General features: G+C 40.3%; 13 protein-coding genes and 1 pseudogene across 24 annotated transcripts; 9 read left to right on the top strand and 5 right to left on the bottom strand.

Moving 5' to 3' along the window:
• Positions 1-7378: 7378 nt before the first annotated feature.
• LOC109422142 (bifunctional phosphoribosylaminoimidazole carboxylase/phosphoribosylaminoimidazole succinocarboxamide synthetase) lies at positions 7379-13479 on the top strand. The gene is made up of 3 exons (XM_019696782.3): positions 7379-7659; positions 7731-8192; positions 12564-13479. The coding sequence occupies exons 1-3, from the start codon at positions 7641-7643 to the stop codon at positions 13364-13366; spliced, it is 1284 nt and encodes a 427-aa protein (XP_019552327.2). The 5' UTR covers positions 7379-7640; the 3' UTR covers positions 13367-13479.
• Positions 13480-26907: 13428 nt separating this feature from the next.
• On the top strand, positions 26908-71051 carry LOC109422140 (sulfiredoxin). 4 transcript variants are annotated; one of them, XM_029877345.2, is made up of 3 exons: positions 26908-27146; positions 54124-54323; positions 70600-71051. In XM_029877345.2, the coding sequence occupies exons 1-3, from the start codon at positions 27080-27082 to the stop codon at positions 70810-70812; spliced, it is 480 nt and encodes a 159-aa protein (XP_029733205.2). In that variant the 5' UTR covers positions 26908-27079; the 3' UTR covers positions 70813-71051. The 4 variants fall into 4 exon arrangements, with proteins under 4 accessions (XP_029733205.2, XP_029733206.2, XP_062700805.1 ...); XM_029877346.2 differs by lacking the exon at positions 26908-27146 and adding an exon at positions 39462-39642; XM_062844821.1 differs by lacking the exon at positions 26908-27146 and adding an exon at positions 52968-53088.
• LOC134285001 (xaa-Pro aminopeptidase 3-like) lies at positions 70887-73001 on the bottom strand. Its single transcript, XM_062844819.1, has 3 exons — positions 72831-73001; positions 71430-72764; positions 70887-71363 (listed from the first exon to the last, which is right to left on the bottom strand). Exons 1-3 carry the CDS (start codon positions 72904-72906, stop codon positions 71200-71202), a joined length of 1575 nt encoding a protein of 524 aa, XP_062700803.1. The 5' UTR covers positions 72907-73001; the 3' UTR covers positions 70887-71199.
• Positions 73002-77266: 4265 nt separating this feature from the next.
• On the top strand, positions 77267-77919 carry LOC134285154 (histone H2B-like; annotated as a pseudogene).
• A 21547-nt stretch (positions 77920-99466) lies between these two features.
• LOC134285003 (probable ATP-dependent DNA helicase HFM1) lies at positions 99467-166855 on the top strand. Its single transcript, XM_062844829.1, has 10 exons — positions 99467-99654; positions 99716-100364; positions 100599-101055; positions 101113-101238; positions 134759-134987; positions 135089-135258; positions 144766-145299; positions 145360-145571; positions 145659-147113; positions 166724-166855. Exons 1-10 carry the CDS (start codon positions 99543-99545, stop codon positions 166788-166790), a joined length of 4011 nt encoding a protein of 1336 aa, XP_062700813.1. The 5' UTR covers positions 99467-99542; the 3' UTR covers positions 166791-166855.
• LOC134285005 (pro-resilin-like) lies at positions 101253-117038 on the bottom strand. 2 transcript variants are annotated; one of them, XR_009996066.1, is made up of 4 exons: positions 116813-117038; positions 116644-116724; positions 101517-101740; positions 101262-101375 (listed from the first exon to the last, which is right to left on the bottom strand). XR_009996066.1 is itself a non-coding variant. In XM_062844831.1 (3 exons), the coding sequence occupies exons 1-3, from the start codon at positions 116891-116893 to the stop codon at positions 101612-101614; spliced, it is 291 nt and encodes a 96-aa protein (XP_062700815.1). In that variant the 5' UTR covers positions 116894-117038; the 3' UTR covers positions 101253-101611. The 2 variants fall into 2 exon arrangements, 1 of the variants encoding a protein (XP_062700815.1); XM_062844831.1 differs by having other exon boundaries at positions 101253-101740.
• Positions 156582-163564, bottom strand: LOC134285002 (uncharacterized). The gene is made up of 2 exons (XM_062844823.1): positions 161447-163564; positions 156582-160916 (listed from the first exon to the last, which is right to left on the bottom strand). Exons 1-2 carry the CDS (start codon positions 161453-161455, stop codon positions 159666-159668), a joined length of 1260 nt encoding a protein of 419 aa, XP_062700807.1. The 5' UTR covers positions 161456-163564; the 3' UTR covers positions 156582-159665.
• A 27-nt stretch (positions 166856-166882) lies between the features above and the next one.
• On the bottom strand, positions 166883-360926 carry LOC134285004 (uncharacterized). The gene is made up of 8 exons (XM_062844830.1): positions 360589-360926; positions 319245-320069; positions 240118-240312; positions 239934-240022; positions 226218-226715; positions 193576-194271; positions 168480-169194; positions 166883-167688 (listed from the first exon to the last, which is right to left on the bottom strand). The coding sequence occupies exons 2-8, from the start codon at positions 319746-319748 to the stop codon at positions 167017-167019; spliced, it is 3369 nt and encodes a 1122-aa protein (XP_062700814.1). The 5' UTR covers positions 319749-320069; positions 360589-360926; the 3' UTR covers positions 166883-167016.
• On the top strand, positions 206731-207962 carry LOC134285156 (uncharacterized). Its single transcript, XM_062845347.1, has 3 exons — positions 206731-206874; positions 206935-207258; positions 207327-207962. The coding sequence occupies exons 1-3, from the start codon at positions 206858-206860 to the stop codon at positions 207868-207870; spliced, it is 885 nt and encodes a 294-aa protein (XP_062701331.1). The 5' UTR covers positions 206731-206857; the 3' UTR covers positions 207871-207962.
• On the top strand, positions 271276-272453 carry LOC109422133 (collagenase). Its single transcript, XM_019696771.3, has 4 exons — positions 271276-271432; positions 271498-271664; positions 271728-271999; positions 272064-272453. Exons 1-4 carry the CDS (start codon positions 271382-271384, stop codon positions 272360-272362), a joined length of 789 nt encoding a protein of 262 aa, XP_019552316.1. The 5' UTR covers positions 271276-271381; the 3' UTR covers positions 272363-272453.
• LOC109432597 (brachyurin) lies at positions 296673-297827 on the top strand. The gene is made up of 4 exons (XM_019708941.3): positions 296673-296815; positions 296884-297047; positions 297117-297382; positions 297442-297827. The coding sequence occupies exons 1-4, from the start codon at positions 296765-296767 to the stop codon at positions 297735-297737; spliced, it is 777 nt and encodes a 258-aa protein (XP_019564486.2). The 5' UTR covers positions 296673-296764; the 3' UTR covers positions 297738-297827.
• LOC109422136 (trypsin-1) lies at positions 307961-309528 on the top strand. Its single transcript, XM_029856675.2, has 4 exons — positions 307961-308397; positions 308461-308627; positions 308690-308955; positions 309015-309528. The coding sequence occupies exons 1-4, from the start codon at positions 308347-308349 to the stop codon at positions 309308-309310; spliced, it is 780 nt and encodes a 259-aa protein (XP_029712535.1). The 5' UTR covers positions 307961-308346; the 3' UTR covers positions 309311-309528.
• Positions 360927-423600: 62674 nt separating the features above from the next.
• LOC109432620 (probable 4-coumarate--CoA ligase 1) lies at positions 423601-433872 on the top strand. Its single transcript, XM_019708980.3, has 2 exons — positions 423601-424707; positions 432663-433872. The coding sequence occupies exons 1-2, from the start codon at positions 423637-423639 to the stop codon at positions 433179-433181; spliced, it is 1590 nt and encodes a 529-aa protein (XP_019564525.2). The 5' UTR covers positions 423601-423636; the 3' UTR covers positions 433182-433872.
• LOC109432604 (stromal interaction molecule homolog) lies at positions 433231-568517 on the bottom strand. 8 transcript variants are annotated; one of them, XR_009996065.1, is made up of 10 exons: positions 566990-568513; positions 506056-506234; positions 489070-489418; positions 488839-489011; positions 488205-488772; positions 482848-482895; positions 460430-460820; positions 459542-459703; positions 459052-459381; positions 446986-447117 (listed from the first exon to the last, which is right to left on the bottom strand). XR_009996065.1 is itself a non-coding variant. In XM_062844825.1 (9 exons), exons 1-9 carry the CDS (start codon positions 567423-567425, stop codon positions 446568-446570), a joined length of 2856 nt encoding a protein of 951 aa, XP_062700809.1. In that variant the 5' UTR covers positions 567426-568516; the 3' UTR covers positions 433231-446567. The 8 variants fall into 8 exon arrangements, 5 of the variants coding, with proteins under 5 accessions (XP_062700809.1, XP_062700810.1, XP_062700811.1 ...); XM_062844825.1 differs by lacking the exon at positions 459052-459381 and having other exon boundaries at positions 433231-447117; positions 566990-568516; XM_062844826.1 differs by lacking the exon at positions 459052-459381 and having other exon boundaries at positions 433231-447117; positions 506056-506213; positions 566990-568504.
• Between the last annotated feature and the right edge of the window lie 6483 nt (positions 568518-575000).

Raw genomic sequence — 575000 nt, forward strand, 5'->3', positions numbered from 1 at the left:
GAGAAAAAAACAGCAAGCGTGAGGTTATTTCTACGGCAGAGTCCCGATGTTTGAGAAAGGCGTCCACGGGAAATGAGAACTGGAGTATACCGTTGTCATCCGTTCAAAGGAGAGGCTTATCAAACAGGAATTGTGAGGAGTGCCACAGAACGTTCAAAAAAAATCGCAGAAGGGGAATGCTGTTGAAGTTCGACGTCCTGAAGACGGATCGTACCAGACGACAGCGTAGAGTGAATTCGGATAGAACTGGAGCGTTCGTAGTAGGTGATACTGTCTACGCAAGAGATTACCGTTACCCGAAGAAGCCTGCTTGGGTTCGAGCAACTGTGGTGAGGAAGCTTGGAGCTGCTCTGTACGAATGCGATGCCGTGGGTTCAAAACGCATCAAGCGACGAGGCCATCAACTGTTGGAGTATCCCAACGACAATTTTGAAGACGAGCACAATCATGGGAATGATTCAAATGACAACAAGTTCTACGGGGAGGATTTCGTCGACGAAGTTGAAGGATTCGAGCTGCCTCGGTTTGATCATCATCGATCGGATTGGACATACGCGAGCAGATTGAATCGAGAAGTGCGCCCACCACGCTATCTTGAGGGGGAGTAGTTGTGATGTATTGGCACCACTGCCTGCAGCATGGCACACACCGCGATTTGACCTGACGACGGTTGCCATGTAATAAAACTTCAATCGCAGCAATCGCTGGTCAGAAACAAAAAAAAAAGTAAAAGTTAGTTTATAAGTGACATTAGAATAAAACAGAAGTAAAATTGAAAATCTCTTTGATTATTCAAGACGTCACACTACTATTACGTCTTCTAATAGTTCCCAATATCTTCTAGACTGTATTCTGGCTGAAATGGCACTGAAAGTATTCAAATTTCTAGCATGAACTACTTGTTTCATAATTTAGACATTCTTTTCAAATAAATCATGATAAAAATGAATGTGGTTAACAACTAAAGTGTAGTACGCACCTGAAAAGTACTGTGGAAAAGGATAGGACAAGAAACGGTCAAGAAATGATTTCGTTGTCAAAATTTGTTGAGCGGTCCGCAGCTGAAAAGAAATGAAAATTGTGTAACGCTCGTAACGCCTGCCGGGCAAATCAAATGGAGCTGTCACTTTTCCTTGCGGAATAATGTTCCGTTCAATTATTCCCCAAGGAAAACTGACATTTCCTCCCATACTAATCAGTTGTCAAAATTCCTTTGGTAATTAGAGGGATTTTTTCTTGAGTGCTTTTCTTACCAGGTTAAGACTCATCATATATATAAAAGCCCAGCGTTGTCTTGTCTGTCTGTCCGTAACGCTTTGAAATGTTTCGTTGAAATGTTTCACCATAGTTGTATTAAATTTATAAAAATAACGAGAACTTTCTGGATGTGTTTTAACTTTCCAGAAATAATACGAAGAACCTTCTGGAATGTTCTACAACATCAATATTCTATATATTCCAAGAATTTGCTGGATGTTGCTGAAGGTTCCAGAAAAAAAGGAAAAAGAACGTTCTAGGATGTTCTGGAGTATTGAACTTCTTAAAGTTTCGAGAATCTCCTTGAAGTTTCTGGACGCTTCAAAAGAAGGGCAAGAACCTTCTGTAGCATTATGGAACATCTTTTTCTTGGAGTAAGATCTCAACTGGTAAAAACTGCTTCTCAGCTATGAGCTCTACCACAGTTATTAACTGAGAACTTCCTCTTCTAATGACCACTTGTAAGTTTTTTAAACTTTTTAGAAAAGAACCTTCTAGAATGTTCTTCATATCAAACCTAATAAAATTTAGAAAACTTTATGGAAGTTAGGAAACAAGCAAAAAAACCTTCTCGAATGTTCTGAAACATAAAAATCTATAAAATTTCCAGAAACCTCCTGAAAGTAACTGAATGCTCCAAAAGCAAAACAATAATCTAAGATATTCTGGAATATAACACTTTCTCAAATACGGAAAACTTCTGTAAGCTACTAAAATAAGAAGAACCTTACGGAATGTTCTATTACACATTTTGTTTTCTAATTTCGAGAACTTTCTGGAAGTTGTTAATCGTTCAAGAAAGAATGAAGGACCTTTTGGGATGTTCTGGAACATCAAATTACATAAAATTTCGAGAACTTTCTGAAGATTACTTAATGGTTAAAAAAGAATAATAATCTACGGGTATGTTTTAGATCATCAAAATTCATCAAACTCTAAGACACTTCGAGATGTTACTGGACGTCCCAAAACAAGACTAAGAACCTTTTGCATTTTTTTTACATTTAACAAAAAAGTGTCAGGAAGTTCGTGAACGTTCCAGAAAAAAAGAAACGTTCTGAAACAACATTCATAATTTTTTTTAGATATATCTGGAAGCTACTGAACGTTCCAAAAAAAAAAAACAGAAAAATCCTCTAGAATATTCTGGAACATCAAGCTGCTTTGAATACCTGGAACTTTCAAAAAGCTGCTGAAACGTTAAAAACAGCAGAAAGAATAAGAAAACGATTTTTTTGGAATTTCCTGGAACATATTTTTTATTGCCGAGAATGTTTGAGGAGTTGGAGAGCGTTCATGAAAAAATATAAAATTAACCTTCTAAAAAGTTCTGGAACATCAAAATTTATTAAATTTCGAGAACTTTCTGGAGATTAGTAAACGTTCAAGAGAGAAGCATTTTGGAGAGAGATTCTGGAATGTTTTCGAGAATACAGAAATAGCTGAACATTCTAGAAATCTCTGGAACTCTCCTTTATACTATTTATACTTTATACAATCTTTCCCTAGCAAACGTGGCTAGCCACGTCGGGTCAGCTAGTTTATAATATATTACTTCAGATTGAATGAAATAAGCCAATTGTTTGATCATATCTTGCATTTTTGTATGAGCATCTACTTTTAAATAAACAGGGTACAAAAATTCTGACACTACTTGCAGTTTTTTCACTTAGCAGTCTTCTAACTCATTTAGTAATGTTAGTATCAAACAGGTATACACCACAGGCATTAGGGCACGTCTGTATTTCAATGTAGAACCATTTATTTTAGCTTTTATCAATCCCATTTTAAGGTTTAAACAACCAAAAACTAGTATACTTAATTTTTTCATGACATTTTATGCAATAATTTGAACATTTCTAACAATAATTCTGTGCCATATTTTCAAAACTGCTAATCTAGCTTACGTTTGAGTGTTTACAGAAATAAATTTTCTTAAATAAATTTGTTTATCGTCGCTTCTCCTTATCGGGACATTTTTTATAATATTTCTCTGAATTTTACAAATAAATAAACTTTTAAGGTCAATTATCTTGCTAACACGTCATAAACTAAATGCCTTGGAGTATATCCTCGAAATATACTCACGAAATTGCAAAAAAACTATTGAAAACCAATTTTTCATTTACCTCGGCTAAACGAATGTCTAGGCAAAAAATGGCACTTGAAGGGTTTTTACCCTCGTTTTTGTTTCAGTGTATATGTAAGTGTGATGTATCACATTTTTATAAAACAGTACTAGATATACTATCATTACTATAAATTTTTTTTATCATAATATCTTTTGGTCTCGGCTAAACGAATGTCTATCACTGTATTCCTGAATAGAACTCTGATCTGATCATGGTTAAAATATCTTCGGATTAATTAGCCATTTGTATAACTACGAATCTCTAGCATTCGCCCTGAGGATTGTAGCTATAGCGGAGATGAACCAGCCCCTGGCTGAAAATCTCGATAATAAAGATAATAATAATAATAATTGTAGCTATAGAATAGATTTAGTGGGTACTAAAAAGCTCTGCTTACTTCAAATCTCCAGGAGCAAATAGGGGATTGTCCTATTTTTCTCCAGAGGGATTTGAGTACAGTAGACGTTCGATAAGTGCAACATGTTTACGTTTCAGTTACCGAATGAAATTCGCTAACTGCAACGACTGACAGCCGTCAAACAGTTGTCAAATGCTGTTGGACGCAGCCAGAATGCACTCAAAAACATCGCAATGCAGCTGTAGTGCATCTGAAAAACATCGCAACTCTGGTGACGTTTTGTTTTTGACAGATAGCGGTGCGATAACTGCAAAATTGTTGCACTTAGCGGACTTGCAGTTAAAAAGCATTGCAGTTAAACCGTTTACACCGAGCGAACGTCTACTGTATTTCAAACATGTTTGGAACTCTTGTAGTTTTCTATTTGGTATTTCCATGGCGTGAAATCACTCTATAGTTTTATCCAGAAAGGGTGCGTGCGTTGTATGAAGAAGGAATGAGTTCCAAATTTAACTGGTGACCTTGTTCTTTCTGAAATGCTTGAAACGCAATGTCGATTATCACATCTGTGATGTTCGTCTGGCTAACATGCCTATTCATGTTAACTCACATGCCTCCCAATTTGGGATGTCCACAGTGACTCTTTTACACAGAGTTTGTATAGGTTTTCAAGAAAGTACTCGCTCAAACGTAGTTTTTGCTTGGGTGATTTCTCGAATATTGAGGATGCTTTCGATGACGTGCCTTTCAATGTCATATTGAAAGTCGCATGACGTCACAAGCTACCTCCAATGTAGGGCTGTAGGCTCTCTTTACGCTTATGCGTTTTACAGTGTTCTTTTCAGGACACTGATCAAACCCGTTGTGGTATGGGCTATGAGCTCTCGTTGCGCTTATGCGTTCATTCCATCTTCTAGGGTACCCCTTCCTATTTCATCACCTTTCCCTTTCCCAATTCCCATCCCTTATCCCATTCTCCCTAAGGTAAATGATGAAATAGGCTTATATGTATGGCGATGGCACAAATGTCCCAAATAGAGGATGCCGTGCCTCTGGAGCCGGCCTTTTGATACCTGATACGGTAATCTAAAAAGCAAACCAAGATGCAATAACCCATACAAAATTTGGGTTAAAAATCTGTATCCCATACAAAAATAAAATAGCCCCTCTAGCTCAAAAATCTGTATTTCATATAAAACGAATTCTGTGCGGATGCTCAAAAATCTGTATAATACAGATAAATCTGTATGATATTATAAATCCTTGCTCCGGAAGGAGCTGCTGGAGGGATCCCAGAGAAGATTTTGGAAGATACTGGAAGAAATTTTTGTAAGGTTTCTTGTAGAAATCCTGGAAGGATCTCAGAATCGCTGAAAAATCTCTGAAGGAACTGCAGGAGGAACCTCGCATGTAATTCCTGGAAGGAATCCCTGACGAAATTTTGGAAGGAGCTTCTGAAGGAATCTCGGGAAGAATTCCTGATGCAGTCCCCGAAAGAACTCCTAGAGTCTTAGAGGAATTGCGGGTGAAATTGCTCGAATTTCCAGGAATACACGGTGTAGCAGATGCTATCCAAGTAAAGTGCCCCACACAATGCATACGTTTGCATGTGCGTGACAGTAGTTTGACACATTTCCCATGGGAAAACTGTCAAAAAACGCAAACCTCGACGGAACGGACGCTATGTGTTCCAGGCTTAACAATCATTGCTGAACACTGAACAGTGAGAATCATAGCTGAACAATGGTTGGTTATTGGTGTCAATAGCTAAATAAGATGGAAGCTGAATATATAGTTGACTAGTAGCTTATTGAGCTTGCACAGTTTCTCTTATTCAGCCTAGCATCGTATGCTGCATACGATACTCATTAGAAGATTAACATTATACTCTACATTATTTTTTCCAGCTTACAAATTTTTAGTCAATTTCTCCACAAATTTCTTCAGATTTTCTCCGGGAATCTATGGATTGTATCAGGTGTTCGCCATGGATTCATCCTTATTTCAGCAAGCTAATCTCTTAACTCAAAAAAAAAAGTACTGAAACTCTGCATTAAATTCATGCTAGATGTCCTCTAAAAAATGTCTGAACAATTTCACGCATATTCACCATCTATTGACACTCCAAGTGATTTAGATGACGCCGTTGGTACTACAACGACTTTCATCATGGAAACTTTTGTAGAAGCTTGCCCTCTGTGGTCTGTGAAGACTACAAGAGGAACCCCTTGGCTTGGTGGACCTCTGATCTGGCGAAGCTCAAAATACAATGTAGAAAGAGTTGGAACAGTTGTATAAATGTTTTTGCAATTTCTCGTCGTTATAGGCTGTTTTACCTCACACAAATATGACAGGAAAAGGCCTACTTTCCCACACCAAATTAACAGTGCTGTAATGGTTCATTACAGCACTGATTTGCGTTACGTAATGAACCATTACAGCACTGTTTTCAGTTTTGATCAACTTCTTGATGCTTTCTGGACGCAGTTTTGAAAAATTGTGACAACTGCACAGTAAAACCTGCTATGATCAGATTTTCTTAAAAATAGCTATGAGCATCAGCATGGAGTTTGATGAAAAAGTTTTGTAAGAACTATCCTCAAGCGGTAATTTATGAACTTGCAAAAAACGTTGTACGCAGCTCGGTGCAGAACTCGATTTTTACAGCACTCGTCATAATTATCCAACTCGGCAAGCCTCGTTGGATAAATGTACGACTCGTGCTGTAAAAATCGTCATTCTGCACCTTGTTGCGTAAACTATTATTCCAGTTTGAGTGAAGTCAGTCGGTTGAACAAAATTCTTGCAAAACTAAGGATTTCCGAGTGAACAAATCTCTTGGGCAGTTGGGATTTATCCTATTTTGCTTCAGAAGGGATTCTGTATTGATGACTTTTTTTTAGCTTCTCGCACACGCTCCCAGTTTACTTTTCACGCCGTATATTAAAAAAAACAGTAAAAGAAGAAACACAAAATAGAAGAAATAGAAGAATACAAAAAAGAAGAAGGAGAAGAAAAAATGAACACAGAAGAAGAAAATAAGAAGGAAGCGAAGAAAAAAATGTCGAGAACAAAGATAACAATAAATATGATAGGAAGAAAAAAATGCATAAAGCTAGGCCCAAATCAACATAAGAGTGGCCCAATTGAACAATAGGGTGCCCAAAATGAACACAATAGTGGTGATTTGACATCTAGAAGCGACTCTTGGAATTATGTTTCTGGCATAGAGATTCTTATGGATATTTTTCAACAATCTTCCTGTGACATGTTTAACGATTCCATGCAGTGTATGTATTATAAAAGCCATGTAAAAGCCAAACATCTCCAATTAACTTCTCTACCAGCAAAAGTGATGTATAAGCCACAAGTATACACAGTTCAATCGCACACACTTCAACGGACAGGATTCTAGCCAAGGGGAATCCGTATCTTTCCATCGTCGTCTTCGGTCGTACATGAATGTACATGTGCGTCGAGCCGCAGAATCACGCTTCTTATGGTGAGCTTTCGAGGCGCGTAAACTTTCCGCAGAGATTGGTTGTTGTTAGGTACGTGCTAGTGAGTTTGAGAGTTCGAATAAATACCTATTCAAGGATAGGTATGCGCGCGAGAGAGAGAATTCCATATAAATGATCGCACGAGCGGCAAGTGGTCAGATTAATAGGATTCCTCTCTGTAGTGCGCGTTAGTGTGACACCAGAGCTAGACTACTTCGGACGTTGTTTGACGGGGATTCTGCGAGTTGTTTGTTCTTCAGCAATTGTGATAAGTTGTGTGGTGTAAGGTACAGAACCGGCTTATAAGTGGAGCACGTTGTCGCTCATCTCTCTAGAAAACAAAATTCTGTGTATAACTAGATTCAATTGACTGTAATCAGTGTGGATTTTAAGATGGCTGCGGTCACGGAAGGTAATTTAAGGATTTTGAAGAGTTCTACTGAATTGGGACTGATTTATGACCATTTTGATTGTGTTTTATAGTCGGTGGAATCAAGCTGGGCAAGCTGTTGATCGAGGGCAAGACCAAGCAGGTGTACGACGTCCCGTCGATGCCCGGTCACTCGATATTGCTGAACAAGGACCGTATTACGGCGCACAATGGCGTTCGGGCGCATGACCTCGAAGGAAAGGCCCAGATTTCCAACCAGACCAATGCCAAGGTATTTGGTCTGTTGAATCAGGTTGGGCTGAAGACCGCCTTTGTCCGGATGGTGTCGGACAATGCGTTCTTGGCGCGTAAGTGCGATATGGTTCCGATTGAGTGGGTCACCAGAAGGTTGGCCACCGGATCGTACCTGAAGAGGAACCCCGGCGTCAAGGAGGGTTACCGATTCTCGCCACCGAAGCAGGAGACCTTCTACAAGGACGATGCCAACGATGATCCCCAGTGGAGCGAGGAGCAGATTGTGTCCGCCGGGTTCAAGGTCAATGGAGTGTTGATCGGTGAGTATAGATCTATTTTTGAAAAACCAAGACAGAGCAAAAGAATTCCTTTTGATGAAGTACCAATGAGAGTACCTACATAGATCTTAAGATAGTTAGTTTCTCATATCATCTCTGACTATATAATATGAGCACAATCATTTCTGGTAAATATGTTTTCGAAATCATTCCAATAACAAGTTCGAACAAACAACTTGAACCAGCGATCGCGGCTTATCAACCGGCTTTCGAAGCAACAACAACAACAACCACGATCGTTCCGAATAGTAAGCAATCAGTAGGCTTTGACCCTTCTCAAGCCTCTCGCGGTTGATCGATCCTTCGACATCGACGTGCGCTAGGTTCCCATGGTAACAACAAACATCTCATGATGTTTACGATCTATAGAGTATTCATCACAACATGTTGTTACTGATAACGGCTTTCTTTCCTGGTTACAACCACCTCCGACTAGCGCCATGTCATACCATACATCAACTGTGGGGGTCGATCCTCTTCCTTGAGCAATGGTTGCGGTGGTCATCGAATTCAAATACAAGAAAACAATAACAACTATGCAATTAATGCTTGTTTTTATGGCGTAACTTCGTCAAACATCTAGTCATATTAGTAGGCTGTTGACGTCAGCGATGGAGCCGCGACGATGGGCGTGGCCTACATTGCGATAGTTCTTTTATCAGTAATGTTTTGAATAGGATTTTAACTTTATAAAAAAGTGATGCAATGTTCCTACTTTTGTCGTTTGGAACGACAGAGGACTGGCTTTGAAACAAAGTAAAAACTTTAACAAAAACCAGACATGTTGCTTGAGACTTTGTTGTCTTCCTCCTACAGAGCTATGAAACGAATTGATTGACTGCAGGTCTTTAATACGAATCTGTGTAGCGTTGATATGATACCCAGATTTCTGTTAGTATTTTTCCATGGAAACATTTGAATAATTATAGTTGGATTTTTTCCGAAGCTTGTCTTTGGAAAATTCCTCGAGTCTTCTTCAAGACTTTTTTGAGAATCCTATCAGAATCTTTTATTGTCTATTTGAATTCGATGCAGAATCTCATTAGAATTTCCTTGAGATTGAATCTTCTAGGAATCTTCTAGGAAATGTTGTGATTCCTTTTATGAATCATTTCGGATTCCGCCAAGGAGTCCTTTTGTAGAATCATCCTGGGGTTCCTCCAAGGAATTCTCCTGGGATTCCTCCCAACACTTCTCCTGGGATTCCTCCCAAGACTTCTCCTGGGATTCTTCCCAGGACTTCTTCTGGGATTCCTCCCAGGACTTATCCTGGGATTCCTCCCAGGACTTCTCCTAGGATTCCTCCCAGGACTTCTCCTGGGATTCCTCCCAGGACTTCTCCTGGGATTCCTCCCAGGACTTCTCCTGGGATTCCTCCCAGGACTTATCTTGGGATTCCTCCCAGGAATTGTCCTGGAAATCCTCCCAGGAATTGTCCTGGAAATCCTTCCAGGAATTTTGCTGGAATTCCTCCCAGGGATTCTGCTGGAATTCCTCCCAGGAATTCTGCTGGAATTCCTCCCAGGAATTCTGCTGGAATTCCTCCCAGGAATTCTGCTGGAATTCCTCCCAGGAATTCTCCTGGAATTCCTCCCATGAGTCGTCCTGGGAATGCTCCCAGGAATCCTCCTGAGATTGCTCCCAGGAATCCTCCTGAGATTGCTCCCAGGAATCCTCCTGGGATTGCTCCCAGGAATCCTCCTGGGATTACTCCCAGGAATCCTCCTGGGATTGCTCCCAGGAATCCTCCTGGGATTGCTCCCAGGAATCCTCCTGGGATTGCTCCCAGGAATCCTCCTGGGATTGCTCCCAGGAATCTTCCTGGGATTGCTCCCAGGAATCCTCCTGGGATTGCTCCCAGGAATCCTCCTGGGATTGCTCCCAGGAATCCTCCTGGGATTGCTCCCAGGAATCCTCCTGGGATTGCTCCCAGGAATCCTCCTGGGATTGCTCCCAGGAATCCTCCTGGGATTGCTCCCAGGAATCCTCCTGGGATTGCTCCCAGGAATCCTCCTGGGATTGCTCCCAGGAATCCTCCTGGGATTGCTCCCAGGAATCCTCCTGGGATTGCTCCCAGGAATCCTCCTGGGATTGCTCCCAGGAATCCTCCTGGGATTGCTCCCAGGAATCCTCCTGGGATTGCTCCCAGGAATCCTCCTTGGATTGCTCCCAGGAATCCTCCTGGGATTGCTCCCAGGAATCCTTCTGGGATTGCTCCCAGGAATCCTCCTGGGATTGCTCCCAGGAATCCTCCTGGGATTGCTCCCAGGAATCCTCCTGGGATTGCTCCCAGGAATCCTCCTGGGATTGCTCCCAGGAATCCTCCTGGGATTGCTCCCAGGAATCCTCCTGGGATTGCTCCCAGGAATCCTCCTGGGATTGCTCCCAGGAATCCTCCTGGGATTGCTCCCAGGAATCCTCCTGGGATTGCTCCCAGGAATCCTCCTGGGATTGCTCCCAGGAATCCTCCTGGGATTGCTCCCAGGAATCCTCCTGGGATTGCTCCCAGGAATCCTCCTGGGATTGCTCCCAGGAATCCTCCTGGGATTGCTCCCAGGAATCCTCCTGGGATTGCTCCCAGGAATCCTCCTGGGATTGCTCCCAGGAATCCTCCTGGGATTGCTCCCAGGAATCCTCCTTGGATTGCTCCCAGGAATCCTCCTGGGATTGCTCCCAGGAATCCTTCTGGGATTGCTCCCAGGAATCCTCCTGGGATTGCTCCCAGGAATCCTCCTGGGATTGCTCCCAGGAATCCTCCTGGGATTGCTCCCAGGAATCCTCCTGGGATTGCTCCCAGGAATCCTCCTGGGATTGCTCCCAGGAATCCTCCTGGGATTGCTCCCAGGAATCCTCCTGGGATTGCTCCCAGGAATCCTCCTGGGATTGCTCCCAGGAATCCTCCTGGGATTGCTCCCAGGAATCCTCCTGGAATTGCTCCCAGGAATCCTCCTTGGATTGCTCCCAGGAATCCTCCTGGGATTGCTCCCAGGAATCCTTCTGGGATTGCTCCCAGGAATCCTCCTGGGATTGCTCCCAGGAATCCTCCTGGGATTGCTCCCAGGAATCCTCCTGGGATTGCTCCCAGGAATCCTCCTGGGATTGCTCCCAGGAATCCTCCTGGGATTGCTCCCAGGAATCCTCCTGGGATTGCTCCCAGGAATCCTCCTGGGATTGCTCCCAGGAATCCTCCTGGGATTGCTCCCAGGAATCCTCCTGGGATTGCTCTCAGGAATCCTCCTGGGATTGCTCCCAGGAATCCTGCTGGGATTGCTCCCAGGAATCCTCCTGGGATTGCTCCCAGGAATCCTCCTGGGATTGCTCCCAGGAATCCTCCTGGGATTGCTCCCAGGAATCCTCCTGGGATTGCTCCCAGGAATCCTCCTGGGATTGCTCCCAGGAATCCTCCTGGGATTGCTCCCAGGAATCCTCCTGGGATTGCTCCCAGGAATCTTCCTGGGATTGCTCCCAGGAATCCTCCTGGGATTGCTCCCAGGAATCCTCCTGGGATTGCTCCCAGGAATCCTCCTGGGATTGCTCCCAGGAATCCTCCTGGGATTGCTCCCAGGAATCCTCCTGGGATTGCTCCCAGGAATCCTCCTGGGATTGCTCCCAGGAATCCTCCTGGGATTGCTCCCAGGAATCCTCCTGGGATTGCTCCCAGGAATCCTCCTGGGATTGCTCCCAGGAATCCTCCTGGGATTGCTCCCAGGAATCCTCCTGGGATTGCTCCCAGGAATCCTCCTGGGATTGCTCCCAGGAATCCTCCTGGGATTGCTCCCAGGATTCCTCGCCGGAATCCTCCAGGGATTCCTCGCCGGAATCCTCCAGGGATTCCTCGCCGGAATCCTCCAGGGATTCCTCGCCGGAATCCTCCAGGGATTCCTCGCCGGAATCCTCCAGGGATTCCTCGCCGGAATCCTCCAAGGATTCCTCGCCGGAATCCTCCAGGGATTCCTCGCCTGAATCCTCCAGGGATTCCTCGCCGGAATCCTCCTGGGATTCCTCGCCGGAATCCTCCTGGGATTCCTCGCCGGAATCCTCCTGGGATTCCTCGCCGGAATCCTCCTGGGATTCCTCGCCGGAATCCTCCTGGGATTCCTCGCCAGAATCCTCCTGGGATTCCTCGCCGAAATCCTCCTGGGATTCCTTGCCGGAATCCTCCAGGGATTCCTCGCCCAAATCCTCCAGGGATTCCTCGCCCGAATCCTCCAGGGATTCCTCATCGGAATCTTCCTGGGATTCCTCCCAAGAATCCTCTTGGGATTCCTCTCATTATTCGGGCTTATTTCAACTTACTCCAAGAAATTTCCAATACAGCTTTCTCAATCTGCCTTCTCTCATTTCCCCAACCAGGTCAAGACGAGGTGGACATCATGCGCCAGACGACCATCCTGGTGTTCGAGGTGCTGGAGCGTGCCTGGGCCACCCGGAACTGCGCCCTCATCGACATGAAGATCGAGTTCGGCGTGGACGCCGACGGTCAGCTGCTCGTGGCGGACGTCATCGATTCCGACTCGTGGCGCTTGTGGCCATCGGGCGACAAACGCCTCATGGTGGACAAACAGGTGTACCGTAACCTGGCCTCGGTTACCGCTTCGGACCTGGACACCGTCAAGCGCAACTTCCTGTGGGTCAGCGAACAGTTGGACAACCTGCAGCCGAAGAACGATCACCTGGTGGTGGTGCTGATGGGAAGCCCCTCGGACAAGGACCACTGCGAAAAGATTGCCAAGAACTGCCGCGAGCTGGGACTGAACGTGGAGCTGCGAGTGACCTCGGCCCACAAGGGAACCAAGACGACGCTGCACATCGTCAACGAGTACGAAAGTGTCCTGAGCAACCTGGTGTTCATTACGGTGGCCGGTCGCTCCAACGGCCTGGGACCGGTCCTGTCCGGTAACACCAACTACCCGGTTATCAACTGCCCGCCGGTGAAGCCCGAGAACGTCAACTTGGACGTGTGGTCCAGCTTGAACCTGCCTTCGGGACTGGGATGTGCCACGGTGCTGTACCCAGAAGCCGCGGCCTTGAATGCGGCGCAGATCTTGGGGTTGAACAACTTTTTAATCTGGTCCAAGTTACGCGTCAAACAGCTGGCCAACTTTACCAGCTTGATCTACGCCGACAAGGACTTCCGTGGCGTTAGGAAGGAGTAGACGTGTACGTTACATGACAGTTATAAGGCTTTTAGATTGTAAGGATTGTTTTTGAATAAGGTATACATTTGTAGACAGATGAAGAGTACAATAAAGTCTATTTTATAATAAAAGGCGTTTTGTTCATCCTTAGGGGTGATACTCACCTCGTAAGTACTGTGTAAAAAGATAGGTCAAGAAACGGTCAAGAAACGATTTTCTGTTGAAATTTCTTGAGCGGTACTCAGCTGAAACGAAAAAATCGACGAACTTGATGATCAATGATGATGGTGACAAGGGTGGTGATGATTGTGTCGATCAAGCCAGCTGTCAATTTTTCTTTTGGGAAAAATACCCTGACCAATTATTCCGCAAGGAAAAGTGACGTTTCTCGCGCTGTTCGGATTTTGTGCGAGGTGCGAGATGTAAACAACATAGAGCGGCTGCTGGGGCTGGTGTGAATTTAGATGATGTTCCTGCCGGATTCTAATGCCTACATTTCTATGGAACCATCACCGGAACACTGCGGTTAGCTGTTGCTAGAATGGACCACTGGATGAGACGCCGGAACTTGTTACAAATCATACAAATTGAGTGTGGGGAGCAACTATTTTCAAAATGAAGTGGTGTTGATTAGTGATTAGTACGGGAATTCCTCCGGGAGCTCTTTCTGGCAAACCTCCAAGAGTTCCTCCGGAGTTTCTTTCTGGGATTCTTCGTGATTTTTTTCCGGAAGCTGTTGTAAATTCTTAGCAATTCCTTCAAATATTTCCAGCAGTTTTGGAATTCGCCTAAAACTTCTTTCTGAGATTTCGTCCTAATTTTTCTTCTAGGAATTCAAAACCAGTATTTGAGTTTGTGATTTTTCCAAGATTTCTATCTGTGATTCCCCAAAAAAAAAAACCTCAGGGAATTCCTCTTAAAATTCGATTTCACCACGAATTCTTGAGAGGATTCCACCAGGGATTCCTCCAGAGATTCTTCCAGGAATTCCTACAGGGATTCCTCCAGAAATTCCTCCGGAGATTCCTCCAGCAATTCCTTCAAAAATTCATCCTGGAATTCCTCCGGGCATTCTTCCAGCAATGCCTCCGGAGATTCTTTTTGGAATTCCTCCACGAACTCCTCCAGAGATTGCTTCAGGAATTCCTCCAGGGATTCCACCAGGAATTCCTCCAGAGATTCTTCCAAGAATTTCTCCAGGGATTCCTTCAGGGATTCCTCCGGGAATTCCTCCAGGAATTCATCCATAGATTCCTCCAGGAATTCCTCTGAAAATTCTTCCAAGAATTCCTCCGGGCATTCTTCCAATAATTTCTCCTGAGAATTCTCCGGGCATTCTTCCAAGAATTCCTCCGGGGAATTCCTCGGAGATTCCTACTGAAAATCCTTCAGGGATATCTCCAGGAATTCCTTTCAGGGATTCCTGTAGAAGTTCCCATGTGGGTTTCTCCAGGAATTCCTTCGGAGATTCCTCCAGGAATTCCTTCGGAGATTCCTCCAGGAATTCCTTCAGGGATTCCTCCAGGAATTCCTTCAGATATTCCTCTAGGAATTCCTTCAGCGATTCCTCAAGGAATTCCTTCAGCGATTCCTCAAGGAATTCCTTCAGCGATTCCTCCAGGAATTCCTTCAGGGAATCCTCCAGGAATTCCTTCAGGGATTCCTCCAGGAATTCCTTCAGGGATTCCTGCAGGAATTCCTCCGGGGATTCCTCCAGGAATTCCTACGGGGATTCCTCCAGGAATTCCTTCGGGGATTCCTCCAGGAATTCCTTCGGGGATTCCTCCAGGAATTCCTTCGGGGATTCCTCCAGGAATTCCTTCGGGGATTCCTCCAGGAATTCCTTCGGGGATTCCTCCAGGAATTCCTTCGGGGATTCCTCCAGGAATTCCTTCGGGGATTCCTCCAGGAATTCCTTCGGGGATTCCTTCAGGAATTCCTCCGGGGATTCCTCCAGGAATTCCTTCGGGGATTCCTCCAGGAATTCCTTCGGGGATTCCTCCAGGAATTCCTTCGGGGATTCCTCCAGGAATTCCTTCGGGAATTCCTTCGGTGGTTCCTTCAGGAATTCCTACGGGGGTTCCTTCAGGAATTCCTTCGGGAATTCCTCCAGGGATTCCTTCGGGGATTCCTCCAGGGATTCCTCCGGGAATTCGTTCAGGAATTCCTCCAGCAATTCTTCCAGGATTCCTCCCAGATTCCAGGATTCCCTCAGAAATTCTTTCGGAGATTCCTTCGGGGATTCCTCCAGGAATTCCCTCGGAGATTCCTCCAGGAATTCCCTCGGAGATTCCTCCAGGAATGCCTTCGGAGATTCCTCCAGAAATCCCCTCAGAGATTCCTCCAGGAATTCCTTCGGTGGTTCCTTCAGGAATTCCTTCGGTGGTTCCTTCAGGAATTCCTTCGGGGGTTCCTTCAGGAATTCCTTCTGGGGTTCCTTCAGGAATTCCTTCGGGGGTTCCTTCAGGAATTCCTTCGGGGGTTCCTTCAGGAATTCCTTCGGGGATTCCTCCAGGGATTCCTCCGGGAATTCGATCAGGAATTACTCCAGGAATTCTTCCAGGATTCCTCCCAGACCAGGATTCCTTCAGGAATTCTTTCGGGGATTCCTTCGGGGATTCCTCCTGGAATTCCTTCGGGGATTCCTCCTGGAATTCCTTCGGGGATTCCTCCAGGAACTCCTTCGAGGATTCCTCCAGAAATTCCTCCAGGAATTCTTCCAGAAATTCCTCCAGAAATTCCTCCAGGAATTCATCCAGGACTTCTTCCAGGAGTTCCTCCAGGAAATCTTCCAGGAATTCCGCCAGGAAATCTTCCAGGAATTCCTCCAGGAAATCTTCCAGGAATATCTCCAGGAATTCTTCCAGGAATTCCTCCAGGAATTCTTCCAGGAATTCTTCTAGGAATTCCTCCAGGAATTCTTATAGGAATTCCTCCAGGAATTCTTCCAGGAATTCCTCCAGGAATTCTTCCAGGAATTCCTCCAGGAAATCTTCCAGGAATTCCTCCAGGAAATCTTCTAGGAATTCCTCCAGGAAATCTTCCAGGAATTTCTCCAGGAATTCTTCCAGGAATTCCTCCAGGAATTTTTCCAGGAATTTTTCCAGGAATTTTTCCAGGAATTCCTACAGGAATTTCTCCAGGAATTCTTCCAGCAATTTCTCCAGGAATTCTTCCAGGAATTCCTCCAGGAATTCTTCCAGGAATTCCGCCAGGAATTCCTCCAGGAATTCTTCCAGGAATTCCTCCAGGAATTCTTCCAGGAATTCCTCCAGGAATTCTTCCAGGAATTCCTCCAGGAATTCTTCCAGGAATTCCTCCAGGAATTCTTCCAGGAATTCCTCCAGGAATTCTTCCAGGAATTCCTCCAGGAATTCTTCCAGGAATTCCTCCAGGAATTCTTCCAGGAATTCCTCCAGGAATTTCTCCAGGAATTCTTCCAGCAATTGCTCCAGGAATTCTCCCAGGAATTCCTCCAGGAATTCTTCCAGGAATTCCTCCAGGAATTCTTCCAGGAATTCCTCCAGGAATTCTTCCAGGAATTCCTCCAGGAATTCTTCCAGGAATTCCTCCAGGAATTCTTCCAGGAATTCCTCCAGGAATTCTTCCAGGAATTCCTCCAAGAATTCTTCCAGGAATTCTTCCAGGAATTCCTCCAGGAATTCTTCCAGGAATTCCTCCAGGAATTCCTCCAGGAATTCTTCCAGGAATTTCTCCAGGAATTCTTCCAAGAATTCCTCCAGGAATTCTTCCAAGAATTTCTCCAGGAATTCTTCCAAGAATTTCTCCAGGAATTCTTCCAAGAATTCCTCCAGGAATTTTTCCAAGAATTCCTCCAGGAATTCTTCCAAGAATTCCTCCAGGAATTCTTCCAAGAATTCCTCCAGGAATTCTTCCAAGAATTCCTCCAGGAATTCTTCCAAGAATTCCTCCAGGAATTCTTCCAAGAATTCCTCCAGGAATTCTTCCAAGAATTCCTCCAGGAATTCTTCCAAGAATTCCTCCAGGAATTCTTCCAAGAATTCCTCCAGGAATTCTTCCAAGAATTCCTCCAGGAATTCTTCCAAGAATTCCTCCAGGAATTCTTCCAAGAATTCCTCCAGGAATTTTTCCAAGAATTCCTCCAGGAATTCTTCCAAGAATTCCTCCAGGAATTCTTCCAAGAATTCCTCCAGGAATTCTTCCAAGATTTCCTCCAGGAATTCTTCCAAGAATTCCTCCAGGAATTCTTCCAAGAATTCCTCCAGGAATTCTTCCAAGAATTCCTCCAGGAATTCTTCCAAGAATTCCTCCAGGAATTCTTCCAAGAATTCCTCCAGGAATTCTTCCAAGAATTCCTCCAGGAATTCTTCCAAGAATTCCTCCAGGAATTCTTCCAAGAATTCCTCCAGGAATTCTTCCAAGAATTCCTCCAGGAATTCTTTCAATAATTCCTCCAGGAATTCTTCCAAGAATTTATCCAAGAATTCTTCCAAGAATTCCTCCAGGAATTCTTCCAGGAATTCGTCCAGGAATTCTTGCAGGAATTCTTCCAAGACTTCCTCCAAGAGTTCTTCCAGGACTTCCTCCAGGAATTCGTCCAGGACTTCCTCCAGGAATTCCTCCAGGACTTCCTCCAGGAATTCCTCCAGGACTTCCTCCAGGAATTCTTCCAGGACTTCCTCCAGGAATTCTTCCAGGAATTCCTCCAGGAATTCTTCCAGGAATTCTTCCAGGAATTCTTCCAGGAATTCTTCCAGGAATTCTTCCAGGAATTCTTCCAGGAATTCTTCCAGGAATTCTTCCAGGAATTCTTCCAGGAATTCTTCCAGGAATTCTTCCAGGAATTCTTCCAGGAATTCTTCCAGGAATTCTTCCAGGAATTTCTCCAGGAATTCTTCCAGGACTTTCTCCAGGAATTCTTCCAGGAATTCCTCCAGGAATTCTTCCTGGAATTCCTCCAGGAATTCTTCCAGGAATTCCTCCAGGAATTCTTCCAGGAATTCTTCCAGGAATTTCTCCAGGAATTCTTCCAGGAATTCCTCCAGGAATTCTTCCAGGAATTCCTCCAGAAATTCTTCCAGGAATTCGTCCAGAAATTCTTCCAGGAATTCCTCCAGGAATTCTTCCAGGACTTCCTCCAGGAATTCCTCCAGGACTTCCTCCAGGAATTCTTCCAGTACTTCCTCCAGGAATTCTTCCAGGAATTCCTCCAGGAATTCTTCCAGGAATTCTTCCAGGAATTCTTCCAGGAATTCTTCCAGGAATTCTTCCAGGACTTCCTCCAGGAATTCTTCCAGGAATTCGTCCAGAAATTCTTCCAGGACTTCCTCCAGGAATTCCTCCAGGACTTCCTCCAGGAATTCTTCCAGTACTTCCTCCAGGAATTCTTCCAGGACTTCCTCCAGGAATTCGTCCAGGACTTCCTCCAGGAATTCCTCCAGGACTTCCTCCAGGAATTCCTCCAGGACTTCCTCCAGGAATTCTTCCAGGACTTCCTCCAGGAATTCTTCCAGGAATTCCTCCAGGAATTCTTCCAGGAATTCTTCCAGGAATTCTTCCAGGAATTCTTCCAGGAATTCTTCCAGGAATTCTTCCAGGAATTCTTCCAGGAATTCTTCCAGGAATTCTTCCAGGAATTCTTCCAGGACTTCCTCCAGGAATTCTTCCAGGAATTCTTCCAGGAATTCTTCCAGGAATTCTTCCAGGAATTCTTCCAGGAATTCCTCCAGAAATTCTTCCAGGAATTCGTCCAGAAATTCTTCCAGGACTTCCTCCAGGAATTCCTCCAGGACTTCCTCCAGGAATTCTTCCAGTACTTCCTCCAGGAATTCTTCCAGGACTTCCTCCAGGAATTCGTCCAGGACTTCCTCCAGGAATTCCTCCAGGACTTCCTCCAGGAATTCCTCCAGGACTTCCTCCAGGAATTCTTCCAGGACTTCCTCCAGGAATTCTTCCAGGACTTCCTCCAGGAATTCTTCCAGGAATTCCTCCAGGAATTCTTCCAGGAATTCTTCCAGGAATTCTTCCAGGAATTCTTCCAGGAATTCTTCCAGGAATTCTTCCAGGAATTCTTCCAGGAATTCTTCCAGGAATTCTTCCAGGAATTCTTCCAGGAATTCTTCCAGGAATTTCTCCAGGAATTCTTCCAGGACTTTCTCCAGGAATTCTTCCAGGAATTCCTCCAGGAATTCTTCCTGGAATTCCTCCAGGAATTCTTCCAGGAATTCCTCCAGGAATTCTTCCAGGAATTCTTCCAGGAATTTCTCCAGGAATTCTTCCAGGAATTCCTCCAGGAATTCTTCCAGGAATTCCTCCAGAAATTCTTCCAGGAATTCGTCCAGAAATTCTTCCAGGAATTCCTCCAGGAATTCTTCCAGGACTTCCTCCAGGAATTCCTCCAGGACTTCCTCCAGGAATTCTTCCAGTACTTCCTCCAGGAATTCTTCCAGGAATTCCTCCAGGAATTCTTCCAGGAATTCTTCCAGGAATTCTTCCAGGAATTCCTCCAGGAATTCTTCCAGGAATTCTTCCAGGAATTTCTCCAGGAATTCTTCCAGGAATTCCTCCAGGAATTCTTCCAGGAATTCCTCCAGGAATTCTTCCAGGAATTGCTTCAGGAATTCTTCCAGGAATTGCTCCAGGAATTCTTCCAGGAATTCCTCCAGGAGTTCTTCCAGCAATTCCTCCAGGAATTCATCCAGCAATTCCTCCAGAAATTCTTCCAGGAATTCCTCCAGGAATTCTTCTAGGAATCCCTCCAGGAATTCTTTCAGGAATTCCTCCAGGAATTCTTTCAGGAATTCCTCCAGGAATTCTTCCAGGAATTCCTCCAGGAATTCTTCCAGGAATTCCGCCAGGAATTCTTCCAGGAATTCTTCCAGGAATTTCTCCAGGAATTCTTCCAGGAATTTCTCCAGGAATTCTTCCAGGAATTCGTCCAGGAATTCTTCCAGGAATTCCTCCAGAAATTCCTCCAGAAATTCTTCCAGGAATTCTTCCAGGAATTCTTCCAGGAATTTCTCCAGGAATTCTTCCAGGAATTTCTCCAGGAATTCTTCCAGGAATTCCTCCAGCAATTCCTCCAGGAATTCATCCAGCAATTCCTCCAGAAATTCTTCCAGGAATTCCTCCAGGAATTCTTCTAGGAATCCCTCCAGGAATTCTTTCACGAATTCCTCCAGGAATTCTTCCAGGAATTCCTCCAGGAATTCTTCCAGGAATTCCTCCAGGAATTCTTCCAGTAATTCCTCCAGGAATTCTTCCAGGAATTTCTCCAGGAATTCTTCCAGGAATTCCTCCAGGAATTCTTCCAGGAATTTCTTCAGGAATTCTTCCAGGAATTCCTCCAGGAATTCTTCCAGGAATTCCTCCAGGAATTCTTCCAGGAATTCCTCCAGGAATTCTTCCAGGAATTCCTCCAGGAATTCTTCCAGGAATTCCTCCAGGAATTCTTCCAGGAATTCTTCCAGGAATTCTTCCAGGAATTCTTCCAGGAATTCCTCCAGGAATTCTTCCAGGAATTCCTCCAGGAATTCTTCCAGGAATTCCTCCAGGAATTCTTCCAGGAATACCTCCAGGAATTCTTCCAGGAATACCTCCAGGAATTCTTCCAGGAATTCCTCCAGGAATTCTTCCAGGAATTCCTCCAGGAATTCTTCCAGGAATTCCTCCAGGAATTCTTCCAGGAATTCCTCCAGGAATTACTCCAGGAATTCTTCCAGGAATTCCTCCAGGAATTCTTCCAGGAATTCCTCCAGGAATTCTTCCAGGAATTCCTCCAGGAATTCTTCCAGGAGTCTTGGTAGAAGTCAGGCCCGGATTAAGGATTGTGGGGGTCCGGGGCCAGAGCGGATGCGAAGGCCCGGATGTGGGCCCCCCTTAGATCCAGCCCTGAGGAATCCCAAGAGAAATACCGGGATAAATTCCTGAAGGAATTTATAGATGATTCCCTTGAGGAATTTCTGGAGAATTCCCTGGAGAACTTCCCGAGAGAATCCCATTAAGGATTCTTTAAGGAATCTCTGGAGGAATAATCCTGGAAAAATCCTTGGAGGTATTCCCTTAAGAATCCCCGGAGAAATTCCTAAGAAATCCTTGGAGGAATTGAGGGAGGAATTCCGGGAGGAATCCCTTGAGGACTTCCTGAAAGAATCCCATGAGGGATTTCTTATGGAATACCTGGAGGAATCTCTTGAAGAATCCCTAGAGGAATTCCTTGCCGAATCCCTGGAAGAATTAAGGGAGGATTCCTTGGCGAAATTCCGGAAGGAATTTCTGGAAGACTTCCTCGAGGAATTCCATGAGGGATTTCTTCAGGAATTCCTGGAGAAATCTCTAGAGGAATTCCTGAAGAAATCCCTAAAGGAATTCCTGGAGAAATCCCAAAAGAAATTCCTGGAGAAATCTCTAGAGGAATTCCCGGAGAAATCCGTAGAGGAATTGCTGGGGAAATCTCTTAAAGAATTCCTGGAGAAATCCCTAGAAGAATTCCTAGAGAAATCTGTAAAGGAAATCCTGGAAAAATCCCTGGTGAAATTCCTGGAGGAATTCTTGGAAGAATCTCTGGAGGAATTCCGGGAGGAATTCTGGGGGACATCCCTGGAGGAATTCCTGGAGAAATTTCTGGAGAAACTCCTGGAGGAATTCCTGGAGAAACTCCCGAAAGAATTCCTGGTGAAATTCCCGAATGAATTCATGGAGAAATTGCTTAATGAATTCCTGGAGGAATTCCTGAAGAAATTCTTGGGAGAAACCCTGCAGGAATTCATGGAGGGATTCCTGGAGGAATTCTCGAAGGAATTCCTGGACAAATTATCGGAAGAAATCGTGGTGAAATTCCTAAAGGAATTCATGGAGGAACTACCTAAGGAATTCTTGGAGGAATCCCTGGAAGAATTCCTGGAGGAATCCCTAAAGGAATTCCTGGAGGAATCCCTGAAGGAATTCCTGGAGGAATCCCTGAAGGAATTCCTGGAGGAATCCCTGAAGGAATTCCTGGAGGAATCCCTGAAGGAATTCCTGGAGGAATCCCTGAAGGAATTCTTGGAGGAATCCCTGAAGGAATTCCTGGAGGAATCCCTGAAGGAATTCCTGGAGGAATCCCTGAAGGAATTCCTGGAGGAATCCCTGAAGGAATTCCTGGAGGAATCCCTGAAGGAATTCCTGGAGGAATCCCTGAAGGAATTCCTGGAGGAATCCCTGAAGGAATTCCTGGAGGAATCCCTGAAGGAATTCCTGGAGGAATCCCTGGAGGAATTCCTGGAGGAATCCCTGGAGGAATCCCTAGAGGAATTCCTGGAGGAATCCCTGGAGGAATTCCTGGAGGAATCCCTGGAGGAATTCCTGGAGGAATCCCTGGAGGAATCCCTGGAAGAATTCCTGGAGGAATCCCTGAAGGAATTCCTGGAGGAATTCCTGGAGGAATCCCTGGAGGAATCCCTGGAGGAATCCCTGGAGGAATCCCTGGAGGAATCCCTGAAGGAATTCCTGGAAGAATTCCTGGAGGAATTCCTGGAAGAATTCCTGGAGGAATTCCTGGAAGAATTCCTGGAGGAATTTCTGGAAGAATTTCTGGATTAATTCCTGGAAGAATTATTGGAGGAATTCCTGGAAGGATTCCAGGAGCAATTCCTGGAAGAATTTCTGGAGGAACCACTGGAATAATTCCTGGAGAAATTCCTGGAAGAATCCCTGGAAGAATTCCTGGAAGAATTTCTGGAAGAATTCCTGGAGGAATTCCCGGAGGAATTCCTGGAGGAATTCCCGGAGGAATTCCTGGAGGAATCCCCGGTGGAATTCCTGGAGGAATCCCCGGTGGAATTCCTGGAGGAATCCCCGGAGGAATTCCTGGAGGAATCCCCGGAGGAATTCCTGGAGGAATCCCCGGTGGAATTCCTGGAGGAATCCCCGGAGGAATTCCTGGAGGAATCCCCGGAGGAATTCCTGGAGGAATCCCCGGAGGAATTCCTGGAGGAATCCCCGGAGGAATTCCTGGAGGAATCCCCGGAGGAATTCCTGGAGGAATCCCCGGAGGAATTCCTGGAGGAATCCCCGGAGGAATTCCTGGAGGAATCCCCGGAGGAATTCCTGGAGGAATCCCCGGAGGAATTCCTGGAGGAATCCCCGGAGGAATTCCTGGAGGAATCCCCGGAGGAATTCCTGGAGGAATCCCCGGAGGAATTCCTGGAGGAATCCCCGGAGGAATTCCTGGAGGAATCCCCGGAGGAATTCCTGGAGGAATCCCCGGAGGAATTCCTGGAGGAATCCCCGGAGGAATTCCTGGAGGAATCCCCGGAGGAATTCCTGGAGGAATCCCCGGAGGAATTCCTGGAGGAATCCCCGGAGGAATTCCTGGAGGAATCCCCGGAGGAATTCCTGGAGGAATCCCCGGAGGAATTCCTGGAGGAATCCCCGGAGGAATTCCTGGAGGAATCCCCGGAGGAATTCCTTGAGGAATCCCCGGAGGAATTCCTGGAGGAATCCCCGGAGGAATTCCTGGAGGAATCCCCGGAGGAATTCCTGGAGGAATCCCCGGAGGAATTCCTGGAGGAATCCCCGGAGGAATTCCTGGAGGAATCCCCGGAGGAATTCCTGGAGGAATCCCCGGAGGAATTCCTGGAGGAATCCCCGGAGGAATTCCTGGAGGAATCCCCGGAGGAATTCCTGGAGGAATCCCCGGAGGAATTCCTGGAGGAATCCCCGGAGGAATTCCTGGAGGAATCCCCGGAGGAATTCCTGGAGGAATCCCCGGAGGAATTCCTGGAGGAATCCCCGGAGGAATTCCTGGAGGAATCCCCGGAGGAATTCCTGGAGGAATCCCCGGAGGAATTCCTGGAGGAATCCCCGGAGGAATTCCTGGAGGAATCCCCGGAGGAATTCCTGGAGGAATCCCCGGAGGAATTCCTGGAGGAATCCCCGGAGGAATTCCTGGAGGAATCCCCGGAGGAATTCCTGGAGGAATCCCCGGAGGAATTCCTGGAGGAATCCCCGGAGGAATTCCTGGAGGAATCCCCGGAGGAATTCCTGGAGGAATCCCCGGAGGAATTCCTGGAGGAATCCCCGGAGGAATTCCTGGAGGAAGCCCCGGAGGAATTCCTGGAGGAATCCCCGGAGCAATTCCTGGAGGAATCCCCGGAGGAATTCCTAGATAAATCCCCGGAGGAATTCCTGATTGAATCCCCGGAGGAATTCCTGGAGGAATCCCCGGAGGAATTCCTGGAGGAATCCCCGGAGGAATTCCTGGAGGAATCCCCGGAGGAATTCCTGGAGAAATCCCTGGAGGAATTCCTGGAGAAATCCCTGAAGGAATTCCTGGAGGAATCCCCGGAGGAATTCCTGGAGGAATCCCCGGAGGAATTCCTGGAGGAATCCCCGGAGGAATTCCTGGAGGAATCCCCGGAGGAATTCCTGGAGGAATCCCCGGAGGAATTCCTGGAGGAATCTCCGGAGGAATTCCTGGAGGAATCCCCGGAGGAATTCCTGGAGGAATCCCCGGAGGAATTCCTGGAGGAATCCCCGGAGGAATTCCTAGAGAAATCCCCGGAGGAATTCCTGGAGGAATTCCTGGAGGAATCCCCGGAGGAATTCCTGGAGAAATCCCCGGAGGAATTCCTGGAGGAATCCCTGGAGGAATTCCTGGAGGAATCCCTGGAGGAAATCCTGGAGAAATCCCTGGAGGAATTCCTAGAGGTATCTGCGCAGGATTTCCTGGAGGAATCTCCGCAGAAATTCCTGGAGGAACCCCGGAGGAACTCCTGGAGGAAACCCCGGAGGAATTTCCGATGGAATTCCCGGAAGAATCTTTGATGCAATTTTCGGAGGAATCTCTGAAGGGATCCCTGGAAGAATTTCTGAAGGCTTCCCCGGAGCAATTTCTGAAGGAATCCCCGGAAAAAGTCCTGGAGGAATCCTAGAAGGCTTCCATGGATGAATCTCTGGAAGAAACCCCGGAGGAATCTCCGATGGAATTCCTGAAGGAATCTCCGAAGGAATTCACGGATGAATCTCCGAAGGAATTCCTGGAGGAATCTCCGAAGTAATCCTTGGAGAAATTCCTGAAGGAATCCCCGGAAGAATCCCAGGAGGATGCTTAGAAGGATTTCATGGATGAATCCCCGGGGAATTCCTGGAGGAATCACCGATGAAATTCCTGGAGGAATTTCTGAAGGAGTCTTCAGATAAATTTCTGAAAGAATCCGCGGAGGAATTCCCGGAAGAACCCCTGGAGGAGGTTTAGAAGGATTTTAAGGATGAATCCCCGGAGGAATTCCTGGAGTTATATCTGCACAAATTGCTGGAGGAATCACCGAAGGAATTTCTGGGAAGAATCCTCTACGGAATTCCTGGAGGAGGCTCCGGTGGATTTTCCGAATACCCGAAGCAATTCCTTTTCGAATTCGAAATCACATTTTTCCAGCAGCGCAATATTTTCTAAAACAAATCGTGTCTGGTTGAAGCAAACAGCCAGTTGGCCCGCTCAGAATATCACCGGTCAAATAGAGCTGGAGCGCCTCGGATTGCTGGTCAATCTTCCAGTTTGCTGCGGTCCAGATCAGTAGATTCATGCCTGCTCCTGGTAGGGGAGTTCGCTTGTTCTTGCCGATTGTCCCGGTTTCATTCCAAGTCAGTCAGATTGGTAAACAAAGAGTTTCGTCGATTTTTTTCTTTTTTCTCTCTCAAGATCGACTGTCAAAATTACTTTGGTAAAAATGCACTTTTTTCCTTGACCTCATTTCTTGCGATCTGAGTACTAAGCTTTAAGTGTAGTACAAACCTGAAAACTACTGTGGAAAAGGATAGGACAAGAAACGGTCAAGAAATGATTTCGTTGTCAAAATTTCTTGAGCGGTCCGCAGCTGAAAAGAAATGAAAATTGTGTAACGCTCGTAACGCCTGCCGGGCAATTCAAATGGAGCTGTCACTTTTGCTTGCGGAAAAATGTCCCGTTCAATTATTCCCCAAGGAAAACTGACATTTCCTCCCATACTAATCAGTTGTCAAAATTCCTTTGGTAATTAGAAAGATTTTTTCTTGAGTGCTTTTCTTACCAGGTGCATACTAGGCTTTACGTGGCATCTGACAAGTTATCTATTCTTTCGGAGGCGTGGGGTTGTGTGATCCCTACCAGAGATCGCATCCAGTTCCAACAGCGCATTTTAAACGTTTAAAATAATGAAAATCACTCTGCGTTGCTGTATAGTATCCAGAAGGATACCTCGGATCACCCGATTCCAACGCCCGAAATTCATCACCAACGGGAACGGAAGCAAACCATGCTACGTACTCGTGCGAAATACTTTACAAGCTCACCAAAACGCTCGTTCTACCGCCTGCATCGGTTTTTGTAGGTATTTTCTAAAAAAAATACTACCTCCAAATTCCACTAGAAATCCATCTGAAAACAAAACAAAGAACTGTTCCAGTGCAGCCAGCATTCATCTGTCAAAATGAACAAATCACGCGCTCTTTTTTGCGATTTTGTTTTGCACACTGTTCCGCGCGACTACCTGTGTTTGTTTACCAACGCTTTCGGCTTCGTTCGTGGCGGAGCCGGAGCGTATCCATCATTGTTTTGGTCGTGGGTTCAGTCTTGCTCCAGCTACGATCAATGTAACAACGCCCGAAAGTTGGCGCTGATATCATAGTGTTGTGTTTGTTGCCATAGTTCGGTTTGGAAGCTTTAAATAGGCAATAACTCTAGTGTAGTAGACTTTTAACTCTTGAAAAACGCGAAAAGACGCCCGCCGGAAAATGATGAAAAGAGCCACCAGCTTGTCGCCGGTTAATCCGATTCTCAAGAAATCCAGACTCGATTTCGGTAAGTGAAAGTGTGTTGTTTTGCTTGTCTATAAATCAAGCATAACTTTTCAATCCGACGTAACTCGAGAATGTAAACAAATCCGGGTTTACTGCTGCATGCACGATTCATAAAGCAAATTGAAGAATCCACATCACAGTTTGATGATTTATTGCTTAATTTGTTTAACTAAGCATATTTTTCGAAACGACGTATCTAACTATATTGATGTTTACAACTTTACTGATAGATACACCGTTTTGATATATGAGAAAACCAAACGACGTATCTAGCCAAAATCAAAAGTAACAGATACACCAAACTGGCACCATACAAAAGCGACGTATCTGGCATGACGTATCTCGAACCAACCCGGTGTATGTGTATTTTTGTCAAAATTCATTGTGAAAATGATATGGAATGAGTAGGTTTTGTTCCTTACCTAGTGCGTGCAATATCCCTGGTGATGTTAAGCACGAAAAAACTTATGAAAAGTCTTTTTATAAAAAACTATTTTAGTGAAATGGTCGTCAACATTGACCATGAATTTACTCAGATCAGTGAAAAAGTTAGATACGTCGATTTGAAAAATTATGCTTGAAATATCGTATTAATTGATACAGTCAGTAGGTACTCTTTCGCGGTTCGGAAGAGGTAGCCGATAAACTGGAGCGGGTAGACAGGGTGAAGTATCTGCATATGGATGTAAACAAGTTTTGCATTTTATTCATGTGCTTTAAACACAGTGGGTTGGGGATGAAAGTGAGAGCCGACAAAATTGCGGCTTATGAATAATTCTGGAGCTCGATTTGAAAATGTCGTATGTGCTTTTGTCGATTAAAAATTCGATCAGTTGGAATCGCTTATTATAGCAAAAACCGTTGAAATTGAACAAAGTTGATACATACAGCAGAATCATCACAAAACAGGCTTTCCGTTCCATCATTGAAAGTTTCCAAAATATTTTCCATATTGCTACAATAACTTAAATAAACTGATCGAATTTTATATCGACAAATGTACATACGACCTATTCAAATCGAGCTCCAGAATTTTGTTTTTATTACATATTTTCTTCGAATTGTTCGAATTGCTAATAACAGTAGGTGCGATCATGGATGTTAATCAGAAGGCTTTATGAAATATGAAAATAATCGCTAAGGGTAACTAGATTAATTGGTTTGAAGTGCGTGTCAGGGAACGGCTTAAAAATATCTCTAGCATCTAATCGTTGCCCGTTCTGAAAGTATGCAATCAGTGTAAGCTTGCATTAATCCGCCTGAGCCCTGTAAACGTTTATTTATACTGTGAACCATTTCGCTTGTTCGTATAACTTTTAGTTAAAATTTGACACTTCGATAGTTATTTGCCATCGAAAAGTTAAAAAATAACCACGACGGCGGCCCATTTGAAATTTGACAGACGAGTAGTTACAGTAGACGTTCGATAAGTGCAACATGTTTACGTTTCAGTTACCGAATGAAATTCGATAACTGCAACGGATGACAGCCGTCAAACAGTTGTCAATTGCTGTTGGACGCAGCCAGAATGCACTAAAAACATCGCAATGCAGCTGAAGTGCATCTGAAAAACATCGCAACTCTGTTGACGTTTTGTTTTTGACAGATAGCGGTGCGATAACTGCAAAATTGTTGCACTTAGCGGACTTGCAGTTAAAAAGCATTGCAGTTGAACCGTTTGCATCGAGCGAACGTCTACTGTATTTAGAACAAACAGTACGCATCCAAATCATTCCGAACAAAAAATAACTATCGAACTGTCAAGATTAACCCTGATCGAGAGTAGGGTTATTTTTAACCGGACCCAAAATAGCTTTCGAAGTGTCAAATTTTAACTAAAAGTTATACGAACATGTAAAACATGTAACAGATGAGTTTCCATTCAAAGTTCCTGTAAATACATTCAAGAGAAAAGCGAGATTTTTTTCAGCGTGTTGTACAAAATACAACAGCGCGATCGCTCGAAGATTAAGGAAATATTACAATATAGACAGTGCATAAAAGAGGTAATTTTGTGTGAAATAAAAACTTACCATCGTGCATGCTCACATCAGTTGATTGTTTTTCAGCAACTTAAGTGCGATAGAAATCGAAATTACCAAATCGCAAAATCGCGAGCCAAATTGTTAGAAAGAGAGGAAAGATAGGAAAAATATCACGGCGTCCCGTATCACTTTAAATGAGGGAACTTAGTTCGCCAGAACCGGTTTTGCTCCTGAGGGTTTGAGAAACAAGTTTCTGGACCCAAGAGATTCATGAGTGCCTAAAAACAGGGTTTTTAGAAGCGTTTCAGGGGAGCTCCAGGCCCAGGGGGACATCGAAGGTTTCGGGGAGTTTTTGGTGCATTTCAGGGGCATTCCAGAGAGAGCTCAAGGGGTTTAAGGGGCGGCTACAGTGAGGTTTTAAGATAAGACCCTCTGAAAAGCCAGTTAGTCCAGTTCCAGCTAGACTCAGTTGACATGGCTTCACTTCCTCTAAGAGTTCTACTGGGAATTACTCTACGAGTTTTGTTAGGAATTTGTTAAAAAGTTACTCTAGGAATTGCTCTCAAAATTCCACTGAGATTTGAGGAGTTTCACTGGGATTTCCTTTAGGAGCTGTACTGGAAACTCCTCCTGGAGTTATACAGTAAATTCCTGTAGGAGTTCCTCCGAGAATTCTTCTAAGAGTTTTTTCTGGAATTTCTCCAATAGTTCTTCGTGGAGTTTCTCTGCCCAAGTAACAATTTGTATACCTTCTGCTCTTAGATAATATTTATTAGGGTTTTGTTACGGATTTGGTAAAACTTTTTTGGTATGATGAAGCAGTTCATATTGTAAAACAGCTTTAACAACACAAGCAACTTTAAAGCAGTTTGTAGATACTTTCAAGCCAATGGAATAAAACTTACCTGCTTGCCTATTTGCCAAGCAAAAAATTCATTGTAAACGAACTGTTAAGTGCGTATTAAAACTTGATCATAAAACTTGGCATATCTTGACGGTCCTAAAACCTGATAGATTGTATAAAGTCGTGATAAAGTAGTTATAAACTTTTTTTGGATTTAACATCAGACGTATTAAAGCTGGCTTGAGAGAGGCACAGCAATGCGATCTACTTTTGGTGAATAGATTTAATATGCTACCCAAATGAAAAAGTATAATCAATCAGACATAATTATTTTTTCATTTTATATAAAGGAAATGTAATCTTCGGCGGACAAAATTTGTCTGGCTAGACGATCTAACTAAGCTTCCCCCGCTAGAGTCCGATTGTGACCGGGGTTTTTCAAGCAAGATATGGGTGGTAGGGATCGTATCGTTTGCTCTTACTTCGGCATCACACTTTCATTTACACACAGCCACAGCCGATGAAGGAAGATCCTGATTGATTATATCTACTTACCAAACACTCCAGCAGATAAAGCGACCACGGAAACCCCGAAAAATAACTAAAATCTATCGAAAATACAAACCTTTTGGTTTGTTTACATTTTTACGACTGTCATCCAAGCGGCGAGTTCTTAAGAGCGTCCAGCCTGCACTCGCATCTCCTTAGAACTAAACAGTGTTTGAGTAGCGCATATAATCATGCGTTAAGAATAAGAAGGTGTATGTCAGCCTTTGCACCGTATCGATAAAGAATAACAACTCTAGAAGATGCTGCTTTTACTCTAACTGATCTTAAACAATCGCAATCAAAACCAGGAGGATTTAACTTAAAGGAATCCATGTTTTTCATCGCGATAATTAATTCCTGCTAGCACATTTTGTGCGCCATGTTGATGTTTGGATTGTGGCTTGCATGCATAGTTTTGCAAGCGAGATCAAAATTGGTATTTTTAATATGTCATGTGAGGTTAATGACGTGGCGCTTCGCTTTATTCAGAAATATTTTATAGGATTATGCCAGTAATTTTTTGCGGCATGAATTTCTTTGTCTTAGTAACCGTATTCCTTTCCGGAGAAATTTCCATCTAAATTTTATTAACATTGTTGATCGACATAGTTTTCGTTTTATCATTATGAATAATTTGCAATTTGCTGTCAGTATGTAATGATTTTAGATTTAGATTGATTTTAGGCTGTGGTTTTAATCTTTCATTCAAGATAGTTTCGGAACTTCAATACGGCATATTGCTCTTCTCGCAACCTACCCAACAGGTCTTATCTATGCTGTATAGTCCACTACAAGAACGTGTCACAAAACCTAGTAGCATACATAACGTTTTAAGAAATGGTTTGAACAACCTCCTTTAGAGTGGGCCCTTTCAGGTTTTATAGGGTTTTATCACGGGTTTATTACAGCTGTAAAAGTTAATAAGCTTTAAAATAAGTTTTAACGGTTTGATCGTAACATCAGCTTGTAGACCATAAGAAAACTAAAAATGTTACTTGGGTGGAAGTTTATCTGTCAATTCCTTAGCAAGTTCCTCTAGGAATTTATCATGAAGTTCTTCCATGGTCCACTGCACGAATTTATTCTGGCCTGCTTACTCTCACAGAAAATTTGACGTTTGAGAGGTGTCGACACCGCTCAAACGTCAAATTTCGTGTGAGAGTAAGCAGGCCAGAATAAATTCGTGCAGTAATCCATAATTAACTAGTCGTCCCCGGCAAACTTTGTTTTGCCTACTACGTTTTTTTTCACGTTCCAAGTCAGAGTCCCCGTTCTAAATGCATGTAAAATCTAAATAGAGTCCCCGTTCTAAATGCATGTAAATAGAATTCGAACATTCTCTATTTTCCATGTTTTTTGCCTCATAAATAAACCAAAGACGACCAAAATCAGACGTTCGGTTCGTGAGTTATGCACTGCATTTCGATACACAAAGATGAAGTTTTCTCTGGGGAATTACTGGAAATTCCACCAGGAGGACCTCTGCTAATTCCTCTTGAAGTTCTACTGAGAATTTACCCAGCAGTTCCACCGGGAGGTCCTTTAGGAGTTTCAATAGCTATTTTTGCGAGAGTTTTGTTTTACTAGGATTTTCACTAGAAGTTTCACTGGGAATTTATCTAGTAGTTCTACCTCAAATTTTTCCAGAAATTGCTCCAGGAATTCCTCTGGGAAATTCCGCAGGGAATTTATTCAGAAATCCATCTGATCCTCTGGAAATTCATCTAGGAGTCCACTGAGACATCCCTACGAATCATCTGAATTTCTTCTAGTAGATCAATTGAGAACTACTTTAGGAGTTCCACCGCCCGGATAAAAACTAACCATAGGGTGTATGGTGAAAACCATTTCTGCACCATACAGTGTACCAGCTACAATAAAGTGTATTGTGATGAAATGGTTCGCTATACTATACATTTACATTGGATTTTTATGTAACAATATATTATACTGTTTTTCTTACGTTTGAACCATTCACTTTTCCGAAACATTATTTTTCCGTGAATTTTTGATTATTTCTGGTGTTCGATTTGAATAGGTCGTATGTTTGCTGTGATTCATATGCAGATTCGACCTATTCAAATCGAACACCAGATTTATTCAGTTTAACATTTTTTCCGTGCTTTGTTTTGTTGATGTTTGTGACTTTTTTATGCAAAGGAAAGCTTTCATAGGAAAGAGAAAAAAGTGAAAAAAATCAATTGAAAATCAATAACATGTTTAAATCAGTGGTAAACCAAATGTCCTATTCTAAGAACTGCAGGTCCAAGCAGGGGTCCAAGAGATATGGCGGGCTAGGTGTGTAGAGTGCGATGAGAGAAATACGAATGTAGGCGAACCCGGAATGATGCAGGTCAGATTACCGTAAATCAGTGGATGAGTTCAACACTATTAGTTCTGTATTTGCATTTAGGGGAATTTTCTCCTCTTCTCTCATGTGAACTTGCCTTCGACCACAATCGAATCAAATGCGATTGACAAACTTTATCTTTGACGTAGAGCCATCTTTAACACATGGACTGGACTGAACACTGAAATGACTTTTAATATAGGTTCGTCTGCGGGTTCGCTTTTTAACCTAACTTATACTTGAATCGAACTTGACAGTTTTCTCATGAGTTGTTATGTATTTCCGTGTATTTCAAACTTTAGTCAAACTGGAGCCTGAATATTGCAATAACGGTTAAGCACGCTGTAATGATACTTATGTACCTCGTCACCCACTTCATGCAACTACATTAGTGGTCTAATAATACTTAGCGCGCTCGGCATAGTTCCATCATGCCGCTCAAAGTGTTGCCACAAATAATGCTTAGTTTGCGAAACCCGGTTATCTGGCTGGTGGGGCATGGGAGCCTAAGCTTCAACTGTTAATGCAATCAGAGACTACTCAGACCTCGACTCAGACTTGGACGTGGGCGATCCAATATATGAAGGGTTATCCAAAACGCTCTGGAGAATTCCCAAAGCGTATCTCATAATGCTAGTAAGCCTGAGATGCCATTAACAGGAGGAAAATGACAAGATAATATAACATTATATGGTTTATGTAATGTAAACCAATACAACATAACAAAAGAGAACCATTCCAAAACCATTTAATTAAATGTATAACCAGTACTGAAACTACAATAAAAACAATATATTTACGGTAATTTTATTGTTTGAAACCATATGTGTACCATACAATGTACGGTTTATTAAAACCCACGTATCAGTATTTATAACAATTCATTTACAATATAATGTATGGTTTTACAAAAAAATATATATGGAGAAACATATTTTTTTTATATTGTTACGATACTTAACCACCCGTATAGTATATTGTAAAAATCTTATTTACAATTTACTGTATGGTGTTTACATTACATTTTATTGGTTTTGTATTTTTATTTTTACAGTAGTGTCTATTGTAAAAATATGGTTTTAAATAGTACTGTTACAATACAACGTTCGGTTTTTCTACTGTATTTTTTATTCGGGCGGGTGTTCCTCTAGGAACTTCACCAGAAGTCTCCCTAGGAGTTTTACCGGGTATTCCTATAAGAGTTTCACTGGGAATTCTCTAGAAGTGAATTCCTCTAAAAAATCCGTCGAGATTTCCTCCAAGGGTTCCTTCACAAGCTCCTCCGGGAGCTTGTAGAAGGTCCTTGGTAATCTCTTCCAGAAGCTGCTTCGGAAATTCCTCCAGAAATTCAATTAATTCAAAACTTATTTCAATGAGAAGTTTCCATATGGATATTATCCATTGGATACCTGAAAGAGTTCCTGACCGCTGCGGTTTGCGGGATTAAACCAGATGTCTCATTTTAAATTCCTCATGGAGTGCTGCACGCCTTTGTTCTTTGATTCCTGCAACAGCTTCTGTTGGATTCTCTCCAGAATTGTTGTTAGATTTTCTGCTAGATTTACTGCTGAGTTGACTCCAAACGAACATCCAAGTGATCCTGTAGGAATCTATTCTGGAGATCCAACAGTAATTGCATTAGAAAATCTCCGGTAGTTCCTGGAGAAATTTCTTGATCAAATTGCTGAGTTACTTCCCAGAAAAAGTTCTCGAAAGAATCTCAGTCTAAACTACTGAAGGAATCCCTAAAGGAACTTGAATCTATACTACAGAATGCATTCTTGGAGGCACCCCCAGAAGGAGTTTCTGAAGGAATCTCTAGATAAGGTATTCCCGGAGGAATCCACAGAAGATCTTTCAAAAGATCTTCTGTGAATTGCTCTACAAATATGGTGGAGTGGACCTTGCGTGATGGTTCAAGCTCGGGTTTAAGCACCTGACTATCCCGCCGAGGGCTTGGGATCGAATCCCACTCCCGATGAACTAAAACATGGGTCTCGAGATGAACTAGTCGCGGGTTGAACATCTAGATAATAAGGCTAAAAAATCCACAAATTTGGATGGATCCCTAAATGAAATTTCTGTGGGAATATCCAGAAGGATTTTTAAAGGGTCCTCAAGGGTCTGTCAAGGGAATTTGACAGCATAACTTCCTGGAGGTATCCACAGTTAGAGTTCTGGAGGAATCCCTAGTACGTAGAATATAACCACAGAAAAACAGACGTCACACTCTACTCGAACTCCTTCGATCACCATTCTAACGGTGGATTCAAATATCTGCTAGTTGGTCGATTGGTCACACGTGACGCTCACGTTGATTTTGCTCCTGTTTGGCATTTGCTCACTACCGCCATCTAATGGTTGCTCGGTCAAGCATAACACGATTAGTATTGGGCGGTTACGTTTTCGTGACGACGCTTTTAACTACAGTTTGTCCCAAGAGTTACGTCTGTTTATCTGTGATATTGACTGTTTATCTGTGACGTTTGCCCACTACCGCCATCTAGTTGATGGTTGGCCAAACTCAGTCCTTTTAGCATTGAGCGAACATTCTTCCGTGACTATGATTTGAATACGGAAATGTTCGTAGTGTTACGTCTGTTTGTCTGTGGTTCTTATGTGAGCACAAACCCAAGAAATTGCAGTGCATATCGAAGCAAACTTTTTTTCCCGAATTTTGTTTCAAATGTACTTTTTGAATAGAAAATTATTCTCATAAAAAAGCTCATGCTATTTACCCAAAAAGGTGTTTCAGCCTTACCTTATGTACATTGCAAAGTTTTCTATTTATTTAATATACTTCTAAAATAAATTTGTTTCGTATTCTCAATAGCTATATTTAATAAATTACACATTATTCAAGTACGCTGTGTCCATTATTAAAAGAAAGAAAAAACATCGGGTTTCCACTAAGCGTCACCATTTTATAATCAATATTCATTTTGAAGCCCTCTAGAAACATCTTCTGCGATTTCTCCAGGGATTCCTCCAATAAATTCTTTAGGAATTCTTTCAGAAACTCCTAGGTATTCGTTTTATGATCCTTCTAGAAATTCCTACTGAGATTCTTTCAATAATTCGTGCTAGTAATCCTCTAGAAATACCTGCAGGAATAACTTCAGACGCTCCTGAAAGAATTTCTCTGGGAATTTCCGCTAGGATTCCTCCCGAAGTACTTCTGGTTATTTCTCCAAGGATTGTCTAAATAATTCCCTAGAGATTTTACAAGGATTCTTTCTATTATTGCTAGAGAAATTCCTGCTAAGGTTCAGCCAGTAATTCATGCTGCAAACTATACAGAATTTCTGAATGGAGGTTCTTTCTGTGATTTCTCCTGGAGGTTTTCCAAGAATTCCTCAACAAATTCTCCAAGGATTCCTAAGGCCATGTCTCCGGGGGTTTTTTTAGGGATTCTTCCAGGACTATCTGGCTCCGGTGATTTTTCATAAAATGGTGCCAGGGTTTCCACAAGGATTTTTTCCTTGAATTTCTTCTGCAATTTTCTCAGAGATTATTCCATGGATTCTCTGGAGGAGATTTTTCCATGGATTCGTCCTGTGAATACTCTCTTATTTATTTATTTATTTTTTTTATGTCTTTATTATCGAGACTTTCAGCCCGAGGCTGGTTCGTCTCCAGTCTCTCTCTCTCTTATTTATCTTGGAATTTCCTTCAGAAAATACACAAGGGATTTAGAGTCATGTGAGCTGATTTTCAAAAGAATCTTCTTCAGATCTCTTAATAAATTGACCAGGAAACCCGAAAAGAATCTACCAAAAAAAAAACCTTGTTAAACTAATCTACAAAAAACTTACTGAAAAATATTCAGGAGCTAACGCGGGACTTCGCAAAGGTTCTCGTTAAAAATGTCCCTAAATTTACCTTTAGCTTGGCAGATGTTTCCAGCTGTATCTGCTCAGGACCTCGCTGAGAGTTTCGGAAGGTCTTGCCCGAAAATTTTGAAAATGGTCGAACGACTGTTTCTCTAAGGATAATCCTATTCTACTGGTTTTCTGTGTTCGCCTCCGATGTCAGCATCCAAAAGGTTCAGAATGCCCTTGAAATCATATCGAACGTTCACTCGTTCACACCTGAGAGTTCACACCACTCGCTGAGTCTCCGATCGTCCAAATCCAACGGAGGGTAAAACGAAAAAAATAAAAACGAAACAATTGACGAAAGATAGCATGCGGGAATTACATCAAATTAACTTTTCCCTCCGTGCACTAACTCGAAATAACGAAGGATGGCCCAAATTAAACGCGAACTGGTCGCTTACTGTTAACTGCTAGCGCTAAATAAAAACTCCCGGCAAGCAGACTTCCGAATCCTCCGTGCACACTGTTTGCTTTTTCGCCGACTATTTTTTCAGGAATTTCGTTTCAAACAGTATTATTTAAAAAAAACTCCATTTCATCGCAAGGAAAAAATCCCTAAAATATTCTCAAAGTTTGGTATTCCCTGATAAAAAAGATCATAGAGATACAACCGAGTGTATTGTTACAACACGCTGAAATGAATGGTAGTTACTATTGATTCAATTGTTTGAAACGGTAGAATAACATCATACCCTATGGTTTTTCACCATAGCATGTATTGTAAATGTCACTTTTACTATAGAAAATGGGGGTTGTTATGTATCTTTACCATAAAAAAATCAAAATTTTCTGGAGCAAACTCAAGTCTACTACCATTTAATTTATGGTGTTTTTATAATTGTAATCTCTAGCGCCATTGATTTTATTGTGCACGTAATGTAGTTGCAATAGAGCATTTTCAGTAGGAAAATAGGGGGATTAGGGGCATAATGGACACCCGGGGCGAAATGGACACCCCTGTTTTTGCCGAAACCGTTGACTTTTATGTAAAACTTTTAATGCATAAGTGTAAAGGAAGAAGTCATGGTTCTATTTTTCAAAAGTACCATATATATTGCTCCAAAATAACCAAAATATCATTGAAAATGAAATATGTTTTTCATATGGTGAAATTCTTATAATTTCGAAGCAGCAGCAAATAAGGTATTACGAGTGTTGGAGTGTGTCCACCATTAAAACAAGTGAATTGTTACCTTATCTACATGTATACGGAGACTGGGCAATGGATGAAGTGTTGTATTTTTGTTCAAAATTTACTTAAAATAGCAATTTTAATGTTGTAGTCGATTCGGGGCGAAATGAACACGGGAATTACGAACGGATGTACGCGCATTGCATACTGTTAGGCGTTTTAAAGAGTTTGGAAAAAATCAATCCGATTATTTTAGCCTAAAGTTTATTTAATTAACTTTGATGTTATGTAAACACGTCTAAGATGGAGTATTATATCTGTGGCATTGATCTCCGTAGGCAGATTACTTAACTGATCGATGTAATCAAAGAATTAGCATAAAATATGCAGGGGTGTCCATTATGCCCCGATGGGTGTCCATTTCGCCCCGTACCTTTCCTGCCAGCCCTGAAAAACACACGATTTAAAATTCGCTATTTCTTCACAATAAAGACATTCTACCTGCTGTATATGATTGAAATACGTAGGAAACAAGTTGAAGTTGGAAGCCAACTGATAATATGTTAAGTTTTTCTTCGTTATACAGGTCTAACGTACTCATTTGCTTAGGGTGTCCATTATGCCCCTAATCCCCCTACGTGCACAATATAATTTGTTGTTGAATAGTTAAATTTATCATTATTCAATGGTGATTTATGGTGATTTTATTGGAATTTTTTATCAGGGTTTAGTTGATGTTTTGATGTATTGAAAACCAACCGTATTTGAGGTAGTCACTCTTGCCGTAAGCCGTAGTCAAAGCTCATATTTGAAATTAACAATAATTTGTTTGAAATAAAAATACGTCAGATCCATTTATCAGTTTCGCTTTTTTTTCGAATGGCTGCAAATGCTACAGTCATTCACCTATCGGCCGGTTGCCCATTAGGGTTAACACACATCGTTTATTATCAAGGCGATAAGAAAGCGTGCCGTGTTGTGTTGTTCCGTGCAACACCATCTACCTATTGGATAGCCCGTTCATACCTGCTTAGCACCTACGATATTCAGAACTAGTGTGACGAAGGTGTAACACATAATGTATGTATGGCTATTTGTAGTGATCCCCAAAGAATACACTATAGTGATGCACTTTGTAATAGAGAAAAGTGGGGTGGAAGTTGGTGATTCGAGTTAATTTGTGAAGTGAATGTTTTAGAACAAAAATCATTAGAAGAAAATGAAGATTTCGAAAAGTTGTGACACAAGGTTCGTTTTTGGAAGTGCACATGGACTAAGTATTCAATTTAATGAGAAAATCAATGTGTGGAATTTGATAATTTACCTAGAAAACAGCCTTCAGTAGTTTTCAGAATATGAATTTTGAACTAGTCTCAACCACCCCGCATCACTCTACTACATTCGAGAAAAGCAGAAAGTCACACTTGCACTGCCCTCTTAAATAGCACACTAGAAATATGAGACACGTTAATCATTATGATAACGATAGAAGACAACGCAACGCACCTCTCGGGTTCTCGCAGTAGTTTAGAGATCGATTATCGCTTGTTCGTGCGAACTGGCGGCCGTGCTAGTAAACATTATGTGATGTGATGCGATATGTGTGGGTGATTTTTTTTTCAGCTTCTATCTCATCCCTATATTAGAAGGTATAGTTCGGTTTAGTATCGCGGTGACCGTGTCCAGGTGCGAATGCTACTTCGCGGAATCACGATCCTACAGGCGATGACTTGCCTGCAACAACGTGCCGTCTTTACTGGTGAGTGCTGCTGAGTCATTGCTGAAAATTATCTCGGTGAATATATTCTTAATATTGCTGAATGGTAAAATAATGTTATGCCAAATCAGAAGATATTTGTTCAAAGTGCATTAGGGTTATATGAAAAACGGGTGAAATTAATAAGTTTGATCCGGGTAGATGGATTAGATGCTGGATGCAATTGAGTCGAACTATAAGTCCATATACCCATTATGTGTACGTCTTAGAATCTTCGTGTCTTCAACGAAGTTGTTGAGAAGCCATAAGGCTCTCAAGTTTAAAGTTTTGTATGTAATCAAACCACAACGTAGTGCTATTTATATTGCACAAATAGAGGATTTTGTACATGGCTTAGAGGCTGTCCTCTACGTAAATACGTAAGACCGTGGAGTAGTTTTGAGGATTGCTGCTGGATTTTTTTTATAAAGTAGGGTAGAAGCTTCTGTTTTGGCCAGCCCGGAGTTTTGGCCATAGTGCGGTATGCAGCCTATTACGGTCTAAATCGGCATAAATTTATTTTTTACTAGTAGATTCTGATATAATATGATGATTACAGCTGTGAAAACCATACATTTTGATTAAAAACTGGAAGAAAAAAATAATTTTTCTTAAAAAATCAGCTCCCATATATCCATTTAGGCCAGGGTGCTTCGAATTTGGCCACTCCCATAAGAAATACACGTGATTGGCCAAAATAGAAACCAAAGCTGAGAATATGGCCAAAACTGCGGCAGTGCTTCTATTTTGGCCAGTGCCACTTTTAATACACAAATCAAGTATTAGCTTGCTTTATGCATTTTTCTAATAAAGTATAAATCGAAACCTTTCGTTTCACACATTGGTAGTTTTCATTCGATTATTGGTTATTTTTATAAAAATGATTTCCCTTAGACTGGCCAAAACCGGTGCCCGCACCCTATTTCTCTTGTAGCTCTTCTAGAGATTTCACTATTACTAGGGGTTTCTCCAAGGATCTCTTCGAGAGTTTTTTCAACAACTGCTACTTGAATTCGGACTAATGATCTGCCATGCAAACATTCAGGCCTAGAAGAGAATTCCTCTGAAGTTCCTCCTGGAATTACGCTTGGAGTTGCTCTAGAAATTCTTTCACCAATTCTTACAAGGGTTTTTTCATAAATTTCTTCAAATACTCCTTCAAAAGATTCCTTCAGGAAGTCTTCATATAGAGTAAAAACACTAGACTTCGCCCCTCCCCCCTAAAATTCTGCTCTAATCTCCGCCACAGAGAATCTCCGCCACTTCATACATAAAAATGGAATTTGTATGGAGATGGCGAAGACTAGAGCAGTGGGGAAGTCTAGTGCTTTTACTCTAGTTCCTTCAAGAAGGCCTCCGTTGATTCCTACAGGAAAAGCTCCAAAGATTACTTCGACAATTCATCCAAGGATTCTTCCAGGAACTCCTCCAACAATTCTTCCAGAAACTTTTCAAAGGATTCTTCCAGGTACTCGCATTGATTTTTCAATATCTTCTAAGGAATAGTTCAAAAATTCCTCTAGAAATTCATCCGCGAAATTTGTCAGGGATTTCTTTCAAATTTCTTCGAAGAATTCCTTCGGGGATGCCCTTTAGGATTTGCTCAACGATTATTCCATGTTTTTATCATGGAATTATCCAATAATTACTTTAGAAATTCGACAAAGGATTCCTACAAATAATTCAATAGTAATTTCCCACTTAAGCACTCTTCCAGAGAATTTTCTCTAAGTAATTCTTAACAAATTCCACCATCGAATACATCAGAAATTCGTTCAAGGATTCACTACTATTCAATTCGTTCAGGAGTATTTCCCCAAATCTCCTCAAGCGATTTATTCAGGAGTAATTTAAATACACCTCCATGAATCCTCCGAAATATTTCTTCAATAAATCCTCCTAGGGCTCTCTCGAAAATTTGTCAAACTATTTCTACACAAATTCTTTCAAGGATTTGTTCACAATTTTCTTCAACATTTTTTTGAAATTATTCTGAGGACCTTCTTCCTTCAAGAATTGCATCGAGGATTCCTTCAGTAATATCTCAAAATGTGCAAAAATATCACCAAAGATTAGTTTTGGATTCATTCCAGAATTCTAACAAAAAAATCCTGCATGGCTTCCATCAGGAATTTATCTTAGGATTCCTTAAGGTGTTTCTCTAAGTTATCTTAAGGGAAGTCCTCGAAAGATTCTTTCGGGAAATCCTCCAAAAAACATTCAAGATTTTCTCTAAGGATTGAAACATTTCTTCGTTTTCTTTAGGATGATTCTTTCAGGAATTCCACCAACAGATCCATCTGAAAATTTTCTCATGTATTCCTCCAGGAATTTTTCTATGATTACTTTAGAAATTTTTACAAAGATTGCTTCGGCACGGATTTCTTCGAAAACTCCTCCAAGCAAACCTCCAAATAAAATCCTAGGAATTCCTCCTAGAATTCCTTCAGCAATTCTTCCAAAAATTACATCAGGTATTACTCCAGAATTCATTCAGGAATATTCCCATGGATTCTTTCAAAAATTCATCCATAGATTTCCTTAGTAATTTCTCAAAGTATTTAATTCCTCCAGTAAGATTGTAGCAGAGTTTTTTTTTTCAAGTTTTCCTTCACAAACTTCTCCATGGCTTGTTTAAAAATTCCTCCAGACATTTTCCACTTCTCCAGCGAATAATTCAGTAATTTCTGCAAGGGTTCCTTCAGAAATGTTTCTTAATGATTCCTTCATGAACAAATTGTATTGAGAATTAAACCAGACTCATTTTGGAATTTCTTTTTTATTCTTTCAGAAATTCCTACAAAGATTCCTTCAGATATTTCTCCAAGGAATACATAAGGATTTTCTCCCAAGGTTCCATAATGAATTCCTCCAAGGACGGGTTTGGTGGTCTAGTGGCTACCGCTTCTGATTCAAATGCAGAAGGCCCGTCGCTTTCCTTCTACTTTGTATCTTTTTATCCTCTTTCTCTATACTCTCCTCTCTATAGACGTGTATTCATATGTTCATAGCCATTGCTAGAACCAGAAACGGTCGAAAAGCCGTTTACCTTGCTTCCAACTTTCACAGCACAGTGTCAATCTATCAGATAAAACGCCTACAAGTTATGCAATCAAGCGAACTGTGCCGCTTTAGCTTCATAGTAATAATCACACTAATCTATCACCTTACGCCTGGCATCCACGCACCAATGTGTGAGCCCTCTGCCAACCTTAAGCCACCAACACGGAGTACCTGTATAAGATTCTCGGAAGTTACTTTCAGAATCGTGTACTAGTCTACGACACGGAGGTTGGTCGGAAGTGCTTTCACATAACCTCAGGAGTCCCGCAAGGTTCCATCCTGGGTCCGGTGTTATGGAATGTCATGTACGACGAGGTGTTGAGGTTAGAGTATCCAGTGGGAGTGGTGATTGTCGGATTTGCCGACGACATTACGCTCGAAGTCTACGGTGAAACGATCGAGGAGGTAAAGTTGACTACCAACCACTCGATCAAGGTTGTGGAGGCGTGGATGCGGTCCAGGAAACTGGAGCTGGCTCACCACAAGACAGAGGTGACGGTTGTTAACAACCTGAAGTCGGAGCAGCAGACGGAGATCAGTGTAGGGGACTGTACTATCCTGTCAAAGCGCTCCGTCAAACACTTGGGCGTGATGATCGACGATAAGCTTACCTTCGGTAGCCACGTCGATTATGCCTGTAAAAGAGCCTCCACAGCTATTGCGGCACTGTCCCGGATGATGTCCAATAGCTCTGCGGTGTACGCCAGTAAGCGCAAGCTTCTGGCTAGTGTTGCTACGTCCATACTTAGGTATGGCGGCCCGGCGTGGGGCACCGCGCTAAGTACTAAATGCTACCGACGGAAGCTGGAAAGTATTTACAGGCTTATGTGCCTGAGGGTTGCGAGCGCGTACCGTACCGTGTCACACGACGCTCTCTGCGTCATTACTGGTATGGTGCCTATCAGCATTCTTATCAGTGAGGACATGGAGTGCTTCGAAATGCGCGGCACAAGAGGCATACGCAGGACTGTCAGGATGGCCTCTATGGTCAAATGGCAGCGCGCGTGGGACAGTTCCACCAAAGGAAGGTGGACCTATAGGTTGATACCGAGGGTAGATAGTTGGATTAATAGGCGCCATGGGGAAGTCACATTCCACCTGACACAGGTCCTTACAGGACATGGTTGCTTCCGACAGTATCTACACCGTTTCGGGCATGCGGATTCTCCCGAATGCCCAGTGTGCAATGGTTTAGAGGAAACGGCGGAACACGTTTTGTTCGTGTGCCCGCGTTTTCGCACAATGCGTGACCGCATGCTTGCCACATGCGGGGAGGACACAACTCCGGACAACTTGGTCCAGAGGATGTGTAGGGATGAGTTTGGCTGGAACGCCGTTTCAACGGCTATTACCCACATCGTCTGGGAGCTACAGAGGAGGTGGCGCGTGGACTCGGAGAATGGCTAGTCCAGATGCAGTACAAGAGGTGGTCCAGGGGTTCGGAGTCGGCTTCGTAGGTCATACCGGTGCCCTGCGGTCGAGATCGACCCTTACAACGATTAAGTGGCCGCGGAGAGGAAGTCCCGGTAGCGGTGCTGTCGTGGCGTCGGTCTACTGGGTTGGATCCGAGCCCGCGGTTGGAAAGGGGTCCCCGGCAAGGGTCGGGGTAGGTGAGATCCTGCTGTCTGCAACCTACGGGTGCATCTGATAGGGCCTGAAGGGTAGTGATACCCTTCCTTTGCGGGCAGGTCAGATCGGGTTGCACGTGGGCATCAGTTCTTGATGTCCGCTCAGCAGTAGGGCGCGGGCGGGGTTGACCCTGCCCGCCTTCCGAGGACAAAGGGAGTGGCGAGGACCACTCGGGAAACTGGCTAAGCGCCAGCATGCTACTGTGATGGACTCTCCAAAGCGAGCCATCGATGTTCGTTGCTGCAGGCTACGCAGCTAACCTTGTGGGTGCGATGTGCACTAGCCCCTCTCTGAAGCAATACCTTCTTGGTGGTTCCGGAGAGACGTAGGGTTTGGCGACCATAGGAATGGTTTAGTGGGTACGAGGAGAGAGTAGTCCTGGATTTTACTTTTGTTGTAGAAGACGGCCTGTCCGACCTACACTACCCTAACCTTCTGTTAGGGTGTCTGTTGTGCAGATTATCCCCCTATGGTTTAGAAGGAAAAAAAAAAAAAGCCACCAACACTCCGACACCCGCATGAGTTTGTGCAGACGCAGAGGTATATTCGGTCTGATGTGGATACAAACGATTGCTATCATCACTTCCTTATCCTTCCTCACATTGACTGCCATTGGCGCTATTGTCGCTTAAAAAAATAGAAGATCACCAATGCTCACACACTGAAGATGCCTGCTAGTCCCCGGCAGATAATCTCATTGGTTCCTTGTGTGAGTGTAGCTGGTCTGGCGATACTGGAGTAGCATCTACAGGCGATCAATCAAGCTTAAGCTCAACCCAGCTAACATTTTGATGCTCTACAAATGCGTCTGCAACTATTTTAAATCAGCCTTCATTTGAACAAAAGCTAAGTACAAGAGGAACAATCCTTTATTCAGCTCCTAAACATCTAATTTTGGTGATTTTATTCAACCTTTTGCTGATTTGAGGTTCTTTGAAAGGTTGTTTTAAGGCTTAATATGCGCTTTATCAGTAATCAATTAGATTAAAAATAGTCTGGAAAAACTTGTAATTAGAAGGCACGAAATGTTGCTAATTGGCAAATTGAGAGATGAAATTTGTGAAAAAATCGCGTTCTGGTGGGATTCGAACCCACGACTCCGTATTCGCTAGACCGGCGCTTTGACCAACTAAGCCACAGAACAGGTAATGGTTCTGCGGAATAGAAAGCCAAACTGACTCCGAAGCCGCACCGTGAACACTCCTATTTCACAAACTCATCTCTCTTTTCGGCTTAGATGCCAATCCACAACACACTCCTATTTGTGCCCACTAACTACAAGTGCGAGCGAATTATTTATATGAAGCCGAGACTTACTCTCGCACTCCTCATACCTAGCCACCAGGCAGTTTGTTTTGCTGGTGTCTAATTAGTATGCGTCGAGAGCTCGGCACGGTCGGACGCTCGGACGACCGAACTGCGCCAAGTGACGCAAGCAAGAGTACAATGTACATATTGCCCATTTTACTGGCATTTTACATAGAAGGCACGAAATGTTGCTAATTGGCAAATTAACATTTTTTTCGAATTTCATCTCTCAATTTGCCAATTAGCAACATTTCGTGCCTTCTAATTACAAGTGTATCCAGTATGTTTCAGACATACCAGCTAATCTGGTAAAATGCCAGTAAAATGGGCAATATGTATCATTGAAAATAGTGTAGCAATAAAAATAAAAACACTTTCGTGAGCCTATTTTTACCATAAGTTGATTCTATTTTCAGAAGAGATGTTCCGAAATGTATAAATTAATCTGTGGGAAAACTGGGAATTGAACTCGGACCTTCTGATTTATAGTCACTCACCTTAGCACCTACACTCCACACAATTGTCTACGTATCCTCGAAAACAAGAGCATTACTTGTTGTTTCTGAATAGTCAAGAACATAAGTTGAACTAAGCCTGTATTAAGGCTGAACAAGCGATGTGGACATAATGAAAACATGTTTGGGTCAGCTGTCAAAAAATTATTTGAATAAAGGCTGAACGAATAACAGATGATTAATGCATAATGATGTGTGATGTAATGCTGGTTACACAGATGAAGAATATTCTATTCACCCATCTATGTATTGTTGATTAGAGAAGTTGAACAAGCCATACTTCAGACCAATATTCAGCAGTTATTGTATTCAGCCACTGACACCATTAACCAGTTACTGTTCAGCTAATACTCTCACTGTTCAGCATTCATTGTTACTTGGGAAGATTCCTTCATAAATTCCTCCAAGTATTCTCCTAGGAATTCAAAAAAAAAATCCTTCGGAAATAACTTCAACAGTCACAGAACAGAAATTCCTCTAATGATTCGTTTAGTAAATCTTTTGGGGTTTCTTCTTTCGAAAACTGTTTCAAAGATTTTGGAAATGTTTCCAAGGATTCTAATGGTATTTTTTTCAAATTCTTGCTTCTTGAATCACTCCACGATGGTTAAGCTATTTTTTCAAAGTTTCCCTTAGCAATTTCTCCAAGGATCTTCCTCAAAGATTCATTCTTGAATTCTGGGGTTGCTCCAGGAATTTCTCCAAAGCTTTTTAAGAACTTTTTATTTTATTTTTATTATAGCGTGCCCTTTTTCAGTGATCAGCGTAGTGCTCTGATCGGAAATACTATTTTACTAAAAATAGAGCTAAATATTTGCAGACATTTTTCGGCATTACAATCAAAGAAACCTTGCGTTGATTCAAGCGTTGATTCTTATGAATCTTCGCCAACGTTTCGGTCCTTGTTGGACCTTCTTCAGTGCCAAAAAAACACTTATATTTAATTTTGAGTGAACATTTCAAAAGATATTACAGCCAAATCTCGGGGAAAATAGAACAAAGAATGATGGGGTTTTTAAGGGCCCATATAGCCGAGGCGGTAAACGCACGGGTATTCAGCATGACCATGCTGAGGGTGACGGGTTCGATTCCCGGTCGGTCCAGGATCTTTTCGTAAAGGAAATTTCCTTGACTTCCTTGGGCATAGAAGTATCTTCGTGCCTGCCACACGATATACGCATGCAAAATGGTCATTGGCTCTCAGTTAACAACTGTGGAAGTGCTCATAGAACACTAAGCTGAGAAGCAGGCTTTGTCCCAATGAGGACGTTACGCCAAGAAGAGAGAGAGAGAGAATGATGGGGTTTCAAGAAAGAAACTGTAGATGCTGGTAGTTGGCTTATCATTTAGGCGAGAGTTTGGTATTCCCCAGAAGACAGCGGGAGGACATGAAGCTGGAATTCATGAAGGCAAGCTGTCTGCTAAATGAAGAAACTGCAGATATCGGGAGACATTGGGATAATGGTAATTTTTTAGAATGTTTGGGAATCTGGGATAAAGATGATCATACCAGGAATTCTATCGGAGATTCATTTATAAGAATTTAACATGTTTTTTTAATCTTTTTATTTTTGTGAATTTTATCGAATATTAGCACACAGATTTTTCAAGGATCCACCTAGTAGATCTCTAGAAAGTCTCTAAAATGTCTTTGTGAGATTACTACTCTCTCTACAGATCCCTTCAAGATTTTTTCCAGAGATTCCTCCGAAGATTTTGATTTAGATTTAAAAATATGATCAACAGATTGCTGCAACAATTTCTTCAGCAGTGCCGAAAATAGATTCCAGGAATTCAATTCTTTTGCTAATTGTTCCACAATTATATAATATGGATCTTTCGGAATAAAAACAGATATCACCAGAAATTCCACAAGAAGTCCTCCAGGAGTTCCCGCAAATATTCCACCAGGAATTCATCTAGGACTTCATCTAAAAATTATTTTAGGAACTCTTCTAGAAAATTTTCTAAATATTGCACCTCAATTGCTCAAGGTGTTCCTCCATAAATTCTTTCAGTTTTCTTTTAACATTATATCGAGGATTCCTCCTGGTGTTCTTCCAGATATTCATAAAGGAATTATTTCAAATATCCCTTGAGAAATTCTTCAAGCGATTCCTCCAAGGATTCTTACAAATATTTCTCCAGGAACTCATTCCGAGGTTCCTTCATGATTTTTTAGGAACTCCTCCACGAAGTCTTCCAGGAGTTTCTCCAACAATTAAACCAAAAATTATTTTTCAAAAAGTTCCTTTCGAATTACTTATGCTTGAAAAATTTCCACAAATATTTATAGGATTCCATCCAGAGAATCTCTTAAGAATTCCACCACATTTCGTCAAGGAATTCTTCTAGTACTTCCTCTAATCAATGTATGAGAACCAAAGATTTTTGCAAAAATTCTACCTGATATGGCTCCAAGATTTCTTCAGGAGTTCCTCTAATGGTTCCACCAAGAATTCTTCCAGAGATTTCCTCAAGAGCCTTTCCAAGCTTCCCGAGGAAGCCTTTCCAAGCTTCCCGAGGAAGCCTTTCCAAGCTTCCCGAGGAAGCCTTTCCAAGCTTCCCGAGGAAGCCTTTCCAAGCTTCCCGAGGAAGCCTTTCCAAGCTTCCCGAGGAAGCCTTTCCAAGCTTCCCGAGGAAGCCTTTCCAAGCTTCCCGAGGAAGCCTTTCCAAGCTTGCCGAGGAAGCCTTTCCAAGCTTCCCGAGGAAGCCTTTTCTTGGGAAAGCCTTTCCAAGCTTCTCGGGAAGCATTTCCGCTCCCCTATATTTTTTTCCAGATTCGCGGAAGTTTCTGCAAACTTCCAGAGGCAGCCTTTCCAAGCTTGAAGAGAAAGTCGTTCCAAATTCTCAAAGGAGCCTTCCCTAGCTTCCAGAGGCAGCCTTTTCAAGCTGCCAGAAGGAACCAACCTTAGCTTTCATGAGAAGCCTTTTCAAGCCCGAAGAAGCTACGTTAAGTCTCTCGGAGAAGTCTTTCCAATCATACAGAGGAAGCCGTTCCATGCTTTTCGGGAAGGCTGTCCTTCATGGAGAAGCTTTCCCATTCTAAACAGATATGTTTTTTCCTATTTTTCCAGGGAAATCTGTCCAAGCTTCTTGAGGAAACTTTTCCAAGCTCCATCCCCTGGAAGCTTTTCCAAGTCTTGAAAGCTTTCGAAAGACGCCTTTCCAAACTTCCCGGGGATGCCTTTCGAAGCTTCCTGGAAAAGCCTTTCCCAGCTTTCAATGAAAGCCATTCCAAGCTTTCCGGAGAATCCTTTGAAGCTTCCCGGGAAGGCCTTCCAAGCTCCGCGTAAAGGCCTTCCTTGCTTCCAGGAGCAGGCTGTCCAAGCTTCCAGAAGAAGCGTATCCAAACGATCCGACAAAGCCATCCCAAGCGTACGGAGTCATTTATAAGACCACGAGAAAGCCTTTCCTAGCTTTTTCACTAAGGAAGCTTTTCCACACTTCCAAGCATATTGCAAATATTCCCGAAAAAAACCTTCCTAAGCTATTCTCGAAAGCCTTTCTCAGCTTTCAGAGATACATTCTTGATCCGTAAACACCAGAGATGATCTTCTTTTGCTATATCTTCTTTGTTTTCAAACATTTTACCCTAGAATCTTTTTATAGTCAAAGGGAATATTTGTGGTAAAAAAATGCAAGGAAACCCCCCTCTTTGCACCCTCCCCCTTTTGCTGGTAGCCGAAAGTATGTGGCTAATTTGTATTTTTTTTTATGAATTTTATATGTTTTGCTTAATTTTCATCGTTTTGCCAATCATCAACAGTTTTTTTTTAATCCTTGGCATGCAATGTATTACAACCTATCATAATCTGTTCAAAGTTTTCATTCCTGAACTACTTTAAGACCTCCAAAGTACCCGGAATTTTGTGTCGCAAAAACAGCGTACTAAACCAAATTGTATACAAATTGAATGATCGCAGCTCAAAAAGCCTCAAAGCACCGCTAGAAAATTCATGGCACGTGAATGGGGTGATCTAGGTCATCCAAACTACTCTGGAATTGATTTGTTAGCTCTGTTCAAGAAATTTAGTCACGTTGATTGCTGTGAAAATCCCTCTTGAGATTCCTAGTGGGATAATTGGAATAATTACCGAAGAAAACTGTAGTATTTTGCTATACTTTCATATTGAACCATCTCTGGAGTAATGCCTTTGGATATCTCTAGTACAATTTCTGAAGGAATTCCTTGATGAATCCTAAGAAAAATGTCTAGATTAAAAAAAAACTGCAGGAAATCTGCACGGGTTCCTGGAGGAACCTGTAAGGCGAATTTCAAAAAAGTATTGCGGAAGCCTCTGGAAAAAATACTTAGGTAATCTCTGGGGAAGAATTTCTGGAAAAATCTCTGAATAATTCTTGGAGTAATTCCTGAAAAAGCTTTTGCGGGTTTTTTGGAGCAATCATGGAGAAATTCTTGCAAAAAGCTCTAAAAAATGAGCGTATCTTGGTTAGAGAGTACTCGGTAGAACATTTGAGAAATCATAAGAACAATCTCTGTAGTAAACCTCGGTCCAATCTTTGAAGTAATTACTGAAAGAATATCAGGACAAATTTGTAGACTAGTCTCTCAAAAAACTCCTGAAGAAATCTCTCTAATTCCTATCGGAATCTATGGAGGAATTGCTTGGGAAGCCTTGGGAAGAATTTGAGCATAAATTCCTGAAAAGAATCCAGGAAAATCATTACGAGTTTCTAGAATAACTTCTTTACTGAAGCATATCATAGAGAAGACTTGGAAACAGGTGTGGAATTTTCGGATGAATCTCTGGAAGAATTCTAGAAATATGTTTAATTTAAGGTTTCAGCATCAACCCCCTGAAGGTATCTCTCCAAAGACTTTATTCCAAGAATTCTCAGGTGTTCCACCATCTAGAACTCTACCTCGAAATTCTGTAGTAACAAACTCTTTCAGGGACTAGTCTTTGAAATTCTGGAAATGAGTTCAAATTAACTAGTGTTTTGCTCTACTTTTATGAAGACAATTTCTAAAAATAAACTTTACGACTAGATTAACTAATCAATTCACAACTCGTATCATGCCCTCGCGGTCACTTTGAAAAACCAAAACAAACTTAACTCGTAGCTAATTTCGTCTCCACACCCCCAAAAGTGCAGCCATAAAAACGTTGTTGCAAAGTGGTCAAACCACTTGATGTGATCATACGTATCTACAGAGTAGCTGTTCCGTATACGGACGGAGACGTAGCTTTTTTGCGCATTCGCTTTTGCGCGCTGCACAGCCCCAAAAGCCACCAAACCAGAAGCTCGCCGATGTTTGCTTCTTGCATTTGCACTTGGGTTGTTTTCGTGCGGCGCAACGCTGCGCTACTCCTGCTGTCATACGTACGCTAAATGAATACGGCGAGACGCAATGCGATTATGGAAACCGTAATTGAGGGTGAGGTTGATCAGTGATCACGTTCCTCCACAGATTGACAGATTTTCCGAATTCGTTGGATATTCTACGCCGTCCAAACTATTCGTAACATCAGTACATGAAGTTCATCATGATTTCTTAGGTATTACGAGACCATTGGTATGCATACAAGCTTGGACTATCACGCTACGTTCAGTGAATATGTATTGACGTTTCTGCTAAACCTTATAACACAGTACCTAAGGTTCTGCAGCATCTACGGTGGTCGGAACGATTGTTCTGCTGAGTAATCAGCCTCCACATTAGTCCAGAGAATTTCATCGTTTGAAGAGGACATTTGTACACCCAGGGGACTCCCAAGGACATCCAACTGATCGTTGAGTGGCCTGAAGATCTAGAATACGATCAACAAAGGTCACTATACAAATCAAATTATATAATCTTATCTACAAGAGTTGTGTGACTTTCAAAACATCTCAAAATGCGTTAAATGCGTCTAACGCATTTTAATATGTTTGATACTATCCAAAATTTCCGGAATCTCAGATCGTCAGGACCTCTTTCAAATTCGTAGGATGTTCTATGTCGTCCAAACTATTCGTAACTTCAGTACCATGAATTCTTAAATATTACATGACCATTTGTATGCATTCAAGCTTGAACTATCACACCCACTAACCATTGTTGTTACATTCATTGAATATTCAAGTTTGTTCTAAACCTTGAAATACAGTTCTTGAAGTTCTGCAGCATCAACGGTGGTCGAAACGTACATATGTCCTGCTGAGCGATTGTCTCCATATTAGTCCAGAGCCAGACATTTTAATCATATGAAGAGAAGACATTTGTCCTACACAGTTAGAAAAAATCACCGACTTCGGTAATGTTTTACCGAAATCTCAACTGTTAAGTTTGTTTTACAGAAAAAAATCGGTAAAGGTAGCAACTTTTACCGAAGTTCGTTAGAGTTTGACAGATAAACGATATCATTTTACCGAAAGTTGTTATTTTTTTACAGAATTTCGTTTAAAATCCATTACCGAACGCTCAGCGGTTGAGATTTCGGTAAAAATTACCGAACGCGATTGACTGTGTACACGCAGTGAACACCCAAGGTCATCTAACTCATCATTGATTTTAGAACTTGAAGATCTGCAAGATCAACAGTGGCCACTGTTATTTAAGTTTATCTACGAAAGTTCTGCGACTTTCAAAACATTCAAAACTATCCGGAATCTCAGGAAGTCAGGACCTATGAGATCTACCATGATCAACTCGTGGTTTTGGTAATTGGTAGTGTTCTTAGAGTCTTATAGATTTCCGAGAAACCATGTACCATGTTCACCACGTCTGACAATTTAACCCAAGCCGACGGTAACTGGAAATTTGCATTCTCTAGCTCTTCTGAGGTAGCCAACGCAAGGTGGGGCGCGCGTGTTCGAAGATTCCGCAGATGAAAGCTGCTCGGTCAGTCAGTTACATCGGCAAACTAGCCACGGGAGGATTGAACTTTCGGTTCGTAATTTGCATTTATTGACTATCTTTTTTACGGTACCGTGATTTCGGGTGAAATTGATCAGTGGGGTGAAATTGATCGACGAAAGGTCCATTTTTATTTGTTAAAAATAACGCTTTAAACTTAAAACAATTTGTGGAAAATTACCATCACCTTGCTCAAGGGTTGTTGAATGATGAGTTAACATATTTTACAGCCAATTAGTTACATATTTCGGTATTAAATTCAATATTTTCCGGAACTGCGTGTTAGGCGATCTTCTTAGACACTACCAAACTTTTGTTACCGCAGTTGTATCGCACATGTAATGAATATTCGAATGAATGTTCATAGCTGCCAAGTATTCGCTAAGCCCGTTTTCGTCATCAAAAGTTCTATAAATATTGTAATTTATGCATAAAATTGCACTTTTTCGGAAGTACAATATTGATACACATAATTAGTGAGAAAATTGCATACTTTTAGGCGCTTTCTTTAGATTTATTAAACTTTAAACTTAAATAATTAAAAAATTAGTAAACTTGTAACAGTTTTGCATAGCTTTTAGCATTCTAGGGTGGTTAATTCAGATGGAAAAATAATGTTCAGCACTTACAAAGGCATTTCACTGACTGATCAATTTCACCCCGAAAGTAAAATTTTTGATTTTTCCTTTAAAATGATATTTATTTTAATAAAATAATTTGCTGTAAAAGTTTCAACCTCGTTGACTGATGAAAACCATGGTCGTACTTGTTTTAAAGCATTGAATTTAACCATATCGACAATTATTTAAAAACAAGACGCAAAAAACAGCGAAAAGTGATCAATTTCACCCGAAATCACGGTACGTACTTTGCATTGTTTTGGATACCTTTGTTCACGAAAGTTGTTTTGATTGCACGCGCACAAACTTCGCGATAAGGACCGCATCGAGACGTGTGCGATACCGTCCTTATCGGACGGGGACTTTAACGGACAAATTTAGCAAATTTGACCCACCGAAATTATTCTCCACTGATTAGCGAACATGATAAGACAAATTGCAATAACAGTCTCCCCCCTTGTGGGTTTGCTTGGAATATCTGCAGGAGCCACCTTGACGAGTACGACAGCGGCCTTCACCAACAACAACAACAACAGCAACAACGATTACCGGGCCTCCGAGATGAATAGCGTTCACACTGCCAACATTGCCGAAGTGCACGAAATGCCCATGACCGTCATCAGCCGGCCGATTCCTCCGGTGCTGGACGATGGGAAGGTCCAATCGCTGATGCAGTCCATTCAGGTGCGTTCAAAACTTGTGTTTTAGCTGTTCGGGACTACAGAATCTCGAGGTGTCCATAGATCTACAGGTTGATGCCACGAGGCTCATAGGGTCATGCTTTGTACAGACTTTATGAATCGTCTGTGAACTCCCTTCAGATCTACAGATCTGTGATGTACAGAACGTTTTCTGAATTCTGTTTGAGGTATCCGTAATGTAACGTTATGTGACAAGTATCATTTTGTAGTGATCATGACATGTTCTAATGTACTCTTTAGATCATCTCTTGAGCACTGCAAAATGATACTTGCCACATAACGTCACATTATATGTAGATATGAATCACTCACGGGTCAATCGATCAACGATCAACGATCAAATCTGACTATACATGTCATTGGTTGCTCCTCCGTGATTGATCTGAGCTGGTACCAATTGCACTGAGATCCAAATGAATAAGCACTGGGACACTCCACTTATTCTCAAAGTGCAATTCAAGCAGCTCATACATTTTGGATCAATAACGGCGCCACGTCCTTACAGTCAGTTGGGAAGGGAAAGGAATGTTAGAGTGTGCTGGTTGTTGCTACTAAAGACCGAGATCACCTCTGCATCCCCACAATCAGCACGGACTGGGGTATTTGTTAGACGGAAAGGATGGCAGATCTGGGAGTCACCGTTGGGTCGGTGATGCGATCCATGGATAGGGGGTTATTTATAGTGTTCGTAAGGTGATAGATCGTGTGGTGAATAAGGTGAATATGGTCAAGCGGCACAGCACGCTTTAGTTGCATAACTTGTAGGCGTTGTATACACTGTGCTGTGAGTGGAAGTTGGAAGGAAGGGAAACGAATTTTTGCAATTCGTTTCTGGTTCTAGCGATGGCTATGAACATATGAATATACATGAGTTGTATATGTAGATAAGAGAGAGAAAGTGGATAGAAAGATACAAAGTAGGATGAAAGGGACGGGCCAGGGATTGAACCCATGACCTTCTGCATACGAATCAGAAGCGGTAGCCACTAAACCACCAAGCCCATCTTGATATGAATCAATCACGGGTCAATCAATGACACGAAAAGCAACAGTTCAGTGCTAAGCTGGTAGTGCAGCCTGGGTACTGTTGTCCTTCTGACTTCAGCTAAATAGATTGAGGAGATACGTTCCGAGCGTCTGTTCACCAAGGAGGTGCGGCTCAAACAGCGTCTATTCTGGCATCCAGCTGATGAATATGAAGGTCAACGACCTACTGTTCTCGAAAACCTTAGAGAAACCAAAAATTAAAGATTACGAGCTGATTGATCGGCAACGAATTTTGGCGCGAAACAACGGACTAGAATTGAAACTTGTAAAATACTGACACTAGTTCAGCTGGGTAAACCAGCACAGCTAATCAATGTGGCAGAGGCGTGCCATATGAAGCTGGAGATCACAGAGCGAAGTCCTTTGGCCGAACTTTGGAGACCACAGGTTGACAAATGTTGTCAACCTGTTTGTTATACTCAAGTCTACGAGGCGTACACATCAAGATCCTGATGGATGACTTTAACGCGAAGGTAGGTTCCGATAATTCAAACTATGAACACACCTTGGGAAGCAGAGAAATGATCGAGAGCGGAAAGCTGTTAGTAGAGTTTTGTAGCAACAATGACATGGTGATTTAGGGATCGCTCTTTTCCAATCGACCTGTGCACAAAGTGACATGGGTTTCCCGTGATGGCGCACGGAAAATCAAATCAACCAAATCTGCATCTGCCGGAACTGGAGACGGAGCCTTCTTGATGTGCGGAACAAAAGTAGCGCCGACATTGCGTCCGACCATCATCTCCTAATCTGCAAGGTTCGACTATCGACTGCGCATTTCCAGGATCCAACGACAGGAGGAGAAATTCGGACGCCGGTTCAACACACGCCGACTGAAAGACTGGAGGAGCTAGAGAACCGTGCTGCAAATATTGCAGAAGGTGGAAGCATAGAAGATCAATGGAGCGCCATCAAGAACGCCTTCAACGCCACCGGCGAGAATAATTTGGGTGAGCTATACGCACCCGAAGAAAGCAGTGGATCACAGATGATACCTGGAAGAAGATAGAGGAGCGAAGGAACGCCAAAGCCGCGATACAGCGAGCGAAAACACGAGGAACCATAGACGTGGCCCGTCAGCGCTATTCGGCTCTCGAGGAGGAAGTGAAGCGCATGTAGGCGTGGCCGGACTCCTTAGCCGGCGAAGACTAGAAAGCCGCAAACACCGGCGACATTCGTCTCCTCTACAATGTTTCACGTCGCCTTAGTGGGAATAAATATGAATGCTACGATGTCCGTGAAAGACACGTCTGGCTGGATAGCTATTGGCCGACTTGGCTGACCAGCTGTAACGCTGGTCCCTGCACTTTGGAAACGTTTTTCAAGTATCGGCCCGCTACCAACACCTCAGCATGATCCGCCAAGTGTTCGACGCATTACCCGTGTCAACACCGAAACTTCATTATTGCAGGAAATAGAAACAGCCATCCGTAGTATGAAGTATGACACAGCGACGATTAATGCCTGGTTTAGACTGTTCAATTGAAACGAGCATCTGAGTTTCAAACTTCTCAAACATGTTCAATCCAATGGAATGACGTGTTCAGACTGCGCAAATGACTTGGGTGTCCACTTGCATGCTCTTAAATGCATCTCAGTTGAAGCAAGTGTTTAGGTACATTGTTCAACTTGTGCAGAGCGCAAGCAAACTGAATTGATTATTATCTCCCTTGACAGATGACTTGATTTCAATTCAACTCACATGAATCGCGGGTTTAGACGGGGCAAGTGAGATGATTTCATTTGACTTGCATGAAAAAGTTCAACATGTTCAACTTTCGTTCAAGTCAAGTGAGTTGCTCAAGTGAGATGAATGGTGGTGTTTACACGTTCAATTCGCATTCAATTGGGCACTTTCTATTGATTTGAATCAAGTCACTTGCACCATGTAAACCAGGCATAAGGCAGGTCAGCATTTAGCAGCAGTGCAAGCGATCAAAAGCAAACACCATATCGGGAAGCGTGCATCTGGATTCGAAAGGCGTTCTCCACGGTCGGGATTTTCGTCCAGATCAGACAAATCCACCGGTACTAGATCGGGCTCTCCGTGTTGGAACTGCGGTGTGATGCATGATTTCAAGGGCTGCCACTTCAAGAAGCACCAGTGTCGGGAGTGCAAGGAGATCGGTCACAAAGACGGATACTGCTCCAGTACAAGAAAAGCAAGAAGCCTTCGATCTCCAACCAAATGATATCCTTCAAGGAGAAGAACGTGAAGTAAAGAAGAAGATTTGTGAGTGCGCTGGTGAACGACCGACAAATTAGTCTGCAGCTCGATACCGAAAAGACATGGCGTCGGATCGGTCGATCCACTTCAGGGACCAGTGACGATCGAAGCTTCAACAGCATCCGGGAAGCCACTGAAGTTGAAGTTTGATGTTAGCGGGGATTTTCGGCTTCCAGTCTCTATGTAATCATAAACGGATATTGGTTCAACACCTGACGTTTCGGTCACATATATTGTGCCTTTTTCAAAGGATCTGCAAATTGGACAGGTTTTAACATAGGTTTTAAACATAACTCTACATAATCTTACAGATACAGTCCCTCCGTTTACTCGTATGTATTAAACATAGTCGCACGTCTTCACTTCACTATAACGAGAAAACAGAATTATTCGGGTACCAGTTTCCGAAAGAGGTATCTAGATACCCACGTGGTTGAGTTCGTTGGTTGCTGATGCTTTTTCAAATCTATCAGTTTCGATCTGTTTTACCTCCTACGATCTACCTCTTACCGGCGGCGTCACTCAGGCAACCAGTGGAGATGGGCGCCCGGAGCGGTTTTGGAACCAATTAGGCGTGTCATGTTCAACGAGTGGGTGGAAGACAAGCGCTCTCAATCAGCTTCGAACACGTACCTCGGGTAACAAGTTTCCAACGAACTCCGTCAGGTCATCGCCAAAGCTACCATTGGACATTTTGCTCAAATCCTGGAATCTGTCCAAGCCACGTCCAACATCGAGCGCTATCGCCACTCCACATCTACTATCATCGACTATGCCTGTCGCACGAGCCGACCCATCGCCGCCACCAGGGATTGACGAACCATCTCAACGATCCACACCGTTGCAACCTGCAGCGATACCCGGAGCACGTGCTAGAGTATGGGTGTCACCAGAAGCGTCTTCGTCTTCGTCTGGGTCTACATCAACCTCCAATCTACGCTCAGGAATGTCTTTATCAACAGAGTTTCTATCTCCCAATGAAGACCATACAGAGCTGTTCAAGTACCTCGTCGCTCTTCTCGTCATAGAAGACCGCCGATTCGGTTTGACGCCTATCAGCTGTATTGAGAAGGGAGATGTTGGGGATAAATGGACATCCCTACCATTGACTCACCATCACTATCGCTGAGCTCACTACTGGTGGCAGATCTAGTCGGCCTCATTGAAGCACAGTACGGGGCATTTTCGGGCAGAGTACTGCATAACACTGTCTTGCCCAATCCTATTCTAAGGGGTGTAGGGGGGATTCTGGCCCAAGTCTAAAGCCCATATAAACTTCGAAAGTTTTGTAAGGGCAACAATGCTATGAGCGAGCAGAGTAAGCTCGATGATCTTGCCGATCGCTCATCGGTGACAGGTCTTACCCAGCGTGCCGATGTTATGCTGGCTACGAAAACATCGTATTGGCGGGATAGGGAGGCCAAATCCTTGGTCTTACTATCAATGTCAAATCAACGTCAACAACAAATCGTTGGATGTAAACACAGTCAACTCTTCTAGCTTTACGATAGCTGGGCGAATAGTAGAAATTGTCGAAAGCTTCCAATGTCTTGTGGTAGACCACGACGGTATCAAGATTGATTTAGGTGTAGGGATCACAAATACGAGAGCTTCAGGCACAGTAGTCCAGGGGTCTGACGACCCCTCCCTCTACGAGTCATCCGTGTAGTTACCGGCAAGGAATAGAACTACTAACCACAATTCAAGGTATCAAACGACCCTTACCGCGTTAACTCAGGGCTCTGGTGGTGGTGGACCTCTTTTTCCGTGCTACTCGTAGGATCAAATATGAATTCTAAAAGCTAAACTACATCATCATCAGTGGTAGTGGCAGTGGCGAGGCTAACCCCTTCGCGAGAAGCGGGTTGGCTAGGTCTCCATTAAGGTAGAGAGGAGAAGCAGGAGCAAAGAGCTATGCACGCAGTGCCAGTATGGGAAGTCCGATTACCTCCCTGGCTAGTTTGTCGGATGAGGTAGTAGACGGAGCGTGTTTGATGAGGACCATCTAAGGAAATCGAGATGGACTCTCTACGATGGAGCTGGCTGCCCGAGCAAAGTACAATAACTGAGCAGTAACAAACTGATAACTAGTGTTCGCTCCAGAACTCATTTTACGATTTTGTGTTATCAACTTGGTAGCTCATGTTACCATTACCTGTCAAACTGGGGGCATCATCGTCGACAACAACAACGGAAGTTAGTTATCAATGACCATTGCAAATATCTTTCTGATAACAAAATAAGTTTTCAATTGGATAAAATTGAGAGATGTACAGAAGTTGTTATCAGTATGCCTTTTATGATAACATAATGAGATATTTTATTGGTATCACGGGTATACTTGGTTGTTATCATGTTTGTTATGTTGCCTGCTTATTCAGCCACAATGAAAACAAATTTTGTTAATTATATTTGATATCAGATAACACAGTGTGTTATCCGGTTGTTATGAAACTTTGCTCGGGTGTGCAGCAGCTTCCGGACGGTACCGGAGTTCAGAAGCGTTTTGGAGGACAATACGGTTGAGCCGGCGCCTGAAGCACCAGCTGAAACGCTGCCTGTTAGCAACGCCGAAGGAAGACCGAGGCGACAACGAACTGCTCCGGCGTGGCACGAGAATTTCGAAGTCGAGTAAGCGGGTTACGCTCTGAACGCGATGGATTTCGTGGATAACCTTCCAACAACTGTTGCGGAACGATAAGAGTAAGTGGGAAGCTACTATGCGAGATGAAATGGACTCCCAGTCGAGGAACGGAACGTGGAGGTTGACGGTCGGGTGTGCCGGCTGTAAAAGTCCCTCTATGGGCTGAAGCAAGCGGCGAAGACATGGAATGATCGTTTCGACAGCTTCATCGTGCAACGGGTTGGGTTTACGCGAAGCGTGAACGATCCATGTTTGTATTGGAAGAAGGTTGGACAGGACACCGTGTACTTGGTCGTGTACGTTGATGACGTGATCATTGCTGGAGCAAACTTGAAGGTTGTGGAGACGGTGAAGCGATGCCTGGGAACGGAGTTTTAAGATGACCGATGGAGGTGATGTGAAGAGCTTCCTCGGCTTGCGTATAGAACAACACGACGTGGAAGGAAGGGTGATGAAGATCAGCCAGAAGCGGTTCTTGCAAGATTTACTCGGAAGGTTCGGCATGGAGGAGTGCAAGCCTGTCTCAACTCCCTTCGAGGTGCGGCTCAAGTTGGAGAAAGGCACGGAGGAAAAGCGAACAAAACACCCGTACAGAGAGCTGAAGAGCTACTATAGTCAGTACCAGTGCTGCCCCACCGAATCTCAAACGGATCTTGCGGTACATACGCGGGACTCTAGTGTCTCGTGTACCATGCCAATGAAGCAGCAGCTACGCTTGAAGTGGCGGATTGGGCGAACGGCACTTCCGATCGCCGGTCGATAAGTGGCTGTATCTTTAAGGTTCTGCGTTATACTGTGAGGTGGATTACGCGGGAGCAATAAACCGTTTTGCTGTCACCCACACAAGCGGAGCATAATGCTCTCTGCAACGCAGCTTGTAATCAGATGTGGATGGTACGGCTTCTGAAGGACTTGGGATGTAAACTGGTACCTTCTACGAGGACAAGTAATCCACCATTCGGATCACGGAAAATTCGAAGGAGTTTGGAAGCTCAAAACATGTAGATGTCCAGCTCAAGTGTCAAGCTACACTTCCTGAAGGACCTGGTGCAAGAAGGACGGATTCAGTTCCAGTATCTTTGCTCGGAAAACCAACCAGCGGACACCATGACGATGAGTTTGCCGGTTGGAGCGTTTCGATCATCGTGTGGGTATCGGTCTTATAGACGGCAGCGCTTAAAGGAGGGTATTGAATGTACAGTATAGACACTATAGATTCCATAGACTCGCGGAGGCGAAGACAACTGTAGCCAAACGAACTGTCAGTTCGTGTAGCCAAACGAACATGACGTCACGAGTTCAATAGCGACAATGGATTGTGTGACGTCATATTCGCTCGGTACACTCTAAATTCACGGTAAAACACACTAAAATCGTATTGCTCAACCATGTCTCCGCGAGTCTATGGAATCTATACACTGAAAAACAAGACAACCCAAATTTGAGTATTTTTAAACTCACTTTTAAGTTCTATTTTGCATCCTGTTTCATTCGCTCTCTTAATTGTTGTCAGAGAGTGAATAGCAAAACAACCCAACTTTGAGAGTTCGATGCGGGAAGCCAAAATTGAGTAAGTGACATAGTACCGAAAGTTGAGTAATTAGAACTGACGGTTGAGTAAAAAGAACTTCGACGCTAGGTACTTTGGCCGTACACTCAGCGAAAAAAAACTAGCGAAATTCATCGAAATACCTTATGAAAATTTGCTATAACTAATTCTTATGGATGACATAAGAATACCTTATGAAAATTGATCGTGCATGCTATGACAAATTTTATAAAATAGACTTATAAAAAGAACAAAAAAATCTTAAAATGATGCAGACTGGATTCGATCCATGAACGTCGGGATCACCGAGCCCGTGTTTTATCCACACGGCTACCGACGCTTGAGAATACCAGGTTGCTAAACATGAATAAAAGCTAAGCTGTGAGACGATTTTACGTCATAGAGTGACCTTATGAAACTCATCCGAATCATTATGAATTATTTAAAGGCCGTTTCATAAGTTGGGCCTTATGGAAATCTTAAGGTTATTTGGCTGAGTGTATACGCCTAAATGCAAACTACCTACCTCAACATCGACTCTATTAACTCAAAATTGGCTTCCCGCACGCAACCTCTCAGGGTGTGAACCATTTCGCATATTCGTTTAACTTTTAGTTAAAATTTGACACTTTGGTGGTTATTTTTCATCGGATGGTTAAAAAATAACTACGAGGGTGGCCCATTTGAAATGTGACAGACGAGTAGTTATTTGGAACAAAATACAGTACGCAGCCAAATCATTGCGAACAAAAAATAACTATCGAACTGTCAAAACTAACCCTGGTCGGGAGTAGGGTTATTTTTAAACGGATGCAAAATAACTATCGAAGTGTCAAATTTTAACTAAAAGTTAAACGAATAAGCGAAATGGTTCACACCCTCAAAGTTGGGTGGAATGAACTCACTTTTGGGTACAGTTCAGATTCGCTGGTTGGGTCACGACTGCGTCCCGATTAGCGAATTGTGTTCGTTCGTTGCCCGGATAAAAAATTACCATTCATTACATGGTAAATATTATTAACTTATCAGTTTTGGCCCATAGTGCCTCGGTGTGCATACATAGTTTTTGGTGCTCCCGAAAAAACAAGTATTTACCTAGTGTTCCCGGTGTGCCGCTAACGCCCTGGGGAAGGAGAGGTCAACTAAGCCGCCGCCGCGGCCAGGCGATGGACTTGGATCATCGCAGATCGTGGTTCGGATGAACTACGGTTCGAAAAAGATCCGCAAACAACAGAAGGAGATTGCGGTGAAACCTCCGTTTGCCGATCAAGCGACAAAACGTCGTCGCAGAAATTCCTTCGGTGGAATGCCGTCATCCGCGGACCAGCTCAACGTCCAGCTGCCACTTACCCAGCAGGGTAGTTCATCCGGAACGTTATTGGCGTCGAATCAATTCGCGTTGCTCTCTGACGACGATGATGAAGATGTCAACAATGGCGGTGGTGATGGTAGTGCTACCACTGCACAGTGGTCAAAAACGTGTAAAAGAGGTGAAGAAAAGTCGGGTACCGCTCCCACTAAAATCAGGTGTCCGCCGATTTTCGTGTACGGTTCCAGTGTTCCCGCGCTCAACCGAATGATTGCCGTGACGTCTGTGACGAAAAGTGATTACCTTCTACGGGTGAGCAAGCATAACATCCAGATCAGTGTGAAAACCAAACCGCACTTTTCTGATGTGGTAAGCACATTGAAAGCTTCGGGAATCCAGTTCTACACACATGGAACTAGTGATGAAATTCCTGTGAGAATTGTTCTCTCCGGGCTGCCGGTGTATCCGGTGGAAGAAGTGATAGAAGAACTCGCGTCAGTGCACGTACATCCGACTAGTGTTCGCCAGCTGTCCATGTCGAAACACGGTGATTACGCGCTCTATTTGCTGCAATTTCCGAATGGTGCCGTTAAACTGCAGGACCTTCAGAAAATAGACTCGCTGTTCAACGTCATCGTTTGGTGGAGGCACTACTCCAAGAAGAAGTCCGACGTCGTCCAGTGCTTTCGATGCCAACAGTTCGGCCACGGAATGAGAAATTGCCACCTGGAGGCAAAGTGTGTGAAATGTGGCGAACGGCACCAGACAGCAGAGTGCATTCTACCAGCAAGAGGCGGCACAGCTGTCAACGAGGACCGCTCGCAAATCCGCTGCGCAACTGCAGTCAAAATCATACTGCGAACTACAAAGGATGCCCTGCTCGCCTCAAGCATCTGCAGGATTTGAAGTCCAAGATGAGAACGAGACCGAACCCGAGGAACAGCTCAGTGAAGGTTTCAACGGTGCCTGTACTAGCCCCCAGTCGGCCGGGTGGTGACTTGAGCCACCTGCTGGGAAGCATCACAAAACCGAATCTTTCGTATTCTCAAGTCGTCCAGGGAAACCCTCAGCCCGGGTCGTCTAACTTGTTCACCGTCGAGGAGTTCATGTGCCTCGCTAATGAGCTTTTCACCAATCTTTCGAATTGCCAATCGAAGGCAATGCAATTCCTCGCCCTTAGCGAGCTCATCATCAAGTATGTCTACAATGGCTAATCTTAACTCACTCAAGGTCTTGAATTGGAACTGCCGTGCTATTCGAAACAAGGTTGAGGAATTTTTCCACTTCCTTGAGAATCACGAAATCGACATCGCTGTGATCACGGAAACCTGGCTCCAACTCAACAACTCAATGTATCACGACAACTACAGTATTGTGAGAGCGGATCGAGATTCGCCGGATGCCACCCGTGGGGGAGGAGTAGCGATTCTGGTGAGGAACGGAATTACTTACTCCAAGCTGGAAACTTCGACGCGGGCGATCGAAGCTGTCGGCATAACTGTGGCGGCAGATCCAACACCAGTGAACATCATCGCTATCTACTATCCCGGCTCGAATAATAGGGCAACGCTTTGCCAGTTCAGACGTGATATTCGCCAACTGTGCAGCATCGACGAGTCGTTCTTTCTGGTGGGTGATTTGAATGCGCGGCACAGGTTGTGGTACTGCGCCAAATCCAACAAAGCAGGACGAGTCCTGCACCAAGAGTATGAGTCCACGGACTTCTACATACACGCTCCGGAGACTCCCACCCGTATTCCTGCTGGACGGGGGAGGCCTTCTACCCTGGACTTGGTGATCTCCAACAACCTGGTGCAGATGTCGAGGCCGATAACACACGTCGAACTGTCGTCGGACCACCTGCCCGTAACCTTCACAATCAACGCTGAGATTCCAGTAGCCCCGGCGGGAAAGGCCATCCGCTGCTTCGATAAAGCGAACTGGAGCACATTCGCTCGAAAAATCGATCTGGAAGTCGACCTAACGGCAGATTGGATCAACGACCTGGACCGTCCGGAGAAAATCGACGATGCAATCGCCAAAATCACCGCGATCGTAAAGGCAGCTGAAGAGGCTGCTGTCCCTACGCGTAGAATCCTTCCAAAAAAGAAGGAAATTCCCGACGAGCTGAAGCTGCTGATTCGTTTGAGGAATGTTCGGCGCAGGCAGTTTATTCGTAGACGTGACCCGCTGATTGGAGCGGTTGTACGCCACCTGAACAACGTTATCAGCACCAAAAGCGCAGAACACCGGTACAGGAGCTTTGGGTCCATGCTGAAGAATCTGGATAATGGCAGCAACAAATTTTGGAAGCTAACGCGCAGCCTTCGTAACACGGTCAAGTACAGCCCCCCGCTGAACGTCAACGGTAACCTCGTAGTGAGTCCATCACAAAAAGCCGAAGCGTTCGCAGCAACGTTTGCTGCCGCTCATAACAACGAAGAGCATGGCGATCCAGAAACTTCGGCGGCGGTGGACGCTGCAATCCACCAAATTCGCGCTGCAAGATCTCTCGTTCCTAATGCTGCCCTGGTCAAACCGAAAGAGGTGAAATCAATCATCCGCACGCTGAAAAACCGGAAGTCTCCAGGACAGGATGGCATCCGGAACACCTGCCTCAAGCATCTACCAAGAAAAGGATTGGTTGTTTTGGTCAAAGTGTTCAACGCGTGCCTGGCCTTAGGTTACTTTCCGGCCGGATGGAAACACGCCAACGTGATAGCCATCCCGAAAGCAAACAAAGATATCACCAATCCAGGTAACTACCGACCGATTAGTCTTCTGAGCAGTCTTAGTAAAGTCCTGGAAAGGGTAATCCTCGCACGATTAAACCGTCACTTGGAGACGGAAGAAGTCGTTCCAGCGGAACAATTCGGCTTCAGAACGGGACACTCAACAGTGCACCAACTTGCTCGCATCACGCAAAAGGTGAAACAAGGATTTCGAACGGGCAAATCGACTGGCATGGTTCTTCTCGACGTGGAAAAAGCCTACGACTCCGTGTGGCAAGACGCTGTCGTGTACAAGCTCTTCCGCTCGAATCTCCAACTCTACCTGGTCAAGATTGTACAATCGTTCCTTTCAAATCGGACTTTCGCGGTTGCCGTAAATGGTGAAAGCTCCAGCGCCCACAACATCCCCTTTGGCGTGCCCCAAGGATCAGTCCTGAGTCCGATTCTCTACAACGTCCTAACCTCCGATGTACTGATGGTAGATGGAGTATCGTACGCATTTTTTTGCGGACGACACGGCTTTTCTGGTATCGGACAAAGATCCACAAATCGTCATTACTCACCTCCAAGCGGCGATGAACAATCTCCAGGAATTCCAACGGAAATGGCGAATCAAGTTGAATGCAGGCAAAACGCAGTCGATTTTCTTCACGCGGAGGCGTGCTGCTCAACACCTTCCCCGTAGGACGATCACTGTCAATGGTCAGCCAACTACATGGGACGATGAAGTCAAATATCTAGGAGTGCTTTTCGACAAGAAGTTGAAGTTCGACAAACATGTGAACTACGTTGCCGGAAAAGTTGATCGGTCTACCAAGGCGCTGTACTCCCTGCTGAATCGACGGTCGAAACTGCACATCAAAAACAAGATGCTGGTGGTCAAGTGCATCATCCGGCCAATGTTCACCTATGCATCGGCAGTTTGGGGCAACTGTGCCAAGTCCCATCGAAAGAGGCTGCAAGTTAAGCAGAACAAACTACTCAAAATGGTTCTCAATTTGAATCCCTGGTACCCGACCGACGATCTCCACAAGCTCGCCGGTGTCGACACCATTGATGCCAGCATCGAAAGGGCCACGAGATCCTTCAGGACGTCCTGCGAGATGTCAGCAAACCCGCTCATCGGAGCACTCTCCCCTCAAAATCTGTGATATTAGTTTTAAGACATTCTGAAATCTAGGGTTTTTTTAAACTCTTTTCCCTAAAAAAGCTACATTTAGCTAGTAATTTCTGTTATTTGTATTAATGTATCTTAAATGAATTTGTATTGTTCTCAGCTGAAAGGTAAACCAAATCTCTGAAATGTAAATGTAAATATTAAATGTAGTAACGTTGAATTCCAGAAATAAATTTAATTTAATTTAATTATTAACTTATGACTGGTTTTATCGTTCTCAATAAAACACATAGTAGATATATTGTTACTTTTTACAGTAGAAATCAAACCCATATAGTTCGTACAATAAGTGAACATTAGCTTTATTAGTGACTAATTGATTCGATTGTTTTTCAATAGTTCTATAATAATTTAAAGTTACTATCAGTAAAAATTAATTTAAGTTGTTTTTAAATAGTTGCAAAAGTGCCTGCAAAGTTCTCATGGACTTCTTATTAAAAAGAGTTTATTTGTCAATTACACTTAAAAACAATTCGTAACAAATAAATAATAATAAATATTACTGTTGCTTGGATCATGTTTGTATAATCAAATACAAAATCACTTGACATATTTTTTATAGTTTTCGTTTAAAATTTGAATACAATAGATGTTTCGCTTAAGCTTCAACGACTGACAGATGTCAAGCCGTGTTGGCAGAGGAAGCTCTCAATGAATAACTGAGGAAATACTTATAGAAAACTAGCTGAAAATCAGGTTTTAGCCAAGTGAGGATGTTACGACAAGAAAATGATGAACAATGATTTTTCTAATGTTTTCCAATAAATTAAAGGAATCTAGTAAATAGTAAACTACCATTGATAACAATACAAATACAGTTAGTTTAATAAGGTCAATTGAACCGATGCTAAAATAAACATGCAATAATATTTGTTGTTATGTAAACAGATTTCGCCTTTGAAAAACCAGAGAATTCATATTTCTCGCTAACATTTTTCCCCAGCATTTACAGATACTAATGGCCACATGAATTGTGAACGATTTATGGTATGGATCATACGACCTGAGGTCTGACTTGTGATATTTGGCAGTTATTTGAAAAGATTGAAGATATATCTTATCAACAGCTGCCAAGCAATACATACCAGACAGACATCAGAGTGTTTTATTCTTATCCTAAAATGTGCATATCATTCTGGCGGCCGTTAGTGCTCGTAAATGCTGGATATAAATGTTAGCGGAAAATATAAATTCTATGGATTTTCAAAAGCGAAAACTGCTTACAAACAACAACTAATATTATTGTATTTTTATTGTAACAACGATTCATTTGACGCCATTCAATTAATTGTATTTGTACTGTAAGAACAATGAAAAAAACATTAAGATATATTGTTTTCTTTTGAAAATTGCCCCAAAAATGTCTCATAAAAACACAATACATTCTATTGTTTTTCGCGAAAAAGTGTATGAAAATTTTCTCAAAATTTTATGGTTGAGATACATAACGACTACCATTTTTTATTGTAAAAGTGCCATTTACCATTCGCCGAATGGTATAGAACAATAGGGGTGATGGTGAGTGTGCTGTCTAAATTACAATAGGCAGCGTCCATTTATTACGTAACGCTAAAATCGACATTTTTCAACCCCCCCTCCCCCCTCCGTAACGCGTTTTTGTATGAAAATCCGAAAATTTTTGTATGGGCCGTAACGCTCGACCATACTCCCCCCCTCCCCCTAGAGCGTTACGTAATTTGTGGATGGCGCCATACATTAGAAATACGTCACGGAACACTCACATACTTGCGTAAACGTTCTGTATACAGGAGCAGTGATGCGACGGCGGTCAGACGTCAAACTCGTTTTGACATCTATTTTGACATTGACAGTGCTTTTTAGTTGGGTTTTGCCCCAACCAGTGAACATTCAACCATCGAGACAGCCCATTTAACGAGCTCTCAACGAACGAATCGTCACTGTACTTTCGTTTCTCCGTGTAGTGTCTATAATGTACAGCCACAGACAAACAGACGTAACACTTCGAACAATTTACGATTCAAATCATAGTGACGGAAACATATTCGCCCAATGCTAAAAGGACTGGCGGTGGTGAGCAAACGTCAAACTCGAACAAAAACTATGCGAGCGCCACGGTTGGGCAGTTGGCCAACTATCAAATTTTGAAGAAGATCGTTAAATCGGTGAACGATGGGAACTATCAGAGTGTTACGTCTGTTTGTCTGTGGTACAGCACTACTGCCCATTGCCCCCACTTTTATTGGCACCACTGTGCCTGTTTTGCTTTTGACATTGCGCATTCATTCGATGTTAACTACTGAATAAACACGTTTTTGTACTTTTGAACTCGCTAAACGGTTTTTCTGCTGAGGCAATTCCCATAATTCTGTTAGCGACTTCGTAAGTCGATGGACAATGCCAAGCAAGATCACAAGCGGCTTGTGAAAACTGCAGCAGCGGCAGAATCGGCGAAAGTAAAGGTAACGAAGTCTACCCAGAGGAAGGCCTTCGCCTTCGCAGGAAGGCCAAAAGGTGTGGCGGATGCGACTGCTGATGATGAGGACTCGCAGAAGCGGCTGTGGCAGCCGTCACGTGAGGGGCTGTCTGGCGGTGCCGCAAGGCTAGGCGAATACTAACCCCGAAGGTCGGCAAGTCGTACCCCAGCCAGGCGTCCCGGAAAGCAGGGAAGGGTGGGCCTGAAAAGGCTGGCCCGTCCTGGATAGAAGGGAACAGGGGGTTGCGACCGTTGTTAGGCCCTCAGCTACCACAAAGTAGGGCGGACCAGGATGGCCTCCCTTTGGACGTACTCGTACGGGTGAAATGATCCTTGAACTCACGCGCGATAAGAATCGTAAGGGCGCCGCCTACAAAAGTCTGGCTGAGGAGGTCCTTGACGAAGGGATCGAAGTGAGGGCTCTTACAGCAAAGGCCACTCTAAAGGTGAAGAACCTAGACAAGATTACTGAAGCAGAAGAGCTCGTCACGGCACTGCGGCAACAGTGCGAGGTGCAGGTGGTCACCGCAGCCGTTCGGCTAAGGAAGGGTCCGGCAGGGACACAAATGGCCATGGTACAGCCACCTGTGGAGGACGGGGCGCAAACAAGCTCGTTTAAGTAGGTCGGTATGCCAAGTGATCATATTTGAGTCACCCGAAGCTTGCTTCAGGTGTCTGAAACTAGGACACCAAGTCATGGGACTATAAAGTTCCTGACAAAAGCAAGCTGTGTAGGCGACGTGGAACACAAGGCTGAACGAATCCTCCCAAGTGTTTGATTCATTACATGAACATTAAACACCCAACGGTAGGCCCAAAGAAGCTCAGCCGACAAATCACCACCAAGAGTACGGAAGGGTGCGGAGTCGATTATTGACGTTACTTTTTGTAGCGCCTTACAAGTAGTTCTGGGAGGGTAGACGATGTCAACACTCACAGCGATCACCTGGCGGATCGCTACAGTATCGACAACAACAACATCAGGCACTGGTGGACTCAAGCGATTGCGGACCTGCGCATCCGATATTCCAGTCTTCATGATTTTCCATCCTCTACTTCTTGATGACCTCAAAATTTATGCTATTCTCAATCCAGATTCTTCAATCTCTTTCATTTCAGGACCCCACCCAGCTGGCAACGGTTCCGCCGATCGACGTCCTCTGGATCGAGGGCTCCGAAGGGGGCAACTACTACTACAGCTTCGGTGGGTGCCATCGGTTCGAGGCGTACAAACGCCTGGGCCGACCGACCATCACGGCCAAGCTGATCAAATCGTCGCTGTCCGATCTGCAGCACTACCTCGGCGCTAGCTGTCCGAAGCACCTCAAGTGAACGGGAAGGCCCCGCCGCGGCCAGAGAGAGAGAAAGGACGGTTCGGATGATATTCCAGCTTTTGATATGTCACGCGTGTTTCAGATTTACGTTTTATTTTACGCATCTCGTCTACCAACTAAGTCAGAGTAGATAGTTGTTAAGGAAATCGTTAAACTGCTTAGATTTAGTGTTAATTTTTACAAAAACAAACGGAAATATAACGATATTTTACAATCTCCTTCGTGTAACACGGTGTAGATTAGTAGTTTGTTTGTTGCATCCGAAAACGGTGGACAAGTTTGGACGCAATCATTGCCACGCGCGGCAGCGGAGAGTGGATTTGGAAGAATTTCGGATTGACTTACCTTTTACGTCTACCTATGATAGTGCAGATATCGTGAAACTTCACGATCCGATGAGAGCTTCGATTTGGCGGATGTCCTTGGCGCATCCGTCGGTGAGGACTTCTATCTTGTTATCCGGTAGGATGAGGACATCGTCTTCGATGCGGAGTCCCAACCCGCGGAACTCCGGCGGGACGTCTTTCCGCCGGTGGCTGATGTAGATGCCTGGAAAGAGCATTAGTTGATGAAGAACTGATGGTTTATGTACTGCTTAGGGAACCATGTACTCACCAGGTTCAACCGTGCATACCATTCCGGGCACTAGCGATATACTCCTGGAAATCAGTGGTGTATCGTGCACGTCCATTCCCAAGTAGTGCGATACGTGATGCGGACAGAACTTGTACGCCGCTCGACCCAAATCCACACCTTGCAGGCCCTTCGGAATCAGTCCCACTTCCTGCAGGTACTTGCCCAGCTTGAGGCACATCGTGTCGAACAGTTGGTCAAGCGTTTCTCCTCCGACGCTCTGGAGGCATTCGAGTAATTCCCGCTGCACTTGGAAAAGCAGCTCGTATAGAATCCGCTGAGGTTCGCTGAACTCCCCGTTGATTGGCCACGTCCTGGTGATGTCACTGGTATAACCTCCGTACTCACAGCCGGCATCCATCAGGACCATGTCCCCGTCCGCCACGATCTGATTGTTGTTCACGTAGTGTATCACAGTAGCGTTCCGACCTCCGGCCACCACCGGAGGATACGCCAGATAGCTCGCCCCAGCCATCCGACTGAAGAAGTCCACCTTGGCAAACAGCTGGTGCTCGCTCTGACCGGCTCTACTCTCCTGCATCGTCCGGTTGATGGCCGCAGAAGCAATCTGGCACGTACGTCTCATCAGCTCCCTCTCGGCCGGCGTTTTCACCACCCTTAGTTTATGAATCAACCCAATCGGCGAGCGGACCACTCCCGTTTTGCTCACATCCCCGACCATCTTTCGCACGTCCGTCAAATCGCACCCCTTCTCATCGAACCATACCAGCCCCTGCGGATGTGCAAACGAGTATTTCGTCAGATAGCCCTTCAGCTCGCTCACGTTCGCGGCCTGGTCCACCCCGAACACATGCGGCGCCAGCTCCACTCCAGTCCTCGGACCATCCCACAGCTCCGCGTGCGAATCCTTCGGCCGCACAAACAACGTACTCGTCTCGTTCCCCTCACTGTCCACTTCCAGCGTGAGAACACTATCCGGCTCGAGACACCCACTCAGATACAGGAAATCCGAGTTCTGCCGGAACACGTACGGGATCTTGTCGCTCATGTACTTTTTGTTCGCCGACGGCACGACCACGATGTGCTCCTTAACGCTCCGATCCAGCCCGGTTGCGGCGTGATTCCGGACCAGGGCCAGCAACGCCCGACGTCGCGCTTGCACTTCTGCTAGACGAATTCCCGGCACCAGTTCATCCTCACCCAGCAAGTGCGGATGGGTGGCTAGCATTGGCTGTCCGTAGGACACCGCCCTCTTTATCAGTTCCAACGGTTCCTGACCGATGGCGCCTGACGATGCGGACGGTGGCACTTTCGGTAAACCAGCCGGGGTGGCATTCGAAGAGCAGTGACGGGAATCTGTTGGCGGAAGAACAACAGTCTGATTCATTTTCCTTCAGCGTTCAAGGAATCCAATCCACTTACCACATTTCAAGACCGTCCGTAGAATTTGCGCCCGCTTCGAGTGGAACTGCTGGTAGACTAAGGCGGCCAGATTCATACTTCTCTCGCCGGCACAAAAAAAACTAAAAATGAAATTGCGTTTTACGATTTCAAACTGGTGTGTTTTGTTTTGGTTTGGTGGCCGCGATCACAGCTGTCACCCACCACCAACCCGCCAGCTGATTTTGATAAGGAGAAGCGCGTTGATTGGTTGATGGGCACCGTTGTAAGGTTTCGGAGCGCGGATCCCGAATGGAACACACGGTGCGTAAATTTAATAGATCGAATGGCCAAAACCAAAAATAAATTTTGAAAAATTGGGCTGTTTACCCGCATATGCGAAGTATGCACTTCAAACGGAATCACTCAAGTAATTTTCGTTCAAAGCAATATTTTTCCGTGACCGGAATGGTCAAGAAACTTAACACAGCAAGCCCCATTTGTATGGGATGTGTCCGTAGGTCGGACCGAATGCAATAAAACAACTTGATTGCTAGACGCGGTCAAATAACAACTAATAATTTTATTCAAAAATTCAAATTACATAAAAATGTCATGGCATGCTGGGGTTTGCAGTCGCACCTTCAACACTCCTCCTCGACGGAAGAACACCAGCTGCCACGCGGAATCTCGTCATCTTCTGGTTGGTCAATGGCTTCATAAGCATATCGGCAACCATGCTGTCGGTTGGACAGTACTGCACCGAGATCTTGCCTTCTTGGTACATCTGGCGGACGAAATGGTACTCCGTGTCGATATGTTTTGATCGGTTGTTCACCTTACCAGATTTCAGCTGCTTAATGCACGACTGGTTGTCCTCGTGAATACGAATCGGCGTCGCTACGTTCGCGTCGAAATCGCTCAGCAACCGGTCGATCCACTGCACCTCTTGGCAGCACTCGGCGAGCGCTACAAATTCCGCTTCGGTGCTGCTCAACGCAACACATGTTTGCATTCGGGATGCCCAGTGGATTGGTCCACCACCGAACTTCACTAGGAATCCAGAATTCGACTTCCGGGTTTTCGCATCACCGGCCCAGTCGGCGTCGACGTAGACCTCCATGCTCGCTTGTCCTGGCCCCAGTACAAGCTCGTGATCTTGGGTGAGCTTAAGGTACCGGAGGATTCGTTTCGCCTCCATCCAATTCGCCTGTGACGGGTTGCTCACTGATCGGCCAAGGATCGATACGCTGACCGCGATGTCCGGTCGGGTGTTCACTGCCACATACAACAAACCACCAATCAAGCTTGAGTACTGGTGATTGTTCGGCAACTTCTCACTCTCCTCCTTTTGTTGCAGGTGGCCAGGGTCCAAAGGAATCTTCGACGACTTCGCTTCGGTCAACCCAAAACGCTCCAACAACGTCTGGATGTAGATCCGTTGATTGAGGGAAAACTGCTCCTCGCTGCGTTGGACTTGGATGCCCAGGAAATGGCGCCACAAGCTTGCGCGCCATGCCGGTGGTCTCCCGGAATCGAACTGGTTTCTGTCCCATCGTGCTTCTAGTAGAACGCTGGAGTGGCATCTCTTCTCCTTCATTCTCGTTGCCATGGCAATCATCTTCGTCGAGCACATCTCCATACGGTGAGTCGTAAGATGAGGAATCGGACTCGTACTCCTCCTGAACCGAGGCATCATCATCGTCGGATTCGTCTTCCACAGCTGGTCGTGAAAGCACTGACTCGTACTCCACCATTCAAAATGTGCAATCGTCCGTAATCCGGTTTCTTCCCAAACCAGAGCTCGAAGGGTGTCCTCTTGACGGACCTCGATGGTAGCATATTCTGCAGATGCACGGCCGTGTTGACCGCTTCCGCCCAGAACTCGTAGCCCATCTTCGCGTCGATCAGCATGCATCGAGCCATCTCGACGATCGAGCGGTTTTTCCTCTCCGCGACTCCGTTTTGCTCCGGTGCGTAGCCAGCCGTGTACTGGGGAGCGATCCCATTGACACGATAGAATCGTCCCAAACGCTTCGATTTGTATTCGCCTCCTTGGTCGGAACGAATAACAGGTTCGACTCCAAATCCGGGACGTAGAACACTTCAGACAAAATAACTTCTTGTGGCTTACATTCTTCATCCTGGCAGAATAAGCGCCCCGAACCGACACCACTCACCAACGTCTCGTTTCCATCGGCCAGCGTGATGGAAATCCCCGTGCTTGGCTTTATCTCGTCGAAAAACGCACGGTCACAGCACATGTGCGATGTTGCTCCAGAGTCGACAATCCACACGTTCGATGCCAAGTTCGATGCTCTCTCGGTCGCAGCAACCATGAATGCGAATGGCGTTGCCTTGCCAACCGTCGCCTTCGGTTTCGATTTTTTCTTCGACACGTGGCTCTGGCTAGCACCGCCATTTGTGGATTCCCGTTCAGCTCTTGACGCTGGGCATTCGCGCTTGAAATGTCCAGGCTTGTGTCAATTGTGGCAGACAATTGACTTTTTGTCCACACCAGCACGCAGAATCGACTCACCTCGGTGGCTTTTTTCGGTTCGCTTCTGTGCTTCATCCAGCAGCTTGCGCTTCACCAGCTCCATGGTGAGCTCGTCGTCAGAACGGCTTTCCAACGCTGTCGTCAAGATGTCGAACGAATCCGGCATGCTCTTCAGCACCATCGCCATCTTCAAACTGGGCTCCAGCTCCTGTCCTACGTTTGCGAGGCTAGCGAACAGCTCCTCCATGCGGAACAGATGGCCCTCCATGTCCCCGTCGTCGGCGTACTCAGCTTTGCACAGCTTTTTCAGGTACGACACGCGGGTGCACATCGTCGTCTTCTGGTGGTGTTTCCGCAACTCTTCCCAAGTCTCCTTGGCAGTCTTGCAGTTCCGGATTAGCGGATGTTGGCTGTCGTCGACTAGCAAAACTATGGTGGCCTGTGCTTTGGCGTCTCCGTCCTTCCACGCGTCCGTCAGAGGTTGTGGTGCGGCCTCCGTCACGTGTTTCCAAAGGTTTTCGCGCACCAATAGCATCTCCACCTTGAATTGTCAGCATTCGTAGCCGCCGCTCTTCAGCTTCTCCAGGCCGAACTTGCTTCCGTCCATATCGGGATTGTGAAAAAAATCTTCAGGAACTATAAAACTTGAACTCTTTTTGAATTTTCTTCTAAATGGCCCATAACCTATGGGATATGGCCGTAGGTCGGACCGAATGCAATAAAACAATCTGATTGCTAGACGGTCAAATAACAACTAATAATTTTATTCAAAAATTCAAATTACATAAAAAAGTCATGACATGCTGGGGTTTGCAGTCGCACCTTCAACAATTTGATTAGACGTTTCGCTTCAGCTCCGTACTCTGGTATTAGGATCCGGATTCTGGAATAAAGCAACCAGAGTGTCTGATTTCAAGCCTAACTTTACCAGCACCTTATATAACATATATAAACAAAAATGATTTTTTCACAGGAGGCGCTAATCTCTTAGCGTTAGCGGTTAGCGTTGCCTGTTATGCTTTTCAACAGTTTTGTTCGTTGCATTCCGTGTTGGAAGCAGATAACAAATGCTTTTCAGTGGCCGCCAGGAGGAAAACCAAAACTTGGAACTCAGCCCAACACAATCGTGATGCTGAGAGTACACAATGTTTTAATTCTCTATAGGGGGAGGAGGGCTTCCATCTTTCATTCGATATGGCGATTCAGGGTCAAGCGAGTTTAAGGCGATAAAGGTTTGTGAAATTTGGGCAATAAAGTTGGCGTTTTGAGGAGAGAGGTTGACATTTTTCTAACAGTCGGAAAGCTTAGTAAATCAGATATTTTATTTGCTGAATCAAATTTCCGTTCAAATACCCCTGAGGAATCGTCTCAGCAAAGTTGGGCAAATCAACAGACTGATGGTCTCTCATATGCGAGCGATTTACGAAAAGTTCCTGGACCAACCAGAAATTGAATCCATCACCCTCAGCATACCCGAATAAAAAATACAGTAGAAAAACCGAATGTTGTATTGTAACAGTACTATTTAAAACCATATTGTTACAATAAACACCCCGCATAGAAAAATACAATTTGTATTACACTCCACACAGTATGTCCCCTTCATCTGTTACTGTTACTGTACTACGAACAGGTGCTTTTCTGTTGAAACTATGAAACTCGAAACATTCAATCATAAAGAACGGTCTATGTAACCCATACCAAGTTGTAACAATATGTCATATTGTGCAGAAATTGTCAAATAATATAGGGATGACAACTCAGGAGATATGGTGGCAATATAAAAAGACCTTTTCTCAAACGGTTTGCGATTATATTTTCGCAACACACTTACACAAGTGTATTTCACTATATGCCACTTAAATCCAACAGTTTGCCAAATAGTTGCGCACATTGGTGTATGAACCGATCGAACTTTTGCAGTTTTCAGAAAAGAAACTTGAAAACTTGTCTCGGTAAATAAACGGTCCAACTAGAGGGAGCAAAAGGGTAAGTTTTGCATGATTTTTCTATTTTGTTTTTTGGTGCTCAGTTTCTTCCGTATTCCAGTAGGAGCAGGAGAGTCGAGAGTGACCGACAACCACCGCGAAAAGCTCGCCACCACCGCACCGAAAGTAAGCGGAAAGGCCATCAAGAAGTCGTTCGCCGGCAAGGCTCAGAAGAACATCGTGAAGGGCGAAAAGAAGAAGAAGAAGCCACGCCGGAAGGAAAGCTACGCTACAAGGTGCTGAAACAAGTCCATCCGAAAACCGGTGTCTCGTCGAAGGCTATGAGCATCATGAACAGCTTCGTCAACGACATCTACGAACGCATCGCCGCCGAAGCCTCCCGTCTGGCGCACTATGTACAACAAGCGGTCGACGGTCACCTCCCGGGAAATTCAAACCGCCGTCCGGTTGCTGCTCCCCGGAGAGTTGGCCAAGCATGCTGTTTCTGAAGGTACCAAGGCCGTCACTAAATACACAAGCTCGAAGTAAACGAAGCAGACGCACCCCGAAAAATCGGATGTGTGTCTCTAGCGACTACAAATCCGCTCCCACCGGAGCAAGGACGACAGTAGGTTTTCATCGCCGTAGTTGCCACCGGGGCCACAATGGGACGCGTCACGAATCGGGGAAGTTCAGCAGTCATCACTGCCCATCCTATCAGAAAGACCCGAGAAGCTCCTCTTTCAGGTCTTTGGACAAATGTAAATCATCTTGTGAGTGGAGGTGATGATTATTATTTAATGAATAAAAAGATCTTGAACGCATAATCGCAATTTTGTTTTTCAATGGTTCAAATACACTAGACCCATATGGTATAAGCTTAAATAACCATCTAAGATTATAAATCAATAATAACACATACAGTGTTAGTTTTCCTTCCAAATTTATGGTTCAACTGTTCTCTAACCATTTGCTATGCGGTAAATTGTCTGAAAAACTGGATAGTATATTGACAGTAAGCTTTACGGTTTTGCGAAAAATTTGTTCGAGAAAACGAGAGATTTTTTATGGTAACCAATCTTAACCGCCTATTCCACATACTGTAAATTGGCGGATTACCATTTGTCAAACTGGCAAATCTATACATGGTATGGTTATCATACTGTTATCTCACACAGTCTGAGAAATGGTTCAATGACAATTGCTAATGGTCATCTACAGTATCAGAAACGTTGCGTTTAAAGTTAGTGATTATGCGGGATCTTCATACGGTGAGTCGTAAGATGAGGAATCGGACTCGTACTCCTCCTGAACCGAGGCATCATCATCGTCGGATTCGTCTTCCACAGCTGGTCGTAAAAGCACTGACTCGTACTCCACCATCCAAAATGTGCAATCGTCCGTAATCCGGTTTCTTCCCAAACCAGAGCTCGAAGGGTGTCGACGGACCTCGATGGTAGCATATTCTGCAGATGCACGGCCGTGTTGACCGCTTCCGCCCAGAACTCGTAGCCCATCTTCGCGTCGATCAGCATGCATCGAGCCATCTCGACGATCGAGCGGTTTTTCCTCTCCGCGACACCGTTTTGCTCCGGTGCGTAGCCAGCCGTGTACTGGGGAGCGATCCCATTGACACGATAGAATCGTCCCAAACGCTTCGATTTGTATTCGCCTCCCTGGTCGGAACGAATAACAGTCGGACATCTTCTAAATCGATTTTTAACCATACTCACGTAATCCTCTATTACATCCGCAGCTGCCGACTTCTTCTTGAGGAAATACACAACGGTGTACCGGCTGTGGTCGTCAATCATCGTGAGGAAATACCGCGAACCACCAGGCGAAACGGTGTTCATCGGCCCACAGACGTCCGTGTGGATAATGTCCAGCACCTTCGCAGATTGTCGGTCCTCCTTCCTCGAAAATGGCAGCCGTGAAATCTTACCTTCGACGCAGCACTCGCACGTTTGAAACACGCTACATTTTTGGATGTTTACGCCGGTTGCCAAACTGTCATGCGCCGCTCGATGTACATATTGCATCAGGATCACGGTGGCCTAATTTGCGGTGCCAGTGGTGGATGCAATTTTTAATGTGGAAGGACGCAACCATACCTCACTCCTTAGCCGTCTTCAACTGGTAAAGCCCACCGATTTTCTTCGCTACTGCAGCGACAACACCGTTGCGTTGGATGACACACCCCCGGTGACCAGAAAATATTTTTTTTTTTTTTTTTTTTTTTTTTCTTTGTACCTCGGCTCCTTTGGCTACCAGTCTTCCGACCGATATCAGGTTCGACTCCAAATCCGGGACGTAGAACACTTCAGACAAAATAACTTCTTGTGGCTACCATCCTGGCAGAATAAGCGCCCCGAACCGACACCACTCACCAACGTCTCGTTTCCATCGGCCAGCGTGATGGAAATCCCCGTGCTTGGCTTTATCTCGTCGATCTTGTAGCAATTGTGGCAGACAATTGACTTTTTGTCCCCACCTGCACGCAGAATCGACTCACCTCGGTGGCTTTTTTCGGCTCGCTTCTGTGCTTCATCCAGCAGCTTGCGCTTCACCAGCTCCATGGTGAGCTCGTCGTCGGAACGGCTTTCAAACGCTGTCGTCAGGATGTCGAACGAATCCGGCATGCTCTTCAGCACCATCGCCTCCTTCAAACTGGGCTCCAGCTCCTGTCCTGCGTTTGCGAGGCTAGCGAACAGCTCCTCCATGCGGAACAGATGGCCCTCCATGTCCCCGTCGTCGGCGTACTCAGCTTTGCACAGCTTTTTCAGGTACGACACGCGGGTGCACATCGTCGTCTTCTGGTGGTGTTTCCGCAACTCTTCCCAAGTCTCCTTGGCGGTCTTGCAGTTCCGGATTAGTGGATGTTGGCTGTCGTCGACTAGCAAAACTATGGTGGCGTGTGCGTTGGCGTCTCCGTCCTTCCACGCGTCCGTCAGAGGTTGTGGGGCGGCCTCCGTCACGTGTTTCCAAAGGTTTTCGCGCACCAATAGCATCTCCACCTTGAATTGTCAGCATTCGTAGCCGCCGCTCTTCAGCTTCTCCAGGCCGAACTTGCTTCCGTCCATATCGGGATTGTGAAAAAAATCTTCAGGAACTATAAAACTTGAACTCTTTTTGAATTTTCTTCTAAATGGCCCATTACCTATGGGATATGGCCGTAGGTCGGACCGAATGCAATAAAACAATCTGATTGCTAGACGGTCAAATAACAACTAATAATTTTATTCAAAAATTCAAATTACATAAAAAAGTCATGACATGCTGGGGTTTGCAGTCGCACCTTCAACAATTTGATTAGACGTTTCGCTTCAGCTCCGTACTCTGGTATTAGGATCCGGATTCTGGAATAAAGCAACCAGAGTGTCTGATATCAAGCCTAACTTTACCAGCACCTTATATAACATATGTAAACAAAAATGATTTTTTCACAGGAGGCGCTAATCTCTTAGCGTTAGCGGTTAGCGTTGCCTGTTATGCTTTTTGTGGTAACGATCATATTAGATCTAAATAACATATATTAAAACGGTGATCACACGCGCTGCGAGAGCCTGCGAACCATGCTGGCACACGGCCGGAGAGAGACTGCCCAAAGCCTCGTCGTGTAGCACTCGTGTGTGCAAGAGGTAGGCAAAGTGATAACGGATATCAATAGAGGATCTACCACATCCCCTTTCCTCTGGAAAAGAAGATTACTATTTCTTTCTATGTAACGCAATTGCATTTTAGGAAGCCATTAAATTTATATTTATGGGCCAATCATTTCAGTGCAGTTGAAAACATTTTCAAACATATTTTCACATTTAAATTGCATTTAATCATGTTGGCACGATTCATATTTTGAATCTGTTTATACTTGCAAATATGTTGCGAATCCCAATATTCCAAAATGTGTAAGCTATCCACATATTTTAACAGAGAAGTAAGTGACTTATGGTAATCAGCATCGCATGCCTTTCCCGATTTATTTTAAAGAACCATACCCGCTTATCTCGAACGTGAAAAATGTAAAGATTTCGGCTACGCCTATTGTTACTACTATTGAAAAAAATGTGTACCTGTAACTGTACACGACAGTGTCTGTTTCATAGAAGTCCATGCATTTGAAAAACTAGTCCGGAAGCAACTTTTGTTTCCTTCTGTCAACTCTCGGAACCTAACACACACAAACTTTTAGACCATAATTAGGCGCTTTTTGATTCTTTGATTAATTTCATAATATTTTAGACTACAAATAACAATTGTCCAATCGTAGAAAAGTGATCCCCGGAAAATTATCAGTTATTGGCTTTTTTCAGTGTATTTCAATGTCTTTGATTAGTCATCCATTCCGAGCATTATCTTAACCTTTTATTACGATAAAAAGAGCTGCAAAGTAATCCTGATTGACGAATATCTTTACCGAAGTCAATAGCAAAAAACTATCATTATCATGGAGTACCATCAGTTTTTTTTTTGACGTACATTTACTTGTTGTGGCTAAATTGACTAACGAACAAAGCATCAAATTAAAATGCTACAGTCACATTTGTGGCAGTATTTTGTTTATATTATTCTATATCTTATTGCTTTTTTTGCACCGTATTCGACCCCCTGCAGAAATTTTTTTTTAACACCACAATATGTTCCCACCAGTTTCTGCATACATTGGTTCGTTTCGCTGCTAGAAGTTTTAAGCGTCTGTTACACTTTTTGGGTGGTGCATGGAATAATTGGTTTGTTTACTTGCTACTTTCTTTGGTGTTTGACGTGTGAACAAATATTTTAGACGATTGAACATTTGCACGGTAATCTGTAAAGCAAAGCAAGATGCAATATAAGTTCAAATCAATTCGATATGGAAGCTAGCATCTGAAAGAAGTTCGTTTTTCTTCAATAACATTTTGTCTTTGCATTATTTCTTTTAGAGTAGAATTGAAAGCTTTACATTTAATTTGCCTGTTCTATCAATAGTTCACCAAACACACTATTTTAACTTAAAACTTTTTAGGACTTGAGGAGTGAAATCGTCAGATTTTCCAACGGTTCATGACACAATCATTCCGACATTAAGACTTTTATGTACGAGGACATTTCATCAAATGTTATTTTGTTCTACCTCAAAATGATGTTGTCAAAGATTTGAACTTCATTCTTGGATTTTTGCTACACATTCGAGGTATTGTATTTTGTGCACGGATTATTAACCTTCCGATAGTCACACGGCTGGCCACCACCGTCAGCACCACGCTAATACTGATTCCCAAAAACGAGATTTTTTCAACAAGTTGTACTAAATACAAAACCGCGATCGCTCGAGGGTTAAAATAATGAATAGCATTTCCTCGTCGTGTAGCACTCGTGGCACATAATCGTAGTTTCTGATTCCTTTATGAACCTGTAATACTATCACGGTTTTTAGTAATTAATTAATGTCTTCAATGACATTACAACTTTCATCAGTGAGCGCAAGATAATTTCCCTTTAAAAAATTATTTTATCCTCTTATCCATACCAACAGCCAAAAGTTAAAATACGAGCTACTAACCAGGTTGTAAAATAGTTGACTTCTACTTATTAGCGGTAGCATCGAACAGTTTATATGTTGATACTGAATCAATATATTTTAAATCACACTGCAGTCTATCAACACATTATTTCCGGCATTTTTTTCGGGAACATGCACGCTTGTATTTCTCTCGTAGATTATTTAGTCAATCTTTACCAATAATAAGCATCTGGCGCAATAAACTGTTAGTCATGTATAAAAATATGAAATAGTGTACAGCATAAACGATATTTGGTCATTGTGTGTTTTTATAATGAATTAGCTGTCCCAGCAAACGTCGTTCTGTCTGCCTACTGTATTTTTGACATGAGCTGCCCCGCAAAATGGAATTTCAAACTTTCTCGTTTTCCGTGCGTTTCCGGTCGATTTTCCCAATTATTTTTTCGTACGAACACGTCGGAGCCCTACACGAATGAAACACTGAAAGAATGGTGTAGATCCGTTGGCCCGTTCCCGAGCCTATTTGTGACATACAAACACCATTCCATTTTTATTTATATAGAATAGATAGATAGATACATTAAATTATCCAATAAGGTCTGTTCTCGGATCTGCCATAAAAAACTAAACTGAAGCAATAGTGTTAACGAGCTTTTCACAGCATTTTTTTTATCATTTTTTTTAACATGATGCCCACCATATGCATGAAACACATGATCTTGTTTATTTCAGAGAGCGCTTATCTTTTCAGACACTGTGAATATTGTAGACCATAACCCTAATCATATCATTCAAAATCTATTGCAGTCAAAATGTTCTCAGCTCTTGGAATTGTACTGATCTTCGAAGAGCAGTCGTATCTGATTCTTCAGATTATGTCGATTCATCGTATCTATAACACTTTGTATTGATATTCACTCAAACGTATTCCTGTTTGTCTACTGCATTTTTTTCACATACCACTCCTTCCTTTCCTGAGATGGGAGGGGTCTCACACCTTCCCTGGCTTCATAATCCTCCACATACAAATTTTCACGCCAAACCGGTTGGCGTAGTTTCGAGTCTATAGAAGTCAGAAACACATTATACATACATATATATAATTTAGAAGGAGCTATTCTTCTAGACATTCTATGTAACCAACTTTACCTCCAATAACATACATGTACAATCGCAACCCTTCTGCAATTATCATTTCTGTTTTCAAATTTTAAGGCAAGTTTTTCATATCGTATCTGGTACTTGGCAAAAGACGTTGGATTCTAAAAAAAAAAACATTAACTGCAGTGCCTTAAGCTGCAAGTACAATACATGCAACCATTTTGCAAGTATCACGACACTGTGTCTTAACAATATGGTTCCCAAACCATATCGTTACACTTTCCGGGTTTTCCAGAAGTTATCACCTTATTCTTGAATTAGTTAATTTTGGGATCAATGGCTTTCAGCATTTTTTTTTCATTAGTTTATCTGGAGATAGTCTCGTTCTTAGATATTCGACGAGCGAGGCATGAGCATAAACTTTCACACCAGGTTTGCTCTTCAAGTCTTCCTTCCCGTCACAATACTTCAAGGCAATCATCGACTGACTTTTAAGATTTTTTCACGAACAAATATGATTGCAACTTGTTGAGGTCAATTATAATATTTGTTCATACCCCAGTGTCTATATTTTATCATCGCCAAGAAAGATTGAGACCTTCTTCACCTCAACGATTACACGATCTTTGACTTTGCATCATTGAAGAGCATTTGATTATCTCTTCAAATCAACTGAAGGCGATTATTTGCTTCTCGCTACATTTAAGAGCTATTATCGATTATCTCGTATCATCCAAGTGAGATTACTGGCTTTTCGCTACATTTTAGAGCGATCATCTATTATCTCGCATCATCCAAGAGCGATATCTTAAATTTCACATCATTAAAGAGCGATCACTCATTATCTCGCATCATCCAAGAGCGACAACTGATTTTCCGCTACTTCCAAGAGCGATCAACTGTTATCTTGCATCATCCAAGAGCGATAACTGACTTTTCGCAACATTTAAGAGCGAATTTTCATTATCTCGCATCATCCAAGAGCGACAATAGATTTTTCGCTACATTTAAGAGCGATCAACTGTTATCTCGCATCGTCCAAGTGCGATATCTGACTTTTCGCATCATTAAAGAGCGATAATTCATTATCTCGCATCCAAGAGCGACAACTGATTTTCCGCTGCATTCAAGAGCGATCAACTGTTGTTTCGCAACATCCAAGAGCGATTATACTTTTCGCATCATTTAAGAGCGTTCATATACTATCCCAATCATCTAAAGACAAACTATGCTTTACATCATTCCAGAACAATCATCGGTGCTTCTTACAAGAGCAGTCCTGTTTTATTGCATCGTTCAATAGAGGCCTACTCTTCGCATCATTTAAGAGCGATTTATTCACTTTCCGTATCATTTAAGAGCGATGGTTTAGTTTTCATTTCAATATATATTTATAATTATTTGATATCTTTAAAAAGGATTATTCGTTTTTCCGCATCATCCAAGAACACCTATCTTTTCGCATCATTTAAAAGCAAGGTCACTAGAATACAAGGGTGGCTACCAAGATACTGCATCCTATACCAAATCAGAACCTGAAAATGTCGCTTGCTTGATGCAGCAAGCATCAAGTATAACTCTAAGGATGATATAATTGACAGATCTGATCTCGTGATCCTGATCTGTTCATGAGAAAATGATGATTGAATAATCAATTCATTTACGACAGAATAGTTATTACTCTAGAACACAATAAAGATTTTTTTTCTGAAAAGCTTCATTTACTTTATCACAAAACTGCCTAGTTAAAGAGAAAAGTCCTTTAGAACCATGTGTGGTTCATGGCCATTCTTCATTCTATATCGTCAGAACACCTAAGTCTATTTGGTGTATGATAATCCATATTTGTACTTTGTTCCAATCTAGCGCATGCAAACTTACCTTGACTTCCATTTCATTGGTACAATCACCTCAATCATCGCTTCAACCCGCGATGGGATGGGATCGGCCAAACTCGATCAATTTTCCCAAAGCACAAGTCTCTGTGGTGCAATAAAACTAATTTGCACTGAACAATTGAGCCGCACCGAACGGCCTTGAGTCGCTTTCAATTGAATCAAGCAGGTAGAAGCGAGCACAAAAGCGGATGAACAAAAGCGCACTAAACACAAGCTGCCGTTTTGATGCATCTGCTCATCCGGGTTTAACTCAGCTTTATTTTCACCATTTAGTACCGGGAATGATTTTATTTTCTAATACATACTTCACTTTTCATAATCATTCCTTTGCCAACATGAAATTGACTACGCTATTAAATTTTTTACCCACTGTTTTTATGCACACAGTGGCAACCACTCACTAAACACATCGTTTGAACGCAATTTCTTTCTCGCTGGTTTCCATTTTTTTTACAAATCACTACACTCCACGGTTTTTGTTGTCTTGTCTACATATCATATCATTGGATTCAACATCCTCGTCGCCATCTTGTGGTAACGATCATATTAGATCTAAATAACATATATTAAAACGGTGATCACACGCGCTGCGAGAGCCTGCGAACCATGCTGGCACACGGCCGGAGAGAGACTGCCCAAAGCCTCGTCGTGTAGCACTCGTGTGTGCAAGAGGTAGGCAAAGTGATAACGGATATCAATAGAGGATCTACCACACTTTTCAACAGTTTTGTTCGTTGCATTCCGTGTTGGAAGCAGATAACAAATGCTTTTCAGTGGCCGCCAGGAGGAAAACCAAAACTTGGAACTCAGCCCAACACAATCGTGATGCTGAGAGTACACAATGTTTTAATTCTCTATAGGGGGAGGAGGGCTTCCATCTTTCATTCGATATGGCGATTCAGGGTCAAGCGAGTTTAAGGCGATAAAGGTTTGTGAAATTTGGGCAATAAAGTTGGCGTTTTGAGGAGAGAGGTTGACATTTTTCTAACAGTCGGAAAGCTTAGTAAATCAGATATTTTATTTGCTGAATCAAATTTCCGTTCAAATACCCCTGAGGAATCGTCTCAGCAAAGTTGGGCAAATCAACAGACTGATGGTCTCTCATATGCGAGCGATTTACGAAAAGTTCCTGGACCAACCAGAAATTGAATCCATCACCCTCAGCATACTTTCAGTCAAGAGCACCCACGGTGGTGCAGAGGGCCGGAACCACCCTCATCATGGTCATGCTGAATACCCACGCTTTTTCAGCTATGGCTATAGGGGCCCTAAGTACCTGGAGTAATGCATAAAATATCCCAAAGAAATCCCCGAAAGATAAAGATATCCAGAAGCGATTCTTAAAAAAAAACCTGAAAGAACTCCAGGAGTTTCTAGTTTCTGAAGGAATTTCTGAAGAAACAACTGGAGGAATCTCACAAGGAATTTCTAGAGTGATAAAATGCCAAGTGGCTACGCTTTCATGTAGCTTTTTAGAACAGCTCATTGAAATTTGGTGTAGACTTAGTATTCTTAATAGGTTAAGGCTGAGCTGCCCATCTTCATCGGTAGTTTGTTGGGTAAGTTCTGGCCAAAGTCTGAATCCATATAAATTTTCAAATATAGTAAACGTTCGATAATAGCAACATGTTAGTGTTTCACTTTTTTAACTTATTAGTTTATTTGGAGCGTTTCACTTAGCGAACAAAAATTGATAACTGCAACATCTGACAGTCGTTAACAACCCATTAATTCATGTCAAATTAACGTAAAATTCATTCGACTGTTCATTTAGGCTAATCGGGTGCACCATTTTGACGTTTGGCGGTGCGACAACTGCAAATATGTTGCACTTGCCGGACTTGAACTTAGAATGCGTTGCAGTTAATCCGTTTGCACCGATCGAACGTCTACGAAGGGGAGAAAGAGCGAGGCGAGGAGCGAGGGGTCTGAGAAGGCTAAAACTGGTTTATGAATCGAAAACGGTATGACTAGGCAACTTTTTGTGTTACCTTATTGGCCGAAATTGGAATTAACAACCACACAAAAAAAAAAACATTTATTGTATTTTTAGATTGGAATGTCGATCTACATTGGCTGGGGAATATTTCAACACATCTGCTCAATCATTTTTCGCACTGTAGACTGATAGTAACCCAGCACGGAGGAAGTTAGGCGTTCGACACTGTTAGGCATTTGTTAGTTATGTTGCTCATCGAAAAATTTTCGAGAGCATAAATCATAACCCCGAATTTATGCTGAATGTTCGATTTTTTCGCGCGTCATTGACAGTTGAGCAAATGGCAGTGGAAAAATACTTTGTTAGTTGCGGCAGCTAAAAAATCGCGTTCGTCGGTCGAGAAAATGAGAAAAATTTGCGCGTCTCAATTAGTTTAAACTCGTAGGAACCATTTCAGTCGTTCCGTCGTCCAACCCGTCAGTTCCTCGTCGCTGCTGCTGGCCAATAAGTTCGGTTCGTTCTCTTCGCACTGTCGCCGGAACCAGTCATCACCAAAACAGTGTCCGATTCCGTTAAGTTTGGCATCATCGTGTCGGTGAGTCACTTTAATTTTAATTCAATTTCAATTCAGTTTTAATTTAATGTAGATTTAATTTCAATTTAATTTTAATTTAATTTTAATTTAATTTTAATTTAATTTTAATTTAATTTTAATTTAATTTTAATTTAATTTTAATTTAATTTTAATTTAATTTTAATTTAATTTTAATTTAATTTTAATTTAATTTTAATTTAATTTTAATTTAATTTTAATTTAATTTTAATTTAATTTCAATTTAATTTTAATTTAATTTTAATTTAATTTTAATTTAATTTTAATTTAATTTTAATTTAATTTTAATTTAATTTTAATTTAATTTTAATTTAATTTTAATTTAATTTTAATTTAATTTTAATTTAATTTTAATTTAATTTTAATTTAATTTTAATTTAATTTTAATTTAATTTTAATTTAATTTTAATTTAATTTTAATTTAATTTTAATTTAATTTTAATTTAGTTTTAATTTAATTTTAATTTAATTTTAATTTAATTTTAATTTAATTTTAATTTAATTTTAATTTAATTTTAATTTAATTTTAATTTAATTTTAATTTAATTTTAATTTAATTTTAATTTAATTTTAATTTAATTTTAATTTAATTTTAATTTAATTTTAATTTAATTTTAATTTAATTTTAATTTAATTTTAATTTAATTTTAATTTAATTTTAATTTAATTTTAATTTAATTTTAATTTAATTTTAATTTAATTTTAATTTAATTTTAATTTAATTTTAATTTAATTTTAATTTAATTTTAATTTAATTTTAATTTAATTTTAATTTAATTTTAATTTAATTTTAATTTAATTTTAATTTAATTTTAATTTAATTTTAATTTAATTTTAATTTAATTTTAATTTAATTTTAATTTAATTTTAATTTAATTTTAATTTAATTTTAATTTAATTTTAATTTAATTTTAATTTAATTTTAATTTAATTTTAATTTAATTTTAATTTAATTTTAATTTAATTTTAATTTAATTTTAATTTAATTTTAATTTAATTTTAATTTAATTTTAATTTAATTTTAATTTAATTTTAATTTAATTTTAATTTAATTTTAATTTAATTTTAATTTAATTTTAATTTAATTTTAATTTAATTTTAATTTAATTTTAATTTAATTTTAATTTAATTTTAATTTAATTTTAATTTAATTTTAATTTAATTTTAATTTAATTTTAATTTAATTTTAATTTAATTTTAATTTAATTTTAATTTAATTTTAATTTAATTTTAATTTAATTTTAATTTAATTTTAATTTAATTTTAATTTAATTTTAATTTAATTTTAATTTAATTTTAATTTAATTTTAATTTAATTTTAATTTAATTTTAATTTAATTTTAATTTAATTTTAATTTAATTTTAATTTAATTTTAATTTAATTTTAATTTAATTTTAATTTAATTTTAATTTAATTTTAATTTAATTTTAATTTAATTTTAATTTAATTTTAATTTAATTTTAATTTAATTTTAATTTAATTTTAATTTAATTTTAATTTAATTTTAATTTAATTTTAATTTAATTTTAATTTAATTTTAATTTAATTTTAATTTAATTTTAATTTAATTTTAATTTAATTTTAATTTAATTTTAATTTAATTTTAATTTAATTTTAATTTAATTTTAATTTAATTTTAATTTAATTTTAATTTAATTTTAATTTAATTTTAATTTAATTTTAATTTGATTTTAATTTAATTTTAATTTAATTTTAATTTAATTTTAATTTAATTTTAATTTAATTTTAATTTAATTTTAATTTAATTTTAATTTAATTTTAATTTAATTTTAATTTAATTTTAATTTAATTTTAATTTAATTTTAATTTAATTTTAATTTAATTTTAATTTAATTTTAATTTAATTTTAATTTAATTTTAATTTAATTTTAATTTAATTTTAATTTAATTTTAATTTAATTTTAATTTAATTTTAATTTAATTTTAATTTAATTTTAATTTAATTTTAATTTAATTTTAATTTAATTTTAATTTAATTTTAATTTAATTTTAATTTAATTTTAATTTAATTTTAATTTAATTTTAATTTAATTTTAATTTAATTTTAATTTAATTTTAATTTAATTTTAATTTAATTTTAATTTAATTTTAATTTAATTTTAATTTAATTTTAATTTAATTTTAATTTAATTTTAATATTATTTTAATTTAATTTTAATTTAATTTTAATTTAATTTTAATTTAATTTTAATTTAATTTTAATTTAATTTTAATTTAATTTTAATTTAATTTTAATTTAATTTTAATTTAATTTTAATTTAATTTTAATTTAATTTTAATTTAATTTTAATTTAATTTTAATTTAATTTTAATTTAATTTTAATTTAATTTTAATTTAATTTTAATTTAATTTTAATTTAATTTTAATTTAATTTTAATTTAATTTTAATTTAATTTTAATTTAATTTTAATTTAATTTTAATTTAATTTTAATTTAATTTTAATTTAATTTTAATTTAATTTTAATTTAATTTTAATTTAATTTTAATTTAATTTTAATTTAATTTTAATTTAATTTTAATTTAATTTTAATTTAATTTTAATATTATTTTAATTTAATTTTAATTTAATTTTAATTTAATTTTAATTTAATTTTAATTTAATTTTAATTTAATTTTAATTTAATTTTAATTTAATTTTAATTTAATTTTAATTTAATTTTAATTTAATTTTAATTTAATTTTAATTTAATTTTAATTTAATTTTAATTTAATTTTAATTTAATTTTAATTTAATTTTAATTTAATTTTAATTTAATTTTAATTTAATTTTAATTTAATTTTAATTTAATTTTAATTTAATTTTAATTTAATTTTAATTTAATTTTAATTTAATTTTAATTTAATTTTAATTTAATTTTAATTTAATTTTAATTTAATTTTAATTTAATTTTAATATTATTTTAATTTAATTTTAATTTAATTTTAATTTAATTTTAATTTAATTTTAATTTAATTTTAATTTAATTTTAATTTAATTTTAATTTAATTTTAATTTAATTTTAATTTAATTTTAATTTAATTTTAATTTAATTTTAATTTAATTTTAATTTAATTTTAATTTAATTTTAATATTATTTTAATTTAATTTTAATTTAATTTTAATTTAATTTTAATTTAATTTTAATTTAATTTTAATTTAATTTTAATTTAATTTTAATTTAATTTTAATTTAATTTTAATTTAATTTTAATTTAATTTTAATTTAATTTTAATTTAATTTTAATTTAATTTTAATTTAATTTTAATATTATTTTAATTTAATTTTAATTTAATTTTAATTTAATTTTAATTTAATTTTAATTTAATTTTAATTTAATTTTAATTTAATTTTAATTTAATTTTAATTTAATTTTAATTTAATTTTAATTTAATTTTAATTTAATTTTAATTTAATTTTAATTTAATTTTAATTTAATTTTAATTTAATTTTAATTTAATTTTAATTTAATTTTAATTTAATTTTAATTTAATTTTAATTTAATTTTAATTTAATTTTAATTTAATTTTAATTTAATTTTAATTTAATTTTAATTTAATTTTAATTTAATTTTAATTTAATTTTAATTTAATTTTAATTTAATTTTAATTTAATTTTAATTTAATTTTAATTTAATTTTAATTTAATTTTAATTTAATTTTAATTTAATTTTAATTTAATTTTAATTTAATTTTAATATTATTTTAATTTAATTTTAATTTAATTTTAATTTAATTTTAATTTAATTTTAATTTAATTTTAATTTAATTTTAATTTAATTTTAATTTAATTTTAATTTAATTTTAATTTAATTTTAATTTAATTTTAATTTAATTTTAATTTAATTTTAATTTAATTTTAATTTAATTTTAATTTAATTTTAATTTAATTTTAATTTAATTTTAATTTAATTTTAATTTAATTTTAATTTAATTTTAATTTAATTTTAATTTAATTTTAATTTAATTTTAATTTAATTTTAATTTAATTTTAATTTAATTTTAATTTAATTTTAATTTAATTTTAATTTAATTTTAATTTAATTTTAATTTAATTTTAATTTAATTTTAATTTAATTTTAATTTAATTTTAATTTAATTTTAATTTAATTTTAATTTAATTTTAATTTAATTTTAATTTAATTTTAATTTAATTTTAATTTAATTTTAATTTAATTTTAATTTAATTTTAATTTAATTTTAATTTAATTTTAATTTAATTTTAATTTAATTTTAATTTAATTTTAATTTAATTTTAATTTAATTTTAATTTAATTTTAATTTAATTTTAATTTAATTTTAATTTAATTTTAATTTAATTTTAATTTAATTTTAATTTAATTTTAATTTAATTTTAATTTAATTTTAATTTAATTTTAATTTAATTTTAATTTAATTTTAATTTGATTTTAATTTAATTTTAATTTAATTTTAATTTAATTTAATTTTAATTTAATTTTAATTTAATTTTAATTTAATTTTAATTTAATTTTAATTTAATTTTAATTTAATTTTAATTTAATTTTAATTTAATTTTAATTTAATTTTAATTTAATTTTAATTTAATTTTAATTTAATTTTAATTTAATTTTAATTTAATTTTAATTTAATTTTAATTTAATTTTAATTTAATTTTAATTTAATTTTAATTTAATTTTAATTTAATTTTAATTTAATTTTAATTTAATTTTAATTTAATTTTAATTTAATTTTAATTTAATTTTAATTTAATTTTAATTTAATTTTAATTTAATTTTAATTTAATTTTAATTTAATTTTAATTTAATTTTAATTTAATTTTAATTTAATTTTAATTTAATTTTAATTTAATTTTAATTTAATTTTAATTTAATTTTAATTTAATTTTAATTTAATTTTAATTTAATTTTAATTTAACTTTAATTTAATTTTAATTTATTTTAATTTAATTTAAATTTAATTTTAATTTAATTTTAATTTAATTTTAATTTAATTTTAATTTAATTTTAATTTAATTTTAATTTTAATTTAATTTTAATTTAATTTTAATTTAATTTTAATTTAATTTTAATTTAATTTTAATTTAATTTTAATTTAATTTTAATTTAATTTTGATTTAATTTTAATTTAATTTTAATTTAATTTTAATTTAATTTTAATTTAATTTTAATTTAATTTTAATTTAATTTTAATTTTAATTTAATTTTAATTTAATTTTAATTTAATTTTAATTTAATTTTAATTTAATTTTAATTTAATTTTAATTTAATTTTAATTTAATTTTAATTTAATTTTAATTTAATTTTAATTTAATTTTAATTTAATTTTAATTTAATTTTAATTTAATTTTAATTTAATTTTAATTTAATTTTAATTTAATTTTAATTTAATTTTAATTTAATTTTAATTTAATTTTAATTTAATTTTAATTTAATTTTAATTTAATTTTAATTTAATTTTAATTTAATTTTAATTTAATTTTAATTTAATTTTAATTTAATTTTAATTTAATTTTAATTTAATTTTAATTTAATTTTAATTTAATTTTAATTTAATTTTAATTTAATTTTAATTTAATTTTAATTTAATTTTAATTTAATTTTAATTTAATTTTAATTTAATTTTAATTTAATTTTAATTTAATTTTAATTTAATTTTAATTTAATTTTAATTTAATTTTAATTTAATTTTAATTTGATTTTAATTTAATTTTAATTTAATTTTAATTTAATTTTAATTTAATTTTAATTTAATTTTTATTTAATTTTAATTTAATTTTAATTTAATTTTAATTTAATTTTAATTTAATTTTAATTTAATTTTAATTTAATTTTAATTTAATTTTAATTTAATTTTAATTTAATTTTAATTTAATTTTAATTTAATTTTAATTTAATTTTAATTTAATTTTAATTTAATTTTAATTTAATTTTAATTTAATTTTAATTTAATTTTAATTTAATTTTAATTTAATTTTAATTTAATTTTAATTTAATTTTAATTTAATTTTAATTTAATTTTAATTTAATTTTAATTTAATTTTAATTTAATTTTAATTTAATTTTAATTTAATTTTAATTTAATTTTAATTTAATTTTAATTTAATTTTAATTTAATTTTAATTTAATTTTAATTTAATTTTAATTTAATTTTAATTTAATTTTAAGTTAATTTTAATTTAATTTTAATTTAATTTTAATTTAGTTTTAATTTAATTTTAATTTAATTTTAATTCAATTTTAATTTAATTTTAATTTAATTTTAATTTAATTTTAATTTAATTTTAATTTAATTTTAATTTAATTTTAATTTAATTTTAATTTAATTTTAATTTAATTTTAATTTAATTTTAATTTAATTTTAATTAAATTTTAATTAAATTTTAATTTAATTTTAATTTAATTTTAAATTAATTTTAATTTAATTTTAATTTAATTTTAATTTAATTTTAATTTGATTTTAATTTAATTTTAATTTAGTTTTAATTTAATTTTAATTTAATTTTAATTTAATTTTAATTTAATTTTAATTTAATTTTAATTTAATTTAAATTTAATTTTAATTTAATTTTAATTTAATTTTAATTTAATTTTAATTTAATTTTAATTTTAATTTAATTTTAATTTAATTTTAATTTAATTTTAATTTAATTTTAATTTAATTTTAATTTAATTTTAATTTAATTTTAATTTAATTTTAATTTAATTTTAATTTAATTTTAATTTAATTTTAATTTAATTTTAATTTAATTTTAATTTAATTTTAATTTAATTTTAATTTAATTTTAATTTAATTTTAATTTAATTTTAATTTAATTTTAATTTAATTTTAATTTAATTTTAATTTAATTTTAATTTAATTTTAATTTAATTTTAATTTAATTTTAATTTAATTTTAATTTAATTTTAATTTAATTTTAATTTAATTTTAATTTAATTTTAATTTAATTTTAATTTAATTTTAATTTAATTTTAATTTAATTTTAATATTAATTTGTAATTTTAACTTTAATTAAAACTTTAATAATTTAATTTAATTTTAATTTAATTTTAATTTTAATTTAATTTTAATTTAATTTTAATTTAATTATAATTTAATTTTAATTTAATTTTAATTTAATTTTAATTTAATTTTAATTTAATTTTAATTTAATTTTAATTTAATTTTAATTTAATTTTAAGTTAATTTTAATTTAATTTTAATTTAATTTTAATTTAGTTTTAATTTAATTTTAATTTAATTTTAATTCAATTTTAATTTAATTTTAATTTAATTTTAATTTAATTTTAATTTAATTTTAATTTAATTTTAATTTAATTTTAATTTAATTTTAATTTAATTTTAATTTAATTTTAATTTAATTTTAATTTAATTTTAATTTAATTTTAATTTAATTTTAATTAAATTTTAATTAAATTTTAATTTAATTTTAATTTAATTTTAAATTAATTTTAATTTAATTTTAATTTAATTTTAATTTAATTTTAATTTAATTTTAATTTAATTTTAATTTAGTTTTAATTTAATTTTAATTTAATTTTAATTTAATTTTAATTTAATTTTAATTTAATTTAAATTTAATTTAAATTTAATTTTAATTTAATTTAAATTTAATTTTAATTTAATTTTAATTTAATTTTAATTTTAATTTAATTTTAATTTAATTTTAATTTAATTTTAATTTAATTTTAATTTAATTTTAATTTAATTTTAATTTAATTTTAATTTAATTTTAATTTAATTTTAATTTAATTTTAATTTAATTTTAATTTAATTTTAATTTAATTTTAATTTAATTTTAATTTAATTTTAATTTAATTTTAATTTAATTTTAATTTAATTTTAATTTAATTTTAATTTAATTTTAATTTAATTTTAATTTAATTTTAATTTAATTTTAATTTAATTTTAATTTAATTTTAATTTAATTTTAATTTAATTTTAATTTAATTTTAATTTAATTTTAATTTAATTTTAATTTAATTTTAATTTAATTTTAATTTAATTTTAATATTAATTTGTAATTTTAACTTTAATTAAAACTAAAATTAAAATTAAAATTAAAATTAAAATTAAAATTAAAATTAAAATTAAAATTAAAATTAAAATTAAAATTAAAATTAAAATTAAAATTAAAATTAAAATTAAAATTAAAATTAAAATTAAAATTAAAATTAAAATTAAAATTAAAATTAAAATTAAAATTAAATTAAAATTAAAATTAAAATTAAAATTAAAATTAAAATTAAAATTAAAATTAAAATTAAAATTAAAATTAAAATTAAAATTAAAATTAAAATTAAAATTAAAATTAAAATTAAAATTAAAATTAAAATTAAAATTAAAATTAAAATTAAAATTAAAATTAAAATTAAAATTAAAATTAAAATTAAAATTAAAATTAAAATTAAAATTAAAATTAAAATTAAAATTAAAATTAAAATTAAAATTAAAATTAAAATTTAAATTTAAATTTAAATTTAAATTTAAATTTAAATTTAAATTTAAATTTAAATTTAAATTTAAATTTAAATTTAAATTTAAATTTAAATTTAAATTTTAATTTTAATTTTAATTTTAATTTTAATTTTAATTTTAATTTTAATTTAAATTTAAATTTAAATTTAAATTTAAATTTAAATTTAAATTTAAATTTAAATTTAAATTTAAATTTTAATTTTAATTTTAATTTAAATTAAAATTTAAATTTAAATTTAAATTTAAATTAAAATTAAAATTTAAATTTAAATTTAAATTTAAATTAAAATTTAAATTTAAATTTAAATTTAAATTTAAATTTAAATTTAAATTTAAATTTAAATTTAAATTTAAATTTAAATTTAAATTTAAATTTAAATTTAAATTTAAATTTAAATTTAAATTTAAATTTAAATTTAAATTTAAATTTAAATTTAAATTTAAATTTAAATTTAAATTTAAATTTAAATTTTAATTTTAATTTTAATTTTAATTTTAATTTTAATTTTAATTTTATTTTTAATTTTAATTTTAATTTTAATTTTAATTTTAATTTTAATTTTAATTTTAATTTATTAAAATTTATTAAAATTAAAATTAAAATTAAAATTAAAATTAAAATTAAAATTAAAATTAAAATTAAAATTAAAATTAAAATTAAAATTAAAATTAAAATTAAAATTAAAATTAAAATTAAAATTAAAATTAAAATTAAAATTAAAATTAAAATTAAAATTAAAATTAAAATTAAAATTAAAATTAAAATTAAAATTAAAATTAAAATTAAAATTAAAATTAAAATTAAAATTAAAATTAAAATTAAAATTAAAATTAAAATTAAAATTAAAATTAAAATTAAAATTAAAATTAAAATTAAAATTAAAATTAAAATTAAAATTAAAATTAAAATTAAAATTAAAATTAAAATTAAAATTAAAATTAAAATTAAAATTAAAATTAAAATTAAAATTAAAATTAAAAATAAAATTAAAATTAAAATTAAAATTAAAAATAAAATTAAAATTAAAATTAAAATTAAAATTAAAATTAAAATTAAAATTAAAATTAAAATTAAAATTAAAATTAAAATTAAAATTAAAATTAAAATTAAAATTAAAATTAAAATTAAAATTAAAATTAAAATTAAAATTAAAATTAAAATTAAAATTAAAATTAAAATTAAAATTAAAATTAAAATTAAAATTAAAATTAAAATTAAAATTAAAATTAAAATTAAAATTAAAATTAAAATTAAAATTAAAATTAAAATTAAAATTAAAATTAAAATTAAAATTAAAATTAAAATTAAAATTAAAATTAAAATTAAAATTAAAATTAAAATTAAAATTAAAATTAAAATTAAAATTAAAATTAAAATTAAAATTAAAATTAAAATTAAAATTAAAATTAAAATTAAAATTAAAATTAAAATTAAAATTAAAATTAAAATTAAAATTAAAATTAAAATTAAAATTAAAATTAAAATTAAAATTAAAATTAAAATTAAAATTAAAACAGGCTCCGATTTTTTGTTAAATATGTTTCGTCCAGCTTTCATTTGAGGCAGAAGTGCGGTTGTAGTAGTGAACGCCGATAAAAGTTCACTACTACAATCACACTTCTTGCTCGGATGACAGCTGGAATGAAAACAAGCAGCATAAAATCTATGCCTAACATTCGTCTAACAGCCCATACTAAAACATGTCTAACGTTAGTCTAATGTTAGACTAACAAACATGTTTCGAATTTGCAACATGTCTAACAAAAGTGTGTCATATCTGTCTAATTTTAGACTAACATTAGGCAAAAGTGAGACAAAAAGTTAGCCTAACATGCTGGCCAGTTAGTCTCACATTAGGCTAATGTTAGGCTAACCCTCCGTACTGGGAAAATAAGTGTTATTATGGCCAGTTGTATATATCAAACACCCCACAGTGGGGCCCGCCGTGTCGGACGCGACGGACGCGACGGACGACATCCCCGCCTGTCGCCGGCTTCGCCGGCACTCGACCAGCTCTACACGGAGAAACTGAAAAACTCAAAATTAGGTACTTTTAAACTCAATTTTGAGTTCTTTTTCATCTCCCTTTTCATGCGCTCTTTCTATTGTTGTCAGAGAGTGAAGAGAGAAACACCCCAACTTTTGCAGTTCCGTGCGTCAAGCCAACACTGAGTTTCTAGCACAGTACTCAAATTTGAGTGAATACAACCTGGTCAAAATTTCGGTTGGGTGGAAAAAACATAAAATTAGGTATTTTTTTCACATGGAAGCAAGCGGGAACAACCCAACAAAAACATCGATTCCATCAACTCAAAATTGGCTTGACGCACGCAACCCCGAAGTTGGGTGGAAAGAACTCACTTTTGGGTAGTTTCGTCTCTCCGTGTAGGACCTAGGACCAGCTGATTTGATAGAGGCTTGCATCAAAAACATAACCTCATCGAATTCTCATACGATTTGTAAACATTGCCCTCAAATTTTTTTTGAGGGCAAGGACGGCTTTATGGACCGACGCCGAAGGAAAGAAAGAGAAGGAGATGGTGATGACGTCAGCGTGCAAGCGCTCATAAGGAGATCCTAGATAAGGAGAAGCGCGATGATTGGTTGATGGGTACCGTTGTAAGGCTTCGATGCGATCGGATCGTTCATGCCGAACACCAGTATGCGGCCATGCGCAACATTTCCATCCCGGTGAAACATTACACTGCCGTTTGCGTCATCGCGCAACCGAAAATTCAAAACAAACCACGTGCTTCTCAAACGCGAACGCATGGTAGTTTGATTGGGAGTTGATTCAAAGCAAGAAGCTAAAAAATGATCACGGAACAAGCGGCAGGCGGTTTTGCAAGCCGCAACTGGAATAGCCACCCAAGGCCGGAGATGTACGTCGGCCGGAAGGGTGATTTACGATCGGTGGAGGAAATCGGTAAGTTAGGGCATTTTTTCAAAATCATCTTGAGCTTTAACTAGGGGTCTCGGTTCGATAGCTCCCGTATTCCGGCACATTTTCCAAGAATTTACGCAGTTCAATGAGATCCAATCGCTGGTGATGGACGATATACTGTACACGGACAAATCGTTGGTGGTCAGCGCCCCGACGGGATCCGGTAAGACGGCTATTTTCGAGCTTGCGATGGTGCGGTTGTTGATGAAGTTGGAGGATGCCGGATACGAGGGGGACTTCCGGATGGTTTATATTGCCCCGATCAAGGCTCTGTGTACGGAGAAGTTTAACGAGTGGAGAGGGAAGTTTGAACAGCTGGGGTTGAAGAGTGCCGAGGTCACGGGGGACACGGAGATGAGGGATTTTTGGGATTTGCCGGATTGTAACTTGATTTTGACTACTCCGGAGAAATGGAATTCGATCACCCGAAGGTGGCGGCAGAATGTGAACTTTGTCCGGATGATCAAGCTGGTGATGATCGATGAGGTGCACATTTTGAACGATCAGTTTCGCGGGCCGGTGCTGGAGGCGGTGGTTTCCAGAATGAGAAGCATTCATCGTTTCACGAATCTGGAGGGAGGAGAAAAGAGGGTGGATGAACCAATGCGAATTATAGCACTATCTGCTACGGCACCGAACGTAGCGGACTTGGCTGCGTGGGTTGGAGAAGGGAACATGACCTGTTTCTACAAGTGAGTTAACTGTTTTTCTTCCTATCGTGCTTCTGACCTTGCTTCATTTCCACTTTCTATACATACCAACTTTACACTGGATCACACCCTAGTGAATTCTTTATTTTTGTTACTTTACTTTAAACATTCTACTTGCTTGCTTTTTGAGTAGAAAATGACCGATAAGCAAAGATCTTTCACGCCTTCATACCATGAAAAGTTCCTGGTTGATCTATGACATACCTTAATCTACAGCATCTCCGAATCGCGTCGCCCGATCAAGATCGACAAGCACGTGCTCGGTTACTACTGTGACCCGTCCACGTCCCCGTTCCGGTTCGATATGAACCTAAACTACAAGCTGTTCGAAGTAATCTCGAAGTACTCGAGTGGCCGTCCGTCGCTCGTTTTCTGCAGCACTCGGAAGGCCACCGAAACGGCTTCCAAACACCTGGTGGAGAACCATGCACTGCGACTGACTGCGGACCAGATGACCGCCCTGCAGAACGTTGCCAACGAAGTGCAGAACGGGGAACTAAAGCGAAGGCTTCTAGCCGGAGTTGGCTACCATCACGCTGGACTGAGCATTGCCGATCGTCAACTGGTCGAGGATTCGTTCCGTGCCGGACGCATTCCGGTTCTGTGCTGTACCAGCGGACTGGCCATGGGAGTCAACCTGCCGGCGCACTTGGTCATCATCAAATCGACACAGGTTTGTGTGTTTTTGGGAATTCTTGATCATAGCTGAGACACCCGTTCCGATTTCCAGATGTACACCGACTACGGCATGGAGGAGTATCCGGAAAGTAGCATCTTCCAGATGATCGGTCGCGCTGGGCGACCTCAGTTCGATACGTTTGGAGTGGCCGTCATCATGACTCAGAGGGAAAATGTGGTAAGTACTTCCATGAAGAGTTTTTTTTTTATCTATATTTGTATTTGACCTAGAGAAAACAGAACTTGAAAAGAACTGTACAAAGATGCCGCTCGATCGATGATGTTAGTTGGTGTCACTCTCTTCCACTGTTTCTACTAATCACCTTCCGCATGTGATAAATTGTTGTAGATGTGCGCGTGTGTCAGTATGTATGTGTATGTGTGTGTTGAAATGGTAACAAAATGAGTATTAACCGCGCAGTGCTCCCATTGAATAACCTAGAAATTAAGAATCACCTATATCTCCTCCCTTTTGCTGCGATGATGTGATGAGTCCGATCCGTTCCAGTCATTGATGATGATGATGGCGAAAATGGCGCTGATTACCCAGATTATCCAGATAGTGGGTTGGCATTTTCCTTAAAGTCCACGTCGGAAACGTAGCCACTTTCCTTGTCGACGCTGTACTTGACGGTCATCAGGCGTCCGTCAGGGAGCCAAACCGAGTACTGGCCGGATACCTTGAATAAAGAGAAATATTTATTTGTTAGTTGTATCGTATGGGCTCTCTCAGGATTCTGGAAACCCTATTCGCGGTTGTGAACGAGCAGGCTAAATAGTTTTGAAAAGATTCTTTGAAGATGTCGTCAACGGATAAAAAAAAACTCCTGCCGAGGTATATGTACATAGATATGGAAATTTTCTCTCGGGTCGTGGTTGTGTTTTCAATAATTAATATAGATATTTCATTAGCTATTCCTCTTAAATTTCTCAAATAATGTTTTTGAATATTTACCATGGATTGCTGCAGAAATTCTTTGAACGATTCCTCCAGAAATTAATCGAAGGATTTATTTAGAAAACCATCCAATGATATTCTAAGAAATTCCTCTTTGGATTCCAATATATAAAATTCTAAGTATTTCGCAAGAAACTCCTCCAGCGATTCCTACAGAAATCTTCCAGGGAATTTTTAGGATTTTTTAAGCAATGCCTTCGTAGATTACTTTGAGAATTTCTTCAGATACTCATCCAGGTATTTTTTTAGAAAATAAATAGCTTCCTTTAGAATGTTCCTCAAAGTTCCATGGAGATTATTCCTAAAATTAATTTAAAAACTCCATGAAGGGATCATCCCGAAATTCCTCTAAGAATTTCACTAGAAAAGCGGCTATGAGTTTCCTCAGAAGACCTTCCGTAGATTTTCAGAAGATCTTCCATAGATTAAAATCCCTCCAAGAAGTCAGGAAATTATCCACTGATTTCTTCAGAAAATCTAAAGTTCAGAAATTCTCACAAAGCTACGCCGAGGTTATCATTAAGGTGATTATAGAACAAAGCCACACCCTGAATTGTGTCGCACTGCGCTGAAAAATTGATCGGTTGGTCAGCCGCTGGTGGTGACCAAACGATCAACTTTGTAGTGTAATCCGTCATTTAGTTGTTCAGATTTGTGCTCATGAAAATTCGAAGTGTGGCTGCGCAATATCTTCAACTTAAAGAATATTCCACAGTCTACTTCAGAAGCTCTTCCTAAGCGTCCTTAAGAAATTCTTCCAGGGATTCCTTTACAAATTTTCCTGGAGATTCCTTCGGAATATCTTCATCAGATTCCTCAATAAATATGTCCAGAGACTTTTTAAAGACATCTTCAATGGGTTCTTCCAAAATTACTCCATTTATCCATGAATACGGTAATAGAATTTACCAAGGTTTCTTTCAGAAACTCCTTTAGCGGTTTCTTCAGAAATACTTTTAGGCAATCTCCAGCGTTTTCTCGAAATCTTCCAAAACGACTTTCCGAAAAATTTCCTTTGAAAATTCTTTTAGGAAGATTTCTATGAGTTCCTTCTAAAATTCCTTTACTTTTGAAATTCTTTTAGGGATTCGTTTAAAAATATCCTCGGGAGTTTCTCCAGGAATTCCTTCATAAATACATAAATAAATCAAAGAAAATCTTTCAGAGACTCCTTTAGAGATTCAAACAAGTGCGTCTTCAAAAAGTTCACCAGAGATTTCTTAAGGAATTGCTCTAAATACTCTATTGAGAATTGCCGCAGGAATGTGTCCAAAAATTTCTTCAGGAAATCATTCAGAAAATACTGTAGGAATTCCTCCTGCGACTCTTGCATGTTATTATTTTCAGGCAGGAGTTCCTTCTGGATTACCTTCAGATATTCCTGCATGTTTTTCCTCAACATTTTTTCCGACATTTTATTTGAGGAGTTATGAATTTCTCCACGAGTTCTTCAATGAACTAATTCAGAAATATCTCCTATAAATTTCGCCAGGAATTCTTTCAGAGACTTCTTGAGAGTATTTTGAGGGAGCTTTACAGAAGCTTATCTAGGTGTTTCTCCAGGGATTACTGCAGGAACTCATTTAGAAATACGTACACAGATAGCTCCAGGAATACTTAAAAAATCATCCAAGGATGTTGCTGAATAATTTGTTCAAGAATTTTCCTAGAAATTCTTCAATAAACTTTCCTAGAAATTCCACCTACGGTTTCTCGTGAAGTTTTACCAGAAAGTTCAACAAAAAATCTTTCTGGAATCCCTCCAAGACTTGCCTTAGTATTTCTTCAGATATATCTCTAGTGATTCTTCCAAGAGTTCCTTCTGAGATGTGTACATATACATCTGCTCGGATTCCTTCAAAAACATCTCCAGAGACTTATCTCAGAATTTTAGGAATTTCATCAGAATTTTTCAAACCTTTTTCCGTGGAGTACTTTCTGAGAAATATGTCCATTTTATATATTTTGCAGAGATTCCTTAGCAAATTTTTCCAAGAATTCCTTGAGAAATGCCTTCAGAGATTCGCACAGAAACTACTTCAAGAATTTTTGTTTCGTAATTGCGATTCCGTCAGAAATAGCTCCTAGGATTTCTTCGGGGATTTCTGCAAGAATTGCTTCAGATATTCCTCCAGGGATTTTCTCAGATGTTTTTTTTTCCAAAAATTGAAGAAATATGTATTGCAATAAATTTAAGGAAATTCCTCAGGGAATATTTCCGGCAATTTATTTGCAAATGGTAGTGAATTTAAAATCCCTATATATTCCCCTTGGAACTGACGAATTTCTTCGGCAAATTCTTTGGATCCCCTTCTGTAATTTTTTTAAAGAATTTCTTCGGTAATATGTTTGAAATTTGTTACAAAACACCCTTTGACACATCCATTGAATGTTTCATCGGTAATTACTTTGGAAGCTTCTTCGGCAATACCTTTAGGAGTTTATTTGGCGTTTTTTTTTTATTTCATCGACAATCCTTCCAATGAATGGGTGACAAAACGTCGAATGCCAGAACGTCGAATGCCAAAACGTCGAAAGGACAAAACGTCGAAAGGACAAAACGTCGAAAAGTGTGTATGTGTTCACAGTTCAGCGTGGATTTTTTTGGAAATTTTGTGTGAATTCAAATCGATCCTGTTGGTAGCCTGAGAGGGGTGGTGATACGGTAGATCCACCAAGATGGCAGGATGGCGAACTGATTGATGGGGACACACGAACATTGTCTCGTTATCTGGGGTCACTGCCCGAACGCTGAAGGTCAGTGACTCATTTTGCGCTCTATAATGCTTCAGTTAAAACCACTAGCTGAGTAAAGATTATTGCGAGGATACTTAGCATTGTTGTACTAGTACCATATTCTGTGAATACCGGATGAATTACGGAGAAGGACAGCTAGTCAAAACCCCGCTATTTCAAGTAGAACTCCGGTTCTGATTGAGGAAGACATTCCCTCCCACCTCTTACGTTGGGATGGAAAGTACCGGCAAGTCGTGCTGTAAACCAAACCAGACGCCCTTGAAGGAACAATGCACCCGATGATCGCCATCGCCACCCTAAGGTGCCAGAGATCCGGCAGACGATAGCTAGAGGCTACCATCGAAGCTACCCTGAAGGATGCTGTGACGTAATGTTGAAAATTTGTGGAAGGAAACTTGTTACAGTGTGCCACTCGCAGTGTTGCATTTGAACGCGATCAATTTGCGTTGAAGTTCAAAAGCGGCACGCTGCGATCAAACATATTTGAACATTGTTCAGTTCAAAATTTGATCAAGAACTGCACCCGCAAAAACATGGCACCCTGGTACCTGGTAAACTTAAATGGTCATTTGTTTGCCATTTTTTTCACAAATATCTTGGGTTGATTCGATTCAGAAAGTCACCCTCTACTGAGAGGGGGAACTAGTTTGGTCACCGTGGATTACCGGAAAATCCGGATTTCGATGCAGAATCTTAATGCCCGATGCCAAACTCACTATTTGCTTAGATTACTCGTTTTCGACGTTTTCGACGTTTTGTCCTTTCGACGTTTTGTCCCTTTCGACGTTTTGGCATTCGACCTTTTGGCATTCGACGTTTTGGCATTCGACGTTTTGTCTTTCGACGTTTTGTCTCTAAGCCCCTTCCAATTTTATCCCCTGAGTTCATTCGTCAATTTACAGGGGATAAACAAAATGATCGGGACAGGCAAAATTTTCAATTTCCAAAAAATGTTCAACTAGTTGTAATTTTTTCGGGGCTGCAAAACGGTGAGTCGATAAGGAGAGCGTCCAACACAGCTCTGGTCCTCACAAGTTCCTACCTCATGCTTCCACGGGTCAAACGATGACAAAGACCGCCAGCTAAGAGTTGTGTGCTTAGCTGGTAGCGCAGCCTGGGCACTGTTGTCCTTCTGACTTCAGCTAGATTGAGGAGGTACGATCCGAGTGTCTGTTCACCAAGGAGGTGCGGCTCAAACAGCGTCTGTTCTGGTATCCAGCGGCTGAGTAAGAAACGCTGCACTACGCCCAGCTAGATCCAAGGTGGTAGCCCCATCAGCGTGGTCGTCCCAGTGTTGGTTGGGACGTTAAACAGAACTGGCACGATGGCCCTCCGGCGAGACAGGAGTGTTGGCGTAGGCCCAATAAGCCACCCGTAAAAATCCCCATTGCGAATAACATAGGAGAAAATACGACTCGATACAATCGGCAAAGACCCACGCGACGAAATAAGGACTACGATTGGAAACTTGGAACATGGAATTGCAAGTCACTAGGTTTCGCAGGATGTGACAGGATAATCTACGACGAACTACATCCCCGCAACTTCGACATCGTGGCGTTGCAGGAACTTTGTTGGACTGGACAGAAAGTGTGGAAAAGCGGGCATCGAGCGGCTACCTTCTACCAAAGCTGTGGCACCACCAATGAGCTGGGAACAGGATTTATAGTGTTGGGCAAGATGCGACAACGTGTGATCGGGTGGCAGCCGATCAACGCAAGGATGTGCATGTTGAGAGTTAAGGGCCGTTTCTTCAACTACAGCATCATCAACGTCCACTGCCCACACGAAGGGAGACCCGATGACGAGAAAGAAGCGTTCTACGCGCAGTTAGAGCAAACATACGATGGTTGCTCGCCGCGTGACGTGAAAATCGTTGTCGGCGACATGAACGCGCAGGTAGGAAGGGAGGAAATGTACAGACCGGTAATCGGGCGAAACAGCCTGCACGCCGTATCGAATGATAACGGCCAGCGATGCGTAAACTTTGCAGCCTCCCGTGGTATGGTAGTCCGAAGCACCTTCTTCCCCCGCAAAGTTATCCACAAAGCCACCTGGAGATCACCTGACCAACAAACAGAAAACCAAATCGACCACGTTCTAATCGACGGTAAATTCTTCTCAGATATAACCAACGTCCGCACATACCGCAGTGCGAATATAGATTCGGATCACTACTTAGTCGCTGTATGCATGCGCTCAAAACTTTCGACAGTTATCACCACGCGTCGAAGTCGAACGCCGCGGCTCAACACCGAGCAACTTCGTAACGTAGAAGTGGCTCAAGACTACGCGCAGCAGTTAGCAGTGGCCCTACCAACGGAAGAGCAGCTTGGCGCAGCTACACTTGAAGATGGCTGGAGGGACATCCGATCCGCCATAGGTAGTACCTCGGCTACATCACTAGGCTTCGCGACTCCGAATCACAGAAACGACTGGTACGACGGCGAATGTGAACAGTTGAAAAACGAGAAGAATGCAGCATGGGCGAGAATGCTGCAACACCGTACGAGAGCGAATGAGGCACGTTACAAACAGGCGCGGAACAGGCAGAACTCAGTCTTCCGGATGAAGAAGCGCCAGCAGGAAGAACGAGATCGCGAAGCGATGGAAGAGCTGTACCGCGCTAAGGACACACGAAAGTTCTACGAGAAGCTGAACCGCTCGGGCAGAGGCTTTGTGCCACAAGCCGACATGTGCCGAGATAATCACGGGAATATTCTCACGAGCGAGCGTGAGGTGGTCGAGAGGTGGCGGCAGCATTACGATGAGCACCTCATTGCAATGGCGACGTTGCAAGTACCGAAGGTGGCGTGGTAACAGATCTAGGAGTATGTGCACAGGACGAAAGACTTCCGGCCCCTGACCTTCAAGAGATTGAGGAGGAGGTTGGCCGGTTGAAAAACAACAAAGCCGCTGGAGCAGATCAACTACCAAGCGAGCTTCTAAAATACGGTGGAGAAGCACTGGTGAGAGCACTACACTGGGTCATTACCAAGATTTGGGAGGAGGAAGTATTACCGGAGGAATGGATGGAAGGTATCGTGTGTCCCATCTACAAAAAGGGCGACAAGTTGGATTGCGGGAACTACCGCGCGATCACACTACTGAGCGCTGCCTACAAGATACTCTCTCAAATTTTATGCCGCCGTCTATCACCGATTGCAAGAGAGTTCGTGGGGCAATATCAGGCTGGATTTATGGGTGAACGCGCTACAACGGACCAGATGTTCGCCATCCGCCAGGTGTTGCAGAAATGCCGCGAATACAACGTGCCCACACATCACTTGTTCATCGATTTCAAATCGGCGTATGATACAATCGATCGAGAACAGCTATGGCAGATTATGCACGAATACGGATTCCCGGATAAACTGATACGGTTGATCAAGGCGACGATGGATCGAGTGATGTGCGTAGTTCGAGTATCAGGGACACTCTCGAGTCCCTTCGAATCTCGCAGAGGGTTACAGCAAGGTGATGGTCTTTCGTGCTTGCTGTTCAACATTGCTTTGGAGGGTGTAATAAGAAGAGCGGGGATAAACACGAGTGGGACGATTTTCACGAAGTCCGTTCAGCTGCTTGGTTTCGCCGATGATATTGATATTATTGCTCGTAAATTTGAGACGATGGCGGAAACGTACATCCGACTAAAGAGTGAAGCCAAGCGAATCGGATTAGTCATTAATGTGTCGAAGACAAAGTACATGATGGCAAAGGGCTCCAGGGAGGAATCACCGCGCCCGCCACCCCGAATTCATATCGACGATGATGAAATCGAGGCGGTTGAAGAATTCGTGTACTTGGGCTCACTGGTGACCGCCGACAACGACACCAGCAGAGAAATTCAGAGGCGCATTGTGGCAGGAAATCGTGCTTACTTTGGACTCCGCAGAACTCTACGATCGAACAAAGTTCGCCGTAACACGAAGTTAACCATCTACAAAACGCTGATTAGACCGGTCGTCCTCTATGGGCACGAAACATGGACCCTACGTGCAGAGGACCAACGCGCCCTTAGAGTTTTCGAACGGAAGGTGTTGCGTACCATCTACGGCGGAGTGCAGATGGGAGACGGGACTTGGAGAAGGCGAATGAACCACGAGCTGCATCAGCTGCTAAGAGAACCAACCATCGTCCATACCGCGAAAATCGGGAGGCTACGGTGGGCGGGTCACGTCATCAGGATGTCGGATAGCAACCCGACTAAAATGGTTCTCGAGAGTCATCCGACCGGTACAAGAAGACGTGGAGCGCAGCGAGCTAGGTGGTCGACCAAGTGGAGGACGATCTGCGGACCCTACGCAGAGTGCGGAACTGGAGACAAACAGCCATGGACCGAGTGGAATGGAGGCGGCTACTATGTACAGCAGAGGCCACCCCGGCCTTAGCCTGACCGGTAAGGTAAGTTGTAATTTTTCGAAAAGAGCATCAAATATTTTCAAACTTTCACTGTAAGTAGTTCAACTAGTTGTGTATCACTGGTCAAAACTTGGAAAAGTTCGGGCTATTCTGCACGAAGTTATAAGGAGTCTAGAAAAAGGTATACTTAGCCGATAGCTAACTTTGAGCTGTTATATCTTCGGATTCAATGAACCGAATGCAATTAAATTTCAACCATTTATGACCTATATAATGAGCTATGAAATATTTTTGACTTAAAATTCTTAACACGGAAGAAAATTACGATTAGATTATTTTTGTAATAAAACACCAAATTATTCAAAACTTCAACATCATTTCAAAATTCAAGATGCTAATTATAGTTCACATAAATTTCCTCTAATTGACTTGAATATGAAAATGTTTTGAAGGAAAGTAACAAAACTGTCGATAGTAAATTGAAAAAGTAATGGGATGCATATTAAAAATAGACCAATTTACTAAAAAGTTTATTTTAATCGCTATAACTTTTTTGCTTAGTCTATAACTTTTTTGTTACCTCATCAAAACATTTGAAAATTTCACTCGATATTCTTAACATAGTATCAATGAAATCGTAAAAATTTGATCGAAATCGTTTCAGTACTTTTTCTAATAAATATCCAAAGCTCAAATCGCTTCAAGGTAAATTCTAGGTACTTCTTGACCATTTTTAGTTCCGCGTGCACTATTTTGACTGTAGAACTGGTAACGCTGTTCCGATTTTTATAAAACTTTGACAGTGTAAAATTGTTGTGTTAAACTGTTTACAGTGAAAATTTCAGCCATTTTTGTTGAATACTTTCAAAGTAAGAGCAGTTTGAATTTCACTATACCAAAAACCACATCTGCTTATTGTGACATAGTGCGACATATATGGCTATAACTTTTTAACGGTATGATCAAATTGAATGAAATTTTGACAAATTACTTCTACATACATACTTAAAGTACATAAAAATTTTCATTGAAATCGGTTCAGTATTTTTGGCGCCAGAGTTGAAACGGCAAAAAAGTGATATTTTCCGTAATGTTTGTTTGCACAAGATTCTCAAGTGGCAATTCCCTTGTTTCAACGATATCTCCGCCAATACTCAACCGATTTTAACGAAAATTTTATGGTATTAGCTACACATAAACTATTCATGGACCAAAAATTTGCTATTTTGGCGAACGCAATCAAAAGTTATACCGTCGTGCGGGGCTTCTTTTTACACTTTTTCATGATTTTTCAACTTTATGACATTATAAACCCCACAGTAGTGAATGGATTTCCACAATTTTTACACATAATAATTGTGAGTATGTATGTAGGATGTATGCAAAGTTTGAACTAAATCCATCAATAAACAAACAAGTTGTTCATACACCAATCGGACACATCTCATATAGAACCAGATGGGGGCTACTTTGGACATTTTTATCTAAAACAAAATTGCATTTCAAATTCCAGGTTTATTTAGAAAACTACTTTGTACCAATACTGTAGTATACTACATCAGGCATGATTTCAATAAATTTATGCGTTTGAAGATGGTTCCGTGCTACCTTCGGTATTATGAGCAGCGTGATATTGCTATATAAATAGCCTGAAAAAAAGGACCATCAATCCTTTATTTGGGTGGAATGGTCATTTATAATGTATAACGATACAAATATTCGATTGTATATGCTACGTTGATATATTTTGAATGAATTGATCAACCCTATGAAATTTATGAACTGTAGAAACAATGCTTACAGACCAAATGTTCTGATACGTTATATATATTTTATTGATTTATTCGATGTATTTTCGCGTCCTGCCAAGCAATAAACGGTCTGTTTGAAAAATAATTTCAAGCAAATGGAGGGAAAACTATTGCTTCGTAATAGTCCCAAAGACATCAAACAGATTTGAACCATATTTCGAATTCAAAAAATCCATATTCGAAAGTGTCCAAAGTAGCCCCGCATTTCAAAAGTAACCCCGCACGACGGTACAATATTTTCTGTGTACCAATTTCATCGTGGACACCCTTTAGTGGTCCCGAAGTCCTTGTGTGGTCCTACCGCCTCTCAAATAACCGCAGATCTCGACCATCATACTTGAGACTGCAGAAGTTGGCAGGAAATCCTGCTGGAGAGTACCGACCACCACAGTGCCGCCATTTTGCCTGGAGCTTCGTGGCATCGTCAAGCCAAAGACCTCGAATGCTCGGCACCGTAAAGCCAACGGAAGGGATTCAAGCGAGAGAGGAGGAAGTGAAGCTGACGTTGCGTCGCCGATCGAGAGGAGAATAGAAATACACTAGAACTCCAATGGCGCTGTAGTCACTTTTCCTATTTAATTAAATTTATAACTTTTATTGTAATTATTATTGTTTTTAAGTGTCCAGCTTGAAGAGAATCTTTTGTTTTGGTAAACAAAATTTATTTGACACTTCTAGTACCGCTACTGACGCTGTAATGGCGTGGCAAACTAGATGTTAGTCACACGAAAAGTTGCGACATTGGACTTCTGTGGCTAGTTATTCTACTGAGAGGAGCGAGCCAGCGACGACGAAGGAAGGTGGAAAGGAGTGGCTGCGGAACGGAGTAGGGGCCCCGCCAGAAGAAGAAGAAGAAAGTGATAGATAAGGTAGGACAGTGATTCCCAAAGTGGGCGAAATCGCCCCCTTGGGGGCGAAAATCAGGCACAGGGGGGGGCGAAAATTTGAGAAATCAAAATTGGGGGGCTCCTCCTCTCCTCTTCTTGGCGTAACGTCCTCACTGGGACAAAGCCTGCTTCTCAGCTTAGTGTTCTATGAGCACTTCCACAGTTTTTAACTGAGAGCTTCCTCTGCCAATGACCATTTTGCATGTGTATATCGTGTGGCAGGCACGAAGATACTCTATGCCCAAGGAAGTCAAGGAAATTTCCTTTACGAAAAGATCCTGGACCGACCGGGAATCGAACCCGTCACCCTCAGCATGGTCATGCTGAATACCCGTGCGTTTACCGCCTCGGCTATATGGGCCCTCTCAATTGGGGGGCGAAAATACTAAAAAGGGGGGCGATTTTTTCAATGATTGGAAAACAACAAAAGTATTGAATTACAAGTCGAGAATGTCAACGTAATCATAAAAACTTCCTGAAATTCAAGCTTACAGTTCAAGTTTTGTCTAGGATAATAAAAAATGCTGTGACTATTAAGCATAAGCATCGACTTAATTTTTCAGAACTATTGGTATTTATGTGAACTCTTTGACAAAATTTCTAGAAAAGACTGCTACAGTATTACTGAAGCGTTTGTGTGATTCTGGAAATCTTATTAAAAATATATTTGGAATCTCCTATAATGAATTTTCGTGAATCGTAATTAGTTTTTGTCAAAATTATGAAAAGAACATAGTTTTTTTCGCGGTTTGATGAGAAAAATTCCGTTTCAACTCGTAGGCAGACTTATTCATGAAATTTCCAAGCAAAAACATGAGGATCAGACGAATTTCAGAACACTTTTCTGATGAACGTGTCTCAGTGTTTACAAACAACTGTGTTTGAAAATATTTCAGAGAAGCTTCTCGGAGGAATTCCTGTAAGTTAATTTCAAAACATTTCAAAAATTCAGCGTTAAATTCCATTTAAATCTAGTCATGAATGCTGCATATTTACTAATTTGATAATTTATTTGAAACACAGAATGCATTCAAATTTATACGAAGCTCGTTGATTTGAATCTGGATGTGGGTTTGGAGAAACGTAACTACATTTGAAAATACACCGATATTTTTCTGAGTAACACTTTTTTTCTCATTTTTGTAAGTGTTTTCAAATTCTCCACCAGTCTTATTTGACTACTTGTGACTCTCATTTGTTGAAAAAGTTCTTAAGAACAATGATAATACATCTGGTTGGGAATATCGAGTGTTCATATGTGTTCACAGTCCGTTCTATTTCGATCAATAAATGTTCAATTAACAACGGTTTAAGAAGTATGGATAAACACGATTTCAATATTTTTGTAAGTACGATTATAATTCAGTATATTTTTTTCAAATGCGGAAAATCAACGCATTTATAAAACAATTTAATGAAAATGAGAGTGACACAAACTAAGATACACTGAATGGCACTGCTAGATTTTCCACAGTAGCGCTTTTAAGGGCTTTAGCTTAGCACAGTTTCAGCCTTCTACTAAAGAAAAAATAAAATCTCACCTAGGAGGGCGAAAATACTTTTTTGAAGCTCTGAGGGGGCGATACCTCCTAAAAGTTTGGGAAACATTGAGGTAGGAGATTCGCTGTAAGGGAGTGGGAGGAATAAAGGTACCTGTGTGCACAAAAGTTAAGAAAGTGGGTAATAAGTGTAGCAATTTGGACTTCAAGTGTTTTCTTGGTCGCGGTGAGTCAAGCGCATATACCGACCCTGAGGCAGTGATGCCGGATAGGGGGAGACCCCATTGGCTACAATTTGCTTCGAAAATTTATTTGAGAATTTCATCAGAAATTGGTTTGGAAATTTCTCAGGCAAATCTTGTGGAGACTGGCTCTGGGACCTTCTTCTGTTATAACTCTGGAAATATTCGTCAACTCTTCCTGAATTCATTCAGGCATTCCATCAGAATTTTCTTTGGAAATTCCTCCGGCAACTCTTTTTGGAATTATTTCTTAAATTTCTGTAGACATTCCTTTGATGATTTTTCCAACAACTCCGTTAAAATATCTCTGGCATGGTCTTTGGAAATCCGTTTCAGTAATTTCTAAGGAAACTCTTTAACCAATTCTTTTGGGAATTCCTTTCGAAACTTCTTCGGCGTATTCTTTAAGAATTCCTTCGCAAATTTCTTTGTGGATACTTTCGATTTTTTTCGTGGAAATTTCTTCGACAACTCCTTTGGAATATATGTAGTGAATTTATTCAAGTAATGGATTTGGGCAATTGGGTTCTTTAGGGGTATCCGGATTATTTCATAATCAGATTCTCCGCCCAAAAATTAGTCTAAATCCAAATTTTCATAATTTTTGGAGTCCGGGAACTATTTTTAAAATGCATTTAAAGTTTGTATAGGGAAATTTTTTTGTTCGGGTAGAACTGTCATTTTATCGATTGAACTGTCATTCTATCCACGAAAATTAAAACTGTTTTATTGATTTAACCATCAAAACAAAGGTATTGAAATCCAATAAAATAACGTTATACTCAAAAAAATGAGCTCTTTCGATTAGGCTATAGAAAATAACAAAATTTTATTCGCTAAACAACCCAATTCTTTGAAAAGCTTTCATAATTTCTTCTAGAATTTCTTTGACAAATCTTATAAGCATTCCTTTGGCAACTTCTTTGAAAAAAAATCTTAGGTAATTTAGATGGAAATTTATCCGGCAACTTCGAGCCGCTGGACTAATCTTCATAAGATTTCAGAAAAAAATTGACAAACGTTTTTCTCATTGCTAAATTAAGGGCAATTCGTTATGTGTCCGACAAACTTTTTGCTTTTTTCTACACCGTGCTTTTTAAATGGGCGCTGGGTTAACGGGTACCCTGTCGGCCACATAAGGGTTAAGTGTATTTTTCGTTGATAAACGCGACCCATCTGTGAAGATGTCACAGAAAATTACAGGCTATCGAGGCTGCTCATTAAAATAGTTCAAGCCTCTACAGATCTATAGTGTGCACTTTTGAAAAGCAGCACGCGATCAATACGACTGTCACCCTCGTACAAACATGGTGTCATCTTCTTACTGTGGGAAAACGATACCCAGAGTTCGAACTTCTTACCAAATCTTGAAGTTCCAAGCAGATTTATCCATGAACGTAAGCATTTTTTCTTCCTGGGACACCACCTCATGCCATGGTTAACAGCATCTGAACACATCACACATAGTGGTTTTAGAGATATCAACATTTCTTGCGACTATCGTACATACGTATATACATACATATATACAGGATGTGGCCAAAATGTTTGAGATAGGCAACTTTTTTTTCTCTCACAAAAAAGTTCAAAACGCTGTAACTTTTGATAGAGTGCATCAAAAATTCTCAAATTTTGACTGTTTTTTACCTACTATATGTGCATCATTGGTACAATTTTGAGCTTGATTAGTTAACTTATCGCGAAGTTAGAATCGTTCTCGTAAAACACTATTTTTAGACAGCTTTTTTTTTTGAACTGTCATATCTCGGAAACCAATGAACCGAATTTAATGAACTTTTGAACGTTTATTAACAATACATTGATGCTTCTTCTTGCATTATAACATAGGTTCTTTTTGAACGTTGAAAAAAGTTAGCATGGATTGAAACTTTTGGGATCTTTCTTGAAAAAATGTAAATTTTTTACATCTACGACATTAAATTTTAGTGTTGATATTCAAAGATTTTCCACTTCTGTTCTCAAGATATCTCTGATAAGGTGTATTAGAGCCTATTTGGATTGAAAGAATAACACATTTAGTAATTTTTGTATGATATTGTATATTTGGCTTATTTTCCTCTATATGGATGAAAGTGTCATACTGGTATAACTTTATTCATCGTGAGAAAATTTCATTCAATTCGGTTCACTCGTTTCCGAGATATGAGAGTTCAAAAATTAGTTTTACCAGAACGATTCGAACTTCGCGAAAGATTAACCAATCGAGCTCAAATTTGTACCAATCATGCACATATAATAGGTGAACAAACAGTCAAAATTTGAGAATTTTTGACGCACTCTATGAAAAGTTACAGCATGTTGAACATTTTAGTGAGAGTGGCCTATCCCAAACATTTTGGCCATCCCCTGTACGTACCTGACCATACTAAATTTTCAACGTGTTTGTGCAAGTTTTTTTTCTTTCTCTTGTCTTCAATCAATAATAACTTTTTACTCGTTGCAAGAAAATCAATTAAACTTTCACCATAAAAAGAGAACTACTTTATGATCAGATTGCTCAAAAAGAATGATGATTGTGACCACTGAGAGCGCCACAAAAAAATATGCCATGCGCCGGATTCTAAGTGGGCAATGCTTCAACTCCGGGTGTAGCTTATGTTTTGTTCACATGCGCCGTTAATAAATATTGAGATTTTCGTGTGAAGTTTTCAATTTTAGATAATTGTCAAGGAAAAATTCTAGGGGGTGCCTGGCCAATGCGCACAATGCGAACTTTTGCCCCCAGTATGGTGCAAAAGTTCGCATTGGGGTACTTGTATTAAACATTTTATTACCTGAACTGCAGAAGCAATGCGAAATAATCTAGAACTACGTTTTGAAGATAACATGATAATGACCCTTTTAACGAAAAAAAAAAACAATATTATTTTCTTTTTGTTTAATAGCTATTTTATGAAGACCTAGGTGCAAACTTTTGCCCCACATTATTCTAATGTCCTGCTAATACATTCACTGTTCAACATTTATTGCTACTTGGGATTGTTCCCTTGCTATCCAGTTTTAAAATTGTTTTATATTTAACAAACACAATCTTCATAGTTCATACCTTGCCAGATGCATCTCCCGCTTCGTTCTTATCAAAGAACAGTTGCTTTTCCGGATCCTTAACCTCGTACTGATACTGATACTGCAATCCAAAAAGATACATTTCATCACTCATCGCGAAGATCTTCGATCTATCCCCAATCACTTCAATCACATGGTGTTCCACTTACAGCTTCATACTTATCGGCTCCCTGCGGGGCCGAATACACGAAGTACGCCAACGAGATCACAATGAATAACTGCCGAAACATTTTGTATGGTTCGTTCCTGTTTCTTCTTCCGAAATGACAAGGACTTAATCAGTAGCACAGCATCACGGTTTTACAAGTACTAAGTAACTAACAGAATCACACACCACCCTCAATCAACGATCGGCAACTAACAAGTGAGACATCCCAAACCGGCCAAGATCGGTATTTATACAACTCCCCCTGAGCAATAGAAGGAACATTCCGATGATTGGATTGAACTTTACGACGAGAAGCGCGGACGCTCGCGAGGATCCGAGATCCCATTGTATGGGGTTCATGTTTTGGGGGAGCTTCCAGTTTACCTACAGGGTGCGCGCCGCAGATCCGGGCGCTTGCTTGGTGGTTGGCGTGAGCCGAGCCCCTGCTTTTCGCCAAACATGTCACATGCGCGCGCTTTGCACTCGTATACCTAGAATCGACGGTCGATTGACTGCGATTCTGTTGTTGGCTGCTGTTCTTTTATCGGTGCAGTTCTGTCCATGGTTGCATAGTTGACGTAGGTGCCAATATAGCAACACTTTACAAGTTTATAGTTTATGTAGATTTTTTGTAAGACTTTTTCGTGCAGTCACAGGTGCTTCCTCAAATGTTTGCGTCGCACTAATGGGAAGTCTTTGTCTCCATAACAAATATCTATTAGCGTGGGACACGAAAACACATTTTACTCCTGTACACTTTTTGAGTTCCATTTTGGCTTTATATCAACTGTGCAAAATTTCAGCTCGATCGGAGAAACTATATTTTAGCGCCAGCCATTTTTAGTTTTAATACGATTTACTATGGGGGAAATCACTTTTTAAAAAAAATACCCCATAACTTCTAAAAATATATCAATGAATGATTTCTGTTGGAAATATTGCGGGGAACCGTGCGGGGAACAAACCCTCTGAAGACCGCAAAGCGATCTAAGGCATGTGGAAAAAGTTATTGGCTGAAAACCGAATGACACGCCAACGCTGTTTAACATGTAAGGAATAACAATAAATAATAAAATCTCGTCATTTTATCGATCGGGTAAGGCTTAATAACTTTTTCTACGAATGTCGCATCGCTTTGCGGTCTTCGCAGGTCTGATTCCTCGTGAAATTAGGGTAAATGATGACGGTTGGACCAGTCCAAAAACTGATCATGGTTGGACCATTTTGAGAAAAAATCGATTTTGTTAACATTTTCAAAGAAAAATGACCTGGTATCATGGTACAATCAAAGAGTAACCCATTTCCCTATGAAATTGTACTGACTTTCCTTAATTTGTTGGCAAATGTGTTAAAGAATTGACGATTTTGAAAAGACTCGCTCTTAGCACAATTGTGACTTTGAAATGCCCCAATTTGAAACATTCACAAAACACATATTCTCCATTAAATTAATAAAATATTTGTGCTATACTTTTGCGAATATATGTAATCTTCACATTGGTGCACCGAAAGATTATTGTTTTCCATTAAAAATCCAATTTATTAGCGAAATTCGACAATTTGATTCTGATCATGGTTGGTCCTACGCATGATTTTGGTTGGACCTAACCGTTACCATGTCAGTTGCTACGTTGGGTTCAGTTTGTTTACGCGTGTTGACAAGTGTAGGCTGCTCATAACTGTGAAAAATGTGCATTGGGATTCTATAAATCTGTTTTAACGAGTTTATTAGTCATCATCCCGAAGGGTTTTCCGATTCATGTGGCATTTTCGTAGTCGTTAGTGCCCACCCAAGTACCTCGTGGTAAGCTCCGCAGCATATACACAGTATTCAACAGAAAATTCACCCAAGATGACCCGTTTCAGTTACTTTTTGTGAACACCCGCGATCTTCTGAAGTTGAGCAACCTCTAGACAAAGCGGAACCTTCGCGGGTGCTTGGTAATCGTCACTGAGAATCACCCATGGACAGGCCGATTATCATTCAGTCCATGTATCGAAGAACATCTACCCAGTGATTTGCCAACTGAAGAACATCCGGTTTGAACCGTCTTATCAGAGCGAAAACCCGACAAAACGTGAATCGATGTGAAACTCTCCAACGACCTGAATCATGTAACCATAATATTCAAAGTAAAATAAACGCTTAAGCATTTTTCATACTTTTACATGAGTTTTCTATTTTCCTTTCTATTTCACATGGTCTTTATTGTGTTCTACTGCTTTGAGGAAATGTTTCCAATAATAATGGCAATTAAGCTGCCACTAGTTAGAACTAATAGATAGTGTTAGCGTCTGATTCGTAGTCTGATCCCTAGAAATTATTTCCAAGGGTACATTCCTTAGGACATAAAAAATGATGCGTACGTATCAATATTCATCGAACTATTTTATTCTTCAAAAATATTAACTCATTTTCAACCTGATTCAAAATGCTTCTGTGGATAAATACAAAACTAAATATAAACCCACAGCCTAGTGATTTAATTGTTGGAGTTATAGTAATAATCTCAAACGTCAAGCATCGCATCAATAAAAAATATGTGAAAAAATTTTATTTGATTCACAGTTTTTTGAAATTTGTGCTGCAATAGATTGGTCCAACCAAAATCAGCATTGGTCGAACCAACATCAAAATTCTCTGTTCAAACAAAACGTTTTACGTAATGAATTTTTAACTAATATAGTATTTGATAGTCCTTTTTGAAAACTATATTAGTAGATCTTTCCACCAAGCATAAATTTATTATATTAAATTATCGTTTTCATAGTGCAAACACGATGTGAAATTTGACTAAGTGTAGGAATCACTCAAATTGGTCCAACCATCATCATTTACCCTATCTACAGAAATCATTCAACTATTTATTTTTAGGGATCAATGGGTGACCTCATGCAATTTTTCTTTGAAGAAGTAAATCTTCCCCATAGTAAATCGTAAGAAAAACTAAGAATGGCGGGCGCTAAAATATATTTTCTTCGATCGATCTGAAACTTTGCACAGATATGGGACCAAAATGGGACCAAAATGGAACTCAAAAAGTATACAGGAGTTGGAGTTTTCCATTTTTTATATTTTCCCATATAAACCGTGTACCAGGCTAATATCTATGTGCCAGACATATTGTAGGAATAGTCTATTTTACGAAACGACAACAGTGTTGATATTGATATTAACACTCACGGGCTTGGGCGCAACCTCCTGTCAAATTTTCATTCATGAAATGAGCGATCAGCTGATCCGAAACGTCTCGTAAAATGGCTCATGTAGACTTTTATGATTTATGACTTTCGGTAACTGTAGTGGGCTGGACACATGAAACGAACGCCAAACAAATTTAAGCTCGTTTTGAAGACTTTACATTCGTTTCTCTCTAAATGGTTTCAAGTTTATTATTAGAAAGGGGACTTTTTCTAGCGGAGTTTAGGTTCATAAGATTTGCGAAATACCATATCATATGGTATAAGTGGTAAGCTACTAACATCGAATTTATTTTCATTTTCCCCGATGAAAGATTTTTTAACCTCCAGAATCTTAATATATACAGCTAAGGCTAACTTAACGAAAAAATATTTTAGGTTCATGAAAGTGCGATAATAATCCTGTTTCAACACTCCGTGCAGTAAAAGCAGCCATCAACGACACAGCCGAGATCACCATCGGGTACGTGGAAAACCCGATAGGCTAGATAGGACAAGATCAGGCTCCACCACCCTAAAAGAACCCATCATTACACGACACACCGTAGTCACCTACCACCAGAGAGACTGGTTTAGCCCACTGGGCAGCCATGAAAGGTGGCGTAATAGGTGCCATTGAGAAATGGGACGGCTGGAGAGGGCGATGGCCGAGGAACGAGGTCATGAACCTCAAAGTAGTCAACGACTCGGTATTCTTTCACTTGTGCAGAGTTCGTCGACCAAGACAGATTGAAGGCTAAAAGTTGAAGCGTTTCGAAAAGTTTCGAAGGAAAAGTCCGAAAAAAATATTGGAGAAGGTTGAAAAGTGGAAGAAGTGAAAACGAAGTACACCACAGGTAATACCAGTAACCGTAAAATTTGAAACTTGTGAGTAATGTCATCTCTGTGCTACAAAACCGCGCCGTTTTTTTTTTTTTTTACAACAAATTGCCCGACCTAGTCCCTACGTTGTCCAAGTGTCCTTGTCTGGGCAAACTCCGGCACAGAACCCGCCGAAGGCCGATTCGTCAACATATCGGCAGCAAAGCAAACCGTGACGCCAGAGTTTGCAGGTTCGAGTGGAGAGATCCGATGCCATCGCGCGCAATTCCGAGGACGCGGTGGTGGAAGGAAAGTTACTGACCGACCCGGCTGACCAGTTCAAATCCTGGTTCGAGCACTTTGGAAACCTTTTTCAAGTGTCGGCCACGTCATCAACACCTCAGCATGATCCGCCAAGGGTTCGACGCATTATCCGTGTCAACACCGAAGCTCTATCAGTGCAGGAGATAGAAGCAGCCATCCGTAGCATGAAATCGAACAGGGCCCCAGGGGTCGATCGCATATCAGCTGAGATGCTCAAAGCTGACCTCGTAGAATCCGCACAAATACTGCATCAATTGTTCTGCAACATATGGAAAATCGTGACATTTCCGGCCGACTGGATGCAAGGCGTCTTGGCAAAGGTACCCAAAAAGGGGACCTGACTGTATGCGATAATTGGCGGGGCATCATGTTACTGTGCATCGTTCTCAAAGTCCTCTGCAAACTGATCCATAACCGGATACAGGAGAAGATTGACGCAACTCTCCTGCGGCAGCAAGCAGGATTCCGTGCCGGACGATCCTGTGTGGATTATATTGTCACGCTCCAAGTGTCTCTCTACCTGGTGTTCATTGATTACGAAAAAGCTTTCGACCGTCTCAATCACGGAAACATGTGGGAAGCCCATAGGCGCAAGGGTTTCCCTAAGAAAATCATCGGCCTCATTGTAGCACAAAACAGGGCATTTACTTGTAGAGTACTGCACAACGGCGTTTTGTCCGATTCCATCCGGGTTGTTGCTGGAGGGAGGCAAGGATGTATACTATCACTGCTACTGTTTCTGATCGTATTCGACGAGATCCTGGTAGGTGCGATTGACCGTGAACCAAATCGTGGATTGCTGTGGCAACTCATTACTATGGAGCACCTAAATGACTTCGAACTGGCTGATGATGTTGCTCTCCTAGCTCAACGGCGCTTTGATATGCAGAGCAAGCTGGATGATCTTGCCAATCGCTCCTAAGCGGCAGGTTTTACCATCAACGTCAACAAGACCAAGTCGTTGGATGTGAACACGGTCAACCCTTCCAGCTATACGGTATATAGCTGGACAATCAGTGGAGAATGTTGAAAGCTTCCAGTATCTAGGTAGCCAAATGGCGGCACCAAGATCGACATAGGTGCACGGATCAAGAAGGCGAGGGCTGCTTTTGCGAGTTTAAGAAATGTATGGAAAATCAACCAGATCAGTCGATGCACCAGAATCCGAATTTTTAACTCGAACGTGAAATCTGTGCTACTATACGCCAGTGAAACCTGGTGTGTATCAGTGGAGAACACTCAACGGCTGCAGGTCTTCTACAATAGATGCCTGCGGTATAAAATTCGTGCATGGTGGTCTCACAATTAGATCTCCAACGTGTGGAGCTCCATCGTCGATGTCATCAAAAGCCGATAGCGACAGAAATTCGGGAGCGAAAGTGGAGGTGGGTCGGCCACACTCTACGCAGGGGCGGAAACGAAATCTGCAAAAAAAGGGTTAGACTGGAACCCAGCCGGACATCGCAGCAGAGGCAGACCCAGAGTCAGGAGTGGTGGAGTGCTGCAGGACAGGGCCCCCCAACGATAGGGTCAGATTAGAATACCCAAATAACATTTAAAAGTCATATAGACTAGAAGAGGTTCTTGAAACAGTCATAAAACCAGAACAAAAGGTATAAGGTTTTATGGCGGTTTTCGAAACCTCTATAAGATCAATTGATTATCAAAATGTTACCAGGGTAAGGAGGTGGGAGATATGTATGACGTGTGTAGGAAGTAGGAACATTTGGAACGTTGGAGGAGCTGTACACGTGTACTTGTCTGTAACGCGAAGCAGCAAAGGTCGGGCTGGCGTTAGGTGGAACCGAACACGATCGGCGTAATCAGGTAGTAACGCCACGATTGACGGAGACACCTTCAAGGTGGTGGAAGAATTCGTCTACCTTGGATCCTTACTGACGGCTGATAACAATATTATGTGTGGTAAGCAGATCACAAGAAATTTTTAGGCCTATCTCGATCAAGGATGGAAATCTAGTGATTATCATAATATCCCGAATGTCTCGTGGATGAAGCGCATCGCGCGATCTTAGCAGCAACGATAAAGCAAGAAAGATTGTATGTCATTCAACAGAAACCCATTCCCCAGAACGACATTCCCCAGAATGAAATTCCCCAGAATGACCCAATCCCCAGAAATCCATTCCCTAGAATGGGACATTTCCCAGAAAATTATTCCCCCGAATGGGACATTCCCCAGAAAAATATGAGAATCAGTAGTTCCATGGGATTTCAGGTGAATTGTTAGTTTTTAGAGCTCTAGGTGATTTGACCGAACTCCAGCGGAAGATCAAAACACTTCAGCGTGGTTCAAATCACCCTTCCGTCCTGGAAAATTTAAAATCGTTGAATGAGATAACTTTCAAATGGACATGGTTTTCATATAATGACGCCTTCTTCAGTTTATCTCAAATGAATATTGATTTAAAAACAAAAATGCCACAACCTTACTTGAAGAAGGTTGTATTTCTATAAGAATGGTAACTAATGTCAGACATTTTATCATTCAACTTTAAATAAAATCCAATAAAAAGAAAATCTCAATTCCAAAAAATCCCAAAAGAATAGCCTGTTAATTAAAGAAGGCAAATTTCAGATGAAAAAAGTAGCCATTCTATTGGACACACCTCGGAATGACTGTTTCAGCAGTACGTTAAGTTGTAGAGTTCCATATTTTTGCATGAAGTTGAATATGCAAATACCAGTGTTATGAAAAATGAAAAAAAAAGATGGTGGCTCATTAGGACAAACATTCCATAAACTGAAAAATAATATGGCCGAAAGCACACTGGGCTGCAAAAATGTTGCTTGGGCCTCAGTTTAGGCTTTTACTTGCTACAGTTTGTGCTCATGTAAATAGGAATATACTACATAACAGCAAAGGTGGTTAGATGGAAATGATGAACGGCATGTTCCATAGTTCGATAACACGAATAGGTTTGTAAAAATAGTTCTACTTCAAATAATATGAATGTGATTACTTTTGTGTAAATCAAGTTGTCAAATGCCTTAGTGAAGGTTTTCGGATGCCAGACACTGGATTTTATCCTTGTCTTGTGTGTTCCCTTCAAAATTTCTTAGAAGGATGAAACCATACATGTAATTATTCCAAAGTGCATTCAAAAATATTTAATGGAAGTTTACATACTATTCTTTCTACTTATACATGCCATATAAATCTGATACATTAGAATAACTTTGTCAGCATTAGAAAGGCATTTACAAAAACAAGTTGTATTGGGTTTACTCGACGCAATTTCGTGTTGCCCTGTTTTAGTGTGATTTGAGTTACCAGCAAAATGGTACTCACTTAACCTGAACCCAGCAAAAAGAATGTTTTTTGCGCTTGTCGCTCGACAGATGGCGGTAGTGTAGCATGGACAGTGTGTCACCGAGTACGAAAAACAAACTACACAGATAAAAAAAATGAGATTTACACGTCATGTAAACTTCAGTTTAGTCATGTAAACTTACTATGATGATGGTTTACATGATATATCATGTAAATTTGGGTTATATGTTATGTAAACACACAGTCATGCTGATTTATGTCATGTAATGGAAGTTTACATTACATTATATGACTTTTACATGATATGTCATGTAAGCTTCTGTGATATCCCCCGCTCCAATCATGTGCATCATCTTCTTCTTCTTCTTCTTTGTGGCTCTTCGTCCCCACTGGGACTTGGCCTGCCTCGCTTCAACTTAGTGTTCTTTGAGCACTTCCACAGTTATTAATTGAAGGGCTTTCTTTGCCTGCCATTGCATGAATTTGTATATTGTGAGGCAAGTACAATGATACACTATGCCCAGGGAGTCGAGAAAATTTTCCCGACCGGAACGGGAATCGAACCCGCCGTCTCCGGATTGGCGATCCATAGCCTTAACCACTAGGCTAACCGGAGACCAGTGAACCGAATTGGATGAAATTTTTAGCGATTATCAACAATATATTAATGCTTGAAAATTCTTCAAAACATAGGTACTTTTTAAACGTTGAAAAAAGTTATGATGAATTGATATTTTCACCCGTATATAGGAAAATAAATCAAATTTACAATACCGCACTAAAAATATTAAATGTGTTCTTCCTTTAATCTTAATGGGCTCTAATATATCTTGTTCCGGCCGCTAGTAAGCCGTCAGGGTGGTTTCTTGCACTGCACCACATCAGCTTCTCAGAATTTTACCACAATCAACCGCATACACACCATACTAAATCATCCCTTTGAACCTTAAATGATCTAGGTTACCTAATATAAATTGGTAGGAACAACAATCAATCGAGAATCGCATTGTTATTGTTCACATAAAGGCATTTTCAGATAGGTCAACAAACAGACACAATGTACAAAATTCAGTCGCATTCACATTATTGTTTGCAATTCAATGTATCCAAATTTATTGTATGCGATTTTAAATAGGGAGACAGGGGGAACAATAATGCTGTATCAACAATAATATGGTAGAAGGGTATATATATGGAAGAGTAAGAATTTGATTTTTCAGTCGCAAATAAACCGTTGGATTCGAACATCTTTCACTCGCGTTCTTCGATCCTATTCGAAAGAGCCTCAACCAAGGCCTCAACATATCTTATTATAGATATCTTAAGAACAGAAGTAGAAAATCTTTGAATATCAAAAATAAAATTTAATGACATAGATGTGAAAAAAATATTTTTTTTCGAGATCCATCATAACTTTTTTCAACGTTTGAAAAGTACCTGTTTTTTTAGAATTTTCAATCATTAATATATTGTTAATAAACGTAGAAAATTTCATTCAATTTGGATCACTGGTCTCCGAGATATGACAGTTCAAAAACTAGTTATTTTAAAAATAGTGTGTTACGAGAACGGTTCTAGCTTCGCGAAAGATCAACCAATCGAGCTCAAATTTTTATGCACTCTATGAAAAGTTACAGCATGTTGAACTTTTTTGTGAGAGAAAAAAAATGCCTATCCCAAACATTATGGCCACCCCCTGTACCTCCAGAAATTCCGACAGAAATTCCGAGATTTCTAGGAATTTATTCAAGAGTTCCTCTGGAGATCCCTTCAGGAATTCCTACAGGCATTTTTGAAGGGTATTCCCTCCAGGGATCCCTCCAAGAAATCCGCCAAAATTCCTCCAGGAATTTCATCAGAGATTTTTCCAGGGATTTCCCCAGGAATTTATCAGAGAATTTTTTTATCAGAAATTTCTCTCAGAGTTCCTCTAGAGATTACCCCCGAAATTCATCTAGTAATTGTTGCAAGAATTTCTCCAGAGATGCCTCCAAGAATTCCTTCAAGGATTCCTCCAGCAATTCCTAAAGGAAAACCTTCAGGAATTCCTCCAGGCATTCCTCCAGGATGTTATCCAGGAATTTCTCCAGGAACTACTCTAGGAAATTCTCCAGGAATTACCCCAAGTATTTCTTGAGGGAATACTTCAGCAATTTCCCTAGGAATTGATCCAGGAATTGCTCCTGGACATCCTTCAGAAATTATGGCAGCAATTTCACCAGGTTTTTTTTTTTGCAGAAAATCTTCTCGTGATTTTAACAGAAATTCTGAGATTCCTTCATGAATTGCTTCAGGAATTTTCCACGAATTTCTTCAGGGATTTTTCCAGGGATTCCTCCAGGAAATCTTTCGAAGATTCCACCAGGAAATCCTCCAGAAGTACCTGTAAGGATTCTTTCAGCAAATCCTCTAGGGATTTCGTCAGAAATTCTTCCAGGAAATTCTTGAAGGTATCCCGAATAAAAAATACAGTAGAAAAACCGAACGTTGTATTGTAACAGTACTGTTTAGAACCATATTTTTACAATAGACACCACTGTAAAAATAAAAATACAAAAACAATAAGATGTAATGTAAAAAACCATACCGCGAATTGTAAATAAGATTTTTACAATATATTATACAGGTTGTTAAGTATCGTAACAATACAAAAAAATATTTTTCTCCATATATATATTTTTGCAAAACCATACATTTTATTGTTAATGAATTGTTCTAAATTCTGATACGTGGGTTTAAATATACCGTACATTGTATAATACATGAATGGTTTTGAACAATAAAATGTACCGTAAATAAATTGTTTTTAATTGTAATTTCATCACAGGTTATACATTTAATCAAATGGTTTTGGAATGGTTTTCTTTTGTTATGTTGTATTATTATGCGCTTTGGGAATTCTCCACAGCGTTTTGGATAACCCTTCATATATTGGATCGCCCACGTCTAAGTCTGAGTCGAGGTCTGAGCACAGAGAACAGACATCCAAGTCCAGTTCCGAAACTGTGTAAGGAATTTAACGACCATTTGAAATCGGCAACACAAGTGGCAATAGCGTGGCGCTGCGATCGGTTAATTTCCCATACAAATTTAATTCACCACTTGAAATGTTTCAATTCACCACTGACTGTGGCAATATGGTGTTTGGTGGCGTTAGTGTTGTCATCGTGGATTGGTTGGCAACCTTACTCAAGTAAAGATTCAAATCCTTACACAACCTTCCGAATGAAATTTGTTCTTGCCTGGATGTCTGTTCTCTGTGGTCTGAGTAGTCTCTGATTGCATTAACAGTTGAAGCTTAGGCTCCCATGCCCCACCAGCCAGATAACCGGGTTTTGCAAACTAAGCATTATTTGTGGCAACACTTTAAGCGGCATGATGGAACTATGCCGAGCGCGCTAAGTGTTATTAGACCACTAATGTAGTTGCATGAAGTGGGTGACGAGGTACATAAGTATCATTACAGCGTGCTTCATCGTTATTGCAATATTGAGGCTCCAGTTTGACTAAAGTTTGAAATACATAACAACTCATAAGAAAACTGTCAAGTTCTATTCAAATATAAGTTGGGTTAAAAAGCGAACCCGCAGACGAACCTATATTAGAAGTCATTTCAATGTACAGTCCAGTTCATATGTTAAAGATGGCTCTACGTCAAAGATAAAGTTTGTCAATCGCATTTGATTCGATTGTGGTCGAAGGCAAGTTCACATGAGAGAAGAGGAGAAAACTCCCCTAAAAGCAAATACCGAAAGAATAGTGTTGAACTCATCCACTGATTTACGGTAATCTGACCTGCATCTTTCCGAGTTGGCCTACATTCGTATTTCTCTCATCGCACTCTACACACCTAGCCCGCCATATCTCTTGGACCCCTGCTTGGATCTGCAGTTCTTAGGACATCTGGTTTATCACTGATTTAAACATGTTATTGACAAGGATGTTTTCAATCATCTGGCAATCATTTGACTCATTTGTGTATAACTCAGTTCAGAAGCCTAATATTGAAATGAGATGTTCGTCAAACTTGTAGATATGTGTTTTTCCTACAATTATCACCAAGGACGCCATATTCTAACTTTTATATTTACGGCGTAAAAGTGTTTTTTTGATCGTTTAGTATGAGTAGGTGGTACTAGCTCTCTCACGCCGCATATATGAGATTTAGGATATGCACAGTGTTCGAAATCGATGATTTTACGATCAAAATTAAATAACTTTTTTTAGGTTAGTTCTAGAGGTTTGGCGTGTTCTACAAAGTTTTTCTGCATGTTAAAAGGCGTCTTTTGATAAAATGTAATAAATGATTAATCCCCCTAGAAGTGAGATAAAAATTTTATTTTTTCGAAATATTTTTTTAGAGGTTTGACGTCTTCGGCAAAGTTGTAGCCCATGATAAGAGAACAAAAATCGTAGAACATATCAAAGCTCCATCTCTTACGGTTTTCGAGATATGGAGCGTTTTGTGCGAAGTACCCCTAAAACTAGTTTTTCCAGTGTAGCTTCAACAGATAAAATCCTACAGTTTTGTGACCTTCTACAAACTTGTTCAGGACGTCAAAATACACATTTCTTCCAAAGATATCAAGTCATTATATCTTAAAACAAAAAAGTTTTTGGCAAGTTTATCATATTTTAAGGTGTACTTTCACCTTAAGTAACTATTTCCGGCGCAAAATGGCGCAGATGGCTCAGTCGGTAGTTGAAAGATTAGACTTTTTACTACCACTTGAGGGTGGAAACCCTCGTGGGCAATAGTGGGAAAGGTGGTTTAAATACATGACAAAAACTAATTATTTTGCCTGTAATACAAGAAAAATAAATAAAAAATTAATAATTTAGGATCCCGCAGTAATTTTTACTGCATTGCGTAATTTCCTGCAATATTTTACAACATTTTTGAGCATGATTTATTTATTTATTTACTTAAATTAGCGACACTTCACGCCAAAGGTGCATTCGTGTCGTTTTTGAGCATTGTTTTTACCTAACAGAATATTTTATTCATGCTTTTGAATTCATTTTGTTTACTATCTGATGATCAGGCAATTTCTGATAAAGTTATTTTAAAATTACCTATTTGAAGTTTTTTTTGGGGCAATATTCAAGTTATGTAGCGCTAGAAATAGGAAGAAGGAAATATTAAACAGTTCAAGATGTGCAACAAAACACAGAGTAGATTTTTTTTTCATCTATATATATTTATATTTGTATTTATGCTTTTTCGGTAATCCACGAGTTAGACTTACACCTGGGAAGCAATTGAAATATATCAGATATAAGTCAATAAAATACAGGGTGTGAGAAATAATGCGATTTTTTATTTCAAATATTATTTTTAATCTCTTGACGTTAACCAATTACATGTTTTGACGTCCCATCGTCTGCATCATGAGTTGATTGAAGTATTTTTCATTTTTTTTTAAATTTTTTAAAAAGATCTACTTTATTTTCACCAGAAAATCATCAAAATATGTATTGAAGAATGTAAAATCACAACTACCTTAATAAGAACTGCAAAGGTATTTATCAAAACGCATGTGATATTCTAACCACCGTAGCCATTCAATTGTATGACTATTGGGTAGAGGGTAGGTAGTCATTCGTTTGGGCATAGATGTGTTGTCATAAGTTTGAAGAAATTCAATACTTTTATTTAGAACTAGCTTTAGTTATAACTCTCGGGAACAATATTTTGTCCTTATGTTTTAATTTTTGGTGATAAAAACTCACTGGTTTTTGTAAAAACGTTGTAAAATATTGCCGGAAGAAACACAGTGCAGTAAAAATTACTGTGGGCTTCTTAATTATTTTTTTTAAATTTATTTTTCTTGTATTACAGGCAAAATAATTAGTTTTTGTCATGTATTTAAACCACCTTTCCCACTATTGTCCACAAGGTTTTCCACCCCCAAGTGATAGTAAAAAGTCTAATCTTTCAACTACCGATTGAGCCATCTGCGCCATTTTGCGCCGGAAATAGTTACTTAAGGTGAAAGTACACCTTCAAATATGACAAATTTGCTTATAACTTTTTTGTTTTAAGATATAATGACTTGATATCTTTGGAAGAAATGTGTATTTTGACGTCCTGAACAAGTTTGTAGAAGGTCACAAAACTGTAGGATTTTATCTGTTGAAGCTACACTGAAAAAACTAGTTTTAGGGGTACTTCGCACAAAACGCTCCATATCTCGAAAACCGTAAGAGATGGAGCTTTGACATGTTCTACGATTTTTGTTCTCTTATCATGGGCTACAACTTTGCCGAAGACGTCAAACCTCTAAAAAAATATGTCGAAAAAATAAAATTTTTATCTCACTTCTAGGGGGATTAATCATTTATTACATTTTATCAAAAGACGCCTTTTAGCATGCAGAAAAACTTTGTAGAACACGCCAATTCTCTAGAACCAACCTAAAAAAAGTTATTTAATTTTGATCGCAAAATCATCGATTTCGAACACTGTGATATGGTGTCCTTGGTGATAATTGTAGGAAAACCACTTATCTACAAGTTTGTCGAACATCTCATTTCAATATTATGCTTCTGAACTGAGTTATGGATAAATGAGTCAAATGATTGCCAGGTGATCGAAAGCATCCTTGGTTATTGACTCAAAATTGATGTTTCAACTTATTCACTTTTTTCTCTTTCCTTTCCTTTGCAGCAAAAAAGTCACAAACATTAACAAAACAAAACACGGAAAAAATCTTAAACGAATATTAATAATTAAAAATTCACGGAAAAATAATGTTTCGGAAAAGTGAATGGTTCAAACGTAAGAAAAACAGTATGATATATTGTTACATATAAATCCAATGTAAATGTATAGTATAGCGAACCATTTCATTACAATACTCTTTATTGTAGCTGGTACACTGTATGGTGCAGAAATGGTTTTCACCAAACACTCTATGGTTAGTTTTTATCCGGGATACTATCAGGAATTTTTCAGAGATTGCTCCAGGATTCCTCCAGGAATTACTCTATAGATTCTTCACAAATTTCTTCAAGGATTCCTCCAGGGATTCGAGTATTTTTCCATGAATTCCTTCAGAAATTCTGCTAGAAATCCCTTCAGGAATTTCTCAAAGGATTAGCAAAATAATAGAAATTGAAATAGAAATCTCCACAATTTCCATGGAGATTCCTCAAGAAATTCATCCAGTAATTCTTTCGAGAATTCCTCTAGAGCAGTGATCCTCAGCCTAACTGTCTTTGCGGGCCAAAACTGAATTTTGAAAAGCGACTGCGGGCCGCAAGACATTTAAAAGTTTATTTTCAATAAAATCAAGATTCAATACAAAATTTGTTTGTTTGATTTTTTGAAATTATTAAACATTAGCAAAGACCAAACAGCCTGTAGTTATCAGGACTGGAGGTTTTATTTCACTAGAAAAAATCCTGCAAATCGTAGGAAATTAAAAACAGGATGTAATGACAGTAATATTTAGGTTTTGTAGTTCTTAGTATTAATCATTTTGAGCAAATTATTTCAGACACTTGTAAGTTATACGAAAAATAAGCAATAGCGATGCTGGCTAGAACAATATGGGCCTCTTGGAGAATGTTGTCGATGAACTTACAGTGCAGAAGTCCAAGACACGAACAGGGATAAATTTCTTGTAATTCCCCTGGATCCAGTTTTGAGAAAATATCGAATGAATTTTCTTACTGCAGCTTATGAATTTCCTGAGAAGTATATTGAACCCTTTTTTTTAATCTTGGAACCGTGTTCCAAAAGTTTTTGGAACTTTTCGTGGATTTTATTAAATTTCAGAATGATTTCTAGGGGTTCTCGAAAGAAATTCCGAAAAACTGCCTTGAGATACTGTTGGAAATTCTTGATGATTTTTTTTTAAGTTTTTCTTGCGTAATTTCTTACGATACCAATGAAAATAAACCTGCAGACTTAATTTCCTGAGCAATGTGTGCAAGTGTTTGTAGCCAATATAGAATAGATATTTTAAGAGGAATTCCCTAAAATAGTGCAAGGGGAAGAAGAGTTTTCAGCGAAATTCCAAAATTTTGGACAATACTTCCTTTGCATGTTTTGGAATATTTGGAATTTAAATAAAAAAAATTAAATGTACATTATTTTAATTTTATTTTCGTGAAATTAAACAAACTGCTAATGACGAGTTCTGCCACAAGTCCGAAATCCATGACAGAGAACCTGTAAATTTAGCCTTAACAACAGTTTCGAATATTTTCGGAACAAAATTCGAAAAAGTAGTCTTTTACAGTTTGTAAAACTTTCAAAAATCTAACAGCTTTTGAAAAACTCTCCGGGATAATGGCAAAGTTCATCAGTAGTTGATATTCATTACCATTAAAGTTTTGAATTATGGTGAAATTTTTGATTTTCATTATGGAATCTATGAGTGAGCCTCTTTCCAATATATTCCAAAATCAGTTCGCGGGCCGCACAAAACCTTGTCGAGGGCCGCATGCGGCCCGCGGGCCGCAGTTTGGTGACCACTGCTCTAGAGATTTCTCCAAGCATTTCATCATGGATTCTTCCCGAAGTTCCCACAGGAATACCTCTAGGAATTCCTCCAGATTTTTCCCATTGATTTTTTCTCCTGAACTCCTCCAGGAATTTATCCAGGAATTTCTCCAGGACTTAATCCAGGAATTGATCCTTAACATCCTTCCGAAATTATGTCAGCAATTTCTCCAAGAATTTTTCCAGAATATCCTGTGGGGATTTCTTCGAAAATTCTTGCAGGAAATTCTCCAGAATACCTTTAGAAGATTTTCAGGAATTCTTTCAGGCATTTCTTCAGGAATTTCTCATGAATTGTTTCAGGGATTGTTCAAACAAATATCTTCAAGGATTCCTTCGATGATTACTCCAGGAGTTCCTTCAAAAATTCTGATATAAATTCCACCAGGAATTTCTCAAGGGATTTTTTTTTCAGAAATAGAAAAATAATAGAAATCTCCCAGAGTTCTTCTGGAGATTCCTCTAGAAATTCATCCAGGCATTTCTCCAGGAATTACTCCTGGACCTGGACATCCTTAAGACATTATGTCAGCAATTCTTCCAGGAATTTCTACAAATTTTTCTCCTGTAGAGATTTCTTCAAAGATTTTTCCAAGAAATTTCAGGAATACTTTGAGGAATTTTTCAGGGATTCCTCCATACATTTATCCAGGAATACCTCCAGAGATTTCTCCACGATTTTTCCAGGAATATTCCCAAAAAATCCTCCATGGAATTCTCCAGAAATTCCTCTAAGGATTCTTCCAGGAAATCCTCCTGGATTTTCTCAAGGGATTTTTTAAAGATTTTTTTCTAGAAATTCCTTCCAGAATTCCTCTTGAGATTTCTCCTGGAATTCCTCCACAGATTGCTTCAAGAATTCATTCAAGAATTCATTGTTATTATTATTGTTTTTATTAACGAGACTTTCAGCCCTTGGTTGGTTCGTCTCGTAATTCAAGAATTCATTCAAGAATTCCTTCAGGAATCACGCCAGGAATTTGTTCAGAAGTTTCTCCAGGCATTCCTCCAGGATTCTCTTTAGAGATTTTCCCAAAAATTTATGCACTTCCAGCCAATGCAGTGGCATAAAAAGAGGTTCCAGTGTACCAGTTACCCTTGATTTTGAAAGTATTTTGGATCAATTCATTATCCGCCAGATTAATCAACATCTGAAATGATGGTTGTTAAGTCGGTTTTACGATCACAGCCATAGTGCCGGTCGATCGCGCATGGAGGGAAGCACGAGAAGATGCATATAAAAATGCGCTCCAACGTCTTCTCACGTGGCGCAGCATTTGCCCAAATGGAGCCGAACTAACCATGAAATGCATGTTCGCGTACAATCAGCTGGCAATCGCTAGGCGCAGGGTTTGGCTTATTGCACCGGGGTTTGGCGATCCACAAACGACAACCAACAACGGGACATTTTTCGGGCAAGGTGGTTTCCCTTCGTCTTCTGCTTATGTGGGAGCTATGTGGACTGAAATGGAACTGGGTCGAAGTTCTTAAACTTTGCTTGCAATCTGAACGATTGCCGTATCCACCCATGTCTCCTCGGAAAGAACAAAACTGTGCACATGTTCTTGGCGGGAGATCCTCGTGATTCGTAGGAGTCAACTGCATTTGTGAATTCCAACCCAACTAGGCAGACAGGTTAGACATGTCACGCGAGACTTGCATCGTGAAGGACGAATCAACTTAGCTGACGTCTTCTCTACTTGTGCTCTTTGTGTTCACTCCGAATGAATGTCATCTCCCCCGATTCGGAACGATCGCTAGACCAGACTCTAATCGAATTCCATTTCTTCCCTTCTGATTCCCTTTTCCATACACAGCAAAAATACGAACGCCTTACCACCGGTTCGGTTCCCATCGAGTCCCACCTGCACGATCATCTGGCCGAACACCTGAACTCGGAGATTGTCCTGCAAACCATAACGGACCTGGCCAGTGCGATGGACTGGATCCGGTCCACTTTTCTCTACGTGCGGGCCCTGGTGGCACCGGCTCGTTACGGTCTGCCTCCGAATCTGGACAAGGAGCAGATCGAGAAAAAATTGGAAGGTATTTATATTTATGAACCTTTGTCGCGTGCGCACTTCAAAGATGCTTGCCGACAGTCAGTCATAATAGGTCATAATGTGTCTTTCTTCTCGCCGTTTCAGACCTTTGCCGTGCCGAACTGGAAGCCCTGGACAAGTATTCCCTAATTGAGAGAAGAGCGAAAGATCAAGGCGATGATGACGGCGGAAAAATGATGATTGGGGCCACGCTTTACGGAAGGTTGATGGCGCAGTACTGTTTGAATTTTCGAACCGTGAAACTGCTGCGGAAGGTAAGTGAGGACCGGTATCTGGGGTAACATTGGGCAGTTAGACAAACTTTCACGAGTGCACTTCCGATCAAATCTTTGGGGCATCCCTTCAAAAACATGTCGTTGCCCATGTATATTGTATATCTCTGCCAATTTGAACATGTTTTCGGCGATACTTTCCAAAAACTATTTGTACGTAAATCTAAAATCGTTATTTTTCAACCCCCACCACCCTCCGTTAGGGGAGACTGGGGAGACTTGATCCCTTTTTCTTAATTTGCCTGTAACATTAAGAAAAAAACACAAAACTAGATCCATTTTTCGTACAGAATAGCAGGTAAACATCTATTGCAAGTTTATACACAACAGAAGGACTTTAAATTATTGTTAAAGTTTTCAAAACTGTGTTTTTATGGAGGCATGTCTTATGATGTATTTTTCAAAAATGGGTCAAAATTGATCCCCTTTTGAGCACATGGTTAATTTAAAGGGAAAATAACTCCAGAAGCATCCTATTCATTTTCTTTTCAAGTTTACTTGTATTTTTGATGCATACGGTGTATTTGAAATTATAAGATTTCCTTGAATTGTTAAGGATATGCTGTATTTTGAAAATGGGGAGACTTGATCCCCCTATTCATGGTTTGTACTAAAATAATAATTATCTGACACGTTTTATCATTGAATATACTAAAATTCCGAGTAAATAGAGGCTTCCAAATAGAATTTTATTTTTCACATGTATAATGTGTGTGTAATCCTCGAGGGATCAAGTCTCCCCATGTCACTGTTGTATATACTAAGTTACATTAATTGAAATATTTATATAACAGCCTTATTTGGATAAATACGTTTGATAGTACTTTATTTATGCTATGTGCTGTAAAATTTTGACACGATTTGATTCAATTTTCACAAAGTTATTGAGATTTTTCGGAATCGCCTAAAAGATTTCTGAAGGACTGAAAACAAACCATCAGCCATTAAAAAATAATGCAATACACAATTAAAATCAGTTGTAGCCTAAACATTGTCGTCTGTCCAGATGTCGTTTTGGAAAAAATATGCTAGAAGAAAACTGTTTTTGATTCCGAGAAAATATGGGGGGAACAAGTCTCCCCAGGGATCAAGTCTCCTCAGTCTCCCCTACGCTTTTTTTATATTTAAAATATAATTTTTTTGTATGGGCCGTTACGCTCGGCCGTACTTCCCTTCCTCCTCCTAGAGCGTTACGTAATTTGTCGACGGCGCCCAGGCTGTTCAGTATAATTGAATTCTAGTTCAAACTATAGTTATTATGCGCCAGTACTTGCTAGCGAAATCCTTAAAAGACGGGCTTGGTGGTCTAGTGGCTGACGCTTCTGATTCGTATGCAGCAGGTCCTGGGTTCAGTCCCTGGCCCGTCCCTTTCTTTCTACTTTGTATCTGTCTAAGTACTTTTTCTCTTTCTCTTCTCTACTAGCGTGGCTCAAAATACCATATGTCAAAAAGTTCGATGGGCCCCCTTCTTATTTTGTTCTAAATGAGGCCACGTTGCTCTGGTCAAATTTTCAGCTAAATCCGTTAACATTTGGGTGGTGCTAAACTCATTCGAAGTTTGTATGGAAATTTATATGGAAAAACATCGTTTTTTGAATTTTTCTCGTTAGGGGCACTATTTTTTCTTAAATCACATAACCGATTATAAAGAATCATAGCTTAACATTTAACATGTAAAGGGATAACAATAGCAATAAAATCTCATTGAACGAACATGTATTGTCTAGGCTATAGCATTTTTAACAAGTGTCTGATCACGTTGCGGTCTTCGACAAAGTTCTTTGTATCCTAAGCTATATTTCTATAGAATTGACTACGTAGTTTTCATACAAACTTCAAACGAGTTTATCACCGCCCAAATGTTAACGGATTGAGCTGAAAATTTGACCAGAGTATCGTGGCATCCTATAGAACGAAATAAGAATGGGGCCCATTGAACTTTTTGACATGTGGTTTTTACCATACAAGCTAGAATCCCTACATATACATACACATAATGTATATTCACAAGTTATAGCCATTGCTAGAAAAGAAACGGGTTGAAAAGGCCCGTAACGTAACTTTATTTGCATAAAATAAACATTACAAAAACGACACGTTACTACACGGAGACTACATTACTTCTAAACTAACATCTGCGATTTTGCATCGACCGAAGGCATAATGAAATGCTATCCTAACCTTCCTTCCCATTTCTACAGTATAGTGTCTATCTAGCATATAACGTCTACAAGTTATGCAACCAGAACTGTTCCGCTTCTTCTTTAGAGTAATCATCACACGATTAGTCACCTAAATATTTGCCCTATCCATGGATCGCATAACCGACCAAAGGTGACTCCAAGATCCACATCCTACCCTACTAACGAATACCTCATCCGTGCTGGTTGTGGGGACGCAGAGTGCTCTCGGTCGCTAGTAGCAACAACCATCACACTCTAACATGCCCCTCCCTTCCCAACTGACTGTAAGGACTTGGCCGGTGTCGATATTGATTCAAAATGTATGAGCTGCTTAAATTGCATTTCGAGAATAAGTGGGGTATCCCAGTCCCTTATTCCGTTGGATCTATGTGCAATTCATACCAGTTCAGATGAATCAAAGAAAGAGCAACCATTACCATGTGCAGTCAATCCAAGCTAAGATAAGCTCAATGCACTAGTTTTCACATTAATATGCCTAAATAAGATAAACTGCGTCCATGTTTTCCGAATTTCATTGATTTCGAGTGGCCTTTAGCCCCCCTTCCCTCCCTCAACTACGCCACAATTCATAGCGTATGCCCCAAGAAATTCTAGAGTTTTAGGGAAATTTCACTAGCGTTTCATTGCGTTTCTGGGCGTTTCAGAAGGTTTCATATAGGTTTTAGCCTGCACAGTAAGGTGGCCCACACAAATTTCAAAAAATACTAAGTCTTAAGCTGTTAGTACACAGGGTCAAATATTTGTCCAAAAAGAAACCAATGCTTAAACATCTTGTTTGACTCGATCGAATTTTCATTAGTGTCAAACTGATGTTGTTTCTTGAGTTCTTTCCTTGTCAAATATTTGACCATGTGTACTACTGGCCTTGCCTCCTTAATCAGTTGTTTTGGACTCCCAGAGGCTACGTTCAAAATTTGAGCGAAATCGGTCAAGCCTAAGGGAGCGCTCAACAGGCTTGGAGTTTGTATGGGAAAATTGGGCCAAATGTATGCAGAAATTTTAAATTTTCGATTTTTTCTGCTTGGTGGCGTTGTAAGCGTTCAATGATTAAACCATTTGGTATTATTGTAGGTGACTATATGCCAAAGAACATTGTCGAAGACCACAAAGTGATCTGACGACTGGTAATAAAGTGAGAGTTTCAGGGGGGATTTCACAAGCCTTTCAAAGTGTTCCAAAGTGTTTCGGAGGTTTCAGAGGAGTTTAAGGGCAATACAGGGCTCTCAGGTCAGTTCCAGCGCAATTTTAGGGGGAGTTTAAAAGCGTTTCAGAAGATTTCAGAGGGGGCATTCTTCGGTCAGTTTCATGTGAGTTTTGATGAAGGTGGGATTCGAGAAGTGATTAAAGGCGTCTCAGAAGGTTTCAAAAGGGCTTTAGGGGGCTACATGGCCTCTCAGATAAGTTCCATGGGAGTTCTAGGTGTTCCAAGGCTTCTCAGAATGTTTCAGAGGGGCTTTATGGGACTGCACGGACTCTTGAATCAGTTTCAAGGCGTTTTAGAAGATTTCTTAGAGGCTGCATGGAGCTACACGGGCTGCCAGTTCAGTTGTATGGGAGTTTTAGGGGAGGATTCAACAGTGTTTCATGCGTTTCATGCGTTTCATTGCGTTTTAGGACGTTACAGAAGGTTTCAGATGAGTTTTGTGGGAGAGATGAGGGGGCTGCACGGGATCTCAGGTTAGTTGCATGAGAGTTTTAGGGTGGATTTAAGAAACGTTTCAAAGCGCTCCTAGGTGTTTCAGAGAGGTTTTAGGGAGCTGTATAGACTGTGGGGTCAGTCCCATGGAAGTTTGGGGAGTTCGTATATATAAGAAGCGTTTCAAAGCGTTTCAGAAGATTTCGGAGGAGTTATAGTTCGGAGGAGTTATTGGCTGTCCACGTGTTTGACATCGATCTGTGGAGGCGGAGCTTACATATTGCTCGCAAGTGATAATACAGTCAGCTTACATTAAATCAAAGATTTTTAATATATTTGATTAAATGTGTTATGTAACATGCATGAAACATCTAACTCTGGTTTGTTTGTTCAGATTAGGTTCCATATGCGTTACAGAAAACTTGAGCGTCTTTTCGTTTTGACAGTTCTCTAACTTGTGACAAAGAAGGTGCAATAAAGTAACAAGTAATTTCAGTAGCTTTTATGGTGTGTTGAGCATCGATTGTTGAGCTTCTGGTGTAGTATGTAAGGTGAGTAGATGATACTCCTGGTGTCCATGGTTCGAGTCTGGACAAAATCTTTTCCCAACTTTTTTATCATTCCTTTTCGTTTATGTTGCATAAGAATTCAGAATCTGCACTTTTTGGGTTTCAAAGAAGAAGCAATTGTGTTCTGTCGTCCGTAATACGGACAGTGAATAAATTGCACTAAGGTTGCTGTTACTGGATTAGCAACAAGTCGTGTTGCTTGGGTTGCTTGCCTTTTTGAAGACATATTCCTCGTGGCTTCCGAATTCGTCGATCATGTCCCCCAATTGCTTCAATGATCGCTTAGAGTTGACGGTGCACTCGCTTGTGGTGACTACGGCCTATTTCAAACTTGAGGTTGTTTATCACCACCACCTCCGTTTTGTGGTGCGCAAGTGCCAACTATCTCGACCTCATCCAGTCCTCCACTATGCCAATTGCGGGCATTGCTGTCAGTTCCACTTTCTCTGTCGACTTGCCGTATACCACAAGGTTAATATTATTGGCAAAGCGGACCAGCTTTACTCCCGGTAGAAGTTTCAGCCTCAATACGCCGCGTTCCATTGCACCGGGCCCAGGATGGACCCCTGAGGTACCCCCGCGGTGATGTTGTAGCTCCTGTCGCCTTCCTCGGTGTCATAGATTAGCACCCTTTTCTGGAAGTAGCTCTTCGGTATCTGGCATAGGCTAACCGGAACTCCTAGGTGGTGTATGGCACACTGGGTAGCGACTCAGCTGACCCTGTTGGACGCATTCTTCACGTCCAGCGTAACAATCACACAGTAGCACTATCTCGGCAGTTTTGTACAGCCCTAATAAAGCCTGTATCCGCAATAATCGGGACACTGAAATATGGCTGCGACTCTGCAATATATACATTAAAATTGGTCAAATTTTGCTTGATAATATCTCAAGATATGTTTATTTCACCTGCAAAATTTCAATTGAATCGGTGAAGTACCTTTTGTTGTAGCAATGAAACAGTAGAACGCGAGCAATTGAATTTTGTACAGCCCTGGTTTAGCTTGTCAGCGTTGTAACTTTTGAATTTGGCAAAAGAAATGGCTGAAATTTTGAACACAAACCTCTCAATATACATCCCTTGCATAGGCAAAATTTCAAAAAAATCGATGCACTATCAACAATTTTATAGCCGAAACATATATTGGGGCTAACCGTGATTTTAGCCCCTCAGACAACAATTAGTGAGCACCCCTTATTGGTTCGATTGTATTGTTGAAAGTACTTCACCAATAATCACAAAATTTTGCAGGGATAATATACACATAATCAACTACCTTCTGTGAAAATTTCATGAAAATTGGCGGAGATATTCAAAAGTTATGAATGGGCAAACATCGCACATGAAATACATGAAACATTTTCACTAACACTATCCCCTATCAACACCAGTGTCTTTCAATCCAATCGATAAAAGTTGATGAAATATTACAAGAAGGTGTCTCTATAAGTATCATAACTGCTCACGAAATTTCATAATTATCCTCACAGAACTTTGAATTGTAGCGGAAAAGAACCATCTAGTATACGAATAAAAATTGGTGATGATTGTACAAAATCCTAAAAACCACGTCTGTTTGTTTCTCATCCACAGTTAAAAGTAATGCATCGATTTTAATGAAATTTTGCACAAATAATAAACATACATCAAAGAGTTCTCAGTTAATTTTTGATCAATTTTTATTGATTCAGTACAGAGTTACTGCCATACTTCTGTGTCCCGATTATTGCAGATACAGGCTTTAGCGGCACCCGTCGATCGCCTCTTCCGGAAGCTGAACTGGTTATCCAAGAGGCCAGAGTCATCGGGTCATCAGCAGATAGGTCTGTATGCCGATGGAGCGCCAGGTGACCTCCCGGGTTTGGGCAGTGGAACCAATCTTCGCCTTTTCTACCTCTCCGGATTTTTGTCTATGTCTAGGCACATCTGCACAGCCATTCTAAACACGTCAGAGCTATCCTCGATGGGCGTCTTAGTAGCTATTGTCAAGATGCCGTGCGTACCTGGAGCCTTGTCCTTGTCCGAAGCCTTGTGGCTTCGGTATTGCGATGAGCTCGTCGTTCGTCACCGGGGCGATCTCGCTTTGGCCGGGGCCCATTCTTGTATCGTGGCGCGGGAACAGCGTTTCCACGATCTTCTACAGCATCTCGGGGGAGTGTTCTGGGAGTGCTGATGAGCCCTTCTTTTTGGCCATGACTACTCTGTAGGCATCATCCCAAGGGGGCGTGTTGCCTGCCTGACAGAGATTTGCGAAGCACGCCCGCATACGCACCATGATCTCTTTGTCCAGTTCCAGTTTAGCCGCCCAGTAGGCCTCGTTTCACTCTATTCTACCCTCATCGGTGCGAGCTATTTGCATCCTCCTTCTAGCTCTTAGGCAGGATGCACGGAGTTCTGCGATTTCTGGACATCTCCAGTATACCGGTTTGCGTCTCTTTCTGAGTAGGGATCGCCTAGGCATTGCGGCGTCACATGCACCGCTTAGGGTTCCGACTAGATCATCGCTGGATAGATCTTTTTTTTTTTAATTTCTTTGTATTTGTGAATTTTAACTTAATGCTAATTCTTCACACGCTGGATAGATCGGTGGAGATACCCTCCAGAAGCAATCGATTTACAAATGCCGGCTTATTGAAGCACGAGGTCAGCCATCCCCGATGACGGTCGAAGACCTTCGGCTGTGGCCGTCTTCCTCCGTGTTCCACGCTGTATCAAATCGCCAGATGGCCGCTGTGCGTGTATCCCTCGTCGAGCCTCCAGTCCGAGCTAGGGTTTAGGCCCGAGCTCCAGAAGGTCACATCAATGACGGACTCTGCACCGTTCCTACTGCAGGTTTTTCTGTCGTCTACGTTCGTGACATCCATTCTCAGTCTAGTGCCTTTGCAGCCGACCTACTGATAGTCAAGCGGCTATGCCACTCAATCGCCCAGGCGTTGAAGTCTCCACCGATGACCACGGGACTCAATCCCACAAGTGCGCTTGTTAGCGAATCCAGCATAGACGAGAACTGATCTATCGGCCACCTGGGAAGGGCATAACAACTGCAGTAATACACTCCGTTGATCTTCGCTATTGCGAAGCCCTCGTGTGACGTGGAAATTATTTCCTTCCTGAACCGGAATACGACCGGTTGTATAGATTGCCACTAGATTGGCCTTATCCGCTACCCAATTGCCTTTATCTGGAGGGATGCGGTATGGGTCCTTTAGTAGGGCGATGTCTGTACTTGACTCCGAGACTGACTGCCACAGCAACTGTTATATGGCTTCACAGTGGTCCAGGTTTAGCTGTGTAACCTGCATTATCGTCGGTTGATTCGACCTCCTCGCGTGCCTGGACATTTAGGCTCGCCCGTCGTGTGACCTTTGCTCGCCGTGAAAATCAGGCATTTTGGTGCCGAGTAGCACTCCCTGGCGATATGGCCTTCTGCTCCGTACTTCCTGCAGAGCTTGTTCCGGTCGGGGCCTTTGCACACCCACGACTTATGCTCTTGCTCAAAGCACTTGAAGCACGGCACCTTCGGCTCGTATACTCCATTGCACGGTGACGTCATCAAAAAATCGCTCTCTCTCCTATGGGGCTGTCCATTTATTACGTAAGGGAAATTTCACGATTTTTCGACACCCCCATCCCCCCTTGTAAGATTTTTTGTATGATAACAAAAATATTTTTGTATGGCGCGTAAGATTTCTCAAACCCCCCCTCCCCCCATAAACCCTTACGTAATTAATGGACAGCCCCTATGGGAAATTAGAAAACAACAGGACCAACACCTGTCAAATTTGACAGGTACTGGTCCTGTTGTTTTCAAACTATCTGAAAGAGCGAAAGAGTTAGAATTTCGCCGTGAGGTGGTCTATATGCTGAGCGGGCACCCTGACCTTGATCTTTCCGACTGCAATCGCCTTGTTCGCCTCCCCTACATGGAGCTTGATCATGGCGATCTGCGTACCAACCGGGCCATTTTGCAGGCGGATCGGTGCACTTGGTACATCTATCTCACACTGCTGTTTGAGTGCGGCGGCGAGCTCTTCTGCGTCGCTATTCTCGTCCAGGTTTTTACATTGGAGAGTTGCTTCCGCCGTTAGGGCTCTTACCGGCACCTTTTCACCAAGTAACTCTTGGGCTAGTGCTTTGTAAGAAGTACCTTTGTTGGCTGCTTCCTTCTTCAGCACTAGCATCATCTCTCCCGTCCTGGTGCTTTTTACATCCGCGCCCAACGGTGAGAGACGATTTTTGCCTCGCATGGCCTTCAGCACCTCGGCGTACGTGTCTGCCTCGGTTTTGAAGATCAACGCGTCACTTCTCGCTCGTTTGCGGGCTGGTTTCGTAGTTCTCATTTTCTTCTTTTTCCCTACCGTAATCCAAGGGTTCTCCTTCCCTTGGTTCGGTAGGCCTCCGTTCTTCCTAGGGTTGACCTGCTGGGGCTTGGTTTCCGTGCCACTTGCGCGCTTCGCAAACGGCTTGGCAGCCTGGTTACCTTCTCTTCGTTCGCCTTTGCACCAGACTTTATCGGACGCTTCTTGGGCCGCGTCTCATCAGCAGACTCAGCAAAGAGGAAGCTGTCCATTTGGGTGGACCGCTTTTCCCTGCTCGCAGGGATGCGTGGAATTTCTTAAGAGGACTAGCAGAGCCCACTGCTGGTCCCCTGCCAAGTCTAGGCTTACTCCGCTTGAGCAGTTTGTATGTGCCAATTCTCGGTCACCTCCCGATGCGCAGTCCTCACTGATGTGTGGATATGGTTCGCTCAGGAAAGAATCCTAGGCTCCCACCCTAATGTGCTCATGTGTGTTGCTGTAGCTCTGGTAGATGATACGATAATGAATAACCTTTAGACTTTCGCACCATGAATCCTGTTTATCACGCCGATGTCGAATCCGTAGTCCTTCAGTACATCGGCGAGTATGCGGGTGCTCCCGATGAAGTTGAGAGATCTGCAGTGCCACGTACTGTGTTTCGAATTGCAAGTCCTCTTTGCTTGCTGGGGCCGTTTCCGTTGGTCTCGGTTTATATTATTTTGTTGTAATCTATTTATACCATTAACTTGAGATGCACTCAACCTCCCCCTTTCCTTCACAGATCAAGGGCACGGAACCACTGCTGGAGATATTCACCCTGCTGACCTATTGCGACGAATTCGCAGTCTTCAAGTGCCGCAACAGCGACAAGCGTACCCTCAACGAGCTGAACCGATCATCGACCCGGAGCACCATCCGGTTTCCGCTGCGGGGTCGTATCCAGACCACCACGGCAATGGCGTCCTGTCTGATGCAGGCCGTCTTTGGCAACTTGCCCATCGAGGACGGTTCCCTGCAGCAGGAGGCCACCAAGATGATCAACATCGGCCGACGGTTGATCCGGTGCATGGTGGAGTTCATCTATGTGGGTCAGGGTGAGAGGGAGCGTCGGGACGGTGAGGGAGGAGGAGTCTATGGGGCGCTCTTGAGTACGCTGGTGTTGAGTCAGTGTTTGGAAACCAGACTGTGGGAGAACTCGCCGTATATTGCGAAACAGCTGAAGGGCATCGGAGCGGTCTACGCCGGACAGTTGGCAGCACGAGGGAAGACTTCGTTTCAGGAGCTGGTGGACAGCAATCCGAGGGAGGTGGAAATTGTAGGGCACAGTGGATATGGATATGAGAGGGTATCTGACAATTTGAAATATTTCTTACAGATTTTGAAGAAAAATCCACCGTTTGGAAGTGACCTGATTGCATTTGTACGTACATTGCCAATGTTCTCTATCGAACTAGTTTTGAAGCAAGACTACATTCTGGAGGTAACCGTTGTACAGAAGAACGATGGCTACAACAAGAAGCTGTCGGTCAAAATTTCCGTTCTGGTGGGCGACTCGAACAACAATGTGTTGTTCTTCAAGGAAAATCTGTAAGTTAGCGCTATACCACCTATTGATAGTAAACGATTTCCTCAATGTGTTATATTCTCATTTATTGCTGTATTATTCAATTCCAGTGACGCAAATCCGGGCGGCAGCTGTCGATACCAGGAGTCACTGAAACTTTCCGATGCCACAGTTGCGACTGTCACGGGTCACGTCATTTGCTCCAACTGGACCGGACTGGATTGTTCCAAGGTGATTGTTGTCAATGAGGAAGCTGCGGCTGCCGCCGCATCATCATCCTCATCGCAGAAGCAACGATCCCGGAAGGTGAACAACACCAATCCTTCGAAGAAGATCACGGAATTCTACCGAAAGGATGATTCGAAGGTGAATGAATCTCGAAGTGAAGGTCGAACTTCAGTCGAAGTTGATGGTATGGAGAAACCTGACGAAGACGTTGAGGTTATAACGATTGAGGACCATCAGGATGTCAGTTTCCTGGAAACGTTCCGTTTCACCCAGAAACCGAAGTTGAGCGTCGAGAAACAGAACGACGATAGCCTACAGTTTGTTACGGCTTCAAGTTTCAGGCACAACTTGTCGAATCCTACAGATTCGAACACGAACATGATCGATGAATCTGGGAGCTTTGATAAGACAAGTTCACTTGAGATTCCGAAATGTGAACCGGCCAATGCTTTGGGAGAAAGTGTTGACAGAAGTTCTCACCCTAGACAACAGCTTAGAGCTTCCAAATCAAGTGACTCCGGCTATGAATCGTATTCTACGTCTCATTCAGCGAATCTGTCTCTAACAACTTTCTCCGAACATGTTGATTTTACCTCAAATGGGGTCAATTCTTCGGAAAGAAACAATTTCGGGTTCTTCAAAGGTTTCATTGCAGAATACCGACGTAAACCTCAGAACACAGTTGACTCCGAACAATCCATTAACCCACCTGTCAGTAGAACAAATGACCCCAATCCGACGTTCAAAACTATCGCATCTCTGAGAGAATCATCCGTAGAAATTCCACACAAACGTCCAAAGCTGGACGACTCAGACCACATCTTACCAGCCCTTCCTCCAACCTTGCGAACCTCGGACGAATCCGAACCGGATTCCTCTCCAACCAATCCGAAGAAACTAAACTTCTTCAGTCAACCGCAACCGTCAACACAATCCAAAATCCTGTCCGGTCTAGCGACCTTTCTACCGACCGGCCCTCCACGGTACAACTCCTCCAACCGGATGCAGTACTTTACCGAGATGCATCGCCGGAATCCGTTCATCCTGTTTGGACGCCCAGAAGACTTCAATAGTCAGCATCGTCAACGGCACGAAAGCTCAACGCGAAGGGTTTGCCTGTTCGGGGTGTACTCGGAGATGCCACGATATCGGAACGAGGCCGCACCCAGTTCAGCAGCGACAGCACCGCCGACAACGAAGACGACGACGAATATTGCCAACGAGCGTCAGGTGTTCCGGTCGATAAACGGCGCTGATGGAGACAACAGTGGTGCGGAACGGGTCTACCAGAAGAATCACCGCCAAGCACGGCGGGGACGACGCGAGTTGGATTTAGGGTAAGTACATAATACATAATACGTTCGCCAGCATCTCTTCAGTCGGGCAGTACTGTCTGTCAGTACTATCCTCTTCACAACGTATAGCTCGTACACGAACCGCTGATTCGTGTCGACGTTCGTGTCGTCAGGAACGTACGCAGGGTAGCATGACACGTTACGGTAGCAAACGTCTGCTCAAAGTCAACCCACTTTGAATCTACTGCCTTTCACCCAGGTGGCAACGGGACGAGTTCCCAGGTTCCGCACTGCTGATGGGACGAGCTACCGGGCTCTGGACAGCTTCACGGAATGTCGCCGGGTCTTCCATGGCACAATCAGCGATTCCAGCGTCGTAATCCAGCACATAATCATCAAAGCGCCGCGGAGCCTTACCGCGAGTTTCCCGACGAGATTGTCGGACGTCCTAAATATACAGCTTCGTCATTCGCAGATTCGAAAGAGTCGTTGGCCTCCAAGTTGTCACTGGCCGGATGCTCCTTCGCCTCCTCCTTGAAGGGTATCAGCTTGATCTGGCTGTCCACCGCCGGTCGCTTGCTGAACCCTTTTAAACTTTCAGAGGCGTTTCAGAGTCTCAGGTCTCAAGAGCAAGGTACAAAATGTCATTGAGCAAAAAAAAAACGTGAGTCTTACGACGAGGGGCTCTGGCCAAATATACTCTCCATACACAGGCAGTCTTAGAGAGTTTTAAGAGGTCCCAGAGAGTTTCAGGGATACTCCATGGGTCTCAGCGTTTCAGAGGCTCTACGGAGAATTTTAGGAGCAGCCTGGGAACCTAGGGGGTTGCATGAGATCTCAGGGGCGTTTTAGGGGGCCTCGAGGGTACCTGAAGGTTTCAGGAACGTTTCAGAGGTCTCAAGGGATAACTGAGGATCTCTGGAGTACCGTAGTTCATACTAGAGAGCAGTGAAGAGAATTGTCAGACAAAAGAGGCACAAAACAAGCAACAAAGAAGGCGCAGCGATTACTCTTTATCCCAACCGGTAACAGATAATGACATGATCTCGAATTTTTTTGTTGCAGACAAAACGGAAGCTAATTTTGTTGCGTACTTTTCAACTCGTGAATAATCAATAAATACCAACCCAAAATCGAAACTTTTTGATAACACATCTTCAGCAGCGTTGCAGTGTTTACCGACTCGATGTTACCGCTCGAAAATCACAATGCAAGGCCTCAGAATCGCTAAACTCGTGCTGCATGATCTTTATCCTATTCTGTAAAAGTTGGGACAAACCTATGTCGCATTGGGTAGAATGTCGCAACAAATTCAGGTTGCGACATTGACGTTATTGTTGCGCGATGCTTGAATTTTGATTCACTGCTAGAGAGTTAACGATAGGTAGGTACACGCATAGTGGTAATTGGGTCTTTTCTATGGAGGAAGGTGAGCATAGTCTAGGATCATCGACAGTCATCGTGCATATGGCTGACCCCACGCTTGAGTCACGATAAGTCGGAATTTTTGGAGTGCTCGTGGAGGTTAACTCCGACGATCTCGTCAAAATCCTCGAGTGTGCGAGTGATACCGCAATGCCAAGGTGATCCCTACCCAAGAATGGTAATCGAACATAGCTGAGTTCCGAGCATCCTTCCTATGAGCTTGGAGTAGGATGACTCCCCTGCGTGGTTGTTACATACTAGACTAAAAAGCGCGTTCAATAGTTAGTGCCAGTTGGTCTTTTTAGCATCGCACCCAAAGGGGGGAAACGGCCAGATCTCCCGACCGCTGGTCTAGAGCCACGGCAGCCTACGGGAAGTACGCATAAGGCCTCTTTTGGTCCTCGGATTCCAGAATCGTTTGAGGTAATTGGGAAGGTTTCGGACCGTGCGAATAATCAAAGATTGAATGTTAGTTTAGAAGGTATAGAATGGTTTCAATTACTCACTAGTTTCACTGCTAAATGAAGAACAGCGTAGGCTTACAAATGGGTGGCAGAGGTTGATTGGTAGAACTTGGTACGCTTTGACCGTGAAAGCAATGGCTGCGGTAGCTCGGAGACAAGTGAAGGTGGTAGATTTCAGAGAGATAAGCCACGGGGCTTTGTCGAAGGCCCCTATCGCCAGAGCGTCGATGTTATGCAAGGTACACAGACCTGGCGGATGCAGAACTACAAGGCGTACATCCACAAGCACTTTTTGACGTGTTGTTACCAGCGTCCCGCTGGAGATGACACCGGAGGAGATTATGGAAAGCATAATCTGCAAAGTGCCAATCCTGGGCGTTTCCAGGCTGCACAAATACGAGAAGGATCAGAAGATTCCTACCACAAGGATCAGCGTGACGTTTCGGAGCAATCAACTGCCATGTGAAGTTCGTATGTTCTGCTGTACGAACCAAGTCAAGCCATTTGTCAGCATGGCGGTTTTCTGTCAAAATTGCCTTCGATACAACCACCGCACCAACAACTGTCGGTCGCGGCAGAGATGCGAAACCTGTGCAATGAACCATGACGAGCAAGGATACGGGCAATGCGCTTTGCCTGCAAGGTGCGCGCACTGCAAGCAAGAGGGACATAAGTCAGGAGATGCAAATTGCCCTGAACGAATCCGACAAAACAACTTGAAGGTCATATTGGCGAAAACGAATCTTACGGCACTCGAAGCGCAGGAGCAATTCCCTATCTACGCCCAGAATCGGTTCAGCCTACTGTAAAACACAGAGGACTTCCCCAAGCTAATCAACTCGTACGCAAAAGTGGCGCATCGACCAAGCAATATGAACATCCGGACGAATCCCACGGACAAACGAAGGACAACGGACGGAACACGCAAACAACACAACCCAAAACGTACGTCAGAGGAGGCGTCGAACAAAATCATAGGCAACGAGGTAGAAGTGTTCAACGACAAAAAGCGAAGGACAGACGACGAAGTAAATAACGAGGAATGGAACGGCCCTCTTCAATCGTTACAAGACAGATGAGTTCGAAAAATTCCAGTGGAAACTTCACCAATTGCAAATGGCGGCACAAAAGACACGGGAAGGAGCACAACAGAACATGGAAGTCACCAGTGACAGCGATGAAAGTGGCGCATACAGGCTCGCTTGTGGCGGTCACACAGGACAAGAACAGGTAAGCCAGTCGGTAGGGAGCAAAAACGAAAAAATAAGAGAACAGAACAGAACTAAATAAATGAACAAAACTGATGTCATTTAAAATCATACAGTGCAATATTCAGAGTATAGAGAAAAATAAAGCAGAACTTGCAAGGGTTGGATTGATATCAGAAAGCTGGACGAAGGAAGAATGCGAGAACAGCAAGTACAGAATTCCTTGTTATAACAACTACTATTGTTCGAGATTCGATGGGTATGGTGGAGCTATGATCATCATACACGAGTCGGTCAAAAGTAGAGATTTTGAGGTGGATTCGACGGATAACATCCAGTGCGTGGGTAGATTCATCAAAAACATGGATTTAGTGGTTATAGCAGTATATGTAGCACCAAACACTTCGGCGAATGAACTGAAAAGTTTCTTAACAAGTTTGGCAAAGAAAATGGAAGGGTTTAGATCGGTGTTGATTGGGGGAGACCTCAACTCACATCACAGACTGTGAGATCAACATCCCTCGGACGCAAAAGGAGGAGTGCTGTTTGATTTCATCAACGACGAAGATATCATCTTACTAAACAACGGCGAACCAACTTTCATACCAGCGCAACTGAATAAAAGACCATCGACGATTGACCTGGTCATGGTGTCACCGGGTATGTATCAGGACACGAGCATGGAAATCTTGCAATACGGGATAGGTAGCAGACATCTGGTAGTCCACATCGTCATCTCGAGGGACCAACAGCCAAAGGTTAGTTTTGGCTGGGGGGGCAGGTGTGCTAACAAACACACAAGGTAGGCCTAGCAACGGTTATGGTCCACTGCACGAATTTATTCTGGCCTGCTTACTCTCACACGAAATTTGACGTTTGGGAGGTGCCGACACCGCTCAAACGTCAAATTTCGTGTGAGAGTAAGCAGGCCAGAATAAATTCGTGCAGTGGACCATAGGGCAGTGCATGAAATTCTCTCCTTCTCTTTCACTCTAACACAAATTTTGTAAACAACAAGGCCACGAAACGTCAAAATCCCATACAAAATCAAAACAGTGCGGTGCCCTATAGCGAACTCACAAAGGGTTGCCTCGACCGAAAATGTTAACTGTCTATAAATGACTGTTTGTCAAAAGGGTCAGAAGTAACGGTCGTATTTGAAATTTGGGTTCAATGCATAAATGTTGTAAAGATGCCTTAAATTTCTTTTCATTTTCAGAATTTGTAGTTTACACCGAGTGACTGAACATTGGAGCAAGGTGTGGAGAGATGTCACGGGGATAATAGTAACCTAATGTGTGGTGCCAGAATCCGTGCAATTCTAGATCGCTTTCATCGACATTGATCATTTCCTGACTCGGCCTTTCTCGTTTCACTCATTTTTACAATAAATTGTTTTAACTGCCCTGTGTGTATCCGAATGAAGCATAAACCTTGAAAAGACGCATAAACGATAACCGGAGCGCTTCCGGATAAACCTGCGTTTAATAACAACCAGTATACAAAACACACTGATTGGCTTATCTCATGAAGTATTTCATGTATTTCCGATCATTTTGCAGTGAATGTCTATCAGATAAAAGGTTTTATCTGACGACTTCCAAATCCAAACGTATTCACATTGATCTATCTGGTTGGGTCAAATCCCAAATTTATCTTTTGTGGAACATAGTCTAAGCCCAGTAAATCACTACAGTTACAGTTACAGTACACTACCAGTACATTGCTAGACGTCCTTTTGATTATTGGAAAACAATTAAATTTGTTCACAATTCAGGCCAAACATTTCAATAGGTCCTATCTGCATTTGAGAGGCTCTCTTTGTTCACTTTCTCTTTCAATTATTGCAATGTAATGGTACATTTTTCAACTACTTTTGCAGTACAAATCAAAAGACGGTTGTTTTGACCACCGTTTAATGCAAGGAGACAATCATTATACAAATAGACAGCTGAGATATTAACGAAAGAGAGGGAAAGCAAAGAGAGCCTCTCTTCTGCAGATTGGACCTTTAGACATGTTTGGCCTGAATTGGCTTCTTTAGCGGTATTGAGACAATTCCATATTCTGAATCTGCATGTCAAACTGAGCCGAAATCCAAATTTTCATCAATTTCGGTGCCCGGGAAGCTATTTCAATATCAATTTGAAGTTTGTATGGGAGCGATTTGTCGAATCACCCCTCGTCGCATTTTGTACTGGGCCGTGCTGTCAAGCAGTTGCTCAGCTGTCAAAAGGTGATTTCAAAAAATCTCTTCGAAATTAATTTTAGTTATCAAAATAAAGTTCTAAAAATCTGAAAAAAATCACAGTGGCTCAGAAAAAGGTGCTCTTTCGTAAAAAAATAAAAAATCATTACATTTTTTAAAATTTAAAAACCCAATTGTTTGATGAGCCACACGCCGACGCATACGTTGGAAAGTACTGTTGGACCCCGAAAAAAAAACTAGACGTTCCAGATAAGCTCAAGCAGCTCGTCTTAACCATGGCCGCTTCCGGGGTGGACACACAAACCCGTATTTTGTCTCCCGGCTACCAGGGAATAGCAGAGTAGCAAGGGGAAATCATCATCATATATATAATAGCCCTGTTTGTCTGTTCGGTGACTAGCCAACCAGACGCAGCACGCGGGGAAGTTCTCACAAAATTCTCACAAAAAATAAAATATTTGACTCTTCAACTCTTTTTTAGTATCCGATGCAGAGAACAAAACCATTGACAACCATAGACAACCAGACACAGCATTTGTTGGAAAAAATCACAGACAACAGACGTTAAAAATTTTGATTTTTTTTTTCAATATTCGACACTTAAATTCTTTTTTACTATCAGATGCAGAAAACAAAACCAGTGACAACCATAGACAACCAGACACAGCATTTGATGGAAAAAATCACAGACAACGGACGTTGAAATTTTTGATTTTTCTTTAATTTGACATTTTAATGCTTTTTACTGTCAGATGAAGAAAACGATACCAGTGACAACCATAGACAACCAGACACAGCATTTGATGGAAAAAAAATCACAGACAACAGACGTTGGAAATTTGTTTTTTTTTTTAATTTGACACTTTTAGGCTTTTTATTGTCAGATGAAGAAAACAAAACCAGTGACAACCAGACACAGCATTCGATGAAAAAAATCACAGACAACAGTCGTTGGAAATTTTGATTTTTTTTTAATTTGACACTTTAATGCTTTTTTACTGTCAGATGAAGAAAACAAAACCAGTGACAACCATAGACAACCAGACACAGCATTTAAAAATCACAGACAATAGACGTTGGAAATTTAGATTTTTTTTAATGTTTGACATTTTAATTCTTTTTTACTATCGGATGCAGAAAACAAAACCAGTGACAACCATAGAATAGACAACCAGACACAGCATTTAATGAAAAAAAAACACACACACACACACACACACACACACACACACACATACACACACACACACACACACACACACACACACACACACACACACACACACACACACACACACACACACACACACACACACACACAGCCGGCAGCCGGCAAACCAATGCAAGAGGATATAGTCTACTTGAAGCTCTGGCGAAGCTGGACGTAAAGCTGTGCAATGTAGGAACAGTCAGCACATTCCGCAAAGACGGTCGTGAATCCATCATCGACATTACATTTTGTAGTCCATCGTTGATGGAAGACATGGACTGGAGGGTGAGTGAGGAGTACTCCCACAGCGACCACCAGGCGATCCTCTACAAGATAGGCCAGAGAGCTCCTACGTCCATACAGAGAACTAGAACTTATGAGCGGAAGTGGAAGACGAAGGACTTCGACAAGGAGACTTTTATCGAGGCACTTCGGCCAAATAGCGATGCGGCAAACCTCGACCCAGGGTGGTTGACGGAAGCGCTAGCAACGGCATGTGATGCAGCAATGCCGAGGAAGATTGAACCTAGGAACGCTAGACGCCCAGCGTACTGGTGGAATGCGACGCTCAGCACCCTTCGTGCGACTTGCCTCCGAGCTAGGAGACGAGTTCAGAGGGCAAGAACTGCGGCCGATAGAGAAGAGCGCAAGGTTGCGTTCCGTGAAGCTAGAGCTGCCTTCAAACGAGCTATCAAGCAGAGCAAGGCGAACTGTTACAAGGAGCTATGTCAGGAAGCCGACGCTAACCCCTGGGGAAATGCCTACCGCATCATAATGGCAAAGCTGAAGGGCCCAATGACGCCAGTCGAAATGTGCCCAGACAAACTGAAGGGTATCGTGGAGGGTTTGTTTCCAAAACACGATACAACAACGTGGCCACCTACGCCGTACAGCGAGGGCGATGTGGAATTTGACGTAAACCGACTGGTCTCGAACGACGAGCTCGTTGCCGTGGCGAAAGCATTGAAGGTGAAGAAGGCTCCCGGTCCGGATGGAATCCCCAACGTGGCGTTGAAAGCAGCGATCCTGGAGTATCCCGATATGTTCAGGTCAGTGTTGCAGAAATGCCTGGAGGAAGGCATCTTTCCGGATATATGGAAGGTCCAAAAACTAGTGCTGCTGCCAAAACCAGGAAAGCAGCCGGGAGATCCAGCATCGTACAGGCCGATCTGTCTGTTGGATACGCTCGGAAAACTCCTGGAGAGGATTATCCTTAACAGGCTGACCGAGTATACCGAAAGTGAGGGAGGGCTGTCCACGATGCAGTTCGGCTTCCGCAAGGGAAAATCGACGGTTGACGCAATTCGGACCGTCGTTGAGATGGCGGAAAGGGCATCCTTACAAAAGCGGAGAGGAGATCGCTACTGCGCCGTGGTAACGATAGACGTTAAAAACGCGTTTAACAGCGCCAGTTGGGAAGCTATCGCCGTAGCCCTGCATAATATGCGGGTCCCCGACTATCTGTGTAGGATTATAAGGAACTACTTCCAGAATAGAGTCCTTGTGTACGAAACCAACGTAGGGCAGAGGTCGTTTAGAGTGACAGCAGGTGTTCCACAAGGGTCAATACTTGGCCCTACGCTCTGGAACGCAATGTACAACGATGTGTTAACACTGAAGCTTCCGGCAGGTGTCATTATCGTGGGGTTCGCAGACGACGTTGTATTAGCGGTAACTGGCGAATCAATCGATGAAGTCGAAGTGCTGGTATCGGAGGCAATCGACACAGTGGAAAGATGGATGAATGGAGTGAAGCTGCAGATAGCCCATCACAAGACAGAAGTGCTCGTAGTCAGTAACCGCAAAGCAGTGCAAAGGTTGGAGATCACGATCGGAGAGGAGAGAATTTCATCGCAGCGCGCGTTGAAGCACCTGGGCGTGATGGTCGACGACCGCTTAAACTTTAACGCGCACGTTGACTATGCCTGCGAAAAGGCGGCGAAGGCGGTTAACACAGTAGCGAGGATTATGCCAAACGCGGGCGGTCCAAGAAGCAGTAGGAGGCGCCTCTTGGCAAATGTTGCAACCTCAATACTTAGGTATGGAGTGCCAGCCTGGGCTCCGGCGCTAAAAACGAAGAGAAACCGTGGAAGGCTGGGCAGTGTGTTCCGGCTCATGGCTATGAGAGTCGCGAGTGCCTACAGAACAATCTCGTCGGAGGCTGTATGCGTTATCGCTGGGATGATGCCCATCTGCATCACCCTAGAGGAAGACGTCGAACGCTATCGGCGGAGTAACGTAAGGAATGCGAGAGCAGCTGCTAGAATGGACTCGCTGGTGAAGTGGCAACAAGAGTGGGACAATGCGGCGAACGGAAGGTGGACCCACCGACTGATCCCAAATGTGTCGGCGTGGGTGAACAGGAAGCATGGGGAGGTGAACTTCCATCTGACGCAGTTTCTGTCCGGGCACGGCTGTTTCCGGAAGTACCTGTTTCGATTCGGTCACGCGTCTTCCCCTCTGTGTCCGGAGTGTGTGAACGTGGAGGAAACACCGGCGCACGTCGTCTTCGAATGCCCTAGGTTCTCGGAGATGCGCAGGGATATGCGCGGCCTGACAGTCGACAACATTGTCGAAGAAATGTGTCGCGACGAAGCTACGTGGAACGCTGTCGACAGAGCAGTAACGAGGATGCTGTCCGCGCTGCAAAGGAAGTGGCGCGAAGACCAGAGAGCGCCGGAACGCGATCGGAGTAGGCTTGATCCACCGCCGGGGACATGACTGAGTCCGTTGCGTAGTACCGGTTTTTGGTCGTCGGAGCGCCGGTGAACCGGAAGTCTACCACCAACCGGAATCGCCGGGTCGACTTCGGCACCTTACTGGTCGGGATGAAAACATCGGTGTCGAGAGAACTTCCACCGTCGGGGTCTTTCTCTGTCGGAGTAGGCTAGGTCCGTCCACCGCCGGGGACTAGACCGAGTATATCGCGGAGAAGCACCGGAACTTGGTCGTCGGGGCGCCTGTGAACCGGAAGCCAGTGTATGCAACTGTAGAAATGATAAAACCACTTGTTGCTTCTTGGAGCTCAGGCTTAAAAGTGACATTTATTGATTCCTAATATCATAGGTGCCTACTCTGATTTATACAACTTTCTTAGCCTACTACATCCCTCCTTATCTTTATTTTAAATATTTTTATGTTAGTGTATTAACATTTAAAAAATAACCATTTAACAATCAATTTTATTAATATTATAATCCTTCAAGTAACCAGGTACGCGTCGTTCTCGTCTTGATTTCTTGATCGGTCCACTGGAGTTCTCTCGGGTGTCTTCATTACACTGTTCAGGAACACTGGAAGCTTCGTACTGGTTTGGATCAAAAAGGTCTCCCGTTACAGCTGATTCGGAATTCTGGAACGGACTGCTTGACATGATTCGTTTAGCATGGTTAACATGTCTGTCACTTTCTACTCCAGTTTTAAGATCTTTAACCGTAAGCCTCGTTCCAGTTCTTTGTAAAACAACATGAGGCTGCGGATTAAAATTAGTAGTTAGTTTATTTTTCTTCAACTGATTCTTCACTAGAACCGTATCGCCAATGTCAATTTCCGAATATTTAGCTTTTCTTTTCAAATCACCATATTGTTTCCCTTTTTCCTTCTTCATTTGATCACGGAATAATTCTACCTGTGATAAAAAATCTCGTGAGAAATTACATAAGAGAAAAATTTAAAAAAATATGATTTTCAAATGGTTACCTCAACTTTACCACTATTTAGCAAACTCGATGTTTCAGGCAGCTTGTCTCTTAATGTCCTTCCAAACATAAGGACAGCTGGCGGTATGCCAGTAATGGAATGAGGAGTATTCCGATAGGCCAGAAGAAAATTGTATAGATCCTTTTTCCACTCTCTACCCATGGCCACGCTAATCCTGATAGTTTTCAATAAAGTCCTATTTTGGCGCTCTACCAAACCATTTTGGAATGGTGCGTAAGGAATTGAGTGGTTTATACGAATGCCATTGGATTTGCAGTAGTTTTGAAATTCTGCTGATTGAAATGGTGGCCCATTATCACACACTATTTCTTCCGGGAATCCATATCTTGAAAAAATAGTGCGTAATTTGAAGATTGTCAAATTTGCCGTTGTCGATGTCATAATTTCAATCTCTGGAAACCTTGAATGATAATCTACTACCACCAGAAGATGAACTCCATTCAATACTTCCATAAAATCAATGGCAATTTTCCTCCATGGCTTGGATGGCATTTCAATACGTGTCATAGGTTCTACAGAAGGTTGTGAAACAAGCATACATCCATGGCATTCCTTAACGAAATCTTCTACCATGGTGTCGATACGAACCCACCAGACTTTCTCTCTTAAACGCCTCTTCATTGCGTCGATACCAAGGTGCGGTTCATGAGCCAATTGTAGAACTTTCCTCTGCAGACTTCTCGGAATAATGATTTTCTGATTTTTCAGTATTAGGTCCCCATCGGTAGATAAATCGTTTGCAATCAGTTTATATCTCGCTAATGTTTTTTTGGCCAACGTTTGTGCGGGTAAGGCAGCCATTTGATTAAATCCATCAAGTCCAGATCGTTTTTATAAGCTTCAATTATTTCAACAGTTGATACGGCTACTGGAGAAGCATCTGAAGAAACCAATCTTACAATTCGCTCGCTTTCCTCATCGTAGCTATTAGGGCAAATGTTCGGATTTTGGCACATTCTGGATAAAGGATCTGCAATATTGGACTTTCCGGGTCTATAAATGACTTTGTAGTCATATGACATCAATCGCAACTTCCACCTGTCAATCCTAGCGCAAGGCTTTGAACGGTCTCCGAATATTGTTACTAATGGCTTATGATCAGTTATGAGCCAGAAAAACTTTCCATATAAATAGAAATGAAATTTCTCTGGTGCCCATACCAAAGCTAGAGCTTCGCGTTCTGTTTGGGCGTATCGTTTCTCGACATCCGAGAGCGTTTTTTGAAGCATAACTGATTATATTGTATTCTCCTGATTTGGCTTTTTGAAATAAGACTGCACCTAATCCAACTGGACTGGCATCAGCAACTACGAATGTCTCCAAATCAGGGTCGAAATAAGCCAAGGTCTCTTCCTTCAGTAAACTATTTTTCAATAGTTCAAACGCTTTTTGATGTGTTATTGTCCAATTGAAGGTTGTGCCTTTCTTCGTCAGAGTTACTAACGGATTGGCAATGGTTGACATATTCGGAATGTGACGGCTTACAAAGGTCACCAAGCCTAGAAAGCTACGGACTTCTTCGGCGGACTGCGGTAGACGAAAATCTTTGATTGCTTGTAACTTATCTTGTGAAATACGAACACCATTCGCTGATAAGTTAAAACCGAGGAAATCTGTTTGTGTGACACATTCTACTGTTTTAGAGTCATTTAAAGCTATGTTCCTTTCAGCCAGTCGACTTTTTACAATAGCAGTTCTCATCTGAAATTTAATATCTAATATTAAGAAGCAAATGCTAATATTAAAGAAAATACCTTCAATGTTTGTATATCAGGAGCATGAATCAAAATATCGTCTATGAAAACAATCATCCATGGAAATTCTCCTAAAATTGCTTCCATGCACTTTTGGAACAACTCAGGTGCTGCCGACAAGCCAAAAACTAACCTTTTATATCTCATAAGGCCCAAAGGTGAGATAAACGTAGTAATGTATCGGCAATCTTCATGCAATTTAAGTTGGTGGAATGCTTGCTTAATATCAAGTTTGGTAAACACCTTACTTCCTCGGAGTCGGCAAATCATTTGCTCCAATGTTGGAAGAGGGTGAATCTCTCTTATAATAGCTTTGTTGGCTTCACGAAGATCGATAATGATTCTAACTTCGGTTGCACTTTTCCGTTTAACAATCATTGGAGACACCCATTCAGATGCATCTCGGACACGCTCTATAATGTCTTGTTTTTCTAACTCTTTGAGCTTTAAAAGAGTTAATTCTTCCAATGGAACAGGGATTCGCCGATAAGATTGTTGAACAGGTGGAACACTTTTGTCAATTTTTATCGTTGCGCACATATCTAGATTTTTAAGTATTTATTTCAAGTCGTATTTCAGTGATAATCATAAAGTAGGCATAACATTACTCACCTTTGATTGCAGGTAAATTATCATCCGATAGTGATCTGAGGAATTTTACCACACCAAGTTTTTCTGCAGTGTCACCCGACAGCAAAGAACATTTACCATCTTTGATAACGTAACATGTTGTGTGGCAGGACTGGTCTTCAATTTCAATTGTTACATCAACTTCTCCGAGTACAACTAGAGGTTTTTCCGAACCATATGCTCGAAAAATCTTGTCGCTTCCTCTGCGAGCACCGAATGCTTGGAACCCAACTTGTTTCATAGTCTTCCAGTCAGTCTCACTCAGTACGTCTTCGTCAGCCCCCGTGTCAATGATGAACCTGAGACTGACACCTCCTACCTTTGCTTGTACAGACCGCTTGCTATTCAGATGGAAAAGTTCCCGAATTTCTACGGGTTTAGTAACGTCTTCGACTTCACGAATAAATTTTGGCCGCCTATCAAACCGAGAGTTTCCGTCAAACCGTCCAGCATCTTGCCTCATCGATTTCTTGAATCTGGGTTGTTGATTTTCGAATTTGTTGAAACGATCACAACACCGAGCAAAGTGTCCCTTTGACTTGCATTTGTTGCAACGCGATAGACGGGCTGGACATCCTGGATCTTTAGAGAGATGATTACCGAGGCACCTGAAGCAAGTTCGATTTGATTTATCTGCAGGTTTCTCGACACTCTGCATAGTGTTCAAATCGCCGATCCCGATGGATTTGCCTCGAAACTCTTGTACCTGAGATTTTACAGACTCGTGCGTTCGACCAATTTTCAACATATCATCAAGACAAACATCAGCCTCGAGATATTTTGCTCGCAATTTATCGTCATTTTGTGTAGCTACAACAATCTGGTCCATCAACATTTGATCCAGTTGGTCATCGAAGTTGCAAAGCGCAGCCTGGGACCTCAGTCGAATAACAAATTGATCTAGTTTCTCATTGGGGTTAAACATCATTTGTCTGAACTTGAATCTCTCGTACCGCAAAGACATACGAGGCGCGTAATAGTTGTCAAGAGCATTCATTGCGATCCGGTACGGGTTGTCCATTATATTGCTGACTGTGGTAGGTACATTCTGAGCAATCTTACGAACGTCCGGTCCCCCAAAACACATTAGAGCCTTGTACATTTCATCATGATCCGTTACGTTTTTTAACGCAAGATATGCACGAAACTGATCTTTCCACAGATCCCAACGTGAGCTTGTTGGACCAACATCATTCTCAACAAACGGAATGATTGTAAAATTAAACTGAAAATTTATGGTTTGAGTTATCGTATCACAGGTACAATTCATAATAGTTTCTAATTTGACAGTTGATTTTTTTTTTCTTGATTTGAATCCGCTAGTTATTCCTGTACCGTTGCATAGCAACGGTCTATGGTAACGTCAACAACTTCGTGCTGAAAAATTCGGATGGACTAGAAATAAATCTCTGCATCCTCACTAACAGATTGGTCTGGAACCGTTGTTCCCTGCAATCTTAACATTCTTGGACAGGCTAGAAGTAATTTCTCTTTGTCCACCTGAACAGACTGGATGTCCTAGAATCCCTGTGTATCAGGATTTTTCCAGAACAGACTAGAATTTCTCTCTTTGTTCATGGTCCTTACTCAGACAGACTAGAACAAAATTCTCTATGACTGAGATTTCCCCTGGCCAGACTGGAACAGACCTTCCCTTTGGCACAGGTCGGTTTTAAACAAAACGATTCAATTCATTCAGTTAAAAAAAAAATCACTGTCAAATTTTCACCAAAAAATAGAAATTTTTATAATTACCGATGCCATTCTGCTACAGCGCTGACTTTTAGTTGGTTCTCGTCCGTATTCACTTCCGAGTGCTGCCGCCGCTGAGCTGCTGCTGCGGATCTGCTGCTGCTGCCGATCTGCTGCTGCTGCAGTGTTTCTCCCCGATAGAAGCCAAACGTCCAGACTGCAAGTCACTGCTACTGAATGCTTCGGCCGGTAGCCAACTCCTTCCTATTCCTTCCTTATGAAATCGGTGCCCTTGAATACTCCGGCCGGTGGCCAAACTTCTACTCACGATGATATCGTTGCTGCTGAATCTTTCCGCCGAATGCTGAACGTCCTTCACCTTGTTCACCTTCGTCGCCAGTGTAGAAATGATAAAACCACTTGTTGCTTCTTGGAGCTCAGGCTTAAAAGTGACATTTATTGATTCCTAATATCATAGGTGCCTACTCTGATTTATACAACTTTCTTAGCCTACTACAGCAACCACTCCGGTTGCTAGGGCTTTATTTCTCCTGAGTGATGGAAGAACTCTACAAATGCACATTAAAATTAGTAGAATATTCACAAGCTAAAATCGAACATGTAACAGAAAAATAAAACTGGTAACACAACCTTCACCAACGGAGAAAGAAATTTTTGTGGATGATTGCAAAGCATCCACAAAAATTTCGTTGGGTTGAATGTAGGTAAGGCTATGAAGAGGCTGATTAACTTCTAAACTAGCTTAATCTAACCTATTCTACACAACATCGAACAAATCAAATTCCTGAAAGGAGATCGAGTGTTGCTTAAACGGTAACGGTAACGGTAATAACGGTAGCGGTAACGGTAACGGTACTGAATTGCTCTTCCTGCACCATGGGTGCCAGAAAACGAGAGAATTCAACGCCAAACTTGGCGCCAGAAAACTAATCCTAAAATAACCTACGGATAAGCAATCGCGTCTTCAATGCCTGTGTTACAACAAGGACAACACAGTGGGTTTTTCAGTTGGGCGCCATTGTTACAAATAAAAAAAATATAATAATAAATGGCCCGCGTTGGGTGCCAAAATACGGACAAACAATGATAGAACCCTATAAATGCTCTATTTTATTTTTCATTACGAAAAATAAATAGAACATTTCAAATGCACATTAAAATATAACTACACGAATTCACATTTACAACACAAAACATAAAAGTGGCCACTTATCCTCAAAAGAATAACAATTTACGATCACAGGATGACGAGGTTTCATTTATTGGTTTTGGTCCATCAGTCAATCCTGGAACAGTGTTTTGTTTGGCTGATTCCATTTTTGTTAACAGTATTTATTCTGTTTTCATAGCTTATTTGTGTCTAGGAAAACTAATCCTAATTGGCCATCCTGAATCGGGTTTTAATGCAAGACGGCTACATGTTGATGTCCCTGCTAGGGAGCAGTTTGCCTGTCTTGCAGTCATTTGTCGCCAGAAATGACCTTAATGTATGCAACCACTCCGGTTGCTAGGGCTTTATTTCTCCTGAGTGATGGAAGAACTCTACAAATGCACATTAAAATTAGTAGAATATTCACAAGCTAAAATCGAACATGTAACAGAAAAATAAAACTGGTAACACTGTCCGGGAAGAAACGGTTTCGGAAGATGTTCCACTGCCGGGGAAGTCTTTGTCGGCGTAGGGTAGATCCACCGTCGGGGACTATCCGAGTCGTGCGCGAAAAACTGGAGTGCTAAAACGGCACCGTTCCTCGGAGAAACTCAGTATGATCCGAAGTACTTGCTGGTGGTATTAGAATAACAAATTTGGTGTATGTTTGTGCTAACTGTGTCGCTGAATGGCGATAGGTTAGGTACGAACACGAGAACGACTAGAATAACAAATTTAATTTTAGAATAACAAATTTGGTGTATGTTTGTACTAACTGTGTCGCTGAATGGCGATAGGTTAGGTACGAAAACGAGAATGACTAGAATAACAAATTTAGAAGCGACAAAAAGTGCATGAGCACAATAGCAGAAGAGCGCATGAGCGCATTGCCCCCCCTGAAGCAGTCGCATATCAGTGGTACCAGGGGGATCGAGGCGTCAAGGTGTAGCAGAGTTTTTCCAATCGGTTTTCTCTGCTTGGGAGGTTGGGAGGAAAAAAAAAAAAAAAAAAAAAAAAAAACACACACACACACACACACACACACACACACACACACACACACACACACACACACACACACACACACACACAGACAACAGACGCTGGAAATTTTGATTTTTTTTAAGGCAGGAAAGAATCTGTCATTCTTAGACAACCGAATGCAGCAGTTACTGGAAATAACACAGGTAGCCCTGTTTGTCTGTCCGGTGACTTCACCGAAGTATTTTCAGATGTAAATATAAGCTGCATTGAATTCATGAAAAGACTATTCAAAACGTAGAAAAAGGTAATGCTTTTATTATTTAAAATCTACAAGCGTGAATTACACATGAACCGTTTAGATTGAAAAAAAAAACAAAACTTGCCACGGGCGCTACTGCGTCCACAAATAAACTAGTTTCAAATAGTGAGGAACCTAGACATCATGGTTCGCTTCTGCTTTACCGGTTCGTGGTTTTCATGCGATGGATTTCGGCGGGAAAATGCCGTTAGGCCAGATTACCGATGGAGCTGCGATCCTCAGTCTATGTCAAGGGCTTCATTTTGGCCTATAGTGACTTATTCCCAAGCGGGTAGGGTTGTTTTATGGGAGGTTTGGTTTCAACTACCTACGCGTTCAATTAAACTGAAATGATTTGAATCATTGATGCATTATTCTCAATCAAGTGAGCACAGGAGCAATAAAATGCGAAAATTTGAATTGATCGTAAAGAAATGATGTTTTTCAAAGCATGCTTTTTAAAACTCGCGCTCGCAATGATGATCTTTGAAGACTGCTTGGAAGTGTAAAAACGAAGCTAGAGCAAAGTTTAACCGGAAGGAACGTTAAGTGACCTGATAGAAATGAAAAGACTAGAAGGGTTGTTCACGAGGGAAAAAACCAGGCAATGAGAGAAAAGTTTAAAGAATTTGTCAAAGGAATAGATTCCAGTACGAGTAGTAAAGAGTTATGGAAAAAAGTTAATGGGTTAACGGGAAAAAGGAAGAAACGAAGTCAGCCTAACATTGTTCATGAAGAGGAAGAAGCAGCTACTCAATTTCTGAATAAAAACTTTCCGTTTAGTGAACCAGTGGAACAACAAATAAGTGTGAAAGTAGATTACGACATTATGAATGTGACGAAGTGGAACGATATCTTAAGTAGAAAAAAGAAAGCATCGGCAGCTGGTCCGGATGGAATTAGCTACGAGGTACTAAGGAGCGTCCAAAGGGAGGTTAGAGACAAGCTGGTAGAAGATTTGAATCGTATGTGGAAAGAGGGAAGAATCGATTCCGACACGAAAAAGATTAAGGTGATCGCGATACCCAAGCCGGGGAAGTATCCGAATATTGTGGAAAACCTGCGTTCAATATCAATGCTTAACTGCTCATTGAAAGTGATCAACTCAGCGGTCTTAGCAGAACTAACCAAATTCGTACAAGAAAACTCAATTCTGCCAGCGGCATCGTTCGGTTTTAGGAAGCATAGCTCCACTACAACATGTTTGAACTATGTTATTAACAGTATAAACTCATTAAAAAGGGAAGGAAAAGTCACAGGGGCAATCTTCATTGATCTGTCAAACGCCTATAATACGGTCAAAATAGAGACTCTGGAAAGAATACTGTATGGCTAAGAAGCTCCAGCTGAAATCACAAATTGGATTGTGAACTTCCATCAGGACAGAATTGTGCAAATACAGGTAGGAAAGCGGTTAGTCGAAAGAAGCGTCGGTGACGGACTGCCACAAGGGGACGTGCTGTCACCGATGTTGTTCAACATCTACACGGCACAACTACACGAAGCAGCAACAGAAGGAGTCATCCTGCACAGAAAAAAATATGTAATTAAAATTCAACGAGAAATCATGCACATAAAGGGAATGCTAGAGTTAGTGCTCTTTTACATGAGATATAATGTAAAATTCCATTACTATCATGTAAATTTCTGCCATTCGTCGCGTAAACCATCATGGTTTCCAACCGGTTACGCGATTATAAGCGGGAATTTACACGATCGTAACGTAATTTTACATGATATCTCATGTAAATTTGCACTAACTCTAGCATTCCCTTTATGTGCATGATTTCTCGCTGAATTTTACATGAATATTTTTTTCTGTGTGGTACAATTCGCCGATGATTTTATGGCAATTGTAGCAGGGGAAACTAGGGAAAAGCTACAATGTCGGGCTCAAAGGTTTCTGGACACCTTTAAAACCAGTTCTGAGCAATTGAACCTAAAAATAAATGAGAACAAAACCAAAGTAATTCTCTTTCAAAGGAACCAAAAGACCTTGAACCTGAAAATCGGAAGAATGAACACAGAAACTGTGAATACTCACAAATACCTAGGGCTGACTATGGATCGGAGCATAGCGTTTGGAGCTCACATCCGGGAATTGAAAAGGGGAGCAACTGACAGGATAAACATGTTGAAGGTCATTAGTGCCACAAAATGCGGAGGACACCCGCAAACACTGAACCTACTGTACAATTCTATAGTACGGAGTTATCTCGACTACAGTGCTTCGGCATATGCAAACGCGGCAAAGAGCAACTTAAACAAACTGACTGTAACTAACAACGTATGCCTAAGAAGGGTCACAGGCTGCTCTAAAACGATGCCAATCAACACGCTATGCGCCATTGCCAGTCAGCCTCCTTTGGAGTTCCGTAGGAAGCTAACAACTGCCAAAGAGCTAATAAAATTTTTTGTTGCTCCATGAAGATGACCTCTCTAAGGTCTCCCTGGACAAAAGCTGTTGTCGCGTCCATCTGATAGATGGAAAGTCCAAACTTGGCAGACAAAGCAAAAAGCTCTCCAAAATTGGGCAATATTCAATTTTTTGGCTCAATGTGCTAGTTTTCACACAAATATATCTAAATAATATGAACTGCGTCAATATTTTTCGATTTTCACTGATTTTGAGAGGCCACGTCCATCTCTTTTGTCTTCCTCCACCTCTTCTAGCTGCCTCCTCTTCTGTATTTCTCCTTCTCGTGTATGAGGAGAGTGAGTAAGAAAAAAGGAAATGCTGGCTCCGAAAATGCTGATCTGTGGCGTAGTTGATTAACGCATCCTGTCTAACGAATTGGGAAGTCATGGGTTCGAATATCACCAGAATGACGTGCGAAAAAGGAAACACTACAATCATCATATTTATTATATTTTCCCTCTCTTCCAGAATCAACGAATTCCTATCCTCAACATTCGAAGAGCTGGATCCACCAAAGGAGAATTTCTTCAAGTAAGTAAACAAACTCCACATACGCCGGTTTTATCCTACCATAATCAACACAAGACATTTGGTTTTATTACTAGCATTAAAACATTGTGACTTACATTTTAACATCGATAATAATAAAAAAGAACATAAAACATAACCTACACAGCTCTTCTTTACGCCACAAAGCATAACCTCCACAATGTTTGACAGTTCTCGTCAAACATTTTCCCGTGATGAAAGTGCTGCCAGATTCATAGCTCGATCCCGCCGGCGTTCTTGCTGCCATCGTTGAAACTGCTGTCACATCCGCTGCTGCTGTTCGATCGCTTCGACAGCTGCCGTTTCAGCTCCTTATGTAGCTTCTCGTTGGTGGCTTTGTCCGCCTTGCAAATCACCCCGACTCCGTTCAGGTGTTGCTGCTGCTGCTGCTGGTGATGCTTCTTGCGCGGTATGAAATCATCAAATGAAAGCGACTTGCGCGATTTTTTGTTCCGTCCGAACGTGCTGCTGAACATGTGCGATCGGCCGCCTTCCGAAGATCCCTTGTTGATCCGTAGCTGATGGTTCTTTTCGTCCGACTGAGATCCTCCGACTTTGGCGGGGGCTTCCACCGATTGGCCGCGTTCATACAAGCCGCGCATTTTGTTCTTGATCGATCGGCGGTGATGACCGAACTTCTTGCTGAACTCGCTGAATGTGGAGGCTTTGGCGACGGCAGCAGCGGCGGTTGCGAGATCGTCTTCGACAGCGGGGATGGGTCTTTGGTTCGGTTGGTCCTGTAAGCTCGATTGCTTGAACAGGTGATTGAGGTTCATTTTCTTCAGGTTGCGCCACAGGTTGTTCATTTGCGATGAGCTGACCGGGGGATGACCCGATGGTAGAGAGGTGGATGACGACGTTAGAGGTCCTTCCGGAATGTTAATCTGAGGAATAGAAAGAGGCTTAGGTTAGTCCAGTACGCTGGGTAGCGGAACAGATCTGTTGTGTAGAACAGACTGACTGACTGGCTGACTGACTGACTGACTGACTGACTGACTGACTGACTGACTGACTGGACAAGGAATCCAAGGAATCCAAGGAATCTAAGGAATCCAATGAATCCAAGGAATCCAAGGAATCCTAGGAAGCCAAGGAATCCAAGGAATCTTAGGAATCCAAGGAAGCCAAGGAATCCAAGGAATCCAAGGAAGCCAAGGAATCCAAGGAAGCCAAGGAATCCAAGGAAGCCAAGGAAGCCAAGGAAGAAACGGAAGCAAAGGAAGCCAAGGAAGCCAAGGAAGCCAAGGAAGCCAAGGAAGCCAAGGAAGCCAAGGAAGCCAAGGAAGCCAAGGAAGCCAAGGAAGCCAAGGAAGCCAAGGAAGCCAAGGAAGCCAAGGAAGCCAAGGAAGCCAAGGAAGCCAAGGAAGCCAAGGAAGCCAAGGAAGCCAAGGAAGCCAAGGAAGCCAAGGAAGCCAAGGAAGCCAAGGAAGCCAAGGAAGCCAAGGAAGCCAAGGAAGCCAAGGAAGCCATGGTAGCCAAGGAAGCCAAGGAAGCCAAGGAAGCCAAGGAGTCCAAGGAAGCCAAGAAAGCCAAGGAAGCCAAGGAAGCCAAGGAAGCCAAGGAAGCCAAGGAAGCCAAGGAAGCCAAGGAAGCCAAGGAATCCAAGGAAACCAAGGAATCCAATGATTCAATGGAACAAAATAATCAATAAATCAATGAATGACTAGTTTCTTACCGGTTCATAGATGTTTTCCCCATCGTTGGAGTCCTCCGGTTCATCACCAAAGTTGACGAAACTCTCCGCAATCAGTTCGTTCAGCTCTTCGTAATCATTGCTTCCACCGTAGCTTCCACCCGCACCACCAATCGGCAACAAATTAGCACTCCGGGACTTCTCCTTGAGTCGACCCGTTTCCCTATCGCGCACCATGTCCACTTTGATGCTGCTGTGTTCGTCCTCCGTCGTTCCTCCTCCGTCTTCGACTGATCCCAGCGAATCGGGCTCCCGCAGCTGATTGAGGCGTCGAGCCTTCTTGACCTTCAAATCCACCACCGCATAGATGGGCTCCACCATTAGGGGGGAATCGACTTTGTCGCGGTCATTCCTCCTGGTGGGAACGGAGCGATCATCTCCCGTTCGGAAGAGGTCGGTCTTGCTGCTGAAGCCACCACCGCCAAGTGATTTCTGCTGACTAGAAGACGTTGATTCTGATGCAGATGACGCCGATACCGATGGCGGTGATGATGATGATGATGGTTGAAGGTTACTGCTGTGGCTGTTGCTTCGGCTGCGACTTCGAGGCACAATGGACTCCGAACCATTGGGGGCATTGGGGGCCGTCGTCGTGGTGGCATTGGGCTTCCGCCGGTACAGGGTGTCCGTTGAGCCGACGCTTTTGATGCCGGTGCCGGTCATGTTGTAGCCATTCGCCGTCAGCTCGATCGTGATGCTGCGAGGGGAGAGACAAAGAATACATGAAGAGATCACACATTTTTATGAGCGCATGGCGAAGGAAGATTTGATGGAACAAACTTGAGCAAAATAACTCGATACTCTGTAATGGACTGAAAGACGCTGTGGCGACTGATTGTGCATTACGAAATGTTACGATATTATTATTCAGCGGAATGATTCATTTTTCGCTGTGATTTTAGGGGCTTTTTGGTAAAAAAAAATACGCGGATGATTCAATCACACCGGTTAACATTATGAGCAAAGTCAAAAATCTATATAAATAAAAATGGTCAATCACTTTGAAACACTTAAAAATCAATTTTTGATCCGATTAGAATTCTCCTAGGTTTAAAAGGATTTTATGAGTTCCTAGAATCAGATCGTGACTTAATTGGGGCCATCCAGGAATATGGGTACTTGTAACCGGTTCCGGAAGGTACCTACAAGGAAAACTTATAGATTATCGTGTAGAGTTCGATGAATCAAGTGCCGCACGAAGAAAAAATTTTACTTAGTCACTGAATTGAGTAAAATTTATCTCGGTGCGTGTTGGATGGAGAAAACTGAAATCTGTCAAGCAGCGCGATAACTAGCGCATGAGTTCATTGACCATATCCGGGTATTCCGGAACCGGTTCCGGTAAAACCCGGAGAGGTTGTTTTTAGCTCACCTTTCTTCAGTATCGAGGAAAATTTGATTACTCGACCAAACTAGTCTTATTGTAACGGCTCTATATTTATGCACAACTATGCATATTGATAAAAGTGGCCCACGCATAGCTACCGCAATGTGCATTGCATGAACTTATTTTGGGGACATTTTGAGCAAGCAATGAAAGCATGTCATGCGACTGTTCAATTTTTAATCTTTCCCATACAATATTATCATGATGCTCTGGGTATGGATTATTGAGTTTCCCATATCTTCCAAAGAGTTCTTTCAAGAATTAGTGCAGGGAGGATTCCCGAAGAATCCCTGAAGGAATTTCTGGATGAATCCCTGGAGAAACCTCTGGAGGAATTCCTAGAGAAGCTTTTTGAGAAATCCCTGAAGGATTTTCTGGAGGAATTCTTGGGAAAATCTATGGATGAATGTCAGAGGAATTCATGCAGGAAATCCCTGGAGGAATTCTTGGTGGAATCCCTGGAAGAGTTCCTGAAGCAATCTATGAATTAATTCCTGGAGGAATCTCTAAGAAATTCCTGGAAGAATCTTAGAAGAATCGCTGGAGGAATCTTATGGAAACTCATAGAGGAACCCTTGAAGAAATTCCTGGAAGAATTCTTCAATGAACTCCTGGAGGAATTTCTGGCGGAATTTTCTAAAAAAAAATCTTAGGGAAATCTGTGGATGAAAGAATTCTTGGAGGAGTCCTTGAAAGAACTCGTGGAAGAATTCCTAGTTTTTCGTAGAGGAATCCCTGAAGTTCCTGGAGGAATTTCTGGAGGGATCTTATGATTAATGCCTAGAGCAATTCCTAGAGGAATCCCTGAAGAAATTCCCGGTGGAATTCCTTGAGAAATCCCTCTAGTAATTGTTGGATAAATTTGAGGGGGATTCCTTGAAAGATACCCTAGGCAACCAATAAGCATTTGAATAAGCCGTATTTCGGTTTTATATATGCATTCTTCCTGCTTACTGCCGTACCATAGTAGTTGGACTACTAAACGGCCCTATATTAGCATTTTAAATGCATGGTATGTTTTGGCTATCAAGCAGCATAACTTCTACTTTATTGCTATAAAACTGCTAAGTGAGATGAGTGATGCTACATAAACTCGTAACACATTTCCACTTCCTAATTTACGTGCTTCGGCTCTAGAAGCCATTATTACTCGCATGTCCTGGCACTAACGAAAAAAATCAATGGAAAAAAATGCTTTGGCATATAAATTCCATGGCTAGCTATGCTTGATTTAATGCTCAGCAATGTCGAGCCCATAGCATAACGAAACAACTGCCAGTATAATATTCAAGCCTTAAATAGACCAAAAATCTAACGCACATTATCTAATAGTGTGGGTCATCGGAACCGTTTTCTCAGATCAAAGCTTTTTTGGTTCCGTTTCGGGTCCTGAGTATCTGTGCAAAATTTGAGCACGATCGGTTGCGTCTACACTTTGCGCATTGCAATTGAAAATTGTATGGGATTTTGTATGGGAAAACATACTTTTTTACATTTTAGCCATAAGTTGAAAAAAGTTTGTCTGAAACTTTTTAACCGATACTGTAAAATGATTGCCTAGGATGTTCTGAAAAACTTTGTTGAAGACCGCATAGCGATCCGATGCTTGTAAAAATAGTTATAACCAACGAACCGCATGCATGTGTTTATGTTTTAACATGTAAAGGAATAACAATAGCAACAAAATTATGCTGTTTCGCCAAGCAATGCCAACGTTATAACTTTTTTCATAAGCATCAGATCACTTCGCGGTTTTCGACAAAGTTTTTCAGGACACCCTAGGCTACGTTTTCACTTTATCGGTTACACGGTTTTAGAAAAATTCGAGCTTGTCATGAGAGAAATGCAAAAAGTGTGTTTTCCCATGTAAAACCCCATACAAACTTCAAACCGATCGTGCTCAAATTTTGCACACTTTCATTTGGGTCCTGAAATAGGATCAAAAAAGCTTTGATCTGATGGGATGCCATTGAATTTTTCTATTTTCCATATAAACGATGACCCACTCTATTATCTAATCATCTTTAGCTTACCCAGTAGCGCAGTTCAGCACTGTGTGACAGTAGATTTATGTTGTCATATTGAACAGAGGACAACGACGCATAGCACATCAAGCAATCATATAGTAGGCGTCACGAATCAAAGTCACCCGTGTTGTCGTTCCTCGTGCAGCAATGTCAAGGTGCAAATCAGTAGTGCATTCCCGCAGCTCCCGCTTGCTCGCAATAAACCTAAAGCGCACAAGCACCATCGTCAACCCGAGGAACAAGGGAAGAAACCCCAATTTCGCCGCAATCAGCAAAAAATCAAAAACAGCATTTGAATACGTGCCACAAGCCTCAAAAGTTGCACAGGAGAGTGAGGCAAAAAATAGAAGAGAATGGACAGGGGAAAATATTTTTGTTTGTATTTTTGACAATCTGGGGGATAGGAAATTTAAGCATTTAATCACCCATATATTGCACCAAAACCTGCATTTAATTAGCACTTATGGCACATATACGGCTGATTAGCATTTAGAAAGGATAATGGACAATGACGTATGGAATACAAGATGGAATCTCATTTGAAAGGTTTTATTGAGAGAAGAAAAAGTTGGGCTAAAAACATTTATTGGGATCGATTTAGTTGCTTTTGTTTAATTATTTGCATGATTTTTCACAAGCAACCAGTCCCAAATAAACCAATTGTATTATTTGTCAGTGTTATTCTTATGTCTCCCATAACTAAATGAAGGGAATAACGATTTAAGCGGCATACTGTAGCATACCATTAACATAAATGCCACAACATTGAGGACCGACTGTAGCAAACCAATCATACCCACACCGAAAATAACAAACAAGTGCAAAAGCGCACTGTTATGCAATATCAACACAACATATAGAAGTCATTAACCACGAGTGCATCGTTCTATCGACTCTCTCTCCACTTCTGCTTGTGAGGTACGAGGGCCGATAGCATGCGGCGTGGTAGGATCAAATTGCATGGCTAGCGCCTGGCTTAACGTAAAACAAACCATAAGCATTTTTGGTTATTTGTCACTCCAGTCGTCTCACCTATGTATTAAGCTATTTGTTATGTTAAACCTTGAAATGTATTGAACCTTGAAATGTATAAAAGGGACAAGTGTATCTGATGAATAAAGAATTCTGATTCTTAGCTCGACCCAATTGGACGTCTCCAATCTGGCTATCGACTACTAAGTTTGAAGAATCCATAAGCGACCCTTCTGGTTATCACCAGCAAGGCTATCGTCTTGAAGTAAGTCCGCCGCGTTATTCCGCTTCGTGACATGGTCCGTTAAACCATGTAGTGAGTAGTGTTTATTAGTGACATATACCTATAATGCGTAAGGACAACGCAATATAGGAGATGGCGACCGTTAGGCAAAGTTCCTGAGTAAAACTACGTGAATAAGGAGTGAATAAGGACTGTATCGATAATCCTTAGTGAAAATGAATAAAGAAGAAAGTGAACAATTTTGGAGTGAAATAGACGCGCAAGCGCGCCAAGATTACGCGAAGTGTGTCGAAAGTGTAAAAAAACACAGATCAGGAAAGTGCACAAACGAATGCTGCCGGAACTGGCTGATGGAATACTGGGTAAAAACCTACCCAAAGTTGAGAATTTCATCAAGTGGAGAAGTTTTCTTCGGAGATGAAAAAAAGTATTAATAATGCAGTTTCTTACTGCTAATGATAAAAACAAAAGTAAACAATAATGATGTGACAGTGGAAAACAGAAGAGACAGTGAATCTATAATGGCAACCGGTGAACTAAAAGCCATTCTTACAAAGTTGGGTAGATACAACAACGAAAACATTAAAATAAAAGTGAATAAGGTGACTAAAGAACTCCTTAACATTTTGGAAGAAGAACAATATATTGAAGTGCTTGCGTGCGAAAAAGAAGAAGCCACTATAAAAAGCAAACAAAACACAAAATCATTTTCCTTACCACAAACAATAAATGCGCGACGACATGAATTATTGCAGTGGGCAACATTTTACCTGCCAACAGTGACCGGAACTTTAATAGTGTTCACGCGGATGGGAGTTAAAACTCATCACGAAGCAGTACAAAGTGGAATTGGTGGACAAATAATCGGACTTATATATTGAGCAAGTGATTTAGAAGAAAAATGGGGAACGAGAACACTACCCCTAAACCGCCCAATGTGCATGAAGACGTTATTAAAATTATAAACGCAAACGTACAACAAAGTGCACATTTGGAAAAAACCGCGAGTGCTACTTCAATGCTTGCCTATATCGGGCTAAGCATAGTAATAATTCTAGTGCTGTATGTAATTTATCGCGTCATCATCACCATGGAGCGTATGAAAACGCAAGAAGCGATCAATCGCTCGGTTTCACTCGCCTCCGTGACAGTAAACAAGTGAAACTCAAACTACAACATCAAGAAGAAACTGTGAAAACATTTATTTTTTCATGATGAAGAAGTTACTAGTGATTATAATAGTGCTTGTAACTCTGACTTGGTGGCTGTTCTTAATAATACAGGAGGAATTACATCAGCGGAAGGATGCAATGCAACGGGCGAAATTCATCGCTTATTAGACGATTATCAGTCGCATCGTGCCTCACCAGATATTCAACTGCCGGACAAATCATCGGAGCAACTTACTAGGACCGAACAGTAAGCAATGAGTAAGTAACTCCTGGCAAGGATAAAACCAGCAAATGTATAACCATTAATTATTTTTTGTGTATTATAAAAATATCAACATAAAATAGTGCTTTTGAATCAATGTATACAATACTTATACAAATTTATGAATCTATTTCCAAAGAATATAGTAACTTATATAAAAATAAAACAAGGCCAAGATCCCTTGAAAATATTGATGAAAAAACAAAATATTTAACAGATTTGTTCAACAAATATAAATTATTTTTAAATAAACTTCAACCCACACTCAAGTCAGAGCAATGGAACTCTGAGTATGAAAAATATGAAATAATAAAGCAGAAATATACTGCAGCAATTAAAATATTAGAAGAATCAGTAGTCCTACAAAGAAAGAAACCCTCTTTCAAAACATTAGGTAAAACAATAATACTTTGTAGACGATTATCTAGAAACAACTCTAAAATTAAATTTAAAACTATTGTAAAACTTATAATTATTTGTGGAAGATTAGCAAAAATGCCAAAAGTAGACATTAAACTGGGGACATCCCTCGTCCACGTCTATGACGGGACTCCAGAAAATCTCAATGCGTTTCTCGACGCTGTTGCATTATTTTCAGATACAGTTGACGAAGAATACGCAACTGCAACACAGGATCAGAAAACAGCAGCCAAAGAAACTCTGTTTAAATTTGTAAAAACAAGATTAACGGGTGTAGCACGACAGTCTATAATAGGAACTCAAAACCTAGCAGACACGTTAGATAAAATCAAAATCCAATGCTCTCCAAAATTTAACTCTGATAATGTTAAAGCAAAGCTATCATCTTTGAAACAAAAAGGCTCAATAGAAGAGTTCTGTGAACAAGTCGAGAAATTAACTCAGCGACTAGCAATAACTTACATAGATGAAAATATTCCCGCAGACAAAGCAAACCAAATGGCAACCAAAACTGGAGTAGAATCTTTGATCAACGGAACTGATCATCATGATTCGAAAATAATTTTGAAAGCAGGTACCTTTTCAAAAATAAATGATGCTATTCAAAAGCTTCAAGAAAACTATTCTTCAAAATCAACAAACGCCATGCAAGCACAAATCTACATAGCGAACAGAAGCCAAACTCACCGAGGTCGTGGCCGAGGTGGAAGATTCAACAACTTTAGAGGTAACTCAATGCCAAACAGAGCACCAGGAAGGTGGCAAAATTTCAATTATGGTCATTCTAATTTTCAAAGTGACCAAAACCGTTACAACAGGCAAAGAGTTCAGTGGAATCCAAGAGGACAGTGGAATAATAGAGGTCAAGGGAACCACAGAGGACGACCTTCGATCTATCTTATGCAACCCAATCCACAAATGATGAACACATTGGTTCAGCAACAACATCCACCACAACTGTTACAACAACATTCTCAGCAACCAATTTTACCAAATCAAAATTTCCCAAACAACCAAACACCGATGACAAATCAAAATTTTTTAGGCACACAGTTTGGACGGTAGGCACAATAAATGCAGCCGTCTCTAACTACGTAAATTTATCTTTAGATTTATCAGACACTAGATGTACTTTTATAGTAGATACCGGTGCTGATATATCTGTTATAAAAGCCAATAAGGTGAAACGTACTCAAATATATTTTCCAGACGAGAAATGTTTAATTTCAGGAATCGGACACGATGGAATTTCCTCTTTAGGAAGCGCTTTTACAAAAATTATGGTGGAAGGTGAATACATAGAACAGAAGTTCCATATAGTAGAAAGTGATTTTCCTATTCCGACTGATGGAATAATCGGAAGAGACTTTTTAACAAAATACCATTGCAAAATAGATTATGAACCATGGTTGTTAACATTTACAGTAAACCAGCAACAAATTTCAATCCCAATTGAAGATAATTTCCAGAAAATGTTATTTCTGCCCTCTCGACATGAAGTAACCCGATATGTACCAGGATTAAATTTGAAGGAAGATATGGTTGTATGTTCACAAGAAATTCAACCAGGAATTTTCTGTGGAAATACAATAGTATCGAAACAAGAACCAATTTTTAAACTTATAAACACTACTGATGAATCAGTGTACATAACATATGCAAATTTCAGGCCAAAAATGGAACCATTGAAAAATTTTCACATCTGTAATCCCAGAAAATTTAAGAAACGCACATCAGAGCGGGTATCCAACATTTTGAAAGAAACTAATATGCAATCAATACCAATCCATGCTAGAGAAGAAGTAGAAAAATTAATAACTGATTATGAGGATATTTTTTGCCTCCCAGAGGAAAGTTTGACAATGAATAATTTTTATACGCAGAACATCGAGTTAAGCGACAATGTTCCCGTGTATATCCCAAATTACAAAACAATTTACACACAAGGAGAAGAAATTGAAAGACAAGTGCAAAAGATGTTAAAAGATGACATTATTGAGCATTCAGTTTCTTCTTATAACTCACCAATTCTGTTAGTCCCAAAGAAATCGGAAAATAATGATAAAAAATGGCGTTTAGTAGTAGATTTTCGCCAATTAAACAAGAGAATATTACCGGATAAATTTCCTTTACCGAGGATTGACAGTATATTAGATCAACTCGGTAGAGCCAAATATTTTAGTACATTGGATTTGATGTCAGGTTTCCATCAAATCCCCTTAGATGAAAATTCAAAAAAATTTACAGCCTTTTCGACGAATTCGGGTCATTACCAATTTAAACGATTACCATTCGGATTGAACATTAGTCCGAATAGTTTTCAGAGAATGATGACCATCGCTATGGCCGGATTAACGCCGGAACGTGCATTTATTTACATAGATGACATTATTGTCATAGGATGTTCTATGAAACATCATTTACAGAATTTAAAAACAGTATTCGATCGTTTGAAAGAATATAATTTGAAATTGAATATATCAAAGTGTAAATTTTTCAGAACAGAGGTCACTTATCTAGGTCACAAAATCACAGATAAGGGAATATTACCTGATGAATCAAAATATGAGACAATCAAGAATTATCCCATTCCAAAAAATGCTGACGAAGTGCGTAGATTCGTTGCTTTTTGCAACTACTATCGCAAATTCATAGAAAATTTTGCTCAAATTGCGTATCCATTGAATCAACTTCTAAAGAAGAACGTTGAATTTATTTGGACTCAAGAGTGCCTAAACGCATTCAACACTCTGAGAAATTGCCTAATATCTCCCAAAATACTACAATATCCTGATTTTACTAAACAATTTATATTAACGACGGACGCTTCTAACATTGGATGCGGAGCAGTTCTGTCACAGATTACAGAAGCAGGAGATCGACCAGTTACTTTTGCTAGTAAAACATTTACGCCAGCTGAAAAGAACAAACCAACTATACTAAAAGAATTGACAGCCATACATTGGGCGATTAATTACTTTAAAGCTTACTTATATGGCAAGAAATTCACTATAAGAACCGACCATAGACCACTTGTTTACCTTTTTGGGATGAAAAACCCCACATCAAAGTTAACTAGAATTCGAATCGACTTAGAAGAGTTTGATTTCGACGTTGTATATATAGCAGGTAAAGAAAACGTGGCAGCTGACGCTTTATCACGTATAGCTATCACATCAGATGAGTTAAAAGCAGTAGATATATTAATAGTAAATACTAGGTCTATGACAAGAAAATTAGATGGCATATCTAATAAACATAAAATAAATGATGATAAAAACACAGAGACTGATCACCTCTCGTGCTATGAAACCGAAAGATACTATGAAACAAGAAAATTAATGAGACTGTCGACAGCAGTACAAAATACTAAAATGAGATTCATGATTTTAAAGCAAGACAACAAAACACTTCATGCACAAGTGCATGAAGATGTTCGAAATGGAAGTCACGCATTAGTGCATGCTCTTCTAGAAATTGAAAAAATTACCAAAGGATTCAAAACAAAGAAAATTGCTATGTCTGCAGACGATAACATTTTAGCAATGATACCAATAAACTTGTTTAAACAAATAGCAAATGATACTTTAAAAAATCTACAAATAATAATTTATAAAGAACCAATCTTTATAACTAATACAAATGATATCAATACTATATTAAGTAATCACCATAACACTCCTATTGGAGGTCATGTAGGTCAACATCGTTTGTACCTCAGACTTCGAGAAAAATATAGATGGCACGATATGAAAAATTCTATTGCTCAATTCGTCCAGGCCTGCGAATTGTGCAAAAGAAATAAAATTAACAAGCATACTAAACAACCAATGATGATAACAACAACACCATCAAAAGCATTCGAAGTAATTTCAATTGACACAGTAGGTCCATTACCGAAAACAGTCAATAACAATCGTTATTGTATTACTATTCAATGCGATCTAACAAAATTTATAAAAATTATCCCAATTCAAAATAAAGAAGCAAATACAATAGCCAGAGGATTAGTCGAAGACTTTATATTGTCTTATGGACACTTTACGGAAATGCGATCTGACCAAGGTACTGAGTATAATAACGAAGTACTGAAGCAGATTAGCAAAATCCTTCGAATAAAACAGACATTTTCAACCCCATATCACCCTCAATCAATTGGTTCATTAGAAAGAAATCACAGGTGTTTAAACGAATACCTACGATCATTCACTAATGAACACCAATCAGATTGGGACAACTGGATAAAATTCTATGAGTTCTCGTACAACACAACCCCGCATACAGAACATGGCTATACCCCATTCGAACTTGTTTACGGCAGAAAAGCAAATCTCCCACAAGATATTTTTCAAAACACGAATGAACCAATATATAACTTTGATTTATACAAAAACGAATTAACATATAAATTACGAAAAGCTCAACAAACAACAAAAGAAAGATTAATCATACAAAAACAACATAGAAAAGAACAATTTGACAACAACATTAACCCACTATCAATATCTATCAAGGACATTGTATTCTTAAAAAACGAAAATAGAAGAAAGTTTGATTCACATTATATAGGACCATACCAAGTTATGTCAATCTCAGAACCAAATTGCGAAATTAAGCATCTAAATACTGGAAAATCTATAACAATTCATAAAAACAGACTTATAAAGCAATAGATTAAGTAGTGTTCCACCGAGCCTAACTTGCAAAAAAAATAAGAAAGCAAAAAAATAAGTGAAAAAAGCAAGTAGGTTAGTTCCTTAGTCAAGTACTAAGAAACGTGAAATTCGGTTAGATTAATCTAGAATTAAAATAACAACAAAAAATGATAACATACAAAAATAATAAAAAAAAAACAACAAAAATTTGTAAGAGTCAACTGGAGAGACTTAAATTTCAGAATAATTCCATTTCATTACATTATTCTCCCTAAGGGGGATGGTGTAGCATACCATTAACATAAATGCCACAACATTGAGGACCGACTGTAGCAAACCAATCATACCCACACCGAAAATAACAAACAAGTGCAAAAGCGCACTGTTATGCAATATCAACACAACATATAGAAGTCATTAACCACGAGTGCATCGTTCTATCGACTCTCTCTCCACTTCTGCTTGTGAGGTACGAGGGCCGATAGCATGCGGCGTGGTAGGATCAAATTGCATGGCTAGCGCCTGGCTTAACGTAAAACAAACCATAAGCATTTTTGGTTATTTGTCACTCCAGTCGTCTCACCTATGTATTAAGCTATTTGTTATGTTAAACCTTGAAATGTATTGAACCTTGAAATGTATAAAAGGGACAAGTGTATCTGATGAATAAAGAATTCTGATTCTTAGCTCGACCCAATTGGACGTCTCCAATCTGGCTATCGACTACTAAGTTTGAAGAATCCATAAGCGACCCTTCTGGTTATCACCAGCAAGGCTATCGTCTTGAAGTAAGTCCGCCGCGTTATTCCGCTTCGTGACATGGTCCGTTAAACCATGTAGTGAGTAGTGTTTATTAGTGACATATACCTATAATGCGTAAGGACAACGCAATATAGGAGAATACCAATACTTAGAAAAGGTTAGGGTTTATGCGAGTTTTTTTTATTGGGAAAACGCGTAGTAACGCATACTGTATTAACGTTATTATGGGGGGTACAACCAAAGGAATTATACCTAAATCCCTTCCAAAAAAGCAAGCTGTATATGGAAATAAAATGAAAGAAGCTAACGAATTCAGCGAAAAACTTAGTTATAGCTGGGAGATTCTGGGAAGAAGCTGATGAGTTATAGAGATGACGAGAAGGATATCTTGGGACATTAAAAATCTGGGTACTCTGGGTAACACTAAGAGCATTCTGGTTGTTCTCAGCTTTTTTGAGGAGGAAGTGGTGATTTCGGGGGAGCTATGGGAAATAATGAAGTTTAAACAAAAAAGCTAGGATTCTAGCAGTACGCTTATAGTTTTTGCAAGAATTGATTATTGAAACTGAAGAGAACAAAAAGCTGCGGTATCTGAGCGAGAACTGACTGCTATGTGTATAAACTGGCGATTGAGGGTGATGTCGTAAGACATGGTAGGGATTTTTGAAGAAGGTTAGGACTCTTGTAACAAGAACGTGTTTCCAGGAATACATTTAGAAATACAGGGGATAGACAAAATGATCGGGACAGGCAAAAAATTCACTTTACAAAAAATGGTCAAATGACTGTAACTTTTTGAAAAGTGCATAAAAAAATCTAAAATTTTTACTGTAAGTTGATCAACTAGTTGTGTATCAATGGTATTGCTGGTATCAATTTTGGAAATGATCGAACTATTCTACATGAAGTTAGAAAGATTCTAGAAAAAGTCAAAATTATCCGATAGCCAACTGCAGAATAGCCCGATCTTTCCCAAAAATGGGACCATTGATACACAACTAGTTGATCAACTTACAGTAAAAATTTTAGATTTTTCGATGCTCTTTTCTAAAAGTTACAGCTATTTGACCATTTTTTGAAAAGTGAAAATTGTCTGAAATGGCCGATTTTTGCGTTACGTTACGTACCGATTCTCTTCAGCGGTTGACCTGTCCGATCGACCGGAATCAACTTGTGGCCCACGCATCCGCAATCGCCCTCTTCGGAGCCAAAATCGTCAAAACGCCGTTCGACGAAATCGACGATTTGGTGTGGTTGGAATCTTGTCCCGGTGAAATGGTGTAGCGCCAAATGAAGTGATGGGAGATGTAGCCTATGATCGTCCTGCTGCTCGTCGTGTTTCCCTTCGAAAATGATGTTGTCGGAGATATTCACCGAAATTTCTGTTGAGCTAAACTGCTGCACATCCAAGTTGATTTAGAACATGTCCTTGTCGACGTGAATCGTCGATCCGCTGTCCTGACGGGCAGCGATACCGGAAGTGCGCTAGGGATGATTGTAGATAGAACACCTCAGTTGGTTGCGAAACACCGATAATTCCGGATTTTCCGGATTTTCTAGGGGAATTGCCGAAGAAGCTCTTGGTGGAATCTTAACAGAAAGTCATTCTTATAACCGTGATTTCACGATAATTCACAGTTTGCACAGAATTTTTAGTTTTAAAACGAAAAGGCGAGACCTTCCTTTCCTAATATTAAGCATTGGAAAGGCCTATTCTGGGCCCCTTTTTTCCTTTAACTTGACAAGTAAATAAAAACTGCACAAAAGCACGTCTGATTTGATTGACGGTTTCAAAAAGAATAGAAAGTGGATGCATAAGACACCTGAACCACCTAAAACCTTCTCAGACCCCCTGTAACGCAATCGAGTCGAAACCCTCGAAAACGCTTCAGTAACATCTTCGGAACCCCCTAAAAAACCCTCTGAAACTTCCTGAAATGTCCCCGAAAACACCCTGCAACCTCATCCTAAGGTCTTCTGTAACGCCTCTGAACTCTCCCCTCCTAAAACTCCCTTAAAAGCCCTATGAAACCTCGCATGACCACCCTTCAAATCTCCTAGACACTCGCAACCTTTGAATCCGATAATGAACTAAATCCATTTAGGCATATTTAAAAAAGGCGAAAATAATTTGGGTGAGCTACGCACCCGGAGAAAGCAGTGGATCACAGATGATACCTGAAGGAAGATAGAGGAGCAAAGGAACGCCAAAGCCGCGATGGGCCGAGCGAAAACACGAGGAGCCAAAGCCGTAGCCCGAAAATATGTGCAATCGCAGTAACCCGTTTTTTATTTGAATTTTGTTTTGACATCTGCGACTCAATATTTTGTCATTCTGTATAAGTTTTTCTTACAATAAAGACGCTTTTACGAAGGTTCCAGTGTATTTTACTCTGCTTCTAAAGACGATTCCGACACGCAATTCAATTCAAAAGTATGTTTAAATTACGCTTATAATGCATCCGCAGAACAACCTTACAATATTTTTTTGGAGGGAGTTGTACCTGCGATTATAATACGTTTAAATAACATATTTTCAACAAACGTATTGCAGAAATCATTCCAAAATGAGCATCTGTCAAAATAAAAAAGTAAACATTGCAAGTAAGCAAAAGTACTCTTCGTTGTGTTGTAGCTTCGGGGTGCAAATTCAGTTTTACTGGATGGACAACTGATTCTGATGAGATTAAATAAAAGATTAATCGTTAACTGATTTGCTGGTGTAAGGAAGGCCATAATGGGAGCTGGATGACGACCGAGATGATTGTGAGCAGCTACTATGCCGCCGTGAAGGTATTTTGGCTCGTTGAATCATCTCCGCCAACATCAACAATCCGACGAGGTATGCCACTAAATTCATCACCAACTTGTCCGTATTGATTGTTTCTGCAGTTATAAACCTTAAGAGCATTCAAACCTCGTGCTAAATACATTGTGATATTATATTTGTAAAATAAAACCCCTATTGCTTAAATGGGGTTTGATATTGTGTAGTTGGAATTGACTATAATATATTCAATAGTCCAGGACTAGAACATATTTGATCATAGCATTCGCGAAGTAGAGTTCTGTTTTTGGGATGTAAACAATGGTGTCTTCGTTATTGGTTTGCATGATGCTCCATTAATGTTATATATGTATAGCATATACGTAGTTTGGACTTGAGATACTGAAGTGATTTTATTTGCAGTTAGTCATCGATAGTCGAACGGCTAACATAATAAAAGCATAATAAAAACAGAACATGTTTCCTGATTCAGTTATACTACTGTTGTAATACATCTTTTGACATTCTGATTGCCAAAGATGTTTTCTGTGTTACTTGGGTCGCATATCAGCTGATCTGTTCAAAGCTGACCCCGTATATCTGCACAACTACTGCATCAATTATTCTGCAACATATGGGAAACTGCGACATTTCCGACCTACTGGATGGAAGGCGTCTTTGTAAAAGTACCCAAAAAGGGTGACCGGACTGTATGCGATAATTGCGAGGCATCATGTTACTGTGTATCGTTCTCAAAGTCAACTGCATGGTGATCCTAAAAGCGATACATGAGAAGATTGACGCAACTCTCCAACGACAGCAAGCAGGATTCCGTGCCGGACAATCCTGTGTGGACCATATTGTCACGCTCCGTATCATTCTGGAGCAAATCAATGAATTTCAAGAGTCTCTCTACCTGGTGTTCATTGATTACGAAAAAGCTTACGACCGTCTCAATTACGAAAACATGTGGGAAGCCCTCAGGCGCAAGGGTGTCTCTGAGAAAATCATCGGCCTCATTGAAGCACAGTACAGGGCATTTTCGTGCAGAGTACTGCACAACGGTGCTGGAGTGAGGCAAGGATGTATCCTATCACCGCTACTGTTCCTCATCGTAATCGACGAGATGCTGGTAGGTGCGATTGACCGTGAACCAAATCGTGGATTGCTGTGGCAGCCCATTATAGACTGTTTCAGAAATTATAAATACACTAACGATTAACCGCCATTTCAATTCGAGCACAATTTCCAAAAAAGTTTCTTCTAGCTCTTTTAGCAAACATACTAACGAAGTAAATAATACCAATTTTGTTGATGTTTCTTGTAAAAGTTTAAAAACAGGGCTCTGTAAACAAGATGATTAAAATTTTAAGTTGCACAAAGTGGTCAAAAACTGTAGCATAGTAGAAAAGAAAAAAATCTCACAAATAAAATATTTAATTTCCAAACAAAATAAAAATTACTGTATTGATAAGAAAAGATGTTTTTCGATTGGTAAGAGTAATTTTCACTGGAATATGTGATCAAGAACCACCATTACGGGCCTTCTAAATGCAAAAGTTTTTGTTTCAAATTTCTCAACAACACCAGCAGCAACTAACGTTGAGTAAACGAATGACTTAATCACTGTTTACAGCATTCGATTTTATGGTATAACAAGCTTTGCCATCTGAAGGATCGAATGAGCTGAAAAAATAAATTTGTTTCAATTAAATGCGTTCAGGAAAGCTAAGAAACTGTATAGTAGTTCTTATGTTCCGTAGAAACCTTAAAAAATAAGAAACATGATCTCAAAAAAAAAAATGTTGTGGAAATGCCTTTATCGATTTTTCAAAGATTTTAATCAAGGCATTCCTTAGATAACTTGTTAAGAAAGCGAATGTGATAAAAATTTAGATAATTTTTGGTATTTAGTGATACATAATGTTGAAATCATTAAAAACCACCTTTGTGTAAATTCAAATTTGGAGAATGAAGTTAATTGTTAGAGAACTCGGCCGTTCTTCAAAATATCAAGACAATTGAAGGGAAATACAAAAATATGGAGTACAATATGCCATATTCTGGAAGAAGTTGGTAAAGATCATTAGAACAGTTCATTTTATTTAATAAACAAAGTGTATTTATAATTTCTGAAACAGTCTATACCATGGAGCACCTAAATGACTTTGAACTGGCTGATGACGTTGCTTTCCTAGCTCAACGGCGCTCTGATATGCAGAGCAAGCTCGATGATCTTGCAAACCGCTCCTCAGCGGCAGGTCTTACCATCAACGTCACAAAGACCAAATCTTTGGATGAAAACACGGTCAACCCTTTCAGCTTTACGTCAGCTTGGCAAGCAGTGGAGAACGTTGAAAGCTTCCAATATCTTGGTAGCAAGATCGACATAGGTGCACGGATCAAGAAGGCGAGGGCTGCTTTTGCGAGTTTAAGAAATGTATGGAAATACAACCAGATCAGTCAACGCACCAACATCCGAATTTTCGACTCGAACGTGAAATCTGTGCTGCTATACGCCAGCGAAACCTGATGTGTATCAGTGGAGAACACGCAACGGCTGCAGGTCTTCATCAATAGATGCCTGCGGTACATATATAATTCGTGCATGGTGGCCTCACAATTGGATCTCCAACATGGAGCTCCTTCGTCGATGTCATCAAAAGCCGATAGCGACAGAAATTCGGGAGCGAATGCGGAGGTGGGTCGGCCACACTCTACGCAGGGGCGGAAACGAAATCTGCAAACAAGCGTTAGACTGGAACCCAGCAGGACATTGCAGCAGAGGCAGACCCAGAGGCTTATGGCGGCGCAGCCTCAATAATGAAATCAAGCAAGTCGACAGAAATTTGACTTGGCCACAGGCACAGAACAGATGTGTATCTTCGAACAAATGTGAAGTTTCGAGGTGGAAGTCGTGAAATTGTCACTTGGAAAACTAGATTGGAATGAATTTCCATGGGAAAATAAAAAATCATCAAAGCGTGCTGCGCCGCCTCCCTATGCTCGCTGCAGGCTAAAGCTTGACTTCCACCACCAGGTTCGCTAGTGTTGAGCTATCTAACGGGCAGTGCTTTTCGTGGCGAAGATTCACCCCCGTGCCACAGGTCAAGGCGATGGCTGGCAGGATGGAAATCTTTCAATTCGGCCATCTGCACCACAAGGGCGTAGCCAGAGGGAGGCAGGGGGGGGGGGCCGTGGCCCCCCCCTGACCGAGCAACTATATTCCAACTTAACCGAAAAACTTAGATGATCAGAGCTGTTTTTGACTAGTAAAAATAAAATTCTCCTGCATCCTCGTATTTTTTTTAATGTACATATGCAGGAATTCCTTCGGAAATTCTAGGAATATCTTCGAAAATTCCTGAGGGTATTCCTTCGGAAATACCTGAAGGAATTCCATCCAAAATTCCTGGAGGAATTCCTTCGCAAATTCCTGGAATAATTCCTTCGGAAATTCCTGGAGCAATTCCTTCGGAAATACCTAGAGGAATTCCTTCGGGAATTCCTTGGGCAGTTCCTTGGGAAAATCTTGGATGAATACCTTCGGAGATTCCTGGAGGAATTCTTTTAGAAATCCATAGAGAAATTCGTGAGGAAATCCTTAGGTGAACTCCTTACGAAATTCCTGGACAAAATAATTCCAAACTTATTGGAGGAATGCTTTGGGAAATTCCTGGAGGAATTCCTTCGGAAATTGCTGTACGAATGTCATTGAAAATTCCTGGAGGAATTTTTTTCGGAAAGTCGTGGAGGATTTTTTTCGGAAATACTTTTTAGATTTTTTTGGAAATTCTTGCAGGAATTCCTTCGGAAATTCCTAGCGGAATTCCTGGAGGATTTCCTTCGGAAATTCCTAGCAGAATTCCTGGAGGAATTCCTTCGGAAATTCCTAGCGGAATTCCTGCAGGAATTCCTTCGGAAATTCCTGCAATAATTTCTTTGGCAATTACTGGAGGAATTCCTTCGGCAATTGCTGGACGAATTCTTTTGGAAATTCCTGGAGGAATTCCTTCGAAAATTCTGGAGGAATTCCTTCAGAAATTCCTGGAGGATTTTTTTCGGAAATTCTTTTTAGACTTTTTTGGAAATTCCTGGAGGAATACCGTCGAAAATTCCTAGCAGAATTCCTTCGGAAAATCCTGAAGGAATTCTTTCGGAAATTCAAGGAGGAATTCCTTCAGAAGTTCCATTAGGAATTCCTTCAAAAAATTCCTGGATGAATTCTTTCAGAAATTTCGGGAGGAATTCCTTCGGAAATTGCTGGACGAATTCCTTTGCAGATTCCTGGAGAAATTCCATCGGAAATTCCTGAAGGACTTCGTTCGGAAATTACTGGAGGAATTCCATCGAAAATTCCTTGGCGAGGTCCTTCGAAAAATCTTGGATGAATACTTTCGGAAACTTCTGGAAGAATTGTTTCAGAAATTCCGGGAGGCTTTCCTTCGGAAATTGCTGGACGAATTCCTTTCGAGATTCCTGGAGGAATTCATTCGCAAATTCTAGAAGGAATTTCTTTAGGAATTCCTTGAGGAATACTTTCGGAAATTCCGGGAGGCTTTCCTTCGGAAATTGCTGGACGAATTCCATTGGAGATTCCTGGAGGAATTCCTTTAAAAATTCCAGAAGTAATTCCTTCCAAAATTCTTGGAGGAATCCCTTCGCTAATTCCTGGAAGAATTCCTGGAAACTCCTGAAGGAATTCCTTCGGAAATTTCTGGAGGAATTCCTTCGGAAATTCCCTGGGGAGTTCCCTCGAAAAATCTTGGATGAATACCTGGAAATTTCTTGAGGAATTCTTTCAGAAATCTATAGATAAATTCCTTGGATGAATTATTTAGGACATTCCTGGAAAAAAAATCATTCTAAACTTTTTAGAGGAATGCTTTTTATGATTCCTGGAGGAATTCCTTCGGAAATTACTGGACGAATTTCTTTCGAAATTCTGGGAGGAAATCCTTCAGATATTGCTGGAATAATTTCTTCGGAAATTACTGGAAGAATTCCTTCGGAAATTCCTGGATGTATTCTTTCGGAAATTCCTGGAGGTATTCCTTCGGAAATTCATGGAGGAATTCCTTTACAAATTCCGTTAGGAATTCCTTCAAAAATTCCTGGAAATTTCTGGAGGGATTCCTTCAGAAATTCCTGGAGGATTTTTTTTTTCGGAAATTCCTGGAGGAATACCGTCGGAAATTCCTAGCAGAATTCCTTCGGAAAATCCTGAAGGAATTTTTTCGGAAATTCCGGGAGGAATTCCTTCGGAAATTCCATTAGGAATTCCTTCAAAAAATTCCTGGATGAATTCTTTCTGAAATTTCGGGAGGAATTCCTTCGGAAATTGCTGGACGAATTCCTTTGGAGATTCCTTGAGGAATTCTTTCGGAAATTCCTGAAGGAATTCCATCGGAAATTGCTGGACAAATTCCATTGGAAATTCCTGGAGGAATTTCTTCCAAAATTCTTGGAGGCATCCGTTCGCAAAATCCTGGAAGAATTCCTTCGGAAATTTCAGGAGAAATTCCATCGGAAATTCCTGAAGGACTTCGTTCGGAAATTACTGGAGGAATTCCATCGAAAATTCCTTGGCAAGGTACTTCGAAAAATCTTGGATGAATACTTTCGGAAATTTCTGAAGGAATTCTTTCAGAAATTCCGGGAGGCTTTCCTTCGGAAATTGCTGGACGAATTCCATTGGTGATTCCTGGAGGAATTCCTTAAAAAAATCCAGAAGGAATTCCTTCCAAAATTCTTGGAGGAATCCCTTCGCAAATTCCTGGAAGAATTCCTTCGGAAATTCCTGAAAGAATTCCTTCGGAAATTTCTGGAGGAATTCCTTCGGAAATTCCTTGCGGAGTTCCCTCGAAAAATCTTGGATGAATACCTCCGGAAATTTCTGGAGGAATTCTTTCAGAAATCTATAGAGAAATTCCTTGGATGAATTCCTTAGGAAATTCCTGGAAAAAAAATCATTCTAAACTTTTTAGAGGAATGCTTTTTATGATTCTTGGAGGAATTCCTTCGGAAATTACTGGACGAATTCCTTTGGAAATTCTAGGAGGAATTCCTTCGGAAATTGCTACGATAATTTCTTCGGAAATTACTGGAAGAATGCCTTCGGAAATTCCTGGAGGTATTCTTTCGGAAATTCCTGGAGGAATTCCTTCGGAAATTCCTGGAGGTATTCCTTCGGAAATTCCAGGAGAAATTTTTTCGGAAAGTTTTTTTGGATTTTATTTTTGGAAATTCCAAGAGGAATGCCCTCGAAAATTCATGGAGGAATTCCTTTACAAATTCCGTTAGGGATTCCTTCAAAAATTCCTGGAGGATTTCTTTCGGAAATTCCGGGAGGAATTCTTTCGGAAATTGCTGGACGAATTCGTTTGAAGATTCATGGAGAAATTCCTTTGGAAATTCCTGCAGGAATTCTTTCGGAAATTCTTAGGGAAATTTCTTTGGAAATTCCTGGAGAAATTCCTCCGGAATCTCTTGGGTGCATTCCTTCTGAAATTCGTGGAGCAATTATTTCGGAAATTCCTAGAGCAGTTATTTTGGAAATTCCTGGAGGAGTTCCTTCGGAAATTCCTGGAGAAACTCTTTTGGAAATTCCTGAAGGATTTTTTTTTGAAATTCCAGGAAGAATTCCTTCAGAAATTCCAGGAGAAATTCTTTCGGAAACTCCAAAGGAATTTCTCCATGAATTTCCGATGTAATTCCACCAGGAATTTTGCGAAGGAATTCCTTCAGGATTTTCCGAATGAATTCCTTCATGTATTTCCGAGATAATTCCGCCAGGAATTTCCGTGGCAATTCCTCCAGGAATTTCTGAGGGAAATACTTCAGGAACTTCCGGAAAAATTCCTCCAGGAAATTTCGGAAAAAATCCTCCATTATCCATTGCTCTAGGAATTTTCGGAGGAATTCCTCCAGGAATTTCCGAAGGAATTCTTCCAGGAATTTTCAAGGGAATTCCTCTTGGAATTTTCAAAGGATTTCCTCCTGAAATTTCCGAAGGCATTCGTTCATGAATGTCCGAAGAAATCCCTGCATGAATTTTCGAAGGAATTCCTCCATGAATTGCCGAACAAATTCCTCCAGTAATTTTTCCAAGGAATTTCTAAAGGATTTTCCGAAGGAATGCTTCCATGAATTTCCGAAGGAATTCCTCCAGAAATTTTCCGACGGAATTCCTCTACCAATTTCCGAAGAAATTCCTCGAGGAATTTCCGGCGGAATTCCTCCAAGAATTTCCGAAGAAATTCTTCTAGGAATTTTCAAAGGAATTCCTCTTGGAATTTTTGAAGGATGTCCTCCTGGAATTTCCGAAGGAATTCCTCCATGAATGTCCGAAGGAACTCCTCCATGAATTTCCGAATGAATTTCTCCAGAAATTTTCCGACGGAAACCCTCCACGAATTTCCGAAGAAATTCCTCGAGGAATTTCCGGAGGAATTCCTCCAGGAAATACCGAAGGAATTCCTCCAGGCATTTTGCGAAGGAAATCCTAAAGCATTTTCCGAAGGAGTTCCTCCATGAATTTCCAAAGGAATTGTTCCAGAAGTTTTTCGAAAGAACTCATTCACGAATTTCTGAAGAAATTCCTCCACGAATTTCCTGAGAAATTCCTCCATGAATTTCCGGATGAATTTCTTTAGAAATTTCCGGAGGAAATCCTCCAGGAATTTCCGAAGGAGATCCTCCAGGAATTTTCAAAGAAATTGCTTCTGCAATTTACGAAGGAATTCCTCCTGGAATTTCTGAAGGAATTCCTTCATAAATTTCCGAAGGAATTCCTTCAGGAATTTCCGAGGGAAATCTTCCAGCAATTTCCGAAGGAATTCCTCCTGGAATTTCCGAGGGAATTCCTGCAGTAATTTCCGGTGGAATTCCTCCAAGGATTTTTAAAGGAATTTCACCTGGAATTTTCAACGGATTTCCTACCGGAATTTCCGAAGTAATTCTTTCAAGAATGTCGGAAGGAATTCCACCAAGAATTTTCGAAAGAATTTCTCCAGGAATTCCTTCACGAATTTCCGAAGGAGTTCCTCCATAAATTTCAGAAGGAATTCCTCCAGGACTTTTGCGAAGGAATCGCTCAAGGATTTTCTGAAGGAATTCTTCCACGAATTTCCGAAGGAATTCCTCCAGAAATTTCAGAAAGGAATTTCTCCAGGTATTTCCGAAGGAATTACTCCAGGAATTTCCGAAGAAATTCCTCCAGGAAGTCCCGAATGAAATCCTCCACGAATTCTCGAAGGAATTCCTCCAAGAATTTCCGAGGGAATTCTTCCTGGATTTTCCCAAAGAATTCCTCCATGAGTTTCCGGAGGAATTCCACCAGGAATTTTCAAAGGAATTTCTCCTAGAATTTTCAAAGGATTTTCTCCTGAATTTCCGAAGGAATTCCTCTCCGAATTTCTAAAGAAATCCCTCCCGGAATTTCCAAAGAAATTTCTTATGGATTTGCCTTGAAATACCTCCAAAAATTTCCGAATGAATTCCTCCAAAAATTTTTGACGGTTGTCCTCAAAAAAATTTCCTTAGAATTTTCTCACATAATCCCCAAACGTGCTTCTTAAGGAATGTTTGAAGAAGTTTCTCAAGTTTTCGTAGGAGTTCCGCAATACATTTTTGAAGGAATTTCTTGAGGAATTTCCAAAGAAACTTCTCAAGGATCTTTCGCTGGAATTCCTTGAGGAATTTCGTAAAGATTTATAAAAAACCGAAAAAAATCCTTTACGAACTTATCAAACAATTTCTCACGAAATTTCCGAAGGTATTCCATAAGACATTTCAGACATATGTCAAATAAATTTCCAAACGAACTCCTTTAACAATTTTCGAATTTCTTATCAAGGCATTTTTAAAGGAATTCTTCAAAGAATTTCCGATACAGTTCCTCTAGGACATAAAAAATCACAAAAAGCATTTCTTCAGGAATTTTCGAAATATTTTTTCAAGGAAGTTTTGAAAGATTTTTAAAGAAATTCCTTATGGAATTTCAGAAGGGATATCTCATGAGACTTTAAGTGGATTTTTTTTCAATGTTTTCGAAAGAATTGCTTCAGGAATTTGGAAAGGAATTCTCACAGAAATTTCCCGATGAATTCCTCCAAGAATTTTTGAAGGTATTCCTCAAGGAATTTTCGGAAGAATTCCTCACGAAAACTCCGAAGGAGTTCCTTAAGGAATATTCTAAATCCATTTCAAAAAAATTCCTCAATGAATTCCGAATTCCCGAAGAATCATCTTAAGGAAATCGTAGAAGAACTCTCGAAGGAATGTCTTATGGAATTTCTCAAGAAGCTTTAGAAATGAAGGGATTCCTCAAGAAATTTCTGAAGAATTTGTCAAGGAATTTCCGGTGGAATTCCTCAAGGATTTTCAAAATAAATTCCTGAAATTATTTTTCAATTGATTCCTTTAAAAATTTCCGAATGCATTCCTCTAGCAACTTCCAAAGATATTCCTCCAGGAATTTCCCAAGGAATTCCTTTAGAAATTTTCAAAGAATTTTTTCCGGTTATTCCGAAGGAATTCATTAAAGGATTTTTCGAAGAAATTTCTCCAAAAATTTCTTTGGATATTCCCCAAGGAAAGGAATCTTAGTTTGATTGGAATTTTTGAAAGAATTCCCGGAGAAGTTCTTAAAGTATTTTCTGGAGCTTCTCATACGGATTTCTGGTGGAATGAAGAATGATATTTGTAAAGAATTACTGGGGAAATTCTCAAAAGAATTCATGGTGAAATTCGTAATAGAACTTCTGGAGGAATTATTGAAGAAATTTCTGAAGGTATTCCCAAAGGAATTACTGCAAGTTTTCCGAAGGTTATTTCTGCTGGAATATCTACATTAAAATAACCTGGAAAAATATTAAAGAAATTTCTAGAGAAACTGCTTGATAAATTTGATGGCATTTGTTAAGAAATTCCTGAAGCAATATCTTGAGGAATTCCTCAGGATTATAATCATATATGGTTCTTCCATTGAACCATTCCTGTTAATCACCCATATTTCATACTTCACTTTTATTTTTTTTAAATGATGAAGTATTTGAACTCCTTGTCATCGCATTTTTCGATTCCATGTCATCGACACAGCATCTTCACAACATCAGTTAGCATTCCACCGATTACGATCGTGCTACTTTGTTCGAATGATCATGAAACGAAACGCTCAAACCGATTACTGCAGCACTGCACCTCACTCCGCTTTGCACGTCGCCCACAAACCCATAAAATATTGCGCCACACTTCGTAGTCTACTCAAACCGTTTAGCACGCGTTCCGCACCAATCGTAAATTTAAATCCAATTTTTCCCGCCACGCTTGCATACCAGTCGCCGCCGTCACAACACCCATAAAACAAATTTCCCGCTCATTCCCCTGCTAGCCCACCAACAAACCTACCTTTCAGCACTCCATTTGGCCAAATTGTTGTGGTTGATATCTTTCAGTGGTTTCGGTTCCACCATCGCCGAAGCCGATGTCACCAAATCCGACGGCGGTTTCCTTCGCAGATCGGTAGCACTGCCCCCGGGGGTACCCCGTAGGTTATTGCGGATTACGTTGTTGTTCGCGCCGCCGCTTCCGTGGCCGATCCTACCACTGTGGTACCGCAGATCACCGGTGCTGGCCGCCAAACCGTTGCCACTGTCACCGTTGTTGCTGTTTGCACTATCCACCGCGTGATTGTTCAATCGCTTCCCGGGCGCAACCGATGACGACGACGACGATGTTATCTTCTTCCCGCCACCGAACATACTGTTGATCCGACACACCTCAATGGACTGCTGCATCCTACCGAGATTGGTGTGCAGTCGGAAGTTGCTGTTAAACAGTACGTCCCCCCGTCTGGTCGCTGTTCCCTTGCCGCCCGCCGCGGAAGGTTCCATTGGGTTTTCACTAGCATTGAGGGGTGCTACGGTTGCCGCCGTAGTCTTTTCCTCGGATTCCCCGGCGGTTGGTTGGTGAGACGGAGCAGCAGAGGCGGGGAGGCCGGTCGTCACTTTGATCCCCGACGATAGGTCCCCTCGGCGTCTTGCGCCGTTTCCACCAGCACCAGCACGCGCCAACAACGATGGGACTGGCTTTTCATCGTTTTCCCTGTGTGTACGAAAGTGGAGAAAACAGAGAAGAGGGAAAAAGAGGAAAATGAGCCGGAGATAAATATAGAATTTTTCCAGATTATGGGTTTTCAACTATAGTAAGCGAGAGCGTTTAAACACACGGTTTTGGTATCTGGTGTCTGGCTGGAGCGCGGGAAGGGCATTCTTTTCTGAGGTGTACGTTTGTTTGGAAAGTAGGGAACAGTGGCGTCGTCATTGATTCATTAGGGATCGGAGACCAATAAACCGTTGTAAATTCTTTCCATACATACAGTTGAAAACTGGATCGTAGACTTTGGCCAGACCCCTTTTCTCCCCAAAAAATCTACGCAGTTAATGAAAGATCCCTTCACGGAGGAAATTTTTGAATCATATATGTAAAAAAATCAATCATGACCCTCTTTCTCCTATTGAGGAGAAGTGATCCTACAATTAGGACATTATCTCTTGGAGAAACTGTTGTGTAACTTCTAAAGTATTTTTTTTCAGAAACTTCTGGAAGAGTTCCCGAATATCTTGGAGAAATGCCGGAGGGACTCCTGATGACATTTTCGAGGAACTCCTGGAGAAACGTCCGTGAAACTCTTGGAGGAATTCCCGAGAAACTACTGGAAACAATATCGAAGAATTCCTTGAGCAGTTTTCGAGGTACTCCTTGAGGAATTTCTGGAGAAATTCCCCAGGAATCCTGGAGAAATTCTCGAGGGTCTCTTGGCGATATTCCTGAGGAACTCCTGAAGAGTTTTCTGAGAAACTCCTGCAGCAATTCCAGGGAACTCCTGGAGGAATTCACGAGGAGCCTCTGGAGAAATTTTCGGAGAATTCCCGAGGAGCTCCTGAAGAAATTTCCTATAACCTCCTGGAGAAACTCCTAGAAAAATTCCTGACAGACTGCTGAAGAAATTTTCGAGAAATTCCTGGCGCAATTTGCGTGGAAGTCTTTGATGAATTGCCGAGGTACTCCTAAAGGAATTTCCAAGGAACTCTCTGAAGAACTCCTTGAGGAACTCCTTTAGGAATTCCCGAGGAATTCCGGGAGAAATTCCCGAGTGTTGCTTGAGGAATTTGTGAAGAAATTTCTGAGAAATCTTAAAGGAATTTTCAGGGAACTCTCGGAGGAATTTACGGGGAGCTTCTGGAGCAATTCCCTGGGAACCACTTGAGGTATTCCCGAAGCACTGCTGGAGAAATTTTCTGAGAATTCCCGAGGAGTTCCTGAAGACTGAAAACTCCTGGAGTATTTCCCGAGAAACTCTTGCAGGAATTCGTGAGATACTTCTGGAGAAATTTATTAGGAACTACTGAAGAAATTTTCGAGGAATTCCTGGAGCAGTTTGCGAGGAATTCTCGAGAATCACGTGAAGAAATTTCTGATAAATTCCCGGGCGTATGTGCGAAAAACTTCTGGAGGTACTCCAGAGGAACTGCTGAAAGAAAAATATCGAAGAACTCTTTGAGGAACTACTTGAGAATTTCTGGAGTAGTTCCTGAGAAATTCCTGAGAAACTCCAGAAGAAACTTGATGATTTTGTGGCTATATCGGTCTCTTTCTACTCATAGTATAAGGGAGTAGAGATCAAAGTGGATAATGAAATGATAGATATGATAGAATTCGCTAGGTAGCGAACAAGTGTGAAAATTTTTTATAGAAGGTGAAATTAGGCAAGTAGGCCATGTATTGAACGAATACATCGAATGCGTGAAACTTCTGCCGTGCGACCTGTGCTTTTAAACAGATCGGCTTGGTTGGTAGTTTTCATACCACCTTACCAAGACTGGCTGATCTATCATATCTATCATTTCATTATCCACTTTGATCTCTACTCCCTTATACTATGAGTAGAAAGAGACCGATATAGCCACAAAATCATCAAGTTATTAATAGAATACGGTCGATAAATCAGCATATGAACTCCAGAAGAAATTTCTGAAAAATTCCTTGAAGCAATTCCCGAGGAATTCCTGAAGTAATTCTCGGGTAACTCCTGGAAAAAATCGCAAGGAACTCTTGAAGGAATTCTAGGAGAATCACTGGAGGAATTCCTGAGGAACTCCTGGAGAAATCTTCGAAGAATTCCTGAGGAGCTTCCGAAATTTTCAAAATTCCCAAAGAAACTCCTGGAGAAATTCCTGGGGGACTGCTGAAGGAATTCTGGAGGAATTACCGTGGACCTCCTGAAGAAATTTCCTGTTAACCAACGGAATAACTCTCCTGGTGGAATTCCCGAGGAACTCTTGGAGAAATTCCCGAAGAACTTTTAGAAAAAATTCTAGAGAAATTCCTGAGGAACAGGATGAAATCATCGAAATACTCCTGCAGCAATTTTCTGTTAGCTTTTGGACGAATTTCCGATTAACTACTGAAGAAATTATCGGGCAACATTTGGAGGAAATCACGGGAAACTCCTGGAGGAATTAATTCCATCCAAAAATTTTCGCGGAACTCCTGGGAAAAAAAATCTCAAAACTCTTCTGGAAGAACTTCCAAGGAACTCCTGGAGGAATTTCCGGGGAACACTTTGTGGAATTCTCATGAAACTGCTGGATGAATGTCCGGGGTAGATTCTTCAGGAATTTCCGCCGAAATTCTGGAGGAGTTTCCAGGGATATCTTGGAAAACATCTCGGTGGACTTCTGGATAAATATCCGTGGAACTCGTGGAAATATTCCCGGGGAACTCGCAGAGGAATTCCCGGAAAATTTCTGGAAAAAATCCCAGGGAAATCTGGAGAAATTTTTACATAAATGCTGGAGCACTTATCCTGGAAGAAATGGCGTGGAACTGCTGAAGTAAATTTCATGGAGATCTTGTAAGAAAGTTTGCGGATTAATTCTGGAAAACTTTTAGGGAAGTCATTCAAATAAATATTGAATTATGTATAATTGAATAAATACTGGAGGAATTCTTGGTGATCCCCTCTATGAATTCTCTTAGAACTTCTGGAAGTATCCCTGAGGAACCAATGAAGGGATTTCCGAGAAATTTCTGGAGAAAATTTGGGTAAATCCTGGAGGAATTTCCGTGGCTCTGCTGAAGGACTTCCAAGAGAACTTGTAGAGGAAATCCTGGAGAATTTCTGAAACTCCGAAAAGTATTTCTAGAATTGTTTGGGGAATTTCCGGGAGAATTTCCCAGAAAACTCCTGATGGAATTGCCGAAGAAATCCGTTTGGAAATCCCTGGGAAATATTGGATGAATTTCCATAAAAACGTTGTATATGAATTTCCAAACAAATCCCGGAGAAACCTTGGAGAAATCTTAGGAAAATCCTGCAGAAATTCTAGGATTCTATGGGAATAATTCCTGGGGAGCTCCTAGCAGAGATTTTAAGAACTCCTGGAGGAATTTCTTGTGGAGAAAACTCCCTCCCGGAAATCTCTTGATAAATCCCTTTCTGGATAAATTCTGGAGAGATTTACCGGTGAAGTGATGGGGGATTGCGCATGGAGGAATGAGGTAGGTCCCGTTCCCCTAGAACCCATGCAATAGGGCACTACACGACACGGTTGCTAAGTCTTTGAGGTTTCGTAGGGTCTTGTTCTTTACGATTTGAACTTAGAGAAATTTCGTTGGCTTTCTTAGGCAGCAGAATTGAAATTGAAGTGAGTGGTTTGGGTGCACTGCGAAATATGCTTATTTATGACTTACTCAGGATTCTCAATGAAGAAATAATAAAAGGAATTCCAAAAGGTTCCTAGCTCAGGAACTTTTTGGAATTCCTTCTATCATTTCTTCATTGAGATTGCTCAGGAAGCTCCTTCAGAGATTCTTTCAAGGGTTTATTCAGGATTACTTCAGAAGTTCACCCTGGGATTCCTCCAGGAGCTTCAAATGACATCTCTAAAACGGATCTATCTGGGGTTCTTCCAGGAGTTCGGAGATAACTCTAGAAGTTTCTTCCGAGATTTCTCCAGGGATTTCTCCTGAAAATTTCCTGCGATTTTTTTAGGATTTTTTTTTAGGATTGCTACGGGAATTCTTTCTCCCGAGAAGGAAAAAAGGAATTCCTGCCGTGGTTTCTTCGGGAATACATTCCAAGATTCCTCCAGGAATTTATGCTAGGATTTCGTCAGGGAGCACCTTCAGAGATTTTTCTCAGGCTTTTATTTAAGATTACTTCATAAGTTCCCTCTAAACTTGTTGCAGGACTCTCTAATAAGGATTCCTCCAATGGTTTTTTCCGAGATTTCTCAAAGAGCTTCTTCCAGGATTCCTTACGGGAAATCGCTAAGAATTCATTCCGATATTTTCCCCGGACTTCTTGCTAACACTCATCTTAGCAATCCTTTCGAGATTATTTCTGTAATTCCTTTAGGTTTTTACTTTAGAATGCTTCATGGATTTCTTTAGGTGTTCATTCTGGGATTCCCCAAGGAGTTCCTTCTGGGATTTCTGAAGTTGCTCCTTCTGGGATTTCTCCAATTTGTTTCTGCATCCAGAGAATTTTGTATTTTGGGATTTTTTCCGGGATTGCTCTAGTAACTTCTTCTAGATTTCCTCCAATAACTCCTTCCCGTTCAGCATATTTCCTTCTGGAATCCCTCCGGAATTTTATCCAAAATTTCTTCCGGGATTCTTACAGAAGTTCCTTCTGCGATTTCTCCAGCAGGTTGCTTCGGAAGTGGATTCCTTCAAGAATTCTTTGCAGTGTTCCTTAAGGACTTCTCTAGCAGTTCCATCCGAGATTCCTCCAAGAACACCGAGCGGGTTTCTTCTAGGGACTGCTTCAGGGATTCCTCCATAAATTCCACCCGGGCTTCCTCCTGGAACTCCTACTGGGATTCTATTAGGAATTGATTCCGGGTAGGGCTTCCGATTCCGGGATGGATTTCCCGGGAAATGAAATTTCCCGAATACCGGGAATCAAATTTTTGTATCCCGGGTTTCCCGGATTTCCCGGGATTTTTCGTTTCTACCCAAGCAACCAAAAGTTCGGATTCCACTTGAAGAACGAACTCAGAAGTTCAAGTTTGGTACAATTCCGGTTTCGTTGAAGTTACTCATGTATTGTTTATGAACTTGGAAGTACATGTACAAGCTTTTGAATTCTCTTCAAAACGACATTAAAGTAGAAAAGAGGTCCAGAAAAAACTTACTTTGAACTTTTGAGTAGAGTTCAATTAAAATTTAACCGAACTCATGTTGAACTTTTGCGTGCCTCTAAAGCACAAATAAAGTTCAGTTGGACATATTTAAAAAACTTGAAAAGTTCCGTTTTGAACTTGTTTCGTACTTGTTTTGAACTTACTACTCAAAGTTCAGATAAATATTAACCGTACTGAAAGTGAACTTCACTTGAACTTCGGCGACAGCGGAGCTCCGGAGAAGTTCTCATTCAATCAAATCACTCGGAAATCGAGCTCAGCAGCCACAACTTGTGTTAATTTTACAAGTACACCTTGTATCACTATAATAATTCAACGTACTTAAGCTAGTATGACACTCTTTGACCAATGCCAAATATTTGACCACTTTTGACAGTTAAATTTTGACCAAGGTGTACCTGGCAAACAAGAATATTTGTCACTCTCGAAAAACAAATACGGACAAACAGAGCCAAACAACCTGCCAAAATTTATCTGTCAAAAGTGGTCAAATATTTGGCAACTGGGCAAAGAGTGTAATAGCACCCTTACTTTTAATCAACGCAAAGCATCCGTATTGTGTGGCCCAAAGGCTGCCCCCGCAGCGGACAACTGTTCCACCTCGGATTCCGCCGGAGTTTTTTTCGGCTGCACATAAATTTCCAGCTATGCTGGATGTTTCCAACCCCGTCTCACTTGTCGCTGCAGCGCGCCGGTAATCGACGCGATCGTAGTCACTAGAAACCAAGCTGGAAGCTTATAATCTGATTTATTGCTTTGCACTGCGAACCACAATAAACTGAAAATGTCAAACTGTGTAAGTTCACAAGCAGTTCCACGAACTTTCGACTTCAAACAGTATTCCAAATTCAGAGAAAGTTCACACAAGAACCTGATTGAGCTCTACTAAATGATATCAGGCACATTGAGTAAAATCGCAAGTGCCTAACAACACATACATGGAGTAGTGGTTAGGCACCGGCTTTCAACGAGGAGAACCCGAGTTCAAATCTCAGTAAGTAAAACACATGAAAAAGTATTTCAAGGTATGAGTCAATTTGGATTCCACGTGAACTAATGTCTCTTAAAAATAAATTACTTTAGAGGACTAAACACATTTCTTTTCATTTTTTGAAGCTTATTTTTAAGCTGAATAGCGTTCCTTTCAGCGACACAAGTGTACTTTTGGTGAACTCAAGTTCAGTTAATTACTTGAAAAATGAGCTGAATAGAATGCTATTCATCTTCCTTCGAATAGCTGATTAAGCCCAAACATGCTATTTTATCAGAACTTTTGGTTGCTTGGGTATTGTCTATTTTTTGTCAAGTGTTTAATGGCCAATTTAAAATGGCGAGACAATGATTGATTTACCCAGATTCTTGATTAACGTTTTTCAAATCACATGACCTCTATGAAGATGTTATTTATGTTGATGTTATTATATAACTCGAGCTTAATGGGAAGCTACGCAGATAACATCCTCTTAATAATATGAAGGTATTAAAGCTGATTTCAACTGACAACGATTCTTCTTTTTTTTAAATACTGCTTCAAAGTATGGAGTTCATCCTTTAGTTCCATCACCAACCATGTAATACGCAATACAGTCAGAGTTCTATGTATAGCTGACTTTCTACAAGTTCTTAATGACTGCTCAACTGTTTAGGAACAAATCAATTTGTACATTGGTACTTGATCATGGTGCAACAACCTCATACAGCTCTTGCTAATTAGACGATCAGATAAAAGCACGTATTGAGCCATTATTGGGCTTCAATGGGTTTTTATCCTTTTAGCTCTTAACTTTACCGAAGTTTTTTTTCTTTGGTAGTTATTGTAGGTTATAGTTATTTTTTTTGCATCGGGTGTTATGTACTCTTGACTTGTGTTATTGTAGGGGGATTAGGGGCATAATGAACACCCGGGGCGAAATGGACACCCCTGTTTTTGCCGAAACCGTTGACTTTTATGTAAAACTTTTAATACATAAGTGTAAAGGAACAAGTCATTGTTCTATTTTTCAAAAGTACCATTTATATTCCTTCAAAATAACCAATATATCATTGAAATTGAAGTATGTTTTTCATATGGTGGATTTCTTATAATTTCGAAGCAGCAGCAAATAAGGTATTACGAGTGTTTAAGTATGCCCACCATAAAAACAAGTGAATTGTTAGCTTAGCTACATGTATACGCAGATTTAGCAATGGGTGAAGTATTATATCTTTGATCAGAACTTATTCAAAATAGCAATTTCAATGTTGTAGTCAATTCGGGGCGAAATGAACACTGGCAATTATGAATGGATGTACGCGCGTTGCATACTGTTAGGCGTTTTATAGGGTTTGGAAAAAATCAATCCGACTATTTTAGCCTAAAACTTATTTAATTAACTTTGATGATATGTAAACTCGTCTAAGATGGAGTATTATATCTGTGGTATTGATCTCAGTAGGCAAATCACTTAACTGGTCGATATTATCAAAGATACAGCATAAAATATGCAGAGATGTCCATTTCGCCCCGTACCTTTCCTGCCAGCCCCAAAAAACACACGGTTTACAATTCACTATTATTGAAATACGTAGGAAACAAGTTAAAGTTGTAAGCCAACTGATAATATGTTTAGTTTTTGTCTGTTATACAGGACTAGCATACTCATTTGCTTAGGGTGTCCATTATGCCCCTAATCCCCCTATCTGTTCATTAAGTATGGCAATATGTTTGTGAATTTCAGGAATAAATCTTAAGATTAAATTAAACATCGTTATTGGGGTTGTTGTATGCCTGTTGATGTACCCAAAATAATCAATAAACTATTAACTACTTTTTGCAAAACACGTTTATGTATTCCAAATAAAAATTTCATTATATAATGTAAGTTGAAATCGTATTTGAAATGCATTAATGGTAAAATATGAACCTTCTTATCGTGAAATTTGCTGAATTGAACACAGTCTATATTAGGAAATGGAAAAATATAATATCTGATTAACGATTTTCTTTAAAATAAATACATTTTATGCTTAAAAATAAAATTTTCGCATTTCCCGGGATCCCGGGAAATGGTCATGTTTTTTCATTTCCCGGGAAGCTGAATCCCGGGAAATTTGGAAGCCCTAATTCCGGGTTTACTTTAGGAGTTCCGGGGCGGGGTGGCGTATTTAACACCCAAAACCTCCCTTGTGCACGGGCTTGCCTGAAGTAATTGTACCTAGAGAGTATCTGGTAGACGTGTGCCTTCAATGATGACTAAAACTAGAATACACGGCATAAAAATCACAAGGCAGGCTAGTAACCTGTGTAAACATACATTTTGGATGTAAACATGTGACGTCATTCTAATCGTTTTTCACATGATCAAATTGATGTGAAGTACTAGACCGCCTCTGAACGATTTGAATTACGTTATCAAAAAACTGTCAGTTTTCCGGAAGATATCACCTTCTAAATATTGTACACCGTGACTAGAATACATTTATTTCTGACAATCTAAAACTCTATAATATTCATGGCGTACTACGACTTCACTTTTGCTCAGTCTTCCAACACTCCTTCTGAAGTCAAAGTGATTCCCATGCAACTTCGGAAGTATGTACTCCAACTTCGGTTTCTGCAATAATGGCTTCGTTAGCCCGTCAGCTATCTGTTCATCCGTACTCACGTAGGCTAGGTTGACAATTCCGCGATCGAGGGCTTCTCTGATGTCTTCTTCTTCTTCTTTATGGCTCTACATCCGCATTGGGACTTGGCCTGCCTCGCTTCAACTTAGTGTTCTTTGAGCACTTCCACAGTTATTAATTGAAGGGCTTTCTTTGTCAGCTATTGCATGAATTTGTACATTGTGTGGCAAGTACAATGATACGCTATGCCCAGGGAGTCGAGAAGATTTTCCCGACCGGAATGGGGATCGAACCCGCCGTCTCCGGATTGGCGATCCATAGCCTTAACCACTAGGCTAACTGGAGACCCTGTGTGCGACCATCCGGTGTAAAAACCAGGGCGAGACCACCGACGCAGAGGGGCTCGCAGGCACGCGTGGAGGGCGAATAAACCAACGATAGTGCAGTTTACTCAGCTAAACTTGAACCACTGTGAAGCCGCACAACAGTTAGCTGTGGCAGGCAGTCTCGGAGTCAAGTACAAACATCGCCCTACTATCGGACCCATACCGCATCCCTCTCGATAACGGGAACTGGGTGGCGAATAAGGCCAAGCTAGTGGCAATCTATAAGACCGGTCGTTTCCCGATCCAGGAAATAATTTCCACAGTGCAGAGTCCATCATCCATGTGACCTTGTAGACCCTGGGTCTAACCACGGGGGTGAATCTTCGTCACGAAAAGCACTGCCCGTTTGATAGCGCAACACTAGCGAACCTGGTGGTGGAAGTCAAGCTTTAGCCTGCAGCGAGCATAGGGAGGCGGCGTAGCACGCTTTGATGATTTTTTATTTTCCCATGGAAATTCATTTCAATCTAGTTTTCCAAGTGACAATTTCACGATTTCCACCTCGAAACTTCACATTTGTTCGAAGATACACATCTGTTCTGTGGTCTAACCCTAGCTCAGACTGGAAGGTTGTCGATGGGTATACGCACAGCAACCTGGTGGTTCGATACAGGGTGGAACCCTTAGGAAAACAGCCGCAGCCGAGAATCATTGACAGCCATCAAGAATAGCTGACCTCGCGCTTCGATAAGCCGGCATTTGTGGAGCGATTGCTCATGGAGGGTGTGTGGTACATTAGCGTGGTTCAAAAAATCATTTTTGCTCCACACCGCTTATTCGATTCGTAACCAGATGCTATGCCTTCTCTCAAAATTTGAGCTCATTTGGTCGAAAATTGAGACTGCACAAGCCCTTCAAAGTTTGTATGGGAATTACTATGGGAAAACGATGTTTTTCATTCAATCAACCGTAGTATTTCCCCAAGTGCCCTAGAGTGTTAGTTGACCCTTGGTACTCCTAGGCTACTCTATCAGCTACAACTTTGCCGAAGACTGCGTTCGAATCGAATGCTTCATTAATTAGTTACCGATTTTTATCCACAATCGAAATCTTTACTCATGATGATCAAACTAATCAATGAGCATCACTGCATTTTGCAGTGAAACATAGTAGCCATGACTTCAGTGTGCTATCTTTGGCGCCACATGCAGCAATGTTGCCTGCTGGAAAGCTGGAGGATCACTGTTAAAGTTTGTCCAGTTGGATACAAATCGATAATTAATTAATGAGGCGTCCGATTTGAATGCGGTCTTTGGCAAAGTTGTGGCCGATAGAGTAGCCTAGGAGTACCAAGGGTCAACTAATGCTCTAGGGCACTTGGGGAAATACTACGGTTGATTGAATAAAAAACATCGTTTTCCCATAGTAATTCCCATACAAACTTTGAAGGGCTTGTGCAGTCTCAATTTTCGACCAAATGAGCTCAAATTTTGGGAGAAGGCATAGATCTAGTTACGAATCGAATTAGCGGTGTGGAGCAAAAACGATTTTTTGAACCACGCTAGTGGTACATATCTGACAATGAGCATCTCTCAGTGTATTTAGAATCTTGTCCCTCAATATGTCAAAAGACAATTGATAACGCATGTACATTCCCCACCTGGTTGAACGCCTACGCTATCGAGTGACAGCTGCTGACGAGATCACAGCAAGTCACGACTCTTCCTCTTTCTTTGGTCAGCATTCGACCACGTCGGACGTCAGTGTATCGTGGCGCGGGTCGGGTCGCTACGCTGGGCGATTCTCATCGAGAACCATCAGCCAAATTCCCACAGAGGGTAATACCGACGATCTGTCTAGCGACGATCTAGTCAGAACCCTGAGCCGTGCATGCGATGCCGCAATGCCAAGACGATCCCTACCCAGGAATTGACACAAACCGGTATACTGGTGGTGTCCAGAAATTGCAGAATTCCGGTGCATCCTGCCTCAAAGCTAAGGGGAGGATGCAAATAGTTCGCACCGACGAGGGTAGAATGGAGCGAAGTTATGCCTACAGGACGGCTAAACAGGCACTGAACAAAAAGATTAAGGCGCGTAAGTGAAGATAATCTCTGCCAGGCAGCCAACACGACCCCCTGGGGTGACGCCTACAGGGTAGTCATGATCAAAACGATGAGCGCGACAGCACCCCCTGAGCGCTCCCTCGAGATGCTGCAGAAGATCATAGAAACGTTGTTCCCGCGCCACGACATAAGACCATGGGCAAACCGGCCATAATGAGGTTGCCCCGGTGGCGAACGACGCACTTATCGCAATAGCGAAGTCGCTCAAATTGAACAAGGCTCCGGGTCCCAACGGTATCCCGACAGTAGCCATGAAGGCAGCTAACGGGGCTAGTCCTGGCATGTTCACAATGGCTTTACAGATGTGCCTGGACAGTGGCGAATTTCCAAAGAGGTCGAAAAGACAAATGCTTGTTCGACTGTCCAAACCAGGGAAGCCACCTGGTGACCCGTCGGCATATAGACCTATCTGTCTACTGGACACCACCGGAAAACCGTTGGAGAGGATCATACCGTCAAGGTCTATACCGAGAAACCCGATGACTCAGGCCTCTCGGATAACCAATTCGGTCTCCGGAAGGATCGAACGTTGGTGGACACTATTAGGGCTGTAATCAAAACGGTCGAGATGGCGCTCCAAAAAGAAGCTAATGGGAATCCGCTACCTACTGCACGGTCGTTACACTGGACGTGACGAATACGTTCAACAGCGTCAGCTGGGCCACCATCGAGTGTGCCACACAAGACCTAGGAGTCCTGGATGGCCTATGCCGGATACTGGAGAGCTGCTTCCAGAATAGAGTGCTAATCTGTGACACCGAGGAGGGTGATAGGAGCTACAACATCACCGCGGGTACCTCACGGGTCCTTCCTGGGCCCGGTAGTATGGAACGCAGCGTACGATGGCGTATTCAGGCTAAAACTTCTACCGGGCGTAAAGCTAGTTGGCTTAGCCGATGATGTTACCCTCGTGGTATGTGGCGAGTCAATAGAGGGAGTGGAGCTGATAGCAGCGCACGCGATAGGATCTGGAGTGAATCTTTACAGAGATCTGGAGTGCACTATGCGATTTTGAAGAGCTAGGAAAAAAATGGTACGGTGGCACGATGTCACACTTACAGTCGAGTATCCTATTAAACGCTGCCACCCACTTTACGCCCTCCGCGTAGGCTGTCTTCTAACCAATTTAGTTCATTTTTTGTATGTGATAAGTATATAGTAAGAACAAATTGCACTAAAAAAGATCAGCTGGATTGGATGCAAGACAGCTGAGAAATTACGGTGGGCGTAAAGTAGGTGGCAGCATCTAATAGGAGACTCCACTGTATGTATACAAGGGAAAGGAGAAACTCTCGAAACTCTGCTTTTTTTAGCACTCAATCAAGTTGTCTATGAAATTTTCTGGGAGCCTCGTGAAGTGTCAAATAAATTATATTTCAAATTTTGTTTATTGGCGGCAACAAACGAACGATAACAACTCACCATGGTTGTTCCAAAAAGGTAAATCTTTCTATTTCTTGAATACCACGTGTATGCAATTCAAATCACGCTTATTTTTAGGTCTGCGACCCCAATCACTTTCGAAAAATCCGCAACACCATCCAAACTCCCCCGACCAACTTCACGGAAGGCGCAACCATCGCCACCGCTGAGTTCCCCGGCACGTGATTTCAAACCACCAACCAGTGGTGCTGCTGCTGCCAAAACGCCTTCGATCGCGGACGCTTCATCCGCCATATTCGATTTAAATGGCCGCCGGGTCCGGAAGAACTCGATGCAGGACGCGGTTACTTCCGCGTCCGTCGACTTGAATCCTGATACCACCAGCAGCAGTGTCACACCAAACGACGAGGATCGGTGTGTTGACATGGATCATCCGCCGCGGTGAGGACTTCTTTCATTTTATATGGATTTCATAGATTTATGACAGCAAGAAATTGTTCCAATTTCAGGGAAGATCACCTGCAACCGGATGGCGAGGTCTTCACACTCCCAAAGCTTCGCCTCAACCGGGCAACTACTTTCCTCGGGAAGGCCAACGCTTCAAAGGAAGCGCCCGAAAAGGACTTGATCGGGGACGGAAATCTCGCAGTTTCCGACTACATCCAGCAGCCCAGAGAGCAAACGCCCTCGAGTTCGACGACCAGCGAGCCCGATGCCCAACTAAGGAGAGTCATTTCCCAGTGCAGCTTCGTGAACATATGCCCCGGCGGGGAATGTCGAAAAGAGGATTCGCCACCTGCCGCCGGTGGCGGTCAATGCTGCCCTTCTTACTGGGTGACTTTCCTGACTTGTCTTGTGATGCTGCTGAGCACGGTGTCTTTGGCGATCACACTGCTGGTAAGCTACGACCATTTGATGGCACTATATTACGCGTGGTTTCATGAAGATCTAACGCTGTCATTGGAGGTGAGTGAGGGTCATTTGGAGAGCTTTACCGATCTGATGTTGAAGTTTTGGGTGGCGCTGAAAAGGATGATCGGTTTGGAGGGATGATGGAAGATGGGCGTCGTATTTTTCAAATCCGACGACAACTAATAAGTATGAAATATTTACTAAATTCTAAATAAAACAAGTTTGATTTTCTCCTCTCTAGTTTCTGTATCTTTGACTATAGTGATATATGACGTTGACATCAGAAAGAACTGTCATTCAGAACTTCACATCAGTATATTAAACATTCATTGAATCTTCACCATAACAATAGCATGAAACGAGCTCACCAAATTATAAGCTAATCCTTCTCACCTGTAGTCCCCTTCTGGCTACACCCATGACTTTAAGTGACTACTTTCCTATGAAAGAAAGCACTGCCAATGCTTTACTGAAACTGTAGAAGCCCCGCTCTGTTATATTACAGTAGGTACGTACCACAATATAGAACGATGACGATAACGCCCAAACCAGACACCGTTCCTGCGACATTCCCTCGCTTCATTCGCCTACGACGAAAGAGATGCGGTTGCATACCCCGTTCCATAATTTAGTGCTTCGGATAGATGAGGGACACGACGGCAGTCAGTAAAACTGGAGTCCATCACTGACGGAGTGTCGGTCGGTCGGTCGTGACTATGTGTTTACTCTACTGGAACACGTTTGGTTATTCAACCGGACGCGGACATATTTACCCATATTCTCAATTTAGCTCCATCAGATTTACAAGCGGGGAGATGTGTGATTTCCAGAACAGAGTTCTTTCGGTTCAGTATAGTATGGAACCACATCTTTTAATTCTAGGAGAGGTCGCAGACGTACGACGTCCCGTTGTACATTCGGGTGCTCTATCGTTATGATAAGCAACTCTGTTGCGTCTACAGTTTCTAAAGACATTCATGTACCACACATAAATGGCACTTAAACCAAACAAAAAAAAAACGAGTTGTTTATCCCTTTTCTGCCCTACTTCGTTTTCCAGATGCCACAGAAGGTTCACTCATAACGTATAAAGTGTCTATGTGTAGCATTAGTCGACCTGTTCCTACCGGGCGTTCATTGCTCGTTCCTATACTGATTTCTGAAAGGATATGATCGATCACATTCAATACAGGTTCACCGTCTTTTTCCGTTCGTTGGTTTGAACGACACCTAATGCAAACCAACGGGGTTAATTTTTTATTTGAACTTCTAGTAACCCTATGGGCTGCCCGTGTAGCTGCCGGCTTAGAGTAGCACTACGGACCACCTGTTCCGGTGGTAAGAGTCCACCAAACAGGTAATCCCAATCCAAGGTGTCAGGCGACCCGTGCTGAGGGATGAATGGTTGAGGGGGTTTAAAATATGCTCGATCTTTAACGGAGCCCGTAGCGTGGGTAGATCGCCTTTTTGGGTTGCGTTGCGGTGAAAGATCTACCAAACCGAACCCTAGTCCTAACTGCTTCCAACTAATGGAACAGCATAACTTAGTAATCAAAGGAAACACTTTGGTCCTTATTACATTTTACACCTTGTTGAAAGTGATAGGTCTCGGTTTTAGGTGTGGCCGAGATAGACCTTGAAACAGGGACAAATGGATTAGTATTCCTAATCTTTTATTCGGTGTTCACTAGTTTGAAACAGTAAGGACTAGGATTCCGATGCATGGTCAATATCGGTATCATTTCTTGACTTTATCGTTAGGGGATCCGATTTTAACTGAAAAAGGAGCGTGTTCAAAGCGGAACCTATCAATCAGAATCCTCCCTTGCGATCAAGTTGAAAATGACTACTGTAATAAAACCGAATACTTTATAACTTCTCAATGGTGATAAAGTAATACGACATGCACTATACAGATGACACGGGATATACCACAATAGATCAAATATTGGTCGCAGTGGTTTATGTTCCAAACAGAGAAAAAAAACCCTATGGGCATAAAAAACAATACTGCTGGTAGCCTTATTTGCTGTTTTGTTTTGATTCTGTGTTCGGACTCCGTTCCATGAGAAGAATGATGTTTGAACCATTTTTAGTTTGAATGATGTCCAGATTAGCGGGTGAATTTAAAAAATGTTTATAATAACCCTTTTCTTCCCACGACTTTGAACCAGTCTTCAAGTAAACACGCACCGTGTTGCGCTTGGGTACAAAATATATGTGTGCAAGTTCAGCTCGAACTTGCACACGAGTTTGTCGTCATGTTTCAATCAAACTTGTGCACTTGTGTAAACGATCGACGATGGCTCGGTGGCAAGAGACCACATTGCCCAAAGTATCTAAATACCCAAGGTAAGAGATTCCCGCAAATGTCAAAAATGAGACTCACCAACACATCTGCGTTAGTTATGAAAAGTTGGTGTTTTTACACTAAAATGTCATTATTTCAGCAAAGTTTGTGAAGTTTTAGTAGTTTGGATGTTTCTAAATGCTGAAAAAATATGTTTAGAACCAATTAAAAAAAATTGTTACCGATTTTCAAATTGCGATATTTCCTGTTTTATTGCATGGAAGTCACTTTTAATTCAGTGAGATGCAATTAAATAATTGCTTCTATGATGGGAGTGCTTAATTTCTTAAGAAAGTTTGCTAAATAGTGATGCGCCCATACAAATCAGCACAAATTTCATAACTATTTTTTGCTTTTTTCCTTTTCTCACTAATCCGCGAACATTAGCGGGAATCTCTTACCTTGGTATTTAGATACTTTGCACATTGCCCGCATCGTGGTGCTCGTGTTCGTCGTTATTCCGAGTTCGGAAATGCTAGTAGGGAATCGCGCTACTTGGGCGGTGGCTTCTATATTCGTCTGTTTTCCACTATAACTCAGTCAATCTTGAACCAATTGACACAATTCTTGGAATGCGGTGAGATAGGTATAGTATCTACCCGTGTACAAAATTTCAAGTCAATCGGTTCAAAATTGACCGAGTTACAGTGGAAAACAGACGAAAATAACAGACGAAGAAAACCACCGCCCAAGTAGCGCGATACCCTATCCAAGAGATTGTTTTTCAATGCGTCGGGTATTCTCGCTTATGTATTTTTTTCGGATTCTTCGATGGACGATCGGAGAATCAACGAGCGGTGTGAACGAGTGCACATTTAATATGGTTGGACCGTTTGCATGCTGAGACCAAAGCCAAACATAGAAAACCAGCTGGTCAGGATTACCCGGTGAGTTCGTTCCTTATTACTTTTTATATTTGAACATGACATATATGGGGATTTCGGAGGGGTAGCCTAAGGAAGTTAAATGAACTGGTTTCCGGGCAAATGTTCGTGGGGTGGCCAGACTTTGTCACGAGATAACAAATATCATGTTGTTTTCCGAAGGTCTCCAGTGAATTTAGCTTACCCTGCTACAACAAACCATCAGGTAGATCATTCCGTTCCGGTATGACTCTGCAGCCATAGGTAATCCTTGCGCTGATGGTGGGTACACAATCATCATCATCATCATCATCATCATCATCATCATCATCATCATCATGTTTCAATCAAACTTGTGCACCGCGAACCTATGCTGTACACGAGTGCGTGTACCCATGTTTAAACATACAGCTTGTACACGGCGTGCACATTGTGTACAGATCGATTCGTGCTCGGCTTTGCGTGGTGGAAGATTTAGACCCGATGCGTCGCAGCGGTCCTGTATGCGTTGACGCGGTGCGGTTGCGGTGCGGTAGCGTTGCGTTATCGTGTGAATCCGCCCATTTGATGGTGTGTAACTCGACGCACTTGCGTGCACTTACTTTTTGATATTTTTATATTAACGACGCGTAGTGCGTCATCAGCATCATTGAAATCTCGCTCGAAATTTCAAAGTGATAAAACTCAGTTACCAAAGCGCAAATTTGGATGAAAATGTATCATCCCATATGCTCACTCGTGGTGAGTGTGATGATACTTTTTCTACTGCGTAACTGCAGAATTGACCGTTTTTTATCACTTCAAAAACGCGAGGCAAACAATCATTGAAAATTAAAAAGTCAATGATTCCTATGAAAATTCTGTGATGCACCAAGTCACCTTAAGGTGTCTTACTGCATCACTAAGTTTTCAAGCGAATCATTGACTTTTTGCTTTTCAATGATTGTTTGCCTCGCATTTTTGAAGTGATAAAAAACTGTCAATTCTGCAGCAACGCAGCAGAAAAAGTATCATTGCAATCACTGCGAGTTAGCATATAGGATGATACTTTTTCATACGAATATTCGCTTTGGTGGCAGAGAATTATCACTTTGAAATTATGAGGCTCATATCCAACATGGCTGCCGATGCTGATGATGCCGTAAAAAGCCTGTTGAAGTTGTAGGGGCGAAATTTTTTGTTAGATGAGCGGCCGTAGACTTTGTGGTGAGGGGTGGGGGAGGGAGGATGGTTGTCTAACTAAAGTCTACGCTCCATACAAATTTAAAAGTTTTTGTAAGGACGAAAGTCTACGAGGGAGAGGGGGGGGGGTTCTGAAATGATCAACGTGGTTAATGAACAGCCCCTCACGGGCTTATAGATTAGAGGCTTTTGGGCTCGGAAGTTTGTCGTTAGCAGCTAACCTTTATATTGCTTATGGGTATCCCAGGATCCTGATAACATAGAAAGCTTATGTCTTTGGCAAAGTTGTTTGACATTCCAAAACGTTGTGGAAGGGTTGCTCGATTCGGCAGTCATCCATAAACCACGTGATCTTTGAGGTGGTGGGGAGGGGGTGGTGGAGGTTAGGCCAACAAACACGGCACATAGAAACTTTTTTTTTGTATGAACATAAGACCACGCAGGGGGGAGGGTAGAAAAATTACCACGTGGATTATGGACAGCCCCCTGCCACTAGGCAGTGCAAGTAAATGTTGAACTTTTTTTTCACTTGGTTCACTTGACCCTGAGAAATGTAATGATCGGTTGTATAAAAGAGCCACATTACTAGAAACGCTCCAACTTTATGCAGAATTAACCAATTATGTCCAAATTTGTACCAAATCAAGCTAACTAGTTGGGGGCATGGTGTACAACGTTTAGAAGGTGATATTTTCCGAAAAACCGACAGTTTTTTGATGACGTAATTCAAATCGTTCAGAGGCGATCTAGTACTCCACAACAATTTTATCATGTGAAGAACGATTAGAATGACGTCACATGTTTACATCCAAAATGTATGTTTACATAGGTTACTAGCCTGCCTTGTGATATTTATGCCGTGGTTGGGGGCCGTTCATAAACAATGTAGATTTCTTGGTGGAAGTGAGGGGGGACTGTTCTGAGATGGACAAATTTGATCCACTTGGTTTCTAATCAGCCCCTTGAGGAACCAACAGTCAAAATTGGAAAATTGTTGGGGCACTTCATAAACAAAGTACACCTTCATGAAGATTTTTTTGATAATTTATAAAATTTGCAAGCTTTAACAAATTTGCTACTAGCGGCGCCTAATGGCAAAATCGAAAATCATTCGGTTAACCCTCACAGAGCCCATACGTTACCAAAGAACTTTGTCGACGGCACCATCGTTCTACGACTTCTACGTAATCAGGATACTGAGATACATGAAATGTTAAATTTGTTGGCTCTCTAGCCCCACCTAACGGCGGAATTTCATTCTGAACAAACTTCCATTAGTAAGTCCTTGACAAGATAAACAACTTTGCAAAAAGCACCAACTTTCCAAATAATCATGATCTTGAGATATACATGATAAAACTATCTTCAGTGTCACGTCTGTTTATCTTCAATACTTCAGAAATGATGAGGCACTGCAGTGTCTGCAGTGAATCCTGATTACTTAAAGAGTTGGTGTCTTCGGCAAAGTTGCTTGGCTGGTTAAGGGCTTACAGATGATGAACCATTTGATTCAAAAATCCACCGCTAGGCAGCGCTAGAGAGCCAACAAATTTTACATTCCATATATCTCAGGATCCTGATGACTTAGAACCAGAGTTGTTATAAGTCATCGGATCTGAAGAAAAATCACTGACGACAATAGATAATAAAAAAGTTTGCGTCACTAAACCAGCAGCGCTTGAATATTTTCGTTAAAACATCGTCAGTCAGTTTGTCGGTCGCTGATGATGGTGCAAGTGACGGAGTTCTATTTGCTGACGAACTTTTTTAGTTTTTCGTCGTTGGTCAGTGACGAAACTGATGGTTACCAACCCTGCTTAGAACGATGATGTCTTCGGCAAAGTTGCTTGGTAAAGTATGGTCTCTCTGTTGACCAATTGATTCTTGATTCTGCCACTGGGTTGCGTTAGCTGCAAAAAATTCAAAGGCATGTACATTTAAAAAATCATCAAAAAAAGTTCATCACGGTGTAACTTTTTATAAATTGGGTCAAAAGTTTTGAAATTTTGACTGCTAGTTCCTTAACTAGTTAGGTAAAACTAGTAAACATTTGGGCTTGAATGGTTAAGTCTACATGAAGTTACAGCGGTTCTAGTAAGATGGTTCTTATTTGACTACCGTTCATTAAATTGCTCCTATCTGATGATTAAATGAGTAGAATGAAGTGAAATTTTTAACATTTAGGGTAACGAACCACTTGGCCAGTGGCTGGTATTTTGGCCACTCTTCGCTATAACTCAGTCAATTCCAAACTAATTGACTTGAATTTTTGTACACGGGTAGATAGTATACGTATCTCATCACGTTCCAAAAATTGTGCAAATTGGTTAGAAATTGGCTGAGTTATAACAGAAAAGTGCCCAAAATAGGACCCCTGCCGGGATGGTTCTACTTCCCTACTTAAACAGTGCAATTTGAAATCTAATATAACAAAGTCTGTAACTTACAGACGTTACAGGGGCATTTTCTGGGATTTAAAAGGGTCTTGGATGAGTTTTTGATGGCATTTCAGGAAGCTTCAGAGAATTTTCAGTGGATTTCAAACGCGTTACCGGGGCGTTTTCAAAGGCTTAGGGTGTCAGGTGCGTTACAGGTGATCCGAAGGGGTTTTGGGAGACGTTTCAGGAAGATTCTAAAGATTTTCAACGGATTTCGGAGGCGTTAAAGAAGCGTTTCGGATATTTTAGAGGTTCTAAAGTGCGTTATAAGGGGTCCGAGAGGGCTTCAGGAATTTCTGGAGCCATTTTAGGAAGTTTCACGTGCTGGTTCTGATTCACACCAATTTTTTGCAGATAAATACAGATGATGGAACATTTTAATTAAAACATTACTGCTAGACGGCTCTTAACTTGTGTATCTTTGGATCCTGATAACCTAGAAAGTTCAACCTAAAAGCTCTATTTTTTTTACTATGTATATAAGGTATGTATATTTTCGTATGAGTGCATCAAACATTGTCCACATCGATGCGCTTTTAATAAAAACATTAATTCATTTGCTGGATAACCTACGGCGTGCGGTAGAAGATCTGAGTTGCAGCGGATCGTCATTAACCTTCCGTAACTCGCGCGGTTGGCCACCTCCGTCAGCACCACGTACAAAAAACGAGATTTTTTCACCGTGTTGTACAATATACAACAGCGCGATCACTCAAGAGTTAAATCGTCCAGCATTTCTGATGACGGCGATGATTTTCCAGTAACAACTTCATGCCGGAGAAGGATCGTTCCACCGGTTGCCGAAGCGCACAGAACGATCTTTGCACAAACAAAACACCAGCTTTGACAGGCGGCTGACCCAGCCCAGCAGAAGAATGCGCTCTTACTCGTGTACACTCATAGGTACAGCGCTCCCGTGAACACACCCAACATTTGTACCCATGTTTGTACATGAGAACAAACCCGGTGCACAAACTTGTACACTGCGCTTGTGTTCAAGTGCATGTACAAGTTGCTTCGCGTGGATCGAACATTGAATGCAATGTTTATCTGGGTACAAAAACATTCGTACACGTTTGGTTTATGTTGCACCGTGAAGACTGCTTTGAACGACTATTTCTATGCCAAAACAAAAAAGCGTTTCCGAAACAAGGGCTGGAACAAAAGGTATTGCAAATTGACTAAATGAGCTGCGGTTTCCTTCCATAGTTCCATCTGGAAATTTCTTCTGTGTCCCATCCAGAAACTTCATCTGGGGTTCCTCCAAAAGTTCTGCCCGCACTGAAATAAATTTTATTGTGGAATCTACCGATTCCATAGTAAAATTACTAACCGTACCTATGATTCTCAACCGACAACATTTTCCAGTTAATTCCACTAAAACACTGTCAACTTAACTAGCAGTGCAGTTAACATTACCAAAAATAATCTTAATTTAACAAACGAGCATTGCATTTTTAACCATACTGTGTTGTAAAATGCGTGTCTTGGAAAAATTAACAATGTTTTGTTGTTGAGGCGACTATGCTTTTAGTTAAATTTACTACAAGGCATTGTAATTTTAAGCATATTTCAGCTACCTTAACAGATTTTGTTGTCGGTTGAGAATCATAGGTACTTACTAACCGTACCATGGAATCGGTAGTTTCCACAACAAAATGTATTTCAGTGCGGGTTTGCTTCAGGAAACTTCCTCAAGGAATTCATGCGAGGTTCCTCCAGGAGTTTTTTCTGAGATTTCTTCAGGAATTCTTTCTGAGACTCATCTAGGAAATTCTTCCAGGAATACCCCAAAAACTTCTTCCAATATTCCTCTGAGAAATTATTCCAGGAACTTTTTATGGGATTCTTTCAGGAATTACTTCTGGGATTCCTTTCAAGAACTCCTTCCGGGATTTCGGTGGAAATTCTTCTAGAAACTCGTTCCATGATTTTTTAAAGAATCTCTTTCGAGATTACGCCAGGAACTACTACCGTCTACCTCCGTTGGTTTGTGTGACCGCATTTAATCTGAACACTGTTTGATTTGACCCCCGCTAATCTGCATATCGTTCAAACTGAAAACGGTTCAAACTTCATTCTACTCATGGAACGGGATGAAACGGAACGCAGAAGCAAAACAAAACAGTGTGGCGCCCACAGGGTTACTAGAAGTTCAAATTAAAAATTAACCCCGTTGGTTTGCATGCGGTGTCATTCAAACCAACGGGGGTAGACCAAGGGGAATGACATCTCCTTTGCTAACCGGTAAAAAATCCGCATTTATCCGTTACTAACCGTCGTTAACCGCGTCTAACTGCTGCTCGGTTAGCAGCGGTTAGCGACGTTTAGGGACGTTCCCCCTGGGGTAGGCGGTACCCGGATTCCTTTGGGAACTTCTTCCAGAATTCTTCCAAGAGCCGATTCCAAAACTTCATCAGGAACTCATTCTTGGATTTCTCTAGGATTTTTTTTTTCGGGATTTCATTATGCACTCCTTCCGGAATTCCTATAGGAATTCCTTCTGAGACTCCTCCAATAACATCTCCCGGGATTCCTCCAGAAGTTCTCTCCGGAATGGCTTTAGATAGCCTTTTAAGATTCTTCCGAGATCTCTTTTCGGGATTCTTTCAGAAACTTCCTCCAACATTTCGTCAGGAACTCCTTTTAGGATTCCTCTATAGAGATTCTTTTCAGGGATCCTCCAGTAGTTTCTTCTGGAACTCATGCAGATCCTTCTGGAATTCCTTAGAAAGTTCATTCAGGCATTCTCCTAGATGTTAATTCAGATAGAAATTCTCCAGGAGGTAATTAGGGAATTCTTCTAGGAGTATTTAATAGAATTCCTCCTGGAGTTTATTTTTTCATTTGGAACTCCTCTAGAAAACTATTCTGAGGAGTTCCATGAAAAATTCTTCTAACATTTTATTAAGAAACTCCTCCAGCAGCTTTGCCAGCAGTTCCTCCGGTGTTCCTTCCTATAGTTCCCAGGAATTCCTCCTGGAATGCCAAATAATAACCGTTGGATGGGTTTCTTGGTGAACCCCAATTGTGAGATTCGGGGAAAGATATTTCGCTTGAGGGTTGTGGAAATTATTGTGGGTTGCGGTTCGTACGCGGTTGGCAAAATTCTACTGAATCAAGATGACAAGTGTGTTACTTTATAACTTTCTTGTGCGGTTCCTCTAGGACAGCGATCCTCAGGCCTGTTTTTTCAACTGCTTGTATTGCACCTCCTCGATCCATTTGTGAAACTTTGAACACGTTATTCTAGATTATTTTGTGAGTAGAACAACCTTCTTAAGAAACATTGCAAGAAATTCTACGGCAACATAGAGAACTCGGCATCACGTGCGGCCCGCGGGTCGCACTTTGGTGACCACTGCTCTAGGAGCTCCTTCTGGAATTCCTTTAGGACTTCCCTCCGGAATTCTCCTAGGAATGCCTTCAAGGATTCCCTCAAAGCAATCTCCCTGGGATTCCTCCAGGAGTTCCTTTCTTGGAGTCGCCAGTAATTTCTTCCAGGATTTTTCAGGGAGCTCTTTATGAGAATCTCCGAGAAATTTATGCAGAGCTCCTTTAAAAGTTCCCTCTGGGATTCCAGCAGAAGTTTGTCCTGAGTTTCCTAAAGAGGTTTCTTCTGGAATTCCTTCAGGAGTTATTTAATAGATTCCTATTTTCGGGATTGTTTCTACATACTGTTACCTCCGGGATTCCTCCAGGAATTCTTTCTGGGATTCCTTAGGGAGCTATTTCTGGGATTCTTTCAGGAGTCTCTTCTGCGATTCCTGATGTGGTTCCAGGAATTTCTCCAGAGATTCCTTCCGAAATTTCTTCAAAAATTCTTTCTGCAATTCTTTCGGGGGTTCCAGGATTCCTTCGGGAATTCTTTCAGGAAACTCCCCAGCGAGCTATTTCTCGGATTCTTCCAGGAGTCTCTCCTGTGAATCCTACTAAGGTTCCAGGAACACCTTCCGAAATTTCCCCAAGAAATTCTTCCGGGAGTTCAAGGATTCCTCCTTGAATTCTTTCCGAGATTCCTCAATAATTCCATTTAGTGATTTCTTCAGTAATACCTTCTGACATACTTAAAGGAATTCTATCTGAGATTCATCAATTAATTATTTCTGGGATTCCTCCAAGAGCTCCGAGATACCTCTAGCAATGCCTTTTTTTGAAAAGAATTCTAGAATGAACTTCTGAAAGTCTGTCAGAAAGAGCTCTTCAAGCAATCTCAGGAGAAAGAATCATCAAAAGCAGGATTCCCAGAAAGAACTCCTTGGGAAAACTTGGTACGTGGAACTGCCGCTCTTTCAACTTCATTGCGAGCACTTGATACTCACCGAGCTACTAAAAAGCCGCGAGTTCGGCATCGTAGCGCTGCAGGAGGTGGGCTGGACAGGACACACAGTGCAAACGTTTAGAGGTAATCACACCATCTACCAGAGCTGCTGCAACACATGCGAGCTGAGAACAGCTTTCATCGTGATGGGCGACATGCAAAAGCGCGTGGTCGGTTGGTGGCCGAACGATAAAAAATGCGCAGCTTGAACGCGAGTACGACCGCTGCCGAAGACACGACGTCATTCATTGGAGATCTAAAACGCGGCAGTTTCCCGATATTATTGACGTCAGGACCAATCGTTACGCTAGCACGGACTCTGACTTCTACCTGGAGATGGTCAAACAGCGTCAAAATCTCTCCGTCATCAACAATGTACGGTACCGACGACCGCCACGGTATAACCTAGAGCGACTGAAGCAAGCGAATGTCGTCGTGGCAGAATCTCGAGACAGCGTTGGCAGACGAGGGCGAGCTCGACGTGGCCCCTCTAGAGGTCTGCTGGAGTGCAGTAAAAGCAGCCTAGCCATCAACGACGCAGCCGAGGCAACAGCAGCAAAGAACCCGGCAGAATGTGCAACGTTACAAACAGAAGCGGAAACAGCAGATCCACCTCTTTCCGGACAAAAAGCGCCACCTGGAAGAAGCGGAGTACGAGGGAAATATACTGCTGTGCCGTTCCCAAGAAACACGTAAGTTACACCAGATTCTCAGCGCATCTCGCACGACTTCGTGTCGCGAGCCGAAACATGCAGGACAAGACGGGCGTGAGGTGATCGAAAGATGGAAGCAGCACTTCGATGAGCACCTGAATGGCGTGGAGAACGTTGGCACGGGGGATCACGGCAACGGAGGAAACGACGACGCCAGTGCAGTGGAGGACGGAAATGAACCAACTTCCCCGTTGGGGGGAAGTTAAGGAAGCCATTAATCAGCTCAAAACCAACAAAACAGCTGGAGGGTAAGCCAGAATCTGGGAAACCAAACAGCTATCCGAGGAGTGGAAGAAAGGGGTAATCTGTCCATTCATAAGAAAGGCGACCATCTGCAATGCGAGAACTTCAGAGCGCTTACCATTTGAATACCGCCTACAATGTATCTCAGATCATCTTCAGCCGTCTGTCTAATACGAATGAGTTCGTGGGAAGTAACTAACCCGGCTTCATCGACGGCCAGTCGACAATGGACCAGATTTTCAACGACGGCAAATCATCCAGCAATACCATGAAATACGAAGATGCATCATCAGTGTAGATTGTGCCTACTGTGGGCTACAGAAGAAACTTCGGTCGAAAGATTCAATATCTCCGAAAGAATAAGCCAAGGTCAAAACTCGATGTTTGAAAACACCATGATCATAGCATTGCAAAAAGCAGTATAGTTAGCATCAGTAGCAGCCTCATCGAGCAACGAAGCCACATGATTGCCTGCTCGGTTGGTGATGACGGTTTTTTTTTTTGCTTGGTCTCTTCCTCTGCTATGTAGGTAACCCTTTGCTGCAATATTTACGTTGAGGGAGTGCCCCTGCTGCTGCTATGCTGCTGTTGCTGATGATCGGTGGTGCATTTTAACGCTTTTGTCACGTTTTCATATCCGCTATGGTCGGCGTCACACCTGTATTCCTCGGTGGTATCGTTCGTTCGTTCGTTATTCAAGTACTTGTTCGTTCACTGAAAACTCTACTTAATTCCCAGTCACCCGAGTACGAAAAAGGGAGAGTTTTTCAAAAAAAATAAAATTACCAACGCCAACCGCATTTTTAAAGAGCACTGAGAATCGCTGTTAATTTTGGGCGCACGATTTTTTAAGCGCCCAGTTCAACGTTGATGAAGTCAATAGATCAGAGCACCGACAGCATTCCGCATTAAAAAAGTCACTGTGGAATCCGAATGGGTTGATGTTCGTCTGGTCTGTGGAAGCTACAGGGCTCGTCGTCACGTTTTAGTCACGAATTAATTTGATTGAATTTTTACAACTTGCGCTACCCGCGCCGCGCTGCTAAAGGTTATCGATTCAATTATTGTCAAGGCTAGCGCAGCAGCATGCATTCTGAGCTGAAACTAGTAGCAATATCATTTGGAGTTTCAAGCTTGAATAAATTTTAGTTACTGACTTAGTAAAGAAGCACGGCTGCACGTGGTTTTCTCGAGCAATACTGTGATTATACTTCACGTGAATTTCTTGGTGGTATTGGAAGGTAGAGTTTTGTTAATATTCTTAGAATGTTTACAGCATTATTTGTGTGGCTTTGTGGCCTTGCGGCTAGTGAAGCATTTAGTCGTATCGTGCTTCGGGTGAATCGGGTTCGATTCCCGCCGCAACTGTCAGAAGTTCGTTTGTGGCTGTCCATTAACTATGTAAAGGTTTATGCGGGGAGGAGGGTTAGAAAAATCTTAATAGCCGTCGCAAAAGCCATCCTTAAAAGAATTACTAGACGTTTAAGTAGATGAAATTCTGTACGAATTCTTGAACAAATTTTGGAGTACTTCCTAGAAGAATACCTGAAATAGTTTACCGAAGTGATCTTTCCTGAAGTATTCCTTGTATAAATACCTGAAGGAATCCTTGGAAAACAGTAAAACCTCCATGAGTCGATATTGAAGGGGCCATCGACTCAAAGAAATATCGAGTAGTGGAACAATAATATTTTGGGAAGCTTTTCAGGGGGACCATCATAGTAATCCAGAAACTATTCAGTATGAGTCGATATCGAGTCAAGGAACATCGACTCATGAAAGTTCGACTGTAATTTCTACTTGAATGCCAGGAGGAATGCCTGGGAAAATCTTTGGAGAAATTTTTGAAGGAATTCCGTGTACGAATTTTTAAAGAAATTCTAGGAGGAGTTCTTTGAGAAATCTTTGGAAGTTTTTCTTAAGCAATCCTAGAAGTTATTAGTGAAGCAATAATGTGTGGCATTTAAACTGATGGTTCCCGATGAGAATCGCCCAGTACAGCGACCCGATACACTGCAGTACGTTCGACGTAGTCGAACGCTGACCGAAGAAAGATGATGAGTTGTGGCCTACTATGATCTCGCTAGCAACTGTCAGTCGATAGCGTAGATCACGGCATACAATAAGACAAAGCAGGCTATTTACCTATGTAAATATCAATTTTGAACTTAAAAATGTGACGTCATTCTTATCGTCCCCTTATTGAGTTTCTCGTCAATGTTTAGACTACTGTGATAATTTGATTTGAGAATTTCTGAAAATAATATCAGAGATTTGAAATTTCAAGTGCTTGCAGGACATTTTCTCGAAATCATTGAAAACCAGATGGTCCGGTCTGACTTAACGCCGACCAGTTAGCCTAAAATTATCGAGAAAACGTACTTCTGGTAACCTTACTTGCTGTTTTGTTTTAATTCTGCGTTTCATTTCACCCCGTTCCAAAATAATAATGAACTAATTTTTAGGTTGAACGATGTGCAGATTAACGGGGATCAAAATTAAAAATACACATTAGCGCCAAGTTGCGGTTTAATTACATATCAAACATTCCATTACTTGAGCGCCATATAACTTCTAAATAACTTCGCTGAAGACACGAACTTTCAGCACTACATAAAAATGTGAACTTTCTATTCAGAATTGATTGCAACATTGAAAGCCGACAAATGCTAATTGAACAGCAGAACAACAGAATTTTATCTAGCATGTTATTTTTTCGTTCAATTTCGTTTAAGATTTAAATCCAGTGCTGTCATTTTTTTTATTCTAGATCTTGCAAATAATTTTTACATAACGATTGAAATGTTGATGCATATTTCGCTTAGTAAAGTTCTATATACAATTGGAATAGTATAACTCGACAAGCCTCGCTGGATAAATGTATGACTCGTGCTGTAAAAATCTTCATTTTGCAACTCATTGTATAAATAACTATTTGAATATTAATTACAAATGCGAAATCTACAAACTAACAACAGGACCATTCCAACAACAATTCGATCTGATTGCAGCAATAGAATATCAATTTCGACCAATCAGAAACTGGTCTCCATTTTACAGCAAATTGCTCTCCAATTGGCTGACTACGTGTCGTATCCTATCCTAGACTTTGAGATACTATAACTATGGTATGCTTTGATGGATTGAGCTCAAATTTTGACACGAACCTAATTACAAATATGCTGAATTTTGCGTACACGCAGGGCCGGATCTAAGGGGGGGCCAGGGGGCCCGGGCCCCGGGCCCCCACATTTTAGGGGCCCCCACAAAAACCTTTTTTGGTTGCTAACATTAGCTTTATTTTTCATATTGCTCAAGTACTGTTCAAAAATAAGGAAAAACATTTTTGGTCATCTCTCCGAAGGGCCTCCACATCCGCTCGGGCCCCGGGCCCCCACAATCCTTAATCCGGGCCTGCGTACACGTGTTATAAAATGATTCCAATCACAGGTCTGCGCGTGACAAAGCAAATAAAATATGCAAAAGTAACCGGACAGCGGGACGCGTGTATATCAATGGGGTATAGTCTAAAGAGAGGTTCCAGGGGAGTTTCAGGAGGTATCAAAATGTTACAAGTGATTCCATGAAGTCTCATGAGCGTTTCAAACGGTCCCAGTGGATCTTAGGAGTGTTTTAAGGATCTCGTCGGGTGTTAGGGGGTTTCCGGAGGGGGGGGGGGGTGACAGAGGATCACGGGGATTTTCAGGGGGACATCAGGGGCCTTCAAGGGCAATTTAGGGGGCTGCAAAGCGTTTCAGCGGAGTTCTAGGGTGTCTCAGTGACGTTTCAGAGGGTCCCTCGAGATCGCAGAGGGTATCACGAGGTCTCAAGTGCGTTTCAGAGAGTTTTGGGGATGATTTATAGGAGGCCTCAGAGAGTTTCAGGGGGTTGCAGAGGCGTTCAAGGGGGCTCAGAGGGTCCCAGAGGAGTACCAGGAGATTTCAGGGGCATCTCAGGTATCAGGAGCGTTTCAAACGGTCTCACGGAGTTTCAAGGGTTTTCCGATGTGTCTCAGGGGCAAGACGGGCTTGGTGGTCTAGTGGCTACCGCTTCTGATTCGTATGCAGAAGGTCATGGGTTCAATCCCTGGCCCGTTCCTTTCATCCTATTTTGTATCTTTCTTTCCACTTTCTCTCTCTATCTCTTCTTTACATATACATATACAACTCATGTATATTCATATGTTCATAGCCATCACTAGAACCAGAAACGAACTGCAAAAATTCGTTTCCCTTCCTTACAACTTCAATAGCACAGTGTATATAACGCCTACAACTTATGCAACCAAAGCGTGCTGTGCCGCTTGTCCTTGATCGTAACCACCACACAATCTATCACCTTACGAACATCCCCAGTCCATGGATCGCATCACCGACCCAACGGTGACTCCCAGATCTCCCATCCTTTCCGTCTAACAAAAACCTCAGTCTCGTGCTGGTTGTGGGGATGCAGAAGTGCTCTCGGTCTTTAGTAGCAACAACCAGCAACAACTAGCAACATTCCTTGCCCTTCCCAACTGACAATAAGGACGTGGCCGGCGACGTTATTGATCAAAAATGTATGAAGCGCTTAAATTGCACTTTGAGAATAAATGGAGTTTCCCAGCCCATTTTCATTTGGATCTCAGTGCATCCAAGTGGATCGAAGTGCAGCTCAGACCAATCACGGAGGAGCAACCATTGACATGTATAGTCAAATTTGATCGTTTGATCGATGATCGTTTTTCCGAGTGGTTTCAGGGGTGTTTTGGGGGATCTCAGATGGTTTCAAGGCGGTATCATGAAGGTTTCAGAGGGGTACCATGAGGCCTCATGGGGATCCCAGGGGGTCTTAGGGAAGTACCAGAAGCATTCTGGACGTTTTATGGGGTTCAGAAGCTTCCAGGCGGGTTTCAGCGGATCTCATGGGTGATTCGCGGGATTTCATGGGGCTCCAGCAGGCATCAAAGGCATTTTAGGGGGTTTTCAGGGGTATTAGAGAAAATGTCAGGTACGGACCTTCTGAAACGCCCCTTAAACCTGTTGAAACGCCTCTGAAAGGGCTATAACCTCTCTAAGACTAATCTCAAACCTCCCTAAAGCTTCATAAAACAAAAGCGAAACCTTTCCTCGAGAATTAAGTTCCCTCATTTAAAGTGTTAACTATGCATGGGTCATCAGGTTCCAGCGCTAAAACCACTTTAAGCAGGTTATTTCTATGCAGATCTTATTTAGGTACACAATCTTTATGCCCTGCCTGCCTCCAGAACTAATATTGTACATAAGAAAATGTAACATTGACGGTAACTATGTAAACGGTGAGCAAAGGGAGACCACTGGGGCGTTTTAACGGACCTCAGGGGGTTCCCGCGGGTCTTCGAGGAAATAGGGGCATCTCAGGGGCTTATGTACAAGGGGTTCCGGCGGATCTTGGAGGCGTTTCAGAGGATACCAGGAGATTTTCTCGGGGAGTTCCAAAGAGAATCTAAGGGGTCTTAGGGCCGATTCAGGTCACAGGGAGTTCCAGAGGGGTATCAGGAGGTCTCAGGGGCATTTCAGAAGGTCCCAAGGCTGTTTCAAGAAGTCTCAGACGGCTGCAGAGGAGCTGCAGGAGGTCTCAGGTGCGTTTCAGGGGACACTAGTTGGTGTTTTAGAAAGTCTCAGGAGAGTTTTAGGGGTCTCAGTGGCGTTTCAGAAGGGTTCAGAGGGTTCCAGAGCGATTTTGTAGGGGTGTTGGATCACAGGTGACTTTAGGGTGGTTCCAAGGGGTCTTAGGGTGTCTCTAGGTGTTTAAGGGGTCTCAGAAAGTTCAATAGTGGTTTAACATTGGGTTTAAAGTGAGTATTAGGAGGTCCCAGAGGCGTTCCAGGGGGTCCCAGGGGCGTTTCAGGGAATACCAGGAGGTCTTAGCAGCATTTGAAGGGGTCATCAAAACTTCTGGTGGTTTCCGGTGGTTTCAGTGGCTTTTCAGAGTGTCGCAGATGATTACATGAGGGTTTCCAGGAAAATTTTAGAGGATTTCAGGGGGTCCCAGATGATCTCAGGGGCAATTCAGGGGTACGACAGGTAGTGTAAACATGTTTTCTGACCAATTCCATCAAATCCATCTAAATATAATAAATGATGACAAAGTAATCAATCGTTGATATAATTTTTTGCTACATTTATGTTATGTCCTTCTGATTGGGTTCAGTGACCTGATCAATTATACCATGCACTATATCATGATCAACAACTCAAACACAAAACCCAAACCGTAGATAAAGTTTACTTTTTCTCACGTGCGCGCGTCAAACGCTTTTCGCTTTTACCGCATTTGAATTCTTCAGTCTGCCCTTTCACGACAACGCTCGCTTCCCAGCTCTCTTTCTTTGCATTTGCAAATTAAACCTAAACTTACCCATCGTCTTCGTCCTCGTTGATGGTCAGAATCTTGTACATCTTCTGACCGCTGCTGCCACCAGCACCAGCACCACCGCCACCACCCCTCTCCAACAGCCGCGCCGTACCACCGGCGATGGGCAGCTGCACCAATTTGCCCATTTTCACGTTGCTGCTGCTGACGGTGGCGATGGCACTTGCCACCGTTGCACCACTGGCGCTTCCGTTGCTACCGAAACCGTAGAACAAGTTGGGCGCCGAGAGCGAAGTCTGCTTTTGCTTCTGGTGGGTCCCAGCAGCCGCAGTAGCAGGTTGAAGATGATTGGCGGCGGCGGTGTGCTGCAGTCGCCTGATCGAGGTAATGGCCATCTTGGATGGGTCATCGGTGGCATAGGCCGCCGATGCCGAGGTGGATGTGGAGGAGGTGGATGAGGATGACGACGACAGGGAGGACAGCGAGCGGCGGGTCAGATGGTGCTGCAGGTTGCTGGTTCTGGTGCCGTGCAAGGCGTGATGGCTGCAATTGAGCAATTGAGCGAAAGAAAGACAAATAATTAGTGCGTGCGAAATGCGGATACAGATGGATGCTAGATACAGATAGTTGGTTGGCAAGGTGTGTTGGATAATGCATTCGAGCGTTGAGTACTTTGCTATAGAAGGCTTTTTGCGAGTAAATCCAGATGAAGGTTTTCGCATTAACGCAAAAATTCGATCACTGGAACAAATCGAGTCATAATTACCAAGACAAATGGTTAATGGAGTTAGATGCAGAATTAAACCAATAATGTCTGTCTCTCTAGTTTCGCGATCGAAAATTATGCAATTGCTTTACGCTTGGGGATCAATAAGTCGGAGTGAGGTCAGATGGATGGAAATAATTCGATTTGTGCAGGTTTTATGCCTAATAGTTTTGCTTTGTTGACTGCAATTTTCACTTTTGAAGGCTAATCTATTTGAACTGATGCGATATAGGGAAGGAAAATTGTAAGTAAAATGAACAGTGTGTTATTAGGGTGGGACTAACTTGAAAAAAAAATCTCTCCGGGATATGATTTCCCAAGAGGAAAGTGATCTACTAGTCGAAATAAATGAGCTGTACAAAAATGAGCGATTTCGGTTGATATTTAGGGGTGGCGCAAAAGGTTTAAGTGAAATTTTTGCTAGGGCAAACCTTTGAAAAACATTTCAAATTTAATTTTCAGGCATAACATTTCTCGACTGGGTGATTCTTGAACCCAATTGGGCCAAACATTTTTAAAAATTAGCCCCACCCTAGTGTGTTATTGTGAAGCAATTGGGTTGTTTAGGGCCCTTATAACCACAGTTGTAAAGTCGTGGGTATGCAGCATGACCATGCTGAGGATGACGGGTTCGATTCGCGGTCGGTCCAGAATATTTTCGACAAGCAAATTTCCTTGACTTCCTTAGGCATAGATTATTTCCATGCCTAAGACCACACGATATATTCATGCAAAACAGTCATTAGCAGAGGAAGCTCTCAATTGATAACTGTCAAAGTGCTCATAGAACAGCTGAGAAGCAGGTTTTGTTCCAGCGGGTACGTTAAGTCAAGAATAAGAAGGTTGTTTTTACCCTTCTTACACCCATAAGAAGGGTATAAATACCGCTCGAAAAACCGACTTTCGATCCGAGGCCCGTAGGGCCGAGTCTCATATACCACTCAACTCAGTTCAACGAACTGAGCAAATGTCTGTATGTGTGCGTGTATGTGTGTGTGTGCGTCAAGGTGTGCGTATGTTACAAAAAAAGTCACGCACGTTTCTCAGCCGTCTGATATCCGATTTGGATTCTCTTAGTTGCAAATGAAAGCTACAACATCCTAGTAGAACCCTATTGAATTTTATTACGATCGGACATTTGGTTACCGAGATATCTTTCGAAGAGTACTTTAAAGTAATATAGGTTAGCTTTTTAAGAGATTTTTGACATTTAGCATATTGATGAATATCTCAGCCGTCTGTTTACCGATTTGAGTTCTCTTGTCAGCAAATGAAAGCTACAACATCCTAGTAGAACGCTCTGAAATTTTATTTCGATTGGACATTGGTTACTGAGATATCTTTCGAAGAGTACTTAGGAGTTATACAACTAAACTTTTTAAGATTTTTACAAAGTGTATCAAACTAAATATCTCAGCCGTGTGTCAATCGATTTGGGTTCTCTTGGCACCAAATAAAAGCTACAACATTCTAGTAGATTGCTCAGAAATTTTATTTGGATTGGACATTTGGTTACAGAGATATCTTTCGAAGTGTACTTAGGATTTATTCAACTAAACTTTTTGAGATTTTTGACCAAGTGTATCATAATAAATATCTCAACCGTTTGTCAACCGATTTCGGTTCTCCTGGCACCAAATGAAAGCTATAACATCCTAGTAGAATCCTATACAATTTTATCAGGATTGGACATTCGGTTATCGAGATATCTTTCAAAGAGTACTTGGGAGTAATACAGGTTTACTTTTTGAGAGATTTTTGACCAAGTGTATCATAATAAATATCTCAGCCGTCTGTCAACTGATTTGGGTTCTTTTAGCACCGAATGAAAGCTACAGTATCCTTGTAAAAGGCCCTGAAAATTTATTTCGATTAGACATTTGGTTACTGAAATATCTTTCAAAGAGTATTTCAATAAATTCCTTTTTTTATTATTATATTCGTTTGTTATCTTGCATGAGTTTTTGACCAGTCAGTCTATGGGAAATTATTGTTCAATCAATAATACTGACCTCATATAAAGTGTATACTAGCAGGTTATTGTTTTCAATAAAACTATTAATAACAAATTACAAATAAACAGGAATTCTATGGAAATTAACAATATGTTAAATGAAAGCTTTGAATTTATGTATTGTGAGAAAAATGCAAGAACTGGACAGCCAAAATAACTAGCTAATTCCAAAACTGATTAGCATAGTAGATATTTTATTTTTGTCCTTTTTACACCATAACCATGAATACCAAATATTTCGGAGCTAATTTATTCGACTGATTAAGAGATATTAGACAAAGTGTATCTCGCTGATTTTCTTATCCATTTGTTAAGCGATTCAAGATATTTGGCAGTTAACAAAAGATACAATATTCCAGAATATGTAAGCTATTTTTTTTTAATTTCACACAAGATTCTAGGAGGTGTCTGGCATTTCTGGTAGTTTAGTCCATGGTCCATGATGCTATTCTGGAAACCAATCAACTAGATGCCAAATCCACAATATTTTCTAAAACTTTTGGTCCATCACACAAAATAAATATGTTAAATACAAATAATACAACAATAGTTTCAATAAGTGTAAGAAGGGTTCTGTTCATCATACGTGGATTAAATCGGTTTTTTATAATAAAAAAAAGTAAAATTGCTTAAACATTCGCAGAACTTAACACAAATTTTAGATTTCTGAAGGATTGCATTGCAAAACTTTTAATTTTTTTTAAATACGTTTAATTTTTTAACGTTTAAATACGTTTTTTAAGTACGTAGATTGCCAAATTTAAGGGAAAATAGATATAAAAATGAATTGGGTTTTTTAATTTAGAATAATGTATTGATTTTTCGGTTTTATACAAAGAAGGGGGTGGAAGCTCAGGTAAAATATTATCTCCTGGGCGCCCATTAAAAACACCACCCCCGGCGAAGACTGGCGCTCGAGCCTAGCTATTTAGCACTGTAGTTGAAGGAAATGCCAATGCAGAACCCGTAGTTTCCGGGAAGGTAAGCCCAGCTCCCTGGGTTAGTGGGTTGGTGTCAGGCCCTGCGAGCCAGCCGTAAAAAAGACTAGCACCGGAAAATCAACAAGAGAAGAATGCGAACCGATACCAATGGCGACGACCACAGCGACGAAAAGGGACTTGCGATTGGAAGCTCGGTACGTGGAACTGCAGATCTCTCAACTTCATCGGGAGCACCCGCATACTCGCCGATATACTGAAGGACCGCGGGTTCGGAATTGTAGCGCTGCAGGAGGTGTGTTGGACAGGATCTATGGTGCGAACGTTTAGAGGTAATCATACCATCTACCAGAGTTGCGGCAACACACGTGAGCTGGGAACAGCTTTTATAGTGATGGGCGACATGCAGAGGCGCGTGATCGGTTGGTGGCCGATCGACGAAAGAATGTGCAGGTTGAGGATCAAGGGCCGATTCTTCAACATTAGCATAATAAACGTGCACAGCCCTTACTCCGGAAGCACTGATGATGACAAAGACGCATTTTAGCGCAGCTCGAACGTGAGTACGACCGCTGCCCAAACCACGACGTCAAGATCATCATAGGGGATCTAAACGCTCAGGTAGGCCAGGAGGAGGAATTCAGACCGACGATTGGAAAGTTCAGCGCCCACCAGCAGACGAACGAAAATGGCCTACGCCTCATCGATTTCGCCGCCTCCAAGAACATGGCCATTCGTAGCACCTTCTTCCAGCACAGCCTCCCTTATCGTTACACCTGGAGATCACCACAACAAACGGAATCGCAAATCGACCACGTTCTGATTGATGGACGGCACTTCTCCGACATTATCGACGTCAGGACCTATCATGGCGCTAATATCGACTCTGATCACTACCTGGTGATGGTTAAACTGCGCCCAAAACTCTCCGTTATTAACAACGTACATTACCGGCGGCCGCCCCGGTACGATCTAGAGCGACTGAAGCAACCGGATGTCGCCACCGCATACGCGCAGAATCTCGAGGCAGCGTTGCCGGACGAGGGTGTGCTCGATGTGGCCCCTCTAGAGGACTGCTGGAGTACAATCAAAGCAGGCATCAACAACGCAGCCGAGAGCACTATCGGGTACGTAGAACGGAGTCGACGAAACGATTGGTTCGACGAGGAGTGCAGAGCGGTTCTGGAGGAGAAGGATGCAGCGCGGGCGGTAATGCTGCAGCATGGAACCCGACAGAATGTGGAGCGATACAGACAGAAGCGGAAGCAGCAGACCCGTCTCTTCCGGGAGAAAAGGCGCCGCCTGGAAGAAGCGGAGTGCGAGGAAATGGAACTGCTGTGCCGTTCACAGGAAACACGCAAGTTCTACCAGAAGCTTAACGCATCCCGCAAAGGCTACGTGCCGCAAGCCGAAATCTGCAGGGATAAGGACGGGAGCCTCCTGACGGACAAACGTGAGGTGATCGAAAGGTGAAAGCAGCACTTCGACGAGCACCTGAATGGCGAAGAGAATGTAGGCACGGAGGACTAAGGCAGCGGAGGAAATGACTATGTTGGTGCAGCAGAGGACGGGAACGAACCAACTCCCACGCTGAGGGAAGTTAAGGATGCCATCCACCAGCTCAAAAACAACAAAGCGGCTGGTAAGGACGGTATCGCAGCGGAACTCATCAAGATGGGCCCAGAAAAGTTGGCCACCTGTCTGCACCAGTTAGTTGTCAAGATCTGGGAAACCGAACAGCTACCGGAGGAGTGGAAGGAAGGGATAATCTGTCCCATCCACAAGAAAGGCGACAAGTTAATGTGTGAGAACTTTCGAGCGATCACCATTTTGAATGCCGCCTACAAAGTGCTATCCCAGATCATCTTCCGTCGTCTTTCACCTAAAGTAAATGAGTTCGTGGGAAGTTACCAAGCCGGTTTCATCGACGGCCGGTCGACAACGGACCAGATCTTAACCGTACGGCAAATCCTCCAGAAATGCCGTGAATACCAGGTCCCAACGCATCACCTGTTCATCGACTTCAAAGCGGCATACGACAGTATCGACCGAACAGAGCTATGGAAAATTATGGACGAGAACAGCTTTCCCGGGAAGCTGACTAGACTGATAAGAGCAACGATGGACGGTGTGCAGAACAGCGTAAGGATTTCGGGTGAACTATCCAGTTCATTTGAATCTCGACGGGGACTACGACAAGGTGATGGACTTTCCTGCCTACTATTCAACATCGCCCTGGAAGGTGTTATGCGACGAGCCGGGCTCAACAGCCGGGGTACGATCTTCACGAAATCCAGCCAATTTGTCTGTTTTGCGGATGACATGGATATTATTGCCAGAACATTTGGAACGGTGGCAGAACAGTACACCCGCCTGAAACGTGAAGCAGCAAAGGTCGGACTGGTGGTGAATGCGGCTAAGACAAAGTACATGCTGGTAGGTGGGACTGAGCGAGACAGGACAAGCCTTGGCAGCAATGTTACGATAGACGGGGATACTTTCGAGGTGGTAGAAGAATTCGTCTACCTCGGTTCCTTGCTAACGGCTGACAATAACGTGAGCCGTGAAATACGAAGGCGCATCATCAGTGGAAGTCGTGCCTATTATGGGCTCCAGAAGAAACTGCGGTCAAAAAAGATTCACCCCCGCACCAAATGTACCATACATGTACAAGACGTTAATAAGACCGGTGGTTCTCTACGGGCACGAGACGTGGACGATGCTCGAGGAGGACATGCAAGCACTCGGAGTTTTCGAGCGACGGGTGCTAAGGACGATCTTCGGCGGCGTGCAGGAGAACGGTGTGTGGCGGAGAAGGATGAACCACGAGCTCGCTGCACTTTATGGCGAACCCAGCATCCAGAAGGTAGCCAAAGCCGGAAGGATACGGTGGGCAGGGCATGTTGCAAGAATGCCGGACAACAACCCTGCAAAGTTGGTGTTTGCTAACCATCCGGTTGGCACAAGAAGGCGTGGAGCGCAGAGAGCACGATGGGCGGACCAGGTGGAGCGTGATCTGGCGAGTGTTGGGCGTGACCGACGTTGGAGAGCTGCAGCTGCAAATCGAGTATTATGGCGGCAAATTGTTGATTCAGTATTATCATGAATTTGATGTTAACTAAATAAATAAATGAAATGACGAAAGAACAGCTTTTTCTGAGCCACTATGATTTTTTCAGATTTTTAGAACTTTATTTCGATACCTAAAATCAATTACAAAGAGATTTTTCGAAATCACCTTTTGACAGCTGGGCAACTGCTTGACAGCTCCGCCCAGTACAAAATGCGACGAGGGGTGATTCGACAAATCGCTCCCATACAATTTTCGAACTGATATTTAAATAGGTTCCCGGGCACCGAAATTCATGAAAATTTGGATATTGGCTCAGTTTGGCATGCAGATTCAGAATATGGAATTATCTCAACATCGCTAAAGAAGCCAATTGTTCAGAAGCTGTTAGAACGGCTGACAGTGACGGTGAGGGGTCATGTTTTTGTATTCGGAACTCAAAAAACTCAACTCAACAACTCAAAAATGACGGTTTCAGAATCATGCATGAAATCGACGCATAAATTGTCGCAGATTTTTTTACGATAATTGGCTAAACCAGTCTATAGGAGGAAGTCTCAATTATAGAGACAAACTAACAAGTTATGATAGTGATGTAAGTAAAAATATCGTCCCGAAACGTTTGACACAGCACGAAGACCTGAAGATTGACAGTAATTATAGATGACAGTATTATGGAAAGAACTTCAAAACAGTTTCTGGAAATACCTACTTTGAATTATAAGCTATTGATAAAATCAAAAACTTAGCCGAATCATAAAAAGTCCAATAATTTGAGAGACTTACGAAAATTTTCAAAATTTCGTATATATAATTTTTTGTTAAAATCTAAATGTTTCATGAGGACATTCTAAACTCCGGAAAACATTCGTAGACTGGAGTATTTACTATTTAATTGAAAATTTAGAAGAGGGAAACCCCCTTTGAATGACTACAAAAAAGCTAAAACATTGCTATCGAATACAAAAAAGGGTTTGATTTGATACTAGTTTTACAAAACAATACAAAAACAGCTAAAAATTCTGCCTTCAATAATAAGAGTTTGTTCTTTGTGTTTTGGCCCAAGAGCCTGCGACGCACCTGAGAGATGTTCACGGTGCACCAGGGCACCGCGGCGAACAGTTTGGGCCGTCTATCAAGCCCAGGTTTTCGAGCTTGGAAATGAGGGTTAAATTCCTTTGTCTCATCCCAGGAAGAAGAAGAGCTTCGACGGAGTGACATAAACTTTCTAAGCGATGTCACTCCCAACGTAACTACTTCACATTTATACTTACATACTATGCTGAGCGGTTGGTACGAGATGTCCCCGTTCTGTAGCATTATATTGGAATCAATTCCACAACGAAACGCTGCACAGTAGGTCTGGCCGCATCAATTCTTGTACTGCATCTTAGATGTGTTGCAAGCATTGATAATGACAAGAAAAATGATAGAAATAGTCGATTTTATCATTTTCCAGGTTTGTAATGAATGGCTGTGTATGTGTAGACTAGACTGTAGACTAGACTAGAATTCCTCTAGGGGATCTACACACATTCCTCCAGGGATTCCTTCCAGTGATTGTCCCAGGGCCTTTTCGAGGATTTCTTCAGGAATTTTTCCATGGATTCCTAAAGAAATGTCAACTGAGATCCTTTTTGGTAATTCTGCAAGTGTTCTCTCAGAGATTTCTCAAGGGATTTCTTCATATATTTCTTTAAAAATCCCACTAGAGATTGCTCCAATAACTCAATCTGTAATAATTCGAAGTATATTGGTATTGCTTCCGGGATTCCTTCAGGGGTTTCTTAAGGAATACCTCCAGGGATTCTGCTACACAGATTCCTCAAGGAGCTCCTCCACGAACTCTTCTAAAGATTCCTTCAGAATTTCTCCAAAAATCCCATCCACGATTTCTTCAGGAATTATTCCTGGTATTATGAATTTTTTAAGAGATTCCTCCAGATTTGTTTTTCATGAATTACTCTAGGATGTTTTTTCCAAGGTTTTTCTAGGGATTACTCTGGAAATTCCTGCAAGGATTTTTTTAAAAATTTCTCCAGGAATTCATCTAGCAATTTCTTCAAGAGTTCATTTCTCTAGGATGTCTTCCAGGTATCCATCCAACAATTCCTACAGGAATTATTTCAGGGATTGTTTGCATTCTTCAGAACTTTCTCGAGGTATTCCACCAGAGATTCCTACAGCAATTTATCCAGGAATTATTAAAGGGACTCTCCAAAGGAATGTTTAATATGAACTCGTCCAAAAATTTGTTCAGAAATTACATCAGAGTTTCCTCAAAGAATTCCACCAGGAATTCTGCTAGCCATTCTTCGAGGAATTTATCCAGGCATTCTTTCAGGGATGCCACCAGATATTCATAAATTCCCCAAGAGTTCTTCCTGGAGTATCTCCTGAGATTGCTTCAGAAATTGTTTGTATGTTGCATAGATATTTCCCCAGTCAACTTCGAAAAAAAGTCTCTTTTCTAATGCATATGTTACATTCAGACCATATCGTTGTGCTTAATATTTAACATGTAAAGGAATAACAATAGCAATCAAATCTCATTGAATGGGCACGTGCTGCCTTAATATGCTGTAGCTTTTTTCACAAGAGTCTGACCACGTTGCGGTCTTCGACAAAGTTTTTCGGCGCATCCTATGCTATAATTCTATAGAATCGATTACGTGGTTCAGAAAAAAATATTAAAAACACTCAAGAGAAATGTAAAAAAACGATGTTTTCCCATATAAACTCCCATACAAACTTCAAAAGAGTTTAGCACCGCCCAAATGTTAATGGATTGAGCTGAAAATTTGACCAGAGCATCGTAGCCTCATATAGATCGAAATGAAAAGGGTGCCCATCGAACTTTTTTACATGTGGTTTTTCCATACAAGCTTGAGGCACCCTAACCCACACGCCACACTAGTATTTTTTAATGTTTGAGGCAATGTTTCCCAAACTTTTAGGAGGTATCGCCCCCTTAGAGCTTCAAAAAAATATTTTCGCCCCCCTAGGTGAGATTTTATTTTTTCTATAGTAGAAGGCTGAAACTGTGCTTAGCTAAAGCCTTTAAAAGCGCTACTATGGCAAATCTAGCAGTGCCATTCAGTGCATCTAAATCTGTGTCACTCTCATTTTCATAAAATTGTTTTGTAAATGCGTTGATTTTCCGCATTTGAAAAAAAATAGTGAATTTTAATCGCACTTACAAAAATATTGAAATCGTGCTTATGCCTACTTCTCAAACCGTTGTTAATTAACATTTATTAATCGAAATAGAACGAACTGTGAACACATATGAACACTCGATATTCCCAACCAGATGCCTAATTTATTGTCAATGGGATAAATACCGCGATACGTACGGAAACACATGTCAAAACAAGATTTAGCTCCTGGGCTTGTTAATTCAACAAAACATGGAATTCATAATATTTCGAAAATTTTTATTTTCAGTTTGTTTTACCAAGTCAGTTCTAATAACACTTTCGAGTTAATATGTCAAAAATGTCAGAAACAATCTGGTGTGCAATAATTGAACACGAAGTGTGCAACATCAAAGCTTTCGAACCGGCTAATAATTTGGTTTTGGAATAAAATTTAAGTCGATCGAAATCTTTTGAAAGCTTACAAATCGTGTGAGAACGGCAGCATCTTAATCATTCACGTGTTCCGAATGAAATTGTTTCGAAAAATGTTGATTTATTTTCGAACAACAGCAACAATGCTGAGACTTAACACCTTAACCGTGCAACAACTCGCGAATGACCCTACAATAGCATTAATACCATATAATCTGTCACTATATGGCGACCATAAATATACATTATATGGCGACCGTGAGGGTGGACGCTCAGGTAAAATATTATCTCCTGGCCGCCCATTACACCACCCCCGGCGAAGACTGGCGCTTGAGCCTAGCTATTTAGCACTGTAGTTGAAGGAAATGCCAATGCAGAACCCATAGGAAGGTAAGCCCAGCTCCCCGGGTTAGTGGGTTGGTGTCAGGCCCTGCGAGCCAGCCGTAAAAAAGACTAGCACCGAAAAATCAACAAGAGAAGAATGCGAACCGATACCAATGGCGACGACCACAGCGACGAAAAGGACTTGCGATTGGAAACTCGGTACGTGGAACAGCCGATCTCTCAACTTCATTGGGAGCACCCGCATACTCGCCGATCTACTGAAGGACCGCGGGTTCGGCATCGTAGCACTGCAGGAGGTGTTGGACAGGATCTATGGTGCGAACGTTTAGAGGTAATCATGCCATCTATCAGAGTTGCGGCAACACACGTGATCTGGGAACAGCTTTTATAGTGATGGGCGACATGCAGAGGCGCGTGATCGGTTGGTGGCCGATCGACGAAAGAATGAGCAGGTTGAGGATCAAGGGCCGATTCTTCAACTTCAGCATAATAAACGGACACAGCCCACACTCCAAAAGCACTGATGATGACAAGGACGCATTTTACGTGCAGCTCGAACGCAAGTACGATCGCAGCCCAAGATCATCATAGGAGATTTGAACGCTCAGGTAGGCTAGGAGGAGGAATTCAGACCGACGATTGGAAAGTTCAGCGGCCACCAGCAGACGAACAAAAACGGTCTACGACTCATTGATTTCGCTGCCTCTAAAAATATGGCCATACGTAGCACCTTTTGCCAACACGGCCTCCCTTATCGTCATACCTGGAGATCCCCACAGCAGACGGAATCTCAAATCGACCACGTTCTGGTTGACGGACGGCACTTCTCCGACATTATCGACGTCAGGACCTATCGTGGCGCCAACATCGACTCCGACCACTATCTGGTGGTCAAACTGCGCCCAAAACTCTCCGTCATCAACAATGTACGGTACCGGCGACCACCACGGTACAGCCTAGAGCGACTGAAGCAACCGAATGTCGCCTCAGCATACGCGCAGAATCTCGAAACCGCGTTGCCAGACGAGGGCGAGCTCTATGAGGCCCCTCTAGAGGACTGCTGGAGTACAGTGAAAGCAGCCATCAACGATGCAGCAGAGAGCACCATCGGGTATGTGGAACGGAATCGACGGAACGAATGGTTCGACGAAGGCTGCAGAACGGGTTTGGAGGAGAAGAACGCAGCGAGGGCGGTAATGCTGCAGCATGGAATCCGACAGAACGTGAAACGTTACAAACAGAAGCGGAAACAGCAGACCCGTTTCTTTCGGGAGAAAAAGCGTCACCTGGAAGAAGCGGAGTGCGAAGAAATGGAACTGCTGTGCCGTTCCCAAGAAACACGGAAGTTCTATAAGAAGCTCAGCGCATCCCGCAACGGCTTCGTGCCGCGAGTCGAAATATGCAGGGATGAAGACGCAGGCCTCTTGACGGACGGACGTGAGGTGATCGAAAGGTGGAAGCAGCACTTCGATCAGCACCTGAACGGCGTAGAGAACGTAGGCACGGGAGCCTACGGCAACGGAGGAAACGACAACGCCAGTGCAGCGGAGGACGGAAATGAACCAACTCCCACGCTGAGGGAAGTTAAGGATGCCATTCACCAGCTCAAAATCAACAAAGCAGCTGGTAAGGATGGTATCGCAGTTGAACTCATCAAGATGGGCCCAGAAAAGTTGGCCACCTGTCTGCATCGGCTGATAGTCAGGATCTGGGAAACCGAACAGCTACCAGAGGAGTGGAAGAAAGGGATAATCTGCCCCATACATAAGGAAGGCGACCATTTGGAATGTGAGAACTTCAGGGCGATCACTATTTTGAATGCTGCCTACAAAGTGCTATCCCAGATCATCTTCCGTCGTCTGTCACCTAAATCGAATGAGTTCGTGGGAAATTACCAAGCCGGCTTCATCGACAGTCGGTCGACAACGAACCAGTTCATCGCCGTATGGCAAATCTTCCAGAGGTGCCGTGAATACCAGGTCCCAACGCATCATCTGTTCATCAACTTCAAAGCGGCATTCGATAGTATCGACCGCGCAGAGCTATGGAGAATCATGGACTAAAACGGCTTTCCTGGGAAGCTGACTAGACTGATTAAAGCAACGATGGACGGTGTGGAAAACTGCGTAAGGGTTTCGGGTGAACTATCCAGTTCATTCGAGTCTCGCCGGGGATTGCGACAAGGTGACGGACTCTCATGCCTACTCTTCAACATCGCTCTGGAAGGTGTGATGCGACGAGCCGGGCTCAACAGCCGGGGAACGATTTTCACAAAATCCGGTCAATTTGTGTGCTTTGCGGACGACATGGACATTATTGCCAGAACATTTGTAACGGTGGCAGAGCTGTACACCCGCCTGAAATGCGAAGCAGCAAAGGTCGGACTGGTGGTGAATGCCTCAAAAACAAAGTACATGCTGGTAGGCGGAACCGAAAACGGCCGGATCCGTCTGGGTAGTAATGTTACGATAGACGGGGATACTTTCGAGGTGGTGGAGGAATTCGTCTACCTCGGATCCTTACTGACGGCTGACAACAACGTGAGCCGTGAAATTCGGAGGCGCATCATCAGCGGATGTCGGGCCTACTACGGGCTCCAGAAGAAACTGCGGTCGAAAAAGATTCACCCACGCACCAAATGCAGCATGTACAAAACGCCAATAAGACCGGTAATCCTCTACGGGCACGAGACATGGGCTATGCTCGAGGAGGACCTGCAAGCACTCGGAGTTTTCGAGCGACGCGTGCTAAGAACGATCTTCGGCGGTGTGCAGGAGAATGGTGTGTGGCGGAGAAGGATGAACCACGAGCTTGCTGCACTTTACGGCGAATTCAGTAGACAAACAGACAAGAAACAAGAAAAGAAGAAAACAACGACACAGTTTTCCAAAGTTTGCTCAAACAGCATCAAATTAGACAAGGAATCATAATACTCAAGCTTTTTGTACATTTCCTTTCAGAAACGGAGAATTCGCCTTCTCACCATACAAAAATTCAGCTCATTACTACAAATCTGGTACATCACCGATCGTGCCCTGTTAGTGTTGAAATCTCACCTGAACTTTTTGTCGCCACTGCCGTCACCCTTGAGGCTATCCAGCAATGCCGTAATCCACTCGGAACAGCTTTTATGATCGTCGCAGCGCTGGAAGCACAAAACCAAAAGAAATACCAAATGTAGGTAGGGTAGATGCAAATTAAATTCCAAATCGTCGAACCGTGGCGCGAAAAAATACTCACGAACGTGTACAGCACCTTGGAGTTGGTTTCGATCGTGAAGCGGGGCCCCGTCGTCGGAATGATGACCGTGCCCGGCACCAGGTTGATGATGTCCTTGAAGGGGGCGAGCTTCTTCTCGTAGTCGTCCTTCGACGAGTAGGAGAGCAGCAGTTGGTTCTGCAGGATGAAGTACATCTTCCGCCAGCCGCCCATCTTCTGCGCACCGTGGCCGATGGATGGATGGTTACCGATGTCAATGCCAATCGTACAGTCAGTGGCCATGGACCATGGAAAGAAACCAAAGAGGAGAAAATAATGGTGGCGTGAAAATTACTGTCGGTTGATGGGTTGGGTATCTGTGAAGATCATCGTCCTAAGAAAAACAAAAAATATATACATACGACCGCAGAACTCATCGAGCTGTGCTGGAGGTCGGAATAACCACGCCGCTTGCCTGTAAATTCCATCTCGGTGGTTGATGACAAAAAAGTGCGTTACTTCTAATCCGGTACGGATCTTTACCACTGGTGATGATCTTCCGGTGTGTTCATTAACAAGGTTTTATTGCAAGTTTATGCGTAGTCTTTTATACATATCGAGCTTAACACTCCTTTGAATTTCCCGAAGATTTTCCCCGGAAATTCCGAACAATTTCCCCCGGAAATTCCGGAGAATTTTCCCCGCATATTCCGGAAAATTTTCGCCGGAAAATCCGGAGAATTTCCCCTGGAAATTCTGGAAAATTTCCCCTTGGAAATTCCGGAGAATTTCCCCCGCAAATTCCGGAAAATTTCCCCGCAAATTCCGGAAAATTTCCCCGGAAATTCCTGAGAATTTCCCCTGGAAATTCTGGAGAATTTCCCCTGGAAAATCTGGAGAATGTCCCTCGGAGAATTCCATAGATTTTCTCCTGGATATCTCGTAGAGTTTCTCCTGGAAATTCCGGGATAATTGCGGAGAATTTCCCTCAAAAATTCCGGAGAATTTCCCCCAAAAATTCCGAAAAATTTCCTCCAGAAATTCTGAAGAATTTCCCCCGGAAATTACGGAGAATTTCCCCCGGAAATTCCGGAGAATTTCTCCCGGAAATTCCGGAGAATTTCCCCCGGAAATTCCGTAGAATTTCCCCCGGAAATTCCGGAGAATTTCCCCCAGAAATTCCGGAGAATTTCCCTCGGAAATTCCGGAGAATTTCCCCCGGAAATTCCGGAGAATATCCCCCGGAAATTCCGAAGAATTTCCCCCGGAATTTCCGAAGAATTTCTCCCGGAAATTCCGAAGAATTTCCCCCAGAAATTCCGAAGAATTTCCCCGGAAATTCCGAAATTTCCTGGAGAAATTCTCCGGAATTTCCGGGGGAAATTCTCCAGAGTCTCCGGGGAAAATTTTCCGGAATTTCCGGGGGAAATTCTCCGAAATATCCGGGGTAAATTCTCCTGAATTTCCGGGGTAAATTCTCCTGAATTTCCGGGGGAAATTCTCCAGAATTTGCGGGGGAAATTCTCCGGAATTTGCGGGGGAAATTCTACGGAATTTGCGGGGGAAATTCTCCGGAATTTCCGGGAAAAATTCTCAGGAATTTCCGGGGGGGAATTCTCCGGAATTTCCGGGGGGGAATTCTCCGGAATTTCCGGGGGGGAATTCTCCGGAATTTCCGGGGGAAATTCTCCGGAATTTCCGGGGGAAATTCTCCGGAATTTCCGGGGGAAATTCTCCGGAATTTCCGGGGGAAATTCTCCGGTATTTCCGGGGGAACTTCTCCGGAATTTCCGGGGGAAATTCTCCGGAATTTCCGGGGGAAATTCTCCGGAATTTCCGGGGGAAATTCTCCGGAATTTCCGGGGGAAATTCTCCGGAATTTCCGGGGGAAATTCTCCGGAATTTCTGGAGGAAATTCTCCGGAATTTCCGGGGGAAATTCTCCGGAATTTCCGGGGGAAATTCTCCGGAATTTCCGGGGGAAATTCTCCGGAATTTCCGGGGGAAATTCTCCGGAATTTCCGGGGGAAATTCTCCGGAATTTCCGGGGGAAATTCTCCGGAATTTCCGGGGGAAATTCTCCGGAATTTCCGGGGGAAATTCTCCGGAATTTCCGGGGGAAATTCTCCGGAATTTCCGGGGGAAATTCTCCGGAATTTCCGGGGGAAATTCTCCGGAATTTCCGGGGGAAATTCTCCGGAATTTCCGGGGGAAATTCACCGGAGTTTCCGGGGGAAATTCTCCGGAATTTCCGGGGGAAATTCTCCGGAATTTGCGGGAAAAATTCTCAGGAATTTCCGGGAAAAATTCTCAGGAATTTCCGGGGAGAAATTCTCCGGAATTTCCGGGGGGGAATTCTCCGGAATTTCCGGGGGGGAATTCTCCGGAATTTCCGGGGGAAATTCTCCGGAATTTCCGGAGGAAATTCTCCGGAATTTCCGGAGAAAATTCTCCGGAATTTCCGGGGGAAATTCTCCGGAATTTCCGGGGGAAATTCTCCGGAATTTCCGGGGGAAATTCTCCGGAATTTCCGGGGGAAATTCTCCGGAATTTCCGGGGGAAATTCTCCGGAATTTCCGGGGGAAATTCTCCGGAATTTCCGGGGGAAATTCTCCGGAATTTCCGGGGGAAATTCTCCGGAATTTCCGGGGGAAATTCTCCGGAATTTCCGGGGGAAATTCTCCGGAATTTGCGGGGGAAATTCTCCGGAATTTCCGGGGGAAATTCTCCGGAATTTCCGGGGAAAATTCTCCGGAATTTCCGGGGGAAATTCTCCGGAATTTCCGGGGGAAATTCTCCGGAATTTCCGGGGGAAATTCTCCGGAATTTCCGGGGGAAATTCTCCGGAATTTCCGGGGGAAATTCTCCGGAATTTCCGGGGGAAATTCTCCGGAATTTCCGGGGGAAATTCTCCGGAATTTCCGGGGGAAATTCTCCGGAATTTCCGGGGGAAATTCTCCGGAATTTCCGGGGGAAATTCTCCGGAATTTCCGGGGGAAATTCTCCGGAATTTCCGGGGGAAATTCTCCGGAATTTCCGGGGGAAATTCTCCGGAATTTCCGGGGGAAATTCTCCGGAATTTCCGGGGGAAATTCTCCGGTATTTCCGGGGGAAATTCTCCGGAATATCCGGGGGAAATTCTCCGGAATTTCCGGGGGAAATTCTCCGGAATTTCCAGGGGAAATTCTCCGGAATTTCCGGGGGAAATTCTCCGGAATTTCCGGGGGAAATTCTCCGGAATTTCCGGGGGAAATTCTCCGGAATTTCCGGGGGAAATTCTCGGGAATTTCCGGGGGAAATTCTCGGGAATTTCCGGGGGAAATTCTCCGGAATTTCCGGGGGAAATTCTCCGGAATTTCCGGGGGAAATTCTCCGGAATTTCCGGGGGAAATTCTCCGGAATTTCCGGGGGAAATTCTCCGGAATTTCCGGGGGAAATTCTCCGGAATTTCCGGGGGAAATTCTCCGGAATTTCCGGGGGAAATTCTCCGGAATTTCCGGGGGAAATTCTCCGGAATTTCCGGGGGAAATTCTCCGGAATTTCCGGGGGAAATTCTCCGGAATTTCCGGGGGAAATTCTCCGGAATTTCCGGGGGAAATTCTCCGGAATTTCCGGGGGAAATTCTCCGGAATTTCCGGGGGAAATTCTCCGGAATTTCCGGGGGAAATTCTCCGGAATTTCCGGGGGAAATTCTACAGAATTTCCGGGGGAAATTCTCCGGAATTTCCGGGGGAAATTCTCCGGAATTTCCGGGGGAAATTCTCCGGAATTTCCGGGGGAAATTCTCCGGAATTTCCGGGGGAAATTCTCCGGAATTTCCGGGGGAAATTCTCCGGAATTTCCGGGGGAAATTCTCCGGAATTTCCGGGGGAAATTCTCCGGAATTTCCGGGGGAAATTCTCCGGAATTTCCGGGGGAAATTCTCCGGAATTTCCGGGGGAAATTCTCCGGAATTTCCGGGGGAAATTCTCCGGAATTTCCGGGGGAAATTCTCCGGAATTTCCGGGGGAAATCCTCCGAAATTTCTGTGGCTTCATGGTTGCTACCTAGAGTTTAGGGAATTTTAGGGCATTTTTTTCAGATGAGCTCTTGGGGGTCTTAGAAGCGATTCAAGATGTTTCAGTAGCGTTTCACTGGGTATCAAAAGGACTTCAAAACGGTGTTTCTGTAGGTTTCACGGGGGTTAAGAGGCTTCCGAGTAGTTCAGGAGGAGTCGGAAGGATTCCCGAGGGTTTTAGGAGGCTTCACAAGCTTTCATGGATGTTCTTGGAAACTCCTACATAATCATAGAACTACTTAGCACTTGATAGATAGTTGCTACCTGAAGCTGTTGTAGTGAATACGAGGCGAATAGTAATGAGTAAAATCGAATTACCTTTACGTAGTTTACGTTGAGTGTGTATTGATGATAGATACTGTAATGAACTCAATGGAAAAAAAGAAGCGAACGGTTCGATAAAAATTTCCCTAGTTATATGACGTGTGTTACAAAGAACAGTCGACGTAGAATTAGAATTTTGTTTTGTTAATAATAGTAGTAGATTTCAAATACGACAGATGTGTGAACCTAAATCATAAAGCTCTTAGAGACAACTAGTTGCATATGTAGATTCAATGATCTATATTCAAAGTTAATGGATATCTTCAAAAAGACATTGGACTCACCATTTGCCAGCACGTAACTGCTTGTCGGAGCCCCGGGCTGAATGTAACAGTGAAAGAATTGTTCAAATCCAGTGACCCTTTCGCATTGCAAATTATGACATACTAACTGTAGGGATCATAAGGTATATTAAATAGAAAGGAAGCTCAACGTACTTAATTGGAATCGAGATAGGAATTCAAAAAGAATGATGCTGGAGCCGTCAGCCGGTCACTACACTAACCATTCCATTTTTATGTATGTAGATACAAATTATGAATACATATACGTAGATCCAATGAATTATGCTCAAGAAAGTTTTTGGCGACCCTTAAATAGTCCCTACCCCCTCTCATTGCTTCTTTCCTGTAAACCACTCTTATCTTTCATCTTTAGTACTGCAACTGCTCCGAACACAATCAAATTCCATATATGTAATGTTTCCAAAGTCGAGGTGCTTACATAGATTTAAACAAAAAAAAATACGGTGGAGCGGACCTGGTGTGATGGTTAGAACACTTGACTATCACGCCGAGGACCTGGGATCGAATCCCACTCCCGACAAACTCACAAAATGTGAGTTCTTCCTTCGGAAGGGAAGTAAAGCGTGGGTCCCGGGATGAACTAGCCTAGGGCTAAAATCTCGTTAATACAGATAAAAAAAAATACGGATAGCATTATCCAAATTACTTGGAGTTTCAATGAATTTCATGGAATTTCAATGAGTTTAATGGAACGTGACCACCAGAATATCCGTAATGAAATCTTGCTCGAAAAGGATGTTTTTTATTTATTATTTTTTTATTTTATTTTATGGGATAGTGCGTCATGCAGTAAATAATCGGAAATATAAAAGTTTTTCCGTATTGAGATTTTCAACCGATAACTACATTACCATGAGCAGCATACCTGTCCCATGTTATATGGATTCCTACAGAACATGAAACAACTATGCTGCACACAGCAGTACATCCGCCGTAACCACACATACATCTCGGGTAGTCTTAGTTCAAAGTCGAGCGTAGCGACGATTGCACTGTTGACAAGTACACATGCTCGAGGCAGGACATGCAAATTTGGCATTTCGTTTTTACTGAAAGTTGCAAACACCGGGTTCGAAAGGTTACCTAGACAGTGGTTTCGCTTTTGAAGGTGTGGTTGTTGGACTGAGCCTCAAAAGCACATCCATACGGCCGAGATGTCGTTCAAACCAACGGGGGTAGGATGATACGATTATTTCAAATGTAGACCCAATTAAGGTGAAACATCATTAAATCCCATTGCAATTTTGCATACAAACTTTAGAGGCACAAATCTGACGAACGAAGCGTCGAACCAAGCCGCACTTGTTAATCCTGGCTTTGCTCACTTGCAAAAAGAGGCAGCTTTTCCAAATCAAGCGCATTTGTTTACGAATTTTCAAGATTGGTGCTCTTGAAATCGTGAGTAGGGGTTCAAGTCAGCCATTGTGGCAGCCATATTTGTATCCTCTGAAGTTTCTCCTTAAAAGATTTTTCTTGTTGGTATCTAAGGCTGCAGTTATGATGTTTTAGCTCCATACAATAGACTGACGCAACTATTTATATAGATGGTCATTGGATAATATTAAAGAGGTGCTAGTGCAAGCTTGTTTCTCCTTTTTCTTCTTTGATTGGAGATATACAATCGGTTACAATGCGCAATGTTCCATCGGTAACATTTGTTTCCAACAGCTATTTCTCGCGCTTAGTATCATACGGGCGTATCTACAATCATCAATTTCTCTCAGTCGATTTTCTCTATGGTTAATAACTTGATCGGCAAATCATTTTCGGTTGTTTTTGTTGTTTTAGATGGTAGTCCTGGCCATTCTTCACCGAAATTATTGTAGATACGCCTGTATGATACTAAACGCGAGATTTCATTTAGGACACGATACGATATACAAGTTCAACGACGTAGGTTGAACTTGCTCGAAGTTGCTGCATCCTACTCTTACCCATTTGTCAACAAACGGGAAAGAGCGGGATGGAGCAAGTTCGAGCAAGTTCAACCTACGTCGTTGAACAGGACTAATATGTTTCACTGCATGATAGCATACTTATTTTTTATTGCTTAACTCGAGTAACTTAACGATCAGAGCATCTGCATTACACCTGAGTCACATTGCGGATCCATTCCCGGTAGTACTCCACACGAACGTACCCCGTTGGATTTCTGTTGTCGCACCGCTCGTGGATCAACGAAACAATTCCGGTTAGTATCAGACGGCCTCGGGCATAGGTGGCAAAGCCAGCACCCACGTCTCTGACGCAAACGTGGGAAAACCTCCAAGCGTTGTCTTCAACGGCGCAGAAGTGATAGGGCGTCTCAACGTGGTACAGGTTTTGACACTGACTGTCGGCCGTCACCCGTTGGTAGGCAGCCATCAGGAAATCCGATCGATCCATGGCTGTACGGAGGTTTTTGGGATGGTTAGACATTCATGTAGAATTCGTGAACTTGATTACTCACATGCGGTTGTGGTGAATCCGTAGCCCAGGATTGTGCCCTCCTCGTTTTCAAGAGGAAGCAGATCCGTTTGCTGAGAGTACGGATCCGGTAGCGCAATGGGAAATACGTTGGATGTGAACTCTAGCGATACGGGCAGGAAGATGATACCGATATCGTTGGCCGAAGTAACAGGGTTGTATTGAGGATGAACAGTAGCCTCGTAGGAGGTGATGGTGTTTAGGTGGACGAAGACATTGCTTCCAAATGCAACGTCCCATCGCACAGTGGGAAAAATCGACCCAAAAAACGGATCTTTTAACGCCGCTGGTTTCGGTACGTGTAGTTGACCATTTCTGACGTAAAAAAATACGAGAAATCGATTGGTGCTAAATTCATTCACCGCACGGCACGGGAAGTGGTCCATTTTGCCCCATTTGCCCTTTTTTCATACAAGAAGAGATTCAAAATGTACTTTCAAACAACAAGCACAACTGTAGATCATTGAAAATAGCTGCAGGTATAATTAGAGATTCATAACAATCATAAAAATACAATAAAGATCCTTTTAAATGCTTATTTTGCCCCATGTGCCCCCACAACTGCTGGAAATTCACACTTTTACCTAATTATGAATGGATTTTTAATGTTACTAATTTGAAGTTGATTTTTTTGGTATGAACAAAAAGCGCTAAATCTGTTATCACCAGAATCATCTTCGGGAGTTGTCCAATTTGCCCCATTTTGCCCTATTTTCATTGAAAAATGAGATTTAAATCGTATTTATAAGAAACAGATACTGCTAAGGAACGTTAAAATTAGTTTTTGGTGCAATTGGCAGCTAACAGTAATCATACTCGTATATGAAAGATATTTTCCCTATTTTACCCTACATGCCCCAAAAACTGCTGGATGATGAAATTTTTTGTATTGTTTTGTAACATCACTCTACATCATGGTTCAAACATGAAATCAATTTTGATACATACAAATACGGTTTTTCGATTTGCTTTAGAATCACGGGAGGGTACAAACAGCTGTCCATTTTACCCCAATTCGCCCTGATTTTTTGTCGTCTCATGAATAAATTGATTTCTCGTGTTTGCTTATGTCCGAATTCATCGACTTCTGATACTGTAAACCAATGTAATCAAAAGGACAGTAACTGTAATATATGACTTTTTTCCAATTCTTGCTTTTGGTGGGGAACTGAGGGCAAAGTAAACATTAATCTTAATCTTAATATGTGGCAAATATGCTCAGAATTGATTAAATGTAGCATCTTTAATATATACATATTGGTACTTTAAGACCTAAGGCCTATTTAATCAGTTTTGTTTATATTTGGCACATTTTATAAAATACTTATTATACCCTAATTCCCCATGAGAAGCTAAAATTATAGAAAAAGTCGTATATATGACTGCATTTTCGTTTACGTTGGTTTCAGCACCAATGAAAATGAGGGAAACTAATTTATTTATTTAATGAATTTATATATCAGCTTATAATTCATTACATAAAAAAGCAAGGCGAATGGGGGTAAAATGGACAGCTGTTTGTACCATTCCGAAAATGATTTTAGTATTAATCGATAAACCGCATTCGTATATATCAAAAATGATCTCATTTGTTTTGCAATCAGTGACATTGCAAAACCATACAAAATATGGTATTATCCAGCAGGTTTTGGGGCATGTAGGGTAAAATAGGGAAAGGATCTTTCATATACGCGCATAATCACTGTTAGCTGCCAATTGCACCTAAAACTAATGTTAACGTTCCTCAGCAGTATCTGTTTCTTATAAATACATTTTAAATCTCCTTCTATGAAAATAGGGCAAAATGGGGCAAATTGGACAACTCCCGAAGATGATTCTGGTGATAATAGATTTAGCGCTTTTTGTTTATGCCAAAAAAAAATCAACTTCAAATCAGTAACATTAAAAATCTATTCATAATTAGGTAAAAGTGTGAATTTCCGGCCGTTGTTGGGGCATATGGGGCAAAATAAGCACTTGAAAGGATCTTTATTGTATTTTTATGATTGCTATGAACCACTAATTATATCTGCAGCTATTTTCAATGATCTACAGTTGTGCTTGTTGTTTGAAAGTACATTTTGATTCTATTATTGTATAAAAAAAAGGGCAAAATGGGGCAAAATGGACCACTTCCCGTGCCGTGCGGTGAATGAATTTAGCACCAATCGATTTCTCGTATTTTTTTACGTCAGAAATGGTCAACTTCACGTACCGAAACCAGCGGCGTTAAAAGATCCGTTTTTTGGGTCGATTTTGCCCACTGTGCATCGGCGGAACCTAAGGAATACTGTGTGTTAACATCTGGAAAAGGTTTAATACGCAGTTCCAATGAAATTACTCAGCGATGTTTTTGGCAACGGTGTGAATGTGATCGGAGATAATCGTGCCTCCTCCGAAGAATCCGGCTGATTGTTGATTCATGTACAAAATCGTTGATTCATGTACAAAATCGTAGTGTTAATAAATAAATTACAAATAAATTACAAATTACAAAAATGTATGCGTTGTAGGATACGTGAGGTGCTAAATATCTATTGCGTGGAGTTTGATCTGATTGCGCCTAAAAATAGCAATTTAATGAAATTTAGCTAATCAATAACGTTTTTCAGCTGAACGCCGAGCATCAATACGATGGTTGCGAAAAGCGTAGCGAGCTTCATTGTTTTATGTTAGACTTCACAAATGCCGAAATTGCTTCTGGCGTACCCATAAACGAGGAATTAGCTTTTCTAGATATGTGTGCTACCTTAGCGGTTTCGATTTCTCAGAGATTAATCACAACTTGTGATTGTCAATCTTTCATGCAAGGGCTGTGTGCCGCAGGCTCAGGGCTGGAATTCTCATCAAATCAAAGTGTAAAAACGCAGTGAGCCACTGGCTGCGCGCATTCAATACAAACGAATGTGCTGCGTACGGATACTCATTCTTACGGATCTTCTGCTCTTCGAGGCGCACTGCGTTTTGGCGCAGTGCGTCATGTATCTGTTTCACGCAAGGAGTAAAGGACACATAATGCACGCATACTCATTGCGCTGCTCATTGCGCAGTTGGTATGACAGAAATCACAGATAAACGAACGTAACACTGACGAAAATTTCTTCCTATATATCTCAGGATCCTGATAACTTACAAAGTTGGTATTTTCGGCATAATTATTAGGCTGGTCAAGGACCTACTGGTAATGAGTAGTTTGATTCGGAATTCTTCCATTAGGCGGCGCTAGTGATCGAACAAATTTTATATTTCATATATCTCAGGACTCTGATCACTTAGAAAGATGGTGTCTTCGGCATTGTTGTTTGGTAGGTCAAGGGCTTACAGTTCATGGACAATTTGTTTCGAAATTTTGCCACTAGGCGGCGCTAGTTACACATTCGCAAGATCATGCAAATGATTGATTTTTTTTATTAAGTATTCAACATGCTGTAATTTTGTTTTCTTTGAACATATTCAAGTCAAGTCAAATGTTATACAAAGACCAATATGTTAGCCGTAAATGTGCAAAATTTCATTTCATTCGGTTCACTAAATTCTGAGATATAGCAGTTTAATGAAAAATACTCAAATATGAATCATTTAACTAGAATCGCTCTAACTTCATGTAAAATTATCCAATCAATTTGTACCATTTAGAGCTAACTAGTTGTGAAATAAGCGATAAAAATTTGAGAATTTTTGGTGCACTTAATAAAAAGTTACAGCTTGCTGAATATTTTTGCGATAAATAATTAAAATTGCATTGCTCTACTCATTTTTAACTAGCGCCACCTAGTGGTAGAATATTGAAAAAATTTACCAATCAACGGAAAGGCCTTAACCAACCAAACAGCATTGCCGAAGACACCATCTTTCTAAGTAATCAGAGTCCTGAGATATATGGAATATAAAATTTGCTTGATCGCTATCGCCACCTAGTGGAGGTATTTATAATCAAACGGCCTATCACTAGCAAGACCTTGACTATTCTAACAACTTTGTCAAACACACTAACTATCTAAGTAATCATGGTGCTGAGATATACAGTATGAAATTTTCACAAGTGTCACATCTTGTTGTCTGTGATTTCTGTTATGTCAGAGACAAAGAGACGTAATACTGTCGAGTTTTTTATACCAAATATCTCATGATCGTGAGTTGATGTCTTCGGAAAAAATATTTGGCTGGTTAACTTTCACGTACCCGACCCCCGACCACTCATTTTCAAAATGCTGGTATTTCGTCAATTTTCATCCGATTTTTTTAAAGTCGCCCTCAATCGATCATAAATTGGTGATATTTAATTACACTCAAGTGGTCATGTAATATCCAGAACCATTCCGGAGATATTCCGGAATGTACTGGGGTCAGGAGGTGAGGAAGGGGCCTGTTCTGCCAAATGGCTAAAAGTAATTTTTTCGTGTGTTATTTTGTTTTAGAGGCCCCCGCGGAACCTGTTCCAAGTGTGCCGGAGCGGCCACATCGTGTGGATATATACTAGGGTGGTTCAAGCTTATATGGAAAAAACCACTTGACAAAAATTGTGATGGGCACCCTTCTCATTTCATTCTACATGATGCAAAGATGCTCTGGTCCAATTTTCAGCTAAATCCGTTAACATTTGGGCGGTGCTATTCATCTTTGAAGTTTATATGAGAGAGTTGATCGAAATACATGGGAAAACTGCATGTTTTTTTCCAACCCGATTTAAAATATAATGCCAAATTCCAAATGACCTCTAATTCAACTCAATTATATATAAATATGTCCTGATGAAACTGCCGAAAGCCAGAAGTCGATTAAAAGCGGTTCGGCGAAGTTATAACGGTTTTAACCTGCATATGTCTGATCTTGTTTCCTACGGGGCCTAACATGTTAAAATGTTCAACTTGACCAAAGTCATATCCATGACGAGTAGGCGGCAAATAATTTGTTTATAATTTGTTATTCGAAAACGGTGGTGTACTGTCAAAGTCAAAGGGAATCAATAAGACCATGGGGAATTTATCGGAATTCAAGGGACGCCGATTTACAGAAAATACGAGGGACACATTCTCGTTACTAGCAATCACAATACTTCGCCTTGCTGTTTGGAGCTGAAAATACTGTATTCAAGGATTTTACTTTTTGGTCTTAAAAAAACTATTTGAAAAGTTGCTATTCTCAGTCAACCATCAGAGCTTTCATTAATGTATTCTTGAACATTGTAATTAAATGTCTTCTTAACTAATTATATTGCAATGTCAGCCTATAACATCGAGTAACAGGGGAGGAAATTTAAATGGGCGTAACAGTGTAAGCATATACTTTTTTATTATTTTTAAAAAACAATAATGAAAAAGCATATAGGGTGACCAAGGGTATTATCGGCAGGTTTGTTCTCTTCGTCATGGGGGGTTTTTGAGGGTCTGCTTGCTTGAAATTTGGGCATATAACTCAGCTTGGTTGGGAAGGATTAAATGCCAATTCTGAGTTCAGCACGTTTCAAAAAACCCCCCCATGACGAAGAGAACAAAACTGACGAAAATAAGTAAGTTCCCCTAGTAGTTTCTATGACGACATCTCCAAGGAAAAGGGAAATAAAGAAAAATACAGGGATCAAATCATCGAGTAACTTGACTACAAAAACAAAAAGAGATGATAATAACCAAGAAAACACCATACGTTTCAGAAATTAAATTCAAATAAGCTTAATTTATTAAATACTCTAAAAAACTAACAAATCGAGGATCAGTTCACAATTGCTTCTATTATTAAATGTTTGTTACTGTTGGTTGGGATAGATTTTCTGTTTGCTTCGACTACTTGCAGTAACTCTTGCTTTTCTTCTTCTGATGCTGGACCGCAGTTAATGAAGTCTTCAAACAGCTTCACCGCTCTTTCAGCTGTATCATTCACTGTTTTAATTGCAGCTACAATACCCTGGGTATCGGAATACTCTGGTTGATGGTGCCATTCTTCAGGGGAAGTTTTCAAGAGATTTTCCACATTAAGTATTCTGAAGATTTGTCTGGTTCTTGTTGTGCAAAAATCTGCCAGAGATACTGTTCCTTCCTTCTCAAACACTTTTTTGTTTCCTCTTACAGAACGAGTGCCGCAGGGTACAACATTCATGCTCTCGATCATCTTTACTTTATCGGCATATGGCACTTTTGATGAAAACAACGCCAACCCAACAAGTTCATCGGAAAGGTACCACAAATGGCGCTCGAGAATGATGGTGGTAGCAGCACTTATTTCGGAGTCAATTGTGCTGTACTTTTTCAGCAATCTATAAAGCTCAAGATCGTTTATAGCTGCATCTGCCGACAAGGGAGCTTCAATCCAAAATTTTACATATATTAGAGCTCCGAAAGTTACAAATCTTTCCAGTTCTCTTGCCTCCACTTTAGTGAGCCGGAAACACTTATGTTGGTCTCTGAAAAGGTACATTTTCAATCCGTATATAAGTTTTGCCATCCACCTAGCATGGTGAATAGGGCCCGGGGCCCTCCAGTGGATTTTCTCCGGAATGCACCCAAGGACTACCAACGATAGCTCGATAACTTCTCGGTAATCATCACGAGGCCATTCTGTTATCTGCGACAAACTTGCTATTGTTGCTTGCTTCTGGATTTCGAGATCAGCTGGCGTGGATAATATCTGATAACTGTTCTTTTCAATTCCATTCCATGCTTCTCTAAATCTCTTAAAAAGAGGTATATCCGGGGAGTTTGATGGACCAAAACATATTTTGAACACTTTTGAGAGTAGCAGTTCATAAATATGATGGCGACACGGAAGCCAAAGCAACTCTCTGCCCAAACGTTTTTCCAGTAAGGCACAAGCACCATTATCACGGCCGGAATTGGCCGCCGTCGTATCAAAGCTCATCCCTTGAACTTTGTCTAGTAGGTTCCAACGATCTAGCATCTCATACACTGCATTCGCAGAATTCTCCCCGGTTCCACTGGGAATTTTGGCAACTCCAAGTAATTTCTCTCCAGAAGCTTCCGAAACCACAACTGGAAGGCGCTCAACTTTTCCTTGTCCTAAAATACAAGCATAAAACTAAATCTCCTTTGTGTGTGGAATAAATTACACTTGGGTACCTGAATTGTCAGGAAGCATTTTTCCGTCCCAGTGTACAATCAATGTTGAACTAGGCTTGTAGCTCTCTTTGATAGATGCTGCGATTTTTTTTCTAGCTTCCTTTCGAGCTCTTCCCACCGTACTTCTGGAGACGGTGAGCGTACTCAGATCCTGCCCTAAGGCCGCTGCAATTGGAAGAATAAGCCTGACCGCCTGTCGATCGGAAATTTTGTCACGATCGAGTGCGCTGGTAACGTGAGGTGTGAGAAGAGTTTGAGGATGGTTTTCAACATTTTTTCTTTTCCGAGGGCTTGGCTGCAAATATTCATCATCGTTGTCAATTGGCGGGTTGTACTCTGGAACATGGAAAGGAAACAACAACAAATATGTTGAATTATTATTCCTTCATTTGCATTTCTGAAATTTTACTCATAACCAAAAGTAAAACATACCTTTGTGTTCATCCTTTGGCTCAGGAACAATTTGTTCTTCGAATCCTTCACTGAATCCTACCGATGAAAATGTCAGCTTCCGTTTTTCGCTTTGATCCGTTATAAATTCCAAATGCCGTTCGCATGTAACCTTTGCCATATCGCAAATACAGCAAAGTGTATCCAATTTTGCAATGAAATTTGCCTCTTTACTCTTTTGGCATTCCGTAAGCTTATTTCGATTTTTTTTAATTAACAGCCACTCTGCATGGCACTTATCCAGCATTTTTATTACCAATTTCTTCGTCCTGCATGGTAATCCCGCATTGGACCACAAATTGCACAACTCTTCAGCAGTGCAGTGCAATGCAGAGCGCAATAATTTGAAGGAATATAAATGTTGATGAAATCTGACTAAAACTTGACGCCATGTTGGTAACTGGTTCATTTGAGTGATAGGCTTCAGATCTCTATACCCTAACATGTAAATAATGTCGGAGCTTCGAGTGCACGCCATAACTGAAATCGGCCAATATCTAAAAGCAGTCGAATGATTCTAAAGTGCCGTAGTGATGAATTTTAATTGATTACTTACGATATACGATAATTAAAGTTTATTAAATACGATTATTTTTCAGACAGGATATGAATTTCGCTTTTGACCGTTATGACAGTTTAAATATCAACATTCTTTACCGCCTACTCGTCATGGATATGTCCCTGATCAGGTTGAAAAAAATGAAGCATGTTAGGCCCCGTAGGAAACAAGATCAGACATATGCAGGTTAAAACCGTTATAACTTCGCCGAACCGCTTTTGATCGACTTCCGGTTTTCGGCAGGTTCATCAGGACATATTTATATATAATTGAGTTGAATTAGAGGACATTTGGAATTAGGGAACATATTTTAAATCGCCTTGAAAAAAAAACATGCAGTTTTCCCATGTATTTCGATCAATTCTCCCATATAAACTTCAAAGACGAATAGCACCGCCCAAATGTTAACGGATTTGGCTGAAAATTGGACCAGAGCATCTTTGTGTCATGTAGATTAAAATGAGAGGGGTGCCCATCAAAATTTTTGCCAAGTGGTATTTTGAGCCACGCTAATATATACTTTAGTCATTTTTTTCTGCCCCATTCTCTCAAAATCATGAAGATTGATAAGTCGCACGGCATGTTTTGCTTTCAAACCAGAAGTGTCCTCGATTACACCCCCGTGAAACCTGTGCTAGGTGTTCCGGAGAGGCCATATTAGTTGATACAGACTTCAGACTATCGTTTCTGACTCAATCATTGGAAATCACGAAGTTTGATATGTCGCACGACATGTTTTGGATGAATACCAGAAGTGTCCCCGATGAGACCCCCGCGGAACCTGTCATGGTGATCTGGATGGGTCAACTTATTCAAATCTGAAGTTGTGTTTTATTGTTCGCAATAAAAATTCCGCTGCAAATCGATGATTCAAACACAATAACACACGAAATAATCACTTTTAGCCATTTCGGCACCCCCCTGACCCCAGTACATTCCGGAATATCTCCGGAATGGTTCCGGAAATTGCTTGGCCACTTGGGTGTAATAAACTTGCACCAATTTATGATCGATTGAGGGCGACTTCAAAAAATTTGGATGAAAATTGACGAAATGCCAGCATTTTGAAATTGGGATGTTGGGGGTGGGGTACGTGAAGGTTAAAAACTTACCAATTATGATTCGTTTGATTAAAAATTCCTCCACTGGGCGGCTCTACAGAGCAAACAAAATATATATTATATATATTTCAGGATTCCGAGCACTTAGAAAGATGGTGTCTTCAGCAATGTTGTTTGGTTGGTTAAGACCTTTCAGTTGATTGGTAAATTGTTTCAATATTCTGCCAGTAGGTGGCGCTAGTTATCAATTAGAAGAAGCATGCAACTTTCATTAGTTATCGCAAAAATATTCAGCAAGCTGTAACTTTCTATTAAGTGCACCAAAAGTTCTCAAATTTTCATCGCTTATTGCACAACTAGTTAGCTCTAAATGGTACAAATTTGGGCTTGATTGGATAATTTTACATGAAGTTAGAGCGATTCTAGTTAAATGATTCATATTTGAGTATTTTCCATTAAACTGCTATATCTCAGAATTTATTGAACCGAATGAAATGAAATTTTGCACATTTACGGCTAACATATTGGTCTTTGTAAAACATTTGACTTGACTTATGTATGTTCAAAGAAAACAAAATTACAGCATGTTGAATACTAAATGAAAAAATCAATGATTTGCATGATCTTGCAAATGTGTAACTAGCGCCGCCTAATGGCGGAGTTTCGAAACAAGTGGACCATTTACTTTGAGCCCTTGACTTACCAAACAACATTGCCGAAGACACCAACTTTCTAAGTGATCAGAGTCCTGAGATATATGAAATATAAAATTTGTTTGCCCTCTAGCACCACCTAGTGGTGGAATACTGAACCAAACGATCCATAGCTTTTAGGCCCTTGATCAGCCTAACAACTTTACCGAAAACATCAATTCTCAAAGTAATCATGATCTTGACAAATATAGGAAGCACATTTCGACAGTGTTACGTCTGTGTGTCTCTGATTTCACTTCGTTTCGCATCATTCATTGTCAATTTACTTTCACACTCTTTCACAGTGAGCAGAACAAACAACGCAGTGTGTAATGGCAAACTGCTCTCTGCGTGTGAGTTTGCTCTCTGCGTTCTTTTTATTTCTCATTGCGTAGCCACCTGCTCTTTGCGCTTTGCGTTTAGAAACTACGCATTGCGCGCAGTGAGTGTGGAAATGCCAGCCCTGGCCGCAGGTGCTTAATCAACTGATAACACATGCGGATGTGATACCCGAGATTTACACAATCTTAGAAGGGAGTTTTATTTATAACCGTAATAAACGCATTCCTGGAATCACATAATTGAACCTAAATTTTGTATCCATGCTAAAACGACTACGCTCAAAAATGAGTACGGTCTTTGTAAACATTTATGCCGTACATAGTATGTGTAACATCCGCACATTTTAAAATCAGCTCGTGCAATTACATGAGCATGTATTTTGCAATAATTTCGATATGGCAATCTCACTAGGTTTATAAACCACCTTCGAATACCGAAAAATATTGATATTTTGCAAAAGTGTGAGCAATTTTAAAAAATTTGCGAATGTTACACATTCTATGTGCGGTATGGATGTTTATTAAAACTGAGTACTTTTATTTTCGAAAAAAAAAAACAAAAACCCGATTTAATCCACCTATGGTGAACAGAACCCTTCTTACACTTATTAAAATTATTGTTACCCTTCTTACACCCATAAGAAGGGTATAAATATCGCTCGAAAAACCGACTTTCGATCCGAGGCCCGGAGGGCCGAGTCTCGTATCCCATTGAACTCAGCTCGACGAACTGAGCAAATGTCTGTATGTGTGTGTGTATGTGTGTATGTGTGTATGTGTGTATGTGTGTGTGTGTATGTGCGTTACAAAAAAAAGTCACGCACGTTTCTCAGCCGTCTGTCAACCGATTTGAGTTCTCTTGGAAGCAAATGAAAGCTACTACATCCTAGTAGAAGGCTATTGAATTTTTTCATTCAAATTAATAATGATAAAAATAAAGAAAAAATAGGAGAAAAATAATAAAAAATATAATTTGACAATAAAGGATAAGTTTGTTCAAGCTACTGCATCCTAGTAAATCGCGCATAAATTTTGTTTCGATTGGACATTTGGTTACAGAGATATCTTTCGAAGAGTACTTAAGATTTATACAACTAGACTATTTAGATTTTTGACCACCTGTATCATAATAAATATCTCAGCCATCTGTCAACCGATTTCGGTTCTCCTGGCACCAAATGAAAGCTACAACATTCTAGTAGAATCCTATACAATTTCATTAGCATTGCACATTTGGTTACCGAGATATGTTTCAAAGAGTACTTGGGAGTAATACATGTTAACTTTTTGAGAGATTTTTGACCAAAGGTACCATAATAAATATCTCAGCCGTCTGACAACCGATTTGGGTTCTCTTAGCACCAAATGAAAGCTGCAATATCCTTGTAAAAGGCCCTAAAATTTTATTTCGATTCGACATTTGATTACTGAGATATCTTACGACGAGTATTTCAATAAATTCTTTTTTAATTTTATTATTATATTCACTTGTTATCTTGCATGAGTTTTTGACCATTATATGGGAAATTACTTTTCAATAAATAATGCTGACCTCATATATAGTGTATACTATAGCAGGTTATTGTTTTCAACAAAGCTATAAATAACAAATTACAAATAAACAGGAATTCTATGAAAACTAACAATATGTTAAATGAAAGCTTTGAATTTATATATTGTGGAAAAATGCAAGAACCGGACAGCCAAAATAATTAGCTAATGCCAAAACTGATTAACTTAGTAGATATATCATTTTTGTCCTTTCTACACCATAACCATGAACACCAAGTACTTCGGAGCTAATTTAATCGATTCAAGATCTTTTGGCAGTTAACACAAGATACAATATTCCAGAATATGTAAGCTATTTTTTAAACATTCCATACAAGAGTCTAGGAGGTGTCTGGCATTTCTGGTGGTTTAGCCCATGGTTCATGATGGTATTTTGGAAACCAATCCTCTAGATGCCAAATCCATAATATTTTCTAGAACTTTTGGTCAATAGCACGAAATAAATATGTTAAATACAAATAATACAGCAATAATTTCAATAAGTGTAAATAAGAAAGGTTCTGTTCACCATAGGTGGATTAAATCGGGTTTTTTTATTTGTATTTAACATATTCATTTTGAGTGATGGACCAAAAGTTCTATAAAATATTGTGGATTTGGCATCTAGTGGATTGGTTTCCAAAATATCATCATGGACCATGGACTAAACTACCAGAAATGCCAGACAAAAAAAATATCTTACTTATTCTGGAATTATGTATCTTTTGTTAACTGCCAAAAGATCTTGAATCGATTAACAAATGGATAAGAAAATAAGCGAGATACACTTTGTCTAATATCTCTTAACCAGTCGAATAAACTAGCTCCGAAGTACTTGGTATTCACGGTTATGGTGTAAAAAGGACAAAAATAATATATCTACTATGCTAATCAGTTTTGGAATTAGCTAGTTATTTTGGCTGTCCAGTTCTAGCATTTTTCCCACAATATATAAATTCAAAGCTCTCATTTAATATTGTTAAATGAGAAATGTGGATTTAATATTGTTAGTTTTCATAGAATTCCTGTTTATTTGTAATTTGTTATTTATAATTTTATTGAAAACAAAAATCTGCCAGTATACACTTTATATGAGGTCAGCATTATTGATTGAACAATAATTTCCCATAGACTGGTCAAAAACTCATGCAAGATAACAAACGAATATAATAATAAAAAAAAGGAATTTATTGAAATACTCCTCGAAAGATTTCTCAGTAACCAAATGTCCAATCGAAATAAAATTTCAGGGCCTTCTACAAGGATACTGTAGCTTTCGTTTGGTGCTAAGAGAACCCAAATCGGCTGAGACATTTATTATGATACACTTGGCCAAAAATCTCTCAAAAGTTTAACCTGTATTACTCCCAAGTACTCTTTGAAAGATATCTCGATAACCAAATGTCCAATCCTAATAAAACTGTATAGGGTTCTACTAGGATGTTATAGCTTTCATTTGGTGCCAGGAGAACCGAAATCGGTTGAGATATTTATTATGATACACTTGGTCAAAAATCTCAAAAAGTTTAGTTGTATAAATCCTAAGTACTCTTCGAAAGATATCTCTGTAACCAAATGTCCAATCCTAAGAAAATTTCTGAGCAATCTACTAGGATGTTATAGCTTTCATTTGGTGCCAAGAGAACTCAAATCGATCGACACACGGCTGAGATATTTAGTTTGATACACTTTGTTAAAAATCTCAAAAAGTTTAGTTGTATAACTCCTAAGTACCCTTCGAAAGATATCTCAGTAACCAAATGTCCAATCGAAATAAAATTTCAGAGCGTTCTACTAGGATGTTGTAGCTTTCATTTGCTGCCAAGAGAACTCAAATCGGTTGACAGACGGCTGAGATATTCATCAATATGCTAAATGTCAAAATTCTCTCAAAAAGCTAACCTATATGACTTCAAAGTACTCATCGAAAGATATCTCGGTAACCAAATGTCCGATCGTAATAAAATTCAATGGGGTTCTACTAGGATGTTATAGCTTTCATTTGCAACTAGGAGAATCCAAATCGGATATCAGACGGCTGAGAAACGTGCGTGACTTTTTTTTTGTAACATACGCACACACACACACACACACACACACACACACACACACACACACACACACACACACACACACACACACACACACACACACACACACACACACACACACACACACACACACACACACACACACACACACACACACAGACATTTGCTCAGTTGGTCGAGCTGAGTTGATTGGTATACGAGACTCAGCCCTGCGGGCCTCGGATCGAAAGTCGGTGTTTCGAGCGGTATTTACACCCTTCTTATGGGTGTAAGAAGGGTAAAGACGCTTAGTTCCTCATATTCTGTCAGCGAAAAATTTCAAAAAGATCAACAATAAATCTTTGCAGACTTATACTATATTCTTGAAAAAGCATACATTTTATTATAAATGAATTGTTCTTAACACATACGTGGGTTTTAATACACCGTACATTGTATGGTATATTTATGGTTTCAAACAAGAAAACGCAGAGTAAATATATTGTTTTTAATTGTAATTTCACTACTGGCTATACATTTAATTTAATCCTTATGTGGCCGACAGGGTACTCGGGTACCCAGCGCCCATTTAAAAAGCATGGTGTAGAAAAAAGCAAAAAGTTTGTCGGACACATAACGGTTAAGGACAGACTTGTTAGAATCCCAAAATGGCCACCACAATGACCGACTTTGGTACCTTCTCACGATTACGAGTGCACAAATCTCTTTGTAAACAAAACCAGTGCACCTGAGTAACAAAGAAGTTTGAGAGGGGCAAGTGGCTTGCAGGTTCAAAGGGGAGGGGATCAAGGCTTTCAGATGTAAAGGGGGAATGGTCAGAGGGAATTCAACGGAGTTTTTAGTGGGGGGAGGGGGTTTTGAGGCGTTTCCAGGCGTTTCAGGCCGTTTCAGGAGGTTTCAGAGGTATTTCATTTGTGTTTCAGAGATGTTTCAAGGCGTTTCGTGGGGCTTAAAATCTCTCAGGTGAGTTTCACGAAGGTTTCAGAGGTGTTTCAAAGCATTTCAAAGTGTTTCAAAGCGTTTCAGGGCGTTCCATGGCATTTCAGGAGGTTTCAGGAGGTTTGAGGGTGCCTTCAGAGGGTCGCAGGTGAATTTGCCAGAGGTTTAATAGGGGTTTTAGAAGCGTTTCAAGGCGTTTCAGGGCGTTTCAGGAGGTTTAAGGAAGGCTTAAGGGGGCTTCAGTGGCTCGCAGGTGAATTTCACGGAGGTGTCGTGAGGGTTTCAGAGGCGTTTCAAATTGAATCAAGGCGTTTCAATTCGTGTCATGGATAGGGATTTTAGAGGCGTTTCAAAACGTTTCAAGGCGTTTCAATGCGTTTCAAGTCGTTTTAGGGTATTTCAGTGGTTTTAGGGGACATCAGAGGCTCTCGGGTGAATTGTTAGAAGGTTTTACAGGGGTTTTGGAAGCGTTTCAAGGCGGTTTAATGCGTTTAAGGCGTTTCAGGAGATTTAGGAGGCCTTAATAGGGCTTCAGAAGCTCGCAGGTGAATTTCACGGCAGATTTATATGGCGTTTCATGGCGTTTTAACGTGTTTCAGGGAGTCCCAGGTCGTTTCAGGAGAGTTTCAGGGGATCTCAGAGGCTCGCAGGTGCATTTTTCGTAGGTTTCATAGGTGTTTCAGCGGCGTTTCAAGGCATTTCAGGCGGTTTCACAGGGGTTTTAGGGGGCTTCAGAGGCTCTCAGGCACAGTTGATGTACACGTGCTGTAGTCCCATGTGCGGGAGCCACATTGCAAGCGAGCTCTCAGGAGCACTGTACATTTTAATACTGAAAGTTGTGCGCCTCATTTTTCTTAAGATGTGTCTCATGAGCTTCGTCTCATGCGCTGATTAAATTAGAAAATTTCACGACAAAAACTTCCTAAACGAACGAGAATTGAAGCCTTAACCTTTGCATTGAGAGTCCCTCCTAGCAGCGCAGCACACTGCGATTTTGAAGAGCTGGGAGACCATTTATTGGGGGGCTCGCTGTAACATTTATGTACGCATGGGAAACTCTGCTCTCAAGTGAATTTCACGGAAGTTTTATAAGGGTTCAAGAGAAGTTTCAAAGCGTTTCAAGGCATTTCAGGGCGTTTAAGCGTTTAGCCCTCATAGATTCGGTGATCTATACTCAAGGGAGTTCTTGGAGACTTTTAAAGGTTTTTCGAAATCAAAACTTGATAGTTATACTCGGTAAGTAGGCCTTGACCAGGTTAAACGGTTTTTTTCTGCTCGTGTCATTTTTTTTCTTCTTTTCAGACCCAAATAATTTCCGAGATTCAAATATTTCTTGAGGCCTTTGTGATATTGCGGATTCGAACAGAGGATTCTTTCCATTGCTGGATTTGTTCAAGTGTTGCGGTTGAAGAGTTAATTTGGTGTTCCATTGCTGGATCGTTTCCGTTTTCTGAGATTCCATTGCTGTTGCGTTCGGTGGAGGATTCCTGTTTTTGGATTCATTCAAGTGTTGCGGTTGAAGTTGCAAGTTTTTGGTTCCTAGATTTCAAGTTTTCCGTTTTGGTTCGACGTTGGATTTGTTGAAGTTTGTTCGTTTGTATTGAAGAGCCGCAAGTATAATTTATTTATTACCTTTTACATTATTGTATCCTGATCCCACAGTTCACAAAACAGACCTTCATTTTTGAGTTTCCTACATGGAGACTGATGAGGGGGAGGGGAGGGGGGGGTCAAAAGATAATGCTCATTTGCTTGAAACATCTTCATTGGTTAAAACTTTTCGTGTGAAGGTTTATCCACCTAGTTTCCCTGGACCGTTTGCAATATTTTTTCGTAAGAAAGAGAGGCCAATTAATGTTTTATTGATTTCCTCTGAGGTTTACAAAAAATACAAATCTGTGAAGGAAATTAAGAAAGTTTCACTTGACAAATTGCGTGTCATTTTTGGATCTCGAGATGAAGCTATGCTCTTCTGGAATCCAAATTATTTGCAAATTCTTATCGCGTGTATGCTCCTAGCGATTCATGCGAAATTAATGGAATAATTTATGATGAGTTTTTGGATTGTGAAGATGTTGTCAATCATGGCTCAGGTTTTTTCAAGAACAAATCCATTTCACCTGTTACGGTTCTGGATTGTGTTCGTTTATCAAAATTATTGTTTACTGGGAATGATTCAAAATATGAACATTCTGATTGTATAAAAATTACTTTTTCTGGATCCGTTCTTCCGGATTATGTAAAAGTTGGACAAGTTATTTTCAGCGTGAGACTTTACTATCCAAAGCTCATGCATTGTGATCGATGTCTTCTTTTCGGTCATACTTCGAGTTTTTGTTCGAACAAACAAAAATGTTCAAAATGTGGGGAGTTAAATTCATCATCCGATTGTGCTAAAAAATCGGATGCATGTATTTATTGTAAACAAACGCACAGTTCTTTGAAAGAATGTGCAGTTTATATTGAAAATCAAAAAAAGCACAACCAAAAAATAAGACACAAAAATAAGGTTTCATATGCTGAAATTATGAAATCTTTTGATGATATTTCTTCTCCCAATGCATTTGAAATTTTACCAGATGAAGAAGGTATTGAATCACTTCATGACGGTAATGATTTTGTTTACAAACCTCCAAGTAAAAGAAAAAGATCTAACATAAAATTCGCTGTCAAAGACAATATTTCTGAACCCCAACCATCTACCTCTTTTGATAAAAACTTTCCACCTCTTCGTTCTTCTTCCAAGAATATTCCTGGGTTTCAAAAAATTGATTCCGATAATGTGCCTAACACAAATGATAAAAATTCAAATAATATTTCTGATGAAAATCCAAAGAGCTCAATTCTGGGAATTTTGGAGGAGCTTGTTAATTTTTTGGGATTAAGTGATTTTTGGAAAAATATCATTAAACTAGTTTTACCATTTTTGGCTTCCCTTTTGGATAACTTGAACACATTTGGACCCCTCATTTCTTCATTATTTTCATCTTAATGGCGTCCAATAATATTAGTGATGAGCTTCACATTTTACAATGGAATTGTCGTAGTGTAATTCCGAAAATAGATAGATTAAAAGCATTATGAACTAATTATAATATCGATATATTTTGTTTAAATGAAACATGGTTAGTTTCTACTAAATATTTTCGTATTCCTAATTTCAATATATTGCGTAAAGATAGGGAACTATCATTTGGTGGGGTTTTGATTGGAATTCACAATAATATTGAATTTAAATACTTAGATTTACCATTGCAACCTCAGTCCCAGATAGAATTTATAGCTATATCAATCAAAAAAGAAAAATTCAATTTTTCTATTGTTTGTTTTTATATTCCTCCAAATGCTAGTTTTTGTTTAACACAAATTACAAGTATATTGCAACAAGTCCCTTCTCCATTTTTTATATTAGGAGACTTTAATGCCCATAATTTCGCTTGGGGTAGTGATAAAATCGATGGTAGGGGTTCCTTAATAATGGATTTGATTGATGATCTTAATTTAAATATTCTCAATGATGGTTCATTTACTAGAGTGGCTGTGCCTCCTAGTAATCATTCATGTATTGATCTTTCACTTTGTTCGAATAGTTTGGCATTGCAATCTTCTTGGTCTACTATCAATGATCCAAATGGCAGTGATCATTTACCTATTTTGATTCGAATGCACATTCCCGTTCGAAATCAATTTATTAATGAGTCTTGTACTTATGATTTGTGCAAAAATGTGAATTGGACAAAATTTTCTGATTTAATATCTATTTCGTTAATAAATAGTGTAGATTCAGCTTCACCAATTGACAATTATAAGAGCTTTTCAAAATTACTAATTGATAGTTTACGTAAATCTCAAACTAAAAAATATGTTTCGGGTACTGTTAAAAAGGCACGTCCTTCTTTTTGGTGGGATAGTGAGTGTTCCAATTCACTGAAAAATAAATCTGATGTTTTTAAAAACTTTCGCAGATCAGGCTCCAGAGATAGCTATTTATTGTATTGTAAAGCTGAAGCCCAGTTTACTAGACTTACTAAATTCAAAAAGAGAAATTATTGGAGAAATTTTGTAGAAAACCTGGACAGTGAAACTTCATGGTCTACTTTGTGGTCAGTAGCACGAAATTTAAGAAATTATAATTCTAATATTCCTACTGCTTTGGAATATTCAGAAGAATGGATTGAAAAGTTTGCTTCAAAAATATGTCCAGACTTTGTTGCTCCATTAGTAAATTATAAATCAAAATCTTTAAATTATTTTCCTGAGCTTTGTGATCCATGCTCCTTGGCTGAGTTCAATTTGGCTTTATCTATTACCAAAAATACAGCTGCAGGTATTGATAACATGAAATTCATTGCTTTGAAAATGTTGCCTGATGAAGGTAAACTTCATTTACTTTCGATATACACTCAGTAGCAAAAAAAAAGCCGAGCTGAATTTTTCTTCCAAAATCCGTCATGTTCAATCTGCTGCAACTTTGTCAATTATCTATATTTTTGGCTGAAAATTTTACCACTTCATCATCAATATATTGATAACGTATGGACAAAATCTCAAATTGATACAAATTATATATTTTGAGTTATAACAACTTATATGAAAAAATCCATTTTTGGACATATCTTTTTCAAAAATCCGTATTTTAGTGAAAAATTTAAGGAGCTTCATAAAAATTTCACTGCAGCGTCAGTAAATATAGGAAATGTTGTGGTCAAAATTTGAAATGTTTTCATCAAGCGGTTTGGGCCACAGAAATCGTCAAAGTTGAAGTACCACTGTGGATGCCTACAGTTTTCACTACATATTGACCACGCTGAAACACCGGTGCAGAAAAAAAGCCGAGGTCAATTCGTTCCATTAGATCTAAGTTTTAATAAACGATCCATATTATATGACATATTTTTATAATTTTTCGTGTGGTTTGCTAGTTGTGTATGACATTCTACACGTAACACATAGTGCGTTACGCGTTACACGTAATGTGTTACAAACATACGTATATTAGTGAATATACAAGTAGTTTGTATAATTTACAAATTTTGGCTACTGTTAAAACCTTAACATAAGCAAACAAGTGATGTTACATGCCTTTCTATATCATACTGTGTGGTTCTCAATTGAACCCCAAAACTTGTTTACTAAGAATTATTTTTTACAGTTACCAAAATTTGTAAATTATCCAAACTACTTGTATATATTCACTAACATACGTATGTTTGTAACGCATTACGTGTAATGCGTAACGCACTATGTGTTACGTGTAGAATGTCATAAACAACTAGCAAACCACACGAAAAATTATAAAAATATGTCATATAATATGGATTGTATATTAAAACTTAGATCTAAACATTAATGGAACGAATTGACCTCGGCTTTTTTTCTGCACCGGTGTTTCAGCGTGGTCAATATGGAGTGAAAACTGTAGGCACCCACAGTGGTACTTTAACTTTGACGATTTCTGTGGCCCAAACCGCTTGATGAAAACATTTCAAATTTTGACCACAACATTTCCTATATTTACTGACGCTGCAGTGAAATTTTTATGAAGCTACTTAAATTTTTCACTAAAATACGGATTTTTGAAAAAGATATGTCCAAAAATGATTTTTTTCATATAAGTTGTTATAACTCAAAATATATAATTTGTATCAATTTGAGATTTTGTCCATACATTATCAATATATTGATGATGAAGTGGTAAAATTTTCAGCCAAAAATATAGATAATTGACAAAGTTGCAGCAGATTGAACAAAACGGATTTTGGAAGAAAAATTCAGCTCGGCTTTTTTTTTTGCTACTGAGTGTACAACAGCTTTTTGTTTCAAAATATCATTCCTGTTGAATGGCGCTCAATCAAAGAAGTAAGTATTCTTAAACCTGGTAGAGATCCTTCATTAGCTGATAGCAGAAGACCTATCAGTTTGTTATCATGTTTACGCAAACTTATGGAGCGAATGATTTTAAATCGTCTTGAATTTTGGGCTGAAGAAAATAATATTTTTTCTCCGTCTCAGTTTGGATTTAGAAGGGGTCGTGGTACGCGTGACTGTGTTTCACTTTTAGCAACGCAAGTTCAACTTGCATTTAATCAAAAACAAGATGTAGTGTCTACTTTTCTAGATGTCTCTGGAGCCTATGATTCTGTCCTGATTGATTTGTTGTTCAATAAAATGAACAATTTGAAAATTCCAAATATGATTTCAAATTTTATATATAATTTATTCTCATTTAAAATTATGCATTTATTCATAATAACTCTTCCAAAATAATACGATATAGTTACTTTGGCCTTCCACAGGGATCATGCTTGAGTCCGTTTTTATACAATTTATTCACTAGTGATATGGCATCTATTATTCCTAATGGTTGCTTTTTGCTTCAATTCGCTGATGATAATGTTCTTTCCATACGTGGAAAAAAATAGAGATGTTATTGAACATTTTATGCAATGTGCTTTGGATAATTTGGATATGTGGGCTCATGACAATGGATTCTCATTTTCAGTTCAAAAAACCAAATTTATTGTGTTTTCCAGAAAACATTCTACCATAAATATTAATTTATTTCTGAATGGACTTCAAATAGATCAAATTGATGAATATAAATATCTCGGTATTTGGTTTGACTCTAAATTGAATTGGAACACTCATATTATATACATTCAAAAAGTTTGTTCAAGAAGAATTAATTTTCTTCGTACAATTACAGGCACTTGGTGGGGTGCAAATCCTTCTGATTTAATAACGTTGTATAAAACCACTATTCGTTCAGTAATGGAATACGGTTGTTTTACTTTTGGTAGTACTGTGAAAACTCATTTTTCCAAACTTGAAAAAATACAATACCGTTGTTTGAGAATTTGTTTAAAACTAATGAATTCCACTCATACTCAATCTGTTGAAGTTCTTTCTGGTATTATCCCACTGAAAATTCGTTTTCAGGAGATGAACTGTAAATTTTTGATAAATTGTTTTGCGAATAATCATCAAATCATGAGTACTTTGGAGTCGTTATACCAAATTAATCCTACAAATAGAATGTTGGATTCTTTTACTCACTGTTTAAATCAAAATCTTTTACATGTGCATTCGAATGATTTTTATGATTTTAAATTAAACATTCATACTTATGAACCATTAATTGACTTGTCCCTATTCTATGAATTGCGGCAAATACCAAAATTTTTACATTCGCATTTTGCAAATTTACTGTTTGAACGTAAATTTGATGGAATCAGCCCTTCACAAATGTATTTCACAGATGGTTCTTTGATTAATGACATCGCAGGTTTTGGAGTATATAATTTATTTTTAGCTCATTTTTATAAATTACAATCTCCATGTTCTATTTTTGTAGCAGAACTCATTGCCTTGTATTTTGCATGTAGCATGATCAAGGATTGCCCGCCAAATTTTTATATTATTTGCTCTGATAGTTTCAGTTGTCTGAGTGCTTTGAATACTATCAAGTTCAATTACAAATCACATCACATCATGTTGATGTTGAAAAAAATATTATTTGATTTGCATTCTGGAGGATATGTTATTAAGTTTGTTTGGATTCCTGCACATTGTAATATTTATGGCAATGAACAGGCGGATTTATTGGCAAAATTTGGGGTTACTTGTGGTACACTTTATAATCGTGATATTTCTGCTTCTGAATATTTTCCAAATCTTAGAAATTATTCTTTAAATACCTGGCAAATCAATTGGGATTCTAGTGATAAAGGGCGGTGGTGTCATTCAATATGTCCCAAAGTGAATAATTTTCCTTGGTTCAAAAATGTATCTGGGAGTAGAAATTTCATTTGCACATTTTCAAGATTGATTTCCAATCACTATATTTGTAATAGTCATTTGTATCGTATCAATTTAAATGATACAAATTTATGTGAATGTGGCATATCCTATGAAGACATTGATCATATTATAATTAATTGTTCTCGGTTTTTTGTACCGAGGAAAATACTGTTTGAGAGCATTATTACAGCAGGTTTTCCAATTCCTGTATCTATACGGGATATTTTGGGCCCAAAAAATGAAACCATATTAAAACTTTTATTCAAATTTTTAAATGATATTGCATATTTCGTTTGATACTGTTTCCCTTTTTTTTGGTATACTCTATTTTCAGCCTTGAAGATTCGTTTTTGGTGAATCCCTGACCCCTACCCTCTCCCCCACAAGGTTTTCTGGATTTCTGAAGATTCGTTTCACGATGTGGCATGCTGTCCTCCTTCAAGATTGCGGCTCTGCTATGGCAACTGCCGTGTGAGCCTTTAATTTTAAGTTATTATTGTAATGTTATTTGAAAAGATAAAAGAGGTTTTGTGCCTCTTTGAGAAAGATTTCGTTTTTGTAATGTTGAAATCACTCAAAGGGTTTTTTCCCTCTTTCAAAATTTGAAGTTAAAATAAACAATAACAATAACAATAACATTGTGCCAACGCCAAATTATGAAACGAATTCCATGATTTAAGCTCTTTTAATATGTACATATGTCTCCTGCCGCCAAATTACTATAGTATATATTATATGTAACACTGGATACGCCAAATAATCGCTGCCCCCCCCCCCCCCCCCATTATCAGGATCCTGGCTCCGCTACTGTTAACGATCGAGCATCTTTGAAACCCCCTCAATCATTCATCCATCAGCACGGGTCGCCTGACACCTTGGATTGGGGTTCCCTGTTTGGTGGACTTTTACCCCCGGAACAGGGGGTCCGTAGTGCTATTCTAAGCCGGCAGCTACACGGGCACTGTATAACAATAAATGATAAAACCTCGTCATTTTATCGATCGGGTAAGGCTTAATAACTTTTACCACGAATGTCGCATCGCTTTGCGGTCTTTGGAGGTTGATTCCTCGTAAAATTATCTGCAAAAACCATTCAACGACTTATTTTATTTTTTCAAGCGATTTTTCTTTGAAGAAGTAAATTTTCCCCATAGTAAATCGTATGAAAAGCTAAGAATGGCCGGCGCTAAAATATAGTTTTTTCGATCGATCTGAAATTCTGCACAGTTGATATGGGAATGGAACTCAAAAAGTATACAGGAGTTGGAGTTTTTCCATTTTTTATATTTTCCCATATAAACCGTGTACTAGGCTATATTTGAAATCATTATGCCATACATTGATTGTTCAAATCCGGTTATCGCTATCCCGCGCCTCTGATTACAAAATTTCGCCTGAATCGACAATCCGCTACTGAGAAGCATAACAGATCCTGTAACCCGGATTTGCTGAATTTATCGATAATTTTACTCAGAATCATGATAAGCTAGCACCTAACTTTGTTCATATCAGCCGCAAAAGCTCTTTCTGGCATGATAACGGTGACATATTCAGGAGAAGTCTCTCTTGCTTGCTCTGTTTAGTAGCTATAAAAGAAACTTCGTGAGAAGTAAGCCAGTGTATTCTAACCGTTACGGCACCATGAAGCATTTAAGACTAGTGGCAATTTTGATTTGCGTCCTTGGCGCTCAGGTACTTAGATCAAAGTGAAAGAACAGAAGGGAGATAAGTTTTAAGTTTTTCTGTCTCACAATTAGGCGGAACCAGAACGCACACCACGTATCATCAATGGACACACCGCTCCCGGTATTGTCGGATATCACGCATTCATTGCGTACATGAACGAAGAATTCGCAGGATTCTTTGGGGGTGGTACAATCATTTCCGATCGGCACGTACTGAGCTCGGCCAAGATCATCCATGGGTAATTCAATTGAAACACTGCATCACAGATTCATCAGTAAGTGATTTTCAACGTCTATAACAGATGGTTCCAGTGGGAGATACGTGTCGGAAGTAACGTCTTTGTGGAGCTGGAGCGAATCACCATGAAGTCGTACCATGCTGTAACGCATCCTCAATTTGACTTCCATACTTCAGTTAACGACATCGGCATTATCTACCTGCCGGAGTCTCTGGAGTTCACACAGAACGTCTACCCGGTGGCACTTCCGGACCTGAACCCTGACCGGACGAATCTTTTACCTTTGAAAAACGAGGAAGGCACAATCGTTGGCTTTGGGTACACAACTTCTGCTGGTAAGTACATATGAAGCATTACATTCCCAGATGAAACATTTAGAACGCAAACATACCTCAACAGCCATAAACCATTCGGACCTCCTGATGCGAGCCTTCCAGCGAGTGAACTTCGATGCCGGCTGCGAGGTGCTGTACGGGAACCAATCGCCAGAGATTTATTTCTGCGCCAGAGACAACGAGCAGTTCGCCAACATGTGTCTTGGGGACGTCGGTGGCGGGTTCGTTACTTTGGTCCGTGGACGACCGACCATCACCGGTATTGTGTCGTACGTCAGAGAAATATGCGAAACGACATATCCAACGGGCTTTACCCGCGTCGCTTACTATCGGGACTGGATCAGACATGTGACGCAGCTGTAAAAAAGTAGTGCAAATATTTCATTCGTAGAGCTAACTACTCTTAACCGAATAATGGGAAATGATTACTTGAATAAATATATTGAAATACCTAGAGCATTTCCAGTTAAACGCACGAATCGCGTAGACACTAGGCCGTCCCTTATTTTGCAAAAAATATAAATGTTATAAGTTCGTTAGTGGAAAATGATCGTTTCAGCTAAGAAATGGTCGTGTCAAAATTTGAAGTCCGTATCTCAAGGCTAAGTGGTCCCTCAAGGGGCCTAAAGTTGACAAAAAAGGTATGGGACAAACAGTGCTTCAATCCTTTGTTTTTTTGTAGGATGAAAACGGGAGCCACATGCTTAATAAGGGAACCAATACCCTATGTAGCAGCGAAGCAGTGTCGATGTTTCCAGCGCATTTTTTGCCATGAATAAAGCAATCAAAACAAAAACATTGGACGCCATGTTGAATCGAATGTTGGGTTGCTTATTCTGGCTCTTCGTCATCCCCCTGGCGGCAACCGATTGTGATCCCCAAGAAACGTCAAAATTTGAATCGGTTATTTGTGCCCGCCGCCGCCATTACCACTCGCGGATAAGTTGATTGCGTGCGATTTATTCCGCGCCTGAAGAAATCACAGGAGTAATGAAGCGCAGCCTTGAGTTGAGTTGAGTTCGGCACAGTCAATAGCTGTGCTGTGATGATAAAATCACCGAACGCCTTTGATGAGCAATTTTGATGAGTTGTGCTGTCAGTTTTTTGTTGCGCGCTGGGACGGGACGTGACAGCTCATTGGTACAAGCCCTCTTATTGTTTTTGTTACTGTTCATACGGGGGTTGCTCTAGTGTTGCCAACACTTTTCATATGCAAATCAATCAAAACTTGTTGATTAGTTTCATTTAGCATTCTACTTCAAAGAATGAGTTTGAAAACAATCTGATCTTCCTCGTTTGGATCTCACACACAGACTTCCATCCCTTGCCGGCAAACCTTCGGATTCTTCGAAAATTAGTAAAAATGAAGCCCAGAATGATACACATCACTGCGCCCATATTGTATCGTTTTGCACTTCATTTCACCATGTCAAGTTCCGGATAAAAACAGCACAGAAAGTGAGAAAAGGATTAATGTTGTTAGTTATTAATTATCAATCATACGAGGTTTAAAAAACCCGTGACTACTAGCAACACGGCTAACCCAACAACAGAGTGCCCTCTTGTAAACGAACGTGACGCGGCGCAACGCTGCTTTTGTCAAATCGACCAATCATAAGTGGTCTTTTTTGACAGGCAAATGGTTTCGTATTTGCACTAGCACCTGACGGGTCCCGTCCCAGGTTGCGCGTAATTCATTCGAGTGTTGCATGCTTACACGCTAGTTTGAGAATACCCATTAATGGGTATTTTAGTACCCATTTCGAACTAAAGTGACTTAACCCATTTAATGGGTATTCGTCGTTTACCCATTAATGGGTATTCGACTCGAACTTCAAATAATGGGTAAATTAGACCCATTGTTTTTCAATAAGAAATGGGTAAAATATCCCCATTTTTTCGATTTTTTTTTTTGCCCGGGCTAGCTATTGATATAAATGCTTATGAAATATATAAAAAAGCATATTTATCGTTACATAGGCTCTTAAAATTTGTCCAAATTCGCTGTATATGTTGTCTTGGCTTTTGCACGCACATTATTTAATTAAGCAACCGTCGGATTTCTCCGGGATTTCATGAAATTTTACCTACACGCTAGTTTGGGAATACCCATTAAATGAGTTTTGAGTACCCATTTTTTGCTCCAGTATTGAGCTGTCAAATAATGGGTGTTTTTCAAGTTTCAAATGATGGGTGTTTTTTCCACATTTTGAAGTTGAGCCGACCTTGGAGCCGACCAACCATACAATGGGTAAATAGTACCCCTGTATAAGTTCGACAAATAACACCGCCATTTTGGCGAATCGTCACGGGTTCATCAGTTTTGGCCTTTTGTTTGTTGAGTTCTGTGAAATCCTATACACGCTAGTTCTGAAATACCCATTAATGGGTAAAAAAGAACCCATCTTCAAGTTAAGTGGCTTATTCGACTCGAACTTCAAAATATGGGTATTTTTCACCCTTGATATTCAAATCGAAAATGGGTAAAAATGCCCCATTATTTCGGAGAATATTTTGCAGATTGAGGTTATGGTATCCGAAAGAAGGTGAAATTTGAAAGTTATTATAAAATAAAAGACTTCATGAATATTGCAACATATTGTAGTATAAATTTATTCCACGGATTATTCTGCTTTGAATTTTAAAAGTTTTTAAAATGTAGGAGCTCAAACGCTGGCTGACTTCTCCGCGGGATGCTCAGCGAATCATGAGTCATGACAGTGGCGTAGCAAGGGGGGCGGAGGGTGCGGTCCGCCCCGGGCCCCCGAATCTAGGGGGCCTCCAAATCAGGGCAGGTCTAGTGTTATAAACCTTCCCTGATTTGGAGCCCCCTGAATTCGGGGGCCCAGTTTGAATAAAGTTCTGTGATTAGCGAAAGATCCTTACATATAAGTATAAGGTAAATGCTTACCGATCTGCTGGTAGGTATGTAGGGGCCTCTTCGTGATTATCAAGAGATTTTGGAATGGGGAACACAGATGGCTATTTTGATGTTCTATTATTAACAATTATAAATGTACACACTTTATTCATGTAGTTTCGTTAGTTTTGTTTTTATTAATTTGATGATTACTCTTTGGACCTGCAGGAGTCCCAAAATGCAATAAAAAATGTGTTCGAAATCAAAATTGAATTTTACGATATTCAGTACCGATATGGAAGTATAATTCATGAGCATAATGAAAATGTCCCTGATATCCTAACCACAGAACCAAACATAGGTGTTGATTTAGCATAAGATAGCAGCTAAAATTCAGGGGCCCCATTTATCAAAATTAAGATCTGAACGCATGTTACGTTCTTGAAGGCTTTCTGTGGGAATTCCTTCGGGCAAATATATATTTTTCGGTTTATCAGGCAGTTACTTCAAAGACTTCTACAAAAATTCCTCTATGATTTGCTTCAGAACTTTTTTCAGGGATTGCTTAAGAAAACTTTCTAAGCATTGGTTTATGAATACTTACAATGATTGCTTCAGGAACTCCTCCTGACATTTCTTCAAGAATTTTGTTGGCGCGACTGGAGTAGCTGGTTACCCTAGATAGGCACAATTTGATAGAGAGTAAAGACAATATAAAGAGAACGCTGTGAATTGAAGAAGCTAGAGTTGTATAATTAATTGGATAACATTTAATAGGTTTGAAACCATAATAAGGCGGACAGAAGCACCGATAATTGTAAGTTAAAATCGTGTATTATATTGCTAGGATTATTGAATGAATAAATATTATTTGCAGTTCAAGCTGATCACTGAAAATCAATATCTTTTGATCTGCTCTGAAAGACGGTGCGCTGTTGGTGGTTGAACCATCGCAACAAATTTCTTCAAACAATTATCAAGAAATCCTTCAGGAATTCCTTTGAGATTTTTTTGTAAGAATTTCTTCAAGCAGTCGTTCAGAAATACCATTTCGGAACCGTCCATAAAGCCATTCAAGGATTATATCATGAAACTCTTCAAGAAATCCTTCAGATGGACCTCAAGGAATTTCTCCAAGAATGATTTTTGAGATTCCTTCAAGAAGGAATCTAGCAGTAGTTCCTCATGGAAAATATATTTGATGATATTTTGAGATTTTTGAAGCCATACCCGAATGGATCCTTGGGAGATTTTCCAAAGAAATTTGAATGGAACTCTTGTAGAAATGTCTGTAGGATTTTTTTGTAGAAATTTCGCCTAGATGAATTCTAAGATGTATAAGGAAAGAATCATTGGGTTGATTTTGGAGGTATATTTGATGATGTTCTGGTAGGATTACTACAGTACTATGAAGTAGTACTAAAAGTACTAGGAGTACTATGAGTAATTACTTAAAGGATTCCTGAAAAAAATCTGTAAGCAAAGGGATTTTTGGAAGAACTAATTATGAAATGCCTAGATGATTTCTCAAGAAATCAATGACGGAAACCCCAAAGAATTCCAAATTCTTTGGTGCAAATAAAAAAAAACAATCTTCAAAAGAATTTCCGCAGGAGGCCTTCGGTGAATTCTTGTAAGACCCCCTGAGGAAATTTGTGCAGGAATTCTTTAGGGATGAATGTGTCCATCCTTGTAGGGTTATCTGAAGAAAAACTTCGAGAAATCCATGAACGAATCTTTATACGTAACTTGAAAAACAAAATCCTTGTTGAAAAGATTAAATTTGTACTGGAATTTCTTAAAAGATTCTTGAACGAATTGTGAAAAAAGACTTTAAAAAATAGCCTAAGGAATCTTTGAATGATTTTCTACAGAAATTATTAGAGGAATTTATGAGGAAATCCCTGCAGGTATGATTACTAAAGAAATGCTTGAACAAATTCTTAAGAAATCCTTGAAAGTACTTCCAAAAAAAAATCGTATGAGGCAGTGCAAAAAGAAGAAGTTTCTAAAAAAATCTTGAAGGAACTCCAAAGTTTTCCTCTGAAAAAATGCTGAAGAGAACACGTGGGAATCGTTTGTGGATATCTTAAAAAAAAACTCTTTATAGAGTTCTTGGGATTACATAATACTGAAGAAAATCCTTCAAGGAATTGAAGAAGAAGTTTCCTAAGGAATCGCTGTTGCAACTTTCGCAGAAAATCTTCGAGGAATTTGTACAGAAGTCCTTGAAGTATTTCCCAGATGAATCGTAAAAGATATCCAAGAAAGAATTCTTGGAGCTCCGCACTTGAGAAAAAAATATTGATGAAATCGTTAGAAACATTTCGTTAGAAGTTTCGTGAAAGAAATCCAGACGAAACGGGTGTAATCGCTAAAGAAACCGTTAAAGGTATTAATAGAAAAAAAGCTGATGAAAACCTTGGAAGAATCCCTAAAGGATTCATTGAGGAATTCCAGTAGAATCTCTTGGAGCAATTCCTGTGAGAATTTTTACATCATTTATTACAATTTTTGAAGTATTTCTTCGGATTTTTTTTTATCTTTTTCAGTAATTAATTCGGAAACCCGTGTACCGATTCGTTAAGGAATATCTTTAAACATTAATTTGAGAATCCATTCGGCTATTGCTCTGAAAATTTCCTTTGACGATATATTTGATTAATTGTTAGGCATTTCCTTTGGAAACTTGTTCAACTAATTCTCAGAAATGCTACAAAAATGGCTTCTGATTTTTATTAACTTCTTTAGATTTCTATTTCTACGAAAATTTTGTTGGGAATTCATTCTGCAACTTTTCACTGACTTTTTTTTGACAATTCGTTTGAGAAAATCTCTGGTAATAACTGTCGGAATAACTTTAACACTTTTCTAGAAACTTCTATGCCAATCCCTACGGGAATTGATTGGGTAATTCATTTGGCATTTTTCTTGGTAATTTATTCGGCGAATTTTCTGTGAGTTACCTGAAAAAAACTTTCAAATATCTCTTGGCGGTTTTTTTTTTGAAATTCTTGGGAAATGCTTTGATTGGATTTGATCCGAAAGTTCCTATAAGAGTATTCTTGGAATTTTCTCTGCAAATGTTTTTGAAAACTTTTTCGGCATAACTCTTTTGGAATTTCTCGGCAAAAATATTCAAAGTTAGATTAGGTTATTATTTTTGAAAATATCTTTGACAGAACTTTTTGAAATTCTTTGGGTTTGGAAATTTATTACGGGATTCAGCAATTTCTCTAAAAGTTCTACCAGCAGTCCCTTTGCTCATGTACCTGACAATTACCATTGTAATTCTTTCAATAGCACAGCGTAACAAAAATTACCTTTTGGTCTGTCTCAAGAGCAAACTAATGTGTCTCTGTGCCGCGGTTATGTTAGGTACGATACAAACCACCCTCTAAAAATTGCATGCAAGTTTACATATTAATATAAAATGCTTAAATCTTTCAAATTTGATTTGATAAAACGAAATAATTTTGCGTGAGTCGTAAATTTAGATGTCAATTGACCATTTTACCTTTTAATTGCTTAAAAAAAAATATTTCCATGCTTGCAGTCAAAAAAGCCCAAAATCGCATATTTTGCTTTATAAATTGAGCGTGATTTCGGGTGAAATTGATCACTTTTCACAATTTTTGGCTTCTAATTTTTGAATAGTGGTCGATATGGTCAAACTCAATGCTTTTAAACATGTACGACCACGGATTTCATCAGTCAACGAGGTTGAAACTTTTACTGCAAATCATTTCATTGTAGTAAATATCATTTAAAATAAAAAATCAGAAATTTTAGTTTCGGGGTGAAATTGATCAGTCACTGAAATGCCTTTGTAAGTGCCGAAAATAAGTTTTACATCTGAATTAACCACCCCAGAATGCGAAAAGCTTTGTAAAACTATTATTTTAGTTTAGTAAATTCTTTATTATTCAAATTTGAAGTTTAATAAATCTAAAGAAAACGCCTAATAGTATGCAATTTTCATACTAAACAAGTCATTACTTTAGCAAAAGTACAATTTTATGCATAAATATCAATATTTATAGAACTTTTGATGGCGAAATCGGGTTTAGCGAACACTTGGCAGCTATAAACATTTATTCGAATATTTATTCCATGTGCGATACAGCTACGGTAACAAAAGTTTAAAAGTGTCTTTGAAATTCGCCAAACACGCAGTTTCGGAAAATATCAAATTTAATACAGAAATACATGACTAATTGGCTGTTAAACATGTTAACTTATCATTCAATTACCCAATAGCCAGATGTTGGTCATTTTCAACAAATTGTTTTAAGTTCAAAGCTTTATTTTTGACAAATAAAAATTGACCTCACGTCGATCAATTCCACCCGAAATCACGGTATAGCTCAAAATTGTGGCGTCCTGAAACAAATCTGAGCCCGGATTCGGATTCAGAGGCCCAAACCTGTCAGAGACACATACAGGTACTTTGCAAATTAATTAGTCGATTCGTTTGTAAATTTAAGTGGCAACTTTGGTAATTCCTCTGTAAATTTCTTCTGATAATTCTTTATTAAATTCCGTCTGTTATTACTTTTGATGTTTTATGAGATACATCTTTGCAAATTAAAAAAAAATCCACGAATTTACAACGGAACGACCGAGAAAAACCTCAAGAGAATAACCAAAAGAATTTTCAAAAAATTAAGATGATTATCAGAAGAAATCACAAGCAATTTCCTAAAAATATATGAAGAAATTTCTATAGAATTTCTAGGATGAATTTCTGTGAGAATTGAAAAAATTCTTTTTTTTTGAGTTTCTACAGTATTCATTGGAGGAATTTATGAATCCTTGAATAGGCTTATTAGAGGAATTTCTAAAAAAAATCTAGCAAAAACACTCAATGCATCCCCTGGAGGAATTCCTATGGAATTTCTTAGAGGAATTTGTGTAAGAATCTCCGGAAAACCCTTGCAGTAGTAATTAAATAAATACATGAAGAAATCCTTGCATAAAAAGACCCCAAAAGATTTCTTGTACAAAATTATTTGTAAAACACCTGGAAAAATCAGTTTAGGAATGAATGAATGAAATCAATTGAAGAAACTCTAAGAGAATACTTGAATAAAATCTGAACGAATCTTCGGGCAAATCGCAAGAGAATTACTAAAGAAATCTCTGGAAAAAATCCTGAAGGAATTTTGGGAGCAATTTCTAAAGGCTGCCTTAAAGGAAATCCTTTATAATTTTGAATAACCTTAGAACATTTCCTAAATCCTTGGAGAGACTTCTGGAGAAGCTATGTATTTGTTTTGATAAGATAGGATATCTGTTTCTTTACTATTTAGCCATTTACGCTGCCATTTTTATCCCACTCAAAACAATGGAATGAAGCGTTTTTGTTCTGTTTCTTATTTTTGTATATTTGTTAGAAGTGAGCACGGATTATATAAAAAATAACGTAATATTTCTGGAGGAATCAATCATAAATTCTGGAGAAATAGATTTTTTTTTAAAAGTGCCCAGAGGAATACTAGCAAAAATTCCTGAAGGAACTCTTGAAAAAACTCCTAGAGTTGATGGATATTGAAAAATTTGTTAGAAGAAGTCCAGAAGGATTTTTCGAAAGAATTCCTACAGAACTCCTACAGAAGTCCATCTAAAAATTTAATTTAATTAATTTATTTAATTAATTCAATTTCTTCAGTAGGAATCCTTGAAGATTTTTTTTTAATTAAAGGAGAAATCCTATGATGAATCTCTTAGTAAAACCTTAGAGAAACTTCTTGAAGAATCCTTGAAGATTTTTTTTGGAAAAGGGAATTTTTAGTGGGATTTCTGAAGTAATCTTAGGAAGTAATTCTTAAGAAATCTTTAAAAGGACACTAAGATAAGTGATGAATGCTTGAGGAAATTCCAAGTTTAATTATTGGAGAAATATCTAAAAGAGTTATTTAAGGGAAGAATTGAGAAATACTTGAAGAATCTATGGAAAATCACCAAAGGAATATTAAAAGGATTACTCTGAATTACTCTGTAGTATTTTGAAAACATTCCTGCATGTCCGAGGTGAACCAGCCAAGGGACTGAAAGCCTCATTAATAAGGCTAATTATAATAATATCATTCCTGAAGGAGTGCTTTTAGAGGAATACTGAATGATATCCTTGCATTTACAACTTAAAAGTTTCTTGAATACAAATTATTTTTCAAGAAAAATTTCTTAAATAAAAAAGTAAAGCAATCTTTGAAAGCGTTTATAAATGATTATTTGGTGCAATTTCTAAATAAATTGTTAAAACATTTTCAGTATAATTCTTATAAAAAAATCTCGGGCTCCCGAAAAAAATCATAAAGGAAAACAGAAAATAAGATAAGATAGATAATTTTAAACCTTCCTTTGGCCATCACTGCCAGCATCACTAGAATACTGAGTACAAAAAGCGAGATTTTTTCAAAGTTTTGTACAAAATATAACAGTGAGATTATTCGACAGGTCAATGTATAGATTTATCATTGTAAAATATGTACATATTATGTAATTTTCATGGGGGCCTACCAATTTGCATCCGCACCGGGCCCCCAAATTCCTAGCTACGCCACTGATTCCACCCTCGCCGCTTGCGTTGGTGATCTAACCAGTCCGCCTCCTCGCGAACGGGCTCACTGCAACGCCTCACCCTCGTATTCTTTAATTAAGAATGAATCCATCACTTCAATAAGGGTCCCCCTTAGAGCCGCGTCCCTCACTGCCACTGAAGTAGTCGCCCAAGGATCCCGGTGGTTATCTATGCAAGCAGGGAGGCCACCCACGGGTTGGTACAGGACCTTATAGGATCTGAGCTCAGAGCCAGGATCAGCGCTAATCAGGATTCTTCAACTGAACCTACCTCCACCCAGATAGTTTCCTAAGCTGGATACAGATCGGGAACGTACTCTAAGGCCTTGCCAAGGTTTTATGGGACGGAAGGCAGCTCCGACATTAGCCCATCCCTCGTTTCAGGTCAGTGTCAACCGGCCCTACTAAGAGGATATAATTCCGTCGCCAGCAGCACTCCTCTACTCCACGGTCAACTAAGAGTGTACCATCTCGTTGACCAGTTCCATCGCGCGCGCTAGTATGCCGTAATCAGGAACTTACTGGCATTGCTCCTGATTGTCCCGAGACACCCCTGACCAGGCTAGGGCACTTTGAAAGCGGCGCCGATTCGCTTGTACGGTGTTGACGCTTCCGGATGTGTGGTGTTTCTGAAGAGGCCCAGCAGAGCCCACGGCTGAACCCCCACCACGCCTAGGCAAACTCCGCTTGAACTATTAGTGTGCAGTGCACATGATGCTCGGTCACCTTGCGATGCCAAAGTTGGTGAGTCCTCACTGGTGTTCGAACATGCTTCGCCCAAGAAAAGCCATCTTAAGCTCCCACCGTCTATCAGTTTCTATCAGTCTTACACATCTTAAATGCGATAAACTAGTAAGTTACTGGCTCTGGTGGACGTACATATTTTTGTTGAGTTTTCCAACAGATACATACACATACGGGTAATTAGTTCAGAGATGAGTATAGGGATGATTACGTCGTTGACAAGTGCGCATGCCCGAGGCAGTTTACGCAAGTTTGGCATTCATTTTTTTTTACTGCAAATACATAGCAAACACCGGGTTCACAAGATTAAGTGAATAGAAATTCCGTTAATGAAAGTGAGGTTCTTGAACTGAATCCACTTAGGCTGAAACACTCTGCATAATTATGCAAAGATTAAACGCTGTAATTTCTACTGAAGCTAATCGAAATGTTGAATTTACCGGGTGGTTCTCATAACATTCGGTTGTTTTCAAAATTGAGTATAAATTTAGTGATGTTACCATGATCGTAATAAAAAAGTAATGTAGATTTGGTAGCAACATGGGTAGCAAATACACCCACGTTGTTCATATGAGAATATCAAATTTTGAATTTGCGAATACGTTTATTTCAAATAATTCGTTTTTATCTGTGACTGTGACACAATGTTTTATTTAACTTTTTTCTGTGTATAGTATGCATTACATATAATTGCCTAACTAGAGGAACTTGACGATCACAATATCTTCATCACACCTGTGTCACATTGCCGATCCACTCGCGGTAGTACTCGACACGAACGTACCCCGTTGGATTTCGGTTGTCGCACCGTTCGCGGATCAACGAAACAATTCCGGTAAGTGTCAGACGACCTCGGACATAGGTGGCAAACCCAGCGCCCACGTCTCTGACGCACACGCTGGAAAACCTCGAAGCGTTGTCTCCCACGGCACAGAAGTGCTCGGGCGTCTCCACGTGGTACAGGTTTTGACACAGGTTGTCGGTCGTCACCCGTTGGTAGGCAGCCATCAGGAAATCCGATTGATCCATGGCTGTGCGGAGGTTTGTGGGATGGTTAGACATTCATGTAGAATTCGTGAACTTGATTACTCACATGCGGTTGTGGTGAACCCAAAGCCCAGGATTGTGCCCTCCTCGTTTTCAAGAGGAAGCATTTGCTGAGAGTACGGATCCGGTAGCGCAATGGGAAATACGTTGGTTGTGAACTCTAGGGATACGGGCAGGAAGATGATACCGATATCGTTGGCCGAAGTAACGGGGTTGTATTCAGGATGAGCCGTAGCTTGGTTCGAGGTGATGGTGCTCAGATGAACGAAGACATTGCTTCCGACTGTGTTAACCTTGGGAAAATGTTTAGTACACAGTTACAATGAAATTACTCAACGATGTTCTTGGCAGCAGTCAGAATGTGACGATCGGAAATAATCGTGCCCGCGCCGAAGAATCCCGCAGATTGTTGATTCATGTACAGAATGTATGCGTTGTAGGACACGTGAGGAGCTAAATATCCATTATCTGCGCGTGGAGTCTGATTTGGTTGCGCCTAAGAAAAACAATTTGATGAAAATTTGCTAATTAACAACGCTTGTTATAACAACCTGGACGCCGAAGACCAATACGATGATGGTTGCGAAAAGCGTAGAGAGTTTCATCGTTCTATGTTAGATTTCACAAATGCCGAAATGGCTTCTGACGCACTCATAAACAACGAATTCTCTTTTATAGGTACGTACTACCTTATAGCGCATTGAGTTTCTCAGTGATAAATCACGATTTGCGGTAATCGATAACGGTGCTATTTATTGTCAATATTTCATGTGTGAGGGGTGTGTGCCGTTGTTACTCAATGAACTGATAACACTTGCTGACGAGTTTAACGCAATCTTAGAAGGGGATTTTCATTTCTTATACCGTAATCACGAATTCTTATAACCGATTTATTATGTAATTAAAATTAATCTATATTTTCTTTCGTCTGCTTTCAGTTTAACTTTCTCTCAGAAAAAATTACAACTTTGTTGGCAAAAAATAAAGAAAAAAGGAAAGCTGAAGAAGAAAATGAAGGTTAATACCTTCGTAAATTTATGCAGAATGATACAGCTTAAGCGGATTCAGTCCACAAACTACATTTTTGTAAGGGTAACATTTTGAATCCGGTGTTCAATGAAATGCCAAATTCGCGTGTTCTGCCTCGAGCATGTGTCCTTGTCAACAAAGTAATCGTCGCTACAATCGTCTCTATACCACCTACCAGAGGATTGTGTGCTGTAACTACTGATGTATCTGCATTGGAGGAGCCAGCATTTTCTTTTTTCTTACTCACTCTCCTAAACATACACGAGAAAGAAAAATATGGAAGAGGGGGCAGCTTGCCTCCTCTTTCATCTCGCTCATTCTCCTGCATGTTTAGGAGAGTGAGTAAGAAAAAAGAAAAAGCTGGCTCCGCGAATGTGTATCTGTCCTCAACAGGAAATACATCTATTGCTCGGTTTGTTTACTGTATGGCAAACTTGGGATGGTTGCAAATGCTTACAAACAGATCATCGCATACTGTACCTCAAAAAGTATTCCACAAATCTACAACAAGAAACAAAGAAAACGACCAGGTAGACCTAACAGGAAACTGGTAAATTATTGGACCTTTGCAGAAACACAGGGCCGTATCGGGCAAGTTCTCCCACTAAGGTATGCTCTACCCGGTTTCCATTGTTATGTTGCTCTTGGAGACGGGAGCTGATCGATTCGAGCAACGGGTCGCACCACTTCGTTGGGCGTCGCTGACCTAAGGATCACCACACGGACAATACTGTCCTTTCCGGGCTGGAGCTTGGTGATCTTCCCTAGCGGCCAGTTTGCTGGTGTAACGTTGTTCTCCTTCATGCTGATACTGGCGCCGACCTCGATGGCGGGTTGCAACCTTTCGAGACTGCAGCTGTTGTACTAGCTGGACCTGGGATATTTCTGGGTTTTCTCCCAGTAGTGGTCCAGACGCTTGTCGGCGGTCTCTCTCTAGTGAGGCTCAGGAACCGCTTGCAGAATACTTTCGACTAGGAAGTGCCCTGGTGTAAGGGCATCTGGATCGCCGGGGTCCTCTGGAATCGTCGTCAGGGGTTGAGAGTTGACGCACATTTCGACTTGTACCAACAAGGTTGGCAGATCCTCGTAGACATAGTTGATGTTTCCGACGACCTTTAAATGCCGACCTGACCGCGGCCTCCTAGAGGCCTCATTGATGTGGCACTCTAGGTCGATAGTTTGCTGTCGATCTGCGGCTTCTACCTTTACCACTTTGTGGTAAACTCTGTTGAAAGCATGCCACTCGCTCTTGAAGGTAGTGGCGTCGCGGAATGAAGTTCGACAATGGCAGGTCGCTCACTAGCTCGTTGTGGACTGCCTTTCGCGGTAGTTCGGCCCACATACGAACGCGTCAGCAAAGACTGGAAGATCGGCTGTGCTCTGCTGAACTAGAGTGAACTTGCATCGGAGATGCGCGTAGCATCCACCAATGGAAGGTTTCTCCGTGTAGTAGGGTAACGTGGTAACTGCTAGCCAGCACAGCATACAGCGGATCTTTGGCGGCGGACAAAACGTGTTTGTTAACAATGCTGGAGTAGGGCAGCGAAACGCAGGTGACCACCAACTGTCTTCGTCGACGAAGGGTTACAGCCACTTGAGTATTTATGACTTGAAGACACGATAGCCATTTGCTAACTCTACGAATTCCTCAGCGAATGTTTCGAGCTCTGCCAAGCGGCAGGATGAAGTTTCGATCGGTTATAGACGCTCAACGTAGCCATGTCCGATCCGCAACGACGCAGCTGTGCGCACTCGCTCAAAGGGTGCAGATACCCACTGCAGAAGAGCGATTCCAAGCAACAGCATCAAAATTAAGGAAATTTTTTAATTCATGATTTTCTATTGAACTGAAACTTTGCACAGTTTTTCAGTTCCATTTAAATCGCCATTTTTCGATATCAAATTTTTATTTAGAGCCCCGACTAACTTTTGAAAAGGGTGTATGTGAAAATGGTTCAAAAATATTCAAAAATATGCACAGCAAAAACGGATTGTTAGATTGTTATGAATTTTTCAGAAAAGTTAGATAACTAAATGGTGATTTCTAAGAAAATATACACTGTGAAAAAAAATCTTTTTTAACATTGAAAAATGTCATTTTTGTCACAAAAACTCAAATATCTCAAAACCCTATCTTTTTACCAACTTGATTTTTTTAGGGAAAACGGTCCATTGTATTAGCAATCTACCATAAAAATTTGGTGATGGTAAACTAATAAACAAAAAAGTTATAACATTTCAAAAATTTCACAATTTTTACATTTAGTAAAAATAATTTTTCTGTGTAAATCATTTCGGCCGGGAATCGCGATTTGATGCTGATTTTATTGTACAGCAAAGTTAGATAACTAAATGGTGATTCCTAAGAAAATATACACTGTGAAAAAAATCGTTTTTAACATTAAAAAAATATCATTTTTGTCACAAAAACTCAAATATCTCAAAACCCTATCTTTTTACCAACGTAATTTTTTAGAGAAAACGGTCCATTCTATTGGCAATCTACCATAAAAATTTGGTGATGATAACTAATAATCAAAAAAGTTATGACAATTCAAACATTTCACAATTTTCACATTTAGTAATAAATTTGTTTTAGTGTAAATTATTTCGGCCGGAAATCGCAGTTTGATGCCATTGCGTGAGTAAAACAAGTTGTTTTTATTATATATTATATATACAGGCCCGGATTAAGGATTGTGGGGGCCCGGGGCCCAAGCGGATGTGGAGGCCCTTCTGAGAGATGAGCAAAAATGTTTTTCCTTATTTTCGAACAGTATTTGAGCAATATGAAAAATAAAGCTAATGTTAGCAAGCAAAAAAGGCTTTTGTGGGGGCCCCAAAAAAGTGTTTTCCCTCTTCTTCAAGGTGAATGTTGAAAGCGTGTTTTGCAACGTTAAAAATATTGAAATGGGTATAGATGTTGAAGAAAATTTCAAAGCATTTTTGAAAAGGGGCGTAATTAAATTGTTTAAACAGATGTCGCTGATGGTACGGTGGCATGACTCTCTGCACTTAGCACTTCTGGCAATTTCTCAGTTGTTGTTGTTTTCGAACTTCCTGCACCCTGTTTTAACGAAGATATACAGATGGCTCGTTTGTCAAATTCTAGACGGCAGGACGTGCAAATGCGTAAATTTGTATACAGTGTGGACATTTGGGCATAACCAGTCTCTTTCAGTTTATCTATGGTGCTTTCGGTGAGATTTCGTAACTCTTTTGAACATTTTTTTTCATCAAACGGTCTACAAGAGAGCGTTGAGTTGAAGACCTTTGAGAAAGCGACTGTTCATGTTGTTCGTTAGATTATAATAAACAAAATCACTTATTAGTTTTAACTGACTAGTTTGGTGTTGGTGGCTGAAGAAAAAATTTACTATACAATTTTTAATATCCATAGCGGTAGTATTTTTTTTTGCTTTTTCGTGAGCAGAGCATTGGCATGGTATGTGTACAGACAAACAAACGTAACACTGACGAAATTTTCATTGACCACGCCTTTAACGATCATTTTGAATCTTGGTTGTGGCTTTCATAAGCAGAAGAGTGCCCATCGTTTTTCTTTGCGTTTGACGTTTCACACTAGCGCCTTCTGATGACGATATTGCACAACGCAGTGTTTCGTGAAACATTTCCACCAGGTGATGGTAGTGTGAACTGGGCGATGGATTTTCACTAAAATTGTTCTAGGCGTTTCGTCTGTTTGTCTGTGGTATGTACCTCTCATGCATTTGTTGTTGTTGAAGTTACTCTTATTCTTCCGATCATAAAGTATGTTCTCTAAGAGGTATTTTTTTTGCAGATAAACAAGGCGTTTACGCGTATATAAAACTTTTATTATACGGCTTTTGTCTTGAAAATAAGTTTAATTTTATTTTTCTTATAATCAACAGTTTTTCAACACTATCAAGGGATTTTTTCACCAGTCACGTACAATAAAAAGTATGACACTCTCAATATTTTTGATCACAACACTGGATCGCGTCTCAGTTTCAAATAGATACTGTAGTAATTATGAATAATCAAACTAAAATATCATGAAAACAACTTGTTTAATTCAGGCGGTAGCCTTTACCTAGGTGCTGCGAATAGAAACGGTTTTATTTTTCAAGCTAGCTAACACACACCAACACACTCCCGGCACACAGCTTGTAAACACGCACGAGCGTTCAATTTTCTTGCAAACACCTCTCTCAGCGCAGTTGTCAAACATGCCGTCGCGACGCTGTTCGGAAATGGTAAACATGATCAATCCACCATTATTCCAGTTTTGTTTTCGTGTGCAAAGTTTATTATTTTCCATTCGCGATGGAAATTTTGATGGATAGTTATTACAAAATTAGCTGAAAAGGGTTCAAAACAATGTTTATCCTTCTCCTCGCTTTCCAACGAATTGACAGCGGCAAATGGAGATATCGTGACTACAGTTTTGATTATATCCGCAGCACCTAGATAACAATACTCTTCAATCAAGCACACAGGTACAACAAGGTTTAACATAACCTCTATCTTCAATGTTTGGCTCCCAATGTTTGGCTCCCGCAGAGAGAGCATATTGAGTCAGTCCGCGATACTCAGGCCTTTACAATAAAATCAGCATCAAAATATAATTCTCAAAATAATTTACACAGAAAAAAAATTTTTTTTTGTTGCTAAATGTAAAAATTGTGAAATGTTTGAAATGTCGTAACTTTTTTGTTTATCAGTTTACCATCACCAAAATTTTATGGTAGATAGCTGATATAATGGGCCATTTCCCCTAAAAAATTGACGTTGGTAAAAAGATAGGGTTTTGAGATATTTGAGTTTTTGTGACTAAGATCATATTTTTTTAAAGTAAAAAAAGAAATTTTTTACAGTGTATATTTTCTAAGGAATCATCATTTAGTTATCTAACTTTGCTGAAAAATTCATAACAATCGAACAATCCGTTTTTGCTGTACAGCTTTTAGAATATTTTTGAACTATTTTCGCATACACCCTTTTGAAAAGTTAGTCGTGAGTGAATATGAAGGTTTAATATCGAAAAATGGCGATTTATATGAAATGGAAAAACTGTGCTAAGTTTCAGATATTTTTGAAATGGTCGCTCAGGATCGACTGACATGACTCCGTGGAATTCCTCAGAATACTTCTACTCGGCGTTGCTTGATGTAGCTGGAATAACAGAACAGATCTCCACACAACGTTGTTCGCGTGGCGGTCATCGCCGCAATTGAAGTTTTGCGTCCTTCCTTGGACGTAGAAAATCTATGAGATATACGACATCACTTTGTGCTTGGTTTGAACGACAGCGGAGAGAAGTGGTTCTACCTTGATTCGGAGGTTGTAGGCCTTCGGATTCCACAGGCGACCGAGCCTAGCAATTACCTGCTTATCCTGCACGTCGTGAAGCTATTGGACAGTCAGATGTTCCGGCGGAACATTCTGCAGCATATGCTCAGCGTTTGGTGCCCATTTCTTCAGAGCGGACTTGAGCATAGCGGTGAGTTGCTGTTGGAAAACTACAGTAGACTCCACATCCGGTAAGCTACGCATCCGAAATCTCCATTAGATGGATTCTGCTGGACAACCGGTCAAATCAGGAAGGTCCAGGAATAGCCGGACGAAGTCTTGCATGACGCGTCGAATACTACCCTGAGCATCTTAGTCGTGCTCGATTCCTTGAAGACGACGTGGTGACGAATGTAGCAATACGGAGTACGATCATCAGGCTCTGTTATCTTCCTCGTGTAGTCAAGGTGCAGATACTCGTCCATGAACCGATCGTAAGAGTCCTTAGTTGCAGGATCTCTTTCAAGTCTACCTTCCAGACTCGAAAAACGTCGATCGGCCATTGACCTGGGTTCATCCAGATCCTTTTTCAGGAAGATCCTGAAAGGAGGAGAACGATGTACCTTCCAGTCGCATCGTGCGTCGTCTTTGCAGCGTACAGAACCTGATGGAATTGATTTCGTGATGCAGAGTTTGAGTAGAGAGTCTTCCAGTGGATCATCCGCGGTAGAATGATAGCAGAAACGTGAAATGCGGGTAGTCTGGTGAGAGGCGGTATGGATTTACCAATAGATTCCACTACCTTCGACGAGAACAAACCTCCGGGAACACTGAACTGTGGATCTGCTAGCTGTACATTTGGAAGTTTTCATATCGAGATATCAATCAGCATTGTAGATAGTATCGACGACAGCTTCAATTTTCATCAAGATCATTCGATCTTTAACGGCACTAGGTACCAATGTTCTGCGGGGATGATTCAGTAATGCCTGCGGTTTCGAGATAAAATTGGACATCGATGCCGAATCGAGGACAGCTCTGACCTTGTGCGTATCGATGCCTTGATCATCGACGATATTGAGGACAATCGTTTCCAGAAGTGTATAGCTGCATGCGGTTTGGACTGCCATGCTGACTCGATGATAACCCGAAACTTCCACAGATTTTGAAGTGGATGGACGCAGTTGTTGAACTCGGTTGGCAGATACTTGCACTGGAGCGGAATTGTGCAGAAGCAAGTGGTACTTCTCTCGACCAGTGCGTGAACTTAGATCCACACTTCTTAGATTGGTGATGAAGCTCTGGCAGATCCAATACAGCCGCTTCTGGAAACCAGCTCACGAACACTGGACAAGTTCGCAAAAAGTTTCTGTCCGGACAGGAAAGTGGACACGAATAGCTTGGGGGAGATGCAGTGGCAGCATTGGCCGATATCTTTTGCTTGGAGCTGTCGGAGCTGCAGATTGCCGACCATCTCCGGCGAGGCAGAGAGATGAATTAATGGTCCTACGGACTGGAGCATCCTTTTCAGTTCATCATACTTCAAGTCGGACTTCTCTTTCCGGGCGCAAAGTGTCGCTCGATCCAGCTTGTAGGAAAGCATATGGATGAGTGGCAAGTCTCGATGGTCCACGGGTTCACCCTGCTTGGACAGAGTGCGAACATGAAGTTAAGAATCGTCGACCAAACCGTGGATGCGCGTTGCGCACTCCTGCTCAACTGCTGGCAGATCGTAGAGAGCCCTGAAAGGCTGCTTCTTGAGGTTCTTCCGGTTGTCATACTTATTCAGCAGTGCGTCCCATGTCGTTGCGTAGTTGTCAGCCTCGATGTCCACTGATTCGACCGTACCGTAGTACCGTAGCCAAAGTACCGTCGCAAAAACGCTGGAAGCGTAGAGGGAATTGGGAGAGGCGCAGACAAGATCTAGCGATACGTCGAGAAGGAGTTCTGTTGGATTTGTATGCATCCAGCGCAAGTGAGAGTCATGATTTGACTGTACCAACAGCGGATATGCAACGGCAGCAGCTACGCGATGAACTAGCGCTACGCATGACTACAGAAGTTACGCAATTCCGTGGGACAGAACCCATGTTACGGCACCGAATACCAGAGTATTCGGAGGCCATAAAGAACCTCGGGAATTTACAGTTGACTGTGTATTCAGCTGCGGTGACTGTTGTCAAGACGCTGGGGATGCGGAGCCGACCGCAAGGAGACGAAGGAGGCCCCAGTGCACAAAAAACCGTGTGGAAGCGAGAGCTGGAGAACCGGATCGCCACATTGTGGGCCTCGGATGGTCGAATAACACAGCGCAAGCAGGAGAATCGAGCAACGAGACTAGTTCGTCGTGTTGCTGAAATTGAGACACCCGCAGAACTCCGAGATCTCACAGAAATCAACATTACTGAGACCTACGATACCCATGTACGTACAGCGGTTGAGCGCATTTGTGAAACGATTACGGCGTTATGGAGAATATTCGAAGTAGAAGGAACAAAACGAAAGGGAGTTCTTCTCAACTGCATCCGAAACGACAAGCCTGACTTTGGAAAAGGCCTTCCGGACATTGGCGACGTCACCCAGTTCTGGGTCAATCTATGGGAACACCCAGGTCAGCATAGCGACGATGGGATGTGGTTGGCAGGTCAAGAGCGACAATATAATGGAGTTGGATGCATGGCCACGACAACACAACCGACACCTGTCCAAGTAACTGCTCCTCCAAACATGCTGAAGCTATACCCAGCTAACACAAAGTCTTACATGATGTTTAATAGAATGTAAAGTGTAAAGTGTGCGAATATCGCCTCCACTTTTTCATTCTATTCAACATCATATGCGATCGTGTGTTGACTGTTGACTGGGTAGTCTGTTGTCGATTTTCTGTTAGTGGCATCCGCGTCTGTATGTCCAGTGAATTGCGGATTACCGGCTCTGTTGTACTCCAGGCGATAATCCAGGGCTCCTTTGAGGTATCGCATGATGCGTTTAGCAGCTTCCCAATGGCGGCGACCCGGATTATTGCTGAACTGGCCGACCTTGTTTATCGCTAATAAGATGTCCGGTCGTGATCCTTGAGCTAAGTAGGTTAAGCATCCCACTGCCTCCTTATAGGGGATGTTCTGCACTGCTTGAATCTAGCTGTCTATTCCATACCCAAGCCATATAGCGCATTCTGTAACTGCAGACCTTTGTGATATCGTTCACGTATCCTACTGGTTGCTCCCTAAAAGATTCTTCCTTCAGATCGCACTGGAGAAACGCCGTGACGGCGTCCATTTGCTCAATTTCTAGGTCATGCTGCACCACCAGAGCCATCAAATAACGTATTTTTACACCTCTACATCGAATCCCGGACGTTCGGAACAGCCTTGAACCACAAGCATGGCCTTCTACCGAGGCACTTCTTCAACTGCTCCTCGCTTAGTCTTCAAAATCCACTTGTTACGTATGGCCTTCCTTTCTTCTGACAAGTCAGTCAATCCTTACGTGTTGTTGCTTTACAACGCCTGCAGTTTTTCATCCATCGCAGCAATCCAACGTTCATCTGGATCTGTTCCGTTGACCGCCTCGCTGTAGGCTAACGGATCACTCATCGCATTTGAAGTTGCGATTTGCTGGAAATCGTCCTGCGCTTCTAATCGCTGTTCGTCACTGCTCGTCAGCTGGTCTTGTAGATTGCGGTGGGAGCGCAACTAGCAGCTCAGCATCGGCGTACTCATCATCACTGAAATTAGCATTTGAGCGCAAGGAATCAATTCGCACGCTGGATACCGCACCAATTGGTTCGTCACGCTTGATCCACGAACAAAGCTCCATGACATTGACTTTTCTGTTTGCTTGATGATCCTTACGTCCCGGCTTGTTACGATGCTGTTGTCACTTGGATTGAAAACTCGGTAACCTTTCGACTTCTCCGCATATCCTACGAAGATCCCTTCAGTGGCTTTTGGGTCGAACTTGCGTCGCTTCTCCTTGGAGACGCGAATCATCATCGCCTTGAAACCATCAAACATCTTGAGATGTTGCAACTCGTTAGTTTTCTACCACCCCATTCCTCTTCTAGCGTTACTGACTCGAACGATCGAGTGGGACACCTGTTCACCAGAAATGCTGCGGCTGAGACTGCCTCTACTCAAAACATCTTAGGGAGCTTCGAATCATTCAACAAACACCTTGTCTTTTCTACGAGGGTCCGACTCATACGCTCGGCTACTTCGTTTTGCTGAGGAATGTACGCTTCCATCGCCGAGTCTACGAATTCCGAGCCATTGTCCGATCGCAAAATCTTCAATTTTCTTCCGGTCCGTTCAACCATGGATTTGAAGTTCTCGATCACATCTTTGACGCTGCTCTTCGATATCATCTGGCATCGTCGACAAACATAACAAAAACCCAGATTAATCCACCTAGTGGTGATAGTGCCTTTCTCGTCGAATATGTACTCATGATCTTTTCGTCGACGCAAGTCGCAAAGTTTCTGAAGCCAGAGAATACTTTATTTAAAAAGCAAGAATTTTATCAGTCATCATCGAATTGGGAAACTTTTTGATGGCACTTATTCTGACGTTATGTTCAACGTATAGGCAGAGCTGAAAATATCAAACCTCTCAGTTGACTGCATGACTAACTTCGCCAGAGGCCGATCAATATCGAGACGACAATTAGAAGTTAGATCATAACTTTTTCCACAGATCATTGTGCGGTTTTCGATAAAGTTTTGTTCTGTACACTTTAGGCTATCAATGATCAATGATAATATGATTAAAATATTCATGTGAAATTTGCCAAAAACAAAAAATGCATGTAATTTAAATTGCCTATACTCTCATTCAACCACATTACAGAGCACGCCCTCCAGTCGCATCAAAATATCGCGCAGTATTTTCAGACGTAAAAGAGACTTGGAGAACTTTGTTTGGGACCGATGTGGTTAAATTTTAAGTTTACCTTACAACGCTGACCCACCCTACTGTATATTTCCACCTCAGGAATCTAGAATGGTGTGATTTGATGAGATCACTTTAGCTTTTTTAGGGTTTTGCTCCCTTTTACATATCTATTGATTTTCTTCACTTTCGTAATTCCGCTGAAGCATCCAACGCTGATTCTCCAACACCACCGGTAGTCGTTTATGTAGTCTGAGCCTAATTTTTTGCTAATCGTTCATCAGGTTATCAAAATGACACGGTTTGATGTGTCCCATGCATGGGTTTGGTTTATTTTATATTTGGTCACTTTCGACGGGACACCCGGAAACAATTCCGGAACATAACCGGCAGTTTTAAATGTGGCCTGAGTCTATGTTCTTGCTAACTGTACATCAGGTTACTTAAAAAGTCGCGATTTGATGTATCACATGTATGGAATTGGTTCACACTTTTACATTTGACCACTTCTGGTGAGACACCCGGAACTAGTAACACTACCGGTAGTAACTTATGTGAACTGTGTCTATTTTCATATTATCCGTGCACCAGATGCATCAGATTACTGACAAAAAAGCGATTTGATGTACAAGGATTTGGTTCATTCTTAAATTAGATCAATTCCGGTGGGAGAACCGGAACCGGTTGTGAAACACTATCGGTAGTCTCTATCGTAATCTGAAGCTATTTTCTTAAGAACCGTTCATCAGGTTATCGAAAAAACCGCGATTTGATATGTCACATGTATAATTTTGGTTCACTTCCATATTTGGAAACCTTTTGCGGGACACCTGGAACCGATTCCGGAACACTACAGGTAGTTTATTGTATGGTCTAAGCCTATTATCTTGCTAACCGTTCATTAGGTTATCGAGAGCGCAACGAGTTGAAGTGTTGCATGCATGAGTTTGGTTCACTTTTACAACTGGCCACTTCGGGCGGGATATCCGAAGTCAGTTCCGGGACACTACCGTTTCAGATATGGTCTGAGACTATTTTCTTGCTTACCTACCTGGTTATTGGAAAAGCGGCGGTTTTATGTGTCGCATATATGGGTTATGCTCTTATTTATATTTGGCCATTTCAGGAGGACCACCCGGAACCGATTCCGGAACACTACCGGTTCAGATATGGTCTGAGACTATTTTCCTGGTTACTTTTCATCAGGTAATCGAAAAAGCTGCGGTTTGATGTGTCGCATCTTTGGGTTATGTTCACTTTTATATTTGACAACTTCCGGCGGGGCATCCAGAACCGGTCCCGGAACACTACCGGCTCAAATATGGTCTGATACTATTTTCCTGCTTATCGTTGATCAAGTTATCGAAAATGCCGTAGTTTGATGGGTCGTATGCATGGGTTTGTTGCATTTTCATATCTGGCCCCTTCCTGGGATACCGATCCGGAACACCTTAATGGCCATAACTCCAGAACGGCTAGACCGATCAAAACCATTTTCAATAGGAAACAATGGGGCCATATACCCTATCGAATGAACCATCGGTCGTTGAAATCGGTTCATATTTACTATCTAAAAATGGGGTGACCTTTTTGTACACACACACATACATACACACAGACATCATCGCAACTCGTCGAGCTGAGTCGATTGGTATATAAGACTTGACCCCATCGGGGGCTCTATCGAATTCTCGTTTTCGGAGTGAACATATAGCCTTTCGGTACATCTGGTGTACGAGAAAGGCAAACGCATCTACCGCCATCAACAACTCTTCTATTGGTCCACAGATATCTGTGTGCAGGCCCGTACACAGAAGTGACGCCAAGGGAGGGGTTTTTCCCAATTTAGGAAAAAAGGCGGAGGGGCGCCTAGTGTATGAAGCGTCGGTAATGGAGGGCGTTTAACACATATTTTCAGTGATAGAGAAGTTTGCAAAAAAAATTAGACGAATCTCATAGTCGCAAGTCGCATATTTGTGAAGCAAGCTTCACCGTCGTTTCGCCAAATTTCACAGCTGATTCGGCGTTCTGCAACTCATTGGCAGGAATCCCCTCGTTATCTGTATAGTTATCTATAGGAAATATAGATTCAACGGAAATTTCATTCATAATCTGGATATGGCGATAGCTAATCGTGCTTCCGATGGTTCATTGTCTGTCGTATACTTTTACGATAACGTTTATGATCATTAATCATTTATTACCGAAAAACTCCCCCTGGATTGAGATAACAGAGACATATTTCGGAGAATCTTCTGCTGCGGTTAACTGTGCATTGCTATAAAAGTAAACTGACAGAAGATAACCCCAAAGACAGTGTAATCTAACGTGTGCAGCACTATGAAGCGTTTGCAGCTATTAGCAACGGTCATTTGCCTCTTCGGAGCTCAGGTACACAGGTCACTGGGAACAACGGAAGAACAACGAGTACTAAGTAATCTGTTTCATACCTGAACTAGGCAGAACCAGCTCGTACACCACGTATCATCAATGGACAAATCGCTCCCAACGTGGGATACAACGCATACGTTCTCTACTCGACTGAAACTTACCAGGGATTCTTTGGCGGTGGCACGATCATTTCCAACCGGCACGTTCTGACCTCGGCCCGGATCATCAGAGGGTAATCCAGTTTTCTGAATGCAATACAAAATAATCAATGAAGTGACTCAGTGTAACATATAATCAACAGATACGTCCAGTGGGATATAGGAGTCGGAAGTAACGTCTTCGTGAGGTTAACCATCCTGAAATCGAAAACTGCTACATCGCATCCTCAATTTGATCCCAATACTGCGGCCAACGACATCGGTATTATAACCCTGCCGGAGTCACTGGTGTTCACATCCAACATCTACCCGGTGGCCCTTCCGGATCTGACCACTGATCGGACGAATCTCTTTCCCTTTGAAAATGAGGAAGGCACGATCGTCGGCTTCGGGTACACTAGTGGAATTTGTAAGTATATATGAAGATTTACGTTACTCGGAGATGTGTAAAAAAACAATCCTTCACAGCAACGGATCGATCGGACCTCCTGCAGCAGTCCTTCCAGCGGGTGACTGCCGACGCGGTTTGCGAGGGACTATACCAGACTACGCTGGCTCAGCACTTTTGCGCCAAAGATATCGTCCAGTTGTCCAACATGTGCATTGGTGATGTGGGTGTAGGGTTTGTGACCTATGTGCGGGGACGTCCGACCGTTACCGGGATTACGTCGTATGTAAGAGAGATATGCGGAACCACGAGCCCGACGGGCTTCACCCGTGTGCAGTACTACCGTGACTGGATCAGAACGGTGACACAGTTGTGACGAGGTGTGTGAACGATGTTTAGTGTAGAAATTGATCTCTAAGCTAGTGATCAGGCATTTGTAATAAAATATGGAGGTTGCTATTACGGAGTTTAAGATTTTAGTTAGCGCTAGTTAATCAAGGATCGGATGAGTTCACATCTTCCGGTATCTTCACTTGCAGAAGTCAGATGCGTATCGCCAAAAACTAATTTCAAAATGCCCACTGATGTCCAAGGATGCTCACGTGTATGGTTGGTTACGTTACGAGACTTAGTAAAGGGGAAAAGAACACTGTTGCAAGTTTGGACCTGATGATGTGAGCCTTAGAGTAGTTTGGGAAACTTAGATCACCTCAACAGCATCTTGGAATAACTTGAAACTCTTGAGCTTTCATGAGGTTCATGGAACCTGGTGGATGTAATGCTATTGTTCATGGCCATGGCAACTACTGTTACCAATTGTAGATTTTAATGATCCAGCTCCCTGATAGTTTGGATGACCTGTGACTCAAAAGTACATAGTAATGCCTATAGGTCTTCATGTAGATCCGATGGCCAGAATTGGTAACGTAACGGTACTCAGTATAGCAGGAAATACTACTGTCATAACTGTAGACCTGGCGTTCTGAACTACAAGGTAGTTTGGCTTACCTGGATTATCTCGAAAAGATCCAAGAATCACTCTTGAGGTTTCAGAAGGTTTATGGCTTACGGTTGGTCATGCTATCGTTTATAATGAAATTTACTACTGTTACAGCGGTAGATTTCAAGAATTAACTTCCATAACTGGACGGTACAGAATATCCCATAAGTACATAACAGTACCTATCGATCCCTAAAAGCTAAGGGGTGCATGTGATTAGTTTCGTAATGTCACTCAGTATTGCGCAAAAGTTACGGAGTAATTTTAACGTTAGATATATTTTTTCTCTATTATCAACAGTTTGGGCAGTAGATTTCGAGGACCAAGCTTCATGATAGTTTGATTTGATGTTATCAAATACGTTTTTCTGTTGTTTACATGAAGTTCAAAGTGTTTCGAACTTTGTAATTTGGAACTTTGGAACTTGGCTTGGTTAGCCTGGAAAAAATCAAGAAATTGACAAAAATAATTTTTATACTAGGTTACGTGCTTAGACTATCCCCACCAGTGCGTAGTATGTCGGTGAGTTGTAGAGGTATGCAAACCGGTTTAATTTCTGATACCCACCCGTTTTTGCAACGCGCGTTGACATCATTGTTGGCAAAATACTCCCTATCCCCCACCGGTAGTAAGTAGTAGTACTTCGTATCGTAAACAGTGCACATAGAAAAGCAAATAGAGAAATACCGAAGTAAATCGCATAGTAAATCCCAAAAAGCTGAAAAATCTCCAAAGGGTCTCGCAGAGGAACCCCCGAAGGGATTCCTTCGAGTCTACTCGAAGAGTAACCCTTGAAGAAATCACTGGTTGAATTCCTGAACGAACTTCTGATAAAATCCCTGAAGGAGTTCCCGAAGAACTTCAGAAGAAACGACATAAGTAACTCCTGGAGGAATTCTAGAGAAATCCCAAAATAAATATAAGATGGAATCGCTGGATGAACTTCATGAGGAGCCCCTGAAGAAACTCCGGGAAGAATTCCTGAAGCAGTTCCTGAAATGAGTTTCTTGAGGAATCCCTTAAGCAGCTTTCGGAGGTGACCCTGAAGGAATTACTGTAAAAAAAACTGTAAAGCAATTACATGAGACATCTCTCCAGCGACTCCAAGAGAAAAACATCTAATAGACACATTCTCCCGTGACGTTACAACGTTTTGACACCTTTATGGTCAGATTTTTAACTATAACTCGTAAATTCGACCGTAAACCCTCACATGTTTTTGCATATTTGGATTCCTTGTAAAATTTCCAATGAGTTTAATCTGTTGAACATTTAGTTTTCATTGGAAAAGTATGTTTAAAATTAGAATGAGTAGCGTGACGTTAGAACGTTGCAACGTCACGCCATTCATTCCCATTTTAAACATACTTTTCCGATGAAAACTAAATGTTCAATAGATTAAACTTATTGGAAATTTCACAAGGAATCCAAAGATGCAAAAATATTTCAGGGTTTTCGGTCGAATTTACGAGTTATAGTGAAAAATCTGACCATAAAGGCGTTAAAACGTTGTAACGTCACGGTAGAATGTGTCAATAGTATTTTCGTGAGAATGTATTTCCGTCGGAAGTGAAGAGGAACTTGAATGAACTACTGGAGAAACCTTTAGGTTTCCCAGAAGGCGTTTCTGAAAAGTTCCGTGTCATTTGGCCGAACGCCATTTGGCCGAAAGCCATTTGGCCGAATGCCGTTTAGAAGAAATATGAATGATGAACTTAAGTGACCATGACACTGTACCCCACATCAGAATTAATCGAAAGAACAGCCTATGATTCAAAGAACAAAAAGTCTTCGATAAAATAAATGCGGTTCAACGCCAGCCAACGCCAACTACAAAGAATAGCCTTTGATTAAAAGAAGGAAATATTTCTGATGATCATATTGGTAGTTAAAATGTCAAAAACTTCCTCAGAATCGTTCTGATCATAATTCGGCCAAATGGCATTCGGCGAAACGACCCATTCGGCCAGAGGGCATTCGGCCAAATGGCCGGACACCTTTCTGAAGGTATCCATGGAGGAGTTCTTGAAGGAGTTTCTAGAAAAGGCCCTTTGGAAATTTCTCACAAAATACCAGTTTCCTTAAGAATCTTCTGAATGTTTGCAAGGAGAAAACCTGAAAGAAATCCTTGAAGAACTTCTTGGATGGATCGAAGGAGAAATCCTTCGAGGAATTCCTGGTTGAATACATCAAAGATTTACAGGAGAAATCGCTCAAGGAACTTCAGGAGAAATCCCCCGAAGAATTCTAGTAGGAATTTCTGAAGGAGTTTCTGAAGACCCAACTAACAATCGCAAGCCGCAAACAAGAATGTATGCTGAATTGTCGCTTTATAATAATAATAATTATTGCTGAACTAAAATTATGCTGTACACATTACTGTACAAATGCTTTTTCAATTGAAAAAGTAGCCAATGTTTAACTTTTCGTATTGGTATTAACAATGACAATTTAAAACACTTTTTCAAGCGATCAATAAAATGTTTATTCGACTCGCAGTAATTCCTTTACAACATAGTTTAACAAGACATTTTTCTGTTTCTTATTAAGTTCATGTAAAAATAAGACCATGTGTCTGTCTAATGTGTTTTTCACAAGTCAAACAAGCGCTTTCGTTTCATCATACTTCGACTCAGAGTACATGATGAAAAACACGTGATTTTTACTGAACAATAGCTGAATAAATCTGTTGTTCAATTGTTAACCATAATGTTCTGTGCAAATTCAACACTGCTGAATAGGAGTCGAAGTCTGATCATTATTAAACCATGGGAAGTTTATGTTTTGATTTGAGCGCTGCAATTCCTCATCTCTAGGATGGCGCAGATAGGAAGATAATCGGCTGGCAATCGACGGGTCTCGAGTTCGAATCTTGAATAAGGTAAATTTATGCGTAGTTATTATTTCACTATAGTTGTTCACGGCATAAGTGCCAATCATAAACGCTCGTGGAAATCAAAAAAAACTTTGCATTTTATTTATTTTTCATCTTTTTTACCAAAGCTGAATAATAGCTTTACTATATAGTTGTAAAACGGCTTAACAACGAACAGTTCAGTTGGTACACAACACTATGCTTTATAGTTTCTCCAAATTTGTGTGAACAAAACCCGAACAAAGGTTATGCCTGAAAATTATCCAAATGTTATTCAGCATCATGCTGAACTAATTCGTCGTAAAGGTGCTAGTAAAATGAGTGATTGTTAGTTGGGGAAATCCCTGAAGAGTTCCTGAAGGAATTCCTGGATTTCCCTGAAGCAGTTCCTGAAAAAATATTTTTTGGAGAAATCACTAATGGAATACCTGGAAAAATCCTTGAAGAAATTGTAAGAGAAATCCCTGAAGGAGTTCCAGGAGGAATATATGAATAGATACCTGCAAAATCTCTCCATCAATTTCAGGGGAAATCCCTTAGGAAATTCCAGGAGCAACCCCCAAAGAAACCCCGTAGAAATGCCTGAAGGAATTCCTGGAGAAATCCCAGAAGTAGTTCTTGGAGAAATCTCTCCAGCAACATCAGGAGAAATCTCTCAAAGTATTCTAAAAAATTATATATGAAGGATTTGTAGCAAAGTTCCTGCAGGAATCCCAGAAAACATCCTGGAAAAACCCCTGAAACACTTCTTGATGAATCCTTGAAGAATCTCTTGGAAAAATATCTTTAAGAGTATCTGGGGAGGAGTCCTTCAGAATTTCCAGAAAAAAAAATCTCAAGGAACTCCAGGCGAAACAGCTCAAAGAACTCCAGGAGAAATTTCTGAAGAAATTTCTCGAAAAATCCCTCAAGGCATCCCAAAAGAAGTCCCTGAAGAAGCTCCTGCAGAAATTGTTGAAAAAGTTCCTGGAGAAACCCTTAAAGGAATTTGAGTAGAAATCCCTGGTAGATTTCCTGAAAAAAAACTCCAACAATTCCAGGAGAAATCCTTTGAAAAATTCCAGAATAAAGCCTGCAAAAAATACAGAAGGAGTTCCTGGAGGAATTTCTGAGGGAAAAAATGATATAAAAATCTTCAAAAATTCCAGTAAAAATCTCACAAAGAATTCTTGGAGATAAATTCCTGGAGGTGTTTTTTGAGAAATCCCTCCTGAAATTCCAGACGGAGTCCTTCAAGGAACTCCAAACGGAATTTCTCAAAAAAAAATCCAAGGCAAATCTCTCAGGGAATTTCTGGAGAAATTCCTTGAGGAAAGCAAGATAAACTTCCTGAATGAGAATACCTTAAGGGATTCCTGGAGGAATAAAAAAAAGTTGGAGGAATCTCTAAAGGATCTTCTACAAAAACCCTTGAATGAAGTCCAGGAGGGTGGAGCGGACCTGGTATGATGGTTAGAACACTTGACTATTACGCCGAGGACCTGGGATCGAATCCCACTCCCGACAAACTTGCAAAATGTGAGTTCTTCCTTCGGAAGGGAAGTAAAGCGTGGGTCCCAAAATGAACTAGCCTAGGGCTAAAAAAAAAACTCCAGGAGAAATCTCTATCGGAACATCAAGTCTGAAGGAATTTCTGAATGAGTCCCTGAATAAATTCCTGGAGTAAATGCTTTGGAAATTCCTCGAATAATCCCTGCAAAACTTCCTCAATCACACCCTGATTGAATTCCTCGAGGAATCCATTTTCTGAAGGAAATAATGTATAAATTCTAGGGGAAACATCTGACGGAGGTTATAAAGTACACCATGAAGGAACTCGTGAATGAAACCCTAGAGATGGTCGAGAATAATTTTCGGAAAGTTCCTTTATTAATTGCTGAAAAATCCTGGAGGAATATGTAAAACAAATTCTGGAGAAATTCCTGAAGGAGTTCCTCGAGAAGTTCCAGAGGAAATCCTTCAAGAAATTTCAAGAGAAAGTCCTCTTGAATTTTTGGGAGAAATCCCTAAGAACGTTATTGAAGGAATCTTTGATGAAAGTCCTGGTCTTTCCAGCAACTTTCAATTCAACTTCAGAAGAAATCTCTCATGAAATTCCTGAAGAAATTGCTGAAGAATCTCTGAAAGAGTTCCTGGAGAAATCTGTGAAGGAGTTTTTGTAGGAATCTCCGAAGGAGTTTCTGAAAAAAAAAATGCTTTCAAGCAGTTACTGGCAAAATTACTCTGGTAATTTAAGGAGAAATCTTTTAAAGAATTCAAGGAAAATTCCTGAAATTCCTGTTCCACTTCCTAGATGAATCGTTGAAAAAAAAACCCTGGAGAAATCACTCAAGAAATTCCACAAAAAAAAACCCTCAAGGAACTTTAGGCGAAAAACCTCTAAGAATTCCAAGAGGAATTCCAGGAAAAGAGATCCTTTCAGAAATCCATGAAGGAGTTCCTGGAGAAATCCCCGAAGGAATTTTAGAAGAAATTCCTCTAAGATTTCCAGGGAAATCTGGAGAAATTCAAGAAGAAATTGCCAGAAGAATCCCCGAAGAATCCCTGGAGAAACCACTGAAGAAGTTCCTGGAGTTTCGAAGAATTCCGAAAAAAAACCTACAAATGATTCCAGGAGAAGATTCCTAAAGGAATCCATCAAGAAATTCAAAGAGAAATCCTTGAATAAATCCGGAATAAAGGAATAACCGGAAGAATTTTCTGGATGAAACTCTGAAGGAACTGCAGGAGGAATCCTTGATAAAATTTGTAGAGGAGTCGCTAATGAAATGCCTGGAGAAATCGCTGAAGAAACTCCAGGAGAAATCTTTGAAGAAATTGCTGGAGGAATCTCTGAAAAGCCCTTAGAGGAATATCTGAAGAAACTCTTGGAAGAAATAATAAAGAAATTACTGAATGAATCCCTTACGGCATTCCTGGGGGAATTGAAAAAGAAATTCCTGGAGGGTCTTCTAGAGAAATCCTTGAACTAATGCCAGGAGATTGAATTAACTGCCTGACGGAGCTTCTGGAGAAATCCCTGAAGGAATTCCAGAAGAAGTTCATCAAGAAATTCTCAAATAAATTCCTGGAGGAACCCCAGAAGGAGTTACCGGAAGAATCCCTGAGGGAATTTCTGGAGAAATCCCTTAAGGATATCCAGAAGAAACATCTAAAGGAATATCAAGAGAAATTCCTTGAGAATTCCAGGAGAAATATTTTAAGGAATTGCTAGGACAATTTTACTGAACGAAACTCTGAAGGAACTGCTGGAGCAATCCCTGATGAAGTTTCTAGAGGAATCACTAAAGAAATTCCCGGAGAAATCTTTGAAGAATTTTTTTGAGAAATCTCTGAAAAATCTTAGAGCAATACCTGAAGAAATTCCTGGAAGAAACCATGAAGAAATTCCCGGATGAATCCCTTACGGCATTCCTGGGGGAATTGAAAAAGAAATTCTTGGAGGATCTTCTAGAGAAATCCTTGAAATAATGTCAGGAGAATGAATTAGCTGCCTGACGAAGCTTCTGCAGCATGAAGGAATTCCAGAAGAAATCCATCAAGAAATTCAAGAGAAATTCTCAAATAAATCCCTGGAGGAACCCCAGAAGGAGTTACCGGAAGAATCTCTGAAGGAATTTCTGGAGAAATCTCTCAAGAATTCCAGGAGAAATCTTTCAAGGAATTGCTAGACAAGTTTTCTGGATGAAACTCTGAAGGAACTGCTGGAGGAATCCCTGATGAGAAGTTTCTAGAGGAATCGCTGAAGAAATTCCCGGAGAAATCCCTGAAGAAACTTCTGGAGAATTCTTTGAAGAAATTGCTGGAGGAATCTCTAAAAAAATATTAGAGGAATCCCTGAAGAAACTCCTGGAAGAAATCATGAAGAAATTCCTGGATTAATTCCTTACGACATTCCTGGAGAAATTGAAAAAGAAATTCCTGGAGGATCTTCTAGAGAAATCCTTGAACTAATGGCAGGAGATTGAATAAACTGCCTGACGGAGCTTCTGCAGGAATCCCTGAAGGAATTCCAGAAGAAATCCATCAAGAAACTCAAGAGAAATTCCCAAATAAATCCCTGGAGGAACCCCAGAAGGAGTTACCGGAAGAATCCCTGAAGGAATTTCTTGAGAAATCTCTTAAGGATATCCAGAAGAAATTTCTAAAGAATTCTAGGAGAAATCTTTTAAGGAATTGCTAGAGAAAATTTCTGGACGAAACTTTGAAGGAACTGCTGGAGGAACCCCTGGTGAAATTTGTAGAGGAGTCACTAATGAAATTTCTGGAGAAATCCCTGAAGAAACTCCTGGAGAAATCTTTGAAGAAATTGCTGGAGGAATTTCTGAAAACCCCTTAGAGGAATCCCTGAAGAAACTCCTGGAAGAAACTATGAAGAAATTACTTGATGAATCCCTTACGGCATTCCTGGAGGAATTGAAAAAGAAATTCTTGGAGGATCTTCTAGAGAAATCCTTCAAATAATGCCAGGAGATTGAATTAGGAATTCCAGAAGAAATCCATCAAGAAATTCAAGAGAAATTTTCAAATAAATCCCTGGAGGAACAACAGAAAGAGTTACCGGAAAAATCCCTGAAGAAATTACTGGAAAAATTCCAAGGAAACCCAGAAGAAATTTGTCAAGAAACTTCAAGAGAAATTCTTCAAAGAATTCCGGAAAAAAAAACTTTTAGGGATTTGCTTGAAAAATTTTCTGGATGAAACTCTGAAGGAACTGCAGGAGGAATCTCTGATGAAGTTTCTAGAGGAATCGCTAAAGAAATTCCCGGAGAAATCCCTGAAGAAACTCCTGGAAAAATCTTTGAAGAAATTGCTGGAGGAATCTCTGAAAAACCCTTAGAGGAATCCCTGAAGAAATTCCTGGAAGAAACCATGAATAAATTAGTGGATGAATCCCTTACGGTATTCCTGGGGGAATTGAAAAAGAAATTCATGGAGGATCTTCTAGAGAAATCTTTCAACTAATGGCAGGAGATTTAATGAGTTCTTGGACAAATTTTCTGGACGAGACTCTGAAGGAACTACTGGAGGAATCTCTGATGAAGTTTCTAGAGGAATCGCTAGAGAAATTCCCGGAGAAATCCCTGAAGAAACTCCAGGAGAAATATTTGAAGTAAATAATTGCTGGAGGAATCTTTGAAGAAACCTGAAGAAATTCCTGGAAACCATTAAGAAATTCCTGGATGAATCCCTTACGGTATTCTTGGAGGAATTGAAAAAGAAATTCCTGGAGGATCTTCTAGAGAAATTCTTGAGCTAATGCCAGCAGATTGAATTAACTGCCTGACAACCATCTTGAATTTTGAGTTGCTATCCTGGATTTTAAACCGCCATTTTATACATCCTGGACACCATTTTTGGACTCCACACATCTTCGCCATTCCAAATATTCCCATATTGCATGGTTTTGAAGCCAAAGACTCGCGACATCTTTCCCATTACCAAATATATCCATTAGGGTGGCCCACACTTATATGAAAAACAAAAATTTCGAAAAATGTCAAGTCTTACCTCCTAAATCAGTTGTTTTGGACTCCCAGAAGCTACGTTCAAAATTTGAGCAAAATCGGTTGAGCCTAAGGAGGCGCTCAAAACGCTTGAAGTTTGTATGGGAAAACTTGGCCAAATGTATGCAGAAATTTTAAGTTTTCGAATTTTGCCGCTAGGTGGCGCTGTAAGCGTTCAATAATCAAACCCTTTGGTATTATTGTAGGTGACTATATGCCAGAGAACTTTGTCGAAGACCGCGAAGTGATCCGACGGCTGTGGAAAAAGTTATACCCTCGGCAAAGTGAGGCAAAGTATTGAGATTTCATTATTGATATTATTCCTTTACATGTATTGGAAAAATAACAATAAAGTTTATCCTCACTTTACCTAGGATATAACTTTTTTCACAGACGTTGAATCACTTTCCGGTCTTCGACAAAGTTGTTTGGCATATAGTCACCTACAATAATACCAAAGGGTTTGATTATTGAACGCTTACAGCGCCACCTAGCGGCAAAATTCGAAAACTTAAAATTTCTGCATACATTTGGCCAAGTTTTCCCATACAAACTTCAAGCGTTTTGAGCGCCCCCTTAGACTCAACCGATTTTGTTAAAATTTTGAACGTAGCTTCTGGGAGTCCAAAACAACTGATTTAGGAGGTAAGACTTGACATTTTTCGAAATTTTTGTTTTTCATATTAGTGTGGGCCACCTTAATATCCATATTGCATCGTTTTAGAGCCCTACACTCTTTTAAACACCAGCCATCATGAATTTTGGGTCGCCATCTTGAATATTAGGCCGCCATCTTAAATTTTTGGCTGAATAATTCTACGATGGTCTCCAGTGTTGATTACAGCACATAATTCGTCAACCATGCTAAAGGTTACAAAAATCAACGCTGTTCAGTGTGTCCCATGATAGGGCTTGGTTTAGTTTTATTTACGGTCAGCTATACCGGTGCTGGTCCGGATTACTAAAATGGCCATAACTCCGAAACGTCTTGACCGATCCAAACCATTTTTAATAGCAAACAATGCGATAAAATTCCGGTTTGATTCAAGCTCTAATCCGAAAATGGGAAATGCCAATGGGAAATACCTTGAAAATTAAGGAACTTATTAACGCACAGACATACATACATACACACATACACACATACATACATCATCTCCATTCGTCGAACTGAGTTGATTGGTATATGTGACTTTATCCTCTGATCATAAGCAAAAGCAAAAGTTAGAATTATTGCTTTCCTAAATCAAGTACATGGTATCAGTATCACTAGGTGGATTAATCGGGATTTTATTTTCTAATCGACAACTTATTTTTTCAAGTATATGTACGTATTGCCGCGCCTCCGATTACTTGTTGCTCAGGGTTATAAAAATTCCTCCAACCCGAATTTTCTAGATATATCGATAATTCCATTTGGCAATGTGATAAGCTAGCAGCCTAATTTTGTTCATATCTGTCGTAAATCACCGCAAAAATCTCCCTGGCTTGATAACGGTGACATATTTAGGAGATATTTCTATCAATTGCCCTATTAGCAGCTATTTAAGAAAGCTTACCAGACGTAATCCCAAATACAGTGTAATCTAACCGTCGGAGCACAATGAAGCATTTCAAACTGGCAGTAATTCTGATTTGCGTCCTTGGCGCTCAGGTACTTAGGTCGTGGTTAAAGAACAGAAGAGAATTAAGTTTCTAGTAATCTATCTCAAATTAGGCGGAACCAGATCGTACTCCACGTATCATCAATGCGCACACCGCTCCACATATTGTCGGATACAACGCATACGTGCTCTACACAAATGTAGCATCCGTAGGATTCTTTGGAGGCGGTACAATTATTTCCGATAAGCACGTGCTGACCTCGGCCAAGATCATTGAGGGGTAGGTAATTTAGTCGGAGAAATGCATTCATCAACAAGTGATTCTCTAAACATCTATAATAGATATGTCCGGTGGGATGTAGGTTTCGGCAGTAACATCTTTGTCGAGCTAACCACCATCACGTCTATCACTGCTTCATGGCATCCTGAATTTGACCCCAATACTTCAATTAACGACATCGGTATTATCACCTTACCGGTGTCTCTGGTGTTCACGCAGAACGTCTACCCGGTGGCACTTCCGGATCTGAACACTGAACGGACGAATCGTTTTCCTTTGGAAAATGAGGAAGGCACAATCGTTAGCTACGGGTACACAACTCCCAATTGTAAGTAAAAAGTTCTACATTTCCCAGTTGAAATATTTCAAAACACCAATCCAAAACAGCTATCGACCATACGGACGTCCTGATGCGAACCTTCCAGCGGGTGATTGGCGACGACGATTGTGAAGAGTTATACCAGAACCAATTGCCAGAGCATTTCTGTGCCAGAGACAACGCTAGGCTTTCGAACATGTGCCTTGGGGATGTTGGTGCCGGATTCGTCACTTTTGTCCATGGACGTCCGACCGTTACCGGAATTGTGTCGTACATCAGAGAAATATGCGGCACTGCATATCCAACGGGCTATAGTCGTGTCGATTACCACCGGGAGTGGATCAGAAATGTGACGCAGCTGTGATGAACTGTAGTTTGCAGTTATTTTTTATGTATTAGCTAGTATTCCAAATGTTTCAAATAATAAATGGGTTTTGACTTAACGATAAACCCGACTTAAAGATATATTCTCACGAATATATTTCAGTTTTCAAACAAATTTGAAATCTGTAGGCAGATTTCATAACAACAATGATGGAATTCACTTAAAATACATACTATCTCCAGGATGTCCACTAAAACACAACCCCTAGCGAAGACTGGCATTTGAGCGTAGCTATTTAGCACTGTATTTGGCGGAAATGCTCCGGGAAGGTATAAGCCCAGTTCCGTGGCTTAGTGCGTTGGTGTCAGGTCTTGCGAGTTTACGACTAGCTCAGCTCTTAATTATGACACTTATGGAACGTATTAAAGCATTCAGTTCCGGAGTTCCGGGAGAGCAGTCCCTTCCAGATTCCTCTAGGATTTTTTTAGTGATTTCTCTATGAGTTTCAGCTGAGATGCCTCCTTATGGTATATCTTCCGAAGTTTTCCAAGAAAGCGTTCCCAGACACAACTATTGGCATGACTATTGGATGAAATCCGGAAAAAATCCAGGAAGGAATTGCTTATGAAATTGTTAGAAGAATTACCCAAGGGATGTTATAAGAAACTCATAGAAGAATTCCATACGCAACTCCTGGAGTAATTCCATAAAAAAAACTTCATCAACCATTCAATAAAAATCTGCAAGAATGGCAAAAGGAACCTGTAGGAATTCCGCAGGGAGTTCCTTGAGGAACGCCTAAAGGAATCTAGGATGATACCCTAAAAAGAACTCTTCTGAGATTCTCCAGAAGGAGCTCCTGAACGGATCTCAGGAAAAAAACTCTCGAAGGAACTCCTCGATAAATCTTATAATGAATGCCAATAAGATTTAATGGAAAAATCCCAAAAAAAATCCATGAGGAATTTTGATGGGATTCCTGGAATAAACTCGGAAGGAATTCCTGAAGGCACCTCAGAAGGAATCCAAGAGGGTACTCCTGATAGACTCTCCGAAGATAATCCTATACGAGGGAACTTCTCGAAGAATTTTAAAAGGATCTCCTAGAAAAATTACAGAAGGAGCTTATCCCTTTCGTGACGGAGCTAAAAAAAGTGAAATTTCCATACAAATTGCTCAAATTTGGCTCTCCAGAACTCTCAGACTTTTTAATATATCAACACTTTTTCTTTGGCATTTGCTAGTACTACTCCTTGTCTTTCGATTCCTAGCCTTGTCCACCTAGATAAATCGAAAATTAAAAATTTGCGACAGATAAAACTTTTTCATGTTTTACCATTTTTGCTCACTTTTTGTTTAACTTGTTGTGGTAAATTTTACACAGAACATAAACAAAAGATTGTTTGCACACATGCAAGTATAAGTTATGGCTCAATCATCAAAATAAATTACATCAGGAAAACCAAAGACTAAACAGTTGAAAAAGTTACACAAAACAGTTGTTGCTCAACAGCACAATTGTGCTGGTTCGTCACGAAAGGGTTATGGAAACATGCCAAAAGAAAAAAAAAATCTCAAAAAAGTGAAATTCGAAAAAAAACCCTCTAGTAATATCAGAACATCTTAAGGAATCCCAGGATTTGTCCAGGATTTGTTCAGGATTTTCACCTGATTCCTTCAAGGATTTCCTCCAAGATTCCTCCAGTATTTCCTATTGAAATTCCTGCAATTCTTTTAGAATTCTTCCATAAATTCACTGTAGCATGCTCTCAGATTTGTTTAATGGAGATCTTTCAGATTCTGTAATCTTTTGAATTCTATAATATTATTCATTCAGGAGCTTTTAAAGGATTTTTTATGGAATAACTTAAGAAGTTCAGGAGAAGTTCGATGAACATTTATTTAACGAATTCCTCCAGCAGTATTGTAGGAATTTCTTTAGATAAAACTTTTGAAGGTATTCCAATAGAAAGAATCTCAGAAAAAAAAACTCCTAAAAATCTCTGAAGGAATTTCTGGAAGAATCTCGGAAATGATTCCATGAAGAATTTTGGAAGGAATTCCTTCGGGAATCTTTGAAAGAATTTCTTGAAAATTGCCTGAACTCCTGGAGGAATCCCGCAAAGAATTCCAAGATAAATCACCAACGGAATCTCTGAGTGAATCCCGTAAGAGATTCTTGGAGAAATGTTCTGTCCAGGACTCCTTCAGAGAATCTTTTTGGGATTTCTTAAGGAATTTCTTCCTGGATTCCTTCAGGAGTTCCGGGAATCCTCCAGTAATTATTTTCCAAAATCTTTCCGGAATCACATCCAAGAGTCCTCCAGAAATTCATTTAAAAATCCCTCTAGGAATTCCTTTGATGATTCTTCTTGGAATTTCTTCTGAGATTCCTTCTGATTTCAGGAATATCTTTAGAAGCTTTTCCTGGGATTTGCAGGTGAGAAATAAAATCTCAGAAGGAACAGTTGGAAAAAACAGAAATTGTTGGAAATAGTTGGAGAAATGTCTCAAATTCTTGAAGTAATTCCTAAGACAAATGCTGAAGGATACATCTGGGATAATTCTAGAAAGAACGTTTGGAGGAATCCCAAAAAGAGTTCTTAGAGTCTTCTTAGCTGTTCCTGAAGCATTTTTTGGTTTCTATTAATGTGATTAATGTGTATTTTAACTTAGAGCTAATTCTACACTTATTTCGGAAGAAGTTTCTGGATGATTCACGGCAAAAGTTGGTGGATTTATCCTGGAAGAAGTTCTTTGAGCAATCGCGGAAGGATTTCCAAGATGTATTCCAGAAAGAAGACCTGAAGAAATCCCAGAAGGAACCCGCGAAATTTTGGGTGAAATTCCAGGGCGAAAGCAGATGAAATTCTGATCCAATCTCGCAACATAGTCCTGAGGAAATTTTAAAAGGAGTTCATGAAGAAATCCGGGAAGGAATTCCTGAGGCAATCCAGGAAAAACTTCTGGATTAATTCTGGTCTAAATTTCTGAAATATCACAGAAAAAACTTCTAGTGTAACGTCAGAAGAAAATGCTTAAGAAATCTCAGGAGGAACTTCAAGAAGTATTCCAGTAAGAGCTCCTGGAGGGACTTCTGAAGGAAACTCTCAGAAATTTTCAGAAAAGGGAATCCCTGAACTTCTGCAGCGCTCCTCGAAGGAACTACTGGACATCTGCTGGAAGAGCTTCTGAAGAAACTTCAGAAGGAGGAGCACCATACGGAACTCCTGGAATCACGAAAGGGAATCTTGGAGGAATCTCAGGAAGAACCCCTGGGGAAATTCCCTGAGTAATTTCAAAAGGAAGAATTCTCAAAACCAGGAATCCCGAAGAAACACCTAAAGCAACTCCTCATGGAATGCCTCTTCTTGGAAGAGGCCTATACCTTATGGGTAGTACGCAGATCGCAAGAAATTTCTTGGCCTATCTCGATGCGTGGAAAATTCAGGCAAGGAATCGCTCAAGAAATAATAAGGCGTCGCTTTTTTCCGGATCCTAGTTCGGAGCTAAAACGAAACGTCAAATCAAATGGGGCTTGCTGTGTTAAATTTCTTGACCATTCAAGTCACGAAAAAATAATGCACTGAACGAAAGTTACTTGAGGGATTCCGTTTGAGTGCATACCTCGCATTACTTGGGATGTTCGCGTACCGGATCAAAAACGAACCAAGTTGGACTCGACAGCTGTCAAGAAGATTTTCATTGGATACTCGGATCATCACAAGGCGTACAAGTTCATTGATCCTGATACCGACAAAGTTGCGATCAGCAGAGATGCTTGTTTTCTCGAAGATGATGACCTCTGTTGTATGTGTATGCTATCGACTGTTTCGAATTCACAGGGGATTTTTTTCGGCTTTCAGTCTATCAAGTGATTAAAACGAAAGTATCTTTCTTACACCCGACGTTTCAATGGGTTTTATCATCTTTTTCAAGGGTTCTGTAAAGGTACTGAAGGGAAATGAAAAACGAAAAATATCCTTGCAAGATTGTATTTTTTTGTAAGTTTTTGTATTTCCATGTAACAGAGCCAATGTACCTTTACGAGCCCTTGAAAAAGATGGTAAAACCCATTGAAACGTCGTAAAAAAGATACTTTCGTTTTAATCACTTGATAGACTGAAAGCCGAAAAAAATCCCCTGTGAATTCGAAACAGATGATGACCTCACGAAAGAGGCTACAAATCCTGAAGTTGTTGAGTTTGAATGCAATCCAGAAACACCGGATGAATCCCCAGATGAAATACTAACCCAAGTCGAATTTGAAGATTTGTCAGAAGTGGAAACTACACTCGTTCAGAAGGAGGAGGAGTCCGAGTCAGGCGATAGCAGCATCGACTTTCTCAGCAGCTCCGAAGAAGTTTCTGATTCACCACTGCCCCGTCGATCGGAAAGAAGTACCAAAGTTAAAACACCCGCAAGATGTGCATTTCCGCACAGTAATGCGGGAAAGGAATCACCCAGCCGATGGAACACTAAACACGTCTTACCCCGTCGAGGAGTTACCACCGAAAGAGCGAGCATAAAGATGGCAACCTGCGACGCTGTCACGCTCGAGGGACGCCGCATGGTATGAGCATACCGACGGCGGAGTTCAGCTCCTTTCACACTAAACATTGGGCGCTCATTTATGCCCACACATCTACCTTCCTCTCTTTAAAAAAAAATGTTTGTTAAGAAACCAAAAATTTGGGTTTTAACTAGATTTTTAAATTTTGAAAAATTTATTTATTTTGTAAGTTTATACGAAAGAGCACTTTTTTCTGAGCCACTTTGTTTTTTTTCAGCTTTTAAGAACTTTATTTTGATACCTCAAATCAATTTCAAAGATATTTTTCAATATCACCTTTTGACAGCTGGGCAACTGCTTGACTGCTCAGTACAGAATCTGACGAGGGGTGCTTCAACAAATCGTTCCCAAACAAACTTCATATTGATTTTTAAATAGGTTCCCGGGCTCCAAACTGAATGGAAATTTGGATTCCGGTTCAGTTTAGTGTGCAGATTTAGAATATGGATTATCTTTTGATGATGAATTATCTCAACATCGCAGCCAATTTAACACTTCGGACTTATGCCAAAGTCTTATCTTACCATGAGGAAACCTTATGGAAATTTATCGTGCTTGTTAAGACTTATTTCGTGAAATAGGCTGATGCAAACTGTAAACGATCCATGAACGTCGGGATCACCAAGCTCTGGGTCAACCCACACAGCTATCGGCGCTTGATGATACCCAGTTGCTAAAAATGTGTAAAAGACAAGCTGTGAGTCGATTCTGCGTCATTAAGCGACCTTATGTAATTCGTTGTAGTCGTTTAAATTATTATAAGGGCCATTTCATGAGCTGGACGTAATGAAAATCGTATATATAGGTATATTTGACTAAGTGTATAAAACAGCTGGCTGCTCAACTGACAAAAGGATCCATGCGTTAGTTCTGATGAAATCTTGTGTAGTTTTCCCAGAACAGGCGTTTCCACGCTTGCTGGTTCGTTCTTCTTTTTTTTGTGTCGTGTTTATTATTTTTAATTCTGTGAAATTTCATATGCATTCTTCGGCAAGTTTTTGATCAATTATCTAATCAACACACGATTTTTACTGTAAAAATGTACTATCTCGGTCTTGATCTCGGTAAAATGCTCTGATCTGAACATCCAAGGAGACACCCGGTTACTATGTTTCTCAGCTGGCAGCATGAGCAGCATAGAAGACGTCTGGGTCCACACAAATGACACCAACCCTAAAAGTTGAGCCCTCGAACGTATGCACTAACGGTAAATTTGTCATACCGACGAAGTTTCAACTTTGCTACATCAATGATCAAAACCTCGGGATGATCCACACAATAACGGAGTAACATACAATACACTTCGGAGTCAATCGGCAGCTATTCGGATACTGATTTTGGGCTAAGAAAGGATACATGGCGGCCAAATGCGAGCTTATATCCTGCAGATTTTTTTTCCTCGAATCATTTTCTTCACAACGATCGCAAAGGATTGAAAAGCTTTGATGATCTCATACATATAATTTCCAAATTCTCGTGTTGTTTTCGATCCTAATCCGTCTTCGGCTTATTTGGTGAATACAACGTTTGTTATCTGATATTCTGCTTTAGGTGATATGATGCATCACTGAGCTGTCATGAGAATCATTGACTTTTTGCCTTTCAATGATTGGTTGGCTCACGTTTTTGAAGTGATAAAACAAGGGCAGCCACGCTGAAAATGTACCATCACACTCGCGAATATTACCTTTGGTGGCAGAGATTTATCAAAACAATTTCAAGCAGCATATTCAAAATGACTGCTAATGTTGAAGATGGACCCAATTAACATTTTCAGCGCTATACGCTTCAGTCATTTGCTTTCTGTTGTGTAACAATCGCATTGAAGCAGTCAACGCTGAATAAAACGGGAAGCTAGTCAAATATAAACCATAAGCTAATATACGGCCGCAAAATAAGAACCATACAGCTACCAAACACGGTTGTCAGAAATCAATCACTTGTCATTGAGGCTGCCTTTACTGCACTCTACTCCAACTCCGGGAGATTTCCCGGATAAGCTTGAACAAATCGAATAGGAGTCCAGCTGCTACTATGCAGTACAAATAGTAATACTGACAAATCCACAAACCAGCAGCGCTTTGAAGGCCATTATGCGAAATTTTTACAGCTAGAAGCTGTAATAAAGAAACTGTTGGTATACCAACACGGCTTGTCGGATGTAAACATTATTGTCAAAACAAACTTTAAGCGGAATATATAGCTAACTAGCTGTACCCAGCAAACTGTGTCTTGCCTACTGCGTTTTTTGACGTTTCAAGTCCCTAGCCAAGCCCAAGTCCCCATTCAAAATGTATGAAATCCCGATATTCAAAAACTCTCAATTTTCCCATGTTTTGTCAGTCGAGCTTATTTATTAATGCAAACAGACACCATTTACTAACATGTTACCTTGCTTGAATTTTTAGATTTCATACACTGCAAAAAACTGCAAATATTGTATGCATGTGTCGCACACATAGATTTTTGCAATTTGTCATAGATAACCCTTTTCATGTGTAGATACACATAGTTTATATAAGGTCCATCGATTTTATGTGTGATCCAGCGTGGAAAACGAGTATGTGTGTACAAATAAAATTTATATCCATGGATTTTTACCAATAAAAATGTGTGTACATGTATAAGTGATATTTGTGTTAATAAGTTCATTGAAAATTTGAATAAAAACGTGCTTTAAATAGTTTCAGTACATAGAAATGAATCGTAGAGGCAAGCGTAAGGGCCATCATGACACAGACAATCGTGGTCAGTGTGCACTAAATACGTCAGACTTGTAAGCGTTAACAAAATAAAATGAGGATGTATTTCATCGAAAAGATGTGAAATAAGTGATATGATAGACAGATTATTGGGCTTTGTAATAATTCAGAATATTCTAGTCCGATCCAACTAGCTGAGAATATTATCAATATGATGAGCATATGTAGAAAATCAGTTACTTAAAGATAAAAAGTTCTAAATTTTGACGGTACATTAAGTGCGAATAATTTGGAAAAGGCTTGCTGAAATAGCTTCATTAGGTATCTAGAGTGAGAACATAACATGTTGAGGGGCTTTTGCAATATTTTGGAGGTACACCATTAAAATAAGTCCTACAGTTCAGAACCCAAAAGAGCGACATCAAAGGAACAAATTTTTGGTTTTGTAATGTTAAAATAGGTTTGATTGAGCACGAACCACCAGTTAATGCGGGAAAATATGCATCGTAGAATGTAAACCTATTGAACGACCAAACCGTAAAAATAAACTCATTCAGTTTGAAAGGTAAATGGTAAATCATGGGAATTCCGAAATTATCGGAAACATGATTCCTAAAAACGTTGTATAGGTAAATCGATATAGATGATCGATTTATTTTGTTATCTGGAGAAACTTGCTTTGTATATAATAATTGGCTACTATCATTACGTTTTCGGTTGGAAGCCGAAGTCACTGGCGGTGCGAAAATTAAATACCAGCAACCGGTTCAAATTTACGTCACAACTGCAACTTTGCATGTGCTTAAATGCGTGACTTCGATTTGGTACTGCGACTATGATGTATGTGTTAAGAATTTGAGATAATTATAAGATTACTACATGAAAAACAAAACAAAGAATGAATATTAATATTCTACTATACTTTCAAACAGCTAGTGCGGGTGTGAGTTTTGTGAACAATATGTATTAAATATAATTCAAAAACTGGATGTTTTCAAGTTTTCAAATTACTATTTAGCTAAAACTAGTATTACAAATATTGCTTTGGACAAGTGACGTTTTTCGAAATCGTGATTTGACTTAAAAAAGTATCAATCCCTTCGATATTTAGAAATCAAAATCTGTAAAGCCAAACTTCTGAATATATTCTGAACAAGAAACGAGTTTCAGCGAAGCTCGCTAAAAAAACATAAAATGAAATAGTGTTTGTATGACACTTGGACACTTTAGATCGAAAACGAATTAATGGATATTGATAATTTTTCCACTGTAACATTTGTGCAGTGTTCCGACATGTTAGTTAAAAAAAAATGTCTGAATAATAATCTGAATATCCATACCTTTTGTATGAGTTTCTTCTATGAAGGGACATGTCAAAAAAAAAAAAAAAAATCAGTGGGCAGTATACAATGTTTGCATGCTAGCTGTCATTGAAAACATTGGAGAAGAAGAAAGCAATTCCAAGAGCAATTCAATTAATTCATCAGCAAATGTAATATTTAGCTTGACACTCAGTATTAAAATTATTTTGGGATTTGGGAAAATATTTGGGTCAAAATAATATTTCTTTTTAGGTACAACCATAAGTAACGGCCAAGTAATTTACCAAAATGCCGAGCAGAGATGGATGACCAAATGGATGACTGTACTACTAATTCTGATGTGAGACTGCAGCGAGACGTTCATAAACTGAGGAGACTATAAGCGAAAACAACGTGGAGTGACCTTGCTGCGAATCTGGAGAAAAAACGAGATGTGGTACCTTGTGGTATGCACATAATAAATTATTGTATTACTCTATTACGTTTAGCGTGTATGTTTACATTGAGTATCTGTCATATGTGGAGATGTTGTTATTGTTGTCTGTAGTGTGATTCATTGTATGTACTATTGAAGTATCGGTAATAAAGTGTATACAAATAATGAATATGTACAGTTGTTGAATAATCATTACAGAGAAAGATTCTCACAGGTAGGAATTCCTTCCAATAGAATTACACAACGCTTCGCTTAATTTCCATAGCTATCGGTGCTGGTCAAACACACGCGATTTTTTAAATCAAGCTTTTAAGCGGCTGATTCGTAATAAAAAAAAACAGTTTCACTCACGAGGCGTAACCCCCGCCGAATTATCAGCGAAATCTTAAAATACGAACAAAAAAAACACTTCCGTTCGTCACTACTGCCTACTTCGATCCCCTCGAGACATTCCTGCGAATATTACAGAGAAAATCTCTGAAGGAGTTTGTGAAAGAGCCACCGAAATATTTTCTGAAAAAAAACGCTGGCTGAAAGAATTTCTGGTACAATCTTTGAGAGAACTCTAGCCTAGGGCTAGGAATTCCGATCAAAAACAACATTGTATTCTATTTCCGTCAACTTTGGCTACTTGACCCCAGTTCCTAGAAAGTGCGTCTTTTCTTTTTCCTTACCATTGCAATAATGCAATCATGTTATAAAACAAGGTTTACAACACAATTTTACAAGCTTCATCAACGTCTAATTGAGCGAATGTTTGAAGATCTAATGGCTGAGAACTAGGTGGGGTAGGCAGATCCCCGTTACTGCTGTTAGTCTTTTGCTAAAAACCGACATCCACCCCATTTCGAACAGCAATAAAAAAAATCTTCCAAAACAGATCCCACGTGAAACAACTAGGTACCTATCCAAAGAGAGTAGATAAAAGGCGCCTACTTACATTTCTTTTTTTCTTGAGATAGCCGCTCATCTTGACTTGCGCAGCCGTCGGAGCGATTGTCGTTGTCGTCGTCGTACTTCCGCCGCCACCACTAATCGGTTGCCCCATCATGGCATGCTGCTTCTGCTGCTGATGCACCAATTGAGGTGAACCACCAGGCGGAACCTCCACTACTGTCATCATTCCGGTCGTAATGCTATTATTATTACCGCCACTAGTGCCGCCGTCACCACTAATGCTATTCTTCAGGCTTCTGTGGTGCTTACTGGTGGGTGAATTCAATGTCATGACCGACGACTGCGACGACGACGACGACGACAGCGGTGATGATCCAAATGGTGACGCTACTGATTGTAGATCCACTACGCCATCAACGAACTTTTTCGCGGTTTCTTCTTCTGCTTGTTCTTCTTCGTCGCCGTTGTCGTTTTCCACTTCCACGGTTTGCTCTTGAACCGAAACCGAAACAACCGCGTGCAATTTGGTTGTGATGAATTTCTTCATCACCTGCCTTTTTCTACGCGGTGAAACGAGATTTGGCCTTTGGGAGGTTTCGCGCACTTGGCTTCACTCGACTCACTACACTACACTACGCAGACCGCGACGCGACCGCGGCGCGGGTTCGCGGATGCTCACTCACTAGTAATGCGGGTAACTTTGCTCTATTTCTTCGCTGCTTGGTTTCACGACGATGCATTATGTTGCCTTCTGGTCTGGGCTCTTAAGTTTAACACTAATGGGTTTTGGCGCGTGGATTCGGTTTCTTTGCTAAAAACCGATTCTTCGGTGCAGTAGCATTCATTCCGATGAGGTTGCGATGAGGTGCTGCAATGGATTAAAGTTTCTCATTAGTTATAGCTTGTTGTAAGAAGTTTTTCTTTCGAGTAGATTGATTTGGTACAAATTAACGATTTGGCGTTTGGAAATGTGCTGGTGGCGGTGGAAACAGAAAACGAACCTATTTTGTGTACAAAAAAAAGAACAATGATTCGACGGTTGATTGAGCTGAGTTTGGGATATCGTAAAAAGGTAATGAAATATAATTTAAGGAAGGTCACTCGTTATGTTTCAAAGACTTTGTGTGTTGTTTGATTCAAATCATGTTACCAACAGCTAATCAGACTTTAGTTCTGATTATCATGCTATTGTTCTAATTCGCGGATCGCAAGGTACAGTCGAGTAGCGTTGGGCAATTTTGAATCGATGTTCGCAAAATCGCACAGAGGCGTAAATGGGCCAAATTCCTGGCCATAAGTCGAAAATTTTTTTTCAGGGTCTTCCAGAGTCTAATATTTTTTAAAGATGGATGAAGTAATGCTTCATCATGTGGCAATCAATAAAATACTTTGGGATGTGTGAGAATCTTTCTCTGTAATGATTGTTCAACAACTGTATTCATTATTTGTATACACTTTATTACCGATACTTCAATATTACATACAATGATTCACATTGAAGACAACAATAACAACACCTCCACATATGACAGATACTCAATGTAAACATACACGCTAAACGTAATAGAGTAATACAATAATTTATTATGTGCATATCACAAGGTACCACAGGATGCATATTTTTTTAAGAATAAACGCCAAAATTTGACGATTTTCTCTACTGTTTTTTCATTTGCAGCATAACTCATCGGAAGAACTTCAATTATCGAAATATTGACAATTTGAAAAAAAATAACTGAGTATGTAACACAGATCACAGGGTGTATCATTCAAACAAAAAACTTCACCTGGTTTCATTTGTTTTGCTCTCTTACAGAAGAGTTTTCAAAATCAGTTTTTTTTGTCAATTTTGAACCATTTTCAGCATTCAAAAAGTTTTCAGATTCTGCAGCATTCCGCGATCTGGATAAAATAACAATAAAATATAAGGCATATCCTTTGTGAATCGCAAAAGAACGGGTACCAGTAAGTACCAGACGGCCACTTATTCTCGGTAGATAGATCATAGCAGAATACAAATTTGGTCTTCTATCTCTTAACAAAATGTGTCAAATGGAATTAATTTAGTAAATTTGGGCAGAAATCTCCATACACCGATAAACGCCTAAATGTATGCAATGCAGTAGTAATCTAATGTAGCTAGAACTGTTGTGTTCAAAATTTGTTATAAAAAATTAAAAACAACTCAAATAAAGAGCTCACTATTTGTAGCATGTAATAATATGTTGATGCACCGTCAAGAAAATATTTTCAGATAAATATTGTTTTTTATAGCTAAACTCATTGAGTTTTTCACTCAGTACTCCACGAACTTATGTATATGTTGTGTTTTTATGTATAAAGTTGTTTTATGTATAAAGTTGTGTTGAAATACCATGTTTTAATAGAAAAAATCAAACTGATATATTCCACACGGCTTCTATCATCATGTTCAAACTCCTAAAATTTCAATCCATGATTAATTTTTGAGTTTTGATGTGTTTTCCAGGGCACTATAAAAGTTACCCCAAAATGAAAATGTGATTCCCAAAATATATAGAAAAAGGTACAACATTTAAACTGAGTTTAAGGGACCGTTAAAAAATAACGGCCCATATTCCCAAAAATTGTGAAGATAGAACAATTGTTCAACAAGTTTCCCAATTATGACACTCCTTACAACTTTGCTGAAGACATAAACACGTTATCTACACTTATAAAAGAATTGAATTTCTCTCACACTTCTAGGAGAATTTCTATGAAACGAGGTGTCTACAAACAATATTTTTCATGGAAATATAATTATTTTTCAGTTCTCTGTTGTCAAATAAAAATGTTCGACGCTTCAAGCGATTTTTGGGGGTAAAAATAAACGTTGTCCTTGGAGAGGTTATAAGAAATCATTTCTAGCCTTTAAGTGGATTAATATGGCTATTTATAATCCAAAATGCTTCCTCAATATCTAAATACACAATTTTATCGGCAGTACATACATAATACACCATAAAAACGTGTTAAAACTTTTTGGCCATGAATTGGACCCTGTTACTCCAGTGTGCATCAATATTTTTGTTCCGATTAATCATTTTTTTGAATCGATGTTGAAGGCCCACGAAATCGACTAAATCGATATTAAATTTCTTTTTTTAGTGTGATTCCGAATGGATTCTGAACATTTTTTTCTGTTGAAAATCCCTCTTAGGATTCTAAATGAATGCTTCTTAATAATGTGGAAGCTCCCCTCTTAGGAAACTTTTCAGGGTTATGGGGCAATCTCTGGGAATGCTAATAGAATGCAATACTGCAGGAGACTTTCTGTCAGGATTCTAGGAGAATCCCTCTCAGAATTCTGGAAGAATCCGTTTGAGTGTTCTGGGGATATACGTCTAAGCATTCTGAGAGATTCCCGAGGAAAAGCTTCTTTCAGGATTCTGGGAGAATCCATCTCAGGAATCTGAGGAAATCTCTCAGGATTCTGGAGAAATTCCTATGAAGATTCTAAGAGAATCCAAGTCAGAAAATTGGAGTAATCTCTCCCAGAGAATTCTAAGGAAATCCTTAATAGAATTCCTATTGGTAGAGTTTTTCTCTCTTTTCTGGGATAAGGTCTCTCAGGATGCTGGTGTGATAATTTTCAGCATTTTTAAAGAATCTTTTACAGAATTGTAGAAGAAACCTCAGAATTATGGAAGAGCCCCTTTTAAAATTCTGGAGGATTTTTTCTCAACAGTATTATATGGGAATACCTATCAGAATTCCAGGGAATCTCTGCATTCTAAGGGAATTCATTCCAAGATTTTGGGGTATTCCCTACCAGGGATCCCTACCAAGGGTTAAATCCCTTTCATAATTCTAAGAAATTCCTGGATGACCTGGGCTTATTCCTCTAAGGATTCTGGAAGACCCTCACTTAGGATCCCACGCAGAATTCTGAAGAAATCTTTCTCAGAATTTTTAGGAACTCCTCTCAAACTTCTTGGAGAATCTTACTCAGCATTCTCAGAATGGTAGCGAAATTCCTCTCAGAATTGGGGGGGAATATTTCTTAGGATGCTGGGGGAATCCCACACAGGATCACTAGAATCCGTCTCAGGATTCTGCGTGAGACCCTTTTAAGATTCTGGGGGAATATCACCAAGTATTTCTCTTCCTAAGTACTCTTCCCCAGATTCTCTGAAAATTCGGCTTTTTGGGGTAACCCCGGCAGGATTCTGGGGAAATTTCTCTCAAGATTCTTGGGAACTTATCTCATGATTCTTGAGAAATCCTTGGGATTCTGGGGCTATATTTTTCAAGATTTTAGGGAACTTTCTTTCAGAATTATTAATTATTGAAGAATCTCTTACGAGATTCTGGGCAGAATTCTCTAGAGTAATTTGGATTTTGGAGAATCCCTCGCATAGATTTTGTGATTCCTCTTAGGGTTTAGAAAAAATAATTCTCAACATCAGGGATTCTCCAGTAGAATTCTGTTTTTTTTTTGTGTTCTGAAAGAGTTTCTCTCAGAAATCACTTTCAGGATTCTGGGAGAATCCCTCTTAGTATTCAGGGAAAATCCCTGACAAGTTTATGGGAAAATTCTTCTGAGATTCTGGTGTAATAGTTTAAATAATTTTACAGGAATCACTCTCCCAATTCTGGGACAATCCCTTTCGGAATTTTAGGGGAGTCCTTTCAAATATTCTAGGGGAATGTCTTTCAGGAATCTGCGGTTATTTTCTGTTTTAAGTGAGAATACATCTCAGAATTCCACAGAATCCTTCTCAGGATGCTAGGGAAGTCCATTCTAGAAGTTTTCTTAATCCCTTCCAGGGAGAACCCTTATCAGATTTTTAGATAAAAAAAAATTAGGTTTCTAGATATATTTCTCTTGAGAATCTGGAATTACCCCTCTTATGATCCCGCTCAAGATGCAGGAGAATCACTCGTAGAATTCTGAGCAATACCTTTCGGAATTCTGGCAGAATTATTCTCAGCATTCTAATGGAATCCACCCAGCATATTTTGGGAATTCTGGGAGAATACTTAAAAGGATTCTGGAGGAATTCTTCTCAAGATTCTGGAATCCTACCTCCCAGAATTCTGTGAGAGTATATCTCAGGATTCTTTGGCAATCCCGCCCTGTATTTTATACAATTTATCTCAAGAATGTGTAAGAACCACGCTTGGAATTCCTTTTAGGATTCTGGAACATTTTGGGAGAATCCGAAGGGAAAGTTTCTCTTAGAATTCTGAGACAATCTATCACAAGATTCTGGGAGAACTCCTCTCGCGACTCTGAGACAATCCATCTCATAGATATGGAGTAATCTCTTTCAGGATTCCTTAATTGAATTCATAAGGAATTCTCAGGATTCTGGTGTATTTTCAGCATTCTGAAGAAATCTATATCATAATTCAAGAGGAACTCCTTTCGGAGTTCTTAAGGAGTCTCTTCAAAAATTCTGGAGGAATTTATCTCAGAAGTCTGCGGAAATTTATCCCTGTATTATATGGGAATACTTCTCAGATTTCTTGAGAATCTCAAGATCTCAGGATTTTTCATTCAATTCAAAATGCTGTCACAACGTTATATTCATTTCCGAATCAGATTCGCGAAGTGTTTAATGTGGACTAATAAAATATACCATGAACTTGAACCATGAAAAAGCAGCAAACGTATCATTTTATAGTTTTATAATATTTTATAGTATCGAATCGATGTGAAAACATCGATTCAAAGTATGCGATTAAATCGGTGAATACATTCTGCTGATCCGATTCAAATCGATTCACAAAAATCGATGTCTCAGCCAGATTTGTCCAATGCTACAGTCGAGACTCTTATAAGATCACTGGTCGGGGGCGCTATAGAAATCCGCTTAACAGGAGACTAAGAGCTTATGGGATTTCGGCTTTTTGGGGGTGTGGCCTATTACCTCGGGTGTGTTAAGACACAGCACAATACTTTCTTCGTCAAAGTTGTAGGGTTTGAAAAGATATACCATTTAGAACTTTGGTTCATACGATTAGTTGGCAACTTGGCCACTAGAGGCACCATCAACAGTTTGATGCTAAATTGCATCAGCAAATGCGACAGCCCAAGGCCTTGATAATTTGAAAGGATAGTGGTCCCAGAAAACTTTTCCTAACAGCTGCGGCGAGAATCGAACCCTCCTCAGCACAATGCGACTAAATGCTTGGTGACACTAGCCGCATGGCCACGAAGTCACGAGTCTGTTAAATAGGAATTAGTTTAGTAAGAGACTGTACGTGATTTATAGTTTTAACTTGTTTTATGTCTTGAGCACTCATAGTTGCTCCTAGGACTGAAGAAAAAGATCTTCATGTTGACATGAAGATGAAGCCAGGTTATATTTGTATTGACTCCTTTATTTCTTAGTCGCCATGAGCCTTTGGACCTGCATCTAATATAATGTCCTTCTGAGTTCCAGTTCACACGTCCTTGCATATTTCGTTCCAACCCCTGCGTAGAGTGTTTCCGACCCACCTCCACTTTCGCTCCCGAATTTCTGTCGCTATCGGCTTTTGACGGCTCATCGACAATAAAGCTCTACGTTGGAGATTCAATTTTGAGGCCACCATGCACGATCTATATACACCGCAGGCATCTATTGATGAAGACCTGCAGCCGATGAGTGTTCTCCATTGATACACACCAGGTTTCACTGGCGTACTTTAGCACAGTTTTCACATTCGAGTTGAAAATTTGGATGTTGTTTGGAGATTGACGCCTTATCTGGTTCCGGAATAATTCCGGAATCAAAATGGGTCATTGGAATTAGCCATTTTGGAAAAAGTGAGTTTTTGAGAATTTTTGGTTTTTTTTGAATTTTGTTTTTAGACCTAAGCGAATTGGAGTGATAGAAAAATATGTCTGAAAGTCCATCCTGATCACTAGTGCGTTGGAACCAGTTTTATGGATGTTCCAGGGAACCGGTTCCAGAGTCAATTTTAGAATATGTTTCAACTCCAACATGCGACACCTCAAACTTCGTGATTTTTCAAGATGCATCATTCTGAGCTATTTTTGTATTATCCGAAATACTTTTGGCCATTTTGAGACCAATATGCGGATTTCACGGGTATCGGTTCCGGTGGTTCCAGGGTTCATTTTTCGAAAAAGGACAAACATCGCGGTTTTCGAAATACACAATTCTGTGCTATTTTTACGTTGTCTGAAATACTTCTGACCATTTGGGATCCGAAATACGGATTTCCCGGAAAACCGATTCCGGTGATTCCGGGATCCATTTTGCGAAAATAAACAAATATCGTTAAGCATCGCCTCAAACTTCGTGATTTTTCAAAATACAACATTCTGAACCGTTTTATAGTTATCCGAAATATTCGCTCCTGTGATTCATTCTGGGGCCCCTCCAAGAAATCCTCTAGGAATAACTCTATCGGTTCTTCCAGGGATTTATCAAGGCATCCCTTTATGGGTTCATCGAGGTATTTCTTCAATGAACTTCTCTTAGGATTCCTCCAGGATGCCCTGATGGGGTTTCACCAGTAATAGCAGAAATTTCTCCAGCAATCCCTACTAGGATTTCTCTAGAAATTCATTTAGGGATTTCTTTAGAAATTCCTAGTGAGATTTTTCCTGGCAATTTTCCTAGTATTTCTCCGGAAATACCTTCGGTGATTCTTCCAGAGATTTCTTCAAGAATTTATCCAGGACTTCCTCCTGAGAATTCATCCAGGGGTTCTTCCAGAAATTCCTTATGGGATTTCTCCAGGAATTGGTCTTTCTCCATGTATTCTAGCCGGGATTCCTCAAGCAATTCCTATTAGGACCCCTCAAGAAATTCTAACTGGGATATTTCCAAGAACACTTTGTGGGATTCCTCTAGGGATTTCTCCTGGTATAGTTGCAGCAATACTCTCGGGAAATCTTACTGAAATTCATCCAGAAATTTCTCTTGCGATTCCATCAGGGACTCTATCTATGCTATGGAGTCCTCCAGAATACCTCTTTAATGTATGATACCTTCCAGAATTCTACGAATTTCTCCAAAATTTCCTTCAAGAATTCTGGTGTGATCATTCATTCCTCCTGGTTGTTCTACCATTCGTCCTAGGACTCAAACAGGATTTCTTTTAGGGATTTTTCTAATAATTTCTCGTACGATTCTTTCACGAATTCTTGCTGGGTTTATTCATGGCAATATTTCTGAGAATCTTCTGACTCCACCGGGAATTCCTACTGGGATTTAATCCAGGGATTCCTCCAATAATTTCTCATGCGATTCCTCCAGGAGCTCCTCGTGACGTTCCTCCAGAAATTTCAGCTGGGATTCCTAAAGCTGCTGCGGTTCTTTCATCTATTCTTGTTAGTCCTCCAGATATAAAGTTCTTTGAGAAATAACACTGCTGAATTGTGACCTATCATTTCAACGATTTTTGATACTGAATTGGCCTCTACTTCCCCACTCATCATGGACGTTGGTAAACCGTTTTGCTTGCGCTGTTCATTGCCAGCAACTCTTGGAATCGGATATAAGGCGACTTTGAATTCCAATAAGGTAGGAAAGATACAGCTTCTTGTCAAGTCTAGAATACTGCTCGCTAATAGTCGATTCTGTTGCAAGTCTCTTAAGCGCTTCCCTGTTTCACGCAGAAAAATGACGCTTGTTTAAAACAATGGAACGCATAGTTGAACATCAAACTGAAAAATTATTTATTCCAAAGCTATATTTCTTTGTTCTCACTTGGAGTTAATCGGTAAAACAGAACAATTGTCATCATTCTATATAATGTTAGAAACTGCATTTGTTTCTACATAATGAGGACCAGAAGCATGGCTTATAAGCACTCACACATCTTTAACCCTCTAATACCCAATCCCGCCCTTAGACGGGGTATAGTTTAAGCATTTTTGTAATTTTTGTTTCGTGGAAATCTTTTTTTTTTTTATTTTTTTGGCTGACATTTAGGACTATATATCTCAAAATGGTTTTGGGTGTTTTGAGGCGTATTTACATTTTTAAAAAATCATTGAAAAATTGATGTTTAGTCACCTTTTAAAAGTCTTGGTTTATTTTGTATTGAATCGCTACAATTAACATATTTTAACATATTTTAAATTTTTCATTCTATCCTTGTTTAATAGTTTAAGGGAATCGAATACACTCTAAAATTATTTTCCTTAAAATTACACGGAAAATAAAATTTTCTGTGAAAAAAATTTAATATAATAATATTTCAACAATAATCATAAAATCTCAAAATGTTTTCATCTAAAAAAATCCGTTCCCCAAATTGGCTTCCAGGAAAAATATATAAGTGTACTGATTTATCGACCGTATTCTATAATTAACTTGATGATTTTGTGGCTATATCGGTCTCTTCATAAGTATAAGGGAGTAGAGATCAAAGTGGATAATGAAATGATAGATATGATAGAATTCGCTAGGTAGCGAACAAGTGTGAAAATTTTATAGAAGGTGAAATTAGGCAAGTAGGCCATGTATTGAACGAATACATCGAATGCGTAAAATTTCTGCCGTGCGACCTGTGCTTTTAAACAGATCGGCTTGGTTGGTAGTTCATACCACCTTACCAAGACTGGCAAAAGTTTCAGGCACCCGACTGCCTATGTATTGTTCGGTTTTCATCACAAATTCCATCGATCGGTAGCTTTTTCGGAATTCGCACTCCGTTCATAGGGGTATGCCTATATCGCGGCGTGTTCTTTCTATTAGCTTTTTCGATCTTATTGGATAGAACACTTTTCTTTTTTAAGCCAAACTTTTCATATCATGTACTGATTTATCGACCGTATTAACCACAAAATCATCAAGTTAATTATAGAATACGGTCGACGAAAAGTGATATTTAGATCAAAAGGTATTAGAGGGTTAAAGTTCTAGCCAAAACGAGGAAGGTGTAGTGAATACATCACTCCAACTTCCAAGTGCAGTTTTGGCCGTGATGCATAACGTGCAGCATTTTGGTAGGTGTCGACTTTTTGTCTGTTTTTTTATTCGTTCGCTTGCCACAAGAGCAGCCGTCACCAACACCGTCACATTCCGGCTTAATTAATGGCAAAAGTGCAGTTGTTTAAAACAATCCAATGATTCATTTTGAAACTACCAAATCTCTGTTTGTACATACTAACAAACTGTCAAAAATTTCGAAAAATGAAAATATTTGTATTATTAACCCTAAAAGGGATACCTGGGGTCCATTGGATCCCAGGCGCCTTTCAGAGCTCGTCTTTGATGGAACACACTCAGCGAGGTGACGAAACTGAGGCTATGAAGGTATCCCTTTTAGGGTTAAACAATGGAACAGTTCAGTTAAAAAAAAATAAACAGTTTGTCGCTATGGTAAACTAAAAAATCGGTTGATTTGAACTAGAATTTAATTCTGTTCACAATTTACTTCCCTGATAGTTGTTGTTTTCAAGTGACGAAAGTGAGAGTTTGACCAAGGAGGTTTCACAGGCTGTCAGTGTTCCATTGATACAAACTTGATACACATTTCTAGTCGGGAATGCTTTCCTTACAATTTTCATGCGAATTTTCTTGGACATTCTTTTGAAAGTTTCATGTCATCACGGCGGCAGCTCTGGCAATAGTCGCCGAAGAGTTGAAAGGCGGCGTATAAAGGAAAAAAGTGACAAAAGAAGATGTAATAGCGGAGAGATAAAAGGAATTTCAAAGAAGAGGTGACAAAAAAATGCCACAAAAAATCTCAAGAGTGGCAAAAGGGGTTTTCACAGGGTTTCAGAGGAGAAGTGAACTAAAAAGCGGAGTTTGAAAAGACGAGTCAAAAGAGGAGGGGAGTGGATCTCAGAAAGCTTCAAGGGGAGAAAAAGGGAATGTCTGGTATGGTAAAAATTGCAAAACGACCATGCGACCATGAATCATAGTTTTTTATAAGGTTTGTAAAGTGGTCATAATCCGGATTGTCATGTCCGGATGAGGGCTGAGGGGGGTTTGAGCGTGAAGAAAGGTAGCTGTGGAAAAGTATCATAAAGGTTAAAGAGGATAGTGGGGCATACATGGTTGCTTAGAGTGTTTAGCGTTTCAGTGGGTGATAGGCAGGATTGGAAAATAGTGAGGCTTGCAGCTGAGCAGACACAAACGCAAAGCAAAGCTACTCGTGAACAACAAGGGCAGGTATTCGCAGCTCTTCACTCGCGAGCTAACAAAGCTGGTACTCACTCGTATTTATTTGCGAAGCCGCTCTGAGCATTTTTCAGTTGAATGAAAAACGCATTTACCCGGCTGAAATATCTGCTTTTCGGAAACAATGAAGCACAAAACATTACTTTATGATGGATAATTACATGATTTGCTATTACAATTGAACTAAAATGCATTGGCAAATCTAGCATTTTCTTTTTTCTCACACATCCTCCTTGATAAACATAAGAAAGAGCGGGATGCAAAGAGGTGCCGTAGCACCCCTTTCCATCCTTCTCGTTCTCGTGTTTATTTGGGAGAGTGAGCAAGAAAAAAGAAAAAGTTAGATTCGCCAATGCTAAAATGCACATCCCGCGTCTCCACTTCTTCGCAAATAAAAACTCATGAATGTTTTGTTTTTGTTTCGCTTCATACTCATGAAGCAAGCAGGTGTGAGGTACCGTGAGTAAGCCGTTTGTTGTTTTTACACTCACGAGTTGATTCACGATAAGAGCAATTCCATCCCTGGCGATAGGAAGTGTCAAGGTGGCCTAAAGCCTAATCATCAGCATTTTAATAAGCTATATAGGATCAGATTTAGATTCTTTATTTTTTTATTAACAAGATTATTACCCTGTTCTGTTTTATCTCGACATATTTTGTGAGTTTGTGTGTTTGTCTTAATATTCCTTAAAACTATCATGAAACAACCCTTAACTCCTCGAAATTTCTTCGGAATTCCCTAAAATTACCTCAAACCTCCCTTAACCGCACGAAACTCCCTGTAACACCCTTAAAACCACTTTAACACCCTGCGACTGCCTCTGAAATTCTCCTGAAACCTCCTTAAACTCTGACGGAATACTCATGCAGGTACCCTGAAACCATCTAGAACCTCCTGAGATGGAAACCCTTGCTTCCTATTTACCCTTACAGAGTTTGCTTTTTGCCATTTAGTCAGGATCTCTAGAATCTCTCTTTGCCCGTCCGGACCCTTGAATCAGGCCGGGACCTTAACCCTTATGTGTCCGACAAACTTTTAGCTTTTTTCTACACCATGCTTTTTAAATGGACACTGGGTACCCGGGTACCCTGTCGGCCACATAATGGTTAAACTTTCCATGTGTACATCCCTTCACTTCCATTATCGTTCCTGAGATCTTCCTCTGCCCCAATAATTTCTCCCGAGACTCGTTTTTGTTTTTTAAGAAAGCTTTCAGTTAATAACTGTAGAATTGCTCAAAGTACAGGCGAAAATCGTAGCAAGCTATGCACGCGAGCGACTGCGTTTCCAAAACTGGCACGCGTTTTCTTCGCTTCGTGTTGTTTTGAACATGGGCAGCCAAATTGAGGAACGGATGGTCGGATGGTGGTGCTACGGCTTCCGCAAATCTTACCTCGGAAAGTGTTTGCAAGTTGATCTTCGGGGTTCAACATATTCGTCTTACTGATTAATCCGACGATTTAACGTATCACGTAGTGTTGAGGCAGAGAAGAGAAGGTCATCTCCGGAGTCAGAAATTGATAAATATTTCATGCTGTTGGTCGCGACACCAAATAATAAAGAATGATAACTCAAAAACTGATTCGTAAAAAGTTTGTGTTTAACTAGAATGTATTTCGGGAACACAGTCAAAGCTGCTTATCTCTTAAAACCGTAAATAGGGTACGCGATACAATAGTGGTGGGAATATGTATAATATCATTATGATAATTAAGAAAAATTGATAAAACACCATTATATTATGTTGAAACGAGCCTGCAATTGCAAAAAATAAAAAAACATTTTCAGTACTTCTACCATATTATTGCAATAGTGGTTGAAACAACAATTGATATGCTCTCAATGAAACGAAATTTCGACAAATAAGTGAATTAATCATCGATATGACGTCATCTATTCATTAATTTTGATTACACCTGAAAGTAATCAATACACTTTGAGCCATGCAGTTGTTTTGACGTTTATACACGATGGAAATGAAATGGGCAGAAACAAAATAAATCGAGTCGATTTTTCAAGCCTAAAATTTATCACTTTTCGTGTGGTCGGTTTGCTCTGAGATGCCCTTCTCTTCTCTGGTTGTTGTGGACTGTTGTTAGAGCTTGTAGATTCGTCTTCATTTTCGCATGTGATTTTCGTGAAGTTTTTGGTGATATTTCTGCTGGATGTCTGGGTGACGCAAATTGAAGTAATAAGTTTCAACTCAAATGTAGTGGACTGAGCCGGGGCCCGTGGCGTAGTTGGTCACACGTTCGCTTCATATGCGGATGGTCATGGGTTTGATTCCCAGCCCCGGCACTTGCAATTTTTCGTCAGTTGCTCTTCCCCCGAGAGCGGCTGGCACTGACCCTCTTCTCTGAGCCCCGTGGCTTAAACGGACCCGGATACCTGGACATCGGCGAACTGCTACTCATAATGGACCCTCAATCGGACTGGAAAGGAACAACGGCCATCCATCATCCTTGTGCTCATCCTTCTACCATGTATAGAGTAGAAATGTGAAAGCAGCAGAAAGTTTCAGTTCGATAAAGTAGAATAAAATATACATCTAGGCGCTGCACAAAATGTAAGTGCAGCTGTCAATTGGAATCGCTCACGTAGTGCCCTAGTGGACAATAGAGCTGTAATTAGGTTAAGTGAAAGAATAAAAAATGTACTGGATTGTGTATTATTTGCAGAGTTTGATCCTGTCTATCGTGTTGGTGCCCAAACGTTGACCAAACGTATCCTTTTGTTTTAACCCTTCCACTAACAGCACCTAAATTCCCGTGACACCTAGGCCTGAGAGGAGGCAGAGGTTTCTAACACAGCGCAACATTTTTTTTTTGTCTCCAGAGCAAAAAAAGACACATAAGTTTGCCCTTGAGACAGACCAAAAGTTAATTTTTGTTACGCTGTAATCTTCCCTTCCAATGCTTCAGCGGTCGCAAGGACATGGCCAGGACAACTTTCGACCGTTGGAGAATTGCGTCAAGCTTGTCTTAGAACCAGTGATTAGCCCCAAATCTCTGTGCTTTGGTAACGGACGGGGAGGAGGCAATTCTCATAATAGCGGCATGAAACTGAACTCCCAGCAAAAACTGGCAGCAATGACATTTTCTGATTGTTTATACAATCCAGTATTGTTGTTCCTGAATCGGAAATCTTATTGCAATACAGCAGACATTCGATAACTTCAACATATTTACGTTTCACTTAGCTAACGAAATTCGGTAACTGCAACGACTGACAGATGTCAACAAGCTGTCGAAACGACAAAAAAAATAACCGTGAACGTGATCTGACTGTTCTTTTGGGCTAACATGGCGCACCATTTTGACGTTTGGCGGTGCGATAACTGCAACAAATTTGCAGATAACCGGACTTGCAGTTAAAAGTAGTTTAACCCTTTGCACCGACCGAACGTCTACTGTAACATGTTTCGGACTTTTGATGTGGGTTGTTAGGTTTGACATAATTTACAATGTTACGGTAGTTTCAAAAACAGTTGCCTTTTATCTTCAATAATATATTCATTAGTAAGCAACATGCTTGTTATTTCTATGGTTAATTGTTATTTATAATTGGAAAAAAAATATTCTTACAGAAAAATCAGGGAATCTCCTGACTAATCAAATCCACAACTTTTCAAATATGCACTAATCAAAGGAAATTTTGAATCATGATTTTTATTTACAACACCTTTGCATAACTTGAAAATTATTCCTTCTTTAGCATTTGCAAAGCAGTAAATGTTTTGCAAAATAAAATAATCTGCTTGATTTGTCAACAAAAGTGAGCCCGAAGAACTCATCAGTAAAACATTTGCATCAACATTCTCTGTTTGATTTAACTTTTTAAATATTATGGTTTTTACATTCCTCTTCGACGCCAAGAAAGTGGTCAGTTAAATTGGCTTCAAAACAAAGCAGAAACATGTAATTTCTACAAGAGTCGCTATAAATTACAGGGTTGTCAAATCGAACAAAATTTCAAATTAAGCAAATCTGTTTGCCTTTTATCTTACACAAAAAAAAACGTAACTTTGAAATGAAATTTTCTTTTCGCTGCTTAAATTCAAGCTTTTACAACTAATTGGATTAATGAAAATATACCTAATTGAATTGGGAATTTGGAGGAATTGGGGAATATTTAAAATAGGGTTGGAGCTAAGGATTGGTGGTTGGGTACACGGAGCCGCCAAACTACCCAAAATTGAATTCTTTTGACGCAATCCCATAGTTCGGCCCAATAAGCCAAATTTGAGTAAATCGATTAAACTCACACTAGGTAAATTGCCTTCACCTCCAGCAAAAACATTTACTTAAGAGTAGGTAAATTCAACCCAAGACCCCCCCTCATTCAACCCAAATTTGAGTAAACCTGCATTTACCCAAAATTGGCTTATTGGGCTCAAGGACCCCCGTTGGGTAGATGCATCTCTGTTTGTTTTTGACAACATCGGTGAGAGAAAGAGGGAAAACAACCTAATTTTGGGGAACTAGTTTATTCGATATACTCAGCTTTGAGTAAAATCAACCCAAAAATTAGGTAGTTTGGTTTCTCCGTGTACGGAATGAGATGGGCTTTTGTCAGAACTTCCGTGTTTTCTACCAACGCAACGGTACAGTAGATACATTTCCTCACACGTCACCAGGCTGCATATTTCTCTTCTGTTGCGTTTCTACTTCTGTTTCAATCGTTCCATGCTTTACCGGATACCAAGCTCCAGCATGGACGCCTTCGATCCTCCTTGTCTACCTGAGCATTCAGGTCTCCTGTTGTGATCATGTTGTCGTGGCTTGCATAGTGCTCGAACTTGCGTTCAAGCTACGTGTAGGGACGTCCTTTCTATCATTACCCGAGCAGAAGGGAATACCATACAAATATCAAGCAAAGAACAAAATGTGCTCTAATAGCAAAAATTGTTATTATTATATTATTCTACAAAATGTTATGAGAACATCACAATATCAATTGAAGGTACTTAAGCAGAGTTTGGTATTGATGATGTATTTGTTGATTTAGCCGTGAAATAACTGAATAACAAGTTTTGCTATTAGGGTAATTTGCCAATTGTTGCACGGCTAAAAATTCGCCAATTGTTGCACACCTCAGGCGTTGTCCATAAACTACGTAGACTTTTTTTCGGCCATCTCAGACCCCCCCTCCCCCCTCGTAGACTTTTGTTCATACAAAATTTTCGAAATATGTATGGAGCGTAGACTTTGACCAGACCCCCCCCCCCCATCCCCCCTAAGAGTCTACGTAGTTTATGGACAGGCCCTCATAAGAATAACATGGAGTGTGCAACAATAGGCGAGTTTTTAGCCGTGCAACAATTGGAAAATTACCCTACATGATGGAACTGTCGAACAAAGACACAACTTTATAACAAAACATGCTATTGTTTTGTTATTCAATACCTTTCGGATAACAAATAAAGCACTCCAAAGTTTAGGTATGCATTCATCATTGAAATAACATCACTTGTTATTTTCTAGGTGTTATTCATATAAAATTATGTTATTTGTTTTTGTTATTTTGCCTCTTATGTCCACCCAACAAAGGGCATATCGAGGCATGATAGTATTCAAGATTAACACCTTAATATGTTATTCAGTTGCTATTCTTTTCTGCTCGGGTAGTGCTTCCAGAGAGTGCAGGCTGAATTTCATAATAAAATTCGCCTGCAAGCTCTGTTTCTATGTTAATGATGTAACAGTTCGTAAGCTGTATTCCTACGTCAAAAACAGATTCAACTATGGCCCCGAATGAGTTTTCACACAACACACAAATAATGAATATCAAATAAATGGGCTCATTTGTTGCGATCATTGTATAATAGGTTATAATTGCGGGAGGTTCAAATGTTTTGAAGAAATTAACTTTTCGATGATGATTAACCTGGGCTTGTTAGGGGAATATCTGTAAATAAAAGAAAATCGCGTTAAGTACTGTTCCTTTGAATTCCACTAAGAATTTGCATCCTTTGACAGATACGTATTTCGACCTCAACTGTAAGGTCGTCTTCAGTGTCTTGTACTTGACTCGACAAATTCTTAGTGGAATTCAAAGGAACAGTACTTAACGCGATTTTCTTTTATTTAACTTTTCGAGTTTTTGCGTCATTTTTTTTTTACAAATTCCCAAACTTCTTTCAATTAGCATGGTCGATTGAGCGAGTAGCCTTCACGATGCTAATGAGACAATGTGTTCCATCTAGACGTGGCCAGAGTCCGTTCGAATGTGAGATCAATAAACCCCAACTTCTACTGCGATCATGTCTCTCGGACTTCTGCATCTGAACCGTTGATATTAACCAATCGTCGCCATCAGCATCGCGACATGCGACATCCTCCATTGTTTATCTTATTTTATTATTCAAACATGACGACAATCAACAAACGCCCCTGAGGCGTTCGTTCCTCTGAACGCCAGTTGAACACGTCTTGCATGTGTCCAAGCAAAGATCATAAAAAACGCGAAAACTTTCGCTTCTCGTGGCAAGTTTGGGGAGGATTTTGCAACTAAACACATGTTTGCGGCTACCAACAACCACCCAACAAAATTGTTAAGCAACAATTTAGCATGCAAAGTGTCGAACCTTGTCCGCGCTCAATCTCCGCTCGCTGAAGACCCATTATTACCTACCAGTTGTTACCAACACCAACTTTATAGCGGCTGTTTGTTGTTCGATTGCAATAATTGCGTCTTTAGGGTTCGTCCTCCTCGCAATGGCGAATGTGACATACACGCTATATAGGTAAGGTAGGGTCTGATCCATGATCATCACACTTGATCGGTGCTACCCAGCCACATTGGGACACGCGATCGTCATTCGAAATGTCCCAATCGAACAGGTGAGCTACGCCCAGAGCTTATTACCTACCTCCAGCTGAATTGAATGTTTCGTGGAAGTCACATTGCCTAGCTAGGCAGCAAAAGCAAAAATTTACATAATAATGACCGAAATCAAAATTTTAATTGGCTAATCAAAATCGTTGCTGCTGCGGCTATAATCGGTTTTCGTTTGTTGCATTCGCGTTGCTGTAGCAAGCACAGCAGCGGCGAAAATCTCCGATTTCGATGGTTTTTTTCTTTCTCAGTCGAACGAAAGGGAAAAATTTAGCTTAACAGTAAATTAGTTCGAAGTCATAAATCGGTTGGACTCCATGGTGACTGCCGCAAGAAGAGGGAAGCAGGAAATACTAGCACTACTGGGAACCTGTTGGACATAGTTCATTCCGTTGTTGCCGTGAAATTAATTGTTTTTGTGTCTGCAAAGCAATTATGTAAGTTTGATTTTGTTACTTTAACGACACAGGAATTTGTTTAATTTGCGAAAAATTTGATTGAACTTGGGAGAAATTTAAACGAAAACAGAGCATACCCAGACGTTGTTGTATTTTTTCTTCCTCAAACATTGTTCCGAAATCTAAGATTATTCAACTAATAACAAAGCGTAACAAACATTAACTTTTTGTCTGTCTCAAGAGCAAACTTATGTGTCTGACAGATTTTGGGCCGCTGTATCCGAATCCGGGCTCAGATTTGCTCCAGCACGTCACAATTTTGAGCTATACCTCAATTTATAGGGTAAAATATGCGATTTTGGGCTTTTTTGACTGTAAACCATTAAGCTTGGAAATATTTTTCTAACCAATCAAAGGAAAAATTGGTCAATTAACATCTAAATTAACGGCTCATGCAAAATATTTCATTTTACCAAATCGAATTTGACAATTTTGAGCGATTTATGGACAAACGTCTTGAAATCCCGCTTCAAAAGTGTATCAGAACTTCAAACGCACAAATCTCAAGAAGCCAGATTCAAACAACAGCGAATTTGAATATTCTGTTCTTGCTCACTTATAATAAGCTTAAAACAAGAAGATCAGATGCGCTGGTTTTGTTTACGAAAAGACTTGTGCGCTCAAAATCGTGAGTACACTCAGCGAAAAAAACTAGCGAAATTCATCAAAATACCTTATGAAGATTTGCTATAACTAATCCTTATGGATGACATAAGAATACCTTATGAAAATTGATCGTGCTTGCTATGACAAATTTCATAAGATAGACTTATGAAAAGAACAAAAAAATCTTAAAATGATGCAGACTGGATTCGATCCATGAACGTCGGGATCACCGAGCCCGTGTTTTATCCACACGGCTACCGACGCTTGAGAATACCATGTTGCTAAACATGAATAAAAGCCACGCTGTGAGACGATTTTACGTCATAGAGTGACCTTATGAAATTCATCCGAATCATTATGAATTATTTAAAGGCCGTTTCATAAGTTGAGCCTTATGGAAATCTTAAGGTTATTTGGCTGAGTGTAGGTGCCAAAGTCGGCCATTGTGGCGGCCATTTTGGGATTCTAACAAGTCTGTCCTTATGTAAGGTACGATATTTCCCATACAAGTCACCCTCCAAAAGTTGCATGCAAGTTTACATACTGATATAAAACGCTTAAATCTATCAAATTTTATTTGATAAAACGGAATATTTTGCATGAGTCGTTAATTTAGATGTTAATTGGCCAATTTATCCTTTGATTGCTTTAAAAATATATTTCCATGCTTAATGGCTTGCAGTAAAAAAAGCCCAAAATCGCATATTTTACCCTATAAATTGAAGTATAGCTCAAAATGGTGAGTGACGTGCTGGAGCAAATCTGAGCCCACATTCGGATTCAGCGGCCCAAAATCTGTCAGAGACACATAAGTTTGCTCTTGAGACAAAAAAATGTTGCGCTGTGTAATCTATCCAGATTCAACTAATAATCTATAGAGCAAAGCATGCTACTTTGCTGGCCTGCTTACTCTCACACGAAATTTGACGTTTGAGCGGTGTCGGCACCGCTCAAACGTCAAATTTCGTGTGGGAGTAAGCAGGCCAGCGTAAATTCGTGCAGTGGACCATCCAGATTGGCGATCCAAAGCCTTATCCTCAAGGCTAACTGAAGACCCACTTAAGTCTACATGCGAAAATACCATTCTGATAAACGTGAACAAACAAATGTTAATATGAGAACAAGCATATATGTATACACCGTGAACTGGATAGTTCCAGCCACGGTGTACAACATTTTGAAGGTGATATACTCCAGATAGTTGACATTTGGTGATGACGTAGTTAATATCGCTGATCGAACGAGTGCAAGTAAAAGCGTAGCCTGCTATTTCGTACTATCGTGCAAGTAATCATGCGTAACGATAGCAATCACGACACATGCTTACATTGAAACTGCTTGTTTCACGTATACGACATCCCTATTCCCACCCAATAGGATTGTTTGCAGCCAACATCAATTGGGTTCCCCCATTGACAATGCATTTGAGTTCCCTAAACATTGGTACAAGATGCGGGAATCGAAAACGTGACGTCATCGCACCCTGGTGGCTTGTTTACACGCGTTACTGGCCTACCTTGTGAAAATTGTATACCGTGGTCCCAGCTGTCAATATGGTCGTTCTAGAGAACGTGAAATCTATAAGCCATTTACGAGACGTTTAATCGCAGAAGCGGCGTCAACTGACAGAATTCCACGCACGTTTGTTTTGCTGGAATATCGTGTAATTTTTGAAAAGGTACTTGTTCGATAAATTGGAGATATGAGATATTTGAGCAAAAATAGGCTCAAAGGCTGTCGAAAAAGCAATACAAATCTCAATAATTAATCAGGTATTTTTTTCGTTGCGATTCACTCGTTAACTTGCGAAAAAAAATTAAATAAAAATTTCTAATTATGGTTTTAGCCAGTTTCAAAAACTACGCTTGACTTGCGCGCAGTCATTAACCATCATCAACCGGATGATGATTCAAAACGTAAACATCAGAGCGCGTAATCCTGTCGTTTGACTAGCCTCATAAAATAGACTATTGCTTATCCAGAGAAATCTTCCAACCTGGCGGAGTGAAGAAGACAAAGAAGACCTGTTCCGCAAACGTCAAACTGCTGCACACTTCAAAAAGTATGCACACAACCTTGAAACAAAAATAAATAGTTGAGAATCTAAATTATGTTTAATGGCGTACAGCTGCATACTAAAGTGCAAAAACTACACCTAATATAGTTTAGAAATAAGTTACATGTTGTGGCAGCAATTGCAATTACATAAACCATAAATTAAACAATTTTCATTATTTTTGAATTTTATGGCAACCAAGTGAGTGAGAGCTTTTTAGCGTGAACCGAGCACTTTTGACGTTTGCGGAACGACTGCGGCGGTCGAAACCACCGCAACCCCGTTGATTTTTTTTCTATTTTACCGCAGTATATATAGTTCAGTGTACATTTCTTATTGTTGTTATTGTTGCTATGCATAGTTCCCGTTGGTTCACGTTGCCGTGTCTGGGAGTGCACGTATATCAGAACGGATGATTTTAATCTTACGAATTTATTTATATCAAGAATGATCAATTTTCGCACGATATCATTATGGCTCTGGTGGTCTAGTTGCTACAGCTGCTGATTTTTATCCAGAAGGTCCAGGGCTCAATTCCTGGTCCGTCTCTTTTCTTCTACTTTTTCTAGTTACTTTCTCATCTCTGTATATACAACTAAAGCAGCAATATTATAGCACAGGTAATAAAAATTAAGAATTTTGTTGAATTACTGGAAAACCTATGAATATATCTCAATAATTTATTAGGCGAACGATAAAAAAAGAACAACTCTCTGTTCTGAAAGACATTTTTAGTTTTTACCATTGCTATTTCACAAATCGTTAGGGGAGACATTTACTTCGTCATATGCGCCAATTCCCATCATATCAGATAAAAAAAGTTAATAATTACAGAAATTCTAACTTACCTTTGCCAAGGCTCATCAGATGGAAGCAAAACTACTGTCTAGCCCTAGGTCTAGCCCCGATGGTTTAACCACAGACAAACAGACGTAACACTTCGAACATTTTTCGAATCAAATCATAGTCACGGAAACATGTTCGCCCAATGCTAAAAGGACTGAGTTTGGCCGACCATCAACTAGGTGGCGGTAGTGGGCAAACGTCAAACTCGAGCAAAAACGATGCGAGCGCCACGGGTGGTCAGTTGGCCAACTATCAAATTTTCAAATAGTGTTACGTCTGTTTGTCTGTGGTATAACCGCATCTAATTTGAACACTTTTTAATTTGATCCCCGCTAATATGCACATCGTTCAAAATAAAAATGGTTCAAACGTCATTCTGACCATGGAACGGGGTAAAACGGAACGCAGAATCAAAACAAAACAGCGAAAAGGGTTGCCATCAGCGTGTTTTACGATGCCTACAGGGTTACTAGAAGTTCAAATTAAAAAAATGAACCCTGTTGGTTTGCATGAGTTGTCGTTCAAACCAACGGGGGTACACGGTATCAATAACTAGCCCCTATCCTAATAACATTTTTTAGTCAAATGGACTAGAAGAAGCCCTTAGCCATCATAAATCCAAAATAAAAGTTGTATGATTTATGACGGTTCTAAAAACGTCTACCAGACCAATTGGTCATGAAAATGTTACTTGGGTATAGCACTGTATATCGAACAATTACGCAAAATTTCACGGCTACTAACGAGTTGATTTTTTTTCTCGTTTTGCGTACGACGAAGGTAACCGCACCAATGCAGCAGCTAGCCGAATTGTTCATCATCACCGTTCAATTTTTACTTTGTCAGGTTAACATGTTGAACCAACCTTCAATGCACACCCCACAAAAGTTATGTGGCTCTTCGAAGTTGGATTTCACTGCTGCAAAATGCAGCAAAAGCTGTTCAATTAATCAAATAAATCACTCGTTTTTGCCGTCGGTAAAATGTTAGCAACAAGTTGTCTTCTGCTAGAGAAGATACAAGCGTAAATTTTCTGCATACGAAACATCGTATTTCACAACCACAAAGAAAGATTTCTTCGTAGCACTGTGATAGTGTATTAGAGTCTGGTGGGCAAAAATATCAATTGAAATATATTGGTCATAATTCTAAAGTTATATCCATCCCATTAGGCCTTGACGGAGCCGCAGTGCTGCCACCTGGCGGGAGTCGTATGGCAAACGTGAGAAAAAAACGAGACAAAACACGTTTGTATATAATTTGTGTCGCACACGATGACAGAAACAAATGGGTTTTGTGGAGCGGACCTGGTGTGATGGTTAGAACACTTGACTATCACGCCGAGGACCTGGGATCGAATCCCACTCCCGACAAACTCACAAACTGTGGGTTCTTCCTTCGGAAGGGAAGTAAAGCGTGGGTCCCGAGATGAACTAGCCTAGGGCTAAAAATCTCGTTAATACAGATAAAAAAAAATAAAAAAAAAAAAACAAATGGGTTTTACCATTGGAGTGAGTGCATTTTTGCTGCCGTCAAAGCTAATTTCAAAGCCATCTGCTCAACTTTTTTTTATACACTACACCGTCTTCAACCAGAGGTTGTACAGACTGAACAAGCACTAACATATGACAACGAACAACACACATAACACCCAGTGGCCCAGTGGAGAATTTTCCGTTTGACGAGAAGTTTTCTCCGACTGGAGCGGGAATCGAACCCACACTCCGAGGCTTACGAAACGCCTAGATGACTGACGCCTCTATAGCCGTTTTTGAACATTATTTGATTTGGACGACGAATTTGATCGACACCTACATTCAAATAATAATGTTTGACCATCCTATGTGCCAGAGTGTAGAAGATGTGCTGGGAGTTGAATTGAGGTTGTTCCCGGAATAGACGTGGACTAGACGGAAACATCAACCTTATTATTTCAGGAAAATTATAGTTTTTTCACAATATTGTTGTACATAGTATGGGTGGGTAATCGATACCACATTGGCCATGAGACATTAGACGAGGTGCAAGAATAAAACCGATTATGATTAGTATTTTGCTAGACGGGAACTAAATAAAACCCTTACTTTTAGAAATTTATTGGATTTGCTTCAAAGATGCGGCATAATTCATCTTTGAAGCAAATCCACAACATAGATGTTCTGAAACAGCAAACTGAGAAAAACGCGATTTAAGTTTCAGTATTGTTCCCTTCTTTACGAACAATTCAGTAACAAATTTTGAAAACGACGTACAGGGGGTGGCCAAAATGCTTGGGATAGGCAACTTTTTTTCTTTCACAAAAAAATTCAACATGCTGTAACTTTTCATAGAGTGCATCAAAAAATCTCAAATTTTGACTGTTTATCAACCTGTTATATGTGCATGATTGGTACAAAATTGGGCTCGATTGAATAATTTTTCGCGAAGTTAGAACCGTTCGGGTAAAACACTATTTTTAAGACAACTCATTTTTGAGCTGTCATATCTCGGAAACCAGTAAACCGAATTGAATGAACTTTTTAACGTTTATGAACAATATATTGATACTTAATACAACGTTATAAAATGTAATATTTTCTCACGACGAAATAAGTTATACCGGGTTGAAATTTTTACCCATATAGAGGAAAATAGGTCAAATTTACAATACCATACAAAAATTGCTAAATGTGTTCTTTCTTTAATCTAAATAGGCTCTAATATATCTGATTAGAGATAACTTGAGAACAGAAGTGGAAAATCTTTGGACATCAACACTAAAATTTATTGACATTGACGTAAAAAAATTACCTTTTTTCGAGAAAAATCCAAAAAATGTCAATCCATGATAACTTTTTTCAACGTTCAAAAACTATCTATGTTTTAATAGTTTGTGAAGCATCTGTATATTGTTCGTGTACGTTCAAAATTTCATTCAATTCGGTTTACTGGTTTCCGAGATATGACAGCTCAAAAATGAGTTGTCTAAAAAATAGTGTTTCACCCGAACGGTTATAACTTTGCGAAAGTTTAATCAATCGAGCACAAATTTGTACCAGTGATGCACATATAACAGGTTGATAAACAGTCAAAATTTGAGATTTTTTGATGCTTTCTAGGAAAAGTTATAGCATGTTGATTTTTTTTGTGAAAGAAAAAAAGTTGCCTATCCCAAACATTTTGACCATCCCCTGTATAATCAATAGTGTAGCATTGATTATACGTCGTTTTCAAAATTTGTTACTGAATTGTTAAGATAACGACAATAAGACCAGATTGCGTTAGCGTTAGGATAGCGTTTGAGTTGGCATTTTACTTCGAAGTATAAACAAAAACTTTCAAAACATTCAATTTACCTAAATTTTTTTGCGTTGGGTTGCGTTGCGTGGTAACGGAGTAATTCGTAGATTGCATACTGAAAGTTGTCATGTTTAAACTTTAATATTCAATTTACCTTAATTTTTTGAAGAAAAACTCTGGTATGACTGTAATGCCGATAAATCTAGCAATTTTCTGGATTTTCGCGGCATAATCTGTCCCGTGTTGAATTTCACAGATGACATCAGGATATCCGGGGAAATGTAAAAAAATCACACAGTGATTCTTGGAATTCCCGGAGAATTTTGGAATTCATTAAGTATTGTTAGGATTTCTGGAGAATATTTTGGGCATGAGGGAGAGCGGGGTGAAACGTGCCATTCCATCGCAGTGCTTAAATGTTTTCAAAAGTCAATATGGATGTTTTTGGATGGATTTCAAAAGTAGGTGTCGAAAAACGATGTCTGACGCCATTTCGAAATCAGATTTTTGGAAAATCCATGGAAAGAAACCCATGTAATGAGTATTTTTGGAACAGGCTCGACGAGTAGATGTCGAAAACCGATTATTGGTGGCATTTTCAAATCCATGTCAAATTCAAACACACATGAATCTGAATCTAAACTTACAAAACACATAATATTTCAAAGTTTTTTTTTTCAGTGCGTGTACGTACACGTGGCAACTCATGAACTTCTCACTTTTCACTTCTCAATGCTTCGCACTCCTCGTTTTTTTTATTATTTTTTTTTCATTCCTCACTGTTTGCTACTTACTTCTCCTGATTCCTAACGTCTCACACGTTACTGATTAACACTCTTCGCTACAGACTAACTTTTATATGCATTCTCTTTCCAATTCTCATATCTGCACTCACTCCTCAATCCTCATCCCTCACTGTTGATTGCTTTTTTCTTTATTCCTTACTTCTCACTCCTCACACCTCACTTTTCACTGCCCATTCCTAACAGTTCACTTCTCACTTTTCGCTGATCACTCCACACTGCTAACTTCTCATCGATCCACACTCCTTATTGCTCAGTCCTCACTGCGCAGTTCTCACTTTTCACTGTTCACTCCACACTACATACTTCCCACTTCTCTCTTCTCATTTCTCACCTTCAATCACTCCTCATTCCTCACTCATCCCAAGTAACATTTTCAGAGCAGATAGGATTGATTTAGTTATATTAGAGATTTATAACGGTCGTTGATAATGCCATCAGTACAAGCTTTATTAAATACTAGAAGCGTCCTATAAAGCACGTAAAAACATTTCATACAACTTATCTATGAAGCAACCTGTTTGATTTATAAAAGGTTTTATTGCGGTTGTCAAGAACTCTATAAAATTAACCTTTCTAGAGTATTCACTGTGTGGATATTATGCCAGTAGATGCACTATGTCATATTAGATGGCCAGAACTGTAGTCAACCTTAACCATGGCACAAATGTATCAGATGTTGGAATATTCGTTGACTCATAGTGCTCTTTTTTCAAAATTGTATTTAAACAAATGTCCTTTCAATAAAATATGATAAATTCAAATTAGTTCAGATATTCATAATCGAGAATTATGTCCATTCATGACCGACCATAGTGAAGTGCTGTTCATGGTCGATCTGAGCGCCATCTCATAAAGAGTAGTGCAAACCATGGATGGGTTCATTACTAGCTTTATATGGTGATGAAGCAAACAATTACACTTATAGTGGCTTTGACGAAGATTAGATAGATTTATCCGTCAATCGCTCTTTTGTCGGAAAAGTTGCTGCTGCCATATTGAAATTTGGATTTTTTTCCCCAGCACGGTATCACTAAATTTATCAAAACAATACGTACCTTGAGTAATGGATGCATAACTACTGCAAACTGGATAAAGACATAATTGGGAAAGCTTTTAAAGGGAGATCAGGTTAATAAAAACAATTCCACTTTTTTCTCGAAATAAAGTTTTTTGTAAGAAATCAACTATTTTACGGGCGCGCTGGTTTGTTGCTCCTAATCACCAATTTCGCGATAAAATTCACTTCGCACACACTTCATTGCTACGGAAATCGCTACAGAGTTTCAAATAATTTCAGATATGTACTTGTATTTATTGCTGTAACTGATTCCATTATAGTTTCGATGCGAAAGATAATTAGTTTACCTTTTCTTGCACAGTTGCATGAATACTGGCTGTCGAAATTGTTCGAACAAAAATGAACGAAAAGTTGATTTTGTTACCGATTTATTGTTGCTCTTGATGTTTCTTTGAAAACCTCAATAAGTGTGGTCCACTTGGTTGGAAGGCGTTCTTATAGCGATTGTCAGAAGGTTGTTATGGAATAGTTGGCTTTATTAGCAGATTTATGAAATTTGTCATGAAAATCGCTAATAGAGCAATATAAAACTTGAAATGTTAGGCATCGTACACAAATTACGTAACGCTATAGGGGGAGGGGGGGGGGGAGTCTAGATAGCGTTACGAGCCATACAAAATATTTTTGGTTTTCATACAAAAAGCGTTACATGGGGGAGGGGGGAGTCTGAAATCGCTGATTTTAGCGTTACGTAATTTGTGTACCATGCCTTACTTGGGATCATTACTCACTCTTTATTCCTCACTACTCTTTTCTTCACTGCCTACTCCTTACTGTTCACTTCTCACTCTTCATTGCTAATTTTTCACTTCTCACTCTTCATTGCTCAATCCTTGCTCCTTTCTCATTTCCCATTGCTTCGCGTTCCTTACTGTTCATTCTTCACAGCTTACTTTTTATTCCTCACTTTACATTACTTACTTTTTACCGCTCAGTCCTTTCTACTTACTTCTCATTACTCACTCCTCATCCCGAATTGTTCACACATCTCTCTGCTCTACGGCCCTCACTTTACACTCTTCAATATTCACTGCTCACTTCTCACTAATCACAGCTCACTCTCAACGTATCCCGCCAAACTTCCAACTTTTTGTGCGTATAAACTGAACATTGGATCATGGGGTGGGACACTCGATTTCGTATTACGAATATTATTAATATTAATGCAGATATTAATGATATTATCAAGTACTCATTGATATGTGGTTGTTGTTTGCAGCTGTCAAAATACCACCAACATAATTTAGTCATTTGAACCCTGTGCAGTATACAATGATTTTTACGATTTCATTTCTTCTGGTCCCAGATACACCTATTTGATGTGGGGCAGATCCTTCAGATCCTTTTTGATTAGCGTTATTTCGATGAGTCTTGAAGTTTAAGGATCTCCATTACATGCTATTACAAAATGGGACCCAAACCACGAATGAATTCAGTTTCACAGAAGGGTGACGGTTTTGGTCGGCGACCGAGACGATATTCAGCTTGGGATCGTTTTGTGGGGGCCTCATGGGCAGAAGACCTAACCCTGGCCAGCCCGAAAAAAGAAATCCAAAAATTCATCAAGCTAAGTAAGGTGTATTTCAGATAATGTCACTTATCAAAAAGATTATATTATTAGATAATCATTTTTCTTGCTCAATAAAAACGAATTAAATTTTAACGAAGTTGTGAACATTTATTTCAATTAGTATTAAATATGAAAATTTTATGCCAAAGTAGGTTAGTATGGTGAGTTAACGGGTCACCGGTAGTCACTGCTAATCCATTGCAGTTGATATGCACCGCATTCCGTAAGGTTAAGTTGACCCCTGTCCTCTGGCTGGCCGGGATGAAGTCAACGGAAAACGTGGCTCTCACTAATCGATTAGATAGGCTTTTCAGAGGCGGAAATGGTATCGGTCGTCTTAAATCCTTGCCGTTGGCTTGCGCCGCCTGGATAGAAATAGATTAGTCTGAAATTTAAAATAAAACATGACCATAAGTTAATTTTAGATATTCAAAAATGAAAACTTACCGTATTGCACTGCATAATCCACTTCAGTCACCTTCATATGTCAGTAGTCTTTGTGTACAAAAAAAAATCACAGCCACCTTGATGTACAGCATCGATATTACTAGATATTACTTGAACTAATATAATATTAATCGATATTAATGCCAATATTAATGAGTGTCCCACCCCATGCATTGGATAATTTTTTAGAAAAAAAAATTAACAAGGGACAGTTTTTGCCGAAAAATCTAAATATTTCGTTTTACAAAATCAAATTTGACAGATTTTAATTTTTATGTTAGTAAGTAAACTTGCATGTAAACTTTGTAGGGTGGCTTGTATGGGAAATATCGTAACTAACATAAATCGTACATTCTTCTTCTTCTTATTTCGATCACCTTAAATAATGTGTACCAGTCTGATGGATTACCTTCAAGCATGCTGGTACGTTTGTACCGCATACGCCGTACGAACGGATGTTCAAATTGGAATGTTTATAACAATGGAGATTTTAGAATGTTGATGACGATGATGATGATGTCGGTCGGTTACTGAAATAAGAGTTCCATACGTATTATAAATAGTTATGGGGAACTCACATACTGCACTTGTTGCAGGAGCCACTCTGTTCTTTGTTTGGCATTTATCTCTTTGATCATCAACCGGTAATTGGGTTAGTTAAGTACTGTTTGAGTTCGTTTAGACGAAACGGTTTTTCCTATTGTACTTGTACAGCTTATATGATGTTTAGCCGATTCTTGACAGGAATGCGATCAAAACAATCATTATAGTTGATAGCTTCTACCGTATTCGAATTAAAATGACATATGGCTTCGCAAACGGTCAAACTGGAATATTATTTATACAGGTAATACGAATAATGATATTCTCACTGTGAGTCATTTGGAAGTTCGTTCAAAATGACTCATTGTATTATAATCACCTGATTATTATTTGTCATGGGAATAAGCAACGATCTTTTGAATCATAAATAGAATTCTCAGCTATTTATCTTTTAGATATCACTACTTACTTTGTAAAATTTTAAACTTGTAAAAGCTCATCGGTGTTAGGCTAGGCGCACCACGATAGCGCAGTGTGCAGTTTTCGTTTAGCAAGCCTGTCTGGGTCATCCTACTATGGTTAAAAACATATCTTGGTAGATCAACTGAGGAGTTAACTACAATATTTAATCGGCTACGAAATCTTCAATACGAAATAAACGTGGTTCATTATTTGCCCTACGTTTCGATACTGGGGTTTTGTGTCATCCTCAGAGGTAACTAATAGATCAATGAAGCAAACTTTTCTAGGATTCGCGATATGTAAACAAAGGCGCCACCGTATACAGGCATTGACACTGTGATAGTAGTGGAATTATGTCAAACACAAGGCTACGGTGGCGCTATTTGTTCATACCATAGCGACCGTTTTAGTTATTTCAGTGTTCCATTATAACGAACAATTATTATTTGGTACCCCTGAAGATGACACAAAACCCCAGTGTGGAAACGTCGGGCAAATAATAAGCCTCGTTTTCCGTATAGAAAACTGCGTAGCCGTTTAAATCCTTCTTGAAGGTTAGAAAAGAACCGGAACAGCAAAGTAGACTAATTTATTTACAACTAGCTTGATGGAGAACTTGAACAGGAATGAAAAAACTAACTGCGTTGTTTATTACATAAAACTTAGGTTGCTAAGGAAACCTTTGGTTTCCAAGGAGGTCATCAGCACACTGCGTTACCGATTTACTCCAACAATCCTGTATTACATTACATATACAGTAGACGTTCGGTCGGTGCAAATGCTTTTTTTTAACTGCAATGCTTTTTAACTGCAAGTCCGGTAAGTGCAACAATTTTGCAGTTATCGCACCGCCATCCATCAAAATGGTGCGCCATGTTAGCCCAAATGAACAGTCGGATGAATTTTTCGTTCATTTAACGTCAATTGATGGGTTGTTGACGCCTAACTGACGTTGCAGTTACCGAATTTTGTTCGCTAAGTGAAACGTAAACATGTTGCAGTTATCGAACGTCTACTGTACCTATGAAAGATCTATATATTGCAAAAGACCATAACATTGCTTCGACCTGAGGAAAACTTCAGTTAAGGTAACTGGTGGCCGAAAACTAATGAAAGGTTAGCTCAAAAGAAGCTGGAAAAACTTCAAAGGGTAGCTACTCTTTCAATTACTGGTGCAATGCGAAGTACTCCATCTAAAGCGCTAGACACTTTACTATACCTACTTCCATTGCATCACTTTGTTCAATTAGAAGCTGCAAAGAGTCTTTTGAAACTAAAAAGATCTAAAAACCTCTTTGAAGGTGACCTGAGAGGACACCTCAGTATTCAAAAAACAATTAGTATCAACGCGCTAGTCACAAGCAATGGTGATTGGATGAGCAGACGATACAATTTTCAGCGTTCTTTCCAAGTGATCAATCCTGGGAGAAATATGTGGGACAATGGTGGCCCACAGCTACAACCAGGATCGATCGTTTTTTACACTGATGGTTCTAAATTAAATCATCAAGTCGGTGCAGGTGTCACTGGCCTAGGGATTAATGTATCAATACCAATGGGTAAGGACATTGCGGAATTGAAGAAAACGAGCAAGCCGATATACTAGCAAGACTTGGATCGTCTCATCAATTCATAGGTCCTGAACCATTTTGTAGCATTTCTGGATGTTCTCTCAGAATGGAGTTTAAAGCTTGGGAACAGCAGAAAATAAAATCCATTTGGGAGAACACCACAACTGCGAGGCAGTCTAAGCGTTTTATAAAGCCAAACGTTGCAAACACTCGCAAAATTCTGGAACTTTCCAAAAAAGATATTAGTACTTTAACTGGCCTCTTAACAGGTCATTGTCCGAGCCGGTATCATCTGAAGGTTATTGGAAAACTTCAAGATGATGTATGTAATGTATGTATGTAATTACATTCACGGCGTGGAGAGTTGTTTTCACAGCTCGCTCACGAGTTAAGCATGCGTGTGCGACCCTTACGATATTCGGCAAACTTTCAGATAAAACTACAGGGTAAAAGTCAACCATACATTGTTTTTTGATAGCATACTTATGAACTGAGATAGTAGCAAGTGAATGTAACTTTTTGCAAATGGTGAATGCCATCATTGCTCAACGCTTCCCATCGATCACCTTTTTAACGGTTGATTCAAATATTCAGTAGTGGGTCGACTGACCACTCACGGCGCTGGTATCGTTTTTGCTCCTGTTTGACGTTTACTCACTACCGACATCTAGTGGCGGCCCGTCCAAACACAGTGCATTTAGCATTGGGCGATTACTTTTTCGTGACGATGTTTTTAATGAAATTTGTTCTAAGTGTTACGTCTGTTCCTCTGTGGTATTACATTACATATACATACCTAGGAAAGAGCTATGCAAAAGACCATAGCATTGCTTCGATCTGAGCAAAACTTCAGTTAGGGTAGCTGTACCAGCTATGATCTTCGTGGTTTTTTATTCTTTCATAATTGACAGGTAAAAAAATATCTGGTCGATTCCTAACAACTTTGGGATGATTTCCACTTTTCATAATTTAGAAATATCAATTACTAGCTGTCTCGGCAAACGTTGTCTTGCTCATCTGTGGTGGTTTGACAACTGATGAGCTCATAACGTCACCGCACTCTAGATTGATTTCATTTCGATCATGTTGATTTCCTTCCCAGCTCATGAATTTTTATTTTATTTTTCAATTTTCTTACTTTTCTAGCTGATTTTCGTAACTTTTTGTACATATAAACACAGCCACCACGAATACGAACCGAGCCGTGCAAGAGTCATCCTGATCGGTTCAGCTGTTCTTGAGTTTTGTTGCCTCAAAGGGACTTCAAACTCATTTTTATATATATAGATTACACATATTTGTGTGGTGTATTATTATGATTCGTATACCGAAATGAGAAACCCAGAAGTGGATATTCCAGTTAGGGCTCCCTTTTTTGGGTCACATACGCAGCGCAGTAATGGTCAATTTTCCTTCGTTTTTTTCGGCATTATATGAAAATCACTTTTCACGCTTCATTTGCACTCCATTACTGGAAGTGGGAAATCAACATTCCGGCTGTCTGGCCTGTTGCCTTGTGTCGGCCCGGCTCGGCACACTAGCCGACGCGACGCGACGCAACGTAATGATGATGGACCCACAAACAGCGAATTATTGCGATTTGTTGCACTTTGATGGGCGCGCACTCCCAACGCAATGTATGGGACGATTACTTCATAACGCTTGATTTTTTTTTTTTTTGCGAATCAACGTGAAATTGTCGTTTTGTTTGATGACAGTTGGTCAATGGCGTTGGCCATCGCATCTCGAAGGCGCAATGCCTCCACGAAATGTGTTGTACTAAATCGCATTTAATGAATGGTGTTACCTCGAAAAGCAAAGCAATACATGCAATATTTTGAACTGTGTCACTTATTACACCTGCGGTAACATATACTTACGCTAATAAGACTTTTTGACCTACATCTGATTTAATGGTGTTTGGATCGTTTCCACAGAGTACTTGTAGTATGGTTTGAACTAGCTAATTATCACATGGTTAATGGTAAAGATGTTGCTTATTTTATCCATTGACGTTTGCCATGGGACGCAGTAGGCATTGAACTTCTTTGACTGATCCCCGCAAACCCCATGCGCCCATGCCCTCATGTTCTGAGGGCACTTACTCGTCTCCTCTTGAGACGCGCCCTATCTTCAAAAGCCAAACCTAGCAAGCGCTGGTAGTTGTTTGTTTTGATTTTCGATTTTTTCCCACAGCCATCATCGTTCATGATCGCCGATGCTGATGGTCGAACCGAGCCCTCACCCGAGTATGACTCACCCACTAGATACAAAGGTAGAACGCCACCAGCTGAACCCCGGCCTACCTACTTGCAACACGTAACACGTTGTGTTGTATGGAATAACCTGTTTGGCGGATGTTCTCACCGTTGCGTTGCGTTGTGTTTTTTTGACCGATCACGTGTGGCTTTTGTTTTGGTGTGGTTTGCAACTGGAAGTGGCGGTGGTTTCCTCGAACTGGGCAGCTTTGGCGCATTTCTCTGGGTTCTGGGTGGCTCTCGTTAGAGTCGTTGGGACCGGGGGGAGCAGAAGGTGAACCGGTACTTACCTACTAGCGGTCATTATGGATGTAACTATTTCCCATGCATGTACGGCTATGGGAGGGTCCGGTATGTTGGTTAATATTATGTGAGAAGATTTTGGATATGATTTGGTGGGTGGATAGGTTATTCTAAAAGAAATAACAAGTGTGGTTGAGTATCTTGGCTATATTTCCAGGTTATTCAGTGTACGGACGCACAGCTATACATCAAAATTGAGCAGTAATGCCATACATACATACATTCATTTGTAAAACATCACAATTAGGATAACACATAATAAACAATAGCACTCCACAAGATTCGGGCTCGCCAAGTCACGCTCCACCTGGTCCACCCATCGTGCTCTCTGCGCTCCATGCCTTCTTGTGCCAACCGGATCAGTTGCAAACACCAGCTTTGCAGGGTTGTTGTCCGGCATTCTTGCAACATGCCCTGCCCACCGTATCCTTCCGGCTTTGGCCACCTTCTGGATGCTGGGTTCGCCGTAAAGTGCAGCGAGCTCGTGGTTCATCCTTCTCCGCCACACACCGTTCACCTGCACACCGCCGAAGATCGTCCTGAGCACGCTTTGCTCGAAAACTCCGAGTGCTTGCAGGTCCTCCTCGAGCAAGGTCCATATCTCGTGGCCGTAGAGGACCACCGCGGTGCACCGGTCTCATTATCGTTTACATTTGATGCGTGGGTGAATCTTTTTCGACCGCAGTTTCTTCTGGAGCCCGTAGTAGGCCCGACTTCCGCTGATGATGCGCTTCCGAATTTCACGACTAACGTAGTTGTCAGCCGTCAATAACGATCCGAGGTAGACGAATTCCTCCACCACCTCGAAAGTATCCCCGTCTATCGTAACATTACTACCCAGACGAATCCGGTCGTGTTCGGTTCCGCCTACCAGCATGTACTTTGTTTTTGAGGCATTCACCACCAGTCCGACCTTTGCTGCATCGCGTTTCAGGCGGGTGTACAGCTCTGACACCGTTCCAAATGTTCTGGCAATAATGTCCATGTCGTCCGCAAAGCACACAAATTGTCCGGGTTTTGTGAATATCGTTTCGCGGCTGTTGAGCCCGGCTCGTCGCATCACACCTTCCAGATCAATGTTGAAGAGTAGGCATGAGAGTCCGTCACCTTGTCGCAGTCCCCGGCGAGATTCGAATGAACTGGATAGTTCACCCGAAACCCTTACGCAGTTTTGAACACCGTCCATCGTTGCTTCAATCAGCCTAGTCAGCTTCCCAGGAAAGCCGTTTTCGTCCATGATTTTCCATAGCTCTGCGCGGTCGATACTGTCGTATGCCACTTTTAAGTCGATGAACAGATGATGCGTTGGGACCTGGTATTCACGGCATTTCTGGAGGATTTGCCGTACGGTAAAGATCTGGTCCGTTGTCGACCGGCCGTCGATGAAGCCGGCTTGATAACTTCCCACGAACTCATTCGTTTTAGGTGACAGACGACGGAAGATGATCTGGGATAGCACTTTGTAGGCAGCATTCAAAATAGTGATTGCCCTGAAGTTCTCACATTCCAAATGGTCACCTTTCTTGTGAATGGGGCAGATTACCCCTTCCTTCCACTCCTCCGGTACCAGACCCTGACTGTCAGCCGATGCAGACAGGTGGCCAACTTTTCTGGGCCCCTCTTGATGAGTTCAGCTACGATACCATCCTTACCAGCTGCTGTGTTGGTTTTGAGCTGATGAATGGCATCCTTAACTTCCCTCAACGTGGGAGTTGGTTCATTGCCGTTCTCTGCTGCACTGGCGTCGTCGTTTCCCCTTTGCCGTGGTCGCCCGTGCTTACATCCTCGACGCCATTCAGGTGCTGATCGAAGTGCTGCTTCCACCTTTCGATAACTTCACGTCCGTTCGTCAAGAGGCGTCCTTATCCCTGCACATTTCGGCTCGCGGCTTGAAGCCGTTGCGAGATGCGATGAGCTTCTGGTAGAACTTCCGTGTTTCTTGGGAACGGCACAGCAGTTCCATTTCTTCGCACTCTGCTTCTTCCAGGTGGCGCTTTTTCTCCCGAAAGAAACGGGTCTGCTGTTTCCGCTTCTGTTTGTAAGGTTCCACGTTCTGTCGAGTCCCTTGCTGCAGCATTACCGGCCTTGCTACGTTCTTTTCCTCCAAAACCGTTCTGCACTCTTCGTCTTCGTCTGCATTCATTCCGTCGATTCCGATCCACGTACCCGATAGTGCACTCAGCAGCGTCGTTGATGGCTGCTTTCACTGTACTCCAGCAGTCCTCTAGAGGGGCCTCATCGAGCTTGCCCTCGTCAAGCGGCGACATCCAGTTGTTTTAGTCGCTCTAGGTTGTACCGTGGCGGTCGCTGGTACCGTACCGGCGACCGCCACGGTTGAATAGCCTCAATTAAGCCCGCGATATGCTTCAGTCTGAGCACCTCTACATCCTTATAACTACAATGGCCATTAATAGATAGAAAAACGTGATATAAAATGATACAATGTAAAAGAGAGATGGAAGACTAAATATTGAATCCAGAACCTACTGCAGTGGTAGCCATTAGATCACCAACCCAAGTAACAATGGTGGCTGAACAGTGAGAATCAAAGCTGAACAATGGTTGGTCAATGGTGCCAATAGCTGAATAAGCCGGAAGCTGAACGTTTGGATGAAAGCTAGCTTGTTGAGTTTACAAAGTATCTTTTGTTCAGCTTATCATCGCATGCTGAATATGATACTCAATAGAAGATTATCCGCCTTCTCTATATACATACAATGATGCGGATGGCTCTGTTGAAAGTTATTGCTGTACTCGATTTAATTCGGAAATAATTGTCAGGTCAGTACCTGGGTTGATCATCATTTCATTGAAGTTGGCTTCCGAGATTCGTTTCGCAGCTCCTTTGATACGACGTTTTTTTAAACAGGGAGTGGTTGCGTGGAGTTCGAATCAGTGTGACCAGACATTTCCGCCGCCTTAGCTTCCACTTCTGCGAACGTCTTGAAGAACTTTCGTTTCAGTGTGCAGGAAATTTGGTACCATTTTGAGGACGGGGCTGACGACCGGTCTTTGATGAGCGTCGCGGCATTTCTGTCTGGCCACATTAAGACGTTTCCGTCGACCCAACGTTGAGGCACGATAGAGATGAGGGTTATTAAAAATAGATACTTGTTATCCACACCGTGGTATTTTAATTTTGAATATTTACCTGTATTTCTGTTCATTTTCTCTGACTGCAGCGATGTTTTCCGAAAACCGAACCGAGGAGCACTGAACTGTAAACAAAACAATGATGTTTTGACAGCTAATCCATGCATTCGTAACAAAGCACTTCCATAGCCTATTCAACTTCAACACAGCCTTTGTTCAACCTTTATTCAGATACGACGGTATTTAGCTTGTTCTTTCACAAATCACTAAGCTCATACCAATTCAGGTAGAGCAGATGCTAAGGTAAGTGACTATGAATCAATGCACCGAAGTCCGATTCTCAATTATAATCATTATTTCTTTATTTTAATTTCAGCAACTATGGACTACTATTCTACATCTAGACCAAGAGTCCTGGCAATTCGGGCTTAAATTCTGTGGGACTAATGCTGATTTTTTTATTTGGTAGTGCTTCATGAGTGATGATGAATTGCTGAACTAAAGATGATTAAGCGGCTCTATTGCTTCACCTGATCCTTGTCTGTTCTTTAAATAGAATCATAAATCATTCCCATTTACTGAAGAATTGCTGCATGAAGGCTGAAAAGCGTTCTTCGCTCGGATATAAGCGCTTCTTCAACCTTAATTCAGTTACATGGAGAGCTCAAATCAACTTATGGCTGGATAAAATCACCAAAATTTGGTGTTTAAGAGCTGAATAAATGTTTACAGTTCTTTTGCACAGCTTTTGTTCAAATTAAGGCTGATTAGCATAAGTTAGAGAAGCGCTTAATCAATGTCAAATTGTTACCTGGGAAGCTTGTCTTCTGTCATCTCATCAAGCACTACATGACTACATCATAAACTGACTTTTGAAACATGCCTTTTTACCCTTCTTACACCCATAAGAAGGGTATAAATATCGCTCGAAAAACCGACTTTCGATCCGAGGCCCGGAGGGCCGAGTCTCATATACCAATGAACTCAGCTCGACGAACTGAGCAAATGTCTGTATGTGTGTGTGTGTCTGTGTGTGTGTGTGTGTGAGTTTGTGTGTGTGTGTGTGTGTGTGTGTGTGTGTGTGTGTGTGTGTGTGTGTGTGTGTGTGTGTGTGTGTGTGTGTGTGTGTGTGTGTGTGTGTGTGTGTGTGTGTGTGTGTGTGTGTGTGTGTGTGTGTGTGTGTATGTGTGTATGTGTGTGTGTGTATGTGCGTTACAAAAAAAAGTCACGCACGTTTCTCAGCCGTCTGTCAACCGATTTGAGTTCTCTTGGAAGCAAATGAAAGCTGCTACATCCTAGTAGAACGCTATTGATTTTTTTTTTCGATTGGACGTTTGGTTACCGAGATATCTCTCGAAGAGTACTTATGAGTCATATATCTAAACTTTTTAAGATATTTGACCAAGTGTATCATAATAAATATTTCGGCCGTTTGTCAATCGATTTGGGTTCTCTTGGCACCAAATGAAAGCTACATCATTCTAGTAGATCGCCCAGAAATTTTATTTCGATTGGACATTTGGTTACAGAGATATCTTTCGAAGAGTACTTAGGATTTATACAACTAAACCTTTTGAGATTTTTGACCAAGTGCATCATAATAAATATCTTAGCCAAAACAACTGTCAACCGATTTCGGTTATCCTGGCACCAAATGAAAGCTACAACATTCTAGTAGAACCCTATACAATTTCATTAGGATTGGACATTTGGTTACCCAGATATCTTTCAAAGAGTACTTGGGAGTAATACAGGTTAACTTTTTGAGAGATTTTCGACCAAGGGTACCATAATAAATATCTCAGCCGTATGTCAACCGATTTGAGTTCTCTAAGCACCAAATGAAAGCTACAATATCCTTGTATAAGGCCCTGAAATTTTATTTCGATTCGACATTTGATTACTGAGATATCTTACGAAGAGTATTTCAATAATTTTTATTTTATTATTATATTCACTTGTTATCTTGCATTAGTTTTTGACCAGTTTAAGGGAAATTATTTATCAATAAATAATGACCTCAAACAAAGTGTATACTGGCAGGTTATTGTTTTCAACAAAATTATAGATAACAAATTACAAATACACAGGAGTTTTATGAAAACTAACAATATGTTAAATGAAAGCTTTGAATTTATATATAGTGGGAAAAATGCAAGAACCGGACAGCCAAAATAACTACAGTATGCGGCAGGAAAAAATGCGAAAGTGTTTTTCAACTTCAAACCTCATTTTCGTCCATTTGACATTAACCAATCTATGTTTCAACGTTCCATGATCTATAGTAGGCTAGTTTTCTGAAAAGTTAATTAAAAAATTTTCCTTTTTGGTCACTAACCTTTACAGGGCGGCGCCTGAAGATTTTTTTTTTATTCCATGTTGGGTATTAGCATCACTGCGACCATTGTTTTGATCTATTGTGCCTGAAGATGAAGACAACCAGAATTTTCAAACCGCAGAAAATCGCACAGGTCGCTAAATTTCGCATCTGATAAAACAAATTTTTTGATTTTCTCTACAATATCATCAAATATATGTACTTATTTCATCTGCTATGTGAAACTACATGGCTCTGGATCAGTGTGGTCTGGTTGTTCATCGAATTTGAGCTAATTTTGTTACTGTTATAGTCATTTTGTTTAATGACCATTGGGCGCGCAGTTTATTGATATCCGCTAATTAGGCCTACATTATCACATGTTAAGCATCAAATGTGTTCATTTTTATTTTTCAGTGCTAGAATATAGACATTGACTGATACACTGTCATGAAAAAATAGTCATATATAGTTATGGACATCCCTAGGCTCTACCCACGATGTTCAGGTATCCGCCTATCGTGGACTAGATGCTGACAAAGCAGTATCACCCTTGGAGACACTGAGCATAACCCCCATACCAGAATACCCTTTGGACTCCGAGCATATTGATGACACGATAAATCGATACCGGCGCACAGTAACACCGACCATCCAACGCAACCCAGAACAACCAGGCCAGTTGCCATCCGGTGAACTTTTGCTGACATCGAGAAAGCATCGAACTCAATCGGAGGACACAGGTGTGCCCTCGGTCTGGTCTGGCTCGATCAGTCAGTTGGAAGTGAACGTTTGAATCGATAGGTCTAATAGTCAGTTGAAAGCCCTTCTGGCCCAGTATAAGTGTTAGGAAGTGTGAAATGTAAAATTATAAACAAGAACATAATAAAGGTGATGGGATTAGGGTAAATTTGAAACAAGTAGTTTTTTAAAAACCCTAATGTGAAGTCCCGTCCATTTTTATATATCCCATATTTAGCGTGTAATAGTGCCTTGAACTTTTCGCATTTTTTCCTGACGCACCCTGTAGCTAATGCCAAAACTGATTAACTTAAGTAGTAGATATATCATTTTTGTCCTTTTTACACCATAACCACGAATACCAAGTACTTCGGAGCTTATTTATTCGACTGATTAAGAGAAATTAGACAAAGTGCATCTCGCTGATTTTCTTATCCATTTGTTAATCGATTCAAGATTATTTGGCAGTTAACAAAAGATGCAATATTCCAGAATATGTAAGCTATTTTTTTAACATTCCATATAAGATTTTGGGAGGTATCTGGCATTAAGTCCATGTTCTGATGCTATTTTGGGAATCAATTCACTAGATGTCAAATCCACAATATTTTCTAGAACTTTTGGTCAATCACACAAAATAAATTTGCCTAATACGCATAATACAACAATATTTTTAATAAGTGTAAGAAGGGTTCTGTTCACCATAGGTGGATTAAATCGAGTTTTTAATTTTGGTCCAGCCTAATAACCCATGCATCACCCCCATCGTTTACGAATCACGTTTTACCCTCTTGCCTCTCGCATATTAATCCCGACTCTTGGTGTGGTTTTTGCATTTAAAAAATTCAATCGAACATACCGAAAACGACCACCGAGCCTACCAGTAGTATCCCGCCAAAACGAAGATGATGATGATGAATAATGCTGGCGCGCATCATCACCGCGTATCACGACGACGCCGGAGATGAGCGCGCTGCGTTGTTGGCTATGTTACCTACCTCCTGATTACATAATCCGGATCTGATGGAAAAACGGTTTCAATTACAGCCAGCAGCCAGCAGCGTCTGGCCGCGGTTTCACACGATCCGGATCGGATTGCACCGCCCGAGTTGTAATAAATTGTGCCAAATCGAAAATTTGTTTGTTTTCACGGTTACACCGAAATTTCACCACCTCGTGTGCCTGGCACTATTTTACAAAGTGCGGGAACTTGGAAGTCGATTCACTTTTCATAGGGGGAAAACTCGTCGTTGGATCTTTTCCGCAACGTTCATCACTATCATTTCAGTTGGAAATTTGCCTTCGTTTTCACCGCTGATAGTTACATCCTACACTTTTGTTTTCACTCGCTGGAAATCACATACACTTGGATAAACGGAAAGTTTCAGTAAAATCAGGATGAGTTTTCTGAAGCAACAAGCAAGACGAAGTTTACTTATTAAAAAAAAACGTTGATTTTAAGTTTACAAAAAAAAATCAACCAATTTCGCCGAATTTAAAGAGTTATTAAGTGCAATAAGTTGCAAACAGATGTTTCACTAAAGCAAGAGCATATTTATCCAGCGAAGCATGACGAGATTCTAAATCGTTCCGTAAGGGACATTTCATAAACATACAACATTGCATTTTTTACCAATTTTTGACATTCCCCTGCCCCTATGTAACAACTCTCATTCCTATACAAATGACTGGGTCTCCAGTTAGCCTAGTGGTTAAGGCTATAGGGCACTGCACTGTTTGATTTTGTATGGGATTTTGACGTTTCGTGGCCTTGTTGTTTACAAAATTTCTGTAAGAGTGAAAGAGAAGGAGATAATTTCATGCACTGCCCTATGGATCGCCAATCCGGAGACGGCGGGTTCGATTCCCGTTCCGGCCGGGAAAATTTTCTCGACTCCCTGGGCAGTGGGCATAGAGTATCATTGTGCTTGCCTCACAATATACAAATTCATGCAATGGCAGGCAAAGAAAGCCCTTCAATTAACAACTGTGGATGTGCTCAAAGAACACTACTAAGTTGAAGTGAGGCAAGCCAAGTCCCAGTGGGGACGTAGAGCCATAAAGAAGAAGAAGAAGAAATGACTACCCTTCCCCTAAATATATAAGTAATCATCGCAGGAATCTTGGGAAAATTATGTGGAGGAATGCAGTCTCTGGACAGTCCTAAGAGAAATCCTAGGAGGAATTTCGGAATGATGAACCACAGGGAGAAACCCTGAAAGAATCCTGAAGGGAGCTCTTAAAGGACTCCTTAAAAAACCGGATGAACCAACCCCGGGAGGAATCCTCAAAATAATCTATAGAAGAATTCCGGTAAGATTGTCGGAAGATATCCCGGGAGGTACCCTGGGAGAAATTCATTGAGACATCATTTAACGAGTCACGGAAGGAATCCCGAGAGGAATCTCGGTGAAACGGGAAGAATAAATAAAGGAGTGATCGGGGGAATCCCAAGATGTATCCCTCAAAGAATACTGAGGAAGTGCCTGCTGAAATACCTGAGGGAATCTCAGAAGAAATCTCTAAAATCCAAGCAGAATCAATAAAGAAATCCTCAAAAAATCCTGAAGGATTCCCAGCAGAAACATCTGGAAACATCTGAAGCGATAAGAATCCCTGAAAGAGTCTCGGAAGAAATTCTGGAAGGAGTCACGGGAGGAATCAATAAAAGAACCACGGAAAGAATCCCGAGAAGAATCCCTGAAGGATTCCAGGGAGACATCTCGAGAGAACTTCCTAAAAACGAACTTCCCTGAAGGGATATCAGGAGAAATTCCTAAAACAACAGGATCAATGGAGAGCTCCCAAGAAGGATCTCTAAAATAATCCCGGAAGAAACCCTGGGAGGAATTCAGAGAGAAATCCCAAAAGAAATGTCCAGAAGCAATCTCTGGGGGAGTCCCGGGAGGTCTCATGAAGAAATCCAGAATTAATCTCTGAGCGTATCCTAGATGAAGTTCCGTAAAAAAACTGAGAAATCACTGATAAAGTTCTGGGAGTAATGCTTGAAGTAATTCCGGAAGAAATCTTTGAAGCAATCCTGGGAGAAATTGCAAAAAGAATCCCATGAAGAAATCCCTTGAGGTATTCCTGAAAGATTCTTGAAGGGGTACCTTCAAAGAGAAAACTGGGAAGCATGAATGAGTAGATATGCCTTGAATTATCCAGGGAAGAATCTCATAAAATGTCCCGAGAAAAATCACAGAGCAATGAAGAAATTCCAGAAGAAATCCTTGTCTGAAAGCCAATCTAAAGAAATCCTAGAGCAAACAGCTAAAGGAATTCCGGGGGATATCAATGGAGCAATCTCACGAAATAACCCCGAGGGAATCAGAGAAGCGATACCTGGAAAAATCTCGGACAGAATCTCTGAAGAAATCGCGAAATGAATAACTTTGGGAATACCGGGATGAATCTCTGAGGGAATTTCAAGAGGAATCCCTGGGGGAAACGATTCTTAGCGGAATGCCGGGAGGAACTCAAAGAGAACTGCTGGGACGAAACCCTAGAGGATTCTCGGGAGGTATTACGTAGGATCACCATGAGATTATCCAAATCATATTTTGGGAAATAATACTATCAAAGAAAAACAACAAACAGATATCAACCATTGAAGTGTTGCCCTTATGATATTGCAATAGAAAACAGTACGTTCATACAATTTGTAGTCTGGTCGTTGGAACTTTTGTCTGCCTATTTTTTCTTTCTATTGTTTTAGGAAAACTATCAAAAAGACTCGTATTAAGAACTTTTGAAGAAATTGAAATGGAATTCCAAATGGGTGTCCATTCAAATACGAAAGTTTTGAAACTTTTTGTTGTTCGTTGTTCGTTAGATTTCGTTTATTATTCAGGATGCCTGCAGAAGATCCATCAGAGATTCTTCCAGAGTCATCTTCAGGGATTTCTAGTTACTTCGTAGATTCCTACAAGATTCCTTTAAGGATTCCTCCTAGAATTCCTTCAAAGATTCCTGTAAAATTTCAATCAGGGATTTCTCTAAAAATTCCCTTAGAGATCTCTTCACGAGTTCCGTCAGAGATGTTTCCATTAGTTCATCCAGGAGGATTCAGAGATGCCTCTAGGAGTTTCACCATGGATTTTTTTTAGAATATCTCTGAGGAAGATTCAGAGATGCCTCCAGGAGATCCATCAGTGATTCATCTAGAAGATCCTCTGAAGATTCCCAAGGGTGATCCTTCAGAGATTAGTCTAGGAGTTCCTTGAGGGGTTTCTTCTGAAGTTTCTTCAGGTATTCCTTCAGGTATTAGTCCAAGAGTTCCTTCAGAGATTCTTCCAGATATTCCTCCTGCCATTCCCTCAGGGGTCTCTCTAGGAGTCCTTTCAGAGATCTCACCAGGAATTGAATCCAGGGTTCCTACAGGAGCTCCTTCTGTAATCCCTCCTGGAATTTCTGCAAGGATCTGGCTTGTATACCTGTCCCTGAAAATCAATAAGCATGTGAAGTGCTCAGGACATTTCGAGCAACAATCAAGTACAAAACAAGCAAACCGTCGTAGCACGGACATCAAAATGTAGACGATCTTGTACTTTACCCCGAATCAAGGTGCCCCCTTAGGAAGTAGAAACTGATGGACCAAGAACAATAATAAAACCTCGCCATCCTAGTATTGGACTTCGTTATCCATTTTGTTAACAGGGCACAGTTTATGTTTTGTGTAGCATGTTGTTAGTTGGTGCATTTGTAGGGTTCTGTTTATTTCCGTATCTAAGCGCCCAGCGTGCACCACTTTATGTATTTGTAGTGTTCAAATAAACTTGTTTTTGTTACATTGGCGCCCAATGGGGCATTCTGCATTTATAAGGTTCCAATGTATTTTGTTACATTCTTCAAGGATCCCTTCTGAAATTCATTCGGTAATTCCTCTTGGAATTCCTTCGGAATGCTTCATGGAGATTTTTCAGAGATTCTTTCAAAAGTTCTTTTATGGATGTCTCTAGGAGTTCCTTCAAATATTCCTACAGAGGTTCCTCCAGGGATTGCTCCAACTGTTTGAGGATTCCTGCAGTATAGTAATTATTTCAGGGATTGCACCAGAAGTTCCTTCCGGAATACCTACAGGAGTTTCTTTAATGATTAATCCAGGTGATCCTCTAGGAATCCCTTCTGAAGTTCCATCGGAAATTCCTACAGAAGTTTCAGGGATTCGTGCAGATGTTTCTTCAGTGATTCCTCCTGGAATTCCATCAGGGATTCCTCCAGAAGCTCTTTTAGCGATCTCTGCAGGATTTCCTTCCGAGATTTTTACAAGAGGATCAGAGGATACCTCCAGGAGATTTCAGGTATTCCTCCAAAAGTAACTTGGAGGATTCGTACAGAAGTTCAACCAGGGATTAATTCAGTAGTTCCTTGTAAGGTTCTTTTAGAAGTTCCTTTTGAGTCTTTTTCCTGGATTTCTTCCAGTGATCGCTTCTGGAGTTCTTTTGGAGATTTTTCCAGGAGCATTCAGGGATGCCTCCAGGAGCGACATCCGAGATTTCTCCAGAAATTTCGGAGTTCCTTCAGCGATTCTACTAGGAGTTCCTTCAAGAATTTCTCTAGGATTATAATCAAGCACATCTTCAGGATTTCCTTGAAGGATCCCTCATGAAGATCCTACAAGAACTCTTTCCTCCTGGAGATTCATCCTGAAATTTCTTCGGGGATTCCTCTTGAAAGCCGTTCGGGGGTTTTGTATGGAAATCTTTCGGAGATTCCTCCTAAAATTCCTTAGGGGATTCCGGGGAATCCTCCTCGAAATGTTTTGAATAGTCTTCCCGTTTTTTTTTTTTCTGCTGGAATTCTGTTAGGGGTTCCCCGTAGAATTTCTTTAAGGATTGCTCCTGGAATTCCTTACCAGGTGGAGCGTGACTTGGCGAGCATCGGGCGCGACCGAGGATGGAGAGCGGCAGCCACGAACCGTGTATTATGGAGAAATATTGTTGATTCAGTTTTATCTTGAATTTGATGTAATACTAAATAAATGAATCCTGGAATTCCTTAGAAGATTCCTTCTGGATTCTTGTTGGACTTTCTTCGGAGACTCTTCTTAAAACTCCTTCAGGAGTTCCTCCTAAAATTCTTTCAGAGATTCCTCCTGAAATTCCTCTAGAATGCCTATCAAAGATTTTTTCAAAAGTTTCTGTGCGGATCTCTCTATGACAGATTCATGAACCACCTACAGAAGTTCCTTCAGGTATTCTTCCACGAGTTATTTCATGGATTCCTCTAGGAGTTTCTCCAGGATTTCCTCCTACAGTTCCTTCAAAGATCCTCCGGAGATTCCTATGTCTATATTAGTGCGACATTATTTGCAAACATGATAGCTTTAATGGCAACGGGTTAATGCGGCATGCACTACACTATAAGGCACTGAATCAAATTTCAACCATCACGCAACAATAATGACAATATCGCCACCTACACTTGTTACGACAATGCACCCTTGGCGATTTTCGAGCGGTAACTTCAAGTTGACAAACACCGCAAGGCTGCTATCAAACCTAACGTAACATTTAAAAAGGGTCTATCTGTTATGCGTAAGCAAACAGGTTTCTGTCTTTGTAGGGCTTATCTGCATTCACCCACGCACATCAACACCCTTATCACCGTTTCATTATACGGCGGTCATCCGATAGTTTTGAGAGTGGATTGTTGTCATGGAAATAAGTCGTTTCACTGACAATGCATGTGTTTTAAGTTATTGTTGACAGTGTTCTTGCTGTGTTAGTGTGGACTTAAGCGATTTGCTATATCGCGTAAGCTTTCGCTTTAAGAAAATTTCGTGTGACTCAGCAAAGCAACAAAAACTTTCAGTGAAAACAGCAATACGATATGACTCGTGCAACTTCTCTTTCTAATTTCATAGCTTGTTGTCTTGTTTATCCGCGTTGCTAACATTATTGGTTTCAGAATTGGTCTCTTTTAGGCTGACAATCTGTCATATCCTGTCCTATGAAATAATCGATTATTATTTACGAGTTGAAAAGCACGTAAAAAATTGCTTTTGTTTTGTCAGATCATGTCATTATCTGTTTCCAGTTGGGATAAAGAGCAATGGGCCTTTCTATTTAACTTCTTATATCAGCTGAGTTTTCGGGTCTTTGACAGTTCTTCTATGGAGATGACAAGTCCGGGTTAGCAGCTGTTGTTCAACCTTTGTAAACAAACGCATACACGGACCTGTCACATGAAAGGCCTTCTTTGTTGCTTGTTTTGCGTCTTTTTTGTCCGATAATTCTCTTCTTTGTTCCAGAGTAGACTGAACTTACAACAATATTTTAAAAGAATCAGAAAATAAGAAGAATTGCACAGGAGGAATCTCAGTACGAGTTTCTGGAGGAATCCCGGAAGGAATTCCTGAAAAAATCCCGGAAGGAATCCCAAAAAAATGAAAATGAATCATAGAAAGAACAGTGGAGTAATCAATGAAGGAACTCCTAGACGAATCTTAAAACAATCCTGGAAAAAATTCTGGTTGAAAATCTCTAAGAAATCATGATAAAAATTTCAGAAAAAAAAACGCCCGGAGCAATTTGGGAAAGAATTTCTTCGGGAATCCTGGAGGGAACTCAAAAAAACACAAGGAGAAAACCCAAAAAGGCTCTTGGAAGAAGAGGAATCCCAGAAGGAGCTCGGACTTCGCGAGGAATCCCAAAACAAACTCCTGAAGGCTTCTCAGAAAGCACTTTTGGAACAATCTTAGATGGTACTTCTAGAGGAATTCTCAAAATAATTCTGAAAGAAATTACCTCATACACCAGGAGAATTCTACTGAATTCTACTAAGCACTACTTCTGTGATTACTCAAGAAGTTTCTTCTGGGATTTCTCCAAGTCCTCTCCTCCCAGAAATTCTGCAAGGAAATTCCATAAGGAGTTCATGGGTTCTTCCCATTATTCCTTTTGGGATTCCTTCAAGAATTTCACCCCAGGGATTCCTTCGAAGTGCTTTCCATGATTGCTTCAGAATTTCGTTCCTGGATTTCTTCGATTTCTTTAAGAAATTTTTCCGGGATTGCTTCACAGTTCCATCTGGAATTCCTTCATAATTACTCCAGGCAATTCATCCAAGATTCTGCCTAAAATTCATTCTGGGATTTCTCCAGGAGTTCGATCGTCACTCCCTGAATACCTTTTAAATTTTCCAACACATGCTAGAAGAAATCCTCACCGGAGTCCGGAATCGCCGACAAATTCACACCGATTTTCACAAAAGGTCATATGTACAAAAACTCTCCCGCAGTATGTATGTCTTTTAGAATTCCGAAAGATTTTCCACATAATTTGCGAACCGCAATTCTTATCAGGCAGTGATCAGCCAGCATTCCGCTCGGAACGTCCCAGAATTACATGTGAATTTTAGGAATTTTATCGGAGTAGGAATCTCATAATTTAGATTTTAGCAAGGTTTTTGCTCAGAATCCAAGGGCAAGTCTAACCGTTTTTATTGTATATGCTTCATTATTTTTCGTCTTCTTCTTGGCTTGGCATAACATCTGCAACTGCAATATAGCCCACTTCTCAGTGCGGTGTTCTCTGAGTATTCCCAAGGTTATTTGCTGAAATTTGCATGGGTCACTATATTTATCACTACTAATCTTCCAATTCATGGAATAAGGTTTGAACTTTTGTCGACACAAACTTGGACCACTCTACTGTCACACTGGCACTTTCTCCCACAAAATGGGTAAATGTCACGTTCTTCTGGACAACATCCAAACACACAAAGCCACTCTTTTATTACCTAAGGGCCTGTCCATAAACTACGTAGACTTTTTTTCAGCCATCTCAGACCCCCCCCCCTCCCCCTTCGTAGACTTTTGTTCATACACAATTTTCGAAATTTGTATGGAGCGTAGACATTGGCCAGCCCCCCCCCCCCCTCCTAAGAGTCTACGTAGTTTATGGACAGGCCCTAAGCCCAAGTTGTTTCAAAACAAAGCAAGCGCGCAATTTTTAAAAACACGATCCAAGTAACGCACGAGTGATTTCGCGTTGGAAAGCGACGCGCGCGCGAGCGTTCTGCCCGACGACGACGCCCTTTGTCGCAAGTGTTCTTCACCAGTAAAACACACCCGCCAAACAGAACCGAACTCAAACTCGAACTCAAACGATCCGGCCGCCTCGAACATGTGTACGAAACTGAGGCAAGGTGTACCCAAACAAAAACACCAAACCCAAAAGCCAATTTCGCCGCGCAGAAAGAGGCTCAGCAAGCGCAACGTGTCTCTTTTCAGCAGCGCAGCGGCGCTCACGCGCACGCGAAAAGAGAGTTTTTTTTTGTGTGTTCAGCTGGGCCGGGTGGCTGGGAGGCCACTTTGCCTTCGGTTGGCTGCGTTTTGGGGCTTGCCCTCGTCGGCTGCCCCTTGGTCCGCTCCACGTGGGTCATAGTGAGCACCTGTTCGATCGATGATCAGATGTGCGCGTCGTCGCACAGGTGCTCTCGCACAGTGTCTGCTGCTGCTGCCGCAGCGTGTGTGACACGACGATCACTATGAGTGGCGTCGCGACGCATAGTGCCTGCCGGCGGCGATTGCTGCGAGCTGCGATGCGCATTTTCCGCTCTGGACTTCCAGCCAGTAGGCTGGAAATTGAATTTGAATAGATCGCGCTCACCATCGCGGACCACGGGGAGAGCTTTGTTTGTTATCGACGACGGGACTGGGAAGTTCGCATGCGGAGTGACTTGAGCGGGTGCACAAGCGAGGAAATGGAGGTCGGTGAAAAGTGTGACATAGCTAACCGGCAGCCGGGACGGGCACATGACGTGATGAACGTGAGTGAAGATGACGATTGTTTGATGGCGCGCCATCATGGCGGCGACAACTGACGCTGTTTGCACATTCACTTGGCGTAGGATGTGCGAACATTTACCTACATTGAATACTGATGTTTTTATTTGGAGAAAATACTATCCGGTAGCTACAATGGCATTTAAATAAGCATCGCATATGAGAGAACGTGACTTTCCAACAAGAAAATTCATATCCAACACTGAAAGACACATTTCAGACAATTTGCTCATAAGTTGTGAAACATCAACTGCATTTGCATATGATTCATGAAGATTTTTCAGAAATATTTCATAATAAGAACGTGATATGATTTTACAATAACGAGTTTCAGAGGCACTTCAGGTGGTCTCAGGGCGGTTCCAGGAGGTAACGGGAGGTCGCCAGTGCGTTTAAGGGGCTCTCAAGGGCAGAGGGTTCAGGGAATACCAGAATATTTCAGGGGCGTTTCAAGAGGCCCAAGAGGATTTACGAAGGTACCAGGGGAGCTTAAGGGCGTTTCAAGGGAGTCACATCCCGGGTAGAAGAAAAGAGCTCAATAATAGCATATTTTGATATTGAGATCAAAATGTGATATTAGTTTGATTGATATAAGAGATAAAAGATCGAAAAATAATATCTAAAATTTACTCCTGGAACATCATCATCAGATCATATTTAGATCTTGTAAGATCTAACCAATAGCAGCAAGCTATTCGTTTGATCTTGAAATATCAAATTTTGATATTGCTCAGATGGTTCAGGAACATTTTTCAGATATTATTTTCAGATCTTTTATCTCTTATGTCAATCAAACCAATATCACGTTTTGATCGTCAGTACTTCACCTCTACCCGGGATGGGGATTCAGGAGGTACCAGGAAGTCAAGGGGGTGTTTACAAGGGTCTCAGGGTAGTCTCAGGGACTTCAGGGGATTTCAGGGAGTTCCAGGGGATACAGGGGGACTCAGGGGAACTTCAGGAGCGATCCAGGTGGTCTCAGGACGGTTCAAGGAATATCGGGAGGTCTGAGGAGCATTTGAGGGGCTCTCAAGGGCGACTCAGGGAGTCTCAGGAGCGCTTCAAATATGTTCAAGGTGTTTCATGGAATTCAGGGGTTTCATGATGTTCCTGGAGCACTCAGGGGCGTTTCAGAAGGTTTCATGTTGTACCAAGGTCTCAACCAAGGTAAGTAAAAGGAAGGTATTCCAACATGTCAGATTCCAACATCCGCCATTATGGAAAATCTAACGACAGCTGGCAAGTTTGTATTTATTTTTTTTTAGTACTGAGATGACAAACAAAAACTTTCAGCCCTACCAACGTAGCAACCCCACAGAAACCATTCACGCTTAACTTTCTCAACACTAAAATCGGACCTTAGCTAGAAGTTCGTATTATTGTAGAGAAGTTTAGTAATCTTGAAATATCTCAAAATAATTTCGGAATGACTCTGAGTTTCACTTTTTATAGCACAAATAATGACTACAACGAATGTAGCTTTAAAAAAACCAGATTTATCCACCTAGTGGTGATAGTGCCTTTCTCGTCAAATATGTACTCATGATCTTTCCGTCGACGCAATCAATCTTGCCTTAGAGTCAGTGATCAGCCCCAAATCTCTGTGCTTTGGTAATGGCCGAGAAGGGGGAAATGCTCATAACAGCGATCTGGGACTGTACCACCTAAATCATGAGAATACTTTATTTAGAAAATCAATAATTTTATCAAGGTCATCATCGAATTAGGGCACTTATTCCGACGTTATATTCAACGTATGGGCAGAGCTGAAGTATCAGTCCTTTCAGTTGACTGCTTGACCACCTTCACTGGAGGCTGATTCATACCAAGATGACAATTACTAGCCAGGATTAAACTTTTTCCACAGAACACTTTGACAAAGTTTTATCTGCACATTTTATGCTATATTTTGTTATCATTGGCTGCAAAATTCATGTAGAATTTGTAATGTAGTAATTTGAATTGCCAATGCTATATCACATTCAAATATCATCCACATTACAGAGCTCACCCTCCAGCCGCATCAAAATTTTGCGTAGTAATTTTAGACGCAAATAAAGATTTAAAAGAATGTTCCGGGCTGATGCGCTTAAATTTTAATTTTTCCATACAACGTTGATCCATCCTACTGTAAATTTACGTCTCAGGAATCTAAAATAGTGTGATTTGATTAGATCGCTTTAATTTTTTTTAGGTTTTTGGTTCTCTTACACATATCTATCGCTTGCATTCATTTAGTTTACTTTCGTTATTTCGCTAAAGCACCCAACGCTGCTTCTGCAACACCACCGGTAGCCTCTTATGTAATCTGAGTATATTTTGTATTGCTAACGAGACCCCCGGAAATGATTCCGTAACACTACCGGTATATTCAAATGTGATCTGAGTTTATGAAAACTGTTAATCAGGTTACCCAAAACTAAAAACACTACCGGTAGTAACTTCTGTGGACTGTGCCTATTTTCTTATCATCCATGCATCAGGTTACTGACAAAAAGCGATTTGATGTACCGCAAGCATAGGTTTGATTCACTTTTATGTATGTCCACTTCCAGTGGGACGCCCTTAACCGGTTCCGGAAAATTTACATGGCTCGTTTTTACATTTGACCAATTCCGGCGGGACACCTGAAACCGGTTGTGGAATACTATCGGTGGTCTCTAACATAATCTGAGCTGGTTTTCTTGAAAACCTTTCATCAGCTTATCGAAAAAACCGCGGTTTGATGAAGCGCATGCATGGAGTTGGGTTGCCTTCTACATTTCACCACATCCAGAGGGACACCGGGAACCGATTCCGGAACACTACTAGTTTTCCCAAGCATGATCTGAGATATTTTTTCTTGGTAACCGTTCATCAGGAAAAAAGCCATTTGATGTGTCGCGAATATTTTTTTGGTTCTCTTTTACATTCGGCTACTTTCAGCGAGATACCTCAAATCGATTCCGGAACACTATCAGTAGTTTCTAATGTGGGCATAGCTTATTTTCTTGCTGATCGTACAAGTTATCGAAAAGGCCATGATTTGATGTGTCGCATGTATGAATTAGGCCACTTCCGGCGGGATACCAGGAACCGGTTCCGGAACTCTACCGGATCAGATATGGTCTGCGACTATTTTCCTGTTTTCCATTCATCAGGTTACAGAAAAAGCGGTGATTTGATGTGTCGCATGCATGGGTTTGTTTCACTTTTATATTTGGCCACTTCCGGTGAGACACCCGGAACCGGTTCTGTAACACTACCGGTACAGATATAGTTTATGACTATTTTCCTATTTATCGTTCATCAGGTTATAGAAAAAGCTGCGATTTTATGTGTCGCATGCATGGGTTTTATTTCACTTTTATATTTGGTCCCTTCCGGCGGGATACCCGGAACCGGTTCCGGTACGCTACCGGATCAGATATGGTCTGAGACTATTTCCCTGTTAACCATTCATCAGGTTCCATAAAAGCGGTGATTTGATGTGTCGTATGCATGGGTTTGTTTCACTTTTACATTTGGCCACTTACAGTGGGACACCCGGAACCGGTTCCGGTATGCTACCGGTTTAGATATGGTCCGAGACTATTTTCCTGTCTACCGTTCATCAGGTTATACAAAAAGCTGCAATTTGATGTGTCGCATGCATGGGTTTGGTTCACTTTTATATTTGGCCACTTCCGGCGGGACACCCAGAACCGGTTCCGGAACACTACCGGTTCAGATATAATCTGCGACTGTTTTCCTGCTTACCGTTCGTCAGATAATCGAAAATGCCGTGGTTAGATGGGTCGCATGCATGAGTTTGTTGCAATTTCATATCTGGCCCCTTCCTGGGGTACCGGTCCGGAACACCTAAATGGCCATAACTCCGGAACGGCTGGACCGATTCAAACCATTTTCAATAGGAAACAATGGGACAATATTCCGCGTCGATTGAAAATAAAAGCGTTGAAATCGGATGATATTTACTATCCAAAAGTGAGGTGACCTTTTTGTACACATACACACATACACACGCACACACATACATACACACACACATACATACACACAGACATCATCTCAACTCGTCGAAATGAGTCGATTGGTATATAAGACTTGGCCCCCCGGGGGTTCTATCAAAATTTCATTTTTGGAGTGAACATATAGCCTTTCGGTACACCTTGGTGTACGAGAAAGGCAAAAAATGAGTTTAATAAAAGTTTGTTTCTTATTCTTTTTCTTTGTGGCTCGACGTTCGCATTGGAACTTGGCCTGCCTCTCTTCAACTTAGTGTTCTTAGAGCACTTCCACAGTTATTAATTGAAGGGCTTTCTTTGCCCGCCATTGCATGAAATTGTATATTTGTATTTGTATTTGTATTTGTATATATTGTATAGCAAGTACAATGATACACTATACCCAGCGAGTCGAGAAAATTTTCCCGACCAAGACGGGAATCGAATCCGCCGTCTCCGGATTGGCGATCCATAGCCTTAACCACTAGGCTAACTGGAGACTGAATGAACCATCAAACGCATGAATTTGGGAAACTAAGTACATTGAAACTACTTGTTTTGCAGGTTATCTTTCTGTACTTTTAATTTATTCACCTTTTTAATACCCTGCTTAAAAAGAGGGGAAGCTCTTCAACACTATGCATATGAAAATGTCATAATGACAGTAACTATGGCAATCACGGGCGTAGCCAGAGAGAGAGAGAAAGGAGGACTTTGAAGAAGGACTTTGTAGAACCATATGCAGCTATACAGTACATAATTTCGTCTACCCTGGCGTCTACCTGAGCTTTCTTTATGAATTCTTTCAAGGACACCTTCAGAAATTCCTTCAGGAATTTCTCCTCCGTGAATTCTACCACGGGCATCCTACAGTGATTGTTTCAAAAATGCTTCAGGAATTCCTCCCACGATTTCTTCAGATTTTTTTTTACAGATACTTCTGCAAAGATACATTGACGAATTCCTCTAGGATTTTTTCCACTGCTTCCTTCAATGATTCCATCATGAATTGCACCAGAGATATTGTCAAGAAATCGTCTAGTTATTTCACCAGACATTCCTTCGGGGATTTCTCCTGAGATATCTTTAGTGAAAAAAAAATGGGAATGTCATCAGAGATCCTTTCAGGTATTTCTGCAAGTTCCTTCAGAGATTTCTTCAGGGATTTCTCCATTTATTTCTTCAAGAATTCCTCTAGAGATTATTGCTCCAATAATTCAATTTGGAATAATACGAAGTATTTCAGCAGGAATGTCTTCCAGAAATCCTTTCAGAAAATTTTACCAGAGATTATCTAAAAATTATTCTAGGAATTTCTTTAAATATTGTACAAAACATTTTTTGGGAGTTCATCCAAAGATTTTAACAATTATTCCACAATTTATCTGCGATTTCTTCAGGAATTCCTCACAGGAATTCCTGCACGAATTTTTTCAGCGTATTATCTTAAAAACATCCTCCAATGATTCCTACAGAAATGTCTCTAGAGATTCCTCCAGGAGATTACTCTAGGATATCCTCCAGGGATTTCTCCAAGAATTTCTCCAGGGCTTCTCTCGAGAATTTCTTCTGTCATTCTTTCTGGAACAACTTATTTAAAAAATCCGTCAGATTCCCCCAGGAACTCCTTTTAGCATTCCTTCAGGAATTCCTCCTTGTATTCGTTAATGAACTTCTCCAGGAATCAGCTCAGTACTTCCTCCAGGAACCGTTTAGGGATTCTGTGACAGGTGTATCACACATGTCATTTCATTCCTTGTTTCATTCTTAATCGATTCTACATTTCCAGCAGTCTACTGGTGTGGTCTGCTGAGAAAGATAATTATGCCAGGCGTTGAATTTTCAGTTTAATGCCTGCACATTTTCCGTCAGCGCTTATGACGACAAACAAAAGTGTCGTTTTACAAATTTGTTGAACCACGCTGTTCTCAAGTGCACAGTCGTTAGACTTTCAAGAAATATACCTGTTCCTTTTCCACATGGACAACGATCGCTGATTAGTGATCGTTGTTGATGACCTATGCATGTATCGGTGCTTCAAGTGTCTCCAGCAGGACTCTGTAAGATATATCAATATGGAAATAAATTCATTCAAGTACCATCTTCAAGGGAGTGAATATCTACCTTCTATATTACTGTCATAATCCCATACAGCACAGAGCGTTACAATTCTTTTGGGCATTGCTCTAGAGATTTCTCCAGGAATTATTGCGGGGATTCCTAAAAGAATTCCACCAGGAATTTTCCTAGGCATTCTTCCAGAAATTAATCCAGGTATCCTTCCAGGGATTCCTCCAGGAATTCATTGCATGTTTTCATCCAGGATTTTTTCAGGGTCTCCTCGAGGAATTCCACCAGATATAATCCCAAAAATTTCTTCAGGGCTTAATCTAGGAATACCTTGATAAATTACGTCAGCAATTCATTCAGAAATTCTTCACAAATTCGTCCAGGATTTTCATTAGAATTTTTCCAGGGATTCCTCCAGGAATTCTTCCAGATTTTCCTCCAGAAATTTCTGCAACTATTCCTTCAGGAATGACAACAGGACTTTTCCAGGGATTTCTTCAAGAATTCCTCCAGAAATTGTGGTGACGCCGCTTTTCGCTTGTGTAGGTCTGTGTGTACTTCGTACGTGCAGTGCATACGGCTTCAGCATTGTGGTTACTTGGGTAGTGTAGGATAATTGGGTTTGGGACTGAGGGGGTCGTCATTGATTCTGCCGGCACCATTGAGTGCTCATTGTTGGCGGTTGTGTTGGTGACGATTTCTTCAGCTTTATAATCTCATTTATACCACGCACAGACTTTGGGAAGAGGGACTGCTTTGTAATGCAAGAGAGGGATTTAAACTCTGCGTTACGGGTTGGGTGAGGTCATGCAGATAGAAGCAACCCAGGTGACCGTGCGGCTCGGGTCGTGATGGATGCATGAGTGCAGTGTAAGTGGGATGCGCTGCCTTGTGGGTGCAATTGAGTCCGGGTTGGAGTGGAAAGAGACCCTTCTCTACCCTAGATCGGTTTCGGTTGTATGGTACCCCGCCCATACAACCGAAACCGATCTAGGGTAGAGAAGGGTCTCTTTGTGTTTGTCTTATTTGTGACGTGTTGTGCGAGATTTGCGGCCCGAGCTGCGTGGTTACTTGGTAAGTATTGTGCTCTGCATTCTAGATTTTGGTTTTAAGGTGAAGCTATGGCTGGGCTGTGCCTCGGATTTGTTCGACGCAGGTCGGGAGAGCTGGTGGCGGTTTGTGATGGGGGGTTTGCTCGATTGGTTATTCACTGGTGGTCAAGTACAAGACACTGAAGACGACCTTACAGTTGAGGTCGAAATACGTATCTGTCAAAGGATGCAAATTCTTAGTGGAATTCAAAGGAACCGTACTTAACCCGATTTTCTTTTTATTTACAGATATTCCCCTAACAAGCCCAGGTTAATCATCATGATTGAGGAGGTAAGACTTGGAATTTTTCGAAATTTTTGTTTTTCATATAAGTGTGGGCCACCCTAACCCACATGCAAAAACAAGTCTTCAGTCCAAAATTGAGCCAAATTGATAAAGATTTAAAGGTGTATCAAATCGATTTTGTGTTTTTTTAACCGTTTTCACAGAAATTTATCCATAAATTCAGAAAATTGCTCCGAAAGCGTGCCGAAAATACCGTTAGGATATAGTTAGTACAGTACTCTACAACTTTGCCGAAGATACTACGGTGTTTAAATTGTTCATTTCGAAGCTATTCAATAATTTTAGTTGAAAAATCACGAAAAAATACGATATTTTTAAGATTTTACATATGAAAGTCATGAAATTTTGCATTATTTTACGTGACTAAATTAATTAGCTATTTCTCCTTTGTGTAACGAACATTTCGTCCATTCATCGTTTTTGTGTTGGAATTCGTTTTCAATGACTAATTATCAAAAGTATGTCACGTTGATACTAAAAATTGTACAGAGTTGCCAGCATAAAATAAAACAAAGTTACCCATGATTAAGACGTCATGCCATCGTATTCTAATGTCTTTCGATTCAAGTATCAGAAATGGCGCAGATGATAAGGCTCGAGCCTGTGGATCAGAAGGTCCCAGGTTCAAGCTCAAATACATAATAAACTTTTTTTCTTTCTTTATAGCAGTTAAGATGATGAATCTGCCATGAGCCATGGCCCATGACTTACACGAAATCTCCCAAATAATGATGATCGGGACCTGCCAATTAAGCCCATTCCAGGACTAGCTAGATATTTAGTTTACTTGTTGACAAGAAATCGTGTCGACGAGATCAGCTGGACGAAATATTGGACATCTGTTTGATACCGATTAATTTAGCTAAAACAATTCAATACGATGATGGAACTGCTTCTGGATGCAAAATTTATCATACAACTGTGGAAATTAGTTGCATCTTGTAGTATCTAATGGTGTCAAATGTTGAAAAGCGATATACTTCAAAAGTTCTAATTATTTGAATTGCTTTATCTTAGCGTACACGAGTACTTTTGAATTACCGTGTTTGAATGGATTTATATTAACGTGTTCATAGATGAGGGCTAACTTGTCCGAAATGTTTAAAAACGTCAAGCATGTGTAAACACGTGCTTGATGTGAGATGAGAACTCAGTTTAGTGAACGTTGTTGTGACGGACAGACGTCCGTGTTGGTTTGTGTTGAAAGTAGTAAAAAAATCGGCTGATGGCGGATCAGCCAAAAAGTAGAGCTTGGATACCACACATCTATCTAGCCACAAGCTACACAACTACACGATAAAGGGAAACTCCATTCTTACTATGCACTCTACGGTTTCGAAACAAGGCTATGATGCCAAATTGCAATGAGATGCAGAGTGTAGTCTCGTTAACTTATAGCTGGATCGAGACGCAAAAAATCCTATTCCAGGGCTCGAACCTTGAATCTTTGAATCGACAGTCTCATGCTCAACCATCTACACCAAACTGAAACTGATGCAGATGCGACAAAGAAATGTGACGATTTAATCATGGGTAACTTTGTTTAATTTTGTGCTGGCAACTCTATGCGATTTTTAGTATCAACGTGACATACTTTTGATAATTAGTAAATTAAAACGAATTCCTACACTAAAATGATGTATGGATGTATGTATGATGATGGACGAAATGTTCGTAATACATAGGAGCAATAGCTAAATAAATTAGTCACTTAAAACAATGTAAAATTACATTATTTTTACTTGAAAAACCGTAAAAATATTGTATTTTTTCGCGATTTTTTAACGAAAATTGTTGAATAACTTTGAAATAAGCAATTTAAACACCGTAGTGTCTTCGGCAAAGTTGTAGAGTATTGTTCCAACTATATTTTAACGGTGTTTTCTGTACCTTTTCGGTGCAATTTTCTGGATATTGGAGTACATTTTTGTGAAAATGCTCGAAAAAACACAAAATCGATTTGATACACCTCTAAACCTTTATCAATTCTGCTCAATTTTGGACTGAAGACTTGTTTTTGCATGTGAATTGATAATTTGATGTGACACGGGTAGGTCAAAAAAAGTAAACAGGTCTAATGTAGAGTAATTCTAGGGATATATCATGTGTGCAATTATATTGTTGCATTTATGATTTAATATCAACCAAAAAACTCTACATTTAACGATTTTTCTTTTTCTCGCACTGATAACAAAAAACAGTTATCAATTTGCTATCATCGATAGCAAGAATTGTTTTCAATTTGCTGTTACAGGAACATTTTTTTGCTCTCATTTTTGATGTTTTAACCGTTAAAACGACCAAAACGACAACAATCTGAGTTATCAAAATTTGCAATATCACAACATCAAAATTAGTTTTCAATTTGCTATCAGACTTTGCTCGGGAAAGCTCTCAGACATTTCTTCAGGAATCCACCCAGGGAAAAATCTTTCGGAATTCTCCCAGGGATTCCTGTCGGAATTTCTATAGGAAACGCACCAGGAATTCTTCTAGGAAATCCTTTTAAAATTCCTTCAGATATTTCTTTTTGAATATATTCCAGGATTTTTCAAAAATTTCATTATTTGTGAAGTTCGCGAAAATACCTGCAAGAAATTCTTGCTCCAAGCATTCCTTCACGGATTCTCACAGGAATAACTCGAGGGCTTCTTCCAGTGATAGTTTCAAGGCTTTTACGAGAATACCTTCAAAAAATTTCCCAGGTATCATTCCGGGAATACGCAATTGACATTTCTATAACATTTTACTCTTAGGGGGTTTCAGGGAGTTCCAGGGGGATCCAGAGAAACTCATGGGCGCTTTCAGGAGCGATTAAGGTGGTCTCAGAACGGTTCAAGGAGTACCGGGAGTTCTTAGGAGCGTTTAAGGAGCTCTCAGGGGCGCTTCAAAAATGTTCAGGGAGTCTCAGGAGGTTTCACGGGGTCTCAGAGTTGTTCAAGGGGTCTCAGAGGCGTTCCAGGGAACCCAAAAGGGGGTTCATGGCGTTCCAGGAGATCTCAGTGGAGTTTCAGAGGGTTCAGGGAGTACCAAGGTCTCAGAGGCGTTCTAGGAGGTCTCGGGGGAGTTTCAGGGATTCAAGGGCGTTTGAAGTCTCAGGGATATTTCAATGGGGTATCTGTAGGACTCTATGACATTACTTCGATTTTTTTTCTAAATTATAAATATTCTATTGAATAAAGGAAAATCATGGTCGTCCCGGATTGAACTAGCTTGGATGATAAAATTTCACTCTGTTATAACTTGAAAGAACGGTTCTTTGGTAGTAAGGCCAGAAAGAACAACATATGTTCAAAGAAGGAAAATCTTTGATGAATGTGTGCCCAAGTAACCAAAAGTTCGGATAAGAGGGTACTTTATAAGCTAAGAAGCTTGTCAGAAGTTGCTCTTCAGCCTTTAAAGCAGCTCCATTTTTAAGTTATTTTGGAACTCGAAGTTCTCATAAAGAATCTTGATGCAATTTTCTCAAAATTAGTGTAAAAACAAAAATGTACGTATCAGATCCACCACAGCCTGTGTAATTTTTGCATGTATTGCGTGAATCTTGACCAATCTTACTTACATGTGGCACACCTGAGAAGATTTGAACTAGGGTCCGCCTGCGTTATAAACTGCTGTCGTACCGCTGCGCTGTAGATACTTGATATGGTGAAGTTAAATGCACTACAGTAGACGTTCGATAACTGCAACATGTTTACGTTTCACTTAGCGAACCAAAATTCGATAACTGCAACGACTGACAGTGTCAACAAACCATCAACTGACGTAAAATGAACGTGAACTTCATCCAATTGTTCATTTGGGCTAACATGGCGCACTATTCTGACATTTGGCGGTGCGATAACTGCAAATTTGTTGCACTTACCGAACTTGCAGTTAAAAAGCATTGCAGTTAAACCGTTTGCACCGACCGAACGTCTACTGTACTGCACAAGTGAACAAACCTAGCTGTCCACATTACATTGATTTAAATCAGATTCCACCCGCTATGTACAGTAAACGTTCGGTCGATGCAATGCTTTTGAACTGCAAGTCCAGTTACTGACTCTAGAACAGTTACGATGACTTTGGATATCCCGACTGATCTGATACTGTCTTTGAACTTGCAGAAGACTTACCGAACATGATAGTCAGTGCAACGAATTTGTTTATATTTGTTTATAAGTCACAGGGTGCTTCGGGGGGTTCCAGAGGCGTTTCAGGTGGTCCAAAAAGGCTCCAAAAGGCGCTTCAACAAATCTCAGAGGCGTTACAGGGGGTTCCAGGGGTGTTTCATGTGATCCCAGGGGGTTTCAGGGGACTCCACGGGTTTAGGGGCGTTTCGGGAGGTCTCAAGGGATTCCAGGGGTTCTCAAGGCGTTTCAGGGCTGTTCCATGGGGTCTCAGGAACATTTTAGTGGATTTCAGGGGTATCTCAAGGGATCTGAGGGGGTTTCTGCCGTCCAAATTTCCTGAAACTTAATATAATTCAGCTTGGTTGGAAAGGATTTGAGGCCAGTTATGAGTTCAACAGCTTTCAAAAAGCCCCCCATGACGAAAAGAATAAAACTGACGAAAATACACAATTTCCCCTATAACTTACTATACTTGTTATACGTTAAATTCTCAGTTTGAAATTCTACCATGCATTTTATTGTTTTGAACAGCGTGTTTTGATGACAGTAAACAGTCATTATGGTTAAAAAGTCACCATTGACGTTCTCGTGGTTATTGGCGCCAGTCTAGAAATGGTAGGTGACACTATGTGATAGACTACCAAACTCGCAAAACTCGCACAGCGATCGATGATTCCTTACCCTTTTTTATTGCTTCCATGTTACAATTCAATAATTTCTGATCCACAGTGCAATTGGAGAGTTAAATCGCTGTTCCTAACGTCATTAGGAGTTAATACGCATACCCACTGACTGTGATGCAACCTGAGCAGCAACAACAGCATAGCTCAATCGGCTATTTCTCCGTTCAAAGTCGGTATAGGAACAAAAAAAAACGATTTGGCGCGCGCACTCGAAATTGATTGTTGGGGTAGGCTCAGGCAGGGGCTCAACTCCAACCAACAGCTGCTCGGTTCAGCAGGTCATTATGTTGGAAACCTATCCACCAATTCGAAAACCGTTTAGTGTTTTCGTATATTAAATTGTTGGGTTGATGGATAGATACCTAGGTAGGTACAAGTCGTCATGCCCCGGGGGGTACGCACGTTCGTTCTTTGTTGCGATGGGTTGTGACATATGTACCTACACCGACCACGTCCCATCAACGAGTGCCTATAGCTGCTCGATGGTATTTGAATAGCTCTTCAGTGGAAACTCGTCAGCGATATTTTTTATTTCTCTTTAGTTTGTACAAAGGTTAGTCAGTGAATCATTCCATCAGAACCATCCTCAACCGTTACTACCCAGGCATATTAGGAGTAGTTTGTGGGGGTACACTTTTTATGTGTGTGGAGCTTCATTTTTTTCTAATGTTATTACTGTTGCGTTATTGTGTACAACTACCACGTGTCTTCGAGAGCTGAAACCAACAGACCGTAATTCCATCATTAAAGTTACCAGTATGGAAACGCTCCGTAGCTGAAACAATGTTGAATTTTGGCAACGACTGTCAGGGTGAGCTTTTTTGAAAAAAAAACTTTTGGAGCTTACTATTAGATTGTTTTCGTATGAGTCACCAATGGAGACTCACCACAAATTGTCAATACTAAGTAATGAACACGACGGGTTTTAACTAAACTTATCGATCAACGATCCGTCAACGTTTTCATACATGTAAATTCGTAAACTTTTCATTCTCATTCAACACAAAAGTTTTGAAAAAGATAGATGATTAACTGTGTGTCCGACATACAATGGGACTTTGATATTGCGGCAGGCGTTGTAAAGTTTATCTTATAACTATGATTTCTTTAATCAGTTAAGAAAAAAGCAAACGTGGATCAAAACTATAATTTGAATAATCATTATTGTGGGTCATCGGAACCGTTTTCTCAGATCAAAGCTTTTTTGATTGCATTTCGGGTCCTGAGTATCTGTACTAAATTTGAGCACGATCGGTTGCGTCTACACTTTGCGCATTGCAATTGAAATTTGTCTGAAACCTTTTAACCGACAATGTAAAATGATAGCCTGGGATGTTCTGAGAAACTTTGTCGAAGACCGCACAGCGATCCGATGCTTGTAAAAAAAAGTTATATTCAACTGACCTCAGGCATGCGTTTAAGTTTTAACATGTAAAGGAATAACAATAGCAAAACATCATGCTGTTTCGGCAAGCAATGCTAACGCTATAACTTTTTTCATAAGCATCACATCACTTCGTGGTCTTCGACAAAGTTTTTCAGGACGCCCTACGCTATATTTTCGCATCATTGGTTGCATTGGTCGCATTAAGTACTGTTCCATTGAATTCCACTAAGAATTTGCATCCTTTGACAGATACGTATTTCGACCTCAACTGTAAGGTCGTCTTCAGTGTCTTGTACTTGACTCGACTCAATTTTCAATTTTTTCATATAACGGATGACCCACCCTAATAACCATTTCAGAGGTATTTTCGTTACAATCAAGCTTGTGTAAAAAATTACAATTGTCGACATTTTCGTGATTCGTCAATGTCTTGAAACAATCTGCTGTACAACTTCGTTTCGATTATTTTATCATTTATGAATGGCCTCCTATTCTCTGTAGATCGATCATAATAAAATCCAAATCTGGCCAGATTTGGAACCCAGAGCTGGTAACAGCATCTGATGGCCAGAATATTTAACTTAGTGACCAATTACTCGAAAGTAGAGACTTACAGATATCAAAAAATGAATAAATAGTGACCTTTGGCACAAAAAAAATTATTAGTGATTAGAAATTGTTGGACGAACTTGATTCAGAAAACCGTAGAGTATCGCATAATGATCATTTTCAAGAAAAAAAAAACTTTCACCTAATCCAAAACACTGCAACCAATATTTGATCTATTGTGGTATATCCCGAGTTCTTTGTTTAGTGCATGTCGTGTTACTTCATCACTATTGAATAGTAATAAATTATTCGGTTTTATTACAGTAGTCATTTTCAACTTAATTGCAAGGAAGGATTCTAATTGATAGCTTCCGCTTTAGTACGCTCCTTTTTCAGTCAAAATCGGATCCCTTAACGAAAAAGTCAAGAAATGATACCGATATTGACCATGCATCGGAACCCTAGTCCATACTGCCTCAAACCAGTGTACAACGAAAATAAAAGATTAGGAATACTAATCCAGTTTTACTTGTTTCAAGGTCATTCTCGGCCACAAGTAAACCGATGCCTTTCACTTTTAACAAGCTGAGACGAGACTCGCGAAGACGGTCTTCTTTTTCTCCACTTTGTTATTTTTTTTCTTCTTCCTATCTGTGTTGACATTATGTTTTGGGCTGGTGGTTCAAACACGTACGTGACCGCATCAGCTCACATGCAGTGTGACTGAATCCCATTCACGCACAAAATCATGTTGAAGTGAAATTTTGCATCGCCAACAATCGCCAAGCAAAGTAATCATTGGAATATTTTATTTTCAATTTATTTTTGACAGTACAGGAGAAGAAAATGCTGCTCGGAGTGAATTTTGGCTTCAGAATTTATCTCGGATAGCAATACTTTCCTCGTTTTAGGTAACGTAATCAAACGGGCTACAACTGACAGCTCAGTTGGGCTGCACTTGACGTTGCTTTTTTTCCTCTTCGCGAGTCTCGTCTCAGTTAACAAGGTAAGGACCAAAATTTGTCCTTTAATTACTAAAATATGCTGTTCCATAGTTGGAAGCAGTTAGGACTAGGATTCAGTTTTTTAGATCTTTCGCCGCAACGCAACCCAAAAAGGTGATCTACCCACGCTACGGGCTCCGTTAAAGATCGAGCATCTTTTAAACCCCCTCAACCATTCATCCCTCAGCACGGGTCGCCTGACACCTTCGATTGGGGTTTGTTGGACTTTTACCCCCGGAATAGGTGGTCCGTAGTGTTATTCTAACCCGGCAATTACTGTAACCTTCGAAGAAGTTTCCACCATAAAATCTGCCCTTTGGTGTGCTTTGCCTTATGATTATAACACCAATGTTAGTAAATGTAAATTTCATGCAAAAGGAAATTTGGAATTGTTAAAATAATATCGATTAAAATGCATATTTTAGAACCCTATTGCCCATGGAAATAAAATATAAAAAAAATCAGATAGGGCATTCGAAGATAGGTTGCGTTAGCTCGACTCGCATACTCTGCTATTTGTAACCAAGACCAGCACTCAACTGTTCGAAGCCGGCAATGTGTGAGGAATACAATTCTTATTGGGAAATTATGTGTGCGTGGAACCTATGCCTCATCCGATAGGAGGGAAATCTACCCAAAGGGGATAAAAACCCTCTGCACCCACCATGAGGTCTCTTAATCCTGGGAAGCATCGAAAAGTGTACAGAGTTATATTCAGGCACGTTACAATATCAGCTCGCTAATCGTCAAAGAGTGTTACCTCGCGACTGAGTATCGTGATTCACAGAATTCAAACCGAGTAGTGAGTTTCCGTGAAGGTCCAAGGACCTTAACGACACGTGTTGAAGAGTGCTAGTGGTAGACGATCTCCGAACTATCGGCACTGGGACCTCCCAGGTGGTCCATCGGCCGTCCGTCGAAATACGGCCAACTCAAGCGCTCCTGAGAACTGTGGCAAGTTATTCCCGCCACCCTCAAGCCAAGTCATCGGATTCCCACCTCCCGCGGCCTACCGAGCAACCACCCGGCAACGTGATGCATCCACGGGACACGTGCAGAGTGGCCACTCAGAGCGGCAAATAAAATTCCCGATTTTTTCCCGGTTTTCCCGATAGGTTTTTGAAATTTTTCCCGATTCTAAAATAGAATGATTTACAGTGAAAATTAAACGTAACTTACTAAGAAAAATTTAAGAGAAATAATATTGAATATTTTCAAATCCTTTGATTTAACATAGTATTCATATGAACTTGAAAATAAGTTATGTGTTGTTTGTCTCGTATTTAATGATCGGCATTGAAGTCACGACATCTTTATTAAACATTCCTTAAATTCATAGATGACCAACCAGTACAAATTATGCAGTTGTTCAAGCAAATAAAAATAAAAAAAGATAATCCTGAGGGGGTCAAAGTTCTCTGTATGATTATAGGATTTACGAACTTATTATTAGTGGATTTCTTAGTAATATTCCAAAAATCTCTTCTGAAAAAATCTTGGTAAGTACGTTTGGGAAAATAATAGGCAATGACAGACTGCCCTGAGAAAAAAAACATGCTGGATGAGCTTCTGGTAATCTGGAAAGATTACTCGTGAAAGAATTTTGGAATCGATTGCTAGAGAAATCTTTAGTGTAGAATTTTTGATGGTCATTTTCAAAATATTTTGATAGAAAACCAATGGTGAACTTTATGCTACCGTAAATAGCTACTGCAGAAAGTCAGGCAGGTTACTTAGGCTGGAATCGTAATTTCTAGGAGAAATTTGAGAGATCAAAGAAATCTTTGATTTTGTCTGATACTCGTCTAGTATTCAATTATTTCATCAGCGAATGCAACATGAAGCTCTCAGAGATTTAATTTCTGATCACATTTTCAGATATGCCAACAATTTCTCCAGGAATTCCTGAAAGATTAGTTGTTAAAAAAGTATTTCTCCCAAAATGTAGAGACAGATTAATTATTTGGGAATCATCTATTTCCATAAATCATACAACTAGGGTATTGGTTCCCTTCTTAAGCATGTGGCTCCCATTTTCATCCTACGAAAAACTAAGGATTGAAGCGCTGTTTGTTTTGTTTCTTATTTTTGTATTTTTTGTTAGAAGTGAGCACCCATGAGAACAAAAAGAACGGAATCAATCGTTGCCGTAATCGCTTGTTTTCGAATAGGATGAATATGGGAGCGTGAGATTCATGATGGAACACATACCCTATATTGCTCCAGATGCTTTTGAATACTCGTTGGAACTCCTGCGAGAATTTCAATTGGTAGTTTGAAAAGGAACTACGAATACTCAAAATTCTCGAGAATTTGCTGAACCAATAGTTTTACCAGGGACTTCTGCTAAAGCAGGGGTTCCCAACCTTTTTGAGGTGGCGACCCCCTTTAAGAATTATCAAAACATCTGCGACCCAAAGAAAATTTTTAGAAAAAAATATATGAATTGAATTAACAAAACTGAGTTTTTTTGGGTGCAGTGACGTAGCCATAAATACACTGTGGGAGGAATTTTCGACGATCAATGATACGTTTTTTTTATTCGACACTCACATTTCGTAAACAATGCACAATGGGTCCAGAGCCGTGTTTACGAAGACAAAAATGTTTGTGCCTAAACCTTTAGCTTTAGATACATGGTGTTTTTGGGAAATTTTCTTCTTATTTTTCGACCTTTTTTCTCATTATTGTGAAATTAGGGTGGTCCCTCTAGTTTCGCTGATCCAAACATCTGCTTTTTAATAGTTTTATGTACGTTCACAAAATGTTCTACAAAGTTGTAAAAGAACTTATTTGGAGCAAGTTTGCCGAAGAAACCATTATTCTATCTCTTATGGTTCCTAACTTATAATTTTTTAAAAGATTCATGTTAGGGTGATCCATGAATTTCAGTTTTTCTGAAATAACTTTTAATTCGTTCGTTTCTCGTAAATACTTTGTTCCGAGCTCTTTTAGAACTATCAACGACGCATATTTTTTCCATAGAGCTCAAAGTTCTAACTCTCATAGTTAAAAATATATTAGCATTTTTCTTCGAAAAATCACTTTTTTTCAAAATGTCATGTCTCAAAAAGGAGCAGATGGATTTTCAATCTCTCGGTTGCATTGGAAAGATCGTACTCTGTTATATTTATGGTGAAAAAAACTGTAGGTACCTTTTATGTTTAAAACTTTTTATTAAATTTTGAAAACACGATTTTTTTTATGGAAATGCAGTTGTAACTTTGAAAATCGATGAGATACAAACTTGGCGTCTTCGACAAAATTGTGAGTTTTTGGCTGCTCTAAAAGTGCCCAGAACAAAGTAATGCGAAAAAATCCACACATAAAATTATATTGAATAAAAACCGATTTTCATATGGAAAGCGGAACAATTTCAGCAAACTCGGCTAGTCTTTGTTAGATAGATCGAAGTAACCATGTCGAAAATGTTTAAATTTGCTTATAATCCATAATTCTTCAATGAACTCAACTTAAAATGTGATTTTGAGCTGATTTCCATCAATTTAATTTCAATTTCATCACTTCAATGTATGGATAGTGAAAATGTCAATCACTAGTACATGTTTATATTAACGTAAAGGCCTATCAAAGTTACATGATTTACAATATCTTATCAACATTGTGCCTAAATGGTGATGACAGTATAAATAAACATTGGTTCTAGAATGAAATGGATGACCATTTACCAAGCTACTTTGATCTATCTAACAAAGACGAGATGAATTTGCTTGAAATGTGTCATTTTTCATATGAAAATCTGTTTTTACTCAATATAATTTTATGTGTTAATTTTTTCGCAATACTTTGTTCTGGGCACTTTTAAAGCAGCCAAAAACTCACAATTTTGTCGAAGACGCCAAATTTGTATCTCATCGATTTTCAAAGTTACAACTGCTTTTCCATGAAAAAAATCGTATTTTCAAAATTCAATAAAAAGCTTTAAACAAAAAAGGTACCTACAGTTTTTTCACCATAAATAGAACAGAGTACGATCTTTCTAATGCAATCGGAAGATTGAAAATCCATTTGCTCCTTTTTGAGAAATGACTTTTTGAAAAAAAGTGATTTTTCGAAGAAAAATGCCAATATCTTTTTAACTACGCGAGTTAGAACTTTGAGCTTTTTGGAAAAAATATGCGTCGTTGATAGTTCTAAAAGAGCTCGGAACAAAGTATTTACGAGAAACGAACGAATTAAAAGTTATTTCAGGAAAACTGAAATTCATGGATCACCCTAACATGAATCTTTTAAAAAATTATAAGTTAGGAACCATAAGAGATAAAATAATGGTATCTTCGGCAAAATTGCTCCAAATAAGTTCTTTTACAACTTTGTAGAACATTTTGTGAACGTACATAAAACTATTAAAAAGCAGATGTTTGGATCAGCGAAACTAGAGGGACCACCCTAATTTCACAATAATGAGAAAAAAGGTCGAAAAATAAGAAGAAAGTTTCCCAAAGACACCATGTATCTAAAACTTATGGTTTAGGCACAAACATTTTTGTCTTCGTAAATGCGGCTCTGGACCCATTGTGCAATGATGTCATGTACAGTGTATCAAACAATTGTCCGTACAGCAAATTTTTGGTCAAAATAAAATTTAATTTATTCATTTATTTGATCCAACTGACTTACAAGTCTTATTGAATATTCTAATTCTAAAATAACAGAAATCAATCAGGCAACAGGAACATTCAGCATTACATCACAGACAAACAGACGTAACACTTCGAACATTTTTCGATTCAAATCATAGTCACGAAAACATATTCGCCCAATGCTGAAAGGCCTATGTTTGGCCGACCACCAACTAGGTGGCGGTAGTGAGCAAACGTCAAACTCGAACAAAAACGATGCGAGCGCCACGGTTGGGTAGTTGGCCAACTATCAAATTTTGAAAAAGACCGTTAAATCGGTGTACGATGTTAATTATCAGAGTGTTACGTCTGTTTGTCTGTGATTACATCATTCATCACACATATAAACTCATCATTAAAAAACACAAGAGACAAAAACATAACATATTCTATCGTTTTAACAACATCAAGTATTCAAAATCATTACAACACTACAAAAACTTAAGTATTACTAAAGCATACACCATTACAATTACAGTTTTTTTTTATAATCCTGGCCTCCAAGTAACATTTTGTCGTTCGATGAACTCTCTAAATTTTACATATTTTGGCCAAATCAGAGGATTCATAGCAATGAGAGTATATTACAGGTGGGGAAGAAGAAGAGATGGCTATGTATTAGTAAGCAAAGAAAAATGTAAACACAAATAGTGACGTCACTATTTGATACGCGTTCTTATGGGAGCTCGCTTTGCTTGTAGTAGTGACATGTTTTGCACCAAACACGGATCTCACGCACACGAAGTGTCTCTTCCACACCTTCATTAGACTCTCATTGGATTCATAGCATGTGCTTTCCATTTTTTATCTAAAGTAACTTTAAATGAAATAAAATCTGGTGGCTGACGATGATTCCATTTTGACACCAACTTTGAAACATCGATGTGCTCGGGTTCAGGAGTATTCAATGCAAGTGACACCATTCTATAGATATCCCGCTCAGACACGCTGGACTCAATGTTCGATATAAACAATGAGAAATCTTCTCCATCCGTATACTCTCGATGCCGTACGCTTTCTACGTTGTTCACATCCATATCGCTTGTATTCATCGCATCACACGGCAAATTTGTAGATAAGGGCGTAGAGTGTAATAAAGCACGATCACTTGCAACGTCGGTCGGGACAATTTTAGAGAGCGTTTCCAATATTCCAGTCACAGTAATTTTGAGATCCCGTACTTGTTCGTCGATAGGCTTCTCATTCGGCAAATCACACGTTCTCCTACACATGCCGTAACTCATTCTCCGGAATTTGTTTAAGCATGTGTCACACATCCAGACCATGTTCGTTTTCACAGCCATTGTGCACAAATCGTCTTCGCTTAGGCCAACGCAACCGATATGAAACGAACACGCGCACTCTCCTTCGCAAACGCTGTATGGCTCAGTTTTGACATTGCACAGTGGTCCACGAAACAGATTTACGAGGAAAGATGCATTCAGCGCCTTCAAATGAGTCGAGCACTTGACACTGAAGAAGTCTGTAAGTCACAGACGAAATAGGCCTATCTGTCCGAAGATAAGCACAGTAGTAGAATTAAAAGGAATTTGCTCGTCCTTTCTAGTTTTTCTTTAAAAGAGTTATTCATTTTTTATTTTCTTTTGCAAAAGTAAAGTATTAGTGAAGTGTTTTTAAATTAAACTAGAGTCTGAAGGCCTTCAAATGAGTTTTTAGGCAAATATGGTCTTCTACAAAGTTGTCCCTAATAATAAGGCCCTCTTTAAAATGTGCATAAAAATTAGGGTGGTCCATATTTTCAAAGAAATTGGGAACCAAACTTTTTAATTTGCATGAATAACTGTATACATTCTTCGGGATAGTTGTGGATCTATCAATTTTGAGCAACTTTGCTGAAGACACTTTTTATGTAGCTTTAAAATTGACCGATCTAGAGGTGTTTTTCTGAATAAGCTTAGGGTGGTTCAAGAAAAACCGGTTTTCTGGCGTTAACTTTTTCATTTTCGATTTTTCATCAAAGTCGCCCAAGAAACACTTGTAGAACATTTGAAGACGCGTCGTTTCGTGCGCTGAGACGGTCGTTATCTCTTTTGGTTCAAAAGTTACAGGCATTTTTCTTAAAAAATAATAGTTTTTTAAAAAGGTGTTATGACGGGTTGGGGCAAACATAAAAAATATCTTTTGCCCGCATTCAAAAGAAGAAATGCTTTTATAAAACATATCAAAAAATTAGAGGGGTGTTATTTTTGTAACTCAAGTGAAAAATACTTGAAAAGTGCCTATTTTTTCTAGAAAATCATCAATATCTTTTGAACGGAATGACGTAGCAACATTCTCAGCGCACGAAAATGTGCGTTTCTGGAAGCTCTAAAAGTGGTTCTTAGGCAACTTTGACGAGAAATTTGAAACAAAAGAGATAAAGCAATAAAACGATTTGTTCTAGCGTCACCCTATGAAAACTATGGGAAAATGCTCAAAATTTGGTCAAAACAGTTTAAACGCTTTATCTTTTTTGTTTCAAATTTCTCATCAAAGTTGTTTAAGAATCATTTTTAGAGCTTTAAAAAACGCACATTTTCGTGCGCTGAGAATGTTGCTACGTCATTCCGTTCAAAAGATATTGATGATTTCCTAAAAAAAATAGGCACTTTTCAAGTATTTTTCACTTGAGTTACAAAAATAACACCTCTCTAATTTTTTGATATGTTTTATAACACCATTTCTTCTTTTGAATGCGGGCAAAAGATATTTTTTATGTTTGCCCTAACCCGTCATACCACCTTTTTAAAAAACTATGATTTTTTAAGAAAAATGCCTGTAACTTTTGAACCAAAAGAGATAACGACCGTCTCAGCGCACGAAACGACGCGTCTTCAAATGCTCTACAAGTGTTTCTTGGGCGACTTTGATGAAAAATCGAAAATGAAAAAGTTAACGCCAGAAAACCGGTTTTTCTTGAACCACCCTAAGCTTATTCAGAAAAACACCTCTAGATCGGTCAATTTTAAAGCTACATAAAAAGTGTCTTCAGCAAAGTTGCTCAAAATTGATAGATCCACAACTATCCCGAAGAATGTTTACAGTTATTCATGCAAATAAAAAAGTTCGGTTCCCAATTTCTTTGAAAATATGGACCACCCTAATTTTCATGTATATTGAAAAGAGGGCCTTATTTTTAGGAACAACTTTGTAGAAGACCATATTAATCTAGAAAATCATTTGAAGGCGCTGAATGCATCTTTCCTCGTAAATCTGGTTCGTGGACCATTGTGATTGATGCTCTGAGAGCACTTTTTACAGATTTTTTCATCCGCCATTGTCACAAACTGTCGAAACACAAATAGAACAAGTTGCTTTAATAGACGTTTTACGTTCAATTCCTCAAGTTCAGAATCACAATGAATCAATAATTTCCGTCTGCAGATATCACACTTTATAGCAATTCATGTATATCATTTTTCCAACAACTACAACAGCTAAAAAACCATTGATAAATCGAGAGCAACAACAAGACGTTTATAAACAACAACGAGCGCACGTTACGTTCATTCAAATGTTTATAACTTTTTTATACGTCAATCAAAGACGCTGAAATTTTGACTAATCATATATTAGTGCTCCATTGGTAAAATTTTGAGCGAGATCGAATAAGTTTTCTGAAAGTTATAGAACTTTTAGTAAAACTTATAAGGTTTTTGAACACATTTTTAAAACATTATATCTCAATATGTACTCGATGAAACATTTTTATTTTTTTGTGTGTTACAGCTTATACTTAAGGCTTTTATATGTAGCTACGTTTGAGGTTTTATATTCACTACAATAAATATGAAAAATGTGCTTATGTAGTTGACGATATTTAAAAAATATCATAGGACTTAATGTTTTCAGGAACATGTACATCCTGAAATGCATAAGTGGCATATGAATCTATAAATATTTGAATGTGTCTCAACCAGCCTTTCCACCAGAATGTTCTTTAGAATATCTTTGAAATTCTTCAAATTGTGATGTTAGGTAACATCACTGTGATTAACATTAATTGTCATGACTCGACGACAAGAGGGTAATTCTCGCTGAGACCGGCCCACTATTTACACCTTGTCTTCAAAAATGTTTAAGGTGCCGATTTTCTGAAAGCCCTCGCTAAAAAAGTAAGAAAAACGCATTTGGTTACTCAAATTGATGGACCCCCCGTTAGTCAGAGCCACAACAATTTTTGCAGACCCCTCGAATTTGGGCAAATGGTGGCTCACTTAAACCGTTATAACTCGAATGTTTCTCTAAAAACCACCTCAAAACGAATTGTTGTTGGAAAGAGGAAAGATAGAGCTACTATTTACAATAATAAAAAGTTGGGTCGGCCATATTGATTTTGGCCGCCATCTTGGATTTTAATACCAAAAAATTTTTTTCACCATGAGGGCAACCACCGATTTTCAAAATTTTTGCATCAATTGAAAGCTGAGACATTTATACATAACATATAAAAAAATTAGAGATGTCTTTTTCTTCTTTCAAATGTTATCTGCCGTTTTGTAAATCATGCCACTTTTGCGCGCTGGGCCCGGTGCCAGCCATTTACATAAATGCAGCGTTATTTCGCAGTGTTCACGAACACGAATTTGAATTCTGAGTCCACTAATGGAAAGTTGAAGGTTTAAGCTTTTCAAAACACTATAAAAGTTATGAAAACAATGCCCGCGTCATTGAGAAACAGTCAAAAACGGAAACGAACCTCCGATTTGGACAAATTTTGCGGCACGCGCCTTTGTGTATACATGTAGGCGTAAACTCGGATGCTGTTGCATGTCGTTGCCGGTGCGCATGGAAATGTATGGAGAAAACGTGGCTTAATTTACAAAACTGCAGATAACTTTTGATAGGAAAAAAAGACATCTCTAATTTTTTGATATGTTATGTATAAATGCCTCAGCTTTCAATTGATGCAAAAAATTTGAAAATCGGTGGTTGCCCTCATGGTGAAAAAAATGTTTTGGTATTAAAATCCAAGATGGCGGCCAAAATCAATATGGCCGACCCAACTTTGTATTATTGTAAATAGTAGCTCTATCTTTCCTCTTTTCAACAACAATTCGTTTTGAGGTGGTTTTTAGAGAAACTTTCGAGTTATAACGGTTTAAATGAGCCACCATCTGACCAAAATCGAGGGGTCTGCAAAAATTGTTGTGGCTCTAACTAACGGGGGGTCCATCAAATTGAGTAACCAAATGCATTTTTCTTACTTTTTTAGCGAGGGCTTTCAGAAAATCGGCACCTTAAACATTTTTGAAGACAAGGTGTAAATAGTGGGCCGGTCTCAGCGAGAATTACCCAAGATATTAATTTACCAGAATGATTTTTACGCCAGTTCACCCACTATGTTATATAGTTCAACAGTTGCTGACTTCATTTCCCACAGATTCTTGTACTTATGCTTCTGGAGACTGTACAAATTTTAGAATTTTGGAAAATCCCGGTGGCTAGCAACAATTCCCGAGGTTTTCCCGACTTTTTCCCGGTGGTTTCGAATTCCCGAGCTTTTCCCGGTTTTCCCGAAATTGGGTTTTTAAATTTAGAAAAATTCAATGATTTTATACTTTCAAACGAAAGAGCATCTTTTTCTGAGCCACTATGATTTTTTTCAGATTTTTAGAACTTTGTTTTGATACCTAAAATCAATTTTAAAGAGATTTTTTGAAATCACCTTTTGACTGCTCAGCCCAGTATAAAATCCGACGAGGGGTGATTCATCAAATCGCTCCCATACAAACTTCGAATTGGCTTCTTTAGCGATGTTGAGATAAGTCCATATTCTGAATCTGCATGCAAAACTGAACCGAAATCCAAATTTTCATGAAGTTTAGTGCCCGGGAATCTATTTAAAAATCAATTTGAAGTTTGTATGGGAGCGATTTGTCGAATCACCCCTCGTCGCATTTTGTACTGGGTGGAGCTGTCAAACAGTTACCCAGCTGTCAAAAGGTGATTTCAAAAAATCTCTTTGAAATTGATTTTGGGTACCAAAATAAAGTTCTAAAAATCTGAAAAAAATCATAGTGGCTCAGAAAAAGGTGCTCTTTTATATAAACCCAAAAAAAATGATACATTTTTCCTAATTTAAAAACCCAATTGATTTTTAAATAGGTTCCCGGGCACTAAAATTCATGAAAATTTGGATTTCGGTTCAGTTTGGCATGCAGATTCAGAATAAGGAATTATCTCAACACCGCTAAAGAAGCCAATTCCCGACTGGGTGGCCACCCTGCACGTGGTACCCGACAACAGCCCAGCGAGTCACCGAGAATCGTCGAGAACCGTGAGTTGAGTGTTTTAAAGCTAGGCCATCAAGATTTAGAGTTTTCAATACATAGTAGGGTAAAAGCTTCAGTTTTGGCCAGCCCGGAGTTTTGGCCATAGTGCGGTATTCAGCCTGTTACGATCTAAATTGATATAAATTTATTTTTTACTAGTAGATTCTAATTAAATATGATGATTACAGCTGTAAAAACCATACATTTTGATTAAAAACCGGAAGAAAAAAATAATTTTCCTTAAAAAAAACAGCTCCTATATATCTATTTTGGCCAGGGTGCTTCTAATTTGGCCACTTCCATAAGAAATACACGTGATTGGCCAAAATAGAAACCAAAGCTGAGAATATGGCCAAAACTGCGACAATGCTTCTATTTTGGCCAGTGCCATTTTTAATACAAAAATCAAGTATTATCTTGATTTCTGCATTTTTCTAATAAAGTATAGATCGAAACCTTTCATTCAACACATTGGTAGTTTTCATTGGATTATTGATTATTTTTATAAAAATTATTTCCTTAGACTGGCCAAAACCGGTGCCCGCACCCTAGGTCATAAAAATTCAATTTTATTGTGTCGCGTATAGTCCCTTTGCATGCACTGAATAAAGGGCCAAACACAATGACAACGGCAAAACGGAACGGAACGGCAGGAACGGCAAGCACGGAATGTACTAAAACTGCCGTTGCCGTTGTGCCGTTCCGCTTTGCCGTTCCCAGCTCACAATGAGAACGGAAAAATCTTGTGTAAATGAATGTTTGCTTGTTATTTATTTTGATTTGCTCTGTTTAAGAAATACAACCGCACAAATTCGCATTCTGGTATTTCTCCTGGAATTCATTCTGAGGTTTTTCCAGGTGATCTCTATGAGACATTCCAAGGAGTTCCTACTGGAATTCTTCCAAAAGTTCCTTCTGAGATTCCTCTAGGAATTCCTTCAAAGATTCGTCCAGGGGTTCCTTCCAGGATTTCTCCAGAAGTTCCTTCTCGAATTCCTCCAGGAGTTCTTTCTAAGATTCCTTCAGGAATTCCTTCCAGAATTTCACCAGAAGCTCTTTCTAAGATTTCTCCAGAAGTTCCTTCTGGAATTCCTCCAGGAGTACCTTCTAAGATTCCTACAGGAGTTTCTTCCAGAATTCCTCCAGGAGTTCTTTCTGGGATTCCTCCAGGAGTTTCTTTTGGGATTCATTCAGGAGTTCCTTCTGGGGTTTCTTCTGGAGTTCCTTCCTGAATTCATGCAGGAATTCCTTCCGAGATGCCTCCAGGAGTACCTTCTGAGATTCCTCTAGGAGTTCCTTTTGAGATTTCTCCAGGAGTTCCTTCCAAGATTCCTCCTGGAGTTCCTTCCAGGAGTTTATTCTGGAATTCACCAGGAGTTTATTCTGGAATTTCTCCAGGAGTTCCTTCCTGAATTCCTTCGGGAATGCCTTTCGAAATGCCTCCAGGATACTTCTTTCTGGGATTCCTCCAGATGTAGGGGTATCCTGCAGGATTCCTTCAGGAGTTCTTTCTGGGATTCCTCCAGGAGTAAGTTCTGGAATTCCTCCGGGAGTTATTTCTGGGATTCCTTCAGAGTTCCTTCCGGGATTCATCCAGGAGTTCCTTCCGAAATTCCTCCAGGAGTTGCTTCTGAGATTCCTCCAGGAGTTCCTTTTGGGATTCATCCAAGAGTTTCTTCCAGGATTCCTCCAGGAGTTCCGTCCGGGATTTCTCCAGGGGTTTTTTTTTGGGATTTCTCCAGGAGTTCCTCTCGGAATTCTTCCAGGAGTTCCTTCTGGATTTTCTCCGGAAGTTTCTTCTGGGATTCCTCCAGGAGTTCCTTCTAAGATACCTACAGGAGTTCCTTCCAGAATTCTTCCACGAGTTTCTTGCGGGATTCATCCAGGAGTTCCTTCCGAAATTCTTGCAGGAATTCCTTCTGAGATTCCTCCATGAGATCCGTCTGGGATTTCTTCAAGAGTTCCTTCTGAGTTTCCTTTAGAAGTCTCCTCCGAGATTCCTCCATAAGTTCCTTCCAGAATTCCTCCAGGGGTTTTGTTCGGGGATTCAATTCAATTAAATTCACTTTATGAGATTTTCAGTCGTTGGCTGGTTCATCTCATAGGACTATTGTTCGGGGATTCCTCCCGGAATTTTTCCAGGAATTCCTTCTGAAATTCTCCAGAATTTTTTCTGGGATTCCCCCAGGAGTTCTTTCTAAGATTCCTACAGGAGTTCCTTCCTGGATTCCTCCAGAAGTTCCACCTGGGATTTCTCCAGGAGTTCCTACTGAGATTCTTTTAGAATCGCTTTCGAGGTTTCTCCAGAAATTTCTTCCGGGATTTTTCCAGAAGTTCTTTCTGGGATTCCCCCAGGAGTTCCTTTCGGGATTCCTCCACGAGTTCCTTCCGTGATTCATCCAGGAGCTCCTTCCCGGATCCCTCCGGAAGTTCTTTCTGCGATTCCTACAGGATTTCCTTCCTGGGTTCCTCCAGGAGTTCCTTCGAAGATTCGTCTAGGAATTCCTTCCGGTATTCCTCCAGTTGTTCCTTCAGCGATCCCCCCAGGAGTTTTTTCTGGGATTTCTTCTGGAGTTCCTTCCTGAATTCCTGCAGGAATTTCTTCCGTGATTCATCCAGGAGTTCCTCCCAGGATTCCTCCAGAAGTTCCTTCCTGAATTCCTCCAGGAAATCTTTCCGAAATGCTTCAAGGAATTTCTTCCTGAATTCCTTTGGAATGTCCTTTTGAGATGCCTCTGGGAGTTCATTCTGGGATTCCTCCAGAAGTTTCTTCCGGGATTTCCTTCTAGGATTCCTCCAGGAGTTCCTAAATTTCTTCCTAAATTCCTCCATTATTCCTGCCGAGATGCCTCCAGGAGTTCCTTTTGAGATTCCTCCAGGAGTTTCTTTCGAGATTCCTCCAGGAATTCTTTCCGGAATTCCTCAGAAATTTCTTCCGGGATTCCTCCGGAAGTGCCTGCTGGGATTCTTCCAGGAGTTCATTCAGAAATTCCAGGAGTTCCTTCCAGGGTTCCTCCTGGAGTTCCTTCCAGGATTAGTCCAGGAGTTTTATCTGGGATTCCTCCAGGAGTTCCTTCTCCAATTTCTACAGGAGTTCCTTCTAAGATTCCTACAGGAGTCTTCCTGAGGAAGTTGTTTCCGAGTTTTCTCCATGAGTTTCTTCCGGGATTCATTCAGGAGCCCGTTCTGGGATTCCTTCAGGAGTCGTTTCCTGGATTACTCCAAGAGTTCCTTCCGGGATTTAACAAGGAGTTTCTTTTGGAATTTCTTCAGGAGTTCCTGTTGGGATTCCTCCAGGAATCCCTTCCAAGGTTCCTACAGGAGTTCCATCTGGCAATTCTCCAGGAGTTCCTTGTGGGATTAATCCAGTAGTTTATCCTGGAATTCGTTCAGGAGTCTTTTCCAAGGTTCATCAAGGAGTTCCTTCCGGGATTTCTCCAGGAAATCCTTTCAAAATTCAACCAGGAGTTCCTTCTAGAATTTATTAAGGAGATCCTCCCGAGATTAAAACAGGAATTTCTTCTGGTATTCCTCCAGGAATAACTTCTGGGATTCCTCCAGGAATTTCTCCAGAATTTCCCTCAGCAATTTCTCTAGTAGTTGCACCAGGATTTTCCTTCAGAAGTTGCTTCCGGGATTCCTCCAGGAATTCCTTTAGGGATTCCTTTAGAAACTCCTTCCGGGATTCCTTCAGATATGCCTTCCGGGAATTCTTCAGAATTTCCTTCCAGGATTCGTTCCGGGATTCCATCAAGAATTCCTTCCGATTTTCTTCAAAAATTCCTTCCAGTATTCCTTCCGGGATTCCTTCTAGCATTCCTTCAGAAATTCCTTCCGGGATACCTTCAGGAATTCGTTTCGGGATTCCTTCAGGAATTTCTTCGGGACACTTTCAGGAATTGCATTGGGATTCTTTCAGGAATTTCTTTCGAATTTCTTCAATAATTCCTTCCAGTATTCCTTTCCGGGATCCCTTCAGGAATTCCTTCCGGGATTCCTTCAGGAATTCCATCCAAGATTCCTTCAGGAATTTCATCTGGGGTTCCTTCAGGAATTCCTTCCGGGATTCCTTCCGCAAGTTTTTCCGGGATTCTTTCAGGAGTTTCTTCCAGGATTCCTCCGGGAATTACTTGTAGAATTCCTCCAGGAGTTCCTTCCAGAATCCCTCCAGGAGTTCCTTTTGGGATTCCTTCAGGAGTTCCTTCCAGGATTCCTCCAGGAATTCCGTCCAGGATTCCTGGGAGGAATTCCTGAAGGAATCCTGGAAGGGATTCCCGAAGGAATACTGGAGGGAATTCCGGAAGATATCCCGGAAGGAATCCAGGAAGGAATTTCTAAAGGAATCATGGAAGGAAATCCAGGAGAAATCTCAGAAGGAACTCCTGGAGGAATCCCTGAAGGAACAACTGGAGGAATACCGGAAGGAACATCTAGAAGAATCTTCGATGGAACTCCTGGAGGAACCCAGGAAGGAAATCCTGTAGGAATCCCAGAAAAACTTCCGAAGGAATCCCGAAAGGATCTCCTGGATGAATCCCTGAAGGAACTCCTGGAGGAATCCCGAAAGGAACTCTTGGAGGAATCCCAGAAAGAACTCCTGGAAAAATCCCGGAAGAAATTTCTGGAGAAACCTCGAAAAAGATTCTAAAAGAATCTCAGAAGGAGCTCCTGGAGGAATCCTGGACAGAACTCCTGGAGGAATCCTGGAAGAAACTCCTGAAGGAATCCCAAAAGGAACTCCTGCAGGAATCTTGGATGGAATTCCTGGAGAAATCTCAGAAGGAATTCCTGAAGGAATCCCGGAAGGAATTCCTGAAGGAATCCCGGAAGGAATTACTGAAGGAATCCCGGAAGGAGTTTCTAAAGGAATTCCAGAAGGAATTCCTGAAGGAATTGCTGAAGGAATTCCTGAAGGAATTGCTGAAGGAATCCAGAAAGGAATACTGGAAGGAATTGTTGAAGAAATTCGGAAGGAATTCCTGAAGGAATCCCGGAAGAAATTCCTGGGGGAATCCCGGAAGGAATTCCTTAAGAAATCCCGGAAGGAATTTGCTGAAGAAATCCCGGAAGCAATTGCTAAAGGAATCCAGAAAGGAATACTGGAAGGAATTGTTGAACGAATTCAGAAGGAATTGTTGAAAGAATTCAGAAGGAATCCCGGAAGGAATTCCTTCCGGGATTCCTTCTTAATTCTTTCAACAATTCCTTCTGAATTCGTTCAACAATTCCTTCTGAATTCGTTCAACAATTCCTTCCAGTATTCCTTTCTGGATTCCTTTAACAATTGCTTCTGGGATTTCTTCAGCAAATTCCTTCCGGGATTTCTTAAGGAATTCCTTCCGGGATTTCTTAAGGAATTCCTTCCGGGATTCCCCCAGGAATTTCTTCCGGGATTCCTTCAGGAATTCCTTCCGAATTTCTTCAACAATTCCTTCCAGTATTCCTTTCTGGATTCCTTCAGCAATTCCTTCAGGAATTCCTTCAGCAATTCCTTCAGGAATTCCTTCTGGAATTCCTTTAGAAACTCCTTCCGGGATTCCTTCAGGAATTCCTTCCGGGATTCCTTCAGGAATTCCTTCCGGGATTCCTTCAGGAATTCCTTCTGAGATTTCTCCAGGAATTCCATCCAAGATTCCTGCAGGAGTTCCTTTTGGGATTCCTTCAGGAGTTTCTTCCAGGATTCCTCCAGGAGATCTGTCCAGGATTCCTCCAGGAGCTCCTTCTGAGATTCTTTTAGAATCTTTTTCGAGGTTTCTCCAGAAATTTCTTCCGGGATTTTTCCAGGAGTTCTTTCTGGGATTCCTCCAAGAGTTCCTTTCGGGATTCCTCCAGGAGTTCCTTCAGGGATTCATCCAGGAGATCCTTTCGGGATTCCTTCGGAAGTTTTTCTGGGATTCCTACAGGATTTCCTTCCTGGGTTCCTCCAGGAGTTCCATCGAAGATTCTTCTAGATGTTCCTTCCGGTATTCCTCCAGTTGTTCCTCCAGGGATTCCTCCAGGAGTTCCATCTGAGATTTCTCCTGGATTTCCTTCCATGATTCCTTTAGAAATTCCTTCCTGGATTCCTTCCGGGATATCTTCCGGAATTCCCTCCAGTATTCCTTCGGGAATCCCTTCCAGGATTCCTTCAGGAATTCCTCCCAGGAATCCTGGACGGAATTCCTGGAGGAATCCTGGAAGGAACTCCTGAAGGAATCCCAAAAGGAACTCCTGGAGGGATTCTGGAAGGAACTCCTGGAGGAATTCCACATGTAATTCCCGGAGGAATCCTGGAAGAAACTCCTGAAAGAATCCCGGAAAAACTTGCGGAAGGAATCCCGGAAGGAATTCCTGAAGGAACCCCAGATGAAATTCCTGAAGGAATCTTGGATGGAATTCCTGAAGGAATCCCGGAAGGAATTCCTGAAGGGATCCCGGAAAGGAATACTGGAAGGAATTATTGAAGAAATTCGAAAGAAATTCCTGAAAGAATCCCAATGCAATTCCTGAAAGTCTCCCGAAGAAATTCCTGAAGGAATCCCGAAACGAATTCCTGAAGGGATCCCGGAAGGAATTTCTGAAGAAATCTCGGAAGGAGTTCCTGAAGGTATCCCGGAAGGAATTTCTGAAGCAATGCTAGAAGGAATCCCGGAAGGAATACTGGAAGGAATTTTTGAAGAAAATCGGAAGGAATTCTTGATGGAATCCCGGAACGAATCCTGGAAGGAAATTCTGAAGAATTCCCGGAAGGCATATCTGAAGGAATCTGGAGGAATCCCGGAAGGAATTCCTGGAGGAATCCCGGAAGGAATTCCTGGAGGAATCCCGGAAGGAATTCCTGGAGGAATCCCGGAAGGAATTCCTGGAGGAATCCCGGAAGGAATTCCTGGAGGAATCCCGGAAGGAATTCCTGGAGGAATCCCGGAAGGAATTCCTGGAGGAATCCCGGAAGGAATTCCTGGAGGAATCCCGGAAGGAATTCCTGGAGGAATCCCGGAAGGAATTCCTGGAGGAATCCCGGAAGGAATTCCTGGAGGAATCCCGGAAGGAATTCCTGGAGGAATCCCGGAAGGAATTCCTGGAGGAATCCCGGAAGGAATTCCTGGAGGAATCCCGGAAGGAATTCCTGGAGGAATCCCGGAAGGAATTCCTGTAGGAATCCCGGAAGGAATTCCTGGAGGAATCCCGGAAGGAATTCCTGGAGGAATCCCGGAAGGAATTCCTGGAGGAATCCCTGGAATGAATCCCGGATCGAATTTCTGTAGGAATCCCTGAGAGAATTCCCGAAGGAATCCTGGAAATAGTTGCTGAAGGAATTCTGGATGAAAATTTTGAAGAAATCTCTTCAGGAGTTTCTGAAGGAATCCCGGGAGGAATTACCGGAGGAACCCCGGTAGGAATTCATGGAAGAATCCTGGGAGGAATTCCTGAAGAAATCTCGGGATGACTTCCTAGAGGAAACCCGAGAGGAATTCTTGGAGGAATCTCGAGATGAAATCCTTGAAGAATCCCAGGAGGGATTCCTGGAATAATCCTGAAAGGAATTCATGGAATACTTTAGATAACACCTGGAGGAATCCCGGAAGGATGTCTTGGAAAAATCTTGGAAACAATTCCTGGAGTTATCCTAGGTGGAATTCCTGTAGGAATGCCGGATTTTACGAAATATCCTGGAATGAAGTCCTGGAGGAATTTTGGAAGGCAGTCCTGGAAGAAGCGCGGAAGAGTCTACTGAAGAAATCATGGAAGAAACACATTACATTCCAGTATGGATTTACTGAAAAAATACCGAAAGGAAATCCTTGAGGAATCCCGTAAGAAACTTTGCTAAATCATAAAAGGATTCACTAGATGAAACCCGGAAAATGTTTTTCTCTTCACTGCAGAAACCAGGAATTTCTGAAAAAACCCCGGAAGAAACCAGGAAGAAACGCAGGAACGAGCTGCTGGAGGAATTCTTTGAATATTTCCTGAAGAATGATTTGGTAATATTATTTTCGTACATCGTACTTTCTGGATGAGAAATATTCCTGAAAGATTCCTGATTGAGAATTCAGTAACAAATTTTGAAATCGACGTATAATCAATGGTGTAGCATTGATTATACGTCGTTTTCAAAATTTGTACTGAATTGAACCATAAACTTCGATCTTCCTTCTGATGTAAACATTGCCCATTAATCATAAAATACGGCAAAAAGAAGAAACCAATGTTATGGTTCGTCTCTGCCGTTTCTGCCGTTCTGCATTTTTCCAGATTTTTGGAAAAAAGTTCGTTTTAGTACAATGCCGTTCTCACCGTTGCGCACTCATTGTGAGCAACTGCACGGAGCTCCATACATTGGAAATTTGCCGTTCCGTTCCGTTCCGTTTTGCCGTTGTCATTGTGTTTGAGGCTTAAGGCGGTTTCAGGTGAAACGGATTTAAGTCGTCCGAGTGGTCTAAAGGTGAGTATTCTCTAGTGTGAATTGTCGGCCCTGAGATCGATAGAGGTGAGCTGGCCTAGGGCGTGCGGACGTCCATGCCCAGACGCGTGGGCGTCATCGGCAGTTACACTACACAGAAAGGGGTGTTAGGTTAATGAGTACAAACTTTTTAAGGGGTGATAGAGGACCATAAATGATGAAAAAAAAATGTTCTAAGCATATCTTGTCAAATCTCAACCGTTACGTAGTTATTGAACTTTCCATGTTTTTGACTATGTTTGCCTTGAACTGGCTATAACTTAAAAACTTATCGCAGTTTTTAACCCTCATTCGAAAGATTATTAGATTTTCTATCAAATAAGATCTTTTATCCCGTTTGTTTTGCTGAAAAACTTTGTTTTCTAGAACAAACAAGCTCAAAAGTAGTGTCTTGTAGATGGTGTTTGACAATTATCCTTTAAAAATGCGTGATAAACTTAAATTCTTTGTTAGGCCAAGTTTTGCTCCTTGTTTCGCTTCACAATTTGTTCTTTGACACCTAAGTTCTAGCTCTTGTCGTTTTCTTGCCATTTTGATTCGAACGACGCATTTTGCATAACAAATTTACAACCGCTGGTGAAGGCTCGTTTTTGCGAACTGTGCCTCGCAACTCTCGAGCTGTCATCGGCGCGGACACCCGCCTGCCGGACAACAGCAGCAAGGCGCGTGTGAATGAGAGTGACAATGCGCGCTGGTGTTGGTTAATTTGGCATGGTTTTCGTGATTCCGGTAATCTTAGTACTCGCATGATGATTCCGGCAGCGAACAGGTGATTCTTAGTTTGTCAATCTTTCGAATGAGGGTTAAAAAACTGTGATAAGTTTGATCATTTTCAAGTTATAGCCAGTTAAGGGCAAGCATAGTCAAAAACATGGGAAATTCAATAACTACGTAACGATTGAGATTTGGCCATAGAACAATTTTTTCATCATTTATGGTCCTCTATTACCTCTTAAAAAGTTTGCACTCACCAACCTAACACCAACAATCAAAACAATCAAAAACCTGTTATACAACAAAATATTTCTTAACTGATTTCGAAAAATTTAGTCAATTTGCAATAATTTTCGTTTAAGCACTTTTTTGGAAACGCTTTTATAGAAATAATCGTTTAAAATCGTGAGAAGGAAAAAATCAAAAAAAAATCTTTCTCAACGTACATTTGAAATATTATTTTTATTATTATTTTTTTTAATACTGTGTATTTCAACTTATGCTAATTCTACACTTATTTGAAATATTATATGTTAGCCAGTTGCAGTGAAAATTTCAGCTCAATCGGAGCACTGGTTACGAAAAAAGAGATGTATGAAAGGGAGCAACTTTGCTTTGAAATAGAGCAAAAATCGATTTCAAATCGACAGCTTTGTATGAAAAGTCGAAAGAAATTCCGCTCTACTACAATTTTTCTCCTTCACGTTTTCGTACTCAGGGCATGATTCTACACTAAAAAGAATCATCAACTTGAATTTGCCAACATCTCTTTATGGACTACGCATTTTATTGACTCCAATAACACTTTTTTAGATATCAACTCTTGTACTACTCACTGACAAGATTTCAGAACAATGAAAATAGTGACTTTATAACAAAATAAGAGACTTTAGTTGAAATGTCTCGAAAATAGTGTCTTTATAGTGACTTACATGAATAGTGACTCGCTGCCAGGCCAGGATTCGTCTACCTCGGTTCCTTTCTAATGGCTGACACTAACGTGAGCCGTGATCTTCAAATGAGTGTAATCCACGTATGTGGCAACCCTAATCCCACCTAATGCATCTCACAGGAGCAAACATCTATCGTGTATCCACAATGGGATCCTTTGTGGATACACAAATTTTTACATACAGAATGTTGGATTCTTAAAGATGGCGTCCTCGCACCCTGGTGGTGTAATCAGTTTTTGTACCTTTTAATTCCGCCCTATTTTGTTTATCCTTTGACAGATACGCGTATTTCGACTACCATGATCCACTAGACAGTGGATAACTGACACTGAGGAAGATTACAAGCAGTCTTGCGAATAATCGCGACCATCGCGAGACAATCACTTGAACCGCTTTCTGGAGTCACCCTTCCCAAGGTGATACGAACCAGCTAGCATGTCACGCCTGGAATGACAAACATGTTGTGGTTTCCACCCTTCGCAGCTTTACAGCGATAGCAGTTGCTGAGTATGCTTCAGACGGGTTGCGAGAGAATCAATCTCTCTGAGCAACGATGCATAACGGGCGAAGTGAGAGCGTTTGCCGTAGCCAGGGCGAACTGCGTGGTGCGCTCAATGTGTGCGTTTAAACTGAGCTATGCAAAACGAATAGGATTTATGACGTAGTACCGTGCTTGTGATAATACACATGCATAGTTTTACATGCTGTTGCGCGTGCGTACATCTGCTTGAGGCGACGGAGAGAGTCATGACACTCACATGAGCCGTATCCAAGTCAGGATGATTGTAGCAAAACAAGGGTGACCGGGTGACTTTGATGGGATTCTGTCTTTTCTGGTGTTAGCGACTGTAGAGAGAGTAAATCAGAAACCGCAGAGACAGGGTGATACAAGTTTGGTGTTTATCAGCTTTTTTGTGACTTGTACGCTGATGCTTCGCGACACTGATTACAAGTGGTAGTCGAAATGCGCGTATCTGTCAAAGAATAAGCAAAATAAGGCGGAATTAAAAGGTACAAAAACTGATTACACTCATTCGAAGAGGATATTCTGCTTAGAGGGTTCGAAAAGTCGGTACAAGGTGAGCCATGAAATACGAAGGCGCATCATCAGTGGTACTCGGCCTACTACGGGCTTCTGAAGAAACTGTGGTCAAAAAAGACTCACCCCTTCACCTAATATACCATGTACAAGACGCTAATAGGCAGCATCCATTTATTACGTAACGTTAAAATCGACATTTTCAGACCCCCCTCTCCCCCTTCCGTAACTCTTTTTTGTATGAAAATCCTAAATTTTTTGTATGGAGCGTAACGCTCGGGCATACAACCCCCACCCCCCCCCTCCCCTTGAGCGTTACGTAATTTGTTGACGGCGCCATAAGACCGGTGGTACTCTACGGGCACGAGACATGGACCATGCTTGAGGAGTACTTGCAAGCACTTGGAGTTTTCGAGCGACGTGGCGACGTGCAGGAAAACGGTGTGTGGCGGCCACCAGGGTGCGAGGACGCCATCTTTAAGAATCCAACATATTGTATGTAAACATTTGTGTATTCACAAAGGATCCCATTGTGCACGGGTAAAATTCTGCTCCCAAAAATCATAAAAACGACTCATGATTTCATGAGCCTAGTACATTTTCGTTTTATAAAAATACACCATGATTTATGATCATGATAGTATGATCCATTGTCTCGTAACGTAATTTTTTTCCTGAAATCATTAAGCTAAATCATATTTTTGAGATTTCTAATCATGGTTCCGGGTGCGCATCGCTAATGCATCTGACAGATTTTCTAGGACCATGAAGCTAAATCATGCTTTGGAGATTTCGAATCATGGTTTCGGGTGCTCATCGATGCGGTCGGAACGGTGCTGCGGGATTGGACGGATCCGGGCGAGGATTAAAAGCTACAGCCGTTTGAGCTGGAATGAGAACGATGACGTGCAATCGAATGTTACTTAGAAATCATTTTTTCACTCTCATTTAGAAGACATTTTCAAGAGTTTTTTTTTACTCACGTGTCGTTAAACGGAGCCGGAACAATAATGTAACCGGACGCTGTCGGAACGGTGCCTATGCCATTTTATGCAGCCGACAAGAACGGAAAGATGTAGTCGGGATGGGGCTGGTGTCGTTTCACGGCGGAACTCGACCAAAGGAAGCCGGAACGGAATTGGACGGAGCTGAAACGAGAACGATGGCGTGCAATAGACTTAAGGAATGAGTAAAAAAAACGTAAGAAAACATTTACTGCACTTTTTTTACTTACGGTTTCTTTGGGAGAATGTTTTCACGATTCCACGCTAGACCACTAAGAACACAAAAAAGGAACAATACAATAATTATTCAAACCTATATTCCCATTTAAATAATGGCTTTTTACATTTTTGTCACCATTCGCCAGCGATACCACACACTGAATGACCACGTTTTGACAGGTGTGCGGAGTGCGCGTAACGCTTGAAAATTTTCATGAGTTCGAGTTCATAAAAATGGTTGCAACGAATCATGATATTAGTTGCTCGGATTATGGTCATGAGTTCGAGCTCAGAAAAATGGTTGCAACGAATCATGATAGTAGTTGCTCAGTTTATGAAATTATGATTCGTGATCATGATTTCATAAAATGACAAACCTTTATGTTTTATGATTTGTGAATCATAAAAATTGGATCAGATTTGTTTCCGTGTGGATACACGATAGATGTTGGCTCCTGTCAGATGCATTAGGTGGGATTAGGGTTGCCACATACGGTGAATCTGATATCTGTGTCTGTGGCCAAAGCTGGTGGGCAGCGCATGTTGCAAGAATTCCGGACAACAACTCTGCAAAGTTGGTGTTTGCTAACCATCCGGTTGGTACAAAAAGGTGTGGAGCGTAGAGAGCACGATGGGCGGACCAGGTGGAGCGTGATCTGGCGAGCGTTGGGTGTGAACGACGTTGGAGAACTACAGTTGCAAATCGAGTATTATAGCAGCAAAATGTTGATTCAGTGTTATAGTTTATTGCATTGCTAACTGGACTGCGACAGAGTGCGGAATCTTAAATAAAATTGCGATATTGCATCAAATCGTTCCGGTGTCTTCACCGCACTTATTCATCATGAGCTAATGAATAAGTGCGGTGAAGACACCGAAACGATCTGACACCAAATTGCACTTTTATTTGAGATTCCGCACTTCCTCGTCGCACTTTTAACTGCGCAATGCGCAATATCATGAATTTCATGTTGAAATTTCCGCAATATACAATACTCAAACTCAATACGTATGTGTGTTATATACAGGGTGTTAGGTTCCTGAGTGCAAACTTTTTAAAGGGTGATAGAGGATCATAAATGGAGAAAAAATTGTTCCACGCATATGTTCAAATCTCAACCGTTACGTAGTTATTGAACTTCCCATGTTTTTGACTCTTATTGCCTTAACTGGCTATAACATGAAAATGGTTAAACTTATCGAAGTTTTTTGACCCTTATTCGAAAAATTATTGAGTTTCCTATCAAATGGCATCTTTGAATCGATTGGTTTAGTTAAATAACTAAGTTTTCTACAGCAAATAGCTCAAAAGTAGTGTGTTTTAATTTATTTTTGTCATTTATCTTTGAAAAATGCGTAATAAATTAAAATTCTTTCTTAGACAAAGTTGTGGCCCCTATTCCACTCTACAATTCGTTCTTTGACATCAAACTTCTATCTCTTATCGTTTTGTTGCAATTTCGTTTTTAACATCGCATTTCAGATCATAAATTTGCAACTGTCACGGAAAGCACTTTTTTGCGCATTGTGCCGCACATTTAAATCAAAATTGCAAGAAAACTATAAGAGTTAGAAGTTTGGTGTCAAAGAACGAATTGTAGAGTGTAACAGGGGCCACAACTTTGCCAAAGAAAGAACTTTAATTTATTACGCATGTTTCAAAGATAATTGATAAAAACCAATAAAAATACACTATTTTTAGCTATTTTGCTCTAGAAAACTTAGTCATTTAACTCAACCAATCGATTCAAAAATGCCATTTGATAGAAAATTCAATAATCTTTCGAATAAGGGTAAAAAAACTTCGATAAGTTTGACCATTTTCAAGTTATTGCCAGTTAAGGCAATAAGAGTCAAAAACATGGGAAGTTCAATAACTACGTAACGGTTGAGATTTGACCATATGCGTAGAACAATTTTTGTCACCATTTATGGTCCTCTATCACCCTTTAAAAAGTTTGCACTCAGGAACCTAACACCCTGTATGTTTGAAGTCGCTAACTTTTGCCATTCGATCCATTGTGGATCGGGTAATTTTCCGAAATATTGAGTCAAATTGCATTAATGCGGAATGGCACGGCGGCGCAGATTTAAAACGAGAAGCGCGCGCACCGACGCATTACATTCGGCAATTTTGTTGCTTTTTTCTTGTTTTGCGCATTGGACGCATTTTGTTCGGGCAATCGTTATAGCGTAGGTAACATGATTGAACAATGCGTACCTTATGGGTCCACCAATCATCCATCATGGCAGTGGATGCATATTTGAGGTGAAACAAAGGGGCATTGCTGACGCGTTTCGGTTTCCCTTTTCTTCCATTTCACTGTCGGTCGAATTCACCGCCGGTAAATTCTCGACTTGCTCCGATTTGACGATACGCGAAACTGGAAGTGCATTTTCGCTTGCATTCGAAATGAGAAGTACCGATATCTGTGGGCAAGGTTCGGGTATCAACATCGACGTGCCTCCGAAAAACGTCCATAAAGTTCAACAAACCCACTGTGATACCTAATAGCTGCTACTTCCCTTCGCATAAAAATGAACTTTTTTCCGTTTTGGCATTCAACCATCGACCGACCGGCGCAGCGCCGCTGGTAGCCCGGTAGTGCATAAACCGCGCGCATTCAAATCGAATTATACACGCCTGTTGCACACATCCGAAATGGCATCTCCTTCAAGACGAACAAAAAAGAGCTTGAGCGCCTCACGGCTTGAAGCGCATGATGATAGCTGACAGCAGCTTGCCGAGAAGCAAGCAAGTGATCCAAAGAGCACGTGCAGAGCATAATCACGCCGCGCCGTTAAGCCGCAGTCTTTAGTATCGCGGCAATCATCACGTTGTTAATCGAGCATTTTACTTTGTAGGCAAACTGATATGCACCGCGCACCCTTCCATCATCGTCATCTTCTTCACCATCGACAGCAGCGAACTACACAATCGTGATGATACCGATAATCGTCGGTATTATTGGCAGTTGGCTTATTACCTGCTATCAAGACGGCATGCATTTGCACCGATCAACCGACCAGTATTGCCACTTAGCGCTCGTGCATTATGGTACCCACGACACGGTAGAGTTGATGGGTTTTGTCATAATGCAGATTACCGATCTACGATAAGGTGGGTAGATGATCCAATTGATTAGCCGTTGACTAGGGAACTGCATTTATGGTTTATGATTTAATCCATCAGTTGAATGATTGCATCACAACCGTACATAGACAAAATTTGCGTATGTGCAGTGCAGTACTATATCAAGAGGAATTTCGAAACGAAAAGGGCGAACGACTTGAACGACTGAAGCAACCGAAAAGTCGCGTTCGCGCAACGCCTTTGACCGCATGTTAATCCATATCAGCCGAGTGTTCTCTTTTGACAGTCCTTTTGACGTAAATATCTCTAGAAATTTAGAATACTGTTAGAAGTTGTTCATTACATCCATATCTTGTTCAATGTGTAGGTAGTACCTCGGCTGCACCACTAGGCTGTGTGACTCCGAATCACAGAAACGATTTGTAAGCTGGCGATTGTGAACAGTTGAAAAACTAAAAGAATACAGCATGGGCAAGAAACTTACAACACCCAACGAAGGCGAATGAGACACGTTATAGACAGGCGTGGAACAGGTAGAACTCAGTCTTCCGGAGGAAGAAGAGCCAGCGGGAAGAACGAGATCGTGAAGAGATGGAAGAGCTGTACCGCGCTAAGGACACACGAAAGTTCTACGAGAAGCTGAACCGCTCGCGCAGAGGCTTTGTGCCACAAGCCGACATGGACCGAGACAATCACGGGAATATTCTCACGAGCGAGCGTGAGGTAGTCGAGAGGTGGCGGCAGCATTACGATGAGCAACCTCAATGGCGACGTTGCAAGTATCGAAGGTGGCGTGGTAACAGATCTAGGAGTACGTGCACAGGACGAAAGATTTCCAGCGCCTAATCTCCAAGAGATTGAGGAGGAGGTTGGCCGGTTGAAAAACAACAAAGCCGCTGGAGCAGATCAACTACCAAGCGAGCTTCTAAAATACGGTGGAGAAGCACTGGTGAGAGCACTACACTGGGTCATTACCAAGATTTGGGAGGAGGAAGTATTACCGGAGGTATGGATGGAAGGTATCGTGTGTCCCATCTACAAAAAGGGCAACAAGTTGGATTGCGGGAACTACCGCGCGATCACACTACTGAGCGCTGCCTACAAGATACTCTCTCAAATTTTATGCCGCCGTCTATCACCGATTGCAAAAGAGTTCGTGGGGCAATATCAGGCTGGATTTATGGGTGAACGCGCTACAACGGACCAGATGTTCGCCATCCGCCAGGTGTTGCAGAAATGCCGCGAATACAACGTGCCCACACATAACTTGTTCATCGATTGTAAATCGGCGTACGATACAATCGATCGAAACCAGCTATGGCAGATTATGCACGAATACGGATTCCCGGATAAACTGATACGGTTGATCAAGGCGACGATGGATCAAGTGATGTGCGTAGTTCGAGTATCAGGGACACTCTCGAGTCCCTTCGAATCTCGCAGAGGGTTACGGCAAGGTGATGGTCTTTCGTGCTTGCTGTTCAACATTGCTTTAGAGGGTGTAATTAGGAGAGCGGGGATTAACACGAGTGGGACGATTTTCACGAAGTCTGTTCAGCTGCTTGGTTTCGCCGATGATATTGATATTATTGCTCGTAAATTTGAGACGATGGCGGAAACGTACATCCGACTAAAGAGTGAAGCCAGGCGAATCGGATTAGTCATAGGCTAGAGGAACTGGTTCACCTAGCGTGAATGAGGATGAAGCATCTGTCGAAGAAAAAGTAGATCTTCATATAAAAAAAAATGCTAAAAGTGACAGATGCTTCATCCTCATTCACGCTAGGTGAACCAGTTCCTCTGGCCTATTAACGTGTCGAAGACAAAGTAGGTACATGATGGCAATGGTCTCAATGGAAGAATCACCGCACCCGCCACCCCGAATTTCTATCGACGGTGATGAAATCGAGGCGGTTGAAGAATTCGTGTACTTGGGCTCACTGGTGATCGCCGACAACGACACCAGCAGAGAAATGCAGAGGCGCATTGTGGCAGGAAATCGTGCTTACTTTAGACTCCTCAGAACTCTACGATCGAATAAAGTTCGCCGTAACACGAAGTTAACTATCTACAAAACGCTGATTAGACCGGTCGTCCTCTATGGGCACGAAACATGGACCCTACGTGCAGAGGACCAACGCGCTCTTGGAGTTTTCGAACGGAAGGTGTTGCGTACCATCTACGGCGGAGTTCAGATGGAAGACGGGACTTGGAGAAGGCCACGAGCTGCATCAGCTGCTAAGAGAACCAACCATCGTCCATACCGCGAAAGTCGGGAGGCTACGGTGGGCGGGTCACGTCATCAGGATGTCGGATAGCAACCCGACTAAAATGGTTCTCGAGAGCCATCCGACCGGTACAAGAAGACGTGATGCGCAGCGAGCTAGGTGGGTCGACCAAGTGGAGGACGATCTGCGGACCCTACGCAGAGTGCGGAACTGGAGACAAACTGCCATGGACCGAGTGGAATGGAGACGGCTACTATGTAGAGCAGAGGCCACCCCGGCCTTAGCCTGATCGGTAAGGTAAGTATGGTTCATTCGACGGGACATTTTGTCCCATTGTTTTTTATTGAAAATGGTTCGGATCGGTCCAGCCGTTCCGGAGGTATGGCCATTTAGGTGTTCCGGATCGGTACCCCAGGAAGGGGCCAGATATGAAAACGCTACAGACCCATGTATGCGACACATCAAACCGCGGCATTTACGATAACCTGATGAACGGTAAGCAGGAAAATAGTCTCAGACCATATCTGAACCGGTAGTGTTCCGGAACCGGTTCCGAGTGCCCGCCGGAAGTGGCCAAATATGAAAGTGAACCAAACCCATGCATGCGGCACATCAAACAGCGGCTTTTTGGATAACCTGATGAACAGAAGGCAGGAAAACATTTTCAGACCATATCGGGATCGGTAGTGTTACAGAACCGGTTCTAGATGTCCCGCCGGAAGTAGCCAATTGTTAAAGTTAACCAAAGCCCTCCATGCGACGTATCAAATCGCGGCTCTTTAGGCAACCTGATAAACGGTTAGCAAGAAAATAGTTTCGGGCCATATTTGCAACAACCGATAGTGTTCCGGAACCGGTTCCGGGTGTCCCGCCGGAAGTGGTCAAATATCGAAGAGAACCAAACCCATGCCTGCGACACATTAAACAGCGGCTTTTAGAATAACCTGATGAACGATTAGCAAGAAAATAGGTTCAGACCACATCTGAGACCTTTTTTAAGACTACCGATAGTGTTCCGGAACCGATCTAGGGTGTCCCGCCGGAAGTGGCCAAATGCCAGAAGAAACCAAACCCATGCAGGCGACACATCAGATAGCGGCTTTTCTGATAGCTTGATGAACGGTTAGCAAGAAAATAGGTTCAGACCACATTAGACAATACCGGTAGTGTTCCAGAACCGTTTCGATTTTTACGCCGGAAGTGATCAAATGCAGAAATGAACCAAGCCCATCCATTAGACGCATCAATTCATGGCTTTTTAGGGAACCTGATGAACAGTTAGCAAGAAACTAGCCTCAAACCATATAAGAACAATTGGTACTGTCCCGGAATCGGTTTCGGGTGTCCCACCGGAAGTGTCCAAATGAAAAAGTGATCCTAACCCTTGCATGCTACACATCTAATCGTGGCTTTTTTCGATAACCCGAAAAACGATCAGCAAGAAAATTGGCTCAGACCACATTTAAAACTATCGATAGTGTTCCGGATTCGGTTTCTCAGTTATCCTACCGAATGTGGCCAAATACAAGAGTGAACCAAACCCATGCAACCCATCCAACCGCGGCTTTTTTAATAACCTGAGGAACGATTAGCAAGAAAATAGGCTCAGACCACATTAGAGGCTACCGATAGTGATGCAAAACCAGCATTGAGTGCTTCGCAGGAACTACAACAGTGAACATAGTGAATGAAAGCCATAAATATTGTGCTCATTCTGCGAATGGAGTGACGTGAGAAAAGTCAGAGTCATATATCGAGGTGAGGAATCCCGTCTCGAATGAAGTGACTCGCCGTGTAAATCAAATGGAGAGTCACCTCATTCGAGTCGAGATTTCTCACCTCGATATACGACTCCGACTTTTCTCACGTCACTCCATTCGCAGAATGAGCACATATGTGTAAAAGAACAAAATCTTGACTGAACTAAGGCCACATACATACATACGTCTCACTCTACTCACTGCCCATCGTGTTTGTTTGATTAGCATTTGGCGATTATTTTTTCGTGACGATGAATATAATAGTAATAAGTTTCCCAATTTTATTAAAATTCTTGCTCTTCTAAATAAAGTATCATCAGGATTCAGGAACATTTCGGATTACGTCGACGAAAAGATCATGCTTCGGAATGATGGCCCATGCACAGAAACTTGCTAACCAAAGCAATAGTGCAAGATTCCAAAAACAGGGACCGAATTCTAGACCGCCCGATAGGTAGGAGATTGTCCGCATCACGACGGTTTCAAACCGAACGGACTCAATATTGGGGAACTTACGTATTTTCGTTTTGGTTCTCTTCGTCATGGGGTTTTTTTTGAAGCCCATTGAACTCAGATTTGGCCTCAAATCTTTCCCAACCAAGCTGAGTTACATGCCCAAATTTCAGGCAATTTGGCCCACAAAAACCCCCCATGACGAAGATAACCAACCTGCCGATAATACCCTTCGACACCCTATACCAAAACTTCCGTATGCCATTTTTGAGTTTAGCAAATCCATCTTGACTAGGAAACCTTGACCGATTGAACCCTTGAAAATGCCCCATACGGACCGAAACGTCGAAAAAAATCATAAACTAGTGTTTCCGATTCTCCCAAAAGACTGCGAAGCCTACACTCTGAAGCAAAATCATCCCAGTCGTATCCCAACCAAGGAAAGATCATGAGTATATGTTCGACAAGAAAGGCACTATCACCACCAGGTGGATTAATCTGTTTTTTTTTTATCAAAATAATCTGCAATATCTTAAGAAATTCCTTAGATAATCAGTGCAGAAATAACTGAATATTTTTTAAGAAAGTATCCCTGAGAAATTTCTGAAGAAATCCGTGGAAGAATTCTAGGAGGAATCTCTGAAGGAGTTTTTTTTTTTTTTTTTAGAGTGACCCTCCGCTCTTCCCCACACCAAAAAGCTCCGTGGTGAGCTCCCTGGTAGTGGACACTCTGCTCTCAGCCAACAGGCAACACAACAATTAAAATAATAGAACAACAATTATTTAAATGGCTGAGAATAATAAAAAAAAATTGACATCTAATAAGAGAACAAAATAACAAAAGAAAACATTAATGTGCTTCTAGTGGACTAAGCGTCCTTTTAAAGAAGCACGAATATAAATTATAAACTAAAGTTTTACTAATTCTAACATATCATATAATTAACAAACTATCTTTAAGTTATTTATGACGGTTAACATATAAATAAACAAAAATAAAGAAAAGATAGAAGATTATAGCAAGAGTTGTGGTATTTGATTTTACAAAAAACATTTAATTTTGAATTTGAAATGCTGACGAGCAGTTATCGTCTGTATATCTCTGGGTAGCTTATTAAATTCAGATGGCCCGACAAAAGTAAATCGTTTTTGACCGAAATTCGAATAGACACGAGGCCGTGAGAGATGATTAACTTGCCTAGTGTAGTGCAGCCGAGGTACCATATTAATCGCCAAATTGTGAATGCACGCAGGGTTGTGTAACATATTGTGGATTAGGAGTAATGTTTGCTCTTCACACATGCCTTGTATTGGTAAGATTTTATGAGGAAAATCTGAATATAACCGAACGGATGGAAACAGAAACGGTAAATTGTAAATTAATTTTATAGATCGATTTTGTAATACTTGTAATTTTTTCAGTTTTGATTTACAAGCTCTTCCCCATGCAATAACCAAATAGTTGAAATGAGAATGAATGTGAGCGTAGTAGAACATAAGCAAAGCTCTTCGAGGAATGAAGCTACTAACTCTTCTCAATATTCCACACATCTTCGAAGCTTTTTGCTCAACTTCCTTAATATGTTGATCCCATGATAATGTACAATCAAGAACTATACCTAAATATTTAAAATAATCTACTCTCTCGATGACGTTAGTACCCATCAATAAATCGGGAAGATTCGGAAGCACTTTCCTGGGGAATCGAAATATCATATATTTTGTTTTTTTCAAGTTCAGTGAAAGTAAATTATCGGAAAAATATTCATAAAGAAATTGTAAATCACTACTCATGCTTGAAATAATCGATCTTGGATCAGCGTTGGGATAGAATAAAGCCGTATCGTCGGCAAATAACCTTGGAGTACCCACAAGACGAATTTTGCTAATGTCGTTTATGTAGATCAAAAACAATAACGGCCCAATGTGTCTTCCCTGAGGGACACCAATATTTATTTGCTTCATTGAACTGGTAACACCATCATATGCAACAAACTGAGTTCTATTATTTAAGTAGCTACTAATGATTCTGTTTGCAACACCTCTAATGCCATATTGCTCTAATTTTTGCAACAAAATACTATGATTTAAGGTGTCAAAAGCCTTCTTTAAATCTAAAAATAAGGCACCAACGTATTTCTTGGAATCAGTTTCTTCTAATATTTTATCAACTAGTTCTGTTATGGCAACTGTGGTGCTGCTCCCATTGCGAAAGCCATATTGCATACTATACAGAGTATTATGGATGTTCAGGAAATTCACTAAGCGGTTTACTAGTAATTTTTCAAAAATTTTGTTGAAAATCGAAGGAATCGATATAGGCCGGTAGTTATCTAGTTGAGAGGAGTCTCCTGACTTAAATATTGGAGTTACTTTGGCTGTTTTAAGACAATCCGGGTAGAAACCTTCCTGAATCATTAGATTGAAAGACTCCGACAAAATTCTTGAAAAAGTTGAAAAATTGTTTTTAATGATTTTTGCAGTTATTTGATCAGGGCCAGGACTTTTATTTGTTTTCAAGTTATTTATCAACAGCACGACTTCATTTTCTGAGGCCGGTTGTAGGTAAATTGAATGGGCCTTTGGTTCTATATATCGTAATGGACTCGAACTTGTTGGAGTAATATTCCCAGCTAATTTTTCACCAGCTGTCGAAAAATGTTCATTAAATACTTCGCACATCAATTTACTGTCACAAATGCTCTCACCATTGATTTCTAATGAAAGTTTAGTTTGTTTGCTGGATTTACCTATGATTGCGTTAATATTTTTCCACAATTTAGAGTGAGATGTATTATTCAAAATTCTTTCAAAATGTTTCCTCTTTGCTTGTTTTTTGGCGACATCTAATTTCTTTGAGACGTGTTTCAATAGTTCCGCTAAGCGTATGTTATTTGGATTTTGTCGACATTTTTTCAAATAGTTGTTTTTCATTTTAATTAAAGTCCATAACTCAAGGTTCATCCAAGCACATTGCGTACCTTTGATTTTTACACATTTTTTAACTATTTTAGTGCAATCTTCCAAAATTGTATTATATTTCAAAATTATATCTTGAAAACAAGTATTTACATCTTCAATGGGTCCAATGCCGTCAATGTACCTTTTAAATTCGGTTTCCAATTTCTCATGATTAATTACCTTTTTAGTTAATTCTACTAAATTAGTGCCAAATTGTGTTTTGAATTCTGATAAAATCAAGCTGTGATCACTCAAATCATTGAGTATGGTGTGGTTACTCAGGCGATGCGCATCATCTATCTTACATATCACATGATCAAGAATATTTGAACTGGACGGTCTCGTCACGAACGTATTTGAACAAATAAAGCCGTAAGACTGCAAAAGATTTTTATATTTTAGGACAACGTTATTATTTGATAAATTTACCGGAACATTCATATCTCCAAGAATTAAACAAGGACGATTACTGTTGCTATTGTTCAACCATGTTTCAAGACGATCATGAAACATATTAAAATCATATGACGGTGTCTAGTCTAGTCTAGTCTAGTCTAGTCTACACATACACAGCCATTCATTGAAAGAATCCTGGAAAATGGTAGAATCGACTACTTCTACCATTTTTCTTGTCATTATTAATATTTGCAGTACATCGGAAATGCATTACAAGCATTAAAGCGGCCAGGCCTACTGTGCAGTGTTATTGATATTACGATAAAGCTATTGAGGGGGACATCTCGTACCAACCACTCAGCTTTTTATTAAGCAAAACACGTGAAATCGATGGGGGTGACGATGCTAAGAAGGTTAATGTCACCCCTTGGTCCTATGCTTCCTGGGATGGAACACAGGTATTTACTCTGTATCCTGGCCCTTATGCCTAGGCTTAAGCGCCTTTACTCGCTCTCTGAAATGAAACAAAATAAAGATTTCTGGCGGTGGGTGTTAGTTACTTTACGAAAAATGATTTTAATGGTTATTGAACACCTCCGCAAGAGTAAAAAAAAGAATGTAGTTTGAAACGATCTCACCATATTATACGCTGCAGTCTCTCAGTAATCATGAAAACTGCTCCTATGCGCTCTAACATCATCCGAAAGGTTTCCCACGCGAGGTCGCATCTTTCATCGTTGGAAAATACTTGCTGCCCTTCCGCTACATTCCCGAAAGTCCCCCACAAGAACGCATCAAGATTCATCGCGTTTTCTTATTCATCTTTTCTGAATCCGCGACGTCGCACGATTTTTTCACTGGCTGCTTCTTCGTTCTTTTGCAGTTCATCCTATCTGCAGAAAAGGCACCGCATGCAGCACTTCACTTGTATTTTTCTTGCCTTTTTTTCGGTGGCATCCGACGAACGCTCAAAAAACTTTCGTATAAATTTCACCACCTCTCAAAATGTTACTTTTTCCAACCACAACGCACTCGCCGCGGCCGCGGCCGTACTATCCACCAAAATATTGCACAAAGTTCAACAATACACACGATACAGCCACATTCAATACGAGCGAGGTAGCACCCGAAATACCGTTATAATCAAACAAATCTCGAAGAAACAATTCTCACTAAGGAAAACTAGCACAATAAAGGATTCGCCAGAGATGAACTTTAACAAGCGGAAAACTTTCCTGATTACGTAATACCGAACGATCCACCAGCGGATTTTTTTTTCGGGAACGCGAAGAAAAACGTGACAAGCGATTCATATTAAAATCATATGACGGTGGACGATAAACAGCATGTACATCAAAAGCTTCTCCTGACAAAGTTAACTCCGCGTGAATATGATGAAACCCGTCAGTGCAAATGTTTTGAATAATTTTAAATTTAATATCATCTCTAACATACATTACTAAACCACCAGAAGAGCTTTCTCTGGTAGAAAATGAACTATTATATCCTTTAAACGCATATGGCGCCGTATTTCCAGTTTTAATCTATGTTTCTCCTATGACTATGACATCAATAGGAGTTACGAAGTGGTCAACTGACAAAAGAATTTCATGAAACTTATGCATATCATTAATCCCCCGAGCATTCCACTGTAACACACGAAAATGTTTTGGACATACTCCCCCATTTAACGCATTAAAATCATCAATATTATTATGTAATTGATTAAGTGTTTGATCCATTATGTAATTATTTATAAACGCAAACAAAAACATTTACACATATAAAAAATATAAACTATATAATAAATAACAAATAAAATATTAAACAAAGAAAAAATTGGTACAACCAATATTTATGCGGTTTTTTTCCGCAGGGGCGATGATGTTTGCTTAGAATATCTAGAATACCGTTCAATTAATGTCCTCAGTTCCTGTCTAGTTTTAATCAAATCTGGTTTTGCGTCTTCATCCTTTTTCACAAGTATACCACCACTTCTCGCGGGCCATACGAACTTGATTTTAAACGATTCTTGATAATCTCGCATTTCACGGAGAAGATCCATTGATAATGGAGTTAATTCATCCCTAATAATAACCCTAGTCCCTCTTCCGTTAATTGATAAAGATCGATCGATGTTGGTCGACAAGATCGTGCCAACACTTTTTTTTTAAGAAAGTACAGTTTCTTTTAAACTTTTCTCTTTAAACGATATTCGAATGGGAGCCAATGCATTTGGTTTGTTATTCATGGTTATTCTTGTCGCTGATACAATTGAATTCGGAGGCAAAGTAACACCAATGTGAGAAAGAGTTTTGTCGACCAAGTTCAACGTGTTTTCATTTCCTACTACAGGGATCCCTAACAATACTGCATGATTAGAAACTGCTTTTCGATCCGATTTATCAACATTATCTTCCAATCGATAGACAAAGTGCATTAACTCGGCATGTGACTGAGACAACTGAGAAACCTGCTTCTTTAAAGCTTCATTTTCAGTTTTCAATTTGTTGAAATCCGAAACAATCTCATCGAACTTCATGGAAAGAAAATCCTGCGATTTCTCAATGGCAGCGGTTACTAAACGAACCTCAGATTTCAATTGATTCATGTGAGCCACAACTGCACTAGCAACACTATCTTTCAACTCAGCAGCAAGCTTACTCGTCGTTGAAGACCGGCTGTTTTGCATCTCCACGATTCGTTTGTAGATTTCGCAACAGCTGACAGTGCAAAAGTACATGTTCGCTTTTGCTCGATTAACAGCATTACCAGTGATATTTTTGCATTTGAAATGAACAACGGAGAAACAATACATGCAAGAGATGATTTTGTTTACATCCTGCTCTTGTTTTTTACAAACGACACAGCTAACAATTTGATCACGCTCCATGATGACGTAGACAGTTAAACGAAAACGACAGATGTGTTCATGCAAGTTCAAACATAACATACGTATAGCGCAATAGGCGGACAAAAGATAATCAGCTGAAAATGGCAATTTATCTATATCATAGCAACATCAATAGTGATAGTCATTGGTTTATTTATTTTTTTTTTAACTGCTCAGGGGCTCACATGCAAAACACACTGCGAAGCAATCATTCAATCAGGGATCCCTAGGCTTTACTTGTCTTAAGCCACTATCCACTAGCACTCGTTCTGTATTCGCTGAATCGTTGCTTCTCCGACCACAGCCAGCTCTGTATATATGCGAGCTGTCTGAGCACAACAGCATATAGCGAGACTGGCCCTTGCCTTCCACAACTGAACCACAAGTGTGTGAACAGTGACGTACTAGAACAGTATCGAGATTTATTATAATCAGCTTTCGCACCAACGGTCTATAGCACTACTTGCGTCGTCAAGTGAGATAAACCCTTCAACCGTTTGTTCGGTGTGTTCTAAATCGTCGCTTCTCCGACCACAGCCAACTCTGTATGCATGCAAGCTGTCTGAGCACAGCCGCATACAGTGAGATTGGCCCTTGCCTTCCACGACAAACCACAATTGTGTGCAAAGGGACGTACTAGAATACACTCGAGATTATAGCCTATCAACTTTCTGCCGCGGAACCATACACTGAAAGAGAAGATCACAGCAGCAGCGGCAGCAGTAGCAGCAGCAGCAGCAACAACAACAGCAACAATTGGGCACTTTTGGAATTAAAACTATATCGCAAACGTTACAACCACAATCAAACTATTACTATTCCTACGATGCCGATAGTCACCAAATTAGATTGCTAATTTCTCAGGTAATTTTACGCCTTACCATACTTTTTTCGGGATACAGTGAACAAACACTTTAAAATAACACATGTAAGCACAAAACTGACAATATATTTTGTAATATAACAAATATTTAAGCGATAGAAAAGAGAGCTAGTAATCACTATATGTTAACCGCCACAAACAGTGTTGCCATGTTCCTAGATTGATCCTTGGATGAATACCTTGAGCAATCCCTAAAGAAATTCCTAGTACAATATCTGAATACATCGGTCTGGGTAAATTGCTGGAGGAATTCAGGATTGCGAAATTGTATTTTGGCTGTCTAAACTATTGTGATTATCAGAAGACATGCTTGGAACCACCCAAATTTATAGTCCATACCAATTATACAACACATGACACATTTTCTTACGGTTGGTGCTAATGACCAGCATAATTTTGCACCTGCCCAAAACTGCTATCACTTCATTTTGCAGTGCCAAAATGTAGGTACGGTACAAATTACGAAATGCATAGAAATGAACATAACGTAGCGTGCTATCATCGCTATACGGTAGCAAACTTCTCCATTTGAAACAGCAAACCGAAAAATTTCCATGCTAATAGATACAAAAGTGAAAAATGGACTACGTATAGGGTAGGTACAACAAACCAACAGTAGGTAATGGAACGACGACGTAGAAGCCAAAATTCAACGGAGCGCATCGAACGAATTCATCCCGTGTCATTGCTGCAATTCGTTTGTAAGTGGGCATTCAGATAGGCGCCCTGATATGGCGCAGCTTTTTTTTCCGGGATCGCATTGAATGAAATTCGTGCTTTTCCTCATATGTGCTGCTAACACGGTTGGAAACTGAAAACAAGGAAGGTATTCCAACGATTTCAATCGTTGGTTGCCATCACAGATTAGATTTATGGATGTGCATATCTACGAAAACTTAGGATAATCCTAAGCAACCAAAGTCGTATTGACTGTCTATCGTCGGAGACATCCGACGATGGAGAGCCTCTTGAGGCGATTACGCACATTACCACTTGAGATATTGCAAAGCGATAAGAGCATAAAGAACTTATAAAATCTATTGGCACTCAGCGATGTTCTCTTAGTCTTCTCGCGAATCGCTGAACTAACCGCCGTACTCGTAATGTCCCGTTATGACCCAACAACGCGCACCTGGTACGGTCCGAAGCAGCCTCCGGTCCTCAATCCGGCTGCCAGCATCGGCCAAGTGATTGTGAACATTCTCGAGCGAACACCGGAAAAGTTGATCCAGCTGGATGCCGTCACCGGAGAAGAGTACACCTGCGACAAGCTTCGTCTCCACATGATCCGGACCGCAATAAATCTCGCGCAAGTGTTCAAAATCTCCAAAGGCGACATGGTCTGTATGGTGCTGGACAACCGGTCGTGCGTGATGCCGGTTCTCTTCGGATGCTTCCTCGTCGGAGCACCCGTTCACACGCTGGACGCCTCGTTCCAGGAGTCCGACCTGACCCACCTGATGGGTCTCACCAAACCAAAACTGGTGTTCTGCACCGAACACAATCAGTCTACGGTTCAAAACGCCATCAAACTCATCCAATCAGAAGCCCAACTCATCGTTCTTGACGGATCGGAAAACCATAAGCGAATCTTCGCAACGCACGACGCCGAGAAGCTCTACCGACCGCCGTATCTCGGCGATTCGGACCAGACGATCGCAGTCGTCGTATGCTCCTCGGGAACCACCGGACTTCCAAAGGCCGTTTGCGTAACGCACGCCCAACTGATCGCACCCTATTCCATGATCAGCCACATGGAACCCAGCACCGTGCTGTGCTTCAGCTCCCTGTACTGGATCTTCGCCTTCCAGATGCTCCTGCTGACCGTGTTCAACGGGTTCAAGCGGGTCATCACGACGCGGCCTTTTAGCCCGGCGTACGCTTGCGAGCTGGTCAACCGGTACGAGGTGACCAATGCGTTCGTTCCGCCGCCGATGCTGGCCGAGATGGTCGAGTACTGCGAGGTGCGCCAGATGAAGCTGCCCACGTTGAAAATGGTGGGCGTTGGAGGGAGTTCCTTGCCGGAATCGCTGCGGAAGCGGGCCAATGCCTTGAGCCCGAATGGGCGGGTGTTCGTGGGATATGCTATGAGTGAAACCGGCGGCATTATGTCTTTGGGACTGCTGGAGAAGCCCAACTCGGTGGGGATTCTGATGCCGAACGTCAGCATGAGGGTGAGTGTTTTTTGTTGATTAAAGGTGCATAAAAAGAGGGACTTTTTGTATAAATATTTAGTTAGTACGTCAAATGGTGAAACTTAGTTTGCGCGATCAGGTTTTACTTCTGAGTGTTTGAGATGGGACCGAAGGAGGTTAATAACAGGAAGTTCTAAAGGGGTGTAAAAGCAGGAGATTTTAGGAGTTTTCAGATGCATTTAAGAGGGTGGCGTACTTCAGGGAAATTCAGACGATTTTCAGATGGTTGTAGGTATGGGGATTTTATGGGCGTTTCAGGGGCATTTCAAGCAGTGTGCAAAATTTTCGAGCAGACGCGCTGAAGTTTACCGGCCGGCAATTTTCATTCATCTGCCTGCATATTCATTAGGTGGTCCCTTATTTTGCAAAAATTGGAAATCTTCTTCTTCTTGATTCTGAGTGCTATTTGCACAGAGCTAAAGAGCGGAAAATGGCGCAGCGAACTAGCGCTATATTGTCAACGAGTTTTCGTTTATACTCCAATGGAGTTTACTTTCTGGCGAGCACGCCGCGAAACACGACCAAACGTGTTGGTCGCTGCAGTCGTACTAAAAATTGGAAATGTTATAAGTTCGTTAGTGGAAAATGATCGTTTTAGCTAAGAAATGATCTAATCTAATCTAATCTAATCTCACACTAACGCAGCCATTACTTGAATGCATCCTGGAAAATGAAGACTTCTCAAGTCTATCATTTTTCTTGTCTAACGGCCAGGCCAACTGCGCAGCATGTACCGCAGAGAAGATTTGAAGGGATAGAACGATTTCAACATAGTCAATATTTGAAAACATTCTACACCTTGAAATCGAGGGGAAAGATGGAAGCGTGGACCTCCCGTACCAAACGCTTCCAGATAACGATATAGATATTTAAACATGTTCGCAGATATCAACATGATGATGTGTACGATGATTCGCTAAAAAGATTGATTAGTGCGCCAGCTATGGTGATGGTGATTTACTGAAAAGAGAATAAAGGATTAAGTAAAAAATACTGAATAAGGCATAAGTGATACGCTCGTTACAGTTACTATTTTTCAAAAATGGTATTATTAAACAATAAAATTACCTGAATCCCCCTGAAACAAAAGGTTAATTAGCAGTATAAAAAAAATCATAAAATAAAACGCAAACATTACAAAAATACATCAAATTTTAACCTGAAATGCTACCACTGCCTAAAGTGGCAAATAGCAAAATAGCAAGATTAAAATTTGATGCAATGTGGTAGATCTTACACCGTAACGCACCGTTCTAAGGTGATCTACCCACGTTACGGGAATTTTAGCTAAGAAATGATCGTGTCAAAATTTGAAGTCCATATCTCAAGGCTGCCGGGGCCCGTGGCGTAGTGGCTACACGTTTGCTTCATAAGCAGATGGTCATGGGTTCGATCCCAGCCCCGGCACTTTCGTCAGTTGCTCTTTCCCCCTGACCCTCTTCTGAGCCCATGGCTCAAATGAACACGGATACTTGGACATCGGCGAACGGCCTATCATTTCAGAGCACTATAAATGTGCATTAAAGTTGCTTAAAAGTTTACAAGTTAAAAACGTTCGTACAACACAATAAATAAAACTTGTAATAAGCCGCGCCAGCTGTTTCCGAATGAGGGTTTGGCTGGCAATCGACTTCTTCGCATACGTTGCTTCCAAACCTTCCCACATGAGCTTCGTCGTTGATTTCTTCCGAACGACCTCTAGGCAGTCGCCGGGTCAGCTTACCAACAGCGCTTTTCCCTAACGGTCCTTTTCCAGGAATTTGGTCCTCTCGGCTACTTGTTCCGGAACATCTTCCGTCCGAGACTCCAGCCACTTCCAAAAATAGCCTGACACGGTAGCTCCAATTCTCGTATCCTCCAGTGTCTCCACGAAACAGCGGAATTGCGCAGGCAAAATCTTTCTGCGTGATGCCCATAATCTGTTGAGGGACTTGGTTTCGAGTAAAGACACGAACACTTGTGAAATAACGACAAGCTTTATTTAATACGTCTTTTTTTTATTGGGATAGGCAACTTTTTTTTCTCTCACAAAAAATTCAACATGCTGTAACTTTTCATGGAGTGCATAAAAATTCTCAAATTATGATTGTTTGTCAACCTATTATATGTGCATCATTATTACAAATTTGAGCTGGATTGGTTAATCTTTCGCGTAGCTAGAACCGTTCTCGTAAAACACTATTTTTAGACAACTAATATTTGAACTATCGGAGACCAGTGAACCGAATTGAATGATATTTTAAGCGATTATCAACAATATATTAAGTTGAAGTTTGAAAGTATCTATGTTTTGAAGAATTTTCAAACATTAATATATTGTTGATAAACGTTCAAAATTTCATTCAATTCGGTTCACTGGTCTCCGAGATATGACAGTTCAAAAATTGGTTGTCAAAAAATAGTGTTTTACGAGAACGGTTCTAGCTTCGCGAAAGATTAACCAATCGAGCTCAAATTTGTACCAATGATGCATATTATATATAGACTGACAAACAGTCTAAATTTGAGAATTTTTGATGCACTTTATGAAAAGTTACTGCATGTTGAACTTTTTTGTTAGAGAAAAAAAAAGTTGCCTATCCCAAATATTTTGGCCATCCCCTGTATCTCTTCCACTTTGTCTATCATGTATCTGTTTGTACATGAAACACTACAAGCATTATAAAGTTCGCCACTTCAAGTGTCGGCAGAAATTCTCGCTATTTTTTCAATAAAAACTGTTCCTATATTAGTGTAGGTACAGTCCGCCACTGAAAGGTGCTGGCCACAGTATTTTGTTTCTCAATATGTTTCAGTATTGTTTTCCTTAATAAGTACGTTTCGTTACAATTGGTGTCGGCACAAAATTTTGTCTCAATATTTTGTGCCCATAGTATCAAAAGCAAGTAACATTGTATATTGGTTCACCATTTCTCTTAATTGCGAGGTGACGCAAGACATCTTTGGTTTCATAAGGCTTTCTCTAAATTCCTATTAAGAATTTTCAAGGTCTCACCATTCCTCCAAACTGTGAGGTGGCACAATTCAGTGAATATATGTTTTGTGTATGCTCACGGTTACATAGATCGCAACGCTTACCAAAGTGAATCCGGATTTATGTAAGTATCATTCCCTCCCAACTAACAAAAACTCCTTCCCGTGACAACTGTGGAGGGCACAGTACTGCCCATAATCGCATAGTTGACGCAAGCGCCACTGTAGTTTTCAACACACTTTTAAAAATTTAACAATGATTAATGAAAAGTTTATGATTTTTTTCTACGTTGATATCTAGCTAGTGATTAGATCTTGTGCCCTATTGAATATAACTGGCCACAATTATGCACATTTGATAGATATTAGCTTGTGAGGGCTGACATTGTCAATGGTGGTTACGTCAACTATGTGATTATGGGCAGAGTAGTATATACAACCTCTAGTAGCAACAGTTGTCCAACTAACATTCCTTCCCTTTCTCGGTTGACCGTAAGGACGTGGCTGGCGCCGTTATTGATCTATTAAAGTTTGAGTTCTCAGAACGTGTACATTGAAAAAGGTGTGCTAATCTCAAGCCCCATCTATTGGTTCTCTGTGCAATTCCGTTAGCTCTGGTCAATCACGGAGTAGCAACTACGAAGTGTACGGTCACCAATGCTCATGCTCATGCTCATGAATGATAATCAATGAATATTTGTAAACAAGTTACAAAGTGATAAATTGCTGATAAAATATTAATGTTTCGGTTACATTTGATGGTGCTTTACACAGATCTTATCCCATTTGATTGTCGTGCAGTGTTTTTGGTGGGAATCGTAGCCATAAACGTAGGTAATTTTGTAGATGTTTCTCGATCGGCTTCATATTCAATGACCACGAAATGACTGACTGTGTGAAAAGGAAGAGCGAAATTTTGCGCCCTGATTCCAAGACATCTAGACGGCGTTAAGTCAGACCAGACCATCTGTTTTTCAATGATTCTGGAAAATGTCCTGCAAGCACATGGGAAATCAAATCAAACGCATTATTTCTCGAAATACTATCATTATTCTATATAATGATACATCTGCAACAAAACAACATCGAAAAGTTCAGAGTTATCAAATTCCTTCGCTTATCTTTACCTGCCCAAAAAAGTACGTAGTCCACTCTGACTGAACGCCGACCATCTAAAAGAATGACAGACGGTTTTAAGATCCTCTTAAACTCCCTGAGGCTTTCTGAAGAGTCCCTGAAACCCGCTTAAAAACTCAACATGTTTTAGGGGCGTTCTATTGGGTTTCTTGGGCGTTTCAGGTGTTCTAGAATCTCTGAGGCCCCTTGAAACAGCCTGAAACCCAGCCTTATCAAATTCCCCATGAAACCTCTAAGGCCCCTGGAAGCTTCAATTGAACTCCCCTGAAGCCCCCCATAACGCCTTGAAACAAACCAAAAAACAACTCTGAAACTCCCGGAAACTGTTCTTATACCCCCGTAAAACTATCACTGAAACGCCTTAGAATCCTTGTGAAACCACATTATTTTGCCTATCTTGAACTCTCCTTCTTCTTCTTCTGTATGGAATTACGTTCCTACTGGAATTTGGCCTGCCTTTCTCCAACTTAGTGTTCTTTGAGCACTTCCACAGTTATTAATTGGAGGGCTTTCTTTGCCAGCCATTGCATGAATTAGTATATTGTGAGACAAGCACAATGATACACTATGCCCAGGGAGTCGAGAAAATTTGCCCGACCGGAACGGGAATCGAACCCGCCGTCTCCGGATTGGCGATCCAAAGCATTAACCACTAGGCTAACTGGAGACCCCAATTGGCATTGTCAAAGATAATGTCAAACAGCTCGGCAATAGTCTCGAGTAAGCGTAAGCTGCTCGCGGCAGTAGCGGTCTCCATACTACGGTATGGCGCCGCTGCATGGTCGAAGGCGCTAGTGGTTAACCGAAATGTGAAGCGACTTGAGAGTACCCACAGGCTGATGTGCCTTAGGGTGGTGAGCGCATACCGCACGGTCTCAAAGGACGCGGTATGTGTGCTAGCGGGCATGATGCCCATAGCTTTAGTGGTGGCAGAGGATGAAGAATGCTTCGAGCGACGCGGCATAAGAGGCGCGAGGCGTATCGCCAGAACCTCGTCTAAGCTGAAGTGGCAGAGCGAATGGGATTCTTCCAGCAAGGGTAGATGGACACACAGGCTCATACCGAGCGTGTCCAAGTGGATGAGCAGGCCCCATGGCGAGGTGAATTTTCACTTGACTCAATTTCTGTCAGGCCATGGTTGCTTTAGGTGGTATCTGCACAGATTCGGACACGCAGGCTCCCCCGCATGTCCGGAGTGTGCAGACTGCGACGAGACCGCGGAGCATGTGCTCTTTGAATGTCCACGTTTCGTGGAGCAAAGGTCGAGTATGCAGGAGGTATGCGGTAGAGATATCACGCCTGACAACATTGTTGAAAGGATGTGTATGGGGGCGGACAAGTGGGACTCCGTTACTTCCACGGTTTCTCGAATCGTACTTGAACTACAGAGTAAATGGCGAGCCGAACAACAGCTAGTTGAGTTAGCCCCCCTTCCCCATCCAGGAGCTTGAGTTCAACGGGTAGTCTAAGTACTAGCCAGGACCCGAGCCTCTAGGGGAGAGTGAACAACTTAAGGCGGTAGCTGGTGGAACGCTTACTATTAGAGTGTACTCATGTACGGTCCCCCCCTTCTCGAAGTCATCCCTAACGGGCGTACCGCGAAGGTAAGGAAGAGAGAGAGAATGAGTTTTTAGTGGGTCGATCCCCACATCACCCGAGGAACCACCTCTTGGGTATCTGTTGCAGATTTTCTCATTCTATAAAAAAAAAGTCCCCAATTATGTCAATCAAATACGGTACGGACACCTTTCTTTGCAAGCTTCGTCACTGATATCAGGTTTCCTTCTAGTTCTGGGGCGTAGATTACTTCTGTTAACGTGATCGTTATTTCTTCGCTGTTGCTGTCGAGACATCGAATCACACAGTCCCAAACATAAATGCGGCAGAAATAACCGGTCGTACACCGGTGAACACTTTGTCCAAAGGCAGAAATGATCGTTGATCGTTGGAATTTTGTTCCGCCAAGCATGCTCGACTACCCTTCTTCCGATGACCTTTCCTTCTGGAGTAGTAGCAGGTACCTGATTTCTGCTGCTAACCGCTGCCTCCGATCTTCAAAACCCGTTCGTTCCGTTCTCCCTCCTGTTTAAACTCTGCTTCTCTGACTTGTCAATGAGTTTCACCTGCAGCATTTTAATCGTGAGTTCTTCTTCATTGCGAGCTACTAAGGCCGTCGTCATGGGGATAAAGGAGTATGGTAGTCCGCGAAGAATGAAGGCAAACTTCAGACATTCTTGCATCTGGAATCCGGAGCTCTCTAGCCTTGCGTAGTTCCATGCTTTCTCCAACGCGCTAGTTCTGGTTTGCGATCTGCTTCAAGAGAGTTACCTTTTGTCCTAGCGAAGACTTGTTGAGATACTTCAACGCTACCCATGTCGATTTCGCCGTCATTTTATCATGAACAATGCTGTACTGGCTCTTCTCCAGAGTTAGCTGTATTGTAGCCAGATTCGGTGCTGTCCCTGGGTCGAACAAACTCCCATAGTTGCTCTCGTCTCAGCAGCGCTTGAACGACCACGAAAGGTAGTTGGAATTATTGGGCAGTGGGATTCTTCTTGATTCTTGATTGGGGTTGTTGGGCTGCGGTTTTTGTCTCTCTTCAGTAAAGTCTACCAAACAAATGTCTACGAGGGGGAGCGCGACTCTGAGATGATCAATATTTGGTCTAAGCGGGGTATGAACAGCCCATTTAGCAAGATGTTACATTTGGAGAGCGTCTTGTCGACCTGTCGTCTGAATAACAACTTGCTATCCAAGGATATGTCTAGACAATCGTCCATTTTATCGCTGAACCAATCAGGATGATTTTGCAATACTTAGCCGGAACAAGTCTGGGAGGATGTGGAATGGTAGAAGAGGATGACCTAGATGGCTTTGCTGCGTGGCCACAAATCTTCCAGCTGGTGAAATTATCTGTCACGACATTGAAACTACTTTGTAATCTTGACGTGAACATCTAAGAAGCAGTAAAGAAAAAGAAGTCTCGGCGTGAGTATGATTCGCGTATGACTCTATCATTTTGGACGACAGAGATCCATTTTGTTGCTAGTATGCTAGTTTTTGCTAGTTGCTGAAAGCAGCCGTCTGTAGATCGCCTTTTCAAAGAGTTTTGATTGATTGACAGAATGGACGATAGCTTTTAGGGGAAGAAGGATCCTTCTCAGGCTCCCGGATGACGCATGACTTTAGCTGACCTCCACGACGAAGGGAAAGTAGCTTAGTCGAAGTTACTCGATCCAGATATTGTTATCACGCGATCTCCAAATCTTCCCAGAAACCATTGGGGTTCAGATGAAGATTGGAAGTGGTGTTGCGCAAACTTATGAGAGAGGTCTTTGGTAAGTCTATCAATTGTAAGGGTGTTACTCGCCGGGTGGGACCCCTCCTTATTTTCGTTGATCTTTACGAGGTGAGTAGCCGATGAAAAAGTCACCACATTTCCTGTCGAATATCCGTTGATCCTTATTCTTCTCGAGATGACCTTCTTCTAGAGCCTTCCGAATTCCGCTTTCCCAAGATTGTTCAGCAAATGGGTTCTCCTCGTCGCCAATGTGGCACTCTCCGGCTTGACAAATCGAATCATAATAAAATTCACCAATGGACCAATTCTGTTAGAAAACTTTGCCGAAGAGGGTTTCCTTTTAGCTATTTAGTATTTTAGGACACAGAAGCTTTAGTATTGTAATAGCAACTTGTAATTGTAATAAACTCGCGATGCATACACAGCGAGTAATAATACAATACTAAATACTTTATCTCAGCTGGCACCCTTACATACAAAAATTTAAATACGAACTTTGAACTCTCTCTTACCTTATCCATAGATTGCCGCCGATGATGGCACCCTGCTCGGCCCAGGCGAGGAAGGCGAAATCCAGATCCGCTACATCCACCCATTCGTCGGCTACTACGGCAACGAAGAAGCTACCCGAGCGCTGCTCACCGCCGACGGTTTCATCAAATCCGGCGACATTGGCTGCATGGACAGCACCGGCTTTCTGTTCATCACCGATCGAAAAAAGGAGATGATTCGCCACAGGGGCTACCAGATTGCACCGGCCGAACTGGAAGCGCTTCTGATGGAGATTCCCGGTGTGGTGCAGGCGGTGGTGGTGGCTACGCCGGAGAAGAAGCCGCCGCATGACGATTTGCCGGCGGCTTTGGTGGTTCGGAGTGCCGAGGGCATGGCGACGGTCAGGGAGGAGGATGTCTTGGAGTACGTGAATGGGAAAGTTCCGGACTATAAGCGACTGCGGGGCGGAGTGTTCTTCGTGAAGGGGTTGCCGACCACCGCCAATGGGAAGATCAACCGGATGGCGGCGAAAAAGCTGGTTCCGGTTTAGGCGAGGGCTTTCACAATCGGTTACAATGGCTCTGGAGATAAGCTAGAAGTTATGTTTCATTTTGCTGTATTTTTTGTTAGATTTTCTCCTGTCATGTGTTTCTTTCTTTACAGAATTTAAGTGTTTGTTTTCCTAGTGGCTTTCCACAATTGGTTTTATCTATTCTACTATTTTCTACTATGAGTCTATCGGTTTGTTTTTGTTCCGTTGATTTCCTCCGGAGAAAAATAACAATAATTGTCTGAACAGTTGTTTGCAAACAATTAAACGTTCAAAGAGAGATTAGCGCGAAAAAAAGTTTTGTGCAAAAACTGACCATCTAACTCTTATGACATAGTATCTGCTACCAAGTTGCTCTAGGAAACAAAAGTTAAAAAATATAAAATATAAATAATCGTTTAAGGTGTTATCTGTGTAAAAACAAGAAGATAAATAAAATTTAAGTTTTCCGTGTAAATAAGGGTGCAGCGAATCAGCGCCCTCGGTGCACTGTGATTCGAAACACGAAAACCCCTATCTTCGACATTTTCAGTGTGAAAAAGGTGAAAATCAGACCATTATTTTTACATTTTCATGCTAAAAAGGTCGACGATCATGTTTTCCTCGCAATTTGAACCACTGTGCAGCGACGCAAAAAAAAAAAAATCAAAACAAAACAATAAACAATAATAATCTACCCCATATAAAATAATCCTATTGTTTCTATGAATTCATCACTCAACGCGAAGGGAGTGGGGAAAGCTTCTTGTCACACAGTCATCGTTCTATTTATCGCTACAACAGTTTAAAATTAATAGGAAATATTTCTCGCTCTCTCTCTCTATCTCTTCCATCCCGTTTCACCAGCCAATCAACCAAAAACCAAGTGGAAGATTTGCTCAGTGTGTTCAAGGTGTGTGTGTTTGGTTTGTTTTGGGGACCTTCTTCTGATCAGCTGGAGAATGGTGTTTGTGATTTCTTCCACATATGTCATTAATGTTCATAATTGTGTTACCTCGTTTTCTACTTAGTCGTCTCTCTTATGGGTTAACCTCGCTTACTTGCTAGTAATTTGAATATTATTCATAATAATACCATCTTTTTTATCGTTCGCCTGTCTCGATCAGACAAACGCGTGTTGCGCGCCTACACAATTTGCTTAAGTTCCACTTTTCTATTTTTGTTCCTAGTGTACAAGTAAACTCTCTTAACTAACTTAACTAGATGTATGTAAGTTTGTTTCTTTAAGTTACTCTCCGTCACGGTTTTGTACACTTTCTGACTAACATTGCGCTCTCTCTCTCGTTTCCGCGTTTACACGATTCGACACGACACGTAAAAGAAACGTAAGAATACTAACCATGCGCAAAATAGATTGCCCTATTTTTTCCAGAGTTTCGATTATCGATGAAAATTTCACCAACAATTTGATCAACTCATGTGCGCAAAACTATTTAAAAAAAAACTTGATTTCTTATCAACCCTATTGTGTGCTCTCTCTAACATTGCTGTCAAATAAATCAATCATGGAATGATCATGTGGACCTCTGCTGCTAAGCGGTCCTTTTAATAGAGATATGAGGGACTTCAATATTCCACTATACATACAGCTGTGGAGGATTTGTATGTCAAACGTCAAAGTCAACAACTACGCTCGCAATAGTCGACCAAATGCGTGAACCAGCAGTTTCTGGAGATATTTTTGTGATGTTGGGAAACATTTAATAGGCCGTTGTTTATCGTAGATCGGATGCAATCGAGAAACTTGAATGCCTTTGTTCATTAATCGATTTTCTGCATTAAGGGGAGCACGAACAGATTTTGGTATTGAAGCACAGGAGAACATGGATCGAAACGATATGCGGCAATCTTATACAAATAGGCGATGTCACACGGCACAAGAGTGCCTTTCCACCAGGTGAGTTAGACGAAACGAATGGTGGCTCCAAAGAGGAGCATTGAAAGTATCGTGCTCAAAAAAGCCAAATTTCGTTGCGAAATGGGACTAGTAATGGCATTAATGGCGATGAGTATTGTAGATTTACCGGCTACTTGTATTCTACCGGTCGCTTCAGTATGGCCTCCAAAGTAGCCGTTTTATAAAAAGAGTAACTTAAAAATGATTTTAAACATAAACGTAACCGGTAGAATACAAGTAGCCGGTATATCCACAATAGTAAACCTAACGTGTAGAATACTGTATTGAAAATTCGGACCATTATGGAATGGTGGCTCCAAAGAGGAATGAAAGAAAAAGCCTGATAGTGCGCTAAAGATGACTAATAGTTATGGAAGATGATAAACATATAAGGGTGTTGAAAAGTGTATTGATAATTCGAACAATTGAGTGAAGTGAAAATGGTGTTAAGGTTGGAGGAATTGCCAGAGAAATTCCTTGAATCATCCTCAGAAGGAAATTTGGGGAAATTCTCAAAAGAACCTCTAGTCGACACCCTTATTACTTTCCGAAAACAAAATTTTGAAGGACTTCTCCAATGAATTTGCGGAGAAATGCTCAATGGAACTGCTGAAGAAAATCCCTGAGAAATTATTGGAGGAATAACAGGTGATAGGGTCTGGGACCATCTGGGCATGGGGAGACCTATTTTGGGCACATGCTGCCACAACTCACACAGTTTTGAATCAATTGACATGCTTTTTGAGAAACGGTAAGATACGTACAGTAACTAGCCATGTTGAAAAATCAAGTCAATTGGTTTGAAACAGTCTGCGTTTTAGCAGCAAGTGCCCAAAATAGGCCCCTTGCCCGAATGGACCCAGACCCTACTGCTGGTATAACCAAAAGTGAAGCTCCTGAGTTTCATACTATGTTAAGTACTATAGAATTCTCAGGTAAAGCTCATATAAGCTCATATCAAGGGGAATGACATATCCTTTTCTATCCGGAAAATCCGTATTTATCCGTTCCTAACCGTCGCTAACCGCTGCTAACTTAAGCAGCAGTTAGACGCGGTTAACGACGGTTAGCAACGGAAAAATGCGGATTTTTTCGGTTAGCAAAGGAAGTGCCATTCCCCCTGGCTCATATAACCCCACGAGAAATTCCTGGAAAACATCTGCTGTAAAATCCAAGGTACCATACTGGAGAATGCCCAGATAGAACTCTAGAAGATTTTCCAGGTGGAACTCTTGGAGAAATCTCAGGTGAACCCTCGGAGGAATCTCAAATAGATAGAGATAGACATTTATACTGCTGAGTGGTGTATTCGTAGCATTGTCACGGTGCTTCATTTACCGTTATTATCAAAAAAAATATACCATCAAAACCTGAAACGCCATACTCTTTCTTCATCATTCCTACAGCTCTGGACAAATTTTTAAAAAAATCGTTAGACGAAATTTTGAGTTACGCCCTTTTAAAGGGCCTAACCTTCAAAAAATCAGGGTTTCTATAGAAAAACATCATATTTCATAACAGAAGCATGTTTCTGCCATCAAAATTTGAAACGCCATTCTCTTTCTTTATCATTTCTACACCTCTGGACAAATTTTGAAAATAAACGTTAGACGAATTTTTGAGTTACGCCCTTTTAAAGGGCCTAACCCCTAAAAAATGAGGATTTCTATAGAAAAACATCATATTTCATAACAGAAGCATGCTTCTGCCAACAATATTTGAAACGCCATTCTCTTTCTTTATCATTCCTACACTTCTGGATAAATTTTTAAAATAATCGTTAGACGAAATTTTGAGTTACGCCCTTTTAAAGGGCCTTACCCCTAAAAAATAGGGGTTTTTATAGAATACCATCATATTTCATAACAGAAGCATGCTTCTGCCATCAAAACCTGAAACGCCATGCTCCTTCTTTATCTTTCCTACACTTTTGAACAAATTTTCAAAATATTCGTTAGACGAAATTCTGAGTTACGCCCTTTTAAAGGGCCAAACCTCTAAAAAATCAGGGTTTCTATAGAAAATCATCATATTTCATAACAAAAGCATGCCTTGAAGTCCCAAATAATAGAACTATTATTAATAATGCTACAATTTGATACTATGCGCTAATATTGGCTATTTGTATTGATGTTTGTATACAAATTGGCCATTACGCTAATATAAGGGAAGTATTTTCAAACATGTAGGAAGCAATCATGTTTGTATCAATTGCCATTCATAGCGTGGAACGTAAGTTTTTTGTATTGCTTTTTTAAAGACAAAACAAGCGATGGCATGTGCCTATCTCATTCGTTAGATTTATTGGTGAATGCTGTTTTCAATTAATAAACATACAAAACTAAGGATTGAGATGATCAATTGTAATGATAGTTCTATATTTAACTGCTAAACTACGTTACCGAAGAATAAACGTGATTAAATGAAACTAAGTTTTATAATAATTCTACTATAAGTACTTATGACCTTCAAATGGGCGTAACTGGAGAATTTGACCAACATTATTTTTGAAATTCAGTTTATGGGTGTGCATTAACTATATAAATGAAAAAGTAAATGAACTGTCGTTTATGTTTTTCATTGTATATTGTTCTGGCTATAATAGTAAATGAAGCCAACAACGTCCGTATCCTACAGGTTAAAGAATACTTCCCTTATACTGGCGTTATGGCTAATTTTTATACACAATGCATTCAATATTAGTGCATTATATCAAATTGTAGCATTATTAATGATACTGTTCATTATTTTGGCTCTACCCCATTTGGCATAATGCCATTTGGCATAACGCCGTTTGGCATAATGCCATTTGGCATAATGGTCATTTGGCATAATGGCTATTTGGCATAATGCCGTTTGGTATAACGCAAAGAACAGCCTTCTTGATAAGAATGTGCATAATATTTGTTATGCCAAATGGCCATTATGCCAAATGGCCGTTATGCCAAATGGCTTTTATGCCAAATGGCTTTTATGCCAAATGGCATTATGCCAAACGGCGTTATGCCAAATGGGGTAGAGCCCATTATTTTGGACTTTGAAGCATACTTTTGTTATAAAATATGATGGTATTCTATAGAAACCCCTATTTTTTTAGGGGTAAGGCCATTTAAAAGGGCGTAACTCAAAATTTCGTCCAACGAATATTTTCAAAATTTATCCAGAGGTGTAGGAATGATAAAGAAAGAGAATGGCGTTTCAAATTTTGTTGGCAGAAGCATGCTTCTGTTATGAAATATGATGTTTTTCTATAGAAACCCTTTTTTTTAGGGGTTAGGCCCTTTAAAAGGGCGTAACTCAAAAATTCGCCTAACGATTATTTTCAAAATTTGTCCAGAGGTGTAGAAATGATAAAGAAAGAGAATGGCGTTTTAAATTTTGATGGCAGAAACATGCTTCTGTTATGAAATATGATGTTTTTCTATAGAAAACCTGATTTTTTAGGGGTTAGGCCCTTTAAAAGGGCGTAACTCAAAATTTCGTCTAACGATTTTTTTTTTAATTTGTCCAGAGGTGTAGGAATGATGAAGAAAGAGAATGGCGTTTCAGGTTTTGATGGTATATTTTTTTTGATAATAACGGTAAATGAAGCACCGTGATTGTGTTATGGTGGCTCCAGAGAGGAGCAATTGATGTATCATGCTAAAAATGCCAAATTTTGTGCGAAATGGGGCGAATAATTGCAGGTGATAAGAAAATCTTGCGTGTTAAAAACTGTGTTGAAAATTGTAGAATGGGAGCTCCTAAGAGAAGTAATAGAAAAAGCCTATAAATGTGATTAGTAGTTGTATAAGCTTAATAAACATTTTAGCTGGTTGAAAATTGTATTGCGAACTCAAATAATTGAATGAAGTAAAAATGGCGTCAAGATTCTTGGAAATCTTCAACTACCATTGCCATCCTTGCGAAAAGACTAAACTGGCATAGGGCCATTTAAATGAATCGCTGGTTTCTCTGCTAATAAATTCTAAATGACGGAAACTGATAATAAATTCGTAAACAGTTTCAACAACAGCTTTCTGAAGCATTTATCCATTGAATCCGTATCATTTGGCTATTTTATTTTTCGGAAATTCCTCGAATAGGCCCGGAAATTTCTTTAGATGTTCGTAAAGGAATCCTCTCTTAAGTTCCTTCAGTTGTTCTTTCATAGGTGATTCCTCGAATTCATTGATTATTTCCACGGGATTTTTACCAGAAGTTATTCCGAGATTTTTTTTTAGCAGGTACTCCTTGAATTCATCCAGGAATAATTCCTCGAGTTCCTTCTATAGAAAGGAATACACTAGGATTGTTTTCTCCTATTCCTACGAGTATTCTTGCAGGGGTTGCCACGATATTTTTCCTGAAATTTTTCCGATATTTTTTTCAGAAATTCTTCTGAGAATTCATATAGATGTTGTTCTGGGAAATCTTCAAGAAGAAAATTCCTCAAGAGTTGCTTTGGAAATCCTGACAAGAGAACCTCCGAAAGTTTTTCAACGAGTGTCTAAACGAGTTCTACCTCCGGAAGTTACTCCGCAAGTTCCTTCGGTGATTCTCATAGAAATTTTCCTGGAAATTATTCTATGAGTTCTTGGGAAAATTTTTGCAGAAGCGTCTCCAAGAATTTTACCAGAAGTTTCAGTCTGAGAATTCATACAGGAATCCCAACGAAAGTTGGATTTTTTATTCTACGAATGCATCCAAGAATTCTTTTAGAAAATCCTCTGGATTTTTACCAGGAGTTCTTCTCAGAGCTGTTCTAGCCGTTCCTCCTTATTTTTTAAGTACTACCATCTACACTGCCGTGAATCGCATATCTGTCCCATTTGCATAGGAAATCCAGCAAAGATGGGACTGGTATGCGATTCACGGCAGTATAATTATTCCACAATTTCCTCAGGAAATTCTTGCAGATAATTCTCCGGAATTTCTTCTCTGGAGTCTTCCGGGATTTTTCTCTCCAAAATTTCCTCCTTAAAGAATTCCATCGGGATTACTTGCAGAAGCTCATCAATATTTTTTTTAAGAAGATTCTCTGTTTTTCTTTTGTTTATGAGTTCCTCTTAAAATTCTTCTGGATTTTGAGTTTCTCCGAGAATATCGCAAGGAGTTCCACTGGAAATTTTCAAGAATTGTGTGCTAATGATTTAAACTCGTGATGCACGATCTTTACCCTATTCTGTTCACGTTGGGACAAGGCTATGTCGCATTAGATGGATTGTCGCAACAAATGCAGGTTGCAAGATTGTTATTATTGTTGCACGATGGTTGAAATTTGATTCAGTAGCTCCAATTAGCGAGAACAAGTTTGCCTTATAGAGTTGTGGATTTTAACCACTGTGGAATGGTGGCTCCAAAGAGGAGCAATTGAAACCGTACTAAAAAAAAGCCAAATTATGTGCGGAATATGACTGATAGCACTAGTTTACAGCATTTTTGAACTCAGTCAGCTGATGATTAGTGAAGAATCGTGCGCTGAGTTTGAAAACGTGAAAAAAAAATAAAGTAGAGCGGAAATTATTCCGACTTTCCATACAAGGATGACAATTTAAAATCGATTTTTGTTCTTTTTCTAAGGACAGACTCGTTGGAATCTTAAAATGAGTGCCGCAATGCACTTTGCACCTACTCACAATTTGTGGCGCACAAATCTCATTAAAACTAAACCAGGGCTTCAGATCTTCTTTTTTTAAGCTTGTTACAAGTGTACAAAATAAAACATACGCTATCATTAGAAGTTTACTTGAGATTTGTGCGTCTCAGATTCTGGAGCAAAACTGATCTGGGTATTCACGCAGGAATTCTTCAACGATGTTTTTTTTTCTACGGAATCTCTTCGATAATTTTACTAGAAGTTCTCCTGAGAATTCATACAGACGTTGTTCTGGGAAATCTTCAAAGAGGAAATTCCTCCAAGAGTTGCTTTGGAACCTCGAATTTCCCCAGGAATCATTTTACAAGTGCCTCCTGAATTCTTTCAGAAGTTCCTCTTGATTTTCGCCACTTTTTCTCTGAGAATTTTTCCTCTTCATTTTTGCGTTCCAAATCCTCTGGCCAGTCCTCTAGAACATATTGGAAGTTTTTCTATGAAAATTTGACAATCTGCGAATCCTTGCAAGAGTCTCATCAAAAATTCCAGCAAGAGAGATCCTTTAGGGATCATTACATTCTCTAAGTAAATTTTATGGATTTTATGAGGAGTTCCTCGATTTCCTCCGAGTGCGGGATTTTCTCCAGAATTTCTTTCTTAACGTGGTTCTTTCTGGAATTACTCAACGAGTTCTTTGAAACCTTTTTCGGGTGTCTTTATCCTAGACCAGTTCCTTAAATTTTTTGAGCTATTCCTGCATTTCAATTCCTTTTACCACTCATCCTGGAAATCTGTTAGGGCTCTTTGAAGTTTTTCTTGGGATTTTCCATTTTTTCAATTTATTTCTTAGATATTTATGGGACAAATGGTTGTCTAGAATACTTTTGGTACTTGTTTCATGGGCATTCTTTTTTTTTAAGGATTACAAAATTGTTGCAAGAGAATTAACTTTGAATTTTTTTAGAGAAATTTGTGAATACAATATCAAATAACTTTCAGAAATTTAAACAAAGTGATTCCAGATGTTGAAGGTTTCCAAAATGCTTGGATTACCAAAACTCATATAGGATTTCCATGAGTAACTGCTGGATTAATTCAAAGGAGATCCTGATGGAATTCCCAAAAAAAAAATCTGGAAAACTCCTAGGGAAATTCTTGGATGAACTTCTGGAATGCTACCCGAAGAAATTTCCGGAGGAACTTATGTTGGAATCAATGAAATTATTTACTAAATAAATTTCTCATTGATTATGTAGGAATTTGAAATTATTGGAAGAATTCTGCCCAGATAATCTCCTGGAGACTTTATCAGAATAACTTTTTAGTGAATTCTCAGAAGAGCATCTTAGAAAAATTCCGAACGGAAGTCTGAGAAGCCATTGTGGAATGGTGGCTCCAGAGAGGAGCAATTGGAGTGTCGTGCTCATAGAAAGTCAATTCAGATAGTCTACATTGTTCATATGTGTGGACATTATATAATGCCTGTACCATATATTGTATACTTTCTTCGGTAGTTCCTTTGGGTATGGTTTGAACAAACCATCAAAGGTTTTGAAATTAAATTGATCCTCCGAGAGTTAGTTTGTAGAAGCAACTATCACAGGAGTTCAGATAATTGCGTTACGAGGTCCTCTAGCAATTCATCCGAGAGTTCCTCCTAAAGCTTCCCGGAACTCCTTCCAGAAGCTCCAGACATGGGAAATTATTTGGGGAACTCGGAAATTCCCTCATATTTTTCCACAAAATTCCTTCAGTAGCATCTCCTAGGATTCTTTCAGAAATCTGCAGTTGGCATCTTATCTTCAGGCTCAATTTGACATCTTCTCGGATTCCTTATAAAATCCTGGGGTTTATTCAAAGTAATATTTAGAGCTTTTTGAAGGAGTTCATAAAACCAATACTTTCGAGAAAATCGAGGAGAATATATTCACAGATTCCCTCTGGAGTTTCATTAAGAATGAGTTCAGAAGCTTTTACAAAAGTACATATAGGAAAATTCCTTGAAAAATATTTGGATATCCCATGAGTATACATCATGTTTTAGTAAAAATAATTGTAGACTTTCTCTTGCAATGCTTCTTAAAGATCCACCTGAAAATCTTCTAAAAGTTTCTCGCGAATAATTCCTCCTGCAAGGATTTTTTCCTTTTCCTGTGATTCTCCTTTATGCTTTTTGCAATTTATTCCTAGAATATTTATTTCATCTAGAATGATTTTGTTTGCCTTTTTCGAATATTTTCTTCATTGGAAAACTCTTCAGGCACCTCCTTCAGATTTTTTTTATCATGGAGTTTTTCGGATATTTCTTCTGAATCTCGTCATTGTTTTTCGAGATATTTTTGCATTTTATTAACTCTTGCAACTAAGCAATGCACCTAAGAGTTTCTCACGGATTTCATTTAGGAACATTGATTTTCTTAACAATTTTCTCGAGAGTTTACACAGAATCGCTCCTCATTGTAGAAGAAATTTCAAAGAAAACCTAGGTGATAATCCTACAAGAAATCCAGAAGGGACTTTAGGAGAAACCCTGGGTGGATCTTCTTGGAGAACTTCCGATTCTGGCCACTTGTTCGGAAAAAAAACTCCTCAATTGTAGTAGGAACTTCTACAGGCAGTGCTGAACTGAAGAAATTCTGGAAAAAAATCCGAAGAAGCTTTCGGAAGAATTTTTGAACTTCCGAAAAAAAAAAGTCACGGAGAAACTACTAGAAAAGATTAAGCGGTGTAACTAGGGAATCGCGCCACTTGGGCGGTGGCTTCTATATTCGTCTGTTTTCCACTATAACTCAGTCAAATTTGAACCAATTGACACAACTTTTGGAATGTGCTGAGATAGGTATAGTATCTACCCGTGTACAACATTTCAAGTCAATTGGTTCAAAATTGACTGAGTTATAGTGGAAAACAGACGAATATAGAAGCCACCGCCCAAGTGGCGCGATACCCTACTAGAATTTCCGGAAAAATTTCTACAAGAAGTGATGGTGACTACTCCTGGAGAAACTTCCGGAATAAATCTCTACCCAGAAGTAATTTTGGGAAGATTTCTCTTGGAAGGTACTTTTGGAAAACTCCCGGGACAGTTTAAAATATAACTCCCTAAAAACTTGTATGAGAGAATTCACAGTAGAACTCCCGAAAGAATATCTTAATAAGCTTTATGGAAGCATTTTCAAACTCCTAGAAGAATTAGGTATCAGTGAAGCTGGGATGTTGATAGATTTCGATGGAAGTGCTAGACGAATTCTCAGTGAAATTTCTATAAGAGCTCTCAGAGGAACTCCTAGTGGAGCCGATAGAGTAATCCTCAGGGAAACTCCCAGAAATAAAAATAAAAACCTGGTGGAGGTTCTACAGGAGTTCCCAGTAGAACTTCAAGAGGGATTCCCGGTTAAACTCCTACAGAAACCTAGGTTGAGCTCAAAAAGTTAATTTTACTTAGAGAATGTAATTAAATTCTCCTGCGAACTTGTAGAAGAATTCCCACAGGATCTTGGGCAAAAGTTTTCGTCGAAAGTTTCAATAAAATTTTTATAAAAGAATTTCTAAAATATTTTTCTAGATCTCCAAACAAACTATTTATGATTTTTCTCAGAATCTTACTTATGCAAGTAATTTCGGACAAATTCTCAACAGTATTTCCAGAAGAAATCCAGAAGAAACTTCCGTGAGAATTCCCAGTGGTTTTTCCTCCTCACAAAATGTACCCGAAAAAAAATCTAGTGAAATCGTCGAAGGAAATTCCGGAAGAATCCCCGAAGTATTTCAGAAGTCTTTTCCTAGGAGTAACTTTTGGAAGAATTTTCGGAGGTATAGTGATACTGCGAAAGGGATTTTCGATGGTATTCCTAGAGAAATTTTCGGCGGAATTGCTTAAGGAATTCCTATTGGAATTACTTGAAGAGCTCTTAGAAGAACTTCTATTGAATCGCTATAAGAAATCCTAGTGAAAATACCAAAACAATCTGGTAGATTTTCTAGAGAAGAAAGATCCCCAGTAGAATCAACTCCTAGAGGAATTCCAGGTGGATAGAGTAAAGAAAAAAAGTTTTATATCAGATCCGATAATTGATTGCAAACATGCATCAACCAGCTCGTTTAACAAGAACATAAATATACGATTTAACCTTGTAAATATTGGATTCGGAGCATTGTGCATTTCGTTTTACACTATTCACAATTATATGCCCTCGACAATTGACGCCCCGTTAAAGATTAGAACCATTGTAGAATGGTGGCTTCAGAGAGGAGCTAATGAAGTGAAGTATTGAAAAAAAGCCAAATTTTGCGCGGAATGTGGCTGACAATTTTAGGAGACCAAAACAGTGGGACTTAACAGAGGTACTCCCACGCGTGGTCACATAAACCAATACCTCTACCCGAAAGATAGGTGTGGTACAAGTCAAATGTTGCACCAGAGTTTGTTAAAAAAAAAACATCCAAAAGCGGTTTTGTTCACAAAATAGTGATAAAGTGGTCGACAGAACAATAAACAGAATAGGAGAAAAAGAATAAACATAAGTCATTCACGAATCAGTAGAAACCTAGGCAAAGCATGAACATGGTTTTCCGAAGAAATTGATTAGATAGTCACGTAAACAACCGTGATTTGATCGGGTTTGTTGAAAAGCAGAGAATTGATAGAACCACCAAGCCATTCAAGAATTGTTTCCATCTTCAACACGATCCTATTGCTAAACAAAAAATAACTTCTTCAAATATATGGAAGACTTTCGAATGCATAATTTTGGGTTAATCCACAGCGTAGTAAGTACTTTCGACTTCCCGTAACTCCTGGTTCGGCGCAGTCGGTTTATTAGTAAGGGAGCTAACGAAAGGACGCAAAGTTTTATTGTTGTATTAAGCCGATCAAAATCGATCGGCCACCAAGAAATATGCCATGTTTTGTTATGTGTCATTACACAAAAATACACCTAGATCCTATTTCATGCCGGAAGCTGCGCAAGCAGCCACGCGTAGGAACACAAAACTTAACTTTGTTGTGCTACCTTTTGTGTAGTTGCTTGGCTTAACAATTGCTTAAAGTTTGCCTAGTTTGTGTAGGAGATTTTTCCGATTTAAATTATTCACGTTCATAAGTAACAGAAACTTTATTTTTTTCCCCTAGTTAACACGTAAACACTACTATAATTTTGTCAGACTTTTGATCCGTGTTCTACTCGCTGGCTGGTTCACTCAACGTTCCATGTTGTTGCTTTAGTAGTTTTGTTTTTTTTTTCCTATTGTTGTAAATATCTAACAGACACAGATCTTCAATGAAGTAAAAGTTCCCTTTACAATAAGTTGAGGTTATGGTTTCACATTAAAACGGGGAAAGGGCGTAACAGGAAATGGGAAATACACATCTATTATTATTGCAAACGTCTCACTCGTCTTCTTCCTGGTTGTAATTTCCTTAAGATAAACTGATGCCACAATAGTAGTCTGCTACGTCACATAACATTCAACTTCACGCAACCATTTTCCACTAGTGTCAGGAAAATCATTACGAAAACCTATCAACATTCAAGATTCAAACTGAAATTCAAAATCAACGAATAACATATGCACAGGCGGAAATCAATTCATATGACATTTTTGGGTCTGTAGCGGTTCTTAAGCAGTAATAAAACACGTCCAAGTCCAATTTTTTGGTTTTATAACGGTTTCACAGCAGTTATAAAGCCAAATTTTGGTCACTCGGCCAATGATAAAACCTAAAATGCCGCATGAGATCGCTACTAACATCCTCTAGCCCGCCTTACAAGTCCACGCCCTGAAATCACCTTTCGCCATTGCCACTTTCCTCAAACGAATCCTGTCCGCGGCGACGGCGGCATCGCTCCACCGTTGTTGTCAGACACTTTTCCGTCTTACCACCAACCTACGTTCCCACGGTTCCCAACCGTCCTCATTGGGTCTTTTTAGATTTACTAAACTTCTTACCAAAAGGGAAGTGGAGCTTCCTCCGACGGCGCTTAACGTCCTCGTCGAAGGTCGACGAATCGGTCGAGTAGGTGTCCAGTTCGGGTCCTCCGGGCATTCCGGCGCCGGTAGCCGTTCCGGGACCGATCGGGGACGGACTACTGCTACTGCTACCGGCGACTGCGGTCGCCGCCCCATTCGTCCCGGTCCCGGAGGGGGCCGCGATGTTAGGACTGCTGGAAGAGACGCCACCGTCCCCCGGTCCCGCCGTTGCCTGTAGTAGCGATCGAGATGATCCCCCGCCGGGGAGGGTGCCATTGGTGGTGGTGGTGGTGATGGTGGGGGCGGCGCCATTATCAGAGAATTGCTGGAGCTGTATCGCAGAGGCGGAAGTCCCCAGCAGTCCATGCCCCCCAGGCGGGACTGCTGCGACTGGCGACGTCGGCGATAGGCCCGAAGGTGCCGGTGGAAGAGAGATCGTTGGGGATTCCAGGGCGACCAGGTCCGAGCTGGCCGAGCGTGCCATCGAAAAGAGGCTGCGGGAGATGAGATGGGAAGAACAATGGAGAGGTTAATTAGGTTATTGTATATGGGTACACTCCGATTCATATCAAACTGATTTAACAAAACCAAACCAATCGGATTCAAGTTATTTTAAGCGGTTTCTTATTGTATCTCGTCCACTAAAATTATAAAAGCACTTAAGGGGAGCGACCGCTAAAAATTATTTTTTGTTACTAGAGAAATTAAAAAAAAAGTTAAGTAAATCAAAAATGTACCAAACAGGCAATGTGTATATCAAGAAGCCTTAGAAGCGTTTTCGGGAGTTTCGGAGGGTCTCAGGTACGTTACAGTAGTGGGTCAGATGGAAGTTCAGGCAGCTGGACGATTGCAATGGATTTAATAAGCATAACAGTGGGCTTTTCGGGGTTTCCGGAGGGTCTTTTCAGGTATGTTACCCTTTGGAACCCACAAAAACCCTTCGAAACTCCTGAAAACGACTATGTAACGCCTCTGTAACGTCTCGGAAACCCGCCGAAAATCCTCTTAAGCTTCTTAAAATGCCTCCAACATTCCCCTAAAACCCCCTCGGACACAAGTAACGCACTTGAAACGCTCCGAAACCGCCGAAAATTCTTATTAAGCGCCTCTGTAACCCCGCTTATAAAACCTCTGAAACTTCCTGAAATACTTCTGAAATTCCACCCAAAAGCCCCTGTAACACGCCAGAAACATCCTGGAACCCCGTGAAACCTCTTAAACCTTTTCACATCTACCGTGATTTGACTTTTTAAGGACGTTTTTTTCAATGACTCGGTTTTTTACGCAGACCGCGTAAAAACACTTCAGTGTAATTACAAGTTATGTTAACTTAGCGCAAACTTCCAATCTTACAATATACCTGACGATATACATTAAATACATAATGAATTTGTGTAACAATAATTTTATTGGCCTTTTCCGGCTATACCAGTCGGCTAGTATGTCTGAAATAGACGTAAAAACTTGAAGTATTTTTAGGCAAAGTACGTTTAATTGGCAAATTGAGAGATAAATTTGTGAAAAAATACCACTTGTTTTGGTGGGATTCGAACCCACGACTCCGTTATCGCTAGTCCGGCGCTTTAACTAACTAAGTTACAGAACAAGTTACAACGCTGCAGAATAGAAAGTCAAACTGGATTCGAAGCACCACCCTAAACCGGGTCCGTCTTTAACATCTTTATCTTTCTTTTCGGCTCTTAGATGCCAATCTAAAAGAGAGATAAAGTTGATATGTCTTGTAATCATACTCGGAGATCCATGCTGAATAAAATGACTATAATGAAAATTTACATCATATTTCATATGGTATGTCATGCAGAGTTCTGTGAAATCTCACGTTCAACGTTTCATTCGATCCGAGAGTGAGTCCATAAACTTAGGCCATGACTCCTATGAGCATCTTTCAATCTGGCATGATATAATAATCCAGTTCCCATTTTTCCAAATAACAAAAAATCGAAAACCTAACGCCGAGCCCTGTAAAGGGTGAGGTTCGGTCAAAAATCCCACTCTTATAACTAGTGAATTCGACTGTTGAAATCTAAAAAAAATGTCCCCTAAGGACTGTTCACTTTATAAAGAGGACACCTTGTTTATGCGGTATCTTTTTCATTTTTCAAAAAAATAATTTGCAGTTTTTTGCATAGCTTTCAACAATTATTCTACAATGTAGGAAAAATGTAACATTAATCAAAATGCTTATTATTATGCAACTGAAGCGGTTTACGTTATACGTAAAAAAAACTCAATTCCCAAGATTCTTTATAATTTTTCACATAGTTAACAATTAAATTTTCATCAATTTTTCAATGTATTGGAATCTAATACTATTCTACCAAGGATATAGTTCAATAGTTGGTCAGTAGTACTGCACCAAACAGCATCCAGCTTGATATAGTAGGTTTTCTTGTTTTCATAGAGATTTATAAAAAAAAACTATTTATTCAAGCACAGTGATGTAATAACACAACGGATTCGGTTCAAAATTTGTCCAGTGCATGAGAGAATTGCTTTCTAAATTACACAGAAGAAAGATATGCTTTTAAGTGCATTCTTCAACGTCAACTTAATCCGTAATGATGATCATAGTCAAAAATGCCATACTTTCAGCTACATTATTGTAAATTTTCGACTCTAGAGAAACTTATTATTGTTTATTTTCAATTCTTATGTCGTTATACTTCTTATTTGAGAATAACTACATGTAAAATTTTATTTCCGACGTCAATGTTATGTTAAATTTGCAATGGTTTACATCGTTGTTTTGTTTTTATCTTTAGTTTTTGCCAATCAAAAAAAAATGACCATTCCAAACACTTTGCCACATTTCTATGAAGTTCAACTATTTGACCTCAATTTAATTATGGCTATTATCTGTTAATATAATCTACAGTCAGCCATCCAAGGCTAGTCAAATTTGTACTACGCATTTTCTTTTTATAGCGTTGCAAAACTGTCCTCTTTATAAAGTGAACAGTCCTTATATGTCTAAGGGTAGGTAAATAACTATTTCATCGTAAAAGTTGAACATTTGAGAATGATTCATGTTCAGAAAAGTTACATTATTTCACAATCGAGGTTTCATAAAAATTTGATCACATGAAATTTGGTAATGTGTACTCCAATCGTTTAGCACCAATGGGTTTAGCTATTGTAAGAAAGGCGTTTTTTCTTCTTTTTCTTGGCGTAATTTCCCCACACGTACAAAGCCTGATTCTCGGGTTAGTTTTTTATGAGCACTTTCACAATTAATAACCATTTTGCAAATGTATATCGTGTGGAAGGTACGAAGATACTCTAAGCCCAATTAAGTCTAGGAAAATTTCATCACGAAGTTCCTGGACCGACCGGGAATCGATCACTTCCTCCTCAGCATGGTTATATTCAATAGCCACGCCTTCTCCAAAGCAACAAAGCAGTCGTCGGAGCCCCAGAGATTCCTGGCACGCCTCACAGAGGACCAGGAACTTCGCCTCCAGTGATGATAGAAAAAACGCTTGATTTACGGCGGCTTCGCCAGGGTAATATCCAGCTTTCTCAATCTCCCATCCAATCGGCGTCGAAGTAATCGATGAGATTCTGCGTGTTGTCACGGAGTTCATTGAACTTTCACCCAAAGATTACTGCAATATTGGGCTTTGCTACGACTACCAAGTACAGAAGTCCGCTTACTTGTCTACGGTAGGATGAGCTATTCTTGAGCGCTTCTTCGGTATCAGACATATTTAAGTATTTAGCCGGCATTCATCGGCGACTTGGACGTCTTTCATCCCAAACATGCTAATCATGTTCACAATGAAGTTGCAAAGACTCAGCTTGTAGACATCGACGGTGTATTGAACCTCTACGCCGACGAAGTGTCGTACAAAAGGGCGTTCTTCTCCAAGAGATGTTCACTTGAAACACTTCACCTTCTCGCCATTTTAACCGCTATATGAACTGGGGTTCACCGCAGCAGCCCGCAACGCATATTTTATCAAGATCACCCTAACGATTGTTCCAGTAATTAGCATCGAGCTTACTGACGTAAACTTCAGATGCTAGGCAGCAGTTGGCATACATAATTCCTCTAACCGGCGGCCTCGAAATCGGGCGACTGTCGTATCCAGGACGCTTTCCTCCAGTTACCCATGGAGATACGCTGTTTTTATATCCAAATGACGTTCAAAGCAGCAATGAGAAATGAATGGAATGTTGCATGGCACGTCACGTTGTTCTCGTTCCACTTAATATTATACATATATCTACTACCAGCCGATATCTTTCTGAACCTTCGGCTGCAGAAAAACCTGTCACGTGCTGTCCCGAGGCTGGATGCCAACCCATACTGGGTATTGCATAGCTTTGTGATGATCTGCTGGACCTTCCTGTGCGCAGGCAACGAATCCAACGGCGAATCCGAAATCGCATTGGTCCAAGGGGTGCGTAAAATCGTACATATGTAGCCGACATGCGCGAGCTTAACCACTCTCCCCACCATCCATTCTGCAAACTCAAGTTCAAAAGTTATTCAACTTAAGTGGAAACTTTGAGTCAGCAAGTTGATCGCTGCATCACCAAGGATGTTTCTGCTGATCGCCCATTCCGCGCTAAGGATGCATGGCCCCGCATTGGCTGTAAACGTCGTGCGGCACAATGATGATGATGATCAACCGATCACCGCGGAACCAGATCGTGGGACTAAAACTATCGACATCAGTGATCTGTCCATACCTTGTTTGACACTAGAAGCTCCGACACCAAAATTTTGGCTGTATATCTCCGGATTGCATCGGCAATTGACTGTCGAAGATATGTAAAAGATTGCTTCTCGTTGCCTGAATATAAGTGCCCCAGCCGATGTCGTACGCTTAATTCCAAAAGGTGTGAAAGTGACCAGCTGGATCTTTGTGTCCTTAAAAGTTGGTCTGGACCCGTCAATGAAGAACAGTGCCTTGGATGCCTCCACTTGGCCTAGTGGAATGTTGTTCATAGAGTTCGTTGATATGTCAAAAAACCGGATCTCGTCGAACAACCCTGTCCAACCGAGCGTTGCCGCAATACCGCTAATATAATTTAAAGTTTTCTCATGTGGACAGTGGCGACTCTAGGGTTGACTCCAATAACGATAACTGTTTTATGCGATTTCATGTGGATGGTGGAGACCCTAGGGTTTCCACCGGAGGCGAGTATCCCTACCGTTCTTCATATTTTTCCTCGCCTGATGATTCTCAATTACAGTACTCCACCGACGACGACTGCCACTTTTGGGTGTGCTACAAGAATGTGCGAGGATTACGAACGACACTCTGTACTGTAATCCAGTCGACAGCAACTATGACGTCATAATTTTGATTGAGACTGGACTAGACGAAAGTGTTAACTCGTCGCAGCTTTTCGGGGACAACTTTAACGTGTATCGCTGCGACCACAGTGCGAGGAACAGCGAGAAAACGTGCATTGGAGGCGTTCTCATTACTGTTCATCGTCGTTTCATCTGTTCAGGCATCGACTCCGCCAGCGACGCTTCTCTAGAACAGATTTGTGCCTCTGTGGTGATTGGCGCCCAACGACTCTTGCTATGTGTCATCTATATCGCTTCTGATAAAAGCAAAGACGCGAACGTGATGAGTAGTCATATGGAGTCGGTTCAAGCGCTATGTAGCCTGTGCTCCGAGTTCCGACAAGGTCTGTGTACTTGTGTGTGGTAACTACAACCAGCCGAAACTATCATGGACACGATGTGACGATGAGCTACGACCCGCTGGTACAATGACGACCGCAAGCACACTTCTGGTCGATGCCTTGGACTTTTAAAATCTCTGTCAATCGAACTCGGAGCTCAACTACTTGGGGCGAACACTTGACTTAGTCTTTTACCATTCAGACCTGTCATGCGTGGTTACGCGTTCCGATACTCCACTTTTGCCTATCGATTTTCATCATCCGCCACTGGAGATATCCCTGCCGTCTATTGTTGATAACGTACGTCAATCACCTGGTTGTGTTGTGATTGAAGAATTGCCCTTCGACTACAATAAAATTGATTTTAAAACTTTGTTAGACTTTCTTTCGGGACTGGATTGGAGCATCCTTCTAGATGGATTGAACGCCGAAGAAATGGCTGAAATGTTTCGTGCCGTTTTGGAAAATTGGATGGACATCTATGTACCGCTTCGTCACCCTGCGCCTTTGCCTGCAAGGAGTACAACGCTGCTGAGGGAATCGAAAAAAAAGGAACGCACTCCAACGCAGACTCCGCCGTCATCGTTGTCCCGAAAATAAACGCCTTTTCCATCTTGTATGCAACGAATATCGGAACGTCAACTCCTCGTTGTACAAGTAGTACATATTGCGAATGCAAACTAATCTACGTCGCAATCCTAAGAGTTTCTGGCACTATGCCAATTCAAAAAGGAAGAGCACGGCCATATCTGCGAATGTGTATTTGAACGATGTTGAAACTTCTATACGTGCGGAGATGTGCGAGTTGTTTGCAGCCCATTTTACCTCGGTATTTTCTACGGATACCGTAACTCCATCTGAAGTGGATGCAACTGTCGTGGACGTATCATGAACCTTCTGGATTTAGACACATTCCAAGTTACACTGATTATGGTTTCGAATGCTGCCAAGAAATTGGAATATTCTTTCTCGCCTGACCCGGACGGTATTCCCACAGCCGTTTTCTGTCGCTGCATTGCTGCTCTGGAAGCTCCTTTATGTCAAATATTCAATCAACCATTCGAAGATGCTATGATTTGGAAACAGTCATTTGTGCTCATTCTGCGAATGGAGTGACGTGAGAAAAGTCGGAGTCGTATATCGAGGTGAGAAATCTCGACTCGAATGAGGTGACTCTCCATTTGATTTACACGGCGAGTCACTTCATTCGAGAGTGGATTCCTCATCTCGATATACGACTCCGACTTTTCTCACGTCACTCCATTCGCAGAATGAGCACAATTATGGTGCCCATTCTGAAAGAGAATGATAAACGTGATGTCAAAAACTATCGAGTAATAACCAACCTTTCTGCGGCGTCCAAATTATTTGAGATGATCATAAGCGATACTATCTTGAACCAGGTTAAATGCTACATTTCTGCCGACCAGCACGGGTTCTTGCCCGGTCGATCTGTAACACCAAATCTACTTGATTTTAAGACTTGTTTTGAACAATTGGAGAAAGCTGGTCAAGTTGACGTCATCTACACTGATTTCAAGGCAGCGTTTGATTCAATTGATCATGACATTCTCCTGGCGAAACTTTCGAGGCGTTGGCTTTGTTCCTACTTGAAGGGAAGAACGTTTCGTGTAAAGCTCGATTCTAGTACCTCTTCGTCCTTCACGAGCTCATCAGGTGCACCTCAAAGAAGTAGAATGGGCCCTCCATCTGCTATTTCTTATGTTCTTCAAAGGTGTGATGCTTATCCTGGGATCTGGCTGTAGATTGCTAATGCCATCGACTTAAAATAGTACTTTGTAATACGCTCAATCGACGATTGCTTGTGTTTACAATCGCAGTTAGATCTATTCGTCGAATGGTGTCATCGAAATAAGCTCTAAATCACCTCTGAGTGTGTCTAAATACATGGTGATGTGCTACTCTCGCAACAAAAAACCGATCTTGAATGACTACGACATCAATGGTGTCGTTCTACAAATGCGCCCCATTAGTATGGATAGTATTTGGATATTTTGGATACCCACCCCATCAACCGACGTTCAAATTTCACCAACATTTCATATTTTTTCTTGCAAACTTCAGAATCATCAGCTGTCATACCTATCGTGAGATAATTGAGGTAAAAAGTTATAAAAAAATATTGTATATCAACAAAACATAATTTTCACCCAAAACAGTGCTTGTTTTTTACACTATTTTTACAATAATTATTTAAGTGTGTTTCTAAGTTTGTATTAAAAGTTTGAAAACAACAAAATAAAGATATCGTATGAAATTTGATAGTTTGTATTTAAAAACATAGAAACAATATGCTGTTATAAAACTTTTAACGACTTGTTCATTTTACCCCATCGATTGTCCATGTTACCCCCACCAATTTTTTTCATGCTATTTTGATGCACGATTTGGTGAATGAAATAATCAAAGAAAACAATATTTTTTAAATTCAACCACTTACAAGATTTCTAGAGTATTTCATTACCTTCCATATTACTCGGAAAAGCACATGGATTTTGCCGCATTTCCGCGGGAAACGACCAAAATGCTTAGGTTGTCCACTTTACCCCCACCACCCCTAATGTGACAGAAAACGTTATTCATTTTAAGAAAACTGCCTTCAAAGACCTACTTCCAGTTTTTACCCTATGGCTAGTTTCCACCTGGTAAGTACTGTGTAAAAAGATAGGACAAGTAATGGTCACGTAAAACTTTTGCAATCAAAATTACTTAAGAGTTCGCAGTTGATAAGTAATTTGCAGCCAGAAAGATTTGCCAACAGATGGCAGTGTCATGCGATGCCGTCAGTCATGTTGTTAATTTTCCGTACGGAATAATATGTCGATGCATTATTCCGTGAGTAAAAGTGACATTTCTTTTTCTTTTTTGTTTCATCTTATTCGCACCACATACATCAGTGTGCATTAAGCTGTTAGTACACAGAGGCCTTAGGCCTGTAGTACACAGGGTCAAATATTTGACAAGGAAAGAACTCAAGAAACAACACTAGTTTGAAGCGGGAAACGTAATGGGGCCGGCAACGGAATACGGAAGCACTGCGGTATGGACCAATCCGCAAGTATGCCGCTGCGGTAAAACACAATGAGCGCGGATTTCTTGCGGTTAATTTCAAAACAACTTCAGTTCGGTGAATATGTTTGTTTCCTGGAAGAAAAGAATTGTGTGAGAATCTGCAGCATTGCTCTTGCTCTGTCTTGCTCTATCGAAAGAAATCTGAGGTTTCCTAGTTCTCGAAAATTCCTAAAAGAGTTCTTTCAGGAGTTTCCTGATATTTCCTCTAGAACGTCCCGCAGGGGTTCACGGGAATTCATTCAGAAGTTCTCCTCCAGTTCTTCCTCCAGGAGATTATCAGGGATTCCTCCGGAGTTTCTCAGTTATTCCCGAGGGAGTTCCTCGTAAATTCCTCCAAGAGTTCCCCGGGAATTTCTCAAGGAGTGTTCCGGAAATTCCTCCAGGGATTCCCCCGGAAATCATCCAGAAATGATCAGGTTTTTCCAGGAAATCCCCGATAAAGCTTCCGGGAGTTCCCTGGGAATGCCTCCAGAAGTTTTCGTTAATTCCTTCAGGTACTTGTCGGAAGAATATCCAGGAGTTCCCCGTGAATTCTTGTAGGAGCTCCCCGGGAATTCCTTTGGGATACCCCAATGAGTTTCCAAGAAATTCCTCCAGGAATTTCCCAGGAACTCATCAAAAATTACCTCGAGAATTCCACCAGAAGTTCACCAATAATTCCACCAGTAATTTTCCAGGAGTTCCTCTGAAATTCTTCCAGAATTCCTGCAGCACTTCCCCGGAGGAATTCCTGGAACAATCATCACAAGATCTTCTGGAGCAAATCTCCAGAAATTCCTTCTAAGATTTCTCCAATAATTCCTCCGGAGATTCCTCCAAAAATACCTCCAGGAATCCTTCAGGAATCCCTCCGGAGATTCCCCCAATAATTCCTCCGGAAATTCCTTCGGGAATTCTTTCGGAGATTTCTCCGGAAATTCCTCTGGAGATTCCTCCGGGAATTCTTTTGGAGATTCCTCCGGAAATTCCTCTGGAAATTCTTCCGCAAATTCCTCCGCCAATTCCCTCAAAGATTCCTGCAGTAACTTCATTGGAGATTCCCCCAGGAATTCCTTCGAAGATTCCTTCATGAATTCCATCTGGAGATTCCTCCAGGAATTCCTCCGGAGATTCCTCTAGGAATTCCTCCGGAGATTCCTCTAGGAATTCCTTCTGAGATGTTCCCAATAATTCTTCCGGGAATTCCTCTGGAGATTCCTCCGGAAATTCCTTCGCAAATTCCTGCGGAGATTCTCTCAAAGATTCCTGAAGTAATTTCTTCGGAGATTCCTCCTGAGATTCCTCAAGGAATTTCTCCGTGGATTCTTCCAGAAATTTCTCCGGAGATTCCTCCAGGAATTTCTCCAAAGGTTCCTACAGGTTCCAGGGATTTATCCGGAGATTCCTTCAGGAATGCCTCCGGAGATTCCTACAGAAATTCCCCCAAAGACTCCTGCAGTAATTCATTAGGTGATTTCTTCAGGAATTCCTTCGTAGATTTCTTCAGGAATTCCCCCGGAAATTCTTCCGAGGAATCCTCGGGGGAATTCGTGGAAAAATCCTCGGAGAAATTCCAGGAGGAATTCTTGGAGGAATCCTCGGATGAAATCTTGGAGGAATCTCCGGAGGAATTCTGGGAGAAATATGTGGAGTAATCCCCGAAGAAACCTCCGGAGGAATTCTTGGAAGAATCTCCGGAGCAATTTCTGGAGGAATCTCCGGAAGGTTTTCCCCGAGGAGTTTCCGATACTTCCGATAAAATACTGCAGGAATCTCCGGAGGAATCTTTGGAGAAATTCTTGAATGGATACCTGATCTCCCTTATGCCACTCCTGGTGTAATCTTAAAAGAAAATCCTGGAGAAATACCAGAAGAAACTATAAGAGGGACCCAAAAAATTACTCCTAGAGGAGATCTAGAAGGAGCTTCTGGAAGAATCCCGGAAGAAATTGCCGCAGGAAGGATTTCCCATTTAAAGTTCCCCCAGAATCCCAGCGCAATGTCTCTCATCAGTATTTTCCTTGGAAAGCTTCCCAACTCCGTTGGAATCTCACTATCTGATTTTTCCCCAGAAGCCCACCCAAAAGTTTTATATTGAATCAGTTTCCACACACGCGCGCGAAAAAGTACATTTCAATTTCAATAACATTTCCAAGAACATTTCCTGACGAAACGAACGAAATTTGTATGGACGAAAAAAAAATTTTGTATGGACTAATGACCACGCGGGGGGGGGGGGGGGTGGGGGTTGAGATGTCCCAAAAAAAATGACCACGTGGTTTATGGACAGACCCTTATCTGCTGTAATGCAGATTCCACCGAACTGCTTATATGGCTATCACAAACCCATCGCTACGATGATCCGCACATTCTCAAGTTGTATTTCATTTAAACAATTGTCCTGTAAAAATATATACAAATAGTAGTATTTAGTAATAAGTAACCTGTTCGACTTCCGGAAGCGGATGTCGATAGTAGTCGCTATTTTCTCGGTTACAAAAACTGCCAACATTGCTCGCCAGCATACGAGGAGGTAAATTCGTTGCTGTGCATTAGTGACCCTGGATGGAATGCTTTCAATAGTGCCAGTTGAGTGGCTATTGCCGATGCGCTTCTGCGTCTTGGGATATCCAGGTACTTGATCAAGATTCTCGAAATGCTTTCACATAACCCCAAGCAAGGCTCCATCCCTGGTCCAGAGATATGAAATGTCTTGTACAACGAGGTGTTGAAGTTAAAATTGCCGGTGAGCGTATCCATTGCCTTCGCTGACGATATTATGTAGGAGGTCTACGTTGAATCGATTGAAAAAGAAACATTGACGTCCATGTTTAGGTAGGGAAGTGGAACCATCTCGGCAGGGTTCCTATTTTGGGCACTTTTCTACTATAACTCAGCCAATTTTGAACCAATTGACACAATTTTTGAAACGCGGTGAGATACGCGTAGTATCTAGCCGTGTACAAAATTTCAAGTCAATTGATGTGGAATTGATCGAGTTATAGCGAAGAGTGCCCAAAATACCGGCCACTGCCCAAGTGGCTCGCTACCCTATGGGTGCCTGGCTTGGGGCACAGCACTACGTACTGGCAGCGCTACTGTGGAACCGGGAAAATACGTGCAGTCGTACAGGAGTAAGGCCTTGGTACAGACTAATGTGTCTAACGGTGGCACTGGCGAATACCAAGATGATATTCGTGCAAGAGACGATCAATTCACTAACAAATTTTGAAAACGACGTATAATCAATGGTGTAGCATTGATTATACGTCGTTCTCAAAATTTGTTACTGAATTATGGATGAAATTTTAACTCTGCGACTAATCCCAGATAATACAGCGAAACAAAAACTAACTTTTGGTATGGTTTCCCGAAGAAACTGATTAGTCTGATCATTGCCACACTGAATGGATCGTGGCAAGAACGGATATGTTAATCGTCTAAACCAGGTATAAGATGCAGGGTATAAGATCTTAAATGAACACAACAATATAAGCTTCATGAACGTAGAACTCACTAAAGCAAAAAAAAAATCGAAACGATTCAACCAAATATAAAACATGGGTTTTGGGAGGGCGTAGCAGTTAACGTTTATTAGGCGGTAAATATGGAAGCATGAAGCTAATTCTCAAAAAAGGTAACTCAAACGAAACTAACAGTAAAACAGAACGACAACTCTCGTTACTCACATCCGATTGTGGGAAGTAAAGTCAGCTTCTATATCTTCTACTGTAATCTCACTAAAGTTTTTCTCATCTGCATACCTCAGTAAATAGCTAGTAATTAACTGCTAGCCAAGAGTTTCTCGCACTCTCAGCAGGAATACTATCTTCGTTTTTTTATGGTGATTCTCCCGAGAACCACTCTTCTTCATTCGAAAAATTTGAACCCTACCGTGTTACAAATACCGCATTTTGCACTATCTACATAAGCACTAACAAACGGACGAGGGATCGGTGATATCACTTTTGCTACTACTATTACTACTGGTCTTATCTTGCTGCTGTAACCGCTGTTGCCTACATTTGGGGCGAGATGGGTGGGTGGGCAAGGGCGTAGGGGAAAAGAGTTACATTGTGCCGGAGGAGGAGCGAAAAAAACACGGAAAATGGTGATACAAAAAAACATAGATAAACGTTTATGTAATTACTACAAAGAAGTTTTAGGAAAATTTCTTACCTTTGCGAGGATAGACTCTTCCGTGGCGGAGGCATCGGCGTTTTGCCTAAACTGCTCGGCACTAGCGTGGGTGGTTTGACGGGACCCTTCTTGGAGCGGGGCGGTACGATCCGGTCGTTCGACGACGACGAGATCAGCGTTTCGTCCTGCAGACTGTGCGAACTGCAAGTTGCGATCATCACATTCAGAGACGTGCTACAATAATGTTCTGGATTCGGTGTTTGAGATTTCGGTGAATGGGGACCGCCAGGAATACTATTTAGTTTTCTGAAAATTTCCTGGAATACCATTCTTCGGACCATCACGGGTGGTTTAGGAAAACGAAACATATCCATGGGAAATCAAAAAGGGTCCGAAGGTCTACGACGCGGTCAACAATGACTGATATATATTTCGTATTGTTCAGGTCATCTGGTAGTGTTCTTTGAACCCAAGAATATTCAAGCACAAGGCGACATAAAGAATGTGATTTCTTACCCTCGAAAAAGCAAGGATCGGAACAATATGCTGAGGTTTTATGCAACTGCCAATGGAGTGCGACAAGAAAATTTAACTCATTTTAATGAATATATAGAGATTCTACAGTATAACGCTTAAGACAGCTTTTGTTGTCTAAACTAACAAGTTTAAATTCACTAGAATAAAAAGAATTGAAAAAGCATAACCTTGTTGAATCATTACATACTGAAGAAAGTCGAAAGTCGTAGACTAAGAGCTTCAAGACTTGTATAATAACCGGAGACTATGATGACCATTCTCCTCATAGTCATAGTCTGAGATTACCAAAATATAGTCTACGTGATCTATGAACGTTCCCTTACGGTGCTTACGCGAAATTCACCGAAATCTCAATACCCCGAAGTCCCTAGACACCCAGCATTTACCTACCTGTCGTTCATACTCAGCTGCTGATGATGGTGGTTGGCAAAGGGCGAGGACATCCCGCCGTAGGACAACGGCGACGACGGAGTAGTCGACGATACCGACCCGGAGTGATTCAACAGGTTACCGCTACTGCTGCTCCCGTGGTAGAGCGACATCTGAGGAGAACCTCCATGACTGCCGCCACCGCCACTGCTGTTCATGGCATTCATGTAGGCCGAAGCCGTAGCCGGCGTCACAATGCCAGTGTTCAGGGTGTTCAGTGTGGCAATCTGCAGACTGGTCGTGGACGGGCAGCCGCCGACGATGAAGGTCACGGTGTCCCGCTCGGCGCGGTCCCCGTCGTCACTGGCCGACGAGTCGTCCCGGCCGCCCCTACAGATACCGTCGTACAAACCTGCGTGATTCCGGCGATCGCAATGGTGGTGGTAATGGTGTTGGAGTTTTCGTGTGACAATAGCGAGTTGTTGTTGAAGTCAAACGTAACGTGTGACACGGGCAAATGATAAAACATGAAAGGAGAGAGAAAAGAAATGGAACGGAAAGAAAATACGATTACATAAGGAACAGTTTCGGTAGTCATAACAGTGTTTAAAACATATAGTTTTCTTATGATCTAAAATGAATGAAATACGATAGATGAGATGCTACTGAAGATACCAAACCTAAAATGTAGACTATAACATAATATAACGGAAAAAAATCAAGGTAAACCTAAGATAAATTAGACAAAAGTGCATCAAGTGTGTACACGCCTAATAAGAACATTGTAGAAAAGAAAGTGTGCACATATCAAACAAAAAAGTTCAGAGAATCATTTCGCTACTACATTTCTAAAAAATGTGCCGAAATCTCCTGCGCTACAGTGTGTTTGGTGGTAACAGATTTACATGTGTTGTCGGTCATATACAATTAAAACAGATTACTACTGATAACTTGGTTATAAAATAGAAGGGTAAGATGAATTGTAATTCTTGCACTTGATATCTACAACTTTCAGTTCCTACTTTCAGCGCATTCATTACGCTGCCCTAGCACTTTTGGAGCGACCAAAACTCATAATTTTGTTGAAGACACCAAATTTGTACTTCATGGATTTTTTGAGTTATAACTGCTTTCCATTAAAAAATCGTATTTTTTTATTCAAGAAAAAGCTTCGAAAAAAATGAAGATTGCCGAAGTTTTTTTTCACCGCGAAAGAACAAAGTACATTTTTTTTCCAAAAGATTAAAAATCTTAGTCTTTTTTGGAAAAAGTACCTGTTGCATGGACAATTACAAAAAAATTTAACTAGAGCATTGAGGTCTACGTAAAATATGTATCGATGATAGTTCTAAAGTGTTCGGAACAAAGTGTTTACGAAGAACAAAAGTTATTGAAAAAAAAAACTAAGTTGTATGGGTCAACCTAGCATATTTTTTCCAGAAAAATCAAAGTTGGGTACCTCATATCCCAAAGGTCACTCCGATAAATTTTACAGATATTACAGATCTTCCTGTTGTTTTCTTCTGATTCATAGGCAAACGTTCTAGTTAAATCCATTAGTTGACGCAACTAGGCTTCAGGTTACCGTAGGTGATCGAAGACAGGCTAATGAGATTGTGGCCTATAACCTTTTTTCGCTTGAGTACCATGTTTACCTTCCAAGCCATCAGATCGAGATCTTGCGGAAGGTCACCGGTAACACTTTGACCAGCGAAACGATCATGCAAGGCTGTGGTCGCTTCAACAAACCATGCAGTTAGTCGGCCAGAAGTGTGACCTTCGGCACTCGGCACCTACCAGACAAGTATTAATGAACTGCACCGATTGAAAGCAGCTGGGCCACACCGCCCAGGTTCGTGTAGAACGCCGCACAAGTGTGTTTATTATGGCAACGACCATCCATTTGACCTTAGAGTTTGCACAAGGTATATACACAGCGACAACGTCAAAAACGAGTGTTGCAGCAGTTGCAGCAAGGCGAAGATATGCCAAGATTCTTAAAAAAGCTGCTCCGGTTGACCGGAATCGAGCGCGGTCATGCATGTAACATCTACACGTCTTTGTCTTTCGATAATCGGGACGCTGACTCTGAGGTTGGGGACAAGGTTCACTTTGTTTTAAGGGTGGAACAAGGAAGTAGTTAAGGCTCCAGTGATCCACCAAAAACCACGGAATCCTCCTCAACGGTAGTTACACAGTTAGAAAAAATCACCGACTTCGGTAATGCTTTACCGAAATCTCAACCATTAAGTTTGTTTTACAAGAGAAATTCGGTAAAGGTAGCAGCTTTTACCGAAGTTCGTTAGAGTTTGACAGATAAACGATAACATTTTACCGAAATTTGTTATTTTTTCACAGAATTTCGTTAAAAAACCAGTGGTTGAGATTTTGGTAAAAATCACCGAACGCGATTAGCTGTGTACCTTCAACCCATTATGACTAATGCTAGGAGAATTGTGTGGCTTCGTGGTCGTCCGGCTAGTGTCACCAAACATTAAGTCGCATCGCGCATAGGAGCGCGAGTTCGATTCTCACCGCAGCTGTAAGGAAAAGTTTTCGGCTGTACAACTGGGCGTTGTATACTAGTCCCTTGTCTACCCAGCCAACAAACGTTGTAAAACAAACTTAACGGTTAAGATTTCGGTAAAGCATTACCGAAGTCGGTGATTTTTTCTAATTGTGTTCCTTCAAAGAGCGAACAGCTTACTGGAAACATTGAACGTGTCCGTGTCTTTAGGAGGTGTTAAAAAAGGCACCAAATATTCACATCCTGGATTTAAAATCCAGAACGAACGCGACATTCTTTCGCTTCAGGGGCATAAAAAATCCCAGATGTTCCCATTTTGTTCGAATTCTCAGCCAGAAATACATTCTTAACTTCTTCAATGCTTCCGACTCAGGAAGGAACATTTTCAAAGGACTTCCCCTCGTTTGAAGCCACAGGCACCTAAAATTCCTCTCGCGACAATCACATGTTATCGATATTTTTGCGCTATTAGAAACATAGCTAACACCTGATGTAACCATACTTTTCCCCGATTTCAATGTCATCCGCCTTGATCTTGTATGGAGGGGTTGATTTTAAGAATTAAAGAAGCCGACCAGAGTCGATTTGCATACGATGTTAGACATTGAAGCCGTTGCGTGTCAAGTGACTTTCCAAGAAATGCTTCAGATTCGCCTCCATATATCTTCCTCCAAGAACTGCGATGTCACCAGAATTATGAAACCTTCTTGACCGGTGGGATTCGAGACATTTTCAAAAATGTGAACATGTCTATTGTAGATTCATATATTGGAAATTGAATGACTTTGACCCTTTTCAAAAAATAGTAAAATCGTTATCGTTATTGCAAAGATGTCCAATAAGTCTATTAAATCATGTCTATTGCATTTTATTGGATTCTGAAGGCCTTTCAGCGCTATATGCTTCAATCATTTGCTTTCTGCTGCATTACGGTCGAATTGGAGCAGTCATCGCTGAATAAATAAGAAACTAGTAAAAAACAAACTATAAGCTAATATACAGTTGTTTTCTGAAATCAGTTTTCAGTTTTCTGAAATCAATTGTTTGATTTTCCGGAAGACGTGAAAACCCAAACTATACAGTTCACTTGGTAATAGCTCGTTATACGATTTTATCTCAGCTAGAACCTGATATGAGGAAACTATTTGTGTATCAACACGGCTTGTCGGAAGTAAACATCATTGTCAAAACAAACTGTGTGTGGGGATATATAGCTGCAACACGCGTACTTTTCAGCTATTCATTTCAGTATTATGAAATCATTTGGGTAGCTTTTTTACACTGTAGTAGAACTCCGGAAGAGTTGCCGGAAGATGTGCCAATCGTTCAAGAGTTGCCAAATACACAAAACAGCAGCGCTTTTTAGCATTTTATTGAACTTTATTACAGCTAGAAACTGTGCACCTAGATTTTTTTTTCTTCTAAAAACTTTTGCTGCATTTTGCTGAGCTGAAATTACAGCAAACGGTTCAGTAAAAACAAACTACTGGAATGTTTAGCAATATCAAATGTCATCGTGGCTGTCAAAGATTTACTGAAAAAATCAGCTCTAACTCTTAGGGATTGCTAAAATTTCAGTGAATTTGGCCGGCGTGAGGTTAGGTAGCACTTAACTGAGAAAAGTTTCAGCAAAGTAAACAAACATTCTGAAATTTTCGTCTTTTATTGTTATAAAACTAGTTTATGAAGTAAGAGGTTTAGTATGCAAATGTTTTTAGTTTTCCTACGATATAAACAACGCCAGCACTCGACATTTTTTTCCTCTTTTGACAAGTAGATGGCGTCGTTGCTGCCAGACAAAAATGCTGAAATTCCAGAAAACCCTCTCAGCTTGCTGATTTTTAGCTAACAAATCCAATTTGCTAATTCTGCAGTAATATCTCTGTTTGCTGATTGAAAGCCACAATGACATTTGATCAGGGATGAAAAATGTCGCGGAATTTCATGGAAAAAATGTCATGACATTTTTCTATTTACATCACTTTCGGTGTAAATATTTGTTCGTACCAGTCCATAACGCTGATTAGTTATGGATAATCAATGTTGTCACTGATAAACATGGTCGACAAAGTGCAATGAAATTAGTAAATAACGAAATGGCATTTTCCATACCTGCATTTAATATTGCTGAAAATTTCAGTAGTTTTTTGTTTACTGAACCGTTTGCTGATTTCCAGCGCGAAAATTTGGTGTCTGGGTATCCAGCAAGACTGTGCAAAAGATGACGGGATCGATTCCTGGTCCGACCAAGAAAAAGTCTGAGAATTAATTCCAATTGCAAAATCATGAAGTTTGATACGTCGCAAGTTACGTTTCAGAATATCAAAAAGTGACGATTTCACTGGGTGCACCAGGTTTCCGGAATATCCGGAGAAGTGTCCTGTGTATCGAAACTCTCTAGAAACTTGTTCCAATACTCTTGTTTTGCAAAATCTTAAAGTTTGGAAGTCACAAGCTAGTTTTCGAAGGCGAATCATAGAACTTTATGTTTGTCATTTCTGGCATTTTTGTTTTTTTTTCCTATCAAATGGCATCTATGAATCAATTAGTTTAGTTAAATAACTAAGTTTTCTAGAGTAAATAGCTCAAAAGTAGTGTGTTTTAATTTGTCTTTGTCAATTATCTTTGAAAAATGCGTGAACATTTAAAATTCTTTCTTAGGCAAAGTTGTGGCCCCTGTTTCACTCTACAATTTGTTCTTTGACATTAAATTTCTGTTTATCGTTTTCTTGCAATTTTGATTTAAACATCGCATTTCAGACTATACATTTGCAACTGTCAAGGTAAGCACTTTTTTGCGCACTGTGCCGCGCATTTGCAACTTGCTCTAGAAAACTTAGTTATTTAACTGGACTAATCGTTTCAAAGATGCCATTTCATAGAAAATTCAATAATCTTTCGAATAAGGATAAGAAAAACTGTGATAAGTTTGATCATTTTAAAGTTATAGCCAGTTAAAGCAATAATAATCAAAACCATGGAAAGTTCAATAACTACGTAACGGTTGAGGTTCGACCATATGCGTAGAACAATTTTTTTCACCATTTATGGTCCTCTATCACCCTTTAAAAAGTTTGCACTCACGAACCTAACACCCTGTATGTAATTTCTATTCAAGTAAATTTATTTTCCGAACCGGTACATTATGCAACTGAAATGAGTTGCATAATGAATCAAAGTTGCATGGATGTTTAGTTGTACGGGAATTCTTACGAATTATCGATGCAAACTTTTAAATCAAAAGATAACGATTTTTTCAAATCATTACTGGCTTATTTTTTTTCCATAACAATCATGAAATTTAAGAAAAAAAAAAACTATGTGAAATTTGTGCATGATCATTTGATTTATGACTATGCAAATTCCTCAAGGGAAACCAAATTTCAGAGCTTAAGGCGAAACTGGAAGCATTTCCTCATTTTTTTGGTTTTTGATATTTTATAAAATAACGAAGCAATATTTTCAAAATCGGTTTTCGTGCACATGTAGAGTATGGATCAAGGTATCTCCTGATTTTTTTCCAGGTGGAAAATGTTTTTCGTTTTTGCAGAAACCATTTGTTTGTGAAATTTTGTTTAAAAATGGTTTCTGCAAAATCGAAAAACATTTTCCATCAGGAAAAAAATCAGGAGATATCTTAATCCATACACTACATGTGCACGAAAACCAATTTTGAAAATATTGCTTCGTTATTTTATAAAAACCGTTGGACAAAAAGTTAAAGAAACTTTTGCAGAAATTCTCTGTTTTTCAATGGAAATGTCACAAAAATTTCAGAATGTTCAAATTTTTGGAAGGAAAAATAGAAAAACTTCGGATGTTTTCCTACAAATTGCTTTATAACGCTAGTAACAATATAGGATTTGTAACGGTTGTCTTTGGGGCTGCATATCCGAAACGGTAAGCGTGTGGATATTCAGCAAGACTGTGCTGAAGGTTTCAGAACATCAAAAAGTTATCACTTCTCCACAGCATCTTTAGAAGCATGTTTGAATACTCTTGTTTTGAAAAATCATGAAGTTTGACATGCCGCTTGCTACAATTCAGAAATAGTCAAAAAGCGGCGACTTTCCTGGGTGCACCAGGTTTCCGGAATATCCAGAGAAGGGCCCTGTATATCCAAATCCTCTAGGAAACCCCGCACAAGCTAGTTTTCGAAGCCAAGTCAAAGAATTTTGAGCACAGTTTTGGCATTTCTGGTATTTTAGGGTACTAGTATCATCGGTTTTATTAGAATTGTGTAATTGTTCGTCCTAGTACAATCAGACAAAAATACCAGGATTGCAAAGAGTTCAAGGACGGTGAGTGACTAGGAGTTGTCAAGAAGATATCGTGCCAAGTTTAATAAAAACGGATTGGGGAAGTTCAGTAGGCCTCAGAGGATTTCAGAAGCATTTTACGACGTTTCAAAAGGTTTCATGGGGCTCAAGGAGGTTCTTGGTGGTTTAAGAGAAAATTTTAAGTCTCAGGGGCTTTCAGAAAGATTTGAAGGCGTTTCAGGGGATTCCGGGTAATTTCTAAAGGCATTGGAGGCTCCTTTGGACTTCTAAGAACTTAAGGAGAGTTTACCAGAAGCTCCCGGGGGTGTCAGGGAGTGTCCAGATACATTTTATGGTGTATCTGGAGGGTTCAGGGAGTTTTCAGAGGTTTCAGAGGAGGAAGACGGCCACAGCCGAAGGTCATCGACCGTCATCTGGAATGGCTGACCTCGCGCTTCGATAAGCCGGCATTTGTGAGCTTTTGAGGCTTTTGAGGGCTTAGAGAAATGGCGTATGTAAAGTTGCCGAGAGTCTCAATGGGGGAGGGTTAGAGAGGATTCAAGGCGTTTCAGTTTACCAGGGACTTCAGGAGAGCTTTTGAAGGGTTTTATGGTCACAAAGAGCATCCGAAGACTTCGGTGCCCAGATCAGGGGAGAGGTTGAAGGTGTTTCAAGGCGCTTCAGGGGGAATCGGGGAGTTCTCAGGGGACCATGAGATCTCGAGGGGGTTCCGTGAACTTTAGAAGTGCTTCAGGTTCAGAGGGGTTTTGAAGCGTTTCAGAGGATGGCAGAAACCTTCGAGGGGGTTCCACGGACTTTGGATGAGCTTCAGGCTTAGCGGAGTTTCAAGACGTTTCAAAAGGTTTTATGGGATTTCGAAGAAGTTTTAGTCAGTTTCAGAGGGTTTCAGTGGGCTGTAGTGGAAATTAAGAGAAACTTCAAGGAGTTTCAATGCGTTCCAGGGAAGCTTTGATGTGACGGGCTTGGTGGTCTAGTGGCTTCCGCTTCTGATTCGCATGCAGAAGGTCATGGGTTCAATTCCTGGCCCGTCTCTTTCATCCTACTTTGTATCTTTCTATCCACTTTCTCTCTCTCTCACACTTCTCTACATATACAACTCTTGTATATTCATAGGTTCATAGTCATCGCTAGAACCAGAAACAAATTGCAAAAAATCGTTTCCCTTCCTTCCAACTAGACGTGTGCGCCGCCGCGCCGCGCCGCCGTCGCCGACGATTTTTTCACGCCGCCGCCGCCAGTTAAATTGACCCGGCGCGCCGCTGTTCATATTTTTCCACGCCGCCGAACAAAATTTCCCACGCCGATGAGAAAACGATAAAGATTTTTTTTCTCGTCAACACTTCACGAACCACATATTTAAACCTAATAGCAATTTTTAAACAGTTTCTATTGTTTTTTCTTTTGCATATTAGGTGTATTTTTCTGAAGTTCTTCTTGTATATTTTTTGTAACATTTTTATGTGATTTACTTTAGTGATTTCTTACAGCAATACTTTGAAGATCCTCACTTATTCTATTTCAAGTACTAAGCGAGTCTCTTGTAAATCATAACGAATTATCTACAAAATTCTTGGCAGTGATCTAATTAGGTTCACGAACACATCCCCCTACATATTGTTTGTTTATCTCTTGGAAGAATTTCATGGCAATTTACGAATGACATCCTTGGCGGCATATATTCCACGCAATCTTCAAAAATTCCTATAGAGGACCCTCCAGAAATTTCACCATGAATTCTTCTAAAAAAACTCCATGCTTAAGAAACTCCCCCATGGATTATTTCAAAAATTTCTCTGGGATTTTTTTTAGAAAACCGTATGTGGATTCCTGACATTCTAACAGCGTTTTATTTTCTTAAAAATAAAAGCCCAGAATTCCTTCAAGAATTTCTCCAAGGATTCTTCAAAAAAATTCGAATGCTCCTGCAGAAATAATTTTAAGAGGTTTTTTAAGTTCCTCCATAAATTTCCCAAAGAATTTCTATGGAATTCCTGAAATGGCTCCATTGATTTATTAGAAATTCCATAAATAAGGTCACGCAAAAATGTTCATTTTCAAATTCCACCCTACACCCCCGCCCCTTTTATGGCACACTGTTTGTATAGGACTCCTCTGAAATTATCACACTCTTCGGAACCCCTCGCTCCTCAAAGCGTGGCGTAAGTTATGGACGTTCGTCCTTCAGAAATAACTCGAAGAATATTAACACAGTTGTCCCAGGGTCTTTCAGGAATTCCCCTATCGGATACTCCGAAAATTCTTTTAGGGCTTTTTCTATAAATTTCTTCATGGAATGTCTCCAGGACATTATTCAGAAATTCTTCCATGATTTTGTTTTGTAATTCTAGTAGATATTCTTACAGTGATTTCTGAAAAAAAAAATCATACAGTTTATGAATTTCTCCGTATATTCCTTCACGTATTTCACCAGTAATTCCTCCTGAAATTCTTCTAAGGATAGCATTAGGATTTTGCTTCGGATTCTTTAAGAAGTTTAGAAGAGTATTTCTCCAGACATTCTTTCAGGGATTCTTTAAAAGATTTGTCTTGGATTTTTTCTAAATATTTATTAATAAATCCTTGGGGGAATTCCACCAAGGGTTTCGTATAGAGAGTTTCCAGAATTTTTTTTAGCAACTCTTTCTAGAATTATTTCAGAAAATTTCTTGGGATTCTTTCACATAATGTTCAGGAATTAAATAATCAATTTATTCAGAAATTCCTCCAAAGATTCTTTCAGAAATTCCTCTATGGATTCCATCTTAAGCCTACTAAAGAGTTTCATCTGAAATATCACTAAAAACTCCTCCACTAGTTTAAGGATTTTATAAGAATGTCAGTAAGAAATTACCTCAAACATTTTTCCAGGATTTCTTCCAAGGAATCCCTTGGAAAATATCATCAGTGGTTACCGAAGAAATGCCTGGACACAGGCCCGGATTTAAGGGGGGGGGGGGGTTTAAAGGGGGCAAGTGCCCCGGGCCCCCCAATTAGGGGGGCCCCCGAAAATCTTGAAGTACTATATATTTGTTTTCAACGAAACCACACGATGGGCACTATAATAGACGTTTATATTTTATACATGTCCTGTGGTAGTTATAATTGGGCTCTATAAGGAAACCCAGATTATTGATTGACAATTAACTTAATTTTCACTTGAGAATAAATCGAAAACCAAAATTTATGATTCTTGGTGTAGTATTAGACAACTACACATTTTTCAGTGCAGTAACTTGAAATTACTACACAGAAGCGTCTCTATAGAGTACGAAAAAGATAAAATTGAATCGAACGAATGTTGGAGAGTCTGAGGAAGGTCTCAAATGTGACTGAAACGTCGGACAAGATTAAATAGCAGCATTTGTATTTTGAAGAGACTGAAAAGTTCATTTCGCATTACATTCCATCACAGTCGGAACCAAAAACCTCCACAATTTAATCAATAATTTTATAATGACTATACATTAGCGTGGTTCAAAAAATCGTTTTTGCTCCACACCGCTTATTCGATTCATAACCAGATTCTAAGCTTTCTCCCAAAAATTGAGCTGATTTGATTGAAAATTGAGAGTGCACAAGCCCTTCAAAGTTTGTATAGGAATTACTATGGGGAAAGGACGTTTTCCATTCAATTGACCGTAGCATTTCCCCAAGTGCCGTAGAGTGTTAGTTGATCCTTGGCACTCCTAGGCTACTCTGTTAGCTACATCTTTGCCGAAGACCACATTTAAATCGGACGCTTCATTAATTAGTTATCGATTTTTATCCAACTGCAGAAACTTTAACGATGATCGTTCAGCTTACCAGCAGGCAACATTGCTGCACATGCCGCCAAAGATAGCACACATAAATCATGGCTACTATGTTTCGAGGCAAATTGCAGTGATGCCCATCGAATAGTGTAATCATCATGATCAAAGATTTTCATTCTGGATAAAAATCGATAACTAATTAATGAGGCGTCCGATTTGAATATGGTATTCTGCAAAGTTGTAGCTGATAGAGTGGTCTAGGAGTACCAAGGGTTAACCTACACTCTAGAGCATTTGCGGGAAATGATACGGTATGTTGAATGAAAAACGTCCTTTTCCCATAGTAATTCCCATACAAACTTTGAAGGGCTTGTGCACTCTCAATTTTCAACCAAATCAGCTCATTTTTTGGGAGAAGGCTTGGAATCTGGTTACGGATCGAATAAGCGGTGTGGAGCAAAAACGATTTTTTGAACCACGCTACTATACATACGTCTGTCGATTATACGATTATATTTTGAAAAAAAATGTTCAACACCCTTCTGCATCAGTTAGCTGAGGACAGAGATGCTTTTGTGGGCAACAGAATATAATGATTCCTGGTGATATTTGGAAATTTGGGGCAGTTTTGAAAACTATGCCCAAAACATCTCGAAACATTTCATTTTACATGTTGGGTTTTACAGAAGTTTTTGGTATTTTTATAGCTACAGTTGCCTCTAAGAGACCCATCTGTAATCAATCTGAATCATGGAATAGTCGTACAATTTTGCAATTCCTTATAAAATTGCTTTACGTATTTAGGTTCTCTACTGAACGCTAAGTTCGAAAACTTGTATAAACTTGGATAAAAGTTTATCCAATATGACATTTACGTTGTTAATTTGAAGGTTTCTTAACCCTAAAAGGACCATTGAACCCCAGGCGCTCGTCTTTGATGGAACACACTCAGCGAGGTGACGAAACTGAAGCCATGAAGGTATCCCTTTTGGGGTTAATTTTAGTCAAAACATCTATTTAAGGACAAACGTCTTGAAATCCCACTTCAACAGTGCATCAGAACTTCAGACGCACAAATCTTAAAAAGCAAGCTTCAAACAACAGTGCATTTTATTATCCTGTTCTTGCTCACTTGTTATAAGCTTAATATAAGAAGATCAGGTGCGCTAGTTTTGTTAACGAAGAGATTTGTGCCCTCGAAATCGCGAGTAGGCCAAAGTCGGCCATTGTGGGGGCCATTTTGGGATTCTAACAAGTCTGTCCTTAAAAAAATTGTCAAAATGTTGAGGGATTGCAGCACTGGGAAAGCTTTTTTTTTAAAGGCATCAGAATGCTTTAATAACGCAAAACAAAAAAAAAATGTTCATTTTAATAAACAAAACAGTTGCGTAATTGAAAAAATACGGATTATACACAGGATTTAAAAAAATGTAAATGTATATCCCCAAAATGTTGTTTTTGGGGGCCTACTTTATAGGATATGCCCCGGGCCTCCCGAAGTCTAAATCCGGCACTGCCTAGACGGTTTCTCTTTGGAATGCCTCCTTCGGTTCTTTCAGAAATATTTCCTGGGATTCCTTTGGAGATTCCTCCGTGAATTTTTTGGGATAGCACTCCACAGATAGTGTACGGTATGACGTATGAATGACCCATTAAAGGCTAAAATCCATGTTAATAAACAAACAACAACAAGTCCACAGATATTTATAGAAATATTTTATGAAATTACATAAAACATGTAGGAGTTATTCTTGGAGGTTTTCTATAGAAAATTCCTGATAAGACTTAATTTCATTGACACAATTTCAGAAAAAAATAGTTGGAAGAGCTCTTGGAAAAGTCCTGGGGGGGGGAGCTCCTGAGATTCACCACAAAAGTTCAGTTAATTGGACGCAGTGATTTAATTTCCCCAACAGTGTAAGAAAAAAGCTCCTGAGATGGTTTTGGAGGAATTTCTAGAAGAATTATATGAGAAATTTTTGGAATAGTTTAAGGGAAAAAATGGATTAGTCCACGCAGAAAAAAGCATGGTAAAATCAAAAATATTTCAGGTATACTCAAATAAATTGTCAACTTGTTCTGGCAACAAAAATAAAACTGTTTGGAGCAAATCGAACGTCACATTTGAAGCAAATTCAATCCATTTTTGAAACAAACATGTATCTTCTGACTGGTTATGTTAGAAACAAATGTAAAAATTTTTGTTTTTTTGTGGCAGGTCGGCCCTACGGAAATATTTGTTTTCCAATTAAATTTACAAAATTATTTCCTTCTCTAGGAAAATCCACTTCCCGCGTGGCACTTTCAATGCCAACATCATGTAGATAACAGACGCTCCCGAAATCAATGGGATTTCGTGGAAACTTTTGGTGAAACTTGCCTTTTTTGCAAGAGGAAATCTTGTTTGGTGATGCAGCTGGAACTTGAGAGTTTTGTTTATGTTCTTGACGGCGGAACGGGGGGCTCTTCAATGGGTATTGTAGAAATCAATATGTAATTGAGTTTGTTTTAAAAATTAATATTTTAGTTTTAAATATTTTATCTGTTTACCGAACAAACATGAATATTTTTGTTTCAAACGAACGAAATTTGTCTCCGTGTCTATATAAATGAAAATGGAATGGTGTTTGTATGTCACGAATAGGCTCGGGAACGGGTAAACGGATCTACACCATTCTTTCATAGTTGTATTCGTGCAGGGCTCCGACGTACGAAAAAATAATTGGGAAAATCGACCGGGAACGCACCGAAAACAAGAAAGTTTGAAATTCCATTTTGCGGGGCATTTTTCTACAGAGCTGCATATCAAAAAACATAGTAGGCAGGCAGAACGACGTTTGCCGGGACAGCTAGTTTCTGATAAAATCGCTGAAGGAATTTTTAAAGAACAACCTTGAGGAATTTCTGAATTAGGGTAAATGTACCAATAGTGGTGCTATTAGTAGCTCGTTTTAGTAAAATAATTGAATAAAATTGATAACACCATAAAATAAAAAGTCTTAAAACGCCAATCGATAGTTTTTCATTTAAATTTGCTAGGAAAAATGTAAAAACCATCGTTTATTTCAATTTTTACTAATAAATCACTTGCACCAAATATAGGTACACGGTTCCTATTGTGGTGGCAAAATTTAATATTGGTTCCTATAGTGGCGCAACCCATTGAATTGTTATGAGATCCACCACTATAGGAACACTAATACCACTATAGGTGCAAAGGAGCAAAAAATTTAAGGAAAATAATGATTTAAAATAGGTTTTTCGACATTTCCCGAATACGAAACTGAATTAATGTCATTAATGAAGTAAAATGCATCTATTAAAAATGTCGTTTGCGAGCTTTTTGGTCGAAATAGTGCTAAATTGCCACTACCACCACTATTGGTACTACCTCCACTAAAGGAGCGTTTACCTTATATCATGAAGAAGTTTCTGAAAGAATCCTTGAAAACAGTTCATCGGGAATTCGTGCTAAAAAAAATAACCGGGAAAACTGGAGATTGCTATGCAGTTATTCCAAGAGAAGATATTCTTGAGATATTTCTGAAGAAACGTCAAGAAATAAATCCTGGAGTGATTTCTAAAGAAACTTCTGAAAGAATCTTTGGAGGGATTTTTTAAGGGTTGCCGGAAAAAGAATTCATGAAGGAAAGTTTCTATAAATCTCTAGAGAAGTTTTCGATCCCACCCGTGGAGGAATATCTGGAGATCTTCCAGGAAGCCCCCTGAAGGAACTTCCAGAAGAATCCATTGAGAATTTTCTGGAGGAATTCCTGAAGAGACGCATGAAAGAATTCTTAGAATCCTTCTAGGCATTCCTGAAAAGAACCCTAACAGAATTTCAAAGAAAATCAGATTTTATCATGACAGCACTGGTCTAAAATAAGTTTTAGAAAAGAATATCCTAAGAAGAGACGTGCGACTCGAGAAGAATCCTTTAAAAATTTCTTGGTAAACGTCCTCAAGAATTCTCTCTTAAATTTATAGCATAATTTATTGCAAGGATAGTTTTTATTGAAATCTCTGATTTACATACGTTTATACCTTTCACACAAAATAGATGAAAATTGTACTCAAGTACAGGAAACAATTTATTCTGTATTAAAGTTTTCTAGCATTTCACAAAAAAAAAGGTCACGCCGATTACGCCGCCGCCGCCGCCGCCGAATAGGGCGAACGGCGTGGCGCCGGCGTCGCCGCCGCCGCTGCCTCAAATCGCTATACACGCCGCCGCCGGTGAAAACTGCTTCGGCGCACACGTCTACTTCCAACTTCCACAGCACAGTGTATATAACGCCTACAAGTTATGCAACCAAAGCGAACTGTGCCGCTTGTCCTTCATATAGTAATCACCACACAATCTATCACCTTACGAACACTATAAATATCCCCTAATCATGGATCGCATCACCGACTCAACGGTGACACCCAGATCTCCCATCCTTTCCGTCTAACAAATACCCCAGTCCGTGCTGGTTGTGGGGATGCAGAGGTGATCTCGGTCGTTAGTAGCAACAACCAGCACACTCTAACATTGCTTTCCCTTTTCCAACTGACTATAAGGACGTGGCCGGCGCCGTTATTGATCAAAAATGTATGAGCTGCTAAAATTGCACTTTGAGAATAAGTGGAGTGTCCCAGCCCTTATTCATTTGGATCTCAGCGCAATTGGTACCAGCTCAGATCAATCACGGAGGAGCAACCATTGACATGTATAGTCAGATTTGATCGTTGATCGTTGATCGTGAGCAAAGCCAGGATAAACAAGTGTGGCTTTTAACGGGGATGAACCAGCCTCGGGTTGAAAATCCCCATAATAAAGAGCCAATAATAATAATAAGTGTGGCTTTATTCGATGCTTCGTTCGTCAGATTTGTGCCTCTAAAGTTTGTAATATGCAAGATTGCAAAGGGATTTCTTGATGGTTCACCTTAAAGGATTTTCCGGAGGATTCAGGAGGCATTAAAGACTTTCTGGAGAACTTCAGGTGGGGATTCAGAGAAGCTTAAGCCGTTCAAGGCGTTGCAGTAGGTTAAAGGAGAGCTTCAGAGGAATTTCAAAGGGATTTCAATGTGTTGCAGAGCAGTGGGGGTTTCGAAACGTTGCAGTAGATTTAAAGACAATTCACACCGTCTTCAGCCAGAGGCTGTACAGACTGAACACATTACTTACACTAAACAACGGACAACACAGAACACCCAGTGGTGAATTTTTCGTTTGACGAAAAGTTTCCACCGACTGGAGCGGGAATCGAACCCACACTCCCTGGCTTACGATACGGCTAGACGACTGCCGCCGCTAACCGCACGGCCACGAAGCCCACTTTAAGGGTATTTTAGTGGAATTTGGAGAAAATCTAGAAGTTTCAAGAGAATTTCAGGGAAGTTTCAATAGTTTCATGGCTTTTTAAAGCGTTGCAGTGGGTTTCAAGAGATTATTCAGGATTCCGAGTGGCTGACAGGGAGGTTTAGGGAGGTTCTCGGGGATTCTTAGGAAGTCTTAGAGGGGTTCACGGAGATTTCAATGTACCGTAATCCGGGGTAACATTGATCAGAATTTTCGATCTTTCTTGAATAATTCTCTTGCTAAAGCAAACGTTACATGTTTTATATTTTCAAAACAAGTACTGGCCCTCTGAGTATGTGTTAAGCTACTCGAAAAAGTATTGTAAAACTTTAAAACATGTTTAAATAGGTTTTTTAATCTAATTTTTGATTTTGTTGATTTGGGATAACATTGATCATGTCAGTGATCAATGTTCATTTGTGTTGAAAATACCCTTACTTACTAAATTCAAGGTCGCTGATTTCGAATATGTTGTCCAAATTTTTACAAATTATGTACTTTTTACGTTATTTTTGGATTAAAATTCTCTAAACCACGAATAACGCCTAAAAATAGGCAATGACTTGAGGAATTGATAGCCGACTTTTAATAAATCGTATATTTTACCGAAAAAGAGCATTTTTATAAAAGTTTCCTTTATTAAATCCAACTCTAGGATATCATATTGAAGTAATACAGTGATTTCAAACCTCATATTGCATATAGTATTCACGCCAAGCATGAATGTTTGACAATGTATCTCATTGCGTTACGAAACACAGTTATGGAAAAATCGATTTAATGAAATTCAATTTTCATAAATTGCATGTCATTTAATAGCTAAATGATAGCAGAATACGATATATCATTCGATAGCAGAAACTAATTCAATGTAAAATGCTTGTTTGAACATTTCTTGAGGTGGGTCAAGCCGATCAATGTTACCCCGCTGATCAATGATACCCCGGATTACGGTATATCAATTTCAAAGGGTTTCAGAGGGCTTTACAGGATTTACCGGGGACTTTAGGAGGGAATTTTGTGGGCCTCAATAACTTCCGAGGGCTTCGGAGACCACATCAAGGGAGGAATTTAAGGTGTTTTAAAGCGTTTCACGGGAATCGGGGATTTTCCAGGGGGACCTGCGGGTTTGAGTGGGCTCCATGAACTTCAGGAGAGCATCAGGTATGAGTTCGGAGGAGTTTTAAGGCGTTTCAGAGGACGACAGAAGGCTTCAGCAGAAATTTTCGAAGATCTCAGAGGTTTCAAGGCGTTTCAAAAGTTGTAAGGGTGGGTCGGGAGTAGGTGTGTCGGGGAAGTTTCAATGGGTTCCAGAGAATTTTAGTTGGCTACAGACGTTCCTTTTGATCCCAAGGGATGCTTCAAAAATTTTCAAGGAGTTTCAAGTAGGGAAGCTTCAAGTTGTTTCAGAGTATCAGAGGGCTTTAGAGGGTTTACCGGAAGTTTAAGAGGCCATCCGAGAATTTCAGAAGAACTTCAGGTTGGGATTCAGATTGGCTTAAGCCGTTCGAGGCGTTGCAGTGGTTCCACAAAGAGCTTCAGTGGGGATTTCACGGCGTTTCAGTGTTTCGGAGCGTTTCAAGAGAATTTCAGGGAAGTTTCAATAGAATTTCATGCGTTTACTTTAAAGCATTGCAGTGGGTTTCAAGAGGTGTCAGGTGATGTTGGGGGTCGACAGTTTTCAAGGGATTCTGGGAGGTTCCGAGAATGTACGTAAAGAACCTCAAGGGTTTTAAGAGTGGTTTCAAGGCGTTTCAGAGGACTATAAAGAGCAGGGTTGTGCAGTTTCAGGATGGTTAATGTCGAACGACACTCGCTTTAACCATCACTTCATACGACAAACGCAGTCCATCAAACCATAATCGATTCACGCAAAAGCCACTCAAGCCAACCCTCGTTCAATGCAGAGTCAACCACATCCAGTAGCAGCGATCGTCTCTTGTTTTCGAACCACACGATGAAACACCGAAGCGAGTTTTTGTTCTACGCCTTGCATTCTATTCATGTTTGTGTTTGCTACGCCATGCAATACTACTACACTCAGGCAAATATACCTAAGATAATCATAAGGTCTAGCTTATGAAATGGCCTTTAAACAATTCATAACGGCTAGAACGATTTTCATAAGGTCGGTATTTGACGCAGAATCGACTCATAGTTTGGTTCTTATACACATTTAGCAACACGATATTCTCAAGCGTCGATAGCCACGTGGGTTGGGCCCGAGCTCAGTGATCTCGACGTTCATGGATCGATTCCAGTCTGCATCATTTTGTGATTTTTCTGCTCTTTTCATAAGTTTATCTTATGTAATTAGGTCATAATAAGCATGTTCAATTTTCATAAGGTATTCTTATGGCATCCATACTTTACAGTTATGGCTAAATTTCATAAGGTATTTTGATGAATTTCGGTAGTTTACTTCGCTGAGTGTAAACAAATTGACCTTCATCCTGGCTCTTTCAGATGAGAGTCACCCTGCAGTGAGTGACATAGCTCTTCGTCGAAACGACGGTTAACAAGCGTTCGGCTGCTCAGGAGATGTGCAGAGAAAGAGCGGGGCGGCGGCAGCCACCGTATCAATGCGTTCGTCTCGAATGTGTTCGTTAGCAACATAGAGACGGTCGGCTGTAGCATTGATGGAGGAAGAAGGGCAATGTTGATGTTGCGGCTTTTTTGTGTTATGATGGTGATAATGCACAAGACTGATAAAGAGTTTATTGGGGACTTCAGGAGAGCTTTTGAGGGTTTTATCGGACTTTAAGAACTTCCGAGGGCTTCGGAGTCCAGATCAGGGCAGATGTTTCAAGGTATTTTAGAGCGGGACCTTCAAACTACCCGAGAGCTTCATGAATGGTTTCAGAAGAGTTTTAAGGCATTTCAGTGGACTGCAGAAGGCTTCAGGGTAAGCTTACCCCCATCAGAGATGTTTCAAAGCGTTTCGAGAGGTTTCAGGGGGTTTCGAAAAAGTTTCACTAGGTTTCAGAGCGTTTTAATGGGCGTGGATTTTAGCAGACATTTCCGGAAGTTCCAAGGGGAGTTTCAAGAAATTTCAAAGAGCTTCAAGGCGCTTTAGGGGAACTTTTCAGGGATTCAGGGAGGATCAGAGGCTTTCAGGAGAACTTCAGGTTGATTTTCAGAAAAGCTTAAGTTGGTTTAAAAAGAGCTTCTGATTTGGTTTTAGAGGAATTTCAAGGCGTTTCAAGGGTTTCGGAGCGTTTCAGAAGCTATAAGATGATTTCAGGGAAGTTACGATGATTTCTAGGACTTCTAAGAGAAATTCAGGACAGGTTCAATAGAGTTTCTGAGAGAACTCAAGGCGTTTTAGGGCATTTCAGTGGGTTTCAAGTGGTTTCAGGTAATTTTGGGGCATTAGGGCAGTGGGCGTTTCTGGGGCTTCCGGAGAACTTCTAAAAGAGTTTTTGTGGATTTCAGAGGGTACGCAGTCAGGGTCAGGGGAGAGTGTTCAGGAGGAATTTGTTAAAACATATTTGTGTGAATCTGTTCAAGTATAAACCTTATTCGTAATACAACGAGAGATCACTAGGCTTGTATTTATGTAGGCTTTGTATCATACTAAATGGAGTTTCTACAAGAAACGTAAACAGAACTCAGCACTTGGTCGAACAAATTGAATGAGGCTGGGTGAGCATGAACTTTGTTCTTAGTGTTTGAAGTGATCACTAAATAAGCTTGTAGATGCAATGATCTATACTCGCTGGAGTTCTTGGATTACCCTTCTGGATGATAATAGATAATTCAACGATTCAACATTTCTCCTACTTCTCTACTATTTAAACACCACGTAAACAAGTAAGACTCTTACAAACGTGATTTACGTTCTTCCCTCATTATGCTGGTTGACCTAATGACCATTCGATCAATTGGTCTAATTCGACTGTTTCAGAACTAGTCTTAGGCCGATATCGGTCACTTTCCGGCCTCATTCATCAGAAAAAATCGATTGATTCTTCTAGTTTTGTCATAATATTCTGTGCTTACTCATCCTAAAAATACTAGATTAGTCTGTGCCGTATATGAATTAGAATGGTGTTGAAGGATATAGGGGAAGCGAGATGTGCGTAGTATGTCATGAACATATCTATGTATGACCTTTCCGGTGTAATTTTAGTCAACAATGTGCTGTGGTGCGTCTTAGTTACTTATCGTTAACCATATTCTTTCCGGTACAATATCCAATCATATAGTTACAGTAATTACCAAGCTTAACCATTTTCAATGCATTTTTTTTTTGTTTTCGCGCAGACCAAACAAGCAAATAGGCAAGCAACAGTATATTAACACACGACATCCACTTTAGTAGGTAGGTAGTACATACTTGGAAGGTACAAGTCAGAGAGAACTAAAACAAAAGCCAATCGATCGCAGCAAACATAACCTCAACTTGTGTTAAAAAAAAGTTAGAAAATATAATGCGGAGTAAGTAGCGCAGCGCGTTTTTTTAGCAATAATCTAAATAAAAAAGTTGGGATTCTTACCTCATCAAAGCACAAGCCCTCGTATAACGCGCGGTTGCCTTCCTTTCTCTCATCTACTCTGCGCACGGTATCATCTCTCTTCTCTGTTTATAACTCTCTCAAAGCGAACTGATTGTTGTATCGATAGGATTTTTTTTCGATTTTGATGCGGTTTTTTTCTATGTTTAAATCATGTAGTCTGATCGTTGAAAGCGGGCAGCATTTTCGAACAGATGAAGCCAATTAATTTCGAGGGGAGGGGAGATGATGCATTGAATTTGAACCAGAGGGGGACGGAAGCCATTCATTCAGGCGGGGGGTATCAACGCGCAGCAGGCACGCAGTTAGAATCGGAACGAGAGAAAACCGGAAAACAACGACAATGGCTGCTGACGGCACTCTAGGAATAATGTACACATCGGAAGTTGCGAAGTAGTGATCGAAACTACTGTTCACTTGTTTTCACAGCAATTCACAGCAACAGTTAATCGACTCAAACTGATGCTGTCAAAATGAGTGAGCAATCCGATCGCCACGTGAAACTCACTCAAGCAATGTGTACATTTATCTTAGGGTGTAAGTAGGTGGTAAATGAGCGAAACGGACCAGGGTATTATGGAACAAATGAAAACAGAACAAGCGGTTGTTGAATGTTGAAAAGAAAACATAGCTTTACTCGGAATAAATAATCGATAATAAAAAAAAAAACTAGATATAATTAACACGAACAGAACATAATATTAGATGATAAACAGAGCTTCTTGGGGGGTTTCTCTTACGATTAACGATGCCTTGTCTTATATTGTTTTAGCTGGTTGTTGGGATTATTAAATATTAGTTCCTGTTGTAATATTTATTCTCTTTCGTTATTATTTATTCAGGCTTGGGAGCGATAGAAGTAATGGTTTCAAAGCGTTTGAAGCGTCGCGACGGGTCTCAAGTGGAATACCTGCGCAGGTCTGCCTATAGAACAAGCGAAACTTCGATTTCAAGACTTCGTTGATTCAGTTTGGTGTAATGAACGCTTGGCATAAACCTACAGAATGCATTTCGATTATACCAAATGTCCATCCAAAGCATTTCATGCGTCATGACGAGGGTTTCTAATGGTATACCTGCGCAGGTCTGCCCGAGCTTGATGAGTTTGACTCGTCGCCGTATACTTTGAGCTATCAGTTGATTATTCTTTGTTTCTAATGTGGTAAATCTATATTGGTAAGAGAATTAGATTCCGAGAAATAGTGTTTCAGTAGAAGAGAGCAAAGGGTTAGACGTTTTTTGCAAAACTTAATTTCTGAGGAGTTGGTTGGTGTTAACGTCGTTGCCTTTTATTTGCTTGCTTGATTGCGCAAAGTTAAATCAAAGAAATATCATAAGTATTCAAGATATTGCACTTAGAATTCTCACTGGTTTAAGCACTTTTCTCGAGTATTGTGATGGTTCAAGAACTCTCGTTTTTTTTGTGATGAATAGATATCTAACACATACTTACACTATCATGGATGGGTGCATGAATATTTCGCAAAAGAAATACCTAAGCTCTACTTAACCACTACATCTGCACTGGTTCTCTATCGAATGCGTGTATGTGTCTGTGTCTGTGTATGTAGGAATATTTGTGACGGTGTACTAATAAAAGCTATATAAGAATCAAGTGCCTCGGTGCCATCTATCACTAAATTGGTCACAGATATCTTTCTACACCTAGAAGAATCGTCTACGATTCAGAACGCTTCCAACTGATAACACCTGTGTGAACCCTTAAAAAAGCGCAGGGTTTCCGTAATTCAAAACACTTAAACAAAAACAAAACCAGAAACTGAAAACTAAAGAAAACCGAACCGAAAAAAAGAGATGAACCAAAAACGCTTTCGATGTGTTCTTTTTTTTCTGATGAATCATTTATCCAGTAGTGTAAAAATCATTGGAAGTAAAAAACTGATGATGGTGGTGGTGGATAGGTAGATAGGTAGTCGTCGTCATCATCGTCGTTGGGACGAGAGCGCACGTTACTCGGATGAAAACACAGAAAAGTTATCAAAGCTGAGCTGCTTACCTTGCACGGAGTCGTCATCTAGGTCGTCCTGGCTGCTGGAGAGGCGCGCTGTAATGTGAGAGAAATGGGTTTAGAATTAGAGTACGGCATTAGATAACTCGAACTCTTCCCAATTGTAGTTCTACAGTCTACAAACTCTTTTTATGTCCTTTATGATTAAATGTAACAAATAATTGTAGCAAGCTAGTTCCATCAAATTACAAATGCTTTTCGAGGAATTCTCGAGAAACTCCTGAAGAAATTCCCGAAAAGTCCTGGAACTCCTGGAAGAATTCCCGGGGAACTCCTGGAGGATTTCCCGGGGAACTCCTGGAGGATTTCCCGGGGAACTCCCGGAGGATTTCCCGAGGAACTCCCGGAGGATTTCCCGAGGAACTCCCGGAGGATTTCCCGGGGAAACTCCTGGAGGATTTCCCGGGGAAACTCCTGGAGGATTTCCCGGGGAAACTCCTGGAGGATTTCCCGGGGAAACTCCTGGAGGATTTCCCGGGGAAACTCCTGGAGGATTTCCCGGGGAAACTCCTGGAGGATTTCCCGGGGAAACTCCTGGAGGATTTCCCGGGGAAACTCCTGGAGGATTTCCCGGGGAAACTCCTGGAGGATTTCCCGGGGAAACTCCTGGAGGATTTCCCGGGGAAACTCCTGGAGGATTTCCCGGGGAAACTCCTGGAGGATTTCCCGGGGAAACTCCTGGAGGATTTCCCGGGGAAACTCCTGGAGGATTTCCCGGGGAAACTCCTGGAGGATTTCCCGGGGAAACTCCTGGAGGATTTCCCGGGGAAACTCCTGGAGGATTTCCCGGGGAAACTCCTGGAGGATTTCCCGGGGAAACTCCTGGAGGATTTCCCGGGGAAACTCCTGGAGGATTTCCCGGGGAAACTCCTGGAGGATTTCCCGGGGAAACTCCTGGAGGATTTCCCGGGGAAACTCCTGGAGGATTTCCCGGGGAAACTCCTGGAGGATTTCCCGGGGAAACTCCTGGAGGATTTCCCGGGGAAACTCCTGGAGGATTTCCCGGGGAAACTCCTGGAGGATTTCCCGGGGAAACTCCTGGAGGATTTCCCGGGGAAACTCCTGGAGGATTTCCCGGGGAAACTCCTGGAGGATTTCCCGGGGAAACTCCTGGAGGATTTCCCGGGGAAACTCCTGGAGGATTTCCCGGGGAAACTCCTGGAGGATTTCCCGGGGAAACTCCTGGAGGATTTCCCGGGGAAACTCCTGGAGGATTTCCCGGGGAAACTCCTGGAGGATTTCCCGGGGAAACTCCTGGAGGATTTCCCGGGGAAACTCCTGGAGGATTTCCCGGGGAAACTCCTGGAGGATTTCCCGGGGAAACTCCTGGAGGATTTCCCGGGGAAACTCCTGGAGGATTTCCCGGGGAAACTCCTGGAGGATTTCCCGGGGAAACTCCTGGAGGATTTCCCGGGGAAACTCCTGGAGGATTTCCCGGGGAAACTCCTGGAGGATTTCCCGGGGAAACTCCTGGAGGATTTCCCGGGGAAACTCCTGGAGGATTTCCCGGGGAAACTCCTGGAGGATTTCCCGGGGAAACTCCTGGAGGATTTCCCGGGGAAACTCCTGGAGGATTTCCCGGGGAAACTCCTGGAGGATTTCCCGGGGAAACTCCTGGAGGATTTCCCGGGGAAACTCCTGGAGGATTTCCCGGGGAAACTCCTGGAGGATTTCCCGGGGAAACTCCTGGAGGATTTCCCGGGGAAACTCCTGGAGGATTTCCCGGGGAAACTCCTGGAGGATTTCCCGGGGAAACTCCTGGAGGATTTCCCGGGGAAACTCCTGGAGGATTTCCCGGGGAAACTCCTGGAGGATTTCCCGGGGAAACTCCTGGAGGATTTCCCGGGGAAACTCCTGGAGGATTTCCCGGGGAAACTCCTGGAGGATTTCCCGGGGAAACTCCTGGAGGATTTCCCGGGGAAACTCCTGGAGGATTTCCCGGGGAAACTCCTGGAGGATTTCCCGGGGAAACTCCTGGAGGATTTCCCGGGGAAACTCCTGGAGGATTTCCCGGGGAAACTCCTGGAGGATTTCCCGGGGAAACTCCTGGAGGATTTCCCGGGGAAACTCCTGGAGGATTTCCCGGGGAAACTCCTGGAGGATTTCCCGGGGAAACTCCTGGAGGATTTCCCGGGGAAACTCCTGGAGGATTTCCCGGGGAAACTCCTGGAGGATTTCCCGGGGAAACTCCTGGAGGATTTCCCGGGGAAACTCCTGGAGGATTTCCCGGGGAAACTCCTGGAGGATTTCCCGGGGAAACTCTTGGAGGATTTCCCGGGGAAACTCCTGGAGGATTTCCCGGGGAAACTCCTGGAGGATTTCCCGGGGAAACTCCTGGAGGATTTCCCGGGGAAACTCCTGGAGGATTTCCCGGGGAAACTCCTGGAGGATTTCCCGGGGAAACTCCTGGAGGATTTCCCGGGGAAACTCCTGGAGGATTTCCCGGGGAAACTCCTGGAGGATTTCCCGGGGAAACTCCTGGAGGATTTCCCGGGGAAACTCCTGGAGGATTTCCCGGGGAAACTCCTGGAGGATTTCCCGGGGAAACTCCTGGAGGATTTCCCGGGGAAACTCCTGGAGGATTTCCCGGGGAAACTCCTGGAGGATTTCCCGGGGAAACTCCTGGAGGATTTCCCGGGGAAACTCCTGGAGGATTTCCCGGGGAAACTCCTGGAGGATTTCCCGGGGAAACTCCTGGAGGATTTCCCGGGGAAACTCCTGGAGGATTTCCCGGGGAAACTCCTGGAGGATTTCCCGGGGAAACTCCTGGAGGATTTCCCGGGGAAACTCCTGGAGGATTTCCCGGGGAAACTCCTGGAGGATTTCCCGGGGAAACTCCTGGAGGATTTCCTGGGAAACTCCTGGAGGATTTCCCGGGAAACTCCTGGAGGATTTCCCGGGAAACTCCTGGAGGATTTCCCGGAAAACTCCTGGAGGATTTCCCGAGGAATTGCTGGAGGAATTCCCGAGGAACTACTGAAAGAATTACCGAGGAACTGCTGGAGGAATTCCCGAGGAACTCCTGGAGGAATTCCCGAGGAACTCCTGGAGGAATTCCCGAGGAACTCCTGTAGGAATTCCCGAGGAACTCCTGAAGGAATTCCCGAGAAACTCCTGAAGGAATTCCAGAGGAACTCCTGAAGGAATTCCCGAGGAACTCCTGAAGAAATTCCCGAGGAACTCCTGAAGGAATTCCCGAGGAACTCCTGAAGGAATTCCCGAGGAACTCCTGAAGGAATTCCCGAGGAACTCCTGAAGGAATTCCCGAGGAACTCCTGAAGGAATTCCCGAGGAACTCCTGAAGGAATTCCCGAGGAACTCCTGAAGGAATTCCCGAGAAACTCCTGAAGGAATTCCAGAGGAACTCCTGAAGGAATTCCCGAGGAACTCCTGAAGGAATTCCCGAGGAACTCCTGAAGGAATTCCCGAGGAACTCCTGAAGGAATTCCCGAGGAACTCCTGAAGGAATTCCCGAGGAACTCCTGAAGGAATTCCCGAGGAACTCCTGAAGGAATTCCCGAGGAACTCCTGAAGGAATTCCCGAGGAACTCCTGAAGGAATTCCCGAGGAACTCCTGAAGGAATTCCCGAGGAACTCCTGAAGAAAATCCCTAGGAACTCCCGAAGGAATTCCCGAGGAACTCCTGAAGGAATCCCCGAGGAACTCCTAAAGGAATTCCCGAGGAACTCCTAAAGGCATTCCCGAGGCACTCCTGGAGGAATTTCCGAGGAACTCCTGAAGGAATTTCCGAGGAACTCCTGGAGGAATTTTCGAGAAACTCCTGGCGTAATTCCCGAGGAACTCCTGGAGGAATTCCCGAGGAACTCCTGGAGGAATTCCCGAGGAACTCCTGGAGGAATTCCCGAGGAACTGCTGGAGGAATTACCGAGGCATTGCTTAAGGAATTCACGAGGAACTCCTGAAGGAATTCCCGAGGAACTCATGAAGGAATTTCCGTGGATCTCCTGGAGGAATGTCAGTGGAACTTTTGGAGGACTTTCCATGAAACTCCTGAAGGAATTTCCTAAGAACTTCTGGAAAAATTTCCGATGCACTCCTGCAGAAATTTCCGAGGAACTCCTGAAGGAATTTCCGAGGAATTTTCGAGAAACTCCTGGCGTAATTCTCGAGGAACTCCTGGAGGAATCACCGAGGCATTGCTTAAGCAATTCACGAGGAACTCCTGAAGGAATTCCCGAGGAACTCATGAAGGAGTTTCCGTGGAACTCCTGGAGGAATTTCAGTGGAGCTCCAGGAGGACTTTCCATGGAACTCCTGAAGGAATTTCCTAGGAACTTCTGGAGAAATTTCCGATGCACTCCTGGAGGACTTCCCAAGGAACTCCTGAAGGAATTTCGGAGGAATTTTAGAAACTCCTGGCGTAATTTCTGAGGAAGTCCTCGAGGAACTCCTGGAAGAATTCCCAAGGAATTCCTGGAATTCCGAGGAATTCCTGAAGGAGTTCCCGATGAACTCCTGAAGGAATTTCCAAGGAACTCCTGAAGGAATTCCCAAAAAAAATCTTGGAGGACCACTCGGAGAACAGCTGGAAAAATCCCGAGGAACTCTTGGAAGAATTTGCACGGCACTCTTGAAAGAATTTTCGAGGAACTCCTGAAGAAATTCCCGAAGAATTCCTGGAGGAATTCCCGAGGAACTCCTGGAGGAATTCCCGAGGAACTTCTTGTAGAATTTCCAAGGCATTCGTTGAGGAATTTTCAAGGCACTTCTGAAGGAATTTCCGAGGAACTCCTGCAGGAATTTCCGTGGAACTCCAGGAGGAATTCCCAAGTAGCTCCTTGAAGAATTCCAGAGAAACTCCTGAAGGAAATTCCCGAGGAACTCCTAGAGGAATTCCCAAGTAACTCCTTGAAGAATTCCCGAGAAACTCCTGAAGGAATTTCCGAGAAACTCCCGAAGGAATTCCTGAGGAACTCCTGAAGGAATTTCCGGGGAACACCTGGAGAAATTCCCGAGGAAATCCTGAAGGAGTTCTCAGGAAACTTTTGAGCAATTCCCGGGGAACTCCTTAAGGAATCCCGGGGAACTTCTGAAGGAGTTCTCGAGGAACTCTTGGGGGAACTCTTGTAGGAATTCCAGCGGAACTCCTGGAGGAATTCCTGGGAAACTCCTGGATGAATTCCTGGGGAACTCCTGCAAGAATTCCCGGGGAACTCCTGGAGAAATTCCCGGTGAACTCCTGAAGGAATTCTCGGGTAACTCCTAGAGGAACGGACGTAAAAAGTGGTTTGAGTGTCCACTAATTCTTGAGAGGAGCTTGAACATAGTGAGTCTAGTAACCCCACGATCCCTTCCCATTTAACAACAAACGCACAAGTACTCACATCGATAGCTCTTACCGCCCACGCTATTCCGATTGTACAGCAGGTTCTCCAGGTAGGCCAGCCCGTTGTTGTTCACAATGCTGAACCCGAGCAGGTTCTCGATGTTCTTCCACCGGTGCATCCGCTCCTGCAGATCGTTGGTGACGTCGTTCAGCGCATTCCGGGCCTCCACGATGCTGCGGTCCACGTCGTCGATGCTCTTGCCGTGCGTGGACACGAACGCCCCCACCAGGCTGGAACGTTTCTTCTTCAGCTTCTCGCAGGCCTCCCGGGCCTGCATCAGCTGCTTCTCGGCCATCACCCGTTTGCGGATGTGCTGCTTGTTCTCCAGCTCGAACGTCAACTGGAGCCAGTTCTGGAGGCCCTGCGGGGGCGTCCAGCAGTGGTCGTTGATTTCCACCTCGGCGCGCGAAAGCTCCGACCGGAGCATCTCGATCTCCTGCTTCAGCTCTTGGACCACCAGGTCCGAATTGGAAGACGAAGTGGACGGTGCCTCCCGGAGGCGCCGCTCCAAGTCCATTTTCTCTTTGTCGACGTTCTCCTGCTCGAGCCGGGCCCGTTCCAGTTCCTGTGGGGAGTGGATTAATGTCAGCCTAAGTTGATCCTCGGATTTATTAGCATTGTCCGAACTTACCTTCTGCATGTCCTTCAGCGCCACCTCGGCCTTGAGCAGTCCCTCCACGTCCTTGGCCATCCGTTTTAGGTGGATTTTGGCGTTCTTGTTTTGCTGATAGGCATACCAACTGCCGATGATGGCCGTCAACAGCAGCGTCACCAGCAGCAGATCCTTCCACCGGGTTCCGGTTTCTGAAATTAGACGGCATTACAGTTGACCATCACAGAACTCTTCCCCCGTGACACTTACCTCTGGGTGGTCCGAACAGCACAGCATCCATCGCTTTCAGAGCGATTTTCTGCTTGTGAATGGGATCTTTGATCCCCAGGACGTTGCTAACATAGTGCATGTTGTTCACGGCCAACCTTGGCAACACCTTACCGGTGACCTTGTGCAACCGGAATAACCGGACGTACTGCGGCAGTTGGACACTTTGCGCGAGCCATTCCGTCGTCTGATCTACGGTCCAGTTGTGCACCTCCGAACGGAGCCACGCCTCCCACAGTTCCTTCACCGAGATGTGCATGTCGTCGTTGAAGTGGAACGCCCGGTGGCGTTTCTCGTACCCGCTGTCGTACTTGAGCTCCTCGCGGAGAAACTGTGGAATGGAGAGAGGGATTGGATGAGGTTAGTTTTTGGAATATTTTTGAGTCATCGCAACTGTTCTTGCGTACGTAGAACATAAAACCTATGATTGTAATCTGAACTAAATCTAAACTTAGTGAATGCTACATCGAATAAAGTTGGACGAGAAAACGAGAATTTGTCTCAAGAGAAGTCTTTGAGAGGATCCTGAAGGGATTCATAAAAGAATCCCGGAAGGAATCCCAAGTGGAAAAATGATGTGAGAATTTCATGAAGAAATGCCGAAAGGATTCCAGAAGAAAGAAACTCAGAATAACTCCTTGAAAGAATCGAGGGAAGAATCCCTTAAATAAATCCCTGTAGAAGCAATGAAGAAAACTTTGAACAAATCTCTAAATAAATATCGGGTCAAATACCTGAACGAATAATGAAAGGAATCCATTAATATCTAAAAGAATCCCAGGATGAATCCATGAAAGGATCCCTGGAATAAGTAGAAGAATCTGGTGAGGATTGCCGAAGGAATTCTGGGATGAATTCCCAAAGGAAACCTGAGAAGAACCAATGCAATGATTAAATCACGGAAAAAATTTTTGAAATATTCTATGAAAGGATCCGGGAGGAATCCCCCCTCCCACTAAATAAATTTTGGAAAGAATACTAGAACAAGAAGAAATCAATGGGAAAAGCTCACAAGGAATTCCTGAAGAAATCCTTGGAAAAACCCTTGAAAGAATACCTGAATGAATCTCGACTCTCGAGATGAAATACCAAAAGAAATCCCGGAAGAAAACCCAGGAAGAATCGTGGGAAAATTCCTGATGATGACCGATGCAGTCTCGGGAATAATCCGTGAAAGAATCCTGGAAGAAATCCCAAAGGAATCTCGGGAGAAATCAATGAAGGAAGGTCTCGAGAGGAATCCCTGATGGAAGAATTCTCTGAAGGAATCCACGAGTAAATCGCTGAAGGAATCCCGAGAAATAAAACAAGTAGAAAGAAATCCACAAAAGAATCTTAGAAAAAATAATAAAGAAATCCCTGGTGGAATCTCTAATGAAATCCAAGGAGAAACCCCTGGTGAAATCGTCAAAAAATACTCAGGAGATATTTCTAAAGAAATCCTAGGTCAAATCCTTCAGGAAATCATATGAGAAATGAATGAGGAAATCTCTGAACTGCCGTTCTACGCCCAATTGTCCCATGTTATATGGGAATCCCATACAACATGGGACAATTATGCGTGGAACGGCAGTGAAGGGGTCCCTAAAAATTTCCAAGGAGAATTCCTATATGAATCTCAGGAAGAATATAAGAAAAAAATGCCGGGAACCGTTCCGGGAGAAATTTCTAAAGGAATCCCGGGAGAAATCAATGCAGGAGTGTTGGAAGCTATCTGGGAAGAAATTTTTGAAGGAATCCCTGGACAAATCATTAAAAGATTCCATAAATGCATCTTGGGAGGAATCCCTTAAAGAAAAAAAATGAAATTGAATGACAAAATCCCAGGAGGTATTTCCAAAGGAGTTCTGGAAGAAATTCTTAAAGGAAGTCCGGAAGAAATCCCTGAATGAATTTCGAAAGGAATACCTAAAAGAATCTCAGGAGAAAGCTCAGGCAGAATCCTAGAGGAATGCCTAACAGAAACTCTATTTGAAATAATCCGTAGAATAAATCCTAGAGTACTCCCGGGAGGAATAATGAGCAGATTCAGGAATATCACAAGGAATTCCTGGAGAGATCCCAGAAGAAATCTCGGTAAAAATCCTTTAAAGAATCCCTTAATGTATCTCTACAGGAAATCTGAGAATAATCAATGAGAAAATCCCGGGAGGAATCTAATGAAATTCTGGGAGAAATACCAAAAGGAAACCCAGGAAGAATCCTGGAGGAATCTCTGATGCAATCTCGGGAAAAAATGTAAAAGAATTGTGTAAGAAATCCCTAAACTAATTCCGGACGAATCAGTGAAATGCCGAAAATAACCCTGAAGATATCCCAGGGGGAATCAATGAAAACATCTCGGGAGAAAATCCCAACGGATGAATCCGTGAAGGAATCACACGATAAATTCCTAAAAGAAACCTAGGGATGACCAATGGAATGAACCGGAATAAGAATCCCTATGGAAATTGCTGAAGGAATCCCGAAAAAAAAACCGAAAAAAATCCCGGAAGGAATGAATGACTCACGGGTGAAATTTTGGAAGGCATATCTGAAAGAATGACAGGAAAAATCCAGGACGAAATCAATGAAGGAATCTCGGGAGGAGTTTCTAGAGGAAACCTGGGAAAAATCAATGAAGAAATCTCAAGAGGAACTCCAAAATGAATCCCGAGAGCAACTCCTGAAGAAATCCCGGAATAAATACCTAAAGAAACCCCAGGATGAATCCCACGAGGAGTCCCTCGTGGAATTTATTAAAGAAATAAGTAAAGATGAGAAATCAAAGAAAGAACCCCAAGTGGAACCATTATTGGGATGATCGCAGAAGGAAGCCCAGGAGAAATACCTAAAGAAAACCCAGAAAGAATCTCTGAAAGAATTCTGGAGAAACCCCTGAAAGAATACCGGGAGGAATTTCTGGAGGAATCCTTAGAAGAATACTTGAAGGAATTTCATGAGTGAATTCTGAGTGGAATACCGGGAGAAATTCTAGGTAAATCCTAAGTAGGAATCCTAGGAGAAATCAATTTCCTTTACATTTGAACTGTGACTCATAAACCGCGGTCATAGGTAATCTTTGAGGAAACGTTTGCGCTACCTAGTGAGCCAAATCAGGAGTTAATGGTTCAATGAATGTTGAACATCTTCTCGGAAGACAGTACATATGCTGAAATAATGTGTAATTCTCAAGCTGTTCACCTCGAAGGTACTATCCTATAAATATTAGTGTGGGTCATCGGAACAGTTTTCTCAGATCAAAGCTTTTTTGGTTCCATTTCGGGTCCTGAGTATCTGTGCAAAATTTGAGCACGATCGGTTGCGTCTACACTTTGCGCATTGCAATTGAAATTTGTATGGGATTTTGTATGGGAAAACATACATTTTTGCATTTTTGGCATAAGTTGAAAAAGTTTGTCTGAAACTTTTTAACTGATACTGTAAAATGATAGCCTAGGATGTTCTGAAAAACTTTGTTGAAGATCGCAAAGCGATCCGATGCTTGTGAAAATAGTTATAACCAACGAACCGGATGCATGTGTTTATGTTTTAACATGTAAAGGAATAATAATAGCAACAAAATCATGCTGTTTCACCAAGCAATGCCAACGCTATAACTTTTTTCATAAGCATCAGATCACTTCGCGGTCTTCGACAAAGTTTTTCAGGACACGCTAGGCTGGCTATGTTTTTACTTTATCGGTTACATGGTTTTAGAGAAATTCGAGCTTGTTATAAGAGTAATGCAAATGTGCGTTTTCACATGTAAAATCCCATACAAACTTCAAACGCGATGCGCAAAACGTAGACATAACCGATCGTGCCCAAATTTTGTACACCTATCTGGGTCCTGAAATGGGATCAAAAAAGCTTTGATCTGATGGGATACCATTGAATTTTCCATTTTTCCATGTAAACTATGACCCACTCTGTTATTCATTCAATTCAAACGAAATCATCTCACTTGCCGCGTCTAAATCCGCGATTTATGTGGAGTTCAAGTCATCTGCAGTGGTGGAAATTGATCGCGAACGTGTGCTTACGCGCTATCGCGAACTCCTGGTGGATCAGATGGATGCCATCATCACGTTCCTCCAAGGAGATATCGAAAAGAAATATCAGTTGCGATTCCCTAATCTCAAATCTACCTGTTCAGTAAGTATAAATTCTTGAATTTCATGAACACCAACTTGAAATTAGTAGAAAATGATAAGAATGGAATTGGGTATGCAAGTATTAGGTTCGATGAACAGGTAAAAAATGAGGTTACGAGACGCCACTGGGAAATATACATGGAACAGCCACCATGCTTTGTAAATCCCAGCGAATGTCAACTAGTGTACCGCCTGAACAAGGGACTGAAACATCAAGCTAGATGCCGCACTGTAGAAGAAGTTGGGACTCATCCCATCCGAGTTCGACTTATGCCTATGGAAAAATCTTCGTCGCAGTGTACGTTAACGACGTTCGAATTTTCTCCCACCGTTGCAGATCGGAGGAATAACATCAAAGCCAAGCTTAGTAGAGCATTTTCCAGGTAAAGCATTTGGCACCTGCGACGAGCAGTTTGGGCTTTCATATGACCCGTACGAATGGGCCAGTGACATTGGATCTGAAGGCATACATAGGTTCGATGCTGCGTCGGATCATTATGCAAGATGCGAAGACTGGGGCAACTTCGATGGACACCACTGAAAAGCGAAGAAGAGGTTCCTGAAGACCTTGAAAAAGACGGAGCTGATGAAAGATGTGCCACATCGGGAGGTCTCCGGATTCATAATGTAGCTGGTAGTGGCAATGTAGAGGATACAGTACAAATCCTTATCCTCCTTTCATTGGCTGAAACCGCAACTAAATTTCTACAAAGTTGCTCCTCAGAGTATCAACTGCCATTTATTACATTCTGAGCCAAATCGAGCGCGATGAATCGGCGTGTTGAAAGAAGGCCTGGAGGTCATCCAATTTTCCATGTATTTGGCCTAAAACCGCCATACAAACTTGAAATAGTTTGCGCCAGGTGACCGACAAAGCTGAATATTTCACAAGTTATTTTTCTCACTCAAAGGCACGATCCATGAGCGGTAAGTCAACAGGATCCTGCCCAAGCATCCTCACGATAATGGCCTGGATGAAGCGGTGAACAAACTCAAGAAACTCTACGGCCGACAGACATCGCTCTTCTATGATAGATACCTGTGTCTCCAGTACATCAAGAACTATGGCAACGATTTTTCATGTTCCGTGAACTAGCACTGCATAGCGTTACAGCTTTCCAAGCTTTCGCATTACCAGCTCAAGGCTCTCCGTTCCATCTGCGGCCTAGTGTCCACGGGATGTAGACATTCGAACACGATTAGTTAGTAAGCTTGATGCTGAAGAAATTACTCCACCGGCGGAAGGTTCGAAGCGAACATTCGAATATATTGTTGAGGAGTGCCATCGGTTCAATCATTTGAAGCAGAACACAAACATGATCGAGAGAAACCAGTTCCGTAAAAATACATCGGTAAGAAACCGAAATCTTCATGATGACTATGCGACGACCTACACTTCGTGAAAAAATTCTTCTATAGAGACCATTTTCGTGGTAAGTGCAAATGTAAAGGACATATCCAATGGAAGTCACGCGACTCTTCAACTGGATTGTACATTTTAAATCACGTATCGCTACGTCGACCTGGGTAACATTCTTGAAACCAGCTATCGAAGCCTCGGAGATCGCAGCTATCAGCGCTTCCGGTGACAAAATCAACATCGTTGGAGAGTTTATAGCGCTGCTTACCATAAAGAATTCGAAAGTGTTATCTACGTGTCATCAAATCAAGCCGCAAGACACTGTTGAGAAGTTTCGTTTGAAATTCCCCGACGTATTCCAGAGCTCACTTGGCAGGTACACAAAAGCAAAAGTGAAACTCTACCTGAAACATGATGACCGTCCAGTATTATAGTGTTCAGTGTAATAAGTATTTAGTGACTTCTGAGTAACAAAAACCTGCGCCGCCGTAACTCTTCTGTGACAAGTGTGTTACACTCAAACCTCCATTTAGGTAGGATCCATTTAGGTAAAATCTATTTAGGTCCCTCCATTTAGGTAACGTTACCTAAATGGAATTTGATTGTGTTCAGATCAGTTGGAGTATTTAAGATTAGGTATAAGATTGGTTTATGGAAAATAAGTAGTGAGTGGTGTTAGGGGGTGGGTATGGGGGGAGGGGGATGCAATGTTGCCCCTTAAACACCCCCCCTTCCATGCAGTGTTGAAAAGTGTCAGTATCCAGCGTCATTTCCAGCTGAAATTGAGATAATCAACCATCCTTCCATCATTCAATTGATATCAACTCCAGCATTGATGACGTCAAACCCGACATCAACCTATCATTCACCTGTTTTTATTTTGGCCACCAAACCCAACATAGACCCAACAGTGGTTCGATGTTGGTCCAACAATGGCCCAATATACGATAAAAATTGACCCGACTTTGACCCGACATTCAATATTTTTTCAGTCTGGCGGAATTTTGCAGAGTTTTTGGCAAGGTTTTTCGTGTTTCGTGCCCAGCTAGTCATTTGAATGGAAATTCTGATCTAAGATCCTCCAAAACCCCCGAAAACGCCCCTGAGGCCCCTCCCCTCCTGCAACCCACCCCCTCATGAAACTCCTTGAAAGCCATCTGAAACTCCGCATGATCTCCTTTAAATCTCCTAGTAACTCTCCCTTGTTGAACTTCTTTGCAACCTTGTAATCCATTTAGGTAATAAACTGAATCCATTTAGGTAATGAATCCATTTAGGTAAAAATTCTATTTAGGCAGTCCCGACTCATTACCTAAATGGAGGTTTTGGTGTACTTGGGTAACCGCTTGCCAGCTATCAAGTCCGCTGTCGGCCCATTTCAACGAATAATCGACAGTATGGTCACCGGCATGCCAGGAGTTAAACCGTATCTGGATGACACCATTATTGCTGGTTGAACTAAGAAGGAGCATGACCAAAGACTTAATGAAGTTCTGGAAAGGATCAAGGCCTATGGTAGTCCGTGACATTTACCTTAAATATTCGAAAAATATCGTTTTTCTTGCAGAACTGGTCTAACCGCCCAAGTTTTCCATATACCATATTTTCAGGTTCAGCTTCTAAAATGAGCTGTAGGAGATTGAATTTAGATATGACGAAATGAATTTTTCAGCACTGGCCTATGGATTTTATTAGAGGATTGATAAATGCCGCTTTGGTCTCTCATAAATCAAGTTGCTAGGACTCATTATCGATCAAGATGGTTTAAGACTAGATCCAGCTTAGACAAGTGCTATTCCGCAGATGCCGGTACCCAAGAACGGGTCGCAGCTACATTCATACCTTGGAGCAATCAATTATTATGGACGATTCGTAGAGCAAATGTAGCATGTACGAGCACCCCATGAACAACTTGCTGAAGAAACGCGTAAAGTGGAAATGGACGGATAACTGTCAGAAATCGTCCGAGAAATTCGAAACGCGTCTTTAATCAGACCTGTTGCTTGCTAACCCATTTTGACCCATACAGGGACATTATTGTCGAAGCAGATGCATCAACAGATATCATAGGCGCAGATTCCGAACAGATCAGTGAAGTCTATTTCGCATATTTCATGATCTCTTACCGCTGCAAAACTGAATTACAGAGAAGTTAAGGAAGTCCCTAGCTCGCTGTAAGGCATGGTACACAAATTACGTAACGCTAAAATCACCGATTTCAGACTCCCCCCCTCCCCCCATGTAACGCTTTTTGTATGAAAGCCAAAAATATTTTGTATGGCTCGTAACGCTAAACTAGACTCCCCCCCTCCCCCTATAGCGTTACGTAATTTGTGTACGATGCCTAACTCGATTTCATAAAATGCTATTCGGTAGGAAATTCTTCCTTCAAACGAATCATCTCACAAACCGCGACTCAAGGTGTTTGCAAACAAGGAAGGACGATCTCCGTGTTTACCGCCAACCGACTTCAATGTTGGGCTCTAACACAGATGCTTCTGTACAACTTCGACATCCAATTCGTGAAAACTGAAGAGTTCAGACATGCTTTCATGTAGAGGGTCTTGTTTCCCGGACTGAAAAACATCCCGGGATTCGGGATTTTTATTTTCTTAATCCCGGGAATTTCCATTTCTAATCAAATTGGCTTCTTGACGGGGTTGAGATAATTCCATATTCTTAATCTACATGCAAAACTGAGCCGAAATCCAAATTTTCATGAATTTTGGTGCCCGGGAACCTATTTAAAAATCAATTTGAAGTTTGTATGGGAGCGATTTGTCGAATCACCCCTCGTCGCATTTTGTACTGGGTGGAGCTGTCAAGCAGTTCCCCAGCTGTCAAAAGGTGATTTCGATAAATCTCTTCGAAATCGATTTTAGGTACCAAAATAAAGTTCTAAAAATCTGAAAAAAAAATCATAGTGGTTCAGAAAAAGGTGCTCTTTCGTATAAAATCAAAAAATCAATACATTTTTCTTAATTTGAAAACCCAATTCGATCATCAATAAATTATTATATTCTAAATAAAATACATACTTTCAAAGACATTTGATTGCGTAACGGCAATTGGAGACATTCAATGAATTCGAAAATTTTCAAATAGAGTACTCATCTTCTTTCGGAATAGGTTAACTTTAGTTATTCTGCCATATTCACCCGATCAAAGTTTTTGATAGAACTTGATATTTTTAGAGAAATCTCAAATGATTTGCCCTGAGACATGAATACGATCTGAGTGGAATTCCAAGAAAAAGTTTCATTGGATTTCTCGAATATGTTTTTAATAATGTTTACATTCCTAAAGGAATTAATAAATTAAGATTTCTATCGCGCCGAGGACGTGGGATCGAATCCCACTACCGACAAACTCATAAAATGTGAGTTCTTCCTTCGGAAGGGAAGTAAAGCGTGGGTCCCGAGATGAACTGGCCCAGGGCTAAAAATCTCGTTAATACAGATAAAAAAATAAAATTTAATTGAATTCCTACAGCAATTTTTATATGAACTATTCTTGGAAACAAACTAGAGTTTTTTTTCTGATGGAGTTTAGATGGAAAAGGTTAGAATGGAGAATTACAAACGGAAATTTTTGAAGATTTTTTTGTCAGCATTTTGTATTTTCTTTAAGAAAACGTGTTAAGTAATAACTGGAAATAAATTCATGTTAAAATTTGTGGGTTCCGATTAGATTATTTGGTGAAATATATTAAATAAACTGTGGTAAAAAAATCCAGAGTAATTCAAGGCAGACCCTCTCAACAAACTTCTTGTAAAATTGATATGAATACCTTCAAAAAATCTTAAAAAAATATTTCAAAAATTTACTCATGATTTACATCTCAACATTTTTATCCCAAAACTCAAATAATCATTTTTCAATATATTTGGCAAGAATACAACCTTCAGCATTTTTTTTTAATTTCTGCAGAAAATCTGAAAACGGTATGCTGTACATAAATCCCAAAATTACCTTAACCTCCCATAACTTGCGCCGTGGGCTACCTGCGACAGCACCACGTTAATGCTGAGTACAAAAAGCGAGATTTTTTCAACGTGTTCTACAAAATGCAACAGCGCGATCGCTCGAGGGTTAAAAATGTCGTCAAAACTATTGTCTGAATTAGCTCCAGTGATTCTTGCTCAGAATATTCAATTGAGTTCTGCAGGAAAATTCGTCTGGACTTTAGAAGAAAATGTCTCAATAAATTTCATAGGAAATATCTTTACGGTATCGTCAAAAAATATCCCAGAGATTATCAAATTCCTGCAGAAGTTGGGACTTGTTTATCAGGTTTCCTGAATAATATGCCTCTGAAAATTTTGAGAATTTTCATTAATCGGAAATTCGGCAAGCAATTGCTCAGGGCAGCTGAATACTATATAACAATGCAATTTCCTAAGAGAGTAATCCTAAAACATGTAAAAAAATGTACATTAGATTTTTTTTAGCAAAACTTTGCAGAAGTTTCCACATTTCACATGTTAAAAAAAAAGTATACAAAATCTCCTACTAAAATGTTAAGCATGGTCATTAACTCCGGAAATACAACCAAAACAATCTAGTAATAGCATAAAACAAATTCTTTGATTTCACATTCCGATATTCTGCCTGTTGATCCAGTTTAATGTAACATAACGCCACATAAATGAAAAATGAATGTATGAATATGCGGTCAAAAATCTTTGGTGTAATTACTAGGATTTTCATCAAAAGCTTAATGTCAGTAAAAAAAATAAACTATACCTACCAGAGATAGCGTAGAATTGGATGGCAAAAAGGCAACATTGATAAAGAAGATTTAAAGTGAAAAGTTATGTTTTAGTAGATCACATTATCGTCATATTTTGGTTTTCGGGAAATCCCGGGAATTTAGGAAAAATTTCCCGGGATTCGAGATTTTTCAGATCCCGGGATATCCCGGAATTTTTGTCCTGGGAAATCGCGGGCAAGATCCTCTACTTTCAAGGATGATGAAGTGCTTCTTCCAAATAAATGGAAGCCAATGTTCAAGCCGTTCTCAGTGATTCCACATCAAGTCTACCTGTGGGATCAGAAATGATCGCTTCTAAAAACTCGAAGCATTCCGCTCTGGATTCAGTTAGGCTTCACATAAACGAACAATGGCCCAAACATTCCACGGAGATTGGTGGCCTAGCAGTTTTTGACTCACCAGGACAATCTTCAGATCGATCAAGGATGCATCATGTTAGGAGACCGAGTTATTGCTCCAGTTTGTTTACGGAAACGCATTCTTCAGCACCTTCATATGTAGAGGTCACCCTGGATTGGACCGGATGAAGTCGCTTGCAAGAAATTTCGTCTACTGGCCCAGTGTTGGTAAAATCACACTCAAAGCTCACTCATGAACCGCTCCTGCGTGAGTAAACTCGCGCGCGATTCTGAATCACTTTCTCACGCGCGAGATTTTCTTGCAAAATCTCGCTCTCACGAGTGTCATGATAGTGTCATGATGAGTCTAAACAGCTAAAAATCTTGTAAAATGTCATAATTTTTGAAAACTTTAATTCCAAATTGATCCTTTCCAAGAGAAATATGTCACAATACCGGTCTACATTAGTATGGCGAGAAAAAAAGTAGTCAAAAGATGAATCTTTCGCAGGTTATTATTTTCACAAAGGCACAATTCTAGGTGGTGTCCCGTTGAACTTTTTGACATTTGCGTATTTGGGTCAGTCTAATATATCACCGATGATTATTCTCGCTGGGAACGTGATATTCTTAATATTCAAAAGTCAAAATCACGTGAAATTTGTGATTTTTAACAACAGTGGGAGCCGAACGCACGTTATCCGTCGCTCGGACGCAGAAATTATGACTCAGCGACTTTATCCGTGCCTTAGGCTGGTATTGAGGTTTGCAAAATATGGCCGTAGTGGGTGTTTGTAGGAAGATAGGGTATTGGTTCCCTTATTAAGCATGTGGCTTTCCCAAATGCAGGAGAACGTACCTCTGGAGCCGACCTACTGATACCTGAAGTATGTGGCTCGCATTTTCATCCTACGAAAAACAAAGGATTGGAGCATTGTTTGTTTTGTTTCCTATTTTTGTATTTTTGTTAGAAGTGAGCACGCAACAAAAAGAACGGAATACGATGAAATTGGGAGCGTGAGATTACTGATGGCACACAAACAACAAAGCTTTTGCGTCCAAAGTAACTGTGCAAAATTTGGGAGCGATTGGTTGCTTCCCCGTATTCCGCATTGCGATTGAAATTTGTATGAAATATAGTATGGGAAAACGTGCTTTTTTGCATGTTTCCCATAAATTGAAATTTTTCGTCTAAAACCATGTAACTAATGACGATAAAGAATAGCTTAAGATATGCCGAAAGTGATCCGACACTTGTGAAAAAAGTTATAACTTACAGATTGCCCGGTGGTGCTTAACATTTTACATGTAAAGAGCCAAGGGCTGAAAGTCTATTTAATAAAGACAAATCAATCAATCAATCAATTAACATGTAAAGGAATAACATCAATAACAAAATCTCAATTTTTGCCTGAGTTATCAGGCGAATAACTTTTTTCACAAGCGTCGGATCACTTTGCGGTCTTCGACAAAGTTTTTCGGCACATCCTACACACTTAAAACCGATTCTCGATCTCGGCAATCTAAATTGCCGAGATCTAACGGCAACTGAATAAATTGCCGATTGTTCAGCAATTTATACTCTTATTGCTGATATTCGGCAAAAATAATTACTGAGAATACATAACAACAACATAAAATACCGAAACTCGGAAAAAAACATTACTGAACTATTCGGCAATCATTGTTTTTGCCGAGATCAGCAAACGCGTTTGACGAAATCTCGGCAAATGCATTCAGTTTTGCTGATATTCAGTAAAGCTGCTGTCACTTTGCATCTTTCTTTAGCACCATCTTGAATTCAAGTGTTTGCAGGTTTTTAGGGAATGTAGCTCGAGTCAAGATTTTAAACGATTTTAATTCAAGTTTTGGTGTCTGAGTTGGCAGTATCGTGGAAGTTTTAAGAGCAAATAATGTAAGAATCAAGGTAAGAATCTGCTGTGTGGGACCTGTTTTTACATATTTTTGCAGCAGACTCCTTGTCAGACGTAATTTCGACGAGCTGCAGCGGCATGGTAATCACCGCTTCTAGTTCACCAGCCGTGTTTCAAGTGACGGAGCAAATCAGTTATTTCGCTGTAATATTTGGTTTAATATCAATCGCAACAATAAAATTAATTATCCAAAAACAATGTTGAGTTTATGACAAAAGGCTACAAACAGACAAATTTGTCCGTAAACCAGGAAAAACCACTGGCATTTTGGGAATTCATGAAATGTTTCAACTTACTGATCACTCGGCAAGCCGTGATTTGTTTTGATTTTTTTTTTGCCGAGCAGACAGCAACATTTTTGCCGGGATTTCAGCAACATTTGACATTTCGTCAAAATACAAGAATGCCGATCGCACAGCAATTTGAACTTTTGCCGAGATGATTGCTGAGCGCTCGGCTGTGCAGATCTCGCCAATTATTTTGCTGACAGTCGGCAGAAAAAACTAAGTGTGTAGGCTATACTTGAACGTCATTAGTTATATGGTATAAGACAAAAGAATTTAACTAATGAGTAAAATGCAAAAAAGGACGTTTTCCCATACTAACTTCCATACAAACTTGAATTGCAATGCGGAATACGGGGACGCAACCAATCGCTCTTAAATTTTGCACAGCTGTTTTGGGCGCTAATAGAGATTGAAAAAGCTTTGTTCCGGGTTGATACGATCAAATTTTAAGTTTCTCCATACAACGTTGACCCACTCTAATGCTCATTCAGTATCTGTTCGATCAATGCTCATTCAGTAATTGACAAAAACTTGTTATATAACTCTGAATAGCAAAAAGAGATTTAGTTACGAAAGTAGATATTATATTCTGAACTCCATGACAGTCTGGATGACCTGAAATATCCCATATGATCTCTAAATGTATATTGTGCTTCCAATAGATTCAGTGAACAAAGTTACATATAGAATCGTAACTACGCTGCCATATGCAGCATAGTTGTCTCATGTTCTATGGGATTCCCTATTAACATGGGACAATTATGCTACACACGGCAGTAAGTATAATGTGAAAATAATGCCAAAACGAAGGGCGCGTCAGCACCCCCAGAACGCTCCCCAGAGATGCTGCAGAAGATCGTGGAAACGCTGTTCCCGCGCCACGATACAAGACCATGGGCCCCCGTTCCCTATAGCCAAACCGGCCATAGCGAGGTAGCCCCGGTGACGAACGACGAACTCATTGCAATAGCGAAGTCGCTTAAGTTGAACAAGGCTCTGGGTCCGGACGGTATCCCGACATTAGCCATCAAGACGGTCATCGAGGCTAAGCCTGACATGTTCAGCAGAATGGATATGCAGATGTGCCTAGACAGAGGCGAATTTCCGGAGAGGTGGAAAAGGCAAAGATTGGTTCTACTGCCCAAACCCGGGAAGCCACCTGGCGACCCGTCGGCATACAGACCTATCTGCCTGCTGGACACCGCCGGAAAACTGTTGGAACGGATCATTCTGTCGAGGCTGATGGTCTATACCGAGAAACCCGATGACTCTGGTCTCTCGGATAACCAGTTCGGCTTTCGGAAGGGTCGATCGACGGTGGACGCTATTAGGGCTGTAACCAAAAACGGCCGAAAGAGCGCTCCAAAAGAAGCGAACAGGAATCCGCTATTGCGCGGTCGTCACGCTGGACGTTATTACGCGTTGCAAGAAAAGTTTGGATTGTGGGAAAATTCAAAGCCGGGAGCTCGGAAATTTTCCTTCTGTCAGATCGTAGACGGCTGAGCAAAACCTATCATTGTTTAGACATTTGACAACCAAACGGCTCCCAATTTGATCCAGCAGCTGTAGAAAATGCCATTGAACCCGTGATTGTGTGGTTTTGTCATTTAGTGTTTCATTCTGCATAATGAATTACATAGATTTCAATGTTGCCCAACCATGTCTCAACGTGTATCATGAGTCATTAGCAGAATCTTGTGATGCTAAACAGACCAGTAGATACGGAAACATCGTGTTCTACATAGTCTGGACTCAATACTGAATTATTTGTGGCTTGTACTTGTTCTGGTACACATTTAAACAACAATATTTCCAATATATTCTTTGTTCTTACCTTCGGACATAATTGAAAACTAGTTGAAAATAAAATCTTACCGATTTCGACCATCATCTCTTTCTTTATGACAGTTGTCTCTAATCTGAAAAGCAATGGGCAACGCATACTATGCAGCTTTTACTCTATGCGGGGATAGCCCCATGCGCGTTATTTCCGCACCGGGATCCAAATTTTTAAATTTCCGCATAATAAGAATGCGTTCAACAGCGTCAGCTGGACCGCCATTGAGTGCGCAATACACCATCTAGGAGTCCCGGTTAGCCTATGCCGGATATTGGAGAGCTACTTCCAGAATAGAGTGCTAATCTATGACACCGAGGAAGGCGAGAAGAGCTACAAAATCACCGCAGGGGTACCGCAGGGGTCCATCTTGGGCCCGGTACTATGGAACGCGGCGTATGATGGCATATTGAGGCTCAAACTTCCACCGGGCGTAAAGCTGGTCGGCTTCGCCGATGATATTACCCTCGTGGTATACGGCGAGTCGATAGAGGAAGTGGAACTGACAGCAACTCACGCAATTGGCATTGTGGAGGATTGGATGAGGTCGAGACATTTGGCACTCGCGCACCACAAAACGGAGGTGGTGGTGGTAAACAACCGCAAGTCTGAACAGCAGGCAGTGGTCACCACAGGTGGATGCACGATCAACTCTAAGCGCTCACTGAAGCAATTGGGGGTCATGATCGACGATAAGCTGAAATTCGGAAGCCACGTAGAATATGCCTGCAAAAGGACAAGCATGGCGATAATGGCATTGTCAAAGATAATGTCAAACAGCTCGGCAATAGTCTCGAGTAAGCGTAAGCTGCTCGCGGCAGTAGCGGTCTCCATACTACGGTATGGCGCTGCTGCATGGTCGAAGGCGCTAGTGGTTAACCGAAACGTGAAGCGACTTGAGAGTACCCACAGGCTGATGTGCCTTAGGGTGGTGAGCGCATACCGCACGGTCTCAAATGACGGTGCTAGCGGCCATGATGCCCATAGCTTTAGTGGTGGCAGAGGATGAAGAATGCTTCGAGCGACGCGGCATAAGAGGTGCGAGGCGTATCGCCAGAACCTCGTCTATGCTGAAGTGGCAGAGCGAATGGGATTCCTCCAGCAAGGGTAGATGGACACACAGGCTCATACCGAGCGTGTCCAAGTGGATGAGCAGGCCCCATGGCGAGGTGAATTTTCACTTGACTCAATTTCTATCAGGCCATGGGTGCTTTAGGTGGTATCTGCACAGATTCGGACACGCAGGCTCCCCCGAATGTCCGGAGTGTGCAGACTGCGACGAGACCGCGGAGCATGTGCTCTTTGAATGTCCACGTTTCGTGGAGCAAAGGTCGAGTATGCAGGAGGTATGCGGTAGAGATATCACGCCTGACAACATTGTTGAAAGGATGTGTATGGGGGCGGACAAGTGGAACTCCGTTACTTCCACGGTTTCTGCCAGTGGCGTCTCGTAACCTCACTTTTTACCTGTTCAACGACCCTAAAAGTTGCATTTACGGAGAATTTAGGATCCGAATCAAATTGAAAATGAGCGGAAACGGCTATTCTCGTCATTCTCTACAAATTATACGCCAATTTATTGCGAAAAATCAAGAATTTGCATTCGTTGAACAGGTAGAGTTGAGGTTAGGGAATCGCCACTGGGTTTCTCGAATCGTACTTGAACTACAGAGTAAATGGCGAGCCGAACAACAGCTAGTTGAGTTGGCCCCCCTTCCCCATCCAGGAGCTTGAGTTCAACGGGTAGTCTAAGTACTAGCCAGGACCCGAGCCTCCAGGGGAGAGTGAACAACTTAAAGCGGTAGCTGGTGGAACGCTTACTATTAGAGTGTACTCATGTACGGTCCCCCCCTTCTCGAAGTCATCCCTAACGGGCGTACCGCGAAGGTAAGGAAGAGAGAGAATGAGTTTTTAGTGGGTCGATCCCCACATCACCCGAGGAACCACCTCTTGGGTATCTGTTGCAGATTTTCTCATTCTATAAAAAAAAATAATGTGAAGCGGTCCTGGTGTAATGGCTGAAACTCTTGGCTATCACGCCGAGGACTTGGGATCAACTCTTAGTCCCGACATAACAAAATGAGAATGATTACTACTTCGTAGGGCAAGTGAAACCGTGGATCCCGAGATTTATTAGCCCCGGGCTAACTATCTCGTTGATAATAGATAAAAAAAAAAAGATCTTACAGTGCAAAAGCTACTAATAAAGTTGCAGATCTCAACTTCTGCGCTGTAAGATATTTGGGATGACCCAAAACATACCAAAACTTAAGGCTAAGCTACAAGGTTCTATCACACTTACATCATCCGACTCGGACAGGTCGATGTCCCCGTTGTCGTCGTCATCGAGCTGCTGGTGCAGACTCCGGATCGCTTCCATCCCGAGGTGATCGTGGTGCGCGATGCAGTCCAGATCGTCGGCACTGCAGGCCCCGTCGGCCGAGCCGCTCCCGTAGGTGCCTGAAATCAAAAACAAGAAATCTTCAGGATTTAAATCAATCGTGTTCGTATTCTGGGGGGGACACGGTTTTGGCAGCAGAGTAACTCCAATACAAACACGGGTAGAACAGGTACAGGTACAGGCACAGGTACGGACGCATGATTGCGGGGTGTAGCGACGGCGGCGAGCGGGAGTTCGGGTTCGATTCAGGCGGGAACGATTGAAGAAATGGAAATTTGGCTCTCGTAGCCATTTGGTGGTGTTGCAGCTGACCAATTGAAGGTCGGTGAATGGGCGATATGGGTGGATTTGGACGGGGTCACACAAGTAAGCTCCTGTGGTAAGAGGTATGTCGGATGAATGATTCCTCCGTAGATGTCCCCGTGCGTGAGTATGTCTCCTCAACCGCCGCTCAAATAATCCTCCAGACGGAAACTGTCCCATACCGAGCCAGGTTCATTACAACGATACTGTCGATACATACTTGAGTCTATGAACTCACAGTCGATAATAACACAACGGAAGGTGCTTCCTCAACAACACTCGTCTTCGGAAAACAAACAACAAGTGTGGTGCAGCAACAGGCAGAGGCAGAGTGCGCGCAAAGTCGATTTCGTTAATTAAGTGTGCTTGTTCGCAGTTAGTATGTACTACTAGGAGAGGCTAAGTACCTACAGCTGTCAGAATGAAAAAAAAACGAAGGAGGTGCGCAATCGAAGCAAAACGTGCCTGCCGCCGATATCGGCGGCGTCGTCGTGTGTGCTCTTCTCAGTGCATATATGAATAGTCTAGCTTTAGCTGGAATCACACAACAGTAACGCGCGTAACGACACAGCATTCTCCAGGCGGAACCAACAACGCATCGTTCATTTGAGTTTTATCGGTTTCGATTAAGCGGTGCGCGGTTTTATTAGTTTAATTGCTCCTTTGTTTTCCTACATCTGGGGGGAAAAGCAAATTTGAATATGTGGCTACGTCTTTCTTTGGCTAAGAACACACTTGCCGTGGTGGAATGTTTCAGGTGGATTCTAATGAAATTGATAAAATGACGGGTTGATGATTGAACACTTTCCGAACTTCCTGACTTGAAACAAGATTCAATAGGGTTTGGAAACAAGTTTTCCAACAAAGAATCGTCGATGTTTTACAAAACCTCTGAAGAATATGAATCCACCTAGCAGTGACAGCGTTTTGCATGTGGCTTTGTCAATACTCGTCTGTTTTGAAAATTATAGTAAAATCAAACATATTTTAAGTTGTTTCAAAACGCATTTTGTTTTGACCACAACTTCAGTCGGGATTCCTACAAAACGGTACCACCCACATTACGTCCACTGTATTTCAACTGCGTGCCAACAAATTCAACTGATTTTTGAAGGATGATTATCTTATTTCAGTTTTTTTTAACCAGACACAAAATTCCAGCTCAATTAACTGTAAAATAATCCAGATATTATGGTGTACGTATTAGTGGCACCGTGTTAAGTCCCGACTGTACAACACTTATTGGAACAAGCGTTACATTATATTTGAAATAAATAGGATCTATGTTGGAAATACTACCCATGTTCGCATAGTCGATATAACCAACCGCCATTGCCAATGTCAGCAAATATTTAACGTATGTGTACATTTGTGATCTGTAGTATCTGACCCTTCTAACCCTTGGTTACATGTCAACGTAGACAAAATCTTGAACTTCGTATCATTCATTTAAAAGTTTCAGATTTCATTAGAGTTTCAGACAAGTTTCGAGGATACTCCCGAAAGTGTGAAACTTTCTAGGAAGTTTCAGTAGGTTTTAGAGGAGTTGCGAGGCTTTTCAGATGGTTTCTGGTGATTTCAATTTCAGGGGAAATTGGAAAGCGTTTCTGGAAATTGCTGGACGTTATCAAGGAGGATCCAGGGTTGTTCCAGTGGTTCCTAGAAATTTCAGGACTATTTTAGAGAAGCTTCAAGCCATTACAATAGAAGTTCAGGACAGATTAGGAGATTTCAGGTGGTTTCGGGGTGTTTCAGCGGGGTATCAATGCGTACCTAAGCGTTTCAAGACATTTCAGAGGGTTTTGGGGGGCGTTCAAAGAAGTTTTTGAGAGATCAAGTGATGTTAAGGCGTTTGAAAACTAATTTAAATGGTTTGAAGGGGTTTCGAAACACACCTGAAATCATCTGAAAACCCCTGAAGCCCACTGTAATAACTCTAAACATAACCCAAAAAAGCACGAAACCCTACTAGAAACCCTCTAAATCCCCCTGTTACGTCCCTGACACTCCCTGAAATCCACTGGAACGCCTGTAAAACCCCTGAACCGCCCTTGAAACCACCTGAAATCCCCTGAAACCCTTCTGAAAGCAATCCTGAACTTTTTTGACACTCCTGAGACTGAATGTCTTTGAAAAATCGCTGAAACCCCCTGGAATGCCCTGAAAGGTTCCCTGGATCACCTCTGAAACCCAAAGAACACCTTTGAAACCCCCTTGAACACCCTTAAAATCGCTAGAACGCCTCTGAGACCCCTAGAACAGCCATAGAACACACCTAAATCCTCCCAGAATCTCCTAAAACCACCTGAAACACCCTGTAAAGCCCTTAAATTTCCCTAAACTCCCTTAAATCCACTAGAACGCCCGCAACCCCTGGAACAATCCTGGAGCCCTTTTGAAAATCCTTGAAACTCTTTGAACATCTCTGGAGCGCTCTACAACCCACTGAAACACTTCTGAAACCCTTAAAAAACCTGGAATGCCCATGAAATCTTCCAATAATGTCCCTGAAACGCCCTTGATGCCTCTTGGAACACCCCCAAACCTTCTTGAAAACACATGAAATCCCCTGGAACGCCCCTGAAACCTTTTCGGATGCCCCTGAAAACCCCGTGAAAACGCCTAAAATCCCCTGGAACACCCCTGAAACACTGAACAACGCAAAAAAACCTAGGAACGCCCCTGATACCCGCTGAGGCCCTAGAACAATCCTGGAACGCTCAAGTAAGCTCCTGAAATCTCCTAAAATCGCCTTAAACACCCTGCATCGCCCTGAAATCTCCCGGAACGCTCCTGGAACTCCCTGTAACACTCCTGAAATCCACTGGAACGACCCTGGAACCTTTATGAAAGCCCATGGAATCACCCGAAAAGTCTCTGGCACTCCTAATACTTCCTTGGAACACTCCTAGAACACACTGCAACCCTAGAACGCTCTGAAACCCGCTGGAACACCCCTGAAACCATTTGAAAACCCCTGGAACGCTCCTGAAATCCCCAAAAATGTCTCAGGAACACTCCTGGAACAAACTGAAACCCCTGGATCGTCTCTGAGATTTCTGGGACACCCCTGAAATCGCTTGAAAATACCTAAAATCCACTCGGAAACCCTTGAAACCTCCTTGAAGACCCATGAAACGTTCCTGAAACACACTGAGACCCCTAGAACTGTCATAAAACGCACCTGAATCCTCCCAGAGTCTCCTAAAACAACCTGAAGCACCCTGTAATGCACCTTAAATGCCCTGCAACCCACTGGAACGCCCCTGCAACCCCTGGAATGATCCTGGAGCCCTTATGAAAATCCTTGAAACCCTTGGAACATCTCCGAAGCGCTCTACAACCCACTGAAACACTTCTGTAACCATAAAAAAACCTGAAATGCCCATGAAATCCCCAGGAATGCCCCTGGAACACTTCTGGAACGAGCTGATTCCCATAGAACATCCCTGGAACGCCCCTGATGCCTCCTGGAACACCTTGAAACCACCTTGAAAACACATCAAATCCACTGGTACACCCCTGAAACATCTTCGGACGCCCCTGAAAGTGAAAACGCCTGAAATTCTTGGAACACCCCTGAGTCCCTGAAAAACGCAGAAAAACATAAGAACGCCTCTGATACCCACTGAGACCTTAGACCAACCTTGGAACGCGCATGTTACCTTCTGGAATCTCTTAATGCCACCCGAAACACTCTGCATCGCCCCTGACATCTCCTGGAACGCCCGTGGAACTCCCTGTAACACCCCTGAAACCCTGGAACAAACTGAATCCCCTCGAAGGTCTCTGAAACTCCTGGAACATCCTTGAAACCGCTTGAAAATACCGCTTGAAAAGCCGCTGGAAAACACATGGAACCTCCTCGAACGCCGGTGAAATAAATGTATCTTGAAAACGACTAAAATCTCATGGAACGCTCCTGAAACCCCCTGGAAGGAGCACCCTGGAAACCATACGAAGCCCCTTGGAACAGCCCTGGAACATTCCCGTAACGCTCATGAAAACCCTCGAAACCCACAGAACGCCCATGAAATGTAAAAAAAAAATCTGGCAGTCTTGTTCAGACAGTTCAAGTAATGCCAATGTTCAACAATGGGATCATGGATGCATGATGAAAGTGTGATAAACATATTTTTATTACCGTCTACCTCCATTGGTTTGACCTCATGTAATCTGAACACTTTTTAATTTGACCTCCTCTAGTCTGCACATCGTTTAAACTAAAAATGGTTCAAACGCTCATGGAACGGAGTGAAACGGAACGCAAAATCAAAACAAAACAGCAAAAAAAAGGGTTGCCATCAGTGTGTTTTTCGCACGTTGGTTTCCCATGAACTGTCGTTCAACGGGGGTAGACAGTAAAATCGCAATTAAAAGGTAATTTCAAACAAGTGGAAGTCCTTACAGTTAATTGTAACAATGGTGTAATTTTGATATTTGTGGTAACTTTGCCAGTCAGGAAAAAATCATACAAGTATTTTTGACGTGATCCCAAGAGCTTTTACTTAAAGAATACTTGTAGGAATCCCTGAAGAAAACACTGGAGGGATCCCAGCAGGAATTACTAGAACTATTTCATGAGGAGTTTCTGGAAGAATGTCAGGAGTAACTTTGAGAGGAGTCCTTAGAAGAATCGCTGAAATTATGGGTGAAATCTATTGAGGAGTCACAAGAAGAATTTCTGTAAGACTACTAACAGGCTCTCCTGGCAAACCATAGGAGACATCCAAAAGGGGTTTACAGTAGGAATTTCCGGAGGAATTCCAGAAGGAATTTCTGAAGAAATTCATGAATAAATCCTTGGAGAAATCCTAGGAATCTTGTGATTTATCTAGGAATTTCTACATTCCAGCTGGGATTCCTTCAGAAATGTATTATAGGAATTCTTACTCGGATTTCGCAATAACTTCCCGCTGGTAATTTCCCTATAATTTTCCCTATATAATTTCCAGAAGGATTTTTTTGGGCAATCCCAGTAATAATTCCTTAATCATTCCCACTACGAATTTCTGAAGGGAATATCTAGATATCCCCGGCCAGCAGGAATTCCAAAAGGAATCTCAAGAGGATTTTCTGCAGGAATATTACGAAAAATTCTTGGAAGAATTCCAAAAGACACTCCTGAAGGACAATCTCTTAAGGAATTTCTGGAGGAATCTCTATTTTGATTTTTTTCTTTTTAGCAAGAATTGTTTGAGGAATGCAACTAAAAAATCCAAGAATAATTAAAGCAAGAACTTCTTAAGCACTTCAAGAGAAAACCCTTGAAGAATTTTGGCGGAATACCTGGAGAAAGCACAGGAAGAATTTCTGGAAGAACCCCACTAGGCATCCCTGGAGGAATTCCTGGATGATTTCCTGATAAAATCCCTGGGAAAATTCCAAGAAGAACTCTTGCAAAAAACATGAAAAAACTGGAGCCACGCTAGTAGGCATTCTTAGAAAATTCCAAGAGGATCTACGGGAGGAATTCTTGGAGAAATTCATGTAATGAACACATAAGGAGCCGCAAGAATTCCAGCTGGTATTCCTGAATGTTTTCTTCGGGAAATCACAAGGAATTTTCGATTAGATCATGTGACCTGATACGACCTTTATAATAGCTGTCTTTTATAGGGGTTTAATAGGGGTCTCCAGTTATCCTAGTGGTTAAGGCTTTGGATCGCCAATCCAGAGACGGCGCGTTCGATTCCCGTTCCGGTCGGGAAAATTTTCTCGACTCCCTGGGCTTGCAATATACAAATTCATGCAATGGCAGGCAAAGAAAGCCCTTCAATTAATAACTATGGAAAAGCTCAAAGAACACTAAGTTGAAGAGAGGCAGGCCAAGTCCCAGTGCGAACGTAGAGCCATAAAAGAAGAAGAAGAAGAATAGCTGTCTTTTTACCCAAGGATTGGCATCTAAGCCGAATAAGAGATGGTTTGTGAAAAAAAGGAGTGTTCATGGTGTGGATTCGGGTTAGGTTTGGCTTTCTATTCCACAGAATCATTGCCTGTTTTGTGGCTTAGTTGGTTAAAGCGCCGGTCTAGCTAATACGGCGTCGTGGGTTCGAATCCAACCAGAACGCGATTTTTTTTTTACAAATTCATCTTTAAACTTGTCAATTACCAACATTATGTGCCTTCTAATTAAGTTTTTCTGAATCCCGGAATCAATCAGGCAACGACAATGACAATGATTTCTTGGGATGCACATAAGGCTGAATTTCAAAAGGCTGAATGCACAAAAGGCTGAACACGAAAGGCTGAAGTAACATAAGGCTGAATTTCAAAAGGCTGAATGCACAAAAGGCTGAAATCGCAAAAATGCAGGAAATGGGTTATAGTACTTCTTTTTTTCTGGCGTAACGTCCCAACTGAGACAAAGCCTGCTTTCAGCTTCTATACGCATTTCAACAGTTATTAATTGAGATCCTTCTCTGCCAATGACCACTTTGCATTTGTATATCGTGTGACAGGCAGGAAGATACTTTATGCCCGCGGTTGTCAAGGAATTTTATATTACAAAAATTTTCTAGCACGAGGCAGAATCGAACCCGTAACCCTCAGCATGACTACCCGTTCACTAACCAGAGCGGCTACATATATGAGTCCTAGTCATAGAATGTGCTTAGTGAAGAGGCTAATGATGCATACCAACTAACACAAAAAATGTCTGATGGTATTTCAATCAGAGATTTTCCTTCTTTAAGCATGAGCTATTCTTTCGAGACATGCTGTTATGAAGATTGGTTGCCATTACAGCTGCCACCAATGTAATCAGAGATTTTCCTTCTTTAAATATATGCTATTCTTTGGAGAAATACTGTCATAGTTATGTAGGCGATCAATAATGCATACTTTAGCGCGGAAGAACAGTCCTAACGCTTTCCGATTTCGACCAGAGGCGCCTCCTCCGCATGTTCGACCTGTTCTTGGAACGGGTAGGCTGAGATTAAAATTCGGTCAATTAAAATAATTGTTACCCCACAAGCATAAACTAAATTTAAAACCCGCACCGCACATACCCGATTACAGCTTGTGCACAAAACGCAAACGTCGCATCGTTCTCTGTTTATGGAGAACGGAATACAACGCATGCTTATATCTAGAAGTTTACCACACCAGCCAGCAGCATAAACCAAGCAGCAAGAGCATGCGAGAGCCAGATCGGCGCAACTCTCTCTTGCTTGATTCTTCGAAGCCATACTTCCACCAGTTCCACGATTCATGCGAACGACAAGCATTGTTGCCAAACCAACAGTTTATTTACTTTTTTTACCTCCGAAAGGCAGTGTTCACTCAAATTCATTTCTCTCTACTCTGTCGCCCATACGTTCTCCACTCGTCGAGAACCAGCAGCAGCCACAGTAGCGTGGTCGGCGTCTCGTAGCATTTTTTTTTCACTCTCCGCTTTCTCACACGTACACGCACGCTAAGCACAATCGATTAAAATTTCAATTCTATATTAAAGTTTTATGATGTCAAAAATTGTGTATTTAATTGTTGTTGTGAAATAACAATATTCGCAACCTTTCGCAACAAATATATGCCAACGGAAATATATATATCGAACATTTCTTTCATAATATTCAAATACTTTTTGAGCTTTGCTTACCAATAAGGTCGTCAAATTTGTGTAAATGGTTGTTACCATGCTTTTCAGAGCCGGAGACGATGAATGCCAAAATCACACATGTAAACGAGAAGATCTTCTGTATGAATGAAAAATGTACATGTGTGTAGCGAAGCTAAAACATGAGCTGTGGCTTCGCTGTTTGTCGTTCTACATAGCTTGGGAACAACTTGCAGAGTTAGAACGCCAGAGGCACCTCCAATGTACAACCAGCTTGCGCGAATGACTGTAGAGCTGGGTTGGATGTCAAATGCGCTCTAGCTACGCGAACATGTAGTTAGTTGGCAACGGTTTCCAAACTATAACTTTTAGGCCATGTGAGGCTAAACTTTCGAACATTTACCGCACAAAATGAGCTTGGACATGATAGAATGTAACAGATATTAATTAGCAGTTGTGTCGTGAAATAATCCACGCAACAAGAGGCTATATGAACAAAACTAAGCAAATAGTTTTTATTAAAATCTCTGTAAAAATTCGCATAAAGCAAATTCTATTTATATGAAGAAAAATTGCAGATCTAACATCAGATTTGACCCAATCTTTAGAAGATTATTCGAAGATGTTCTCATAATGGCTCGAATGATGTATGAATTAAAACCTTTGTATACTCAGAAGGTGTTTACATAAAAATGAAAAGTAATCCACATCGCCTACCTTATTTAAGATGAAGATCCCGAAGATATTTTCAGAAAATGGAAATTTTGCATATTTGCTTATTTCGTGGATAAGTGGATAACTGACACTGAGGAAGATTACTAGTGGTATTTGAAATACGCGTATCTTTCAAAGGATAAGCAATTAGGGCGGAATTCAAAGGTACGAAACTGATTACACTCATTCGAAGAGGGTATATTCTACAACATTAAAAAAGAAACAAAAAAAAATATCAATGATAGTATGAACCAGGGTATGAACAATCTGAGCAAGACTAGCATCAAACAACTTAAAACGTATTTCCATTTAGTACGATTGTCATCTATAGAACAGGTCAGTCTGATGGTCACGGGACGCCTCTATTCGAACATAGTAACGGAAGCATGTTCGTCCAATGAATCATCAACCCATGAGCGGTAGTGTGTGTCAAATGTCAAACTCAAGCAAAACCAATGCAAGTGTCAGGGCTGAGTGGTCGGCCAACTAGCAAATTTTCATAAAGATCATTATATCAGTGTACGATATGAATAATTAGAGTGTTATGTCTGTTTGTCTGTTATGTTCGCCGTTTGAAAACTAGTCGAATAATTATTTCAGCCTTATGTTATTTCAGCCTTTTGACATTTTCAGCCTTTTGTGATTCATCTTTTCGTAATTCAGCCTTTTGTTATTTCAGCCTTTCGTGTTTCAGCCTTTTGTACGTAACCCGATTTCTTACCCTAACAAAAATGTATTATACACTGACGATTTGGCGAATGATTGTATCATTCCATGTATGATCAAAATGATAGCCCGAAAGGGTTGTTAAGCACGTTGTATCATATTTTTCTATTAGGGTAGACTTTTCGAACCAAAACCAGACGCCATATGATCTATCATTAATTTTTCTTTTCATGCCGGTTATTTTTACGATACGATACAAATAAATAAATAGCCATACTGGTTCTTCGTAGTCACCGGAGTGACCACCGGAGAAATTCTGCATTACGCACCTGTATTTCTATAACAATTCTAACATACAGGAAAAAAAACTTTAGATTTCAAAATGAAAACGGACAATAAATCTGTGGAAAACAACAGTTCCAATGGGAATTCCCACAGGAATTCCGCCGTGAATTTCTGTTAGAGTTCCACTGTGGATTTTTCTAGAAGTTCCACCGGGAATTCCTGTACGAGTTCCATCGAAAATTTATCTGGCAGATCCACCAGAACCTGTAGGAGTACCACCGTAAATTTCTCTGAGCTCCAGTGATTCTTTTTGTAGGAGTTCCACCAAGAATTTCTCAAGAAACTTCACCAAGAATTTCGCTTCGAAATCCTACGATATTTTTGCCGATATTCTACCAGAAATTCCTATACGTGTTTCACATGCATATTCCCTAGGAACTCCACCGATTATCACTAGCAGATCCACCGGCAAAGGTACCAGAAGTTCCACCACGAGCTCTTCTATGAGTTTTACCAGAAATTCCTCCATGAGTTCTACAGGAAATTGTTGTGGTAATTCCCGCAGAGAACTTCTCAAGGAGTTTCAATGGTGGTTTCTCTATAAGGTCCCTCGAGAATGTCTCTATGCAAATTCAATGAAAATTCTTCCTGTTTATCCACCACGAACTCCTGCAGAAGTTCTACCGGGAATTCCTCTAGGAGTATCACTGCAAATTCTTGCAGGAGTGCCGAATATCTTCAGAAGTGCGAAAATATCTCCAGAAGCTCCACCACGAATTCTTATTGGGGTTCTACGGCGAATTCTTGTATATATTCCACCGCGAATTTCTCAAGAATTTCCACCAGGATTTTTTTCAAAACTCCATCGTGAACTTCCATAGGAGTTTCATCAAGAATTTCTTTAGGACCAGTAATTGCACATTTATATGGCTCACTCTGTCGAAATTATAAGTCAGTCAGTTCACCACGCTATTCAAACACATTTTATCCATTATTGTGGGTGACCCATTACTGTGCTGCTATGACTGTATCAATGAGAATTTCTGTAGTAATTCCGACTGAAATCCCGCCAGCAGTTTCCCCAGAAGTTACTCCGCGAAGTCCTACATGTATTTCTTTAGAAATTCCACGGAGAATTTCATATCCTCTGGAGGTTTCACCAGGAACTTTTCTAGGAGTTCCATCGAGAAATCTTTCAAGAATGTTTCTAAAAGTTTAACCTAAAAGTTCTCTTAAGTTCCATCACGAACTCCCGCAGGAGTTTTTCTAGAAGTACCATCGAAAACTGTGCTAGGAGTACCTCCGAATGCTAGAAGTTTCGACATGAATTCCTATAGTAAATCCACCGAGAAATTTCACAAGAGTTTCACAGGGAATTCCTGTAGTTATTACACTGGGAGTTCTGGAAATTCTTCTAGAAGTGCTATCGGGATCTTTTCTAGGAGTTTCACCAACAATTTTTCTTGGAGTTTCACCGGAATCTCCTCTAGGAGTTGGAATGGTAACTTATCTTGAAATTGCTCCGAGAATTTCTTTATGAATCCCACCGAAAATTCTTCCAGAAGTTCCACCACAAATTCCTGCAGGAGTTCCACCGGGAATTCTTTTCAAAGTTCCACCATGAACTCCCGTAGGAGTTTCACCGAGCATTTCTCCAGGTGTACCAACGAAAATTTCTCTAGCAATTCTGATTATAATTCCTCTTGGAGATGCACTTAGAATTTCATATATTCCATGAAAATATTCTCTAAATGTGACCCAGCATTGTTCTACGACTGTATCAATGAGCATTTCTGTAGTAATTCCGACTGAAATTCCGCCAACAGTTCACCAGGAGTTCATATGGGAGTTTCTCCGCGAAGTCCCTCTAATAGTTCCACTGAGAATCATATGGAGTTTCACGGAAATATCCTCTAGACTAGTAGTTCTCGGGAGCTTCTCTTGGAGTTCCATCAGGAATTCTCTAAAATTCCATCACGAGCTCCCGCAGGAGTACCTTTAGAAGTACCATCGAAAACTCTTCTAGAAGTACCATCGAAAGCTTTTCTAGAAGTTTCAACAGGAATTTCCGAAGAAATTTCACCATACATTCCTTTAGGAAATCTACCGAGAACTGCCAATAGGAATAGGAGTTTCACTAAGAATTCTTCTAGAAGTTCTTTCGGTAATTTTTGTAGGAGTTTCATCAGAAATTCTTCTTAGAGTTCCAGTGGAAACTCCTCTAGAAGTTTAATTGGTCATTTATCTTAAATTCCTCAAAGAATTTCTTTATGAAATCCACCGGAAATTCTGCCAGAAATTCCACCACAAATTCCACTGGGAATCCTTTTCAAAGTTCCATCATGAGCTCCCGTAGGAGTTTCACCGAGAATTTCTCCAGGAGTACCAACGGAAATTCCGACTGCAATTCCTCTTGTATTTCATGGGAATATTCTCTAAGGATAACACCGGGAAATCATCTAGCAGTTCTGTTAGGAATTCCTCTAGGAGTTCCATCGGGAATTCTTGTAGAACGTGAAATCGTGTAGTTCAACCGGAAATTCCTCTAAATCTAAAAGTTACATCACGAGATACCACAGGAGTCTTCTTGGAGTTTCTACCGCTGTTCCTGCAGGAGTTCTCTCATGTAATACTATAAAGAATCCATCGTCTACTTCCACAAGAGTTTCACCGAGATGTTTCTCTGGAAGCTCCACACGAATTTCTGCAGAAATTTCACCGGGAATTCCTCTAGGAGTTTTACTGTTCCAACGGGATTTCTTCCAAGAACTTTTGTAAGAGTTTGACGGAGAATTCCTCTAAAAGTTCCATCACGAACGTCCGCAGGTAAGAGTACCACCAACAATTCTGAAGGAATTCCATTGGGAATTCTTTTAGAAGTTCTACTGGTATTGTTTCTAGGAGTTCACCGATAATTCTTCAAGGAATTCCCCCAGATATTCCTTTAGGAATTAGAAATCCATCCGGTATTATTAAAGGAGTTCCACAAGGAATTTCTCCAGCAGGGTGTCTACTCATAACTCAAAATAAAATTCCCTGAGTTTTCCAGGTTTTTCCAGATGAAGTTTTGAAAGTTTTGAATTATAAACTTAAATAAATTATAAAACAACCAAAATTTTCAAAAAAATATAAAGGGTGACTTAGGGTATCATCGGCAGGTTTGTTCTCTTCGTCATGAGGGATTTATGCCGGCCAAATTGCCTGAAACTTGATCATATTCAGCTTGGTTGGGAAGGATTTGATGATTTGAAACTATTTAAAGTTTCTTCAAGAATGTCAATGGTTGAACCTCGTAGCCATGCGGTTAGAGTCCGGGTGGATGAGGGTTCGATTCCCGCTCCGAGCGATGAAATTTTTCACGTCTTATGCGTAGCCACTCCGTGTTAAGTTTCGTTCAATCGGTACAGCCGCCGGCTGAAGCCAGTGTCCATGTCTGTTTTAGTGGTTTTCCGGGACAGCTATACATAAACTATTGAACTTTTTCGATAGTTCTCCGATAGTCCTCTTGTTTTCCTCGCGGAACTTCGTCCGCAGCTGCTTTCAGGTATCCATGAGGTTTTCAAAATTCCTCCTTGGATGTCCTTAATATTTCTTCTCAGGTTTTTCCTGAAGTTCATGTCGAGATTTTTTCAACAACACTTTGCGGAGTTTTTCGCAAGATTTTATTTGAATTCCCTCGAATATTTCTTCATGAATTTCCTATAAGGTATTTCGTAAGTTATCTCAGGAGACATTCTGAGGAAAACCCGTAGAAGAATCCCTGGAATTACTTTGGGAAAAATCCCTAAAGGAGTATCCAGAATCTCGGGACAATTTCTGGTAAAGATTCCGGGAAGATTGTTGAATAATGCATAGAATATCTGTAAAAACTCTCAGGTGAATCACTGCAAGAAATTCGGTTCAACTACAAGAAACAGCCTGGCTCTGAAAGAATGCAAGAGAAGAATTCAATGAGAAATATCAGCAATAACTCCTGTGGAAATCCCAGAAGGCACTCTGGAAAATCCAGGGTAAATTAAGAAAAACTCTGAGAGACATCTCATGACCAATATCGGAAGGAATCTTCTGAGAGAAGTTCCAGGAGACACTCCGAGAAAAATCTCAGGTAAAACTTCAAAATAAACCTCGCGAAAACTTTTAACAAATTCCTGTAGGAGACTAGGAAGAACATCTCGAAGAAAGCCCAAAGCAATGGTTTGAAGATATCACAGGAAACAAATAAAAGAAATCTTTTGAGGAACTCTTGCACTAAATTCGTGAAAACTCCGTCAGAAACCCTTGGAGGAACTTTAGTAGGAACCCCAGGAATAACTCCTTTAGCAACTCTGAAAGACATTCTGTGAAGATCTTCTGGGGAAGTCCCAAGAAGAACACCGGAAAGAATCGGGTAAAATTTCCGTGAGGAGTGCCGAAAGAAATTCCACGATTTATCCCGACAGATATTCTTATAGAGTATTCGGGATAAATTCTGGTGGAAATCCTACGAAGATTTCATTCAGCAAAACACTGGAGGAACTCTGTGAAGAAATAGCATCCCCGTGAAAAACTCCAGGAGAAATCGGTTGGAATTCAGGAATCCTGGAAGGATATCGGGAGTATCCCGTTCCGGAAAAAATCAAAAAGAAATACCAAGAAAAATAGCGTCAAAAATGCGGAAGGAATATTATAAGTAATCCTGGGAGACATTCCAGGAGGTATTTTTAAAGAAGTTCCAGAAAGAAATTCTGACGGAATTTCTGGAAAAAATCCTTGTAGCGAAATTTCTATATGGATTTTTACTACCAGGTTCATACGAACCAATGTTTTTTTTATCGGAGTAAAATTTCCCTGAGTACTCCAGAAATTTCCTGAGTATTCCAGGTTTTTCCCTGTTAAATAAAATTCCCTGAGGATTCCCGGTTTTCCAGGTTTTTCCAGGTAGTAGACACCCTGTCCAGGAGTTCCACCAAGAATTTGTGCGGGATTACTACCGTAAATTCCCGCAGGGGTTACTCTAGAAATTCCACAGAAAATTCATCTAGAAATTCTACCGGAAATTTCTCTAGGAATACCACCGAAGATTTATTAATTGCAGCAGGAATTTCTGTAAAACATCTTCAGAATTTTCACCGGGAATTTCTTTACAAGTTCAACTACAAACTGCCGCAGACTTTCTACCGGGAATTCCGCTAAAAGTTTCACTGGGAATCTGTCTGGGAGTTCCAACGGAACTTTCTCTAGGGGTTATATCGTTATTTTTTAGGACTACCATCTGAAATTTCCAAATGAGTTCTACAGGAAATCCTCTACAACTTCCACCAGGATATCCACCGTGAATTCATCTAAGAGCTCCACCGAAGCAGTTCCAATAGCAATACCATACTCCACGAAGTTTTCGAATGACTTGGCACAGCCATCGAACACAATTCTGTGCTATGTGTCATAACTGCAGATTTCTGATTGCGTTTGTGGCTTCATACGTGGCTATATGTACAATATAAAATTTCGATCAGTCGATTGATCACCCAGTTGTGCTCTCGACAACACTTTCAGGAAGTGCTAACATTTCATCGTAACACTTTTCCCAAATATGTAGCACTGCCCGAGCAGGAATGAATAACTGCTACATAACTGGAGCATACCAAAGTCAGTTATTGTTGGTGTGATTTGTCCTTTCGGATGCCTTTGAGCAACTCGCTTTTTACTGAGTGTCGCTAAAGCTGTAATTTGTATATTTTACTGTTTGAGTTCACAATCTTTTTAACATATGTACAGGTACTTACTACTTAGTGTCCGAAATAATTCACCACACACAGAACACTATATTAATGATAATTCAATTTAGCGAATCTAAAAATATATAGAATAATGTAATACAATTTCAATAGATGAAAATAAAGAAAAAATACTTTTTATAACTTCTGTAGTCTTCAATTAATTTTTGCAAATCATTTCAATGACAGTTCTTAAATGATACGTCACCCCTGACAGCTTGACACCTGTCACCTCGATCAGTCAGGAGCTTACATCGACTGCATGTCGAGGGGTCCGCAACATCCTCCCCCACGTGTCGACAGAACTTCCGGTTCGGCGTCACTCATGGTTCCAATCTCCAGTAAGGCCAACTTGGTTACTGGCCGGTTACGTAATACTGACCCATCTGAAGTTCGCACATCTGCACGCCGTGGTATACTGTCTCGTCCCGGATATGTCTTCACTATACGACCCCTGAGCCACCGATTTCTCACCCCCTCATTCGCAATCACCACCAAGTCACCCTCCTTAACATGACGGACATCGTGGAACCATTTAGTTCGCCGCGTTATGGTTGGCTGGTACTCCTTCAACCACCGTCGCCAGAAGTTATCCAAAGTGTGCTGTATTTGGTTCCAGCTTCCCTTTAATGCCATGCCCACGTCCACTGGTGTCTTTTCCGGTTGTTTGACCCCACTGGAGTTTAGCATCAGGAAGTGGTTCGGCGTCAGTGATTCGTCATCCTCGCTCTCGATTGGCACAAACGTTAGAGGACGCGAGTTTATCATGTGCTCGGCTTCGGCAAGAAACGTTGTCAACGACTCCTCATCGAGTTTACGTTCATACGGCAGCACACCCAAAGCGACTTTAACCGACCGGACCATTCTTTCCCAACATCCCCCCATGTGTGGGGCGGCCGGTGGGTTGAACTTCCACTGCGTCTGCTGATTCGTAAAGGTGCTGCTGAGTTCAACGTCGATTCGCTTAATCTCGTCCATCAATTCGCGGCTAGCGCCAATAAAGTTTGTTCCACGATCCGAGTAGAATTCCACTGGAGCCCCTCTGCGCGCGATGAATCTACGTATTGCCTTCTTGCACGAATCTGTTGACAAGCTGCTTACTACTTCCAGATGAATAGCCCGGGTTACCAAGCATGTAAACAAAGCGACCCATCTTTTCGCCGTAGATCGCCCAATTTTTACGAAATAAGGCCCGAAGTAATCAACTCCGGAGTAGGTAAAGGGTCGTTTGAATGGTGTCAATCTAGCTTGTGGCAACGGTCCCATTTTCGGAGGCGCAGGAACGGCCTTGTACACCTGACACCACATGCAACGCTTCCTGGCTGCTCGAACTTGAACCCTCACACTTGGTACGTGGAATCTTTGGCGAACTTCGTTGACCACGGTCTCGTTGTTGGCATGCCGAAATTTGCGATGGTACCAGTCTATCAGCAACGTTGTAACGATGTGTTTCTTCGATAGAATAATGGGATACTTCGCATCGTAGGCTGCGTAGTCGCTGTGAACCGTTCGACCATCTATACGAAGAATTCCGTCTTCATCTATCATTGGTGACAGTTTCGCAAGTGGGCTTCTTTTTTCCAGTCTCTTCGATTTTGTCTTATCAGCTTGAGAATTGTACTTCAACGTTGCTACTTCATCCGGATAGGCATCAGACTGCACAAGCTTCCAGAGTGTACGTTCCGCTCGCTGAAGTTCAAATGATGTGAGTCCTCCTATTGTTCCAGGTTCCTTCTTACAGCGTCGCCTCAAATTCTCCGCAAATCGGTGTACGTACGCGACGCACCGCAGCAGTCGCTCCCATTTCGAAAAATTATCGAACTTCACCAACGGCCTTGCGAGAAAGTGGCTGAAATTGTAAGCTGGTCGGAGCTCCTCGTCAATTTCGTTCACCTCGGATCGACAGTCCTTTGGCCACTCTCGTTGATCGTCGTACAGAAACATTGGTCCTACCATAATTCTGCTATCCGGTTCGAATGATGGACCTCTACCCCACTTCGTGGCCTCGTCAGCGACGTTAAGTCTTGTTGGAACCCACCGCCATTCTTCTACCGTTGACAAGCTCAAAATCTCACTGATGCGGAATGCCACGAACTGACGGTAACGACGGGGATCTGCTCGGATCCAGGAAAGGACAGTTCCGGCATCACTATGAAGGAAAGTCTGCTGAATCTCCAAGGAATGATTTTCGATGATCGATCGCTTCAACCGCGCTCCTATCACTGCTGCCATCAGTTCTAGACGAGGGATAGATAGCGGTTTGAGCGGTGCTACCTTGGTTTTCGACGCCACCAAACAGCAACGAACTCTTTCTCTGTCGACTATACGGAAATACGCGCAAGCGGCAAAGGCTTGTTCGCTCGCGTCCACAAAGATGTGAAGTTGCAGTGATCGATAGCTTGTCGGATCGTACCCCGGAAAGTAGCAGCGGGGAATCCTAACGTCACTCATCTTTAGCAATATTTCTAACCACAGCTTCCATCGGCTGAACACGTCCTGCGGAACCTTTTGATCCCAGTCGATTCCAGCCCTCCAGACATCTTGAATGAGAATCTTTCCGTGGATGACAAACGCCGCAACAAGTCCGAGAGGATCGTAGATGCTCATCACTACTCGCAGCATTTCTCTTTTGGAAGGCACCAGAACATCTTCGATGAGAATCCGAATATCGCGACGAAAGTTTAGCGTGAAGGTGAAAACATCCGCGTCCGGTAACCAGGCAATTCCCAACAGACGTTCAGCTTGATCCTCTCCGACGAAGCTTTTCACTACTGCTGGATTGGTTTCCCCAATTCGCACAAGTACGGAATGGTCATTAGAGATCCAGTTTCGGATGAAGAAACCCCCTGCGGCGTGAACTTTTGCTACTTCCAATGCCAACTCCGCTGCTTCTTCAGGTGTATCGAGACTATCGAGGTAGTCATCGACATAGTGCTTCTTTTTAATCGCGTCGGCTGCTCGGGGATGTGTTTCTTCGTGTTCTTCGGCGTTTTTGTTTTTCACGAACTGCGATTGCACTGGAGAACATGTTGCGCCGAAGATGGCGACGTCCATCACCATGGTTTCCATAGGTAGATCCGGTGTATCCCTCCACTTGTATAGTTGTGCACTGCGGTCTTCCTTCTGAATGAGTATTTGGTGGAACATCTCCATGATATCCGCGCATATAGCCACCTGCCTTTCGCGGAATCCGAACATCACTCTCAATAACGGCGCGTGTAGATCCGGACCGCTCAACAACTCGGTGTTTAGTGAGACGCCTTCGACCTTGGCTGCCGCGTCCCAAATAAGCCTAACCTTTCCTGGTTTCTTAGGGTTTAATACCACTCCTAGTGGCAAGAACCACGAACGTCGACGGTCGAACTCTGCTAACTCTTCATTGGTTGCTTTATGTGTATAGCCTTTCTCCTGCATCTCCGCTATCTGTCGGCGAACGGTGTTGTACAGGTCTGGGTCTTTACTTAGTCGCTTCTCAAGACAAGCTAGTCGCTTTTTAGCCATCGGTTCGCTGTCCGGAAAATGGATGTAATCGTTCTTCCACAGCAAACCGGTTTGGAACCTACCGCTGTCGGTGCGCTTAGTCGTCTCCTGCAAAATCCGTCGGGCCCGTTGGTCTTCTATCGCTTCTGCTGCTGGTACCACAGAGATTCCCAAACTTTCCAGTGCGAAAAATTCTTGAACGTAGGCGTGCAGATCATCATCAGATGTTCCCGTATTGATGTGCATTTGACGGTGTGGTAGTTGATCGACTCCCCCACATATGCTTCCATATACAGCCCATCCAATGCGTGTCTTTGTTGCTATCGGTTCGCCTACCTGCCCTTCACGCAGCTTCAGGGTTGCCAGCAAGTGTATGTTGTTCAGCCCTATCATTAGTCCAGGAACAGCTGCCGTGAAACTTCTCACTGGTAATCCTTTAAGATAGGCAAAACGCTGCTCCATTTCCTGGAAATTGATTGTTTGTTCGGGTAGGCCTAAAGATTCTACTACGTATACTTCAGATGCCTTGAACTTCTTATCGCTGTCGACTGCTGAAACTTCAACCGCAACCTGCTGGGCACTCAGTTTCTTCTGGATTCCACCGGTCCAGTGAATGCACAAGGTTTCGGCATTTCCTTCCAGACCAAGCGCTTCTGCAGTCGACTGATCTATCATGGTAACTGACGACCCGTCGTCTAGAAAAGCGAACGTGTCAACCTGGCCTTTACTTCCGTAGAGTGTCACGGGTAACACGCGAAAGAGCGTTGACGATGTCTGCTTACGATGAACTGTAATGGTGGCGTTCTTCGTTTCCGCGATCTTTTTCTCCTCCCTAGGAAGATCGGGATGAAGCAATCGATGATGGCGTCTTTGGCAACCATTCACTCCGCATACTTCTCCGCGACATGGCCAGCGACTGTGTGACGTCAAGCACCGACTGCAAAGCTGCTTCTCTTTCACTTCTTTCCAACGAGCATCAATACAAAGTTTTTTGAATGTCGGACAGTTCGAAGCCCGATGACTTTCTTCGCCGCAAGATGAACATGCTGATACTGTTTCGGTTTTCTTCGCTGCGATGTGCATCTGCTGATGTTCGTCGACCGATGTTTCTGGATCTTCGTCGTATTGGGCCAACGCCGCATGGGCATTAACAAACGCCTTATCCTTTCCCCTGGGTCGATCCTCCTTGTTTGTTTTCGGTTGACTGATCAAGGGCGTTGCCACACTGCTTGTGGCAGTGGCGATCTTCTCCATGTAGCTTCCGAAACTGCTGAGATCCACAATGGGCAAACTTTGTTGGTAGAGTGCCCAGTTGAACTTCACAGTAGGTGGTAGCTTTTCCACTAGTTCTTGCAACAGGATAGGATTGGACAGGTGATTTTCCAGCCCTACCGCTTTGAGATGTCCGCACAAGTTCTGCACCATCAACCCAAATGTGACCCACGTATCTAATCTATCCGCTTTTGGGGCAGGAGTGTTTCGTACCTTTGTAACCATGTTGCTGACGATTTGCTCGGGCCGACCATACAAAGTTTGTAATGTAGAAATGACCAGAGGAACTGATGATGGATGCAAAAGAAGGCTGCTGACTGCATCTTTGGCCGCACCTTTGAGGCACCGCTGAAGCCGGAGTAGATTCTCGAAATCCGTATACCCGCATGCACTCGTTGAATGCGAATAGCTGCTAATAAACATCGGCCATTCGATAGGATCCCCATTGAACGATGGAAGTTCTCTGGAAATCACCTGCCTTGCGGTCACTTGCTGCGGCGTTGGACCACACTGGAACTGTTGTGGACCGTAGTTCGCGACAGAGGGGCTTACCTGAACGAAGGGCTGTCGAGGCTCATTCTGAGGTACGCCATGGTGGGGAAAGAAGGGAAAATTCATTTGCGGTTCATGTATAGGGGTGGCACAAGGAGTAAGCATTGCCACTGATCGATTCACGGGGATAGAATATTGAGATCGACCACCTGCTGGAGTGATGATCGAAAGCTCATCCAGCCCATTTTGTTGGTGAGGGGTGCATGAGGGGGTGATGTTTATTGCTTCCAATGAAACGACAGGTGAACGGGGTGGACTTACCAGAATGTTCGATTGACGAGGTATGTTTTTACCTTCACCTTGGGTACAACCTGGCGACCACGTTCGTGCTTCCGGATGGTGGGCCTTCTCCTGTACATGTTCTGCTATAGCGTTCGCATTAGGATCACACGCACTACTCCGCTTCTGCCGAGCTGACATCTGCATCTCGGTGAATGCTCGCTCTATCTCCCGCAAGCGTTGTAACTCAGCGTCCCGTTCTTCCAGTGCTTTCCGTTGCCGCTTCTCGATCTCTTTTTCCTCTTTTTCTCGAAGCTGCAGTTGACGAAATAGATCGGCTTCGCGCCGACGCTGCAATTCGAATTGTTCCTCTTGACTGTCCTTCAGCTGGTTTAGCTTACTAACAAGGTCCAATTCACGTTTGCGCCTAATCTCGATTTCGATTTCGTGTTGCTGTTGCTTCCTGTAGTGTTCCTTCCGTAGATCGTTGGTCTCTCTACGCCACTTTTCGTACAAAGGCATCGGATTCTTTGGGAGAGCACCTGTCTCAGGGATCTTCGGTGGGGAATATTCGAGTAGATCCACCAACGGTTGAACATCTACCAACGGAACGATGCCCTCGCATTCTACAGGACGTTCGATACCATCAATGGTTATGCTACCAAACGTTTTCTCTAATTCGCTGTCAGCTACACCACCGATGCTGGAAACTGGCCGACTTTCAGCAACCTTCGGGTTCGTATAACAGAATCCCATCTTCAACGGAGTGGACGTAATCTGTACGTTTTTACGGGAAACTGAGGCCCCAGTGCCTGCATGACTGCTCTCCACGCATGCAGCCTGCTGAACGACGGCACTAGTAACGGCTACGACACTGTTTTGTTGTTGAACCCATTCATTTACTCTGCTAGTCTGACTGGAAGAATCACTACGGAAGCTCGACGTATCGGCTTCGTCCCGCTGCTCGAGGAGCTGGTATTTTCGAGCGATGTACTCCTTTTCGCGATCTAGCTTCTCCAGGGTTGCTTGCTGTATCCTTTCTTGCAGTGCGTGTTCCTCCTCGAGGCGTTGCAGTTCACGGGCCAGTCTTGCTCTGCGTGAACTAGACGTACTTGTCCGAACAGACATCGAAGTTGGAGGAGGAATCGATGTTCGGGTTTCGCAAACCGCACAAGTGAACGATTTGGAGTGAACTGTTTTGTGTGTCACCCCGGCGCAGGAGAAGTGGTACCACTTTTCACAGTCCCCGCACTGAACCATGAACCACTCGGCCTTGTTCGGACGATCGCAAGCACCGCACTCCCGTTCATCCGCACGCTCTTCGTCGATTAAGGATGCCTCGAAATTGCCCTCCGATGACTTCACGGATGCATTCTCTCGTTGCTCATCATTTTGGAGGTTGGGTGTATCTTCCGCTACAGCCCGTGTCCGCGATCGTGTCTGCCGTACGGCCGATGTTCGATTCATGGTATTGCACTGAATCCGTAAGTACTTTAGTTGTCTGTTGGTGTGATTTGTCCTTTCGGATGCCTTTGAGCAACTCGCTTTTTACTGAGTGTCGCTAAAGCTGTAATTTGTATATTTTACTGTTTGAGTTCACAATCTTTTTAACATATGTACAGGTACTTACTACTTAGTGTCCGAAATAATTCACCACACACAGAACACTATATTAATGATAATTCAATTTAGCGAATCTAAAAATATATAGAATAATGTAATACAATTTCAATAGATGAAAATAAAGAAAAAATACTTTTTATAACTTCTGTAGTCTTCAATTAATTTTTGCAAATCATTTCAATGACAGTTCTTAAATGATACGTCACCCCTGACAGCTTGACACCTGTCACCTCGATCAGTCAGGAGCTTACATCGACTGCATGTCGAGGGGTCCGCAACAGTTATCATCAGGCTTGGAAAGCGTCAATGTCAACACGAGTCGTCACGTGATTTTTACAGAAGTGCCTCTCTCAATGTCATCGAATCGGGTGACGATGACCAAGAGAGTCTAACAATATTCGCTCATTTCTCGGTAATGACGGAGCGTGACATGGTTGTAAACAAGGCAATTACTAGTACATAGATGGATTTTGTTATTGTTTGAATCCTTTAAATCATGAATACATGCCTTCTCTATCTATTAAATACAACGACTAGCCTAAATTTGCTTGGACCACGGGAAAATTTTAATTTCAAAACAATATGGAAGTTTTCGTCATAACGCTTGATTATTGCGAAATGACATGACGAAGAGCGCGAGTGCTCGTTTCATTTTGTGACGATGAAAAGGCCTACTTGTTCATCGTCATGGGATGGTCACGACCAATAACAGGACTGGTTATCATACCAAGATTACATTGGTCGGTTATCCAGGTATTGAAAATAACTTATTTTGATATTTTGTATGTATTGATGAAATACCTCAACGAGTTATTGGTTTGGTGTTGAGGACTGCTTGAAGTATTATTCAATTATGGAAAAATCGCTATTTGTGTGGAAAAATCTCCGATTATTATTTAGGTATTGCCATATCTGATGTCACTATTCACGGGTTATGCACAGAATACACACCAGTTATTATTTAAGGTATTTTACCTCTTATGCAGGGCTACTTAATAACTCATTCAGGTTGTAGGTATTCGGTTTTCCATACCTGAGTTAGTTATTCTTCAGCTATTTTCTCCTGCTCGGGTGGAGAAGTCTAAAAGTAACACTTCCTACCAACCGTGAAATTATAAGCACGCTTGGTCGCGCTTTCCAGCAGCCCATTATCGATCCGGTGATCGTCATCATCGTCAAGTTTTATGGGATTGTCATTGCGGTCGGTCTGCGGTGATTTGATCATCGAAACTAATTGACAAATATACAACAGCACGGTCCGAGCAGATGAGCGCGAGCGTGTCCAACCAGCAGCAGTCAGTCAGTGTGAATCAAAGTCGTCATACAAGTCTTCGAAATCCGAATTGAGTAGTGATATGGGTGTGTGTGTGTGTGTGTGTTTGTCGCAAAGTGCAAATCACTTTTGCAAACATTGTGGTGATATTTTGTTAGTACATTGATTGTTGTATTTGCGGAAAAGGTATTGCAATATGTTCATTTATCAAAGCTGCAACCATGCTGCTCAAAGCTGAACAAGCGGCAATTGGCTAACCAAAGTGAACCTATGCCACTACAATCCTTCTCTCTTCACTAGCTGCCACATGAACTCGCCCAAACGAAGTCTGTAATATCTTGTAAGATCATTCATGTGTAGAATGTACTTAAGGTAGTAAGTTAACTCAAAGCATTATTGGTAACTCTTTTCCTGTAGAAAGGGTAAATCCTGGAGGATCTATCATTTCTTTGTTAGTACATACTCGGAAATAACGAGTTGTAAACACATCTAATCATTTCAAATACCAAGTCCCGAATGTACTACATCATCGAAAGGTCAACCGGCGGCGGCACTTGAGGTGAACTTAATTCCGATGGGTTCTTCCTCCTCTTACATTCCGGTTTTGCGAAAAATCCCACAAACAGCCGGTTTATTACTTGCTTGTGAGTAAGAATTGAACTTGAAGAAGACAAACAGTGAAGGCACACTCTCTTCTACATTCTGACGGTACGGCACGTTAATCACCTGTTTGCTCTGCTTCTTTGCCCGAAATCTAGCTGTCTGTCTGTCGTTGTCGCTGTCGGTGACAACGCGACGCCGGTCTTCGCTAGTCGTGTCCGGCTTTGGGCGGTAGGTACCTACGGCAGCCAAAACGAGAAGCCGGGCGAAATTCATTTCAGATTTAAGGACAGACTTGTTAGAATCCCAAAATGGCCGCCACAATGGCCGACTTTGGCACCTACTCACGATTTCGAGCGCACAAATCTCTTCGTAAACAAAACCTGCGCACCTGAGCTCCTTATTTTAAGCTTATTACAAGTGAGCAAGAACAGAATAATAAAATGCACTATTGTTTGAAGCTTGCTTCTTGAGATTTGTGCGTCTGAAGCTTTGATGCACTGTTGAAGCGGGATCTCAAGACGTTTGTCCTTAATGACAGCGGAGCACTCGAAACGAAACACCACCTACACAATCGCGTATGCATTTATGTCGGATGTTTACTTTATTGAGGTGTCTACGAGGATGAAGAAGACATTCGGATTGAAGAGGGGTTGACGTTGAAAACACCGGGTGCGGATCGGTCGGTGATTCACCGTCTCCTAACGCGATGAATGGGATGGTTGCTTTATTGTGGTTTTATTGCCTGTTGAATATTTTTCGAAGTTGAATACCAATCGCTACCGAATCGTGGAAATGATGCATTGTTTGGAGGACAACTTCTTTCGAGAGTCTGAAATTAGTCGCTCAGTCTTTGCAATTCTAGCTTCCTGTAATTGGCAGTTAGTGCTCCATCATCAAACATCAAACACCTACATCCAGAACTAGTCGTGCCAGAAATGTTTCCATAGATTAGTATCTGAGAACGACCTCCATCTCCAAACACAATGATGAGTCTTATCGGTGTTTGATAGGAGCGTATCATAAACTAGTTTTAGATCTATTGAATGGCACTGTAACAGTTTCTTAGGTCGTTAGCGGTGGTCCATTTTTTGGTCCAAATTTATAACAGTTCTAAAAATTTGAAACGCCAAAACTAGACCAAATTCTGCTCAGCTCCACCGGTGTTTGTTTTAAATTTCAAATCGCAGCTGTTTTGTCAATGATGTTCTGAAAGCGGAAGAATTCGTCCTCTGGAATAAATTAAATTCACGAAGATCCGGAGAAAACTATTGGTTCAAGTGTAAGTTTCAGGAGCTCCTCCAGGAATTTCTCCAGGAACTGCAGCAAATTGCTTCAGGATATATGAAGTTCCTCTGGGAATTGCTCTAGAAATACCTCCGACAATTGTTTCAGAAGTTCCCTTGCTAATTTCTCCAGGAGTTCAGGAATTTCTACATGAGTTCCTCCGGGAATTTCTTTAGGAATTGCTCCAGCAGTTTCTCCGGGAATTGCTTCAGAAGTTCATCCTGGAATTACTCCAGGAGTTCCACCGGCAATTGCTCCAGGAGTTGCACCGAAAGTTGCTCCAGGAGTTCCTACGGTATTGACTTCAGGAGTTCAGGAGAAAAACTTCTAGAAAAATACCTGAGGAAACTCCTAGACTAATTTCCTAGGAAACCTAGAGGAATCCCCGGAGGAGCTTCAAGAGAAACTTCTAGAAGAATTGCCGAAGCAACTTCTAGAAGAATTGCCGAAGCAACTCCTAGAGGAAATCTTGAAGGAACTCTTTGTGGAAATCCCGGAGCAACTCCTAGAAGAATTCTTGAAGGGACTCCTGGAGGAATTTTTGGAAAAACTTGTAGAAAAAATTCCTGAGGAAACTCCTAGACTTTCTCTAGTCCCAGAGTAAGTCCTTCAGGAATTCCCGGTGGAATTCCTATAGGAATTTCCAGAGAATATCTTCGAGGAAATCCTGGAAAAAACTCTTAGAAAAATATCCCAATGTTACTCTAAGATGAATTCCTGCAAGAACTCCTTGAGGAATCCTTGGAGGAACTTTTAGAGGAACTTCTAGAGGAATTTTCAGAGAAACTTGTAGAAGAATTCCTGAGGAAACTCCTAGAGGAAGTCCCGGAGGACTAATTTCCAGAGGAACACCTAGAGAAATTCCCGTAGGAACTTCTTCAGGAACTCTCGGAGGAACTTCTAGAGGAATTCGCGGAGGAACTCCTAGAAGCCATCAATAAAGTACGACACGCTTAGAGGAGGGAGCTGGGTTTGTGAAAGTGTTACAAACAATGAATAAGGTATTGGAAAAACCCGTAGGAAGGGTGGATGTAACTGAATAATTTTATTGTTATATCGTTCTTTTTCTACTCAGAGTCTAAGGGAGTAGAGATCAAAGTGGATAATAAAATGATAGATATGATAGTATTCGCTAGATTGTGAACAAGTGTGAAAATTTATAAAAGGTGAAATTAGGCAGGTAGGCCATGTATTGAACGAATACATCGAATGCGCGAAACTTCTGCCGTACGACCTGTGCTTTTAAACAGATCGGCTTGGTTGATAGTTCATAGTTCATACCACCTTACCAAGACTGGCAAAAGCTTCAGGCACCCGACTGCCTATGTATTGTTCTGTTTTCATCGCAAGTTCTATCGATCGGTAGCTTTTGCGGAATTCATACTCCGTTCATAGGGGTATGCCTATATCGCGGCGTATTCTTCCAATTGAAATTATTAGATCTTATTGAATAGAGCACTTTTCTTTCTTTTTAATCCAAACTTTTTATATCATATTCTGATTGTTGACCGTATTCTATACGGTCGATATATCAGAATATGAAGGGTGGAAGGGGGCTGAAAATCCCCACTATGTATTAATCAAGGAACTGCTAGAGAAATTCCCAGTGGAGCTCCTAAAAGAATGCCCGGAGGAACTCCTAGTAAAGTTCCCGGTGGAAATCCTAGAGAAAGTCCTACAGAAAATCCTGGAGGAATTTCTAGAGGAATTCCTGGAGAAACTCCTAGAAGAATTTCCGGAAGAACACCCCTAGAAGAACTCATAGAAGAATTCCTGGATAAACTCCTAGAGTAATTTCCGGAGGAACTGTTAGAGGAATGTCCGGAGGAACTCTTAGAAAAATGTCCGGAGGATTTCCCGGAGGAACTTCACGAGGAATTTCCAAAGAATTCCTAGAGAAATTCTCGGGAAACTTTAGAGGAGTACCTGGAGGAACTTCTAGCAGAATTTTTGGAGGAACTCTTGGAATAATTCCCAGAGGATTTCCTAGAGAATTTCCCAGGCCATTTCCTAGAGGAATTTTTGGAGGAACTTCTAGAAAAAGAATCGGAGAAGCTCCTAGAAGCTTTTCTGGGAGAACTCTTAGAGAATTTCCCGGAGGAACTTCTAGAGGAATGTTCAGAGAAATTTGTGAAAAATAAAATCCTGTAGAAATTCCTAAAAGAAATCTACGAGACATATCTCAAGAAATGTAAAAAAAAAATCTACGGAAGAGGTGTTCGGAGATGTTTCTGAAGTCAGGCTCGATAGTTTTAGGTAATGTATCAATAAAACAAACGTTTCTAGAGTTCACTGAATGTACACAAGGCGCCACCGTGTATGAACATTAGCATTGTGACAGCAGTTGAATTATGTCAAACACACAAAGCTACGGTTGCACTATCTGTTAATTCCATAGAGGCCGTGGTTATTTTATTGATCCATTTTTTCCGGAGGGACCCCTGAAGGAGTATCACAAAGATTTTTTTAGAAATACTTCGGAAGCTATTGGGTGTATTGTTGTAGTCATTCTCGAAGAAACTTAGTGAGAAATTTCAGAAGAAATTGCATTTACGGGGAAGATTTAGATTTAGGTATTCCAGAGTCCTCATGTTATGGAACTCCTGAAAGAAGTCATGTAGAAGCTCTTTGAAGAACTTAAGGAGGAACTCTTGAAGATATTTCCATAGAAGCCCTTGCAGTAACTCTCGGTGGAATCACTGAAAAAAATCATTGAAACACAGAATACGCGGGAAAAACTCGTGGAGAAAATCATAACGAAATTCTCTGAGGAACATGTGATAGAATTTCTCAAGAACACCTTGGAAATATCCCGAGCATTTTCTAAAGAAATTCTGAAGAAACTCCTGGAGAAACTTTCGTGAAACATCCAAGGAAATATTCGAAAGAATTACTGAGCGAATTCTCGGGGGAACATTACCGGAATTCCTATAGGCCCTTCCTCGAAGGAACTCATAAAAATGAACCCTAGGAGCTTCTTACATTTTTTTCAGAAAAACTGCAGAAGGAAACCTCGAGGCAACTTCAGAAAGATATCCCACAGGCAGGCTTGTCCGCACTGAACGCATGAAAATTCTGCTCTTTTGATTTACACCACCAAAACCATCGTATTTATCCAATCTTCCTATTTTACCTGATAGAAGGATGTTTGAATATGTTAAATGTCATTTCGAACTGTTGAAAAATCGCACCGCAGTGCCGCACTGAGCGTGCAAAGACAAATTCACTGGGGTGAATTCACCCGGGTGAAATTCTCTTTGCGCGCACAGTGTGGCACTGCGGTGCGATTTTTTGACAGTTCGAAATGACATTTAGGATATTTCAACATCCTTCTATCAGGCAAGATAGAAAGATTGAATAAATACGATGGTTTAGGGGATGTAAATCAAAAGAGCAGAATTTTCATGCGCCGAGTGCGGACAAGCCTGCCCACAGGAAGTATTGGAGGAATACCCGAACAAACCTTTGGAGGATTTTCTAAAAAAAATTCTCGATTGAACTCCTGAAATAATTCCCGAAGCAAGTACTGAAAAAACTTTTGGAAGAATTCTTGAAATAACTCCTGAAGAAATTTTCATTTAAGCTCATGATGAAATACCAGGAGGAACTATTGAAAAAAATCGCGGGCGAATTGCTGAAATAATTTTCAGGAAAAATCTGAACAGAAGTATATTACCTTGCCCATTACGTGCTACCGAAGTGCTGATTGCACTCCGTTCATAAGAGCAAAGATTTCGGTCTGAAAAACGGAACAGTGTCTGCCGAATGAGTAAGACTGATGTAGTCTCAGATTACGAGAGTGGACACCAGCACCGGGTCGACCTTCGAGAAGGGAGCCAGCAGTGTAACAAAAGATGTCGTCTGAAATAATTCTATCCAGTTAACCAGATGTCCACTCTTCTCGGGAAGGGAATTTCGTGGAAAATGTCCTATATGGAAAATTACGAGAAATTGTAAGATCACTTGGAGCAAGGACATGTTTGTCCAACCCAATGCACCAAAAGTGCAATCGACGAGGTGAGAGTTGATCTGTAGTTTACAGGATTTTTTCTCTAGTAAACCGAGAATTCATAAGCGGTAACTGCAAGATAGTGCTTCTTGTTCAATATGAATGTGTCAAGAGGCAACGCTAAAAAGAACTTCGACCACTGCCGCGGGAGTTGATGAGAATGCACCAGACATCGCCATTTTGTCATCACACAAGACATTCATAAACCAATATTGGTCGAACAATAGTTATGTACCCATTTGATATACGTGAATATCAGAACTCCAAGTTTTACCAAAAGTTCGTCGGCATTACACGAAGGCTATACAATAGGCTGGCCCACACTTGTATGAAAAACAAAAATTTCGAAAAATACCAAGTCTTACCTCCTCAATCAGTTGTTTTGGACTCCCAGGAGCTACGTTCAAAATTTGAGCAAAATCGGTTGAGCCTAAGGGGGCGCTCAAAACGCTTGAAGTTTGTATGGGAAAACTTGACCAAATGTATGCAGAAATTTTAAGTTTTCGAATTTTGCCGCTAGGTGGCGCTGTAAGCGTTCAATAATCAAACCCTTTGGTATTATTGTAGGTGACTATATGCCAGAGAACTTTGTCGAAGACCGCGAAGTGATCCGACGGCTGTGAAGAAAGTTATAAGATATTAGGCTCAATATGACCCAGGCAGGCACGCTGAACGGACACTGCGCAATCGAAGTGCGAAAAACCTAACATCCTAGGAGGGTTTGTTTAAATAATCCACATCCACCATCTTCCTTGAACCTTTTTCTTCGTACGGTAACATACTTTGAGGACGGCTCAGATAAACAATCCAGTTTTTGCTGATCAAGTTCTGAGTTTCACTGTTCAGTTGCTCGAATTCTGCAAAAAAAAATATTCAAGGATATTTTGAATCATCCAGCAATAGTTTTGACTCAATCGTCTATAACTAATTGCAGAAGCTTGATATTCAAATGAAATGGTCAACAAACTTGTAAGGCAGGGCTGTACCCCATTTGGCTTAACGCCATTTGGCACAACGGCCATTTAGCATACCAAGGATTATGCACATTCTTACCATGAAAGCTGTTCTTCGTATTGTGCCAAATGTTTTTGTATTATGCCAAATGGCATCATGTCAAATGGACATCATGGCTTTTATAATGGCCCTACCCCATTTGGCATAATATGCCGTTTTTCATAACAAGGATTATGCACGTTCTTACCAAGAAGGCTGTTCTTCGTATTGTGCCAAATGGCTATAACGCGAAATGGCTATCATGCCAAACGGCTTTTATGCCTGTTGTTTTAGAGCCTGTTTAGCTATCAATGATACAAACTTATAGTTCTTATTTTTGTTATCTTGCCTCTTGTACTTAACAATAAATTTTTTAATAGTTTTGATAGCATTACTTGATATGATTGTGCTATTTTCATTTGATCAGACTTCACGATGCATTTTTCAAGCTGAAATTAGCGCGCATCTCAAAAGGTGAAGATAAAAAACGCGAATCCCCTATCGTCAAGCGTCAACTTGGAGGCATTACGTTGCAGCTAATATTATGTGCTTCATTTTAACGACTATTGCTGTTAGCACGAAAACTATCAATTTCAGTAGCAGCAGCTACCCTAATCCGACACTGCTGGCATTCTTCCCAACAACGAAATAATTCCACAGAAGCTGTATACATAATGAGTGTTGTTGCCACGCAACTATAAAATATTTGCTAGTCGTGAATTTTTCTCGACCATAAATTAATCATCTTTTACACCCGGGGCAGAGGGCAACATCCACAATCCTCATCGTGAAGATTTCCTAGGTAACGAAAATTTGTTTACTCTGCACACACCGAGATAAATCAGAATATTTCTGAATGATTCACGGAATTGCTCCTCCGGCACGGCCGAAAATCACACCGGGTGTTCCGTCAAACGGAACGCCTCTTTTATCACACGCGGGACGCGGATAAAACTAATATTTACGCAAACATTGTAGAAAAAAAAGAAACACATCATCGTAAATCTCCGTGTTCGCGCGAGTGGAATCAGAATGCCTCAACATTTTTTCGAATAAGCCAGTGCTAAAACTGCTCCATCATCTTCGTCGGAGTTTTGTAGATGAAATCAATGGAATAGATGATCTATGTTGTTGTTTTGGAGGTGATTGATAGACCCTGGTAGGGTTCTGTCGTCTCCGTTTCGTTGTTGATAAGCGAGGTTATTTGGGATCCGAGAAAGCATCTCCTCTCCTCTTCTTGGCGTAACGTCCTCACTGGGACAAAGCCTGCTGCTCAGCTTAGTGTTCTATGAGCACTTCCACAGTTATTAACTGAGAGCTTCCTCTGCCAATGACCATTTTGCATGTGTATATCGTGTGGCAGGCACGAAGATACTCTATGCCCAAGGAAGTCAAGGAAATTTCCTTTACGAAAAGATCCTGGACCGACCGGGAATCGAACCCGTCACCCTCAGCATGGTCATGCTGAATACCCGTGCGTTTACCGCCTCGGCTATATGGGCCCTCATCCGAGAAAGCATGACGACTTTAATTGCCGGCCACGTCACTACTTCTAGATGAAATATTATATTTTACTTAACAAACGATTGGCAAGTGATTATGCAATCCTTAATAGTATTAGGCTAGCAGTCTACATAGTTTTAAAAAGGTTTTATTAAACCTTTATAAAACCTAAATTGCAGGTTGTTTTAAAGACCTCTTTGAGTCTGTTTTACTAAAAAATATTGTTCGGTATTCAAGTCTCTAAATTGATTCTTAGTCTACATGAATACCACCCAAAACCTTTAACTACAAAACCATATGGACTGCAGTACTACCGTAAGAAGATTGAATTAAGATTGCCGTTCTTCATATTTACTCTTGGCTGCAGTCAGTGATTAGTGTACTTCGTTTTGGATTCAACAAATAGTACCACACAGTGATTATCGACCCATTTCTACATTATCAATGTTTAATAAAATTTTTGAAAAACTGTTAGTAAGCAGATTAACAAATTTCTTCGACCAGCACAATGTAATTTATAGCCTGCAATATGGATTTAGATGTAATAGTGGTACCAACATAGCTATCACTGAACTGGTTGATAGAATAATTTCTGAAATCGATAAAAAAAGGTACGTTGGAGCTCTTTTCCTTGATTTAAAGAAAGCTTTTGATACATTAAACCACGAGATTTTACTTGGAAAGCTTGATAGATGTGGGGTGAGAGGGTTGGCCAATGATTTGATTCGTAGCTATTTGCATAACCGTCAACAATTTGTCGCAATTGATGGAACCAGAAGTATTTTAAGACACATTAGCACAGGAGTTCCACAGGGAAGTAATATTGGTCCATTACTTTTTCTCATTTATATTAATGATATCTGCCGATTAAATTTAGAAGGACAGCCTAGATTGTTTGCAGATGATACTGCCTTATTCTATTCGAATTCTGATCCTCATACCATTGCTTCCTTTATTAATAGTGATTTGCAAAAAATGAGTAAATATTTTTCCAACAACCTGCTGTCTTTAAATTTAAGCAAAACTAAATTTATGGTATTTCATTCATCTAGGAGAACGCTACCACCACTTTCTAATCCAACATTAGGGTCTGATATAGTAGAACAGGTCACAACATTTAAATATTTGGGTGTTTATTTGGACAGCACTTTATCTTGGGATGCCCATATACAACAAGTTTGTAACAAGGCATCTTTTTTGTGTGGAGTTCTAAGGCGAACAAACAATTTTCTCCCATGCCGAGTACTTTTACAATTTTATCATGCACATATTCACTCAAGATTAAGTTACTTGATTCTTTCTTGGGGTCGAGCGTGTAAATCTAAATTAAAAAAGCTCCAAACAGTTCAAAACAGATGCATTAAAGCAATATTCAAATTACCCCACTTGTATCCTTCAGTTCAACTTTACGCTAACTTGCCCCATAGAATTTTGCCAATTGTAGGAATTTGCGAATTACAAACACTTTTGCTAGTTCACGATATACTCAATAATGTAACAACGCATCACAACTTATTGATACAGACAACTTCACGAACTCATAACACCAGGCGAGTTAATGATCTTGTGCTCATTAGAGCATCTTCTAGTTTTGGCCAAAAACGCTTCTCTGTCATCGGTCCGTCTAAATTCAACAATCTTCCGCGTGATCTACAGCAAATCAGCAGTCGTTATAGTTTTAAAAACAACATCAAGCGATATCTGAAAGATAACATCCATACACTTTTGCTATAATAGTAATATTAACCGTCATAAAGTAGCTTAGAATAATTAATTATTAGTTTTAGTGCACAAGTGCTTACTTAAAAGGGCTTTCTGTCCACTGTAAGCACGTCCTTCAAATATTGTTATTTGTTTCTTCCATAAAATCTCTCTATTTCGTTAAGCTATTCTTTGTTCAAATTTCTAATTTCTCAGCAATAATTTAGTTTTTAGTCTATTTTGCCTGTTGCCAGTTTGCTGAGAATCTAGATGCGTCCACTACCAGGAGGCTCGTTTCCAGAGTCTTTTGGTGTGGGGGAGAGTGGAGGGTCGCATGAAAAAAAAAAAAAAAAAAAAAAAAAAGTAAAAAAAAAAAAAAAAAAAAAAAAAAAAAAAAACCAGAGGCGCACATGCGATGGCGTTCTCACCAGCCTCAAACTGTGGACCAGAAATGAAAGTTGCGCAACAAAAAAATCAAAATGTGTAGAAATCCGTTAGTCACATTTGTTGCGCCTCAAGGAAACAATATAAAAACAACTTTCTGAAAACTTTTCGCTGTGACAGAAATTAGAATAGAGATAACGCCTTTAAAACTACGTTCAAACTATGAATAAATATCACAGAACATGAAATACTTATACAATCAAAACACCACATTGTTTTGAACTGAAAAAAAAACATACAAACAACCTTCTTAAAACTTTTAGAAAGCTAAAAATTGAAATTTAACCTTCCAGGACGCGCGCCATCAAACAACCGAAACTGCACCACGCTCGTGCTGTATACGAAAAGCGAGGTTTTTTAATAGTGTTGTACTTTTTACAACAGCGCGCGCGCTGAAGGGTTAACTGCGCAACAAGCAACACGTGGTCCTAAATGGACGGACATTTTTGCTTTAACGTAAGACTTTCTTGTTTTATTTTAAATCTTTTCTTATTTTTTATGGCTCTACGTCCGCACTGGGTCTTGGCCTGCCCCACTTCAACTTAGTGTTCTTTGAGCACTTCCACAGTTAATTGAAGGGCTTTCTTTGCCTGTCATTGCATGAATTTGTATATTGTTAGGCAATCACATACCTAAATGTTAAATTTATTTTATTTCCCTTTAGATTTAGATTAGAAAAAAATAAATAAAAATAAAACATATTGAAGTTATTCATCAATAAAACTTTTCGAAACAATATTCAAATCGAGATTATAGTGCTTTAGAAAATCGAACCACAGTGTCTTCGGATCGAGCCAAGCCGAGCCGTAATAACACGGCTCAGCCCGTAAGATTAAATTGTATTTGCAGACTTGATGATACTATGGGAGGGTACAAACAAACAACCATACGAACATCTACATGTATGTTTGTCGGCCTTGCGGCAGCTGCGGGGCGGTTTGTATAGGGTGCTCGCTCGATCTAAACCGGCCAAGACGCGTGACGGTAGCGCAATTATGGGGCTATTTGGGGTAGTGTAAACAAAACAAACGTTAAGACCGGCTGGCTGTCGGTTTGTCGAAGATTTAAGCGGCATCTAGCACTAACTGGGTAAACTGGGTGAAAGACCATGGGATGGGAGCCCATCGTACGCGCTGGGACGGGGGTGAAAGAGTTGAATCAGTCGTTTTGAAAGATAGTGTATTAAATTACGAGTCGGTATCTATTCAGTACTTCAGTAACATGTTCAAGTCAAATAGGCTCGAGGAAGTCCACATAACTTTTATAAGATTGTCAGGATTTATGAAGGATTTAAAAACGTTTCCAAAACTAATTGAATCTCAAAAAATGTGATTTTCTTGAGCTTAAAATCATGAGTTCTAAGAGCTTTACAACAAAAAGCTTCAGATATAGTCACATGTAGTAGGTACTAAATAATTTTAAAAAAAAATGGAGCCCATAGTCAGTCTGAAATCTTGAAAGTAAAGAAATAATGTCAAAACATTAAAATATCTTATTCGAGATTTAAGAATGTATGTATGCAAAACTTGTCACAAATTAAAGCAACAAATTGAACAAAATCGCTCCATTGTGAGTACCGATTAAATAAATAAAAATGAAAAACAATTTAAAAAAAAATAATGTTTGAGGAGCTTAGATGCAATTTTGTCGGTTTTGAGTTAAGTAGGGTAGCGAACCACTTGGGCAGCGGCCGGTATTTTGGGCACTCTTCGCCAGGGATGGGAACACTCACTTGCAAAGAGTTACACTCACTTGCTATTTTCTCAGCTCAGAAGCGTGCAATCAAGAAACGATGTATGGACAACTTTTGCATTGTGGTTTTGTCTAAAACTTTGCCGATAAGAGTAGGGGTCGCACACGCATATCAAAGTCGTGACAGAGTTGTAAAAGCGACTCTCCACGAGGTGAGTGTAATTTACATTCACCTCGTGGAGAGTTACCTTCGCAGCTCCCTCACGACTTCGGTATGCGTGTGCGACCCCTACTCTATTCGGCAAAGTTTTAGACAAAACTACAATGCAAAAGTCGTCCATACATCGTTTCTTGATGCACGCTTCTAAGCTGAGAAAATAGCAAGTGAGTGTAACTCTTTGCAAGTGAGTGTCCCCATCCTTGTTCTTCGCTATAACGCAGTCAATTCCGAATCACTTGATATGTTGTACACGGCTAGATACTATACGTATCACATCGCGTTCCAAAAAATGTGTCAATTGGTTCAGAATTGGCTGAGTTATAGCAGAAAAGTGCCCAAAATAGGACCGAGATGGTTCCACTTCCCTATATCAAAAAAATCAAATTTAAACACATCGATGAAAATTAGGTTGATATTTTAAGCAGAACTTTGTCACTTTATTTTGCTTCTAACTTAAATTTGTATATATAATACTATTTTATTATTAACAGGTAGTATGGTATAGCCAAGAAGGCAAGAAAGCCTATTCAAGTAAAATGTTTAAAATTCTAAAGTTTGTTAGAACCATCATAAAACTAAAATAAAAGATTCGGCTTCACGACTTTCGCAACCTTTTTAAAACCAAGTTGTCTTTAAAATGTTGCTTTGGCAAACTTCTGTTTTTTAGCTATGATTTTTCATAGAAGTCAGAGAAAACAAACGGAAAACTTTGGAGTCTTCTGGGAAATTAAGTAACATATATTCAGGGGTTTCACCAAAGGGTTTCTTCATGGCCTTTAGGGAATTCCAAATATCAAACACCCAAGCAAAACAAAAATTAATAAAAAAAAAATAACCCCAGATATTTCTTCATAAATTCTTCATAAATCATTCAAGGGATTCTTATCACAAGTTTCTTCCAGAACTGCTTTAGAAATAACTCTAAAAATTCTCAGGATTACCTGCACAATTGATTTTAGAAGCTCAATCAGAGGTTTCTTCAGAAATGCCTGCAGGAATATATAAAACATGTATCTAGTAATTTGCCAAGAAGCACTTCTAGGATTTCTATCAGTACTATCGTCAGAAATTCTTTTGTGACTGGCTTTAACTAATTAAAAAAAAATATCAACGGAACTTTTCCAGCAAAAGCTGTTATTGATATGGTGTTTTAGGTGTTTTTATATCTAGGATACCAAGGATACCTATCTCTAGTATTTCTGAAAGTATCATAAATGTTGGGACGGTTTTATAGTGAAACTGGCAACACTGCACAAATTAGAAAGAAGGCAAAGAGGTGAGCAGTTTGGAAGTAGAATCCCTTTGTAAACGGCGGATTAATATATTTAAATGTAAGCTTTAAACAATGTAAAGAGAAAATAAGTTTGTTAATTCCAGACCAACAATTGAAAGGCCACATCAACATTGCGTAAACAAACACGTTTCTGTCGACTTGAGGCCTTCTGAGATCCACGCACGTATCTCACCACCATTAACAGAAAGCTTGATGTTTGGGCTTTCTGTTAGTGGTGGTGAGATGTGTGGGTGGAGTTCAGAACGCCTCAAGTCGACAGAAACTTGTTTGTTTACAAAATGTTGATGCGGCCTTTTCAATTGTTGGTCTTGAATTAACAAATATATATTTCAGCAGTGAAGCTGCATAACCGAAATGCTGCTGTCAATAGGTGTTAATCCATGCAAAGGTGATGCTCCCAACAGTAAACAGTAAATATACGAAAAAAAACTCAAACTTTTTTCAAAGACACAATGTGTGTTTAATTGACAAATTGAGAGATAAATTTGTGAAAAAATTACCACTTGTTTTGGTGGGATTCGAACCCACGACATCGCATCGCTAGTCCGGCGCTTTAACCAACTAAGCCGCAGAACAAGTTACGATTCCAAGCACCACCCTAACTGGGTCCGTCTTTCACAACTTTATCTCTTTTTTGGCTTACCATAGTACCACGTCAAAGTGAGAGTGAGAGTGGGCGTTCAAAGGATTTGCGTGGTTTTGCTGTTGTTGATATAATGCTGAAATCTTGGTAAAATAGTTACTAACTGTCGGTAATCCATTACCGAGTTTCGGTGAACTTTGCCGAAATTTCGGTAGAAATTTGGATTATGGAGATATCGGCAAAGTTTCAACGACACCTCGGTAACACTTTTACCAAGATTCAATGAAAATAATTACCGGATTCTCGGCAATCAGTTTGCTGAGGTCGGCCATTTAGTTTAAGTGTGTATGGGATTCCTCCGAAAATTTATTTAACAATACCTGCAGCTTTTGCGTAAAAAATACTTCCCGCTGATTTCCTCATAAGCTCCTCATATCAAGAAAAAAAAAAGCGAAAATATCCCTTGGAAGGAATCGGGGAAATTCCTGAACGATCCCTCCCTGGAGCAATTCTCTAAAGAATTCACTCTGGATGAATTCACAACAAATAACAAATGGTTTATTGGTTATTTCTATAGGGAATATTATTTAGGTACATTCTTTTAATAATATAATTTCCATGTCCTTAGTGATTCCATGCTACTGACCACTGAATGCAGGTGAAAGAAATTTAAAAAAAATTGTTAATTGGTAAAGTCAAGATGTATTTTTTGTGAAATTTTTAATATTTTTTGTTGTTTTTTTTTCTAGCTCTGCCCATACTTACACAGAAAGAAATCATGAAAATTAAACAACACGTAAACTGAGGATTGACTGCAAATTATAGCAGAAACTTTAAAATTACAGCCATTTGCCGAGAGATGATACAGTCCGCTCAGTAATCAGCCAATCATGCGCATTGTTTACAGATTTTGAGACATATTCGCTTGAAATTTACATGTAGTAACGTAAACGAGGACAGCCACGCTCAGTCGTCAGCCAATCGGAATGTGATTTCGTCTGCCTTGCTGCGGAGACGGCTCTCTCTCTCTGTGGCTGAAGCGGTACAACAGTTTGTTCGTTTATGGTGGATCATGTTTATCTTTGATTGCCTTCTCTTCAACTTGGCGAGACAGTCTAGAGGGAATAGGCGTGGACTCTCACTCGGAAGATCTGAGTTCGATTCTCGTATTAGGATTTTTTAAAGTTTCTCTGAAAAGTCGGTATTTTTCTCATCAATCAGCAGTGTAATTTTAAGTTCACACATAAATTTCTATCGAACACGATGTAGGTCAATTTGTTACATTCAGTTCGCTATAAATTTACAGATTTTGTTCATAATGTTTATACCATTATTGCGTAATATGAATAAGTAGTACTTGATAATTAGTAAAGTTCGCTACTTTTTTATCAGAAAATTCAATCTTCGAGCTATCTGATAAGGGTGTTGATGTTCATGGGTGGATATAGTTGGATCATGCAGCTACCAAATTGTTTGTTTACAAAAAGCACTTAGGCCCTTTACAAATGTTATGCTAGTTATAACATCTACTAAAAATTGAAGTACACAGAGTTTATTGTACTGTTTGTATGAAAAAAAAAACTGTTTTAGAATATGTTGGTATATTGTGTTTACTTCTTTCGAACAAGAGCGTTTCCTATCAAAAAATGTACCTTTCCCATAATGCAGAAGGATTTTCCTGGAAGCTTGTGGTTCCGAGAAAATTTAGAGAATCGGAAAGCAAGTTAAATATAGAAGGTTTTTTTTCAGAAATTCGACCAGGTATTTTTTTTTTTTCAGAAATATCTCAATGAATGCGTTCCACAATTCCTTCCGGTATTTTTCTTGAGATTTTCCTAGGAATTATTCCCGAGATTTCTCCCACCCCAGACACGAATGTCACATAAGTGATAAAGTGTCTTTAATAAATATTAATAATAATAATAATTTCTCCCAGATTTTCTACAAGAGCTATTCCTGAGGTTTCTACAATTAATCCTCCAAGGATTTCTTCAGGATTTTTTCACGATTTGTCTGCAGAAAATCCTCTCGTAATTTTTCTAGAGGTTTTCTTTGTATTATTCCCAGAGTTCCTCGTGGGCTTTTTTTCGAAGTTGCTATTGTAATTTCTTCATGACATTTTCACCCGAGATTTCTAAAGGAATTTCTTCTGGGATATTTCGTAAAAAAGGTTTGAAGTTTCACCCGAGACTTCTCCCGGCAAAAATCCGGTAATAATCCCTAAAAAAATAGGAAAATTTCAAGAGGAACTACTGGTAAATCAAGAGGAAGTTTCTGAAGGAACTTTGGATACATTATGGAAATAATCCATCGAGCAACTCTGGGAGCATGTTGGGAAAACCTCTGGAAGTAATCCCGGGAGGTACCCCTGCAGAATCCTCATGAAAAACTCCTAAAGAAACCTGAGAGGAACTTTGGATGAAATCCGATACAAATCTCAGAAATCCCTGAAAAAACAACGGCAGAAAATCCGAGAAAAATCACAAGGAAAATAAAACTTTTAATAAATTTATGAAAAACTAAGCAAGAAAGCACTAGATGATTTCTGTGAGAAACCGTTAAAGAACGTAAATAAAGAAATTACGGTAGAAATACAACCCGAACAAGAGAGAATAGCTGAAGAATGCCGAATTCAGGTATGGAAAACCGAATACCTACAACCTGAATGAGGTATTAAGAAGCCCTGACCTGACCTGAGACCTGACTTTGTTATGCGTCAGTTATTCATTCCTGCTCGGGAAGGAGAATTCCCGGGATGAATTCAAAGAAGAATCTTGGAGAGAATTTCAGGAAAAACTCTCTGATGGATTTTGGGTACGAATTCTAGTTTGTTTTTTTTTAAGCAAATTCAGTGAATTAACAAATCTCTGAGGTAATTCCTAATCCCTGAAAGAGTTCTATACACACTTAGAAAAAATCACCGACTTCGGTAGTTCTTTACCGAAATTCTTCTTCTTCTTTATGGCTCGACGTCCCCACTGGGACTAGGCCTGCCTTGCTTCAACTTAGTGCTCTTTGATCACTTCCACAGTTATTAATTGAAGGGCTTTCTTTGTCTGCCATTGCATGAATTTGTATATTGTGGGGCAAGTATAATGATACACTATGCCCAGGGAGTCGAGAAAATTTTCACGACCGGAACGGGAATCGAACCCGCCGTCTCCGGATTGGCGATCCATAGCCTTAACCACTAGGCTAACTGGAGACCCCTTTATTGAAATCTCAACCGTTAAGTTTTTTACCGGAAAAAACGGTGACGTTTACCGAACTTCGTTAAAATTTGACAGATAAACGATAACATTTTACCGAAATTTAGTAATTTTTACAGGATTTCGGTAAAAAACCATTACCGCACGCTCAGCAGTTGAGATTTCGGTAAAAAATACCGAACGCGACTAACTGTGTAGATCAAATGTTTTTCTTAGTGTTTGGATACTAGCATCGGTACCGGAATACCGCCCTTTTATCGAATTCGTTAATATTCCATTGAAATTTTCAGATTTCCGTAGGATTTATACCAGGTAGGTATACCAGGTATTAAAAATATTAAAGTTTATTTTAAAGTTCATCTTTTTGTAAAACGGCTACTTTGGAGGACCTAATGAAGCGTTGCACAGTGGAGCACCTAGTACATCAAAAGTGATCAAAATTATTTTGACGTATTTTCGCAACCCAAATACAACCCAAATTAGTAATGAAACGTATTTCATAGTTTTCAATGCATTTTATAACAATAAATTCACCTAGCAGTGGGAAACAACCAATCTAACTGACTTCAACAAGATTTTTTTTAATAATAATACCACCATTCCATAGAAAAACGATATAGGGTAATTCGCTAATTGTTGAACACTACCCAAATGTTGAACAGTTTCTGAATATTTTATTATAAATCTTATTTAAGTAATTTTCATCCAACGTAAACGTATGATGCAGATGCATATACATGTGGGTTACGATATTGCTCTAATTATGTTACAAAATTATGCATATTTTATGTCAAAAAAATTGATTGGAAATTTAGTACCGCTGATGACACGAAAACTGCACAATTCTTAAGATTAATTTTAAGAAATTGCTGTTACGAAATTAGCTTTGCGGGCAAATCGACCACAAATATCAAAGGCACACCATAGTTACAAGAACTGGAAGGATGTCCTTAACAGTTTAACATTGTTTAAAATCACATTTTCATTGTAATTTAATTTGAAAAAATATTTTACTTATCACACTATCATTATGCATCCATGATCCAATTGTTGAACACTGGCAAAACCTACGATGTTAGCATGACTGTTAGAATTTTTTTTTTTCACTTTACCTAACCGTGCATTTCATGGGGTTTCAAGGGCGTTTCAGGGGTGTTCTAGGGGTGTTCCAGTGGGCTTCAGAAAGATTCCAGTGGTTTTCAATGGGTTTCAAAGGCGTTCCAGAGTTGTTCAAAAGGAATTCAGAGTTTTAAGGGGATCCCAGGAGTATTTCAAGGCATTCCAGGAGGTTCAGAAGCAACCCACGGTGTGACGACCCTTTGGTCGGCGCGCTTACCGAGACAACATGATGTGAAGAGTAACCCATCGTTGATCTTTGGGCCGTGACAGGTACGTCAATCAGACACAGAATGACGAGCAGTTTTACGCTGAAAAGCAAAAGTCGATAGCAAGAAACTAAGGCATAACGTTGAATTTCTTTGTAGTTATAAAACTTAGCTAAACTTGCCTTTATTACGCGAATTGTAGAAACTTTGAACTAAATCCTCGACTCCGTATAAGCTTAAAGGTAAAGCTGAAAATTAACTTTAATTGTATAAATTCTAATCCTATGATCTCTCATTAAATTGGTTAGATTTGCTAAGTAAAAGAACTGAAATAATCGAAAATCCTACCTAAAATTTAGCTTAAAAATAGCGCTGGTGAGTTGCATAAAACAAAATACTTTTTTTCCTATAAACTAAAGTAAAAAAAATATTAGAAATATTCTAGGATTAGTCGCACATCTAGTAGGAGAAGAAAAGTTCCAGAAAAGAAGTGCGAAGAAGAAGCAGTTCTAGAACAAGTTCTAGAAAGAACAGAGAAAGAAAGAACTAAATGTAAGTGTATGAAACTTTGAATTTAAAACCTAAACCATAATACCTATTCGTAATTTTAGGAAGTTTTTATCGAGTCATCAAAACGATTAAAAACGCAGAAATTGTTTCTTTCTTCCGTTGATTGAAAATCAACACACGGATTTTCAAGGGATTTCAGGGTAGTTCCACGAGTGTTCTTGGGGGTTGAGTGGGTCCCATGGGTTTCCAGAAGTGTTTCAGGGGCTTTCAAAGGCATACTTTTCTTCTGTTGTTTTCGCTTCTAATCAAATCTTTTCAGCCATTTTTGCATCTAGTTATGTTTAAAACGATTCCAGTCCACTAGAGCTCTCTTCAAATGAGCGATTCCTTGTCATTTAAATGAATTGTCACTAGCTCGGACTAGCTGGGCACAAAACACGAAAATCCCGGAAAAAATCCGCCAGAGTGAAAAAAATATCGGATGTCGGGTCAAAGTCGGGTCAAATTTTATCAAATGTTGGACCACTGTTGGACTCACATCGGATAACTGTTGGGTCTATGTTGGGTTTGGTGGCCAAAATAAAAACAGGTGAATGATAGGTTGATGTCGGGTTATACGTCATCAATTACGAACAAAGCTTCAACCGTTCAACAATTGGCGAGAACCGTCCAACATTAGGATGAGCTTGCTTAAGGAAGCGTTCAACATTTGGGTTACAGACTTCCCATACAAATGTTCTATTTTCTCTTAGAGAATGGAATTTAAGGGAATACAAATTCAATGGGCAGAATAAGGGATGAGTAGATCTAGACGTTCACTGGATATTTTTCAACTAAAGTGGAATTATGCACGGAAAAACAAACGAAAACCAAAATGCCAGTACTAACCGTTCAACAATTGGCGAATTACCCTAGTGTGTCTCCGAACATCGTGATACTTGGTGATTTTGAAGTTTTTCGAAAATAATTAGACCCGTATTATTTATATTTCATCATTAGGGTGACCAATTTTATGATTGTAAAAATCAAGATCTTTCGAAACAGAAATTTTTCAAAAAATCACAGCTTTTGAACCAGTTGACCGATTTTAAACTTCTTTTTTTTTTTGCTTGAAAGCTGTTGAATTCTAGTTTTCAGCAAAAATACGTTCAGAGGGCCAACTACTGAATTTGGGCAAATAATATCATAAAATAATATAATTATCACGATTTTTTCAAAGTATTGCAACATCCGGAAGGTTTTCTTTCTGCATTTGAAAGAGGAACAATAGTTTTATCATACACTAAAAGCAGATTTTCCGGAAACAGCCGGAAAATTAACTTATTTCATTTTGAATGTACGGTAAAGGATTGCATCAAATAATTTTTTTCAGTATTTTCATATATTGTATGTAAATTTAACGGCAATTCATTTGGGTTTCTAATTAACAGAATAACAACATTAACCTTCTTCAACAAACTGCATCGTTGAATTGATTGACTATCAATTTTATTCACTTTGTACGGTCAAAACTTGCTCGCGCTGTGAGTTATATCAAAGAAAACGGCTAACATCCAGCTTCACTAAACCTCTTCTGATAAGCGTAAACAAAACATTTGGACACTGCCTAGCTGTCAAATGATTACACGATAACTACACTTGGCACAAACACAACGGAAGACCCAATTACTTCATTTTGAGTTTTTCCACTTATGATCAGGTTTTGATATGATTTACTCCAATGTGCGTTGGTGGAATCCATGTATCGAGATAATACACAATATCTAAAAGTACTATTTAGGCAGAAAACAAAACTTTCAATAAACATGAGCTATCAATTCCATCTAGAACAAGTTTGGCAACCACTGATCCTAACATCCCGTGCACCGGTAGCGTGTTGAAGGCCAAGAAAATCTGACACCTATCTCGGGGAACGAACCGACAGCGATAAAACGCATTTAGTTTGAACGGCTAGATGTATGTACCTCTCATGCATCGTATCACGTAGTCTGTAGGTTCCACCCTCACCCCCTTCACTGATTTCAATGACCATCTCGCAGAACGACAATTTTCCCCATCTTCCCAGAAGAAACGTTAGATTATTGAATGATGGATGCTTGTAGTGTGTTGCCCTTGCCATTCCAAAATTGGACTTCACCAATTTACGATTGTGGTTGTTTACAACGATAGCTAACCACAACTATGTATTTGTACCAGCAAGTACAAGTTCCCCTGAAAGGTGGTGGTTGGTTAGTTTCCTGACATTCGGCAGAACTGGATTGCGTCCAAAATATATACGATGGCAATCGACGCAAAAAATAAGGAAAACGAACAGGCGCACCCCGTGGTGGTTTTAGTTTGTTTTGATTCCAACAACTCACTGTTGGGATTGATTTAATTATTGATCGAACGGTGGTGGTGGGCAGTCAAAGTTCTCCGGGAAGGTAAACAAACTAATATGTTCGATTTCAGTACGGGAACGGTACTTTCCACAGAGAGTCGAGTCGTTGGTACTACTTCATATGTTAGCGATAAGATCGTCTACCCGACTATCTACAGGCTTGAGAGTTTTTGTTTTGTGCTAGACAATCAGTGATGTTTGTGGGATTTGAAACGATTTTTACGGTAAATGACAAAAGTAATCCAACATCCTGTACGACTTACACTACACTTACAATACAAAGCTCTGTCTGTCATATGATTTCTTGCGGTGAAGTGCCCAGACAGAGATAAAGTGATATGATTGGTTCAACCATCCGAACAGATCCGAACAACAATTAACTATTTCGAGTGGTATTAACAAAGGTGTACAAACATGTTTTCTCTTATATAATTTATTATCTAACTAGTTGTAGCGATTGCTAGACACGCCAAATCAGACGATTTAATCACTGACTGTTTCTGTTCTGTTTGTTCTCATGCATGCTCATTCCCAACAAAAAATAAAAAAATAAAATAAAAATAAAAAACAAAACAAATAGCGCTTATTAGCTTTGTTTTCGACAGGATAAAAATGGAAGCATTTTGATGATGACGACGGATTCCGTTTCCCTTACATAAAAAATATCGGTTTAATAACATATTCCAAAAAACTGTGTTTTTTATATGGAACGAGCTCACCCATAAAAATCATTATTTTGAAACTACGACGCGCAAGTTCAAGCCGGCCATTGTGGTAGCCATATTTGAATTCCTCCAGGCATGCTTGCATGAATTGCCCCAGGAACTTCTACTCGTATTCCTCCAGGTATACCAGGGATACTTCCAGGTACTCTTCAAGGGATTCCTTAAGCAACTCCTCTAGAAATCTCTCTCTTCTAAATCCTATAAGGCTAATAAACTAACAGGCTAACGTACCCAATAAACAAAAATTACAAATCCTTCCATACTACAAGGATTCTTCAATGAATTCCTTTTAAGATTCCTCCAAGAATTCTTCCTGTGATTCTAGGGATTCCTCTAGTGAATGCTCCAGGGACTTCTTTAGACATTCATTCATTTATTTAGTTAACATCAAATTCATGATAATACTGAATCAACAATTTGCCGCCATAATACTCGATTTGCAGCTGCAGCTCTCCAACGTCGATCACGCCCAACACTCGCCAGATCACGCTCCACCTGGTCCGCCCATCGTGCTCTCTGCGCTCCACGCCTTCTTGTACCAACCGGATGGTTAGCAAACACCAACTTTGCAGGGTTGTTGTACGGCATTCTTGCAACATGCCCTGCCCATCGTATCCTTCCGGCTTTGGCCACTTTCTGGATGCTGGGTTCGCCGTAAAGTGCAGCGAGCTCGTGGTTCATCCTTCTCCGCCACACACCGTTCTCCTGCGCGCCGCCGAAGATCGTTCTTAGCACGCGTCGCTCGAAAACTCCGAGTGCTTGCAGGTCCTCCTCGAGCATCGTCCATGTCTCGTGTCCGTAGAGAACCACCGGTCTTATTAACGTCTTGTACATGGTACATTTGGTGCGGGGGTGAATCTTTTTTGACCGCAGTTTCTTCTGGAGCCCATAGTAGGCACGACTTCCACTGATGATGCGCCTTCGTATTTCACGGCTCACGTTATTGTCAGCCGTTAGCAAGGAACCGAGGTTCTTTAGACATTCCTGCTAGTATTCTTCCAGGGAATTCTCCTGGGATTCTTGCAGACGTTCCTTCTACCATTCCTTCAAGAATTCTCCTAGGAATTCATAAAGGGATTCTCCCAGAAAATCATCTTGGTTCTGCTCTAGTAATTTCTGCTAACATGCCTCCAGAAAATGCAGAGATTCTTTGCCTTCATTGATTCCTCCAGGAATTATTCTTAGTATTTATTAAAAAAATCCTAGGATTTTTGCAGGCATTCTTGCTGTGATTGCTCCAGGAATTTCTGCTGAAGTTTCTCAAGAAATCTCATGAGGGATCCCTCTAGAAATCCCCCTTAACTACTAAATTCTTTCATACTGCAGGAAATCGTCCTTCCTTCAAGGATTCCTGTATAAAATCCTCCTGTGAATCCTTCAGGAACTCTTGCAGGGATTCCTCTAGGTAAAGCTTCAGGAAGTTCTTTAGAAACTCCTGCTAGGATTCTTTCCTGGTATACTCCTGGTATTCTTGCAAAACTTCTTACTATGATTTCTCCAGGAATTCTTCAAGGGATTTTTTCAGAAAGTCATCTTGATACTGCTCTAGTAATTTCTGCTGACATGCCTCCAGATATTACTTCAGAGATTCTTTCAGGAATTCTTCCAGCGATTCGAATAGAAATTCCTCTTGGGATTCATCCAATAATTTTTTCAGAGATTGTTCAAGAAATTCCTTCAATGCCTTTATTGATTCCTCCAGGAATTAATTTTAGTATTTCTATAAAAATCCTAGGATTTTTGCTCCAGGAATTTCTGCTGGAGTTCCTCAAGAAATGTCATTAAGGATTCCTCTAGAAATCCCTCCTAACTACTAAATCCTTTCATACTGCAGGGAATCTTCTAAGAAAATCCTCCTGTGAATCCTTCAGGAACTCTTGCAGGGATTCCTCTATGGAATGCTTCAGAGACATCTTTAGAAATTCCTACTAGGATTCTTTCCGAATATACTCCTGGTATTCTTGCAGAAGTTCTTACTACGATTCCTCCAGGAATTCCTCGAAGTATTCCTTCAGAAATTCGTCATGGTATTCTTACAGAAACATTCAGAAATTTCTCCATAATAATAATAATAATATCAATAATAATAATAAAACTTCCTTCAAAGAATCCTCCAAAAATCCCTCCTGTGATTGTTCAGGTATTTTACTTCGAATTGCTCCAGGAATCCACCCTGTGAATCCTTCAGGAATTTTTATAGGGCCTCTAGGGAATGCTCCAGGGACTTCTTCAGAAATTCCTGCCAGAATTATTTCTGCGATTCTTGCAGAAGTTCTTCCAGAAATTCGTGATGGTATTCCTCCAGTAATTTCTGCTGAGATGCCTCCAGAAATTGCTCAGGGGATTTTTCCAGGCATTCCATCAGCGATTCGTTTAGAGATACCTCCTGGGATGTATCCAAAGATTATTTCAGAGATTTTTAAGGAATTTCTCCCGAAAAGCCTCTATTGATTCCTCGAAGCATTTCTCTTGGTACACATATGTCTAGAAATTCCAGGGATAAATACTTGCAGGTATTCTTGCTGGGATTGCTCTAGGAACATCGACTGAGATTTTTCCAGAAATTTCTGCTAAATTGCTAAAAACACAGAAAAAATACACAATGACATAACTGCGAATTTTGGGCAGCCAAACTCTTAACGAACTATGAGCGGACATACATATCATTCATGATTTGGAGACAAAGAAGTACAGGGGGTGGCCAAAATGTTTGGGATAGGCAACTTTTTTTCTCCCATAAAAAAAATTCAACATGCTGTACCTTTTCATAGAGTGCATCAAAAAATCTCAAATTTTGACTGTTTATCAACCTATTATATGTGCATCATTGGTACAAATTTGGGCTCGATTGAATAGTTTTTTCGCGAAGTTAGAACCGTTCGGGTAAAACACTATTTTTTAGACAACTCATTTTTGAGCTGTCATATCTCGGAAACCAGTGAACCGAATTGAATGAATTTTTCAACGTTTATCAGCAATGCTTCTAATGACCTCTACAGGAATTTATCCAAAGAATTTTTCAGAATAACTTCCTAGGATTTTTCTCAGGAATTACTTCTAGGCACTTTTTTTCAAAACCATTTTACGAATTCTTGCAAGAATTTCTCCTGAAATTCTTCCAATGATTTTTCTCCAGAAACTATTATAAGGCTTCCGTTCAAGGGTATTTCATTTAGAGTTTTTTTTTTAATTATCTGAAGGATTTGTCCGAAAACGCTTTCAGGATTTTTTGCAGAAACTACTAGAAAAATACACCAAGAAGTGTTCTAAAACGAACTTAAGGCGGGATCTGCGGAAGTATTTCTGTAGGGATTCTTGAAGGAATGCCTCTAGGAATCCTTTGAAAGAATTGGTGGATGATTTTCAGGATAAATCCTTGGAGGTATTCATGGATTTATTTCTAGAGAAATATCTGGGGGAATCCTAAAAGTAATTTTTGGAAGATTTCCCGGAGAAGTTTTTGGAGGATTCCTGGAAAAATTACCGTAATTGGAGAAGTTCATAAAAGACCCTTGGAAGAATCTCAAGAGAATACTGTAATAATTCCCGGACGAAGAAATCCCGAAATCTTTTTTGGGGTGTTTGGTAGTTTTGGTAGTGTTTCTGGAGGACCTTCTTCCAAGGTTTTCTAGAGATAAACTTGAAAAATAACTAGATGAACTTTAAAGAACTCCTGGAGAAATTCTTCTTGAAAGAATTCCTGGGGAATTGCTTGAAGGTTTCTTTGAAAAATTTTGGAGGGTCTTGAAATATTTTCATACTCCCGAAGAAATCTATGAGAATTTTCAGGGTAAAATTTGTAAACATTCCGAAAGGACTTCTGGAAAAAATCTTGAGATGTCAAGGAGAAATCACAGCATGAATTGATGGAATATCGGGGAAACGTTTGAAGAAATTCTTTGAAGAAATCCAAGAAGAACCCCTGGAGGAATCCTTGGGGTGATTTTATTACGAAAAAATAATGGAGCACTACAAATGCATATTAGAAATATGACATCTATAGTGGAGCACTACAAATGCGTAATAAAATAGGACATCACATATGGACTGGACATATACAACACAGAACATAAATTTTGCCCTGTTACCCTAATGGATAACAATTTCCGATGACAGGATGACAAGGTTTCATAATTGTTGTTGGTCCATCAGTCAAATCCGGTATTCGTGTTTTTCCTGGCTGTTTGCCTTTTGTTTGCATTAGTTGCTTTCATAACTTGAGTTTGGTCTAGGAATTTCTAATCCTAAGGGGGCATCCTGAATCAAATTTTAATATAAGACGTCTACACTTTGATGTCTCTGTTAGGGAAGACTTCTAGTTAATATCAGTGACCGAAATAACCTAAATGTAGGCCATCAATAAGAGACAGATGACATCTCAAGATGCTCTTTTGCTCCATATCACTATAAATGCGCATTTCACTCAGGGAAATATTAACATGTTAAAATAGAACACGAAACACAAAAATAAAACTTGTAACAACTTCTGGCGGATATCCTGAAATAATCATTCAAGAAATCCTTGGAAGAATTCCTGTAGGAATCCTAACAGGAAATGAAAAAAAAAATAAGTCGAAAGAATTCGTGTAGAAAGATATGTAGGAAAATCTAGGAAAACTTTCTTTGGGATTCTGCAAAAAAAATGTTCTAAGAATTCTCGAAAAAATCCTAGTAAGAAAGGATTCCTGAAGGGATTGATGATGATGATGATGATGATGATGGTCCCGCCACATACCTTTACAAAGGTTTTAGTTAGACAATATATCTTCAAGATAATTATTATTATTTATTATGATCAACGTAATCAAATTTGCAAACTAAATAGGGTCTGATTATTTTACAGATATAAATAACTTTATAATTTGTCATACTATACAGCAAAAAACTAAAATACAAACTACCGCATGGGAATGGGCAATATTCTGAACAAATTTGTGTAGAAATCTATTAAAAAGGTCTTGGAGAAATCTCTGGATGAACTCCTGAAGAATTCTGCAAGAAGTTCATGGCATTTATCTTGGTCAAATTTTTGGGAAAATTTCTTATCAAATCGAGTCGATTCGAAACTGGAGCAAATCGTTTGAGAATATTCTGGAGGAATGTTTGAAAGAAGTTCTAACGGGTTTCTGGGAGGAATTCCAGGAGAAGTCCTTAGAGAACTCTTTAGAATTTCTCAGAAGAACTTCTACAAGAATTCTTAGAAGAATAACTCGACAAACTGTTGCAAAAATTCCTGGAGGAACTCTTGCATAAATGCCTGGTGATATTATTGAAAAAATGCGGACTCCTGAGAAAGTTTCTAGGAGAACTCATTGAAAGAATAACTGAGGAAGTCCTGAAAGACTTTTCGCAGGAATTATTATGAGAATTCCCGTAACAACGTTCTAAAATATTACTAGAAAGTTTCTAGTAGAAACATTGCTGGAACAATAATCAGAACCACTTCTGGAAGAACTTCAGGTGGAACATCTTTCCGAAGAATTCCCATAGAAATTCATGAAAGACAAACTCATTGAAGAATTTCCCGATGAATTTCTGGAAGAACCCACAAAGAAACTTTTGCCAGAAATCTCGATGGAAATTCTTCTTTTGAAAAAGTGTTTAGAAGGATTATTAAAAGAATTTACTGGGAAACTTTTGGAAAAAAAAACTTCTCGAAAGATCCTAAAGTCTTAAAGAATTTACGGGGAAAAATTCTCCGAGGAACTTCAGCACCTTCACACATTCTTTTGCCGAGATTTGCACAGCCGAGCGGTCGGCAATCGCAATTTAACTGAGATATCAGCAAAAAAGTCAAGTTAATTAATAGCAGCACCCATGGGTGCTACTCGCAAGTCGTGCGCTTTTTTCCTCCAAGCTACAGATCCACTTGACCATCTCCTGAGTCCTGAAGGCACAGAACTGAACTCGATACCACTAATGCACATGGTTTGTTTCTTTTCACAATAAAAATCTCCTTCGGATGGAATTAGATGACCATCTACACGTCTCTGTTGTCTGCAATTCCATCCGAAGGAGATTTGGGTTGTGAAAGGAAACAAACCTTGAGCATTAGTGGAATATAGTTCAATTCTGTGCCTTCAGGGGACGGAGATGGTCAAGTGGCTCCGTAGCTTGGAGGAAAGAAGTGCCTGTCTAGCGAACTGGGAGTCGTGGGTCCGATTCCCACCGGAGCACGCGAATTTCTTTTCGCAATATAAATCTTAATTTCTCGCGCTTAGTATCATACGGGCGTATCTACAATGATCGATTTCTCTTCATCGATTTTCTCTTTGGTTAATAACTTGGCCGACAAATCATTTTTGGTTGTTTTTGTTGTTTTAGAAGCTAGTCCTAGTCGTCATTTACCGAAACACATCGAGAGATCATCCGAATATTGGTCGTATTTCCCGGAATAATCCAAAGAGAAAATCGATTAAGAGAAATCGATCATTGTAGATACGCCCGTATGATACTAAGCGCGAGATTTGTTCAACAAACGCGTGTTTTTGTTGTGTGCCTGAATTTCAAAGTATTTAAGGTTGTGTAGAGTATTTAGTTACATCATATCATAAATCACCTGACTTCACCACATGTTCTGTGATTGTAACTTTCCCACAGTCACAGAAACCGACTTGACAAAAACGTAAAACTTTCATATAATCAGCTAATTGTTGCTTGGTTACAAAACGACAATCAGCACCCTAAAATAATTTATAGCCTATACTCATACTCAAATAACATAGAACGACGACCCACGTCGTTCTCATGTATTCTCAAATGTCACATAGCAATGACCCATGTCATTGGCACTTCAGAAATCACTTCAAATGCAAAACCCACATGAACCGTAACTCGACTCCTTCAGCATAGCACTCCGTTCCCAGGCAATAATACTTGCATACATATAAATGACTTAGACTGCTGCCAAGTGCATCACGCACCAAGCGTTGATGCCTTATTCGCTGTTACTCTCTCTCTCTCTTCCTTCTTCATTATTCCATCCTTGTTGCAAACCTCTTATTGATCCCTGATTGGTTTGCCTAAATGAAAAGTAACTCCAAGCACCTCCCACTAGGATAAGCATTGTGTAGAGAACAAATCCATGTATGTAGAATTAAGTGATTTGTAAACTTGTAAGAATGAAATAAAGACAGTTTTTATTCAACAGTAGACTCGAGCAGTTGATATCTGGAAAGATATCACATGGCTGACCGCGAACAGGCAACCGAGCCTGAAGACTTATTCAATAGTCAATTAAAACTGTAAAAAGTGCCAAGTGGAAGCGAAAAATCTTGAAATGCGGAAACAGTTTAAATTATAAAATAATTGTGATGTGAGTACCCACAATGGGTAATAATAAATCCAAAACCGCTCAGAATTCAGGGGACCCGCAAGTCCAAATCCTGAATGAACTTGCAATTCATGAAGAGTATCACGCCGACCACGAGTTTAAACTCAACATCATTTTGGCATTAGTCGGTCTACAGTTAGCAGTGATGTTTTACCAACTGTACAAATTACATGCCAAAAAGCAAGCAATGAAGGCCGCTAGATCAATAGCCAACATGCAAAACCCCGTTTAGTGCCTGAAAGAGAACTCGAGTAAGCTGCAAGTGTAATACGAACAATTATGAAAAACCGTCGAAGTGGAATAAGAACAGTTTCGTGACCCGTTAGTATACACCGTTGGCGTTTATAGTGATGAAGTGAAAGCACAAATAAGTGCAAAAATCCAACAAACAAATCAACTGCAGGCGAGACCACGGTCGACAGGAGTCGACCGGCGGGATTAGAAAGCGCATGGGCTCAGCGCCAATACAAACAACAACAACAACGATGTGATGCAACGAGACGCCGAGGATCGCATATCGAGCGACAACCGAGAAGGTAACGTCAAATCAACGGATATATTTTTTTTTACAGTGGAAAATAATACTTAGAAGTAATGCTTTGATCATCGAACAAATATTAATATTTCTAATGAATAATGGTGAAAGAGAAATCGAGCTTCTAATAGGACAAATTCACAAAATTAAAGCAAACTTGAAAAAGGCTCCATTTCGAAAATATTTGAAATTCACACTTGATGAAAAATTACGAAATGTAAAGTTAATATATAAAAATATTACGGACCTTCTCTTAGAAAATGAGGCGCGTATCGGAAGCTCACATTTTAATTTTCTGATTAAAGCAGCTCGTCAAGAATTTGACGAAACCCTTATTTTGTTAAATACAAAGTTAAAGCATTATAAAAAAGCGGTATCTTGCAAGTCGGTAGTTTACGCCGTAATTTTTAACAATTTACTGAAAAAGTGTATAGCTAGAAACGTAACAACAATGCCATTCGACATAAAAACGGCAACTTCCATCGTACAAGTGTACGATGGAACGTCTGAAAATCTAGACGCCTACGTGGATTCGGCGAATTTATTGAAGGATTATGTTGCTGCTGATCAAGTGGCAACAGCAGTAAGATTTTTAAAAACCAGACTGACTGGAAAAGCCAGATTAGGCTTGGCGGAAAATCTTAACACAATCGATGCTCTTATCAATGATGTCAAACAAAGATGCTCAGAACAAATTACACCTGCAAACATAATAGCAAAATTAAAAACAACAAAACAAAAAGGGGACACAAATATTTTTTGTGACGAAATAGACAAACTAACCAACAAGTTGAAAAGCATTTACGTTGGCCAAGGCATCCCGGATGGGGTGGCTAAGACCATGGCCACGAAAGCTGGAGTAGATGCCTTAATTAATGGCACCACCAGCTATGAAACAAAAATTATCTTAAAAGCCGGCACCTTCTCCAATATCAATGAAGCTGTGCAGAAAGTACAAGAAAACGCTACTCCAACAGCAGCCAATCAACAGAACTCTTCACAAATTATGACTTATGGTACACATAAGCATAATAATCATACCAGAAATAATCGAGGCCGACGTGAAGGGAACCAAAATGCACAAAGAGGAAGGCATACTTATCACAGGTATCAAGGGCGTTATTTTAATCGAACCCCCCAAAATTACGGGTTTAATCGAGGCGGTCGGCGAGACCAACGACCTCGACAAATGTTTGTAACAAATGCTGAACAAATTCATCCTATGCCACAAAACATGCCATGTATGCAAAATCTACCTCAACAAATTCCGATTCAGACAGCAGGGCACCATCAAAATGTAAATTTTTTAGGCCAAGCGAACCAGGGTCCATCCCCTCAACAACAATTCATTCGATAAATTTAAATGCTGTAAATTTCGTAACCTTATATGTTGAAATGACAAACAGTAAGTGTACATTTATTTTAGATAGCGGAGCTGATGTATCTCTGTTTAAAGTTACAAAAGTTCCCGCAATGCAAATAGTAGATTTTAACAAGAAACTTAGAATAACAGGTGTTACGGAAGGAGTGACGGAAACTATTGCCGAAGCTCAAACTTCTGTAACATTCGACAATAACCTTAAATTAGTTCATTCTTTTCAGTTAGTTAGTGAAAATTTCCCTATACCCACAGATGGTATACTTGGGCGTGACTTCTTAGTCAAGTTCAGGTGCACCATCGACTATGATAATTGGCTTTTAAATTTCAATTTTCAAAATCATTCAATATGCATACCTATTGAAGATAGTATTAATAATAGTATAATTTTACCACCAAGATGCGAGGTGATTAGAAGATTACCAAATTTTAGTGTGACCGAAGATTCAATCGTGCTCTCACAAGAAATACTTCCAGGAATTTTTTGTGGAAACACTATTGTATCATCAAACTCACCGTATATAAAATTTGTTAATACAACACAGTCACAGGTCGCAATCTCAAATTTTCATCCTATATGTGAACCTTTACACGATTATGTTAGAGTCAATAAACCTACGGAAAATTTAGCTATGAAAAAGGAAAGGATACAAAACATTTTTTCGAAAATCAATTTTAATGAAATTCCTTCATATGTTCACTCCTCGTTAAAAAAGTTGATTGAAAAATATTCTGATATTTTCAGTTTAGAGAACGAAAAGTTATCTCACAATAATTTTTATTCTCAAGATATTCTTCTAAATGACCAGGTACCAGTCTATATTCCAAATTATAAAACCATTCACTCGCAAGGAGATGAAATGGCAAAACAAATTCAAAAACTTTTGGACGATGATATAATCGAACCATCAGTTTCTTCGTACAATTCGCCAATTCTCTTGGTACCAAAGAAAGCTGGCAATAATTCAAAAAAATGGAGATTAGTTGTCGACTTCCGACAATTAAATAAAAAAGTTTTGGCAGACAAATTTCCTTTGCCACGTATTGACATAATTTTAGATCAATTAGGGAGAGCAAAGTACTTCAGTACGCTTGATCTAATGTCTGGTTTTCACCAGATACCATTAGACCAAGAGTCTAGAAAGTACACAGCCTTTTCAGCCCCTAATGGTCATTTTCATTTTAAAAGATTGCCCTTCGGTTTAAACATTTCACCCAATAGTTTTCAGCGAATGATGACTATTGCTATGGCAGGATTAAATCCTGAATGTGCATTCATTTATATCGATGATATAATCGTCATCGGCTGTTCGGAAAATCATCATTTTCAAAATTTAACTACGGTGTTTGAGCGTTTGAGGCATTATAACCTCAAATTAAATCCTGCAAAATGCAAATTTTTCTTAAATGAAGTGACATTTCTTGGTCACAAGGTCACGGATAGAGGCATCCTTCCAGACGATTCTAAGTTTGAAGCCTTGAAAAACTATCCCAAACCTAACAATGTTGACGAAGTACGTAGATTTGTTGCATTTTGCAACTACTACCGAAAATTCGTACCAAATTTTGCGGATATCGCACGACCATTAAATGCATTGCTTAAAAAAGGAGTGCAGTTTCAATGGACAGATAGTCAGGAACAAAGTTTTCAACAATTAAAACAAGCCTTGATGGAACCATATATTCTGAGATATCCTGATTTTTCACGAGAATTTATTTTAACCACAGATGCATCAAACTATGCATGTGGAGCAGTTCTTTCTCAGCGTTATACTGAAGGAGATTTCCCAATAGCTTTTGCGAGTAGAAGCTTTACGCAAGGCGAACGTAATAAGCCTATCATTGAAAAAGAATTAGCAGCAATTCATTGGGCTGTTAATTATTTTAAATCGTATTTATATGGTCGAAGATTCACAATTAAAACGGATCATAGACCATTAGTATATTTATTTAACATGAAAAAGCCAACATCGAAATTAACGTTGATGAGGCTTGATTTGGAAGAATATAATTTTAACATTGAATTTCTTGCTGGAAAATCTAATGTTTGCGCAGATGCATTGTCGCGTATCCCATTGAACTCGGATGACCTTAAATCTTTATCTGTTCTAGTGGTTAACACTAGAGCAATGAATAGAAAAAAATTAAACGATACAACTAAATTCGATGATTCGCAGTTAGCAGACAGTGAGACTGATCACCTCACGGCTTGGCAAACTGAGAATCCATCGGAAGTTAGAAAATATCTGAAAGTTGGGTGTGAAGTGCACCACAACCAACTGAAAGTTAAATTATTTAATAATAACTACAATAAGATGCTTCAAACAATTACAATTCAACTATCTGACGAAAACACAAATGGAAGTCAAGCATTAGAGCTTGCACTTTTAGAACTAGGAAAACTACTGAATCATTATAAAAGAACCATGGTCGCCATCTCTTTGCAAGATGAGCTATTCAAATCATTCGCTAGCGAAACTGTTAAGGAAATCGCAAATAGAGCCATTTCCAATTACCAGCTGGTACTGTATAATCCACCAACATTTATACAGAACGTAGATAAAATTAATGAAATTTTAGTTAATAACCATATGACACCTACGGGAGGTCATATTGGTCAACATAAACTTTATTTAAAATTAAGAGAAAAATTTACATGGAAAAACATGAAATTAGAAATAAGGAACTTTGTTAAAAATTGCGAAAAGTGTAAAATTAACAAAGTAAACAGACATACTAAAGAGCCCGTAATCGTAACTTCAACCCCTTTTAAACCATTCGAAACAATTTCAATTGATACCGCAGGACCATTCGGCATTACAAACAATAGAAATAGATACATTCTAACTATACAATGTAATTTAACGAAATACATTGTACTTGCACCAGTACCAACAAAAGAAGCTTCTATAATGGCAAGAGCATTAGTGGAAAATTTTATCTTGATTTATGGAAATTTTCTTCAATTAAATTCCGATCAAGGCACTGAATTCAATAACGATGTTTTTGAACAGATTTGTAAATTATTAGAAATAAAGCAAACATTTGCAACAGCCTATCATCCTCAGACAATCGGAGCTTTGGAAAGGAACCACAGATGTCTCAATGAGTATCTGAGATCCTTCACCAATACTCACAATTCGGACTGGGATGATTGGACAAAATTTTTTGCCTTCTCTTACAATACCACACCAAATATTGAACATGGCTATACACCATACGAACTTGTATTTGGTCGAAAAGCTACACTACCGCATGACTTGCAAGATAACCTATTAATGATTAATCCAGTTTATAGTCCAGATCAATATTATCAAGAATTACGCTATAAATTACAAACATCAAACTCAAATGCTAGAAACAAATTAATTTTCCAAAAAGAAAAACGTAAAAACGTATGCAATCAAAACATCAATAAAATCGATTTAAACATAGGAGATTTAGTATATCTGACAAACGAAAATCGGAAAAAACTTGACCCGTTTTACATAGGACCATTCACAGTAACCAAAATAGCAGATCCAAATTGTACAGTAAAACATAACAGCACTTATAAAGAAACAATAGTCCATAAAAATAGAACAATAAAAATCTAAATAAACGTTAGCAATTAAAGAAAACACACACTACAATTACTTATACAAATACTTAAAGCAAGAATTCCAGTAAAGCAATAGAGTTCAACTATTAACCGAACCTAAAAATCCATAAAAATGAAAAAAAAAAAAAAAACAAAAAAATAAAAAATAAAAAAGTGTGCAATTCGGTTGGGAGAAAACATAATTAACATTCTAGATGAGGTACTTGGAGGATAGGTCATAACGAATGATTCCATTTTTATTACATCATTCTCCAAAAGGGGGAAGATGTAGAGTATTTAGTTACATCATATCATAAATCACCTGACTTCACCACATGTTCTGTGATTGTAACTTTCCCACAGTCACAGAAACCGACTTGACAAAAACGTAAAACTTTCATATAATCAGCTAATTGTTGCTTGGTTACAAAACGACAATCAGCACCCTAAAATAATTTATAGCCTATACTCATACTCAAATAACATAGAACGACGACCCACGTCGTTCTCATGTATTCTCAAATGTCACATAGCAATGACCCATGTCATTGGCACTTCAGAAATCACTTCAAATGCAAAACCCACATGAACCGTAACTCGACTCCTTCAGCATAGCACTCCGTTCCCAGGCAATAATACTTGCATACATATAAATGACTTAGACTGCTGCCAAGTGCATCACGCACCAAGCGTTGATGCCTTATTCGCTGTTACTCTCTCTCTCTCTTCCTTCTTCATTATTCCATCCTTGTTGCAAACCTCTTATTGATCCCTGATTGGTTTGCCTAAATGAAAAGTAACTCCAAGCACCTCCCACTAGGATAAGCATTGTGTAGAGAACAAATCCATGTATGTAGAATTAAGTGATTTGTAAACTTGTAAGAATGAAATAAAGACAGTTTTTATTCAACAGTAGACTCGAGCAGTTGATATCTGGAAAGATATCACAGTTGTTATTTCCACTTAGCTTGGTTAGCCCAATGAAAAGTCATGAAATTGACATGGAAGAGATGTTTATCAACACTAGTATATTATGCTTGCTCTGCTATCGAAATAAGTCTTAACATTTAAACTTGTACTCTATTGTTGTTTTACGTTAATAATAAACATCTAATCCTTCACTCTCAAACTTGTAGATTGCAAAGAAAAAAATATGTAATTAAAATTCAGCTAGAAATCAAGCACATAAAGGGTTAGTGCTAGAGTTAGTGCATTTTTACATGAGATATAATGTAAAATTTCATTACAATCGTGTAAATTTCCGCCAACCATCGCGTAAACCATCATGGACTTAAAGTCCGGTTACGTGACTATTAGCGGAAATTTACACGATTGTAACGTAATTTTACATGATATCTCATGTAAATATGCACTAATTCTAGCATTCCCTTTATGTGCATTATTTCTCGCGGAATTTTACATGAATATTTTTTTCTGTGTGGAAGAATCCATCAAAATCGTTAAAAATGAGTTGTTGTAAGCCATAAAGCAGCTCACCAACTTTTGAAAACGCATAAGTGGGCCGCCTAATAAATTCACTTGCCAACCACTGGCTAAAATCATACATCATTATCACACACTGTATGTAAGTACTACGATTCAATCGATCTACGTGTTTGCGATAAGATTAGTATTGTGCACGTGGGACAGACAGCGCGACACCGCTCTCATGCGTGTTTAATAAATTCACCATGGGTGGTTATTCTGCGCGCTGCTTAGTTACAGAGAACTCTAAAACGGGGGGAAGGAATAACAATTGCACTATAACAAAAGGGGGGTGGTGGGTGGTTTACAGCTTGAGGGGAAGGGAGCACAAACGCTTCCCATGATACATACCGAATTCGTGGTGAACGGCTTGCGACATGGCTTGGCTCAGCACCGCGTAGGAATTGCGCGTCTCCAGCATCCGATTGCCGCCACCACCGCCACTAGTTGACGATGACGACGTTTTGGAAGTGTCGGATCCCGACGGAAGCGTTGCGGATTGGTGATCCCCCTGGGATCCACTTTTACTGCTGCCGGTGCTACCAGCTCGCTGCTGATCATGCTGCTGTTGGTGATGCTGTTGCTGGTGCTGGTGCTGATGCTGATGTGATGCAGGAACTTTGTGGTGTGACTGTTGGTGGTGTGATGACGACGACGACGACGATAGCCTTGAGTTGGGCTGTATGTCATCGGCGGCGCCGAGGCACGACGCAAACACGACTAGCAGCAGCAGCAAAGTCACGGGAAGCCAGCTTCCGAATGCTCGCATTGATCGAGGAGGTTTCATTTCCTCCGCTGCTGCCACCGACCGCCGCGAACGCACTCACGCAGCACTGCTGGGAAGATCTGGTAGAGATCTTGAATCGATGCCCAGATGATGGAACGGGGAACGGACGAGGATACTTCTCGAGAGGAATATGACGAACGATGATTGCACAAACCCCAACCCACTAGAATCAGAAACTAAAACAGCCAAAACCGATCCGCGCACTATCATCGATCGAGTCTCATTATGGGCGAGAGATCCGCGACACTCGCCTGATCTTGAGAGGTTGAATCTGTGAACGCTGGCACTGGTTGTCACTGTGTAGTTGGTTGGCTCCTCTCTAGAAGGGAATGTGTAGTTGTATTTCACTGCTGTTCCGTGCCGACGATGCACAGTGGTTCAGGAAGGTGATTTTTTCTCAGTAAATATTCATGCTCTCTGAGTTATGGAAGTAAATGTGTAAAAAACCAGGGAATTTCATAAACTTCAAAACCCTTTGTTGCTTTACTATTTGCTGGACGATTTGCAGCTGCGGTTTATTCTTATATGAAAAACATAATACACAAAGGAGCAAAATCTCAAATTTGGTTTTGGATTACCAGAAGCTGCGGTAAAAATGTCAGTGGAATCGATTAAGTCTAAGCGGGAACTCAACGAGCTTGAGGAGGCAACTTTACTGGTGTTCCTTCTGGGTAACAATTCTATCTAGGGATTCCTCCAGTAACTTCATCTGGAGAATTCACAAGAGAATTAAATCTGCGGATGCCTACGGAAATTTTATCTGGGGATTTCTTAAATGAATTCCAGCACGGTTTATTACAGGATTCCAATTGATTGAAAGCTTCTGCTAAGGATTTCTGAAGGAAATCTTCCTGAGGATTCCTTAACGAATATCTTTTGTGGATTCGTCCAAATTTCTGTATGAATTCCATCTGGGGATTACATCAAAATCCTTCAAGGACGCTGTTGTTAGAATGCAAATATGGCTGCCTTGTTATTCATTGTATGTTTCTAGAGCACAAATCTGTTAATTTGGCAGCCCGATAAGACTGAAAATGCGACTTGTTGCTTGATCACCCACAAAGAACATTGAGTTACATATAAGTACAATTCTAGATTGAGTTTAAATAAGGGCGAAAGTAACATGAGCGAGTTCTCTTCATCGACTTTCTCTTCTTCAAATTAAAGTGACAAGATGCAAGTATGGTTGCACTTTTTGGTCATAAATCGTTAGGTTGCGATGCAATCTAGCGTCTAAATGTAAAAAAGTTCGATTGAATTTGCATCTTGTCACTTTAATTTGAAGAAAAGAAAGTCGATGAAGAGAACTCTCTCATGTTACTTTCGCCCTTATTTAAACTCAATCTAGAATTCATCCGAGAGATTTCTGTAAATGCATTTTTTAGAGAGTGGACACAAGGGACCTTCAATCTTGAAATCCTGCTGAAGTCAAATCTGGGACTATTCCGAGAATTTCTCCTAAAAATTTGTAAGAATTTCTCCAGGAATTCTTGTAGGGTTCACAGAAATAATCTCAGAAGGATTTTCAGAGAAAAAAAATCCTGGAAGATTGGGAATCGCGCCACTTGGGCGGTGGCTTCTATATTCGTCTGTTTTCCACTATAACTCAGACAAATTTGAACCAATTGACACAACTTTTGGAATGTGGTGAGGTAGGTATAGTATCTACCCGTGTACAACATTTCAAGTCAATTGATTCAAAATTGACTGAGTTATAGTGGAAAACAAACGAATATAGAAGCCACCGCCCAAGTGGCGCGATACCCTACCCAGAAGGTTGTAACAAATAATACATTGGAACCTTATAAATGTGAATTTGATTTTTCGTATCGGGCCCCGCGTCTGGGAAGTTAGATACAAAAAAAAACAAAATGGAACACTACAAATGCACAAAACACAAACATGTAACAGATAACATTAATTGTGCCCAGTTATCTAAATAGATCACGTAGTAATCCCAGGATGACAAGGTTTCATTTTTGTTCTTGGTCCATCAGTCAATCCTGTAATCGTATTTCTTCAGGCGGATTGCCTTCTTGTTCGCAGCGTTGGTTGCTTACATAGCTTGTATTTGGTCTGGGAGTTTCTAATCCTAAGGGGCATCTAGATTTGGGCAACAACAAAAGATCGTCTGCCGTTTAATGTCCGTCTTAGGGGACGACGAGCGCTACGTATGCATTAAAATTCAGGGACATATGCTCTGAAGTTTTAAAACTCGATTTCTTTGTGAAGTTGAAAAAAATCGCCATAAATTGAATACTACTGCGATCATCATGAAACTTTCACAACGTGAAAACGTAACTGTAAAAAAATATAACTGGCTAAAACAGTGTCCGATTTTGTACTGCAGGATACATAAGTTCGTAATAGGAGTGACTTGCGATTAGTTTTCATTGTCCTATAATCTAACTTGATGTTGTTTTTCGATTTTACTGAACTAACTATATAATTTTATTCACACAGCTGAAAGACCATCCGAAGAAAGATCGAAAACTACCATTAACTCAATTTTGCCCAAAATGGAGATATGGGACTGACTTGCGATTCACGGTAGTATGTACAAACCATAGTATAACATACGAAATAAACTGACAAAATATTCACAACAATTTACAAACGTACCAAGGTGCCAGAAAAAAAAACTCCTGAAGAATTTCCAGATGTAATCCTGAAAGGTTCCAAGGATGAAATCTTGGAGGAGTCCCAGAAGAACACTTCTAAGATTCTTCAAAAAAAACTCCTGAAACATTCGCATACGGAACCACTGAGTGAATCCGAAAAAGGATTTATGAAGGATTTCCAAAAACAAACTCCTGAAAGATGCCCAGAAGGAAATCAACTAAATCAAGGAGGGTTATCAAAAGGAACTCCTGGAGAATTTCCAGGTGTAACTCCTGAAAGGTTCGAAGTAGGAACTCTTGGAGGAATCCCAGAAAACCTAGAGGATTCCTTAAAAAAAACTCCTGTAAGATTTCAATAGGAAACTACTGGACGAATCCCAAAAAGAGCTCCTGGAGGATTATTAGAAACAACTGAAAGATTCCCAAGAGGAACTACTGTTTAATTCCAGAAAGAACACTTGGCAGATTTCCAGAAAAATTACACTTAGATGGACCTTCAGGATGTTGTGGAAGGAGGATTCCTCCTAAAGAAACAAAGAAACCCCGGGCGAAACTCCTAGATTAATTTCAGGAAGATCTTTAAGTTGAGATTTTCTCCAAGAATTCCTATTTATATCTGGTTGAACTCTTGACAAAATTCCTACAGAAACTTCAAGAGAAATTTGGGTAAATTCCAGAAGAAATTCCTGACAAGAATTCCAGCAAAAACGCATGAAATATCCGAAGGGTCAGAAAATCTTTTTTGTTTTGTTTTTCTCCGGAACTCCAGAGAAATCTCTGTTATTTTCTGAAGGAACTTCTGAGCATGAGATGACCATACAATTCGTAGTTACTGACCAGAACAGCCAATATTGCACAGGAAGCCAAAAGGATGGGGCCTGGGTGTAGCCTTCCATCCGCAATGTGCAATTTTGAAGGTTCAAAGCTCTATATTGTCAGACCGGCGCCGGCCACGTCCTTACGGTCATCGGGAAAGGGGAAGAATGTTAGTGTGACATCCGTTGCTACTAGAGACCGTGTGTACCTCCGCATCCCCACGATTGTCACATGGAGAAAGTTTTCTGGAGAAACTTCTGAATGGATTTAAAGAAGTTTTTGCTAAAAAAAAGCCAGAATATTTTTTTTAAGGAACGCAAAAAAAACTTGAGACTTTTGAGTTCGACACTTTAATTTATACCCCGCTAATTCACCATTTGCCGAATTAAAGCGTTCAAATTCAACGTTCAAAAGGCTGACCATCCATCCCGTATTTAACGGGACAACACAATTTTCAAACATTCGCCACTGGAGCACAGTTAACGTTTTTGACTCAATTATTCGGTCTTTCTAGCTGAATTAGCATAATCAATAGTATGCAGTTCTGTTTTTGAACATTGATTTCTTTTTAGTTGAATTTCCAAAAAGTGTCCCGTATTTAAACGGTACAAATCTGGTCAGCCTAGTTTAAATGTCACATTACTGGCACCAGCAACAGCTTTTCAAATAGCCGCTTCATGCACAAGTTCAGAGTTAGTACTATCCGATACCCGAACCGCCGGAATGAACTCCGATGGTCAACAATCGTACTAAAACGAGCTTCGAACTGCCACAATACAGAGTTCAAAATACAATGAACAAGGTGATGTACCAATTTATCGAATTAAAAGTGTACTCCAGTACTTCGACATCAATTATTGTCGAATTAACGGAGTAATACGGTACCACGACCGCTCTCTCGTTGCAAATCCGCTCATTGCAACGATTTTTCAATTAAAAGGAAATAAAGTGCCAAGTTTGTGCTGTCAGTCATGCTGTCAGTGAAATTTGATGCACTGTAATGTCAAACTGATGTTTCAGTTAGCTTCGATCGTTGCAATGTAAGCATACTGTACATACAAACAGACTCATTCAAAAAATATAGTAAATCCTACAGGAAGTCTGCTAGAGATATATTCAGAAAAAAAACCTACAGATATTCTTTCAGCTGTTTATATCTTTTTAAGAAAGAAGCACAATTTTCTTCAGGGGTTCCTTCCAACATTGTCGCATATTCCTTCAACAAACCCTCCGATACTCTCTGATGAATTTACCAGCTGTTCCTAGAGACCGAACCCCACGGAAATTCTATCATATTATTCAGTGGTTTCTCTGGAAATTGCTCCTTGTATTGTTTTGGGAACGTCCCGATATATTTCAATAAATTTGTTCAGCGATTCTTTCTAGTAGTAGGAGAGGGATAGAAAAGGCATCGGTAGAAGAAGATATTTCCGTTTGCATTTTCGATAGTCTGAGTAGAAAGCATTTAATCAGTCGTATATTGAGCCAAAACCTGCATTTAAGCAGCACTTAATTTCAACTGCAGCAAGCATTTGAACTGCTTATTGGTATCCTGGGTAGTTTCACCAATTTGTTCCATGATGTAGATTTTTCTATGGTACGCTTTAGAGTTCCTGTAAAAACTCATTCAATTTCTCGTTTAAAATTCCCCCAGAGAAATGCGTCAACAAATGTTGCAGGAATTCCATGAAGAATCGTTCAGAATGTTATTTTCCAGATTTCCAGATATTATTTTCCGTTGGAATTCCTTCCCACCAGGATTTTTGAATGGATCAAATGGCCCTTGATGCACTCCTTCAGATATTCCTCAAGTAGTTCCAGCAGTAATTTCATCATAGATTTCTCCATAATTTGCTCTGCAGATTGTTACAGATAACGCATGTTTTCAAGAGCTGATTTGTGAAATTCTTCAGGAATGCTTAGTTGAGATTATTCTCTTTGATTTCTTCTCTATTATTATTTTAAAAGTTCTTATCGAAATAAGAATAAACTAAATTATTAGATGTTTCGATAAAATTACTGACCAACTGAAGCATTTTCTAATGTCAGGGTTCCAATATGGAGACTTGCTCAGGTTATTTCTTCAATCAAACACTGATCCTGCAAATTTATTCAGAAATTTTATCAAAACTGATTGCACGGGTTCTGCAAGTTTTCCAGATCTTTCTTTTTTGAAACTATTCAATGATATTTTTTTTTCCTGAAATCCTCCTTCATACAATATCTCAAATATATTCATGGAATCATTTAGATATTTCTTGGAAAACGTTTTAAGCATTAAGATTGCTTGAAAATACCTTAAATGATGTCTTCAGAAATTCCTTCAAGAAATCCTTCAGGGATTTCACAAAAAACAGAAATTTTTCCGGATGTTTCTGCAGGAATTCCTTCTTACCGGGTTTTAAGGCGTTCACTTTCCAAATTCTGCATTTTGCCTCACGTTTTTGTAAGCACAAATCTGGAGATCCGTCAAACGAAGCGGGCTGAAAATGTTACTCAATGTTCTTTGTGAGTAAGCAACAAGTAGCATTTTCAGTCTCATTGGCTTGCTAAATAATCCTATTTGTACTCTTGAAGTTTTGAATTTGAATATTTGGTTTCTAATAACCTTGTCCTTAAGAACTACTCAGAACATTCCATTATTTTTCTAGAAAACCTTCATGATATATTATTGATGTTCCTCCAGAATATCAAAAAAAGCTGTTACACAGATTTCTTCAGGACCTTCTGATTGGAACTTTCACAAACGACTTCAGGACTTCTTCTGAGAATATTATTTATTTTTATATATTTTTTATTGATTTATTCTGGCATTCCTCCAATAATTGAAGGAAAAATTGCTACAGGATCCAGGAAGCCCACAAGATATTCTGCCACAAAATTGCTGAAGCGATTTCTTCATGAATATCTCAATACATATCTTCTCCTCCATGAAATCAACAGAAATCCCTAACGAATCTCTGAAGAAAATCTTGTTTAACCTCGAAGACTGATTTGCGAAATCTTTAGAGAAATTTCTAGATTCCAGAATTATGTAACCGTGCTTGGAAAAATGTCTTGATAAGTTTCTTTGAGCAAGCTTATAAAATTTTTAGGAGAATCTGTGAAGAATTTTTGGATGAACTCCAAGAGGAATTTCCTTAATCATTCAACTGTTGATGTTTATGTTTGGGGGTTATGGCTTCGAAGTAAAGGGACGCCAAACAGGCAATCAACTGCATCGTAGCTCTGCAACCCGGATCATGACGAACATATCGTCTTCGTTACGAGCAAACCAAACCAATGCTACGGGCCTATGTTACGAGAAAACGAAACATAGCAAATCCCTTGAAATTGCATAATAGGTAATGTTTTTTTTTTATTATTATAAAGGTTTTAAACCATCTGGTTCATTCGCCTCTGTAAATAGGTAATGTGATGAAATCTTAAGATAACAATTTTGAGTTATTCCTCCAAGACTGAAAGACATAACCTGCAAACCTATCCAAGAGGAACGTTTTGAAGAATCGAAGGTATAATGTCTGGAGAAACTCCTCGTGTAATACAAATACATATGAGTTTCTGGTGTTCCTCTAAGAGATACAGTGAAATCTCTGCAACAACCGAAAAAAGTGGTTTGTTATTAAATATTTTCAAGTTGCGGAATGAATTTTCACATAACACTTAGATCTTTTTTGATACTTTAGAAACAAGTTTAGAAAGGAATCATTCGCTGATTTCTAGAGGAATTCCTTCAGATGTCGGTATCGAAATTCCTAAAAAATAGTTCCGACAATTTCTTCAAAGAGATTCAGTGGAGTTTTTTTCAAAGCGATCCTGCAAAACCTTTCTCTAATAACTGTTTCGAAAAGTTTTGCATTATTTCCTTCTGGAAACGCTTCTCATATTTTTTCTTCAATTCCACTAAATATTTGTTCAAGAAGACATCAAGAAATCTCTTTGAGAACTTAGCCAAGAAATCCTTTAATTATTTATTTTAGCTAATAATTTCGAAGCCCCTTGGAGTGATTTCCTCTTCACAGCGCCATGGAATCTTGAACAGACTTCAAAAAATAATCCTAAAATTTTCCACGAATGATGCTGTAGACACTCTTCCAAAACCATTTTCAAGAGCTTCGTTAAATATACCGCTAGATTA

This window comes from Aedes albopictus, chromosome 1, assembly GCF_035046485.1.
Source record: "Aedes albopictus strain Foshan chromosome 1, AalbF5, whole genome shotgun sequence".
NCBI lineage: Eukaryota > Metazoa > Arthropoda > Insecta > Diptera > Culicidae > Aedes > Aedes albopictus.

Bases quoted from the DNA above. Each gene is read 5' to 3' on its own strand.
- LOC109422142 (XM_019696782.3), top strand. The intron at 8,193-12,563 runs GTGAGTATAGAT...TTCCCCAACCAG, and splicing joins GGTCAATGGAGTGTTGATCG to GTCAAGACGAGGTGGACATC.
- LOC109422140 (XM_029877345.2), top strand. From the start codon at position 27,080: ATGATGAAAAGAGCCACCAGCTTGTCGCCGGTTAATCCGATTCTCAAG. The intron at 27,147-54,123 runs GTAAGTGAAAGT...GAATATCTGCAG, and splicing joins GAAATCCAGACTCGATTTCG to GAGCCACCTTGACGAGTACG. The intron at 54,324-70,599 runs GTGCGTTCAAAA...CTTTCATTTCAG, and splicing joins CGCTGATGCAGTCCATTCAG to GACCCCACCCAGCTGGCAAC.
- LOC134285001 (XM_062844819.1), bottom strand. From the start codon at position 72,906: ATGAATCTGGCCGCCTTAGTCTACCAGCAGTTCCACTCGAAGCGGGCG. The intron at 72,765-72,830 runs GTAAGTGGATTG...TTCCGCCAACAG, and splicing joins ACGGACGGTCTTGAAATGTG to ATTCCCGTCACTGCTCTTCG. The intron at 71,364-71,429 runs GTGAGTACATGG...TGCTCTTTCCAG, and splicing joins GGTATGCACGGTTGAACCTG to GCATCTACATCAGCCACCGG.
- LOC134285003 (XM_062844829.1), top strand. From the start codon at position 99,543: ATGATCACGGAACAAGCGGCAGGCGGTTTTGCAAGCCGCAACTGGAAT. The intron at 99,655-99,715 runs GTAAGTTAGGGC...TCGGTTCGATAG, and splicing joins ACGATCGGTGGAGGAAATCG to CTCCCGTATTCCGGCACATT. The intron at 100,365-100,598 runs GTGAGTTAACTG...CTTAATCTACAG, and splicing joins AACATGACCTGTTTCTACAA to CATCTCCGAATCGCGTCGCC.
- LOC134285005 (XM_062844831.1), bottom strand. From the start codon at position 116,893: ATGTTTCGGCAGTTATTCATTGTGATCTCGTTGGCGTACTTCGTGTAT. The intron at 116,725-116,812 runs GTAAGTGGAACA...TTTGGATTGCAG, and splicing joins GAGCCGATAAGTATGAAGCT to TATCAGTATCAGTACGAGGT. The intron at 101,741-116,643 runs GTATGAACTATG...TCTTTATTCAAG, and splicing joins CGGGAGATGCATCTGGCAAG to GTATCCGGCCAGTACTCGGT.
- LOC134285156 (XM_062845347.1), top strand. The intron at 207,259-207,326 runs GTGAGGACTTCT...TTCCAATTTCAG, and splicing joins GACATGGATCATCCGCCGCG to GGAAGATCACCTGCAACCGG.
- LOC109422133 (XM_019696771.3), top strand. From the start codon at position 271,382: ATGAAGCATTTAAGACTAGTGGCAATTTTGATTTGCGTCCTTGGCGCT. The intron at 271,433-271,497 runs GTACTTAGATCA...TCTCACAATTAG, and splicing joins TTTGCGTCCTTGGCGCTCAG to GCGGAACCAGAACGCACACC. The intron at 271,665-271,727 runs GTAATTCAATTG...CGTCTATAACAG, and splicing joins TCGGCCAAGATCATCCATGG to ATGGTTCCAGTGGGAGATAC.
- LOC109432597 (XM_019708941.3), top strand. From the start codon at position 296,765: ATGAAGCGTTTGCAGCTATTAGCAACGGTCATTTGCCTCTTCGGAGCT. The intron at 296,816-296,883 runs GTACACAGGTCA...TACCTGAACTAG, and splicing joins TTTGCCTCTTCGGAGCTCAG to GCAGAACCAGCTCGTACACC. The intron at 297,383-297,441 runs GTAAGTATATAT...AATCCTTCACAG, and splicing joins CGGGTACACTAGTGGAATTT to CAACGGATCGATCGGACCTC.
- LOC109422136 (XM_029856675.2), top strand. From the start codon at position 308,347: ATGAAGCATTTCAAACTGGCAGTAATTCTGATTTGCGTCCTTGGCGCT. The intron at 308,398-308,460 runs GTACTTAGGTCG...ATCTCAAATTAG, and splicing joins TTTGCGTCCTTGGCGCTCAG to GCGGAACCAGATCGTACTCC. The intron at 308,956-309,014 runs GTAAGTAAAAAG...AATCCAAAACAG, and splicing joins CGGGTACACAACTCCCAATT to CTATCGACCATACGGACGTC.
- LOC134285004 (XM_062844830.1), bottom strand. From the start codon at position 319,748: ATGAAGAAATTCATCACAACCAAATTGCACGCGGTTGTTTCGGTTTCG. The intron at 240,313-319,244 runs GTAAGTAGGCGC...CACGGTGCGCAG, and splicing joins ATCTCAAGAAAAAAAGAAAT to AAGATGGGCGGCTGGCGGAA. The intron at 194,272-226,217 runs GTAAGTTTAGGT...TCGTACACACAG, and splicing joins AACGAGGACGAAGACGATGG to GGAAAACGATGAAAAGCCAG.
- LOC109432620 (XM_019708980.3), top strand. From the start codon at position 423,637: ATGTCCCGTTATGACCCAACAACGCGCACCTGGTACGGTCCGAAGCAG. The intron at 424,708-432,662 runs GTGAGTGTTTTT...CCTTATCCATAG, and splicing joins TGCCGAACGTCAGCATGAGG to ATTGCCGCCGATGATGGCAC.
- LOC109432604 (XM_029855126.2), bottom strand. From the start codon at position 528,423: ATGAATCGAACATCGGCCGTACGGCAGACACGATCGCGGACACGGGCT.